The following is a 576,716-nucleotide window of genomic DNA, read 5'->3' as shown; positions in this document are numbered from 1 at the left end:
CCCAGACATATTGACTGACATTGAGCCATAGAAAACACAGGCATAGCCTAGGAACATCTGGGGAGAACACACACAACCTCCCATACACACACAGTATTTTTCATTGTGGCCCTTATTGTATCAGTTGTGTTAATAGTGGCATGTGTGTCCAGAGAGAGAGCACAGGGTAATGAGAGATAGAGACTTTGTTTTGGTAGATTTGATGTGTATGTGTTGTAGAGATGAGAGAACAATAGCACAGAGCATGGGTCTGTTGAGTACATACACACACATGTCATTTTCCTCTGAAATTACTACTCTGGAGCTGCAGTGAATTTCTTGTGAATTCCTAATTCCAATAATAAATGTTGTGCATCATCACCTCTTAAACTATTGGAAACGAGTCAAGGGCCAGACAGAAATTGGACTTCATCCAACAGCCATTTTCTTGATTGTGTACACATTGAGTATAGAAAATAGAATGTTTGTTTGAAGTGTTACTCCATAAGCTAATATAGTAAAAGCAGGAGTCGGGTGGTTCTGACTGTGTAAATAGTCATCTCAGGTCAACATAATACATTATTATGTACAACCAGTTGTTACTGCGAGTCTAGTTGAAAAGCTCAAACGTAGCTAGTTGTGAAATCCTAACAGGTGCCTGCCCTCTAAAACTTGGAATAACAACTATGCTGCATCTTGCAAGGAGCTGATACTCTGTGTGTTAGCATTGATTATATGTTGTTTTTTAATTAATCAGAACCACACTGACAACCCACAACTCTTTTTCTGAATTAAACACCCTCAGAGGAGATAGACAAAGATACGTGACATACACAGAGAGAGAGAGAGGGAGGGAGAGAGTCAGAGACAGAATATACCTTTACCAAAGCCAATGAGACGGATCTTGTTCAAGCATTGCCACAAAACCCCACTGAAGAGTCTAAATGTATAATGACCACCCATTTAGTGTGTCCAACTACACTGAAATATCTGCCATGTTGTTTTCTGCAGATTATAGTACTATTCAACAGTTCTGGCAGCATTTGTATAAACACAGCCTCTTGTGTGTTAATGTCATGTGTCATCACATATCGTAATAGTTTTATTCTATATCAACTCCAGATGTTTTTGGGATTCCATCTCTACATTCTGTGTGTGTGTAAGTGTGTGTGTGGACCATATCCCTGTTTACGCATTTGTTATTATGATAATGCTCACTCATTTGGAGTGTTGTTGTATTTACTGTCCTCAATCTCTCTGGCCTGTAAACCATGAGATACACACCGACCACCATGTCATATGGAGTCTTGATCTCACGCTGAAAGATGCAGTCTGGGATATTAAGCACAACAAATTTGTAACATATTGTACAAATTATATTACCCCCCTTTTTCTCCCCAATTTTGATCTTGTCTCATCGCTGTAGCTCCCCAACATGCTCGGGAGACGACGGTCGAGTCATGAGTCCTCCGAAACATGACCCGCGCTTCTTAACACCCGCCTGCTTAACCCGGAAGCACTGTTCAACTGACGACAGAGCCTGCAGGCGCCCGGCCCGCCACAAGGAGTCTCTAGAGCGTGAGGAGCCAAGTTAAAGCTCCCCCGGCCAAATCCTCCCCTAATTCGGACAATGCTGGGCCAATTGTGCACGGCCCTATAGGACTCCCCCGATCACAGAGATTTGTGATACAGCCTGGGATCGAACGCAGATATGTAGTGATGCCTTTAGCACTGCGCTGCAGTGCCTTAGACCGCTGCACCACTTGGGAGGCCCCACAAATTGGATAATTAGCATATCATACGAAATGCAACAAACAAACAGGACATATGATGTAGTACACAAAAACAGGGACCCATTTATAGCTTGTGAGCACCACTTTCAAAACTACTGTCTGAAATTATATAAAAGTTCTGGAACATCACTTTAAGATATGCATCCATTGAATCAGAGATGGATTAAATCCGGTTTTCTACCATAATGATTTCACCTATCCAAGTCAGATGAGTTATCACATCAAGTAATTAGTGGTAGAACACAGAAAAGAAGTGTGTGCTGCTTAATTACCAGTGTTTACCAGTTCTTTCTAGTTCTTCTTCTGACTTTCCTATACACAAGGTGTAGTAAAGAGGATTCTCTGTAAGGCCAACACAATCATCAAGTATACCACAGAGAGACAAAGAGGGAGGAAAACAGTGCAGTGGAAAACAGTGTAATCTCAGACAGTGGGAGAGAGTTGGCACTGTTGACCCCACATAGTGAAATATCAGGACCTGGGTAAATCATTCAACTCTCTTCTGTTTTCCTCCTTTTCTGCCTCTCCTCCCCGTTTTCCTCCTTTCGCTCTCTGTTTATGTGTTCACCAAACTGCAGCATCTCTGCCAATTTGGTAAACACATAAACAACCGGAGATGCAGGATCTCTTTTACATTCTCTCTCTCTCTGTCCAAACCTGAAGGGAAATCCATCATTTCATTCTGTAAAAACATTTATGCCAAAATGGAACCTGTAATTTATCCCCCAAATCTGCTTGGAGTTCCTTTAACATGAAGTCATCACATTCCCCTCCACTCTATCGATCATTTAATCCCGGTTTACATTTCCGTTCTCATTTTTATATCCCTTTTTATCAAATGCAGGATGACTGTAAATGTCCAACGTCACTGTCATATTCAGTCTTTAATGATGTGAAGTCATGGTTACTCTTTTAGATTACAGTATGTCAATTCATCAGAGAGAGAGAGAAAAAAGTGGCCTCACATAGTACAGTGGTCAGCTAATTCATAAATGACCAAAAGATTATTCTTGTGACACTACAGTACCAATCCAGCCCTAACCCATGTCACTGGCCTAAGATCTTTAGAAAATACATTCATGAAGTCCAGTCGCACTGTTGATCACAATCTACAAGTCCAAATAACATGCATTTACCAGGACCAGCTTTGTGACTATTATGCAATTCTGTCATCATTGGGCTGGCATAGAACATATTATATCCATATTTCCCCTCTGTATGAATCTAATTAATATTGAAATAAACTACTTTTCTCTCTATGAACCAGAGGGCTGAAATATTCTCTCTGGTGTTCACCAGCTGTTCATTGCACTGATTGTTTTTTCATAGTGCATTGTTATGTGAGAAAGGGGGAACCTGAATCAGGGTTTGTATTACTGGCTGATGCTTGGTGATATTTAGGGCCTATGTCAGCTGGGTAGGAAATAAGGAGTCTCCCCTTTACTGTAGGACTGGAGCAGTGAGCACAAACAGTTTCTTAAGCTCTGGTCTCAGTTTCTGAATGACCTGTGTACACATGAGTGCTGGGTACACCCATAATAAACCATGGCACCCTGTTCCACCCCATATTAGTTCATGTACAATGAGTAATCCAAACCCTGAATGGTTCCATGCACCCATGGCTCAACACCCCACAAACACAGAGTCAATCTGTCTGACTTAATATTGATAATGCTCTCATTCAGTCCTTTGTGTTGGACCACTAACATCCTTTGTGTTGTGTCTGTGAGGTAAGAGGGAACCAAGCCTATCTTCCCTGAACAGGAAACCATATGATTATAAACATACAAAATATTTGTAAGACAGCAACTAACACAAAGGCCATGAAGTCTCTAAATATTTATTAGTGTCTTGGAGAAGAATAATATGAAGTCCTCAGTGAAAACAATTCCGTAAACACTAATATTGTGCTCGTAAACTAAAGTCCAAATAATTAACAAAAACTGTTGACGACGTCTTGGCTGTTTCAAACTGTGGAGATGAGCTTTCAAGTTTCTCTCTTGCGCTCGCTTTCTCTCTGTCTCATCGCTCACACACACACACGTACCGGTGTTCATGAGAAATGCTTTAAGACAACATGTGTGTCAGGAATGGGTTCTTAACTTCCCACACCCATTTGAGGTACACTGCATGACCAAAAGTATGTGGACACCTGATTGTTGAACATCTCATTCTAAAGTCATGGGCATTAATATGGAGTTGGTCCCTCCATTTGCTGCTACAACAGCCTCCACTCTTCTGGGAAGACATTCCACTAGATATTGGAAGATTGCTGCGAGGAATTGCTCCCATTCAGCCACTAGTACATTAGGTCAGGCACTGATGTTTGGAGATTAGGCCTAGCTCGCGGTCGGCATTCCAATTCATCCCAAAGGTGTTTGATGGGGTTAAGGTCAGGGCTCTGTGCAGGCCTGTCAAGTTCTTCCACACCGATCTCGATAAACCATTTCTGTTTGGACTTCGCTTTGTGCATGTGGGTCTTGTCATGCTGAAACAGGACAGGCCCTTCCCTATACTGTTGCTATAAAGTTGGAAGGACAGAATCGTCTAGAATATCATTGTATGGTGTAGCTTTAAGATTTCCCTTCCTTAGAACTAAGGGGCCTAGTCCAATCCATGAAAAGCAGCCCCAGTCCATTATTCCTCCTCCACTAAGTTCCCTGTAGCTAGCGGCTGGAACAAGCTGCAACAAAGACTCAAATTGGACAGTTTTATCTCAATCTCTTCATTCAAAGAATCAATCATGGACACTCTTACTGACAGTTGTGGCTGCTTTGTGTGATATATTGTTGTCTCTACCTTCTTGACCTTTGTGCTGTTGACTGTGTCCAATAATGTTTGTACCATGTTTTTTGCTGCTACCATATTGTGTTGTTACCATGTTGTTGCTATGTTGTGTTGCTACCATGCCGTGTTGTCATGTGTTGCTGCCTTGCTATGTCGTTGTCTTAGGTCTCTCTTTATGTAGTGTTGTGTTGTCTCTCTTGTTGTGATGTGTGTTTTGTCCTAAATTTATAATGTTTTTATTTTATTTTATTCATCCCAGGCTCCCGTCCACGCAGGGGGCCTTTTGCCTTTTGGTAGGCCTTCATTGTAAATAAGAATTTGTTCTTGACTGACTTGCCTTGTTAAATAAAACATCGAAATAAAAGTACTCAGCCTTGGAAATCCATTTCATGAATGTCCCAACAAACAGTTCTTGTGCTGACGTTGCTTTCAGAGGCAGTTTGGAACTCGGTAGTGAGTGTTGCAACTGAGGACAAAAGCTATGCGCTTCAGCACTCGGCGGTCCCATTCTGTGAGCTAGTGTTGTCTACCACTTTGCGGTAGAGCTGTTGTTGCTCCTAGACGTTTCCACTTAACAATAACAGCACTTACAGTTGACCAGAGCATCTCTAGCAGGGCAGAAATTTGACAAACTGATTTGTTGGAAAGTTGGAACTTTATGATGGTGCCATGTTGAAAGCCACTGAGCTCTTCAGTAAGGCAATTCTACTGCCAATGTTAGTCTATGTAGATTGCATGGCTGTGTACTCAATTTTATACATCTGTCAGCATCGGGTGTGGCTGAAATAGCCACATCCACTCATTTGAAGGGGTGTCCATATACTTAAAAAATATATATATATATATATATATGGTGTTTTTGCTTTAATTCGTTAGTTTGTTATTTCACACTGGAGATTCCAATAAAATAGAGAAAAGAAAGCAAAAGAATAAGAACAAAGTTAGCAAAGGAGAGAGGGACAGAGGAAAGAGAGAAATGTTGGATCTGATCGATGGGATAATGCAATCAAATGATCAGCGCTCTGAGTCATTATCTTCTATTTTACCAAGCACCTTTTTTCCTCTAGTTGTTCACCTTATTCTCCTCCGAATCTCCTCTTCCACCTACTTTAGGATCTCCTCTCCACCTCGTCATACTCCCCCATCCTGTTACTTTTCCTTTTCCTTCTCCCATCCTATCCTTCTCTTTTTCTCCCCCCTCCTCCACAAGACTAGACCTGGCTTAAGGCAGATGTGGATAACCCTAGCCAAGCGAAGAAAGGCGAAATGACACACAACCCAGAGAGCGCTCTCTCTCTCTTTTCCCCCTCTCCTTTGTCTTCTACACACTCATCAGTAGACAAGCATCTCCCTAAATCACACTGAACACATAAACCAAGCAAGCAGAAAGCAGAGGAAGAAAGGGACCTAGTCTAGACCTTCCACACTAATATAACATTTTAAATAAGGGAGTTTACATACATTAGAACAGTGTTTCCCAACTCCAGTCCTCGAGGCGACAAAACACATGTGTCCTGTTGGGGGTACTTGTGTCTTGGAGTTGGGAAACACTGCATTAGAATAGCCATACTACCACTGACTGAACATCCATACCGGGGGTGGCAGTGGACTTATCTCTGGAGAGCAGGGAGGGGAGAGAGACATAGCTGAGACTCAGCTGTGTGGGTTTGTGTACTTTTGTGTCAACTGAACATGCCTCCAGACAGGGAGTGTATTCCTCCTCCTCTGGCAGTCTACTCTCCTGAACATGGGAGACCTGTTAACAGGTTACAGATGTGTGCTGCTTGGAGCAGGTCTGACTGCTGCCAACACAGAGCACTCAGTTTAAGGAACACATGGAAATGTCAAGATACACCCACACACTTGTATACACAGGGATATAGACCACTATTCATATTACATGCTCTGTCACGGAGAATCACATTCATACATACATTCACATGCCTACAGACATGAAACCCACATGCACACACTCACACACACACACACACACCTGACCCCTTACACACAAACCGAGATATGCATACACACAATCACCTCAAACACACACAGTCACACACAAACTTTGGCACTGGATTCAAATTAAACACTTTCACCTTTGCATCACTGTGGTTATAAATCAATCTATGAAAATAAAGCCTTCCATAACTCTCCCCCGACATATTCAACCAATATAACTCATCAATCATAAAGTAACACCCTAAGGCAATAGGGTACGATGGTTACTCAGGGAATGTCACAGGATAGGCAAGCCCTTTGCCATGACAACCACCTTGCTGGTGCATGGAAGAGTAGCTGCTGCATGTGTAGAAGTTAATGGGGATCTTAAAAAACTAAACTAAACCATGCTGTCACTCATTTCCAGCCCTGACCTTGTACATACTAGAGCACTTCAAGTCATTTCTCCATATTCTACATAATTTCAATGATTGAAAAACTGTGATATTCTCTCTCTGTGGATGGAGAACTGTGGCTGACTATATGCACATCTTACTGGCTGTCCTAATTTTGTGGGAGTTTAAGTGGATCCTTTGGAGTTTGGTCATTAATTGGAGCTTAGTCATTTGTGTTTGGTCCAGAACATCCCGCTGACCACACCACTCTCCCCTGAGGCAAATAAAACAGCAAATTGTTAAGCCAAGTTTCCTACATTTACCATGTTGCGCTCTATACAGCAACAATGCATGCTAGATATCGTTAAAGGGAAATGTCACTGCTGCTCTATTACACTGTGTATGTCCATTAATATGTTATTAACATATTCTGTGTCATAGAAATCGAGGATTTCCTCACTACATGCAAATATAAGCGTTTCTGCATCTCATTGGTAGAAAGGGGTCAACTACATTTCCTGGTTGTAAGCAAACAACAATATCCAGAATTCCTAGCGATTTCATTGGAGGTGGATCCAGTTGAACACTCCCGTGGAGAAATATCAAAATGTCTGTGTTTGTCGCCAGCACTTTCAGCCGGAGCATTTCGATATGGACCTGAAGTCTCAGCTGATGAGGTTGCCGGGATTTCGAACGTTTTAAAGTGATGCTATTCCATTGAATTTCCCCTTCAAAGAGGAAAGGTATCCGATTAGCCAACATCAGCACAGCAGAAAATAAGTCGAACTGAGATAACATAGCTCACTCGCCAACTGCGTTTGTTTATCTAAACCAAAATTGAATTAGCTAGCTTTCATAATACGCTGGCTAGACATCCCAAAGTAATTTAATCATCTAACTGCTATCTGGCAAAGTGATTTGTAACTTTGCAAGCTAACATTAGCTACATTACGTTAGCTACTGCCACCGGATCGTAGATAGCAAGCTAACTAACAGTACCGTAGATGCTAACGTGACTATGTGTTCGATCCCATCAATATCTGCAGCGGCATCAACATCAAGCTCAGCACAAGGAACTATTGTAAGTTACCTTTGCTAAACCTTTCAATGATAACATGATGAGTAAATAAATATACTGTAGCTAGGCTTATACATGGTCAGTGTCTTGTTGTCATAGTTGGTGTGTTTACAATCAGGCTACAACTTCTACTGTCGTTTTCTCTGTGTAGTGGAGGCTTAGCTGATTGTTCATACAAGGCTTGAAGTCTACATTGGAGAAAATTAGGAATTAGTAAAGAGGGGATGGCGTGTGTGTGTGTGAAGGTTATTCTATTGATGTGAGGGGGGTGGGTGTATATAATACCTTGTTTTCGTGTGTATTGATGCGGGACACTTTTGTAAAATGTTGGCTAATCACTAATACTGAGTGTCCTACATATGCTTTGGCATGGGGGAGAGAGGCTGTTAGTGTACTCTTCCAACATATGTACTGTATTGTTGGCAGTGCTTGTCTACCCAACAGCACAACTGTAGGCACTCATATACAACAATACACACCTGGACCGTCTACAAGTCAAGCCCCCATCAAACGTTTCACATCTTTGCTAGCAGTCCATCTCAATGCCCCATTATTGACTGAGTGTAACAGAACACATACTGTACCCGCCTACTGTATCCTTTTTTGGTTCAAGTGTTGTTGGTCGTATGTACTGGATACACATGGTCTACATCATCCAACAAAATGTTTACTTGCAGGTTCCTTAATGCAACAATAATGAGATATTGTAAAAAAAAATATAATAAACATTTTACCATACGTATTATACAGGAAGGCACAGTGTATAGTACAATATTTACATGTGTATTGGAGAAGGGGGGTGTGTGAGGGACAAGTGTATAAATTCAGCAGTATAATAAGAGTTTGGTAGCAGTAGTTGTGATGTGTGCTATGGTGCAGAGAATCAAAGCAGGTGGTCAGTCAAGTTCAAGTGTTCAGCAGTCTTGTAGATACCAACAGGCTCAGAGAATTTCTATTAGACCTCATTCTCTGATACCATCTGCCTGACGGTAAGGGAGAGAACAGCTTGTGTCTGGTGTGTGTGGGGTCCTTGATAATGCTGCGAGACTTCCTCAAGCACCGTTTCGAGTAGATGTCCTGGATGGGTGGAAGCATGGTCGCAGTGATGTATTGGGCCGTCTTCACCACCCGCTGGAGGGCCTTGCTGTCGTGGACGGAGCAATTCCCATACCAGGCCGTGATGCAACCGGTCAGGGCTCTCTCGATGGTGCAGCGGTAGTATTTAGAGAGGACCCGGGGCGGCATGCCAAATTTCTTCTGCCGTTTACAGATTAACATGGTTTCTTGTATGGTTACACATCCTCATGATCCGTCTTTGTTTTACACATCCTCATCTGTATTCATGTCTTTCCAGGAGACATGCAGTACAAACACATCTTCTGTAAGAGGTCGACGCAGTGGGTGATGAAGAAAGTGTATGAGCCCAGAACCCACCACTTCAGGGAGAGGCTTGTCCACCTGTCTGTGGAGTGCAAAACAACTTAGAATGTTGTCTACAAGGAGCCAGAGACACAGCTCCCCAAACCCAACATCCCTGCCAACATCGCCACAGCGTCAAAGTCTGCAACACCAGCTTCCATTACCCAACAAGACGAGGTTCACCAGCTGAAGAACACTAGAACCTGCCTGGAACATTCAGCCAACACAACATCCATATTCAGTTAGACCGATGTTGTAGTATAATATAGAATGCCTAGTATGCTCAAAACTGCATTGTGGTATAGATATTGCTAGCTCTTGTACATTAACTCAGGAAAAAAAAGAAACATCCCCTTTTCAGGACCCTGTCTTTCAAAGATAATTTGTAAAAATCAAAAGAACTTCACAGATCTTCATTGTAAAGGGTTTAAACACTGTTTTGCATGTTTGTTCAATGAACCATGATCAATTAATGAACATGCACCTATGGAATGGTCGCTAAGACACTAATAGCTAACAGGTGGTAGGCAATTAAGGTCACAGTTATGAAAACTTAGGACACTAAAGAGGCATTTCTACTGACTCTGAAAAACACCAAAAGAAAGATGCCCAGGGTCCCTTCTCATCTGCGTGAACGTGCCTTAGGCATGCTGCAAGGAGGCATGAGGACTGCAGATGTGGCCAGGGCAATAAATTGCAATGTCCGTAATGTGAGACGCCTAAGACAGCGCTACAGGGAGACAGGACAGACAGCTGATCGTCCTCGCAGTGGCAGACCACGTGTAACAACACCTGCAGAGGATCGGTACATCCAGACCTCACACCAGCAGGACCGGTACAGGATGGCAACAACCACTGCCCAAGTTATACCAGGAATGCACAATCCCTCCATCAGTGCTCAGACTGTCCGCAATAGACTGAGAGAGGCTGGACTGAAGGTTTGTAGGCCTGTTGTAAGGCAGGTCCTCACCAGACGTCACCGGCAACAACGTCGCCTATGGGCACAAACCCACCGTCGCTGGACCAGACAAGACTGGCAAAAAGTGCTCTTCACTGACGAGTCGCGGTTTTGTCTCACCAGGGGTGATGGTGGGATTCACATCTATCATCAAAGGATTGAGCGTTACGCCGAGGCCTGTACTCTGGAGCGGAATCAATTTGAAGGTGGAGGGTCCGTCATGGTCTGGGGCGGTGTGTCACAGCATCATCGGACTGAGCTTGTTGTCATTGCAGGCAATCTCAACGCTGTGCGTTACAGGGAAGACATCCTCCTCCCACATGTGGTACCCTTCCTGCAGGCTCATCCTGACATGACCCTCCAACATGACAATGCTACCAGCCATTCTGCTCGTTCTGTGCGTGATTTCCTGGAAGACCGGAATGTCAGTGTTCTGCCATGGCCAGAGAAGAGCCCGGATCTCAATCCCATTGAGCACGTCTGGGACCTGTTGGATCGGAGGGTGAGGGCTAGGGCCATTCCCCCCAGAAATGTCCAGGAACTTGCAGGTGCCTTGGTGGAAGAGTGGGGTAACATCTCACAGCAAGAACTGGCAAATCTGGTGCAGTCCATGAGGAGGGGATGCACTGCAGTACTTAATGCAGCTGGTGGCCACACCAGATACTGACTGACTTTTGATTTTGACCCCCCTTTGTTCAGGGAAACATTATTCCATATCTGTTAGTCACATGTCTGTGGAACTTGTTCAGTTTATGTCTCAGTTGTTGAATCTTGTTATGTTCATACAAATATTTCCACATGTGAAGTTTGCCGTAACTAAATGCAGTTGACAGTGAGAGGACTATGCATCAACAGCATCACCTCTGAGGTTGCGAACATGAGAGTATGCCCCAAAAAATGTGCCCTCACATCCAGTCAGTAAAAACCTTGGTCATAGAGAGGCTCGAAGATGAGGGATAAGACTGTTACCTCACTCAGAGTGGATGGTGTCAGGTCTAGGAGAGGGGAAAGCTTAAGGCATTAATCTTGACAGGGTGTGTCGGTGCTTCCACCCATAGTGGTGTGTAACCACCGTAAAGAGAAGGGGTTCTCCAAAATCCTCAGGGTTGTTGCTTTCAAACAGTGTCTTTTGAGTCAGTCTGGATAGATGCGGAGGGCGAGCTCTCAGGAACAGGTGTGAAGTGCTAGTACGTGCGTGTCATGCACACCCCAGGGCGTGATAACGTCACCGGGTGGCACAGGGCAGAGAGTGTGTCCCGTTGCTGAGATATCCTCATATGGGCATAATATTTAATTCAAAACATGCCTGATCCCCTTGGACTGTGTGCCTAGCATATTGCAATGGGTATGGCTATACCGTGTCACTGAGCAGGGATTTTGCATGAGAGTGGCCAAAGGAATGTAATAAGGCACCAATAGGTGTAGCTGAAAGGAAGAAGGAAATGTGCTGGTAACCCAGATGTCCTAATCTCATGTGTCTGGTCTGTTTTAGTCCTACCCTGGAGGAAAGGGCCGACGAGCAAAAATGTCCTCAGCAGCTTACAAGTGCCCGACTGTGAGCCAAGTGCAGGAAAAAATGCCAGAGTGTGGTAGACCTGAGATGGCTGTTTGTGGCTTCCCAGCAAAGTATGAATAATGGAATTCTGTATTGACTGTTTTCAATTGACAGAGCTAAGTTGTCATAAAATTTCCCCAAAAATATCCAGAGAAGATATCTGAAGTGAACCCGAGAAACCTATTTTCCAGTTTATTATATGAAAACAGGTATTGTGTCAGTTCTCTTCCCTGCCTTACCCACCTAGAGTGGGAGCCCTGGTTATGACAAATGGCAATCTGTCATCCATCTCCATAAGTCACAAGACCAGAGGGAGAGCGAACATGTTGAGTTTCGTCCTGGCTCAAAACCTGAGAAGGTGCCAAGGGGATAGCTGGAGAGGGGATGGCACTTGGGGTTAAGAATGCACATCCCTCATTTTGCCATGTGTGCGAAGACCTGAAAAAGCACTGCTACACAGGAAATATTACCCCCCCCCCCCTCAATGCAGATGTGCCTCCCCATTGTTATGTCAGGCCGAGAGGTGGAGGGATGACTTCAGCCACAGCAAAGGACTGTTTAACTACAGGTTTGCTTCTTAGCAGGTGCTATCTAAAACCAAAAATTGTTCTTTGGCTGTCCCCATAGGAGAACCCTTTGAAGAAGCCCTTTTGGTTTCAGGTAGACCCCTTTTGGGTTCCATGTAGAATTCTTTTCACAGAGGGTTCCAAAAAGGGTTCTACCTGGAACCAAAAAGGGTTCTCCTATGGGGACAGCCGCAGAACCTTTTTTTCTAAGAGTGTAGTCTGCTGAGTCGCCGGGGGTTTGGGGCCCCCCAGAGTCAGCTTGTTGCCCCCTTCCAGCTGTGAGGCTAGGGCGAGTTGCAGTGTCCAACGGGCTTCGACTTCTTCCTTACACATCACACTTCTGCCTCATGGTGGCAACAGCAGGGCTGAACAACTCTGGGTGTCACAGGGAAATCCAGGAGCTCCACTTTCTCTTTGTCTGTTAACCTGGACAAGCTTAGCCAAAGTGCCCTTTTATCCACCACTGCCAGGCTCATGGTGCGACCACAGACGGATGGCATTATGGGAGGCCTGGAGTTTTAGATCCGTAATCATACAGATCTCATCCCAACCATCCTGATTCAGGGTCCAGTTGATTCAGTTGCTTCCCCAATATCCTCCAGTAACTGGTAATCCAACACGTTTGGTGCTCTGATTGATAAAGCCAAGGCTTTGTACGTCTTATGAAAAATGGAGGCAGAAAAGTGCTTTGTCTTTCCAGGGAGAGAAGTGCCAGTGGTTTGGGCACGAGGCTCATCTAGGGATGTGGCAGCAGTTACCATGGTGGAGAATAGAGCTATGATGATAACTATACTGAATAAAAATCTAAACGCAACATACAACCATTTAAAATATTTTACTGAGTTAGTTTATATGAGGAAATCTGTCAATTGAAATAAATAAGGCCATAATCTATGGATTTCTCATTCCTGAGCAGGGGCACAGCCATACGTGGGCCTGGAAGGAAATATGCCCACCCACTTGGGAGGCAGGCCCACCCACTGGGGAACCAGACCAGCCAAGTGAATGAGTTTTTCCCCACAAAAGGGCTTTATTACAGATCAAAATACTGCTCAGTTTCATCAGCTGTCCAGTTGGCTGGTCTCAGGCGATCCCGTAGTTGAAGAAGCCGGGTGTGGAGGTCCTAGTTTGGCGTGGTAACACGTGGTCTGCGGTTGTGAGGCTGGTTGGACATACTGCCACATTCTCTAAAATGACGTTGAGATGGCTTATGGTAGAGAAATGAACATTCAATTCTCTGGCAACAGCTCTGGTGGACATTCCTGCAGTCTCATGCCAATTGCACACTTCCTTAAAACTTGACATCTGTGTCATTGTGTTTTGTTGACAGAACTGCACATTTGAGGGGCCTTTTATTGACACCAGCACAAGGTGCACCTGTGTGATGATCATGCTGTTTAATCAGCTTCTTGATATGCCACACCTGTCAGGATTATCTTGGCAAAGAAGAAATAATGACGAACAGGGATGTAAACAAATTTGTGCACAACATTTGAGAGAGATACAGTTTTTGTGCGTATGGAACATTTCTGGGATCTTTTATTTCAGATCATGAAACATGGGACCAACACTTTACATGTTGCATTTGTTTTTATACTGAACAAAAATATGTATACTTTAGTTAGGCATAAGCTAACTAGAAGCCTTACAGCTAAAGTTAGCTACAACCGTGAAGATAGTGACACGTTAGCAAGCTATCAGCTACCCTTGCTAAGGTGCATTGTAGCTAGCATCGTGTTGGTCGAAGGCTTGTGCTAACCTGGTCAGACGAAGCTTAACGGTGAGGGCAAACCCAACCTCGATAGCTAGCCATGTTGAGCCATGAATTCTATTCAAAGCAAAAACTTTTCTGTCGGTACTCAACTATTGACAGAAGCTGAAGTTCTATGTTTCGCAGCATTAACCTCACGGTTCGCGTGATCAGTTCAGTAGGAAACCAGGAATCTAGTCAACTAGTCAAGCTGAGTAGAGTTTAGTGAACGTTTTCTCCTAAGCAAGGATAAGAGGTGACAATTACCAGTTTGGCGGGAGAGTGGCTCCCCTTGTGGAGGAGAGGGGCTCACCCCATTCGCCACTCGACCTGTCTGTCTCCAACAGACTCTGTTTGATTGGATGCTTTGAGCTTATGGACACACTCTCAGGCGCATCTCATAGTATGACATTGAAAAGAGTATTTGAAATGTAACTAGGTAATTCCTATAGACCTCATTATATATCATAGTCTGAGTTAACCCTTGTATTTAATTTTTATTTTGCATGGTCTCGATGCACACTCACAGCTTCCACACACTCACGTGCACTGACACTCCAACACACACATACTGTAACATTCACTCACATTAACAGTATACTGACTCTAGACACACACACACACTTGCATACAATTATAACTGATGCTGTTTCTACCCTGTTTATCATATATTCTGATGCCTTGTCACCTTTCCACTATACATATCTACAGTGCCTAAAGAAAGTATTCACACCCCTTTACTTTTTCCAGATTTGTTGTTACAGCTGAATTGAAAATGGATTACATTTAGATTTTGTGTCACTGGCCTATGTGTCAAAGAAATTAACTATGTCCTGAATACAAAGTGTTATGTTTGGGGCAAATCCAACACAACACATCACCGAGTACCACTTTTCAGATTTTCAAGCATGGTGGTGTCTATCATGTTATGGGTATGCTTGTCATCGGCAAGGGCTGGGCGATATGGACAAAATATATCACAGTATTTATTTATTTAAGAGGGGGGAAAAGAAGAAAAATAAATTGACGGTATTTGACAGTGTTTTATGTTTTTGAGTAATAAAAGTTCAACGTGTTCTTTATGAGTAGTGCATGACCCTAGGGTGGCAACACATCCAGTCTACATGATTTCAATGGGTATTTCTCCATTCTGATTGTTTTATATTGTTCAATTCTAGTTGACTTGTGATTTAAAGAAAAACACTTTGGTGAACTGTTGGAGTCATGGAAATAGAATGATTATTATAATTCTATAGTTAGAATATAATGGTGAATACAGTGCTGTTCGAAATGACTACGAATGAAAACGCCAGGGAGGAGTTATTGTGACAGAGTAGGAACCAAAGTGTTTCCTAGGGGACCCTGTAGTATTTGGCTACATTGAATGTTCAATCTTAGCTACTTCATGTAGCTAACATATTCTTGCTTCACGTAATTCCTCTTTGATTTAGAACAGTGGTTCCCAAACTTTTTATAGTCCTGTACCCCTTCAAACATTCAACTTCCAGCTGAGTACCGCCTCTAGCACCAGGGTCAGCGCACTCTCAAATGTTGTTTTTTGGCATCATTGTAAACTTGCCACACACACACTATATACAATACATTTATTAAACATAAGAATGCGTTTGTCACAACCCAGCTCGTGGGAAGTGACAAAGTGCTCTTAAAGGACCAGGGCACAAATAATAATATAATAATCAATAATTTTGCTCTTTATTTAACAATCTTACATATAAAACCTTATTTGTTCATAAAAAAATTGTGAATAACTCAGAGTCCACTCTCACATAGGTACGTGGTTGCAAAGGGCATCAGTGCGATTTGCCAAGGCAGGATACTCTGAGCACAGCGCAATCCAGAAATCTGGCAGTGGCTTCTGATTTAAATTGAATTTTCACAGAACCGCTTGCTGTAATTTCGATGAGTCTCTCTTGTTCAAATCAAATTTTATTTGTCACATACACATGGTTAGCAGATGTTAATGTGAGTGTAGCGAAATGCTTGTGCTTCCAGTTCCGACAATGCAGTAATAACTAACAAGTAATCTAGCTAACAATTCCAAAACTACTACCTTATAGACACAAGTGTAAGGGGTTATGAATATGTACATAAAGATATGAGTGAGTGATAGTACAGAGCGGCATAGGCAAGATACAGTAGATGGTATTGAGTGCAGTATATACATATGAGATGAGTATGTAAACAAAGTGGCATAGTTAAAGTGGCTAGTGATACATGTATTACATAAAGATGCAGTAGATGATATAGAGTACAGTATATACATATACATATGAGATGAATAATGTGGGGTATGTAAACATTATATTAGGTAGCATTGTTTAAAGTGGCTAGTGATATATGGTAAGTGGACTGTAGACAGGCCATGAAAGGGATAACGATTCCAGTTGTTTGTGTCATCAGTTTCGGGACAGTACCTGCATAATTGCGCACCCAACTCACTCAGGTGCTTAGCTATATCACATTTGACATGGTCTGTAAGCTTGAGTTCATTTGCACACAAAGAAATCATACAATGATGGAAATACCTGTGTGTTGTCCTTGTTAATGCAGACAGAGAAGAGCTCCAACTTCTTAATCATAGCCTCAATCTTTTCCCACACGTTGAATATACACTGCTCAAAAAAATAAAGGGAACACTAAAATAACACATCGTAGATCTGAATGAATGAAATATTCTTATTGAATACTTTTTTCATTACATAGTTGAATGTGCTGACAACAAAATCACACAAAAATTATCAATAGAATCAAATTTATCAACCCATAGAGGTCTGGATTTGGAGTCACACTCAAAAGTAAAGTGGAAAACCACACGACAGGCTGATCCAACTTTGATGTAATGTCCTTAAAACAAGTCAAAATGAGGCTCAGTAGTGTGTGTGGCCTCCACGTGCCTGTATGACCTCCCTACAACGCCTGGGCATGCTCCTGATGAGGTGGCGGATGGTCTCTTGAGGGATCTCCTCCCAGACCTGGACTAAAGCATCCGCCAACTCCTGGACAGTCTGTGGTGCAACGTGGCGTTGGTGGATGGAGCGAGACATGATGTCCCAGATGTGCTCAATTGGATTCAGGTCTGGGGAACGGGCGGGCCAGTCCATAGCATCAATGCCTTCCTCTTGCAGGAACTGCTGACACACTCCAGCCACATGAGGTCTAGCATTGTCTTGCATTAGGAGGAACCCAGGGCCAACCGCACCAGCATATGGTCTCACAAGGGGTCTGAGGATCTCATCTCGGTACCTCATGGCAGTCAGGCTACCTCTGGTGAGCAGATGGAGGGCTGTGTGGCCCCCCAAAGAAATGCCACCCCACACCATGACTGACCCACCGCCAAACCAGTCTTGCCGGAGGATGTTGCAGGCAGCAGAACGTTCTCCACGGCATCTCCAGACTCTGTCATGTCTGTCACGTGCTCAGTGTGAACCTGCTTTCATCTGTGAAGAGCACAGGGCACCAGTCGTGAATTTGCCAATCTTTCTGTTCTCTGGCAAATGCCAAACGTCCTGCACGGTGTTGGGCTGTAAGCACAACCCCCACCTGTGGACGTCGGGCCCTCTACCACCCTCATAGAGTCTGTTTCTGACCGTTTGAGCAGACATGCACATTTGTGGCCTGCTGGAGCTCATTTTGCAGGGCTCTGGCAGTGCTCCTCCTTGCACAAAGGCGGAGGTAGCGGTCCTGCTGCTGGGTTGTTGGCCTCCTCCACGTCTCCTGATGTACTGGCCTGTCTCCTGGTAGCGCCTCCATGCTCTGGACACTACGCTGACAGACACAGCAAACCTTCTTGCCACAGCTCGCATTGATGTGCCATCCTGGATGAGCTGCACTACCTGAGCCACTGTGTGGGCTGTAGTCTCCGTCTCATGCTACCACTAGAGTGAAAGCACCGCCAGCATTCAAAAGTGACCAAAACATCAGCCAGGAAGCATCAGCTAGGAACTGATAAGTGGTCTGTGGTCCCCACCTTTATTGGGGATGTCTTGCTAATTGCCTATAATTTCCACCTGTTGTCTATTCCATTTGCACAACAGCATGTGACATTTATTTTCAATCAGTATTGCTTCCTAAGTGGACAGTTTGATTTCACAGAAGTGTGATTGACTTGGAGTTACATTGTGTTGTTTAAGTGTTCCATTTATTTGTTTGAGCAGTGTAGTTGCGGAGAGCCCTGTAATCCTAGATTCAGATAATTCAGCCGAGAAAAAACATCACCCAGATAGGCCGGTTGTGTGAGAAACTCGTCATCATGCAAGCGGTCAGACAACTGAAAATGATGGTCAGTAAAGAAAACTTTAAGCTCGCCTCTCAATTAAAAAAATAAAAAAGTGTCAATACTTTGTGATAACCAGCGCACTTCTGTATGTTGGAGAAGTGTGACATGGTCTCTGCCCATATCATTAGATGAGTAGAAAATACACAATAGTTCAGGGGCCTTGCTTTAACAAAGTTAACCATTTTCACTGTCGTGTCCAAAACGTCTTTCAAGCGGTCAGGCATTCCCTTGGCAGTGAAAGCCTCTCCGTGGATGCTGAAGTGTACCCAAGTGTCGTCGGGAGAACTGCTTGCGTTACCACTCCACTATGTTTCCCTGTCATGGCTTTTGCACCATCAGTACAGATCCCAACACATCTTGACCACCAAAGTCCATTTGATGTCACAAAGCTGTCAAGTACTTTAAAAATATCCTCTCATGTTGTCCTGGTTTCCAGTGGTTTGCAGAAGAGGATGTCTTCCTTAATTGACCCCCCCATAAACGTAACGGACATATACCAGGAGCTGTGCCAGGCCCACCACATCTGTTGACTTATCCAGCTACAACGCATATACAGTGGGGCAAAAAAGTATTTAGTCAGCCACCAATTGTGCAAGTTCTCCCACTTAAAAAGATGAGAGAGGCCTGTAATTTTCATCACAGATACACTTCAACTATGACAGACAAAATGAGGAAAAAAATCCAGAAAATCACATTGTAGGATTTTTTTATGAATTTATTTGCAAATTATGGTGGAAAATAAGTATTTGGTCACCTACAAACAAGCACGATTTCTGGCTCTCACAGACCTGTAACTTCTTCTTTAAGAGGCTCCTCTGTCCTCCACTTGTTACCTGTATTAATGGCACCTGTTTGAACTTGTTATCAGTATAAAAGACACCTGTCTACAACCTCAAACAGTCACACTCCAAACTCCAGTATGGCCAAGACCAAAGTGCTGTCAAAGGACACCAGAAACAAAATTGTAGACCTGCACCAGGCTGGGAAGACTGAATCTGCAATAGGTAAGCAGCTTGGTTTGAAGAAATCAACTGTGGGAGCAATTGTTAGGCAATGGAAGACAAACAAGACCAATGATAATCTCCCTCGATCTGGGGCTCCACGCAAGATCTCACCCCGTGGGGTCAAAATGATCACAAGAACGGTGAGCAGAAATCCCAGAACCACACGGGGGGACCTAGTGAATGACCTGCAGAGAGCTGGGATCAAAGTAACAAAGCCTACCATCAGTAACACACTACACCGCCAGGGACTCAAATCCTGCAGTGCCAGACGTGTCCCCCTGCTTAAGCCAGTACATGTCCAGGCCTGTCTGAAGTTTGCTAGAGAGCATTTGGATGATCCAGAAGAAGATTGGGAGAATGTCACATGGTCAGATGAAACCAAAATATAACTTTTTGGTAATAACTCAACTCGTTGTGTTTGGAGGACAACGAATGCTGAGTTGCATCCAAAGAACACCATACCTACTGTGAAGCATGGGGGTGGAAACATCATGCGTTGGGGCTGTTTTTCTGCAAAGGGACCAGGACGACTGATCCGTGTAAAGGAAAGAATGAATGGGGCCATGTATCGTGAGATTTTGAGTGAAAACCTCCTTCCATCAGCATGGGCATTGAAGATGAAATGTGGCTGGGTCTTTCAGCATGACAATGATCCCAAACACACTGCCCGGGCAACGAAGGAGTGGCTTCGTAAGAAGCATTTCAAGGTCCTGGAGTGGCCTAGCCAGTCTCCAGATCTCAACCCTATAGAAAATCTTTGGAGGGAGTTGAAAGTCTGTGTTGCCCAGCAACAGCCCCAAAACATTACTGCTCTAGAGGAGATCTGCATGGAGGAATGGGCCAAAATACCAGCAACAGTGTGTGAAAACCTTGTGAAGAATTACAGAAAACGTTTGACCTCTGTCATTGCCAACAAAGGGTATATAACAAAGTATTGAGATAAATGTTTGTTATTGACCAAATACTTATTTTCCACCATAATTTGCAAATAAATTAGTTAAATCCTACAATGTGATTTTCTGGATTTTTTTTCTTCTAATTTTGTCTGTCATAACTGACGTGTACCTATTATGAAAATTACAGGCCTCTCATCTTTTTAAGTGGGAGAACTTGCACAATTGGTGGCTGACTAAATACCTTTTTGCCCCACTGTATACAGTTTCAGAGTGGAATAATTGAGTTATCTTAAACATCCAAATTCTTCTATCAGGGCCTTTTCCCGCCGGCATTGTCACCGCCATATCCACGGCAGCAGGAAGAATTGTGTCCTCCACAATAGTATGGGGTTTGCCTGTCCTCGCCACTCGGTAGCTCACCATATAAGACATTGCTAGCCCCTAATCAATGATATCTGCTGCTTTTATACATGTCTACTACTTGAAAATTGTCTTAATTCTCACTCAAAAATCTCCCGTGGCTTAATTTTCAAATTGGCATGTTTTGTTTCTAAATTTCTGTGAGTGAAGGTTTCATCGAGTTGTTAGAATACTTTTGCACATATAACACACTGTGGCTGAGGAAAGACACTACTACTCCCAATATAAGTGAACCCCAAATCAATGTAGTTCTCATCATATTTACGCCTCTTCGATGGTCCAATGCCCCTGTCTGTTGTTCGGTGCCTTCCCGGGTAAGCAGGCAGTATCTCTTCGACTGCATCATGTTCACAATTGTCAGTGTCCATGATAGCTAGACAAACAACAAATGTAGAATTACTGATGCTAACATTGGATGTGCTCGTGGAAGCAGAACAACTTGTCTCGTTGACAGGTGCAGGTGTAGTACTGCTGGTAGTAGCAGTACTACCAGTAGAGCTGGTATTTGTCTCTATGGACGTGGGCCATTTTTTTAACCATTTCAAATTTTTTGAGCACACAGAATGAAGCAGCTACGTTTGGCTACATTACGGACCATTAGTGGAATTCCCTTGAGAGAGTAACGGTTTAATGTGATTGGATGTTCATTATTTGACTAGGTTACCTGTATTTGATATTGTGTTGTTATTTTACTGAAAACTAGATGGTTTAATTGTATTTTTGCCAGTGAAACGAGGCTACTCAGGTCGAGGGAAAAAAACTCACCCAAATGTATAGCCCCGTTGGAAAATATAAATGGACTGTTTGAAAATGTGAAGAAACATTTTTTTTTTTAAACGTGAATAAATGTTTTATTTGGCGTACCCCCGACGGCATTGCACGTACCCCAACGCATACACCAGTTTGGGAATACCTGATTTAGAAGATATTGTTGCACAAACATGTTGATTTAGGTCAACACCATTACTGGTATTATCAGGCTGTATAAAGTGGCTTGTGAAAGTATTCACCCCCTTGGCATTTTTCCTATTTTGTTTCCTTACAACCTAGAAATAAAATAGAGTTTTTAGGGGGTTTGTATCATTTGATTTACACAACATGCCTACCACTTTGAAGATGCCAAATATTTTTTTATTGTGAAACAAACAAGAAATAAGACAAAACAAAAAAAAACTTGAGCGTGTGTAACTATTCACCCCCCAAAGGCAATACTTTGTAGAGCCACCTTTTTCAACAAATACAGCTGCAAGTCTCTTTGGGTTATGTCTCTATAAGCTTGGCACATCTAGCCACTGGGATTTTTTTCCCCATTCTTCAAGGCAAAACTGCTCCAGCTCCTTCAAGTTGGATGGGTTCCACTGGTGTACAGCAATCTTTAAGTCATACCACAGATTCTCAATTGGATTGAGGTCTGGGCTTTGACTAGGCCATTCCAAGAAATGTAAATGTTTCCCCTTAAACCATGCACGTGTTGCTTTAGCAGTATGCTTATGGTCATTGTCCTGCTGGAAGGTGAACCTCTGCCCCAATCTCAAATCTCTGGAAGACTGAAACAGGTTTCCCTCAAGAATTTCCCTGTATTTAGCGCCATCCATCATTCCTTAAATTCTGACCAGTTTCCCAGTCCCTGGCGATGAAAAACATCCACAAAGCATGATGCTGCCACCACCAGGCTTCACTGTGGGGATGAAGTTCTGGGGGTGATGGGTTTGCATCAAACAAAGTGTTTTCCTTGATGAGACAAAAATTGAGCTTTTTGACCATCTGAACAGAGTTTGGGGAGTCTCCCACATGCCTTTCGGCAAACACCGAACATATTTGCTTATTTTTTTCTTTAAGCAATGTTTTTTTTCTGGCCACTCTTCCGTAAAGCCCAGCTCTGTGGAGTGTACGGCTTAAAGTGGTCCTATGGACAGATCCTCCAATCTCCGCTGTGGAGCATTGTAGCTCCTTCAGGGTTATCTTTGGTCTCTTTGTTACCTCTCTTATTAATGCCCTCCTTGCCTGGTCCATGAGTTTTGGTGGGCGGCCCGCTCTAGGCAGGTTTGTTGTGGTGCCATATTCTTTCCATTTTTTAATAATGGTGCTCCGTGGGATGTTCAAAGTTTCAGATTTTTTTTAGAACCCAACCCTTATCTGTACTTCTCCACAACTTTGTCCCTGATCTGTTTGGAGAGCTCCTTGGTCTTCATGGTGCCGCTTGCTTGGTGGTGCCCCTTGCTTAGTGGTGTTGAAGACTCCGGGGCCTTTCAGAACAGGTGTGTGTATATATAGGTGTATATATACTGAGATTATGTGACAGATCATGTGACACTTAGATTGCACACAGGTGGACTTTATTTAACTAATTATATGACTTCTGAAGGTAATTGGTTGCACCAGATCTTATTTAGGGGCTTCATAGCAAAGGAGGTGAATACAAATGCACACATCACTTTTCCGATTGAAATATTTTGTACTTTTTTTAAACAAGTAATTTTATTCCTTTCACTTCACCAATTTGGACAATTTTGTGTATGTCAATTACATGAAATCCAAATAAAAATATATTTAAATTACAGGTTATAATGCAACAAAATATGAAAAACGCCAAGGGGGATAAATACTTTTGCAAGGCACTATAGCTACAATACCAGTCAAAAGTTTGGACACACATACTCATTCAAGGGGTTTTCTTTATTTGTACTATTTTCTACATTGTAGAATAATAGTGAAGACATGGCAGCACTAGCACACTATTTGGTAGACAGAGATACTAATGAATATCCACCAACAAACTTCATTCTAGAGCTGGCAGAATATGTTTTGACGTACAACTATTTCAGGTTTGATGATGAATACTACCTCCAAACGAATGGAACATCGATGGGCTCCTTATTCGCTCCGAGCTATGCTAACCTTTATGTGGGTATTTTTGAAGAACGTTTCGTTTATAATGAAAACGAAAATCCATTTTTGAATAAAGTCCTGAAGTGGTATGGATATATTGACGACATTTTCTGCAGATGGGAAGGAACTGAAAAAGAGCTGTCAGATGTTATGGCACGACTCAATGACATTGACCCCAATCTCAAATTCACGATTGAACGTGTGACACTCAACGTGTTCATTACCTCGATATGTGGCTTGAGAAATCAAATGGAACACTGTTTACAACTCTGTATTGAAAAGAAACGGACAGAAATACTCTATTGCAGGGAGACAGCTTCCATCCTGAGCCATTAAAAAGAGGACTTCCAAGAAGCCAGTTTTTCAGACTGTGCCGTATATGCCACTCCACAGAGGATTATCTAGAAAAAGCAGTGGAGATGCGCATTAGGTTTCTAAGAAGAGGCTATTCGCCACTATGTATGGATGAAGCTCTTAATTTGGCATTGGGAAAAACACGAGATGAACTGTTACAAAAAAGACCCGCTGAAGTTAAGGAACACTCCGTAATGTTCACAACCACATATACTTTGAATTCGCGAACAGTGGGAGGTGTGGTCAAGAAACACTGGCATATTTTATCATCGGACCCAGTTTTGCCGGCTGAATTAAAAAATCCACCACTTATTGTGTATAGGAGAGGTCGCAATTTACGCGATAAATTGGTTCATGCCAACTGCCAGCCACAAAAGAAAATCAGCCAGGCTCTTTTACGCCCTCTACCAAATGGTAGCTATAAATGCAGAGGATGCGCACAGTGCAACAATATGATAAAGTGTGAATATTTCTGCCACAGGGATGATCCAGTCGCAGTACATTTTAATGACTTAAAGCATGACATTTCTACCTTTTTAGATTTTGTGGCATAGAGAAAGTTAAGATTTCAGACAGGGGAGGAGATATTAATAATACTCTGAGTATGTTTTGGGATTTTCACCCTCCAGACATGATTTCTTAAAGGACTTATTGATGAAATGCCTATGTATGTTATGTTGTGAATTTGAACATGACATATGACACCCAGGAGAAATCTTGTAGATTTATTCTGACGTTTTTCGTACGATGTACCCAGTGACTAATGAAAATTTACTATGTCCTCATTGAGATTTTACAGACGTGTTTAATACTCCTTGGAGTAATGTGGAATGTTAATTGGTATGAATACATTCTGATGGCACTGTACTTCTATCACTCCAGTATCCCTGCATATTGTAAATATGGTATTGTAACTGACTGTATATAGCTTCTTACTTACTCATGTTTTTATTTATTTTTATTTCTCCTGTGTTTTTTCTACCTTATGCTAATTTTAGTTCTATATTGATTACTGCATTATTGGGTTTGGAGCTTGCAACTAAGGCATTTCACTGTACTTGTGCATGTGACATTAAAATATAGTAGTTATGACCACTTCAAGCCTGACTGTGACTCACCCTTCAGTGCATGCGACAGAGACAGTGCACTCGTGGTCTCATCGACTATAGAGCCTGACTCCAAACCAGCTGTCTCAGACTCACTGACTGTATAATGCCCACATGAGTTAGTAAGTATGGTCACTGTCTGCATTTTCTCTCCAGCCTAAAACCATCAGAACAGTGATTGATACAGAATGGAACATAAATAACCTCAGGATAAGCAGAGAGAGGATTAGAGTATGTTTACAGAAGGATATTTGATTGAAATCGTGGCTATTTGAAGAGATAAAATAATAACCTCCGGGCCCTTTTCAATCAAATGTTTCCGGATGAGTCAAAATCAAATTCTTCCCATGCAAGAAGACAACATTTGCATTTCCTAATGTCTCTTATAGATATTTATTTGAATTTAATAGGGCCCTTGGTGGAGTTATTCTTTAAAACTTCCTGTATGGTAATTGAACCAGATAATAGCCCATGGACCTAACACAGTACACACTACAGCGTCACATGGTCTGTAATACACACATAACTATCTTACTTATGAGCGTGATATTAAGATTGGGTAGTGGTCCAACAGCGATGCCCCTGAAGGATCATATACTGTGGGAAACCCCAGAGACTGTATGTTGATTTAACCCCACAGTATGTTTCTGTAGTGTTGGTGTTACCAGGGAGAAATCCCTGTAGGAGGTGAATGAGGGGTTGACAGGTTGTATCAAATCCATTAGCCTGTAGACACCAAATGTAGAACCAGAATTGCTTTACAAATGTCACAATAAAGTTGTATTCTATTCAGTACTCCAGGCTACAGAAAGATGGATGACATAAACCCTCAGAACCCAAAAATGTAAGCTTGTTTTACTTCAGTGTTTGTAAATAATGTAAATGTAAGCAAACATTATGTAGCCTCAAAACAATCATTTTAATATCATGGATGGTCAGACCTTGCATCCATAGCTCTGTCTATGAATTTGAGGGTGGTTACATTTCTCCAGCCCCATCGCTCAGCTTTTTACTGAAACAGGTGTGGAGAGCAGTTTGTTGTTTCTACTGCTTATAGACCAAAATATATCTGAAATCAATCAATTACTACCAGATATGGGAGAAGTAACTCCTCTAGTTGCATAAAAAGTCATGTGCATCTGATTTTCATTTGTGTTTGAACTTTTGTTTAAATCACAACGCTGTGTTTGACAACCAGCAGAAGAGAACCTGCTTACCATTTGAGACATCCTTACTGTTTGACTGGAGAGGACAAAAGGACTCGAGCATTCTGTCCCATCATTTCTTTGCCTGGGTGCAGTGAATGAGAGCTGGGGCCGTTGTAACTGTGTGAAGACTGCCACCTAGTGGTTACATTTCTCCAGCCCATCACTCAGCCTTTTACTGAAACAGGTGTGGAGAGCAGTTTGTTGTTTCTAATACTTATAGACTAAAACATATCTGAAATCAATCAATTACTACCAGATATGGGATAAATTACTTTTTTATGCAACTAGAGAAGTTATTTGCATATAAGTGTCGGTCACCATAATGACAAACACTAGTTGACGTTATTCTCATTTGTGTTTGAACTTTTGTTCATATAAAAATGCTTTGATTTGACAACCATCAGAAGAGAACCTACTTACCATTTGAGACCTTACAGTTTGACTGGAGAGGACACAAAAGGACTCAAGCATTCTGTCCCCTCCTGCATTTGCTGGGTTTGCAGTGAATAACTGTAAAGACTGCCACCTAGTGACGGCTAAGAGGGAGACTTCTTGGAGGCATTTCCATTGATAGAATGTCTCTCGTTGATGGACCTGGTGCTGTTTAGTCCAGCAGATGGCAGAATGGTACCTTATAGTTGTATGACTTGTTAGACAGTGAGTGAAAGGGAGAGACAAGACAGTTCTGGTTCCCTACCTTTCTACCCAAGTGTACACTTTAGGGAGAAGGGTAGAGAATCTCACAGCAGCTTGTGTGTGACGGGGTGAAAGACTGTGCTGTATCATAAGAAGATGTATTGTGGGTAGATAAGCAGCAGGAAAGTATGGGGTGTTGCTGTGTGTGCCTTTGTGAAATAATTGATAATAATATTAATGTGGAGATCACATTTCGTTACACGGAATCAAACAGGAACTGAGTCAGAGTTCTCTCAGCTGACTGACTCACTTCCTGTTTATGTCGCCGTGGCAATCAATGTCAGTCTTCCGGAAAGGTCACTCAACATGAGGGGGAAACAGCCTGATTAAAGACAATCAGCCATGGAAATAGATTGGACATAAGTAGAATGGACATGGGTTTCAATCCGACATGCAATGCAATAGCTATGTTTCCATTAACTTGATCAGTGAATTTTTTCTGTCGACATGTAGAATGTTTGCATAGAAAATAGATGTGACAATTGTCTGCTAGGCTCCGTTTCCATTTAACCATCTTGTGTTGATAAAAACACCTGGACATAATGACGTCACACCAAATATGTTCACATAAAACTACAATGTCAAATCAAAGGTAGTGGTTGAAGTGTTTCTATTACCCATTTAGACAAATTAAGCATTAACAAATGCCCAGTGGCGACCTGTCATTCAGGGCAGGTGGGGCCCAACCTGTTTTGAGACCCACATTTTTAGCATGTTATTTTTGCATTAATACATGTCACATATGCAAACAATGTGAAACAAATAAATAGATATCATTGAGTTAATAAAGCTGCATACAAATATGGTCTCTTTTTTGTTTTCTTGAGTAAGGCAGCTCCAAAATGCAGGTGTTTCAGCCCAGCTCAGTGCTTTCTGTGGTGGTGGTGCAAGCCAGCAGACCGTGATTGGCTCAGTGTTCTGTCACTCATGGGGATACAACGTCACCGCTAAGTCTAAGGGTAGAGCTAGAAAATGCAAGCCCCTTGGGTGCTGCCATTGTTAAATTAGAAATGCCCATCCAAGAAGGCTCAAGGTAATTGGCCACAGATAAAATGACATCAAATCACATATCTACAGTAGCTTTGATTGGACTGATTATGTCAACATCATATATTCAAAATCTTAGCTAGCAGTCATTATGAATCAAGTCGACAATCAACTGGCAAATCCTTTTTAATCCTTGTCATATGACGATAAATAATAAAGAGAAATTATAGATACAATGTATCAGTGTTCATTACACAACAAGTTGGAAATCCCAAATTCAACAAGTGAGCACAGCACAAGGTGAATCCAAAAATGATGTAATATGCCAGGGAGATATAAACTCAGTAAAAAAAAAGAAAAGTCTAAGTAACTTCACAGATCTTCATTGTAAAGGATTTAAACAGGGCTTATTCAATTAACCATCAACAATTAATGAACATGCACCTGTGGAACGGTCATTAAGACATACAGCTTCCAGACAGTAGGCAATTAAGGTCACAGTTATGAAAACTTAGGACACTAAAGAGGCCTTTCTACTGACTCTGAAAAACACCAAAGGAAAGTTGCCCAGAGTCCCTGCTCATCTGTGTGAACATGCCTAGGCAGATGTGGCCAGGGCAATAAATTGCAATTTCCGTAATGTGAGACACCTAAGACAGCGCTACAGGGAGACAGGACGGACAGCTGATTGTCCTTGCAGTAACAACACCTGCACAGGATCGGTACATCTGAACATAACAACTGAGGGACAGGTACAGGATGGCAACAGCAACTGCCCGAGTTACACAATCCCCCCATCAGTGCTCAGACTGTCCACACTAGGCTGAGAGAGGCTGGACTGAGTGCTTGTAGGCCTGTTATAAGGCAGGTCCTCACCAGACATCACCGGCAACAACGTCGCCAATGGGCACAAACCCACCGTCGCTTGACCAGACAGGACTAGCAAAAAGTGCTCTTCACTGACGAGTCATGGTTTTGTCTCACCAGGGGTGATGGTCGGATTCGCGTTTATCGATGAAGGATTGAACCAAGGCCTTACTTTGGAGCGGGATCGATTTGGAGGTGGAGGGTCCGTCATGGTCTGGGGCGGTGTGTCACAGCATCATCGGACTGAGCTTGTTGTCATTGCAGGCAATCTCAACGCTGTGCGTTACAGGGAAGACATCCTCCTCCCTCATGTGGTACCCTTCTTGCAGGCTCATCCTGACATGACCCTCCAGCATGACAATGCCACCAGCCATAATGCTCGTTCTGTGCTTGATTTCCTGCAAGACATGAATGTCAGTGTTCTGCCATGGCCAGCGAAGAGCTCGGATCTCAATCTTATTGAGCACGTCTGGGACCTGTTGGATCGGAGGGTGAGGGCTAGGGCCATTCCCCCCCAGGAATGTCTGGGAACTTGCAGGTGCCTTGGCAGAAGAGTGGTGTAACATCTCACAGAAATAACTGGCAAATCTGGTGCAACCCATGAGGAGGAGATGCATTGCAGTACTTAATGCAGCTGGTGGCCACACCAGATACTGACTGTTACTTTTGATTTTGACCCCCCTTTGTTCAGGGACACATTATTCCATTTCCGTTCATCACATGTATGTGGAATTTGTTCAGTTTATGTCTCAGTTGTTGAATCTTGTTATGTTCATACAAATATTTACACATGTTAAGTTTGCTGAAAATAAACACAGTTGACAGTGAGAGGACGTTTCTTTTTTTGCTGAGTTTATATACTGTAGATAAGAAAATAATACTAAGTGTATGTTGTGTAGTAAGCTGTTAGTAGCACATGTGCCTCACCCTAATCATTTGGTCCCTTTCCCCCACATAACTTAGCCAACTGTTCTGACTTGGTGGTGCACATGGGCCTGTTTTAGAGAAATGTCATCATTGAATATTGTAAGAGCTTTCATTTTCTGCCTATATGTCCCCTTTATTTATCGTACGGTTCTGAATTGGTGTACAGGGAGACTACTGTAAGAACGGGCCATGTTATGAATTATGTCGCTGTACATTTCAAAAGTGCTGAACAAATAGTTTTATTGACTATGTCCTTCTTAACTCGCTTATTAATGTCTTCATCGAAAGGAAATCATTTAAAGTGATGTTGCCTTGTGAACAGCAATGCCTTAAATAGCCTAATTAACAAGTTACTCATTTATCAAGACACACAGTAACACTGTTACATAGTACCCTTTAGGTATGGGAGCTGTCCATCTTGGTTTAGCAGGCAGGCAGAGTCAGCGAATCTCATTAGCAATGGAGCCGTTTAGCTAAGGCTTACTAAGTGTGCTCCAGAAGGTCAGTTCTGGAGCGGTAGCTCATTAAGGTCAGTGCCACAGGGAGGGGTGAGAGTGGCCATATAGAAATGCAACCTGTAGAATGAAAATATGTCTGTAATTTTACACCTATTGTATCATGGGCCAACAATTCCAAAGTACATTGTCTAGAAAGGACACTACTCCACCTGTGCTAGCACTTCTATTCCACAAACCATGTGCTTTTTACCAGCTATATATCCTTGTTAGAATCTATATTTCACAGATGTGTGTGATTGCAATACAACTGAAGTTACCTCTCCAAACTGTAATGTCCAGTGAGTTCTATGTACTTTCTATCTATGAGTATCAATTAAGCACAGTAGGTCAATGCATCTTTTCTGGGCCTGCTCTGAGGGACAGTGGGAGGGAGGAAGGGTGGGGATGTACATTCGGCTCTCACAGGCTCATGGTAATCTTATAATGAATTTCCGGAGGGGAGGGGAGGAAATGCAGTCTTCACCTGTTCATCTAAATGGCTGTATCATGGGGAGGGTCTCCTAAGCCTGACATTGAGTCAATAGCTGATTGGAGACTGTTAAATGGATCCTCTATTTCTCACCTATATGTTATAGCTGATATCCTTTTTATACAGGTACATCATATTTCTGCACTATAGCTGTGTGTGTACTTACTATGTAGCCTAATGTGCATGCACTGCAACCTTGAAGAAATACCGTTTTACTGTATTGTATAATGTGTAATTCATTTATTGCACTGCATTTTATTATATTCTATTGCAAGCTTCCTTGTGGGACAAACAGGATTCATAATTATATCTTGTTACAATAAGTCTTCAAAGATCCTTTTGTTATTCTTAGTAAAATCAGCCTCTATAAACCAATCAGTTCACTCAACTGCCCTCTCTTTCCCCTCCTGTGTGAACGTGACTATGTATAATCTCAACCGGAAGCACGTAGCTGCATTCTGACCTCTAACCCTACTACCTCTACGACTTAGACACACAGAACGTCCCCGAGACTCGAGTAAATGGTCCAGGATTGTGTAACATTATGTAAGTCCTACGTCTTACCCCTTCCCCCAGATGTTGACCACCATCTTCCTGAATCCATTATGATTCTGGGGTTAAATTGTTTGGGTGGAGGTGAAGGTAGGCTCTACTGTGCTGAATTTCTTGAGTCATTTCATTGGCAAGTTTGCAAGTCTGGGAAAGTAGGCACACAGAAATGGTGGGTTGAAATTGCAGTCATTCTTTCTGCATGGACTATATTCCAGATACTATTGTGAAACGATTGATCTAAAAACCACTGTGTAATTATGATATCCAAATGTAGTTAATGGAACTATTTTCCATTCTGTTCCTGGATAGGGACTCCCTTTTCAGAGGTGTGACATGTCAGACCTTGTCAGTCAGACCATGTCAGTCTTTCGCCACCTCTTCCCTCACACACCTCTGTCTTTTCCAACAGGTTAGCCCTGGGGAAGAGTGTATGGTTTCATAGCGTGACTGTGCAAAGGTTTCTCTTCCAGGTCTCTGTTTATAGACCCAAAATGGCCATGCCCTGTGTGTCACTAAAAGAGTGGTTTTACAATGCGGAGCAAGCACAGGGCCAGGTCATTTGCCAGGGTGGTCTTTCCTTCCTGGTTTCTGCCAGGAAGTTATACATGTAACACTGTAAAAGAGCAACTTAGGTTTATCAGTCATGGGGGGGAAAAACAGGCCTACTAGGAACAGTATGAGCTGTGTGTGTGTGTGTACATACAGTACATACATGTACATGCGTGTGTGGGACTTTGTGTATGCATGTATATGTGTGTGTGTGCGCGCAACTGTGTTACTGTACATACAGGGTAATCTGCAGTAAGATGGTTTATGGGCTAGTCAACAGTGACTCAGATATGCCAATGAAGCTCTATCTGATGGATTCTGAGTGAAAAGTAGTGTAAAATTGGGAATTGGGAATACTGACTTTTTAAAGATTTGACATGTGACGCTTACACTTCGAGAGAGATTTTGCCACCCCTAGAGGGCGATATAGGGAAGGATCGTGCATAGCCCAGTTTATATCAAGAGCTTAATATGACTGATAGTTAACATTAATATTTGTGTAAACAACATGATCTACATATCTGACACAATATTACACATAATTAAAGGTACTCTCTGTGACACATGTGAAGGGTATGATGTACACATTGGAGTTTGTCAAACAACACATGCATGTGGCTTTTAGTAGTGAATCTTCAGGGTGTAAAATAACTGAAAAGCTTATCAAAATCCCAGCGCAAAGGATGTTGCGTCTTTAAAAACAGCCTTTGTCAGTTTGCAAGACTTCTTGTAGAATGTGACAGATCTACAAATCAGCGTTCATTCTGCCAATATAACGTTAATCTATGGGGTGGGTGAAACTGACCTCAGACCAGCATATGGGACAACTTTATTCCCTTACTACATTTGCACACACTGTACATATATTTTTCTATTGTGTTATTGACTGTACGTTTGTTTATCCCATGTGTAACTCTGTGTTGTTTTTGTCGCACTGCTTTGCTTTATCTTGGCCAGGTCGCAGTTATAAATGAGAACTTTTTCTCAACTGGCCTACCTGGTTAAATAAAGGTGAACAATTTGTAAGTCGCTCTGGATAAGAGCGTCTGCTAAATGACTTAAATGTAAATGTAAATGTAAAATGTTTAAAAAATCATTGCGCGTTGCGAGCGATGTACCCTGAAGCACCGATTACAGCGATTGGTGGAACGAGCTGCCACTCAAACTAACCATCCCCGCTGTTCCTTCGCAGGGGAAAACATTTTCGACGTCAGAACCTCTCAGTGGTGCGACGCACTGCCATCAAGCGAAACACGGGAAACATGTAACGCGCAAGTAGAAGCAATACACCATTGTATGTCATGGTATGTGAAGGTGTATAGGAATACGTCTTTCGTAGGTTAAATCTGATGCGTAAAAGAGCAGCAGAGATATTCGAAAAGAAGCGAAACCTGCTGCGTATAAAAGTGGGAGGAAAATAAACTTTTGGAGGTGCTGAAATGTTTTTGATTCTAACAGAAGAGGCGATTTATGTTAGGGGTGGGGATACAATTTAAGAAAGTGAAAGACGCTATTCTGTATCAATGCTAATTGACAGGCGCAACTTTAGGCGATGGCGACCCAGACGGAAGAGAAAGCGCACAGTGACCTAACGAATACGGGACAGTGAGCTAGGCCCATGGCTGTACAAGCCATTGAGACCCGCCCAACAATCGAATAATATCCCGGTGAACTTGGGGAAAGGGAAGAGATTGGACAGCTAGCTTTACGCAGCGCAACGAACTGAACATATACCCGGACTTCACTACAAGCAACTGAGAAGTGGAACTACGTCTGCTGTGCGTAAATTGGAGACGAGACGGCTTGTTATGATGAACAACGTTATCTAAAGGACGGCGATAAAGGTAAATACAGACAGTTGATGTGGCCAAAGCACTCTGGTAAGCTACTCCTACGGCAACACGGCTGCCTTATTTCACAGCAAAGCAAGAGACGGAGGGAGTGAACAATTTTGTCGTTTACATTTTCATATCTACCTTTTATCAGTATGGGCGAGAAAGTCGACTCGAGACGATCGACTCCAGTGGAGGGCTGTTTGGTCGACGGGGAGAGCAGCGACCTCAGCGTGCTGAACTGGGAACAAGTGCAGCGCCTGGACGCCATCCTGGCTGGGTCCATCCCCATCCACGGCCGCTGGAACTTCCCAACCCTGGAGATTAAACCGCGGGACATAGTCAAAGTGGTCCGGTGTCGCATGGAGGAGAAACGCATACATGTCCGGGAAGTCCGCCTGAACGGTTCCGCGGCCAGCCATGTTCTCCACGAGGACAGCGGTTTAGGATGGAAGGATCTGGACCTGATATTCTGTGCCGACATGAAAGGCGAACTAGAGTTTCAGACGGTGAAGGATATAGTTCTTGACGCTCTACTAGACTTCTTACCCGAGGGAGTGAACAAGGAGAAGATCACACCAGTGACCTTAAAGGTAATTAAACTTTTATTATCATTTGACATGATCATTTCAGATTCATACTGCTGGTTAATACAGTGTATTACGTAACAGTTTAGATGCGCAAATGTTTGTATGAACATTGAATGCTGCGTATTTTTTTGTATATTATTTTACTTTTTTAAACTAGGCAGGTCATTAAGAACAAATTCTTATTTTCAATGACAGCCTAGGAAAAGTGGGTTAACTGCCTTGTTCTGGGGCAGAACGTATCATGGCTGGCGTTACAATGCAACCAGTGAAAGTTATACTCCAGTATGAGAATGCAGTACATTCGTTTTACATCTTAATTTCCCCTCAATGAGCTTACTGCATGCAATAAGTTATGCATGCTACAGCAGCCTATAAATTACAGTTATGCCAATCCACATCGTATTAACATACATTTTTTTGCAGTGTGCTTGTGATGCATTCAGATTTCTCCCCTGGATTCTAAGCTGCATGGTGATAAGGCTGCAGATAGTAGAAACTGTGGTTTCCACTACAAAGAGGATTCAAACTAATCCAATTGGAACGGGATCCGCTCATTTACCCAGATACCTACTTACGCATGACCCGACACTAGAGCTGTCCAGCAGACCAAATGAGGGAGAAGATTACCTCTGTTCAATGCACAACCTATAGGGTGTTTCTCAATATGCATACTACCGTGCTCCACACTCATATTCTGAGTGCATTCTCCGAGGACGTTCTTGTGGAGAATACATAAAACAATACATTTGCGAAGCACTCACACTCCCCCTACGATATATCGTCAAAAATAATATCCCGATATGTAACTATATCAATGATTTCCCCCCCCCCTCATCACTAATAGATATGCTGTTAATACTATACTTAAGCAATAAGGCCGGAGGGGTTGTGTTGTCTGGCCAATATACCACTGCTAAGTGCCTGGATACAGCCCTTAGCAGTAGTATATTGGACTTTTTCCAACAATCCTCAAGGTGCCTTATTGCTATTATAAACTGTTTACCAATATAATTAGAAGAGTAAAAATAAATGTTTTGTCATACCCAAGGTATATAGTCTGATTTACAATGGTTTTCAGCCAATCGGCTTTCAGGTCTTGAACCAACCAATTCATAAAATATATTAAATCCATTAATTATATCTAATCTTTCATTTATTATTACAATTTACCATAGATATGTGTTCTTATGACTTTTGTTGTTGTGTTTTCAGGAGGCCTATGTGCAGAAGATGGTGAAGGTGTGTAATGACTCAGACCGCTGGAGCCTCATCTCCCTCTCCAACAACAGAGGCAAGAATGTGGAGTTAAAGTTTGTGGACTCTCTGCGTCGCCAGTTTGAGTTCAGCGTGGACTCCTTCCAGATTCGCCTGGATTCCCTTCTCCTCTTCTACGAGTGCTCCGAGCACCCCATGGCAGCCACCTTCCACCCCACCATCCTGGGAGAGAGCGTCTATGGTGATTTCTCCGCCGCCCTCGACCATCTACGCAAACGCCTCATCTGCACGCGGAGCCCTGAGGAGATTCGCGGTGGTGGTCTACTGAAATACTGCCATCTGCTGGTCCGGGGTTTCTGTGCGGCTTCCGGACCCGAAATGAAACTTCTGCAGCGCTACATGTGCTCCAGGTTCTTCATAGACTTCCCAGAGGTGGGCGAGCAGAGGAGGAAGCTGGAATCCTACCTCCAGAACCACTTTGTGGGTCTCGAGGACAGGAAATACGACTATCTGGCCACTCTGCATGGAGTAGTGCGGGAGAGCACAGTGTGCCTGATGGGCTACGAGAGGAGACAAACACTGGGCCTCATCTCCTCCCTGGCCCTTCGGGTCCTTGCCGAGCAGAATGTTATCCCCAACACGGCCAACGTCACCTGCTACTACCAGCCGGCACCTTACGTCGCAGACGGCAACTTCAGCAACTACTACGTGGCCCAGGTGCAGCACGTTTACCCGCATTACCCCCCTCAGCATTACCCACCTCAGCATTACCCACCTCAGCAGTACCCACCTCAACAACACCCTCCGTCACAGTATCCCCTTCCACACCATCCACCTCCACACCACCCCATGTACACTGCATGGATGCCCTGCAACTGAGTGTGTGTGGACACACACACATACACACAGTCACTCATGGAACAACAGGATTCTCATCCTAACGAATGGATAGATCACAGCATGATCATGGTTCCTCTCTGTATTCTGATAGAGAGATAAAGATAGGTGTAGTTTTGCTTTGGTTTCGAGCAGGATGGATGGGAGAGAAAAGGCCACTTGGATGTGGTCAGACCCTGGTGAGAAGGCTTTCATACAGGGCAGAAAGCCAGCTGTGGAGGAGAGGAGGGTAAAAAGAGGCGAGCCAGAAGAATGCTGATCTAAGATGATGCTGAGGTTGAAGCCAGGAGGCCAGTTTGTCCATGGCTATTTGCCAGGCCTAGAAGCCAGGCACCTTGCTGAACAACCAAGCACCCCCACAGAGTAACAAGTATAGGAACATTTGGCTTAGGGCTAAGTACTACCAGTGTTGATGCAGTGAAATAATGTACATAACCACTATCACGGTGGTTATGTTTTTACAAGCAGTGACTTGTATTTGAGACTCACGCTTGAATGTACATACACAGTATACTGCCTAACACTCATACATGTATACAAACACAGACACACTATTAAACATCTCACACCCCAGACATTACATACATTTACATAGGCACACACTGAGTGTACGGTGAAAGAAAGTGATCACAGAGAATACAGGAAGTTGTGTACATGTCCTGATTGGTTGGCTAATAAGACAGAGCGTTGACATTTCTCTGACCAGTGAAAACAAGAAGTGTGAGAGTCTGACCGCAGACAATGCAAAAGAAGAACTGGACATAGTTTACAAACCAAAGATCTATCTTGTCGATACCCACCATTTGGCTGATCATGGGGGAAAATATGCAATATGTATGTGAATATTTTGCTTTAAGTGCCTACATGTCTAAAAGGAAGAAATAGGTTGTTATATTTTGTCAATAAACCCAGGCCTGTTCATTTTAGACAAAGGACCATGGGCCTTTTTAAGGGTGATAGTGTGTTACCTGTGTAAATGAATGTATTTTGGACCAGAAAGGGACACAATGTGGAGTTGTTATTGAAGTAGAGGGACACGGTTGGGACCTTTGACTTGGTGTGTTTCATATCTCCCAACTCAAGAAAGTATAATTGGATGACGAGAAGGAGATGGGTTAGAGTGCAAAAGAAAGTAAGTGAGAGAAGGAGTTTACAAGGAGAGTATGTCAACAGAGCATACTGTAGGTGTTTTTACCAGTAGAGAGAGCGTCCTGAAAGTGTATTTCGGAAACATCTTTTAGAGTGTGTATGGGAAATGTGTTTTTTCACAAGGTGGAAATTGTCCTTTGCCATTTTCTTCTTTGTGACATTTCTAATGTTTTATTTGGGAGAGGTTTCCATGTGACGTGAGAAAGGGCGAGCGTGAGCATTTTCACCTGTGCAAAGTTTGCACCTGTAATCTTTTAAGTAATTAAACATAAAATAAAGAACAAAGTAAAGATTAAGAGAAGGATAACTAAGTTAACATCTCAATAAAGGTATTTTTTTTAATGATCTTGTATTGCCCTTATAAAGATGTTGGGTGCAAACTTTGAGCAGGTGAAAATATTGGGGTAAACTAACCCTATCAATGCAGACACCTCACATCATTCTATTAAACCTGTTCTTGGATATCTTATTTTTGTATCAATCTCTATTTTTTGTACATGTTGTTCGGCTCATGCCATAGTTTCTTGATTGCCTCGTTCCAAGAGGCTGTACAGAGTGTTAATGCAAGTGTGCGTGTGTGTTTGCATGTGTGGGAGAGTGTTATTTCAATCAAATCTCTGGTTTTCCCCAAATCCTGATTGGAGAATTCCCGGAATCAGGAAGGAATAAGCTGGAAATCTCGAATCCTCCAACCAAGAGTTCTGGATAAACATGGAATTTATTGAAAGTTACCAGAATTTTGCAAACCTAATGATGACTCATACACACAAGGTTAATGGTGTTGCTCATGTTACCTTTTTTTTCCTTTCTTTTTTGTTTTAAAAACATTATTTTCTAACTAACACGCAAACCACACCTAACATGCGTGCGTGAGCGTTGCAAAATAAATGTATGCATAAGTTATTCAATCATTTCACCCACACAGCCCCCGAACGAACGAGTGTCTGCATAGCCTGCTAAAATAGGACTTGGTTCTATCTGAGATGCTCCACGAGCTTCAAGTCCCCTCTTATTGGATATCCGGAAGATACAGACCCACTTGGATGCTTGAAAGGCAAACGAGGAGAGATGAATTATAGATGACTAACTAGGTATCCCTTTATATCTGTGGATTAATCATCGGAGTAGATTTTGTATGACTCTGGGTAATAACCTAATGTTCATCTCCCAGGACAAACTAACTAGCAACCGCTAGCTAGCTAAATGTCCATGAATGTTTAATGTATAATATAATTAATTGTCAGTTGATTTTGGTATTTTAACCCAATGTGTCTGGTTGGGACACGTGGCTGGTGTTGTCGGCATGTAAGAAAATCTTAGAGCCTTATTGTTGTGTAAATGTTTATTTTGATTGCCATCCAATATGGGGTTTGTCAAAGAGTTGGAAATAATGTTTAAAGCAAGTGTCTGAGATTAAATACTTTTATAATTAAATAGGAAGGAAAATAAATTATGCACTCCTGTAGTCAGTTATGAATACACTGAGTATACTAAACATTAGGAACACCTTCCTAATATTGAGTTCTGCCCCCTTTATCCCTCAAAACAGCCTCAATTCGCCAGGGCATGGACTCTACAAGGTGTTAAAAGCATTCCACAGAGGTTTTGGCCCATGTCGACTCTAATGCTTCCTACAGTTGTGTCAGGTTGGCTGGATGTCCTTTGGGTGGTGAACCGTTCTTGATATACTAGGGAAACTGTTGAGCGTGGAAAAACCCAGCAGCGTTGCAGCTCTTGACACAAACCGGTGCGCCTGGCACCTACTACTATACCCCGTTCAAAGGCACTAAAATCTATTTATCTTGCCCATTCACCCTATGAATGCCACACATACACAATTGAAGTCTCAATTTACGAAAGGCTTTCTTTAACCTGTCTCCTCCCCTTGATCTACACTGATTGAAGTGGATTTACCAAATTATATACAGTATTTAAATACTTAACTGTATGTCCCTCATCACCCATGCTCTTTCTGTATATGGTTCTTTTCTGCTCATTAATTCTCATTTCGATGCCAAACCCACCACTCGTGTGCATGGCCAGGGCTCTATTTTCATTTCATCCAACAAATGTATACGCCTTGAGTTTGCTAAACGGCATTGACACTTGGATTGGAACCAGTGCTTTGGTCAGAAGACATGAAAATAGAGCTGTTTGGCCACGCACACCAGTGGTGTGATTGGTGTCGAAATGGTGGAGAATCTTTGACGTTATGGCACTATTTTGATTCCACTGGTCCTGGGGCACTTATGGCCAATGGCATCATTAACTTTACCCAGTACCAGGACATTTTAGCCCCCAAAAATGGGTTGCCTAAAACTTGGCTGCAAGTGGATCTTCCAGCAAGACAATAAACAAGCACACATCTAAATCCACAAAAGAAATGGTTAATGGGCCACTAAATCACAATTTAGCAATGGCCATCTCTGTCTCCGGACTTGAAACCACTTGAAAACCTGTGATTTGAATTGAAGAGCCATAATTGCAGACAAAGGATATCAAGGACCTGGAAGGATTCTGTATGGAGGAATGGTCTAAGATCCCTCCCAATGTTTTCTCCAACTCAAAACATTTTAGAAAAAGGCTCAGTGCCATTATCCTCCCACGGTGAGGTATTGAAAACAGGTGTGTCAATCATTTTGACCCCTACCTTTTTGAGAAACAGTATTGCTTGTTAAACAAAATATCTTTCTCTGAGTAATTGCTTAGCATACAATTGAAGCGTCTGGAGAAGTTTGTTTGGTGCCCCCCCTGCGATTGAATGTAATAAAAGCTTAGACAAAGAGGCAGGGTCATAGTGATTTGCATTAGCAATACACATATAGAAATAGACCACAATGATTTTTATTTAACTAGGCAAGTCAATTAAGAACAAATTGTTATTTAAGATGACAGCCTAGGAACAGTGGGTTAACTGCCTTGTTCAGGGGCAGAACAACATATTTTTACCGTGTCAGCTCAGGGATTCAATCTAGCAACTTTTTGGTGACTGGCCCAATGCTCTAACCACTAGACTACCAGCCACCCCAATTTGTCAAACTCAACATATATGCCTCTGTGTGTTTTTGTTTGCAAGCTCAAATGGACAGTGAGCACCTCTAGATCACATTATAGCTCAGTATTTTTTATTATTAAATACAGTCATTTTTACTACTCTTTATCAACGGTGCACTTCTGTCACTCAGGCGCGTCATGCCTTTGTTTTTGAACATTCTAAGAAGAGGCCCGCCATAGTGGTGCCCAAAAGTCCACTAATGCCCAGTCATTCTGAAAGGGGGCTAATGACTTAATCTACGGTGAGTAATGTCACTATTCATGGGTTGCACGTTTCATTTATAATATTTTTGAATGTTCTCTTGAGGACTGATGTCTGACTGAAGGTTCTACTCAATACATTCTCAATGGGCGCTGATGAAGATTTAGTCTTAAGTGCAACATAGTGGCCTGGAAATACGATGACATTGTTAAAGTATGCAAATAATTCGTAGGAAACAACTTTGCCGTCATTATGATGTCGTCAAATGTACTTTAGAGAGATGGCAATGTTGCAGTTACTGAGCAAAGTTTGTCAAAAATGGCTCGCAATCTTAACGTTAGCTTGCTAAAATTCGGTGCTGTCCCCTCAAATTAGCTAGCTAGCTAAAGTTAACCTGCATCTAAAGTAAATCTGGTGACATCCCAATGATGACAAAAGGTTTTCCTATTCATTTTCCTCCTTTTGAAATTGTATCGTGTTTCCAAGCCCCACTATGTTACACTTAAGATGAAATCTTCATCAGCACCCATTGAGAATGTATTGAGTGGAATCCTTCAGTTCCACTCAATATCAGTCCTCAAGAGAAAGTTCAAAACAATATTATGACGAAACGTGCAAAAAAATAAGTAGTGTGACACGAATCCCTGTGGCTCAGCTTTGGCCAATGTTCCAATAGGGAGACTGCCCAATATGCTCGTATCAGATCAAGCAGACCGTGTAGGATTTCCCTTTCACAGACGTCATTGTCAGACGTCACCCACCATCACTGGGAGCATATGTCAAACAAAAGCCAGGTGTGTATCTACCAGTAACCGAAAGGTCGCTGGTTCGAATCCCAAGCCGGCTAGGTGAAAAATCTGTCTGTGCAAGGCTCCTGTGAGTCACTCTGGATAAATCTGTTAAATTATGTAAATGTAATGAACTTGAGTGTGGCACTCCCAGCAGAGCAACGTAGAGAAGAGGACTGAATGGATTTGCTCCAGGCCTGCGTCATACTAATGTAACCAGGACAGGCCTCCAGAAGTCACTCGCCCTGGTGAAAAACTGGCTCTCCTGGCACTCTTCTACTTTCCCCTTGTCTTTCTGTCATTTCTCAGAGGAGGAAAGGACAAAGGTAGTTTTTCCTCACACCTGTTGCATGAGGTGACTCTCGCTTCCCTCTCTCACTATGTCTGGTCCCTTTGGGGGTATTAGTGTGTATGATCACCAACGGTAGGGAACCAGGGCAATGTTATCCCCTGCTAAGAGGGAGAGTGGCTGCTAATTATAGTGCTGGCCATGATAAGGGCATTACCCTGTCGTCTGGGAAAGCTGATTTGTTCCTTTATAAGCTTTTGATCACGGTCTACTGTGGTTGCTGCAGGGGAATTTACTACCACTGTATTGATCATCACTCTGTTAGGTCACCCTGTCTCCCCTGCTGACTGAACCAGTTCACTTCCTTCTCAGGTGAACACTTAAAAGAAATGTTTCTTATGTTGCACAACACAGGACTGACCTAGATAGAGTAATACTGTAGGTGGCCTACATAGTACTGTGATAGTGTTACTAATCAGGTAGCTGTCCATTTGGTGATGGCGCAATAATGAGGTGATAAGTTTGCCACATTGTGATGTCACAGTGAAGATAATGACAGTCTAGGTCGTTATCAATAAAACGGCACAATTAGGTGCAGAGCATTCGATTTCCATGCTGGGGGGGAAGGAGACTCCCAGCTCCACTAAAATAACTGACATCTGCGTGCCGTTTTCAAGGGATTGCTAAATAAATGTTAACTATTTGGTTGTAATATTATCTGCTCTTGAAGAGCATAGTCAGAACTACAATTGTCTGCATATTTCATGCAAAACTATTGTGCACATTTAGCTCTATCATCAGAGTTATACAGGAAGTAACTGCCTGCTTTTCATGATCAGTAAACATCAACGATCTTGTAATTTCAGATACATGAGGGTAGCCTCAATATAAGGAGTGATATAAAATAAAGGTGAACTATACCTGACAAGTATGAGAGGTTAATTTCACATCCGTTGTGGCCAACCCTTGATTAAAAAAACAGTGGATTGTCCTGGTGTAGCAAAACGCCCCCCATGGGAGGCCAGTTTGGATTTGGCTTCACACCAATCAAAACATCCTAACCAAAACTTCCTTTTAGTTTCTGGTCCTGCAGTAGCTAGCTTGCTAAATCAGCCCTTTCGTAAGCCATGGATGGAGATGGTAATTTGGACTTGTGGTTTTGTCTTAATTCTCTGTACATGCCAATGTTTATGATGGCCATTCTGACCTAACCGTGAATTAATATATTGTACCACTGGCCTGTCACGATTGAAGTTCAATATGTAGCCTAGGTGTAGTCTAGTACTTTTAGGTTCACGTTAACTAGCTAGCTAACTTAGCTGGTTCATTGTTGACCATGCAAAGAAGTTATGCTAGCAAGCATTTTAGCTAGATAGCCTATGACAATAAAACCGAAAAGCTTTCTGTATGACAAAGCCAAAGACTGTTTTTCCAACATGAAAGTGCACACACACACACACACACACACACACACACACACACACACACACACACACACACACACACACACACACACACAGAAATTAGTACCATGGACAGCCGCATGATATTTAGCAACATTGATTGGACTAAATTGTTTTGGTATCTTTAAGTTTGTTTTCAGTTTTTCCTCATCAATCTACACACAATACCCATAAAGACAAAGCGAAAAACAGTTTTTTAGACATTTGCAAAAAATATCTTATTTACATAAGTATTCAGACCCTTTGCAATAAGCTCAGGTGCATCCTGTTTCTATTGATCATCCTTGATATGTTTCTACAACTTGATTGGAGTCCACCTGTGGTAAATTCAAGTTATTGGTCATGATTTGGAAAGGCACACACCTGTCTATATAAGGTCCCACAGTTGACAGTGCATGTCAGAGCAAAAACCAAGCCATGAGGTTGAAGGAATTGTCCATAGGGCTCCGAGACAGGATTGTGTCTTGGCACAGATCTGAGGAAGGGTACTGAAACATTTCTGCAGCATTGAAGGTCCCCAAGAACACAGTGGCCTCCATAATTCTGAAATGGAAGAAGTTTGGAACCATCGAGACTCTTCCTAGAGCTGGCCGCCTGGCCGAACTGAGCAATTGGGGGAGAAGGGTCTTGTTCAGGGAGGTGACCAAGAACCCGATGGTCACTCTGACAGAGCTCCAGAGTTCCTCTGTGGAGATAGGAGAAACTTTCAGAAGGACAACTTTTCTGCGGCACTCCACCAATCAGGCCTTTATGGTAGAGTGGCCAGACGAAAGCCAGAGGAATGGGAAAAACTCCCCAAATACAGGTGTGTCGATCTTGTAGAGAACATACCCAAGAAGACTCGAGGCTGTAATTGCTACCAAAGGTGCTTTAACAAAGTACTTATGTAAATGTGATATTTCAATTATTATTAAAAACAATTATTTAGCAAAAATGTCTAAAAAACTGTTTTTCTTTGTCATTGTGGGGTATTGTGTGTAGATTGATGATAAATAAACAAAAATGTGATCCATTTTAGAATAAGGCTGTAATGTAACAAAATGTGGAGAAAGTCAAGGGGTCTGAATACTTTCTGAATGCACTGTAACTTTGTTACATGCAATATTTGCTTTGTTGACTTAACTGGACAGATGTTGCTCTCTGTTTTTTTGATGAAACGTATGTGTAGTTGAATTTATTCCGTCACTGTGTGACTGTTTGTTGTCACAGACTTATTGTATACAACGCTGGCAAATGAACAAATGGGTTATAGAGCAAACAACATAGATTGTAATACATACATAGATTGTAATATGGATTTCTTACTGGCTTGGTTTGGCTTCCTCATTGTTTTTACCCATGCACTGCTACTACTACAGTAGATGGATATATCCAAATATTGTTTAATTTGCTTGCCATCTATAGTGGTGATGATGACCGTAGTCCAATTGACAACTTTACCAAGACGAGGACTTGCTGATGTCAAGCTCATTCCAAAAGCCTAATCTCTGATTAGTCAATCTTATGACATGTTGTTTGTTTAGCTAGCTAGCTAGATAAATGACAAACGGTTAGGCTACCCTCACATTATTTGCTGTATACTGATAGGGCTCTGATGATAGGGCTAAATGTAGAATAATCGGAAATGTGTAGATCTGACTGTTGCTCTTCCACAGGTGATGCTATTAAAACCAAATAGTCATAACATTTATTTAACAATCCCTTGTAAAACAGAATGTAGTTGTCAATGGTTTGCCGAGATCTGGGTCTCCTTGCCCCCCAGCAGCCAAATCGAAAGCTCAGCACCGTATTGTGACATTTTATTTATAACAACCTATTCTAAGTGGATTATGATTTTACAGAGACAGTGATAATTGGTAACTTATTGTGATGGCACAAAGAAAGGAATAAGAGGGTTTACCTAATTGTGATGTCGCAAAGACAGTAATGAGAATACCTCATTGTGATGTCATCAAAACAGGAATTAAAATTCCTCATTGTGATGAGAATACCTCATTGTAATGTCCCAAAGACGGCGATTAGAGTGCCTCATTTAATGTCATATGGACAGTGAGAAGAGTCAATAATGAGGGTACTTTAATGATGTCAAAATGAGGGTCACTTATTGTGAATGTATTGTGAGGTTCCCATTCAGAACTGACCAAATGTGATGATTATTAAGAGGCTGCAACTTAAATGCTTCTAAACAGTTAATCCTTTATATTTCCAGGGGAATATTTACTCCTCAGAACACTGGGTGAAACAGGCTTCTGTAGCAGGCGTAAAAGAAACGTTTGAGCAGCGTTCTGTTTCTGACGAGAGACAAAAAACTGTCTGGGGATGTTCTCTTCTGCACTATTCAACCAATCCAGTAAATGTGGAGGAGTTAAGATGGAGTGTCGCCTGGTTAGCTCTCCATTTCCCCTGAAAATCCTGCTGAGGGTGCTCAACAGAAGAAACGTTGAAATGCTCTGAAATAGAACTGAGCTGCTGGGACTTTCAGTTCCTGTGTCGGCACGCAGGATAGTTTGATTTACGTATTTGAAAAATGAATACCGAGACTGAACTAGAAACCCTCACATCTGTGGGCTGACTTCAAATGAGAAATTCAGAGAATAAGACAAAAATAACACTGAAACAACAGTGGGGGGAAAACTATCCATCAGCAATGAAATCAGTCATAAATGATTCAACGGTCTCCTGATGCACTTCGTTTTTTAGATATCAGGACAACATTAATCATAATAATCATTTATTCAACTTTTATAGCGCTATTCATTACATACAGAATCTCAACTTGAAGCGCAGGAAATGTTTCTTCAGACATATCCTACAGCGATGTACAGTATATAGCCCATATATCACAGAAAGACTCCCATGTACCTGATTACTCAAGTGCTTTTCTGTATTCAAACTCCCTCCTTTAACATACAGAGTTCATGACTGTGGTCTCATGGGGTTGGAGTCACAATGGACTGAGTCACAACACTGATTACAGCTTCGTCTTTTTGGCCCACTTGTAAAGATCATTAATTACTTTATTAGGGGTCTAGTGGTTGTTGACCTTTGATTATCAAGGGTGGGTTTCTATTATCATGGCTGTTACGTCTCAGCAAACTAGGTCATCACACACACATCACAGATGGCTTATAGTAGTGCTATCTGCACCATAGATGTGCTGATACACTCTATGAGGTCGATCTATCACCTACTGTATGATGCAGGTTTTGACCCCAGGGGTCAATTTATTAATGATGCACTACAAACTCTTCTTCTTTCTATCATCTGGCTTGACACTCACCTCAGCGTTGTATTCTGATTGGCTAACGGAGTTGTGGCTGTCATCATTGGTTACATTGGTATGCGCAGGGAATCCTAATTCTTAAACTTACTCCTGTGTCTCCTCTTATGGTCCAATCATTGCAGTGTCATTGCAACCAAAAGTAAAATTCTGTGTACCATTGCATTAAGAAGGCCATTTAGCTAGACGACTAATACTGCACTCCAGTTAGTCAGGTCTATTTCTCTCAAAGTCACAGGACTGAGGGGGAAAATAAGTGAATAAGAAAGAGTTGGAACATGATGTATTCTTGTTTATCCAAACCCAGTAAATCAGAGAGACTAAAGGATCCTAATGTTGTAGAGCCAGTCTCTTGTCTCTTAATAATCAATGTGTACAGGAATCTTTAATCATGTACACACGCAAAAACACTCACACATTCCCATGCATGTGCACACACACACACACACACACACACACACACACACACACACACACACACACACACACACACACACACACACACACACACACACACACACACACACACACACACACACACACACACACATCCAGTCTGGCCAGTTTTCAATCCTCCCAGTTGGACCAGCACCAGTAGTCCATCCAACATGACCCAGCCAATGTCAAAGGTCAGAGACTAAATCAAACAACGGCGGGGTGAAACTGAGAAACAGCTCTGCTTGTGTGTGTGCTACATTGATAAGGAAAACTGAGGGAGGGTGTCTCATTTTTAGTTAAAACCATCTGTGAATATTGTTGCTTTTGCAGATTATTTTGTTCCAGTCATTGGCTAAATATAACCTGGTTGATTATTAGGCCATTTTAAAAACAATGGAAAATTACACATTTTTCTCTTCTCTATACAACTAAGTTAGAGAACTTTCCCAGCATCCATTCCAAATAACTGCCTTTGGTTTTAGTAATAAATCATTCATAATCTGGTGTGTTTGTGCCTGATGATAAATCTTTTGGCAGGCGAACCAAGTGCCTGAGCACAAATCATCGCTTTCTTATAAAAACGTATTTTCAGGAAATGGAACAACTTCCATGTTTTACCCTTAACAAACATACAATTTAGACATTTCAGAAGCTGTACAGTGGGGAGAACAAGTATTTGATACACTGACGATTTTGCAGGTTTTCCTACTTACAAAGCATGTAGAGGTCTGTAAGTTTTATCATAGGTACACTTCAACTGTGAGAGACTCAATCTAAAACAAAAATCCAGAAAATCACATTGTATGATTTTTAAGTAATTATTTTGCATTTTATTGCATGACATAAGTATTTGATACATCAGAAAAGCAGAACTTAATATTTGGTACAGAAACCTTTGTTTGCAATTACAGAGATCATATGTTTCCTGTAGTTCTTGACCAGGTTTACACACACTGCAGCAGGGATTTTGCAGCTCCCTCCAAAGATTTTCTATTGGGTCCAGGTCTGGAGACTGGCTATGCCACTCCAGGACCTTGAGATGCTTCTTACGGAGCCACTCCTTAGTTTCCCTGGCTGTGTGTTTTGGGTCGTTGTCATGCTGTAAGACCAGCCACGACCCATCTTCAATGCTCTTAGTGAGGGAAGGAGGTTGTTGGCCAAGATCTTGCGATACATGACCCCATCCATCCTCTCCTCAATACGGTGCAGCCCTACTGTCCCCTATGCAGACAAGCATCACCAAAGAATGGTGTTTCCACCTCCATGCTTCATGGTTGGGATGGTGTTCTTGGGGTTGTACTCATCCTTCTTCTTCCTCCAAACACAGCATCTTGAACTTCTTCCATTTTCTAATAATTGCGCCAACAGTTGTTGCCTTCTCACCAAGCTGCTTGCCTATTGTCCTGTAGCCCATCCCAGCCTTGTGCAGGTCTACAATTTTATCCCTGATGTCCTTATACAGCTCTCTGGTCTTGGCCATTGTGGAGAGGTTGGAGTGAGTTTGGTTTAGTGTGTGTATACGTGTCTTTTGTACAGGTAACGAGTTCAAACAGGTGCAGTTAATACAGGTAATGAGTTTCATAAAGCTTCATAAAGAAAAACTAACAGGTCTGTGAGAGCCAGAATTCTTACTGGTTGGTAGGTGAGCAAATACTTATGTCATGCAATAAAATGAAAATGAATTCCTTAAAAATCATACAATGTGATTTTCTGGATTTTTGTTTTAGATTCCGTCTCTCACAGTTGAAGTGTACCTATGATAAAAAATTACAGACCTCTACATGCTTTGTAAGTAGGAAAACCTGCAAAATCGACAGTGTATCAAATACTTGTTCTCCCCACTGTATGAGAATACAGTTTCTTGGTTCTAGACTCAGAAAATTGAGGGGAGTTACTGCAACAATGAAAATATGGAGTTACAAGGTTTTCATTAGACAGTGACGCAGGTTTGGGTCCTGCAGCAGATTAATTTGAGAGGAGGCCATTAAAGTGACTGGCTACTCTTTTTAATAGGAATGAACAGACTGGGCATAATCAATTCTAAATCATTTTGTAGATTTATCCACTTATACTGAGAGCCTGGGGCTGAGGCCTGAATAAATATAAAATCACTCCAGACAGAGAGCATGCACACACACACAAATATGATTCTTCCTTGAGTGTCCTTCTCCATGAAGATTTCATCGACACACACACTGGCACCGACATACGATGTGCACGAGCTCGTGTGTGTGTACCACATCTATGCCAGATCAGTGATTTATCACAGGCTTTACTATAACAATACTTCTGATTCCTCCTGATGCCAGTGCTCTGTCACTGTGTGTGTCTCTGTAATTCTCTATTATGGGCCAGATGGAAGGGTCCTCCTCGTTGCAAAATAACATCTGCTGGGAGAGGAAAAACACACAGATGAGAAGATGAAGAGATGAAAATGTCCCAATCCCCCTATTGCTTGACAGAGACACTAATATAGACGAAAGGATGTAAGCCTAGAATATTAAATATTAATATCCATATTAAAAATCTGTTCGAAGCTTACGGATATTAGCACATGAAGAACTTTCCTAAAAGTCATCCAGATGCACACACAAATCATTGCAACTGATAGTCAATGAGAAACCTAATACTTTATCTCATAAAGTACCTAATACAGTAGTAACATTTATTTGAGACATTCATAGTATGAAGATGGTTAATTTCCCAAAAAAATTACAGAGCCAAATCTGAACTTAATATCTTGATATCTGTCTTTTGCGACTCTTGTGCGATTTGAGTTACACACAGATTTCAGTTTGAAATTAGTAACATATTTCCTGATGTCTCTGGAGATCTTGTTCAATTTCGACTTGCCTGTCAGTGCCCAGACACAGTACGTCAACCATTAAAACAACACACCTTAAAAATATAGTTTTCTTTGGATCTTTTCCCTCGTGTCTGGCTCCCCCTGGACTGCAGCAGTGTGTGTGTGTGTGTGTGGTGTGCGTGCACATTCACGTGTGTGTGACATAGGTGGAATTTCCACGGGGGATGCAGGGACATGTCCCCCCCCCAATATTTTGTTCAATAAAAGCAATGGCAAAATGTGTAGAATTGCAGGAAATTAGCTTTAACGGTCGACTTTGGCACGAAAACGATCAAACTCCCCCTCTTTCTAAATTTTAAAACAGAAATGGGGTGTCCCTTTTGTGATTAATCTATGTGTCATTCTGGCCATGCGCTGCGACCAACGTAACTAGTTTGTTAGTTAAGCTAGCCACTTGTAGCTAGCCAGTACATAGGTGCTGGAAGTAGTTTGGGTTGGAGGTACTGCGGGATTGTATTTTTTTTTACCCACGCTGCAGTTGGCTATATATATATAGGCCTTTAATAGTCCTGTATTAACATATATATCCTTTAATAGTCCTTAATACAGGATATATACCTTTTAATAGTCCTGTATTAACATATATATATGTGTTAATACAGAGTCCTGTATATGTTAATACAGGACTATTAAAGGCCCAGTGCACTACTATTGTGCAAACAAAATAAAAATCTAATATTATTATTATTTATTTTTGTAAATATTCTGGTTTTCAGGGGGTGCTGCAGCAGTTTTTTTTCTTCTATAAAATATGACCTAAAATTAATTACCATATGAGTGATATAGTTCTCCTTCCAAAAATTGTAATTAAGTTAGAATGGTGTGGGAGTGCCCCACACCATTCTTAAAAATATTAACGCAAGTAGACTGCTGATTGGCCAGCTCATCCTCCTCGGGAGGGATACAGTGTATTACATTCCTATATGAGCTAAATATGCTAATGTAAATTGAAAGCAATTCCCCTACTATTTTTTATAGTACTAATGTTTAGGATACAGTGCCTTTAGAAAGTATTCACACCACTTGACTTTTTCCACATTTAGTTGTGTTACAAAGTGGGATTCAAATTGATTGAATTGTTGATGTTTTTTGCTTAGCTCTATTCCGTTTATTTTTATCCTAAAAAACGCCCTAATCTTTGCCGATGACAAGCATACCCATAACATGATGCAGCCACCATTATGCTTGAAAATATGAAGCGTTGTAATGATCTTCGTCTGTTGTTTGAAGAGAGTCAGACCGAAATGCAGCGTGTAGGTTACTCATGACTTTTAATGAAGAAAATGCGGTACATGAAATAACTGAAGAAGAAAACAACAAACGAGTGAAACTAATTACAGCCTATCTGGTGACTAACACAGAGACAGGTACAATCACCCACGAAATACAACGCGCACTCAGGCTGCCTAAATACGGTTCCCAATCCGAGACAACGAGAATCAGCTGACTCCAATTAGGAATCGCCTCAGGCAGCCAAGCCTAACTAGACACACCCCTAATAATACACACTCCCAATTAATACAAACCCCAATACGAAATACAACATATAAACCCATGTCACACCCTGGCCTACCCAAACATATAACAAAAACACAAGATACAATGACCAAGGCGTGACAAGCGTGGTACTCAGTGATGTGTTGTGTTGGATTTACCCCAAACATAACACTTTGTAGTCAGGACAAAAATTACATTTCTTTGCCGTATTAAGTTTCTTAATGCAAACAGGATGCATGTTTTGGAATATTTTTATTCTGTGCAAACTTCCTTCTTTAAACTATTTTTTAACACAGATTTTAGTATTGTGGAGTAACTGCAATGTTGTTGATACACCTTCAGTTATCTCCTATCACAGCCATTAAACTCTTTAACTGTTTGAAAGTCAGCATTTGCCTCATGGTGAAATCAACTGAGTTAGGAAGGGCACCTGTATCTTTGTAGTGACTCTGTGTATTAATACACCATCCAAAGTGTAATTTTTAATGGCACCATGCTTCATTCTATAGCTAGATGACTACTCATATCTCCAGGAGAGATAAGTATAATTTTGGTCTTTATCTGTTATTGTATAGTCTACTTTAAGGGCTGCCTTTCTTCCCAGTAGCCTACTTGGTGTGTGAACCCCTAACGGCTCATAACTTGCAAATAGTTGTTGACACATCAACCATGATTAAGGGGCAGGGCAGTTTGTGTCTTGTTTTGGTAATCAGTGGCTGTATTGGAAGGGGAGTGGTTTCACCTCTCTTGGGCAATTAGAAATTAGTACTTCAGTCTCCCCTAGTTTCTCTGTGGCAGCAAAAGCGGTGGTCATCTCAGTGGCGGTCTCATCAGCAAAGCTAAGACCATCGCGGAAACAAAGACTGAGGACATTCTTTGAGGAAGGAAAGAGAGGAAGGCTCCACACCACTCTCTCACTTGAGTATTTTACCTAGTTATTTTCTGATGATCTAATTTATTCTCTTTTGTAGCTGGAAACTGTGTGTATTTTCTATACCTGTTCGCTCCTCTCCCTGTAGGCTTTACAGATGCTCCCCACTCATTGGCTGCAACCCTTCTAATTTAGTGTACACTGTGCACACAACCATTTGGAATTCTGAGCCTTTGGCAGCGTTTGGAACTGGCAATCTGCGGTCAAGAACGTTGAATTAATCTCAGCCTATGCTGCCCTTCAGTCCCTTGACCCTTTGGCCCTGACGGAGACATGGATCACCCAAGAGAGCACTGCTTCTCCAACTGCTCTCTTCATCTGACTATGTTTTCTACTATAGTCCAAGAGCATCTGGTCATAATGGTTGTGGCACAGGTCTACTCAATTCTCCTAACTTGAGATTTTCTCTTTTCCCTCTCTCTCACCTGTCCATTTTCTCATTTGAATTCCATACGGTCACTTGTCCACTCAAGCTTAACATTGTTGTCATTCATCACCCACCAGGTGAGTTTGACACCTTGATAAGCTCATTTCCTGATGATGGCTCACCCCATTTCGTACTTGGCGACTTCAACCTCCAGACATCTGCCTTTTGACGTCACCCTTTCCCAATCCCCTTCAACTCACAAGGCAGGCAATACGCTTGATCTCATCTTTACTAGAGGCTGTTCGCCTACTAATCTTACTGCAACCCCCCTCCAGGTCACTGATCGCTACATTCTTTACCTTTCTGTCTCCCTTTCCTCCAATCCTAGCCACTCAGCCCCTAACAGATGGTCATGTGCCATCGCAATCTTTGCTCTCTCCCCCACTACTCTCTCCTCTTCTATCCTATCTCTCCTTTCTGCTAAATCCTTCTCCCGTCTGTCTCCCGATTCTGCCTCTTCCACCGTACTCTCCTTCCTTTCCGCATCCTATGACTCGCACTGTTCCCTTTCTTCCTGGCCGGCTTGGCCCACCCCTCCTACTCCACGGCTGAGTGACTAATTGTGAACTTACAGAACAGGGCTGCGGGCAGCTGAGCAAAAATTTAGAAAATATAAACTTCCAGAGGACCTATCATCCTTTTACTCTCTCCTCTCTACCTTCTCTTCCTATGTATCCACTGCTAAAGCCAGCAAGTTTTTTTATGCATGTGTTGTGAGAACATTCTCTCCATTCCAGAATGTGATTGTTACGCATTTAATTCGCGCTGACCTCAAACCAAGGCACGCAGAATGTTTTTATTTTTAGGCTGTTCAACTTGTCGATTTCAAATTATTTTCTAACATTGTTTTTATTTTCTAAGAACAGTTTGAATTGAGGTGTGTTCCGCCTCCTCATTAATTCACATAAAACTAATCATTTTTACTTTTACATTTTTTTTTTACATTTCTGACCAGGACAAAATTCCCCAAGCACTTCGCAATTGTTTGTGCAGTTCAAGTCTGCAGACATTTATGCATGTCCCGTCAGAACAGGATCTGCACACGTGTTCACATTTTCCGTCTGTTGCCGCATCGCAGTCATTGTTATATTCGTTACCAATAATAACTTTGGAAATGTGTTCGTTTCTATCAAAGTAAGTGCCTTATTATGTTATCATAGGTTCTGTATGTCGTGTTATGTTGTTTCTACTGTAGTTTAATATGTATGGAGCATAGTATATGTCTATATTCCTTATAACCGCAGACACGCAAGGTAACGTTACTCATTCCATAACCTTTATGGTGTTATATTCAATCATGCTTATGTAGCTAGCTACATTATTCTATTGGTTATGTAAAACAATGCTAATTGCGTCAGAGAAGTATTAGATTGTGTTGTATTTTGAAGCTACACTGGCCTTACGGCTCCCAAGTGGCGCAGCGGTCTAAGGCACAGCATCTCAGTGCTAGAGGTGTCACTACAGACACTCTGGTTCAAATCCAGGTTGTGTTTCTATCAAAGTAAGTGCCTTATTACGTTAATAGTTTTTGTATGTGATTTGCAAGTGAACTGTACGTCCAGTTACAAAAAAGACCTTCAGTAATCATCTCACCTGTTTGTTGGCTGTGAACTATATGGTCATTGAGGGCAGCGTTGATCAGATGCCGGCATCCCCTTCCTGTTCGACCTGACTGTGCCACAGGCACCTGTGCTGTTGGAGAGCAGATGCTGGAAGAGTGTGGAACTACTGTAACAATTGTTCACATACAAAGTGTGTCCCTTGCTGAGATGAGGAGCCAACATGGTCATCACCGTGGACCTGGATACTCCAAACCCCTCATAATGTTGGATGTCAGTGGTGGACCCTGTGTAAACTATAATGTCCTGGACAAATCCTGTCTTCATGTCATTCTTTCCTCAGTTAGCGCTATGACAAATGAAGCCTCCATTTTTCCGGTTTGGATGATTGTGTTGTGCTGTAGATACTTCTGTGAATGTCTGAACATTGCATCCAAAAATAAACTGCTCACATTCTGGACATAACTATGTAAGGACTGTGTTTGTGCAAAATGTTTCTGAAAAAACAGTGTGGCCGGCTCAAATGCTGATTGTTGCGTCATTCAAAACTGACCGTTCTAAATAAGCGTTCTAATCACACCGGTTTGATCTTATGCTACAGGGACCACTGTAGAATGTTCACACCTGTGTCATGGTAAGTCTGAAAAGGTTAATCCTCCACCCCCTACCACTCTCCTCCTTACCTGCTAACAACTTTGCTAACCACTTTTAAAATAAGGATGACGACATCCGCTTCTCATTCAGTAAACCTATTGTGTTCACTGGTCCCTCTTACACAGAACTACCCTATGCCTTGACCTCTTTCTCTCCTCTCTCTCCAGATGAATTCCTGCCACTAGTAAGATCAGGCCACCCGACAACGTGCCCGCTCGACCCCATCCCCTTCTCCCTTCTCCAGACCATCTCTGGAGATCTTCACACTTCCCTCATCAACTCATCCCTGACCACTGGCTGCATCCCCTCTTACTTCAAAATGACTCGAGTTGCTCCCCTCCTCAAGAAACCAACATACAATATCAAAAACTATCATTTATTTTCTTTCCAAAACACTTGAGCGTGCTGTTTACGATCAACTCTCTCGTTATCTCAGAACGATTTTCTTGACCCTAACCAGTCATGCTTCAAGACGGGTCACTTAACTGTGACTGCTCATCTCTGTGTCACGGAGATGACAAAAGCTGACTCTCTTTCCTCATCCTCCTAGATCTATCCACTGCCGTTGACATCATGAACCATCAGATCCTCCTGTCCAGCCTCTCAGGGCTGGGCGTCTCAGGCTCTGCACACTATTGGATTGCATCCTACCTGGCGGGTCGCTCCTACCAGGTGACATGAATAGGATCTGTGTCTGCACTACATACTCTCACTACTGGTGTCCCACAGGGCTCAGTTTTAGGCCCTCTCCTCTTCTAATTATACACCAAGTCACCCGGCTCCGTCATATCCTCACATGGTCTCTCCTATCATTGCAATTAGGATGACAACTAATTTTCTCCTTCCTCCCTTCTGACACCCAGGTGGCAACATGCATCTCTGAGTGCCTGGCAGATATCTCAGCTTGGATGTCGGCCCACCACATCAAGCTCAACAAGATGGAGCTGCTCTTCCTCCCGAGGGAGGCCTACCCACTTCTCCATCTCCCTTCCAGAGTGCAAAGAACCTTGTCGTGACCCTGGACAACATCCTGTCATTCTCAGCAAACATCAAAGCAGTGACCCTGGGTCTCGACCCCGCCCTGTGCAACTGGGTACTGGACTTCCTGACGGGCCGCCCCCAGGTGGTGAGGGTAGGCAACAACATCTCCTCCCCGCTGATCCTCAACACGGGGGCCCCACAAGGGTGCGTTCTGAGCCCTCTCCTGTACTCCCTGTTCACCCACGACTGCGTGGCCACGCACGCCTCCAACTCAATCATCAAGTTTGCGGACGACACAACAGTGGTAGGCTTGATTACCAACAACGACGAGACGGCCTACAGGGAGGAGGTGAGGGCCCTCGGAGTGTGGTGTCAGGAAAATAACCTCACACTCAACGTCAACAAAACTAAGGAGATGATTGTGGACTTCAGGAAACAGCAGAGGGAACACCCCACTATCCACATCGATGGAACAGTAGTGGAGAGGGTAGCAAGTTTTAAGTTCCTCGGCATACACATCACAGACAAACTGAATTGGTCCACTCACACTGACAGCGTCATGAGGAAGGCGCAGCAGCGCCTCTTCAACCTCAGGAGGCTGAAGAAATTCGGCTTGTCACCAAAAGCACTGACAAACTTCTACAGATGCACAATCGAGAGCATCCTGGCGGGCTGTATCACCGCCTTATACGGCAACTGCTCCGCCCTCAACCGTAAGGCTCTCCAGAGGGTAGTGAGGTCTGCACAACGCATCACCGGGGGCAAACTACCTGCCCTCCAGGACACCTACACCACCCGATGTTACAGGAAGGCCATAAAGATCATCAAGGGCATCAACCAACCGAACCACTGCCTGTTCACCCCGCTATCATCCAGAAGGCGAGGTCAGTACAGGTGCATCAAAGCTGGGACCGAGAGACTGAAAAACAGCTTCTATATCAAGGCCATCAGACTGTTAAACAGCCACCACTAACATTGAGTGGCTGCTGCCAACACACTGTCATTGACACTGACCCAACTCCAGCCACTTTAATAATGGGAATTGATGGGAAATGATGTAAATATATCACTAGCCACTTTAAACAATGCTACCTTATATAATGTTACTTACCCTACATTATTCATCTCATATGCATATGTGTATACTGTACTCTACATCATCGCCTGCATCCTTATGTAATACATGTATCACTAGCCACTTTAACTATGCCACTTTGTTTACTTTGTCTACATACTCATCTCATATGTATATACTGTACTCGATACCATCTACTGTATGCTGCTCTGTACCATCACTCATTCATATATCCTTATGTACATATTCCTTATCCCCTTACACTGTGTATAAGACAGTAGTTTTGGAATTGTTAGTTAGATTACTTGTTGGTTATCACTGCATTGTCGGAACTAGAAGCACAAGCATTTCGCTACACTCGCATTAACATCTGCTAACCATGTGTATGTGACAAATACAATTTGATTTGATTTGATTTTGATTATAAGTTGCTAATCCAGGCACTTGTCATCTCCTGTCTGGTCTACTGCAACTCGCTGCTGGCTGGGCTCCCCGCTTGTGCCATCAAACCCCTGCAACTTATCCAGAACGCTGCAGCCCGCCTGGTTTCAACCTTCCCAAGTTCTCCCATGACACCCCGCTAATTTGTAAAGATTTCTGAAAACATATTTCCACTTTGACATTATGTATCAAGGCACAAGGCGAGACCCAAATGTAGACACAGGAGGCAAATGGTTGTAGTCTTACAATGTGTATTAATCCAAAGCGGTAGGCAAGAGAATGGTCGTGGACAGGCAAAATGGTCAAAACCAGATCAGAGTCCAGGAGGAACGAAGTGCCAGACAGGCTCATGGTCAAGACAGGCAGAATGGGCAGGTACAAAGTCCAGAAACAGGCAAGGGTCAAAACCATGAAGATTAGAAAAACGAGAATGCAAAAAAACAAGAGAACGGGAAAAACGCTGGTTGACTTGGAAACATACAAGACGAACTGACACGGAGAGACAGGAAACACAGGGATAAATACACTAGGGAAAATAAGCGACACCTGGAGGGGGTGGAGACAATCACAAGGACAGGTGAAACAGATTAGGGCGTGACATTATGGGGTATTGTGAGTAGATCATCGACACACAATTTACATTTAATACATTTTAAATTCAGGCTGTAACACAACAAAATGTGAAAAAGATAAGGGGTGTGATTAATTTCTCAAGGCAGTGAAGGAGGCCAGTCCCATATAGGCTAAAATTCCCTTTATTTGTAATTTTATTCTGTTGATGGCTGTTTACACTACTGAATTGGTCTCCCAGGGAGGACTTGGCCTACAGGCCATGATTCATTTTTGAAAATCAAGATTATAGACTGCCTTTTTTGCACATACCCTCTTTTCTTATGTTTTTATATACACTCCCGAGTGGCACAGCGGTCTAAGGCACAGCGGTCTAAGACACAGAATCTCAGTGCAAGAACGGTCACTGCAATCACTGGTTCAAATCCAGGTTGTATCACATCTGATTTGCCCAAAGGGCCGTGCACAATTGGCCCACTGTCTGCGGTTATAATTTGTTCTTAACTGACTTGCCTAATTAAATAAAGGATACTATATATATATATATATATATAGTGTAGAGCACCTAATTGAGGGTACACCATGTTTAAGGTAATTTAACATCTTGCGTCGAGCCATCCCGGATCCGGAATCGTGAATACAGCCTCAAGCTCATTACCATAACGCAACATTAACTATTCATGAAAATCGCAAATGAAATGAAATGAATCTATTTGCTCTCAAGCTTAGCCTTTTGTTAACAACACTGTCATCTCAGATTTTCAAAATATGCTTCTCAACCATAGCAAACTAGCATTTAGCATTTTGCGTTTAGCGTTAGCATTTAGTGTTAGCATTTAGCATTAGCATTTAGCGTTAGTATTAGCAGGCAACATTTTCACAAAAACCAGCAAAAACATTCAATAAATCATTTACCTTTGAAGAACTTCAGATGTTTTCAATGAGGAGACTCTAAGTTAGATAGCAAATGTTCAGTTTTCCTGAAAGATTAGTTGTGCAGGAGAAATCGGTCCGTTTTCTGCGTCATGTTTGGCTACCAAAAAAAACCTCAAATTCATTCATCCAAACGCCAAACTTTCTTCCACATTAACTCCATAATATCGACTGAAACATGGTAAACGTTGTCTAGAATCAATCCTCAAGGTGTTTTTCACATATCTCTTCATGATATATCATTCCTGGAAGTCTCCTCTCTGTCTCAATCACATGGATGAATGCGAGCAGCTTGGAGATTACGCAACAATTTCAACAAAGGACAGTGGGCGGACCCCTGGTAAATGTAGTCTCTTATGGCCAATCTTCCAATGATATGCCTACAAATACATCACGGAGAAACGATAGAAAGGGCAGGCTAATTCGTGGCGCTTTCACAGCCATATAAGGAGACAATGGAAAACAGAGCCTCAAAAATAATATAATAATATAATAATATATGCCATTTAGCAGACGCTTTTATCCAAAGCGACTTACAGTCATGTGTGCATACATTCTACGTATGGGTGGTCCTGGGGATTGAACCCACTACCCTGGCGTTACAAGCGCCATGCTCTACCAACTGAGCTACAGAAGGACCACAAAATCCTGCTCATTTCCTGTTTGAAGTTGCATCTTGGTTTCGCCTGTAAGATCAGTTCTGGGGCACCCACAGATAATATCTTTGCAGTTTTGAAAACGTCAGAGTGTTTTCTTTCCAAAGCTGGCAATTATATGCATAGTCGAGCATCTTCTTGTGACAAAATATTGCGCTTAAAACGGGCACGTTTTTTTATCCAATAATGAAATAGCGCCCACCTAGCTTCAACTGGTTAAACCATATTGCTAATAATAATGAAGATAATGTATCAAGAGCTATTACTCCTACAGCCATCCTATTTCACTGTTTAGGCGTGCATATCTGTTATATCTAGACTTTTATTTCATTTCCCACCCTAACTCATCAAGTCTACTTACTTACATTTTAAAGGTCTGAAGGGGTAAATGGTTACTTATTTGGTGTTTTAGTTTATTTATTAATACTGTACCTTAAGTGCTAAAAATATACATATGTTTCTTAACTGCTTTTGGACTGGGGGGCAGTATTGAGTAGCTTGGATGAATAAGGTGCCCAGAGTAAACTGCCTGCTACTCAGGCCCAAAAGCTAGAAAATGCATATAATTAGTAGATGTGGGTAGGAAACACTATGAAGTTTCTAAAACTGTTTGAATGATGTCTGTGAGTATAACAGAACTCATATGGCAGGCAAAAACCTGAGAACAAAATCCAACCAGGAAGTGGGAAATCTGAGGTTTGTAGTTGTTCAAGTGATTGCCTAGCTACTATGAAGGGGGAGCGAATAAGAGCTGTTTGACTGAGGTCTGGCAGAATGCCACGAGCAAATTCACGCGCTCAGCCGTGAGAGCGAGCTCCGTTCCTTTTCATTTCTAAAGACAAAGGAATTGTCTGGTTGGAGTATTATTGAAGATTTATGATTAAAAAAACATCCTAAAGATTGATTATATACATCGTTTGACATATTTCTACAAACTGTAATGTAACTGTTTTGACTTGTCGTCTGAAAAAAGTGCCCGCGCCTTGTGAATTTGGATTTGTGAACTAAACGCGCGAACAAAAAGGAGGTATTTGGACATAAATTATGGACTTTATCGAACAAAACAAACATTTATTGTCGAACTGGGATTCCTGAGAGTGCATTCCGATGAAGATCATCAAAGGTAAGTGAATATTTATAACGCTATTTCTGAGTTTTGTGACACCACTCTTTGGTTGAAAAATGGCTGTATGTTTTTCTGTGGCTAGGCGCTGACCTAACATAATTGCATGGTGTGCTTTTACCATAAAACTCTATTTAAATCTGACACAGCGGTTGCATTAAGGAGAAGTTTATCTTTAATTGTGTGTTTAACACCTGTATCTTAGATCAATGTTTATGAGTATTTCTGTAATTTGACGTGGCTCTCTGCACTTTCACCGGATGTTGCTGAACATAACGCACCAATTTCAAATTAGGTTTTTGGATATAAAGATGAACTTTATCGAACAAAACACACATTTATTGTCTAACATGGAGTCCTGGGAGTGCCATCCGGTGAAGATCATCATTCTTTTGGTGTTTTTCATAGGACACTAAAGAGGCCTTTCTATTGACTAAGTTTTCATATCTGTGAACTTAATTGCCTTCCTTCTGTAAGCTGTTAGTGTCTTCACGACCGTTCCACAGGTGCATGTTCATTAATTGTTGATGGTTCATTGAACAAGCCTGGGAAACAGTGTTTCAACCCTTTAAAATGAAGATCTGTGAAGTTATTTGGATTTATATGAATTTTCTTTGAAAGACAGGGTCCTGAAAAAGGTACATTTCTTTTTTTGCTGAGTTTATGAGCTTATCAACTCTAAAGATAGCAATTAAATGTTCAATAATACCATTATTTTTTAAATATAATGTCAATGCTAGCTATTCTCTCTTGGAATTGAAAGGCCTTAATAGTCCTATTAAACTGTCTTGATATCCTTGATTTCCTATTGGAAATGGACAGCTTATGGTGCTGAAAGTAGGCTAATTCGAGTAGGTATAGTTCATTTCAACCGTCTTCATCTTGCGTGCGAACTGGCCTATAGCCTATGTTCTGTTCAGTTTGAGAAGGAGTGAGCGAAGATGAGTTGTAGGACCAGAGGTCAACTTTGATTGTTTGCTACTACTATAATTTATTTTATTAAAAACAATATGTTTTTTGCTTATTATGTATACATCAGAGTTATTGACATCACAATAAGCCATATTCAAGTAACTTAATTTGTGGTGCTGAAGCAGCCGCGGCTCAATCAATCGGAAATGGACAGCTCATGGTGCTGAAAGTAGGCAAATTAATTTAATTATTTAACCGTCTTTATTTTAATTAGACTTTATACTAACAACAACAGGGTTTTGTGTTGGGCCCTATTTCTCCCTATTTAAGAAATCAGAGGCAGGCCTACCTGTTGACAGACAAAATTAGGCTATAGACTGCTATTTCCATACTGTAGTGTCAGTGAAGGGCTGTTAAGTTAAAACCAAGACTTGAATTGAGGGTGTATGAGAGGGTATGCCATAGTCCTACTTGTTTTTTTAATACTTTTTTTGGCCCTTTTTTCTCCCCAATTTCATGGTATCCAATTGTTTTAGTAGCTACTATCTTGTCTCATCGCTACAACTCCCGTACGGACTCGGAAGAGACGAAGGTTGAAAGTCATGCGTCCTCCGATACACAACCCAACCAAGCCGCACTGCTTCTTAACACAGCGCCATCCAACCCGGAAGCCAGCCGCACCAATGTGCCGGAGGAAACGTCGTGGCCGGTTACGACAGAGCCTGGGCGCAAACCCAGAGTCTCTGGTGGCACAGTACAGCGCCCTTAACCACTGCGCCACCCAGGAGCATAGTCCTACTTTTTATTCAGGAAAATGGCAAAAATAAATCTTATCAGATTATATAAAATGATCTACAGTATAAAATAGCTTTGATCCGTGATGCTTTATGCTAGAAACAAGCTATAAAATACCCGGGATAGTCTCTGATGCATATGGGGATATTATTGTTTTGTTTCTTTGACATTCAGAGGCTGAGCTAAATCCACTTATAGCTGAGGAGACACATTTTTTAAAATGTAATTCTGTCACTATTAACTGACTAAGCTATTCCCTGTACAATATAATATTTTAAAACCCAGGCAGCTTTTAGGGAAACACCTTCTCTCATTGGGTTAAGCCACAGAAGAAGAGTAGACATCAGTTAAAGCTTTCATTTTTCTGCGTCGGTAGGCCTACTCTGTCTGGGGTGGAAAGGTAGGCCTAACTTTTGAAAGTACCATAATCAGATTCCGAACGAAGTCTCTGTTACGTTCATTCGTTTAGAGATGGATTGGACCAAGGTGCAGCGTGGTCAGCGTACATCATTTTATTAGATTAACACGAAACAAAAATAACAAATTACCAGTGAACGAGAAGCTATATGCAGTGCAAAATGCAACTACACACAAACAAGATCCCACAAACTAAAGGTGGAAAAAAGGCTGCCTAAGTATGACCCCCAATCAGAGTCAACGATAGACAGCTGCCTCTGATTGGGAACCATACCCGGCCAACAAAGAAATAGAAAAACTAGAATGCCCACGATCTAACCCCAATCTAACCAAATAGAGAAATAAAAAGGCTCTCTAAGGTCAGGGCGTGAAAACTCTGGACCGCAGACTGTCGCTGGAGGCTCTGGACTGCCGACCATCGTTGGAGGCTCTGGACTGCAGACTGTTTCTGGAGATTCTGGACTGCAGACCGTCTCTGGAGACTCCGGGCCATGAATCATCACTGGAGGCTCCGGGCCATGGATCATCACTGGAGGCTCCTGGCCATGGATCATTACTGGAGGCTCCGGGCCATGGATCATCACTGGAGGCTCCGGGCTATGGATCATCACTGGAGGCTCCGGGCCATGGATCATCACTGGAGGCTCCAGGCAAGGGATCATCAAATCAAATCAAATCAAATGTATTTATATAGCCCTTCGTACATCAGCTGATATCTCAAAGTGCTGTACAGAAACCCAGCCTAAAACCCCAAACAGCAAGCAATGCAGGTGTAGAAGCACGGTGGCTAGGAAAAAGTCCCTAGAAAGGCAAAAACCTAGGAAGAAACCTAGAGAGGAACCAGGCTATGTGGGGTGGCCTTTTCTGGCTGTGCCGGGTGGAGATTATAACAGAACATGGCCAAGATGTTCAAATGTTCATAAATGACCAGCATGGTCCAATAATAATAAGGCAGAACAGTTGAAACTGGAGCAGCAGCATGGCCAGGTGGACTGCGGACAGCAAGGAGTCATCATGTCAGGTAGTCCTGAGGCATGGTCCTAGGGCTCAGGTCCTCTGAGAGAGAGAAAGAAAGAGAGAAAGAGAGAATTAGAAAGAACACACTTAAATTCACACAGGACACCGAATAGGACAGGAGAAGTACTCCAGATATAACAAACTGACCCTAGCCCCCCGACACATAAACTACTGCAGCATAAATACTGGAGGTTGAGACAGGAGGGGTCAGGAGACACTGTGGCCCCATCCGAGGACACCTCCGGACAGGGCCAAACAGGAAGGATATAACCCCACCCACTTTGCCAAAGCACAGCCCCCACACCACTAGAGGGATATCTTCAACCACCAACTTACCATCCTGAGACAAGGCCGAGTATAGCCCGCAAAAGATCTCCGCCACGGCACAACCCAAGGGGGGGCGCCAACCCAGACAGGAAGATCACATCAGTGACTCAAGCCACTCAAGTGACACACCTCTCCTAGGGACGGTATGAAAGAGCCCCAGTAAGCCAGTGACTCAGCCCCTGTAATAGGGTTAGAGGCAAAGAATCCCAGTGGAAAGAGGGGAACCGGCCAGGCAGACACAGCAAGGGCGGTTCGTTGCTCCAGAGCCTTTCCGGTCACCTTCCCACTCCTGGGCCAGACTACACTCATTCATATGACCCACTGAAGAGATGAGTCTTCAGTAAAGACTTAAAGGTTGAGACCGAGTTTGCATCTCTTACATGGGTAGGCAGACCATTCCTTAAAAATTGAACTTTATAGGAGAAAGCCCTGCCTCCAGCTGTTTGCTTAGAAATTCTGGGGACAATTAGGAGGCCTGCGTCTTGTGACCGTAGTGTACGTGTAGTTATGTACGGCAGGACCAAATCAGAGAGATAGGTAGGAGCAAGCCCATGTAATGCTTTGTAGGTTAGCAGTAAAACCTTGAAATTAGCCCTTGCCTTGACAGGAAGCCAGTGTAGGGAGGCTAGCACTGGAGTAATATGATCACATTTTTTGGTTCTAGTCAGGATTCTAGCAGCCGTATTTAGCACTAACTGAAGATTATTTAGTGCTTTATCCGGGTAGCTGGAAAGTAGAGCATTGCAGTAGTCTAACCTAGAAGCGACAAAAGCATGGATAAATTTTGCATCATTTTTGTACAGAAAGTTTCTGATTTTTGCAATGTTACGTAGATGGAAAAAAGCTGTCCTTGAAATGGTCTTGATATGTTCTTCAAAAGAGAGATCAGGGTCCAGAGTAATGCCGAGGTCCTTCACAGTTTCATTTGAGATGACTGTACAACCATTAAGATTGTCAGATTCAACAGAATATCTCTTTGTTTCTTGGGACCTAGAACAAGCACCTCTGTTTTGTCCGAGTTTAAAAGTAAAACGTTTGCAGCCATCCACTTCCTTATGTCTGAAACACATGCTTCTAGCGAGGGCAATTGTGGGGCTTCACCATGTTTCATTGAAATGTTCAGCTGTGTGTCATTCGCATAGCAGTGAAAGTTAACATTATGTTTTCGAATGACATCCCCAAGAGGTAAAATATATAGTGAAAACAATAGTGGTCCTAAAACGGAACCTTGAGGAACACCGAAATTTACAGTTGATTTGTCAGAGGACAAACCATTCACAGAGACAAACTGATATCTTTCCGACAGATAAGATCTAAACCAGGCCAGAACTTGTCCGTGTAGACCAATTTGGGTTTCCAATCTCTCCAAAAGAATGTGGTGATCGATGGTATCAAAAGCAGCACTAAGGTCTAGGAGCACGAGGACAGATGCAGAGTCTCGGTCTGATGCCATTAAAAGGTAATTTACCACCTTCACAAGTGCAGTCTCAGCGCTATGATGGGGTCTAAAACCAGACTGAAGCATTTCGTGTACATTGTTTGTCTTCTGGAAGGCAGTGAGTTGCTGTGCAACAGCCTTTTCTAAAATTTTTGAGAGGAATGGAAGATTCGATATAGGCCGATAGTTTTTTATATTTTCTGGGTCAAGGTTTGGCTTTTTCAAGAGAGGCTTAATTACTGCCACTGGAGGCTCCGGGCAATGGATCATCCCTGAAGGCTTGGGCAATGGATCATCACTGGAGGCTCCGGGCCATGGATCATCACTAGAGGCTCCGTGATATAGATCATCACTGGAGGCTTCGTGCCATGGATCATCACTGGAGACTTCTTCTGTTTTTTGCAAACAAGACATACTGATTTGCCATTGTAGAAATATGATAAGAGGCTTATCTCTCTGTCCATTCTTAGCCTGTAATTTCGGTAAAAGATTTTGCTAATATGTAAAATGGCATAGAATCGCATTGTCTGACTGCAAATACGATGATAGATTCATGCAATGCTTTTACTATGAAGGATATCTTTCCACACCTACTTTTCCCCACGGTGGTCTGCAAACCCACAACCTTCTGGCCCACAGCCCTGTGCACTATCAAATTCCCTGCACTGCCATATAATGCTTACAGGACAAAGGACACTTTCTAAAACTGCATATATAATGCTCTGGTCTGTTAAAGAAATGAGGTTAAATGGTAGACATGTTCTCTGTTATCCACTTTATGTTTGAATTATTATTTTGGGTATAGGGGAGGGTCACTTGTTTTTTTCCCTAAGCGTTCGGGAAGGTTTAGGTAAAATATATTTTGCTGAAGGGAGGGCCATCCATTTTAATTTCAGAGCGTTCCAATGTTCTCCACATAACACTTATTATAAATAACGCTCACTCTCATACCCAGAAAAACTCACAGCTGTAATTGCTGCCAAAGGTGATTATAACATTATTGACTCAGGGGTGTGAATACTTATGTAAATGAGATATTTCTGTGTTTCATTTTCAATATATTTGCAAACATTTCTAAAAACATATTTTCACACTGTTATTATGGGGGATTGTGTGTTGATGGGTGAGAGAAAAAATATATTTAACCCATTTTGAATTCAGGCTGCAACACAACCAAATATATAGAATAAGTGAAGGGGTATGAATACTTTCTGAAGACACTGTAAAGACTTTATGTATTTCTTACTGTTGCTTTGAGTGGCAGCCTATGGGTACATGTTTTATAAACGTATAAAGTAAAATGGATAATGTACCTGTGACCCCCCCCTCAACAAAAAAATGACAAAAAAAGAAAAGTGAAACAGCAAATGAGACCACAAAAACTAAACAGTACATGTAACCACAAAACATCAACCAAGAGCCAGAAAATAGGCACATTTTAGTAGTCGACATATTAGCATTTGACAGAAAAACATGGAGACAAGCCACGTCTATGGTGTATTGGCTTGGTGCTTGACTTCACACTGCCAAACACACACACACACACACACACATCCTGCTTTGATGGATAGTGTGTGTGAACTAAGCCTTACTCTATTGGATAAGTCTTACCCAACTTAGGGGATGTTTTCCTTCTGGAACGCTCTTTTACGTTTCTGTGTCTTATACGTGCTTATCCAGACCTTCAGACAAGAGTCCGGTAGTACCTGAGATTTATCAGAAGCAGCTCCCTTATAATGGCTGGAGGCACGTACCTCTCTCTGTCTCTCTCTCTTTTCCGCTACCATGTCAAATGTCTGTGTTTTAACAGGGAAACGGCAAACATCTAGCAGACACTATCATTAATCTTTGTAAGATCTACCAAAATCAGCTTTTATTAATCCAACACTTACTGTGACAAATACTACACCAAATTTTCTGTAAGGCTCTGGGCTCTGGCGATCCAATGGAGCATCACTGTTTAAGCTCAAATTCCCCTCCCTCCAATGCTTTGGTCTCCTCACGCCCTCCCTTCTTTTCTAGAAACCGGTTTATTTGGTATTTTTCTATGTCTGTCTGAGAAAGGTTTAATGACCTGGGTTAACCACAATGATGACAGAATGTAGCTGTTGTAATACTAGAGAGATTCTGCTACACATTCTGTCGATCACTGACCACATTTAGTATGCCTGTCTTGGCTGTCTGTGTTTGTGGGTGAGGACCTGAGGATCTGAGCCCTGGGACCTGAGGACCCAGGACCTGAGCCCTGGGACCTTGCCTCAGCACTACCTGGCCTGATGACTCCTTGCTGTCCCTAGTCCACCTGATCGTGCTGCTGCTCCAATTTCAACTGTTCTGCCTCTGTCTCTAACTCTGAATGCTCGGCTATGAAAAGCCAACTGACATTTATTCCTGAGGTGCTGACCTGTTGCTCCCTCTACAACCACTGTGATTATTATTGCGAACAGTCAGTATCTAAATAATATGTGTGAAATGCTTGATAGTGTATGTGATGTAAACAGAGAGGTCTACTTTCTTGGGGACCTGAATATTGACTGTTTTTCATCAAGCTTTCCGCTCAAGAGGAAGCTTCTACCTGTAACAAGTGCCTGTAATCTGGTTCAGGTTATTAATCAACCTATCAGGGTGTTTACAAACACTACAGGAACAAGATCCTCCACATGTATCAATCACATTTTTACTAATACTGTAGAACTTTGTTCTAAAGCTGTATCCGTACCCATTGGATGCAGTGATCACAATATAGTGGATATATCCAGGAAAGCCAAAGTTCCAACAGCTGTGCCTAAAATAGTGTATAAGAGATCATACAAAATATTTTGCTGTGACTCTTATGTGGATGATGTTAGAAATATTAGTTGATCTGATGTGATTAATGAGGAGCATCCAGGTGCTGCACTTAATGAATTTATGAAATTGCTTTTTCCAATTATTGATAAACATGCACCTGTTAAGAAATGGACTGTTAGAACTGTTTAGGCTCCGTGGATTGATGAGGAATTGAAAAACTGAATGGTTGAAAGAGATAGGGCAAAAGGAGTGGCTAATAAGTCTGGCTGTACATCTGACTGGCTGACTTACTGCAAATAGAGAAATTATGTGACTAAACTCAACAAAAAGAATAAGCTTTATTATGAAGCCAAGATCAATGATATAAATAATGATCCATTTTTTTTAACCTTAAATGAAAGTATGGGCAGAAAGACAAATTCAACTCCATCTTTCATCAAATTTGATGGCTTATTCATCACAAAACCATTTGATGTTGCCAATTATTTAAATTATTATTTCATTGGCAAAGTGGGCAAACTTAGGCAGGAAATGCCCACAACAAACAATGAGCAATTATACTCGTGCACAAAAAAAACAAATAATGAAAGAAAAGCAGTGCAAGTTAGAATTTTGTAAAGTTAATGTGGGAGAGGTGGAAAAATTATTGTTAACGATCAATAATGACAAACCTCCTGGCATTGATAACTTAGATGGAAAGCTACTGAGTGTGGTAGCTGACTCTATAGTCACTCCTATCTGTCATATTTTTCATCTGAGCCTAGAGGAAAGTCTTGTACTCAGGCCTGGAGGGAAGCCAAAGTAATTCCGCTACCCAAGAGTGGTAAAGCGGCCTTTACTGGTTCTAACAGCAGACCTACAGTATAAGCTTGCTCCCAGCTCTTAGTAAACTGTTGGGAAAAAAATGTGTTTGACCAAATACAATGCTATTTCTCTGTAAACATATTATCAACAGACTTTCAGCATGCTTATAGAGAAGGGCACTCAACATGTACTACACTGACACAAAGACTGATGTTTGTTTGAAAGAAATTGATAATAACAAGATTGTGGGAGATGTACTGTTAGAGTTCAGTGCAGCCTTTGATATTATTGACCATAACCTGTTTTTGAAAAATAATAGGTGCTATGGCTTTTCAACCTCTGCCATATCATGGATCCAGAACTATCTATCTAATAGAACTCAAAGTTTTCTTTAATGGAAGCGTCTCTAATGTCAAGCATGTAAAGTGTGGTGAACCGCAGGGCAGCTCTCTAGGCCCTCTACTCTTTTCTATTTTTACCAATGGCCTGCCACTGGCATTAAACAAAGCATGTGTGTCCATATATGCTGATGATTCAACTGTTTACACATCAGCAACCACAGCTAATGAAGTCACTGAAACCCTTAACAAAGAGTTGCAGTCTGTTTTGGAATGGGTGACTAGTAATAAACTGGTCCTGAACATCTCTAAAACTAAGAGCATTCTATTTGTTACAAATCATTCCTTAAGTGCTAGACCTCAGCTTAATCTGGTAATGAATGGTGTGGCTGTTGAACAAGTTGGGAGACTAAATTACTTGGTGTTACCTTAGATTGTAAACTGTCATGGTCAAAAAAGATTGATTCAATGGTTGCAAAGATGGGGAGAGGTCTAGCCATAATAAATAAATGCTCTGCTTTTTTGACACCACACTCCAAAAAGTTCTGCAGGCTCTAGTTTGATCTTATCTTGATTATTGTTCAGTCGTCTGGTCCAGTGCGGCAAGGAAATACCTAGTTAAGGTGCAGCTGGCCCAGAACAGAGCGGCAGAGGGCTGATATAAATACTATGCATTCAAGTCTCTCTTGGCTAAAAGTTGAGAGGAGACTGAGTGCATCACTTCTTCTTTTTATAAAAAAACATGAATGTGTTGAAAATCCCAAATTGTTTGCATAGTCAATTTATACACAGCTCTGACACACACACTTATCCCACCAGACATGCCACCAGGGGTCAAGAAAACATACAGTATTATATAGAGCCCTTAATGCATGGAACTTCATTCCATCTCATATTGCTCACATAAACAGCAAACCTGGTTTCAAAATAACAGATAAAGCAACACCTCACAGCCCAACACCTCTCCCCTATTTGACCTAGATAGTTTGTGTGTATGCATTGATATCTAGGCTACGTGTGCCTTTTTAAAAATGTACATAGTTCTGTCCTTGAGCTGTTCTTGTCTAATGATGTTTTGTATTATGTCATTCTGTATTATGTTTCATGTTTTGTGTGGACCCCAGGAAGAGTAGCTGTGGCTTTTGCAACCAAAAATACCAAACATTTCTTCCTAGGTTCCTGCTTTTGTAGGGAGTTTTTCCTAGCCACCGTGCTTCTACATCTGCATTGTTTGCTGTTTGCTGTTTGCGGTTTTAAGCTGTGTTTCTGTATAGCACTTTGTGAAATCGGCTGATGTAAGAAGGGCTTTATAAATACATTTGATTGATTGACTGAAGAGTGGGGGATGAGGCAGAGGGAGGAAGAGAAAAAATGGGCAATGAAGTTCAGGGAGAGAAAGGAGTGGGTGGGGTGGTAGGGTTTGGACAGAGGGGAGAGAGAAGAGGGGATCAATGCATGTGGAGAGGTAAGGCAGTGAGGAGAAGGAAGAATGTGTTGACTTATTAACAATAGGGTCTGATGTCTTTGATCATTCACTATAACAACTTCAACTCCTTGACAGGCCATAGGCAAAGACAGGACATAAAATGTGTGTGTGTGCCTGTGCATGCTTGAATATATTTACACACAGCAAATATAATTCCTGTATGCCCAGTGACTAATCAACTTCAGTTTTCAAAAGAACTGCTAGAAAGAGGATCCTCAAAAAGAGTGTCAGATTACAAACACTTGTCTTAAAGCTGAACTGCGTAACCATGCGTGTACAGGTTTTCATCTGGCAAGAATGCAGTATTTTTTCAAGATTTCAACACAAATACTGAAGATTATAACATAATTGTTCTTAACCAGAGAGTGGAAATACAGGCAAAAATACATAACCACATACTTTAGCTAGCTGGCTACCGATCTGATTCTACTCCAATACTTGACAATGGTGGGTATGGAAACACGGGCTTTCGAGCCATTGATGTCGATTTATTACTTTCAAAACTGAAAAGTAATATTATGAAACCCAGTTCAGACACAACTGCCGACATGAGAAGAGACAAGATTAACTAGCTAGGTAGTTTTAGAATATTGTGTTGTACAACAGCTGACTAAAGACAGTGCATTCGGCTCAAGAATAGGAGACGTGCAGTGCCTCTTTCAATGATTTGCTGAAACTTTGAAACAAAGTTTCCACTTGTTGTAGCTTTCCCACTTGTTGTAGCAGGGTGTTGTGGCAAACAAGTGTCATGAAATACATGTACCAGAAACAGGGTACACTTTGTGACTTGTCAGATAAATATCTGAATGCTCGGCTAGCGACAGGGCCTTCAGAAAGTATTAACGCCCCTTGACTTTTTCCACATTTTGTTGTTACAGCCTGAATTTAAAATGGATTACATTTAGATTTTTTTGTCACTGGCCGACACAGAATACCAGATAATGTCAAAGTGGACTTGTGTTTTTAATATTTTTTACAAATTAGTCATTTTTACAAATTAATAAAAATTAAAAGAAAAAATGTCCTAAGTCAGTAAGCATTCATCCCCTTTGTTATGGCAAGCCTAAATTAGTGCAGGAGTAAAAATATGCTTAACAAGTCACATAATAAGTTGCATGGACTTGTGTGCAAAAATAGTGTTTAACGTGATTTTTGAATGACTACCTCATCTCTGTACCGCACATCTGTAAGGTCCCTCAGTCAAGCAGTGAATTTCAATCACAGATTCAACAACAAATACTAGGGAGGTTTTCCAATGCCTCGCAAAGAAGGGCATCTCTTGGTAAATGGGTAAAAATAAAAGCAGACATTGAGTATGCCTTTGAGCATGGTGAAGTTATTTGATACACTTTAGCCTGGAGAGTTCTCTAGTAGGTGTACCAAAACATTCAAGGGCCATTTTCTGAAAAATGGGGTTACAAGTTTATCAACTTTCAAAGCAGTATTACTTTCCCATAGTTACTCAACAGCTGTGTATGATGTGCTGTCTGTTGCCGATCATCATTCTCCCAAGTCATCCTATGGCCACATAGGCCTATGCGCCCAGCAGGCCCATGTTATTCAGGAAAGCTTAAAACGCATTCTGTCTCCTTTCTGACCTGAGTAGCTATTCCTAGACCTAGACCCTGATGCTTTAACCTCTCTTGGGTAGGGGGCAGTATTTTCACATCCGGATGAAAAGCGTGCCCAAAGTAAACTGCCTGTTACTCAGGCCCAGAAGCTTGGATATGCATATAATTGGTAGATTTGGATAGAAAACACTCTAACGTTTCTAAAACCTAACTTAAAATTATGTCTGTGAGTATAACAGAAATGATATGGCGGGCGAAACCCAGAGGACCATCATTATTTTTGATCTTATTTTATGAGGCGGAAGAGTGTGCAATTTTCTTTACAGTACAAGGGGAGTGTCATGTGAAAATATTTTTTTACATTGGGGAGGGGAGTAGAGTGCACCTTGAGTATATCTGACTCTATACCTGACTCTATCTCCTCTTTTCTCATCCTCCTAGATCTATCTGCTGGCTTCAACACAGGGAACCATCAGATCCTCCTCTCCGTGCCTCAGGCTCTGCACACTCTTGGATTGCATCCTACCTGGCAGGCTGCACCTACCAGGTGACATGGAGAGGATCTGTGTCTGCACCACGTACTCTCACTACTTGTGTCACCCAGGGCTCAGTTATAGACCCTCTCCTCTTCTCTCTATACACCAAGTCGATCAGATCGGTCATATTCTCACATGGTTTCTCCTATCATTGCTTTGCGGATTACACTCAACTACTTTGCTCCTTCCCCCTTCTGACACCCAGGTGGCGACACGCATCTCTTCGTGCCCGGCAGATATGTTGCTTCCATCTGGCAACTCTACCATAAAGGCACTGCTCCCAAGTGGAGCAGCGGTCTAAGGCTCTGCATCTCAGTGCTAGAGGCGTAACTACAGAGCTTTGTTTGATTCCTTGCTGTATCACAAGCGGCATTGATTGGGAGTCCCATAGGGCAGCGCACAATTTGCCCAGCGTTGTCCGGGTTAGGGGTTGGCCGGGGTAGGCCGTCATTGTAAGGAAGAATTTGTTCTTAACTCACTTGCCTAGTTAAATAAAATAAAAATGTCAATAAAATATCTCAACTTGGATGTCGGTCCACCACCTAAAGCTCAACCTTGACAGGACGGAGCTGCTTCTCCCGGGAAGGCCTGCACACTCAATTCCAGCTCCCCCAGAGTGCAAAGAACATAGGCTGGACCCTGTCGGTCTCTGTAAATATCAAAGCAGTGACTCGTGCCTGTAGGTTCATGCTCTATAACATCCGTAGAGTACGACCATACCTCACACAGGAAGCGGCGCAGTTCCTAATCCAGGCACTAGTCCTGTCCCGTCTGGACTACTGCAACTCACTGTTGGCTGGACTCCCTGCTTGTGCTATCAAACCCCTGCAATTTACAGTGCATTCGGGAAGTGCTTCAACAAAGTACTGAGTAAATGGGGGTCTGGAGTGAAAACGTTTGGGAACCCCTGCACTACAAGACCATGGTACTTACCTCTGGAAAAGCAAGGCAGGGCAGCTCCCGCTCAGCCCAGTCAAATCTCTTCTCAGTCCTGGCACCCCAATGTCTGAACCAGCTTCCCCTTGAAGCTAGGACAGCAGAGTTCCTGCCCATCTTCTGAAAACATCTAAAACCCTACCTCTTCAAAGATGATCTTAAATAATCTTCTTCCTCACCTCGACCCCCCCCACACACACAAAAAAACTGGACAAGCACTTGCAGTTGACCCCCCCTTCTAACGCTGATAGTTATTTTAATGTGGAAAAATGTACCTTCTATGCCTGTGTAACCGGTGTGAAATGGTTAGCTAGTTAACAGGGTGCGCGCTAAAAGCGTTTCAATCAGTGATGTCACTCGCTCTGAGACCTTGGAGTAGTTGTTCCATGGCTTTTGTGGAGCGATGGGTAACGATGCTTTATGGGAGGCAGTTGTAGATGTGTGCAGAGGGTCGCTGGTTTGAGCCCAGGTAGGGGCGAGGAGAGGGACGGAAGCTTAACTTTTACATTGATGCTGTTGACCCGGATCACTGGTTGCTGCGGAAAAGGAGGAGGTCAAAAGGGGGGTGAGTGTAATCAATGAGAAATGGATAGCTAGTTAGCGGGGTGCGCGCTAATAGTGTTTCAATCAGTGAAGTCACTCGCTCTGAGACCTTGAAGTAGTTGTTCCCCTTGCTCTGCAAGGGCCGTGGCTTTTGAGGATCGATGGGTAACGATGCTTCGTGGGAGGTAGTTGTAGATGTGTGCAGAGGGTCCCTGTTTCGAGGCGAGGAGAGGGACGGAAGCTTAACTGTTACACCTGTGATATGTGGTTGTCCCACCTAGCTATCTCATGATGAACTGTTGCTCTGGATAAGAGTGTCTGCTAAATTACTAAAATGTACAAAAAATAATCGTTGAAAATGCAAGTCTGCCAATGTCCAAAATATCTTATGTGTGTGTATGTACAGCCTTAAAGTTTGCCTATAGTTCTGCTTCGTTGCTATTGAACAGATCTGAAAAGCACAAAGAGGCTGGTTGCAGAGCATTACAATTTACAGCAGAGAATTTAGGAAGACGAACTGCATGCTAAAACATTTATTCTCTGTAGCACAGTACATCAAGGCGGCGCTGCGATCGCGCTGGTCAGGCCTTTCAAGCAGACCATGTCCATCTAACCGGGCATGTACACATGTTGTTCTAAAGCAGACATGAATAAGGATAGGAGGATACGTTTCCCATTGAAACTCTGACTTTGTCTAAAGGTGGTTATGGCTAACCATAGCAGTTTGGTTGGGTTAAATTAAAATAGTTTTTTCATGCAATGCACACATGGTGCACGTCCCAGGAGAAAGTATTTGCTTATTTGAATAATCAAATGTTCAGATAAATGGTTTGGTTCAGGCACAAAAGGGAAACTTTGTGTGGGTAGCTGGTGGAGAGGAGGTATTTGGATAAAAGCTAAAACGTCAGGAGCAATTTGTTCTGGTGGATAACCGGGCAGATCAACAGTGTTGTTGGTTTGCACATATTGTACCATAAAAAGGATATGAAAACAGGAAAAGGTGCAGGAGAGGCTTTCTCCTTTCAACTCAAGTTCATTGTTCAGAGTTCAGTACATGCACAAGACTGACATGACATATACATACGGTGGGGTTGAGTGGGAAAGCCACTGATCTCTGTGCCCCTGTAATGATAGACGTGCTACCTTGTCTGTGGACTCATGATTGACCCTGCCTAGGGGACAAAGGTAGGGGTCATGGGTGAGCCGGAATAAAGAGTCAAAGTCAGGTCAGAGAAGGACATAAAGTATGGAAACTGCACCGTCAGCAGCGAGAGAGAGACAGAAAGAGACAAAGAGAGAGAGAGAGAGAGAGAGAGAGAGAGAGAGAGAGAGAGAGAGAGAGAGAGGAAAGCCTACAGAGACTGAATGCCAGCTCTCTCTAGGAATTTGGGAGTGGTTACATTTCTCCAGACCCATTTCTCTGCTTTTTTTTGTACAGAAATAGGGGCGGGGAGGCCTTTGTTATTGTTTCAATTGCTGATTGCCGCTTTAAGGGGTGTGTGTTGCATGACAAAGCAGAAAACCAAGGTTTGTGTTTAAAGTGCCTCTCTTGAATCGTAGTCAGTTGTAAACAAACAACACACACACATCACACTAGCACACACAGATCTCCTATGTTGGTGGTTGAATTAGATATAGATTCAATAACTGTCCCACTCAGCTCACACAATGAGCCCCTCATAAATCCATTCTAGTGAGACAGATCCCACCTTTCAGCCAGCTGAGAAGACAGAGAGAATAGAAAGAGGGGGAAGGGGGAAGGGGGAAGGGGGAACTGTTTTACCGCCTGTGTTCGTAATGGCTACTCAGTGAAACAACCTGTCCTGATTTGTCATAGACGCTTACTAAAAAAAACTTTAATGAACAAGCCTTCCTTCATGAACTGCCTTCTGTAAAGTGGTATAGAATCAGCTGTCAAAGACGATTGGACCTTCTTTTTTGATATATTTAGTGTATTGTTACCAAACAAGCCCCCATAAAGAAAATGAGAATTAAAAACTGGTTCAGCCCCTGGTTCGACAACCATACTTGTTCAGGCAAACAAGAAATAAGTGCACTCAGGCTATACGGAAGGCCAAAGTTAGTTACTTTAAGGAGCAGTTCTCTCTCTGTGTGTCTAACCCCAAGAAGTTCTGGAAAATGGTTAAAGACCTGGAGAATAAACCCTCCTCACATCTTTCACAGCTCCTCACTGCTCTTAAATGCTAGTAAAACTAAATGCATGCTCTTCAACCGTTCGCTGCCCGCACCCGCCCGCCCGCCTAGCATCACTACTCTGGACAGTTCTGACTTGTGTGAATATGAATATGTGGACAACTTCCAATACCTATGTGTCTGGCTAGACTGTAAACTCTCCTTCCAGACTCATATTAACTTCTTCGAGATAGGGAGCGCTCTTTTAATTTTTGGATAAAAAACATTCCTGTTTTAAACAAGATATTTTGTCACGAAAAGATACTCGACTATGCATGTAATTGACAGCTTTGGAAAGAAAAAACTCTGACATTTCCAAAACTGCAAAGATATTATCTGTGAGTGCCCCAGAACTAATGCTTCAGGCGAAACCAAGATGAAGTTTCATACAGGAAATGCCCCAGATTCTGAAGGCCCTGTGTTCCAATGTCTCCTTATATGGCTGTGAATGCGCCAGGAATGAGCCTGCCCTTATTGTCCCAAGGTGTCTGCAGCATTGTGACGTATTTGTAGGCATATCATTGGAAGATTGACCATAAGAGACTACATTTACCAGGTGTCCGCCCCGTGTCCTGTGTCGAAATTATTGCGTAATCTCTAGGTCCATGCGTGTTCCATTTCTTCAGAAGACAAAGGCAACTGCCACGAAGGATTTATCATCGATAGATATGTCAAAAACACCTTGAGGATTGATTCTAAAAATTTGCCATGTTTCTGTTGATATTATGGAGTTCATTTGGAAAAAAGTTTGCGTTTTAATGACTTAATTTTCTTTTTTTTTCTTACCCAAACGTGATGCAGAAAACGGAGCGATTTGTCAACACAAATAATCTTTTTGTAAAAACTGAACATTTGCTATCTAACTAACTGAAAGTCATTGAGAATTTTGCAATCATTTTTCAAGCCCAATTTTTCAGTTTTTGATTTGTAAAAAAGTTTGAAATGTCCAATAAATGTCGTTCCACTTCATGATTGTGTCCCACTTGTTGTTGATTCTTCACAAAAAAATACAGTTTTATATCTTTATGTTTGAAGCCTGAAATGTGGCAAAAGGTCGCAAAGTTCAAGGGGGCCGAATACTTTCGCAAGGCACTGTAACTTAACTATTCATAAAAATCGCAAATGAAATGAAATCAATATGCTAGCTCTCAAGCTTAGCCTTTTGTTAACAACACTGTCATCTCATATTTTCAAAATATGCTTCTCAACCATAGCAAAACAAGCATTTGTGTAACAGTATTGATAGCTAGCGTAGCATTTAGCGTAGCATTTAGTGTTAGCATTCAGCAGGCAACATCTTCACAAAAACCAGAAAAGCATTCAAATAAAATAATTTACCTTTGAAGAACTTCAGATGTTTTCAATGAGGAGACTCTCAGTTAGATAGCAAATGTTCCCAGCCCCCATCCCCACAGGAGGCCATTTGCCTTTTGATTGGCCATCATTGTAAATAAGAATTTGTTCTTAACTTCTTGACGCTACCCATCCCTGTCGCGGGATCATTTTCGTCAGCAACCGCTGAATAGCATAGCGCAACAGTCAAATAATACTACTAAAAAATATTAATATTCATGAAATCACAAGTGCAATATTGCAAAACACAGCTTAGCCTTTTGTTAATCCACCTGTCATCTCAGATTTTGAAATTATGCTTTACAGCGAAAGCAATCCAAGCGTTTGTGTAAGTTTATCGATAGCCTAACATAGCATTATGTACACTTAGCATCAGGAAGCTTGGTCACGAAAACCCGAAAAGCAATCAAATGAACCATTTACCTTTGATGATCTTCAGATGTTTTCACTCATGAGACTCCCAGTTACACAACAAATGTTCATTTTGTTCCATAAAGATTATTTTTATACCCAAAATACCGACGTTTGTTTGTCGCGTTATGTTCAGAAATCAACAAGAAAGAACGGTCACGACAACGCAGACGGAAATTCCAAATAGTCTTCATAACGTCCACAGAAACATGTCAGATGTTTTTTTATAATCATTCCTCAGGTAGTTTTTAAAATATATATTCAATAATATATCAACCGAGTGTGTAGGTTGTTCAATAACAGCGGGAGGAACAATGGCGGCTTTACTCTGTAGCGCAAAAACTCACTCTGAGAGCCCCCACCTATCCACTTACGCAATGTAATCTTTCACGCTAATTTTTCAAAATAAAAGCCTGACATTATGTCTAAAGACTGTTGACACCCTAGGGAAGCCAGAGAAAAAGGAATCTGGTTGATATCCCTTTAAATGGAGGATAGGCATGCAAAGGTACAGAAGGGTTTCAAAATAAGAGGCACTTCCTGATTGGATTTTCATCAGGGTTTCGCCTGCAATATCAGTTCTGTTATACTCACAGACAATATTTTGACCGTTTTGGAAACTTTAGAGTGTTTTCTATCCTAATCTGCCAATTATATGCATATTCTAGCATCTGGTCCTGAGAAATAGGCCGTTTACTTTGGGAACGTTATTTTTCCAAACATAAAAATAGTGCCCCCTAGCTTCAAGAGATTCAATTACTTGCCTAGTTAAATAAAGGTTACATTTTTTTTAAATAAAAAAGAAGAAGGCCATAAAAATAGTTAAAGACTGTTCTCTCTGCTACCGCACCGATGGTACCAGCAGGACCCTGAACAGCTTCTACCCCCAAGCCATAAGACTACTAAATAGTTAACCAAAAAGCTAGATAAAGGGGAGGTAATGGAGTCCAGGTGTGCCTAATGATGAAGCGCAGGTGCGCGTAATGATGAATGCCAGGTGCGTGTGATGATGGTTCCCAGGACCGGTGGTTAGTTAACCAGCATGTCAAACGCTGGAGGGGAAGAGCAGGAGTAGATGTGACAATCTGCATTGACCCTCTTTGCACTAACTCTTTTGACTCATCACATACGTTGCTGCTACTGTTTATTATCTATCCTGTTGACCAGTAACTTTACCCCTACCTATGTCTACCTCAATTACCTCGAACGCCTCCACATCGACTCTGTACTGGTACACCGTGTATATAGCCAAGTTATCATTGCTCATTGTGTATTATATTCCTTGTTTTATATATTTTTCTCTGCATTGTTAGGAAGGCCCAGAAGTAAGCATTGCACTGTTAGTCTACAACTGTACATTTTGTTTGATTTAGATATTTAAGAGAAAATGAAGTACGCTTCAGCTCGTTTTCACATTGTCCTTACAGTCATAGTTATGGCTTATTAAATGATTTGTTTGTGGGTTCTTTTTTACATTGATTTGCTCATCGGGATGAAGAGCGGGAGGAGACAGAGGGAAAGAAAGGGAAGAGATGGAGGGAAAGCGAAAAACAAGTGGGGGCTTTGATGATCCCTTTTATGGAGTGTCACTGGTGTGAGTGTGTATGTGCATGCATGTCCATGTGTGCGTGTGTCAGTAATTTTCCCATAGTCTTATCTTAGCCATCTGAGAACAGCTGGGCAGCAAGCGTCTGGCTCTGTGAGAATGAGATAGAGCGAGGAAAGGTTGGGGTTAGGGCAAGGACAAAGGTACTGTAGTTTGAGGTGAGACTTCAGTCTAGGGTGCGATGAGGGGTAAGTGTGTGTTATTTGACAATCACATTTTATTTGAAGGTGTGGGAAACATTTGTGTTATGGATGGGGGGAGTTGAAGTGTGACATTTGGAACGATGAGTAGAAATAGGACAGAAGCCAGAAACACCACAGAGATGGCAAACTCCAAATGCCAAGGTGAAAAAACGACGACACCGTCACTAAATTGTCTACAGTGCTGGAGGAGGTGATTATTGTTGTGTGCAGCTTAGTAGTGAAACCAAAAACCTAAATTACAGTTCTCTCTCATAGCCTCACTGAACTTCATCAGACCATAAGAGTCTCTATCTTTGTAATGGGAATATTTAAGATTTATAAAGTTCATATTCAGTTAATTAACACAAGGTTGAGCATATTTAAATATTTTCCCATTCTGTAATAAATATGATTCCAGCGTTCTATTTGTGACACTCATTTCTGTGCAGGTTGATGATCACTAGAATTGATACTGAATGTTATGTATTGTTCTCAGGTCTTTTGATAGTGATTGACGCCAGAGTTGCTGAAAGTACAAGGACAGAGGACACACTGATTATTATTGTATTGATGACATTGTGAACACAGTGTGATTCTGTAGCAGCTGGCAAAGTACTGTATGATTAGAACATAAAGTGCCTGTATCCAAGAGGCCAGTTAGTCATTTTCTGTGCTGGAGGTGTCTCCCTTTTGCAACTTATAGTTAAACCGGGTTGATTTTGAGTGATTTTTTATCAACGACTGCTCTCCTTTCTGTTCAACTGGAAATTCCTACTACAATCTCTATGAGCCACTACAGCTGACTGACTACAAACAGACAGCCTGCTACCAGATAACTGGACAGCTGTTGTCTGTACACAGGGTTCCAAAGGGTTCCAAAAGGGTTCTTTGGCTATCCCCATAGGATAACCCTTTTTGGTCCTTGGTAGAACCCTTTTTAGTTCAAGTAGAACTCTTTTGGGTTCCATGAAGAACCTTATGTGGAAAGGGTTTTATATGGAACCAAAAAGGTTTCTTCAAAGGTTTCTCCTATGGGGACAGCCGAATAACCATTTTAGGTTCTATATAGCACATTTTTTTCTAAGAGTTTATGGACCCAGCTGGGATGGACCTGGACCTGAGAAAGTATCCCCTAGACACTGATCTAAGGCCAATTTTGCCCTTTCTCTCTCTAATCTTTAAGGCTACGGTATGGGAAGAGAAGAATGATCCTGGATCTGTGTCCAAGGTCAACCTCTATTTGAACCAGACATGAATGCCTGCGCTATAATCTGTGTGATATGGGCCACAGCTGTGTTTGAGAGGTGAGGCCTGTATTGTTTGGTTTCTGGGTTCAGAGGAGACCTTATCTCTGTGAAGTGTTTATGATCCACAGTGTTATCGCCAGAGGAGTTTTTATTTGATTTACTTCACCTTTATTTAACTAGGCAAGAACAAATTATTATTTACAATGACGGCCTAACAAAAGGCAAAAGGCCTTCTGCAGGGACGGGGACTGGGACTTTTAAAAAAATATATAGGACAAAACACACATCACAAAAAAAGAGACACCGCAACACTACATAAAGAGAGAACGAAGACAACAACACATCATGGCAGCAACACATGACAACAACACGGTGGCAACAGAACATGGCAGCAGCACAACATGGTAGCAGCACAAAACATGGTACAAACGTTATTGAGCATAGACAACAGCAAAAAGGGCAAAAAGGTAGAGACAATGATACATCTTGCGAAGCAGCCACAAGTGTCAGAAGTGACATGTTATACCTCACTGTGCTGTTTCCTCCACTTCTGTAGGTCTGATGGGACCACAGAGGGATGGTCACCCTGTATGAGGAATCTGGAGAGATTCTATGCATTCTCTTTCTGTGAAATGGTGTGCAGGCAACACGCGCACACACATGCACACACTCACACACCTCCTCATGGTCAGTCTTGCCAGGACAGTAAAAGCTCCTGGCCATGTTGGATCTTTATGGATTCAGTGTTTGCACCGTGTGGTTACAGCCTATCCAGCAGGCACAGAAAACTTCAAACCCAAAAACCGACAAAGAAAAAAAAGAAAGGAATCACCCCCCAACAAACTAAGAGGTGGAGGCAGATGAAACCATGCTGTCAGCAGACACCAGGTTGGTTAACTTCTTACTGTTGTTCAATGAATGGGAAGAATGGGAGAGAATAACAATTATAGGGAGGACAAAACAGATGAGAGGAAGAGGAGAGGAAGAGTGAGATTTACCTTAAATGTAATATGACTGTTTAACTTGTTTTTAACTAGGACAGAAGAATTTATAACAGACTTTTTCCGACAGCAGATCCCCTTATTGTACCGGGACCCTTTTAAATGCGCCTTTAGAGGCCATGCAATTCAGTACTCATCTTTAAAACAAAAACAATTTAGGTCAAAAGAGTACATATTAAAATTGAAGGACTAACAGTACAGTGAGATGGCAATAAATACTGTAAGATAGAGGCACAGAATAAGTTAGGACAAACAAAAAGAAATGAAGGAACTTATTCAAGAAAGATCCAGTGTAATATATTATAAAAAATAAAGTGAACTGGATGGAATATGGGGAAAAATGCACTCAATTAGTATTTGGTGGCATTGACTTGAAATTGCTTAACTTGGGTCAAATGTTTCAGGTAGCTTTCCACAAGTTTCCCACAATAAGTTGGATGAATTTTGGCCCATTCCTCCTGACAGAGCTGGTGTAACTGAGTTAGGTTTGTAGACCTCCTTGCTCACACATGCTTTTTCAGTTCTGCTCACATATTTTCTATGGAATTGAGGTCAGGGCTTTGTGATGGCCACTCCAATACCTTGACTTTGTTGTCCTTAAGCCAAGTATGCTTGGGGTCATTGTCTATTTGGAAGACCCATTCGCGACCAAGCTTTAACTACCTGATTGATGTCTTGAGATGTTGCTTCAATATATCCACATAAATTGACTACCTCATGATGCCATCTATTTTGTGAAGTGCACCAGTCCCTCCGGCAGCAAAGCACCCCCACAACATGATGCTGCCACCTCCGTGCCTCACGATTGGGATGGTGTACTTCGGCTTGCAAGCTTTCCCCTTTTTCCTCCAAACATAACGATGGTCATTATGGCCAAACAGTTCTATTTTTGTTTCATCAGACCAGAGGACATTTCTCCAAAAGGTACGATCTTTGTCCCCATGTGCAGTTACAAAGCATAGTCGGGCTTTTTTATGGCAGTTTTGGAGCAGCCTTTCAGGTTATGTCGATATAGTACTCATTCTACTTTAGATATAGATACTTTTGTGCCTGTTTCCTCCAGCATCTTCACACTACCTCCTCATGCCTTTTGCACACAATGTGTATAGACTCCCCTTTTTTTCTACTGTGTTATTGACTTGTTAATTGTTTACTCCATGTGTAACTCTGTGTTGTCTGTTCACACTGCTATGCTTTATCTTGGCCAGGTCGCAGTTGCAAATGAGAACTTGTTCTCAACTAGCCTACCTGGTTAAATAAAGGTGAAATTAAAAATAAAAAAATAAAAAAAATAAAGGTCCTTTGATGTTGTTCTGGGATTGATTTTCACTTTTCGCACCAAAGTACGTTTATCTCTAGGAGACAGAACGTTCCTCCTTCCTGCACGGTACGACGGCTGCGTGGTCTCATGGTGTTTATACTTGTGTACTATTGTTTGTACAGATGAACGTGGTACCTTCAGGCATTTGGAAATTGCTCCCAAGGATGAACCAGACATGTGGAGGTCTACAATTGTTTTCTGAGGTCTTGGCTGATTTCTTTAGATTTTCCCATGATGTCAAGCAGAGGCACTGAGTTTGAAGGTAGGCCTTGAAATACATCCACAGGTACACCTCCAATTGACTCACAATGTGTCAATTAGCCTATCAGAAGCTTCTAACGCCATGACATAATTTTCTGGAATTTTCTAAGCTGATTGTTAGGAAACGTCTTGGGGCAACAATGGCTCAGCCGCGAAGTGGTAAACCACACAAGCTCACAGAATGGGACCGCTGAGTGCTGAAGAGTGTAGTGCGTAGAAATCGTCTGTCCTCGGTTGCAACACTCACTAGCGATTTCCAACCTGCCTCTGGAAGAAACATCAGCACAAGAAGCAGAGAGAACAGTCTATGGTTTGGTTAGATGGATTTTTTAAACATTTTTCTTCCTCTGAAACCGTCTAGTATAGAGCTCACTGGGCAGTACGTATTACCCTCTGTAGGACCTTGTGGTCGGGTGCCTAGCAGTTGCAGGTGATGCAGCCAGTCAAGATGCTCTCAATGGTATAGCTGTAGAACTTTTTGAGGATCTGAGGGCCCATGCCAAATCTTTTCAAACTCCTGAGGGGAAAGAGGCACTGTCATACCCTCTTCATCACTGTGTGGGTATGTGTGGGCCATGTTACAGTGCATTCGGAAAGTATTCAGAACCCTTGACCTTTTCCACGTTTCGTTACAATACAGCGTTATTCTAAAATGTATTTAAACAAATTTCCCCCTCATCAATCTACACACAATACCCCATAATAACAAAGCAAAAACTTTTTTTTTTTTGCAAATGCATTAAAAAAATGACATATCACATTTACATAAGAATTCAGACCCTTTACTCAGTACTTTGTTGAAGCACCTTTAGCAGTGATTACAGCCTCTTCTTGGGCAAGACGTTACTAACTTGGCACACCTGTATTTGGGGAGTTTCTCTCATTCTTCTCTGCAGATTTTCTCAAACTGTCAGGAAGGATGGGGAGCGTTCGCTGCACAGCTTTTTTCAGGTGTCTCCAGAGATGTTAGATCGGGTTCAAGTCCAGGTTCTGGCTGGGCCCCTCAAGGTCATTCAGAGACTTGTCCCGAAGGCACTTCTGCGTTGTCTTGGCTGTGCGCTTAGGGTCATTGTCCTGTTGGAAGGTGAACCTTTGCCCCAGTCTGAGGTTCTGAGCGCTTTGGAGCAAGTTTTTGTCAAGGATCTCTCTGTACTTTGCTACATTCATCTTTCCCTTGATCCTGACTAGCCTCCCAGTACCTGCCACTGAAAAATATCCCCACAATATGATGTTTCCACCATGCTTCACCATAGGGATGGTAACAGGATTCCTCCAGATGTAACGCTTTGCATTCAGGCCAAAGAGTTCAATCTTAGTTTCATCAGACCAGAGAATCTTGCTTCTCATGGCCTGAGAGGTGTTTATGTACCTTTTGGCAAACTCCAAGCATGCTGCCATGTGCCTTTTACTGAGGAGTGGGTTCTGTCTGGCAACTCTACCATAACTGCCTGATTGGTGGAGTGCTGCAGATATGGTTGTCCTTCTGGAAGTTTCTCCCATAACCACAAAGGAACTCTGGAGCTCTGTCAGAGTGACCATTGGGTTCTTTGTCACCTCCCTGACCAAGACCCTTCTCCCCTGATTGCTCAGTTTGGACGGCCGGCCAGCTCTAGGATGAGTCTTGGTGGTTTCAAGCTTCTTCCATTTAAGAATGATAGAGACAACTGTGTTCTTGGGGACCTTAAACGCTGCAGACATTTTTTGGTTCGCTTCCCCAGATCTGTGACTTGACACAATCCTGTTCCGGAGCTCTACGGACAATGCCATTGACCTCATGGCTTGGTTTTTGCTTTGACATGCAATATCAACTGTGGGACCTTATATAGACAGGTGTGTGCCTTTCCAAATCATGCCCAATCAATTGAATTTACCACAGGAAGACTCCAATCATGTTTTAGAAAAATCTCAAAGGCTGATAAATGGAAACAGAAAGCACCTGAGCTCAATTTCGAGTCTCGTAGCAAAGGGTCTGAATACCTATGTAAATAAGGAATTTCTGTTTTTAATTTTATATAAATGAGCAAAAATGTCTAAAAACCTGTTTTTTGCATTGTCATTTTTGGGTATTGTGTGTATATTGAGGAGGAAAATGTTTTAGTTAATCCAATTTAATCAGTCCTATTACCATCGTGTCATCAGCAACTTGATTGTGGTGTTGGAGTCATGTGCCCGGCCACGCAGTCATGGGTGAACAGGGAGTACAAGAGGGGACTAAGCACACACCCCTGATGGGCCCCCACTGTGTTGGTCAGCGTGGCCGATGTGTTGTTGCCTATCATCACCGCCAGGGGGCGGCCTCTCAGGAATTCCAAGATCCAGTTGCAGAGGGAGGTGTTCAGTCCCAGGTTCCTGAACTTGGTGAAGCGCTTGGAGGGGAGTATGGTGGTGATTGCTGACATGTAGACAATGAACAGCATTCTTACCTTACATTCTTATTATAGTTTTGTGATTTAATGTTAGTTTTTATTTACTTTATTCTTTAGATTTTTATTTGAAATTCAGTTTAGTTTCAGTTCGTTTTCAGATTTGATTTACTAATTTTAATTTAGTTACAGTTTGATAAAAAATAAGAAATAAAAATATTATTTAGTTTCGGTTTTGGTGTTATGGACAGAAAGTAGCCAATGCGTGGGAGGCTAGGAGCCATTTTCTGTATGTTGTAGGCCTATAGTTAATTTTTTTGGGATGTCCCTTCTTGCCACTGGGGGAAAGTAATACATAGTGGGATGTGCCAGGACCATAGACTTGGATAGACATAACACCTCTGTATCTGTGTCATGATGGCGTCTGTGAGGGCATGGGCAGCGCCATTGAGGCCATGTCCATCTTGAAATAGCAAAAACATAAGCAATACAACACTTCTTCACAAATCTATCAGTTCACAGACAGTGTGTGTGTGTGTGTGTGTGTGTGTGTGTGTGTGTGTGTGTGTGTGTGTGTGTGTGTGTGTGTGTGTGTGTGTGTGTGTGTGTGTGTGTGTGTGTGTGTGTGTGTGTGTGCGTGTGTGTGTGTGTGTGCGTGTGTATGTGTGTGCATGTGTCTGTATGTGTGCATTCATCTTCAAGAAGACTACTTTCCAGAGAGGTGGTCGTTTGGTTTCTCAAGCCTGATGACAGTTGTCAACAGACAGAGAATATTCTCTCCCCAAACACTTGGGATGCAAGGGCAGGAACTAGATCCAGTGCCACAGGGCACAGCTTTGGATAAATAGCCATCTTTGCCTGCCAGAACCGCAGAGGTCCCTCTGTAAACATGCCCCCCTTTACCTCTTCCAGGTGTTTCCGCAGCTCACACGGGGCACTTTTTTCCCTGCCAGGTTGACCTTCCAGCTGGACAGTGACCTTAGAAAAAAAAAATTGATGCGAGGAAGCTATATTTCTGAAGCCCTGTGGCCGAGATTCATGCTGGATTCATTGTGCTGGCATCTTCCTGGTGTCCTGCTGCTCCCCGTCTGTACTTTCAGATTTTCTGAAGTACAAAAGACTCTGCTGCCCTCATCAGTGGCTCCATCTCTGTTGAACGAGGTGGCAGAGACACACTTGGGTCCATCAGGCAAGCTGCTGCAGGGGTTGGATTGAAGTTGGCTACCAGATGAGTCAGTGTGCATGCAAAGTGCTCACTCAATGACTTCAGGAGGGCCTGTACTAACTGTTTTGCAACAGTAGTTGACTGCAAGTGTGCCTCAATGTTGAGAAGGCACGGCACCACATCAGACAGCAACTCGCTGTCAGTTTGGTGTGGATTGCAAACAGCTCCAGCAACTTCAAAAGCTGCTCTAGCTTGGCCCATTCACGCTCAATACTTAGGACGTCTATCCTGTTATTATTTATTATTTTTATTAACCCATCCACCACCCCCCCTCTTCAGAGGACACATATCTTTTTGTTTTTTTACAGCTTTTCTGCTACATATACATATATTTTACATATATATTTTACATACACATTTTGCATTCACATTTGACATACATGGTACTTTTATATAAAGCAGTCACGTAACAATAATACATTACCCAAACATAAACTCTTTAATCCCACCCCTCAGCCACTCTCAGCCCATCCCACCTATCACCATAGACCAACCTTGTTTGGTTTCCATGTGCCATATATTTTTTAATTGTACTGTGATGATTTACATACATTTTTAACCCTTCTAATCGGATCGTATCCACAGATTGTGAGCTAAAGATGATAACCTTTCCTACAAGTATTATTATATTATTTATTGACTGACTATGGCTTTCCCAAATTGCCCAACATTACAATTTGTAAGGTTAATTTAAGTGCATGTTGTGATTTTTTTATCATTCCTGAACCTGTGACCAGAAACAAGCTACATATGGGCAATACACGTTTCTTCCCTGTTAGCTAGTGATAGCTAGTGGTAGTAATGCACAAGCTAGGCCTATTTGAAATATCGGCATCTACCGGCAGCATTTACCTGCCAGATTCAAAGCTCGAAAACCCCATTTGAAAAAAAGCTTGTAAACCACATTTAACCACATTGTTAACACATTTAACCCCAAAAGTAAAACAAAACATAATTTATAATGTTTTTTATTTTATTTTCGTTAGTTTTGCAGTCAAATATGATCATTTCAGTGTAGTAGTTTTTTAAATGTTTTGAGTTTTTATTTCAGTTTACTCAAGTTTGAGTTTTTGTTTACTATAATAACCTTGATTCTTACATAGATATTCCTTTTGTCCAGATGGGTGAGGGCAGCGTGGATTGTAATAGAGATTGCGTCATCTAAGGATCTGTTGGAGCGGTGTCACGCCTGCTCCCGCTCTCCCCCTCTGGCGCTTGAGGGCCCCAGACTGCCTATCATTACGCACACCTGTCACCATCGTTACGTGCACCTGTCACCATCGTTACGTGCACCTGCACTGCATTGGACCCACCTGGACTCCATTGTTATTTGATTGCCTCCCCTTTATCTGTTTGTTTCCTCTGTTTGTTCCCTGTGTCAGCATTGATGTCATTATTTTGTCCTGTGTCATGTCTGTTATTTATTAAATGTTCTCCCTGTACCTGTTTCCTGTCTCCAGCGTCGATCCTCACAGAGCGGTATGAGAATTAGGGTGGGTCCATGGTGTCTGGGATGATGGTGTTGATGTAATCCATGACCAGCCTTTCATGGCTATAGATGTGAGTGCTACGGGACGATAGTCATTTAGGCAGGTTACCTTGGCGTTCTTGGGCACAAGGAGTACAGTGATGTGCTTGAAACAAGTTGGGATTGCAAACTGGGTCAGGGATAGGTTGAAAATGTCCGTTTAAGACACTTCCCAGCTGGTCAGCCCATGCTCTGAGTACGCATCCTGGTTTTCCATCAAGTCCCACGGCCTTGTGAATGTTAACCTGTAGTAAGTGTAGTAAGTAGTTTCCAATTAGCTCAAATGCTAAAGTTGTCTATGGTGAGATTCAAACGTGCAACCTTTGAGTTGCCTGATGTTCATGTTATATGCCGACCAACCATCCTCCTTTTGTTTTTCCCTTAAGTAACCTTATGTCGTATGTAACCAAACATAACATATCATACTAATTTGAGTGTCCTGGATGGGACCAGCCTGAACAGTCAGGTCTGGGATTCAGGCCTTCGTAAACCTGGCCTTGATTGCTTCAGACATGTTTTTGTAATGTAGGAGCCCAGCATACCACTGTCTGCCTGTGAAAATATCAAAACTAATAAAGGAATTTCAATGACAAACCTTTTTGGGGCACAATCCAGACACGATCCATACATAATGTATGTGTAACTCTCTAATGTACAGTGGCAAGAAAAAGTATGTAAACCTTTTGGAATCACCTGGATTTCTGCATAAATTGGTAATCAAATTTGATCTGATCTTCATTCATCTAAGTTGCAACAATAGACAAACAGTTTTCTTAATCTAATCACACAAACAATTTAACATTTTTATGTCTTTATTGAACACATTGTGTAAACATTCACAGTGCAGGGTGGGAAAAGTATGTGAACCCTTGGATATAGTAACTGGTTGACCCTCCTTTGACAGCAATAACCAAACGGCCAGAAGGAATTTTGGACCATTCCTCTTTACAAAAGTGTTTCAATTCAGCAATATTCTTGGGATGCCTGGTGTGAACCGCTCTCGAGGTCATGCCACAGCATCTCAATCGGGATGAGGTCAGGCGTACTTTCTTCAGTGGAAGCCATTCTGTTGTTGATTTACTTCTGTGTTTTGGGTTGTTGTCCTGTTGCATCATCCAACTTCTGTTGAGCTTCAATTGGCGGACAGATAGCTTTACATTCTCCAGCAAAATGTCTTGATAGCAAGTTTTCCAGGCCCTGAGGCAGCGAAGCAGTCCAAACCATGATGCTCCCTCCACCATACTTTACAGTTGGGATGAGGTTTTGATGTTGGTGTGCTGTGACTTTTTTTTCTCCACACAGTGTTGTGTGTTCCTTCCTTCCAAACAACTCAACTTTAGTTTCATCTGTCCACAGAATATTTTGCCAGTAGCGCTGTGGAACATCCACAATGTTTTTTTGGACAGCAGTGGCTTCTTCCGTGGTGTCCTCCCATGAACACCATTCTTGTAGTGTTTCTTGCATGTTCCAGAGATTTCTATAAGTGTTTAGCTGACACTCTAGGACTTTTTTTTAACCTCATTGAACATTTTGCGCTGTGCTCTTTCAGTTGTCTTTGCAGGTACGCCACTCCTAGGGAGAGTAGCAACAGTGCTGAACTTTCTCCATTTATAGACAAATAGTCTTAACGTGGACTGCTGAACATCAAGGCTTTTAGAAATACTTTTGTAACCCTTTCCACCTTTATGCAAGTCAACAAATCTTAATCTTAGGTCTTCTGAGATCTCTTTTGTTCGAGGTGTGGTTCACATCAGGCAATGCTTCTTGTGAATAGCAAACATTTTGTGAGTGTTTTTTATATTGCAGGGCAGCTCTAACCAACATCTCCAATCTTGTCTCATTGATTGGACTCCAGGTTAGCTGACTCCTGATTCCAATTAGCTTTTGGAGTCATTAGCCTAGGGGCTCACATACATTTTTCAGCCTACACTGTGAATGATTAAATTGTGTATTCAATATAGACAATAAAATACAATATTTTGTGTGTTATTAGTTTAAGCACACTGTGTTTGTCTATTGTTGTGACTGAGGGAGATCAGATCACATTTTTTTACCAATTTGTGTAGAAATCCAGGTTACTCCAAAGGGTTCACATACTTTTCTTGCAACTGTATGTTAGTATAGAAAATGGTAACTTCTGTAAAGGAGGGGGGTTGAACATGGTCTGTGTTAACATTTAAGAGTATTGCACTGCATATGATATGCATGGGGACTCTGCCTGGCCCGTAAGCAAAAACATGTGATGGTTACGGGTAGCACTGGTGTGTGTGTGTGTGTTCGTGGATAGAAAGGCAGAGAGAAAATATTTTTTAGATCATGCACTAGATTAAAGAATGGTACCAACACATCCTCCGAGAGCAACTTCTCCCAACCATCCAGGAACAGTTTGGTGACGAACAATGCCTTTTCCAGCCTGATGGAGCACCTTGCCATAAGGCAAAAGAGATAACTAAGTGGCTCGGGGAACAAAACATTGATATTTTGGGTCCGTGGCCAGGAAACTCCCCAGACCTTAATCCCGTTGAGAATTTGTGGTCAATACTCAGGAGGCAGACAAACAAAAACCCACAAATTATGACAAACTCCAAGCATTGATTATGCAAGAATGGGCTGCCATCAGTCAGGATGTGGCCCAGAAGCTAATTGACAGCATGCCAGGGCAGATTGCAGAGGTCTTGAAAAAGAAGGGTCAACACTGCAAATATTGACTCTTTGCATCAACTTCATGTAATTGTCAATAAAAGCCTTTGACACTTATGAAATGCTTGTAATTATATTTCAGTATTCCATAATAACATCTGACAAAAATATCTAAAGACACTAAAGCAGCAAACCTTGTGGAAATTAATATTTGTGTCATTGTTACGGTTTTCTAATGGTGAAGGAGAGTCGGACCAAACTGCAGCGTGTCGATTTCGATCCATGTTTATTTAAACCAACGTAAAACACAACTAAACACGAACACTACAACACTACCAAAACGAAACAGCCTATACATGTGTCAACTAACATCTAACAAGGACTTCAGGACACTCAGGACAATCACCCACAATACAACCAAAGAATATGGCTGCCTAAATATGGTTCCCAATCAGAGACAACGATAACCACCTGCCTCTGATTGTGAACCACTTCAGACAGCCATAGACTTTCCTAGAACACCCCACTAAGCTACAACCCCACTAAGCTACACACCACATACAAAAACCCATGTCACACCCTGGCCTGACCAACTACATGAAGAAAAACACAAAATACTTCGACCAGGGCGTGACAGTCATTCTCAAACCTTTTGGCCACGACTGTACATTCAACCCATTAATTCGTCCATTTTGTATTTGTCTATTTATCTACTTATCCAACATAATTTTGAATATTGACCTCGCCTTTGAGAGCTGGTTCTACATTATATCATCCCAATGGGATGAAAATATTTCCACGCCAGTCAGATTTGATGTTGACTCTTCCTGTTCTGACTCATTTGAATGCAATGTAACTAAAGGGTCTTTGATTTATCCTGCGGCTTCAGCCTATGAACTTACAGCTAGTTAGAGGGGTGAAGATTTAGAGGGAACGCAAAGAGCTGGTCGCTTGCTGCCACATCACAGACAGTGGATGATGATTCGATGTCAGAGAGAGAGAGAGACAGAGAGAGAAAGTGGGTGGGTGGCAGGGGGTCATTTGTGATGATTTACAATTTGGTTGCATACGTATGTGAATACACTCAATATTATGGGGGAAAATGTACCACCCTTTACACAGGAAAAAAACTAGCATAAAGGGAAAAACCAAGCTCAGAATGTTGTGAGAAACATTGGATTTAATATGTTATAAATTGCAGCTTTGCTGAAGTAAACCCCTCCACAGAGTTGAAAGAATGTGTAATGCTTCTGGGTTGCCTCTGCTTTAGCCTCTGGGCAGCTTTTATTTTATATACCAGTCCTGCGTTTTCTAACAAGGATCAAAGTGGTGAATATGCATTTTATTACACAGACACATCCTTATTTCATATGTCAATATGAGGAAGGACGGGAGAGAGGGAGAGCAGGAAATAGCAAGAGTCAAGTAATATATACTAATGAAAACATTCTCCTCTCCCTCTCTCTCTCTCTCTCTTTCTTTCTATCTGTCTCTCTTACACACTTTCACAATCACCCGTTCCTCACATAATATCAGTCAACTCAAGTAGTCAGTGGCAAACATGTTTTTCTAATTTCAAAACATTGGTGATCGAGCAGCTCACATCAGCTCACATCCCAAACACTTCCAAAGCATAACCATGAGATCTTTCTAAATCCATATTTTAGGAGTGGAGCTTGATACTGGCTTCTGTTGTGACAGCGTGAATTTGTGTATTTGTACAAGGACAGGTAGAGTATGCCAAGATATTTGGGAGTACAGGTTATGACAATGACTAATGTAGAGCATGCTAGTGTTGACTTATTTTGAGGTAGACTTGGTATATTCATAAAGATTGGCAAAGCAGGAGAGAATTTCTATCACAATTTGACATATTGTGAAACCTGCATCGAATACCACCAATCAGGCAAGAAATATAATAATGCCATAGCCATCTGATATTCATTCATAATCAGGGCATGTTTGATATGTTGCTGTTAATGGAACTGTATCTCCAACATTGATTGTCTTTCCATGATAATGGTATGTAAATAGAAATTCATCTAAATGTTGGAAACTGCATTATTCACCCCAACATAAGGCTGGATGCATGAGGACAACATCAGCTTTTGTTTAACTCCTTTGAAAACCTATTAATTAACTCACAGCCTGCAGTATATTGGCAATGCCCTCTGCATGACACAGATTTCATTCACATTCATTCACCTGTCCATCATGTTATAATGGCACCGGAGGGAATGGCTGCCGTTTTACAGGGTCCTAACCAACTGTGCTATTTTGTTTGGTTTTTTCGAGTTGTTTGTAAGTAGTTTTTTTTCTTATTATGTACATAATGTTGCTGCTACCGTCTCTTATGACCAAACGAGTCCGACATGAAGGATATACTGCTTTCTCGGGAATGGGCCAAATCCCTGTAATTTGTCTGAAGAAAAGATGGAGAAAAAGGGGGTGGAGGTCATACTGCCTTCTGGGAATTCGTAGACGAGTAAACCTCCACTACCATCCGTTCTATTCGCCAACGTTCAATCACTGGAAAACAAAATGGATAATATACGATCAAGACTATCCTACATTTAAAAACTGTAATATCTGGGTCTCCCAGGTGGCGCAGTGGTCCAAGGCACTGCATCACAGTGCTAGCTGTGTCATCAGAGATTCTGGGTTCGAGCCCAGGCTCTGTCGCAGCCAGCCGTGATCCATGGGGCGATGCACAATTGGCCCAATGACGTCCGAGTTAGGGAGGGTTTGGCCAGCAGGGATATCCTTGTCTCATCGTGCACTAGCGACTCCTGTGGCGGGCTGGGCGCAGTGCACACTGACCAGGTCGCCAGGTAGGTGTTTCCTCCGACACATTGGTGTGACACATTGGTGTGGCTGGCTTCCGGGTTGGATGTGCGTTGTGTCAAGAAGCAGTGTGGCTAGGTTGGGTTGTGTTTTGGAGGACGCATGGCTCTCGAGTCCATATTGGAGTTGCAGCGATGAGACAAGACTGTAATAACTACCAATTGGATACCACGAAATTGGGGAGAAAAAAAGGGGGTAATTTTTTAAAACTGTAATCATATGTTTCACAGAGTTGTGGCTGAACGACAAGAATAATATAGATCTGGCAGGGATTTCCCATGCATCGGCAGGACAGATAAGCTATGAGAGTCCCAAGAGAGTTATCATCTATATTATTTGTAACCGTCTATTTACCACCACAAACCGATGCTGGCAATAAGACCGCACTCAACCAGCTGTATAAGGCCATAAGCAAACAAGGTAAGACGAGGGGCGGGTTGTGTGTTTATTTGTCAGTAACAGCTGGTGTACGATGTCTAATATTAAAGAAGTCTCGAGGTATATCTCGCCTGACGTAGAGTACCTTATGATAAGCCGTAGACCACACTATCTCCCAAGAGAGTTATCATCTATATTATTTGTAACCGTCTATTTACCACCACAAACCGATGCTGGCAATAAGACCGCACTCAACCAGCTGTATAAGGCCATAAGCAAACAAGAAAATTCTCACCCAGAAGCTGCGCTCCTAGTGGCAGGGGACTTTAATGCAGGCAAACTTACATCCATTTTACCTAATTTCTACCAGCATTTCACATGTGCAACCAAAGGGGAAAAAAACTCTTGACCACCTTTACCTCACTCACAGAGATGCATTCAAAGCTCTCGCTCGCCCTCCATTTGGCAAATCTGACCATAATTCTATCCTCCTGATTCCTGCTTACAAGCAAAAACTAAAGCAGGAAGTACCATTAGGCTCCTGAGTGGCACAGCGGTCTAAGGCACTGCATCTCAGTGCAAGAGGTGTCACAACAGTCCCTGGTTCGAATGCAGGTTGTATCCCATCCGGCTGTGATTGGGAGTCCCATAGGGCGGCACACAATTGACCCAGCGCCGTCTACACTACAGGACTGTTTTGCTAGCACAGACTGGAATATGTTCTGGTTTCATCCAATGGCATTGAGGAGTATACCACCTCCGTCATCAGCTTCATCAATAAGTGCATTGACGACATCGCCCCCACAGTGACTGTACGTACATATCCCAACCAAAAGGCATGGATTACAGGCAACATCTGCATCGCACTAAAGGCTAGAGCTGCCGCTTTCAAGGAACAGGACACTAATCCGGACGCTAAAAGATATCCCGCTACGCCCTCAGATGAACCATCAAGCAGGCATTACGGACTACAAAGGGAAACTCATCAGCGAGCTGCCCAGTGATGCGAGCCTACCAGATGAGCTAAATGCCTTTTATGCTCACTTCCATGCAAGCAACACTGAAGCATGCATGAGAGCACCAGCTGTGTTATAACGCTCTCTGTAGTTGATGTGAGCAAGAACTTTAAACAGATCAACATTCACAAAGCCGTGGTCCAAGACGGAGTACCAGGACGAGTACTCAAAGCATGCACGGACCAACTGGCAAGTGTCTTCACTGACATTTTCAACCTCTTGCTGACTGAGTCTGTAATACTTACATGTTTCAAGCAGACCACCATAGGCCCTGTGCCCAAAGAAGCGAAGGTAGCCTGCCTAAATGATTACAGTCCCGTAGCACTCATTTTTTACTTGACCTACTACACACTGTGCTGGAGTGTGTAGAGTCTGAACAGGTATAAAGCAAAGGTTGGTAATTTACTTCCACCTGCAGTTATGGAATGTTTTCTCAGAAGTATATTTTATTGGCTGACCCCTCCTGATGACCTAGATGGAATTACGTGATCCTATCTTAACCTCCAAATGTAGGATCTTAATTTGAGCCAGTTTGCTACAGCAGGAAGAGAATCCTGCAGCAACAGGAAACTTATATTATTATGTGTATAAACATTTATGGACCTTTTATGTAGGGGTTACTACATTTTTTGTTAATTTACACATTTTAGAGGCCTTTTTAAAACTTGAATTCACAACACGTTTGCATTTCCTGCTGTGCAGGAAAATTCTCAGCAACAAAAGAGTGATCAAATTAAGATCCTATATCTCTGTATAGCAAAACCACTAACTTGCAGTCCCGTCTCCATGGAGACTATCCTCCATTCGAACTCTGACATTCTGAACAGTGAAAACATGGGGATAGGTGTTGAATATGGGATAGGTGTTGAATATGTTAATTGCCAGGTAAGCTACAGCCCATCTCCATATCTGTTTACCTATTGGCAGTCATCATCGGTACAAGGAGACAGATGGTAAGGCCTTGGATGGAGGGAATATATAGGGAGAATTTATAGACATTATAACTTATTCAACACGTGTTCAACCGGATGGGTTACTTGGAAATTGTTGTCATTTTCAGGAAAGGACTTGACATGACATGATCAGAAAAACACCACAACGCTCATAGTGGGTGCAATAAATAACACAAACTATCAGAGAAGTCTGTACAATGAACATCAATAACTTAACAAGTACTTCCTTGTCTGTCATACTCTATCTCAACTGATGGAGGGAGAACATGGACAGACCCAGAAAGTCAGCAGCACTAAGCCTAACGAAGATCCAAAAGTAACTGCCTTCCGGATCCAAGTGTAAATAATAATCAGAATTTGACACCTTATCTAAAATATGATACAGAACACCATACCTGGTTCTAAATCAGATCATGGTAACCAAAACAGAACAACTTGAGCCCAATATCTAACAAAGAACTGCCATGGTGTTCAGGATGGAAGTACAAGATAATGTCATACACACACTCATGATCAAGCACAGATAGACTAGGATCACAGTTGACCAAAGGTCAAGGGAAAAAAGTGTGTGTGTGTGTGTGTGTGTGTGTGTGTGTGTGTGTGTGTGTGTGTGTGTGTGTGTGTGTCTATCTTTGTCCCCTTGGTGACCTCTGGCTGTGTTACCATAAGTGCTCCATTGTTGTGCTGCTGATGACAGCCTTATGAAAGTGAGATTAATGTCCAAACAAAAGTGAAAAATACAATAGGAAACATTTTTAACGGAAACGCACTGGAAATATACTGGCTGTACTTTTTAAGTTAAATATCTTGATTGCTGACATGCAAAACATTTTGGGACTATCAGCAATGGACTAATGAAACAAACACCAAAAGATTGTTTTTGGGTAGAATGTTCCTTTAACCTTAAACACACTTCTAATTGTATGCCTAGCCCTAACTTTAAATTAAGACCAAAAAGCACATTTTTGTTTTCATAAATTCTTACGATTTATCCAATAGATTTTGTGGCTGTGGTAACTAGTGAAAACCAAACTTTTCTTGGTGTAATCCCCTTTTCATTAAGATTGTTCTAGCTAACTAAAACAATAAAGCTGCATAATACATCTTTGTTATGTTCAGTTTGGTAATATGCACCTGCTCATTAGTTAGTTAGCTAGCTCGCTAGCATTAGCTTGCTAACTGAGCCACAAACACTTCATATCAAAGGAATGGGGTGGTAAGTGCAGCACAATGCACACAACACTAATATCCCTACCGGCAAAACCCTCCCTAACCCGGACGACGCTAGGCCAATAGTGCTTCGCCCCACGGACCTCCCGGTCGCGGCCGGCTGCGACAGAGCCTGGGCGCGAACCCAGAGTCTCTGGTGGCACGGTTAGAGCTGCGATGCAGTGCCCCAGACCACAGCGCCTAATGGAGCAGCTTAACAGCTTAACAGTTAACATCGCCATTTATCACAACATAAGTTACTAGCTACTCCACCAACTCTTGACAGCTAACAGGCAGCTACTTCATTCAAAAATTAATCCATTGTCATTGAATTATAACTAGCTTCGCTAGTTATGTTGTTTTGGCCAAATGGTTAGTATCAACAAAGGCTAACTACAAATTACTATTTTTTATTAGATTTTTAATTTCACCTGTATTTAACCAGGTTGGCCAGTTGAGAACAAGTTCTTATTTACAACTGCAACCTGGCCAAGATAAAGCAAAGCAGTGCGACAAAAACAACAACACAGACTTACACATAAACAAATGTATAGTCAATAACACATTAGAAAAATCTATGTACAGTTTATGCAAATGTAGAAGAGAAGGGAAGAAAGGCAATAAATAGGCCATAGAGGCGAAATAATCACAATTTAGCATTAAAACTAGAGTGATAGATGTGCAGATGATGATATGCAAGTAGAGATACTGTGGTGCAAAAGAGCAAGAGGATAAATAACAATATGGGGATGAGGTAGTTGGGTGTGCTATTTACAGATGGGCTGTGTACAGGTACAGTGATCGTAATCTTCTCTGACAGCTGATGCTTAAAGTTAGAGAGGGAGATATTAAAACTCCAGCTTCAGTGATTTTTGCAATTCGTTCCAGTCATTGGCAGCAGAGAACTGGAAGGAAAGGCAGCCAAGGTAAGTGTTAGCTTTGGGGATGACCAGTGAAATATACCTGCTGGAGCACGTGCTATGGGTGGATGCTGCTATGGTGACCAGTGAGCTGAGATACGGCAGGGCTTTACCTAGCAAATACTTATAGATGACCTGGAGCCAGTGGGTTTGGCTACAAGTATGTAGTGAGGGCCAGCCAACGAGAGCATACAGGTCCCGGTGGTAAGTAGTGTATGGGACTTTGGTGACAAAACGGAGTGCACTGTGATAGACTACATCCAGTTTGCTGAGTAGAGTATTGGAGGCGATTTTGTAAATGACATCGCCGAAGTCAAGGATCGGTAGGATGCTTAATGTGAGTCTGTAAAGAGAGTTTACAGTCTAACCAGGCACCTAGGTATTTATAGTTGTCCACAAATTCAAAGTCAGAATCGTACAGAGTAGTGATGCTAGTCGGGCGGGCGGGTGGGGGCAACAATCGGTTGAAGAGCGTGCATTTAGTTTTACTAGCATTTAAAAGCAGTTGGAGGCCACAGAAGGAGTGTTGTATGGCATTGAAGCTTGTTTGGAGGTTTGTTAACACAGCGTCCAAAGAATGGTCAGATGTATACAGAATGGTGTCGTCTGCGTAGAGGTGGATCAGAGAATCACCAGCAGCAAGAGTGACGTCATTGACATATAGAGAGAAAAGAGTCGGCCTGAGATTTGAACCCTGTGGCACCCCTATAGAGACTGCAAGAGGTCCGGACAACAGGCCTTCCGATTTGACACACCGAACTCTATCTGAGAAGTAGTTGGTGAACCAGGTGAGGCAGTCATTTGAGAAACCAAGGCTATTGAGTCTGCCGATAAGAATGCAGTGATTGACAGAGTCGAACGCCTTGGCCAGGTCGATGAAGATGACTGCACAGTACTGACTTTTATCAATGGCGGTTATGATATCGTTTAGGACCTTGAGCGTGGCTGAGATGCACCCATGACCAGCTCGGAAACCAGATTGCGTAGTGGAGAAGGTACGGTGGGATTCGAAATGGTCAGTGATCTGTTTGTTAACTTGACTTTTGAAGATTTTAGAAAGGCAGGGCAGGATGGATATAGGTCTATAACAGTTTGTGTATAACGGCTGTCGTGGGTTGAAGAAGGTGAAGAGGACCAAAGTGCAGGGTGGTACGTGTTCATGATGTATATTTATTTTAACTCAGAACACTACGACCAAAATAACAAAATTAGACCAACACGAAACAGTTCTGTCTGGTGCAGACACAGAGACAGAAAACAACTACCCACACCCATAGTGGGAAAACAGGCTGCCTAAGTATGGTTCTCAATCAGAGACAACGATAACCAGCTGCCTCTGATTGGGAACCATACCAGGCCTAAACATAGAAACAGAACACCCAGACATACAACATAGAATACCCACCCACATCACACCCTGACCAAACTAAAAATAGAAACATACAAAGCAATCTACGGTCAGGGCGTGACATTGGGCCTAGAGTGTCTCCCCCTTTGAAGAGGGGGATGAACGTGGCACCTTTCCAATCTTTGGGGACCTCAGGCGATATGAAAAAGAGAGGTTGAACAGGCTAGTAATATGGGTTGCAACAATTTCGGAGGATAATTTTACAAAGAGAGGGTCCAGATTGTCTAGCCCAGCTGATTTGTAGGGATCCAGATTTTGCAGCTCTTTCAGAACATCAGCATTCTGGATTTGGGTGAAGGAGAAGGCGGGGGAGGGGGGCCTTGGGACAGTTGCTACAAGGGTTGCAGAGCTGTTGGACGGGGTAGGGGTAGCCAGGTGGAAAGCATGGCCAGCCATAGAATAATGCTTATTGAAATGATCGATTATCGCAGATTTATCAGTGGAGACAGTGCTTCCCAGCCTCAGTGCAGTGGGCAGCTGGGAGGAGGTGCTCTTATTCCCCATGGACTTTACAGTGTCCCAAAACTTTTTGGAATTAGTGCTACAGGTTGAACATTTCTGTTTGAAAAAGCTAGGCTTAACTTTCCTAACTGACTGAGTATATTGGATCCTGACTTCCCTGAAAGGTTGCATATCGCAGGGACTATTCAAATGACACAGGATGTTTTTGTGCTGGTCAAGGGCAGTCAAGTCTGGGGTGAACCAGGGACTATATCTGTTCTTAGTTCTACATTTTTTGAATGGGGCATGCTTATTTAAGATGGCGAGGAAAGCACTTTTAAAGACCAACCAGGCATCCTCTACTGATGGGATGAGGTCAATATCCTTCCAGGATACCCTGGTCAGGTTGATTAGAAAGGCCTGCTCGCTGAACTCTTTTAGGGAGCATTTGACAGTGATGAGGGGTGGTCGTTTGACCGGGGACCCATCATGCACGCAGGCAATGAGGCAGTGATCACTGAGGTTGGTCAGGATGATATCTAAGACGGTGCCCATGGTTACGGATTTAGGGTTGTACCTGGTAGGTTCCTTAATCATTTGTGTGAGATTGAGGGCATCTAGCTTAGATTGTAATACGGCCGGGGTGTTAACCTATCCCAGTTTAGGTCACCTAACAGTGCGAACTCTGAAGATAGATGGGGTGAAATCAATTCACATATGGTGTCCAGGGCACAGCTGGGGGCTGAAGGGGGTCTATAACAAGCGGCAACGGTGAGAGACTTTATAGTTAGGTATCAACAATATTAGCGTAGTTTGCTTGTATATGTATTTGTTATTGTTTTATTTAACCTTTATTTAAATAGAATATGTGGGTCAAAGTGTGGTCAGACTGCAGGTTGAACTGAAACACTCACCCTGAACTTTTCCAGAATGTTCCCACTGTGAACGGCTTGAGATTTCTCCTGAACAGATTTTCCTATGAAACTCGTGAACCATGCATTACAAATGAGAAAACTTTTTTCCACATTGAGAGAGAATGTGTGTGTGTGTGTGTGTGTGTGTGTGTATGTGTGTGTGTGTGTGTGTGTGTGTGTGTGTGTGTGTGTGTGTGTGTGTGTGTGTGTGTGTGTGTGTGTGTGTGTGTGTGTGTGTGTGTGTGTGTGTGTGTGTGTGTGTGTGTGTGTGTGTGTGTCAAGACTGTGGGGTCCGACAGGTATTGGGATAGCTGGTCATTGGGAAATAGTGGTTGTGGTCTGCATGCTATGAGACCCACCGACCCCATCCATAACTCAAGCCAAGTTCTTGATTATGCGTTATTGTTAAAATGTAAGCTATCTGTAACAATGGATTCCCGGCCGAAAGAAAAGACAAAAAAGATAATCGACCTGCTTGTGCAGACAACTCTGTAATCTCACTCTAGTCCTGCTCTTAACCCTGTGAGCCAAGCAGCCAAACAGGAAGTGTGACAGTACGTGTTAAAAGATTTATCTCCTTAACATTGACTGTGCCCTGAACCAGGGCCAGTGCTCAGTGATGTCAGGGCTCTCTGTTCTCAACCCTTGGTCGAGACTGACGCTCGCAACGCCAGGGATGTGGGTTTGATTCCAATGGGGGACCAGTATGCGAAGAAATTGTATGCACTCCCTTCTGTAAGTTTCTCTGGATAAGAGCATCTGAAAAAATTACTTAAATGTAATGATTCAGGATCAGTTGTTCCTACCTTAGTCAGAAACCCTGGGTCAGTTTTTTAAGAGCAAAAATTAAGCCCCAGGTTAAGTCCAGACGAGACCTTCACTCGCTGGGATGTTTGGAAGGAATTAAAGGGACGATTCAACATAATTTGATATTGTGGAAGACTGTCTGCGGTGTACCTCATCTCTCCAGTGTGAAACTTGGCATGTCAATCTTAGGGTTACATTTTAGCCATCTAGCGACTTTAGTACATTCATCTTAAGTACATTTTTCCTTGATAAAGTAGCTATCCTCACAAACTTTTACAGATGAACAATTGAGAGCATCCTATCGGGCTGCATCACAGCCTGTTTATGGCAACTGCACTGCCCACAACCACAAGGCTCTCCAGAGGGTAGTGAGGTCCGCACAATGCATCACCGGGGGCAAACTACCTGCCCTCCAGAACACCTACAGCACCCAATGTCACAGGAAGGCCAAAAAGATCATCAAGGACAACAACCACCCGAGCAACTGCCTATTCACCCCGTTATCATCCAGAAGGCGAGGTCAGTACGGGTGCATCAAAGCTGGGACCGAGAGACTGAAAAACAGTTTCTATCTCAAGGCCATCAGACTGTTAAACAGCCATCACTAACACAAAGCGGCTGCTGCCTACATACAGACTTGAAATCATTGACCACTTTCACAAATGGATCACTAGTCACTTTAATAATGCCACTTTAATAATGTTTACATATCTTGCATTACTCATCTCATATGTGTACACTGTATTTTATACCATCTATTGCACCTTGCCTATGCCACTCTGTCATTGCTCATCCATATATTTCTATGTACCCTACCGTTCAAAATTTTGGGGTCACTTAGAAATTAGCTTGTTTTTTAAAGAAAAGCAATTTTTTTTGTCCATTAAAATAACATCAAATTGATCAGAAATACAGTGTAGACATTGTTAATGTTGTAAGTGACTATTGTAGCTGGAAACAGCTGATTTTTTATGGAATATCTACAGAGGTGTACAGAGGCCCATTATCAGCAACCATCACTCCTGTGTTCCAATGGCACCTTGTGTTAGCTAATCCAAGTTTATAATTTTAAAAGGCTAATTGATCCTTAGAAAACCCTTCTGCAATTACTTTAGCACAGCTGAAAACTGTTGTTCGAATTAAAGGAGCAATACAACTGGCCTTCTTTAGACTAGTTTAGTATCTGGAGTATCAGCATTTGTGGGTTCGATTACAGGCTAAAAATGGCCAGAAACAAATAATTTTCTTCTAAAACTTGTCCATCTATTCTTGTTCTAAGAAATTAAGGTTATTCCATGTGAGAAATTGCCAAGAAACTGAAGATCTCCTACAACGATGTGTACTACTCCCTTCACAGAACAGCGAAACAGACGCCTCACAAGTCCTCAACTGGCAGCTTCATTAAATAGTACCCGCAAAACACCAGTCTCAACGTCAACAGAGAACTGCCCTTCTGTAGGGTTGGAGGTGAAGAGACCAGAGGTGGCTGCTCTGTAGCCAAATACCATGGTCTTGTAGTGGATGCTTCAACTGGAAGCCAGTGGAGTGTGCAGAGGTGCGGACTGACATGGGAAAACTTGGGAAGGTTGAACAACAGGCGGACTGCAGCGTTCTGGGTAGGTTGCAGGGGTTTGATGGCACTAGTGGGGACCTCAGACAACAACGAGTTGCATTAGTCCAGACGGGAGATGACAAGTGCCTGGATTAGGACCTGCACCCCTTCCTTCATGCTTATTTGGCATGTGTTACCCGGTTAGAGAGGATTACAGGTGTCATGACAACATATAATTAGAACCATTCAAAATGGTACACCCAAAATGGCCACCAGTCCCACCACCAAAGAATATGTTGCTTTCAGTGTGAATGTCCATTCTACTGCTTCTAGTTCTATGTATGACCCTACTTTGATGACGCTGGGTGGTGACCTTAGACGTAACTGGGTCGTAGGGCACTGGGTCGGTCCACGACAGAGCATCGTGGCGAGATTAATGCTAACACCATGTGACAGCGCTGAGAGGCTTAGATTACAAAAGGCACGGGATTACCGACTGCAATACCACCGCAGCCAATGAAAAGTAATGACTGGGCACAACAAAATGTGACACAACAAAAGTGGAGGAGCTAGAGAAGTGTAGGAATATACATGTAGATTGAAGAGAATCTTTACCCTCGTAGGCTGTTGGTGAAATGCTCCTGTGCAAATCTGAGATTGTCTCAGTCCTGCTCGAAACAAAACTGTTTTACATACGAATCACTGTGAGGCGCAAAGCAACTTTAAGCTTGTAAAATAGCCTGTAATTGGGTTTCTCACAAGTGGAATTACACCAGGCTAGAACACCACTAACGCATTACTCCCGGGTAATTGACTAACAATGGGGTTTTACGGGTTGAGTTTGGTCGGGAAGGTTCGATCACTCCCTACTAGAGCCTATTCACTGCTGAGTCTGTGGTCAAACTAATTGTACAATAAACTGAACCCCTGAACCACAACATTTGGTTTTATGGATCTAACAGGCTGATGGCCACTGGCTTTGAGAAGGAAGCACACCATTCGACCTTAAAGTCAAAATATTGAACAGTACTGCCTGTATGCAATCGTGACGTTTGAAACCTCAGAGTTGTTGTCTCCTGGTTAGATTATTTGTGACCTGGAACCTACCACAATGGGTGGCAGACAATTTTTACAATTACAAATGGGGTGATTTCCCATGTTTAAGTGCACTTTAATTTCCATTAACTTCATAATTACTCTGAGACCACACCATAGAGTTTACATCCCATCGTAGCACCTTTATTTAAATTGTTTCAAAAAATCATTGAATTTGGGTTGAGAGAGAGAGAGAGTGAAAGGGGGAGAGAGCGAGAGGGAGAGAGAGGAGAGAGAGAGGGGGGGATTGAAGAGGGAGGGTGAGAGAGATTCTTTATTCCCCACATCTGGGTATATCTGGCTGAGCCCTGAGAGAGGGTGTGGCTGTATGTCCTTAGTGAGAGGTTGTTTGGGGACACCATGCTGCGTGTGTGTGTGTGTGTGTGCGTGCGTGCGTGCGTCTGGGCGAATCAAGCTCAAATATTGCTTTAATGGGCTCTAGTAAAAAGCTCAATTATCCTCAAAAGGGCACAAGCTGTGGCCCTACACCACATCTAGGGAGCCACTTGTGAAAGAGCCATGCTACTGTATGGAGCCAGCTACTAAATAGCCCTAAAAATCAATCAAATACATTTATAGTCAACAATTAAATATATATTAACTAAATCCATGATAATGTCTAGGCAATTTCATATCAAGGCATATCAACTGTGTACTGACTCAACATTGGGAAATAGGCTTGTGACTACAGTGATTTACTGCTCCTTTGAGAATTATTTTAAGTGGTGCAAACATGTAGACGCATATGATAAACACCTGCAAACACAGATGTATGCATGGACGTGCCAAAACAGGACACAGTCACACTTCCATACACACGTATGCACACAAAGAAACACGCACGCGCACGCACACACACACACACACACACACACACACACACACACACACACACACACACACACACACACACACACACACACACACACACACACACACACACACACACACACACACATGCCCCTGCATTGAGAAGGTATACATACACACACTCACCCAAATCCGCCTAAGCCTGTAATTTCCTGGCTGCATGTGCTGAAAAAGAGGCTTGACTCAAACAGAACACATCTTTAGTGAGTTATCTTCCGCCTTATTCCTGTGAGTGCTATCATTCTCTCAGCCTCCTCACAATTTACGGAGTCGGTGCAGCCAGCTGGATTCTTCACACATCGCGCCGATAGAAACAAGCATCTTTCTGGTAAGAAGAGGGGCGGGGGTGTATGCCTTATGATTAACGGGACGTGGTGTGATCATAACAACATACAGGAACTCAAGTCCTTCTGTTCACCTGACTTCACAATCAAATGTTGACCTCGTTATCTACCAAGGGAATTCTCTTTGATTATAATCACAGCCGTATATATTCCCCCCCCACGCAGACACATTGATGGCCCTGAACAAACTTTATTTGACTCAATGCAAACTGGAGACCACATATCCTGAGGCTGCATTCACTGTAGCTGGGGATTTTAACAAGGCTAATCTGAAAACAAGACTCCCTAAATTTTATCAGCATATTGATTGTGCAACCAGGGCTGGTAAAACCCTGGATCATTGTTATTCTAACTTCCGCAATGCATATAAGGCCCTACCCCGCCCTCCCTTCGGAAAAGCTGACCACGACTCCATTTTGTTGCTCCCTGCCTACAGACAGAAATTAAAACATGAAGCTCCCGCGCTCATGTCTGTTCAACGCTGGTCCGACCAATCTGATTCCACGCTTCAAGACTGCTTCGATCACGTGGATTGGGATATGTTCCGCATTGCGTCCAACAACAACATTGTCGAATACGCTGATTCGGTGAGCGAGTTCATTAGAAAGTGCATTGACGATGTCGTACCCATAGCAACGATTAAAACATTCCCAAAACAGAAACCGTGGATTGATGGCAGCATTCGCGTCAAACTGAAAGCACGAACCACTACTTTTAACTAGGGCAAGGTGACCGGAAACATGACCGATTACAAACAGTGTAGCTATTCCCTCCGCAAGGCAATCAAACAAGCTAAGCGCCAGTATAGATTCAAAGTAGAGTCGCAAGTCAATGGCTCAGGGTCTACAGTCAATCACGGATTACAAAAAGAAAACCAACCCCATCGCAGACCAAGATGTCTTGCTCCCAGACAGACTAAATAACTTTTTTGCCCGCTTTGAGGACAATACAGTGCCACTGACACAGCCCGCAACCAAAACCTGCGGACTCTCCTTCACTGCAGCCGACGTGAGAAAAACATTTAAACGTGTTAACCCTCTCAGGCTGCAGGACCAGACGGCATCCCCAGCCGCATCCTCAGATCATGCGCAGACCAGCTGGCTGGTGTGTTTACGGACATATTCAATCAATCCTTATCCCAGTCTGCTGTTCCCACATGCTTCAAGAGGGCCACCATTGTCCCTGTTCCCAAGAAAGCTAAGGTAACTGAGCTAAACGACTACCGCCCCGTAGCACTCACTTCCGTCATCATGAAGTACTTTGAGAGACTACTCAAGGACCATATCACCTCCACCCTACCTGACACCCTAGACCCACTCCAATTTGCTTACCGCCCAAATAGGTCCACAGACGACGCAATCGCAACCACACTGCACACTGCCCTAACCCATCTGGACAAGAGGAATACCTATGTGAGAATGCTGTTCATCGACTACAGCTCAGCATTTAACACGATAGTACCCTCCAAACTCGTCATCAAGCTCGAGACCCTAAGTCTCGACCCCGTCCTGTGCAACTGGGTACTGGACTTCCTGACGGGCCGCCCCCAGGTGGTGAGGGTAGGTAACAACATCTCCACCCCGTTGATCCTCAAAACTGGGGCCCCACAAGGGTGCGTTCTGAGCCCTCTCCTGTACTCCCTGTTCACCCACGACTGTGTGGCCATGCACGCCTCCAACTCAATCATCAAGTTTGCGGACGGCACTACAGTGGTAGGCTTGATTACCAACAACGACGAGACGGCCTACAGGGAGGAGGTGAGGGCCCTCGGAGTGTGGTGTCAAGAAAATAACCTCACACTAGATGTCAACAAAACAAAGGAGATGATTGTGGACTTCAGGAAACAGCAGAGGGAGCACCCCCCTATCCACATCGACAGGACAGTAGTGGAGAGGGTAGAAAGTTTTAAGTTCCTCGGCGTACACATCATGGACAAACTGAATTGGTCCACCCACACAGACAGCGTCGTGAAGAAGGCGCAGCAGCGCCTCTTCAACCTCAGGAGGCTGAAAAAATGTGGCTTGTCACCAAAAGCACTCACAAACTTCTACAGATGCACAATCGAGACCATCTTGTCGGGCTGTATCACCGCCTGGTACGGCAACTGCTCCGCCCACAACCGTAAGGCTCTCCAGAGGGTAGTGAGGTCTGCACAACGCATAACCGGGGGCAAACTACCTGCCCTCCAGGACTACCTGCCCTCCTCTAACCCTAACCCTAACCCACCTACTCCACCCGATGTCACAGGAAGGCCATAAAAATCATCAAGGACAACAACCACCCGAGCCACTGCCTGTTCACCCCGCTATCATGCAGAAGGCGAGGTCAGTACAGGTGCATCAAAGCAGGGACCGAGAGACTGAAAAACAGCTTCTATCTCAAGGCCATCAGACTGTTAAACAGCCACCACTAACATTGAGTGGCTGCTGCCAACACACTGACTCAACTACAGCCACTTTAATAATGGGAATTGATGGAAATTGATGTAAAATATATCACTAGCCACTTTAAACAATGCTACTTAATATAATGTTTACATACCCTACATTACTCATCTCATATCTATATACTGTACTCGATACCATCTACTGCATTTTGCCTATGCCGTTGTGTACCATCACTCATTCATATCTTTACACTTGTGTTTATAAGGTAGTAGTTTTGGAAATGTTAGGTTAGATTACTCGTTGGTTATTACTGCACTTTTGAACTAGAAACACAAGCATTTCGCTACACTCGCATTAACATCTGCTAACCATGTGTATGTGACAAATACATTTGATTTGATTTGAACTTCATCAACTCTCCCAGACACAACATGACCATGGACACACAACCACCACTAAACAACCCAGGGTGTGCAAGCGTGGGTGTGTGTGGGTGTGTTTGAAAGATATGGTTTATCCCAGCTGTTGAGTTGAGCCTGAGAAAAGTGGTGTCTCCCAGAAGACTGTAAAGTGTTTAATGATTATGTTTTTCTCCAGTAGTTAGTAATGTGTGCATGAAAAAAAATAAATCCCAGGTGCCCCCCACAATAACTGTGCCCTTCAGTGGAAAATTCCCTGTGCTGTAACCACCATTTCATAAAGTCTCCAAATGCTGGTTTGAGTGATCGCCTGCTTAGCAACCAAAACACAACAGGGCAACACTTGAGTCTCTGTGTATGACCCACTACACAGAGCATACATAACAGCTTTATGAGCAGGATATTGAGAGCTTATGAAGTGTTCACTAACCAATACCAGGATTTCATTATAGGTCATAGAACAGACGACCATTGTTATTATGTAATACAGGATACATAACAATGGGAAGTCGTTATGGCAAATGCTCCACAAAACACAATAGATCACATAGGATCTTAATTTGATCACTCTAGTTGCTGAGAATTTTCCTGCACCGCAGCAGATGAGCTTTGTGATTTACAGAAATTCACTGAAAACCCACACTAACACACGATTATATTAACAGTGTTGCACTTTCCACGTAACATACTTTTTCGCCAGCTAATATAGCCTAACCACCAATCAAGCAGAATTATGCAATAAATATTCAAATCCTGTTGCTGCAGGATTATTTTGTGACAGTATAGATCAAATTCAGATCCTACATCTGTACACTGTGCTGTGCTGACTTGACATTTTTAACTGGGGTTGCTTCTCCTTTTACTAATGGCTAGTTTCACTCTTCACTCTTGTTATGTAATGCAACTGATGTCTGACTCAATAATTCACCAAGGTATACAGTGTACATACATGATCAACATCAGATGGAGTTTACTTTCCCATCTGGCAGTTTGAAATGCTCTGCACACCTTACAGACATATTCAGGCATGACAAAACAGAGGAGAAGCCATCACACACACACACACACACACATACGCACACACACACACACACACACACAGTAGTTACCAGGCTCTGTTTCGGTTTCTGTCCTTTGTTTACCCACTTCTCCAGATTCTACCGTGCAGTTCTATGCGGCAGCCAGAATAGACATTCGTTAGACATAGCCTAACACTGGTCAGGATTGAGAATAGGGTAGATAAAGTATTTCAGATATCTACAATTATTCTGCTTTTGACGAAGACAGACTGATTGTCTGACTGACTGTTTTCGGCCAACATTTACATTCTCTGAACTTGATGCACCCACTGGATGAATTCACTTCCAAAATGTCCCTGAAATAACTGGACTCTGAACAGCTCTATATTTCAGTGAACCCTGCATTCCAGCCTATAAGAGACAGGACATACAGCCCGACCTACAGTAGCCATATAAACTATACCCTTTAGGATCCCATAGTACTTAATGAACCAGACTATTTCAGCCCACTATCTGCTGCTCTTCCCAGTCTGCTGACCTCCCAGCAGGTATTTGAACAGGTGCCATGGTGCGGTTGCCATGGGTTACAGGAGTGTAGGCTTATAGACATGACCCACCTGATTATGGGATACGTACAGGGCCTCCTACACATACACCACATTCTGGATACGCCAAGCACCAACGCTGCCAAGACCACAGGCCGACGACTGTGTGTTTATGTGTATATTCCTCCTCTGGTGTGTGTGTGTGTGTGTGTGTGTGTGTGTGTGTGTGTGTGTGTGTGTGTGTGTGTGTGTGTGTGTGTGTGTGTGTGTGTGTGTGTGTGTGTGTGTGTGTGTGTGTGTGTGTGTGTGTGTGTGTGTGTGTGTGTGTGTGTGTGTGTGTGTGTGGTCTTAGAGCCCAAACACTGCAACCTGTGTGTATTGTATGAGAATGTGTGTTTGTTTGGGTTGGCAGCGATGCTGAGGTCGAGGCAGTTATGAAGGCTGTATATGGTCGACTGACAGTGAGAACAGGTGGACCTGTGGAACGTTGTCTTCCTTACTCTCTCACACTGATACACACACAAATAAACTCGGTCTCTCTTGCCACCTCCTTTCTGTCTCTCCTATCTCTCTCCCTATCTTTCCCACTCTCTCACTCACTCACTCACTCATTCACTCACTCACTCACTCACTCACTCACTCACTCACTCACTCGCTCGCTCACTCACTCACTCACTCACTCGCTCGCTCACTCACTCACTCACTCACTCACTCACTCACTCTCACACCTGACTGGGGCATGGTCAGGTCTACATCTCTTTAATTAAGAAACATACACAAAAACACATGCACACACACATGCCCACCAACATACACATCCACACACACATGGCTGTAGAGTCCTGCTGATGGCTCTTGTGCTTTTCCCAGTAAACAGATATGCGCATCATAGCAGGTAGCCTAGCGGTTAAGAGAGTTGGCCAGTAACCAAAAGACAGCTGGTTTGAATCCATGAGCTGGCAAGGTCTAAAATCTGCCATTCTGCCCTTAAGCAAGGCAGTTAACTCCCAACCAGAACTGCTCCCCGGGCGCCGATGACGTCGATTAAGGCAGCCCCCCACACCTCTCTGATTCAGTTCGGTTGAATGCATTCCGTTGTGCAACTGACTAGGTATCCCCCTTCCCTGAGGGGAAATGAGAGAGATGTATTCCTCAGGATCACCATACAGCACAGAAATACTGTGACCCATCCTGGAGCTGCTTCCTCCTCCTCTACTCTGCTCACCCACCTTCACAGAAGGAGGCGCAGCGTGTGTACTACTCAAATACTGCTTTGTTTCTATCTACAAGCCATCAGACTGCTGAACACTTGAAGTGGACTGGCCACCTGGCACTGACTTTCTGCACCTTAGCACACAGGCACTCATGCACACACCCACACAGACATGCACTCATGCACACACCCACACACACATGCACTCATGCACACACCCACACAGACATACACTCATCCACACACGCACATTCATGCTGCGCACACATATCACACATACCTTATTATTTTTGCTAAATAATATAATTAATTTTTGCTAAATAATTCATATTCTTATATTTTATTAGTTCTTATTGTTGTTCCATTGTCAGGAAGGAACTTGCAAGTAAGCATTTCGCTGTATGGTGTATGCCATTTGTATCCTGTACATACGACTAATAAAACGTGAAACTAGCATAAAGCTTGGCTATCCTCAGAAGGGTACAAGCTGTGTGTGTGATGTAAATCTGTTGGATGTGTCACGTTATATCACAATGAAATTGAAGACAGTAATAGGTACTGTACACATGTTATGTAATATTTTCCCCTCCCTCAAATAGTGACTGAAGCAGGGCCTTGGATGGGGTTTGGAGAGGAACCTCCAGTTGGAACATTGACATCACTAATGGAAAAGTACAAAATAACAGAGGTATAGAAATGAGAGTAAGAAAATAAGAACTTCCTGCCTTTGGAACAGGGCTAGTCTACCGCATTTTGGGCCCTGGGACACCTACTTACAGCAGGGACCCCGAACCACAAAAAATACAAATACAAATAGATTTTGGGGGGGAAAACAGCTAACTTCCTGCATTTCAACACCTTGGGCAGAGAAAAATGTGCAGTTTTCTAATGCTATTCTACACATTTTGCCATAAGGTTGAAAGAAAATGTTGCCAATGCTTATGACGTGTTCATATGCTATCTGGGGAGCCCCTGACCTTCCGTGAACCCCTTCCAAATTCTTATTATTTTCAATCAAATAAATTCAAAGGGATCTTGGGCAAATACTTGAGAATTATATGATATGATATATTCTGATATTAATTGAATATTCTGTTCAATAATTACCAGGCTTGGAGTGGAAAAGTTGTTTAGTTCATCTGGAGAATCAGGAATGGGATTTAAAAAAATACAGCTTTAGGTTACACCAGAGAGTATGTAGGCCTGCAGAAAACTCTGCTGCAACCAAATACTGTACAACCCAGCTGTACTGGTTGGGTATCAATTGATGGTGTGACACTTCCACCTAGTGACGAATTCAAAATATTGACTGACTCAGTGGAGTATAGGACACACTCTGAAGACAGGTGGCTAATTGATTGACACATACGCAAAAGCTATTTACAGCCGACGACCTATAGCCTACAATAGCAACAAACATTTGTTGTATAAACTCTAATTTAGTCTACCCAAGTTGAAACATGAGAGCTATTAAGGAATCCCTAGGCTATGTCTGATAGAAAATGGCTCATAGCCTTGGACCTACTCTTAGTATGAATTAAAGCCAAAGCTGAATGAACAACACTAAATTCATTGTATTTTGGACATATAGCATAACCTACTAATGAGTGTCATCGAGGCCAAAAATGCATGATTGCAACAAATGCACTTATCCAGGAGGTTTCCTCACACATCGATGCGTAACAGCAAATATTTGTCATGCGCGTTCAAAAACTCCTCTCTCTTTCCTTCCGAGTGGCTTCCGCATTCGCCTATCACTCAACGAAGCTGAATGGGGGATACGGTGGATGTTGATTATCTCTACCATACAAAGGGGCTATCGGTCTGTCCAGTCAGTGCAGCAGTCCCTGTAGTGCAATACCCGCATGCGCAGTGCCATCAGGCTGGTCGGGTATCCTATAGATCTTAAGCGATGTGTTTCAGCAGCCAGCACGGACCTCATACATGATTTCTTTGGGATAGATTTCCGCTTGCCTTTGCATTTTTGCCAAATTTGGGGTGGATGTCTAATTGTCCTTATAGCAGTGTTGGGGATCAGCGGCTATAACGGCAGAATACGGTCATTTAAACGCGTTGTCCATCACATTGCACCGGATGTCAGTACACGCAACTAAATCTCGAGAAGGTATGTAGATATGTATTTTTCTCCATAATGAAATGGTTAATACAGAAATGCAGAATCGCGTGCTCAGGCTATCATTCTTTAAATAGGTTATTTTGTGAACAAATTAGTGCACAGCCTTGGAAAGTGTAGGCTTGGTCTTTTTTCATTAGTTGTGCTTTGAGGAATTTAACCGTTCGTTACCTTCTCTTGCGTTCGTTTTCTTTATGCTTTTCTGCCATCCATTTTGGCTGAATTCATATCATCATAGTTCTGTATTTTTATAAGACAATAAACTCAGACAGTGCTTAGACAATTTCATCACTTATTCACCCTTACTCTCTCCGCCTGCTCTCTCTTCCTAAGAAACCATGAACTTCTATTATGTGAGCATGCATGACAGTAGCCTACATAGACTCAGTGGAAAGGAACTTGCACGATGTTAGACTATGATGGGTGGCATATAGGAAGGGATTGGATGCAGCCTATAAAATGTGTCTATAAAGTGTTTAGAGACTATTTTGGTTTAGTTTTCCCTATATGCTTTTGTATAAACTGTTAACCACATCATTTCCCATGTTCAGTCAACCACTCTTTGAAAATCCGCCATGCGCCATATGTGTGAGCGCAAATAAGGGTCTAGTTCATAGGGGCATGTTATCGCTTTAAATGATGCCCCTGCGAATGTGGGTCGCTTGGCGTTTGGACTTACGTCTAAGCTCGTAGAGCAATTGGATTTAAGCCTCTTGATCGCACCGCGCAAAACCTGCTGACACACGCGCCCCGGTTCTTTGTGTGCTCTCATGCCCGTTTCCACGGGCGACCGGGCCTATTTTCTCTCTCTCCCATCCTCCCATTTCCTCTTCCGTTTTGAAAACGAAACTTAACCCCCATTGTCAGTGAATGTGTATTTTTTCAGGTTCCCCCAAACTCCCCAATAAGTTTTCACAAATGAATTAGACCTATTATGATCTATAAGACAATAAGATTATTTTAGTGTGTGGTTTACAACATGTTATAAACTGGGTGGTTCGAGCCCTGAATGCTGATTGGCTGACGGCCGTGGTATATCAGGCCATATACTACGGGTAAGACGAAACATTTATTTTTACAGGTCTAATTACGAAGGTAACCAGTTTATAATAGCAATAAGGCACCTGGGGGTTTGGAATATATGGCCAATATACCACGGCTAAGGGCTGTGTCAAGGCACTCCGTGTTGCGTTGTGCGTAAGAACAGCCCTTAGCCGTGGTATATTGGCCATGTACCACACCTCCTCGGGCCTTATTGCTTAATTATAACACTAGGCCTCTGCATTCTAATTTGCGGGCATTGTCATGCTGAAACAGGAAAGGGCCTTCCCCAAACTGTTGCCAAGTTGGAAGCACAGAATCGTCTAGTATGTCATTGTATGCTGTAGCGTTAAGATTTTCCTTCACTGGAACTAAGGGGCCTAGCCCGAACCATGAAAAACAGCCCCCAACATTATTCCTCCTCCACCAAACTTTACAGTTGCCACTATGCATTGGGACTGGTAGCGTGCTCCTGGCATCCGTCAAACTCAGATTCGTCCGTCGAACTGCCAGAGGGTGAAGAGGGATTCATCACTCCAGAGAACGCGTTTCCACTGCTCCAGAGTCCAATGGCGGCAAGCTTTCCACCACTCCAGCCGATGCTTGGCATTGCGCATGGTGATCATAGGCTTCTGTGCGGCAGCTTGTCCATGGAAACCCATTTCATGAAGCTCCAGACGAACAGTTCTTGTGTTGACATTGCTTCCAGTGGCAATTTGGAACTCGGTAGTGAGTGTTGCAACTGAGGATAGACGATTTTTACGCACTACGCACTTCAGCACTCGCCAGTCCCGTTCTGTGAGCATGTGGCTGAGCCATTATTGCTCCTAGAAGTTTCCACTTCACAATAACAGCACTTACAGCTGACTGGGGCAGGTCTAGCAGGGCAGAAATTTGATGAACTGACTTGTTGAAAAGGTGGCATCCTTTGTGTTGTCACGTTGAAAATCACTGAGCTCTTCAGTAAAGCCATTCTACTGCCAATGTTTGACTATGGAGATTGCATGGCTGTGTGCAGTGAGTGTGGCTGACTTAGCCGAATCCACTAATTTGAAGGTGTGTCCACATACCTTTGTATACATAGTGCATCAACCCACTTGACATCAAAGAGAGCACACCAGCTTTCTGGTAGAGAATGTAGTGATGAGTACTAAAATGTGTACTGTATGTTGTTCTCTATGGTCTTTTATACACCCATTCAAATAATATAATAATAATAAAATAAGGCTTTAGTAGCACACATTTAGGGAAAGGGGGATACCTAGTCAGTTGTCCAACTGAATGTATTCAACTGAAATGTGTCTTCCGCATTTAACCCAACCCCTCTGAATCAGAGAGGTGCGGGGGGCTGCCTTAATCGACATCCGCATCTTCGGCGCCTGGGGAACAGTGGTTAAGTGCCTTGCTCAGGGGCAGAACGACAGATTTTGACCTTGTCAGCTATTTACAAACCACTTTTAAATGAGTTTTTATACTGAACAAAAATGTAAATGCAACATTAGGCCCTACTCTATGGATTTCACATGACTGGGAATACAGATATGCATATGTTGGTTACAGATATCTTTAAAAAATGGGCCTCACAGTGGGCCTCAGGATCTGAACATTCAATTCTCTGCTAACAGCTCTGGTGGACATTCCTGCAGTCAGCATGCCAATTGCACGCTCCCTCAAAACTTGAGACATCTATGGCATTGTATTGTGTGACAAAACTGCACATTTTAAAGTGGCCTTTTATTATCCCCAGCACAAGGTGCACCTGTGTAAGGACCATGCTGTTTAATCAGCTTATTGATATGTCACACCTGTCAGGTAGATGGATTATCTTGGCAAATGAGAAATGCTCACTAACAGGGATGTAGACACATTTCTGAACTAAATTTGAGAGAATAAGCTTTTTGTCCGTATGGAACATTTCTGGGATCTTTTCTTTCAGCTCATGAAACATGAGACCAGCACTTTACATCTTGTCTTAGAACATGTGTATGGGGGGATGGGTAACCACAAAGACCTACTCTGTCCACACTGATCAGTTGTTTAGTCCTCTTTTAGATCTGTGCAATTAGTGTGAGGCTCGAAATAAACCCTGCACTTACAGTTTAGACCAGGGAATGTTCGTACGTATGGGTGATCCATGTGCTGAGTTTGGCAAACTCGGAGCTTGAACTTGATGTTAAAGGGATTCTTTGGGATTTGGGCCATTTTTATATCTCTAAGTACAGTACAAAGGAAATTAGAGGTAGTTTGGCGAGCCAATGCTAACTAGCATTAGCTCAAAGACTGAACGTCTATGGTATCTGCTAGCATACAGTACCAGTCATTGAGCATACGCTAGTTACTACTGGTCTCCGTTTTTTGTGTACTAGGTCAGCCACTTCTGTACTAGGTCAGCCACTTCTGTACTAGGTCAGCCACTTCTGTACTACGTCAGCCACTTCTGTACTAGGTCAGCCACTTCTGTACTACGTCAGCCACTTCTGTACTAGGTCAGCCACGTCTGTACTACGTCAGCCACTTCTGTACTAGGTCAGACACTTCTGTACTACGTCAGCCACTTCTGTACTAGGTCAGACACTTCTGTACTAGGTCAACCACTTCTGTACTACGTCAGACACTTCTGTACTAGGTCAGACACTTCTGTACCACGTCAGCCACTTCTGTACTACGCCATCCGTTTCATATGTTACGTTTGGTCCTGCAAAATTATTTTATATTTATATACAGTATCAGTCAAAAGTTTGGACACACCCACTCTTCAAGGGTCTTTCTTTATTTTTACTATTATCTACATTGTAGAATAATAGTGAAGACATCAAAACTATGAAATAACATGGAATCAGGTAGTAACCAACAAAAAAGTGTTAAACAAATCAAAATATATGTTTTATTTGAGATTCTTCGAAGTAGCCACCCTTTGCCTTGATGACAGCTTTTGACTGGTACTGTATATACAAATATATATATATATTTTTTGTATGATATGTTACAAATACAATTCGTACAATATATTATGAATTTGTTGTGCTTAAATAAGATCCCGGTCTGCATCTTTAACTTCACCAACATTACATTAAGGTTTTCAATTATCTAAAGGGGCTTAAGACTTTCGCATGCTTCCCAGCTGAAACAGTTTGGTAGAGTTCATGCATATATTATGAGGACATTTTGTGAAGTTTTTGTTCGTTTTGGACTTCAGTGAGGATTTTTCCGGCTGTTCGGGCACACACATTTCTTAACCTCTTCGTTGGTGATTGGTCAACACTAGGGATTCTTCAATAAAGTCTTTGTTGTCATTCAACGAGAGAGACGACTCATTTTCATGCACATTCTTTCATAGAAAAATACTGCACCAACATTGCGCAACAATTATCTCTCGGGCAAAAACGGCAAAATGAATGACAGATTTCTTTAATTATCTTCGATTAATTTTGACTATTTTGAAGACTGGCTACTCTCTTTCTCTCACTGCAGCATAAGCAGGACCAAATCCAGACGCAGGCATGGAAGCTGTCACCCACTTTATGAATGACACGGTAGAGTTCTACAGATGGAGCCTTACTATAGCAGGTGAGTTAGTGCTGATTTCTCTCACATTGCAGGGACAGTCTGCTAGTCTAACCACGCACACAAGCACAAACTCAAGTACACATGGTTGCTTGTGTGTGTGTGTGCAATACAATACACTATTAGAGCAATTCGGAGTACTGCAATTAAGTATATCCTCCAGACACCATTGGTGCAACATTGTGTAGTCATACATTCAGATAGGATTCAGAGTCATTCTTTACATGTGTGTGTCTGTCATATGACACCTGCTGACATTAACTTTCCTGTCCCTCTCCCAGACAAGCGAGTGGAGAAATGGCCGATGATGTCATCACCCGCCCCCACCCTGGCCATCAGCTGCCTGTACTTGCTCTTCCTGTGGGCGGGGCCTAAGTACATGCAGAATCGCGAGCCTTTCCAGCTAAGGAAGACCCTCATAGTGTACAACTTCAGTATGGTGATACTCAACTTTTACATCGCCAAAGAGGTAACCAGCTCCATTCCTTTTACACCAAGTCAATAATGGCATGTTCCATTTCTTTTCAGGCCATTGTCTATTTGGTTCCCAGTCCCTGTCCCTTCAGTGTGTACAGATTGGAAACGGCTTCCCACTGGGCACACACTCATTGACACACTCATTGAATCAACATTGTTTCTACATAATTTCAACAAAATGACATTCAACCAATGTGGAATTGATGTCTGTGCCCAGTAGGTTGATCGGTGATAGCAATATGACCCCTGCTTTAGGTTAATCTATTGTTCAGCAAGGTTGTGCCATCAACGAATGGCTGATGTAGCATGCCATGTACCAAACCTGCCTGAATTCAAAACTATACTCACATACCATACCTAGGACTGCACCTGTCAACCATCCACTACATTAAAACAGTTGAAGTCGGAAGTTTACATACACCTTAGCCAAGTCCATTTAAACTCAGGTTTTTCACAATTCCTGACATTTAATCCTAGTAAAAACTCCCTGCCTTAGATCAGTTAGGATCGCCACTTTATTTTAAGAATGTGAAATGTCAGAATAATAGTAGAGAATGATTTATTTCAGCTTTTATTTCTTTCATCACATTCCCAGTGGGTCAGAAGTTCACATACAGTCAATTAGTATTTGGTAGCATTGCCTTTACATTGTTTAACTTGGGTCAAACATTTCGGGTAGCCTTCCACAAGCTTCCCACAATAAGTTGGGTGAATTTTGGCCCATTCCTCCTGACAGAGCTGGTGTAAGTGAGTCAGGGTTGTAGAACCCCTTGCTCACACATGCCTTTTCAGTTCTGCCCACAAATTTTCTATAGGACTGAGGTCAGAGCTTTGTGATGGCCACTCCAATACCTTGAGTTTTTTGTCCTTAAGCCATTTTGCCACAACTTTGGAAGTATGCTTGGGGTCATTGTCCATTTGGAAGACCCATTTCCGACCAAGTTCGAACTTCCTGACTGATGTCTTGAGATGATGTCTTGAGATGCATCTATTTTGTGAAGTGCACCAGCAAAGCACACCCACAACATGATGCTGCCACCCCCGTGCTTCACGGTTGGGATGGTGTTCTTCGGCTCCCCCTTTTTCCTCCAAACATAACAATGGTCATTATGGCCAAACAGTTTTTTTTAGGGTGGTTTTGGCGCAGTGGCTTCTTCCTTGCTGAGCGGCCTTTCAGGTTATGTCGATATAGGACTCGTTTTACTGTGGATATAGATACTTTTGTACCTGTTTCCTCCAGCATCTTCACAATTGATGTGCACCTTTCGCACCAAAGTACGTTCATCTCTAGAAGACAGAACGCGTCTCCTTCCTGAGTGCTTATGACGGCTGCGTGGTCCCATGATGTTTATACTTGCATACTATTGTTTGTACAGATGAACGTGGTACCTGCACGCATTTGGAAATTGCTCCCAAGGATGAACCAGTCTTGTGGAGGTCTACAATTTTTTTCTGAGGTCTCGGCGGATTTCTTTTGATTTTCCCATGATGTCAAGCAAAGAGGCACTGAGTTTGAAGATAGGCCTTGAAATACATCCACAGGTACACCTCCAATTGACTCAAATTACGTCAATTAGCCTATCAGAAGCTTCTAATGCCATGACATAATTTTATGGAATTTTCTAAGCTGTTTAATGGCACAGTCAACTTAGTGTATATAAACTTCTGACCCACTGGAATTGTTATACAGTGAATTATACGTGAAATAATCTGTCCTGTGAACAATTGTTGGAAAACTTACTTGTGTCATGCACGAAGTAGATGTCCTAACCAAAACTATAGTTTGTTAAAAATACATTTGTGGAGTGGTTGAAAAACAAGTTTTAATGACTCCAATCTAAGTGTATGTAAACTTCTGACTTCAACTGTATATATATAGTCCTTTTAGACAGAGGAAATCGGGTCTAGGGCACAACTCCAGTCCCCGACAGCTGCAGTGCTGCTGGTTTTCATTCTCCCTGGCATTTGCTTCCACACCCCCGGCCCCCCCAGGTGTAAATTGGTCTCTGTGGCCCTTGAGGGCTGGTGGTGTGTATCCATGGCAGAGAGCCTTTTGTTTGACGCGCGGATCAATTAAGAATACTCATTTGGGGTGTTGTTACTGTTAAGAGTAGTAGAATACACCATTTCAAAATTGGTTATGCATCATCAGTTTATGTTTATGTCAGTCACTGACCATGTCAGCTAACAACAACATTTCTCTTAGATCCTCCAAAAGGCTAGGGGCCGGCTCTGAGTACATGTGTGGGTATGAATGTCGGTATAGCGCAGACCCGTGAGCCACTGCGGGCCCTCATTGGGAGTTCTGATATTTTTGTGGCCCCCACCCCAATCAAAGTTGCTCATTCCTGGTCTCGAGGAAAGGGACAATCTCTAACATTTTGTTCCTAATGTCGTGTCGCTAACTTTTTTTTATCTCTGTGGCCTCAGCTCCTCCTGGGTGCAAGAGCAGCGGGGTACAGCTACCTATGTCAACCTGTCAGCTACTCCAACGACGTCAACGAAGTCAGGGTGAGCAAACATGACACCCTACACTCTTTTTCTATTCATTTTGTGAAAAGGCCAAGAGCCGGAGCTTGTCTGGTCATTCTGTTCATGAGCCAGCAAAGACTGGAATTGTTTGCCTTCTAGCCTTCTAATTTATACAGATTGGGTCTCCTGTATTTGAGGTGTAGAGTGAGGTCCAGCTTTGGCAGCATGTGGTTCTGTGTAAATCTAAGCAGCCGTACTGTAATCCTATTGTTAGGTTAAGTAGACTATCACTCTATTTGTGTGTGTGTGTGTAAGAGATAGGGAGAGGAGGAGAGGACAGAGGGGGCGTGACCTTTTGCATTAAGGGGAGGAGTTATTAGGTCTCACCACTTCTGAACCCACCCATAGCATGATGGCGTTACTGAGGGACAAGAGTGACACTCAGGGCACTGTGGCACACAGCTTCTTTCTTTCTTTCTTTCTCTCTCTCTCTCTCTCTTACTCTCTTTCTCTGTGTGTGTGTGTGTGTGTGTGTGTGTGTGTGTGTGTGTGTGTGTGTGTCAATTACAAAGGGATACGAGAGAGAGAGTATGTTGGTGGGGGTTGTAGTCTGACATACAAGAGGTTGAGCTCTACTTACCTTTTAGGCTTGGGAACAAGCCAGCAACAAGTCTGATACAACAGCTATCCTCATGTATTAGCTCTTACTGTACCACCCCCTTAACAAAACACTTTCTCTACCAGACCACAGGCTAACCTGCAATGTCATTCGCCAATGACCCCTTTCATCGTCATCACAATCCCCTATGAAAAGTGTTGACCCTAACATTGTTGACTCTGATCTTATATTTACAGAGATGATCCAGGTGAAGTTATCTTTGATCTTGGTCAGGATCCAATTGAACCTTATTCCCTCCCAACTTCAGTGACTTCAATAGATTCAATAATTGCAATAAAATGTATTTGTGCGTGTGAGGGTGTGTCCTTGATGCATACATGTGTGGGTGATGCATGATAATGAGTGTGTGTGTGAAAAGCAAGGTGGCTAGCGGTGTTATCCATAATCTCAACCACGTGAAATCCATAAAATCCTCTTGAATCCTCTTTAAAGCGTTTCAGGAAATTGGCCATCTTCATTGTCTTTGAGTTTTGAGTCCTTAAAACCAGATGGATTTGAGATAGCTCACTCCCTCCCTCTTCACGTTGGCAGATAGCGTCTGCTCTGTGGTGGTACTACATCTCTAAGGGAGTGGAGTATCTGGACACGGTGTTCTTCATCCTGAGGAGGAAGTTTAACCAGGTCAGCTTCCTCCATGTCTACCATCACTGCACCATGTTCATCCTCTGGTGGATCGGAATCAAGTGGGTCCCTGGAGGACAGTGTAAGTACCTAGGCGTACATTGTGTATATATATATATATATATATATATATATAGAGACATTTTCCCACCTGGATAATCTCCCCGCAGCATTGTCATACTGTTCCGACAGGGGCGATGACAATCCATGCTAACATACACTCACAAGCTGCCTGACCTGTATCCCCTCTGAACTACCTTTAACCTATATCCCTCTCACAGCGTTCTTCGGAGCCGGCATAAACTCATCCATCCATGTCCTGATGTATGGATACTATGGCCTGGCCGCTTTCGGACCCAAGATCCAGAAATTCCTCTGGTGGAAGAAATACCTGACCATCATTCAGATGGTAAGTCTCCCTGTTATTGTGGCCATAGCACAGCTGTTCAGGTAGTGTGTGATTGATACTGAAACACATCTTTGCAATTCAAAATATATTTCATTGTTTGGAGTGTGCAGTCTGACTCATTGATCAGGGATTATGTTGAGATTATTACATTCCGATTAATCATGTCAGTTAAACATGTGTCTTGTGTACGTCACAGATCCAGTTCCATGTGACCATCGGCCATGCAGGCTACTCCCTCTACACTGGCTGCCCTTTCCCCGCTTGGATGCAGTGGGCCCTTATTGGCTACGCCGTCACCTTCATCATCCTATTCGGCAACTTCTACTACCAGACCTACCGGCGCACCCCACACTCCGCCCCCAAGGTGGCCAAATCCGTCACCAACGGCATTTCCACAGCAACCAACGGCTACAACAAGTTAGAGGAGGTAGAGGAGAATGGGAAGAAGCAGCAGAAAAAGGGAAGAGTGAAGAGGGAGTGAGGAGGAAGAGGAGAGGACGGAGGGAGCTTCTGTCAGACCAATAGGAGGACCGTGGGGTGAAAGGGCAGGGGAGGTAGTGGGGGTCAGGGGTGAAAGTTCAAAAGGCCGATGGGATTCCACCACACCCCTGCCCGTGCAGGATGTTTTGAGGATGTGAATTGTGACCAACTTGCTGGTGAAGGTGTGTGTGTGCGTGTGTGTGTGTGTGTGTGTGTGTGTGTGTGTGTGTGTGTGTGTGTGTGTGTGTGTGTGTGTGTGTGTGTGTGTGTGTGTGTGTCGGGGGATTGGTGAGGTTTGGGTATGGGGGGATAGGGGTGGGAGGAGGGTGTTGGTTGTCTATATAGTAGTTATTTTTTTATAATATAAGAAAGTCGCTGCTCTTCATGTAGAGTCTGTGCTCTGTCTCTTTACTTTGGGGTCCTGGTCGAAGATAAGACCGTAAAAAGACTACAACACAACCACAGAGACCACAGGGACTCTGACCACAGGGACTGTTTCCAACCAAAACTCCATCCATTTTGTACTTTTATTCGTTTAACTAAATGCTGATGTATTTTTTTAGCATTGTAAATTACATTCTATGAAATTTGTACCAAATAGGGTTTATTTTGCATTTGGGCGATGAGTAAGAAAAATACTGGTGGAGCATTGTTAAGGATTAAACATGGTTTTAGGGAACAGGAGCTGTTCGCAATTCTATTTTTGTTCCTCTCTATGTGTCGCAGACACAATTGTGTCAGTACTTAAGTACCGGTCTACCTGGAACACAGACTAACTGCAAGCCCCCTCTGCCATACACACCTGCCCTAACGTACATAATATAAACAAACACACACATTCCTGGAATGTGTGTCTGTGAGAGAGATTGAGGGAATGATGTGCACATTGAATGCATCGTAGTGAATCTATAGGGTGTTTGGGTGGGTAGTCATATGTGCAAGTTGTTAGTATATCATTATGGAGTTTGGGTGGGTAACATACTGTACATGCAAATAGGCTGACAAACACCTTTACTGCTAACTGAGGGTTTATCTATTTGTTTGGTTATTAAAGTGGTCCTGTGCTTTGATATTGTTCTTTTTGTTGTTGTGGTGGATCTCACAGATGTCCTGCGTTATTTTTCTCATTTTGTGCTGTACAATGTAGCCACGGTGCAACTGAGAAACATGTCGAACTCAAGACAACCAAAAAGGACTGAGGGGGAAAGGGATATTTCATCTCAAAGGGCTTTAAAAAAAAGACTATATTCATTATTTTATTTAAATAAAACGCATACAGCTACTGGCTGCAGGTACAATGGAAATAAAGAGGATGCCAACAACCCTCGTCTTTCTTTACGTGCATATTAGTGTCTATGTTACTTCATGGATGTGTATCTTTATGTTTGTATGTTTTTGTCCTTTATTTAAGACAACAAAAAAACGAATACCTGATCAATCCTATACTGAACCCTAATTTCAAAACTAAACCCTAAACCGTCAAACCCTTCTGTAACTCCAGTGGCGGTCGGCACTGTTTAAGATGAGGGAGGATGATGTTTTTTTTTAATGAACTTGGCCTTATCTCTATTACAGCATATTGGATGACTGTCTTTCATAATCCATTCACCCAGCTCAAAATCAAATAAAATTTAATTGGTCACATACACATGGTTGGTAAGCAGATGTTAATGTTAGTGTAGCACGATGCTTGTGCTTCTAGTTCCAAACAGTGCAGTAATATCTAACAAGTAATCTAATAATTCCCCCACAACTACCAAATACACACAAATCTAAAGGGGTGAATGAGAATATGAATATATGGGTGAGCGATGGCCAAACGGCATAGGCAAGGTGCAATAGATGGTATACAATACAGTATATACATATGAGTAATGTAAGATATGTAAATTACATTATTAAAGAGGCATTATTTAATGTGGCATTGTTTAAAGTGGCCAGTGATTGGGTCTCAATGTAGGCAGCAGCCTCTCTGAGTTAGTGATTGCCGTTTAACAGTCTGATGGCCTTGAGATAGAAGCTGTTTTTCAGTCTCTCGGTCCCAGCTTTGATGCTCCTGTACTGACCTCGGATGATAGCAGGGTGAACAGGCAGTGGCTCGGGTGGTTGTTGTGCTTGGTGATCTTTTTGGCCTTCCTGTGACATCGGGTGCTGTAGGTGTCATGGAGGGAAGGTAGTTTGCCCCAGGTGATGTAACATCGATAGGCACAGGCTACTACGTGATGCTTGAATTTCCCCTGTACCCATCATGAGGTTGCTACAACCTAGCCTATGAATTAAAGTTTACAATGTAGGTGCATAGGTAGAGAGAATTTTGAATAATCAAGATCGCAGACAGTGACACATTCCACCTTGCACTCTCTTGCCTGCATCTTGCTGATCTAGAGTGTAATCATTAGTCAAACAGTTGCAAATGAGAATTTATAGTGGACAAATTCAGGTATGTTTATCCCCCTTTCGTTCCGTTTGCGAAACATTTTTCAACAGAATCGGTGCAATGAATACACCCCTGATCACACACAAAAACAGTTCACTTTAATTCCTTCTCACATCTATCTACGCTGTCTCTGTCTCGCACCTTTTCCCTTTGCTTGTGAACAGTGCACAACACATCAGTTGTCTGTGACCAGGTGAAAACACCTTTCCAAGCAAAACCTTCATATCATGACCACTAACCGCACACCCTACATCGTTGTCACTGCATAGTCAACATAGCTACACGAACTAGAGTGTTAGTAAACCCGCTACAATCATGCAGTACATGTACAGTCTGGAGCAAGCAGTTTAGCAGTTCCACCAGCGGGCCTTGGTGGCAATAACTTAGTAAAACCAAAAGCTTACCTTGAATTGGAAGAGTTCCAGTGTTGGATAGCCATAGCCAGCTAGCTAACATAGCACTCCTCTCTGTTTGAGCTGGACGTTTGTGTAGGCTAAACTAGCTAAGGAAGGATGCTAGCTAAGGAAGTGAAAGTGAAAATATATATTCTACAAAATATAGCTAGCTCTCTCTCTCTTTGTTCTCCTTTATTTTGGTAGAAATTAATTTGTTCAAAACTGTACAACTATTGTCTTTCTCTCTCTTTGAGTCAACTACTCACCATATTTTATGATATGCAGTGCTAGCTAGCTGTAGCTTATGCTTTCAGTACTAAATTCATTCTCTGATCCTTTGATTGGGTGGACAACATGTCAGTTCGTTCACCAAGAGCTCTGATATGTTGGAGGACGTCCTCCGGAAGTTGTCATAATTACTGTGAAAGTCTATGGAAGGAGGTGAGCACAATGGGCCTCTTAGCTTTTGTATTGAAGTTAATGTACCCAGAGGAGGACAGAAGCTAACTGTCCCCCGGCTACAACATGGTGCTACCCTACAGAGAGCTGCTGAGGCTACTGTAGACCTTCATTGCAAAACAGTGTGTTTTAATCAATTATTTGGTGACAAGAATATATTTAGTATAGGTTTATTGAAAAAGGATAACTTTTTAATAGTTTCACTAATTCTATTTTTATGAAATTCACTGAGAAGGATGGTCCTCCTCTGATGAGCCTCCACGGGTCTACCCCCATCTCAGAAACCCTCTCTCCACCCCCTCCACCCAGAAGCCTTTAGAATTCTAATTTTCAAAGTTTCCAAAGGTCTGTACATCTCTGGCTCTGATGAGCAGGATTCCTCCACCTCTTCTCTCCTCTCACGGCCCACCCTACCCCCCTCTCCCTCTGTCCCTGGGTCAAGCAAATTCCTATGAATGACAGAGGTAGAGTGAGAGAGAGAGAGAGAGAGAGGCCTGTGTCTCTGGGGCTTGGCCAGACAGCTCTGCCCTAATCTGAGGGGGGGGGGGTAAATTGGCTTTAGCTGTAAAAGAGCTTATGCCTACGTCACAAAGCGAGTTAACCCAGGAATTCAGGTCACTGTGGAAAAGAGGAGCCTTCTGTAATCTTCCTTTGGGTCGTTGACACTCACAGATATGTGCATACATCAAATCAAATTTTATTGGTCACTTACACATATTTAGCAGATGTCATTGTCTGTGTAGCGAATTGCTTGTGTTCCTAGCTCATTGTGTGTTGTGAATTGCTTGTGTTCCTAGCTCATTGTGTATTGTGAATTGCTTGTGTTCCTAGCTCATTGTGTATTGTGAATTGCTTGTGTTCCTAGCTCATTGTGTATTGTGAATTGCTTGTGTTCCTAGCTCATTGTGTATTGTGAATTGCTTGTGTTCCTAGCTCAGTGTGTATAGTGAATTGCTTGTGTTCCTAGCTCATTGTGTATTGTGAATTGCTTGTGTTCCTAGCTCAGTGTGTATAGTGAATTGCTTGTGTTCCTAGCTCAGTGTGTATAGTGAATTGCTTGTGTTCCTAGCTCAGTGTGTATAGTGAATTGCTTGTGTTCCTAGCTCAGTGTGTATAGTGAATTGCTTGTGTTCCTTGCTTGTGTTCCTAGCTCAGTGTGTATAGTGAATTGCTTGTGTTCCTAGCTCAGTGTGTATAGTGAATTGCTTGTGTTCCTTGCTTGTGTTCCTACAGTCCAGTAGTGTCTAACAATTCACAACAATACACACAATTCTAAAAGTAAAAGAATGGAATTAAGAAATACTGGAATGCATATCCTATATACACACGGAGAGTTCACACACTGTCTCTTACACACAATGCATAGACACATATGCAACATTCACACATGTTAACACACACACACAACTGCACATATGCAACACATACACATACTAGTCAGCTTCTGAGCCATACGTTAACAGATACATGGAGAGGATTTTCACAAGACCTCTAGTGACATCAGTGCTGACTCAATTTCCAGCCTCACTCCTAATGCTGTCACCGCCTTCCTCGTCATCTGCCTCTCTTTCTTCAACACCTTTTTTCTGTTCCCCCTCCACTATCACCCTTCCTCCTATGGGAAGAAGAGGGATCTACACGAGCCGAGCTCTAAGAGGATTGCAGTAGGCCTTCCATCAGGGTCACTTAACACAGGTCACCATAACCTGTACTGCACTTGTGCTCTTAGCACTGCTCTGAACTCACACTACCTCCTAACCACAGATCTAGGATCTAGCCAATCTTAGCCTTAACCATTAGGGGGATAAACAAAAGATCTGACCCTGTATCAGTGTTGAGGGGGAGCTCTAGCTACATCCAAACTCACACTTGTGTAAGCTTTACACACTCACACCATCCATGCTGTGATACTCTCATACAACCCCAGATTCAAACTGTCTGTCACCTGTCTATCTGCCTGTCTCTCTGTCTGTCTGTCTGTTTGTCACTCATCTCATTACCACTTATAACAACACCTTATTGTAACTAAGTTCGTTCATACGGTCAGTGTATCCCTGGCGGCAACCTGTCTGCACGCACAGATGACCCCTTTATGAAGGTACTGATAGGTGGGTTGAGACCACCCTCCGATGGCCTAAACAAATCATTGCATGCACAATATGGTTTACTGAGTTCTTGATCTACTACCTAGGCCTACTGGAGATACCTTCTAGCGGTTGGGAAAATAAGTAGAATACATTTGAAAGCAAAACAATAAATATAGCCTATTCATTGTGTGCATATTTTCAATTAGTGTTGATGTAGACAGTAAAAAGGCTGCAATGGGTTATTTACATTGGCCTGGAGAAAAACATTACATTGTTTGTTTCCTGGTTTGACGTTGACCTCACCACATCATGAATACTGTCTAGCTCGTCGTGCCCCTGCAGTGCCTGTTGTGTCAGCATCTCTCTAGCCCTTTATCACTGGGCTGAACCTGCACTTTCTCTCGCGGTAAGAAGCCTCATTCAAATAACACGTTTCGATAGGAAATTGCACAGAAAATGCATGAACATGTTTGACAGTGCGTTTGTTGACCATCTGTAGCCTAATATATTAACTAATGTTAGGCTATGTGCCATTTTTATTGAACAAAAGTTACAGAACAGTACAAAACTCACTATATATAAACTCTGCATGTATACATTTAATTGTATCACTTGTAGCCTATCACTAGGCTATACATACTGAATAGTAGCCTTGTATAGCCTAAGTTAGATTCCCATTTGCCAATAAACAGAGGCCTATTGGATTCGGGTCTTTTTCAAAGTTAATATTATTTCAATGTCGCTATGCAGACGCCATGTCCCTTTTGCAGCAAAGGTTGTGCATTTCAGCCAGAATTTCCCTTTAAATGTTGGAATGTTGGAACTGGTTGACCATCATATTTAATTGCAACTTGTATCAACCGGATAGACCTAATATATCAAGACTTATATTATGTTTTTATTATTCCCATAACTAATATATCATACTTTGCAGTCACTTTGAGATGGGCGAGTGGAGAAGTCAAGGCTGGTGGATGACACGACTGCCGCAAGCGGCGCTGCGGATTTTCCAGTGGCAGCAGCAGACAATAGCACAGGGAGGAGGCAGCATCAGGCTCCCTCTCCGGCCAGAATCCGGGAATGTGCCTCAAAATCAGCCCCAAAATCCTCCAGCAGATCCAAAAATATAGTTTCAAAAGGAGGATCGAGGAATAAGGTAGTAAACGAGGGGCGTAGGGCCGCAGTCGTGAGGGAGGAGATCGAGAGATGCGACGTTGCAGCTGTTTACCTAGATGGTGCTGAAACGGATGCTGGCAATGCCAACAGGGCGGATGCTAGCAGAGAAGAAGATACAGAGGAGATATTTCACCAGATTCTCAAACCCGTAGTTCGTCGAAGCAGAGAAGAAGATACAGAGGAGATATTTCACCAGATTCTCAAACCCGTAGTTCGTCGTAGCAGGGAATAAGATACAGAGGAGATATTTCACCAGATTCTCAAACCCGTAGTTCGTCGTTAGGTGTATCCCTGCCTCAAAGGCCTGTCTTCCCAACATATTGGGTCATACCGGCTCCAGCACCGCGTGTTTGGTGAAAGGGAAAACGAAGAAGCTGGGAGGGGAGTCGGTGAAAGCTTCAGCGGGCTACTGCAGGGACAGAAGAGGGGAATACGTGGGCTGCGGGCCGGGCCTTAGTCTGTGGAGCGAGGGTTGCTTGCAGACTGAACTCTGCACTTCCACCTACATAAGAAACTGAAGAGAAGCATCAGCAAGATGCACACGGCTGACAGCGCCGAGGCCGAGCCGGAGCCGTCTATCGGGACCATAGAGGCGGAGTTCGTGACACAGCAAGATGAGGGCCTTGAGGACGAATTGGAGAGACTGGTGGATGAGAATGAAGATCTAAAGGTTTGGCATCACTGACATTCAATAATATTCAATGTATACAAACACAATGCTTTTGCAGATCCAGTAATTGAACTGGTAGGCCACTTTTTTGTTTGAGATTGAATTCAGGCCTATTCCCCAAAATTGGCATTACTAACATACGCTCATATATTCCAATGTAATCATGTATATATATGTATATATGAATATATATATTAGCATAAGTGAAAAGGTAGGCTTATTTCGTGTTTGATGATAACACTGCAACTGAGATATTATTAATATTCCATGCATATTCCCCGAGGTTTATTATTAGAGATATACTGGAAAACCGTATGTTGATACAATGAAGCAAGCATATTTTTTAGCCAATTGGGTAGGCTAAGTGAACAGTTGTTATTCTTTCTGTAACATTTGCAAAGAACTCATGTAGAAATGTGTTTAGTTCCCTTGGTTTGTTATTGATGCTTGCGAAAGCTAAATGATTTAGGTTGCCCTATAGCTACAAGGCAAACCCCGCTTCCCTATTAAGAACAATGAATGGCACCATCCTGTGTTTAGCCTACTTCTGTTCATGGATTAACATAATAATGAATATCAATTGGTTCAGATTAGCTTGTCCCTATTCAATTACATAATCTTCAGAGGACCTAAACACTCCAACAACACCAATAATGCTGAAGCGTGAGCCCACGCCCCCTGTTGGCTAACAGTGTCTGATTGGCTGATCACTCATATTGATGTTCCAGATGGAGATCGAGGAGATGAGGACGGAGATGGACGAGATGCGTGACACCTTCTACGAGGAGGACACGTGCCAGCTGCAGGAAATGAGACGCGAGCTGGAGCGAGCCAATAAGAACTGCCGGATCCTCCAGTACCGGCTGAGGAAGGCTGAGAGGAAGAAGCTGCGCTATGCCCAGACGGGAGAGATCGACGAGGAACTACTGAGGAGCCTGGAGCAGGACTTGAAGGTAGGGAGGGAGTGTGTGTGTGTGTGTGTGTGTGTGTGTGTGTGTGTGTGTGTGTGTGTGTGTGTGTGTGTGTGTGTGTGTGTGTGTGTGTGTGTGTGTGTGTGTGTGTGTGTGTGTGTGTGTGTGTGTGTGTGTGTGTGTGTGTGTGTGTGCGCGCAAGCGTGTGTGTGTGTGTGTCGGTAGGCTTGATGTTGAAACTAATTTTATTAGTTGCTTAATGCACTGTCCATTCACCGCCATAATTAATTCAATCAACTTAAATCAATGTCCCTGATTCTGTTTAATGCAGGTAGCGAAGGATGTGTCTGTGAGACTGCACCATGAGTTGGAGAATGTGGAGGAGAAACGCACAAAGACAGAGGACGAAAACGAGAAACTGAGGCAGAAACTCATCGAGGTGGAGGTGACCAAACAGGCCCTTCAGAATGAGCTGGACAAAGTCAAGGAGGTAAGAACACTCACCCACAATAGATTATACAATCTATACAGCACATATTTTTGCTGTAATACTCGTTATTCAATAACCAACAGTCTCAGAAGAGAAGAGGAAGCAAGGAGGTCCAAAAGTCAGACAAGAAGTCTGCCCAGACCCCAACAGAGGTGAGGGATCACCATGAAATGCTTTTATAAAACAATAAAAAGTGTTTTTTCCAAACACGAGCGAGAGTTGTCTCCTGTACATCAGAACTGCATTATCTTCCTTCCAATTCCCCTTCTCTCAGGATGACAACGATGATCTCAAGTGCCAGCTGGCCTTCATCAAGGAAGAGGCTGTATTGTTGAGGAAGAAGACAGCTAAGATCGACAAGGAGAAGGACCGGCTGGAGACGGAGCTACAGAAGTACCGCTCCTTCTATGGGGACCTGGACAGCCCCCACCCCAAGGGTGAGGCCTGGGGACCCCCCACCACCCGTGAGTCCGAGCTGAAGCTGCGTCTGCGCCTGGTGGAGGAGGAGGCTAACATCCTGGGGAGGAAGATCGTGGAGCTGGAGGTGAGAGACACAGGATGTGATGCAGAGTTTTTGATGTAGGTTATGACATGAAAGAGACCAGGAAATAAGTTTGCACAAGGGAACACAACTGTTCCAAGCATTTCTGCCTGTTCTGCTCAGAAGGTACCTACAGAGAGAGGAAGATGGTGATTCATAACATAACTGACCAATCCGTCTTCATGTCATGTGTTTCCAGGTGGAGAACCGGGGTCTGAGGGCGGAGCTGGACGACCTCAGGGGTGAAGGGGAGGGAGAAGGCGGGTCCGGTGGGGGGGCTGTGGGTGGGATGGGGGCAGGCCGGGGCCATGGGGAGGCTATGACGGAGCTGAGGCAACAGCTTCAGCTGGTGGAGGACGAGGCAGAGCTCCTGAGGAGGAACCTGGCCGATGCTGAAGATCACAACAAGAGAGTGACGGGAGAACTCAACAAGCTCAGGTTTAAGGCCGGGACCCACGAGGGAGGGGCAAGGCATGGAGGAGTGGCGGCAGGAGGAGTATGTTCGGAGAAGGCAGAGGCACTGCAGGAAGAACTGAAGACGGCCCGGCTACAGATTAATGATCTCAGTGGGAAGGTGAGTCGGTCTTCCACATTTGTTTTTCTAGTTTATTTCCGTAACCTTTAACATATATTGAAAGTCAAAATGGCTGTGCAGACAATATGGTAAACAAAAAGATATCACTGGAATCAAAGAAGAAAACAAAGATCAAACGTCATAAACATATCATGCCTCGTTCAGCCAGTTATATTCTCTCTCCCAGGTGATGCAGCTGCAGTATGAGAAGCGTGTTCTGCTCTCCAACATGCAGCGCTACGACCTGGCCTCCCACCTGGCCCTAAGGGGGGGCATCAGCCCTCGGGACAGCGATGCAGAAAGTGACGCAGGAGGGATCGGACCGAGCGGGCGCCGCGAAAGCGATGATGACTCCTCCTCCTCTCGCCTCCAGCCCCCGCACCGCAAACGCGAGGGCCCAGTGGGCGGGGAGAGTGACTCGGACGAGGTGCGGAACCAAACCCGCTGCCTCACGCCTACCCGGGGTCTCTATACCCCACCCCCTGAGACCGCCGCCCGCTTCCTGCCCCGCAACCTACAGGATCGCCAGCAGATGATTGACATTCGAGTGGAGGCGGAGCATCTTGGCAGGACCATCGACCGGCTCATCGCCGACACGGCAACTATAATCGCAGAGGCACGGGTGTACGTTTCCAACAGCGACCTGTATGGGCGGGGTGAGGAGGAGGAGGAGGGTGGGAGGATCAGGGAGCATGAGCTGCTGTACAGGATCAATGCCCAGATGAAGGCCTTCAGGAAGGAGCTACAGGGCTTCATAGACAGACTGGAGGTGCCCAAACCTGAGGACAGGGAGGAGGAACCACTGTCGGTAAGTGTGTGTGCATGTGTTTTTGTGTGTGTTTCTTAATTAAAGAAATGTAGACTTGACCATACCTGTTTGGCTGTATCAGCATAGTCTCTTCACTCGTCCGTCACCATTGAATATTCTGCTGACTTTATTCTCCTTCTTTCTCTGACCCTATTTTCCCTCTCGTTTCTCCTCCGTTGACACTCGTGTTCTGTTCATCCTCTGCCCAGATGTTTCAGCCCATCATTTTACTCATCCTCATTCTAGTCTTATTCTCCTCCCACTCCTATGCCACCATCTTTAAACTTGTCTTTCTGTTTACCCTTTTCTTTGTCCTGTGATCCCGCCTCCCTCAATAGCATAGCCACATCCTTTGTTTGTTTGTTTGTTTGTGTTATTTTTTTAAACATTTGTTGCCAAGGTCACCGAACAGGAGCCTCCCTCTTCAAGCACAGGTCACAGTCACATAACAGGATATATGCTTAGGTTCAACACTGGAGACTACTTTTCCCAACACCCACCACTTCCTTCATCACCCCCAAGAAAAGGTGAGTTAGCACAACACCTGTTTTGCCCAATTCCAGAATCAAATCCTATAGCCATAGTCCCTACCTGCAAATAAATGTTGTAGCCTACAGGTAGACCACCACCATGTGATAGTATATAAGAAATGTAGACCTACAATCTGATAGGAAAGGTGGAGGTTCCTCCTCATTGCATACAAAAGTGTAAAAGATCCGATTTTAAACAAACAAGGTAAATAATGGTGATTCAGAACCATGGCCAGCGACAATCAGAATTCCGATTCAGCACCTGTACAGCGTGGACCGCGACAATGCAAACGAAGGACGTTTGCCCTTTAACTCGGCGTTTCCCAAACTCAGTCCTCGGGACTCCCAAGGGGTGCACTATGTTTGTCCTAACACTACGTAGGTGATTCAAATTATCAACGCTTGATTGATAGTTAATTATTTAAATCATCTGTGAAGTGTTAGGGCAAAAACCAAAAGGTGCACCGGAGGACCGATTTTGTCAAACCCTGCCCTAATTATTTGATACGGACTCTGCAGAAGTCAGGGCATTCATACTTCTTGCGCTTCAATGCGGAGCTATATGGAGCCCTCTGCATTGTTACAACATTTGAGAGAGGCATGACGTGGCTCTGGAGGCATCACAACTGCATCACACCATCCTTATGGCGCCTCCAACCACATTTTCGAATCAAGCATAAATTGGCTCATAGTCTGAGGATTCCCACATTACTATCCACAGCAAATATATTTTGGTTTTGAGCTATCAGGTGCCTTTCGCAACACACTGTTTATGTCGACAAGTGTCCATCATGTCAGTGAACTATTTGGGTCAGAACCTAATGGTGGTCGCATGACGCGCGCGATGATATTGTGCGACCTTCATCAACAGCAATGGCAATGTCAAAATAAATCAACTATAAAATAGTAGTGAAATTGGAGTAAAGTACCCGCTGACGCGCCAGATATCAAGTTTTTCGAAGAAGAAAAACAGAATTCAAATAATGTTAGCGCAGGTGTCACATATATGCTGCATTTTGGCAATCAAAATTGTAAACAAATAAGAGTAGTTTGGAGTCACAAAACGAAATCTGCCAAGCACCCCAAAGCGGAGTAGCAACAGGAGTGCCTATTGGCTCAGAGCTCGGCAGCTGAAATAGCTATGCAAACAGTTTCCCTCTCTACATTGCTTTTTAATTATAGACAGGATGCGAGTGACGATAGTCCTCCCATCGAGACCTCAAATGCTGGAATAAATTTGACATTAAGATACTTGATCTTGGCTCCAGTGATGCGACGTAAATACGAGGTGCACTATAAAGCCCGGGTCCCCCTCTGGAACAGAAGTTGTTTACCCTGAAAAAAGGTGCCTGCTCTGGACATAACCCTGCCCAGGCTTGACAAGAGAGGGTTCCTGTAAAATCCAATCCGCGGGACTAGAACAGAGGCACAAAAGCGAGTATTTCGCGACAAGGGGACTGACTCTGGAGCCGTGGAAGCGCAACCGGGCAAACAGAGGATCTCAAGAAATTCACGGTGAATGCCTTGGCTAGACTGAAATCAGGATTAATTATCTGCCACTGCGATATATCCTCAGCGATTAACAATAACATCGTAAAGGAGAATATTGAACAGACATGAAGAAGTTAATATTTAAATGTATTTTATGGATATGGAGAGTTCCATTAAGTTTTGTTTTACGCATCTCTACAACTTGGGTTTCTTACAATAATTGGACAAAAACCTAATAAAGACAAGTAGTAAAATATAACATTGCAGATCCACTGTGGGCTTGATCTATTGGGTCACATTTGATCAACCTGTGCCGCCCCTTTGGTGCTTTTTCTTTTACGCACCACTAAATAGGCTACATTTGGTCATGTGGGAATTGATTTATTATAGGCCTATTAATATTCAAAACACACGCCTTGCGTATTTAGTCTTTCTCGCTCTTTCTCTCTCTACCTCTCCCAAGTTCTCGATGCATAGTTACAGGTTTGTATTATTAACATATCCGTACTCTTACATCACACGATGACTGGTTGGTGTTCGGGTACTTTCGAGGTGGTAAACGCACGTAATATATAACATTCGGTGATAGCAAACCATCGGCCTTCTAAAATGACCTGATGTACTGTAATAAATCAATGCAGCGATAGGCCTACGGAAACCCGTTAAAGCCAAGCCAATACGCGCCCCTATACAGCATTATGGCCAATTTTCTCGAGGCGAGTTGGCCATGCAGCATGCAGCCGAGTGCGAAAGGAATGTATCGTTTAGCGGTGACACGGAGGGCACACGTTTCCATTGTTCGCAAAGTGTAACTGAAGGCTAGAAGAAATGCGTCCTGCGGGTAACCTGTACTTGGTGAATAGTTGGGGGGGGTTGTATTCGAGATACACCCCGCTTTTGAAAAATGGGGCATATGTACTCATTAAAACGGGTCATGGCTGTAATGGGAAGTTTTCCAAAGTTCCATTATAGAACATTGGGAAGGACAGAGCGAAGGGTTGGAGCAGAGAGGATAGTGACCAACAGCCAAATAGTGAGGTTGTCACACTACACCAGGCATTCCATGGCACGTGTCACATAGGTATCTTAAATGACAATGAAATATGGCTGGGAATACAGAGCCCAAAATGCTTTGAATCTTTCCATGAAATCCACAAAATGTGTATTTATTCAGATTAGATTCAGATTGTGTAAAAGTCAGGGTTCCAGGTGTGATTGCAGGGTACAGTACAAATCTTAGGCTTCGAGCTCCAACATGCAGGACTAGTGAAATCAAATAATTAAAATAGTAATAAAAACAATATAAATATAAATAGCACTATATACATAACAGCTGTGGCAGTGATTAGAAAATAAATGACCATTGGGGTGGAGGCAAAGTATAGACTGTTGAGGGAGGGAGGTGGAATGACCATCGGGGGAGCAGTAGCATTACCATTGAGTGAAATAAAAATAGAAAAGTACATATTTACAACTGCAATTGTGATGAATGTAATTGGAGTGGGGGTAGAGTATAGCCTTTTGGGAGGAGGGGGGGACAGCAGGAGAAAGAATGTCCACGGGGGAGTAGCAGGCAAGGTGGGGGGGTAGCAGGTAGAATGTCCATGGGGAGTAGCAGGCAAGGTGGGGGGTAGCAGGTAGAATGTCCACGGGGACTAGACCTTTTGAGTCCATTTGTGTACTGGTGGATGTCCACATGACTAATGTCCTCTAGTTCTCCCATGTCTTATTGTCCACAATAATCATCCTCTCTTCCTTTGCAGTGTTCCTCTAACATTTCCACACCTTGGTGACCCCTTAAAGACAAACAGCTAGGAAGTTGAAAAAGAAAGGAAGTTAGGAAGTTTAAACAGAAGAAGGAAGAAGAAGTTGTTGGTGGAAGAAAAGAAAGTTGTGACAGGAAGTAAAAAGTTGCTGCAGGAAGCGGCCCAAAATGGCGGCCACCGAACTTCAGCGCGGTCTGGAGCAGGCTGGGCGGGGCTGGGGAACAGAGAGGGGGGAGCTTCTGGACAGCTTCGACTCAGAGATGCAGGAATGGGAGGACCAGCTGCAGGACATGCAGAGGAAGATAGAGGAGGTGAGGGGTCAACCATGGTCAGATGCGTTCCATCAAGGTCTAAAATAAAGTAAAACATCATCCAAATACATGGGATAGTCCAAACATGGTCCAACATGCTCAAGCACAGTTCTGACATAGTCAAACAAGATCCTAGGTAGAGTAACATTACCTGAAATGGGGTATCAGTAGTGTGAACATTTTCACTTTGAGAGAGTGTCTTTCTCGTCCCGCACCCTTGGTCTTCTCTGAAGAGTGTTTAACTGCTTGTGTGTGTGTGTGCGTGTATGTGTGTGTGTTATAATACACTGTTGGAGCCACACCCCTTTTTGAGACCCCATGTCCCCTTTGGAGTAATGATTACAGACAGATGTTAACAAGCTAATTAAACTGTGATGTGCTGACAGACAGTCAGAACACTGTGAAAGATGATAGTGGTGAATGCATTAAAGCTTAAAATAGCGAAGCAAGCACACGCTCACTCCAACTGACATAACAAATGTGTAGATTATAAAAATAGTTGGGTCGTGTAACTATTTCGGTATGTCTATATGGATTGCGTAAACAAGGTTGACATTGTCGTAGGTACAGACTTGTTTTGTGTACATACGGTCTTGTATCTGTATGTATATTGGGTTTTGGAACACGCCTAAGTTGTAAGTGTAAATAATTAGTCTAACTGGTGAATACAACTATTCCAACTTGTGTTCACGTTGTGACGGTAGGTGTTTGATCATTATAATGTTTATGCTCATATTTCAGCTTTACAATGAGGTGCAGGCTCGTAGAGGGGGAAATGATGTCACCATGGGCAACGGCAAAAATGATAGGATGCACCATGGCAATGGCTTCTGTGACCGGCCTGGCAGCCATAGCAACAGAACCAAGGACCACCCAAGAGCTGTTGTAGTGCCAAATCACTGTAGCAACGGTTGTAGTCACGGCCCCAATGGTTACGGCGAACCTGTCAACCATCAGATTGGTGGCTATTATCCAAATTGCAACGGTGCGGTGGAACTTGAAGACTTGTTGCAGGATTATCTTGGACATGGTCACGGAAAGACCTGGAAGACCAACTCAGCTCTCAACGATGTGAGTAGCTACAGTAACTAAGGATTAAAGTTGATAGGCAGCCCTGTCCAAAAAATAACCTTTACCCTATGTCTCACCCCATTGGTGTTTGCAGATCCGAAAAAATCTGATAGGTGGAAGCAATATGGTAGAAACTCCACTTAGCTCATTGGAAGACTAGATGGGGCCACCTCCATATTTATTATACCTATAGTGTTCACTTCAAGTCTTCAAACCTTTGAGGGCTCTAAGCAGGGTTGTTTTCAGTAATAAACATTTAAATAAATTACATATAACTGGCACGTCTCAATACTCCACTGGAAATTGCATAAGTGTGGCTGTAAAGCTGAATTTGATATACTGTATCTTTGCTAGTTGCACTATTCTACATCACTGATTATTTCCTCTCCCAGGTAACCCTTGTCCCACTTCTCTCTCAGCATCTGAAGGAGATCACTAAAGGGAGCCAGGATCAGTCTGTGCACCAGGATGCGATGAAGAGGAGGCCTGTTGAGAAGGAGAGGTAAGAAGGACGTCCACAGACCTCACTAATACTGAGATCATTTAGAGAAGATCATTTAGAGAAGATCATTTAGAGAGCAAAATCCACTTATATGATTTTGTATTTTAGCTATTTTACTCATTGAGTTATTTGCTTGTTAATCTGTTTTAGGATTGGTCAGGTGCGGTTTGCGGACGAGGAGGCTGAGAACAGGAAGAACAGAGTGTCACACAGAAAGAGTTCCCCCTGCAGGGACCTTAACAAGCCCCCTCATAGACAGAGAGAAGGCCCTCCCGTACCCCCCCGCTCCACCTCCCAGGTTGCCTCATCCGAGACTTCCCCAGCCCTCGACAGAAAGTCCCACTCCCCTGGGGCCCTTGGGGACAAGACGTGTGGTAGCCCCTCGGTCCTCAGGAAGTTTGGGGCCATGCTCCAGAAGAACGAGGGGAAAACCCTCACTGACACCGGTGTGGTGACCAACCAGGTGCCTATCGAGAACAAGTGCCCCACCCCCGTCTGTCAGCGCAAAGAGCTGGGTGGCAGCAGAGTGCCTGGGCGCTTGCCTGCCCAGAAATGCCAGGTGGATTCCATCATGCTTACAGTGGAGATGGATCCCAGCAAAGAACGAGGATCTGGTGGGGCAGTGAGAGACTATAGGAGAGAGAGCCAGCTTGGTGAGGGTAGAGGCACCTCAATGGGTAGCTATGCTCACCCTAAAGGACCCCAGGCAGGGCGTCAGAGGAGGCCTGAGGTCAAAGCAAAGGCCCTCGGAGGGGTAGACAGAGAGACAGACATTGGTCTGGTCCAGGGGGAGAGGGCCAGGAGGCCTGCATACCAGCCTAGGGAGCCCATAGTGGACTACAGGAACTTGAGTGGGTCCCATGTTGGAGCTCAGAGGATTCAGAGGGGAGGGCCAGTTGCAGGTCAGAATAAGGACGATGGACTCATTGAGCTACTGGATATGCTGGACATCGAGCACGAGTACAACTCTAGCCCCCGATCCACAAAGACTGCCTACAGAAATGACACACAGAAGGTGAGATAGGCATAGCAAACACACACACACACACACAGTCTTGATCTGACCCACTCTTATCGTCTCTCTCCAGGTGAGCCCAGCTGAGTTGTCCCCAGCAACCCCGTCACAGAACTTCTCTCGTCCTGCCCGCCCAGCCAATCAACGCCCTCCATCCAGGTGGGCTAGCTGTGCTCCCACTGCCTTGATCTCTTCCCCCTCCGGTCCAATGTCCCGCGCCCCAAGCCCCTTGGCACACACCCCTAGCCCCATAGCAAGAACCCCAAGCCCCGCCCTAAAGCAGAAATCTTTCTGCTCCTATTTGCTCCACACCGAGACTGCCATCATGTGAGACACGTTCCCCGAACCCCTTTTAACCCCGCCTCCCCTCCCCCAATTCAACCCCACAGGACTCGGATGATAGAGTCTGCCCTCTCTGGAAATACTATTCGTCTTGAAAAAAAGTGCTTTAAGAGATTTTCTATGAGATGACTTAGAATGACTTACACATATAAGAAACAAAATGGTTGACTCCTATTCAGTCTCCAGTGTTACTGTGGCCTTCCTTTCTCCTGTGCCAAACTTCTTTACTTTTGGTTTCTTTCACTCTCTTTTACTTCCCTTCTATTCTTTCGTTTTCTCTTTCTTTTTTATTGCTGATTTTTGGATGGCTGTGTATATTGCGATACAGCATGGCCCCCTTACATGCGGGTGCGTGTCCCTGTGTGTGTGTGTGTGTGTGTGTGTGTGTGTGTGTGTGTGTGTGTGTGTGTGTGTGTGTGTGTGTGTGTGTGTGTGTGTGTGTGTGTGTGTGTGTGTGTGTGTGTGTGTGTGTGTGTGTGTGTGTGTGTGTGTGTGTGTGTGTGTGTGTGTGTGTGTGTGTGTGTGTGTGTGCGTGCGTGTGTGTGTGTGTGTCAATCCTAATGAGTGCCATGTCGGCTTGTTTTTAAAAGCGAGTTGGCCGTGTCCTGTCACCACAGCAGCAACATGCTAACTGTCTATAGTGTGTTTTACTGTGTCATATTATCAAAATAACAAATTTGAAAATGTTCAAGTAACCACAGTGAGACATACAGTTATGACTAATGTAATGCTTCTGCTGTCCTTTTTTCTCTCTTGATAATAAATAAACACGACAGTGCTTTAATATACGGAGTCCGTCTATCTGTAGAAGTCCTGTGTGATGACTTATTTCATTGGTTGGGGGTGACGGAGTGTAGCTAATTTCATGTACCAACACTACAGAGATTCACTACCATGCTTACCCCATACTGAAAAAGTAATATATCAGAATATGGTTCAATAAAACAGAAATATATTTCAATACAGTACCAGTCAGTGTGGACAGGGTTTTTCTTAATTTTTTTACTATTTTATACAATGTAGAATGACAGTGAAGACATCAAAACTATGAAATAACACATGGAATCATGAAGTAAGCAGAAAAGGGGTAAACAAATCAAAATATGTTTTGTATTTGAGATTCTTCAAATACCCTTCGCCTTGATGACAGCTTTGCACAATCTTGGCATTCTCTCAACCAGCTTCATGAGGTATATACCTGGAATGAATTTCAATGAACAGTTGTGCCTTGTGTAAAGTTAATTTGTGGAATTTCTTTCCTTTTTAATGCGTTTGAGCCAATCAGTTGTGTTGTGACAAGGTATGGGGGGGTATAATAATAATAATATAATAATAATAATACAGAGGATAGCCCTATTTGGAAAAAGACCAAGTCCATATTATGGCAAGAACGATTCTAATTATCACGGCTCAGGCTAAGACCCAGATGCAGACACAGGAGGCAGTACGAGTCTCAGAGTTTATTAAAGTTCAAGGGGCAAGCAAAAGGTAAGTCTAGGCAGGAAAAGGGTCGTAATCCAAATCAGAGTCAGGCAGGTACAGGACGGCAGGCAGGATCATGGTCAGGACAGACAGACTGGGAAGACTAAGAAAACATAAACTAGAGCACAGGAAACACGGGAACACGCTAGTAGGGTATAAATACACAGGGAATAATGATGGGAAATGGGAAACACCTGGTGGGGGGTGCACACAAGCACAAAGACAGGTGAAACGGATCAGGGAGTAACACAACTGGCTCTCATGAGGACGCCACAGGAAAGGAAGTCCCAGAGTTACCTCTGTTGCAGAGGATAAGTTCATTAGAGTTACCAGCCTCAGAAATTGCAGCCCAAATAAATGCTTCACAGAGTTCAAGTAACAGGCACATCTCAACATCAACTGTTCATAGGAGACTGCGTGAATCAGGCCTTCATGGTCGAATTGGTGCACAGAAACCACAACTAAAGGACACCAAATAAGAAGAATAGACTTGCATGGGCCAATAAACACGAGCAATGGTCATTAGACCAGTGGAAATCTGTTCTTTGGTCGGATGAGTCCAAATTTGAGATTTTTGGTTCCAACCGCTGTGTCTTTGTGAGATGCAGAGTAGGTGAACAGATGATCTCCGCATGTCTGGTTCCAACCGTGAAGTATGGAGGAGGAGGTGTGATGACACAGTCTGTGATTTATTTAGGATTCAAGGCACACTTCACCACCATGGCTACCACAGCATTCTGCAGCAATACACCATCCCATCTGGTTTGTTCTTATTGGGACTGGCTGTGTAAGGGCTATTTGACCAAGAGTGTGCAAAGCTGTCATCAAGGCAAAGGGTGGCTACTTTGAAGAATCTCAAATATAAAATATATCAACATTTCTTGAACACTTTGTTGGTTATTACATGATTCCATATGTGTTCATTCATAGTTTTGATGTCTTCACTATTATTCTAAAATGTGGAAAATAGTCCAAATAAAGAAAAACCCCGGAATGAGTAGGTGTGCCAACTTTTGACTGGTACTGTAAATTATTGTAATAGTTTTTTTTACACATATCTGCAGTGAAGCCGCTCAACATTTACATGACATTCAGTCAATCTAACAGACTGCCACCCAAAGCGACCCACAGAAGCAACCAGGGTCAACGCCCTGCCCAAGGGTACGTCAACAGATCTCTCACCAAGTCAAAACAGGGACCAGAACCAGCGACCTATCGGCCACCGGCCCAAAATCTCAACCGCCAGGCCAACAACCCTCCAAGACCCCCCCCCCCCACAGTTCCCCGACCACTGCCCCTCAATCACCAACCCCCCAGCCACCAACAACCAACAAAATCAACAAAAGAGAAAAACAAAGTAAAACAAAAGACATCAAGGACAACAAAAATCAAAACAGCACGGACAACTCTATACGTTTCAGTGCATGTGTGGCACTATTTACATGTGTTTATGTGTGTGTGTGTGTCCGTGTGTGCACGTGTGTGCGTTTGAATGCGAGCGTGTATATATTCATGCTTACACGCGTACAAGTACCTGCGCAGCATCAGCCTCAGGCAAACAGGCATTGGATGTAACAGCGTTGTCCCTCTTTCAGCACTTTAACATATGATATCATTATTTCCCTTAAACTTATGTTAGTAAAATCTCAGTAAATAAAGGCCTATGGCCATAATAATAGGGGGTTTATTTTAGGATGGTGTCTCACTCTCCCTCTTGTTACCAGGCAAGCTAACATGGACTGGGGTTGTGTGAGTGTAGACTTTTGGGGGTCTCAGTATCGTTTGATGTGTTGTCATGGTTTGAGGTTCTCTCCTCATAAAACTGCATGAACAACCCCAAGGCTGTTTACCACTTTGTCTGCAACTCAAGACACATAGCAAGTGGGCCCTCTCTCTAACACACAAAAGGCCAAGGGAGGTAGCTACAGTGTGAAATGTCATGTTGTAGGGCTGTAGGGGCCACACAACGCCTCAGCCCGTCACCTTAACCCCCTCTGAAATGTTGCACCTCTGACTGAAATAGCAAGCGTGACGTTGTTTTGGTGCCAGAAATCTTAGCCTGCTGTCGATGGAGGTATAAATAAAGAGGCAAGTGCTGCTGGTTCTCTCTCTGTTTCTCTCCCCTTTCCTTCATTTCTCAGCGCTTGTATCTCTATCTCATCACTCTCTTTTCCCTCCCTCTCTGTCGTTTATGTCTACTCCCCAGTCTCTGTTTAACCTCTACCATATCTCTACCGTATCAATTCTCCCACCTTGTTTGTCTTTCTTCCCGTTCACCCTATCCTTAACTCTCCAGTCTCCACCCCTCATGTTCTCATCTACTATCCCTATCCTCATCCTAACTCTTTCTCTCTGTAACTGGTTCAGTCTTTCCCTCTCCCTCTGTCTCAGAGTCCCTGTGTGTCTGACTGTGTGTAAATGAGAGGGAAGCTCACAGGCTGGCACCTTCCTGAGTTCCACACAGGGGTATTTTAACCAGGCCATCAATCTTGTGTCCTGTTTAGGCCCTCCACGGAATCAGAGCTGTCTGCTGATTTCACAACTACCCTACAGAGACAGAGAAAATACCCTGGTCACAGACAGAGGCACCTTACTTCATTCTTACAGTTTTTTAAATTCGCTTTGGTGCTATTTTCCCAAGTATGTGGTGAATTTTCTAAACTTTTAGTATAAAACTTCAAACTGGTAACACATGAAACGCAGCCGGCCTCATTCAAAACCTTTCACTGTGTGTTTGTTTTGTTTGGAGACATCATTCACCACCTAACAATCGATCCAAAATATAAGTTAACATAAGTTTACATTTATTGAATCACCAAAACACTACAAAATTGTCACAACCTTATCTGTTTCACCTTTCTTTGTGATTGTCTCCAACCCCGTCCAGGTGTCGCCAATCTTCCCTATTATCCCCTGTGTATTTATACCTGTGTTCTCTGTTTGTCTGTTGCCAGTTCGCCTTGTTTTTCAAGTCAACTAGCATTTAGTGTCTCAGCTCCTGCTTTTTCCAGTCTCTCTTTTCTCGCCCTCCTGGTTTTGACCCTTGCCTGTCCTGACTCTGAGCCCGCCTGCCTGACCACTCTGCCTGCCCCTGACCATGAGTCTGCCTGCCGAGCTGTACCTTTGCTCCCCTCTGGATTACCGACCTCTGCATTTCCCTGACCCTGAGCCTGCCTGCCGCCCGGTACCGTTGCCACCACCTCTGGTTTACAGACCCCTGCCTGCCTTGACCCGTCTATTCCCTGCCCCAAGAACCTTTCAAGTTTCTTCAAGTGCAGTCGCAAAGCCCATCAAATGCTATGATGAAACTGGCTCTCATGAGGACCGCCACAGGAAGGGAAGACCCGGAGTTACCTCTGCTGCAGAGGATAAGTTCATTAAAGTTACCAGCATCAGAAATTACAGCCCAAATAAATGCTTCACAGAGTTCAAGTAACAGGCACATCTCAACATCAACTGTTCAGAGGAGAGTGCGTGAATCAGGCCTTCATGGTCAAATTGCTGCAAAGAAACCACTACTTAAGGACACCAACAATAATAAGAGACTTGCTTGGGCCAATAAACATAAGCAATGGACATTAGACCGGTGGAAATCTGTTCTTTGGTCTGATGGGTCCAAATTTGGGATTTTTGGTTCCAACCGCCATGTCTTTGTGAGATGCAGAGTAGGTGAGCGGATGATCACCGCATGTGTGGTTCCCACCGTGAAGCATAGAGGTGATTTATTTAGAATCCAGGGCACACTTAACCAGCATGGCTACCACAGCATTCTGCTGCAATACGTCATCCCATTTGGTTTGCGCTTAGTGGGACTACAGTATCATTTGTTTTTCAATGACCCTACACACCTCAAGGCTGTGTAAGGGCTATTTGACTTTTTATTTAATTTTTTACTTTAGTTTATTTAGTAAATATTTTCTTAACTCTATTTCTTGAACTGCTTGTAAAGTAAGCATTTCACGGTAAGGTGTATTCGGCGCATGTGACAAGTACAATTTGATTTTATCCCTGAAGTAAAGCATTGTGGAGGCAGCATCATGCTATGGGGATGCTTCTCAGCAGCAGGGACTGGGAGACTGGTAAGGATAGAGGGAACAATGAATGGAGCCAATTACAGGAAAATCCGTGATGACAACTTGCTTGAGAGTGCAAACGTCCTTAGACTGGGGCGAAGATTTACGTTCCAACAGGACAATGACCCCAAACATACAGCCAAAGCAACACTGGAATGGCTTCAGAACAAGAATGTCCTTAAGTCCTTAAGTGGCCCAGCCAAAGTCCATGCTTGAATCCCATTGCAAATCTGTGGAAAGGGGGGCCTCCAGAGCGACGCAGCGGTCTAAGGCACTGCATCGTAATGCTAAAGGCATTACTACAGACTCAGGTTCATTTCTGGGCTGTGCCACAACCAGCCGTGGCCGGGAGTCCCTTGGGATGGTGCACAATTGGCCCGGGAATGAATCAAGGCTCAGAGACGATGCTGCCACCACCATGCTTCACCGTAGGGATGGTGCAAGGTTTCCTCCAGATGTGACGCTTGGCATTCAGGCCAAAGAGTTCAATCTTGATTTCATCAGACCAGAGAATCTTGTTTCTCATGGTCTGAGAGTCTTTAGGCACCTTTTGGAAAACTCCAAGCAGGCTGTCATGTGCCTATTACTGAGGAGTGGCTTCCATCAGGCCACTCTACCATGGTTGTCCTTCTGGAATTTTCTCCCATCTCCACAGAGGAACTCTGGAGCTCTGTCAGAGTGACCATTGGGTTCTTGGTCACCTCCCTGACCAAGGCCCTTCTCTGCCGATTGCTCAGTTTGGCAGGGCGGCCAGCTCTAGGAAGAGTCTTGGTGGTTCCAAACTTCTTCCATTTAAGAATGATGGAGGCCACTGTGTTCTTGGGGACTTTCAATGATGCAGACATTTTATGGTACCCTTCCCCAGATCTGTGCCTCAACACAGTTCTGTCTCGGAGCACTACGGACAATTCCTTCAACCTCATGGCTTAGTTTTTGCTCTGACATGCAGTGTCAACTGTGGGACCTTATATAGACAGGTATGTGCCTTTCCAAGTCATGTCCAATCAATTGAATTTACCACAGGTGGACTCCAATCAAGTTGTAGAAATATCTTGAGTATGATCAATGGAAACAGGATGCACCTGAGCACTTTCGAGTCTCATAGCAAAGGGTCTGAATACTTATTTAAATAAGGTATTTTATTTTCAATAAATGTGTAAAAATGTCTAAAAATCTGGTTTGACTTTGTCATTATGGGGTATTGTGTGTAGATAGATTAGGGGGGGGGGGGACAATTTAATCAATTTTAGAATAAGGCTGTAATGTAATAAAATGCAAAAAAAAGTCAAGGGGTCTGAATACTTTCCAAATGCACTGTATATAGTGTATGTATGCCTCTCCCTCTTCCCTGGCCCATGGCATAATGAAGGACAGAGACAGGCAGGCTGAGGGCACACCGTGTTCCCTGCTGGGTATTTGTGAGGAGGAGCAGGTGGGGCATAGAGAGGACACATGACCAACCCAGAGGGGAACAGAACAGTAAAGGCCTACGAGCACAGACAGCTGAACGGTAGCCATGGTTCCATTGACGTCACCACAGGTCGTGAGCACCCTAGTTATCACAAAGTAACCCCGGGGCACAGATTACACCCCATCATTAAAGCATTTTACATAACCCTGCCAAAGAGTTAGTGCAAGAGTGTGCACACATGTATGCACATGACTCACTCACACACACACACACACAGCATCAATCTACACTCACATACTGTAGGCCATAGCCAAACACTTGACATGCTAATGTCTTTGTACACTAGAGGTTGGCATTAAAGTTCCTAATGATTCATTATACATTGTGTGTATATATATATATATATATATATATATATATACCTTGTTTCTGTCCTTTCCCTCCTGAGTTCTATTTGAAGTTGGAACATGTGTGTGTGTCGGTGTGGCTGTGGCTGTTTTGGGAAGAGTAATAAAATAGGAGCACACACAGATTCACCTGTTCTGTTCCTCGAAGTCAAAAGAGGAACTATCCAATCTGAGCAGATTTCTTGATCACACTCCTTGGCCGGTTTCAAACCAAAACGCATACAACACATTTGCCACTGCAGGGGTGTGGTCAAGTGGGGATATAGAAGGTGGGATAAATGTTGTTATTCATTTTTAATTGGTTGACGCATCTGTGTTAAACCAGCACGTCAAAATTTGAGACCTCCCCAACTTTTCTGAAGGACATTGCAGGACAAACCTAGATCCTCCCAAGAGGCATTATTAAACCATTGAGTTGGCTATGGTTTTGACACATCATTGATAGGCCCCAGGGGAACAGAGGTGACAATGAAGGTGCTGGTAGTGTCTGAGTGTAACTCGCGCTCCAGCTCTGTCCTCTCTTCCCTCGCTGCTCTTCCTCCTGTAACAGTCTAATTTTTAAACCGTCCCCTCGCCCATACCCGGGCGCGAACCAGGGACGTTCTGCGCACATCGACAACAGTCACCCTCGAAGCATCGTTACCCATCGCTCCACAAAAGCCGCGGCTCTTGCAGAGCAAGGGGAAATACTACTTCAAGGTCTCAGAGCAAGTGACGTAACCGATTGAAACGCTATTTAGCGCACACAGCTAACTAAGCTAGCCGTTTCACATCCGTTACACTCCCTCTTTCTGTCCCCTCTCCTATACTCTCTCTGTCTTTCTCCCTCCCACCATCCCTACCTCTCTTTCCTCACTCATACTGTAGGACCTCTGCAGGAGGCCTGTGGTGACAACAGTATGTGTCAGTCCTCTACTGTGACAGCCTAGAAATATATATTTAACTGCCACTTAAACGTGTGTGTGTGTGTGTGTGTGTGTGTGTGTGTGTGTGTGTGTGTGTGTGTGTGTGTGTGTGTGTGTGTGTGTGTGTGTGTGTGTGTGTGTGTGTGTGTGTGTGTGTGTGTGTGTGTGTGTGTGTGTGTGTGTGTGTGTGTGTTCACATGTGAATGGGAGAGTTGTAGCATGTTTAAAACATCAGTAGTGTCAGCACTGCTGAAAAAACAGCATAGACCAGCATTAGTCTCGGATATCTCCGCCCTTGGAGCATCGTAACCCTGGAGCATTCAAAGATTTCGGAAGTAAGCCGTCTGGCTCGAGAGACTAGACCAGCATAGGCTGGTCATGCTGGTCACCAGCATATACTGATATGCTGGTGACTAGAGCTGGTTTTTCTGGTGACCAGCCTTTACTGTGTTTTGGTGAACTGCACATCACTGCATGCTGGGTCAGTCCGTTCTGAGAGGCGCCTGTGTGCGACGGGTTGGTGCGCGCACTATGTTCATCCAAATAAATGACAACTTGATTATTTCTTGGGAAATTATCATCCTGGACTGTTCAAACTAGTTTAAAAAACGATGTGTTAGTTGTATTGGCCGTACAGGTTTGTTAAAATACATTAATATAGGGCCTCACTTTGATATGCATCCCGAATCAAATCAAACTTTATTTGTCACATGCGCCGAATACAACAAGTGTAGACCTTACCGTGAAATACTTACTTACAAGCCATTAACCAACAGTGCAGTTCAAGAAATAGTTAAGAAAATATTTACCAAATAAACTAAAGTAAAAAAAATAATAAAAAGTAATACAATAACATAACAATAATGAGGCTATATATGGGGGTACCGGTACTGGTGGGGGGGGGGGTCAATAGTAATAGTCCGGTGGCCATTTGATTCATTGTTAAACCACGTTCGTAGGTGGTTTGAAGTTAGATACAATACACGTATACTATTAATAATATGAGTTATGGGGGATTGTTTTCAGACAAGTTGAGTCCGGTTGGCCTCCGGACCTGGAGGATTCTGAGGAGAGCTGCACAACCTGTTCTCAGTGAAATTCGTATTATTATTCATGTAAATGTGAGACACTCCATTTAGTATGATATCTTACGTTTCGTGTAATATGTATTAATTTGTGGATGTCCATCATCCATTTCAGATGATATCTTATGAATTACAAGCTAACAATATGTTAAGTTTTGGTAAAAAGTATTATACAGAGTTTTCTGAAAGTATTCAGACCCCTTGACTTTTTCCACATTTTGTTACATCACAGCCTTATTATAAAATGTATTAAATAAAACAATTTACTCAGAAATCTACACACAATACCCCATAATGACAAATTGAAAACAGGTTTGTCTAAATCTTTGCACATTTATTAAAACAAAAAAATCGGAAAACCTTATTTACTATGTTACATCTGGTCTATGAGACCAGGCTGAGCTGCAGGGTGTGAATCTGACCCTGTCCGTCTGCATGCTTCAAGCTAAAGGGACACTGGCCCCGTCCAAGCTTTACCACGTAGGGAGATGACACCCCTACAACCAGCAGGAGGCCTAACAGCGGATACACTTTTTCTCCCTCACACTTTCTCTCTCTCCTCTCTTCTATCATTCTCTTTTCCTTCATATCTGAATCGCTCCATCTATTTCTGTCCTACTCAAGTGCACACTCAATCGCACACTCTAATCTATAAATCCAATCTTCCTTTTCCCTCAGTCGATGCTTACATGTTACCACTGCTGCAGTGCCTCGGTTTATGTAACATTCACGGTGGAGAGAAACTAGAAATAATGATATAAGGTACGATTCCTAGAAGTAGTAAATAGCTTTACTAGAAGGCTCCATCGTAACATAACTGTGCCATACGACAACGCAGTGCTTCATTTAAGCCTTATCCTGCATTGGATCCGGCACCTCTCAGTTTTGGACTGTTTTGTTCTGGGACCTATTTTCCAGGATCCGGTACCTCTAGTGGCATAAAACAACTGTTTACAATATAAATTCGTAATTCGAAATGGTTAGATATTACTTGTTAGATATTACTGTACTGTCGGAGCGAGAAACGCAAGCATTTCGCTACACCCGCAATAGCATCTGCTAAACACATGTATGTGACCAATAACATTTGATTTGATTTGAGTTGCCACCTCTATAATTCTCCTGCCCCCTAAAAAAAAACGTAGCCTAATGTGAAAACGTAGATTTTCAGTCGCTCCTGATATTCTAAGAATTGATTTGGGTTGGGCCAGCCCGGGTTTATCATTTGCGCAACATTGTAGCCTAAAGAACAACTTGTGGCAGTTGCTGTGGTGCTAGAGAGAAGTGTGACTGTATCTCTCACAGAACCAGAATGAGATTCACTTTCCATGATCTATTTCCCTCTCTCTGCTCTGCTAGACATGAGCCTGCAAGTACAATCTCTCCAGGGTTGTACTTCTTCATTTATTTCCTTATAGAAGCATAGCCATGGGAAGCGTGCTGGTGGTGCTGCAGCACCCCCCTTCATGAAAAAAAGATTGCAGTCAGAGTGCAGTATAACTGCAGTATAACTGTAGTGTGCTGCAAATACTGTGTCCAAAATAACACTGTATTGTTGTGCAGTAATTTTGCAGTGTAACTGCAGGCAGGTAGAGTGCAGTATAACTGCAGTTCAACTGCAGTTATCCTTGCAATTACTGCGTCCAAAATATGATAGTTGACTGCAGTTACTGCACTTTAACTGCAGTTTCAAAACTGCAATATTTTGTTGTAATGGCCCTGATAAATAAAACATTTCAGCAGGCAAGAAAGTAGCCTTGCCGAAATCCCCCCCGCCCTTCTATTCCCAGGTAAGAAGTGTTAGGTTGTAGGTATTATAGGAATTATAGGACTATTTCTCTCTATACCATTTGTATTTCATATACAGTGCCTTGCGAAAGTATTCGGCCCCCTTGAACTTTGCGACCTTTTGCCACATTTCAGGCTTCAAACATAAAGATATAAAACTGTATTTTTTTGTGAAGAATCAACAACAAGTGGGACACAATCGTGAAGTGGAACGACATTTATTGGATATTTCAAACTTTTTTAACAAATCAAAAACTGAAAAATTGGGCGTGCAAAATTATTCAGCCCCCTTAAGTTAATACTTTGTAGCGCCACCTTTTGCTGCGATTACAGCTGTAAGTCGCTGGGGTATGTCTCTATCAGTTTTTCAGGAGCCAGACAGCCCAAACTGTTGCAGAGACCCTGACTCTGCGTGCAATGAACGCAAGAGAAGTGACACAATTTCACCTGGTTAATATTGCCTGCTAACCTGGATTTCTTTTAGCAAAATATGCAGGTTTAAAAATATACACTTCTGTGTATTGATTTTAAGAAAGGCATTGATGTTTATGATTAGGTACAGTCGTGCAACGATTGAGTTTTTTTTCGCAAACACGCTTTTGTTAAATCATCCCCCGTTTGGCGAAGTTGGCTGTCTTTGTTTGGAAGAAATATTCTTCACACAGTTCGCAACGAGCCAGGCGGCCCAAACTGCTGCATATACACTGACTCTGTTGCAAGAGAAGTGACACCATTTTTCCAAGTTAAAAGAAATTCATGTTAGCAAGCAATATTAACCAAATATGCAGGTTTAAAAATATATACTTGTGTATTGATTTTAAGGTTATGGTTAGGTGCCACCGCATCGATGATATGCAATGCAGGACATGCTAGATAAAATAGTAATATCATCAACCATGTGTAGTTAACTAATGATTATGATTGATTAATTGATTGATTGTTTTTTATAAGATAAGTTTAATGCTAGCTAGCAACTTACCTTGGCTTCTTACTGCATTCGCGTAACAGGCAGTCTCCTCATGGAGTGCAATGTAAAGCAGGTGGTTAGAGCATTGGACTAGTTAACCGTAAGGTTGCAAGATTGAATCCCCGAGCTGACAAGGTAAAAATCTGTCGTTCTGCCCCTGAACAAGGCAGTTAACCCACCGTTCCTAGGCCGTAATTGTAAATAAGAATTTGTTCTTAACTGACTTCCCTAGTTAAATAAAGGTGTAAAAAAAAAAACGGCCAAATCGGTGTCCAAAAATACCAATTTACGATTGTTATGAAAGCTTGAAATCGGCCCTAATTAATCGCCATTCCGATTCATCAGTCGACCTCTACATGGGAGAGACGACGAATATTGGCAAAGAGATTTATTTGTAGACTAATACACTTGAAACAAATAGCCAAACTGAAAACTGCAGACATTACTCGTGCCTTCCCCGCGATCAAACCAACATTAACAATTTAATGAAATGCAACCTAACGTGATCAGAAATCACAACTAGCAAGTCGCAGCAATGAAGAATTCAGTGGGTGCGCGTTCAAGCGAAGGGGGTGGGGGGGGTTCTGCCACGGGGGGAGCTTTTTGGCACGACGCCGGTACCTCAGAGCTCCCCAGGTCACCCCCCTCTCGCTCTCACTTTTTATTCTGGCACCTCCGATTTACAAATTAAGCACTGAGGACAAGACATTTATGGATGGTGATCATAGCTGCGGAGTGACATAGTGTATGATAGTTATTCATGTCTGGAGTGGCACCGCTTTTACAGTGTGATGCCTATGGAGAGGTATTAATGGTGTGAAGCCGATGATGGTTACAGTAGAATGAGGTCATGCTGGCTCCAGTTGGGGCGAGACTACAGACACCTCTGTGAATCTGACTGCATCCATGTCTGTCCTACCACTGGAAATAGGCTACCAACAACCACACACACACATGCACGTACACACACGTGCACACACACATGTACTAATGGATGCACACACACGTACACAAACGTACAAAACCAGACTCTTACCTAATGGAAATGTGTTTTTAATAGATGGAGTAGATAAATCGACTAGAATAGAATGGATTAGTTCATACATGTATTAATGTATCAACACGTCATAACTCACATCATAAGCAGCATACAGCCCCTCGGCATTAAACAAGAAATAACAACCCCATCCCGAACAAAAACAAGGTCACAAATAATAATTGACAGACAAACAATTGTGCCCTCTGAACTCCTGGGTGGGAGACAGACAGACGGGAGGGATCCAACTATTCATGGAGGATTGAGTGTTGTATCCTGGTTTATTTTGTGCAGAGAGAGGGGGGATATTACAGGGTGTAGACTAGACAGGTCATTGGAGAGTTATGTGTACATACATAACTGTTGTCTCCCCTCTGTCTGTGTATATATATATACTACCGTTCAAAAGTTTGGGGTCACTTAGAAATGACCTTGTTTTTGAAAGAAAATGTCCTTTTTTGTCCATTAAAATAACATCAAATTGATCAGAAACACAGTGTAGTCACGACCTCCGCCGAAATCAGTCCCTCTCCTTGTTCGGGTATTGTTTGCCGGGTTCATTATTACCCCATTATTTACTAGTGACCGGTATTTCACGCACCTTCAGTATTTGTTTTATACTGGTGCTGTTCATGGAATAAATGAGCTTGTACACATCTCTGCTCTCCTGTGCCTGATTCCATGCACCAGTTACCCACAGCCTGACAGGTGTAGACATTGTTAATGTTGTAAATGACTATTGTAGTTGGAAATGGCCTATTTTTTTATGGAATATCTACATAGGCGTACAGAGGCCCATTATCAGCAACCATCACTCCTGTGTTCCAATGGCACGTTATGTTAGCTAATGTAGTGGTCTGGGTGTAGCTGGTGCAGAGGAGTCAGGCGCAGGACAGCAGAGATGAGTAACACAAGTAACGTTACTCAAATATTCCAATAACATGTCGTAATACCGAGCCCACAATAAAGGACCGAACATACATAAAACAATCACGCACAAAACCCATGGGGAAAACAGAGGGTTAAATAATGAACACGTAATTGGGGAATTGAAACCAGGTGTGTAAAACAAAGACAAAACAAATGGAAAATGAAAAGTGGATCGGCGATGGCTAGAAGGCCAGTGACATCGACCGCCGAACGCTGCCCGAACAAAGAGATGGACCGACTTCGGCGGAAGTCGTGACAGCTAATCCAAGTTTATCATTTTAAAAGGCTAATTGATCATTAGAGAACCCTTTTGCAATTATGTTAGCACAGCTGAAAACTGTTGTTCTGATTAAAGAAGCAATAAAACTGGCCTTCTATAGACTAGTTGAGTATCTGGAGCATCAGCATTTGTATGTTCGATTACAGGCTCAAAATGGCCAGAAACAAAGTACTTTCATCTGAATCTCATCAGCCTATTCTTGTTCTGAGAAATGAAGGCTGCGAGAAATTACCAAGAAACTGAAGATCTTGTACAACGCTGTGTAAAGAAGGCCAGTTTGATTAGCTTCTTTAATCAGCACAACAGTTTTCAGCTGTGCTAACATAATTGCAAAAGGGTTTTCTAATGATCAATTAGACTTTTAAAATAATAAACTTGGATTAGCTAACACAACGTGCCATTGGAACACAGGAGTGATGGTTGCTGATCATGGGATTCCAACTACAACAGTCATTTACAACATTAACAATGTCTACATTGTATTTCTGCTCAATTTGATGTTATTTGAATGGACAACTGTCACGGTTTTCATAGGGTGAAGGAGAGTCGGACCAAACTGCAGCGTGTCGATTGCGATCCATGTTTATTGAAACAAACGTAAAGATGAATAAACACAAACACTACAAAACAATAAACGTAACGAAAACCGAATACAGCCTATACTTGTGTAAACTAACACCGAACATGGACATCAGGACACTAAGGACAATCACCCACAATACAACCAAAGAATATGGCTGCCTAAATATGGTTCCCAATCAGAGACAACGATAACCACCTGCCTCTGATTGAGAACCACTTCAGACAGCCATAGACTTTCCTAGAACACCCCACTAAGCTACAACCCCACTAAGCTACACACCACATACAAAACCCCATGTCACACCCTTGCCTGACCAAATAAATGAAGAAAAACACAAAATACTTCGACCAGGGCGTGACAACAACAAATGTGCTTTTCTTTCAAAATCAAAGACATTTCTAAGTGACCCCAAACTTTTGAACGGTAGTGTGTGTATTTATATATATATTTATTTTTCCCCCTTTATTTAACTAGGCAAGTCAGTTAAGAACAAATTCTTATTTTCCAATGACAGCCTAGGAACAGTGGGTTAACTGCCTGTTCAGGGGCAGAACTACAGATTTTTACCGTGTCAGCTCGGGGATTCGTTCTTGCAACCTCTCTAACCACTAGGCTACCTGCCACCCCAATATATACGGACAGAGGGGAGACAACAGTTATGTATGTACACATAACTCTCCAATGACCTGTCTAGTCTACACCCTGTAATATCCCCCCTCTCTTTGCACAAAATAAACCAGGATACAACACTCAATCCTCCATGAATATTTGGATCCCTCCCGTCTGTCTGTCTCCCACCCAGGAGTTCAGAGGGCACAATTGTTTGCCTGTCAATTATTATTTGTGACCTTGTTTTTGTTCGGGATGGGGTTGTTATTTCTTGTTTAATGCCGAGGGGCTGTATGCTACTTATGATGTGAGTTATGACGTGTTGATACATTAATACATGTATGAACTAATCCATTCTATTCTAGTCGATTTATCTACTCCATCTATTAAAAACACATTTCCATTAGGTAAGAGTCTGGTTTTGTACGTTTGTGTACGTGTGTGTGCATCCATTAGTACATGTGTGTGTGCACGTGTGTGTACGTGCATGTGTGTGTGTGGTTGTTGGTAGCCTATTTCCAGTGGTAGGACAGACATGGATGCAGTCAGATTCACAGAGGTGTCTGTAGTCTCGCCCCAACTGGAGCCAGCATGACCTCATTCTACTGTAACCATCATCGGCTTCACACCATTAATACCTCTCCATAGGCATCACACTGTAAAAGCGGTGCCACTCCAGACATGAATAACTATCATACACTATGTCACTCCGCAGCTATGATCACCATCCTATGCTCATAAATGTCTTGTCCTCAGTGCTGAATTTGTAAATCGTGAGGTGTCAGGATAAAAGGTGAGCGCGAGAGGGGGGTGACCTGGGGAGCTCTGAGGTTCCCGGGAAATCATCTTGCATGCATATAATATAATCGCATTTGCGTGGTGGTCTAGACTAGAGCAGTAGAAAAGAGGCGCTTTGCTAAATGTATTTTGTAAACTAGGGTCCGGGAAAAATGGGACCTTTTATAAAGCATTTCAAGCATGTCATTTCTACATGTTTCAGGGCTATGTCTGGTCTTGTGTACATACAATCCCAAAATGAACTCTCTCACCCAGGACTCTTTCATCATCCCTCTCTACTTCCATCCTCCCTCCCTCTTTTTCCATCCCTTCCTCTCCCCCACCCATTGATCTCTCTTGTTTTCTTATTATATCCTGCTGTTGCTCTACCTCTACTCTCCACCCCTCCCTCTCTTCTCCCTGTCTCTCAACACTCTCTTTCTCACTCTGTCATCTTACTGTCTCCTTCTCTCACCCCCTTCCCCTCCAGCCACCTCCCTCTTTCTGCCTCTCTATCATCGCTCTCTCTTCACCTATTTTTCTCTCCCTATGTATCTTTCACATTGCCACAACACGACCCAAAGGTGTGGCATTTCTATATGTATCTCCCAGTTACCATAATTAACACCCCTGATATTCCATTTACACTCCCGTTTGTATTTATTTCAACAGTGAAGCTAAAATGTGTAAATGTGTCTCTGTACTCCAGCATTTTGGATTTGAGATCAAATGTTTAATACAGAATATCACCTTTTAGGGTATTTTATACACATCTGTTTTACCATTTAGAAATGAAATCACTTTCGGATTATGTTTTGCACAATAGGGACTGAATGGTGAAAAATGTATTGTCACTTTTATTGTAAATAAGAATAGAAGATGTTTCTGAACATGCATGTGGATGCTACTATGATTATGGATAATCATGAATGAATCGTGAATAAGAGTGAGAATGTTACAGAAGAACAAAGATTATACTCCCCCCAAAATATTACCTTCCACCATTACCAAAAACAGGGGAGGTGAACATTTTTGGGGGGAGAGGGGTATGATCCTATTGGGCAAAATATAATCTGAAGCACAACCAAAACAAAGTGCAAATGCATCCAATAAGTTTGCAGGGTCACATGCTTGATGTAGTCATCGCGTGATAGGAATATGGAACCAAATACTCAACTTTCTACTACACCACAAGTGAAGTTGTCCAAATACTTATGAAAAGAAAAACATACTCAAATCGGGGGACTAGATACATGAAGTGCTTTCATATCTAAATGGTAAAAAGATACAGTTGAAGTCGGAAATTTACATACACCGTAGCCAAATACATTTAAACTCCATTTTCACAATTCCTGACATTTAATCCTAGTAAACATTCCCTGTTTTAGGTCAGTTAGGATCACCACTTTATTTTAAGAATGTGAAATGTCAGAATAATAGTAGAGAGAATGATTTATTTCAGCTTGTATTTCTTTCATCAAATTACCTTGACTTTGTTGTCCTTAAGCCATTTTGACACAACTTTGGAAGTATGCTAGGGGTCATTGTCCATTCGGAAGACCAATTTGCGACAAGCTTAACTTCCTGACTAATGTCTTGAGATGTTGCTTCAATATATCCACATAATTTTACTTCCTCATGATGCCATCTATTTTGTGAAGTGCACCAGTCCCTCTTGCAGCAGAGCACACCCACAACATGATGCTGCCACCCCCGTCCTTCACGGTTGGGATGGTGTTCTTCGGTTTGCAAGCCTCCCCATTTTTCCTCCAAACATAACGATGGTCATTATGGCCAAACAGTTCTATTTTTGTTTCATCAGACCAGAGGACATTTCTCCAAAAAGTACAATCTTTGTCCCCATATGCAGTTGCAAACCGTAGTCTGGCTTTTTTTATGGCATTTTTGGAGCAGTGGCTTCTTCCTTGCTGAGCGGCCTTTCAGGTTATGTCGATATAGGACTCGTTTTACTGTGGATATAGATACTTTTGTACCTGTTTCCTCCAGCATCTTCACAAGGTCCTTTGCTGTTGTTCTGGGATTAATTAGCAATTGTCGCACCAAAGTACGTTCATCTCTATGAGACAGAACGTGTCTCCTTCCTGAGGGGTATGACGGCTGTGTGGGCCCATGGTGTTTATACTTTTGTACTATTATTGGTACAGATGAACGTGGTACCTTCAGGTATTTGGAAATTGATCCCAAGGATGAACCAGACTTGTGGAGGTCTACAATTGTTTTTCTGAGGTCTTGGCTGATTTCTTTTGATTTCCCATGATGTCAAGCAAAGAGGCACTGAGTTTGAAGGTAGGCCTTGAAATACATCCACAGGTACACCTCCAATTGACTCAAATGACGTCAATTAGCCTATCAGAAGCTTCTAACGCCATGACATCATTTTCTGGAATTTTCCAAGCTGTTTAAAGCAGTCAACTTAGTGTATGTAAACTTCTGACCCACTGGAATTGTGATACAGTGAATTAATTATAAGTGAAATAATCTGTCGGTAAACAATTGTTGGAAAATTTACTTGTGTCATGCATAAAGTAGATGTCCTAACGACTTGACAAAAACTAGTTTGTTAAGAAGGCATTTGTGGAGTAGTTGAAAATGAGTTTTAATGACTCCATCCTAAGTGTATGTAAACTTCTGACTTCAACTGGGTTTCAACTTGGTTTCAAGATGGGGATCTACAGTATAATTGTGGCCAGGCTTACAGTGACCGCTTACAACGACATTGTGCCATCTTGTGTTGTTGTCATAGGTCTCCCTTCATGTAGTAGGGTGATATCTCTCTAGTCGTGATGTGATTTGTTTCCATTGTCTGCCTGCTGATGTATCTGTGTTGTTGCTAGTGTAACTGTCTTCAGTCTGTGTTGTCCGTCGTCTTACTTTTAGTTTTTAATCCCCGCCCCCTGGCCCACAGGAGGCCTTTTGCCTCATGCCAGGTAGTCATTGTAAGAGTTTGTTGTTTAATTGACCTGCCTGGTCAAATAAAGGTACACGAGACCTTGTGAGTCTAGTCACGATGCTGAGTCACAATGCTGATCCACGATGCAAACTGAACATACAGTATCACCTAAAGCCATAACGCATAAGTACTAGCTATCCCTTTCGAATAAATTGTTATATTACGGTTAAGTTAACCACAACATCGAACTCATGACTTCAATTAAGGTCAAATAATAGACAAACACTTTATTGTTTTGATAAAACATCAGTTAAACAAGACCACACATGGAAGTTAAATCATATTAATTAAAAGTCAAAAATACTTTTAAAAACATGGCAATAAACAATTGACAGAAGAGTATCAAAATAATAGGTTCAAAGTTCAGACAACTCAAACACTCATGATCAGGTGTGTGTACAACGCATCTTCCATCCAGTTTTCATAGTATCTTCAGCATATTTTCTCAACATCTTTGTTTGTTTCATCTTTCATGAGGAAGTCCTTCATAAAAAATCTCCAATCACTTCTTCCTACTTCTACCCGTCTTTGTAGGTCACCGTTTCTACTTAGGAATATGTGTGACATGCATCACGTTTGAATTGAGTGTGCGCATAGCTACTGACAGATTAAAGAAGCTTTCATTCTCAATCTCTGCTTGCTCATTTCCATTAAATGTCCATGCTCCACCCCTGATGTATAGAACCTCTGTGCATATTTGTGATCTTGTTGTAATTTCAAATACCTTCCATTCAGTAATTACAAGTGTTTTCACTTGTAACTTGTTTCAATGGCTGCAAACAGGCAAGAAATACACAGTATGTTTTCCTATTGGTGGCTTGGTGAGTTCTGTGTCAAGATGGGGATCTATGGGGTGGGTTTGCAGAACTGTTGTGGCCAAGCTTACAGCGACCTCTTGTGGATCGTAATAAAATACCAAACAAAAGGTGCTATTTAGGGTACTTAAATGTTACCCAGAAATAATTTGATATTGAGATAAAATCAGCTTCATTGGACATTTAAGAAACATTTTCATATTCATCTGGAATATCACTTCAATACACACACTGACTCACGTACGCTCAATGGAGATGTTACAACAATCATTACAGTAAACAGCCATGTACCGACAAAACAAGATTTTTGCCTCCTGTTAGAGATGGGATGCTACATTTAAAAGGTTAAGTCATCTCCAAACCTCAAACCTCATTTCACAATTTCTCTGTAGATAGCCTATTAAGACTGACCATGCCTTTTGGTACTAACACAGGCTCAAATGGTTAGTGGCAGAGAGTGGAACAGTATGGGCTGTTTTATTATGTGTGCTATTTTGCATAATCTTACTGGCTGACATATTATAAATTATGGATTAGTCTATGTTGCTGTATATGTAATGCAAATGGCTGATCTGGTGTCTTCCACTGGGTTATTCAATACCACCATGTGCATGGAGTGAATTTGTTTTTTGCTGAGCCGGTTGAGTGCAGAGACAGTGGTCCAGTTGTGGTCACACCTCAGTGACAGTGCATTGACCGTCAGGGCTGCGTGAGCGCACACTGAGGCCTCCGCTGGAGGACCCACCTCCAGGTGGCAGTCTGTCAGGCTGGACCTCTCTGAGCCGGCGCTGTAGGAGTCTATGTCTGGGCCTCCGTCGAGACCCAACTTCCCGTCCCCCCCTCTCCCTACCCCACCCCCGCCCTACTTCATCACCACCACCATCCTCATCCTCACTGCTACCAGATGCTGACTCGTACACCTGGCTTATTCTTGAAGCTACCTCTTCATTCTCCTCTTCCTCCCCCTCTGGTTGGCTGATGAGGAGCTGGGACAGAGAGTCTTCAAGGGAGATGGAGACTGAGGTGGCAGGGTGGGCACCCAGGACTGTGGGGGGTCTGACTGGAGGAGCCGGGATGACAACCCCTAAGCCCCCCGCCTGCGACCGTCCAGTCATATCCTCCCCATCAGCAGAGCTTGGCCGTTCCACTGTTGCCGCTGTGACCGGAACAGCTGCCACGGCAACAACTGGCGGGGTGGGGTCAGGGTCCAGTCTGAGTCCGGCCACGCCCTTTTTGGGAATGTCGACCACATCACGCTTCATGCGTCGGCGGCGACCGTGCTCGTTGCGGCGATACTGCACCATGTTCTCCAGGTCAGCCACGTACAGGAAGCCAGCAATCAGCATCTCAGCGCTCTTCCTGCCCTTGGCGAAAGCGTCCTCCAGCTCACGGCTGGTCCTCTCGTCATACTGCCACCAGCCGTTCCTCCCCTCGTAGTACCATGCATGGTCTCCTCCAGCGCTCCCTGACCCGGTTCCTCCTCGTCCTCCTGCGGCTGCTGCCTTCAGCTCCTCTGGGGACAGCAGAGTGGGATGCTCCAGGAAGTCCTCAGGTACTTCCTGTCGGCAAAGAGCGCAGCGCTTGCTGTGCCAGGAGGCTCCTTTGACGCACAGGAAACAGAAAACGTGGCGGCAGGGCAGGCGAACCGGGTGGACACAGGTCTGGAGGCAGATGGCACATTCCGGCACAGGGTTTGCCGAGGGGGTAGGTGAGCTGGGGGAGTCACCAGTGAAGGCGTCCCCTCCATCTTCTACCTTTGAGGAGGACACAGAGTCCACTGAGTGGTCCACCTCACCACAGCTCGCCATGCTGAGAGGAGACACAGCAAGTTAGGCAAATTCTTGAGACAGACAAACAAACCTGCAGTCTAATTTTACTCTATTATCAAAATCTGGATATTCAAGATTGAAGCTTCATAGGATTAGCAATAATCTTCTCACCCTGGAGACTCAAATCACAAAGCTGTCATGAGATATCAAATTAGCAATAGGCCTAAATATCTAAATTTGAATTTCAGACGATTTAGCTGGCTAGAATCTTTTATATATCACAATCTTGTTTCTAAAATTGCTACGATGGAAAATAAATGATCTCCTTACTGTTTCAAGTGCAGTTACTGGGATGTCATCAGGATCAAATCTGTATTCTCTCAAAGTTCCTCTCTATGGAAAAATATTGTTGAAAAGATGATATTGTCTCTACACTCTTTCCCAGAGAGATTGTAACACTGGTAACTCGCCTCTCACTGTTTGTTTTGCGCAACAAAAACAAACCCTGCCCAAAGTTAGCTAGCTAGCCAACAAGACTAACTATACAGTATTTCACTATAACGTTATTAGCCATCTTGCTAATCTAAAGAGAACATATGTGCATTATAGAATTAATAGGAAAACTGTCCATACAAAATATATGTAGTTACTAAACCGACAGTATTACTAAATCATAATATGATTTTGTCGTCATGAAACTAGCTAGCTATTTCTTGTAACGTCAACGTTAGCTTGCTAGCTTCGGAGGCCCAGTGACAGACACACCCCTTGACTGTCTTCTCACTTGGGGGAATTTCATCCATACTCACCTGTCAAAAATACTGTTTGCACTTCGCTCAGTGACGTAGGTATTTAGACAGTTCGCAAAATAGATGCTACCAAAACAAAGCAAAATAGAAGCGTTCCTCCTCTTTCAGAGAAGAAAAGGCGAAGCGAGAGGTTTTACTCTGAACAAAATCTGTCAAGAAAATAAGCCCATGAAGTGAGACATTTTTGTGTAGACGCCAATGAGAGGGTGTCGAATTTGGTCAACAAAAATGTAATTGTTAATTTGCTTCGTGAGGCTTATTTGATTGAATATAAATTTCGTAATGGTTATGTTGTTATGAAAGCACTGATATAAGTAGACGCATGTGAAATTTTGCAAACTTTAAAAAACACAACTTTATATCCGAGTTGTGCCTATTGCCATAGAGATGGATAGAGGACATGGACATAACCCGTTTTAGCAAGGACATTGCGATTGTGGGCTTCCACCATTTTAAAGTAGTCAACGGGGTGGGGATTCTTATGAGTTGGGAGCAAGCAGCCAATGAAGAGGACAATTGACTACTTTAAAATAGGCATGGCTTCACTGCCCATGCTGTCACAGACGCGAAGGTACAGATACAAAAATGAATCCTGTATCTATCTCTATGGCCTGTTGTTCACACTCATTGGCTAGAATGGTCCCACCTGATGTCACCTCCCACCTGTCTTCCATCTTTGAGGACATGTATTTCCATTGTTAGAACGTTCACTCGAATATCTTGTCAATATAATAGACAATATTTGCCCATAGGTACTATATACAGCATAGAGCTCGCCAGTTTGTGATGCTAAAACCGGAAATGAGTTACCGCTAGTTCGTTCAGAATGGGGAAAGAAAAGGGTTTTGGGATTAACGCCGAATATAAAGTCTGAGATAAACACAGGTTTATACGTGTTGTTCTATGAGAGAATAGAAATCAGTTAACATTATGATTTATGAAGACTTTGTTTTTGAAATTACATAAATGCTTCTGATGCAGATTATCTAATAGAACAGCATTTATCAAATCTCCTGTATACCACAGACCTTATTTTTAGTCTTTATCCCTACAAAAACACCATTCATTTCTGCATAGACTTTGTTCAATGAACCATGGTAGAGTTAGTGCCCACAAAAATACGCCATTACTATTTATATTACTATTTATCGCGACTGGCGAAGGGAGGTCATATCCACTTTTGAAAATGTTTATAAGCTATAGAAATCTTTGCAAAAGGCTTGCCACATAAAAACAAAGTTAGTTGGTTCATTTTTTAATTCAGTAATTTGTGAAAACAATATAATTTACATTAACATCTTCCACACAAACAAACCAATGTGGGACCATACAAAATATTTGAATCATCAAACGGCATCATTAGGTTCAATTTGTCTTTATATATAGAGAAATGCTACACTTGAAGAACAAGAAACCTAGCCACTGTCGTGATGATGATAGAAACAAAAAAATAATCTGAAAAGACAGTTTGCTTTCTGAACACTGCTTAATTCAGTCCATAACAATTTAGTGACTGTTTCCTGAAATGGATGGTTGAGGTAACATGTTGAAATAAACCCACAATGTTGGATGCCCATTATTATACAGCATATGATAGAGGAATAAACTGCTGCACACCGTCTTGACTACAGGCAAGACAGAGTTTTAGTTCTGGTCCCATCATTAAGGTCTCTCTCTCAACCCAGTCAATCCAGTCCTCCATCTGTCCATCCAAATGCTATATCGATCCAACCATCCATTAGGACTGCAGTCAGTGTTCCAATTAATCCCAAAGGTGTTCGATGGGTTTTAGGTCAGGGCTGTATGCAAGCCAGTCAAGTTCTTCCACAACAATCTTGAAAAAAAATGTCTGTATGTGTAACAGTATAACTTTAGACCGTTCCCTCGCCCATACCCGGGCGTGAACCAGGGACCCTCTGCACACATCAACAACAGTCACCCACGAAGCATTGTTACCCATCGCTCCACAAAAGCTGCGGCCCTTGCAAAGCAAGGGGAACCATTACTTCAAGGTCTCAGAGCAAGTGACGTCACCGATTGAAACGCTATTTAGCACGCACCGCTAACTAAGCTAGCCGTTTCATATCCGTTACACTCACCCCCCTTTTGACCTTCCTCCTTTTCCGCAGCAACCAGTGATCCGGGTCAACAGCATCAATCTAACAGTATAACTTTAGACCGTCCCCTCGCCCATACCCGGGCGCGAACCAGCCCCAGAACATTATTCATACTCCACCAAACTTTACACTTGGCACTATGCATTGGGGCAGGTAGCGTTCTCCTGGCCAAACCCTGATTAGTCCGTCGGACTGCCAGATGATGAAGCATGATTCATCACTCCAAAGAACGCGTTTCCACTGCTCCAGAGCCAAATGGCGGCAAGCTTTACACCACTCCAGCTGACACTTGGCATTGTGGTGATCTTAGGTTTGTGTGTGGCTGCTCGGCCATGGAAACCAATTTCATGAAGCTCCCGACGAACAGTTCTTGTGCTGACTTTGCTTCCATTGGCAGTTTGGAACTCATTAGTGAGTGTTGCAGCCGAGGACAGATGATTTTTACACGCTTCCGCATTCTGTCATCCCGTTCTGTGAGCTTGTGTGGCCTACTACTTTGCGGCTGAGCCGTTGTTCCTCCTAGATGTTTCCACTTCACAATAACAGCAGTTACAGTTGACTGGGGAAGATCTAGCAGGGCAGAAATTTGACGAACTGACTTATTGGAAAGGTGGCATCCTATGATGGTGCCACGTTGAAATTTATTGAGCTCTTCAGTAAGGCCATTCTACTGCCAATGTTTGTCTATGGAGATTGCATGGTTGTGCGCTCCATTTTACACACCTTTCAGCAACAGGTTTGGCTGAAACAGCTGAATCCACTAATTTGGGGTGTCCACATACTGTTGTATATAATTTATGTGGAAAAATTTCAATAGAAAGGGATTTGATCACCAGTATTCCTTGACTCTTCCTCCTTCCGATGACACACTTCCCCCAATCTGTGACATGGGGTCAGGAGTTGCCGTACAGGGTGGGGTGCCATAGGACCTCTCGTCTTTGTACCTCCTCAAACTTCCTGTAGACTCGTGTCCTCCCTCACCGAAAGCAGGCGCCCGACTCCCCATTCACAAAAAGCGAGAGAAAGCAAGAGAGAGAAAATATATACACAAATTAGGATTATAGTGATCAACGATCAATTGGAATGGGTCATGTACAGAGATGGGGAAGAACAGGGAATGTATAACCTTGAGGAATGCACTACATGCACCCCCCCAGGATGAACCAGACTTGTGGTGGTCTACAATTTTTTTTCTGAGGTCTTGGGCTGATTACTTTAGATGTTCCCATGATGTCAAGCAGAGGCACTGAGATTGAAGGAAGGCCTTGAAATACATCCACAGGTACATCTCCAATTGACTCAAATGATGTCAAATAGCCTATCAAGAAGCTTCTAACGCCATGACATCTTATTCTGGAGTTTTCCAAGCTGTTTAAAGGCAGTCAACTTAGTGTATGTAAACTTCTGACCCACTAGAATTGTGATAAAGTGAATTACAAGTGAAATAATCTCTGTAAACAATTGTTGAAAAAATGACTTGTGTCATGCACAAAGCAGATGTACTAACTGACTTTCCAAAACTATAGTTTCTTTAACAAGAAATTTGTGGAGTGGTTGAAAAATGACTTGTAATGACTAAGTGTATGTAAACTTCCGACATCAACTGTACAGTATGTCTGTGTCGTTGATGTCTTGAGTAATATTGTTTATTAATAAGATCCATGAAGTGCAGAATCCAAATCAGAAATTATATCTGAATTAACATTTTACCCTCTTTGAAATTAAGGTTATATTAAAGTTGGTAGCTAGCTGGACACCACAGTGGGGGCAGCCACACTCAAATGCATGTGCTTTTCAGCAGGGGGGAATAACATATATTCTACAGCCCCTACTTCTGGTTTCTAGAAAGTGTCAAAAACAGTGTCAGCAGTAGTTTCAGAGGATTGGCGTTGGAGTGGATTTATTTGTTAGAGACGAGACCCAAAGACGCTGGCAGACAGGGGAGCTGGACGAGTCTAAGACCAAATTGAGTAGGTGCTCCCATACACCTACATATTTCTACATTACAGAAGAGATTAGTATTTTTTCCCCAGTGAAATTACAAAAATGTTAGCATGTTTCCTCAAGAAAAAGATAACATTGATATTTAGATAAAATAACAGATCTCCCTCTTCTAGCTGTACAAGTAAGCGTTCTTTCAGTGGAGGAAAAATTGTTAGTTTTTGCCTTTCCAGTTCCCACTGAACATCATGTTTTGTCAGTTTTGCCCTACATCTGCACCTGGATCCTGAACAGTGACAGCTGCTCTGCTATAACTGTCTGTCTGGAGCAGTGGGTCAGAGGCAGAAACTGGGACTGTCAGAGGGTCAAAGGTCCGACGGGTGGGGTTACACACCCAGAAACCCCATGCTAACTGTGAATAGAAACAAGGAAAGGCTAAGCTTGCTGGAACACCAAATCAGGAAACAATCGCGAGAGAAAGGCAGGGAAGTATAACAACCCAGCTCGAGGTGGGGGAAAGCAAGAGGATAAGGAGGGAGACAATGGGGGATGAGAGTGGTGGAGAGATAGACACTGGTTTAAATGGTTGATTTTCATGCCAAGCCACCAAAATATGATTGAGCATGAGGCTGAGCCATACAGTAAAAAATATACTATGCATCAGTCCATTAGTAGAATTACAGTACATTGTGTCTTGTGTGAATGTTATTCTCGTCATAATAAACCTGATTATTATCACAATGAAGAAAGAACTTAAGATCCCTACAGCAGACCTCCTACAGGGCTCTATAAGATGTTTGTTTTTTTAAAGATAAGAACACACTCACGTGAAAACACATGCCACACAGGTCAAGTGCCATGGCTTCAGAAACCCCTCTGTAGTAAAAGATGAGTGGGATAACATCTTGACATGCAGATAATGTACGTAGGGTGAATAGGTAAGGAATTTGTGAGGAGTTTGGGGGCAGGCCAACGCATGGTCTTTAAAGCATTCAGCCTGCAGCTCTGACCACTGTGACCAACTGTTGATGACAGAGAATATAGGCCTGAGGATGAGGCTCTAGGCTTTCATAAATGCTAGCTGGCTATTGCCTTCGTGACAAGGAAACCGATAGAAGGCACTGGGTGCCGAAACATTGGTTTCACCATTCAATTGTTGGGAGCATACTGCACATAGTGTGCAACTTTCTTCTTTTTTTTTTTACAAAGGAAAACATTATTGGCATTGAACACCAACTGTACTGGCCAGAGTACTAAAGTGCATCGTACACCGAATATACCAAACATTAGGAACACCTTCCTAATATTCAGGGGCACGGACTACATAAAGGTGTCGAAAGCGTTCCACAGGGATGCTGGCCCATGTTGACTCCAATGCTTCCCACAGTTGTGTCAAGTTAGCTGGATGATGGTAGCCTTGGCGCCAGTCTCTGTATTTTGTGTCACTTCTCTCAAAATAAGTGCATTTCTCTGACAGGGAACTAAGCTAGTATAACAGAAAAATAAACATTCTAGTCAGCTTGATGGAACATGGCAGGGACAACAAGGCCTACACCAGAGATAGATCTACAGAACACAACATTTAATTGGACAGCATATAAAAAAAAAAGTTCTAAAAATCTCTGTGCATTGTGGAAATACAAAATGACAGACAAAACAGATCAAATTAATACAGACAAAAACTAGAGACCACAGAAAAGATTAAAAATGAAGAGAAAAACAAAAATATAGGTTCAATATATAATTCAGGCCAATCTGACAATTAATAAAATCAGTTGTTGAATCATGTTCATGTAGAAAGGTCTCTCCTCTTCACCCTCGGGCTCGTTTCAGCAGTTTCTAAGGAAAGACAAAAAAATCATCATTGACATTTGGAAAGTAGCATGATAATGTCAGGAATCATAAGACAATCCTCTGACAAATGAACTGAAGGAATAGGACATCTCAATGTAGGATATCCATTAATCCACATGACTCGACTATAGCTGTATAACATTTAGCCACCTTGAGAGACATTTGCTGACATGTACCTGTCCGGCGACACTTTTCCCACGTCGGAAAGCATATCCTTGGATTGTTCCGAGGAAATCGTTATTTGTGTTGCTAAACAGTACCCAGAAAATAATTGCATCCCATTATTAGACGCCCCACCCAAATGAAAACCAAACGTGGATTCCATGTTGTGTCTTGCTTAGATTGCCCACGTGTATTCTTTCCACACATTTACATTTACATTACATTTAAGTCATTTAGCAGACGCTCTTATCCAGAGCGACTTACAAATTGGTGCATACACATAAAATGTATGCATGCTTGACTACATCACTTTTGCTAAATGGCATATTATTAAGATATTTTTAACACGCACATCTGTCTGTTTCACACCTGTTTGTCTAGCTAATAAGCCTCGCAATTGGGCAGCAGGTTTGGTTTGGATTTGGAGGGGGTGGTAGCATCTAACAATTGGATTGAATTCTTTCCTTGGTACCACTTGGTGATGCAAACAACGATTTCCTATAAGAACTGTCCACAGATATTTGTATTTGTCCATGTTGCTAAACAGGCACAGGTAGGAAAATATCTCACATGCCACTTCAAACGGGATGTCCTAAGACAGAATATTACAGTTTAAATAACTGTATATGACGAAGGGTCTGTAGAGCCAACTCACTACCACAAAATCTATAATGTCTATACAGCAACCAGGCATTTGCCCCTCTCTCTATAAAGTATATTTTTTAAAGGTAACAATTCAATAGCCTCCTGCCTCATCTACATTGTTATGTACTGATCTGAAAACCCATCACATTAGCGGGAACTTGCTTTCACCTGTCCAGGCTATTTCAGATCAGTGCTGATGAAGGAGAGAAAGACCCTTTAGCCCATTGATATGCACCCTGTGTTCTGCCCCCAATGTTGCTGGGAATCCCCATACCTTGGATACTGCTTTGACGTGGTGTGCTTTGATAGTAGCCGATTTCTCCTCAAAAGCTTTCGTCCTCGCCTCTTCTGCGAGGCTATGCAGAAATAGCAGCACGTTCAGCTCAACCTAAAATGAACATTAAAATTCAGGCACTGAAACACATGAAAATTAGAGAACTATCCTACTTGCTAGGCTAAGTTACACAGCTACTATAACGATAGCTGTATTGCATGTTTACCTGTGCTTGAAAACTGTTCGTTTTAAAACAGTGTTGTAACGTTTAGCCTAGCTAGCATGTTAGCTAGCTACGAGAGCATTTTCAACAAACATACCATTGCATCTGCCGCTGTGCCTATACGAATGTTGGCTTTCTTCCTCATTAGAGACCTTAATGTAGCCTTGGGCACCTTTTTCAACATATTGCCAAACTTGTAGTTAGCAAAATTAGCTAGTTATCCTCAACACGGTGACCGTTGTTTAAGTTGTCCCGCGTTGCTCACTACCGGCGCATAATGTGACGTCAGGATTTGAAATAATGTTCAATGATTTGCTTTATAATAACACATATTCATATTGGTTCTCTCAATTGAAAATCTAAAATTAATATTTATTTAGTTGAGGTGATGGCCATCTAATGCTGCATTCATAGCCAAGTGGGAAGGTGGTAATTACCAGTTATGAAGTCATAAATACCATTTGGATGCATTCAAGTGCTTTGAACTAGCTGAGGAACGCCGATTCGATCATGGCCAACAAGCTGGGTCAACCATAAACTAAAAGTACATCCATCATGCTTGATTCTAATGTTCAAAAAACATATTAATAGAGTGATTTTTATAAATAATGTTTTGTTGTTTTTACGCACTGACTTTTAATGGGAAAATGCACATGTTGTTTTTATTCACGTGAACATTTCTCGCCAATTGGATGGAAACCTAGCTATAGACACCACAGGAGGTTGGTGGCACCTTAATTGTGGAGGACGGGCTCATGGTAATGGCTGAAGCGGAATAGGTGGAGTGGTATCAAACACATGGTTTGAGCCATCCTCCCCTCAGCAGCCTCCACTGATAAACACCCTAGAGACTCTGGCAAGTGTGCTAGTACAGTGTCACTTTGATTATGCCTGCACATCATGGTTCACCAGCAGCTCTAAACATCTAAATAAGCTTCATACCAGCCAAAACAAGACATGTACTTAAACTCCCCCTGATACTCATCTGGAGGTCAAGCATTTTAAGCAGCTAGGTTGCATATCGGTGGAAAAATAGTACTATTAATTCAACTTGATCTGGTCCACAGAATTATCACGGACTCAGCCCCCAGGTACCTATCCAACCATTTTGTTTTTATTAGAGATGTCCACCAGCATAATACCGGAGCTGTGTAGCAACCATTTGATGAAAAAGTTTAATGACATTCTGAGATTGTCAAGCCAAGCCTTCGATACTGGGTAGGCCTATAAGGTAGGGAGGGATGTCATTTCTGTTTGTCAAGTTTTTTGGGGGCGTTGAAAATGCAAACCATGATATTAAAGCACCCAAAGTCGGTATGCTTTGTTTATTGGTTGTGTGGTGCATTGGCACTGAAACCTGTTGTTGAAAAAGTATTGAAAAAATTTACAAAACATTAAGAACACCTGCTCTTTCCATGACATAGACTGACCAGGTGAATCCAGGTTAAAGCTATGAACCCTTATTGATGTCAGTTGTTAAATCCACTTCAAATCAGTGTAGATGAAGGAGGAGGGGAGGAGACAGGATAAAGAAGGATTTTTAAGCCTTGAGACATGGATTCTGTATGTCAAATCAAATGTATTTAAATCAAATGTATTTATATAGCCCTTTGAACATCAGCTGATATCTCAAAGTGCTGTACAAAATCCCAGCCTAAAACCCAAACAGCAAGCAATGCAGGTGTTGAGGCACGTTGGCTAGGAAAAACTCCCTAGAACGGCCAAAACCTAGCAAGAAACCTAGAGAGGAACCAGGCTATGAGGGGTGGCCAGTACTCTTCTGGCTGTGCCGGGTGGAGATTATAACAGAACATGGCCAAGATGTTCAAATGTTCATAAATGACCAGCACGGTCAAATAATAGGTCTGGGACAGGTAGCACGTCTGGTGAACAGGTCAGGATTCCAAAGCCGCAGGCAGAACAGTTGAAACAGGAGCAGCTGCACGGCCAGGTGGACTGGGGACAGCAAGGAGTCATCATGCCAGGTAGTCCTGAGGCATGCTCCTAGGGCTCAGGTCCTCCAAGAGAGAGAGAAAGAGAGAATTAGAGAGAGAGAGGATACTTAAATTCACACAGGACATCGGATAAGACAGGAGAAGTACTCCAGATATAAAAAACTGACCCTAGCCCCCGACACATAAACTACTGCAGCATAAATCCTGGAGGCTGAGACAGGAGGGGTCAGGAGACACTGTGGCCCCATCCGATGATACCCCCGGACAGGGCCAAACAGGAAGGATATAACCCCACCCACTTTGCCAAAGCACAGCCCCCACACCACTAGAGGGATATCTCCAAACACCAACTTACCAGACAAGGCCGAGTATAGCCCACAAAGATCTCCCCCACGGCACAACCCTCTTCCGTGCCATCCCTAGGAGGGGTGAGTCACTTGAGTGGGTTTTTTAATGTTGTTAATTTACCTTTATTTAACTAGGCAAGTCAGTTAAGAACAAATTCTTATTTTCAATGACGGCCTAGGAATAGTGGGTTAACTGCCTTGTTCAGGGGCAGAATGACAGATTTGTACCTTGTCAGCTCGGTGATTCAAACATGCAACCTTTCGGTTACTAGCACAACGCTCTAACCACTAGGCTACTCTGCTGCTACCCTGCTGCCCCTGCCGGTTGAGTCACAAATGTGATCTTCCTGTCTGGGTTGGCACCCCCCTCCTAGGGATGGCACGGAAGAGCACCAGTAAGCCAGTGACTCAGCCCCTGTAATAGGGTTTGAGGCAGAGAATCCCAGTGGCGAGAGGGGAACGAGCCAGGCAGAGACAGCAAGGGTGATTCGTTGCTCCAGTGCCTTTCCATTCACCTTCACACTCCTGGGCCAGACTACACTCAATCATATGACCCACTGAAGAGATGAGTCTTCAATAAAAACTTAAAGGTTGAGACCGAGTCTGTGTCTCTCACATGGATAGGCAGAACATTCCATAAAAATGGAGCTCTATAGGAGAAATTCTAGGGACAATTAGGAGGCCTGCGTCTTGTGACCGTAGCGTACGTGTAGGTGTGTACGGCAGGACCAAATCAGAGGGATAGGTAGGAGAAAGCCCATGTAATGCTTTGTAGGTTAGCAGTAAAACCTTGAAATCAGCCCTTACAGGAAGCCAGTGTAGGGAGGCTAGCACTGGAATAATATGATCAATTTTTTTGGTTCTAGTCAGCAGCCGAATTTAACACGAACTGAAGTTTATTTAGTGCTTTATCCGGGTAGCCGGAAAGTAGATCATTGCAGTAGTCTAAGCTAGAAGTAACAAAAGCATGGATTAATTTTTCTGCATAATTTTTGGACAGAAAGTTTCTGATTTTTGCAATGTTACGTAGATGGAAAAAAGCTGTCCTTGAAACAGTCTTGATATGTTCGTCAAAAGAGAGATCAGGGTCCAGAGTAACGCCGAGGTCCTTCACAGTTTTATTTGAGATGACTGTACAACCATTAAGATTAATTGTCAGATTCAACGGAAGATCTCTTTGTTTCTTGGGACCTAGAACAAGCATCTCTGTTTTGTCCGAGTTTATATCCTTCCTGTTTGGCCCTGTCCGGGGGTGTCCTCGGATGGGGCCACAGTGTCTCCTGACCCCTCCTGTCTCAGCCTCCAGTATTTATGCTGCAGTAGTTTATGTGTCGGGGGGCTAGGGTCAGTTTGTTAGATGATGATGACTCCTTGCTGTCCCCAGTCCACCTGGCCATGCTGCTGCTCCAGTTTCAACTGGCCTGGGCCCTAGGACCATGTCCCAGGACTACCTGACATGATGACTCCTTGCTGTCCCCAGTCCACCTGGCCATGCTGGTGCTCCAGTTTCAACTGTTCTGCCTTACTATTATTCAACCATGCTGGTCATTTATGAACATTTGAACATCTTGGCCACGTTCTGTTATAATCTCTACCCGGCACAGCCAGAAGAGGACTGGCCACCCCACATAGCCCAGTTCCTCTCTAGGTTTCTTCCTAGGTTTTGGCCTTTCTAGGGAGTTTTTCCTAGCCACCGTGCTTTTACACCTGCATTGTTTGCTGTTTGGGGTTTTAGGCTGGGTTTCTGTACAGCACTTTGAGATATCAGCTGATGTACGAAGGGCTATATAAATACATTTGATTTGATTTGATGTAAGTTTTTGAAATATTTAGGACTAATTTTGCGCGCCCAATTTTTCGGTTTTTGATTTGTTAAAAAAGTTTGAAATATCCAACAAATGTCATTCCACTTCATGATTGTGTCCCACTTGTTGTTGATTCTTCACAAAAAAAATACAGTTTTATATCTTTATGTTTGAAGCCTGAAATGTGGCAAAAGGTCGCAAAGTTCAAGGGGGCCGAATACTTTCGCAAGGCACTGTACATATCATACTACATGGAGTCTCGGCTTTACATACAGAATAATATGAAATGCTCTGAGACCAGATTACCCTCTGGTATGTTCTATTGAGAACAGTCTGGGACTCGTTGATTCCTTCTCAAATATATTTTACTTAAGTCAGACGAAATTAACTGGAATACACTGGTCTCAAATATAACTACGTTACACAGAACCACGGCGGACCCATTTTAAAATTAGGCTTTTCTCCATATTGAAACGTGTCCAAGTGAAATATGCCTATCTCTGTCCACTCGAGCGTGGTTTACGAAGTGTTCTTGGAAATAAATAATCTTATCTTCACATTCCAACGGATCGAGTTCTCACCACGCCGTCCTGGAGAGTCCTCCTTCCCACTGTGCTGATTTAGTAGCTCTATGTTTGTCTGTTTTGTATAGCTCCTGTATCTTATGATAGTTTATGCAGTATTGCCCTGTTTATAAGAACTATAGTGTAGTAGTTAATGAAAAGTTTTGGCAAGTCGAGTCCCAGACAAACCCTGGGCACAAAGGTGTCTTTTGTCATAACAGTTTTCCCATCTGGTGTAAGGAAATAACTCAGCTCAACAGACATCAAATCAAATGTTATTTGTCACATGCACCGATTACAACAGCTGTAGATCTTAGGGGGATGCTTACTTAACCAACAATGCAGTTAAGAAAAAAACAAGTATTAAGTATTTACTAAATATACTGAAGTAAACAAAGAAAAATGTAAAAATACCAAATAATTAAATAGCCACAATAAAATAAACAGTAACGAGGCTATATACAGGAGGTACCGGTACAGAGTCATTGTGCGGGGGCACAGGTTAGGCGAGGTAATTGAGGTAATATGTACCTGTAGAAGTAAAATGACTTATGCATAGATAATAAAAATAGTAGCAACAGTGTAAAAATGGGGGTGGGTGAGGTCAATGCAAATTAGTCCAGGTAGCCATTTGGTTAGCAGTTCAAGAGACTTATGGCTTGAAGTTGTTAAGTCTTTTGGACCTAGACTTGGCACTCCGGTACCACTTGCCGTGTAGTAGCAGAGAGAACAGTCTATGAATAGGGTGGCTGGCGTCTTTGGCAATTTTTAGAGCCTTCCTCTGACACTGCCTGGTATTGAGGTCCTGAATGGCAGGAAGCTTTGCCCAGATATGTACTGTTCTGTACGCACTACCCTCGATAGTGCTTTGCGATTGGTGGCAGCAGTTGCCATATCAGGCGGTGATGCAACCATGCTCTCGATGGTGCAGCAGCAGAACTTTTTGAGGATCTGAGGACCCTGTCAAATCTTGGAGGGGACTGGAGGGAGTAGGTGTTGTCGTGCCCTCTTCAAGACGGTCTTGGTGTGTTTGGATGACAGTTTGTTGGTGATGTGGACACCAAGAAACTTGAAGCACTCAACCAGCTCCACTACAGCCTCGATGAGAATGGAGGCGTGCTCGGCCCTCCTTTTCTTGTAGCCCACATCTCCTTTGTCTTGATCACGTTGAGATGATTATCCTGGCACCACTGCCAGGTCTCTGATCTCCTCTCTATGGGCTGTCTCATCTGCAAACTTAATGCTGTGCTTGGCCATGTAGTCATGGGTGAACGGGGAATACAGGAGGACTGAGCACACACCCCTGAGGGGCCCCGTGTTGAGGATCAGCGTGGCAGATGTGTTGTTGCCTACCCTTATCACTTGGGGGCAGCTCACCAGGAAGTCCAGGATCCAGATGCAGAGGGAGGTGTTTAGTCCCACGGTCCTTAGATAAGTGATGAGCTTTGAGGGCACTATGGTGTTGAACGCTGAGCTGTAGTCAATGAATAGCATTCTCAAGCACCTACACCTGCTAGATGTTGAGCAATTTTATAAATCCTAAACTACTTTGAAACATTGTCAGCTTTACCTATAGTAAATGTGCCTATGTAGCTTACCTAAAAGGAAATAAGCAAACCTTGGAAAAGTAAGCAAGAGGATATGGGGAGGGAAGGCTGGAATCGTATTATGTTTATTATTTCATTTTAAACATAATACAATAAATATCCTCAGTGATACTCACCTATAATATGACAGTTTTGGATTCACAGGAAATAACACTTTGGGAACATTCACAGTGAGAACAACACTCAACATCTATTACACAGAAGGAAACAAAGCCACACCTATAAGGATTTGTGAATAGTAGGATGCAGAAAGAGGATGCAGAAAGGGGAATGTCATATTTAAGCCGTATTGTCTGTATTACAGTATTTTCTGTATATCATGCAGTAGGTCTAGTCAGCTCATGGTAACTTACTTGAGACAGAAACAAAACACTCCATTTATCAACATTGGTCTGGAAAACAGTGGTATAAGATCTCAACAGAACACGTTAAGAAAAAAAACAAATGGTATATGCCTTTCTTTCCCGAAATTTCAGTACTCATCGGTCCTTCCCTTATTATGTAGTGGCAGAAAATGACAATCGTGACAGGTTTATACACAAACAAATGATTGATGTTAATGCCACAGACCAAACAACTTGGGAGTTATTGAACAGTCTTACTTCCCTTGGCTCATGTGTTCTAATGAACAGTTGAGTAGACTAAACTCACTCTGCAGTAACTCACTCTACTTACAGAAACACACCTTAAAACAAAGAGAAGGTACAGTTGGTCAAAGATGTGACAGACTAATACTGCCTTGAGATTCTTCAATCTATTTAGTGCTTGGATGTATCAACCTTGTGGCCGATCACAGGACTTACCTAAAAACAACAGAAAACAAACCAACACATTCACCAAAAAAATACAATTCTGTAACAAAATGATACTATTTCAAAAATCATACATTCTTTGTACAAATAAATCATAAGAAATTATAAAATGTGACGAGAAACAAACAAAACAGATACAAAAGTAAAATAAAACGACATTTGGTCATTGCAAAACCCCCTTTATGTTCCCTTCTTAGTTGACAGTTGTTTTGGAAAGAGACATGGAATGCTCTGAAATGCAATGCAACATTCTCATTAAGTCTATTTAGGACTGGAGACATGAAAACAAGAACCTTCAGTCATGGTAAGCCTCTTCTTTGTAAACAATTACTCCTATATTTAAAGTGGTTTTGGGGCAGATGTGTTTTGGAAGATAAATGAGTCACAAAATGCCTACCTAAAACATCTAACCTTTCACCTTTCCTCTTTTCACATGTTTTTTCCCTTGACATGTTATGGACTTGTCAACAAGAATATTCTGATTTTCTGCATTTGTAGAGAATTGATGGTTGTGTTTACTCACCTGTAACCAGATACCTTGTTCCTTTTTGATGTGCATTGCACCCACTAGCCACATCCCTAATACAACAATCTCACATCTCATTGCCTATGTTTTGATATTGTGTTTGAAATTAACTCATGACTGATTCCGTTAGCTAGGACAATTGCCTCTTTGATCCTCCAGGAACATGTCACTCTTCTCCAAGTGGGTAGAAGTTGAGTTCTGTAGGCAGGCTGCATGCTGGGATAGCTGTGGGTGGCATGGGAGGTATAAGGCAGCCAATAGAGTAATAGGGAAATACACCAGCCACAGCTTCTCACACCTCTGCCACCCCCAGGACAAACCACGTCAAATCAGCTGTCGTAAACCTATGTCAAATGATCAGCTTCCCATTCTGGTAGAGTAAGGGGTGGGTGTTGAAGCCAGATCCTGGTCTCCCCCCTGGAGGGTTTTGGAGGAGACTGGATGAGGTGGAGGGAGGCTACTCGAAGGCCCAGACCTCCACACTGTGGATGATGAAGTCCTTCTGGGTAGAGAGGGGCTGGTTGTGGAAAGTGGCACAGCTGGAGGTGGTGCCATGATACAGGTCAGCATCCAGCCACAGCCCTATCTGACCTCTAGATGGAGAGAAGGAGAAAGAGAGACAGGAAAAAGTCAGACAAACTCATAACTACAAGTTGACTTCAACAGAAAGAGAGAGCAGGTCACACAAAGATAGTCTCACATTGCTCAACCACATACAGTACCTTCAGAACATATTCACACCCCTTGACTTTTTCCAGCTGTTGTTGTTACAGCCAGAATATTAAAAAAATAAATAAATTGAGATTGTGTCACTGCCCCTACACACACACACACACACACACAATACCCAATACTTTCAAAGTAGAGTTATGTTTTTGAAATTTGACAAATGAATTAAATGAAAAGCTGAAATGTCTTGAGTCAACCCCATTATTATGGCAAGCCTAAATAAGTTCAGGAGTAAAAATGTGCTTAACAAGTCACATAAGTTGCATGGACTCCCTCTGTGTTTAACATGGTTTTTGAAGGACTACCTCATCTCTGTAGCCATATACAGTTAATTGTAAGGTCCCTCAGTAGAACATGAATTTCACAGATTCAACCACAAAGTCTAGGGAGGTTTTTCAACGCCTCGCAATGAAGGGCACCCATTGTTAGATAAGGAAAAACAAAATAAATAAAGCAGACATTGAATATCCGTTTGAGCAAGGTGAAGTTATTAATTACAATTTGGATAGTGTATCAATACACCAAGTCACTTCAAGGATACAAATGTCCTTCCTAACTCAGTTTCTGTAGAGGAAGGAAACCACTCAGCGATTTCTCCATGAGGACAATGGTGACTTTAAAACAGTAACAGGGTTTAATGGCTGTGATAAGAGAAAACTGAGGATGGATCAACAACATTGTACTTACTCCACAAAGCTAACCTACATGACAGAGTGAAAAGAAGGAAGCATGTACAGAATAAAAAAGATTCCAGAAGGTGCATCCTGTTTGCAATAACACTAAAGTAAAACTGAAAAAAAAAAATGTGGCAAAGAAATTCACTTTATGTCCTGAATGCAAGGTCTTGTGATATGTTTGGGGCAAATCCAACACCGAGTACCACAATTCATATTTTCAGGAATGGTGGTGGCTACATCATGTTATGGGTGTCATCGGCAAGGACCGGGGAGTTTTTTAGTATAAAAGAAACAGAATAGCGCTACGCCCAGGAAAACGTGGTTCAATCTGCTTTCCAACAGACACGGAGACAAATTCACCTTTCCGCAGGACAATAAACTAAAACCAAGGCCAAATAAAGACCGGAGTTGCTTACCAATGTTCCTGAGTGGCCCAGTTAGTTTTGACTTAAACTCTATGGAAAGACTTCAATTGCTGACTAGGAATGATCAACAACGAACTTGACACATCTTGAAGATTTTTTTTGAAAGAATGTGCAAATATTGTACAATCCAGGTGTGCAAAGCTCCTAGTGACTTACCCAAAAAGACTCTCAGCTGTAATCACTGCCAAGCGTGATTCTAACGTAAATACTTATGTAGATTTTATATTTCACTTTCAATACATTTGCTAACATGTCTAAAAACATGATTTCACTTTGTCACTATGGAGTATTATGTGTAGATGGGTGAGAAGAAAATGACGTTAGATCCGTTTTGAATACAGGCTGTAACACAAAATGTGTAATAAGTCAAAAGGTATGAATACTTTCTGAAGGGACTGTATATTCAAATACACTCACCCTCCTCCTCCCATCTGAAGAGAATCTGTGTTGCCTTTCACAAAGTAGGAGTTCTCCCCAGTCCAGCGGTAAACCTGAGAAAAGGAAAAGCAACCCACATCAAGTCAGATAGCAAAGCAATGACAGAGGTCATATGAATTCTAAAACATACACTAACGTTCAAACGTTTGGGGGTCACTTAAAAATGTCCTCGTTTTTGAAAGAACATTTTTTTGTCCATTAAAATAACATCAAATTGATCAGAAGTACAGTGTAGACATTGTTAATGCTGTAAGTGACTATTGTAGCTGGAAACGACTGATTTCTAATGGAACATCTACATAGGCGTACAGAGGCCCATTATCAGCAACCATCTCTTGCATTTCAAAGGTACCTTGTGTTAGATAATCCAAGTTTATAATTTTAAAAGGCTAATTGATCATTAGAAAACCCTTTTGCAATTATGTTAGCACAGCTGAAAACGGTTGTCCTCATTAAAGAAGCAATAAAACTGGCCTTTTTCAGACTAGTTGAGTATCTGGAGCATCAGCATTTGTGGGTTCGATTATAGGCTCAAAATGTCCAGAAACAAATAACTTTCTTCTGAAACTAGTCAGTCTATTCTTGTTCTGAGAAATGATGGCTATTGTATGCGAGAAATTGCCAAGAAACTGAAGATCTCATACAACGCTGTGTACTACTCCCTTTACAGAACAGCGCAAACGGTCTCTAACCAGAATAAAAAGAGTGGGAGGCCCCGATGCACAACTGAGCAAGAGGACAAGTACATTAGAGTGTCTAGTTTGAGAAACAGACACTTCACAAGTCCTCAACAGGCAGCTTCATTAAATAGTACCCGCAAAACACCAGTCTCAACGTCAACAGTGAAGAGGAGACTCCGGGACGCTGGCCTTCTTGGCAGTTGCAAAGAAAAAGCCATCTCTCAGACTGGCCAAAAAAAAAAAAAATTAAGATGGGCAAAAGAACACAGACACTGGACAGAGGAAGATTGGAAAAAAGTGTTATGGACAGACAAATCTAAGTTTGAGGTGTTCGGATCACATTCGCGAGACAGAAAAAATGAAAAGATGCTGGAGGAGTGCTTGACGCCATCTGTCAAGCATGGTGTAGGCAATGTGATGGTCTGGGCGGTGGTAAAGTGGCGGTGGTAAAGTGGGAGACTTGTACAGGGTAAAGGGATCTTGAAGGAGGAAGGCTATCGCTCCATTTTGCAACGCCATGCCATACACTACACGGCCCTTAATTGGAGCCAATTTCCTCCTACAACACGAAAATGACAAAGCACAGCGCCAAACTATGCAATAACTATTTATGGAAGAAGCAGTCAGCTGGTATCCTGTCTATAATGGAGTGGCCAACACAGTCACCGGATCTCAACCCTATTGAGCTGTTGTGGGAGCAGCTTGACCATATAGTATGTAAGAAGTGCCCATCAAGCCAATCCAACTTGTGGGAGGTGCTTCAGGATGCATGGGGTGAAATCTCTTCAGATTAAGTCAACAAATTGACAACTAGAATGCCAAAGGTCTGCAAGGCTGTAATTGATGGAAATGGAGGATTCTTTGAAGAAAGCAAAGTTTGAAGGACACAATTACTTAAATTAAAAATAATTATTTATAACCTTGTCACTGTCTTGACTATACTTCCAATTCATTTTGCAACTAATTTCATGTATGTTTTCATGGAAAACAAGGACATTTCTAAGTGACCCCAAACTTTTGAACAGTAGTGTAGGTATGCAGATACAACAGAGTATAAATGAGATTATGTCTGACCTTGATTTCAGGGCAGAAACTGAAGAGGAAGGTCTCTCCCGTGCCATAGCAGTGCTCACTTACTCTGAAGGGATGGGTGGAGTATCCCCCAAACAACTGGGGGGGAGAGATAAAGAGTGCGAATAAAACGCAAGAGCCCAAATACAAATAGAGCACCATGTTCAGTGTGTGAGTACCTGGTTGTCCATGTCTTTGATGACCAGTAGCACAGGGCTGTCCACCTCTAATAGGCTCCTGTACAGGGTCTTCAGGCTGGTCCCGTGTTCCACTGTACTGTAAGCCAGTCGCCATGGATACCCCTGCACCCGCGCTGGCAGCCGACAAGCAAGCTGTGGGGAGACAGAGACACGTGATTGTGTGAATATGTGTATTTCGGAGTTTGTGTGCAGGTTGTGTAGGTGAAGTCACACTGGGTATGTTTTCTTGATTGAAAGTGTTTTGTGTTTCATGGCATTTGTGTGTTTACCTTCTCTATGTGTGTGTCCTGTAGCAGAGCACTGGGGTCACTGAGCATGGGCAGTAGATCCCCAAAAGGTTCCTCCCCATCATAGCTGCCAAAACTCTGCCTGCGCTTCGCTTCGTTGATGGTGATGATCTATGAACACAACCATGTATGGTCAGACACCTCAACAGTACAGTCAAAACATACTAAACTCAATGCATGGTCAAAACATTGAACACAGCTTGGGCCAAACACAAAAAAAACACATAGTCCAAAGTCACAAAACACTTGAACACAATGCGAACATACAACACCACACAGACCAAGGTCATGCCATGTGAACACACCTCCCAGCTGCGAGAAGACTTGGGGTCACTGAAGAAGTTATCGATCATGTTGAGCTCGTCCTTCTCCACGACCACGAAGCCCTGCTCCCTGGCCTCCTTACCGTACACATCAGGAGACCACTGGACAAAGAATGCATAGAGGTGGTCCACCCTGAAACACACCAAATTTATGTTTCAGAACATTCAACATTTATAGCATTGTGAATACACCCCAGTTCTCAAAGAGGTTCCGACTGTGACCGTTGTCATTGTTGACATCTCACCTCTCCTGGGGCACAGCAAACCAGTACTCTGGCTGTTTTCCTCGCGTGTGGGCGGGGCTGGATGTCCGGCCAATGATGAAGGACTTTCTCATGGGCTTGCCCACCTTGAAGCAAAGGAACATGGGCGGGGTCTTACTCTTCTCCTCTGTGGAGAGCAGCATGTCTGCAGAGAGAGAGAGAGGGAAGTATAATATTGAAATAATGCTATACAAGAAACCACACAAACCGCTTGTGAACACTCACTTTGGATGGGCGCCTGCATCCTCTCCAGCAGCCAAGACTTCACCTCCGCCTTGTTGCTCCTCTTTCGCTTCTCTTCCTCACTCAGCCACTCCTCTGCAGGGCTGGGTTCCTGAGAACTACATTTCCCTGAAGCCGCAGCGGTCTCACTCAAGCTCAGCTTCCTATTTTGGTCCATTGCCGATTCTGATTGGTCGCTAACACCGTTCACCAGTTGCCCTGAAGAGTTCCCGTCTTTGGCTTGGCGTGTGGCTAGGCTAGCAGGCTTCAACAGGTCACCGTTATTCTCAGTCTCTGAAAGGACAGGCAGTGATTGGGTCGTTTCCTCGATGGAGCGGTTCTGGACCAGTCCTTCATCGTCCTCCTCTCCTCTCTGCGAGGTCAGTGGGACTGGGTCAGAGAGGGACTGGGACTCCACCCGTTTAGGGGAACTAGATCCTGGGAGCTCTCCCCGCTGGTCCTGGCTGGTAGCACTGGCAGGTGGCCTGGATCCACTCATTGGTTCCTCAGCGCTCCCGTTCAAGGGAAGCTCCAGCTCTGTGAAACCCTCGTCTGATGGAGACTGGTCTGCTGGCTCACACTCTGCCCTCTCTATGACTGGGATATAAGAAACCATGAGGTATTACAAAAATTACCACATGGATCTAAATCAATTATTCAGCATAAGCCATTTGGTTTAGATCTCTTAAACTACACATAGAAAATCAATATACATCATAGTGAATCATTGTATGATTCATCCTGATCCAATACAAGTCATTGTGCGTCATCTCTCAGTCATACCCGTGTCTGACAGGGCAGAGTCGATGTCGTCCAGGACAATGGGTCGTTTGGAATCCAGCGCCTCGTAGCGGCTGAAGGGGTTGAGGTCGCGCTCTGAGGGCAGCTCCTCCCACTCTCCGGGCCTATACAGAGGGCACAGATCCTGGGGTAGGTCTCTGTGTGGGCCAGGAGTCAGGGGGCACCACACGCACATCACAACGGAGGATGGGAAAATTTAAACAAATCATATATGAACAAAATGAAAATGCAACTCAAAAACAGAACACAAATAAAATAATTTTAAAAAGGCTAAATAATAATACTAATTAAACAACAATGAACCAGTACAAAATGAAACAGATAAACTAAAAAAAAAAAAAAAAAAAAAAATGAATCGAGTGTCATGTCTGCCCCTACAATTTGGTACAGGAAACGCAACAGCATGAGCTCGGCCAATCAGTTAACATTTTCACCTACGAAGGAGAAGAACGAACGAACGAACACGGGAGAGTGCAGAAAGACAGAATGCGACACTTGACAAATAAGCAAGGAAAGCAAGGATAAGATCAGGAAAGGGGGGAAAAGGGTTTAAATAGGGAGTGAAAGAGGAATTGACAGTGCGAAAGAGTCTCAGGATGCCTGGGTGGGTCCTTACGACGGCAGCGCGTCCTTCAGCTTCATGCGGGAGATGTCGTTGTAGAGGGCCACAGACACCACCTCCTCCATTGGGCAGATCAGGCCGTACTCCTCACAGCCGTGCTCAATCACCAGGGGGTCCGACTTGTGAGGGTCAAACATGATGTTGTTGGGCGTCACGATCATCACCCCTCCCACCACACCCTGGGAGACAATAAAAGACGAGTTAATCTCTGTTGCTGTGGTGGTTGTTTTAATTTCAAAATGGCCTCCGGCGTGGCCACTCACCATTCCGTCAGTGAAGTACTTGCAGCTCATCTTGATGAACTTGACAATGGCGGGGTTCTCATCCTCGGACAGGGAAGACCACTCACGTCGTAGCGGTCTTACTGATCTGCCACTGAAGTCTCCATCCTGTAACATTGTCAGGCAGCAGGGACGAGCACAGAACTAGGATCAAATTGATTATTTTAGTCTGGGTTGTTCTTATCAAGGATAACTGACTTACCTGTGACACCTTCTCTGCTAGATCTTTGATGGAGGTGGGGTCAGAGGAACCCACAGACTGAGAGTCGGCTTCCGATTGGCCCAGGTCAGGAACAAATAGCTTCTGCAAGGGTGACAGACAGGCTTGTTTGCCAATCAGAAAGCTAAGATTGACAGCAGGAAGTGGTGTGTTAAGTGCTGAAAGCTCACCTGTCCTGGATAGACACTGCGGGAAAAGAGGCGGTTGAGCTGCACCAATTTGTTGGGGGTGATGTTGAACTTCAGAGCAATGCTGTTTAGAGATTCTTGGGGTCCCACCTGCAACAAAGTTACATCCGTAGTAAATGTTTATTACCAAAAGTATCAATCTAGCCAAGCCAAAATGCAGCACGAAATACTAAATTAGAAAGCAGAAACCTTGACTCCCTGAACAGGATGCAACCTTTTTGCTTTATTATTGAATTACAAAAAAAGGTAGGCTTATCGTCCACATTGCCTACCTAAGTTAAGAGTCTGAGTCAAAGCCCCATGAGGGAGTTGTAGTGTCAGAGGGTGGAGGTAGTGAGGCATTACGGAGGCAGCCTGTACTCACAGTATACTCCACTGTCCCAGGGGGCCTCCTCTTCTCTTTCTTGGCCTGGCTGCTCATGTTGTTCCTGTCATCTGAAAGACAGAAAAATAAGTTAGTGACACAGTATAGAGATTAATAAAAATAAAATTGCTCCGTTCATTCAGAAACAAAATGCATGTATACACCAACAAACTAGCGCACACTGCTTTAAATAGAATTATATTAAAAGCATAACCCTAGCTCGCGAACACACACACACACACACACACGGCTAGCTAGTATCCTAGTGAACTCTGTACGCTACAGTCATAGTCAGCACTTCTTATTGCCAGAAACAGTTCATTAGAACACCCTCCCACTACTTCCACTTTCCTCTACTCCGGCTCCTCTATAGAAACTGGAGGAATGACTCAGCATTGTACAGCAGGCTGTGAGGAGCCCAGCTGTGGGTCACTGTACATCCACACAGAATTTACCTCTGGTAAGAGCGGTCACTTACACATTACGGTCGTTGTACCAACTAGTGACTTGTAGCTTTATCAGAACGAGAATGTCATAATATAGATTTTTTAAAGTTGCTAAGTTAATGCAGTGTAGTCCTACATAGACTCCTTAGTCAGTGCATAACTAGGATGACTACCTTTTCGGATTGAATAACTTGTTTGTATGGTCATTATGCAACATCCTCGGAATTAAAAAGGCTGCAGACTAGCAATGTATAGTGAGTGTATGGAGTAAGAAAGTAGCTTGCTTAATGTGTCAACTAAATGGCTCTGTCTCGCCAGAGTGAGCAAGCCAGAGAGGAGACTCATTGCTAGGCAACTCACAGACACAGGCTGCAGCAGTGGAGCAGAGGGAGAGACAGAGGAGCAGCACTCAGCAGCTTAGCTAGCAGTAGGAAACAAAAAAGCTTCTCAGAATTTCACTACTGGTTTTCATATCAACTTTCTTCGTTGTCCAGAAGCCAAAAAGGGACAATCCTAGTCATTAACCACCAGTCCTAGTTGTTGCATATTTAGATTTTCCTCTAAGATTATAACGAAGATCAGGGTTTTCTGTATAGAAAAGTTAAATTATTATAATTAGTGGCTGCCCATGTCCAAACAGTGAATAGAAAATAATTGTAGGGGTGAACATAAGACTAAAACCAGATATAAAGTATGTAGAAAATATAATGGACCTTTAAATAATGATTTTTGAGACCCAACAATCAACATAAAAGCTTGACAGTCAGGTACATCTAAAATGTAAAAAACGATTAATTTTGGAGTATTTTTTTATCATGGCATGGGGATCCCATTGATTGTGCTATAATGTTTGAATCACTCAGATTGCATGAGCCATGGAAAAGTGTGTAGAATTACAGGAAATTAGCTTTAAAAACAGCTACATTTTGTCACTGTGGCCAACAGGAGGGCCTCTAAAATGTCTAATCAGCGACAGCACCAGTGGCCACGCCCCCCAAACCATGACTGGATGTCCTTTGGGTGGTGGATCCAGAAAAAAACTACAGAAACGTTAATCTGTCACAAAAAACAACTCACATCATGTTTCTTTGAGAACAGTGTATTCCCGCAAATACATTTTTGCAAATGTTGTTTACTTCAAATCAAATTTTATTTGTCACTTCGTAAACAACAGGTGTGGTTCATTGGACAAGCATGGGAAATGGTGTTTAAACCCTCTGTGCGTTGGGATGCATGCAGCTTTAGGATACTGCACTGATGGAGAAGAGAGACAGGAAGCCGGGCTACTTTGCCAGGTAAGTGAACGGTTCTTCTGTGTATAGCCTCTTTTAGGTCTATGCCAAAGTATTTATAGTGTTGCGTTTTTCGAGAGCCTGTGAAGTGGGTTTTAGTGTTACCAGCATGTGGCAACAGTTTTGCTTCCCTGTGTGCATAGCGATTTGAGGGAGAATGGGATGTTTTGTAGCACCACTAACTGACGTCCCACTATGCCGTTGTTTATTACGGTGCATTGAGTGACTGTCCACTTTTACTCTGACTGACATTGTGTTCACTGAGTAGTGCTCTGTAGCCATCTGGCCCTCACTGCACTGGGTACACCTGATACTGGCACTGATGCAATGGAGTCATGCGTCAATGCTCACGCACAGTAGAGTAGCCAACTGGATTTCTATCCCTGTAAGTAGCTTAAGCATGAGACATCCAACAGTGATGATGTATGCTTGAGATCCTGGCTGTCTACTCCTGGGATAAGGAGGTTGCTGCCGTTTTTGGACGAGTTGTTTATGTTTTGCTGCGCTTGAGTGAGTACGCAGTCTGACAATTTTTTTTGTGATGTACCACCCGCACTACCTTCTGTAGGGCATTGTGGTCAGATCCCAAGTGGTTGCCCATACCAAGCGTTGATGCAGCTAGTCAACATGCTCTCAATGGTGCAGATGTAGAACTTTGAGGATCTGAGAGCCCATGCTGAATCGTTTAAGTCTCCTCAGGAAGAGGCATCGTGCCCTCTTCACAACGGTGTTAGTGTGTTTGGACCACGATAGATCCTTAGTGATGTGGACACAGAGGAACTTGAAGATCTTGCACCTTCCCATTTTGCCCTCAGAACAGCCTCAATTCGTTAGGGCATGGACTCTACAAGGTGTTAAAAGCATTCCACAGGGATGCTGGCCCATGTTGACTCCAATGCATCCCACAATTGCGTCAAGTTGACTGGATGTCCTTTGGGTGGTGGATTATTCTTGATATACACAGGAAACTGTTCAATGTGGAAAAACCCAGCAGCGTTGCAGTTCTTGACACAAACTGGTGCGCCTGGCACCTACTATTAAACAGCAAAAAAAAGAAACGTCCCCTTTTCAGGGCCTTGTCTTTCAAAGCTCATTCAAATAACTTCACAGATCTTCATTTTAAAGGGTTTAAACACCATTTCCCATGCTTGTCCAATGAAACATAAACAATTAATGAACATGCACCTGCGGAACGGTCGTTAAGACACCAAGAGCTTATAGACGGTAAGCAATTAAGGTCACAGTTATGAAAACTTAGGACACGAAAGAGGCCTTTCTACAGACTCTGAAAAACACCAAAAGAAAGATGCCCAGGGTCCCTGCTCATCTGTGTGAATGTGCCTTAGGCATGCTGCAAGGAGGCATGAGGACTGCAGATGTGGCCAGGTCAATACATTGCAATGTCCGTACTCTGAGACCTCTAAGAAAGCGCTACAGGGAGACATTGTCCTCGCAGTGGTAGACCACGTGCAACACCACCTGCACAGGATCGGTACATCCGAACATTACACCTGCGGGACAGGTACAGGATGGCAACAACCACTGCCCGAGTTACACCAGGAACGCACAATCCCTCCATCAGTGCTGAGACTGTCCGCAATAGGCTGAGAGAGGCTGGACTGAGGGCTTGTAGGCCTGTTGTAAGGAAGGTCCTCACCAGACATCACCGGCAACAATGTCACCTATGGACACAAACCCACTGTCACTGGACCAGACAGGCCTGGCAAAAAGTGCTCTTCACTGACGAGTCGCTGTTTTGTCTCACCAGGGGTGGTCGGATTCGCGTTTATCGTCGAAGGAATGAGCGTTACACTGGGCCTGAACTCTGGAGCGGGATCGATTTGGAGGTGGAGGGTCTGTCATGGTCTGGGGCGGTCTGTCATTGCATCATTTGACTGAGCTGTTTGTCATTGCAGGCAATCTCAACACTGTGCGTTACAGGAAATACATCCTCCTCCCTCATGTGGTACCCTTCCTGCAGGCTCATCCTGACATGACCCTCCAGCATGACAATGCCACCAGCCATACTGCTCGTTCTGTGCGTGATTTCCTGCAAGACAGGAATGTCAGTGTTCTGCCATGGCCAGCGAAGAGCCCGGATCTCAAACCCATTGAGCACGTCTGGGACCTGTTGCATCGGAGGGTAAAGGCTAGGGCCATTCCCCCCAGAAATGTCCGGGAACTTGCAGGTGCCTTGGTGGAAGAGTGGGGTAACAACTCACAGCAAGAATGGCAAATCTGGTGCAGTATGAGGAGGAGATGTACTGCAGTACTTAATGCAGCTGGTGGCCACACAAGATACTGACTGACTTTTGATTTTGACCCCCCCTATGTTCAGGGACACATTATTCAATTTCTGTTAGTCACATGTCTGTGGAACTTGCTCAGTTTGTGTCTCAGTTGTTGAATCTTATGTTCATACAAATATTTACATGTTAAGTTTGCTGAAAATAAACAGTTGACAGTGAGAGGACGTTTCTTTTTTTGCTGAATTTATATCCCGTTCAAAAGGCACTTAAATATTTTGTCTTGCCAATTCACCCTCTGAATGGCACACATACACAATAGATGTCTCAATTGTCTTAAGGCTTAAAAATCATTACTTAACCTGTCTCCTCCCCTTCATTGACACTGATTGAAGTGGATTTAACAAGTGACATCAATAAGGGAACATAGCTTTTACCTGGATTCACCTGGTCAGTCTGTAATGGAAAGAGCTGGTGTCCTTAAAAGGAAAAATCCACCATTCCTTTAAATGTGAGAATTTTTTTGTGAACAAATGTTTAATTTTCCTTTTATAATAAGGTTGGTAGCAACATGGAAAATCGTTGTTGAAATCTGTTGCAGGTCAAGTCGACTCCAAAATCCACAACGCAATGATCTCGTTATGGGCTGGCTTGCTATCAAACGTAGTTAAACACAACAACCAAAGACAATTTGTGTTAATGTTGTGTTTTTGAGCTAGCGTCCAATAAACTCCCATTCACGTCTTGTCCCAGAATCACCCAGAATGCACCACACGGCCCATTGGCGTAGCATGGGCAACGTTTCCCATGGACTGCGTGGTGCATTCTGGGCGATTCTGGGACAAGACGTGAATGAGAGTTTATTGCACTCGCGGCACTGTTCCAACATCTAGTGGAAAGCTTTCCCAGAAGAGTGGAGGCTGTTATAGCAGCAAAAGGGAAACCAACGCCATATTAATGCCCATGATTCTGTAATGAGATGTTCGACAAGATGTCCACACTTTTGGTCATGTAGTGCACTTCTGACCCTTTGTTAATGTGCCCATAGAAAGGCTGTGTGTGTGAGGCGTGTTTTACCTAAACCTTCAGGTGGGTTTGGTATTATCCTCTCCTGGGGATCAGAAAAAGCAGGGAGGGATGGGCAGGAGATGACGGGCGTCTTTAAGGACGAATCCGACGGGTTCTGCTCAGCCATAGCCTTCTCTGATTGGCTCTGTTTGAGCTGTCTCCGTCTCTTCAACCTGAGGATATGGAGAGAGGGGTGGTCAATCGGTTTACTTCCAATCATGCTTATGAACATTGGATTGGATTTCACAACTAATTAATGTTTCCTGTTAGGTTGTGAAAAACTCAAAAACAGAAATCCAAAACGTAACTGTCTTTTGCTTGCCCACTTTCTCTTCTCCTCTGTCCTTTTTCCTGATTCATTATTGATAGGTCAGGCGGTGATGTCATGGCGTCTCCCACCCCCGCCTGCCTGGGTTCATTAACAGGGGAAGCTGCAGCTAACTAAGCCGACATGGCAGCATGTAGCTCTAGTCAGATCGAAACAGATTGTAAACAAGATCCTGGCTGTCTGGGCCCAGTATAGAAAAAGCTGGAGAAAGAGTGGGGCAGGGAAATCAAAATTCAAGGAAAACAGATGCTGTACATGCAAAGGACATGTGAAAATGGAGAAGCAGACGACTAAAGAGAGCGCTTGACAGCGACAGAGTAATGGAGGAGCACTGGATCAATAGGTTTGGATACAAGACAGACAGATATAGTTCTGGCCTTCAAATAGCATCTCTTCCATTACAAACACAGCAGCAGACCATACACACATATGGTAAACATTTCTGGATTCCACCAACAAATTCCACACAGCACACTACTGTTTCACACAGGGACATTAACAAGAGAGGAATGTAGAGATTTCCTTTGGCGCTTTACCTTTTTATCCCCCTCTTGCTTTCTCTCTAGCCTGGTAGCAGAGGAATAGCTACTCTGCCTGCGTACTCATTCAAGCGCAGCAAAACATAAACAACTCGTCCAAAAACAGCAGCAACCTCCTTATCCCAGGAGTAGAGAGCCAGGATCTCAAGCATACATCAACACTGTTGGATGTCTCATGCTTCAGCTACTTACAGGGATAGAAATCCAGTCTGCAACTCTACTGTGAGTGAGCATTGACGCATGACTCCATTGCATCAGTGCCAGTATCAGGTGTACCCAGTGCAGTGAGGGCCAGATGGCTACAGAGCACTACTCAGTGAACACAATGTCAGTCAGAGTAAAAGTGGACAGTCACTCAATGCACCGTAATAAACAACGGCATAGTGGGACGTCAGTTAGTGGTGCTACAAAACATCCCGTTCTCCCTCAAATCGCTATGCACACAGGGAAGCAAAACTGTTGCCACATGCTAGTAACACTAAAACCCACTTAACAGGCTCTCGAAAAACGCAACACTATAAATACTTTGGCATAGACCTAAAAGAGGCTATACACAGAAGAACCGTTCACTTACCTGGCAAAGTAGCCCGGCTTCCTGTCTCTCTTCTCCATCAGTGCAGTATCCTAAAGCTGCATGCACCCCAACGCACACACACGCGCCGAGCCTGTGGGCACAACGTTCTAATGATCCCGCTCTTCTCCCTTTCCACAATCTTCCCACTTCCTTATCATGGGGGAGATAAAAATAATTATTAAAGGGAATTAGCTAAAATATCTGCATCGTCTGCTGTATGCAGCAACGCAGAAGTGTACCAAACAGCAAGCCAAAAGACGCCAATCGAGCTGACTGAAGGTTAATGCCACAGCGTAGTCAGAGTGCTGAAAGCATATCGAATGAGCATTAGTCATGCTGTTCAGCTGATACAATCTACTGGTCAGAGGATGTTTTTGTAGTTGCAGTCTACAGTGAAATACTTGTGCGCCGAGTGCCAACAGCGTAGGTGTGAATAAAGCAAAAAAATATATACATATTTACAACTGAGATATGATAATGTCCATTGGGGTGTGGGCAGGGTAGATGTCGGTTGGGGGACGACGACTACTACTGGCTATTCAGCGGTCTTGAGGTACAAGCTATAGGCCAGTCTTAGTTTTCGCCATAATGCTCCTATATTGCCTGCGGCTGAGTGATGGAACCGGGGAGACCAGGCTGTGGCTCGGGTGGCTGAGCTACCTGATGATATTCTTAGCCTCCCTGCGACACCTGGTGTTGTAGGTGTCCTGGAGGGCAGGCAGTGTGCACCCAATGGTGCGTTGGGCTGAGCATACCACCCTCTGTCGTGCCATGCGGTCAGCGGCGGTGGAGTTACAAAGCTGCGATGCAGCCCGACAGTATGCTTGATGATGCTCCCATAGAACACTGAGGGTCCTCGGGGACAGACCGAATTTCTTCAGCCTCCTGAGGTTAAAGAGTTGCTATCGTGCCTTCTTCATTACGGGGTCTGTGTTGTTTGACTGTTTCAGCTCCTTGGATGTGTACACCAGAGTACTTTTTGACCGTGTCCACAATGATGAGGATGGGGCGTGCCCCATTGTTTTGCTGATGTTGATGGAGAGGTTGTTACCTGGCACCACACTGTCAGAGTGCCTACTTTCTCCCTGTAGGCAATCAGGCCTACTACTGTCGTGTCTGCAGTGAACTTGATGGAGCTGTGTGAGTTCACTCAGTAGTGGGTATACAGTGAGTACAGGTGGGGACTGAGGACACACCCTTGTGGGGCCCCATGCTGAGGATCAGTGTGGAGGAGGTAATGTTGCCTACCTTCACCAGGTAGGCTCCCTGTCAGAAATGACATGACCCAGTAGCATAGGGAGGTAAGTCCCAGGGCTGAGAGCTTTGGGGTGAGCTTAGAGGGCACGATGGTATTGAAGGTCGAGCGGTAGTTGAACAGCATCCTCACATATGCATTCCTCTTGTCCAGGTGGGTGAGGGCAGTGTGCAGTGCAATGGCGATTGCGTAGTCTGTGGATCTTGTTGGGCAGTAGGTAAATTGGAGGGTCAAGTGTGTCGGGGAGGGAGGAGGTGACCTACTCTGACTAGCCTGTTGAATAACTTCATTACATGAGAGCTACTGGTCGATAGTTACTCAGTTCAGTTACTTTCCCTTTCTTGGGCACAGGAATGATGGTGGACATCTTGAAGCAAGTGTGAATAACGGCCTGAGTTAGAGATTGAACATGTCAGAAAACACAACAGCTAGTTGGTCTGCACATGTTCTGAGGCTAGGGATGTCATCTGGGCCGGCAGCCTTGTGAGGGTTTACACGATTGAATGACTTACATACGCCCTCCATGGAGACCGTAAGCATGTAGCCTCGTGGTCCTCAGGGGCGCTCCTCTGCAGCTCAGTCGTTTTGCATAAAGCGTGAGAAAAACAAGTTTTGCTAGATGGGTAGGGAGGTAAGCGTTGGTGTCCACAACCTGACTGGGTTTCTTTTTGTAATTTGTGATGTTTAGAAGCCACTGCCACATACACCTAGTATCCAAACCCCTAAATTTCTCCTCCATGTTGTACCTATACTTGAGTCTCATCTTGATTTATCTGCATAGATCATATTTGTACTGTTTAACCAAACAATTGTCCCCGGTCACCTTGCCGTATTTATAAACAGCATCTCTTTCCTTCAGTTTCTCATCAATCCACAGTTTAAGTTATGAAAGACACCATCGGTATCACATTATCTATGCATTTTTCCATGAATCATGTGACTGACTCAGTAGCAGCACATCCCTTGGCTTTCTAAAGAAAATGTCCCTAGTCATTCTGCTCACAATTTGATTTAGCTACCAACCTTCAGTCTTTTCCAGTTGCATGTTACTGCCATCGTGGTTGCAATGACATTGTCTCATGCCGTTATCATGTTTGCCATGTTATCTGCTAATTTGCAAAGCATATTGCATAGCTTAATCAGTCTCAAATCCCAGTGTGTGTGAGTTTAATATTTGTCTTTTGATTAGTGGGTGGGTATGAATAGGTGCATAGTTCCCTGAACCACTGCAACAGCTCACAATGAAAAGCTTGGCAAACGGCTGTAGTAACCAATATTTTATTATACACATTGGTAGTAACTCTGAGCAACTGTATTAGATATCAAGGTGATACTGACTACTCTCTTCAAGACAGGGCATCTCCGTTAGCTAGCTAGCTAGGTACTTTTTACAAAACATAACGTTACATTTTGTATGACTGTAGCTAACAAGTGCAGCAGAAATTAAACAGCCAACACAGAGCCTTTGATATTGCTAACAAGTGCAGCAGAAATTAAACAGCCAACATTGAGCCTTTGATATTGGCAAACAAAATATATATAGTGTCAAATAACGTTAGTTAGCTAATCAGCAACATGAAAAAAAAACTATAACAATTAACGTTAGCTCACATTTTCCTTTCCGTTAACAGTTAGCGTTCGCTAACTAATATACTGTTGACGTAGTAGCTAGCTAACTTCGAATTAGAACTAGCTCGGTTAATTTACTAGGTAGCTCGTTAGGATTGCTAGCTCATACATGCTAAAGCTAGTTAACAGCGAACTAAGGTTAGCTAGTTAAATTAACGTTACCCACCGTGTTTCTAGCTACATCCTTTGCTTTGGCTGCTTCGCTTGTTTCTGGTGCAGCAATACCGAGATTTCCCGATAATTATGTAACCTTATGCAACCGGAGTCTACTGACTGGATGGATGGATGGATGCTGCGTGAAACTGTGGAGAGAGGGGACACTTTTAGCTACGCAGAAGGGACAAAGTCCACACACAACTGACAGCTGAGCTGATGCTGGCTCAGCACGTTAACGGTAACCAAGCTTCGTCAAAGATTACGTTGTCTGTGGCTGCGTAGGCACATTTATTAGCCAGTTCGTTTACGATCAGTGCTATCCGGGATCCTTGGGCCGTCCCTACCCTAACGTACATTTATTTACCATACCCATTTCAGCTACATTTCAACTTAAATGGCGGTATAGACGTCCGAAGCCTCCCAGATAGCATTCAGTCGCGTGGTTATCCTTTGACAACCACATTATAAATGAACGTGAGATACGATTTCAAAATAGTGGACATGCACGCATAAAACGTTTACATATATCATCCAATGGTAGCTACGAGCAAACATGGATACATTTTCATACTTCGAACACAAATACAACCTGTCCAGTTTACCTTATCGCATGTCATGGCTTTCCCAGTTTACGAATGCACAGCGCCCCCTGGTGCTATAACAATCACCTGAGGAACAAACGTAAATTAATCACAATCACATTCAACATAACAATCCTCAGAACTGACTTTGTCAAAGAAACAAAACAACAATGGCTTTACAACGATTTTGAACAAACATGACGTGAGACATGCCAAAATGTAGCCCAAACGGTCGCCAGATGGCCCTATTATCCCTTTAACGTAATTTGTAATAATAGTGCCATGCCATCTGGCAGCTGGTTAGGCTAGCCAAATTGGGGGTTTTCATAGAAAGCATCTGATTTATTTGAATGAAAACACACCACTATTGGATTTTTTTCCAACATGGTTTAGATAGAGCTTAGATGCATGTAATCCAACCGTACAATGTTGTGTTTTATCCAAATTTACACACAATGTCCACAGTTGACGCCATCGCACTGCCTTATCCCATCTGGACAAGAGAAATACCTAGAGGAATATCATTGACTACAGCTCAGCCTTCAACACCATAGTACCCTCCAAGCTCATCGTTAAGCTAAGGAACCTGGGTCTGAACCCCGCCCTGTGAAACTGGGTCCTTTGACTTCCTGAAGGGCCGCCCCCAGGTGCTGAAGGTAGGCAACAACACGTCCACTAGGCTAATCCTCAACACAAGGGCTCCCAATGGCTCCACAAGAGTGTGTGCTCAGCCTCTTCCTATACTCCCTGTTCACCCATGACTGCCTGGACACACATGTCTCCAACTCAATCATCAAGTTTGCAGATGACACAACAGTGGTAGGCCTGATTACCAACAACAATGAGACATCCTCCAGGGAGGAGTTGAGGGCCCAGGTGGAGTGGTGCCAGGAAAATAACCTCTCTTTCAACGTCAACAAAACGCAGGAGTTGATAGTGGACTTCAGGAGACAGCAGAGGGAGCACGCCCCCATCCACATCGACAGGACAGCAGTGGAGAAGGTGAAAAGCGTCAAGTTCCTCTGTGTACTCATCACTGACAATCTGAAATGGTCCACCCACACAGACAGTGTGGTGAAAAAGGCACAACAGAGCCTCTTCAACCTCAGGAGGCTGAAGAAATTCAGCATTGCCCCAAAAACCATCACTAATATCTACAGATGCACCATTGAGAGTATCCTGTTGGGCTGTATCACTGCATGGTACGGCAACAGTATCGAACGCATCCGCAGGACTCTCCAGAGTGTGGTGTGGTCTGCTCAACACATCACCGGGGGCATACTGCCTGCACTCTAGGACATCTACACAACCTGGTATCACAGGAAGGCCAAGAAAATCATCAAGGACCTCAGCCACCCGAGCCACGGCCTGTTCACCCCGCTACAATCCAGAACACAAGGTCAGTACAGGTGCATCAAAGCTGGGACTGAGAGACTGAAAAACAGCTTCTATCTCAACTCCATCAGAATGTTAAATAGTCAACACTAGCCGGTACCCTGCCCTGAAATTTAGTCACTGTCACTACCCGGCTACTCTACCATGCACCTTAGAGGCTGCTGCCCTAGGTACATAGTAATGGAACACTGGTCACTTTAATAATGGAATATTAGTCACTTTAATAATGTTTACATACAGTTATACCCATTTCATATGTATATACTGTATATTCTAGTCAATACCTATCCTGTTTAACTATTGCTGTACATATGCTAATCTACCATACGTATTCTTCAGATATATAGGCAATATGGATAGAATATGTAGCATATCCCAAGACACATACTGGAAGCCGACATTGCTCATCCTAATATTTCTATATTTCTGAATTCCATTATTGCACTTTTTTTAGATTTGTGTATATTATTGTGTATTGCTAGATATAACTGCACTGTTGGAAGTAGGAACACAAGCATTTTCCTACATCCACAATAACATCTGCTAAATATATGTATGCGACCAATAACATTTGATTTGAAAGACACTATTTGTGGAATAACCTAAAAGCTGAATGGCTAAAAGAGGCCATGTTGAATAAAACATTTTTTTTTATAAGAAAGTTTATTGGATAATTATTTTATTTCACAACCCAGCTTGTAAGACATATTGCATGATCAATATACCGTTTTTTGCTATGCATTATACATTTCTTGAAAATTGCAGGTTATGAAATATGAAATCAGTTGATTAGCTTGGCAATAAATTGACTTGAGATAGTAACCAAGTTCTACAACTACTTTGGTGTTGTTACTGACTTAACAATAACATACTGTCAACATATTCAGAGCAGATAGCCTGACATAAAGAAATATCGCTTTATTGATTATTATAATAGGCATTTTACCCTAGGAATTTTGATAATCCTGGGAAATTTGTAAATCGCTCTGGATAAGAGCGTCTGCTAAATGACTTAAATGTAAATGTAAATGTAAAATGTATCAAAAGCCACAACAGAAAGATATAGCAGTGAGATGATTCGATTAACCTGTCTCGGGCGCCCGGTTACGCGTGTTGTACACCGGGTGAAAGTTGATTGCATTCGTTTCGTAACAGGGCTGCCTCCCGGGCGTGAGGCAGGTGGCCCGATCAAAGCCCACGGCGAAGTCGGCTCAAAATATGCTGCCTTGTTGACAACATTGCCGAGTGGCGCAGATTACTGATCGATTTGAGAATGGTGCTCCTCTCCGTTTTTGCCCGTTCACGTCACGGGCCATAGACCGGTGCCCTGCTGCTCAGCATAATCGAATCCGCCCAGTGAAGCTCTTCAAGGGTAAATAATATAATGTGTTTGTAATACTCACGAGAGAAAGCTAGATGGTAGCATTGGCCAACTACAGTTCCCAGAAAACGCTTATCGCTATAAGCATGCACATTGGCGTTTTGATAATCGCAAAGGGGATGATGTCACTGGGACAATCTCTATTGAATTCTCCTCGCGTTCTCTCTCATCTCCTCGCCTCCTTATTAAACCCGATTGGAGGATAAGGTCAGAAGGGCGGGACCTCTTTTTTAAAAATCCAATGGCTTTTGAGTAGAAGGCGAGGAGAATGTCTATGCAATTGAGATTATCCCCCAAAATACTGAGTCTACCGGTAGCGCAATATTAAACAGTATATTGTTTGCTGGGAGTACTTGTGGATATCATCAGAAAAATGTGCACCCACACGAGGTAAGAATGCTTTTGGTGCAGACCTTTGAACGAGTTTCTTGAATACGCTCATCATCCGTGCAGAACCTTCGATAGGCCCCTTAGAAATTCTATTGTGCTGTTTGTCTTGCAGAAAGATGCAGTGACACCGGCTAGAGTGATCAGAGACAACTGGATTTAGGACGCATTTCATTCTGTTGATGTGTAACGTGGTTACATCCTGCGTATTTGTTGTTGCTGTGTTAACTTTTTCTATACTCTTCTATTTCCCCAACTTGTATACCTAGTGTTGAAGTTCGACGCTCAGGAGAGCCTCTGTGATCAATTGTTTATTATCAACAGTTTCGATGTCGTTCGAGTTGGCAAAGCCTGTCAGTAATTTGCAGGTGCTGTTTGCATCTCATGTAAGATAAACACCCACGTAGGCTAGCCTACTCAATTGGTTTAGTAGCTGTAACGGGCTAATTTGATGCTCCATTAGCCGTTACAGGTTAGGTACTGTTTGGCGTAGCAGAGGAGACTGGTACATACCGGTAGCTATTGGTTAACTATCTGCATTGACCCTTTTAGCGTTAACTCTGACACGCTGACCAGATCGGTCGCGTGCGCGAGCGTCGCTAAATAAGTGTAGAAATCCATGTTATTCAATTATTGCGCCAACGAGCGTCTGCGATGCCAAGGGCTAAAATAGAAGTAATTCCTATTTCTGACACAGATCGCGCTGAAAGTCCTGCCTCTCCCATCTCCTCATTGGTTTATAGAAGCAGGTACCCACGTGCCATCTCTTCATTGGTTATACCCACATGGGTGATTGAAATACGAACTGTTTTGCTGGTAGTTGTGGTAATACTATGAAAACTATTGATCACCATATACGTTCAACGATGAAAAAGCTTGGAAGGAGGAGAGATGACTAGAAACGATTCGGTTGGCCGTTTTATGTGTGGATTAATTTGTCGGAGTAGAGTTCAGGTAAAACAACCTTGTTCAGGTAAAATAACAAGTCAATGTTTATATCCCAGGACAAATTAGCTAGCAACAGCAAGCTAGCTAAATAGGACAAATTAGCTAGCAAGTGCAAGCTAACTAGCTAAATTGCCATACATGTTTAATGCTTTTTGACCTGTCCCCAAATTAATGTCATTGGTTCAGAGTTTGTTTTGATATTTTACCCTGCGTGTCGTGGTCGCATTTGGTGTAGGGAGACAAGATACATTTATGCACGATGGTGCACTTTACAGCCTTGTTCTAAAATTGATTTGAAATAATAATAATCCTCAGCAATCTACACACAATACCCCGTAATGACAAAGCAGAAAAAAACCAAATACCTTACTTACTAAGTATTTGCTATGGGACTCGAAATTGAGCTCAGCTGCATCCTGTTTCCATTGATCTTCCTTGAGCTGTTTCTACAATTTGATTGGAGTTCACCTGTGGTACATTCAATTGATTGGACATTGACTTGGAAAGGCACACACCTGTCTGTATAAGGTCCCACAGTTGACAGTGCATGTCGGAGCAAAAAACCCAGCCATGAGATCAAAGTGATTGTCCGTAGAGCTCTGAGACAGGATTGTGTCGAGGCACAGATCTGGGGAAGGGTACCAAAACATGTCTGCAGCATTGAAGGTCCCAAAGAACAGTGGCCTCCATTATTCTTAAATTGAAGAAGTTTGGAACCACCAAGACTCTACCTAGAGCTGGCCGCCTGGCCAAACTGAGCAATCGGGGGAGAAGGGCCTTGGTCAGGGAGGTGACCAAGAACCCAATGGTCACTCTGACAGAGCTCCAGAGTTCCTCTGTGGAGATGGTTGTCCTTCTGGAAGTTTCTCCCATCTCTGCAGCACGCCACCAATCAGGCCTTTATGGTAGAGTGGTGAGACGGGAGCCACTCCTCAGTAAAAGGCATATGACAGCCTGCTTGGAGTTTGCCAAAATCCACCTAAAGACTATATAGACCATGAGAAACAACATTCTCTGGTCTGATGAAACCAAGATGTAACTCTTTGGCCTGAATGCCAAGCGTCACGTCTGGAGGAAACCTGGCACCATCCCTATGGTGATGCATGGGTGGCAGCATCATGCTGTGGGGATATTTTTCAGGGACTGGGAGACTAGTCAGGATCGATGCAAAGTACAGAGATCCTTGATGAAAACCTGCTCCAGGGCTCTCAGGACCTCCAGACTGGGGTGAAGGTTTGCCTTCCAGCAGGACAATGACCCTAAGCACACAGCCAAGACAATGCAGTTGTGGTTTCGGGACGGGAAGTCTCTGAATGTCCATGAGTGGCCCAGACTTGAACCCGATCGAACATCTCTGGAGAAACCTGAAAATCGCTGTGCAGCGACGCTCCCCATCCAACCGGACAGAGCTTGATAGGATCTGCAGAGAAGAATGGGAGAAACTCTCCAAATGCATGGGCGATTAATTAGGGCAGCTTTCAAGTTTTCATAACAATTTCTGGACACCGATTTGGCCGTTTAACTTTTTTTTTTAACACCTTAAATAAAACGCACAAAAGTGCTGTTTGAATGAATGCTTATGAGCCTGCTGGTGCCTACCATCGCTTAGACTGCTCTATCAAATCATAGACTTAATTATAACATAATAACACACAGAAATGCGAGCCTTAGGTCATTAATATGGTTGAATCCGGAAACTGTTATATTATATAGATATTTTATCTAACGGGTGGCATCCATCAGTCTAAATATTCCTGTTACATTTCACAACCTTCAATGTTATGTCATAATTACGTAAAATTCTGGCAAATTAGTTCGCAAACTGTTGCATATACCCTGACTCTGCGTGCAATGAACGCAAGAGAAGTGACACAATTTCACCTGGTTAATATTGCCTGCTAACCTGGATTTCTTTTAGCTAAATATGCAGGTTTAAAAATATATACTTCTGTGTATTGATTTTAAGAAAGGTATTGGTGTTTATGGTTAGGTACACGTTGGAGCAACGACAGTCCTTTTTCGTGAATGCGCACTGCATCGATTATATGCAACGCAGGACACGCTAGATAAACTAGTAATATCATCAACCATGTATAGTTAACGAGAGATTATGATTGATGAAGTTTAATGCTAGCTAGCAACTTATCTTGGCTTCTTACTGCATTCGCGTAACAGGTGGGGTCCTCGTGAGGCATGTGGTTAGAGCATTGGACTAGTTAACCGTAAGGTTGCAAGATTGAATCCCCGAGCTGACAAGGTTAAAATCTGTCGTTCTCCCCCTGAACAAGGCAGATAACCCACCGTTCCTAGGCCGTAATTGAAAATAAGAATGTGTTCTTAACTGACTTGCCTACTTAAATAATGATTGAATAAAAGGTGTAAAAAAATTAAAATAGCAAAATTGGTGTCCAAAATGACCAATTTCTGATTGTTATGAAAACTTGAAATCAGCCCTAATTAAACTGCCATTCCGATTTAATCGGTCGACCTCTACACTGTATGTACATATCTACCTCAATTACCTCGTACCCCTACACATCGACTCGGTACTGGTACCCCGTGTATAGAGCAAAGTTATCATTACTCATTGTATATTTATTCCTCATGCTATTATTTTTTTAAATATTATTTATTTTTCTCTCTCCATTGTTGGGAAGATCCCGTAAGTAAGCATTTCATCATTAGTCTACACCTGTTGTTTACAAAGCATGTGACAACATTATTATTTTTTGACCTGTATGAGATGGAACACGGGATATCCCTCAGATTTTATACTAAAGCTGGCAAGTGTATTCCTGTTTGGTGGACAATTTATTAGCAGAGCTAGAGACGATTATAAGGCAATTTACTCATGTCCGGCGCCCTACTGAAAGATAAGTGATCGTCAGCAGCCTTGGATATCTTGGTGTTTTCTGTATACATGTATTCAGCTTATTTTTAGATGGTGTGGTGCATTAAACTGAATATGTTTTGCAAGCCATTTCAGTCTTGGTTACATAAGGGAGTAGGCCCAGAGGCCCACAGCAGTTTATGAAATCATCTTGGTATCATCAGTGCAATATTTTATTAAGTGCAGTGAAGGTTAGTAGGCTATTATGGCTTCACGGTTAAAAAAAACTATCATACATTTTATATTCTGTGGTTTTCAGTGATCTTTCATACCTCTAATGGGCATCAGTGAATGTACTATGTGAGATGTAGATCTGTGGCTTGGCATACAGCCCTAAATCACCCATGCATGTCCTGTGTCTCAAGGATTGTGTGTAATGGAGTTCGCTACAGTATGCCTTGGTGTGGATACAGTTTTCTGAAATATACAAGCCATCTATACACCTCATGACCAAGTCTATGAATCACATGCTAAAAAGTAGTAGACTCGTAAATTCTAGGCTTATAGAATGAGCAGTCACTCGGTGACTAGACCCTGGTATTAAACCAACGAAGGTGCAGGGCTCTTTTTAGAGTGATGATTATATAACTTTTCTCTATAGAGTCTCAAGGTTCCTCTCATGAGCACAAAGTCATTGCCACCTGTCTCCATTAATTTCTTCTTCTGACAGACAGCTCATTGGAGATGCTCTCAGAAAGGTCAGGCTCCTTAAAGCCCCTGATTTGACTGTTTTGGGTATTTATTACCAATACCCCTTTCTCCTTATCCTGTGTGCGCCTCTGGGCCAGTCGCCATGGCAACTGGCTCGACCTTGGTAAAGTGGGGAGGGGAAAGGGAGCAATGCGAGGATGCTCTCTCTATCTTCCACAGGCTCCATTCCACTCCATTCAACTGCCTGGCCTTGAGTCGTAGGGCTGGATTAGCCTGGACAATAGCAGGAAAATCCATCTGCAGTGACTGCTTCGCTTAGTACTGCTTCTGTTCTGAGACTTTGCTCTGTTTGGTTCCCTTGTCATTTATGCGAAAGGAGGGGGAACAGTACAAGAAAATTGTGTTTTCATGCCCCGGTTTACATAAGAGTGCAGGTCACGATTTCTGCTCTAACACTGAGGGAGAGCATCTTTGGGAGAATAAAGAAGTTATTATTGAAGTTCATTGTGTTGTTGCCACAGGGGATTGCTACCGAGATTTTTTTTCAGTTATTTTAAAGAGATTGAACTGAGATTTTGTATACTTATAAGGCAGTCGTTTTTGAAAGTAGCGTTCAAGAGCCTGAAAGGGTCCCCAAACATTGTGTACAACGACATCACGTCATTGTTCTCGAGCCCCCGTATCGGGTGCACAAAGACAGTAAAAAATATATAAAAATAACTGTCCATGTTGGGCTCTCTCTGCAACCTCATTGGACAATACTGTGCCGACCTGATCCCGCCTCCCACTTTAACCTTGCAACCTTATTGGTCATAATTCCACCTGCCAATCGACATTGTCCATCAGTTCGGTTGCAACAGGGGTGTTCTAGTAGTTGCATGCATGATCTCATGAGAATAGTATGGCAAGCGAATGTGATAATGGAAAAGTTATACTTTTATATGTTGGTATAAAAATGTTCTACTCCTTGAAAGTTGTGTATTGATTATAGCATATGCCTCATGATGAATTATGATCGCTGGCAATCAACAGCTGCAGGGTTGCCCATTGGATAATCCCATATGGAATATGTGTGAAAGTTTATAAAAACAAGGTGCACACATGGGATTATTTGGATTGTTGACACAACAAAGGTAGAGTTATATTTTCTAAAAAGTGGGTGAAAGTTTGCAGTATACATTTCTCGATCACATAATAGTTATTTATGCGTGTTGTCACGATTCATGAACGGTATAAATGAATGGACGTGAACCTTTTATAGTCTATTGTGCAAAACTTTCCTAAATTCTAACAAAATACACCAGCGATACCATTTAGGAGATACAGGTTGTGAGCATCGTGTTTCTGATCTGGTTGACAATCATCTTCCAATGTATTTGTCTGGCTACAATGCCATCTTTCCAGAGAAATGCATTGAAAGAGTAGTGAAACTACTACCGAGGTTTAATAGATTAGAAAACATTTGAATTCATGATGCATGGATTTGATCAATGTATTTTCACTGTTATCAAAATAACTAAGGCTAAGGGCATGCAGCCAGGAAAGGCATTCACGACATGACCGGGATGAGCGTGCAGATCTGATGCACTAAATGATGCCGGGTTAGAATGTTTCTCCGCTGGGAGAGGACTGTAGATGGTTCATTGCATTATGAGTCAATGTATGCATAAATGTAATTAAACCATCTACCGTCCTCGCCAAGTCCAAAATGGGAGCTTTTAAAAAAATAACGAGAGAATTTGACATTAAATTCATAAATGGATATTTCCAACAATGACTGATAAAACATTAGCGGGGGCTACAAAGTGGACTTTCTAATGGCTGCATACTCCAGTCTATCATTGTTGATCCTGGAGCCATTGAATGCTGGACTTTACTCCAGTTGAACATGAGAGTAGACACCTAAGTAGTGTGCTTGTTAAAAGCGGAAGACACATTTCAGTTGAATGCAGTCAGTTGAACAACTGAGTAGGTATCCCCCTTGTTTCAGAGTATAAGAGCTTGAACCCATTTCAAGTTAGCCAGAGCAACAATGCTCTCATTTCTCAAAATGTGGATGTTTGGAACATCCACTTTCATGATGTATTGAGACTTTATAAAACAATAGTGATACTCTGACACCAGAGTTGAGAAACCCTGATAAATAGTGGAACATTTCTAAGTGATTTAGCAAGTGATGTATGGCACTACCTCATCTGACTGTACCATACTATGGTGTTTGGTACTACAGCAGTTTCAGAGGACCAACATTGTGCAGGCCCACCATACAGTATGCGATAGGACCCTGTTGGAAATGGAAACAACAATGGGCCTGTGTGGCTGTTTGAATGTCTCTTTCTCTGCACAGTGTGCTTCACTTCGGACAGACAATGGCTTCATTTAGCGTCACTTATCCACTGAGTCCCTGTCTGTCACCAGGGTGCTCCCACCACACCCTGCCCTCGTCTCGCCTCGTCCACTTGGGATTGACGGGTCAGACGGGTGACCACACCTGACCCTAAAATGGGAGAACACTTTAGGGATACTTCGTAAACAAATCAAATTTAGAGAATATATTGAATCAATGGTCTTGCCTTGACCAAGACACTTAACCCTACTTTTCTCCAGAGTACTGTACTACTATGGCTGACCATGTAAAGCAACACATTTCACTGCACCTATCTTTTTTTGCCTCGACGCAAGCATATAAGGAATTTAGCTCATCTGGTACGCTTGGGTCACCGGCAGCTCATGGTTGGGTTTCCCTTTTTATATTCTGTGATTGTTGGATGTGGTAGGGTTTGCAAACCCAATCTTATTCCTGTATTGACGTTTCCAGTTTGTTGTCTTATTAGTGTCCCGCTCTTGAAAGTGGCAGCTCTAGTCTCGAGCTCAGTGCAGATGTTTCCTGTAGTCCATGGCTTCTGGCTGGGATATGTACATCATTGTGACGATGACTTCGTCGATGCACTTTTTAATGAAGCCAGGGATTTATGTGGTAAACTCCTCAATGCAATCAGATGAATCCTGGAACATATTCCAGTCTGTTTTGTATGCGAGGGAGGGAGAGCTTTGTTTACGTCTCTGTGTGTGGGGTAAATGTGATCTTTTTTTTTTTTTTACAGCTCCAGTTGCGCAGGTGACATGCTGGTAAAACTAAGGTAAGAGGGATTTCAGTTCCGCTGTATTAAAATGACCGGCCACTAGGAGCGTCACCTCTGGATGTTTATTTTCTTGTTTGCTTACGGCCCTGTACAGATCATTAGGTGTGATATTAGTGACAGCATCAGTTTGTGGTGGTAAATAGACAGCTATGAAAAATATAGATAAACTATTGTTGCGTGGTCACATGCATGTAGTTTGTGGCCCCAGGATGGAGACGGGCTAGAACTTTTGCCTATTTGGTTAGTGAACGGTCTTGACCACTGTCAATCGGCACCACGCCCATGTTAATGCTGTACATGACATATGAGCCAGTTACTTTTGTATACAGTACAGAACGTGGAGGAAAAGTAGTGTAGTTCTGGAGGAAAAGTAGAGTAGTTCTTGTCTTGTTCTCCTTTTTCCATTTTGTTTCCCTCCGATCACGCTCTGTTCTTCTTTGCAGCTAAAATAGGATTATGCACCAAGCCGGGTGACTGTAATTACCTCTGATCTCTGCCCTGCCTCACCCTCCCTCTCTGCTATTTTCTCCTCCATCTCCCTCATTTTTCTCTTCAATTCCACTGTTTGTTTGCATTCATGTGGAAGTATCATTATTACAAGCTCTGCAGGAGAGCTTAGCTCAACTGAGCTGTTTTATCTGGACTCTCCCAGCAATTTAGGCCTAGATTATATTTGCGTCTTTTCTTTTGCCATTGTTTGAAGCTATCGACGAATATGTCTTGAATTACTGATATAATTTTACCCCTATGAAAAGATGACCAAAAAAAACGATCTTTTAGAAATGCTGGTATTTGATTTTTCTGGGCCGCATGATTTTGCGTCTTTTCTGCAAATTGGTGGTGCGGTTATGAATTTCCTAAACTTAAACGTGTACATGCATGACTTATTTGCCTGGCTACCCAAACCCCTTCCGCTGGCCAAACTCTACACCCACACCCAGGGACGTTAGTTTCTTCTCTGCAATGAGTCCTGATCTGAGTACCTCCCCAACTATTACTAGAATGGAAATCCATTCTAGACCCTCTGATTGGTCCCAGAAACCAATGGGTTGGGCCAGAGCAGAACAAACTTGGGTAAAGCGGCGTTTTGAAAATGTGTCATTGGCTTTGATACTCTTGATTGGATCATCTCTAACCAATCTCTGACTTTGTTTTGTACAGCACCCCCCGTTTGACTCCCCATAAACGACTTTAATGATGGCAGTCTCCGACTGAAGTATGTAGCGAACCATGCATGCAGTGGAGCAGTGGAAGAATTCAGTTTGAGTCATCAGGCAAATGAGATACAGTTTCTTGCAAAAGTATTCAGCCACCTTTGCATTTTTCCTATTTTTTTTGCATTACAACCTGTCATTTATTTTATTTTGATTTCTATTTGGATTTCATGCGATGGACATACACGAAATAGTACAAATTGGTGAAGTGAAATAAATTTAAAACAAAAGTAGTGGGTGCATATGTATTTGCCCCTAAATAAGATCTGGTGCAACTAATTACCTTCAGAAGTAACATAATTAGTTAAATAAAGTCTACCTGTGTGCAGTCTGTCACATGATCTGCCACATGATCTGTCCCATGATCTCCGTACATATACACCTGTTCTGAAAGGCCCCAGAGTCTGCAACACCACTAAGCAGGGGGCACCACCAAGCAAGTGGCACCATGAAGATCAAGGAGCTCTCCAAACAGGTCAGGGACAAAGTTGTGGAGAAGTACAGATTAGGGTTGGGTTATAAAAAAATATCTGAAACTTTGAACATCCCACTAAGCACTGTTTAAATCTAGAGGTCGACCGATTTTAATTTGAAGAAGGTACTCTGGTCAGATGAGACTAAAATGTAGCTTTTTGACCATCAAGGAAAACGCTATGTCTGGCACAAACCCAACACTTCACATCACCCCAAGAACACCATCCCCACAGTGAAGCATGGTGGTGGCAGCATCATGCTGTGGGGATGTTTTTCCATCGCCAGGGACTGGGAAACTGATCGGAATGATGGATGGCGCTAAATACAGGGAAATTCTTGAGGGAATTCCAGAGATTTGGGAGTTAACAGTAAGCATACAATGACCGTAAGCATACTGTTAAAGCATCACTCAAGTGGTTTAAGCCCAGACCTCAATCCAATTGAGAATATGTGGTATGACAAAGATTGCTGTACACCAGCGGAACCCATCCACCTTGAAGGAGCTGGAGGAGCAGTTTTGCCTTGAAGAATGGGCAAAAATGCCAGTGGCTAGATGTGCCACGCTTATAGAGACATACCCCAAGAGACTTGCAGCTGTAATTGCTGCAAAAGGTGGCTCTACAAAGTATTGACTTTGGGGGTGAATAGTTATGCACGCTCAAGTTTTCAGTTTTTTTTCTTCCTTTTTGTCTTGTTACTTGTTTGTTTCACAATAAAAAATATTTGGCATCTTCAAAGTGGTAGGCATGTTGTGTAAATCAAATTATTCAAACTCCCCCAAAAAATCTATTTTAATTCCAGGTTGTAAGGCAACAAAATAGGAAAAATGCCAAGGGGGGTGAATACTTTCGCAAGCCACTGTAGCCTTAGAAGCATTTTTCCAGATGAGCCTTTACTTTGAGAAAATGTCTGCTGCTTGGTAGAGTTGTATTGTTTTTGTCTTTTCCTCTTGAGGCCCCTTCACCTTTCTCATTCCCTATGGGCCGATGGGTCAGTCACCCTACTCCCAAGTCCTGAATAGAGGGAGATCTTAATTTATGGGAGTTGCCGTGCTCAAACTCCTGGTTATGGGGGACCTTGTATGTGTCCAAAAGAGCTCTTCTCAAGTCTTTGCTGCTGTTTGGTGTTAATTAGCACCCTAAGGACCCAACCCACTATTTTGAGCATTAGCTTGCAATTTCAATAACCTTGTGGAGGACGTGGACACCAAGTTCAAATGGGGCTTTTCCTACCTTCCATAGAGGCAGAGATTCTTCAATGGCCCCCTTCTTTCAATCTGAGTCTCACCAGATGTTCAAATTCATCTCTGTGAAATGCTTTCTCGCTTGACGCGTTCAAATAAATGCCTGACTGGTTCTGAATCTGAGTTTTTGGCGTTGATGGAGCAGTTCGGAATTTGAAATTCCTGAAAATGGGAGTAGCCCTGGGTACTTTAGAATGCCTTCCATAAATTTGCTCAGAATTCTGCAACTCCTGATGTGGTAAATAATTGCAGTTTCTCCCTCAAACCTTTGTAAACAGAAACTTATTGAATATCATTAACATATTACGGCAATTTCACAGTAACTGAGTTGTGTCGAATCAGATTTTTCACTTAAATGTATACCAAACAAAAAAACATTGATTTCAAATGTTATCAAATCATACTGAAATATGCACAAGTACTACTTTTAACCATTTACAGTGAACATTTAAAAAATATATATATTTACTGGAAGAACTGTACAGATTTAATGTTTGGTAACAGAATTTCAGTAAAATCTCCCTGTTTTTTAATATGACCACATTTTCCCTAAATATCTGCCCCAAATTAAGTTTCAAAGATGGCCGCAGAAAGATTGGGGTGACACCTTGACTTGAAAAAAAAAAACATGTTATTGAACTACATGAAATGCAGTGGATTCATAAGCCTTAACAGCATTGTAGTAATGGAATTCTATCATTTGTATAATCTCTACTTCACAGAAGTGCATTATTATGGATATTAATGTCATTCTCTTTATGGTGATGTATCCTAAATAGGTACACAAAGGCATACCTATGCAATATCCTCCTTTTGTATATTTGGGTATTCTATAACTAATTGGTAGGTCTACCTTTACTTGTTACTTCTGTGAAATTGTATTACCCTTACGAGGGAGAGAAATGTGAAAATATGTTGAACTTACACAAGGCAAATCATTTATCCAAAACAAAATATGTGTTATTTGTTGGCAGGGGTCTATACTTTCTATTTCTAATACTTTTTAAATACTTTTTCTGCTGATAGTTTTCTAAGACACCCTTTCCATCTGTTTGACCAGAAATCAAAGCCTTTGCTTATTCCTAATATTTAGGATGCCATCATTTATACAAGATATAGACTCTTAGCTAATATTTGACACCAGATTTGACATGCTCCTATGAACTTGGTGCTCAAGGGTCCTTTTACATGGAAATGTAAGACTAGCCCTTGGTGGGCTCAAAGAGATCCTAATAAACAAACAAACATTTAGAATTTTGGACAGTGAATGTAAGACAATTCAACCAGTTCGAATCCCAAAATAGTTCACCAATCTGTGTGGATAGAGCAGGCAAAATAGTTGTTTACATGCGTGATGGACAAACAAGTGTAGCCTATGGTGAAAGATGTGACTGAAATGTTAAGGGTGGGGAGAGTGCGAGAGGGTTGATGAGCAGGCTTGACGTGCTCGCATCTTATGACATGAATTAGGTCCACAGAATTATACCTAGGATGAGTGGCTTCAATGATGGAACTTTGAATGCCTTTTGCGCTAACAGGCTTGAGCAAGCAAGGTAACAAGCTTGTGTGTGCAGAGTGGCACCAGAATTAACACATCTTATCTTTTTTTTTGTAGTTTATGCTTCGGAGGTAGCCTGAACACGCACACACATCTGCAAAGATTTTCAGCTTGCAGGCAGATGCTGGAATACATTTCTGAGTGACAGTGAGGGCTTTGTATAGGCACGTTGTTGTGCTTTTTGTGGGACTAGAAAAAAATGTCTTGATTGTAAAATAAAGTTATTAAGCGATTTCCATGCATTTAATATAACGGTTCTGTTTATTGAACAGTATGGATCACTTACGTTCCTGGTTCTGTTATTTGATAAAAAATATTTTTGGTTCTGTTTCCTGAATCACTTCCAACCCTTGATAGAATTAGTGTTATTTTTGATACTTCTGTCAAATGTGTCTCTCAAATCAAGCCTGTCCATCAGCGCAGCCGACCCCTTATCATGGTGCACACTTACTCATTGCTAGCCTGAGTCTGAGCTGCATCATGTTGGCTCCCCACTTCGTTTAGGTGTGTTGAAACTGTTAACTACTGTTTGCAAAACAGTGTCCGTAAAGACTACAACACTTTACAATGGAAGATGGTGATCAGCGACAAGTGCTTTTTGAGTTTTGGTTTTTGGTTTTGATTGTATTTTTGTATTTTATTTAAAAAAAAAACATTTTTAACCTATTAAAAGTTTTTAATAGAAATTCCAACCCCAAAATAGTGAACATTCAATTGCCAAAACAGAATATATTCCATTGTCTCTGTCAGGTCCACATTGGGTAGACATCAATAGAAAAATTGGAAATTACTCTGAAATGATACAATTTATGTTACTTACTCATTTTTATTAGATTACTTTATCATCTGATCTCTGCTCAGGCAAAGGCAGCCAATACACAAGTATATATTTTTAAACCTGCATATTTAGCTAAAAGGTTAGCAGGCAATATTAAACTAGGGAAATTGTGTCACTTCTCTTGCGTTCATTAAACGCAGAGTTGGTGTATATGCAACAGTTTGGGCAGCCTGGCTCATTGCCAACTCATTTGCCAGAATTTTACGTTATGACATAACATTGTGCAATGTAACAGGAATATTTAGACTCATGGATGCCACTCGTTAGATACAATACGGAATGGTTCCGTATTTCACTGAAATAATAAACGTTTTGTTTTCTAAATGATAGTTTCCGGATTTGACCCTATTAATGACCAACGGCTCGTATTTCTGCGTGTTATTATATTATAATTAAGTCTATGATTTGATAGAACAGTCTGACTGAGCGGTGGTAGGCGGCAGCAGGCTCGTAAGCATTCATTCAAACTTTACTGCGTTTGCCAGCAGCTCTTAGCAATGCTAGCTTCACAGCACCGTTTATGACTTCAAACCTATCAACTCCTGAGATTAGGCTGGCAATCCTAAAGTGTCTATAAGAACATCGAATAGTCAAAAGGTATATGAAATAGTCGACGTGTCATAATTCCTATAATAACTACAACCCAAAATATATATTATTTTATTAATAATTATTTGGCTGATTAGTTGGTATCCGCTATTTTTGATCCTCCAATAACCGGTATCGGCGTTGAAAAATCATACTCTTCTTTCAAGTGATATCCTCTGGGTCCACATTGTACATTTTGTTGTATATGTCTGTTACCCAAAATAAATTAAATTCAATACTGTGTACTAATTTAGAACATACTGTTTAGTAAAAACAAATACACTAAGCAACAAATATCAGCATGCTTAGGCTCCTCCTACTGAGAATGCGTCATCTTATGTTATATTCTGTTGATTCCCACCTTTGTTAATTTTGGTACAGCGCGTCCCGACAGCTGATTATCAGCTATTGTCAAACACACGTGAGTCTCGAAAGACGATTCTCTATCTCAAAAGTGTGCAGTAAATTAAACTAGATGAAAAGCCAAAATGACATCCTAGCATTTAAAGCATACAAAATGTTTGAAATTTCACATACAGTACCTTTTTAAAACTTAGTAGCTACCCAAAATGGCTACTATTTAGAACGCAAGAACTGGTATTGGGACTCCACCATTGCTGCAGACTACCATTGTGTTTGGTTTCTAAGGAAACACTCGTCAGAATGGATGACTGCTGCCCTCATCGACAGCACGTGTCAATTGTTGGTTCTTCTCTAAATAACATGACAAAACAAACAGAGTTAAGGCTAAATGCCCTCAGACTAGTTGTAGGAAAGGCTAGGAAACCTAACGATCTGATAATCTGAGAAGTAGTATGAAATATCGCTGACGCAGCCCAGATTAACTGCAGATCTCTTTCCATGTGATCCCAGTGTAACCTGAATACTGTCTAAATTCCATAGCATCCTACCCAAGGCCTTCTGCAGACAGCCAATATCTGCACTCCATCCTTTAGCTACAATTGTGTGACCTGGAGACAGACTTTGAACAGGGACATCCTAGTTATGAAATGCATACACCAAGCCCCTTATCACCCCCATGGTCTTGTCACGGCTTCACTGGAGCCAGCTGACCCCCACCACCACCACTCTTTGTCTGCGCTGGGTGTTAGTGGTGCACGCCCTCTCCTCATCGCCAGGGCTCTGCCAGCTGTTCATTTGTGAATTATTTGTTCATTATCATGGTAATCTAGGCCTTGGTTCCGCTTCTGGCTTCTCTCTGGCTTCTCTGGCAGAGCAACTGTCGCTTGGGGAAAAAGTGACACTTAAAGCAGGCCATCGTTTGACACAGACTGCAGTGGAGAGGGAGTTGCTGCAACCCTCTTAAAAAGGTGAATTTCATTGAAAGATATTTGTTTGCGCTTATAACCCTACAATTGAATGGTGTCAATAGCGCTACATTGCTAGACTGTTGGAGTCACCCTGATCTCTCTAGCAAAGGCCCTCTGCGTTCCATTTGTCACTTAAAATAAACATTTAATTTTACATTATGCTGTTCGGGAAGCCCAGTCAAATATGAGATGAGCTTTACAGACCGTTTACACAGGGAAACTGCATTGTTTCCAAATCTGCATATTTGAGCACTCCACAGGGATGCCCGATTCAAGTCAAATCTTTCTCTTGATTAAATAGAATTCTTTATAAACTGCAGAGTCAGAGATAAAAGGTGGCACACATTTAACCCTTTAGGAAGTAGGCTACAGTCCATAAAGTATTTTGGATTAATTGTGAAACTGATTAACTACATTCCTGGGACGTGGTGTACATTTAAAGCCGCTTAACATTTAAAAAGACTACCAAACTATTTTCCCTATTCAAATAACTAAAACAGTCTGATATTTGTATGTGTTTTTGCAGGTCCTTGAAGCTCCTCCACTGACGTGAAACCAGAGCGGGTGGCATAGTTACACCAGAACTAGAACATCCTGTGCCTTTGACTCAAGGACACATCTAAGAATTTCAGTGGCCCAAAAAACCATTACATAGGTCACCCATTTCTGCATCGCCAGTATATTTATAGTAGTATAAAGTAGAGTGCAGCTACAAGGGTTACTTCTCTTGGGAATATGTGAAGACTTTTGTGTGTTATTTGCGTTTAACCAAGCAAGTGCATTACTAACATTAAAAAGCAGAAGAGTTGCAAGGGACAAGGCTGCAGGGTAGCCTAGTGGTTAGAGCTTTGGACTAGTAACCGGAAGGTTGCAAGTTCAAACCCCCGAGCTGACAAGGTACAAATCTGTTGTTCTGCCCCTGAACAGGCAGTTAACCCACTGTTCCTAGGCCGTCATTGAAAATAAGAATTTGTTCTTAACTGACTTGCCACGTTAAATAAAGGTAAAATAAATAAATAAAATAAATATACATGACAGGTTGCGAGGAGACCAAGCAATGAGAGCTTGTCCTTTTGCCCTTTCATTTCACCCTCTTCAAGTTCATAGATAGCTAGTAAGCCACACAAGCATGAACATCAGCATGTCTATGTCTAAGCATGATATGATCAGAGTCACAGGCTTAAAGGTGTACTATACAGAAATCACTCTGCCATTTCCTGGTTTCAAAAATTCTAATAGTTATCCTGATTTCAGTTTGTGATAAAACAAGCAACTAAAGTTTAGAAAATCATTGGACCATATAAAACACTGTGAAATATATTTTTCCTTACCAAAAATAGTGTACTTTCAGCTGTTTGAAGCTGGTATACAAAACTGAAAGTAAGACATGAAAATGAAACTTAAGAACAGGAAGAATAGGGCACATAGAACAGTTCTACTGCTTCTTAGACTTGTTATCAATAACAGAGCTATAACTCACATTTTTATGTGAATTTTATCGGGTCGCCCAAAAAGTTGCAGATTTAACAGAGTAAACTCAAAGGCTGCTCATCTCCCCCTTCAAGATGAAGGAGAAAATGCTCTGAACTGCACGCCATTCTGTGCCCCGTTTCAAGAGCTATACACAGGTCGCTGGTGACGCAGCTCAGCTTGGTCAGTGCAGCTAGTGTTCCACATCCTTTTTTCTTGTACTATTGACCACACTTGCAGAAAGTATTCCTCCTTCAAATCGGCCCGCAACTAAAACATGCGGACTCTCCTTCACTGCAGCCGACGTGAGGAAAACATTTAAACGTGTTAACCCTCGCAAGGCTGCAGGCCCAGACGGCATCCCCAGGCGCGCCCTCAGAGCATGCGCAGACCAGCTGGCTGGTGTGTTTACGGACATATTCAATCAATCCCTATCCCAGTCTGTTGTTCCCACATGCTTCAAGAGAGCCACCATTGTTCCTGTTCCCAAGAAAGCTAAGGTAACTGAGCTAAACGACTACCGCCCCGTAGCACTCACTTCCGTCATCATGAAGTGCTTTGAGAGACTAGTCAAGGACCATATCACCTCCACCCGACCTGACACCCTAGACCCATTCCAATTTGCTTACCGCCCAAATAGGTCCACAGACGATGCAATCTCAACCACACTGCACACTGCCCTAACCCATCTGGACAAGAGGAATACCTATGTGAGAATGCTGTTCATACAGCTCGGCATTTAACACCATAGTGCCCTCCAAGCTCGAGACCCTGGGTCTCGACCCCGCCCTGTGCAACTGGGTACTGGACTTCCTGACGGGCCGCCCCCAGGTGGTGAGGGTAGGCAACAACATCTCCACCCCGCTGATCCTCAACACTGGGGCCCCACAAGGGTGTGTTCTGAGCCCTCTCCTGTACTCCCTGTTCACCCACGACTGCGTGGCCACGCACGCCTCCAACTCAATCATCAAGTTTGCGGACGACACGACAGTGGTAGGCTTGATTACCAACAACGACGAGACGGCCTACAGGGAGGAGGTGAGGGCCCTCGGAGTGTGGTGTCAGGAAAATAACCTCACACTCAACGTCAACAAAACTAAGGAGATGATTGTGGACTTCAGGAAACAGCAGAGGGAACACCCCCCTATCCACATCGATGGAACAGTAGTGGAGAGGGTAGAAAGTTTTAAGTTCCTCGGCGTACACATCACGGACAAACTGAATTGGTCCACCCACACAGACAGCGTCGTGAAGAAGGCGCAGTAGCGCCTCTTCAACCTCAGGAGGCTGGAAAAATTTGGCTTGTCACCAAAAGCACTCACAAACTTCTACAGATGCACAATCGAGACCATCCTGTCGGGCTGTATCACCGCCTGGTACGGCAACTGCTCCGCCCACAACCGTAAGGCTCTCCAGAGGGTAGTGAGGTCTGCACAACGCATCACCGGGGCGAAGAACACCATCCCAACTGTGAAGCACGGGGATGGCAGCATCATGTTGTGTGGGTGCTTTGTGGCAAGAGGGACTGGTGCACTTCACAAAATAGATGGAGTCATGATGCAGGAAAATTATGTGGATATATTGAAGCAACATCTCAAGACATGAGTCAGGAAGTTCGAACTTGGTCGCAAATGGGTCTTCCAAAGGAACAATGACATTTACATTTACATTTAAGTCATTTAGCAGACGCTCTTATCCAGAGCGACTTACAAATTGGTGCATTCACCTTATGACATCCAGTGGAACAGCCACTTTACAATAGTGCATCTAAATCTTTTAAGGGGGGGGGGTGAGAAGGATTACTTTATCCTATCCTAGGTATTCCTTAAAGAGGTGGGGTTTCAGGTGTCTCCGGAAGGTGGTGATTGACTCCGCTGTCCTGGCGTCGTGAGGGAGTGTGTTCCACCATTGGGGAGCCAGAGCAGCGAACAGTTTTGACTGGGCTGAGCGGGAACTGTACTTCCTCAGTGGTAGGGAGGCGAGCAGGCCAGAGGTGGATGAACGCAGTGCCCTTGTTTGGGTGTAGGGCCTGATCAGAGCCTGGAGGTACTGAGGTGCCGTTCCCCTCACAGCTCCGTAGGCAAGCACCATGGTCTTGTAGCGGATGCGAGCTTCAACTGGAAGCCAGTGGAGAGAGCGGAGGAGCGGGGTGACGTGAGAGAACTTGGGAAGGTTGAACACCAGACGGGCTGCGGCGTTCTGGATGAGTTGTAGGGGTTTAATGGCACAGGCAGGGAGCCCAGCCAACAGCGAGTTGCAGTAATCCAGACGGGAGATGACAAGTGCCTGGATTAGGACCTGCGCCGCTTCCTGTGTGAGGCAGGGTCGTACTCTGCGGATGTTGTAGAGCATGAACCTACAGGAACGGGCCACCGCCTTGATGTTAGTTGAGAATGACAGGGTGTTGTCCAGGATCACGCCAAGGTTCTTAGCGCTCTGGGAGGAGGACACAATGGAGTTGTCAACCGTGATGGCGAGATCATGGAACGGGCAGTCCTTCCCCGGGAGGAAGAGCAGCTCCGTCTTGCCGAGGTTCAGCTTGAGGTGGTGATCCGTCATCCACACTGATATGTCTGCCAGACATGCAGAGATGCGATTCACCACCTGGTCATCAGAAGGAGGAAAGGAGAAGATTAATTGTGTGTCGTCTGCATAGCAATGATAGGAGAGACCATGTGAGGTTATGACAGAGCCAAGTGACTTGGTGTATAGCGAGAATAGGAGAGGGCCTAGAACAGAGCCCTGGGGGACACCAGTGGTGAGGAGACAGATTCTCGCCACGCCACCTGGTAGGAGCGACCTGTCAGGTAGGACGCAATCCAAGCGTGGGCCGCGCCGGAGATGCCCAACTCGGAGAGGGTGGAGAGTGACCCCAAGCATACTTTTAAAGTTGTGTCAAAATGGTTTAAGGACAACAAAGTCAAGGTATTGGAGTGGCCATCACAAAGCCCTGACCTCAATCCTATAGAAAATTTGTGGGCAGAACTGAGAAAGTGTGTGCGAGCAGACTTGGAAGGCTACCCGAATGCTACCAAATACTAATTGATGTTATGTAAACTTCTGATCCACTGGGAATGTGATGAAAGAAGTAAAAGCTGAAATAAATAATTTTCTCTCTTATTATTCTAACATTTCACATTCTTAAAATAGTGGTGATCCTAACTGACCTAAGACAGTGCATTTTTAATATGATTAATTGTCAGGAATTGTGAAACTGAGTTTAAATGTATTTGGCTAAGGTGTATGTATGTAAATGTACGACTTCAACTCTAAATGCAACATGTAAAGTGTTGGTCCCATGTTTCAAGAGCTGAAATCAAAGATCCTAGAAATGTTCCATATGCACAAAAACATATTTCTCTCAGATTTTGTGGACGAATCTGTTTACTTCCCTGCTAGTGAGCATTTCTTCTTTGCCAAAGTGTCTGAACTCTCTACGGACAGTGGCTCTGGACTGGATCTGATCTGACCTTTTGAACTGTTTGTTTATGTCTGACTGTTATTTTGATCTTTGAACTTGTTGCATATCAAGAAGCTGATTAAACAGCATGATCATTACACAGTTGCACCTTATGCTGGGGGCAGTAAAAGGCCACTATAAAATGTGCAGTTTTGTCACACAACACAATGCTACAGATGTCTCAAGTATTCAGGGAGCGTGCAATTGGCAAGCTGACTGCAGGAATGTCCACCAGAGCTGTTGTCAGAGAATTGAATGTTAATTTCTCTACCACAAGTTGTCTCCAATGTCATTGCAGAGAATTTGGCAATATGTCCAACTGACCTCACAACCGCAGACCACGTGTAACCACGCAAGCCCAGGACCTCAACGTCCGGCTTCTTCACATGCGGGATCTTTTGAAAACAGCCACCCGGACAGCTGATGAAAGGAAAGGTTTACACAACTGAAGAATTATGATATCGTAACTGACTTCAGTGGGCAAATGCACACCTTCAATAGCATCTGGCACGCTGGAGAAGTGTGCTATTTACGGATGAATCGTTCTCATTCTGAGAACTAAGCATCTTCTCATCAGGTAGGCCACTTGATTTCAATAATCTTAAAGTGAACAGGCTGTTGTTCAAACAGTTGGAGACTGACAGGAGGGTGTATTCATAACAGTTAAAACTGTTCTACCTTGTTAGCAAGCACATACTGTATCTATAATGGACAGACTTTAAATATAAAGATTAGCTCGCTACTCACTGGCATGTGGGCTTGTGCTTATTTATTTATCATTAGTGGATGTGCATTGTTCTGGTTAAATTTGTAATGTTGCCTCCCGAGTGGCGCAGTGGCCACTAGAGATCCTGGTTCGAGTCCAGACTCTGTCGTAGCCTTCTGCGACCGGGAGACACATGGGGCGGCGCACAATTGGCCAAGTGTTGTTAGGGGAGGGTTTGGCCGGCAGGGATGTACTTGTTTATATGCACGCTGAATTGGTGTGGCTGGCTTCCGGGTTAAGCGGGCATTGTGTCAAGAAGCAGCGTCGTGTTTCGGAGGACACACAGCTCTCGACCTTCGCTTCTCCCGAGTCTGTACGAGAGTTGCAGCGTTGAGAGGACTGTAACTACCAATTTGGATACCATGAAATTGGTGAGAAAAGTTTTAATAAAAATAATAATGACCGTCTTGAAAGCCAGATCAGTGATTATTGCAAAAAGCAGGTTAAACTATACTGATAATATAATTCAAATTATTAGTGGATCTTATGGTTTTGTAAGGGTTATATTTAGCCTAGGTATAATTTCACATGCAGAGTTTTGACCTTTAAAATTGTGCAGCAAAGCTTATTTAGAGTACTTAAATATATATATATATTGTCACGACCATGCGATGCTGTCACGTTCTGACCTTTTATTTCCTTTGTTTTGTCTTTATTTATTATGGTCAGGGCGTGAGTTGGGGTGGGCAGTCTGTTTGTGTTTCTATGTTTTTTTTCTATTTCTGTGTTTGGCCTGATATGGTTCTCAATCAGAGGCAGCTGTCTATCGTTGTCCCTGATTGAGAACCATATTTAGGTAGCCTGGGTTTCACTGTTGGTTTGTAGGTGTTTGTTTCCGGTGTCAGTGTTTGTGCCACACGGGACTGTTTCAGTTTGTTTATATTCACTTTATTGTTTTTGTATTTCATAGTGTTCAGTCTTTTCTATTTGAACATGGACACTTACCTCGCTGCGTATTGGTTCGATCCTTGCTACACCTCTTCAGACGAAGAGGAGGAAATCTGCCGTTACAGATGCATTTCTTTTGGGACATGTGCTCTCACCACTCTGTGTGTAAGGATAGAGGACTCACTCAGAGAGTAATGCTACCTGAGTTACTTTACAATTGGGGTGTCACCGCAAGGCCATCTACTAGTGTTGTCATGATTCCAGAATTTTGACATCGATACCAGCCGTTTTGGCCAAACTCACCAAATGGCACTTGGTCCAGACAGAAACTCAGCTACTGCTCTGTTCAATAGTTGAGCATCTTTTGAGTTTCGAGTAGCAAAATACATAATTGTGGTGATTTATTTGAATGGTAAATCAAGATGTAGCGTAGGCCTATCCACAATACAGGTGAATGCATATTCAATTGGAGTGCATCCATTGGGTTAATGCTTGTTTTGGCTGATTTCATGGGGCTACAGATAACAAAATCTATTTCCTGTTCCATTTTAGACTTATTTTATGATACTGATCAACATCTGCATAGAAGTAGCTTATTTTATAGAAAATATGCGCTCTCTCTTTAACCAGTAATGACATCATTAATGAGGCAGTCAGTTTGCTGAGGCAATAGATATTCTTTGGGAGAGACATGAGAAGTTCAATTTGGTGGCGTTCAGCTTTGAAATCAGCATATTTTGCATTATGGTTTGCATATTAAATCACAAACAAAAGTACTAGGGTTGTGAAGTGATGTTAGCTTTAGCTGTCAGCTAGCAAGGAAAGTTAACCTACAAGGCTGGAAGCTACCAGTGTCGTCTTCCATTGGTGCTGAGCAATTAACCGACATATCGTTTTTTGGGGGTGTTATTAAACTACCGATGTCGGTCAATTTTGTGAGCCCAACGCACTGTTTCGAAAGAGAAATCATATCATTCATGATATAAATCCTGTGAAGAACTACGGGGGATGCTGGGCTGAAGTGAGTTTTAATTAAGCAAATAGTCAACAGGCAGAGTTGCAAAGCCATATCTCAGACTGGCCAATGAAAAGAAAAGATTTAGATGGGCAAAAGAACACAGACACTGGACAGAGGAACTCTGCCTAGCAGGCCAGCATCCCCGAGTCGCCTCTTCACTGTTAACATTGAGACTGGTGTTTTGTGGGTACTATTTAATCAAGCTGCCAGTTGAAGACTTGTGAGGCGTCTGTTTCTCAAACTAGACACTCTAATGTACTTGTCCTCTGGCTCAGTTGTGTACCAGGGCCTCCCAGTCCTCTTTCTATTCTGGTTAGGGCCAGTTTGTGCTGTTTTGTGAAGGGAGTAGTACACAGCATTGTACGAGATCTTCAGTTTCTTGGCAATTTCTTGCATGGAATAGCCTTCATTTCTCAGAACAAGAATAGACTGACTAGTTTCAGAAGAAAGTTCTTTGTTTCTGGCCCTTTGGAGCCTGTAATCGAACCCACAAATGCTGATGCTCCATATACTCAACTAGTCGAAAGAAGGCCAGTTTTATTGCTTCTTTAAATCAACGCAACAGTTTTCAGCTGTGCTAACACATAATTGCAAAAGGGTTTGCTAATGATCAATTAGCCTTTTAAAATGATACATTTGGATTAGCTAACACAACATGCCATTGAAACACAGGAGTGATGGTTGCTGATAAATGTAGATATTCCGTAAAAAAATCAGCTGTTTCCAGCTCCAATAGTATTTTACAACATTAACAATGTCTACACTGTATTTCTTTTAAATTTTATGTTAATGGACATTTTTAAGTGACTCCAAACTTTTGAACGGTAGCGTATGTGTTTCCCCCCCACCCTGTCCCCTGTTCCCTCACCCGCTTTAACCCTTCAACTACAAACGTGCCAGACGTGTTGTTAAAACAGAGGCACAACGTGAGGCGTCTGTCCTCTGGTGCAGGACGTGTGTGTGTGTGACATGCTGGCCAAACCGGACGCGCACACATTGATTTTGTTCACCCACACCAGAAGCGATCAGGACACGCAGGTTGAAATATCAAAACAAACTCTGAACCAATTATATTAATTTGGGGACAGGTCAAAAAGCATTAAACATTTATGGCAATTTAGCTAACTAGCTTGCTGTTGCTAGCTAATTTGTCCTGGTATATAAACATTGGGTTGTTAATTTACCTGAAATGCACAAGTACCTCAACTCTGACAATTAATCCACAGATAAAACAGTAAACTGAATTAGTTTCTCATCTTTCCTCCATCCTTAGGGCTTCTTTTTCTTCTTTGCACTTTATATGGCAGTTGGCAACCAACTACAGCATTACCACAATCTATTGGAGTCTGGACCTTAGTTCATTTTCCAATCACCCACGTGGGTATATACTGCTTAAAACCAATGAGGAGATGGCAGGTGGGTATATGCTCCTAAAAACCAACGAGGAGATGGGAGAGACCGGACTTGCATTGCGTTCAGCGTCACAAATAGAACCAATTTCTATTTTAGCACCTTGCCACGCAGATGCCCGTGAGCAGTGTGGGTGCCATGATTGAATAACATGTATGTGTTCATGTTTTTTGCAATGCTCGCACACTTGACGCGAGTGGTGTGGTCAGCATGTTAGAGTAGGAATTGGAACACAGAGAGCATTTGCATGATGGTATTAAGTGGTCAAGCCAAGAGGCCATCGAGACAGCATCAACCAGTGGTCACTCTGTCAGTGAGCTTTTACACCCAGAAACTTGTTTAATCATCACATGACATGTATACAGCCATGTTGTTTTAGCCTCCTAAAGTACAATTTTGATAGCCTATGTCCGGCTCGTCAAAAAAGGAGTCATGCCATTAGATCAGTTTCCTACTATGGCCAATAGTTGCTTATAAACTGGGTGGTTCGAGCCCTGAATGCTGATTGGCTGACAGCTGAGGTATATCAGACCGTATGACACAACCATTTATTTTTACTACTCTAATTACTTTGGTAACCAGTTTATAATAGCAATAAGGCACCTCTGGGGTTTGTGATATATGGCCAATATACCACGGCTAAGGGCTGTATCAGGTACTGCCTTTAGCCGTGGTATATTGGCCATATACCACACCTGCTCGGCCTTATTGCTTAAAAATATCTCTCAGGATATGCATAGGCCTAAATTCCCATTAATTCTTAATTGAGATCTGGCTGAGGATCAAGTACATGTTCTGATAGTCTCTTTGTCTGCCCTCTCTCATTCTCTCCACGAATTAGCAATGGTTGCTTGAGCTCTTCATAGCATTGAGGCACATCTGGGGGGGATCAACAAGTTAGGCCCTAAACCAGAACTGTTAACCCCCAAATTCCATAAATCCAGTGCAAGCACGTTCCCCAACAGCTGCAGCCCTTTGCCTTGCTCTTTCCTTTCTCCCATTAAAAGTTTGGAATTCCTTAATGCCCAACACGACACAACACATCAAGCAAAGCTCCCATGGAAGGACGTCTCTTTTGAAACATAGTGCCTGTCTGGTTCGCACATTAAGTATGTTTTGTGTGGTTTATGTACCTTGCCAGCTTAGACTTGGTTCATTGATTTGATTTTTTATTTCATCCTTTATTTAGCCAGGTAAGTCATTGAGAACAAATTCAATAACAACCTTATTAATTATTAAGATTAAGCGGTTCAACTGGAAAGTATTTCACGTCCCTATATCAGGTAGCAGAATTCAGATTTTGCCAAGGCTGTCCTCTGAGTAGGAGAGGACAATCAGGAAAGCCTAAAACCTTTTGAGGTAGCCACCAATGCAAATAGACCAAGATCCTCTGAAAGTTAAACACACAAGCTCCCTCCCCTCTCTTCTACTCATATTTCCCACTCAATCACTCCCTCTTTCTCATTCTCACTTTATCTTTCTTTTGAAGTTCAAAAGACAGCTGCATGGAATAAAATGCTATTTTGACCACGAACAGGAGGAGCAGTTGCTTTTCTCTCCTTTTATTCTGGATCCCAGATTTAAAAAGCAGTGCTCCCTGCCTTGGCGAGATATCGGCCCTTTTTTTCACAGCTCCAGTTGTTCAGTGGCATTCAGGGTTGCAGAACACCATGCGTGGCAAGGCCCCTCGTGGGGTGTCCGGAGTGATGCCAGGCGGCAATTACAAGGCCTTTCCACCCCTCTTAACGCAACCCTCTCTACGCCAAGCTTTTAATTTGTGATCACGATAGTCCCAAATTAGGGGGGCTGCATTGATGGAATTTGTGGGTACGGCCCATCCCTGAATTCACCATTCCTTTTGGTTTGGAATGGGACAACTGGGCTTTTATGTAGAAACCCCACACATGATGCACACCCCCACATAGTTTAGTGGTTAGGTGCACTTGGTTCAGAGGCAGGGCACATATCAGGCTTTACTCAATGGAACTTTACCCCCCCCCCCGGGTCGTTAGTTGCCCCTCACACTGCAGAGCAGAAGCCCAGAGAGAGTCAGGGCTGTTCTCCATGGAACCGGACCTGTGTGTTATTCCAGCTGCATTTGGCCCTTTTCAGAGGCGGCATCCCAGAACAAGATAACTCCTTGTGTTATCCATTGGTTCAACACATGCCCTTTGCTTTAGGTACATTGGTTACATAACTATATTGCTATTAGCACAACTAGAATGGTGATGAACAAAGGAAAACAATGTAGGCTGCTTGAGTCCATTACATGTCAGTTCCAATAGAAGACCCTACATTATGGACATTTGTTAATTAGAAAGGTATTCCGAGTTGGACACATTTTGATGAATATAAGTACGTTCCTTGGAGAATTTCTGTATCCTGCTGTAAATTATGTAACCTCTGCTCCAGACTAGAATGCTGCTAGCTGTGGCTTAATGCAGAGCTCATCCCTCTGCATTGTGACAAGTATTGGCCTGACGAGATTGTTGTTTCTTCAAATAAACAAATGTGAAGGCCAGCCTCACTGTTGGTTCCATCTTATTTCTACAAATGCTCAATACACTATTAAAAACCAAGGGTTTGTGCTATGCCATGTCCATCTCTTTCTTCTCTTAGTAGCCTAATACTTGTTAATTAAATTATACTTGTGCCACCAGGGGTCTTTTCACAGTCCCCAAATCCAGAACAAATTCAAGAACGCGTACAGTGTTATATAGAGCCATTATTACATGGAACTTCCTTCCATCTCATATTGCTCAAATAAACAGCAAACCTGGTTTGAAAAATCAGATAAAGTAACACCTCACGGCACAAAGCCTCTCCCCTATTTAACCTAGATAGTTTGTGTGTATACATTGATATCTAGGCTACTTGTGCCTTTTAAAAAATGCATGTAGTTCTGTCCTTGAGCTGTTCTTGTCTATTGATGTTCTGTATTATGTTTCATGTTTTGTGTGGACCCCAGGAAGAGTAGCTGCTGCTTTTGCAACGGCTAATGGTGATCCTAATAAAATACCAAATAAGTATTCAGACCACTTTACTTTTTCCACATTTTGTTACATTACAGCCTTACTCTAAAATGGATTAAATAAAACAAATTCCTCATCAATCTACACACAATACCCTCTAATAACAAAGCAAAATAAAATCCCCTGTTTTTTTCTCATTTATAAAGAAAAATTTGCATAAGTATTCAGACCCTCTATTCAGTACTTTGTTGAAGCACCTTTGGCAGCGATTACTGCCTCGAATCTTCTTGGATATGACGCTACAAGCTTGGCACACTGGTATTTGGGGAGTTTCTCCCATTCTTCTCTGCAGATCCTCTCAAGCTCTGTCAGGTTGGTGGGGGAGCGTCACTGCACATCTGTTTCCAGGTCTCTCCAGAGATGTTTGATCAGGTTCAAGTCCGGGCCCTGGCTGGGCCCCTCAAGGACATTCAGAGACTTATCCCGAAGTTATTCCTGCATTATCTTGGCTGTGTGCTTAGGGTCGTTGTCTTGTTGGAAGGTGAACTTTCACCACGGTCTGCGGTCCTGAGGGCTCTGGAGCAGGTTTTCATCAAGGAGCTCTCTGTACTTTGCTCCGTTCATATTTCCCTCAATTCTGACTAGTCTCCCAGTCCCTACCACTGAAAAACATCCCCACAGCATGATGCTGCCACCACCGTGCTTCACCGTAGGGATGGTGCCAGGTTTCCTCCAGACATGATGCTTGGAATTCAGGCCAAAGAGTTCAATCCTGGTTTCATCAACAGAGAATCCTGTTTCTCCTGGTCTGAGAGTCCTTTAGGTGCCCTTTGGCAAACTCCAAGCGGGCTATTGTGACTTTTTACTGAGTGGCTTCCATCTGGCCAGAGATGGTTGTCCTTCTGGAAGGTTCTCCCATCTCCATAGAGGAACTCTAGAGCGCTGTCAGGGTGACCATCAGAGTCTTGGTCACCTCCCTGACCAAGACCCTTCTCCTCCGATTGCTCAGTATGGCCAGACGGCCAGCTCTAGGAAGAGTCTTGGTGGTTCCAAATTCATCCATTTAAGAATGATGGAGGCCACTGTGTTCTTGGACCTTCAATGCTGCAGACATGTTTTGGTACCCTTCCCCAGATCTGTACCTCGACACAATTCTGTCTCAGAGCTCTACAGACAATTCCTTTGACCTCATGGCTTGATTTTTGCTCTTACATGCACTGTCAACTGTGGGACCTTTTTTATATAGACAGGTGTATGTATGCCTTTCCAAATGATGTCCAATCAATTGAATTTGCTACAGGTGGACTCCAAGTTGTAGAAACATCTGAAGGATGATCAACGGAAACAGGATGCACATGAGCTCAATTTCGAGTCATGTTACAAAGGGTGTGAACTTATTTAAATAAGGTATTTATAAAACCTGGTTTTGCTTTGTCATTATTTGTTATTGTGTGTAAATTGAGGGAAACAAAACATTAAAACCAACAAATAAAAACTCATTGCAGCCCACAGGTAGAAAAGGCCAGTTTTATTGCTTCTTTAATCAGGACAACCGTTTTCAGCTGTGCTAACAATTGCAAAAGGGTTTTCTAATGATCAATTAGCCTTTTAAATGATAAACTTGGATTAGCTAACACAACGTGCCATTGGAACACAGGAGTGATTTAAAAACAAGGACATATCTAAGTGACTCCAAACATGAACAGTTTGTGTGTGAGTGATATATATATATATAGATTTGTTTTATATATATATATATAGAGAGATTTGTATATTTGTATATATATATATATATATATATATATATATATATATAACAAATCTATTTACCACTGCTCGACAAAGAAAATGTGGCTCTACCAACATCCTATTGACAAAACAATTGACTAAATGGGGTCTATCTGTTTGTGCTTCTTGTGGTCAATTTGACGTCTACAAATTATTTGTAATTTTGTTCCGCCCCCTCTCAAGGAAAAAATCGGCCCGCGGCTGAATCTAGTTGATGATCCCTGATCTGTGGCAAGACCTGAAAATGGTTGTCTGTCAATGATTTAACAACCAATTTCATAGCTTGAAGAATTTGTCTCTTTGTCCCGCAGGTATGATGTTCGGATGTACCTGTGCAGGTGTTGTTACACGTGGTCTGCCACTGCGAGGACGATCAGTTGTCCATCCTGTCTCCCTGTAGTGCTGTTTTAGGCGTCTCACAGTACGGACATTGCAATTTATTGCCCTGGCCACATCTGCAGTCTGCATGCCTAAGGCACGTTCACACAGATGAGCAGGGATCCTGGGCATCTTTCCTTTGGTGTTTTTCAGAGTCGGTAGAAAGGACTCTTTAGTGTCCTAAGTTTTCACAACTGTGACCTTAATTGCTTACTGTCTGTAAGCTGTTGGTGTCTTAACGACCGTTCCACAGGTGCATGTTCATGAATTGTTTATGGTTCATTGAACAAGCATGGGAAACAGTGTTTAAACCCTTTACAATGAAGATATGTGAAGTTATTTGGATTTTTACAAGTGATCTTTGAAAGACAGGGTCCTGAAAAAGGGACGTTTCTTTTTTTGATGAGTTTATATGGCAAAGCTCTCAACAGGAGCGCTATTTAGTGTTTTCCCACCTTTTGCATTTTGGCAAATATTTGATAATTATGTTTTATTGGCTGCTTCTTACATGACTTTCATTTTCTGTTAAAATGAATTACAATAATCTAAATGGGATTTCTGTAATTCTGAACATGGATTATGCACCCAATTCATATGGGTCCGATAAATTTCTCAAATGGCCGGTAAATTTAAATCTTCCCATTCACATTGTCTGGCGCCACAGTTTTCTCCATAGCCCACAACTTTTCAACATTCAAAATACTACATTTGATTTGTCGACTGTCATAGTGATGGAGGATTGTTTGATTTCCAGTTTAAGACTAAGTTTTCTTTTAAATAATTGACAAGAAAGTATGGTCCTCCCCATTGGGTATCTTACTGCACCCTCATTTGCCATGTCTTGAAATATGCAGATATACGGATTGAAAGTAAACTTAGATTGTAAAACTTCTGACGACCAACTTTTGGACTTTGTAGCACTCCCAGAAGTCATGAATTGAGTCCTTTTTATTTTTACACTTAAGATATGACTCTGTGCTGTATAATTGTCTCTTGTATAATACATTCTATACATTAGGTTATACTGGATTAAGCGTACATTTTGATAACTGTAATTTCATGAATTACTACACATGTTCTAACACTCCCATCTTGTAGTGATATTAGTATTTCTGTTATTCATAAATAACTGGCTAGGTAGCAAACGTCATAACTTTTAGGACCTAGACTTGTTCGCTGACAGAAAAAACTATTGGTAACTTCAGCTAACAGGACAGCTTCTTCGTTCCGGGAGACCTGTAAGTTACACATATCTAAGTGACTCCAAACATGAACAGTTTGTGTGTACAGGTCTTCCGGAGCGAAGAAGCTACTAACTAGCTAACAGTAGTATCGGGGATATAATGGCACCGTTCGCTAACTTAAGTAATGTTATCTAGCTCGCTACAACTTTAACATAGATTTAAAGGGAATACAATGACTTGTTTGGTTACAAGGCCCTATCAAACTAGCTAACTGTGTATCTTATGAGGGGGGTATATATCTTATGAAATAGTTAGCTAACTAGCAATCAGGTAAGTCAGTTAAGAACACATTCTTATTTTCAATGACGGCCTGGGAACAGTGTTCAGGGGCAGAACGACAGATTTGTACCTTGTCAGCTCGGGGGTTTGAACTCGCAACCTTCCGGTTACTAGTCCAACGCTCTAACCACTAGGCTACGCTGCCGCCCCAGAATCAGAATCAAACAGAATCATGCATAGAATGATCTGCAGAAAAAGGCAAACAAGGTTTGTCAGCTAACTGACCAACTTTGGTCTGTTTTAACTAACGTTAGCTGTCACTGCCCAGCGACAGTTTCAACAAACAAAGCAACTTTTTAACTTCAATAATTCTTACCTTAACATAACTTACAACAATACATCAACACATGCCGTTTCATCAACCATACATTCCATACACATTCTTGCCAACCAGATGAAATGATGAGTTCATTGTTAATGTCCTAGGCATAACCAAGCAAACACCACCTCACTGCAGGTTTAAACTTATTTTTTTATTTTCTAGTGTTTTTCTCAAATTTTCTTAATCAGTTTGTTCATTACTACACACACCCGGGTAGAACTTTTGAATACTAATTGCTGGGTACTTACCATCCACCTGACCTCTCTGAATTCCCTGAGACTGCAGAACAATGGACTAGCTTCTTTGGCGAGGTGTCGAGCTCCTTGGGAGTCCTACCGAAGAGTAGGAAGCGGAGACACCGACAGAGAGGCAGATGTGGCAGGGTTTTAGTCCTCCATTACTGAGCATACTACCCGCCAATGTTCAATCATTAATGAACAAACTAGACGAACTCAGAGCGAGGATCTCTTACCAGAGGAACATCAGATCCTGCAACATACTCTGTTTTTCTGAGACTTGGCTTTCAGATGGATTATATACAACCAGCGGGCTTTAGTTGTTTGATCGGAAAGGAAGTGGGCTCTACAACACGGTGCGACACGGGAAATGTACAGGAACTTGCGAGTTTCTGCTCCGCCAACTTGGAATACTTAGTCATAAAATGTCTTCCAATTTACCTTCCGAGAGAGTACACAGGGATTATTGCCATGGCTGTGTACATTCCGCCCCAAGCGTACTCCCTCCCCGACATACTCAACCTTCTCCAATTTGCCTACCACCCTGACAGATCCACGGGAGATGCAATCACCATGACCTGAAGCAGGTCACCTTCTGTGAGCTTGTGTGGCCTACCACTTTGTGGCTGAGCCGTTGTTGCTCATAGATATTCCCACTACACAATAAACACACTTACAGTTGGCCGGGGCAGCTCTAGGAGGGCAGAAATTTGACAAACTGACTTGTTAGAAAGGTGGCATCCTATGACGGTGCCACGTTGAATGTCACTGAGCTCTTTAGTAAGGCCATTCTACTGCCAATGTTTGTCTATAGAGATTACATGGTTGTGTGCTTGATTTTATACACCTACCAGCAACGGGTGTGGCTGAAATAGCCGAAATAGCCAAATTCACTCATTTGGAGGGGTGTCCACATACTTTGTATATATTCTTGTTAATTAAAACAACAACCTGTCTACAGAAGGAACCTCTGTAGAGGAAGGTGTGTGTGTGTGTGTGTGTGTGTGTGTGTGTGTGTGTGTGTGTGTGTGTGTGTGTGTGTGTGTGTGTGTGTAATGAACCCATATACACTACCGGTCAAAAGTTTTAGAACACCTACTCATCCAAGGGTTTTTCTTTATTTTTTTACTATTTTTTACATTGTAGAATAATAGTGATGACATCAAAACTATGAAATAACACGTGGAATCATGTAGTAAGTAAAAATGTGTTAAACAAATCTAAATACATTTTATATTTGAGATTTTTCAAAGTAGCCACTCTTTGCCTTGATGACAGCTTTGCACACTCTTGGCATTCTCTCTACCAGCTTCACCTGGAATGCTTTTCCAACAGTCTTGATGGAGTTCCTAAATATGCTGAGCACTGGCTGTTTTTCATTGGCTGTTTTTCCTTCAATCTGCGGTCCAACACTCTGCTGTCTCATCCAAAACCATCTCAATTTGGTTGAGGTCGGGGGATTGTGGAGGCCAGGTCATCTGATGCAGCACTCCATCACTCTACTTGGTCAAATAACCCTTACACAGCCTGGAGGTGTGTTGGGTCACTGTTCTGTTGAAAAACAAATGACAGTCGCACTAAGCCCAAACCAGATGGAATGGCATATCGCTGCAGAATACTGTGGTAGCCTTGCTGGTTAAGTGTGGCTTGAATTCTAAATAAATCATTGCCACTGTCACCAGCAAATCATCCCCACACCACAACACCCCCTCCTCCATGCTTTACGGTGGGAAATATACAAGCAGAGATCCTCCGTTCACCCACACCGCACTCACAAAGACACGGCGGTTGGAACCAAAAATCTCCAATTTGGACTCCAGACCAAAGGACACATTTCCACCGGTCTAATGTCCATTGCTCGTGTTTCTTAGCCCAAGCAGGTCTCATCTTCGTAGTGGTTTCTTTGCAGCAATTCGACCATAAAGGTCTGATTTCACATCCTCTGAACAGTTGATGTTGATGTGTCTGTTACTTGAACTCTGTGAAGCAATTCTTTGGGCTGTAATTTCTGACTCTAATGAACGTATCTTCTGCAGCAGAGGTAACTCTGGGTCTTCCATTCCTGTGGCGGTCCTCATGAGAGCCAGTTTCATCATAGCGCTTGATGGTTTTTGCAACATCACTTGAAGAAACTTTCAAAGTTCTTGAAATGTTCCATATTGACTGACCTTCATGTCCTAAACTAATGATGGGCTGTCATTTCTCTTTGCTAATTTGAGCTGTTCTTGCCACATTATTTTACCAAATAGGGCTATCTTCTGCCCCCCCACCATGTCACAACACAACTGATTGGCTCAAACATTAATTTGTGGAATTTCTTTCCTTAATTTTTCAGGAAGGCACACCTGTTAATTGAAATGCATTCCAGGTGACTACCTCATGAAGCTGGTTGAGAGAATGCCAAGTGTGCAAAGCTGTCATCAAGGCAAAGGGTGGCTACTTTGAAGAATCTCAAATATAAAATATATGTTGATTTGTTTGACACATTTTTGGTTATTCCATATGTTATTTCATGGTTTTTATGTCTTCACTATTATTCTACAATGTAGAAAATCCCTTGAATGAGTAGGTGTTCTAAAACTTTTGACCAGTAGTGTACGTAAATACTCATCAACATTATTTAGTAATATTATCTATTGCTATTTATTTTTACTCCCTCACTGACACTCCTCCTCTCTCTCTTGCTCACACTCTCAGACATACACACACACACACAGGCTCACACCTAGGCTTCATTTTCGCACAGCCCTTCTATAAACAAACCCTAAACACTTTAGCAAACCATAAGGGGGTTAAACTGCCTGAGTCCTATAATGGTTCTGGCTGTTGAAAAGGGGTGTGGTCTAAAGCCTTTAACATCTGTGCCTTTACCCTCAGCCCCCACAGCATGCTGGTGGAACAGAGCGAGAGAGAGGAGGGAGAGAGATTATGACGTAGAGAGGCAGGGATGGACCATTTGTTTTCGCAAATTCTCAGGAATACTAGGGAGAGGCTGCATTTGCCGGCCGGCTGGGGGAAGATCAGGAACGTCTGCTTTTGCTGTGTGCTTTTAACCTTCCACAAACCGGGCTCTGGGAATACATCCAACCAGAGCTGGCCTAGATTCTTCCTCCCTTTCAGCCCTTGGGGAATTTTGTCACTTGAGGCTTTTTATTCATGTGCCGAGATCCAATCAGTGTGTTACCTGGATACTGATAGCTCCCAGAAACAGTCTTTCGCTGGGAAGCTGTGATGGAAGCAGCTCTGTAGTAATGTGCGTGTGCAAAACTGGATACTGCAGCAACGCGGACTCTTAAAGGGGATACAGCAACTCTCGCTCACTTCAATAGGGGGTAAGAAAATGCTGAATTTGATATCCCACCATTCTCCCCCGTAATGAAGTGAGAGAAATGGGGTTGAGCATTGTCCAGTCAGCGAGCATGTCTGCTATCTCTGCCGATAGGATGGTGTGATGCCTGCATGTGATTATTACCTCTGCGAGGGGTATAGGCCTTGGACTGTTAACCCTTCAGTTGGCTATCTCACTCAGTGTGTTATTCCACTCGCTGGGAGGTGTGACTGCTTGTATAATTAATTGGGAGGTGGCGGTTTGTTGAGAGGGGGGTGCCTTGGGCAGTTCGTAATGTAGAGATCTGTCCTCTCTGCATGCGGGGGAATGCCCCGTAATGACAAGCTTCGTCTAGAGATGTGCTGAGGCGGTGGGACAAAAATGCTCCAACCTCCCTCAACAGTTTTCTGTATCAGAGTATGCAGCCTTTGAGCAGAGGTGTGTGTGTGTGTGTGTGTGTGTGTGTGTGTGTGTGTGTGTGCAAGGGAGATGAGCTGGCATACATTTTTATCGAGGGGGTGGGGCAGTGCAGATAAGGAGGTCAGTGAAATGGAGAGTCACCTTGACAAGAGAAGTCACTTCAAGTGGTCTCTCTCCCAGGCATGCTATTTTCCACTCTTCATATGGTCTCTCTCAATTAATGTTGCTTTGCTTTATCAACATGCCCGTAAGAGATGCAGCAAATCCAAGGAACAAATAGTTCAACTTAATGCCTACGTAGATAGTTTCAATCCCTTTCCCTAAAAGTTGAGAATGGTGGTGCAGACTCCTGTGTAACCTAGTCCCAATGTGTGTGCATCCCTTCCTCTGGTTTCTATCCCTCTCCTCACCTCCCCTTCCCTGCCCCATCAGTCTGTAATGTTAAGCAGTGTGTGTGTGTGGGGTGGGGGGGATCCCCAAGCTGGTTGTCATGGCAGTTCCTAGAACTCATCAGTCCATCCATCCAGACAGTACATCTATCCATTTTGGAGGTATTTTTAAAACTCCATCAAAACATTTAAGGTACAATACTAAACATCCATACTTTAATGTGAGATGTGACAGAGAATTAGACATTTACTAGTTTTTAAGCCAGTATGTAGGCGTGGCCTCTGCTTGGGAGTGGGCGCTCTCTCAAATCCAATTAGCTTTGAATCATTAAAGCTGTGTTTGATTTTTGTCTGGTGATTTTTGGAAGAAAATAACTTTTCTCTCCACAAATGACAACAAACGGAGGATTAAAGAAAAGGCAATGTGTGGAATATGAGATCTTAAATAATACACAAAGCTTTAACTAGTCACCCAGCTGGCGTTGTCAAGGCAACTGAGTCATCGTGAGGATTCTGCAGTTTGAAACTACATTGCAGGATAAGATGGTGTCTCATGGAGACATAACATGCACAGCTTGAGCTACTCCAGGAAGTAATATAATAATAATAATAATATATGCCATTTATCAGACGCTTTTATCCAAAGCGACTTACAGTCATGTGTGCATACATTCTACGTATGGGTGGTCCCGGGGATCGAACCCACTACCCTGGCGTTACAAGCGCCATGCTCTACCAACTGAGCTACAGAAGGACCACGTTGCAGGCTGGCCCCTCTCACTGAGTAACTCTAGTTGAAGGCCGACCGGGTACTGCAGGCTAACTAAAATATCCTTAACTTCTGTGTGCGATTTTTTTTATTTTATTTTTTTTTATTTTTTTTATTTTTTAAAGAAGCTGTTCAAGGACATACGTCTGGTGTATTAGAAGCAATTAATTGGCACCTTGATTGTCTTTGCACTTTTTTTATTTATTTACACAAATTATTTACATTGCCATTTTTCCCTTCACAATAATGGGGATCCTGTTTTCTGCTAACAATACCTGCAGGACCGCAGAAGGTCTTGAACGTCTATGGCTTCAATGAGAGGGGGCAGTCATTCTCCCCTGGATCTGCCCATGTATTGTACACAGAATTGCTTTGAAATAGTGCTCAATGTTTGCATGAGCGGTGACCAGTTTAGTGGATTGGAAAACCAGAGAACATGTTTGGGATTCAAATGAGCAATTTATGAACTTTTCTAAGGGTCCAGTTCAAAGCTCCAAGGATTCCCTCTGACCCCACCTGTTTTCTTTCTCTTCCCTTTTTGACCTCTCCCTTCATAGGCCCTTTGACCAGGACAAACAAACATATACCGCCTGGATGACACCCACCTGACAAAGCATGTTAGGACACTAATGTCACTCCCAAGCCTTCCCTACTATTTGCATGACTCTTATAGTTATGGCCTTGCTTAAAGACATTGTGATGACAAGCAACCCCCTTTTTAAGTCTTCTGGGAGTGTGGAAAGGATAGACTATTGTCTCTCTGCATTGGAATTTTAATATCTGTCTGACTTTGCTTGTAATGAATCTCTAGAGGCATGTCAAGTCATGAAGTTTAAATGTTTGCTTAAAGTGAATTAATTTTGGAGAGCAGTCATTTTTGGAGTCATGGGTGCACACTAGGGCTGGGAATTGCCGATATGATATGTATTGCGGTTCTCAAAATTCTATATGTATTGCGTTGAGATACTGCGATTTGATGTTCCAAACATGTCTGCTGCGGAGGTACAAGAGAGAGTCATGAGAACAAGTTTAGATCAGTCATGGAAATAAAAGTGCTGAAAACAAATTGGCTCCATATTTGAAAAGAAGATGGATAACAAGCTATGGAGGAAAAATACTGGGGTTATGGTGCAAAAATAATATTGTGATATTGCTAAAACGATATATTGTCAAAAATAATATCCCAGTATGTAACTGTTTCCCCCTCCAATCACTACTTGTAAGCTACCTACAGTTGAAGTTGGAAGTTTACATACACTTAGGTTGGAGTCATTAAAACTTGTTTTTCAACCATTCCACACATTTCTTGTTAACAAACTATAGTTTTGGCAAGTCGGTTAGGACACCTACTTTGCATCACACAAGTAATTTTTCCAACTATTGTTAACAGACAGATTATTTCACTTACTTCACTTGTATCACAATTCAAGTTGGTCAGAAGTTTACATACACTAAATTGACTGCCTTTTAACAGCTTGGAAAATTCCAGAAAATGATGTCATGCGTTAGAAGCTTCTGATAATTGACATAATTTGAGTCAATTGGAGGTATACCTGTGGATGTATTTCTAGGCCGACCTTCAATCTCAGTGCCTCTTTGCTTGACATCATGGGAAAATCAAAAGAAATCAGCCAAGCCCTCAGAAAAACAATTGTAGACCTCCACAAGTCTGGTTAATCTGTGGGAGCAAGCAATCAATGCCAGAACAACAGCGCAGGACCTGAAGATGGTGGAGGAAACAGGTACAAAAGTATCTATAGCAACAGTAAAGTCCTATATCAACATAACCTGAAAGGCCGCTCAACAAGGAAGAAGCCACTGCTCCAAAACTGCCATAAAAAAAGCCAGACTACGGTTTGCAACTGCACATGGGGACAAATATTGTACTTTTTGGAGAAATGTCCTCTGGTCTGATGCAACAAAAATAGAACTGTTTGGCCATATTGACCATCATTATGTTTGGAGGAAAAAGGGGGAGGTTTGCAAGCCGAAGAACACAAGCCCGGGGGGTGGCAGCATAATGTTGTGGGGGTGCATTGCTACAGGAGGGACTGGTGCACAAAATAGATGGCATCATGAGGTAGGAAAATTGTGTCTATATTGAAGCAACATCTCAAGACATCAGTCAGGAAGTTAAAGCTTGGTTGCAATTTGGTCTTCCAAATGGACAATGACTCCAAGCATACTTCCAAAGTTGTGGCAAAAGGGCTTAAGACTACAAAGTCAAGGTATTGGAGTGGCCATCACAAAGCCCTGACCTCAATCTTATAGAAAATGTGTGTGCAGAACTGAAAAAGTTTGTGCAAGCAAGGAGGCCTACATTCCTGACTCAGTTACACCAGCTCTGTCTGGAAGAATGGACCAAAAATCAAATCAAATCAAATGTTATTTGTCACATACACATGGTTAGCAGATGTTAATGCGAGTGTAGCGAAATGCTTGTGCTTCCAGTTCCGACAATGCAGTAATAACCAACAAGTAATCTAGCTAACAATTCCAAAACTACTACCTTATAGACACAAGTGTAAGGGGATAAGAATATGTACATAAAGATATATGAGTGAGTGATGGTACAGAGCGGCATAGGCAAGATACAGTAGATGGTATTGAGTGCAGTATATACATATGAGATGAGTATGTAAACAAAGTGGCATAGTTAAAGTGGCTAGTGATGCATGTATTACATAAAGATGCAGTAGATGATATAGAGTACAGTATATACATATACATATGAGATGAGTAATGTAGGGTATGTAAACATTATATTAGGTACCATTGTTTAAAGTGGCTAGTGATATATTTTACATTTCCCATTATTAAAGTGGCTGGAGTTGAGTCAGTGTGTTGGCAGCAGCCACTCAATGTTAGTGGTGGCTGTTTAACAGTCTGATGGCCTTGAGATGGAAGCTGTTTTTCAGTCTCTCGGTCCCAGCTTTGATGCACCTGTGCTGACCTCGCCTTTTGGATGATAGCGGGGTGAACAGGCAGTGGCTCGGGTGGTTGTTGTCCTTGATGATCTTTATGACCTTCCTGTGACATCGGGTGGTGTAGGTGTCCTGGAGGGCAGGTAGTTTGCCCCCGGTGATGCGTTGTGCAGACCTCACTACCCTCTGGAGAGCCTTACGGTTGTGGGCGGAGCAGTTGCCGTACCAGGCGGTGATACAGCCCGACAGGATGCTCTCGATTGTGCATCTGTAGAAGTTTGAGTGCTTTTGGTGACAAGCTGAATTTCTTCAGCCTCCTGAGGTTGAAGAGGCGCTGCTGCGCCTTCTTCACGATGCTGTCTGTGTGGGTGGACCAATTCAGTTTGTCTGTGATGTGTACGGCGAGGAACTTAAAACTTACTACCCTCTCCACTACTGTTCCATTGATGTGGATAGGGGGGTGTTCCCTCTGCTGTTTCCTGAAGTCCACAATCATCTCCTTAGTTTTGTTGACGTTGAGTGTGAGGTTATTTTCCTGACACCACACTCCCGAGGGCCCTCACCTCCTCCCTGTAGGCCGTCTCGTCGTTGTTGGTAATCAAGCCTACCACTGTTGTGTCGTCCGCAAACTTGATGATTGAGTTGGAGGCGTGCGTGGCCACGCAGTCGTGGGTGAACAGGGAGTACAGGAGAGGGCTCAGAACGCACCCTTGTGGGGCCCCAGTGTTGAGGATCAGCGGGGTGGAAATGTTGCCTACCCTCACCACCTGGGGGCGGCCCGTCAGGAAGTCCAGTACCCAGTTGCACAGGGCGGGGTCGAGACCCAGGGTCTCGAGCTTGATGACGAGCTTGGAGGGCACTATGGTGTTAAATGTCGAGCTGTAGTCGATGTGAACAGCATTCTCACATAGGTATTCCTCTTGTCCAGATGGGTTAGGGCAGTGTGGTTGAGATTGCATCGTCTGTGGACCTATTTGGGCAGTAAGCAAATTGGAGTGGGTCTTTGGTGTCAGGTAGGGTGGAGGTGATATGGTCCTTGACTAGTCTCTCAAAGCACTTCATGATGACGGAAGTGAGTGCTACGGGGCGGTAGTCGTTTAGCTCAGTTACCTTAGCTTTCTTGGGAACAGGAACAATGGTGACCCTCTTGAAGCATGTGGGAACAACAGACTGGAATAGGGATTGATTGAATATGTCCATAAACACACCAGCCAGCTGGTCTGCGCATGATCTGAGGGCGCGGCTGGGGATGCCGTCTGGGCCTGCAGCCTTGCGAGGGTTGACACGTTTAAATATTTTCCTCACGTCGGCTACAGTGAAGGAGAGTCCACATGTTTTAGTTGCGGGCCGTGTCAGTGGCACTGTATTGTCCTCAAAGCGGGCAAAAAAGTTATTTAGTCTGCCTGGGAGCAAGACATCCTGGTCCGTGACTGGGCTGGTTTTCTTTTTGTAATCCGTGATTGACTGTAGACCCTTCCACATACCTCTTGTGTCTGAGCCGTTGAATTGAGATTCTACTTTGTCTCTATACTGACGCTTAGCTTGTTTGATTGCCTTGCGGAGGGAATAGTTACACTGTTTGTATTCGGTCATGTTTCCGGTCACCTTGCCCTGATTAAAAGCAGTGGTTCGGGCTTTCAGTTTCACGCGAATGCTGCCATCAATCCACGGTTTCTGGTTTGGGAATGTTTTAATCGTTGCTATGGGAATGACATCTTCAACGCACGTTCTAATGAACTCGCTCACAGAATCAGCGTATTCGTCAATGTTGTTGTCTGACGCAATACGAAACATATCCCAGTCCACGTGATGGAAGCAGTCTTGGAGTGTGGAATCAGATTGGTCGGACCAGCGTTGAACAGACCTCAGCGCGGGAGCTTCTTGTTTTAGTTTCTGTCTGTAGGCAGGGATCAACAAAATGGAGTCGTGGTCAGCTTTTCTGAAAGGAGGGCGGGGCAGGGCCTTATATGCGTCGCGGAAGTTAGAATAGCAATGATCCAAGGTTTTTCCAGCCCTGGTTGCGCAATCGATATGCTGATTAAAATTTAGGGAGTCTTGTTAAAATCCCCAGCTTCAATGAATGCAGCCTCCGGATAAATGGATTCCAGTTTGCAAAGAGTCAAATAATAATAAAATTCACCCAACTTATTGTGGGAAGCTTGTGGAAGGCTACCTGAAACATTTGACCCAAGTTAAACAATTTAAAGGCAATGCTACCAAATACTAATTAAGTGTATGTAAACTTCTGACCCACTGGGAATGTGATGAAAGAAATACAAGCTGAAATAAATAATTATGTGTACAATTATTCTGGCATTTCACATTTTTAAAATACAGTGGTGATCCTAACTGACCTAAGACAGGGATTTTTTTACGAGGATTAAATGTCAGGAATTGTGAAAAATTTAGTTTAAATGTTTTTGGCTTAAGGTGTATGTAAACTTCCGACTTCAACTGTAGATATAACTAGCTAGCTACTAGCTAGTTCAATTTCTCTCATGATTATAACATTTTAATAAAAACAGCATATTATTTAACTAAAAGTTGAACTGTGTAAGCGCAGTCGGTAGTTTATCCAGGGTCAGTGATACATAGAGCAACCATGTGTTGTCTATGGGGAACAACTGCAGACTTTTGCAAGTCGCATTGCTAAAATAAGATGAACCTCATAATGTCATCTGTAATGCTAATCTCCTGTAGCATTATCTCCTTATTTTACATATTTTTTAATCATTTCGCAGACGCTCTAAACCTTAATTCCTCCTGCAAGTCGCTCAGGATAAGTGCCTTGCTCAAGGGCACATAGACAGATTTTTTTTCACTTAGTTCGAATCAACGAGCCGACTAACGCCCTTGCGGTAACTGGCCCAACGCTCTTAACCGCTAAGCTACCTGTACTTCAATTACAAGGGTTGGATTTGAACTAAATAATTTTGTACGTCAACACGTGCTGCATATGGTTAGCCTCAAATGCATTGTCTACTGGTGTTATTTTAAATCGTGAACCTATAGCTCAGCATTTAGACTGTGTGAGTTTAGCTATTCTCTGCTTCAGACGACAGATGCCCAGTATTGCCATAATACTGCAGATCTATGGCTGCATTGGCAATGCATGCCATATGATAAGCTGCAAAATGGATTCACATATCTTAATACTGAGAGAGGGTGACAATCAAATAAAACAGATTGGAGATCTTACAACTAGACAAAAATGAAAAGTTGACTTTAGAAACACAAATATTAGAGACGACCCCTTCCCCTCTTTATTGCAGGATTGTGATCTGATTCATCAGCATTGACACTAGTTCATTTTGAATAATAGTTGAACAATTCAAACAAGTTTAAACACTTCACTTCAAGGAATCAACACTTCATCACTTCAAAATGTACAAATAAGCTAACTTTTATGTAAAGATGATAACATGTCTTAGTCTAAACAACAGTAGATAATTGAGAAGTGACATGTAGGCATCATTTCAGGTGAACAAAAAGTCCATACCAGCAGTGGCCAACCTTGCTTCACTGATCCCTGATCTACTTGGTGAACAAACTTCTATTCCAGCCCAGCAATAGCGCACTCATAAGTTTTAATAAGTTCAATTAGGTGTGTTATTGCTGGGCTAAAACAGAACCCTGCACACCCAGCAGACCTTCAGCAGGGTTGGCCTGCTCAAATTGTGTGTGATTAACTGTATTTGTTTTGTATACAACATTTTCTAACATAGATAGGCCTATGCATATAACCCATGGCATATAGGATATACCCTTAGTCTCTTGAGACATCTATTGGGACTACTCTCTTCACCTGCAAACAGGTTGTCACAGCTTTCCATATGAGGACAGAAAACGTCACACAGAAGCAGGCTTCGTTATACTAAAATTAGATAGCACTGAAATATTATCTTGCTATTACTGCATCTCTCCGTACTCAAAGTTTTCCCCTCTGGGGACTGTAACTGGAGAATAATTTCATAATGTCCTCCCACAAAATTACCTGCCTTACCCATACAAAAAAAATAGTTTTGAAACTGCAGTAAAAGTGCAGTAACTGCAGTCGTCTGTGGCATTTTGGGCGCAGTAATTGCAGAAGAAACTGCAGTTACAATGCAAAATTACTGCAGTAAAAAAAAGTTGCTTTTATGCAGTATTTGCAGCATAATGCAATTATACTGCACTCTGACTGCAACCTTTCTTTGTAAGGGTATCCTGTAGCCTACACCCTCACTTTACTGACAGATCGAGCTGCAATCTCACCCTTTTAGATGGCTGTTATCTACAAATGAATTTAGAGACTGTTTATAATTTACAATGATTACATCAAAAATAACTACCTATTAGCTAGCTAACTAGCTGATGACATTTAATTCACGTATCTAAACCGTGTGTATAGTTAGCTAGCTAGCAGCTCAGTTGAGTTAGCTTAGTAAGTGGCCTACTGTAGCCAGCTAGCTAATAATACATCCTGTTTTTACATTTTAAAACATGTATTCACTTGAATATGTTCTCCCACTGCCAATTATTTTGTTTTTGGAAGGACAATCTTCCAGATTTTGTGACGCACATAACACCCAGCACCGCTTCTACGGGCGGGTTCTTGAAATGTACCATTCAATGCAAATTTTGCTGCAGGGAGCCAGTGGACCATTTTAAACCGTTTTTGCAATACAAAATTCTCCAAAACACGAGACAACCTTGTATGTAACAATGTCACATGGTTATTTCAATTTAATTTAGAAAAAGCCTTTTTAGTGTTTAACTTTTTTTAACATATTACTCACACAAGTGTTTGAGTACTAATATCAATTTGAATATTCTAATAACCCGATCATCCCTAATATGAATGATATTTGGGGAGTCACCAGAGCACTTCAGGCCAGGTTTACTTTCAAAGCAGTTAGACCTCTGTACCAAATACTTACCATTTCTTTAACCTCAATTTGAAGGTCGACCTCGGGAAGAATGCAAACTCATCGCAGTGAAGTTTAGACTGGGGGGTGGATGACATGTCTTGTTGAGATTGACAACCCTGCCCGTCTTTCAGCCAGCTCTTTTATCCTCACTCCCTCAATTGCCCCAGTCAGGAGGGAGTGTGGAATTTGACCTGTGTTGAGTTTACCCGAGAACCTGATTTTGTCTTTCACTCACGCTGTGTGACCACAGTGTGTAAATGCACTCTCCTTACCATGGCTCTGTAAGGGGAAAGACTAGGGTTGGCTTTATACTCAAATAAACATACTCTGTAACCAGTTTGATACTTCACCACTCACTGTACAGAGGTCTCCATGTGGAACACAAGCTCAGACCATATGACATACATTCGTTTTGGAGCTCAGCTCATACTCCTCTGTAAAACAACAGTCTTTGGATAAATGGAGTTCCTTCCCTTACAAACAAGTTTGCAGTTAGAGTGCAGTATAACTGCAGTATGCTACAAACACTGTCCAACATTTTTATTTTTTACTGCAGTAATTTGCTGTTTTAAAAAGCCTATTTTATTATTATTATTATTTTTTTGTAATGGGTCATATTATTGTTCTTCACCTCCTAGATATGATCACATACTGTACTCTGCAGTTTCAGTCCCTAGGTAACTTTTCAGTGTACTACAGCTGCCTAGTCCAGCCTTGACTATATACAATTGTGGAGTTTAGAACCATTGGCCAGTGAAATAAATGCTTGTTCTCGTCCTAGGTCATAACACTAAGTGTTGATGACTGAACTGTCGCCCCATTGATGTGTTCTCGGTTAAAGACGACCTTAAGCCATTTACCCAAATCAAATGTGTTTTTCCCAACAGTCAGTGATTCACTCAACACTAGCCAAAGTCAATTCCAAGCAAAACTTCCTTCCTTTCTCGTCTGTCCTTCTCTCTTTGTTAATCCAGTAATCTGAGAAGGATCTCAGACGCCACTCCCATGAACACCTTGGGCTTTCGCCCATGTGACATTCACACTTCAGAGACACTGCTCCCCTGTCACATCAACACACACACAAACACTTTCATAAGAACTCTGTTACTTTTGTGTTCGGGGCTTGCCATACACTCGCAAGAAACTCACGTGTGCAATTATGTTATACTCGACATACTCTGGTTTAGTCCCCTTTAAAGCGGACCAAATTGCTGTTAACGTAGTACATAGTGTTATAGCTTATGCATGTACAGTTGTTTGAGTCAGAAGTCTAGGGTTATATCCGTATTAGGTGTACAGTTTGTTGCTTTATTAAAGGAAAAGTTAATATTTTTCCAACCAAACTTACCGGACCCATATGCATTGGGTGCGTAACCTGATTATGGCGTCCACCCACGGTGCTCAGAACGACAGAAAGAAATAGCCTATTCCAAACAGACGGGGACAGTTGTGGGACAATAGATCCCACATTCATACAACCTGTTGGCCTACATCCCCAAAACATTCAAAAGCAATGGTGTTCATGCAACAGATCAGAACGTTTAGCTTAACATGTTGATAAACTATTATTTCTTAATATTATAAGCGCAGCAATGTACACAAGGCAGTAGGTTACGTGCAAATGTTCCCGCAATTAGCAGGAAAACACCATTGTCAAAAGGGCACCACATATGCAAGCTGTTTCATGAGATGGAGATGAACATATCAGTTAGAAAGAGGGGAGATCTGAAAGTGCAACAACAGGCATGGTTTGCAAATACGACTAGGATTGTGTCTTTGCCTTCTGGACAATGAAAGAAAGTTGATTTGAAAACCAATAGAACATGAGAGAATTAGCTACAGGCTTCAATGGCATATGGACGTATTTGATCAAATAATTGCCTGAATGTTTGGTTGCCTGCATGCCTCACAATAAAGAAGTCAGGTTTCAAAAACGTTTTCAAAATGTATATTGCATCCAGCTCATTGCAAAGTGGTGTGACATGCTGAAGCCTGCTTTTGAATGGCGAATGGAAAGTGTGCTTCAATTACCATTAGAGAAATAAAAATGGCTATTTTTAATCGTGGCCATAAACTGTTAAGATGTGATTGCATTTAAAATTGTTGCACAATGATTGGGCTTATAAAAGCACATTTCACTCCATCAGCAACAAACAAGCTGTTTTGATGAGCTGAAGCAGCAGCTCTTATGCTTAATCGACTCGTATTCCAATCAATGAATGGGCTAAAATGCATTTTTTTTTTAAATAGTTTTTTCTGTTGTTTTTTTTTATCGGCAAAAAGCCGGCTTTTAACGGCTAATGGAAACACTGTCCCAGACACTTTTTGGGTGAGTTCACATGGTTTTGAGAAACTTACCCCAACCAGCGATAGACTTACTCATGCTCATTCTGCATTACCAGGACATGGATAAAAGCTCCAAAAACACCCAAATATGGCCTTTTAGAAAGGGCAACGCTCTTAGTATAGGCTAGTGATGCAGGTCTTTAGTTGTTGTGGACATGAAATTGTGTCATTTCGAACTGTATCCACAACGTTATTTCCTTGTGCTGGACTCGTGATTACTTTTCTGTGTGCGCATGTGCTCACCAAAGCTGTAGCCACTAGCCAAGCCATTGATTTTTCTGTTCACCTTCCGATTGAATTGCAAGCAGAAGTGCATGTTGAGTGAGCCAAAGTCAACGTGATGTCATGACATGTCTTGTGGAAAGAGGCGCAAATGGGATGCCATTTAATCTCTCGATGCCCCATGAGGGATTCCACCCGTTATTGAAAATGCACTCTTACTTCCCCTTTTCGCGACGGCAGCCTAATCGTCCGGACCTGACTGGATTAATGAATCAAAGATCAGTTACTGGTCCAGAGAAGGGATGAGAGGAGACTGAGTTTTGAACATACTCTTAATAGGGCTGTGCACTCATGATGGAATGGAAGGAACGCTTGGTTATAAGTGATATGGAGACAAAGTCCTCCTCTCCTTGTTTCTACCCATAAAGATTATCTGGCACAGTGTTTGAAACTTGAGCATGCCAAGAGATAAAGCAGAACATCTCAAAGAAACTGAGCGAGGCAAGGGAGAGAGGAAGGGGATCGAGAGAGAGGGAAGAGGCAAGTGAGAGCGTGATGAAAGAGGAGAGCGAGAAGAGGGTTGGTTATGTGAGAGCGGGAGCCAGAAGGGAGGGAGGCCGCTGGAGAGAAGGTGCCAGCTCTCGTTTGATGTGTGCAGCACAGCAGGCCTCCTTTGTGGGGTTGCCTACAGACTGCCAGCGACGATACACCTCTGTCCACATTCATCCATCGCCTTCTTTAGTCAGGTACATGGTTTAGGAACGTGCGCACCACCCACGTTTAGGGCTCTTCTCTTCTGTTTTTTTTTCTCTGCAAGACCTAATATAGGTGAAGGCTTCTTGGGCTTAATCTCGGATACAAGTACTGCATGTAATGTGCCCTTGTCTCAAGCTACAAAGATTTGATGCTACTCTACACAGGAACTCCGCACCAAGCCAGGAGTAGACTTGCCTATCAGAATAAGAATTTGAGTTTTTGGTTAGTTTGTGGAATTGTGTTTTTGTGTGCATGTGTTGAAGAGAGCGATATTATTGCAAGTAATAATGTGGTCAAGAGTGTGGGAGAACTAGTAATCTGAGGTGAGAGTAGCTGGTAGGTGTTGTTGTGTTGAAGTTGTTCAGGGTCATTGAGCCCTCCAAAATATGAGTGGAATGTGATCCTGTCTTGACAAGCCAATGGGAGGGAGGGGGGGGGACATGACAGCTTCACATACAACCTTATAGAGGGGCAAGTTCAGGGGCCAGAATCAGGTTAATGAAATGACTGTAAACATGCAAACCAATTTGAGGTTTACGGTGACATTACTGCTAATCTGGTGCACAAACTCTCTCTCCCTCCTTCGTTTCACGCTCCCTTTATTACATTCCCCTACCCCCACATTCTCCCACAATTTTTCACACTCTCCCGCTTTTGCACTCACACTCTTTAAAACTCACAAGGTCTCCCACCTAGAGGTCCAAAAAAGCCAATGGAAAGCAGACCCCAGAAGACCCATGCCCATTTGGATGTAAGAGACTCGTTCAGATCTGAGAGTAGAACGAAATGGAGAAATAAACCCTTGACCTGGCGTAGCCAGTGACATCAATGTCATGGGGGGAAAATAATTGTCGACATTCATAACAGTTATAGTCTATGACGATATCGTCTATATCAGGGGTGTCTGATATTGATAATGAACCTACATTTATACAGTTTATTGACTGTGTCCAGCTTGCTAATAATAACTGGAATTAAACTAGACAGTCGGGAGAAAAGAAAATTCCAAAACGATGGATAGTTCTCTATGTTTTGCAAATTTGGATGGCGAGGAAATGTAACCAATTTCCAGTGTGGCCTTCCAGAACTGATTGATGAGCGATTGCAGCCCCCTGGGGCAAAATGTAGTTTGACATCCCTGGTCTATATGAATGCAGCCCCCTGGGGCAAAATGTAGTTTGACATCCCTGGTCTATATGAATGCAGCCCCCTGGGGCAAAATGTAGTTTGACACCCCTGGTCTATATGAATGCAGCCCCCTGGGGCAAAATGTAGTTTGACACCCCTGGTCTATATGAATGCAGCCCCCTGGGGCAAAATGTAGTTTGACACCCCTGGTCTATATGAATGCAGCCCCCTGGGGCAAAATGTAGTTTGACACCCCTGGTCTATATGAATGCAGCCCCCTGGGGCAAAATGTAGTTTGACACCCCTGGTCTATATGAATGCAGCCCCCTGGGGCAAAATGTAGTTTGATACCCCTGGTCTATATGAATGCAGCCCCCTGGGGCAAAATGTAGTTTGACACCCCTGGTCTATATGAATGCAGCCCCCTGGGGCAAAATGTAGTTTGACATCCCTGGTCTATATGAATGCAGCCCCCTGGGGCAAAATGTAGTTTGACACCCCTGGTCTATATGAATGCAGCCCCCTGGGGCAAAATGTAGTTTGACACCCCTGGTCTATATGAATGTAGCTGCAATTGTATTGAAGCCATTGGACGCAGTTTATTATGGCGCAATACGCTTCATTACGTGCAACAAGTTCAGTACACATCACTGCATTCTGTATCAGAAAGTAGGCTGGGCCTCTTTTGAAGTCTCGTACATAGATGCATTGCACTCTTTTTGTTAATATAGCCCTTTTGCACAAACCTCCATCGTACTTTACTTCATTGTTAACCTACAGATGTACAAACTACTAGACCTGGTCTCAGGGATGGCTCACTCTAGAGAGCTCTATTGAGTAAGGTAAATCTGCTTTCAGTTTCTTTGCACCCCATGTATGGAATGATTGACAGAGTTCCCTGCAACTTGATGTTATGGTGCCTCTGGGGCAGTTAAAATTGTTGATTTAAGAACCTCTTTGCTTAGGAATGTGATCGTTTTCCCTGTGGAAATAAAGTTTAAAACTGGATGTGAAAAATAAACTAGTGATATTGGCCAAATGAGCCAGAGTTGCGTGTCCCTAAAGACTACCTATAACAAATGACAAAAAAAACAATTCCTTATGTTTCGATGTGTAGTATATTTAAAACTTTAGGCTATAGCCTATCGAACTCGCCCAGTCAAGTGAAAGGGTCGCAAAATGGTCGCACTCTGGAGCCCTGTCATCGTTGAGCTTGTCCTACTCAATTTATGTGTCTTAGTCTCCTCACACAGATTATTGTTTTGGCAGACTCAATAGTACTGTGTTTTTTGTGTGATTGTCAGATGTGTTTCTGAACTGCTCAGTACCAATGAGGTGGTACCACAAAACCATTTCTCCAAACCACCCCTTTTGGTCAAACCACATTATCACAAGTCATAAGTTCAGCCAAGAGGACCGGGAGTCCAAGACTCTGGAGCAAATATAGCTTCCACAGGGATGGAGATGGTAGAATGTCTAAATGCACCAAAGACTATACAAAGGGATACTAGGAATCATTTCCAGATGCTTTGCTCTGGCTTTAAGAGTCCAGCTTGCTCACATTTGGATTTGAGTCTGCTTCAAATATGCACCTGTGCACTGCACTTGTATTCTACAATAAATTACAGTTTGTTGTTGCAGCGATCGTTCAGGGCCACACTTTCTGCTGCTGGATTGAAGTGCTTGATCACGGAGGTCCAGCAGGGACTAAAGACAGCTGCTGACAGATCTCTCGCTCGTTCACCGCATGTTTTGGCCATGTTTTGATGCTGCTGTGCTGCGGGCAGGAAAGCATGGTGACCCTTGACTGCTTGCACAGTTCGGGTGGTGGCCAGAACAGATTTATTTTCTCCCACTGGTATTGGGCAGTATCTGTGTCAGGATGTTCCACACAACCCTGTTGGAGTATCGAGAGATGCACAGCTAGATCACAGCTGGTCGTTCTGTGGTGGACTGCCCCAAAAGGAGGGGTTGTGTTTGAACACTTGTCGACATTGGTGAACTTTGTCTTATCCCTCAGCAATATTTTAGCATCCCTCATTGCTTGAATGAGACCGATTTGCATTCACAATCACATGTACATAAGGAATGTTTTTTGTATTTTTGTTGTTCGAATCTCTGCTAAGAATGTGTACAAAACTTCTGAGTGCTCTAATAAGTGACATTATGCAAAGGTGCTTACTCTTTTCACTTAAAGATCACAGGACCACAGTTTCAAGTGTAGACAGGTCATGTCTACACTTGATACTTACATGTGACTTCAGCTATCAGAATGCAAAGATCACATTGAAAAGACAGGTGTAGACGCAAAAAAAGTTGCTTTCTGGTCTCTAGTTCAGATCTGGCTGACCACCTTGACCACTTCAGGAGGTCAGAGAGCGTCCTTTTTATCCACGCCAAACTTGTGGCAAAACCACTCCCACGAGAAACCTAGCAACATTCAAAGTCGTGCTGATTGGTCAGAGTTTGGTTGTTCCCTGTGAGAAGTAAAGGTGCGCTAGAGACGGAATCCCCACCAAAACATAGCATTTTCCCGAATTTGGATATGAAGTTGCATTAAACTATGTAGCTTTTTAGTGAGTAATTGCAGGCAGCCTGATCAAATGGATAGCAGTGACATTGTTTTCTGGAGGTAAGTAAGCTGTGATTTATATCAAAGTGTTATCTCTATCTTAAAACGCCGATTGGGCTGAAGCTGTCTAGTAGTGTGCATCATCTAGCGTTAGCTTAGTGTGGTTATCTAAGTGTTTACGAAAGGACTATTGAGATACTTAGCTACATGACATTTGCTAGATGAAAACTAAAAGAGATGCTGCATAGCTAGCTTCATTGATTCACTATTAATGACAATCATGTAATGTTAGCTATCTACACTATGTACACTATGCCTTGAATCTATGCTATCGTGCCCAGAAACCTGCTCCTTTTACTCTCTGTTCTGAATGTCATAGACGGCCAGTTCGTATAGCATTTAGCCGTACCCTTATCCTACTTCTCCTCTGTTCCTCTGGTGATGTAGAGGTTAATCCAGGTCCTGCAGTGCCTAGCTCCACTCCCCAGGTGCTCTCATTTGTTGACTTCTGTAACCGTAAAAGCCTTGGTTTCATGCAGGTTAACATTAGAAACCTACTCCTTAAGTTTGTTTTACTCACTGCTTTAGCACACTCTGCCAACCCGGATGTCTTAGTCGTGTCTAAATCCTGGCTTAGGAGAACCACCAAAAACCTTAATCTCCATCGCTAACTATAACATTTTCCGCCAAGATGGAACTGTCAAAGGGGGCGGTGTTGCAATCTACTGAAAAGATAACCTGCAGAGTTCTGTATTACTATCCAAGTCTGTACCCAAACAATTTGAGCATCTACTCCTAAACATTCAACTTTCCAGAAACAAGTCTCTCACTGTTGCCGCTTGCTATAGATCTCCCTCTGTCCCCAGCTGTGCCCTCGATACCATATGTGAATTGATTGCCCCCCATTTATCATCTGAGCTCGTGCTACTAGGTAACCTAAACTGGGACATGCTTAACACCCCGGCCATCCTACAATCCAAGCTTGATACCCTCAATCTCACACAAATTATCAATGAACCTACCAGGTACAACTCCAAATCTGTAAACACGGGCACCCTCATAGATGTCATCCTAACTAACTCGCCCTCAATCAAGATCTCAGCGATCATTGTCTGCATCCGTATTGGGTCTCCGACCAAACGACCACCCCTCGTCACTGTAAAACGCTCCCTAAAGCACTTCTGCGAGCAGGCCTTTCTAATTGACCTGGCCGGGGTATCCTGGAATGACATTGACCTCATCCCGTCAGTAGATGATGCCTGGCTATTCTTTAAAAGTGCCTTCACCATCTTAAATAAGCATGCCCCGTTCAAAAAATGTAGAACTAGGAATAGATATAGTTATTGGTTCACTCTAGACCTGTCGGCCCTTGACCAGCACAAAAACATCCTGTGGGGTTCTGCATTAGCATCGAATAGCCCCCATGATATGCAACTTTTTAGGGAAGTTAGGAACAAATATACACAGACAGTTAGGAAAGCTAAGGCTAGCTTTTTCAAACAGAAATTTGCATCCTGTAGTACTAACTCAAAGTTCTGGGACACTGTAAAGTCCATGGAGAATAAGAGCACCTCCTCCCAGCTGCCCACTGCTCTGAGGCTAGGAAACACTGTCACCACGATAAATCCACTATAATTGAGAATTTCAATAAGCATTTCTCTACGGCTGGCCATGCTTCCCACCTGGCTACCCCTACTGCCCGGCACCCTCCACAGCAACCCGCCAAAGCCCCCACCATTTCTCCTTTACCCAAATCCAGATAGCTGATGTTCTGAAAGAGCTGCAAAATCTGGACCCCTACAAATCAGCCAGGCAAGACAATCTGGACCCTCTCTTTTTAAAATTATTATTAATTATTTTTGCAACCCCTATTACTAGCCTGTTCAACCTCTCTTTCGTATCGTCTGAGATTCCCAAAGATTGGAAAGCTGCCGCTGTCATTCCCCTCTTCAAAGGGGGTGACACTCTAGACCCAAAACTGCTACAGACCTATATCTATCCTACCCTGTCTTTCTAAGGTCTTCGAAAGCCAAGTCAACAAACAGATTACCGACCATTTCGAATCCCACCGTACCTTCTCCGCTATGCAATCTGGTTTCAGAGCTGGTCATGGGTGCACCTCAGCCACGCTCAAGGTCCTAAAAGACATTATAACCGCCATCGATAAGAGACATTACTGTGTTTTACCAACTACTTCTCTTATAGAGTTCAGTGTGTCAAATCGGAGGGCCTGTTGTCCGGACCTCTGGCAGTCTCTATGGGGGTGCCACAGGGTTCAATTCTCAGGCCGACTCTCTTCTCTGTATACATCAATGATGTTGCTCTTGCTGCTGGTGATTCTCTGGTACACCTCTACGCAGATGACACCATTCTATATACTTCTGGCCCCTCTTTGGACACTGTGTTAACTAACCTCCAGACAAGCTTCAATGCCATAGAACTCTCCTTCCGTGGCCTCCAACTGCTCTTAAACGCAAGTAAAACTAAATGCATGCTATTCAAGCGATCACTGCCTGCACCTGCTCGCCCGTCCAGCATCATTACTCTGGACAGCTCTGACTTAGAATACGTGGACAACTACAAATACCTAGGTGTCTGGTTAGACTGTAAACTCTCCTTCCAGACTCACATTAAGCATCTCCAATCCAAAATTAAATCTAGAATTGGCTTCCTATATCGCAACAAACATCCTTCACTCATGCTGCCAAACATACCCTCCTAAATCTGACCATCCTACCGATCCTCGACTTCGGTGATGTCATCTATAAAATAGCCTCCAACACTCTACTCAACAAACTGGATGCAGTCTATCACAGTGCCATCCGTTTTGTCACCAAAGCCTCGTACACTACCCACCATTGCGAAGCCCTCGCTTCATACTCGTTGCCAAACCCACTGGCTACAGGTTATCTACAAGTCTCTGCTAGGTAAAGCTCCGCCTTATCTCAGCTCACTGGTCACCATAGCGGCACCCACTCGTAGCACACGCTCCAGCAGGTATATCTCACTGGTCACCCCCAAAGCCAATTCCTCCTTTGGTCGTCTTATCATCCAGTTCTCTGCTGCCAATGACTGAACAAACTGCAAAAATCTCTGAAGCTGGAGACTCATATGTCCCTCACTAGCTTTAAGCACCAGCTGTCATAGCAGCTCATAGATCACTGCACCTGTACATAGCCCATCTGTAAACAGCCCATCTATCTACCTACCTCATCCCCATACAGTATTTATTTATTTATCTTGCTCCTTTGCACCCCAGTATCTCTACTTGTACATTCATCTTCTGCACATCTACCATTCCAGTGTTTAATTGCTATATTGTAATTACTTTGCCACCATGGCCTATTTATTGCCTTAACTCCCTTATCTTACCACATTTGCACTCACTGTATATAGACTTTTTGTTTTCTTTTGTTCTACTGTATTATTGACTATGTTTTGTTTTTTGCATGTGTAACTCTGTGTTGTTTGTGTCGAATTGCTATGCTTTATCTTGGCCAGGTCGCAGTTGCAAATTAGAACTTGTTCTCAACTAGCCTTCCTGGTTAAATAAAGGTAAAGTATTTTTTTTTTTTCCAAACACAGTCAGTTGTTGCTTGTCTTTTGTTTAGATCATTTCAAACGAGGCCGCGAAACTGCATCTCCCTTGGTTCATGGCATGGCAGGCACGAGAACTCCGATTCCCTGTTCACATGGATTCCCTCTAGCGTTCTTCTTCTCTCACACTCATTTACTTTGTCACAGGGAACCTCCGAACTCTGTTACTCGTGGGCGTGGTTTTGCACCAAGTTTGGCGTGGAAGAAAAAGGCGTGGTCAGGGATGCATAGTGTGCTGATTTCTTCTCCGTCTGGATGCAATTTGGCTACCAAAAGCGCATACAGTGGGTGACGTCATCAGCACACCTCCCACAAGTCTCCAGAAATGTGTGTTTTGGGACCGAGAGGGATCTTTTCATTATATTGTTGGAAGAAATACATGTGATTAATGTGTTTGCTGGCCTCAAATGCTAGCCAGCTAGCTAATATTTAGAAAAAAAGTTGTTTCTGTTTGGCCAAAGTTATGCTAACTTCTTTGCAATCCCTTTAGCGTTGCTTGCTAGCCAGTTAGCTACAGTAGTTAGCTACTGCCATCAGTTGTTGTGTTATCATATTTAGCCTATTCCACCGTTTTGTAGAATGCATACTGGCATTTGAATATAGCACAGGAAAAGGGAATCCGGACACAATGGACACATATTTAAGTGTAGATGTATGACGCGTTCGGGATTCCATGATCAGAATACTAAAGCTGCATGAACTGTGAAGTCTAGACACGGCCTGAGCGCAGTCGGACAGTTTTTTAAAGAAGAGGCAGCTGGGAATTTCTCTCCGGCATTAGATTAGCTGAGATTTGAGGTTCAGCTGTGCCACTGTGGTGTGGCCAGAAGTCTGTCAGGCATCTTTGCCAGGACAGCCCTGGCCAACTCGGAGGAAATGTGGGCGATTCCCTCTGAGACCCTACATTTACTCTATTGTGTATAACTTTACCACTCAGGACTCTACCTTCTACAACTTGAAATGTTTTCCTTGCCCCATGCTTTGTCCTTGCAAACTCATTATCTTGGCTACACTGACACATTCACCGAGGTGAGGTGAAACCCTACCATGTTTTTCCAACAATTGTCCGCAGCCCTCGGGCTAAGCAGCTGGGCTGAGGTACCATACCGCCGCCCTCACCTCTGTCATTATATACCCTCACTCTGCACAGGTGTGCACTCCCTGCTTCTGCTTGGGTAATGCTACACTTGTGGATCACCCTGCTGTGTTACACCACTTGAACTTTCTGGCTAACTGGATGAACTGGGGGTGGTGTGATCCTTTAATTGTTAATAGCAAATCTCATCTGTGCGTGTACAGGAAAATGTATCTGAAATATAGGCTCAACCCACCCCAGTAAAGCTACACAGGGTGCATGTCCCCACAGAGCAACGCTTGGAATGCTCACATTTTTGTGAAAATGTGAAAACAGACGTTCGTACAGGGCTATGTGAGGCATGGCTTGAGCCCATATAGCCAGGTGTTGTTTACCCAGCATCTTCTGCTGGCATAAGACTGCGTCTCTGAAATGTGCACATTTCAGCAGCTCTGAGTGAGGCGGTGACCTCTGCCCCATGTCTTGGCCCGCCCTGTGATAAAATCTCTGATCCTAAACTGGTGTATGGCAAGAGACAGTAGCACAGTGGTTGTGAAACTTGTTACAAGCTCAAAGGGCTATCATAGATTGTAACTGAGACAGCTGACCCGTATCGCTTTCTGGAGGAGTTGGGGAGGCATACTATGGAAGTACAAAGAAAATAATATTTTTTTGCCTATATTGGCGATTCCAGCGTTATGGATGTGACATTTGCATGCAAAATCACAAATTGAATTTCTCACATATTGGACTAACAAAACATAAATTAAAATGTTGACGTATGTGTCTGTAGTACCCCTTGGGGGGAGTGTATACCCCAAAAAACTGGCTCCTAAATATAAGCATGTTGGATAAAAAAAAAAGCTTTATGGGAGACTTAACTTATTTCGCAAACTCTTGAGTTTGTAAGTCTTAGGTTAAAACATTCATAGCCATTTTGAAGGAAAAGATTGTCCATTATTACTTTATTACGATCGTTATGGATGTTACGCTCTTTGTTATGGATGTGACAGTCTGAAATAGTCTGATTTCGCAATTAAAATCGATTAATTGTCATCTGGAATGTTTTAAAAATGTCAGCAGAAGGCCGAGTACTTTAGGGTAACATTATTGCAGGTAGCCAGAATAGTATACTACATAGCATGAGGCCAGGAAGGCAACGTACCCTAATGGGTGAAAACATCTTTTATCTTCACATGCATCGAAATTGACCTCGGACAGTTGAATGTAGACACACACACATTTTTGATTTTTTTTTTAAATAATGTATTATGCATTTTCTTAAATATTCCAATATAACATGCAAATGAGGCAATATACTGTACAAATGCTTACACAGCCAATACACTTCCAGGGACAATGGATGAAGTCAGCATATTTTGGGTGTTGTTAATTTAGAATAACACAATCAAGGAATATTCACAGATTGTGGATAAACACCTTTCTATCAAAAAAATCTATCACTAAGTTACTGCCATGTGTGAGAAATGCATTTAGTCATATACTGTGTTCTCTAAGAAAATCTTACCTAGAACACAGACTTTTCATGATATCAACAATTTGCTTCTTTGGAAGTCTGAAGAGTATTTCTCAGAAGCACACAGTGTGGTGCCTGTGTACATACATCTGAAGCCAAGAATACGATGCATCCGTATCCACCTAATCCACAACCGCTATGGATGTGACTATATCATAATGCTGAAAAAGGATACTGACAATGAAAAGATGCCAATTATAAACCACATAAAACCTTGATGGAAGTTGGTTTTACAGAGTAAGTTTCAAGATGATCTGAGGAAATGTGCATGTTTTACAACAACTTTTCATTTTCCTAAAAGACTGTAGAACTCTCCAATAAAACTCAGGACAGTTCAATGTAGTATTATGATGTCAACTTCATAACAAACACTGGGGGACAGCTGCAAGTGGGGGAAAAAATCAAATAAATAGAAGCTCTGTGAGTCCTTTCCAAAAGCCATGAAATATGATTGACTGAAAAGCCTTATTTGAGACTTGGCATCCTACTCTGTAATGACCAAAATTCATCAAATAAATGTCTTACTAAAACTGGTGGACTAAAGCATACACTCAAACAAATAATTACGAATGTGGTGTCATTTGGAAATGAACAACTATTTTTGCATTCTCAAGTTGACTTTCCCACAGAATTGACCATATGCAATGTTCTATTTCTTACACAACATTGTCTCTGTCCCCCCCCCATAAAAATGACAAATAGACATATATTACGTGCATGATATTACCGTATCTCTAGAATTTTCAATAGCATTGAACAGCTGTTGTGGATTGATTAAGTTATATAGCACCTGTGTTCAGAAGGCCTGAGGTTGAAATGCATTTATGAACCATATGTCTGTGGTGCTCTTCACTGAATGTTTTAGACCTCTACACATGCATAGCAAGGTAACATGTTAACAGATGCAACTTCTAGACTGCACTGACCACTGTGATTATTATTATTATTTGACCCTGCTGGTCATCTGTGAATGTTTGAACATCTTGGCCATGTACTGTTATAATCTCTACCCGGCACAGCCAGAAGAGGACTGGCCACTCCTCAGAGCCTGGTTCCTCTCTAGGTTTCTTCCTAGGTTCCTGCCTTTTCTAGGGAGTTTTTGCCTAGCCACCGTGCTTCTACACCTGCATTGCTTGCTGTTTGTTTGGGGTTTTAGGATGGGTTTCTGTACAGCACTGTGTGACATCAGTTGATGTAAGAAGGGCTTTATAAATAGATTTGATTGAAATTTGATTGATCACAATCATTACGTCCTGGAAGGAAAGCTGATGCTCCCAAGGGAGAGGGTCTAGATTTCAACTACCATCTGCTTTTTACCCTGTGTTGTAAATCAATACAAGTGGCTGTGCGTTTACTACCAGTGAAATGCGATAGTGTGCCACCCCTTTGATTTTTATTAACAGACACCTCTTTAAATATTTGCATTTTAAGTGTGAGGTTTCTATCAAGCCAATGAAAGGCTTTTTAATTATGGCAATTTTTCTGTGATTTGGCTCAGAAAATCTCTGGCCCTTGCAAACTAGGAGTTTTTTTCCTTAACAGGAAAAAATTATTTGGCCTAGAGCAGGAAAAAAACCCTAGCCCTACTTATAATCAATGCATGCTGTGTAAGTCAGGGATGTTGTATTGTTTAGATATTGTGTTGTTTAACCGACCCCATCTTCTCCATTTTTGTACCGTCACAGGGCTCTCTAAAGGAGTTGAAACACTGAGGTAGCGGAGGCAGGTGTTGCAGAAAGAGCCTCACCCCCTTCTCCCCCCAAACCTGAACCTCTGTCGCAGCAGCGGTAGCCATGGCACCCCGGAAGCGTGGTGGTAGCGGTGGTGCCGGAATCTCCTTTATCTTCTGCTGCTTCCAGAGTGGCAGCGACCACCCAGAGATCACCTACCAGCTACGCGAGGACTTCGCTCTGCAGACCATGGAGCCTTCACTGCCCATGCCAGGCTATGATGAGCTGGACGGCATGTTCTCCGAGTTGGTGGTACGTAGCGACCGGAGTTTCCTTTTTGGTATTATTGTCATGATTTATCTTCTGAACATGGGCCACAGTTGAAAATGAGCTATGTTGCTAGCTTGGGTTTAATACTCGGGGTCGCTGTTCACAATTTCCCCACTGGGGGGGATACACGGGGGAGTTCTCATAATCCACAAGCAAAGAAAAGCCGACATTTACATGTTGCTTATGAGTGCGTTTCACACTACTTTTGGATTATAATTAGATTGTAAAGGTTTCAATATCCTGCTTAATATAATGTTTTTGTAATCGTCGCCAATCAACTGCATTTAACTTGAATCACTTCAACTACAACCAGTAAAATGCTCTTTGGCTAGCTTTGCTAGAAGCCCATGTCGGTGAGTGTTAGCATTCTAGCTAACAACTGCTGCATCTGAAATAGGTATTTTGCAACGATCACAACAAAATATAATCTTAGCGACTGTTCAAGCAGTAACCAAAACATAACCATATGGGAACCCCCAAAATTGTTTTGTTTAGAAGTAATAGCCTAGATATACGTAGTTATGTTGAATGGGCAAAGATGGCCAATGGCAGTTAACTTCCCCCAAGGTGGGTGTGGTTTAGGAGACTACTTCTTCATGATGTGAATAGCGATTCGGAGCTTAGCCTACTTTCGTTGTGCAATCATTTTCCTCTGGTCTCAGTTTAGCTGCCTTTTCTCATCCTTTCAGTCTGTTCTCACTTCTTAATCTGCCATCTACTGCCTATGTGGTCCTCTGACATGGTTGCCACACTTATGCAGGCCGCCACCAGATCGTTTTGCACATCAATAGACCCCTATTGAGAGGCCCTGTGTCTCGGCCTCCTTCTTCTGCTAATTGCTTGTTTTTGTCTGGCCTGCCCTCCCTCTCTCCAGCCTGGATTGAATAAGTGGAGTGTGACGACAAAGGGGGCTTCCAGTCGCTATGTTTTCACTGATGGGATAGACACAAGCCATCCACTTGCCCGATAAACCCTAATTTGTCTGGGTCAGAGGTAATTTAGTGAAAAAGCTTTAAAAGATCAGGGCTGGCAGGGAGATTGTCGTCCACCTATAAAATACCATTACCTTATTTAACAGATTTATATTCTGCTCAACTGTAGACATGAAGGGGATTGTTTGCTCTTGTATAAAGAGGGCAACCAAGTTGGTTGTCCCTGTAGTCTTTAATATCTTCTATCTCGGGTGTCCTTTCCCTTGTGACCAGTGACAATCTCGTGACCACTACCCTGGCATTGGTCATGGGACTAGAAGGTATGAAGGAAACTGTTTGAGACTATTCCAGCAGCATTTAGTCTCCCGTCTCGGGATCAGCCAGGCCCAATCCTGCTTAGCTTTAGAGGCAAGCCAACAGAACTGTAGGGTGGTACTTACATGGTTTAGTATGTCGACTCTAAATAAAACGAATGATTGTCCCCTTCATAAAATCTAATTATAGTATTAATGTATAACAATGCAGCAGTCATTATCCTTGTAGAACCTGAATTGATTCCTTGAGTCAAATAGATAGATTGTAGATGGTGAGGCACTCTATTCTCTTGTCATAATTTAATTCAGTCTGCATGCCACGGCCACAGTAACAATTCTGTCATTTGGGTTGTTCCACGAAGAGTCTCTTAAGTAGTATTACTTTGTAAAAAAAAAAATATATATATATATATATAATCTTATCATTTTAACATTCTGTCATAAAGAGCACATCAATTTAATAAAAAAACATGTTTTCCCATTTCAAGAGAATAAATAAAAATGACTAGTCAAATCAAATCAAATTTTATTTGTCACATACACATGATTAGCAGATGTTAATGCGAGTGTAGCAAAATGCTTTTGGGTGTAGCGAAATGCTTGTAGTAAGTGCCAAATTAGGTAACAGGTTTGACCGTAATAGTGACAGGAGGAATGGAAGCTTGTTGTGTGCAACAGGGAGAGGCAATTAAATGCAATTCTTAACAAAACATTTTTTTTCAAACATTTCTTTCCATGGCTAACAGGGTTGATTTGTTAAGCCCAACCCGCTCAGTTTTCCACCAGAAAATGGTCAAAAGAATAGAACCATCTCACCTGCTTTTATACTGATTTAACAATTTAAATGTTTGTTTCTTTAAAAAATATATATTTAAAGAGGAATAGTTTCACCATAATAAAACGAGAGTTCAGTTCATGTAACACGGTTGATGTTAAAATGAGGGCCAGTTTTTACTTTTATTTATTTTTTTATTTATGAATCACTAATCACATGAAATAAATAAACTCCAGAAATGACTTTGTTAAAGCAACAATATTACTAGTGCTTTACAATGATGGTGAAAACTTGGAGGAGGTTAGAGGAGGTTAGGGGTTAAGTAGGTCAACAAGCCCGTTTAGAAATGTTGTACGTGGTCTGTCTTAAAGGGCTTTTAAAATTCAATATTTGTGCACTACTTTCTACTTAAAATATCAAAGCGATGCAAAAGGCCTCATTTCGCAGAATGACCCGCTTGAGTCGCTAAGCTGAACCACAGGGCATATGAATTGAGTAGCCATCGGGCCTTATAACTAGCGTAGAGCCTGTGCTAATATGGTTGGAAAAACTAAAATGAACATGTATTTTACTGCACTTTCACTGCGTCTTTTTAATATGTTGTGTCAGTAAGCGGATGCTGAATAAATGCGGGGATTCTCCCAGAGGCTAAAGTGTTCCTTGGTGGAGGCTCTGAGACGCTTTTCTGAATGACAGGTCTGGCGACTTCACTGAGCAGCTCACAGAGCATGGAGACATTGCCAGGTCCCATTTTAGATTGGGTCAGAACATCTTTAGACCTCAAATGGCAAGCTGTGTGCTGTTGTCTCTAGCCATGAATGTCGCATGGACGCATCTTGTAATGTATCGTTGTAATCTGTATTTTCTTTTACAATGTCCAAAATGTTGCATCCCATGCTATTGCTACCTTAAGTGTCATCCTGTGTATTGGTGCGCAACAGGTGCTGTTTTGTGGAGATAAAATATATTTAACATAGTAGTACTGATCATTAGGCTTTGCCTTTATAGACCCAAATAGACTCTTCCCCGGGGAATGAAAGAGAGTAACCTAATTGTTCTTCTGAACTACAGCTTTATCTCAAAAGGAATACCATATTAGGGAAATACTGGAAGATCCATAAACTGTATGCTTAATGTTAAACTCAGATTAATTTGGGATTTAAAAGGCCAACCAACTAGACCCGTGTCTTTTCTTGGTCTTATAAATGGAATCAAACAAACGGTCATATTTAAAATATATTTAGACCTTGATTCAAGGAAACCTACCTCAGCAATGTTTATGCAGTCCCTTAGTTTATGCAACGAGCTGAAACTGGAAGCATCGTACGAAGAGCCTTCTTTGTCCGTACTCAACACAAAACCACACAGATTTTATTTGACTACAGGAGAAATGGGTTTGTTTATATGCTACCACAGAAGTCAAAACGCATCCGGACAGAATTCAATTGGATATGTAGCAATGCACAGACATAAGCAGTGACATAAGTAAAAGTGTGAGTCTTTGTTGCTATGTTTTTCTTCAAATGTCTATTGCTGTACGTCTAGGAGTGAAATTGATCATTTTTCAGGCATTGTTTTTGGCTTGTCTGTATCTTGTTATCTCTAGCACTATATGGTAGTTGATTCAGAACAGTCCCCTTCCTGATGGCCCTAGGAGGATAGGCTACTGGAGCTAGGTAGGAGAGGCCTATCTGGTGAGGTCATCTAAAGAGGCCTTCAGCCTCACACTACTCATCAACTTGTAGCTTGGCTATTCCCTGCCTTATGACAGTTAACTTAAGCTCTATTGGCTCTGGTTTCCCTCAACATGCTATCTTTCATAGCATTCGTTTATACACAACATGGGAACTCTCTGGCCCTGTACACATAGTCTGCATAAAGCCCACTAAGGCCATTGCCAGACATCTGTCATGGCAGGCACCTTTTGAATGCCCCCCCCCCCCAACAGCATTCCCAAGGAAGTAAACCCTAGAATTTCTCCCTACGATAATAAATAACATGTTTAATGACCATGACACATGGCAATGAAGATCAGATGACTCTGATGAATGTGTTATGTTAACACACCTAAACTATAGATCTTAATATGTAAGGCTATAATCCTCTCATTTTAATCTTATCAATGGATTTGTTTGAAATTAAATGCAATTTAACGCTTTCCTTATTACTGTGGTAAGGACATTTGTGCCTGTCGTAAGTCATCATAAGTCTAAGTGTAGAAGCAAATCCTTGTCTAGGGTTAGCGACTATTATACAATATGACAATATATATGAGGCTCAGCTGACCAAGTCCTGTCTTTGATCAGCGGCATGTTGACGGGAGTGCTGTCAGGTGAGCTTGAAATAGAGGTTGGTTAATGGAGCCTTGGGTTCCTGTCTGACATTTTCGTTTTTGTTTACACAGCTAAAGCTCTGAAATGGAGATGGCCTTTGGGAAGCATTACACTAGCTTGTTATCGTTATGCTGGTACTTCAGATGAACCGGCCTGGCTGGTCGGCTTTGCATATGAATGTCATGCAAAGCCGACCAGAGCCGAAAATGACATACTTCTAGTTTAAAACAAGTATAACCTGTTACTGTGACTGCCTCCACAGGGTAACACAGGCAAATAATACTAAATTACTTTGTAATGTAATCGTCCTACATTTTAGAATGCAAACACTGTTTTAAGCATTGCACAACTATTTGCAATGCATTGGCCACCACCTAACAAGAAATAGATGTCCCACCTCCAACAGCTGAAGTCGGAAGTTTACATACACTTAGGTTGGAGTCATTAAAGCTTGTTTTTCAACCACTCCACACATTTCTTGTTAACAAAATATAGTTTTGGCAAGTCTGTTAGGACATCTACTTTGTGCATGACACAAGTAATTTTTCCAAAAATTGTTTACAGACAGATTATTTCACTTGTAATTGACTGTATCACAATTCCAGTGGGTCAGAAGTTTACTTACACTAAGCTGATTGTGCCTTTTAAACAGTTTGGAAAATTCCAGAAAATGATGTCATGACGTCATTTGAGTCAATTGGAGGTGTATCTGTGGATGTATTTCAAGGCCTACCTTCAAACTCCGTGCCTCTTTAATTGACATCACGGGAAAATCAAAGGAAATCAGTCAAGACCTCAGATTTTTTTTTAAAGACCTCCACAAGTCTGGTTCATCCTTGGGAGGAATTTCCAAACGGCTGAAGGTACCATGTTCATCTGTACAAACAATAGTGCGCAAGTATGAACACCATGGGACCACGCAGCTGTCATACCGCTCAGGAAGGAGACGTGTTCTGTCTCCTGAAGATGAATGTACTTTGGTGCAAAAAGTGCAAATCAATCCCAGAACAACAGCAAAGGACCTTGTGAAGATGCTGGAAGAAACAGGTACAAAATTATCTATATCCACAGTAAAACAAGTCCTATATCGACATAACCTGAAAGGCCACTCAGCAAGCAAGCAGCCACTGCTACAAACCCGCCATATAAAAGCCAGACTACGGTTTGCAACTTCACATGGGGACAAAAATCGTACTTTTTGGAGAAATGTCCTCTGGTTCGATGAAACAAAAATAGAACTGTTTGTCCGTAAGGACCATCATTATGTTTGGCGGAAAAAGGAGGAGGCTTGCAAGCCGAAGAACAACATCCCAACTGTGAAGCCCCGGGGTGACAGCATCATGTTGTGGGGGTGCTTTGCTGCAGGAGGGACTGGTGCACTTCACAAAATAGATGGCATCATGAAGGAGGAAATGTATGTGGATATATTGAAGCAACATTTCAAGACATCAGTCAGGAAGTTAAAACTTGGTCGCAAATGGGTCTTCCAAGTGGACAATGACACCAAGCATACTTCCAAAGTTGTGACAAAATGGCTTAAGGACAACAAAGTCAAGGTACTGGAGTGGCCATCACAAAGCCCTGACCTCAATCCTATAGAAAATGTGTGGGCAGAACTGAAAAAGCATGTGTGAGCAAGGAGGCCTACAAACCTGACTCAGTTACACCAGCTCTGTCAGGGGGAATGGGCCAAAATTCACCCAACTTATTGTGGGAAGCTTGTGGAAGGCTACCTGAAATGTTTGACCCAAGGTAAACAATTTAAAGGCATTGCTACCAAATACTAATTGAGTGTATGTAAACTTCTGACCCACTGGGAATGTGATGAAAGAAATACAAGCTGAAATCAATAATTCTCTCTACTATTATTCTGACATTTGACATTCTTAAAATAAAGTGGTGATCCTAAATGACCTAAAACAGGGAATCTTTACTAAGATTAAATGTCAGGAATTGTGAAAAACTGAGTTTAAATGTTTTTGTCTAAGGTGTATGTAAACTTCCGACTTCAACTGTATATGCAACGTTCACTGAAATGCTGCTAACAGTACCACGATTCTGCGCACAACAAACTGAGCATTAATTTGAAACTATCAATGAACATTGATTCTCTCGTTTTAATAGAGTCTGCTCTGTTCTTCATTTTGTGAGTTGAGACAAAAAAGGTAGATTTTTTTTTAAAGGTTAATTTCTCATCTATTACAGTAAAATGTCTCTAAGCGTTTCTGTTGGACCAAACCTCGTGTAAATAGCGAGTTTAAACTTCTTCCTCTCTGACAACAAGCAGTTATCTTTCATCATTGTTGTTGTTGTGAGTGACAGGGGGAGGGGCTTGGTGTCTGTGTGTGAGTGGGAAGGTGCACATAAAATAAACATATTGATTCTTGATTCGCACTGAAACATACATTGGATTGAATTCTATATATCGCCCAGCCATACATAACATGACGCTGTTAATCTTGCACCCAAAACATCTGGCTTGCGTCTGATTTGGCTTGCTTATTACACAACAGCGCAGGTACTAATTTAACAATTCCACGGGTCCACCACTGCCCGTAGCTGAAAAATACTTCAGAGGAAGAGCTCCTCCACCCTGTAACCCTTCCCAGTGGCTCCCTGCCCAGATAGGAACCCTAGAACACATGTGAGACCGTGTTCAGTTCCAGAGAGAGCGTCTGTTTGCTGCAAATGTGGTTGCATGCAGAAATTATAGTTGAATAGTTGAGCTGACTCTCTCACACCCCACCACACCCCTCCGCCCCACGAAGACCATATGGGTACACATATTTTCTACACAGACTTGCATGCATGCTCTGACATAGTTAGTACTCACACACAGTGCACATAGACACCATTGAATTAACATGACATTTTAATCATTTAACAAACTCTGGCTAAGACTGACTTGCAATAAGTATATCCTGGCTTTGTTGATCACTTTGTTCACTGTCAGAGGTAGGAAGTCTTTCTAGGTTAAAATACATTTAGAGAACAATGCATTCTCTAGTCTTATGGTTGTCGGCGTTGCTATCAGAGGTTTGTGGCAAAGATTTAGTTCTGCAGTACCTGATGACAGACTCATTTTGATTCATACAATGCAGTAGGTTTTCTTTCAGGACAGTCATAAAAATGTAGCTCACTGGCCTGTGATCATTTGCCTGCAAGTTCAATCTTGATTGTTGTTACTGAAAATCATGGTATTTTTCCTCACATGACCAGGACCCGTATCCACAAAACATCAAAGATGTTTGAAGATCTAGACAAACAGAAAGCCACAGGACTGGATAACATCCCAGCTAGATTCCTGAGTGATGCTACTGGTTGTATCGGACCTTATGTAACACACATCATCAACCTTTCCATTCAACATGAAAGATATCACGGGTCGAAGAGTTCCTTTATTCAAGAAAGGAAGCAAAGTTGAACACGGGAACTACAGACCAGTGTCAATCTCGGGTGTGTTGTCAAAGGTTTTTAGAAAAATCACTCCATTAACAGATCATAAAGTACAATGATGACCATGACATTTTATATGACCTTCAGTCAGGTTTTTAGACAATCTTATTCTACCGATACCTGTTTACTATACTTGACAGAAAAGCATTTGATACTGTAAACCATGATATTTTGTTGTACAAACTGAAAGCAATTGATTTTTGCACTAACTCCTTATTATGGGTGAAGTTATACCTATCTGATAGGGTCCAAAGGGTGGATGTAGCCGGGACACTGTCTTATGCTAAAGAGATAAACTGTGGTGTCCTCCAGGGGAGCATTTTGGGGCCTTTGCTTTTGTTTTGCACTACATAAATGACATGGATTCTGCCTGTTCATGCCCTCTGTTCCTGTATGTGGATGATTCTGCCCTCTTGGTTTCACATAAGAATAAGGAGATCGTTGTAAACACTCTAAGCTGGGAAATGACTAAAGTCAGTAAGTGGTTATCCGACAACAAACTGTCTCTGCATTAAGGCAAGACTGAATGTATCATGTTTGGTTCCAAAAACAAAGTGAGAAACCTTTCCAACTTCTCAGGTGTAATGGTGTAGCGATGATGGGGAAAATGCTCTGTTACATACTTGGGATGTGAACACATGACCAATGAACCCAGGGATCTAAAGGTCATTGGGAATGTTTATTCCAGGACAAAGATCCTGGCAAGGGTAGCCAAGTTCGTGGATACAGAGACTATGAGAACCATGGCAACATCTCTGATACAAGCATAGTCATAGTGGCAATGTATCTCATGATTCAGTGGCATAAAAAAACTCTGAAGTACAACCTTCAAGCGGCCGAAATCAAACTATTGACAATTATACTCAAGCTCAGCCCGAGGATGCACATTTGTCCTAATCATTGCAGGGAACTGAACTGGCTTCCAGTTGATCTCCGGGTGGTGCAGATCAAACTGTTGATGGTTGTTAAAGTTGTACATGACCTTTCCCCCAGTTACCTGTCTGGTTATTTTAATTTCATTAGAGACTCTCGTAGCCATCACACCAGAGCCAGTGTTGCCAATATCAGACTGCTGCGCTATTGGAGCATGGCAGGAAAAAGCTTCTTCCTTAACCCTGGTGCAGAGGAATGGAATGGTGTACCAAACCATGTAAAATATATCCCTACGCTAGGGAGTTTTAAGAGAAACCTTAAGAAATGGTTTATGGGCAAAATGCTTTAAAACTGCACAGGTTTAAAAAAAAAAAGTGTAATTGTTTTCCATGAACGTGACATGGTAATCTATGCTATTCCTTTTACAGTTTCCTCCCTATTGATGAGATGTATTTTGTATTCATGTGGGCCATACTAGAAATAGGTTTTAAAACTTTTTTTTGTGTCACACTCAATGATTTTAATGACATTGTATTGTATCCACATGCGTGGTTGTATTGTTTTGAAATGGTCAAATCAAATAAAAACATCTCAGAAAAGGTTCAAACCTGTTTTAACACTAAAATAACTAACAGCTTTCACCTTGCGGGTTCTGGGTCCTTCATGACCATCGTTCTAATCCTAAGAAGGTGCCCATCCCTTCGGCGACCGATTGGTGGTTGTTTAGCCCCGGGGAGGGCTGGCTCTAGAGTCCAGTCCCCAGCTTGGTTCATCTTGCGTCTCCATGATTCGCCTCTGTTGTCGAGCCAGTTTAATTTATTCTGACCAATTGGCATTCGTTATCCACCTGGGAGGTCCCTGGCAGCCGGCCTCAGGCCGGTGTTCAGACGGATGGTTCCTCCCACCCTATGTGGATTAGCTTCTATCGGGGGAGCCCCTTTCGGAGACGGTTTACCCCGTTTCTTCGATACGCTCCAACCGAGCCCCAACTCAGAGTAGGTTTTAGGTTAAGACAATGCCCAGACAAACTCTAAGTCAGGAGTAAAATCAACTCATTAAAAGTTTCTCAGCTGGTAATCGTTGCAGTTTGAGGCAAAGGAAAGATCGTGTTGACGTTCATTGACATTGTTGCAAGTTACGGGGAATAGCCAATTGCAATGAGGCATCTCTTCAGGCAACCACAGTGAATGTGACTGTACATCAAATGTTGCAATGGTAAAAGGATTTATATCATTTTCACTTTGCCTACTATTAATTGTTGCCTATTATGTTGGCATGCATAACTTTTTAACCTTTTTTTGACCAATTTTGATCAAGTCATTTGCCGATTTCTAAAGTTGCATACAATGTTTGAAAGTTCTATAATTTACATTGAACTAAAATCAAAGTTAACATACAGTGTCAAGAAAAAGTATGTGAACCCTTTGGAATTACCTGGATTTCTGCATAAATTAGTAATCAAATTTGATCTGATATTCATCTAAGTCACATCAATAGACAGGCATAGTGTGCTTAAACTAATAACACACCAATTATTGTATTTTTCTTCTCTATATTGAATACATAATTTAAACATTCACTCTGTAGGTTGGAAAAAGTATGTGAACCCCTAGTCTAATGACTTCTCCAAAAGCTCATTGGTGTCCGCTAACCTGGAGTTCAATCAATGAAACAAGATTGGAGATGTTGGTTAGAGCTGCCTTGCCCTATAAAAAAGCACTCAACAATTGAGTTGCCTGATGTGAACCATGCCTCGAACAAAAGAGATCTCAGAAGACCTAAGAATTGTTGACTTGCATAAAGCTGGAAAGGGTTACAAAAGTATCTCTACGACTAGTCTACGATACGTAAAACATCAAACAAGAATGGTGTTCATGGAAAGACACCATGGAAGAAGCCACTACTGTCCAAAAAAACATTGCTGCACCTCTGAAGTTTGCAAAAGTGCCCCTGTATGTTCCACAGCACTACTGGCAAAATATTATGTGGACAGATGAAACTACAGGTTGAGTTGTTTGGAAGGAAAACACAACACTATGTGTGGAGAAAAAGAGGCACAGCACACCATCAAAACCTCATCCCAACTGTAAAGTATGGTGGAGGGAGCATCATGGTTTTGGGCTGCCTCAGGGCCGAGACAGCTTGCTCTCTTCGATGGAAAAATGAATTTTCAAGTTTATCAAGACATTTTGCAGGAGAATGTTAGGCTATCTGTCCGCCAATTGAAGCTCAACAGAAGTTGGGTGATGCAACAGGACAACAACCCAAAACACAGAAGTAAACAACAGAATGACTTCAACAGAAGAAAATACGCCTTCTGGACTGACCTTAACCCGATTTGAGATGCTGTGGCATGAACTTGAGAGCAGTTCACATCCCAAGAATATTGCTGAACTGAAGCAGTTTTGTAAAGAGGAATGGTCCAAAATTCCCCCTGACCGTTGTGCAGGTCTGATCCACAACTACAGAATACATTTGGTTGAGGTTATTGCTGCCAAAGGAGGGTCAACCAGTTATTAAATCCAAGGTTTCACATACTTTTCCCACACTGCACCATGAATGTTTACACTGTGTTCAATAAAGACATGAATGTATAGTTGTTTGTGTGTTCATTTAAGCAGACTGTGTTTGTCTATTGTTCTGACCTAGATGAAGATCAGATCAAATTTGATGACCAATTTATGCAGAAATCCAGGTATTTCCAAAGGGTTCACATGCTTTTTCTTGCCACTGTAAGCCACAGATACACAATATATACAAAGTATGTGGACATCCCTTCAAATAAGTGGATGCAGCTGTTTCAGCCACACCCGTTGCTGCCAGGTATATAAAATCGAGCATACAGCCATGCAATCTCCAGAGACGAACATTGCCAGTAGAATGGCCAATACTGAAGTGCTCAGTGACTTTTAATGTGTCACTGTCATAGGATGCCACCTTTCCAACAAGTCAGTTTGTCATATTTCTGCCTATTAGTGCTTCCCCTGTCAACTGTAAGTGCTGTTATTGTGTTGTGGAAACGTCTATGAGCAACAACGGCTCAGCCGTGAAGTGGTAGGCCACAAAAGTTCACAGAATAGGACCACTGAGTACTGAAGTGCATAGCGTGTAAAAATCATCTGTCCACAGGATTAACACTCACTACCTAGTTCTAAACTGCCAATGAAAGCAACGTCAGCACAAGAACTGTTCGTAGGGAGCTTCACTAAATGGGTTTCCATGGCCAAGCAGCCGCACACCAGCCTAAGATTACCATGCACAATGCCAAGCATTGGTTGGAATGGTGTAAAGCTTGCCGCCATTGGACTCTGAAGCAGTGGAAACGCGTTCTCTGGAGTGATGAATCACGCTTCAACATCTGGCAATCCGATGAACAAACCTGTGTTTGGCGGATTCCAGGAGAACGCTACCTGCCCCAATACATAGTGCCAACTGTAAAGTTTGGTGGAGGATGAATAATGGTCTGGGGTTGTTTTTCATGGTTTGAGCTAGGCCAGCATATCAATGACATTCTAGACAATTCTGTGCTGTTTGGGGAATACCCATCCCTGTTTCAGCATGACAATGTACCCGTGCACAAAGTGAGTCCGTATAGAAATGGTTTGTTGAGATCGGTGTGGAAGAACTTGACTGGTCTGCAAAGAGCCCTGACCTCAATCTCATCAAACACCTTTGGGATGAATTGGAACGCTGACTGCGTGCCAGGCCTAATTGCCCAACATCAGTGCCTGACCTCACTAATGCCCTTGTGGCTGAATGGAATCAATTCCCCGCACCAATGTTCCAACATCTAGTGGAAAGCCTGTTATAGCAGCAAAGGGGGGACCAACTCCATATTAATGCCCATAACTTAGGAATGAGATGTACTTTTGGTAATGTAGTGTACCTTCAATTGCCCAACTTATCGGCATGCCCAATTTATACAGATTTTTGAACAACGGCATGTCATGCTCCAAATGGATAACTTGAAATAACATGATGTAGGTCGTTAAATAATCGAAAGAAAACGTGTTTATTTATTAGCCTAGTGGTTTTAAGGATTTAGGCATATCATGTGAAATGGGCCTCGTGAAACCATCGTCAAAAGCACGAGATACTGTTGCATGTAGGTTTAAATTATTTATCGATTGATCAAATAGAAATATCTAAACATTATTTTAACTACTCCAAAGCAATTGCATGTGGTGCAGGAACCACTGACTCGCTTTAACGAAAAAAGTTAAACATTACTTAAACTTAACCCCATGCATTGCACTGTGGTTCTTCTCGGACAATAAAAAATATATATTTCATAACAGTCACACTTCATTATTTCTGCCTCACACTAATTCATGTTGTTACTCCTATGACCAGAAAATGTGAAATATTCCTCTATTAAGAAAGACAAGACGCTAATAATAACGCACGTCTGTCGAAACACTTTGTAGTGCATAGAGTGGATAGGGAGAAATGTGTTTTATGGCTTATAAAAGTGTTGAATAAAAAAGTAAACGTGAACTCACAGCTGCTCTTTGCTGTATTCGCTGTCAGTCTCTTGCTAGTCATGGTTTTATAGGTTTTGGAATCTCACAGTATGAACTTCGCTGTGGTCTCATGGAAGCTACACGTGGATATGCGATATCTGATTGGCCAGCGGTAGGCCTATAGGTGCACTTGATTCGCTCTCAGGGATCGCTGGGTAGGCGTAGTTTGTTCCCTTAAGACACTTGAAATTGTTTAATTAACCTCTCTTGGGTAGGGGGCAGTATTTTGACATCCGGATGAAAAGTGTGCCCAAAGTAAACTGCCTGTTACTCAGGCACAGAAGCTAGGATATGCATATCGGTAGATTTTGATAGAAAACACACTAACGTTTCTAAAACTGTTAAAATTGTGTATGTGAGTATAACAGAACTGATATGGCAGTCGAAACCCAGAGGACAACCCCCCCAAAAAATGTTAGCGTACCACTATTTTCAATGGCTAGTACTATAATTATAAGCCCAAGTCCTCCCAAATTGCAGTCCTAGGGCTTCCACTACATGTCAACAGTCTTTAGAAAGAGTTTCAGGTTGGTTTTTGGAAAAATGACCCAGAAATGGTAGTTTTTTTCTAGGTGGCTCCCATTTTGGCTGTAGTGTTTCCAAGCGAGTGGAGGAAAGCGTGTTCTTTCTTATTTATCTCTGGTAATGAACATACTATTCTCCTTCTTAAATTTGATTGTTTATTTGCATTTTAGGATACCTAAGGTTTGATTATAAACGTTGTTTGACGTGTTTGGAAAAGTTTTAGTAATATTTGGGATTAATTTTGTATGCATTTTGATGGAGGGAAACTGAGTGGATTATTGACTGAAGCGCGCCAGCTAAACTGAGTTTTTATGGATATAAAGAAGGACATTATCGAACTAAAGGACCATTTGTGATATAACTGGGACCTTTTGGGGTGCCAACAGAAGATGATCATCAAAGGTAAGACATTTTTGATATCGCTATTTCTGACTTTTGTGTCACACCTGCCTGGTTGAAATTTGATTTTCATGCTTTTGTATGCAGGGTGCTGTCCTCAGATAATCACAGTTTGTTTTTGCCGTAAAGTCTGGATTAACAAGAAGTTAAGCTTTATTTTGATGTATAACACATATATTTTCAAGAATATTTGAATTTAGTATATATTTTTTTCGCGCTCTGCAATTTCACTGGATGTTGGCCAGGTGGGACGCTACCGTCCCACGTACCCGTAAGATAAAATGCGATCACTTCGACTACCCGGCACACAAGCCAGCAATCAAGTGCACCTACTGTAAACCGCAAATCCACCCTAACTTGGATTAGTGGCTTGTAGGCTATGTGTGGAAGCTAGGATGTGCTAAATGTGTTTATGTTAATTAAGAGGTTTTAATGGTTAATGACTGTGAGACCGGCAGTGATTTGCTTGACAATCCAGCCTTTCTCTTATAGTCTAGCAGTCTGACGTTGGCAATGCTGGCTCTGGTATGATGGAAGGTCAACTGGAAACCAGTGCAGTTCCCTGAAATGATTAGGATCAGTGTCCATTCTGGGGCTTAGCTTGAGTATAATTCTCATCAGTTTGTTCTGGGTCATTCAAAGTTCTTTCAGAATTGTTGTCATGGCGCTGAACAATGGCACTGGATCAGAGGTGTTCCCAGGGTCCTCCTAGTCTTCTTATACAGGGTGATGGCCACCCTTGCCAGGAACTTTATCAGTCTGTCATGGAAAGAGCAGGTGTCCTTAATATTTTGTACACTCAGTGTAAATGTGCCAATTTAGCATTTGTTATCTTTAATGGGTATGATACATTAGGCATTGTTGCTTACTGTTTGCATATAGATAAATGCACAACAACAAAAAATCCAGTGTCACCTTGTTCAAAGAATAGCTTTTTATTTCGATTTGAGTACTCGAAAAATAATCATGCGAGTACTCGACCAGTCAAAGGCAAAACGCCCATCCCTACTCCTGTGGCACCAGCACGATCGGCAGCATCACTCAAGAACCAAGGTGTCTTTTTGTTTGTCATGATCTTGAAGCATCTTTGCAACATCTGAAATTGAAACCTGGGAAAAGGCAAACTGTCCTTCGAAGATGCCCTTGGCTGAATAATAGGTTTGAATATGAGGGTTTCCAAATGCTACAGAGCATTATCTGAGTTGGTCAACAAGGTTGCTGTCAATGGTGGTGAAAAACTCACTAAAATGATCAGCCACCTGTTACTGTTGTCTACAAGTTGTATTCCACATTAATGTACAACTGTGAATCATATATTGTCTATACATTAATGAATCAATAAGGGTTTGTGTGTAGATTATAATATTTACTGTATTTGTAGGCTACTCACACAGACCCATTTTCTCTATCTCTCCCCCTTTCCCCACACACACTCTCTCTCTGTAGGATGAACTTGACCTCACAGAGAAACACAGGGAGGCCATGTTCAACCTGCCTGCAGAGAAGAAATGGCAGATCTACTGCAGCAAGAAAAAGGTAAGGTTTTCTGACCGCATCATTGTGTGCGTGTCATGTAATTCAAGTGTGTCCGCGTGCATATGCATGTTTGTGTCGGTCTCCCTGTTGTAGTAATCTTGGTATAAGTGCATTTCTGTGCCCCATTTAGAGGGCGTAAGGCAAGCCCAAGCATCTTGCCCTTTTACCTTAGTCAGTCCATCACTGGTTAATTTCAACAGAAGCCTGCGCCAACTTCTCCAAAACATTTTAAAGGACCACTTCACTTAATGAAGATGTTCTCAGCAAAGCATCTAATCTCTTTAACCAAAGAGCTGCAGTGAATAAATCTCTCATAGGAGTGGAACGGCCCACAATATTAATGTGCCCCCCTCCCCCTGTACCGGTCATAATAAATCTTGCTGAAGTTTCTCAATCGCCTGATGCAGTGCAAGGGTTTCAATCAGCTAAAATGCAAGATAGCCGCTTTCTGCGGAGAAAAGTCTAAGAGGATGTTTAGTATTTTCCTGTACTCTTTGACCCCTATGAGAGGTCATTTGGGTGGAGCCTGTTGCCATTTCGAGATGCTGCCCATCCGGCAAAGAACAGTCAGCTGTAGGCCATCCCCGCACTTCAGTTGTGGCGAAGTGGCGAAGTGCAGGATACCCTTAGCCAGTTGGAGGCTGTGTAGGTTGCACAAATCTGTTGCTTTATCCCATTGTTAACTCCAGGTGATGAGGCAGGAGAGTCGAATTCGCTGACCAGGATAATACACAAAATTAGCCATCCTGCAGGGATATGACTGCACAGCTGCTTTTCCAAAGAATTCCGGGAGGGATATCCTTGTCTCATCGCGCACTAGCGACTCCTGTGGCGGGGCGGGTGAGTGCACGCACGCACGGTAACCAGGTCGCCAGGTGCACAGTGTTTCCTCCGACACATTGGTGCGGCTGGCTTCCGGGTTGGATGCGCGCTGTGTTAAGAAGCAGTGCGGCTTGGTTGGATTGTGTTTTGGAGGACGCATGGCTTACGACCTTCGTCTCTCCCGAGCCCGTACGGGAGTTGTAGCGATGAGACAAGATAGTACCTACTAACAATTGGATACCACGAAATTGGGGAGAAAACGGGGTAAAGAAGAAAAAAAGAATTGTCCGTGCTGGTATTCTCAGCTGTAGAATTGTCCGTGCTGGTATTCTCAGCTGTAGAATTGTCCGTGCTGGTATTCTCAGCTGTAGAATTGTCCGTGCTGGTATTCTCAGCTGTAGAATTGTCCGTGCTGGAATTTTCTAAGTCCAGCTAATTTGGAAGATTTATGATCGTAGGTAACTGTATATTAACTGCATGAGTTATTGTGATATGGTTTGGTCTGAGCTGTAATGGTTAATGGTCTTTAAGGGAGACCGGAGTTTGACATAAGATGATAGATCGCTCAATGTCTGGAATGGAGTATGATAGTGGTGATAGACAGCTTAGTTTTGTTGGAGTAATAACATAGAAAATATGGTTTGTATTCTCACAGTGAGTCGAGGGAGTTGATAAGGACACGCCACATTTCACATCCTGTCACAACTGGTGACCTCATCAGCTTTTTGACATGTATTCTCTCTGACCCCATCCACACTCTGCTTACTGCTGGACTTTTTGGACTCCCTCCCATCTTGGGACATAACCCTTGGGTCTCACCAAATTACCTTTCCATGACCTGTCTGTACAACTCATCTTCAAGCATTGGCTGATGGTCCTTTTTATATGGACAATAAAACCCCTACACTGCCTCTTACATATCCAATGTTTGTTGCTTACTCCATTGCTTACTGGGTTTTAGGCTTGTTCAAACAACAGGTTGCCATGGTTTAATTCCAGGACCTTTCGAAGCCGCATGATCCTGGGAAAGTTATTTGGAAGAAAGAACTGCCTCCCTCTTTAGCCCGAAGATGGATGAGTCCACTGTTTAGAGTAGCAGTATGCATATTCTGTTTGTCACATGCTGCTTTAAGATATTAATATTATCTTGACAAGGAAGCTGGGGCAGCAGGTAGCCTAGTGGTTAGAGCGTTGGGCCAGTAACTGAAAGTTTGCTAGTTCGAATCCCCGAGCTGACAGGGTAAAAGTAATTTGTTCTGCCCCTGAACAAGGCAGTTTAACCCACTGTTCCTAGGCCTTCATTGTAAATAAGAAATCGTTCTTAACTGACTTGCCTAGTTAAATAAAGGTATAACAAAAAATAACCCCCCCCCTCATTCTCTGCAGCCTCACCAAACACAAGCTAATAGTCATGGGGCCGGAACATGGTCAAAATAATTTGTACACTTCAAATTTACCACAACTAAATGCAAAATTACGTTGTATTTGAAAATAAAATAATTTCATACCCTGATTACATTGAGACACGATCTCATTTGTGAGAACTTGGAAACAGATTTTCGAAATTAAGCTCTCTCACTCTTGTTAGTTAGTTAGTTAGTTAGTTAGTTAGTTAGTTAGTTAGTTTGGGGACACTTATAAATGTCCTTGTTTTTGAAAGAAAAGCAAGGTTTGGTCAGCATGTCACACACACAAGCCTTAACATGTCCCACACCAGAGGACAGAGGCCTCAAGTTGTGCCTCTGTTTTAACAACATGTCTGGTACGATTGTAGTTGAAGGGTTAAAGCGGGTGAGGGGACAGGGTGGAAAAAAAACACATATGCTACAGTTCAAAAGTTTGGGGTCACTTACTTACAATGTCTGTGTTTTTGAAAGAAAATCATGTTTTTTTGTCCATTTAAAATAACATTGAATTGATCAGAAATACAGTGTAGACATTGTTAATGTTGTAAATGACGATTGTAGCTTTTTTAAATGGAATATCTACATTTATCAGCAACCATCACGTTGTGTTAGCTAATCCAAGTTTATCATTTTAAAATGCTAATTGATTATTAGCAATAGACCCAATCGCAATTATGTTAGCACAGGTGAAAACGGTTGTTCTGATTAAAGAAGAAATAAAACTGTCCTTCTTTAGACTAGTTTAGTATCTGGAGTATCAGCATTTGTGGGTTCGATTACAGGCTAAAAATGGCCAGAAACAAAGAACTTTCTTCTGAAACTCGTCAGTCTATTCTTGTTCTGAGAAATGAAGGCTATTCCATGCAAGAAACTGAGGATCTCATACAGCGCTGTGTACTACTCCCTTCACAGAAGGGAGTAACCAGAATATAAAGAGGAGTGGAAAGCCCTGGTGCACAACTGAGCAAGAGGACAAGTACATTAGAATGTCTAGTTTGAGAAACAGTCCTCAACTGGCAGCTTAATTAAATAGTACCCGCAAAACACCAGTCTCAACTGTCACGCTCTGACCGTTATTTACGTTGTTTTGTCATTATTTAGTATGGGTGTGAGTTGGGGTGGGCAGTCTGTTTGTTTTTCTATGATTTTGGGATTTCTATGTTTCGGCCAAGTATGGTTCTCAATCAGAGGCAGGTGTCATTAGTTGTCTCTGATTGAGAATCATACTTAGGTAGCCTGGGTTTCACAGTTTGTTTGTGGTTGTTTGTTTCCATGTCTGTGTTTTTCACCACACGGTACTGTTTTGGGTTTCGTTCGTTCCACTTTTATTGTGTTTATTCAGTCGTGTTCATGTTGAGTATTTCTTATTAAAAGAACCATTGACACTTACCACGCCGCATATTGGTCCTCCTCCTTCTCGCCTCTCCTCTTCAGACGAAGGAGGAAATCCATTACATCAACGTCAACAGTGAAGAGGCCACTCCGGGATGCTGGCCTTCTAGGCAGAGTTGCAAATTAAAAGCAATATCTCAGACTGGCCAATTAAAATAAAAAATTAAAATAGGCAAAAGAACACACACACTGGACAGAGGAAGATTGGGAAGAAGTGGTATGGACAAACTAATCTAAGTTTGAGGGGTTCGGATCGCAAAGAACAACATTCGTGAGATGCAAAAAAAATGAAAAGATGCTGGAGGAGTGCTTGACGCCGTCTGTCAAGCATGGTGGAGGCAAAGTGATGGTCTGGGGGTGCTTTGGTGGTGGTAAAGTGGGAGATTTGCATAGGGTAAAAGAGCCTTCCTTCTTCAAGATCCATCACTCCATTTTGCAAGGCCATGCCATACCCTGTTGGATGGTGCTTAATTGGAGCCAATTTCCTCCTACAACAAGACAATGACCTAAAGCACAGCTCCAAACTATGCAAGAACTATTTAGGGGAGAAGCAGTCAGCTGGTTTTCTGTCTATAATGGAATGGTAAGCACAGTCACTGGATCTCAACCCTATTGAGCTGTTGTGGGAGCAACTTGACCGTATGGTACATAAGAAGTGCCCTTCAAGACAATCCAACTTGTGGGAGGTGCTTCTGGAAGTATGGGGTGAAATCTCTTCAGATTACCTCAACAAATTGACAACTAGAAATGCTAACGGTCTGCAAGGCTGTAATTGCTGCAAATAGAGGATTCTTTGACGATAGCTAAGTTTGCAGGACACTTATTTCAATTAAGAATAATTATTTATAACCTTGCCAACGTCTTGACTATATTTCCTATTCATTTTGCAACTAATTTCACGTATGTTTTCATGGAAAACAAGGACATTTCTAAGTGACGCCAAACTTTTGAATGTGTGTGCGTGTGCGTGTGCGCGTGTGTGTGTGTGTGTGTGTGTGTGTGTGTGTGTGTGTGTGTGTGTGTGTGTGTGTGTGTGTGTGTGTGTGTGTGTGTGTGTGTGTGTGTGTGTGTGTGTGTACATACAGTGGAGCAAAAAAGTATGTAGTCAGCCATCAATTGTGCGAGTTCTTCCACTTAAAAAGATGAGAGAGGCCTGTCATTTTCATCATAGGTACACTTCAACTATCACAGACAAAATGAGAAAAAAAATCCAGAAAATCACATTGTAGGATTTGTAATGAATTTATTTGCAAATTATGGTGGAAAATACATATTTGGTCAATAACAAAAGTTTATCTCAATACTTTGTTATATACCCTTTGTTGGCAATGACAGAGGTCAAACATTTTCTGTAAGTCTTCACAAGGTTTTCACACACTGTTGATGGTATTTTGGCCCATTCCTCCATGCAGATCTCCTCTAGAGCAGTGATGTTTTGGGGCTGTTGCTGGGCAAGACTGACTTTCAACTCCCTCCAAAGATTTTCTATGGGGTTGAGATCTGGAGACTGGCTAGGCCACTCCAGGACCTTGAAATGCTTCTTACGAAGCCACTCCTTCATTACCCGGGCGGTGTGTTTGGGATCATTGTCATGCTGAAGACCCAGCCACGTTTCAATGCCCTTGCTGATGGAAGGAGGTTTTCACTCAAAATCTCACGATACATGGCCCCATTCATTCATTCCTTTACACGGATCAGTCGTCCTGATCCCTTTGCAGAAAAACAACCCAAAGCATGATGTTTCCACCCCCATGCTTCACAGTAGGTATGGTGTCCTTTGAATGCAACTCAGCATTCTTTGTCCTCCAAACACGACGAGTTGAGTTATTACCAAAAAGTTATATTTTGGTTTCATCTGACCATATGACATTCTCCCAATCTTATTCTGGATCATCCAAATGCTCTCTAGCAACTTCAGATGGGCCTGGACATGTACTGGCTTAAGCAGGGGGACACGTCTGGCACTGCAGGATTTGAGTCCCTGGCGGCGTAGTGTGTTAATGATGGTAGGCTTTGTTACTTTGGTCCCAGCTCTCTGCAGGTCATTCACTAGGTCCCCCCGTGTGGTTCTGGGATTTTTGCTCACCGTTCTTGTGATCATTTTGACCCCACGGGGTGAGATCTTGCGTGGAGCCCCAGATCGAGGGATATTATCAGTGGTCTTGTTTGTCTTCCATTTCCTAATAATTGCTCCCACAGTTGATTTCTTCAAACCAAGCTGCTTACCTATTGCAGATTGTCTTCCCAGCCTGGTGCAGGTCTACAATTTTGTTTCTGGTGTCCTTTGACAGCTCTTTGGTCTTGGCCATAGTGGAGTTTGGAGTGTGACTGTGTTAGGTTGTGGACAGGTGTCGTTTATACGGATAACAAGTTCAAACAGGTGCCATTAATACAGGTAACTAGTGGAGAACAGAGAAGCCACTTAAAGAAGAAGTTACAGGTCTGTGAGAGCCAGAAATCTTGCTTGTTTGTAGGTGACCAAATACTTATTTTCCACCATAATTTGCAAATAAATTCATTAAAAATCCTACAATGTGATTTCTGGATTTTTTTTCTCATTTTGTCTGTCATAGTTGAAGTGTACCTATGATGAAAATTACAGGCCTCTCATATTTTTAAGTGGGAGAACTTTGCACAATTGGTAGCTGACTAAATACTTTTTTGCCCCACTGTATGGAATCATGTAGTAACCAAAAAAGTGTTAAACAAATCAAAGTATATTTGAAATTCATCAATGTAGCCACCCTTTCCCATGACCGCTTTGCACACTCTTGGCATTCTCTCAACCAGCTTCATGAGGTCACCTGGAATGCATTTCAATTAATGTGTGCCTTGTTTAAAGTTAATTTGTGGAATTTCTTTCCTTAATGTGTTTGAGCCAATCAGTTGTGTTGTGACAAGGTAGCGGTGTTATACAGAACATAGCCCTATTTGGTCCATATAATGGCAAGAACATCTCAAATAAGCAAAGAGAAACAACAGTCCATTACTTTAAGACAGGTCAGTCAATACGGACAATTTCAAGAACTTTGAAAGTTTCTTCAAGTGTAGTTGAAAAAACCATCAAGCACTATGATGAAACTGGCTCTCATGAGGACCACCAGAGTAAAGTAAGAACAAGAGTTACCTCTGTTGCAGAGGATAAATGCATTTGAGTTAACTGCACCTCAGACTACAGCCCAAATAAATGCTTCACAGAGTTCAGGTAACAGACATCTCAACATCAACTGTTCAGAGGAGACTGTGTGAATCAGGCCTTCATGGTCGAATTGCTGCAAAGAAACCGATACTAAAGGACACCAATAATAAGAAGAGACTTGCTTGCCAAGAAACACGAGCAATGGACATTAGACCTGTGCAAATCTGTCCTTTTTGTCTGAGTCCAAATTTGAGATTTTTGATTCCAACCGCCGTATCTTTGTGAGACGCAAAGTAGGTTAATGGATGATCTCCGCGTGTGTGGTTCCCACCGTGAAGCATGGAGGAGGAGGTGTGATGGTGTGGGGGTGCTTTGCTGGTGACACTGTCTGTGATTTATTTAGAATTCAAGGCAGACTTAACCAGCATGGCTACCACAGCATTATACAGCGATATGCCATCCCATCTGGTTTGCGCTTCTGTTTTTCAACAGGACTGTGTGTAATTATGCATTTCTTAGGCTGACCCATGCCAGACCTGGGCTGCAGACTTTTAAAGAGTCGGCTTGTGATTTCCCTCACACCTCCTTACATAGTCGGGCAGATAAAACACGATTGTCCACTTCTGACGGCGAAACTACTTACACTACTGCATATGTCGTGCCCCAATTAGTGGCCTTATTAAGAATCATCTTGGGGCCTGGACTAGCCTAAATGGGTCTCCCTACGTCTGAAAACAAGCCAAAAATGTCTCCATACCCTCATTATTATAAATGTGAGAAATGCTTGGAGTTGCACTTTATCCAACCTGCTTCCCCTTCACTATGTTGCTTTTATTCTTCTCTCTTTCTCTCCCTATTTCACTTGATTCTTTCTGTATGTTTGCTTAGCTGTGGTCCGAGGCAGAGTGGATCAGCAGGACTTTGCTGGGATTTTTTACCAGTGTTGCAGTGAGGATCAAAGCAGGGTAGTGTGTTTGGGCACAATTAATCAGCAGAGTTGGAGGAGGATAAACCCCTAGAGCCAGTGTGGAGGAAGGGGAAGCGGGGAGAGGGGATGGATGGATGGCCTTTGGGAGGTAGTTGGCCGCAGAGAGAGGGGAGTCTTGGCAGCGGGACGTCAGTAATGCAGACTCAGCAGTGAGCCTGGCCCGGGCCCAGCTAGCAAGGGCTTGGCATGGCTCCCCAAAGGCCTAAAGCTCACAGACAGAGCGGGTGGGGGGTTGTAAGGGTTGTGCTCAGTCGTCCAAAGCAAACAGGAAAGCCTCCCTTGGCAGGTGCAGCTTTTGTTTTCGAGTGAGAGGGAGATGGGGTTGGTGGTGGGGGCGGCCAAGCCCGCAGAGTGATGGAGGCACTCCTTTCTCAGTCCCCACTTCACAGCCAGCCAGTTCATTATGGAGCCTTTGTGTTCCAGAGGACTTCGATACGGTAACAGTTATCCAGTAAACACGATCCCCCGCAAGTTCCGCAGAACAAGCAACGGATAGTAGGCGAGCAGCGGCGCTGTCTCTCTGAATGAATTTGTTTACTTTGGTTCGGCCACCTGAATTGATGAGGTCATGCTGGAGAGCATCAATCGCTTTCTACAATTTAATTCAACATGGTTTCCTCTGTATTTGTCTCTGTTAATCAGGAGGTGCCCTGCTTAGCTGCTCTGTTAGCAGGGGATCTGCACTTGAAACACACAAAATGAAGGATGCTTGTTTTTTTTCTGTTCAAATATATTTTAATATATATATTTGTTGTTGGTCAAATCCACTTTGCCATAGTGCAATCTGCTTTAAAAGTTATTATAGTTACCTCCCTGGGTGCACTGACTACAGTAGGCACAATACCACTCAATTTTGTTCCAGATTCTGGATTATGTCCTAGGTGAAAGTACACATGTACACACTGACACACAGAGGCATACCACTGATTATGTTTGGGTGAGGGAAGTTTTGTTTTGCTATATGGAATCCTGTGTATTTGCTGTTATTTTAGTTTGTCAACTTTCTTTTCAGCCCCAGACTATGGCGACGTAATCTATATGATCTAGAAAAAAAAGAAACGAGGCGAGGTGCTGGCTAGCGGAGTAGAAAACGTGAAAATAAACGAGAGCTGCACACTGTAGGAGCTCAGATGCAAAAATGTAATATCCAACGTTCATCAGGGTATAATCAGGGTATGATGAAGACAGCTTGGCTGTCGAAACGTTGGATATTACATTTTTGCATCTGAGCTCCTACAGTGTGCGGCTCTCCTTTATTTTCAAGACATAATCTATATGAACACAGCTGCCACTTCTTTAACACTAGAGCTGCTGGGCCCCGAGGGACCCCCCTTCAAACTAATGAGCAGTCATTTTGACTGCAAAACACTAGCAGTGTAATTAATAAATTTCACATATGCTATCGCAAAAATGATCAGTTGGTTGTGTTTTTGACAGTCTTAGGTAACATTAGACTACATTTTTATAACACAATAGCATTTTAATTAGTTTTACTGTATGTTATTATGTTTAAAAAAAACAAGTTTAAGTTTTCAATCAGTTTTATTTGTGGAATACATTTGTTGCAACTATGAAACAAAACACATATGTGTTGGAGCACAGTAACAGCTTCTTGACAACAACAAAAATGATTTTAAAAAACCAACCACCAAGACGCACAGTCAGCAAGACGCGCCGTAAAATAATGAAAACATCAGAAGCCTAAACATTATTATAAGCGCCAATTGTGATTGATGAAGTGAAAATCAGCACAAAGGTAATAATGGCATTACAAAAACAATAATAGCATAATTTGACAGCTGTCGATATTCTGATAATCTGACCGTAGTATTGTCACCGGCTTGTTCTATCCAACCAATGTCATCCTTTCCTGTTTCCTGTCTCACCGTTTCATTTGGTGGTGGCACGGGCACCTGCTCAGTGCGCACGGTTCTGGCCTCAGAGGTGAAGGTTCAGAATTAGAAGAAGAATCATCAGAAATGTCATGATTCATTTCTTCCCCACTATCTGATTGGTTTTCATTCAGACTTTGTAGCAGCGCTAATGCGGCATGTGCATCCATTCTTCTTGGTATTCTTGCCATTGTAAATGGCTCACTATCTCACTGTGTACTCCAAGTAGGGCAGAGTAGACTGATAAGACTGCTTGGATTCGATGGACTGATGTAGGGTACATTCCATTTTGAGATTGCAATTAGAATAGATCAGTACAATAAAATGGGCCACCTTGTTCTTCATTCACAATTGGTGATTACTCAATTATGCATCATTCGCATCCTCTCGCTCATCAACTCACGCATTCTCCCCCTTTCTCCCCATCATACTTTACTTCATTTATTTGTTATTATGTGTTTATTATTATTATGTGTGAAATTTAGTTTTGGTTTAGGTTCAGCTTCGAGGCAATTATCAATGTGAATATCAACTGGGCACAGCGAGAAGGTGTGGAGCAGGCCTTACTGTCGGGGGAAGGAGGGGCAATGGGGGAAAGCCATTTAAAAAATATCACATGCCCTCCTAGAACTGGGTAGTACTTCCATTTTGTTGGTGATATTAAGATTCTAACAACAACAGTGTGTTATATAGACTTATTTAAGAAAGGTCATGGATGGAGTGAGGCATGACTTAAAAAATAAGTAATACAATGAGTAATACATTTTTAAAAATTGATGAGCAATCAAAATGACTGCTTCCTGTTGTTAAAACCCATTGGATGCTGTTTATCATAGCGCTCTACGCTTTATTATGGGTGACCGATAAAACTACCATACTGTGTTACCTCATCACTCCTAATTTACAGAAATACATTACTCATTCACAGGAATGGCTAACTCTTGAAATTCCTAGTCGCCAAATATTTCGGTAGAACAGCCTTAAGTTCTTATGAACCACATACTTGAACAAATTTCAGAATACCTTACGATTGGTTGCACTAGTGTTTAAAAAAAACATTTTTCCTTATTATTTACGTTGTGTTTTCTGCATCATGAAGCAGGGCTCTCTCGAAAAGAGACCTTGGTCGCAATGGAATATCCCTGATTTAAATAAAGGTCAAATAAATAAATGTTACGATGGTCCCACCAGCTCTCTGTAGTCAACTGCCAATGCCAGAAAACCACCAGCTGCCAAGGTTTGGGGGGGACCCTCATTTCAGGTCTCAGATTAGGTAAAGTCACTGTACAAAGCTAGGCTAGCTATGACTAGCTGAACTACGCTATATGAGACAAACACTCTGGCATATACACTACATGAACAAGAGTATGTGGACACCTGCTCGTTGAACATCTCATTCCAAAATCACGGGCATTAATACGGAGTTGGTCCCCCCTTTGCTGCTATAAATGCCTCCACTATTCTGGGAAGGCTTTCCACTTGATGTTGGAACATTGATGCGTGGACTTGCTTCCATTCAGCCATGAGCATTGGTGAGGTCAGGCACTGATGTTATGCAATTAGGCCTGCCTCGCAGTCGGCATTCCAATTCATTCCATAGGTGTTTGATGGGGTTGAGGTCAGGGCTTTGCAGGCCAGTCAAGTTCTTCCACACTGATCTCGACAAACCATTTCTGTATGGACCTCGCTTTGTGCTCGGGGGCATTGACATGCTAAACAGGAAGGCCTTCCCCAAACTGTTGCCATAAAGTTGGAAGCACAGAATCATCTAGAATGTCATTGTATGCTGTAGCATTAATATTTCCCTTCACTGGAACTAAGAGGCCTAGCCTGAACCATGAAAAGCAGTTCCAGACCATTATTCCTCCTCCACCAAACTTTACAGTTGGCACTTTAAGGGTTGGAAGCTCCCGACGAACAGTTATTGCGCTAGCATTGCTTCCGGAGGCAGTTTGGAACTCAGTAGTTAGTGTTGCAACCGACGACAGACTATTGTTAGTTGCTACACACTTCAGCACTCGGTGGTCCCATTAGGTAAGCTTGGGTGTCCACTTCCTTTTGTATATATAGTGTATGTAAATGTTTGTACGCCCATACTGGTCAACATGACCTTGAAGAGAGGTTGAGGGCTGCTGGCCACCCATCTTAAGGTCAGTGCTGGAGGTGCCGGATAGAGACAGCAGTTTTTAACCAGATTTCCAATAAAATAATTGTAAAAAGCAGACCTCACTCAAAGTTAACAATGAACTGCACAATATGAAATCTGCCTCGACTAATGCAATATGTTTCACATTAAGTATGGAGGAAACAACAATGTTGGCCAATGTTGGATTTTTGAGGTTGGTTAATTTTTTAAAATTGTTTTTTATTTAATTTAATTTTTTTTTATATAATCCCAGTTTTTGATTTCTGAATCTCTGAGCAATTGTATTTGTATAAAATATTTTTCCAAATGTTTTGAGCTCAGTATTAGTATCATTTATTGTATACAGTCATTTTGGCTCATCTCTATCAAGGGTGCCAATCATTTTGGAGGTGACTGTAGGTTGTACGCCATTTGGTCTGCCTACTTGTAGTCCCAAAACTGAAATAGAGCAGAGACTCAAAGTAGGACAATGCAGATAAGTGGGCCTAGTGTATCTTCAACTCATCTCTGCGAACTGTGGCCCAGAACACAGAGGGAGAAAACCAAACCTTTATGTCCATAGATTGTTCCTGGCAACATACGAAAGCACAAGCTTGATGAAAACCTTGGGAGAATTGTGAATGAATACTCAAGTTGTGCATTGGGGACATTGCTCGAATTTGGAAGACAACATCTGCCTTGCAGGGCTGTTGTCCATTAATTACAGTGGGCTCCAAAAGCATTGGGACATTTACTGTTGTCATTTTGTCTCTGTACTCCAGCACTTTGGATTTCAAATGATACTATTAATTTGAAGGTATTTTCAGGTGAACTTAAAGCACTTTTTGTACATAGTTTAGAAATTACATCACTTTTTTGTACATAGTCCCCCCATTTTAGGGGACCAAAAGTATTGGGACAAATTCACTTGTGTAGTCAAAAGTTATGTATTTGGTTCCATATTCCTAGTATGCAATGATTACATTGAGCTTGTTACTAGCACGCAATGATTACATCATGCATCATCAAACTTGTTGAATGCATTGGCTGTCTGTAGAGTCCCAAGCATGATGTAGTCATCGCATGCTAGGAATATGGGAATAAATACTAAAGTTTTGACTACTCTAATACACATATAAGTGAATTTGTCCCAATACTTTTGGTTCCCTAAAATGGGGGGCTATGTCCAAAAATGCATGCAATCTCAACCACACTGCACACTGCCCTAACCCACCTGGACAAGAGGAATACCTATGTGAGAATGCTGTTCATCGACTACAGCTCGGCATTCAACACCATAGTACCCTCCAAGCTCGTCATCAAGCTCGAGACCCTGGGTCTCGACCCCGCCCTGTGCAACTGGGTACTGGACTTCCTGACGGGCCGCCCCCAGGTGGTGAGGGTAGGCAACAACATCTCCTCCCCGCTGATCCTCAACACGGGGCCCCACAAGGGTGCGTTCTGAGCCCTCTCCTGTACTCCCTGTTCACCCACGACTGCGTGGCCACGCACGCCTCCAACTCAATCATCAAGTTTGCGGACGACACAACAGTGGTAGGCTTGATTACCAACAACGACGAGACGGCCTACAGGGAGGAGGTGAGGGCCATCGGAGTGTGGTGTCAGGAAAATAACCTCACACTCAACATCAACAAAACTAAGGAGATGATTGTGGACTTCAGGAAACAGCAGAGGGAACACCCCCCTATCCACATCGATGGAACAGTAGTGGAGAGGGTAGCAAGTTTTAAGTTCCTCGGCATACACATCACAGACAAACTGAATTGGTCCACTCACACTGACAGCGTCGTGAAGAAGGCGCAGCAGCGCCTCTTCAACCTCAGGAGAAAGCACTCACAAACTTCTACAGATGCACAATCGAGAGCATCCTGGCGGGCTGTATCACCGCCTGGTACGGCAACTGCTCCGCCCTCAACCGTAAGGCTCTCCAGAGGGTAGTGAGGTCTGCACAACACATCACCGGGGGCAAACTACCTGCCCTTCAGGACACCTACACCACCCGATGTTACAGGAAGGCCATAAAGATCATCAAGGACATCAACCACCCGAACCACTGCCTGTTCACCCCGCTATCATCCAGAAGGCGAGGTCAGTACAGGTGCATCAAAGCTGGGACCGAGAGACTGAAAAACAGCTTCTATCTCAAGGCTATCAGACTGTTAAACAGCCACCACTAACATTGAGTGGCTGCTGCCAACACACTGTCATTGACACTGACTCAACTCCAGCCACTTTAATAATGGGAATTGATGGGAAATGATGTAAATATATCACTAGCCACTTTAAACAATGCTACCTTATATAATGTTACTTACCCTACATTATTCATCTCATATGCATACGTATATACTGTACTCTACATCATCGACTGCATCCTTATGTAATACATGTATCACTAGCCACTTTAACTATGCCACTTTGTTTACTTTGTCTACATACTCATCTCATATGTATATACTGTACTCTATATCATCTACTGCATCCTTATGTAATACATGTATCACTAGCCACTTTAACTATGCCACTTTGTTTACTTTGTCTACATACTCATCTCATATGTATATACTGTACTCGATACCATCTACTGTATGCTGCTCTGTACCATCACTCATTCATATATCCTTATGTACATATTCCTTATCCCCTTACACTGTGTATAAGACAGTAGTTTTGGAATTGTTAGTTAGATTACTTGTTGGTTATCACTGCATTGTCGGAACTAGAAGCACAAGCATTTCGCTACACTCGCATTAACATCTGCTAACCATGTGTATGTGACAAATAAAATTTGATTTGATTTTATTTGAAAAATTTATGTAATTTCTATACGGTTCACACAATATGCATAAAAATACCATACAATTAAAGGACAAATCCACGGAGAAGTCACTAATTCCTTTAATTGACTATTTTTGTGAAGAAATATTTAATTTTGATGTTATAAGGTTGGTAGCAACATGGAAAATCGTAGTTGAAATTTGATGCACCTCAAGTCGACTGCAAAAGCCACAATGGGCTGGCTAGCTAGCTAGCTAGCAAACGTGGCTACAAACAATAATAACAAAGCTAGTTAGCTGTAAAATCGTCTAAACAAACTACACTATAAATGTAATAGTGAACAATCTCTCCATGTTCAACATGCATATCGATGTGCCTCACAGAGTGGAGTCTAACATTCGCAAAGGCAGATATGCTTTTGAGGAGATGGGAAACGTTGCCAACGTTAATGGGCTGCGTGGTGCATTCTGGTCGATTCTTGGACAAGACGTGAATGGGAGTCTTCTGAAACGGGAGTTAACTAACTTGCTATCTGTAACATCGTATAGTTTTGGAATCGTGACATTACGTACTATCAAGGAAAATAGGCACATTTCTCGACACAAACTCAGCAAAAAAAGAAACGTCACTTTTTCAGGGCCCTGTCTTTTAAAGATAATTCGTAAAAATCCAAATAACTTCACAAGATCTTCATTGTAAAGGGTTTAAACACTGTTTCCCATGCTTGTTCAATGAACCATATACAATTAATGAACATGAACCTGTGGAATGGTCGTTAAGACACCTACAGCTTACAGACGGTAGGCAATTAAGGTCACAGTTATGAAAACTAAAGAAGCCTTTCTACTGACTCTGATAAACACCAAAAGAAAGATGCCCAGGGTCCCAGCTCATCTGAGTGAACATGCCTTAGGCATGCTGCAAGGAGGAATGAGGACTGCAGATGTGGCCAGGGCAATAAATTGCAATGTCCGTACTCTGAGACCCCTAAGACAGCGCTACAGGGATACAGGACGGACAGCTGATCATCCTCACAGTGGCAGACCACTTGTAACAACACCTGCGCAGGATCGGTACATCCAAACATCACACCTGCGGGACAGGTACAGCATGGCAACAACAATTGCCTGAGTTACACCAGGAACGCACAATCCCTCCATCAGTGCTCAGACTGTCTGCAATAGGCTGAGAGAGGCTGGACTGAGTGCTTGTAGACCTGTTGTAATGCAGGTCCTCACCAGACATCACCGGCAACAACGTCGCCTATGAGCACAAACCCAGCGTCGCTGGACCAGACAGGACTGGCAAAAAATGCTCTTCACTAGCGAGTTGCGGTTTAGTCTCACCAGGGGTGATGATCGGATTCTCATTTATCGTAGAAGGAATGAGCGTTACACCGAGTTCTGTACTCTGGAGCGGGATCAATTTGGAGGTGGAGGGTCCTTCATGGTCTGAGGCGGTGTGTCACAGCATCATCGGACTGAGCCTGTTGTCATTGCAGGCAATCTCAACGCTGTGTGGGTTACAGGGAAGACATCCTCCTCATGTGGTACCCTTCCTGCATACTCATCCTGACATGACCCTCCAGCATGCCACCAGCCATACTGCTCATTCTGTGCTTGATTTCCTGCAAGACATGAATGTCAATGTTCTGCCATGGCCAGCGAAGAGCCCGGGTCTCAATCCCATTGAGCAGGTCTGGGACCTGTTGGATCGGAGGGTGAGGGCTAGGGCCATTCCCCCAGAAATGTCTGGGAACTTGCAGGTGCCTTGGGGGAAGAGTGGGGTAACGTCTCACAGCAAGAACGGGCAAGTTTGGTGCAGTCCATGAAGAGGAGATGCACTGCAGTACTTAATGCAGCTGGTGGCCACACCAGATACTGACTGTTGCTTTTGATTTTGACCCCCCTTTGTTCAGGGACACATTCCATTTCTGTTAGTCACGTGTCTGTGGAACTTGTTCAGTTTGTCTCAGTTGTTGAATCTTGATAGGTTCATACAAATATTTACACATGTTATGTTTGCTGAACAAAAACGCAGTTGAAAGTGAGAGGACATTTTATTTTTTTGCTGAGTTCACATTGACTTTGAGAAGGGATTGCGTAACTATTAGCCTAGCGACAACCTGAACGCGATTGGTCGATAGTCTGCTTAGTGGGGCGATTTACGTTCCTTTGTTCATTGGATCTCTTTTCTATGATATCTCAGACAAATGCACCATACAATGCACCCTGGACTAAAGAGACAAACAAATAGGAATAATGTGCTAGACCTTTCATTACATTACACATTTCTCGAGGTAGGAATATCACAAAAATATCATCAGTGGTTCATTTGAGAGAAGACATCCTCCAGAGTTATGACATTGGCCAGTATTGAAATCTGACATATGTGATAGACGTTTTTGTGATCTAAAAGCCATATTCCTATGAACTACCAGTGAAGTAAGAGCGATTTAGCACGTTGCTACGTAATACAGGACGGATTTATCACTGTCCGAACGCCAATAACTCGGATACACATGAAAACTTGAAAAGACCCAGAGAATCGATAGAACATCACTCAGAGATGCATAAAAACATAGCATTCAAAATGGGTGAACCTTTCATTTAAGGCTAACAATCTGCACTTTCACCTCAGTCATTGTATCATTTCAAATCCAAAGTGCTGGAGTACAGAGCCTAAACAACAACACAATTGTCACTGGCCCAATACTTTTGAAGCTCACTGTAATTAATGGACTTCAGTCCTGCAAGGCAGATGTAGCCTGCCAAATTCGAGCAATGTCCCCAATGCACAACTTGAACATTCTTTCACTAATCTCCCAAGGTTTTAATCAAGCTTGTGCTTTCGTATGTTGCCAGGCAGAATCTATGGAGAAAGGTTGGTTTTCTTCCTCTGTGTTCTGGGCCGCAGTTCTCAGAGACGAGTTGATGATAAACTAGGCCCCCTTATCTGCACTGTCCTACTTTTGAGTCTCTGCTCTGTTCCCGTTTGGACTATTCATATATCCACCATACTAGATCTACTCTGTTTCTTGTGTCAAGTTGTGTGAGTGTGTTTGCGCTCATATTTTTTATGTTTATGTTGCGTGTTTTTGTTTCTGTGCACACATGCCTGTATAGGTCCGTGTGAATTGTGTGTAAATTAGGTAATTTACTCTCAGGGCCCTGAATGTGGTTGGCAAATCTGTTGTTGAAATGCTAAATGTGTTTCTGCTTTCAAGAGGAAGTCCCTGTCGTGATGGCTGAGATGGCATGTGAAATGTGTTATTCCCATGGTTCTCAGTCAGAATATATAATTCCCACATTGTGTTATGAGCATTTTATTCCAACTCTACAATTCCCACTCATTTCATGCTTTACATTACTTTCATCATTCTACCTACCATGTTATTGTTGAGGATGTTCTCAGCTCAAGTAGGCCACGTGATTTATTGGGGTCATGATGATTTAAAACAATATGCTTCCATTACTGTGTTTTATTCTCAACTCCTCTGTGCTCCCGGTCTCTTGCATGGACTTAACAATGGTGGAAACTCAGTCCAGCCGATGCTGACACCAAACATTTGAGATTGTACAAGTGCACCCTTCTGGAAAAGGGTGGAGAATTTGGACACAGCCCTAGTGGAAGACTCTAACCGACCAAACACATACTCTCTTCTCCTCTTTTTAGGAACAAGAGGAGAACAAAGGTGCAACCAGCTGGCCAGAGTATTACATTGACCAGCTCAATTCCATGGCTGCCGTAAGTAATGACTCCTTGTCATTCTTTACTCTAGGTCTCTTGACTATGATTTTGTATCCATCTCTATCATTGATACTTCCAAAGTGAGTGTAGAGTCTACTGTGGTACTGAATTTCACTTTCACACTCCTTAAACAGATCTGGAAGAGACTTGACTGTCAATATAAACATTTCACTTTATCATTTACATGCTTGATATCAGTGATCCTAAAACCTGATATGCAGTATGCTGGTTTATGTCCCAGCTTAGTGGCATCACACCTGATTCTACTGAGCTGGGACTAAAGCAGTTGAATACACTGCGACGATGAATGGCTAAAAGCTACGGGTGGCCGTCCTATTTGCTGTCGCTGCGGCGTGTTATAGGGACCACTCGGTTGCACTCGGCCGTCCATGGTTCTGGTGTGCGTTTCCCATAAAATGTGCATTACTGCGGCTCTACAAGAGCAGGATGGAGGATCACTGTGTCTATATCAACTTTTGCACTGATTTGAGATTATCCTTGATTGAAACCTGATCGGGTAATAAAAAGCATGTGCAGTAACTTAAATGATTCCTAAATTCTCAATAAAAGGGATTGTACTGTACTCTAACCTCCAAAACAATGTAACAAACAAATGCAAACAGTTATAATTACATCGGTAATCTGTAGCTCCTCAGATCAATCCTAAATCAGATTAATTCTGCATTCATGTTAGATTCAAATGTAACCGCAATTGTCAGCATTTTAACTCCTGGCACGTGCTATGTTGATATGTTTTTGGTAATACTATTGCAGTTTTGGCAGGTGCAAGAGGTTCTGGGTAAGTTCCAAAGAAAGACATGCAATATCTAGCACAGACATGCCTCAGGCCTAGACACATCCAGCCGACTCAACTATCTAGAACTGTTCCTTTTGTATTCAAACAGCCGAGCAAAAACCTGGCACAGATTCGAGACCTTTCTCCTTTATCTGAATGGCACGTTCTCCACTACACTTCATTTATAATAAAAGCCACTGAACACAGAAATTGCTGGCACATGCTGGGATGCTTGTTATCGGATCCAAACATGGAGTCCCTTTCAGGTGCTTGTTCCCCAGCTGTTCCATACGCATGATAAGCAGCATAGGTTTTTAGCTGCACATGTGCAAAAAGCGTAAAGCAAAACATTACTTTCCAGTCAGAAATTGTATCTTTTAAAGCCACAGTCTATAAGATTTCCAGTAATTAAATACAGAAATTATACACATTGATTTTGAATATGACTTACAGTACAAATACCTTCATCAGTTCAGTACAACTTTCCTACTTTTTTATGTAACCAAATAACGAAAGACCTGTTACTTCACGTTCTACTTGAGGTTTTTTGTTGTATTTTATGTATGAATCGAATCATGCTTAAACAGGAATGTTGCTCTCACAGGATGTCATACGTCAAGCACTACAGATAATCTGTATCACGCGAATATCACGGGATTCATTTGCTCTATTGTCTCTGTTTCCTATTGGCACTGTTCAGTTAGTGTGGCTTGAAAATACAGCACCTGGCTCAAGGAGCAGTCTAACCAATTCACTGCATTTGACATGTTCTAACAGCTTTGGTGACGCTATATTTATGTTGCACAGAGGAAGACACTCCTTGCCCTGGAGAAGGAAGATGAGGAGGAGAGGAACAAAACGATAGAGAGCCTGAAGACTGCTTTGCGGACGCAACCCATGAGGTGCCCTGGCTCTCAAACTTCCATACACTTCACTGTACGGTGGATACACTCGCTAAAGAAACTCATTTAAATAGACTTATATACACACATCCTCTTCAAAAATGACCTGTAGCTACCAATAAACACAGGAGGGAACAGGATTGTTTTCTGAAATGAATTTCATATACAAACGCTCACAGACACACACACACACACACACACACACACACACACACACACACACCCTTCTCTCTATTTCCATGCACTCTTCCTTCATTTTTTTTGTACTCTCATAGAATATACTCATAGCACACCAGCGCTTTGAATTACAACAACTGAAATAACAGGGCCCTACAGGGAGTAATTGCCATTGGAGTTACAGACCTATAGAAGTGTATATGCAGACCAGAATGAACAACAACGGCCCAGTAATTCATCACTGTACTGTAGATGGCTAGGCTGGAACACCACTCTTGGATATTGTCACACATGTCATAAATGATATGGTCCCTCTGCTGCGCTAGTTACAGTACCAATGCTATGTGGAGCAGTTATGTAACTGCTCTTAATAAAAGTAGGCTTTATTATTCTAACGCTTCAGGCAGTCCTTCCCAGAACACCTAATCTTTCATTCAAATCACCTATTATGTCGTTAATCATACTGACTGCTGTGGGGCAGTAACCTGGGTAGCGATCATTGCAACGTAAAATGTATTGGAATGGAAAATGAAGATGAGTGTTTCTTATTGGCCAAGTCCAGGTAGACCCCTCCCTGTTTGTCTGTTTCTTCCGTTTGGTGCCTAATGAACACGACCCAGATTGATCTGCTGATTGAACATATGGTGTCCCTCTGGCTGCATTGTGTGTAGCATGTGTTTTTGTCTCTTTCACATTAGTGTGTGTTGCACCGTTTAATGACCCTGTGCGACCTGAAGATCAGGTGTCAGAATTTCACCCCCAGGGGTTATGGTGGCACTTGGTCACTTACTGGCCTTTTATTTCTTCAGGTCTTTGTTTTTTAACAACTTTGATAACACACTCACAGAGGTGGACCATTTTCTCAGCATGTTAGACCTAATTACTATTTTGGGTATTTCCAGTGCTTAGGATTGTAGTCTTTATACCCTATTTCAAGTGGAAGTAATGACAATTACTACATGAGATCCCATAGAGTAGCCACTTTCCTCCAACTGGCAACTGGCACTTGCACTTTTAACTTAGTTTTTTAAAATTGATATCCCCATTTCCACTTGACCTTCCTCAGGTTTGTGACTAGGTTCATTGACCTAGATGGCCTGACCTGTATCCTCAACTTCCTGAAGACCATGGACTATGAGACGACCGAGTCGCAGATCCACACCTCGCTCATTGGCTGCATCAAGGCCCTAATGAACAACTCCCAGGGGCGCGCCCACGTGCTCTCGCACTCTGAAAGCATCAACATCATCGCCCAGAGTTTGGCCACCGAGAACGTCAAGACCAAGGTGGCGGTGCTGGAGATCATGGGCGCTGTGTGCCTTGTGCCTGGCGGGCATCGGAAGATCCTGGAGGCCATGCTGCACTACCAGCGCTTCGCCTGTGAGAGGACGCGCTTCCAGGTGGGCAAGGGGAGGGTTATTAATTAATATTTTAGTCCCCGTTAGCAACCGATCCCCTTAGTTGTATTGGATAAACATTCAGTACCATTTAATATTGTAACACTTTGAACGGGGTATGGTAGTAGGTGCCAGGCGCACCAGTTTGTGTCAAGAACTGCAACGCTGCTGGGTTTTTCACACTCAACAGTTTCCCTAGTGTATCAAGAATGGTCCTCCACCCAAACAACAACCAACCAACTTGACACTACTGTGGGATACATTGGAGTCAACATGGGCCAGCATCCCTGGAGAACAGTTTAGACACCTTGTAGAGTCCATGCCCTGGTGAATTGATGCTTTTCTGAGGGCAAAAGGGGGTGCAACTCTATATTAGGAAGGTGTTCCTAATGTTTTGAACACTCAGTGTATAGTTGACACCCATTTATAGGTATTCATTTCAGTGCTTGAATAATGTAATATTTCCTTTAAACATCCGCCCTTTATTCAAATAACACGATTGGCTGGCCATTTTCAACAGTAAACGCTTTACATTGGCTAAAGTGGTTTGCCTCAATGGTTTGTGCAACTTTGTGTCTGCAATATAAATTGTCTCTACAATACGATTGCTCTCTGAACGACGAGCCATATCTGTGGTCATCTCCTCTCTTTCACCACCCAGACCCTGCTGAACGATCTGGACCGGAGTACGGGTCGGTACCGGGATGAGGTCAACCTGAAGACAGCCATCATGTCCTTTATCAATGCTGTCCTCAGCCAAGGTGCCGGAGAGGTAAAATTAGCCGTCAACCTCTGCATCGCTTGTCTCGTAACTCCACACTTGCACCATACTTCAATTTGATTTTCTCTTCAATCGAACTTGTGCTGCACCCCAATCTAATTTAACACCTACTTTTGGTGGTCCTCCATCTTGTTATGTTCCCAGGCCAGTTTAGAGTTCCGCATCCACCTCCGTTACGAGTTCCTGATGCTCGGAATTCAGCCAGTCATTGATAAACTTCGCTCCCATGACAACTCCACGTTAGACCGGTGAGTTGGAGCCCAGTTCCCGTTAACCTGAATTGTGACACGAGTCCCTTTTCTTCTCTTGATCTCTGACTATACATGCCCCTATTCATTTTTACTTAATCTCCCCCAGGCATTTGGATTACTTTGAAATGCTGCGCAATGAGGACGAGTTAACTATGTCGCGACGTTTTGAGTCGGTAAGTAAAAACTTCTTGTTTCCTTCCTGAATTCCATCGTCGGTTGTGCATGATAAGGACTGTGACTTGTCAACGTGTTCTCTGTTCCCAGGTGCACATAGACACTAAAAGTGCTTCCCAGGTATTTGACCTCATCCGGAAGAAGATGAACCACACTGACGCATACCCTCACTTTATCTCCGTCCTGCACCACTGTCTCCTCATGCCTCGTAAGTGCTCCCTTCCGCATTCCTGACCTGCTGCTAATGTTGACCCCGGTCAGTAAGAATTTAGCGCTGTGACTTTGATAGTTGCCCAGAATATTGTGTGTTCCCTATTCCTGTCAGTGGAGGCTGCTGAGGGGAGGATGCCTCATAATAATGGCTGGAATGGAGCGAATGAAATGGCATCAAACACATGGAAACCGTATGTTTGATGTATTTTCTACCATTCCACGTGTTCTGCTCCGGCCATTACCACGAGCCCGTCCTCCCCGATTAAGGTGCCAGCCAACCTCATGATTCCAGTAGAGCTGACCTGCTGTCTTCTTCCTGCTAGCTGTGCGTGTGTGGGGGTGCAGGTGTGTGTGGGGGTGCAGGTGTGTGGGGGTGCAGGTGTGTGGGGGTGCAGGTGTGTGGGTGTGCATGTGTCTGTGCACTTTGAATTCATTTTTATCTGTATGACGATTTGTCAGCAAACCAAGATGGCATCTTGCCCTCTAGCCATACTATGTATAAATCAATTGTGGAAACCTCTTTCTGTCCTTAGCTAAAAATTTAAAAAAAAAACATCTCTGTAACGGCTGTATTTGATGATCTCACTGCCCCCAGATAAAAGGAGTGGGAACACGGTGCAGTATTGGCTGCTGCTGGACCGCATCGTCCAGCAGATGGTCCTGCAGAACGACAAAGGCCACGACCCCGACGTCACGCCACTTGAGAACTTCAATGTTAAGAACGTGGTGCGGATGTGAGTGCTCTCTGTGTAACCCCTTAAGATGACGAGGGAGAGAGGGAGCACGCCCTGCTCGAGCGCAACTGACTGGGACGAGCTGGGATGATATAGGCGTAGGAAAGACATGAAAATTCATAATTGAACTGTCAAATGAAATCATTTCCAAACTGACCCTCCAATCAATACTTCAATACTGTAGGGAACCTCAGTCCCTTGGAGGCTTCTTATAAAATGTATTTATAATCTGTTAGTCTGCACTGCTTCAGTATGAAAACTGTATTTTAATTCCCATAATAGCAATGAGCTCGGCTCCATTTCCACAGGGTTGATTGTTTGCATGTTGTCTTTCACATAAGTCAATGTATCAGTCATAGAATGCTCTCATTGAGGACCCTCCAGTAACTTTGTTTGTGTGTCTCTCCTTACAGGCTGGTCAATGAAAATGAGGTCAAGCAGTGGAAAGAGCAGGCGGAGAAAATGCGAAAAGGTCAGTTTCATGTTTTGAGTTGCTTCTCTGTGAAACACTGCCCTTTGGCTCTATTGCACGTTTTTAAAAAGACCACAAAGAAATCGACAGCATGTCATTTACACTTCACATGGAAGGGATTGACTACTTTCAGTATGTACAAATAATACAAATTGGCAGGGATGGTTTTTCAGAAGATGCCAATTAAATGGTACCGTTCTACACAGTTGTGAAACTCTGAATGTGTTCAAGCTTTATGCTTATCAGGTGAATTGGACTGCTGTGGATATGAATATAGCTGCTTGCTGGTCAGCCAACACAAGATTTGAACCTTTTATTGTGTATTCGTATCTCTTGTAGCTCACTATTGGATTTGTAGTCTTTGAAGAGTCCTCTACCTCACCAGTTGCACATTGATCCAGTCACTGCCTACTATTGGCCCATATGTTACCCTGCCCCTGTTAGATCTATCAGAAATAACAGCAGACAACCATCTTCTGAGCCACCCTGTGGTCCCATGGGTTGATCGCAACAAAGATTGTGACTTAACATTTCAACACGGTCAACTCAGGAAATTATTAGAAAATGATCATAGAAAGGAATTGGTGATATCCAAATGTCCTAATTGAATTGAGTTGAACCGAACCTGTTCATACTCACAACATAACCTCCAACCCCATCGGGCAGAGCACCACGAGCTCCAGCAGAAGTTTGAGAAGAAGGAGCGCGAGTGTGACGCCAAGACCCAGGAGAAGGAGGACATGATGCAGACACTCAACAAGATGAAGGAGAAGCTAGAGAAGGAGAGCACCGAGCACAAGGCAGTCAAGCAGCAAGTGGCTGACCTCTCTCTCCAGCTCCACGACCTCAGCTCTGTACGTCACCCTTCAACTCCTTCAGACTTGTACACTTAATGTAGATTCATGTAGATGTATGTTTCATCAAGATTCATTTACTGTTATTAGATTTACAGTACATTATAGAAGGCGCCTAAAGTAAATTACATGGGTCTCTGATGCAACCAATGTTACGACATCAAATTGAAAGAGAACGATAAGCTAAGGATTGAAATACGATTCATTAAGATAAGTGATGGTGCATTGTCTTTATCTATGTATTTTCCCCCAACATTTCCAGAGACCGATCGCCAGTGTCCCAGGCGGTCCCCCCTTCATCCCTGGCCCCCCTGGTGGGCCTCTCCCACCCCCCCCTCCCCCAGGAGGCATAATGCTCCCTCCCCCACCACCCCCAGGGGGTATGATGCCCCCTCCACCACCCCCACCTCCAGGTGGTCCCCCGCCTCCTTTTGGACGGCCACCCATGGGAGGGATACCTCCTCCCCTGGGGCACCCCTGGGGTCCACTCTCAAGAAGAAGAACATCCCCCAGCCGTCCAACCCACTCAAATCTTTCAACTGGGCCAAGCTGGCTGAGGTGAGAGTGCATGGGTTTGAACAGGGTCATGTTCATAAGAGATCAAACAGAAGTCGACGGACTGAAACAGGGAGAGACTACCTAGACTTGTTCAATAAGGAACACTCGTTTCTGTTCCTTTGCAAAACGTTTTAAAACCGTTTCTGTTGCGTGCCCTAAAGAACATGACCCCGGTAATTCCGTACAGAGTCAATTTGACCTCCTCTTTGTCATCATTGATAGCGACAGGGAAATGTTAGTCTGTAAAACCTGCAGACAATATTATGATCCCTGAAAGTTTCAGTTTAGTTCGGGAGAATGTTACTTTTTTTCCCAGTTATTCAAGTGCACTTAGAATGGGGAACCAGCCTTGGTGATTGAACTATGGCTGCTGGAGATTGCTTACAGAACATAATGAGGATACTGAAAGCCAGGGTTGGGGTCAATTCCATCTCAAATCAGTCATTACAGGAGGTGAACTGAAATGTTCCTCTTTGCTTGGAATTTCAGTTTATTTCGTTGAATTGAAATGGAATTGACCCCGACCCTTCTGAAAGCACCACCTCAAAAAAATGTAAATAGAATTCTCCCACTCTCCATCCCAGAATAAGTTGGAGGGCACTGTATGGACAGAAGTGGATGACGGGAAGGTTTTCAAAATCCTCGACCTGGAGGACATTGAGAAGACCTTCTCGGCCTACCAGAGGCAACAGGTACTGTACTACGGCCAAGTGTTCACGCTGGTCCTGCTGATGAAGAGAACAGTTTTATAGAGCCACCAACATGTATCCATCCTCCACCCTTTTTCTACTTATTCCCTTCTCGTTCGAGATAAATCACCAATACAAAACATGACTTCACTCATGCTGATTATTTGCCATCTCACAAATGTAGAGTAATACCATATTGTTTGGCTAGTGTGCAGTTTACTGGCATTTGGCACTACTAAATAACATAAGCCTTGCATGTATGAATAACAGAAATACAAAAGAGCACTGACTACTTAGCGTACACTGTCATAACCTTTTTATGATGCTAGAGTATCAATGTAAAATATCTTCAAGATCATCAGACACGTAAAGATTGAGTTTGGCCTTTAGTGCCTGCAGATTAGTATTACCTAATACCACAACACTCTGATGTTTGTGGGATGAACAGATCACCATATTGTCGTCAGGGGAAACATAGGGACTTTTGTGTTAACAAACATTTGCAGACATTGTCCTGACGAAATAGGACCCAGGGCTACGAAAAGCATCGGCTAGTTAGCATATAAGCCACAAACACAGGGAATAGCTCTTATCTCACTACTCAATGGCCCTCTGTATGGAATGCAAATCTGCTTGAGTTCACCTTGATCATACCAATGCAAGAGATTTAGTCACAATGTAGCCTAGGTTTTCATTCTGCGCTATTTAAATCAGGGGTGTCAAGCAATGAGGCCCAACATCTGATTTAATATGGCCTCCCCTTCGCTAGTTTTTTTTGCATGTTTGAAAATGTTTTATTTGAATGTAGTTAAAAAAAACAAATCTAATAACACCAGTGAATTCATAGTTAAGGATCTGTTGTAGATGAGGCCGCTCTCACATTTGCCTTAACATTTTGACATCCCTGGTCTAAATGAACATTATGACAAACGTATCATGATGCTCAACTGACTCCAATGTTGCCACATTTGTTTTGCCTGTGACTCACGCTAACACCCGCACCTCATGATCAGCTCACAAGCATGCACGCAAACACACGTACATTTGGCAGTTCCCCAGCCCCCATCCGACACCCATCTCTTATGGCCCATCAGCCTTTGCTTGCCTAGGCCAGTCACACTCCCACTTCACTCATCACTGATGTCCCGTATGAGCTTGTTTCTATTTGTTTGTTTGTTTTGGCCTGGATTCACCCAACTGCGCTATCATTATAACGAGTGCCCACATCTTCCTTGCTTCTTGCCTGCGTTCTAGGACTTCTTTATGGTCAATAACAGCAAACAGGTGAGTTCATTCATTTCCACACCCAAAATGGTGTGGCACTTTTTTCATCCTCCTCTTCTATCATTTAGAACATTTTGCTTTCCTTATCTTATCCTCTTGACATCTTCATCCTCTTGAAAATATATATATCTTCAGTAGACACATGAAGAAATAATTATAGCTTATGGTTTCCATAAATCAACAACATCCTTTTGTACATTGCAGTAGTTTAGGCTTAGAAACTGTTCTTTTTTTTCCTGTGAAGGAAATACCCTCTTATTTTAAAGTATGTAAAAAAAAATCCCAACCCCTCTTCATGAGAATGTCCATTCACTCTTAATGCAACTTGTCTTTTTTAAATGTAGTGTATGTCTGTTACTATGTTCGCACACGTAGGTGCCTGTGTCTGTTACTGTGTTCGCACACGTAGGTGCCTGTGTCTGTTACTGTGTTCGCACACGTAGGTGCCTGTGTCTGTTACTGTGTTCGCACACGTAGGTGCCTGTGTCTGTTACTGTGTTTGCACACGTAGGTGCCTGTGTCTGTTACTGTGTTCGCACACGTAGGTGCCTGTGTCTGTTACTGTGTTCGCACTGGTGCCTGTGTCTGTTACTGTGTTCGCACACTGTGTTCGCACACGGGTGCCTGTGTCTGTTACTGTGTTCGCACACGTAGGTGCCTGTGTCTGTTACTGTGTTCGCACACGTAGGTGCCTGTGTCTGTTACTGTGTTTGCACACGTAGGTGCCTGTGTCTGTTACTGTGCCACACGTAGGTGCCTGTGTCTGTTACTGTGTTCGCACACGTAGGTGCCTGTGTCTGTTACTGTGTTCGCACACGTAGGTGCCTGTGTCTGTTACTGTGTTTGCACACGTAGGTGCCTGTGTCTGTTACTGTGTTTGCACACGTAGGTGCCTGTGTCTGTTACTGTGTTCGCACACGTAGGTGCCTGTGTCTGTTACTGTGTTCGCACACGTAGGTGCCTGTGTCTGTTACTTTGTTCGCACACGTAGGTGTCTGTCTGTTACTGTGTTCGCATACGTAGGTGTCTGTGTCTGTTACTGTGTTCGCATACGTAGGTGCCTGTGTCTGTTACTGTGTTCGCACACGTAGGTGCCTGTGTCTGTATTCCTCCATGTATTTGCTTGTTTTTCTTGTCTGTCTTCATAAGTTTGTGTCTCGTATCTGTGCGTTTGTCTTTCTTTACTTTTTATGTATGTGTGTAATGTATTCCTCCTGTTGCTCCTAGTTAAGATACCTACCATTCTGAAATGCCTCCCCTCTGAACGACTCTCCACAGAAAGAGAGTGAGGATTCGGACTCCTTGAGCTCCAAGAAGGTCAAGGAGCTCTCGGTCATCGATGGCCGCCGAGCCCAGAACTGTAATATCCTCCTGTTGCGGTGAGTGTGTGAATACTGGCAGTCAGAAAGTGGGCCATGCTATTAAGGTAATTTCCTGTTCTGATGAGAGTAACATATTAGCACTGCAATGTCATATGCTGTTGATGGGAAATACGTTTTGTCTCATTTTGATTTGATCCTGATGTCAGTGAGTAGGCTTTCTTCTTCTTCTTCTCTTTCAATGCAGGCTCCAGTGAATCATGGGACTTTATCAAAACATTCTCTCTTTCTTTACACAAGGCTAGTCTTGAGAATCCGGAACTAAACTATTGCGTAATTGCGTCAGATGGTCGATTAGGTATGAGGGAATATGTATGAGAGAAGTTACTAATGAGACTAGCGAAGTCTCCACCCCCCCGAAACGAAAACTCTCAGCCAAAGCCCCCTTTTAATAAATGTTCACTTTACAGAGAAAGTTTCAAGTTTTACAAAAACTTTTCCTTAAAAACAGGCAGACAGACATTCAAGGTGATATGTATGTCATTGTTTTTCAAATATATTGACAGTAGACGTTACTTGGAGACAAATTCCTGGCTCTCAAAACTTGACTGAAACAACTCTCCGTTAGCAGAGCTGCTGTGATTTCTCAATAATTGAATGTGGTCTGGTATCATTAGTAAGCCACACATATTCACACAGAGGGGAACTTTTAATTTAATCAAGATCAATCGGACTCAAAACGACCACGAAACAAGCCAAAATGGAACCCACTACTTCTAATGCCTCCTTTTTGGGTGTTCAAATCTGTTTGTCCCACATCAAGGTGATTTTATTAAGAGTTTGGTGGAGGAGGACCATTCAGTTGTGATGCAAGAGTAATGGTTTAGCTCAGGGAGGAGAGATGGTTGTGTTTTTAGTTTTCCTGGTCATGAACTCCGGTCAATAATTTACTCTATGTGGGAGCTTAGACCAATTCTAACAATTTATTGAAAAGGTGTGATTTTCTAATAGAAGTAGAGTTGATCGTGGGATCACAACGTATTTTTTTCCAAACGCGAGGAGGTTGCGGTTTCTCAGTCAGAGGATGTGGTGTGATATGAATAAGTTGCTCCATAGCTAGCTTTTATTTTACAATGTGTTTATTAGGTTTCCTAAGTAAAAGCTGTGCACAAACACACACCAAATTAGCTCCCGTTACAGTCTGGCCCATCTCGCAATTCAGAATCCCAGCTAAAATCAACCGCCCCTCCTATACTAATTTAATTTAATGGTTTTTAATGGGCTTCAAAAAGCCTTTAACAGAGACCACCCATGCGGATGCACTCCAAAGGGATTGAATGGACTACTACGCTCCCTTTTAAGTGGGTGCCCTCAGAAGACGGTACACAGATTTTGAGGAGCAAACATGATCTGTGAATAAGCTGTGGTCAATGCCATTTAAAGACACCAGAGACAAAGATGCTCCCATCAATGGGCAGTCGAGTAAGCAAAAGCTTACCACGACTCCATTTTGTTGCTCCCAGCCTACGGACAGAAACTCAAACAAGAAGCTCCCGCGCTCAGGTCTGTTCAACGCTGGTCCGACCAATCTGATTCCACGCTTCAAGACTGCTTCGATCACGTGGATTGGGATATGTTCCGCATTGCGTCAGACAACAACATTGACGAATACGCTGATTCGGTGAGCGAGTTCATTGACGATGTCGTACCCATAGCAACGATTTAAAACATTCCCAAACCAGAAACCGTGGATTGATGGCAGCATTCGTGTGAAACTGAAAGCCCGAACCACTGCTTTTAATCAGGGCAAGGTGACCGGAAACAAACAGTGTTGCTATTCCCTCTGTAAGGCAATCAAACAAGCTAAGCGTCAGTATAGAGACAAAGTAGAGTCGCAATTTAACGGCTCAGACACAAGAGGTATGTGGCAGGGTCTACAGTCAATCACGGATTACAAAAAGAAAACCAGCCCCGTCGCGGACCAGGATATCTTGCTCTCAGACAGACTAAATAACTTTTTTGCCCACTTTGAGGACAATACAGTGCCACTGACACGGCCCGCTACCAAAACCTGCGAACTCTCCTTCACTGCAGCCGACGTGAGTAAAACACTTAAACGTGTTAACCCTCGCAAGGCAGCAGGCCCAGACGGCATCCCCAGCCGCGTCCTCAGACCATGCGCAGATCAGCTGGCTGGTGTGTTTCCCACATGCTTCAAGAGGGCCACCATTGTCCCTGTTCCCAAGAAAGCTAAGGTAACTGAGCTAAACGACTACCGCCCCGTAGCACTCACTTCCGTCATCATGAAGTGCTTTGAGAGACTAGTCAAGGACCATATCACCTCCACCCTACCTGACACCCTAGACCCGCTCCAATTTGCTTGCCGCCCAAGGAGGTCCACAGACGACGCAATCGCAACCACACTGCCCTAACCCATCTTTACGAGAGGAATACCTATGTGAGAATGCTGTTCATCGACTACAGCTCAGCATTTAACACCATAGTACCCTCCAAACTACCTGGGTCTCGACCCCGCCCTGTGCAACTGGGTACTGGACTTCCTGTCGGGCCACCGCCAGGTGGTGAGGGTAGGTAACAACATTTCCACAACGCTGATCCTCAACACTGGGGCCCCACAAGGGTGCATTCTGAGCCCTCTCCTGTACTCCCTGTTCATCCACGACTGCGTGGCCATGCACGCCTCCAACTCAATCATCAAGTTTGCGGACGACACTACAGTGGTAGGCTTGATTACCAACAACGACGAGACGGCCTACAGGGAGGAGGTGAGGGTCCTCGGAGTGTGGTGTCAGGAAATTAACCTCACACTCAACGTCAACAAAACAAAGAAGATGATTGTGGATTTCAGGAAACAGCAGAGGGAGCACCCCCCTATCCACATCGACGGGACAGTAGTGGAGAGGTTAGTGAAGTTCCTCGGCGTACACATCACGGACAAACTGAATTGGTCCACCCACACAGACAGCGTCGTGAAGAAGGCGCAGCAGCGCCTCTTCAACCTCAGGAGGCTGAAGAAATTCGGCTTGTCACCAAAAGCACTCACAAACTTCTACAGATGCACAATCGAAAGCATCATGTCGGGCTGTATCACCGCCTGGTACGGCAACTGCTCCGCCCACAACCGTAAGGCTCTCCAGAGGGTAGTGAGGTCTGCACAACGCATCACCGGGGGCAAACTACCTGCCCTCCAGGACACCTACACCACCCAATGTCACAGGAAGGTCATAAAGATCATCAAGGACAACAACCACCCGAGCCACTGCCTGTTCACCCCGCTATTATCCAGAAGGCGAGGTCAGTACAGGTGCATCAAAGCTGGGACCGAGAGACTGAAAAACAGCTTCTATCTCAAGGCAATCAGACTGTTAAACAGCCACCACTAACATTGAGTGGCTGCTGCCAACACACTGACTCAACTACAGCCACCTCTAATAATGGAAATTGATGTAAAAATATTTCACTAGCCACTTTAAACAATGCTACTTAATATAATGTTTACATACCCTACATTACTCATCTCATATGTATATACTGTACTCTATATCATCTACTCCATCTTGCCTATGCTGTTCTGTACCATCACTCATTCATATCTTTATGTACATTTTCTTTATCCCTTTACACTTGTGTGTATAAGGTAGTAGTTGTGGAATTGTTAGGTTGGATTACTCGTTGGTTATTACTGCATTGTCGGAACTAGAAGCACAAGCATTTCGCTACACTCGCATTAACATCTGCTAACCATGTGTATGTGTCACGAATCCCGCCGAAGATGGTGCCTCTTCCTGTTTGGGCGGCGCTCGGCGGTCGTCGTCGCCGGCCTACTAGCTGCCACCGATCCCCTTTTCTGTTTCATTTAGTGTTGTCTGATTAGTTGCACCTGTTTCTTGTTTAGGTTTTGGGCTATTTAAACCTGGTAGGCCCGCCGGCTTTTGTGCGGGCTTGTTTTCTGTTATTTGGTTTGTGATTTCTGTGGATGTTATTTTTTCCTGAACCGTTTCGTCCTGTTGTTTTGGACTGGGTCTTTTAGCGCCCGTGTGTGTGGCGTTGACCGACAATGTTGCTTTGGGAATAAACTATCCACGTATCTACTACCCTGCTCTCTGCGCTTGACTCCTCCACCCACTACTTCTTGTACTGACAGTATGTGACATACATTTGATTTGATTTAGGACAAGTAGAATTATATTTTAGAAAATACAATGTCATTTTGCTCTTAACAGATCTACATAAACAGATATTTGGAGTTTGGCATTACAGAGTCGACAAACTCAGCAAAAAAAAGAAATGTCCTCTCACTGTCAACTGCATTTATTTACAGCATACTTAACGTGTAAATATTTGAATGAACATAAGATTCAACAACTGACATAAACTGAACAAGTTCCACAGAGATGTAACTAACAGAAATGGAATATTGTGTCCCTGAACAAAGGGGATGTCAAAAGTAACAGTCAATATCTGGTGTGGCCACCAGCTGCATTAAGTACTGCAGTAGATCTCCTCCTCATGGATTGCACTAGATTTGCCAGTTCTTGCTGTGAGATGTTACCCCACTCTACCACCAAGGCACCTGCAAGTTCCCGGACATTTCTGGGGGGAATGGCCCGAGCCCTCACCTTCCGATCCAACAGGTCCCAGACCTGCTCAACGGGATTGAGATCCGGGCTCTTCGCTGGCCATGGCAGAGCACTAACATCCCTGTCTTACAGGAAATCGCGCACAAAACGAGCAGTATGGCTGGTGGCATTGTCATGCTGGAGGGTCATGTCAGGATGAGCCTGCAGGAAGGGTACCACATGAGGGAGGAGGATGTCTTCCCTGTAACGCACAGCGTTGAGATTGCCTGCAATGACAGCAAGCTCAGTCCGATGATGCTGTGACACACCGCCCCAAACCATGACGGATCCTCCACCTCCAAATCTATCCCGCTCCAGAGCACAGGCCTCGGTGTAACGCTCATTCCTTCAATTAGAATCCGACAATCACCCCTGGTTTAACAACACTGCGACTCATCAGTGAAGAGCACTTTTTGCCAGTCCTGTCTGGTCCAGCGATGGTGGGTTTATGTCCATAGGCGACGTTGTTGCCGGTGTTGTCTGGTGAGTACCTGCCTTACAACAGGCCTACAAGGCCTCTGTCCAGCCTCTCAGCCTATTGCGGACAGTCTGAGTACTGATGGAGGGATTGTGCGTTCCTAGTGTAACTCGGGCAGCTGTTGTTGCCATCCTGTACCTGTCCCGCAGGTGTGATGTTCGGATGTACCGATCATGTGCAGGTGTTGTTACACGTGGTCTGCCACTGCGAGGACGATCAGCTGTCCGTCCTGTCTCCTTGTAGCGCTGTCTTAGGCGTCTCACAGTACGGACATTGCAATTTATTGCCATGGCCACATCTGCAGTCTACATGCCTAAGGCACGTTCACACAGATGAGCAGCGACCCTGGGCATCTTTCTTTTGGTGTTTTTCAGGCCTCTTTAGTGTCCTAAGTTTTCATAACTGTGACCTTAATTGCCTACCGTCTGTAAGCTGTTAGTGTCTTAATGACCGTTCCACAGGTGCATGTTCATTAATTGTTTATGGTTCATTGAACAAATATGGGTAACAGTGTTTAAACCCTTTACAACGAAGATCTGTGAAGTTATTTGAATTTTTACAAATGATCTTTGACAGGGTCCTGAACAAGGTCTGTTTCTTTATTGAACTTGCATGTACACTCCTGTTGGAGTCCCGGGGATAAAATGGCCTGCTTAGCAACAACCATATTATAATAATAAGGGGCGGTAGGTAGCCTCGTGGTTAGAGCGTTGGAAAGGTTGCTAGATCGAATCCCCGAGCTGACATGGTAAAATTCGATCATTCTGCCCAGGAACAAGGCAGTTAACCCAGTGTTCCTAGGCCGTCATTGTAGATAACAATGTGTTCTTGCCTAGTTAAATAAAAAAAATACTTTTGTGTTTGGTCTAAAATAGCAGGGGCAGGCACGATTTCAGCAATGGAGTTTATAGAAGTGTTCTGTTCATTTAAGTTCTCAGGCGACAATGTGATGTCTGCCAAGGCAGGTTCTCTTTGACATTGAAAGTGCTCTGGTCCTGATTCCTGGACTTCCTGTTTCCCCACTCTCTGCCTTTCATCTTCTTCTGGTTATGAATATACATGATAGTATGAATATTCTTGACTCTCGACATAGAACCCGTCAGGTGATTTGGTTGAGCCTTGAGTGCGTGAAATTACACAAAGGCGCAACAGACCCGTTTGTTTAGCTGGATTTTGCCGCCAGCATGAGCAGTTGGTACCGACGAAAAGATTTGTGAAACCCAGCTTCAGTTTAATGACCAAATTTAATGGGAAATAAATAAAAGCCTGTAACTTACCAATCTATTTTTGTTTCACTGTCCGATCATTGTAAAAACAAACAAAAAAGATCACTGTTACTTTTATATTTCCACAAACTGGTATGTGTTGCATGATATGACCAAGTTAACCCACAAGTATCAAAGAATAGGTCATATTGTAACGGTATTCCTGTGGTGAAGTAGAGGCGGACCAAAACACAGCGTGGTTATATTGATTCATGTTTAATAAAAAAAGATAAACACGAACACTACAAAACAATAAGTGGAAAACCAAAAACAGCCCTATCTGGTGCAAAACACAGAGACAGGAACAATCACCCACAAACACACAGTGAAACCCAGGCTACCTAAGTATGATTCTCAATCAGAGACGACTAATGACACCTGCCTCTGATTGAACAATACTAGGCCGAAACATAGAAAAACAAAGACTGCCCACCCAACTCACGCCCTGACCATACTAAAATAAATACAAAACAAAGGAAATAAAGGTCAGAACGTGACACATATGCATTCACGATCAGTTAGTGGCCAGTAAGTTTGCTCGCTGAATAGCTATATTTCTGTAATTAGCTATGCTCTTAAATGTGGTGGTCAGTGGATGAACTAACAACGAGTTGAAGTAGCCGCTAGTTATTGCTGCCTGTGTTGAACCTGTTGGCTAATGTGTAGCCCACGAGCTCTTGAGTCGGGCAGTGATGTGCCGTTCGTAAAATCATTATTTTTGAGTGAGTTGTTCATTTTGCAGTTTGTTTAACCTGCTGGCCGAAATGACTCTTTCGGGATTAATACATGCCGTTCCGGAAACATGCCCCGAACAACAACTAAAATACATCATGCTGCAGGCAGCGAAGAAAATAAAATATTGTTCTTTGTGCTAGAATAAATGGCATTAATTGATTATTGAATGTTATGGACAGAGCTTTGTAGAACCAACACATGCACATGGTCTACTCAACAAAATGGAATTTGAGAACAAATCGTTTGAGGTGCTGCAGTTCGCGAACGATAATGTGCTTATCACCCTCACCGCAAGCAATGCATTCCGCCAATCTAGCCCGGTTGCAACCCCAACTAGACCTCGTTTCAAATGTATCAAGAAATAATCGTATTTGTTTGCCTAGCAAGCAACAAATGTACATTGTTTTAAGCACACTTTTACAAGTCTGTCTCAAATGACAGCACTAATAAACCCCTTATGGTGAACAACATTATTTCAAGTTTTCAGTTCATTGTTTGCCAGTAGGGGGATCTTGCGTGCTCTGGGCATTATTGACTCAAATGAACGAAACGAGTCGAAAGATTACTGAAATCAGCAATCAGTATAAGATTACTGAAATCAGTATATTAAAAAAATAAGAGCCGAACGTCACATTACTAGTCTAGCTAGCTATTTGGCTACTGCATATCAGTCAGCCCGCATGTTAGCTAGCTACATTTCAGTCTAGCTATCCTTCTAAATGCGGTGGTCACTGGATAAACTAGCTGTGAGTCGAAGATATTTGGATTAAATTGAATTAGAAGCTAGACTTTTTTTGTTGCCCATGGTGGAAGCCTATGTGCTCCTGAGTTTAAAAGCAGTTTAACTAACGTTAGCAAGTTTTGCAAATTAGCATTTTCCCTAATCAAACAACTTCACAACAGGCATCAGGTAGAAGTAAATTAATCAACAAATACCAATATAATTTTGACATATCTTAAATTACCAAATGTTCATGAATTTTATGATAAGCTTGAAGCCCGTTAAAAACCAGTACATTTTTAAAAAATTAAAAAAAAAAAAAACATTTTACCTTTTAAGGCAATTATTTTCAATGACGGCCTAGAACAGTGGGTTAACTGCCTGTTCAGGGGCAGAACGACAGATTTGTACCTTGTCAGCTCGGGGATTTGAACTTGCAACCTTCCGGTTACTAGTCCAACAGTCTAACCACTAGGCTACCCTGCCGCCCCCACAGGACATAAACCGGGAAGTAGTCGGGACTTTTATAGGGCTGGCTTTCAAAGTGCGGCTAGTTATTACAGTGAGCAGCCGACAGAGCCTGTCCGGCACTTGTTCCCCCACTGGATCGTTCTCGGAGTTGGCGCATAAAATCAGACTCATCATTTTTTACTTTCAACAGGACAATTCCACGAGGGAGAGGCCGTTAAGATCGTCTGTTTCTTTTTCGGCAAATCTCTCTCCAGACAGACATACAGTTCCTCCCTATGATATTGTATATAAATACATTGCACATTTGGCTAATTCGTAATAAGCCTTGGCTTTAGAATACTTTTGAAAGACATGTTTGAAACACAAACCGGTTAAGAAGTGGCAGGAACTGGAAACTGGCAATAAGGCAAATAAGTTATGTTGGCAGTGTTTCTCATTGTGGTCTGAGGAAATGATTTACCCACAGTTTACTTTACTTTTCCTGTGGTTTGAAGTTCAGTGTTGCAGGCCAAATTTGAATTATACATTTAGTATTATCTATTTGTTTAGGTTGAGGCTTCGTGGCACTTCTTGTTGAAGTGCTCTTGACATCAAATTAGAAAGCTGAGGCATATTCCAGTTGAATCTTAGAAATGCCTAAAACGAATTATGTCAGTGATATATAAAGTCTATCAACATCAGCATGTTAAATGAACACATATATTTAGGTCAAGAATGAGCGGAAAATAACTTTCACAATGGCAGAGTTATTTGAATTCACAAATCACATGACGCCTCAAAAACAGTTAAAGTAATAATGGTGGTTCTAGTGTTGAGTTCCTGTAGTTGATTTGAGTTTTCCTGTGGGTTGAAAGTGTCTGACATCTCCTGTGATTGTCATCTAGGCTGAAGCTGTCCAATGAGGAGATGAAGAGGGCTATCTTGACCATGGACGAACAGGAGGACCTCCCCAAGGACATGCTGGAGCAGGTGAGTCTACGGCAAAATCACATAGGCTTGAAACAGTAAACTTGCACACCTAAATGTGCTTCCAGGTGCATGGAGCAAAGCGTATACTTGTTAAAAAGAAAAACTCCAGCACACCAGAAATCGGTATGATCCAGTGTCACATGGGCTGACATTTTCTGTTTCTCAGTGAGCAAAATCAAATAGATGAGATTTCAAATAGACAGGATGCATCTTTGGATTACATCCACATAAATGATCACCTCCATTTCATAAACATCATCAAAAAGAGAGGTTTAAGATTACATTGCAATATTGTAAGTGATATGGTAGATTTATGTCAGTGCAATGTTTAGCTATGCTACATATGTTGCTAGTGAATGGCCAGTCATTTTCATGGCTCCTCCTCAGATGCTGAAGTTTATTCCAGAGAAGAGTGATGTGGACCTCCTGGAGGAGCACAAGCATGAGCTGGACCGCATGGCCAAGGCTGATCGCTTCCTTTATGAGATGAGCAGGTAGGATGATCTGAGAGAGAGAAGTAGACCAAGGGCCTGATTCGATCAAATGTGTTTTTTGTTGTTGTTTATTTTTTCACAATTCTTCCAACTTGCATCGGTGATGCAAGCTCAGTTGGTAGAGCATGGCGCTTGTAACGCCAGGGTAGTGGGTTCGATCCCCGGGACCACCCATACGTAGAATGTATGCACACATGACTGTAAGTCGCTTTGGATAAAAGCGTCTGCGAAATGGCATATATTATTATTATATATTGATGAACCTGAACCCACTGTGCTACAAGTCCATGTTAAGTAAGACTCAACATTATCTTGGTGAGCTCACAAGTCTACAGGTCATAGGCAAGCTAACTTACTCATTACGAGAGCTTGGTTCCCATGTTCTCACATTCCCACAGAAATGGATGATTCCCACCATTACTTAATAACAAAACAAGTCCCATGTTGAGAAGGGGGGTGTTTTATTCTCACCATCTCAGAGTGGAGCCAACGACACCATAGTATTTCGACCTGTTCCTGCCAGTGTATCTCGCTGTTTAGTCTATGCACTGTAAGTCACTGTTGACCAAAGACTCTGCTAAATGAATTTAGACACAGGGAACATCCCTGCTTAGACCACCCACCCTAAAGCCTGACTTGAGTTCGCTGCCTGGCTGTCGTTCTTAAGAATATTTGGCAATTACTGCAACAGTGACGGAGCAGTAGTAGAGCCCTGTTAGCTTGAGATGTGGGGGTTGATACAGTTACATATCCCAATATTATTTTGGATGATATTAGGACCATATTTGACTCCAAGTATCAATATATTTTTGCTACTGTAGGTAGCGTTAGCAAGCGCTAGTCGGTTGTATCGTACCTGAGCCAAAACTCCAGTATTTTTCATCCTATTGCTTGTTCTCCCTCTTATTTTTAAAGTGAGCCAACATGCTTTCAGGACTATTACACTACATAACCAAAAGTATGTGGACACCTGCTCGTTGAACATCTCATTCCAAAATCATGGACATTAACATGGAGTTGGTCCCCCCTTTGCTGCTATGAGCTTCCAGTCTTTTGGGTCGGGCACTGATGTTGGGCGATTTAGGCCTGGCTCTCAGTTGGCGTTCTAATTCATTAAGGTTGAGGTCATTGCTCTGTGCAGGCCACACCGATCTCGACAAACCATTTCTGTATGTACCGCGCTTTGTGCATGTGGGCATTGTCATGCTGAAAAAGAGGAAAGGGCCTGCCACAAGCTGTTGCCACAAAGTTAGAAGCACAGAATCGTCTAGTATGTCATTGTATGCTGTAGCATTAATATTTCCCTTCACTGGAACTAAGGGTCCTTGAAACCATGAAAAACAGCCCCAGACCATTAAGCGTGATTCTTCATTCCAGAGAAGGCGTTTCCACTGCTCCAGAGTCCAATGGCAGTGAGCTTTACACCACACCAGCTGATGCTTGGCATTGCACATGGTGATCTTAGCCTTGTGTACAGCTGCTAGGCCATGGAAACCCATTTCATGAAGCTCCAGATTTAACCGTTCTTGTGCTGAACATATTCTTATTTTCAATGACGGCCTGGGAACAGTGGGTTAACTGCCTGTTCAGGGGCAGAACGACAGATTTGTACCTTGTCAGCTCGGGGGTTTGAACTCGCAACCTTCCGGTTACTAGTCCAACGCTCTAACCACTAGGCTATGCTGCCGCCCCCGCATTCTGTCATCCTGTTCTGTGAGCTTGTGTGGCCTACCAATTTGTGGCTGAGTCGTTGTTGTTCCTAGATGTTTCCACTTCACAATAACAGCAGTTACAGTTGACCGGGGCAGGTCTAGCAGGGCAGGAATTTGACAAACGACTTGTTGGAAAGGTGGCATCCTATGACGGTGCCACGTTGAAAGTCACTGAGCTCTTCAGTAAGGCCATTCTATTGTCAATGTTTGTCTATGGAGATTGTATGGCTGTGTGCTCGATTTTATACACCATCAGCAATGGGTGTGGCTGAAATAGCCGAATCCACTCATTTGAAGGGGTGTCCATATACTTTTGTATATACTGTATAGTGTATTTCCCAGACTGTTCAAAACTTTTTTTCTCATGCTCTCTTCTCTCTCTCTGCAGCATACATATAGTGAGCAATATGTTTGGAACATTAAATCGCAATTAAACCACAGTATTTAATTGAAATACAAAGAGAATTGTTAGAATCTTAATCGCAATACATATCGTATCGGCACCATAGTATCGTGATAATATTGTGAAGTCCCTGGCAATTCCCAGGCTTACTGTTAAATGTGTTGGATATAACCACAAGAACGACACTCTTTCTTCATCAATATGTTTTCAACCCAAACAGGAAACTTGTCATAGATGCACAACAGCCTCATGTCTCAGTCGGGGGAATCATAAAACAAACAAGGAGCACATGCCTATGGAAACAATACTCCCTCTTTATTGGACACCATAAAGATGAATTGTGTAATAGCGTTTTTCCCCATCCATGTGGTTGGAGATGTGGGGTGCTTCTTTCCAGGAACTGGCTTTGTCCTTCAAACAGAGTACAACTAATGTTTTGGTTTCTGAGAGCCCTGTAGCCAAGGCGACCCCCCCCACCCCCGGCATTGAAGTGTGGATAGCGACGCCCTAGTGATGAGTTCAGCCAAATGGGTCGCTCCATGTTTGCTCTGCCTTCCTTCAACAATCCATCTTATTGTCTCACGTCTAGCCAGCCAACGCCGAGATGGTTGTCCGACCATATCAATAGGGATAAGGGCTCCTTCATTTTTTTTCTGACTTAGCTAACAAGATCTTCTCATGTTTCCAATGTGACCTGGGCAATTTTGTATCCTATAAATTATTTTTTCCCAACCTCCTTTCAGGACACTTTTTTTTATTTTGTTTTGCACTTTTTAACAATCCATCGCTCTTTCTCTTTTGCTCAAAGGATAAACCACTACCAACAGAAGCTACAGTCGCTGTACTTCAAAAAGAAGTTTGCAGAGACAATTGCAGGGATCAAACCCAAAGTAGAAGGTGCGTGGGGCTTCTTGGCAAACCCTTGCATAATAAAACTCAACTCAAAAACTCCCAATCAGGTCCACTGTATACACACATGTGAAGTACCCTACAGTTCAGGTGTCTTTTTTGTTTCTTCGCTCCTCAGCTCTGATCAAGGCCTCCAAAGAGGTGCTGCACAGCCGCAATCTGAAGCAGCTGCTGGAGGTGGTGCTGGCCTTTGGGAACTACATGAACAAAGGCCAGAGGGGCAATGCCTATGGCTTCAAAGTGTCCTCGCTCAACAAGATCGCAGACACAAAGTCGAGCATAGACAAGTAAGAGGAAGAACTGTAATTAAAATTACGAGTGTGATGAGTTCGCTGTAGTGATACGCTCTATGAAGCAACCTGTTTGCATGTGTTGTATGGAGTGGTGTCATTATATGGGTGTGTGCATATGTGCCCCATGCTGTGGTACTAGTGCTGCAAGTATCTATTGTCTATGCGCATGCAGGAACATCACCCTCCTCCACTACCTGATCACCATCCTGGAGAAGAAGTACCCCAAAGTCCTAATGTTCCAGGAGGACCTGCAGAGTGTGCCAGAAGCCGCTAAAGTCAAGTAGGTCGAGTCACAAAGACACCCTCCACATGTACAGCTCTCCAGTGTTTAGATCTATAGGCCCTTGTTGTATACTCTCATTAAATGTCTTCAGGAAATGGTTTTCAGTGGTCGATCAGTCCCATTGAGTTAACATTCACCCTGTAGGTCATACAAGGCATTGTAGACACTGCTACAGCACAAACTTCTCAATGCTGCCAACTGGGATTTGGGGGAACAGTTGTTCAGAATGTTTACTTAGCATTTTCCTTAAAGGTGGAGATGATTAGTGAAGATAAGCTAATATAATACTGTATATACACTGAGTGTACAAAGCATTATGAACATCTGCTCTTTCCATGACATAGACTGACCAGGTGAATCCAGGTGAAAGCTAGGATCCCATATTGACGTCCCTTGTTAATTCCACAATCAGTGTAGATGAAGAGGAGGAGACAGGTTAGAGGGATTTTTAAGCCTTGAGACATGGATTGTGTATGTGTGTCATTCAGAGGGTGAATGGGCAAGACAAAATATTTAAGTGCCTATGGTAGTAGGTGCCAGGCACACCGGTTTGAGTGTGTCAAGAACTGCAATGCTGCTGGGAAATTTACGCTCAAAAATTTCTTGTGTGTATCAAGAATAGCCCACCACCCAAAGGGCATCCAGCCAACTTGACACCACTGTGGGAAGCATTGGAGTCAACATGGGCCAGCATTCCTGTGGAACGATTTCGACACCTTGTGGAGTCCATGCGTCGATGAATTGAGGCTGTTCTGAGGGCAAAAGGGAGGGTTGCAACTCAATATTAGGAAGGTTTTATTAATGTTTTGTACTCTGTGTAAAGACCGTTTAGCAGAAGCTTTAATCCAAAACGACTTAGTCATGCCTGCATACATTTTATGTATGGGTGGTCCTGGGAATCGAACCCACCACCCTGGCATTACCAGCGCTATTGTTCTGAGCTACAAAGCTACTCTGACCATAAAAATTGTGTGGTGAACTTCCAGTGTCTTTGTGTCTGCATAAGTAGCATCAGATCCATTAATTTATTTCTAAATACATGGCTCTGAGTAGCATCACTCAAGTGGGTGCTACAAAGTGTTAGTGGAAAGAAGTGGCTAGCCAGCTAACCATCTACAAAGGCAGAGCCAGGAGGACGTGGGGGGACGGTGAGGTGCATTGCACCGGCTGCCGACCTGACTGTCTCTGACTGACTGACCGGCAACCTCAGACATCACCGCTTCCTCCGCTCTCAATACCAACTGAGCTGCTTCAACTCCCATTACCATCCTTCAGCTCCTGTCCTGACTGACTTACTGACTTTAAAATTGTTTTTGTCTAAGTTACTTGTTTGTTTTGTGTACTGTAATTCAGCTTTTAGCTGTCAAGTACGGCCTAATAAACTACTATTAATAACAAGGTTAGCGAATGACAACAATACCAACATGTACGTCAACACTAATATTAATGACAACAAAACATTAACACCAATGACAGCAAACAGAAACACAGTTTGACTTGCTTGCAAAGGCCTGCCATAGCATGTGTACTAATGCTAAGGCAGACTCTGTGCTATAATGGCCACCATCTCCAAAACGCCTCACCACAGTTCGATTTGATCATGTACAGTGCCTTCAGAAAGTATTCACACCCCTTGACATTTTCCACATGTTGTTGTGCTACAGCCTGAATTTAAAATGACCTACACACTATACCCCATAATGTCAGTGGAATTTTTGTGGATGTTTTTTTATTTTTTTAAAGATTTTTGTACAAATAAATGAAAAGCTGAAATATATTCAACCCCTTTGTTATGGCTAGACTAAATAAGTCTATGAGTAAAAATGTGCATAACAATTCACTTAATAACTTCGATGGACTCCCTCTGTGTGCAATTATAGTGTTTAACACAAAAAAATGACTACCTCATCTCTGTACCCCACATATACAATTATCTGTAAGGTCCCTCAGTCAAGCAGTGAATTTCAAATACAGATTCAACCACAAAGACCAGGGAGGTTTTCCAATGCTTCACAAAGAAGGGCACCTATTGGTAGATTTTTTTTTTTTTAAAGAAGAAAATAAGCAGACATTTAATATCCCTTTGATCATGGTGAAGTTAGTGGTTACACATTGGATGGTGTATCAATACACCCAATCATTACAAAGATACAGGCGTCCTTGCTAACTCAGTTGCCGGAGAGGAAGGAAACCGCTAAGGGATTTCACCATGAGGCCAATAGAGACTTTAAAACAGTTAGAGTTTAATGGAAAAAAAATGAGGATGGATCAACAACAAATATTTCAAAACATGCATCCTGTTTGCAATAAGTAAAACTTTAAATGTGGCAAAGAAATTAACTTTGCGTCCTGAATAGAAAGAGTTTTGTTTGGGGCAAATCCAACACATCACTGAGTACCACTCTTCATATTTTCAAGCATAGTGGTGCATCATGTTATGGGTATGCTTATCATTTGCAAGGACTAGATCTGTTTTTTGTTGTTGTTGATAAACATAAACGGAATAGAGCTAAGCACAGGCAAAATCCTAGAGGAGAACCTGGTTCAGTCTGCTTTCCAACAGACATTGGGAGACAAATTAACCTTTCAGCAGGACAATAACCTTAAACACAAGGCCAAATATACACTGGAGTTGCTTACCAATGTGACATTCCTGAGTGGCCTAGTTAGATTTTCAAGCCAATTTAAGTAAAAAGTATCTAAAAATGATTGTCTAGCAATGATCAACAACCAACTTGACAGAGCTTGAAGGATAAAATAAATAATAATATGCAAATATTGTACAATTAAGGTGTGCAAAGCACTTAGACGCTTACCCAGAAAGATTCTAACATATTGACTCAGGGTGTTGAATATATTAGTGTTTTTTATTTTTCATATATATATATATATATATATATATATATATAAATTCCAACATTTGTGAAAAATATTTTTTTTTCTACTTTGACATTAGAGTATTTTGTGTAAAAAAAGAAAGAAAAATGTAATCAATTTTAATCCCACCTTGTAACACAACAAGATGATGAAAAGGTCAAGGGGTTAGAATACTTTCTGAAGGCAATGTAGCTGTTGTGTGTGTGTGTGTGTGTGTGTATAAGCTTTACCTCCAGCACAGCTTTCATTGTAGTAAGTTAATGAGGCGAGGGGCAATTGTAGTGGATAAGTTTGAATGTATCATCAGCGTGTGTCAGTGAATGGGCTTTTTTTTTACTACTGGGCCTATGAGTCAGCCTTGCGTCATCTAAGCATGTGCTACGTCTTTTAGCCCAGAGGAACGGATGTGTGTGTGTTTGTGTGATTGGATCAGTTGCACTCCACAATGCTTCAATTGTAGATATCTGAATTAATGGCTCTTTTGAACAAACACACACACACTCACTGATGTCATTCCACATGACTGTGTGTAGTAGAAACATACAAAAAGTGTTTTTTTTCCCTCATTCACTCATAGAACTCGTGAGCAGTGATCTGCAAGACCACACCACACACAATTCGTCCAGGTCCCGAGGCAGCAAAGTATTCCCAAACCATCCCACTACCACCACTATGCTTGACCATTGGTATGAGGTTCTTACTGTGGAATGCAGTGTTTGGTTTTTTTCCAGGCATAATGGGACCCATGTCGTCCAAAAAGTTACACTTTTCAATCATCTGGCCATAGAACTTGAGTCTTGATGATCATCCAGGTGCTTTTTGGCAAAATTGAGTCAACGTTTTGGACAGGATGGGTCCTCTTATGTCTGGCCAAAACCAAACGTTGCATTCCACAGTAAGAACCTCATACCAATGGTCAAGCATGGCAGTGGTAGTGTGATGGTTTGAGAATGATTTGCCGCCACAGAACCTGGATGACTTGCCTTAATAGAAGGAACCATGAATTCTGCTCTGAATCAGAGAATTCTACAGGAGAATGTCAGGCCATCTGTCTGTGAGCTGAAGCTGGAGTGCAGCAAGACAAATGATCCAAAACACACCATCAAGACTACATTAAAATGGCTAAAAAGCAACACATTTGAAGTTTTCGAATGGCCAAGTCAAAGTCCAGACGTGATCCCAATTGAGATGTCGTGGCAGGATTTGAAACGAGCATTTCCTGTTTGAAACCCTGCAAATGTCACTGAGTTAAAGCAGTTCTACATGCAAGAGTGGACCAAAGATTCCTCCACTGTGATGTGAGAGACTGATCAACTGCAACCAAACGCCTCCTGTAGTAGTCATAGCAGCTAAAGGTGGCAGCACAACCAGTTATTGAGTGTAAGGGGGCAATTACTTTTTCCACACGGGAATTGGGTGTTGCGTAACTTTGTTAATTAAATAAATAATGCATACATTTTTGTTATTTGTAAACTCCGGTGCCCTTTATCTAATTGTAGGTTTTGGTGGAAGATCTGATCAAATTAAGTTGAATAAATATGACTAAATAGAGAATTAGAAAGGGGTCAAATGCTTTTTCACTACACTGAAGTTCTAACTAGGCTAACACCATGGATGTGAGAAACGCTGAGTTGGTAGTGTGATTTTGTGAGATCAACTTTGAAAGTTAAGAAATGGAACTTTGCAATTGAAGAGCTCTCTTGAGGATTTAACCTCTCTCTCTCTCTCTCTCTCTCTCTCTCTCTCTGTGTCTCTCTGTCTGTGTCTGTGTAGCATGACTGAGCTGGAAAAGGAAATCAATAATTTGCGCAGTGGCTTGAAAAACGTTGAGAGTGTGAGTACAGTAATTGGCCTGGTCTTCATCCTAATTCCCTCGCTGTCATCACTTTTTCTACCAATCCACACATTTTCCTCATTCATGACCCTTTTTCCTTTTTTCTCTTATTTTCTTTCTCTTGTCCTCTTTCTCTTGGTCTCTATGATTGTTTTCTCAATTCATAGTACGTCACTCCCAATGGTATGTGGATCAGGTTGGGGTCAATTCTATTTCCATTCCAGTCAATTCAGAAAGTACACCAAATTCCAATTCCACATTTTCATCAGTGAAAACCATTGATGAGAATTAATTGGAATTTCAGTGTACTTTCTGAATTGGCTGGAATTGAAATTGAAGTAATAATAGCTGTAGTCAGTAGCAACCCTGATGTGGATTATCCTGCCACCAAGGGAACCAGTGAATATTCTCCCAGGTATCATAGTCCACATCATTGTCAGACCTAAAGCAAAAGAGATTGTTTTGCTTGAGAGCAAATTGAACAGAGCAATTGGGAAAGTAGACTGGAATTCTAGGGATATCACTTCTAATTATTAACAGGTAAAAAAGCAAACAAAGGGTGACCAAGTTAGCTGCAAATTTCCTCCCCTCTGCTCTGTCACTCACTTTTTCCTCTCTCTGTCTCTCTCTGTCTCTCTCTCTCTCTGTCCTTTTCTTTCGCTCTGTCAGGAGTTGGAGTTCCAGAAGAAGCGGCCACAGGGGGTGGGCGATAAGTTTGTGTCAGTGGTGAGCCAGTTCATCACTGTGGCCAGCTTCAGCTTCTCGGATGTGGAGGATTCTCTCACTGAGGCCAAAGAGCTGGTGAGTGTGTGTTTGTGTTTTTATAGGGCCATGTGGGAGTCTAAAAAGCTGTGCTTCCATGTCCATGCCTACCTGAGTATCTGACTGTGACAGTCTTAGTCTCTGATTGTGTTAGGGGAGTTTGTATGCGTGCCGTGTGTGCAGCAGATTAGGGCCGCCTCAGTTTCCTCACAAGGTACAGTAGCTGTTGAAACAGGCTTCCGTGACCCCCTGGCCACCCCCTGCGAGGTGTGAGAGTAACATCAGCACACAGCATGCTGGGAGCTTCCTGTGCTGCTGCCCCTGGCTTCATTATTGGTCCTTAGGGGGCCTCAGGAGACTGGGAGAGGAAACACGCCTGGAAATGCTGGCTCTGGCTCCAATTAAACTGTTGCATTTTTATATAACATGCAGAATTGTGCACTTTTTGCTATAGAGCGTTAATGTTTGCTCTCAGATGTTAAATATGTTTAGGTGGCGCTGTGAAGATCCTCAGGCCACAGAATATCTATAGTTGTAGTGAGCCATATACACTGGACCCAAACAGACACACAATTCCCCTCTCCCCCAACCCTGTCACATCACCACCTGTGGCGTTGCATGCCTCATATGGCAGTGATGAACTCGCATCAAAGGCATAGTAGGAAGAGCAAAGTTAACGGTGCCCCCCACTTAACCCCATACACTACGACAAACACACACGCACCCAGTTCTCATTTCTGCCCTAGGCCCAGGTTCACCAGCTGTAATCAGTAGCACATGAAATGTACGTTAATGAGGGCTTCAAAGCCTTGCTGCTGCTGCTCCGCTACCAAGGGAGCAGGACATCCCTGTTTTACAGCAGAACAGGACCCTAACCGCCACTGTCGTTGTTGTGTTTGTTGTTTTCAACCCCTATAGCATTAGAAGGCTTCCTTCCTTCTTTTAATGACGTGTTAATAATATGACACCAAAACCATAGAATCAAGGGTAGTGGGCCAAAGTAAAGGAGCTGACATTACTACAGACTAATTTACTGTCTATACGTCTGGAGAATCTGCAATGTCCTCCATTTTTTAACCCACAAAAATTAACTCACGGTTACATGGTTAGGACTTGTTTTGTCCTTTTGGTTTTTGCAAGCTATCCTCAATGCAGTTGTTTGGGATGGGTGGTGGTTCTGTGTGGCTACAGTTGTTGTTGTTCTGAATAAATGACATGTCTGTCTAGTAGTTGTTGTTCTGTGTGCTTCTGTGCTTGTGTTGGTTGGCTGTAAAGCCTTAGCACTGGCCTGTATTTTGGCCCTGCTGCTGCACCATAAAGCTGATAAACGGTTTGCCGTAATGGCACTGTTGATGATTCTGGAGTAACATCCTCTGATAACGCAGGTCACACTATGATTTAAACACGTCTTGGGAAATGCTCTGATATAGATACAGTATATACTACTATGGTCAATATACTCACCTTTCTTCTACAATGCTCTCAGTGGTAATGCAAACCAATGTTTGGCCAAGAACAAATGCCTGTGTGGATCAGAACTATTGACACACTACCAGAAATAGCAGTACTTAAAAATCACAACATATAGCCAGAAATTGATGTATGCACACATTTTTCTCAGGTCAGAGGTGGTTGCAGTAAAAAAACTGTTCTAGGGTCAGTGAATGTTTTAGTTAATCTCTTCTCAATCCCAAAGTTCCTGAGGGCGGTGAAGCATTTTGGTGAAGATGCTGGGAAGATGCAGCCGGATGAGTTCTTTGGCATCTTCGACCAGTTTCTGGGGTCGTTTGCCGAGGCGCGTCAGGAAAATGAGAATATGCGCCGGCGCAAGGATGAGGAGGAGCGCAGGGCAAAAATGGAAACTCAGGTGTGTACATACCTGCTAATCACGAATTTCATTAAGATTTCCCCTGACAATTCTCCCTTATTTCAATATCTGTGTGCTGTTTTGATATCACATTTAGTGCTGAAGATCGCAACCTCATTTCATTATGGATTTAAGTTACAGCTGTAAGGGTGAACATCACATTATTACAACCAATAATTACATTTTTATTACACCAGATATGTCACCAGGGCAATTTTCAGATTTTACATTTTCGTACCTTAAAAGAGGTCTTGAGTCGAACCAATTTCATATTCCATGCCTTTTGCTGATTAGATTGCATAACATGCATTAGGAGAGATCTGTAGGGATACATTTCAGATTAATGGGACAGATTGGTCCAATCCAAAATCAGCTTTCCTTCTGAGTCCTTTAACCTGTTCATCTGGCAAAAATCCTGATGTCCTTTCATTCAAATAAATCAGATAAAATGCTCAATTAGATTAAGAAATGTGCGTCATGCACAGAATACTTGGACATCAGTCTTTTTCATCAGGATATTGGGCTAGATATGGTGCCACTGCTGGTACAAGCCTTGCTCTTGGCTGGTACAAGCCTGGCACACAAGCCCATTTGCTTGTGAACACACTCAAAAATGGCTAAACCAGCTACAATCTAACACTTCCCATGGCTCGACATCGTATTGGAATGTTTAATGCCAGTTTGACTGAGATGTGGAACGTAGTCAATATGCAGAACACAGGGTTGACAGGAGGAAATTGGGTGCTTTTTGAAAAATATCACATCAGCTGTTGTCGTTACACCTTTATAGCAATAGCCCTTTTTCTTCCCCCACGTCTTTCCTGTCATGATCTCTCCATATTTCCATCTACCCTACGTTTCTCTCTCAGCTGAAGGAGCAGAGAGAGAAGGAGCGGAAGGCACGGAAAGCGAAAGCCAGCGGCGAGGACGACGGCGGAGAGTTTGACGACCTGGTGTCGGCACTGCGCTCCGGCGAGGTCTTCGACAAGGACCTGTCCAAGATGAAACGCAACCGCAAGCGCATCAACAGCCAGCCAGATACTGGCAGGGAGCGGCCAGTCACCAAGCTCAACTTCTGAGAGGTCCGGCCCCCTGCCCAGCCCTCCATCCTTTGATCCACCCACTGTCCATCTCACAAGCCTATCAACTCAGACAACCCAGCCATCCACAGGCTGCTTCAACCCTCCTTTTGGCCTATACTGTCATCCGGTGGCAAACGTTGGGAGTGCACATTCTTGACCCAACAGCCTCAGAGAAACGTAAAACCATATTTCCACTCATCACAGTATGAAGTTCTGAAACATTTTGAGACGTGTCAGGCTGTTAACCTCTTGAGGTCTGTAGGAGGCACCACTTCCATTGAAAACTTTGCTACTATGTGACAATAGGAGCAATTGATGAATGTGACCCAGGATAGTGAATGTTGCAAGGTGGTCTACTGTTCTTCCCCCAAGATGGAACAGAAGGATAAAATGGATATAGACGTTTGTCTGGAAATGAATAACCAAATAAACAGAGTTTGAGGGGGAAGAAGTTTACTAAAACCAGGAAGAGGCCTCTGACAACGCGTGTTATTTGTATTTCAGAATGGGAGAATGGACTGACAACACTATCGTGTGGAGGTCACCTGGGGCGTCATTTATAACCGTTGCGTAAATTTCACACAATTCCTGCGTGCACCATTTCTGAGAAGTCTGTACACGTACAAAAAATTAGAGATTTATAAATTTACCGCACGCCTTACATACACATTTCCTGTTATAAATCAGACCTATCATAACATGGGGACAATAACGGCCTTTATTTACTGTATAATTTGGAACTATTGGCATTAGGCCACGGCATTTAAAATATGAATTGTTGTTCGATATTTACTTTATCAATAGATTATTGGGTTTCTATTTCCTGCCTTGGTATAGACTCAGATTAAATAGGCAATGATGTCGCGCTCCTATCGCACAATTATTTTTATTTAGCATAAACTACCGGTCTATTTACTATGTTGGCAGAATTTTTTTATCTTTAGCAATAATTTATGCTGTATCTGGAAAAGCACTGTGTCTGTTTCTGGCAGAGAAAACAATGGCAAATTGTCGTGGACCCGTCCGCAGAACGTTTTAATTCAACAATGTTTTGCATAGACTTTTCCTCAACCTAAATATACTAATAATAATATATGCCATTTAGCAGACGCTTTTGTCCAATTCTACTTTAATGTGTGCATACATTTCAAGTACGAGTGGTCCTGGGGATCGAACCCACTGATCTGGCGTAGCAAACGCCATGCTCTACTGAGCTACAGAGGAGCACAAATATGATGGATTGCCAGTTAGAATTGTAAAACATTTTTAGAGCAGGCTGGCAAAAAAAATATGCAATTACAGTAGGCCTATTTCAATGTAAAAGATCTGTATGTCGGTATTATAAACCGCGCTCCCTATAATATTGCAAAACATATAGCCTATCTGTTTACTAGGCTTCTAGGTCCAATGAAATGGCAGATGCGCATGGTAATTTGTTCTATGTCCTTCGGGAATATGAACACGTCACGGCCAGAAAAGAAGAGTAATATATTCTACAATGGTTATGAAAATAAATAGTAAAAATATTCCTATGTCTAATTATTTTGGATTCTAAAAAATTAAAAGTGATTTTCGCTCTTCTCACTACTGGCAAATGACTGCATTCTTGTTAATATGTTTTCCAGTTTTTTATGAATATGCTTGTCATCATATCGCCATTTGAGGAAAAAACATGGTTGCAATACAATATTTCAACCACTAGCAGATGTACGTACGCATGGTCTAAAGTTAGTGACGAGGAGAGCACATTCTCAGTTCAAGTTAGATTTTTATGCGTGATAACTGGCACGCACACATTTTGGGGTATATTTTGTACATACGCACGGTTTATAAATGAGGCCCCACGACTTCTGTGGAAAGTCACTATTTGCTCAGACCTCATCTGATATATACACCTTTATAGCCCATGTAACCTGTGGAAACATATTCTATGTCTGGATGGAATTGATTCCAATGACATTATAGCTTCACTAAACAACCCCCAAATTCATGCTGGAGCTCATTCATGCTTGAACAGACACTATTCATGCTGTGTTTAATGGCAGAATCATTGGGCAGACTGAAATGTACAGGAAACACAATTTGTCAAGGCTGGGTGTTGGAAAGACATTTGGACTTGGGAGAGAAATCTAAAACCAGTGGAAGATGTATGTTGATCAACTATAGTTGACATTAAGAGGACATTTTACAGAGTGGACAAACTTTGTTTCACTTTTTTTTCCTGCTGGAATGGGGAATTTTGTATGTGGTGATTTTCTAGATCATTAATGTATCCAAGGATCTGAGTGAATAATTACAGGACAGGAAAATACTTTGTTGTTATCCAACAGCCTTGTCTGCCATTTCACAAAACTGTGGACGCTCATGTCAGACTCTATGCATACAGTACATATGACGTTGGTTGTTTGCCCCCCCATATTTCATGTTGTATGTAATTCATTTAAAACCATATCCAGTCAATGCAATACTACTCAACCATTATTTCCCTTTCACAGGAGTGCCCTCCTCCAGAGTTTAACTGTGTAGCAAATTCTATTTCACAATTTGAGATACCTCCATTGGGCTTCTATAATTTAAATATGGCCTTCCATTTTATGATGGAGCTGAAGTTAATAAATGGGGAAAAAGATGCAGGTTGTGGTATTTTTTATTTCAAATCGAGGTGAAAATAACATTGTCCAATGGCTGCATTCCCAATCACAGCTAAATGTGTCTATGAATGGATACGTGTTTTTTAATGTTTTATTACAAACATCAGCCTCCTTCAGTCACTTGACTACTTTAGCAGAACATTTTTGTATAGCGCCATCTTGAGGCCAATATGTGATATTACCCAATATGTTCCACCTTGGCTTTGTAGCACGACACTAACATTGATTTACACATCACCTTAAAGGGAGGCTGAACTGACTGATTTCACCACAGTTTTCCTCCTCAAAGGAAATGTAACTCCGGAGATGAGATTCTGGCATGGGGTTGTGGTTTATAATAATATATGCCATTTAGCAGACACTTTAAAGTGTTCATACCGCAGGTTGGTGCACCTTAATTGGGGAGGACGGACTCGTGGAAATAGCTGGAGTGGAATGGTATCAAACACATGTTGTAGGCACAATGCATTGGTAATGAAGGGGGATGTGTTTTTTCATCCAATACAACTGTTGGATTTTCAAATAGCGGGAGGTCTCAACCCCCAGGGGGAAAAATGTTTGAGAGAATCAAAGTTCAAACCATTTTTGTGTGTATATTGCACCAACAAACTGACTCCTGTCCAGACCAGTGTGTCACAGCTCTCCCATCGCTTTGTACCGGGCGATGACTGGGCATGACTGAAATCAAAACCCAATCCTCAAATATCCAAGAAATCTGAGATATTGTTTCCTTAAAAAAATACTGACTTTATGACCAAAGTCATCCTACTTAACACTCTTTAGTTCATTTAGTGTTTATGACCACTACAGGACAGGAGCAAACTTTGTTATATTGGACACCTACTCATGGAAGTTGACCTTAACCATGCAGATGTTTGAGGGAATTCCAACAGCCTTGTCTGCCATGTCTCTCATGTCAGACTCTGTGCATACAGTACACACAATACTTATGACCATTACCGATGCTACATAGGCCTTCAATGGGCGAAGGGTTTTTTTTTATATATTTTTTTTTACAATTTATTTGCAATCTGATATGGTCCTTTGCTTGGATGGAGATGCACTCAAAAGTGATTGTGGACACTGGTAGCTGCTCCTATTTCAGCAGGAAACCAAGTTTTAGCTTGTCATCACTTTCCTGCACAAAGCTGGCCACGCCAGTGTAGTGTGCTCTGCCAGCCACCTCAACCACCACAGCCTTGAAGTCTCCACATGTGGTGTCCTGTGCAAAATGGACAGAGAAGTAATTGGGTGCCTTCCAGGTAGACAATTATAGAACTTTGTTTATGCTTTAAATAGAATCTGCATAAAACTGAGTTTACCATACGATTATTGTACTAGTTTTGGGTAAGCTTTTGTGTGTGTCAAATATATTTGCCATGTCAACTGCAGAAAGCAGCAACAAGTCAGTGGCCTTCGATCAAAGTGCTGTGTTTTGCAAAGACTCAGTTATCAGTATCCCCCCCATGTACAGTATGCTCTTATTTGCTCCTCTGCACCTGCAGCACTTTATTTGCTCCTGCAGCACTATCAGGTCTGCATAGTGCATACAGACCTTCTGCTATCCTGAAATTAATATCAATATAACAAGACAAATCATACATTTGAGATATCATTGTGTTAATGAAACAAAGCTTAATTGAAAACCTCCAAAAAGGCTAAGGGGCATGAACATATATTGGAGACAGCCCTAGTACCTGAACAGCTTTGCCAGTGAACAGAGATCCTGTGGCCCCACTCTGGAAGGTCCTAGTCTGGTTGAGTTGGATGAGGCCTTTATGGTACTGGAGAGCCACACGGGCAGTGACCCCTGAACCTGTAGGGCTTCTGTCCACCTAGCCCATGTGACGTGTCAAGAGAACCAAAAAGGAAACAAAATCAGACCACAATAATTAAAGAAGTCTTGCTATAGTTGCAATTAACTTGAACTCTTCTAATTTTAATATCAAATGACTTATTTACAAATCACTGTCAACTTCTGTCTCCAATGTTTATCTATGCTTGCCTTTTACTTTTCTTTTAAACCTTACTTCAAATCATATGGTGATATGACAGGTAGCATGAACAGTGGCTTCTGTTGAAGGCTACTGCACCGTGGCAGGATTTAAAGTTTGTTGTACCTGGGCATCTGCAAACACACACATGTTAGCAGTGGGCTCTTGGGAATAGGCATCTTTTCCATCTGTGAGGATGGTGCCATAGAGAAAGGCCAGGTCCTCACTGGTTGGGTGATGCAGTTTTACCTAGGGGAACCACACATTCACCGGGTTATTCATCTCCTAGGTTGAAGGATTCAGGACATTGAGGTGAACATTGAGTGACTGTTAAAACTGCAAATTTACAGTTGGGCTAGAACAAATCTTTACCTGAGATTTGACAGAGTTGGTCACTGCAGTAGCTGCATCCACCAGATCCCTGGTCTTGGACTTGTTGATGTCCAGGCCAAATCGCTCTGCACTTACAAATGCGTAGAATGCTCCTCCGTAGCTTATATCAACAGTGACTTCATCATGCCCAGGCACAGCAACAATTACATCTGACAAAAAAGAGATTTAGCCTTGATAGCCAGAGGCAGCCAGCAGTGTAAAGTAATTTGAGATGGTGATACCTTGTATTCTACAGGACCCAGATCCATATTTCCTCATTGCAACTCTATATGCAATATTACTATGTATTGAAATGCTTGTCAGCAAAGAATGCAACTTACCAGTTGCAAATGCAAACGCTGGAACACTGTGGAACCTCACACCTCCGGTTTTACCATTGGAGTACTCCACAAATGCCTTAACCAGGCCACATGGACAGTGTATATTCACCTGCGTCTCTGGCGACCTCGGCTCTTGAACAAGTTTGTAGTCTACAGCGAACCTCCCAAGAGCGATGACAGCATGGCCACACATGGTACTGTAACCTTCGTTGTGCATGAAAAGAACCCCCAAGTCTGCTTCAGGTATCTCACTCTCCACGACCAGGGCTCCATACATGTCATAGTGTCCTCTTGGTTCAAACATCAACACTCTCCGTAGGTAGTCCAGATGCTCTCTCACGTAGCGTCGTTTGGATAGCACACCCTCGCCTTTTACCTCTGGGTAACCACTAAGGATAATGCGCAAAGGCTCTCCACCTGTGTGCATGTCAACCACAGAGAGTACCGATCCTTCGTGGGGTGGAAGCTCCATCTGATTTCAACAAAAACATTCAACCAGAAGGTTTGCATGCAATTTTCTGTGGTGTAATAATTGATCACTAGGTAATGGGAATGCAACAATATCATCCATTGGGTTTATCTACCTCAGGTTAGGGCCCTGTGTTTTGCCAATCATATAACACAGTAATATTTTATCCTGTATTTGAAGCCTAATCCAGAAATTAGAACTACATAAATTCAAACAATGGTCTAAGGATTGTGCTGGACCATCTGACATGAAAATGGGACAGTTTGATGAAAAAGTTAAAATATAGCAGGGTTAGGGTTAATTCCACAAATTCAATTCCCTCTCCCTGTAAATTCCATTTCATTCAAATTCCAGGTCAGTCTTTGAATTCAGAGATGCGGGTGGGGAGTGGTGAACTTGACATCACAACAACTTGGGGGCAGTGGGTTTAGAACGATGACAAAAACTATACAAAAAATATATACACTGAGTATATAAAACATTAAGAACTCTTTCCATGACATGGACTGACCAGGCAAATCCATGTGAAAGCTATGATCCCAGATTGAAGTGCCTTTGAGCGGGATATGGTAGTACAGTAGGTTCCAGTTGCACCGGTTTGTGTCAAGAACTGCAACGCTGCTGGGTTTGTCACGCTCAGTTTACCGTGTGTATCCAGAATGGTCCACCACCCAAAGGACATCCAGCCAACTTCACACAACTGTCACACAACTGTGGGAAGCAATGGAGTTAACATTGGCCAGCATCTCTGTGGAACGCTTTCGACATCTTTATAGAGTCCATGCATCAACAAATTGAAGCTGTTCTGAGGGCAAAGAGGGGGGGGCATAACTCAATATTAGGATGTTTGGTATGCTCAGTGTATATACCACCACCCAGTGATGGTGGGAGGACAAAGGAGGCAGGTACTCTGGCACAGGTAGAGCCCATCTGTGCACGTGCCTGCCCCCTCCTGAACATCAGTCTCCCCCCACCCACAAGACTGATTTTACCCTCCCGCCTCTTATTACTGCAATTCCATGGTAACGGAATTACACACTCAGATTTTTCACTTTAAAATGTATACCAAACAAAAACCATTGATTTAAAAGTTTAAACAATAGAGTTCTGTGCACAAGGACTATTTCCAATAATTTCCACAGAATATTTTACAAAAACACTTTCACAGGAAGAACTGTGCAGATACGAAGTTTGGTAACAGAATAAAACTAAAGGAGATTTTGCCGTCAGATGTCTCAAATTGAGGGAGCGTGCAATTTGCATGCACGTCATTTTAGAGAATTTGGCAGTACGTCCAAACCGCAGACCACGTGTATGGCGTTGTTGGCAAACAGTTTGATGATGTCAACGTTGTAAAAAGAGTGCCCCATCGTGGCGGTGGGGTTATGGTATGGGCAGGCATAAGCTACGTACAATTAACACAATTGCATTTTATCTATGGCAATTTGAATGTACTGAGATACCATGACCAGATCCTGAGGCACAATGTCGTGCCATTCATCCACCGCCATCACCTCACGTTTCAGCATGATTAATACATTGCCCCATGTCGCAAGGATCTGTACACCAGTCCTGGTAGCTGAACATGTCCCAGTTCTTCTATGGCCTGCATACTCAGACGTGCCACCCATTGAGCATGTTTGGGATTGTCTGGATCGCCGTGTACGACTGCGCATTCTAGTTCCCCGCAATATCCGTCAACTTCACACAGCCATTGAAGAGGAGTGGGGCAACATTGAGCATGTTTGGGATTGTCTGGATCACCGTGTACAACTGCGCATTCCAGTTCCCCGCAATATCCATCAACTTCACACAGCCATTGAAGAGGAGTGGGGCAACATTCCATAGGCCACAATGAACAGCCGGATCAACTAACTATATGCTAAAGATATGTGTGGCCCTGCATGAGGCAAATTGTGGTCACGCCACAGACTGGTTTTCTGATCCACGCCCTTACCTTTTTTTAAAGGTATCTGTGACCAACAGATACATATCTGTATTCTCAGTCATGTCAAATCCATAGATTAGGGCCTAACAAATATATTTATGTTGACTCATTTCCTTATATGAACTGTAACTCAGTAAAAAAATGCAAATTGTTGCATGGTGCCTTTATATTTTTGTTCAGTTCAGAATGAAGTGTATTGAATTGAGTAAAAAATATATAATAACACCTACAGATAGACCGTATGAAACACCATTCAAAACCGTTTTTCAAGGTAGTCTATGAAGTTAAAAGTAGTTCGAACTACGCTATTAGAGTGCAGGGCATGAGTAGAGTTGTTTACCTACTTTTTTAGATCCAATCCTGCTATTTACGTTCATGGAACGCTGCTTAAATTTCCGTTCCTTTCTTTCCGGTATTCAAATGCAAACTTCAAAATAAAAGTCAAAAATGCTTCTTTTTTTTATCAATGGCTTCTAATATTATTTCAAGCAAATGTGACAAATGATTAATGAAAACAAGAAGAATTTGGGATTTCAATTATTTTATACCAGTAAGAACTCATTCTATATTGAGACTGGTATTTATTGGCCTGTAGCAGTGTTGTCACATGATATTCCCAGCAGGCAGCGCTGTTAACACTTTCCAAAGACCTTGATTCTATTTGAGACAGTTTTACATTGCAAACTCTACTACACCCAAACTTAAAAGGAAAGGATTGGGTACTGGTGTGGATAGACAAAATCAACATGCATTTGCCAGGGTGGTTTGGGGCCGGTGATAGGTTTTGTTTACACGAAACAGTATCCCTTTCTGAAGGTCATGGACGCATTCGAGCAGATAAATTTAGTCAAGTCCTTGACCATCGTTGGTCACCGTCTTTCAAAGTGTGTTGCATTCTGGGGCACATTTTTTAAACTTACGCCTACATGTTGACTGCATGAACGTTACACAAATCATGTGATCAAAGGTCATGACTGCAACCGTGAATCCCAAAGAGTTGTGAAGAAACTCCCAATGATGATTTAACAGAGAGTGGCTGATGGGCATTAACTTCTGGACACACTCCCGACTTGATCGATCCAATTCATGTTCCACTTTTAAATAATAAAACGAGAATGAAATTGTTTTACAAGATATTAACCTCCGTAACTGTTAAACATTTAATTTGGGAAGTATATCTGTTAAATGTGTCAAGTCTCGAAATCAGACATATAAGCATGTGACACATAATTAGGCACTCCTCTAAATTATTTTAGATTAAATTGTGCAAACCAAACATATGCAGTGCTTGTTGTGATAACACTTCTCTCTGAAACCTGCAGCCCTGCTGTTTAGATCATTTTTACTCCCTCAGCTTTGGGACACTTGAGCAGATGGCAAAGGCACACATGAAGGCTGAGGGGAAGGGGTGATTTGTGATTCAGCCCAAGTTCCGTAGTTGCTTTTCAACAACTTCATCCTGCATCCATCACCTGCATTGTGGGAGGCTCTATTGTCAACTAAACCATTTTTTTGTTTGTTTGACCAATGCGACCATGACCAAAGACAAGACTGAAATGCAGTGGCGTAAAAAGTACCCAATTGTCATACTTGAGTAAAAGTAAAGATATCTTAAGAATAAAAAGTACATGTAATTGCTAAAACATACTTAAGTATCAAAAGTAAAAGTACACAGCATTTCAAATTCCTTATATTAAACAAACCAGGCTGCAACATTTACTTGTGTTTTTTTTAATGAAAGATAGCCAGGGGCACACTACACTCAGATATAATTTACAAAGCATTCAAAATGTATGGAGTACTTTTGGGTGTCAGGGAAAACATATAGCGTAAAAAGTACATTGTTTTCTTTAGAAAAGTAGTGAGGTTAAAGCTGTCAAAAATATAAATAGTAATGTACAGATACCCCCCAAAACGACTTAATTAGTATTAAAGTATTTTTAATAGAGTACTTTACACCAATGCTGAAATGGAACCAATTTGCTGCGATTCATGTGTCACGATTCATACATCCAATAACAAGCACCGAGACCTGTTGACAGAGCGACTTTTGGGGATTTTACATGTTGTGGTGTTCGTCTGCAAAGTTGTTTCCGCGGTCGCAAAAAGCTAAATTAACATCACACGAACTGAATTAAATGTAAAAGGTTAAATGTAAAAGGCATTGAAAATAGAACGCTTGCGGTTGTCATTTCACAATGGTAAGCTTGTTTTTGTGAGAAATCTTTAAAAAACATCCAATTTTGAAAAACGGATACTAAAATCTGAAAATATTTACATGTCATGTCTAAAAATCGATTTCCTCTATAATGTTTTATGTCCAGATTCGAGAAGAAAGATGTCGAATTTAATGGTGAGCCTGTCACTGTCAGTTAGCCTTTTAATTATTGCACAACATCCAGCCTAATTGATGCAATGGTATTTTCCAGATTTCTGAACACTTTTTTCTTCATTGATTTAGTCATCCTAATTTTGGCCATTCTCCAATAACTTTTGAACTGATTATGATAGAGACTTGAGGTTTGGACCTTGGCATTTCTTAGAGTATCTACACAACTAACATACAGTATTTACCCATTTGTCAAAATAAGCGTTTTTGATTGAACACCCTAAACATTATATCAAATGTGTGTGTGTATATATATATATATATATATATACATACACTACCGGTCAAAAGTTTTAGAACACCTACTCGTTCAAGGGTTTTTCTTTATTTTTACTATTTTCTACATTGTAGAATAATAGTGAAGACATACACTGTGAAATAACACATATGGAATCATGTAGTAACCAAAAAAGGGTTAAACTAATCAAAATAAATGTTATAATTGAGATTCTTCAAATAGCCACCCTTTGCCTTGACCCCCTTGCAGCCTATTGGCATTCTCTCAATCAGCTTCACCTGGAATGCTTTTCCAGCAGTCTTGAAGGGGTTCCCACATATGCTGAGCACTTGTTGGCTGCTTTTCCTTCACTCTGCAGTCTGACTCATCCCAAACCATCTCAATTTGGTTGAGGTCGGGGATTGTGGAGGCCGATCATCTGATGCAGCACTCCATCACTCTCCTTCATGGTAAAATAGACCTTACACATTCTGGAGGTTTGTTGAGTCATTTTCCTGTTGAAAAACAAATTATTTTATTTTTTTATTTTTTTTACCTTTATTTAAACAGGCAAGTCAGTTAAGAACATATTCTTATTTTCAATGACGGCCTGGGAACAGTGGGTTCAGGGGCAGAACGACAGATTTGTACCTTGTCAGCTCAGGAGTTTGAACACGCAACCTTCCAGTTACTAGTCCAACGCTCTAACCACTAGGCTACGCTGCCGCCCCAGCTGGCTATAGCTAGCCAGCTGTCTAATCTAATTTGAATAATGCATCAATACCTGATCAACACAGGCTTTTTATTCCACCTGCTCCTGTTTCTGGAAGGATGTGGACTGTGGTGTGGTGGTCTCTCAGGCTCTTATATCTCCCGAATTATCACCCAGGTAGGTACTACACATTTGGTGGTGGATGTTCCAGCCTACCTACAGAGGAGTAGCTGTGAACTTCAGACACAGAGGTAGGTGCCTGATGCAAAACTCCGGGCCTGTCTGACTGATGTTTCTCCCTCCCTGGCAGTACCATCAATGCCACCACCACTCAAGCTATACCTTTACTGAATTGCATTATTTAGCTGTGGGAGACTATCTCCCATGAAATGCCAGCTCCCTGAATTTATTTTGATTTATTTTTTAAAAAGTGACTGAGATTGGGAGATTCTGGTCTAGAGTAATCGCCAATCCCACAACACACTGGTTAGCCACACATCTCTCATTCAAACAGTATAGCTAATTTGTTTGAATGAGGAAGTGTAGAGCACCCAAAACCACCCTGCTCACAAGACAGTGGCATGCATACAATACCACCCCCCCCCACACACACACACACACACACTTTATGGGTGCGCTTGTTTTGCATTGTCTAGTTGGTGGAGAATTCACTTTAGAACCAATGGAATAGTCTACTTTAAGCACTAGGCGATGCAAAAAAGAACGTGCCCAACAGCTGGGAGGATGCTGGTCCAAACCCCGGACCAGGCGACACAAAAATGGGAATGGAACTGAACTGGCAGATGGAAGGCTGCTGGTTTCTGATTCTATATACAATCCCTTGAGCAAGACATTTTAACCCCCCACAATGGCTCCCGCTGCACTGTGGCTGCATCTCAACGTGTGTGTGTGTGTGTGTGTGTGTGTGTATGTGTGTGGAGGGGCATAAGGCAGAAGACACATTTCCATTCTCATCAATACACAGTGAAGTATCTATTTTATGCTATTGCCAGGTTGTGTTGTCCTGGCGGAGGGAGGCAGCCTGGGCGGACACTGAGGAGAAGGTCAGCTGATCAGTTAGGTGGTCAGTCATTTGATCATGTTCTGTGCTGCTAAACTCCTCCTGGTCTCTGGTCTCTGACTCTGGAGCATTATTTTTTCTGTAGAATCTCCTCCTGAAGCTCTTCAGCTGTGGCAGCTCACAACACGTCTCCACCACCACCAACAGACAGACCAAGCCAAGCAACAGGTACACTAGCACAGAGGGAGAGTGACGAGAAATGGGAGAATAAGATTAATCACACATGAACCTGATATAGTAATTCATTGGTGGTACTGTTATGGTTATAGTAACTTACAAGTGATGGCTAGACTATAGCATGTGGTCGAGGTTATGATTGTGTTATTATTAGGGCTGTCAGAGTTGATACGTTAACTCAAGTTAACATTTTGTAATTTTATTGCCCAATAATTGTTTATCGTGCTTAATCGTCTTTTCTGAAACCCTTCAAAATACACTGACAACATCCCAAATACCCAATCGATACAGCTAAAAACAACAATGCATTCTAAAAGAAAGTTCACTTTGAGGTTAAAGAAAGTCTGCTTTTTTCAATTTCTCATTTTGCTAACCATTACCTTAGACCAAATCAAGTCATCAATATTTTTTTTTTACGATGAAAAATCTTAATTTCTGCTTAATTTAAGCAAATTCAGAATTTGTGATTAATCATGATTAATCACAGCAAATCCTGGAAATAACTTGATAAAAATGTTTTATCGTTTGACCGCGCTAGTTATTATGGTTAGTTTATGGTTATTATAATTCATACCCTGATGAAGAGAGCTTGCTGTCAAAATGTTGTTAAATCAATTATTGCATCAGAGCTACTACATTGGAGCCAGTGGTATAAAGTACTAAAGTAAAATACTTTAACATACCCAAAAAAACGACATAAGTAATATCTGTAATTTACTTTACTATTTATATTTTTGACAACTTTTACTTTTACTCCACTGCATTCCTAATGAAAAGAATGTACATTTTACTCCATACATTTTCTCTGACACCCAAAAGTACTCTTTACATTTCGAATGCTTAGCAGGACAGGAAAATGGTCCAATTCACACACTTATCAAGAGAACATCCCTCGTCATCCCTACTAAACACAAATGCTTGGTTTGTAAATTATGTCTGAGTGTTGGAAGTGTGCCTCTGGCTATCCGTAAATTAATATAATTAATGTGAAATGATTTATACTTTTACTTTTGATACTTAAGTATATTTTAGCAAATATATTGACTTTTAATACTTCATTATATTTAAAACCAAATAATTTTACTCAAGTAGTAATTTACTGGGTGACTTTCACTTGAGTCATTTTCTATTAGGGTATCTTTACTTTTACTAACGTATGACACTTTGGTACTTTTCCCACCACTGAGTGGTGTTTCCATTCTGAAAAATAACTTATAGGACATGGCTAAAGACTGTAGTGCACCGTACTTTGGGGTTATGGTCAGTGTTGCATCATGGATAGTCGGGCTGGTTATAACAGTGGTAGTGCAGCTACCCCATCCCCTCGCAAAAAAAACTGCACATTCGCCAAAGCCAGAATCACGTGACCTTCACCACCTTCATGTATTACACCAAGGATTCTGCATTTAGGTGCTAGATTGACAACTTACATCTACTAAACATCCATTTCTGGGACCTGAAGTATAGAACCTCCGAAATTGAGAATCAATCATGAAACAGTGTGCACTGTTTTTATACACTGTATACACTTAAGGTGACATCAAACTGCATTGAACAGATCATATTTCTTATCTATGGAATCTATTGTAGCATGGCAGTAGGGCAGGCGATCTATCTTGCTTGTTCATTAGTATCTTTGACAAGGTAAATAGCAGTGAGGGCTGAGGTTCACGGCTTTGCTATGGTTAGGTTATAGTTGTGTTACAGTAACTTACGTGTAATAGCCAGCTTATATAGCGTGCGGTGAGAGTTGGGAACGGTATTGTGAGTCTCTCCAGGTACATAGTCTCCTAGGCCAATTGTAGTAAGTGAGATGAAGCAGAAGTAGAGGGACTCCAGGTAGCTCCATAGAGGCTCCAGCCTGCAGAACACTACCGCTGGTAGGAGGAAGAGGAGCAGTGCTGCAACAACGGATAGACATGCCGCATGGACAGCGGCAAACTTTGGTTTGGACACTCCCCATCGCAGGTGAAGGTACGCCACAGGTCGGCGCGTCACCAGGACCATAATTCTTTGTACCAGGGCGGAGAGGAAGAGGAGAGTGACGGGGATTCCGAGGAGAGAGTAGAACACACAGAATGCCTTTCCTCCATCTGACAGTGGTACAGTATGACCATAGCCTGCAACAACATGCACACACACCTTTTTAAATGCAATACCTATCCTGGAGGCTGACAGCCCTGCTCAGGTACAGGCCACTTCAGATTTATCCACTTGCACTGAAAATATATATTTTTTAATTTAATTTTGGCATTAGTTCCCCCTCAAAGAAATAAGGTGCATGATGCTGCTGGGGGAGTTTTTGCCTGTCCTACAGACATATCAGTCCACTAATACAGGACTAGTAAAGGCCCAGTGCACTACTTTTGTGGAGAAATATATTATTCCGATTTTTCAGGAGGTGCTGCAGCACCCTCAGCATCCCTACTTATGCATGGAAGGGGTACATTGAGAGGGGTACATTGACCTGACACTTCAAACAACCCATAAACTGTGGCTTATTCAATTCATCTGAATGTTTTCACAATTATCTAGTAGTGATCCTGCTTTGTGATACCCATCTTGAGAAGATGAAACCAACTTTAAATAACTACATTTTAGCAAAGGTTAAAATCACACTGGCCAACCCACCTAAACCTACCCGTGGTGGTTAGAACTGTGCTGGTAAAGAACAGAGAGGAGATGAAGTCCCAGTTGTTTTCACTAGCGTTACCGAGCACCGACACGCCGTAGTTATTGGCATGCAGCGCGCGGGTCAGAAGCTCCTCGAGCCTTTTGTCAGACACGCACGCGTTGTCCCAGAGAAACTTTTGCCGGGCGGTCTCCAGCTGTTCGCGCAGCCGTTGCTCATATGGAAGCTCAACGGCGGAGAAGACCCATGCGCCAAGAATCAGGTAGAGCGCATAGCCTGACAACAGCAATGCGAAACTCAGCTCTGACCGGTGTCGTTCCACCAGACTCGCGCACTGGCGGTACATTCTGAAACTGGACCTGACTTACAACGGTTTCTTTCAAATTCTGTGATGCGGTCAATTTATGATGTCTAATTTTCACATTACTGATAGTTGTTATCGATGAGAGTTAATATCTTAAAGTATTCTGTCCAGATGGTGTGATCTTCTGTTCCTCATTCCACGATACAACCCTTGTCAAGGTGGCGCGCGACCTGTCCTGAGGACGGGTGACGTCGTTGGTTCTCACTGGGCCAGGTAGGCTTTAAAGGTGAGGTGTGTGGTTGCAGGGCAGCCGGTCTTGCCGGTTTAGGCTGGTTGTTATCACTCTGCTGCTCTAGTGCATGACAGGGACAAAGGCTATAAGGGCCCGCCTGTCGCTTAAACCAATATTTAATTACAGAATATGTTAAGGCAAGGGTCAGCTTTAGGTTTTGGCTAGTCGGTTTAAACGCCAGCTGTGTACCTATAGTCCATCCTGCATGACAGCATTTTTAACACACACATCCAAATCCTTATTTCGTAATGAAATGCATTGTTGGTTAAAACAATGTTGTATATACAGTATATATAAACAATTGTATTTTTTTTGTATGCCCATTCCTGCCTACACCTTTCTTCCCCCACTAGATGGAGGCAGAATACGTATATTTTTGAACTGTGGTTGAGACAGGTGCATTGGAAGATATTGTCTGAATTCTTATTTTAACAATTCGTTTGTTACTTTAGATTCACATCAGGCAATTCAATTGAAGCCATCTGTAGGTGGTTCACGAAAAAACATGTTAACAGTGAAACAAATGCATCACATTCACATGGCAGCACTTTGATTGTTATGATCTGTACTAGTGCTCAAGGAAAACCATTCCATAAAAATGTTTAAGCATTTTCTCTTTATAAAGTATCTTAGAGGCAATCTGGGATTTGAAAAACAACAAAATTGCAATTGATTTATTTAACCTATTTCAACAGGGAATCATATTGAGATCCATGTCTCTTTAAATGAGCCCTACAGAATAATATAAAAATACACATTTTAAATATGAAGTGCAATCAATAGTAATACAATCAATCAAAACAGTAAGTATAACCTTGCATGAGCCTTGGCTTGTGCGAGAGAGAAAGGCTCCTGCCATATGAGCCGATCTCCTGTTTCTGTAGCGAGAGGCAGCTATCGCAGGGCCCAACTGTAGCGAGAGGCCATTGCGGAGAGGTTGGAGTCTGTTTGATTGAGTGTGTGGACAGGTGTCTTTTATACAGGTAACGAGTTCAAACAGGTGCAGTTAATACAGGTAATGAGTGGAGAACAGGAGTGCTTCTTAAAGAAAAACTAACAGGTCTGTGAGAGCCGGAATTCTTACTGGTTGGTAGGTGATCAAATACTTATGTCATGCAATAAAATGCAAATTCATTACTTAAAAATCATACAATGTGATTTTCTGGATTTTTGTTTTAGATTCTGTCTCTCACAGTTGAAGTGTACATATGATAAAAATGACAGACCTCTACATGCTTTGTAAGTAGGAAAACCTGCAAAATCGGTAGTGAATCAAATACTTGTTCTCGCCACTGTACTAATTGGAGTATCCCAGAATTATATTTACTATGTTATGTCTACCCCTGAGTCCAGGTTGAAAATCGAGACATGAAGTTTCATATAGTTTACAGTAACAATGAAAGTTCAAGTTATTGCTATTGTAGCCACCATGTCTGGTGCATAGCCCTTTCTTGCATTCAAATGACCTAGTGGCCTAAAGGGTGGAATGTAATTCATATTTTACATGTTATAATTAATAAACATTATTTCAAAAAACCTGTTGAAAGTCCGGTGTTTCTATGTCAACAGTTTTGATATATTTCTTTTGTGATGTAAACTCAAAATGTAATACATTTCAACTGTTACATTACATATCTGACATGGTACATTTGTTTTCTTTTTTTTAAAGCCCATAACCATGTGTGTGAGGTGTATACTTTTGTTTCAAAGTAGGTTTGTTTAAGACTACATAGAAACACTGACCCTGATTTAGCCCACTGCAGTAAAAGGTTAAGGCTTGGATTACAGTATCAGGCAAAGGCACAACTACATGAAAGGCAGTGTCAGACATGCACTAAGGACCAAAAAAAGAAAGTGTCTAAAACTTAACACATGAAATGTTCTGGAAAGCATGTTCCTCAGTTCTTATAAAAAGCCACAGATGTCTATGATATGCTTTCTTCTTTACTCCTAACCGTAATGTGCAGAGCGCTAAGGACACTGGAGATAAGGCAAGAGCAATGTGAGGAAGTAGGTAAATGACACTCATAAGAGTATAAATAGTTGAGGTGAGGAGTCATTATGCAAAACATCAGCTAAGTTGCTAAGCGATGACCAGGGAGGGTAGGTCTTGCTAGCTGTTGGATAGGCAACCAGCCAAGGTGCTGTTTTGCATGCTGTTCGGAAGAAACATACAAAATACAAGGGGATATCTAGGAGACGCTGTATGACAACGTGGTATCCAGTGAAAACACATCATAAGGCATTGAACACCATACAATGGACAACGTCCTGACCTTGATACTGAAGGCCATTTAAGAACACTGGTTAAGGAGTTGAGGTAATGTCGGACCTGATTAACTAAGCATTTGCATCAGCAAAGCCTTGCACATTTTCGAAATCAGGATTTTTTAGTTAGTCTCTCTAGTGTCCAGTGTGAACAGACATACAGTATAGGAGTGGTTTACTGGACACAGATTAAGCCTAGTTCTGGACTGAAAGTGAAAGGTAGCCTAGTGGGTAAGAGCGTTGGGTCAGTAACAGAAAGGTTGCTGGTTCAACTCTCTGAGCTGACTAGGTGAAACATCTGTTGATGTGTCCTTGAGCAAGGTACTTAACCCTAATTGCTCCTGCAAGTTACTCTGGATAAGAGCCTCTGCTAAAATGTAAAAAGGATTCTGAATGTAGAATCTCCATTGAAAGTGCTCTTTAGTCCAAGACATAAAGCTTGAAATACACAATAAGTGCATGCATTGACACACTCACACTTTCTCTCCTCACTTGGTGAACGTTTCATAAAAATCCCGTAATTTGAGACGTAGCCTAGCCATGGTTGGTTACACTAACATTACAGCGGGTAATTACTCATTATTACACTGTAAGGTTACTTCGGGTTAGGATTATGGTTAGGTTTGATGCTAGGGTAAGGCTTGAATCGGAATGTGCACATAATAATAATAATAATAATAATAATATATGCCATTTAGCGGACGCTTTTATCCAAAGCGACTTACAGTCATGTGTGCATACATTCTACGTATGGGTGGTCCCGGGAATCGAACCCACTACCATGGCGTTACAAGCGCCATGCTCTACCAACTGAGCTACAGAAGGACCACATGAAGCTAGGGTTAGACTTGCGGTTGAGGCTAAAGTTATGGTTGAACTGGATGTTAACATGAAGCTAGTGTTAGGGTTGTGGTTGACACTAGGATAAGGGTGGAACTGGGTTGTGGTTTAGGCTAGGATTGGGGTTGAACTGGGATGTGAACATAAAGCTAGGTTTAGAGGAGAGGTTGAGACTAAGGTTACAGTTGAACCAGGATATGGACATGAAGCTTGGGTTAGGGTTGTGGCTAGGGTTTAATAATGAGTAATTACAACACTTATTACAATGTAATTAAATGAGTAGTTACACAGTAATAAGGACACTAATGTAAAGGGTTAACACTTCTTTTCACCTGTTACTCCTGGAGGAGTTGGGGTAGATTAAGCCTACCATCTACTGCTCTTCAAGTTTATTTGCCAGCGGAAGGAGCTGTTTTGGGTCATTGCCTGCATTTGGAGAGGGAAAAAATACATTTAGCCTAACAGCCAAACATTAGGTACAATACTAGAAATATACACATACATAGGTCTAAACATAACAAAATGGTGCTATAATCCTACCTCGAAAGAAACGATGTGGTCCCAGAATCACCTCTGACATAGGGCCCAGCATTTCTCCTGATGATTTCTTCCTCAAAGAAATCTCGAGCCATGATACCTGAAAAAGGAGGCAACAGTGAATTATTGTGGAACACATAGCAGTCTGTTGGCGACAATATTTTATGTACCTTTTTTATTTGTAAATAGCCAACTTACCATCAAAAATATGGGCCTGGTCCCTGGCGAGAAATTGCCCCCACACATGGAGTTAGAGCAGATGCTTGGGACTCGGCTTGCTTGACCATCTTCCTTTTGTTTGCTCAAGGGCCACGGTTGATTCGTCTGGGAAGATGACATCATTGAATGTCTCGCCAGCTTTGATCCATGCCTGGGCCTGTGTAACCAATGTGAAATGGCTAGTTAGTTAGCGGTGGTGCGCGCTAATAGCGTTTCACTCGGTGACGTCACTTGCTTTGAGACCTTGAAGTAGTGGTTCCCCTTGCTCTGCAAGGGCCGCGGCTTTTGTGGAGCGATGGGTAATGATGCTTCGTGGGTGTCAGTTGTTGATGTGTGCAGAGGGTCCCTGGTTCGAGCCTGGGTATGGGCGACGGGACGGACTAAAGTTATACTGTTACACCTGCAGGATGCAAAGTTCTTGGTTTGTCAGACAAATCATCGGGTCGAAACTACAGAACGGTACAAAGCAAGCGAATGAACACACATGGTTAATGTTCAAAAAATATATATATTTTTAAAAATGTATCTTACCGAGCCTTTCCATCAATCCACACAAGTTTCTTCTACTCTCTTCTGACTGTGATTAGAGCGATGTTGATGTTGTGCCGTGATGCCAGCAGATTACAGATGGCCTTTGCCGATCGCTCATCATCTTCATCATCATCATCTTCTTAAGCATTATTTTTAGCATTATTAGGCCAACTTTACAGTATTGTCGCCTACTGTAGCCTACCTGTTCATAGGCCGCTGTAATCGATGGGGGCTCAGGGTGGTACCATTTTGCTCATCTGATGAAGGTGCACATGGATCAGATTCAAACTTTGAAGACCGAGATCGAGTCATTGAAGGCAGACCAGTAGAAAGAGAAACATTATCTGGGGACAGAGATACGGGCGACAGCTGACGCATTAGTCCAGAGCCAGGCGGCATTGGCGGAGAGTCAGGTGGAGAATAGTGCGTTGATGGCGAGGAACGAGATGGAGTCACAATCCATGCCAGGCACACCTGTGAGCTCTGGAACTCCACCTCCGACAGGCAGAGTCAACATACCTCGCGGGTTCATCAGGTCGTCGGTTCACCCTGACATTTGCATTCCTCTTCTGACAAAAGAACTTTGCCAACTGCTCACCAGGCAAAGAAAGGGCCATCCAGACCTTTATGCTGTTCTGCTATAGCCTAAAAAACAAATGCAGGTGGCTTATATCTTCAAAATGTTGAAATGCTTTAATATCCAAATGTAAAAGCATATACTGTACAGTACTGTATTTCTTCATCAGCGTCTTTATGCTTTCGCTAATAAAATAATAATAGAAATACTCTTTCAAAATGCCAATGTTTATTTAGATATTGATCATAAGGAATTACTATGGGAATAAATATCACTGAATTACATAAATATTGGAACAAAGTTGTCTAATGAAGGTAAACAAATGGTTGCTTACTGGAAAATACTCTTTCAAACATACACGGGCACGTTGGACAGAGCCATTATGGCTATTAGCAGGGCTATATTTTGGCCTTTATATGCGTGCGGTTCACAATTGGCCCAGCGTTTCTCTCCCTCTAAAAACAGAAATAAATGTTTTGGCCTTTACAAATATTATTTTGGCCTTTAATCAGATTACCATCGCTCACTTTCTTTTTTTTGAAAATTAAACAAGCTCTAAAATATTGTTATATATTATCAAGTCGATGGCACAGTCACATAGCCGGCACCTACATAAAGCTGAGTGACTCACTCATTCATGGCTTTAGATCAAAATAAATAAGAGGAGTGGATGGGGGCTCCGGAGTGGATGGGGGCTCCGGAGTGGATGGGGGCTCCGGAGTGGATGGGTGCTCCGGAGTGGATGGGGGCTCCGGAGTGGATGGGGGCTCCCGCAGTGCAAAATGCGTTGCTACAGATGCAGGTTCGATACCCATGTCGGCCGCCACCGGGAGACCCGTGAGGCAGCTTTTGGTTTAATTTAGAATCCTTCAATCCTCTATATGTAATTATTGGCAGAGAATCACATCAATGTTTTAAATATACTGTAGGCATACTGTAGGCGACATGAGTCTCACTAGTGTTGAGTAATGTGCTGTTAAAAGTGGTGTAGGTCTTATTTATTTAAAGAGCATATTGAAGTTAGAAGCAATAGGATTTGAAGCAATAGCCTACAACTATTTTAGCACCATTTCGCGCTGCTCTGAGACAAGCATGGGGACTGGTCTCGATAAATCAATGAGAATTTTATTTCCACTGAATCTTCGTTTGGGTGTTGGTTAGACTACAATTATGGTGTAGAAATGTTATGCTCTTAGTGTAACCTTTATTTAACTAAGCAAGTCAGTTAAGAACAAATTATTATTTACAAGGACTGGAATAGAAACACCATAATATTAATCAAAATAATTAAGCAAGATTTCTTAAAATCAGTCCCATAAACTGTTCATACAAAAAAAGTTTTTCAATTCTCTAGTTCAGCAACTATTGAAGGCTATCAAATGCTTCTCAAAGATGTCCTCTGGTGGTCAAGCTAGCACTAACTAGTATTAAGGGTACCAGTGGTTGACACTTAAATAACGTACCATAGAATTCTCAGGCATCATGCAAGCTGTGCCGCAGTACACTGCAACTTTTCAAGGACGAACCACTGTACTGTAGCCTAGGCTACATGGTTAGACAAAAGGTTTCCAAAAGCGTTATTTGTGGAGGGATAGGTTTCCAGAGATGGGACCAAGTCACAAGTAAGTCTCAAGTCTTAGCACTCAAGTCCCAAGTCAAGACCAACAAGTCTCAAGTCCTAAACTTTGAGTTTTGAGTCCTAAACAAGTCATAATGTGCTCTTCACCAAATGTACATTTGAAGTCGGAAGTTTACATACACTAAGGTTGGAGTCATTAAAACTAGTTTTTCAACCGTTCCACAAATGTGTTGTTAACAAACTATAGTTTTGGCAAGTCGGTTAGGACATCTTCTTTGTGCATGACACAATACATTTTTCCAACAATTGTTTACAGACAGATTATTTCACTTATAATTCACTGTATCATGATTCCAGTGGGTCAGAAGTTTACATACACTAAGTTGACTGTGCCATCAAACAGCTTGGAAAATTCCAGAAAATTATGTTATGGCTTTAGAAGCTTCTGATACATCCATCTGTAACTGTGGATGTATTTCAAGGCCTACCTTCAAACTCAGTGCCTCTGTGGTTAACATCAAGGGAAAATCAAAAGAAATCAGCCAAGACCTCAGAAAATAAATGATAAACCTCCACCAGTCTGGTTCATCCTTGGGAGCAATTTCCAAACGCCTGAAGGTACCACGTTCATCTGTACAAACAATAGTACGGAAGTATAAACACCACGGGACCAAGCAGTAGTCATACCGCTCAGGAAGGAGACGTGTTCTGTCTCCTAGAGAGGACCGTACTTTGGTGCGAAAAGTGAAAATCAATCCCAGAACAACAGCAATGGACCTTGTGAAGATGCTGGAGGAAACAGGGACAAAACTATCTATATCCACAGTAAAAACGAGTCCTATATCGACATAACCTGAAAGGCCGGTCAGTAAGGAAGAAGCCACTGCTCCAAAACTGCTATAAATAAGCCAGACTACGGTTTGCAACTGCACATTGGGGACAAAGATCATACTTTTTGGAGAAATGTCCTCAGGTCTGATGAAACAAAAATAGAACTGTTTGGCTATAGTGACCATCGTTATGTTTGGAGGAAAAGGGGGAGGCTTGCAAGCTGAAGAACACCATCTCAATCATGAAGTACGGGGATGGCAGCATCAGGAGGGACTGGTGCACTTAACTGCAGGAGGGACTGGTGCACTTCACAAAATAGATGGCATCATGAGGTAGGAAAATGATGTGGATATATTGAAGCAATATCTCAAGACATCAGATCGCAAATGGATCTTCCAAATGGACAATGACCCCAAGCATACTTTCAAAGTTGTGGCAAAATGGCTTAAGGACAACAAAATCAAGGTATTGGAGTGGCCATTACAAAGCCCTGACCTCAAACCTATAGAAAATGTGTGGGCAGAACTGAAAAAATGTGTGTGAGCAAGGAGGCCTACAAACCTGTCTCAGTTACACCAGCTCTGTCAGGAGGAATGGGACAAAATTCACCCAATTTATTGTGGGAAGCTTGTGAAAGGCTACCTGAAACGTTTAACCCAAGTTAAACAATTTAAAGACAATGCTACCAAATACCAATTGAGTGTATGTACACTTCTGACCCACTGGGAATGGGATGAAAGAAATAAAAGCTTAAATAAATCATTCTCTCTACTATTATTCTGACATTTCACATTCTTAAAATGAAGTGGTGATCCTAACTGACCTAAGACAGGGAATATTTACTAGGATAAAATGTAATTGTGAAAAAGGAATTGTGAAAAATGTATTTGGCTAAGGTGTATGTAAAATATTTCATATTTTTAACAAGAGTAATAGTTAGTATATTACATTTACACAAATCATGAATGCTTTTAAAAATATATTTATTACTTTCCAAATAAACTTTATATTTCCATGGAAATACATGGGTAGCCATAAGAAATACCCCCCTCTCCAAAAGCGATCAACTATCGAGGATCGCTATGGGGTGCAATTGGGCAATGTAGGCTTATACACAATCGCCCAACCTTACACACACACGCACACACACACACACACTGTGTGTGTGGTTACAGTAGGCTAACATATGTCAATGGCTTTAGAAACAGCAGTAACATCAGGCAGGATTTAGGCTACCAACTGCCTAGCCAGGTGTAGCTCAATCTTGGGTGCAATGATCATGTTCCCGCACTGACTGAATGTGTGGAGGCTCATTGATTTAACATTACGTTAGCCAACATGCTACACTAGCAAAGTTATGAATTATATAGCTGTCGGCTATATTAGCCACGACTTACCTTTCTGTGTGCAGCTTCAAATGTCAAACAAAGTTGGAAGTGGTTGCGCCTCAGTCTGTCGTTTTCTTCCCTCATGTTTTGCAAGTTGCAATCAGTTTTTTGTTGATACAGCATAGTCTTTATATCCAAAAATAATATTTTGGTGTATCATCTTTCCAAGGGCTCCATCTTAATTTACCCGCCGACGTTCCTCTGCACTGCCACGCACAACTTTTTCTCAGCTGGCACATTTTATTGGCTGCTGTCCGATTCAAACTGTAATCTGTAAAATGAAGAGTTGACGCACTGCATACTTTTTTAAAAGCATAATTTTAAATATTTGGGCTTGAGGAGTGTATCAAGTCAGTTCGAGTCAAAAGGCTCAAGTCCAAGTTAAGTCACGAGTCATTGGTGTTAAAGTCAAAGTCTAGTTGCATGTCATCATATTTGTGACTCGAGTCCACACCTCTGTAGGTTTCTACCAATGTCCATTTTCATCTGAAGAACCCTTCTTTGATGATTCTTTGGGTCGCAAGAAAGATTCTTTGGAAGGCAAATGTTATACATCTGAATAAGCTTTTTCATTGTAATTTTTTTCTTTATTTTAAATAGTGCCTGAGCATTAATGTTAACCTCAGTGTTTAAACTTTAACATCAAGAGTTTGAGTAATCTGATACATTTAGGTGTGAGCATGTTTAAAACCGTACCTATATGGGAAAATACAGTGCATAAGGAAAGTATTCAGACGCCTTGACGTTTTCCACATTTTTTTTAGAGATAAAGGAAAACAGCCCCGCCCACAACCATAAGTCTCTCCAGAGGGTAGTGAGGTCTGCACAACGCATTACCGGGGGCAAACTACCTGCTCTCCAGGACACCTACACCACCCGATGTCACAGGAAGGCCAAAAATATCATCAAGGACAACAACTACCCGAGCCACTGCCTGTTCACCCCGCTATCATCCAGAAGGCGAGGTCAGTACAGGTGCATCAAAGCAGGGACCGAGAGACTGAATAACAGCTTCTATCTCAAGGCCATCAGACTGTTAAACAGCCATCACTAACATTGAGTGGCTGCTGCCAACATACTGACTCAACTCTAGCCACTTTAATAATGGAAACATTGATGTAATCAATTTATCACTAGCCACTTTAGATAATGCTTACATACCCCACATTACTCATCTCATATGTATATACTGTACGCTATACCATCTACTGCATCTTGCCATTTTGATGTAATGTATCACTAGCCACTTTAAACAAGGCCACTTTTTATAATGTTTTCATACCCTACATTACTCATCTCATATGTATATACTGTACTCTATACCATCTACTGCATCTTGCCTATGCCGTTCGGGCATCAATCATTCATATATTTTTATGTACATATTCATATTCATTCCTTCACACTTGTGTGCATAAGGTAGTTGTTGTGAAATTGTTAGGTTATATTACTGGTTAGATATTACTGCATGATCGGAACTTGAAGCACAAGCATTTCGCTATACTCCCATTAACATCTGCTAACCATGTGTATGTTACAAATACATTTGATTTGATTTGATTTTGATATGGTTCAATCAAGCCACACGTCAACAAACTTTCTCTCATCAGCGCATTTTCGAGACAAATTGGATAAAATCATTGCAAAATCAAGCTCTTTTGCCTGCAAATATCACATAAAATCGCGCAAAATCCTGGTTGGATTGTAAAACATTTAAAAACAATCCCATCATTATCGTATTTCCCAGCGTGCTCTATTGGTGGTTGATTTTCAGAATTGTTTGTTTCAATATCTGTGTTTTTGCTTGTACATTGATTGTTTGATTATGCTACACGAAGATAAATAACATACATTTATAATTCTAATACTTATCCTATCTGTTAGTAGTTGGAATTATTGCACACGTTACTGAGATAGTTGTTCCAGTTTAGATGATTTAGGTCAGGCGTGTCAAACTCATTCCACGGAGGGTTTAGTGTCTGTTGGTTTTGATTTTTACTTTCAATTAAGACCTAGACATCCAGGTGAGGAGGGATTCTATGAAGAACCCTAAATAGACCTCTCTGAAAAGGGTTTTATCTAGCACCAAAAAGGGTTCCCCTAAGGAGAAAAACCGAACAACTCTATGTGGTTCTATTTAGCCTCTTTCTTTTGTAAGAGTGTAGCCAGCCTATTTGTTGGTAAATGTAATCTCATGTAAGAAAATGGACAGTGTTGCTTGAATTGCAAAAAGAGGGAGAACCCACTGAGCTATAGTTTACTTCCAGATAGGTTTAAAATATCTGCAAAATGTTCTAACAGTTTGGATCTCAAACTCATGCCGTTGCTTGAGATTATTGCATTGACCATCTGAGATTCAATGCCATCGGGTTTGCGGTGAAACATCGAGAGCGCAGGCGCACCAGGACAAGCTCGTTGCCTGCGGAGCTGCTTTAGCTCTGTGATAAAGAATCTACATCAAACCAGCCTCGGTGCATTGTTACCATGAGCTTCTTCATCCCACAGACTCTTACTTATCTAGACTATTTCACTTTTGCGACCAGCTTTCATAAAGCTTGAAGCCCCGAACGACACCTCCTGACCACAGAATGCACGGGGGAAAAAGAGGTTTGGTGGCACCTCAGAACACTTTTTTGGAGAACATTGTCCGGCGCTCAAGTGGTAAGAGTTCCCTCTGTCAGTAGCATTAAATGGTTCAAATGCATGTAGAAACAAGTGTAGATTAGCGTACAATTACCAAATCTGTTGAATTTCGCTAATGATGTCAAACCCAATTTTCTGAATGAATGATGCTGTGCATTAATTTCAGGTCAATTAGGCATAATTATTATTATTTGTCGGCGAATAAGCAGATGCAATAGCCTGTGGTTGCAAACCTGATACTGTATTTTTTTTGTAGATAAGCAAGGTCTGAATAGCAGAGCCACGGTGGTTTATTTAAAAACTCCAAGACACCCTCTGTTGGCAGTTTATAGATAGGCCTATACAGAAGACGATCATGTGCCACTTAATAATAACTTACTGCGCTTTATGCGATGCATACAATTTATTGATGTAGCCTATAGGCTATAAGTGCCAAGTTTATGCGTAGGCAAACAAGGCTGTGCATAGAGTAAGGTTTTCTCCTTGACCTTCGCATTGCGCGTTGAATGTTTTGGGATAGATAGCCCGATTGACATTAAAATGTGTGCTCCCCGATATGATTATTGCCAGAATCGGGTTGTGTCCTAAAAAGCCTTACTTAAACGAATATCCATATAATTTCCATGACTGTAAATGGGGCAAATATTCGGAGAAGACATCATTTCTGCTTTTATTTATAATGAAGCCCCAAAGTTTGTTGCTTTGATAATTAATGGTAGTGATTTAAAGGCTAATATGAGTTAATGAGGCATACTTTAATAAGCTACATTCATTATTATGAATGTAACATCAACAGCTTTTGGGATAGGCAGCAATATAACTTCACAGTAGCCGAGGCTAAAGCTAGACTGACTATATGCAACTTTAATTTGAAAAACATATGCACATTGCATGCTACAATATGCACAGTAAGGTGAGTTATTTCAATGCGTTTTAGTCATGATATAGCCGGTTGGTTTGTGATGTGGAATTATTATTACTACCAGCCTATCCTAATGTTTTAGTGCCAGGCTACCACCTGAGAAGTGAATGAGTCAATTGAAGAGGCGCTACACTACATGACCAAAAGCATGTGGACACCTGCTCATCGAACATCTCATTACAAAATCATTGCTGCAGGGACTTGCTTCCATTCAGCCACAAGAGAATTAATGACGTTGGGCTATTCATCCCAAAAGGTGTTCGATGGGGTTGTGGTCTGGGCTTTGTGCAGGCCAGTCAAGTTCTTCCACACTGATCTCGACAAACCATTTCTGTATGGACCTCACTTTGTGCACAGGGGCATTGTCATGCTGAAACAGAAAAGAGCCTTCCCTAAACTGTTGCCACAAAGTTGTAAGCACAGAATCGTCTGGATTGTCATTGTATGCTGTAGCATTACGACGTCCCTTTATAAGAACTAAAGGGCCTAGCCCAAACCATGGAAAAACAGCCCCGGACCATTATTCCGCCTCCACCAAACTATAGTTGGTACTATACATTGGGGCAGGTAGCATTCTCCTGGCATCCGCCAAATCCGACACTTGGCACTGCGCATGGGGATCATAGGCTTGTGTGCAGCTGCTCTGCCATGGAAACCCATTTCATTAAGCTCCCGACGAACAGTTCTTGTGCTGACGTTGCTTCCAGAGGCAGTTTGGAAATCGGTAGTGAGTGTTGCAACCAAGGACAGACAATTTTTACGCGTTATGTGCTTTAGCACTAAGTGGTCCCGTTCTGTGAGCTTGTGTTCCCAACCACTTCTGGGCTGAGCTGTTGTTGCTCCTAGATGTTTCCACTTGACAATAACAGCACTTACAATTGACCGAGGCAGCTCTTGCAGGGCAGAAATTTGACAAACTGACTTGTTGGAAAGGTGGCATCCTGTGACAGTGCCACGTTGAAAGTCACTGAGATCTTCACTAAGGCCATTCTACTGCCAATGTTTGTCTATGGAGATTGCATGGCTGTGTGCTCGATTTTATACAATGGCAATGATCAACAACATTTGCATAGAAGTAGCTTATTTTATAAAAGTGTGCGTTGTCTCTTTAAGAGGGGGTGGCCCATCTGAGCTCAAGTCACACACACAGTCAGTTTGCTGAGGCAATAGATAATCTTTAAAAGACGTGAGAGACAGATTAAGGGAATGAAAAAAGTTTTGGTGGCAATCAGCTTTGAAATCAGTTTTTTTCTGTTATGGTTTGCATATAATCTCAAACAAAGTACAAGGGTAGTGAATTGATGTTCGTTTCAGATGTAAGCTAGCAAAGAAAGTTAGCCTACAAAGCTGAAAGCTTCTTCTTGCATTGTAAAGTGTCCTAGTCTGTGGGAACATTGTTTTGGGAACAGTAATTCAGATTCAACATTTCTACATGCCGTGTCGCATTATTCAATTGTGCTAACTTCTTTGCAGCGAGAGTGGGAAGCTAGTATGCAGCCCAGACTTCCGGTGCAGGCTAATAGGTGGTGGGCCTATGCCAAAAACAGTGAAGTTGATTGATCTATATCGAGGGAGGAGCTGATTTTTTTTTTTTATATGACAAATACATATTCTTATGATTACTGTAAAATGTATTGGCACCTTAAATGATTTTCCCCTCGTGATGAAGGCAGCCAATGGCCCGGCTTCTATCTAAGACGTAAACACAGCCTCACATGAAATCGTGATCTGCTGTCAGTGTGTTAAGAGGAACTAACGCTAGCTTCCAAAGACTGAAAGAAGAAAAATATCTGTTTTCGAGTGCACTTGAATTATGCAGCATGCAATAGGAATGGTTTTGATTATATGAAGAGGTAACTCTGTTGACCATTTATCCAATTTATTGAAAGTTAGCTAATGTTACCATTGACTAGCTTAGCCAATACTGTAAACATCAATGTGCCTGCTCAGGCAGCTAGTGCTTCATTAGCTATCTCTCTGTCAGTGAATTCAATTTTGAATCATGTTTTGTCATGATGGTTTCATTTCAAGTAACTATCTGCAGGCTTAAATAAACATTAAATCATACAAGTTGCATAGAAATCTAAATAAAAACATGTAGATAGATGTATATGCGACAGCTTCATATGCATATTAGCTAGCAATACATAACCCATACAAATATAGCATACCTTGAAATTTAAGGTATGGAGAATGATAGAGGCTGTAGGATTATAGAAAAAGCAGTAGGGAAATGAATGTATGATTTTCAAATACTAAATGTCCTTTTAATGTGAGTATATTTAGGTGGTTCAAACTATTAACATTCCTACTAACTTTCTAAAAGATGCCGATGACAAAATCTGGCCAATCCCTTCATTTTTCTAATAGCTATGACTGAGTGAGACATATTTTCCATAATGTATGTTTCATGCATATACATTTGAACAAAGAACACCATACCAAATAGTGTTTCACCATTTATTGAGTACGGACACAAATAGTAAAGGTGTCTCAGGCAGTATTTGAAGTATCTAAATATAGTGTAACCAATCAATGTATATCAGGTGCCATGGAAGGCACAATCTTACAATGTTGCAGTCCAGAAATGAGAGCTTTACCATCTGCCAAACGCCTGAGCCTCTGATGGAGACTGTACAACCGTCATCAACGCATGATTCCTCCTCTCTAGGAGCATTTGTGTGCCCTGGCCCCATAGGAGACAAGTGCTTTAGCAGAATGCAATCTAAAGCTTGTATGGTCCAGAGACTACTAACTCTACCATCTATGGCAAAAGCCTGGGCTCCTGACAGGGACAATAGAATTCTCACCGGTGCATTTTATGATAGTAAAATAATCTGTCACCTGTCAAACTGATTCTAGATTGAATTTAGTCTTTGAGATGCTCAAACTAAAATGCACTAGACAAAATCCACAAAGACAACACTCAAATGCATATGTGGACTCAATGTCTAATTAGTGACAGCAGGGCTAGTTCAAACTGCAGGACTTGGTGAATAGCTCATAGGAGACAAAAGTGAGAGGCAAGAATGAATACAATAAATCATCGCAGTAAAGGAATGTAGTTTGTGAGCTAGAAAATGAACATCCTGACAGTCTGAGGCAGGGTGCTCTGCATTCATCCTACTCCAACTATAGACAGGAATAATGTGGAATTTCCTATTTGTCAGTATGAATTCATCTAGTCGGTCCTGCCTTGTCTTTACACTGTGTGTAGTCTTATATTATTACTTGGAATAAACTAATAACTAAAAGACTTCTTATCCCGGAATGACATGCTAGCTTGCGCTCGATAAAATTCTCTGCTCCTGCTACATAGCAACAAATCTACTTGTTGTAACTAGCTGGCTAACTAGAAAGCTAGCTACATTACTACGGTTGCTGCGTTCTACGGTGGGAGTCATTTTACAGCTCGCTTTGATGGTATCATGTTTCTATAACTAAATATTTAGATTACAAAACCCCCAAATTACTTTACCTGATAGAAGTTTGTCGGATGGAGATCTCTCTCAAGCTGTCACCAGCTGTCTACTAACTTAAATACCCGGCGGCTTTTGCCTGTACAGCTAGCGAACATAGAAGTAAGTATTTAGAAAAAAAATTGAAGAATTTACAACAACTGGAAATGTGTTCAGAATAAATAAATACACACAATATGGAAAAACCATCTCCTCCCTCGAGAGATAGTGTTCATCTCGAAAACTAAAGCAGATGTCTTGTTATTACCCACTGGCTATATGTGGAGCAACCACGCCACAACTTTCTTGTTAACAAACTATAGTTTTGGCACGTCGGGTAGGACATCTACTTTGTGTATGACACACTTATATTTCACTGTATCACAATTCCAGTTGGTCAGAAGTTTACATACACAAAGTTGACTGTGCCTTTAAACAGCTACCAATGCTACCAAATACTAATTGAGTGTATGTAAACTTCTGACCTACTGGGAATGTGATGAAAGAAATATAATTCTCTCTACTATTATTTTGACATTTCACGTTCTTAAAATAAAGTGGTGATCCTAACTGACCTAAGACAGGGAATTTTTACAAGGATTAAATGTCAGGAATTGTGAAAAACTGTCAATGTATTTGGCCAAGGTGTATCTAAACTTCCGACTTCAACTGTACATTTCTGCACTTTGCTTACAGTTGCAGTAGGAATAAAGTAAATGTTCGACAACTTGAATGTATTATTGCTGTACAATGACAGTATGCTGCTGTATTCTGATGACAGTATACTTTAAAAGTATGATATTTACCGCATTTTAACTGCAACTCAGTAAGTTAATGTAACTTTGTAGGATAACTAATACAGTAAAATAATGTAAAAGTATGCACTGTGAGCACACTTGGGACTCAACTGGGATTTGAACTCACAACCTTTTGGTTTCAAGCAACCTGAAATGTTCCTGCTATGCCTCAAAAACTGTGGGCATGTCAAAGATTGGCCACAGATTTTGTCAATAATTATCTGATTATTTGATAACACCAATGTAATAAAAAATAGCAGTGCTAAGGGACACTTGATGTGAAGTGTGCATAAATGCTTTGGGGATATGAAGTGCATTAATGTTGTAAAATTACAATAACTGACTGGCTACTGAGTTGCGTTTAAAATACACAAAATATATATAATTTACAAGAATGTATTTTAATCAGAATACAATAGCATGCTGTCATTTTACAACAACACCTTAATTAAACTGTAAAACATATAGTTTAGCTGTAAAAAATACAATATATGTTTTTACTGTGTTTTCACTGCAGCTCAGTAGATGGTAACGTACTGTCAAATTACAGGAAAAGTGCATTATCCTATAATCATAACTGTAATTGCAAGTGAGGCATGCTGAGATAATTTACCAGACGGTCCAAAAATTGCTCAAATGCATTGTGATTGACACAGTAAAGTTCCCAAATACATCAAAAGAATGACACAGTATGATTTTTTTTTTACACCACATTTAACAGAAATTGCCAAAAGTGTAGAGGGTTGTACCTAGCACCCAAAATGGTTTGACATGGACAAATGAAGAACCCTCTGAACAACCTTTCTCATTGGTTCTACCTGGAACCAGAGGGTTCTTCATGAGGGTACTAGCAAGCACCCTAAAGGGTTTGCCTACAGGGACGAGGGTTCCTCATGAAAGGGTTCTAAATGGAACTCAATGGTTCCATGTTTCCTCTATAGGGACAAATCAAAGGGTTCTACGTTGCACTCAAAAGGATTCCCACGGTGGGACAAATGACAGATTCCTCTTATCTCTAATCTTTTAACAATCTCTATCATACCCACAGACCTGATAGTGTAGAAGGAAATTCAGGCCGCTGGCAACCAAGAGGAGTTCCAAGTAATCAGAACACCGCAGCATACAGTACCTCACAGTAATGACACTGCCCAAAAAATACAGCCCAAAAAATACAGTAACTTGTATATTTACCTTTTAATGCAACCAGTAGCCAGGATTATTTTGATTTTTTTTTTACAGTTAAATTAAAAAAGTTTTTGTTCCTAATGGAACCGTCTGCGGATGGTTACGCTATACAAATAACCAATATTAAAGGTTATCCACAGCGCAAAGAGGGTTCCCCTACTGGGAAAAAATGAATAGCCCTTTTTCTCAGAGTGTAGCCTACTCAAACAGTAACTGTTCAAAAAATAATTGTTTAATACACACATTGAATTTGCCTCTAAAATCCGTTTTGTTACAATAAAAAATATATATAAACACTAAACAGCAGCTGTACGGGCTATTTATGTCAGTCTTACTATTTACACATTTAAATGACAGCTAGCCTATCTGTATCCACCAGGGAAGAGCTTGACATACCCTCCTTCAATAGTAAAGCTAGGCATACATTAGATAACAACAATAATCTTGACATCTTGGCAGGACTCACATTATGCGAAATGTCTGCATAATGTTGTCATCCTGAAATCTGTGACCGGTGTGCTCACTCTACATTGCAACCTGGCTCTAGACCCCTCCCTTTCCTGCTGGGCATGGCACCAGTGGCTTTAAGAAGTGTCATCACTACCGGAAATGTATGTAGTGTCAGAAAAATTATCGGGACCTAAGATGCCCATAATTACACGTCTCTCACCTGCTCATATTACGCAACGTACGACTACACAATTTTCCTGCGCCTTCAGAAATTTACCGTGGATCCCAAATCATTGCAAAATCTCAGTTTAAAATCGTGTAATGTATGGCCATCTTAACACGTTAGTGGGTGTTCATTTGTCTCTCTCCCTTGCTCTCTCTTGCTCTCAACTACAGTCTTGGCTACAATTACTGTTGCCCCTTAAGTGGCTTTTTAAATTAGTTATTGTTTTAATGTTGGTATAATATTTAAAATGACACATCGTTGATCAGCCATAGTAACTTTTAAAATGTTGTTGAATGTAAAAAAAAAAGAAGAAAATTAAATCACCACTATGATGGGCCAATCGCGGTAGGCCTAAGCATATCCTCAATAACAATTATTAAAAATGAACAATGAACATATTTTAATTCACCCATTATTGTCTCACATAAAATGGACAAGGAACCTCTTACAAGAATTGTAATCTGAATGAGGAGTTGATTGTAAGACGGAACTGAATCACAACACACCCCTTTAAAGCTTAACGAGAGCATGCAGTGTTTTCATGCGTCTGAAAAATATACAGGTGTAGCATTGTGCTTTTTTTGATGGACTCACTGCAGTGAGAGCAATGCCACTTTAGTTATACTTTACTGTACATATTGAAGCATCTTGGTGCCTTTTCAACCCTCTCCCCAGTACATTTGGTTAAAAAAAAATTGACAAGCTAGTTTCGTGAACCCAGTCGATGGCCTCTCCATTCTATGTTGGTGTTCACGATTCAGGACTCCAGAGTGGGATTGTGAATTAGCCTGTCTGTCCTTCAGTGCTCATCCTCATCACCTTTCAATCCACCGGTGGACACTTTTCCACTAGGACAGGTGACACATCCCCCCTCTCTAAATGGCCCTCTGTTTGCCTGTTGTGGCAGAGTATGCCTCTGACCCCTACACTATAGTTGTGGCACAAACCACGATTCACCACCAATCATGCACTCTCCTCAGTAAACAAACACTCTTTGCCGATGGGACATTCATTGTACGATGCAGTTTGGTTAGGAAACTATGGAGGGAGGTCATCGTGGTGATGGTCCTTCTGCTCTTTTCCCCCTGTCACTGCAGTTTTCTGGATCATTGTGGTGACTTTTCCTCTTTTGCTCCGGTTATATTACAATCAGGGAGTGGAGACCATCATACTCATCCTTTAAAGGTTTCACCATGGGTTTGTGACATTGACTTTTGTACAAGTAAGAGACTGAATATGAATGACTTTAACTGAACCCTGGGTGGCACCTGTAGGCTGCCTAATAGCCTGATGACAATCGGTGACTACAGTGCCTTCAGAAAATATTCATACACCTTGACTTATTCCACATTTTGCTGTGTTACAGCCTGAATAAAAAATAGATTAAATAGATGTATTTTCTCACTCATCCAATCACAATACCCCATAATGACAAAGTGAAAACATGTTTTAAGAAATGTGTTAACATATAAAGAAAATTAAATACAGAAATATCTAGTTTACATAACTATTCACACCCCTGAGAAAATACTTTGTAGAAGCACCTTTGGCAGCGATTACAGCTGTGAGTCTTTCTGGGTAAGTCTCTAAGAGCTTTTCACACCTGGATTGTGCAACATTTTTCAAAATTCTTCAAGCTCTGTCAAATTGGTTGTTGATCATTGCTAGACAACCATTTTCAGATCGAGCCATAGATTTTCAAGTTGATTTAAGTCAAAACTGTAACTGGGCCACTCAGGAACATTCAATGTCTTCTTGGTATGCAACTCCAGTGAAGATTTGGCCTTGTGTTTTAGGCTATTGTCCTGCTGAAAGGTGAATTAATCTCTGAGTGTCTGGTGGAAAGCAAACTGAACCAGGTTTTCCTCTAGGATTTTGCATGTGGCTTGTTCCATGCTGTTTCTTTTTTTACCCTGAAAAACTCCCCAGACCTTAACGATTGCAAGCATACCCATAACATGATGCAGCCACCACTCTGCTTGAAAATGTGGAGAGTGGTGCTCATTAATGTGTTGTATTAGATTTGACCCAAATGTAACACTTTGTATACAGGACAAAAAGTTAATTGCTTTGCCACATTTTTTAAAAAGTATTACTTTAGTGCCATGTTGCAAACAGAATGCATGTTTTGAAATATTTGTATTCTGTACAGGCTTCCTTCTTTTCACTCTGTCAATTAGGTAAGTATTGTGGAGTAACTGCAATTTTGTTGATCCATCCTCAGAATAAAACTATTACAGCCATTAAACTCTGTAATTGTTTTAAAGTCACCATTGGCCTCATAGCGAAATCTTTGAGGAGTTTCCTTCCTCTCTGGCAACTGAGTTAGGAAGGGCGCCTGTATACTTGTAGTGACTGGGTGTATTGATACACCATCCAAAGTGTAAAGAATAACTTTTAATGTTCAGATGCGTCTGTTACTTGAACTCTGGAGCATTTATTTGGGCTGCAATTTCTGAGGCTGGTAAATCTAATAAACTTATTCTCTGCTGTAGAGGTAACTCTGATTGTTCCTTTCCTGTGGCGGTCCTCATGAGAGCCAGTTTAATCATAGCACTTGATGGTTTTTGCGACTGCACTTGAAGAAACATTCTTGAACTTTTCCGTATTGACTGGCCTTCATGTCTTAAAGTAATGATGGACCGTCGTTTCTATTTGCTTATTTGAGCTGTTCTTGGCCTTGGCCATGTCTTCCTTATACCCCCCTCCCCCCACACACACTTTGTCACAACACAACTGATTGACTCAAATGCATTAATACGAAGGAAATAAATTCCACAAATGAACTTTTAAGAGGGCACATCTGTTATTTGAAATGCCTTCCAGGGGACTACCTCATGAAGCTGGTTGAGAGAATGCCAAGAGTGTGCAAAGCTGTCATCAATGCAAAAGGTGGCTATTTGAAGAGTCTCAAATGTAAAATATATTTGAGTTGTTTAACACTTTTTTGGTTACTACATTATTCCATATGTGTTATTTAATCGTTTTGATATCTTCACTATATTCTACAATGTAGAAAATAGTAGAATTAAAGAAAACCCTTAAATGAGTAGGTGTCTTAAAACCTTTGAACGGTAGTGTATATTAGTCAAGTCTTTGTCCAGCCATGACTTCAAGAAACAGGATATTACAGTTATTCAGTTCTCATTGATTGGATGGTCTCGAACGGAGCTCGTCCAGTTTGTTTTCTAGTGATTGTACGTTCGCCAAAAGAACAGAGGGTAGAGGCGGTTTATTTTCTCGATGATGTAGTCTAGACAATGGACCCGCTCGTTTGCCTCTCTTGCGCAATCTATTCCTCTTTCGAGGCACGGGGATTAGGGCCTGGTCTGCAATGAGGAGTACATCCACAGCTGCCAACTTGTTGAAGTAGAAATCTCCAAATTGAGGTTAGTGATCGCTATTCTGATGTCCAGAAACTGTTTTTGGTCATCGGAAATGACGGCGGAAATATTATGTAAAAGAAAAGTTCAGATCAGTGTAAAAAATAACATAAAATAACAGAATTGGTCCGGAGCCCGTAAAATGGGAGCTCTCCACTTCAGCGCCATCTTCACATTTGAATGTTGTTTATCCTAACCTAGTTTTGTAGGATTGGGTATAACCATGCTGTTTTAGCATGCATATACATGTGCTATAACAGCTTATTACATTTCTGCCTCAGTAAAAAACATTTGCCAACATCTGCTTTCATTGACAGCGCTCTACAACTTAAAATCAGATTGAATCCTCTCCTAATTCTGTGCAACCAACCATCCAGGTTGTCCACGCAACTGTATATTGACGGGATATTGCACAGTGATCTTAAGCTTGTAATTTCATGTTTCACTTTTGGGCACTCATCATGCAAATAAACTTCAGCCATGCACCTCCACTACAGGTGTAAGCCATTTTTCTCAGATGAGACTAAATCTCTTAAGGGGGTACATATATATATATATATATATATGAAAATAGAGGGGTAGAAACAGTTTCTCTTTTTCACTGCATATATTAAATAACTTCAGTGCTGAATGAGTGCTGTTCACCCCCCTCAAATCCCAACCCCTTAGACCTGGGGCCATTGACTGATGGGGTTTTGTATCTGGTGTAAGTGTCCCGTGTGGGGTCGAGTGTAGGCCTCTTGTTTTGCACAACTGTCCATCTCTCCCCATCCAGAAGAGAGCAGCTCCTTTTTCATAGGGCTTACATAAGACTACTCGCTATAGCTAGGAGCCATACTCAGCATGCAGCATGGACTGGTGCATTACAATAAGTAGAAGGGGTGTGCTGAAAAATAGGGGGCAAGGGCTAAGGGCTCTATTCAATCTGTGTCGCTGAAGCGTAACGTATTGCGTGATAGAAAGTTGAAGGTCATTTCTGGTTGAGCCAACATATGCAGCGTTTACCGTGAATGCAGTTTCCGCCGACACGGGAACATTGTGCTTTAGCGCTGAACTTCTGCGATACGGATTGATAGAGCCCTAAATCAGTGAATTCAATTGGACAAAACAGAGACAGAGATGGGGATAGACTAGAAGAAAGGTGGAAAATGACATGAGGGAAAGACGGAGAGGAATTGGAGGAATCAGGAAACTGGAAGATGGTACTGAGGAAAGTGGGAGATATAGGTATTTATTCGACCGATCAAAAAAAAAACATTGGTGATAGAATAGAGATAGAGAAACAGTGTGTGGTGGAAGACAAAAAAGGTAAATCAGGTACTAAATTGTTTGTTCTAGGAGGATGTCTCTTCATTTTAAGGTTGTTTTGTTTCACAAAGAGCTGACTCTTCCATTTGTTGTTTACCGAAACCATGCAGGCACGACAACCAAACTGTCTGCCGTGGTGGCACTTTGCCTCCTGCCTCATGAATATTACAGTTGCCTTTGAATATGTATCAGTAAATCAGCTCATATTTCTAGTGTATACCCACTACATAGCCCCATTGGGTAATTAAAATGTGCCCTGGAAGCATACTGGCATATACAGTACCAATCAAATGTTTGGACACACCTACTCATTCAAGGGTTTTTCTTTATTTTGTACTAAGTAATCATTAATGATTTACATTTTCTCAATTTAGGCCTATCATTATGCCACTGCATGACAATGCACATGTATTATAGTCTACAATTGTTATTGTCTTTGAAGCCAAAGACAGGATGTGTATTTGGGGGGAAATGCTCTAAATAGCCAGTTGTTATTTTCATAACAATACATGAAACCAAAATTGAACTAGCCTACTGGGGGAATTAATGAAAATATCACGACCTATATTTGAATAGTAATGAAGCAGGCTTGAGGAGCGGTGGGTGAACCATCCATATCTACCTTCGTAACATGGATGAAGCCTGAGCTGGAATGTGAAGCGAAACTGCTTGCTAATTTCAGAAAAGCCTGAGTACATCTAGCATCGAGCCGTAGTTTAGGCCTGTGGCAGTGACTACCGGGCAAAACGATTTGAGACTTGCTGCCACTCCAACCTGTCCCCGAAATACATTAAATTGTGGGGAAACTATTACTACCACCACCACATCAGTTAAATTGGCACAGCACTCTCACTAACGGGTGGAACAAATGTAGCCTCTTACAAAGCACACCTCAAAATATGTTAATGAGCCAGAAACAACAATACCATGCACCCACTAGTGGTAAAATGTTTTTTTGGCACTCCAAAAATACTGTACACCATTAAAAATTCAGGCAATTCTTTCCCTCCCACATTTTTCCACAATGCACCATAATTGACAGTATGCTGCAATATGCTCCACGATAAGTGTGCCAATGCATTGTAGAAATCACAGTTTTCCATTACCATGTAATATTCGGTATAATTCACTTTTGTAAATCAACTGGCAACTTCAGAAAGTTTCCAGTTGACAATTCCATAATGCTGTGCTGTGACAGTAATGTACTGTTAAACCAAAGTTCCTTTGGTATTTACGCTAAATTTACCATTTACCCCTACAATCACCCAGAGTGCATTGCCATATATGGCATTTTACTGTAAATAATATGGTACTTTACTATTCGTTTTTATTGTATAATACTGTAAAAACAGGCAGATTTTTTTTAACAGTGTAGTTATCAGGTATGTTAGCGTATTTGACTAACATAAACGTATATTAGTTTAAATTAAATGAATCGGCAAAGCTAATGTAATAACTACCTACCTTGACAATCCAACTTCTATTGTGGCGATATCCCTGCCAATAAACTGCGCTGCCTTCAAAGTGAATGATTTTGTGACAGTTGCTTCAAAACTAATTTCAAAAGTTGGAGTAGTTTTCTTGGAATGATTCTTGGAATTAATAAATAAATAAACACATTCTTGCAAAACAATATGATGTATTGTGTATTTCTGACACTGATATTGTTCTCATTGCATATTAACACTTTTGGATGACTGCTCATTTAGTACCTTTACAAATATGAACAATTATCTTTTTATTTATTTATTAATAGCTAAATGTATCCCATGTATTTATTCAAACACCATTAACTCATGTTGATTTATAGAACCTTTATTATAAAGTGTAACCTTGTCTTTTTTTCTAAACTAACCACCTTTTTCAAAAGGTTGCGGTGATACATTTTGTGATATCAATGGTAACATACTGTGCAGGTCAAAAGCAGAAGCTTTCTCACTAGTTAGGTATTCAACATTCTCGCAAAGGTAAAAGTCAAATGTCCCTTGCACTGCAAAAATACTTGTTTAGATAAGTGTATTCAACAAAACAGTCTTGACAGTAGGAGACAAACACGGAACAGAATGTTCATTAAAAAAAACATCTTTGAGTTGAATGAATTGTATCTTTAACTTATCCCATCAACCCAGTTAACAGTTTAGATTAAATAGGGCCCTTATTCTGAGAACTGGATAACAGCCCAGCAGCTGCAGCCCTGCCTCCCACACGCACCGGGAAAACACGGTGCTGCATCTTTCATCCAAAGCAATATGCCTCCTATTCATCACCCTCATGATAAGCTGTCGCCAGCACCACCACATCATAAGCCCACATATATGCTGAAGGAGTGTCTTTGTCCCGTAATAACGACAGAAGGACCCTGAAAACATTGCCGTGGTTAAGCCTTGCATGTGACGTCAATATGCATTTTTTAGCACCTCAGGTTTGGGGCAAATCTAATTCAACACATTACTGAGTACCACTCTCCATATTTTCAAGCATAGTGGTGGCTGTATCATGTTATGGGTATGCTTGTAATTGTTTAGAACTGGGAGTTTTTCAGAATAAAAAATATACGGAATGGAACTAGCCACAGCCACATTCCTAGAGGAAAATCTGGTTACTTCTGCTTTCCACCAGACACTGGGAGATTAATTCACCTCTCAGCAGGACAATTATCTAAAACACAAGGCCAAATCTACACTGGAGCTGTTTAACATGAAGACAGTGAATGTTTCGGAGTGGGACAAGATAGTTTTGACTTAAATCTGCTTGAAATTCTATGGGAAGGCCTGAAAATGGTTGCTTAGCAATGATCAAAAACCAACTTGACAGAGCTTGAAGAATTTGAAAAGAATAATGGGCAAATATTGTACAATCCAGGAGTGGAAAGCTCTTAGAGACTTGCCCAGAAAGACTCACAGCTGTAATCGCTGCCAAATGAGATATTTCTGTATTTAATTTTCTATACATTTGCTTACATTTCTTGAAACATGTTTTCACTTTTTCATTATGGGGTATTGTGTGTAGGTGGGTGATAAAAAAACATATTTAATCCATTCTGATATCAAGCTGTAACACCACAAGTCCAGGGATATGAATACTTTCTGAAGGCACTGTACATTTCAAGATTGATATAACGCAGGTATTTTTATTGGGTTTTGATGCAAAGTCCTTATTTGTTTCAATGTCAACTGCAGTAGATGCTGACACTGAAGTCTTCACTTTGTGCTCTTTGATGCGTAATGTACAGTGATTGAATTCCTCTGACTTTTGCACGAGAACTTGAGATTTGAATACTGACATGTTAACTATAACACACAAGCTACCCTACTGTACACAATATGGAACAACATCAGAGTGCAATGCTAAACTGCCAAACTATGACAGCGATTAGCCTGGCTGTAGTGGAGTCTAAGTTACTTCTCTGGCTGTATCAGATGTTGCTCTTCTTTTGTGAGAGGAGGGGGGTTTATCACCAGTGACAGTGGGCACATAATTAGCTACATCTGAAGGCTCCGATCTCGGGCCAAGATCTGGGTCACCTCAGCCCTTGGGGCCGGTCCATTCCTCTGACCCTTGACCCCTGAGGCCACTAAAGCTTTAGCCACAGTCTATCAGCTTCTATAATGAGCCCTGGACTCTTACAGATTTACAGAGTGGGAGCAAGGCAAGGAGACAAGAGAGAGTGGGAGAATGAGGTTTATTCAGCTGGAGATGGATGCTGCTGCCCCATTTAGTAGCTGTGTCAAGTCCTCCTCTCTCCATCCCACCTCCTCTCTCTTTCTGTCTTTGTTACTCTCACTTACTTGTTTCTTCACTCGCTTGCTCGCTCCTTCACTCTCTCTCTCTTTCTCAATACACAAAAAAGGGGATTTGTGTCATAATAGGTATGTAATGTTTGGAATAAATGCCCTGATTCCATCAGAGTGCTATGCCATTGTGTCCTGTTTAGCTGTCTATTTTTGGTCTTTCCTGAAGAAACAGTTTTTTGCTGAATCAGTTCTCAACTGGGGAGAGACAAGAGTTACTAAAAAGTTGCTAAGTTGTGTAGAAAAAAATAAGAGTCCCTAAAACCTTAATTACCCTAGAAGCGCCAACCGGTGTCAAAAACGTTGTAATTTTAAAACTTTTTTTATCCTAAAAGTGTAGGACTTTATCAAGCAACTAGTTACCCCCTCATTTGTAGATATTTTTACCACAAAGAAGAAAACAACTCTGTCCCAATTCCATCTGAAAGATGGATCTTTCAAGCTACCATTATCTCACAGTCAACCTATGAGTAACTTGCCAATCAGTTCTGAAAGTACGAGCATTTTTTTAATGTTCCAACTACTAGCCAATCAAAGCAACATTGATATTGCCCCACCCCCAAAAAGCCAAACATAACACAATATCTGCCAATTAATTTCCAGCCAGATTGTTGCTCCTCTCTGTCTGTTTTGGTGCACCTGTTTATCTATCATGCTATATGTAGCCTGCAAACCTGCAAAGTAGGTTTACCTGGCAGAACTATATAATTATTTTTTGTATCAATTTGGTGGTGATTGTTTTCAGTGCAGTAGGTGTAACAGCAAAAACACCAGACTGACACATCCCTCTCTTGCTAGATTCGCAATTAAGGGGGAATTACATGTATTTTTTTATTACTATGATCTTGTCTTCTGATGATATTTAAGCATTGACATGGACTCAGAACATCTATTTTAGTTGTTTCTCTATGAATAATTGTAATATTGAGAGTAAGAAAATAAATAATCCCAAACCAGGAAAAATAAAACAGAGAAAAGAGAAATCGGGAAAAGAAAAACTTTATTTTATGGGGCCCCCTTAGTTGTTTATTAACCATTATTTTACCAGGTGTATTGACAGAAAACACATCTCTTGTACACCATGGACCCGGGAAAGAGTTGCAGGGTAAAGGAGAAGAATGTACCCCTGGTATAGAGACATTGACTGGGGGCTAATATATATTTATATTTTTGAGTTACATGGGCAAAAATATGGGTACAACTGTACAACTGCAATTTGACCCGGAAAGTGACCACCCACTAGGCATAGACCTCAGTTAGGAAAATATTCAGATCCCTTGACTTTTTCTACATTTTGTTATGTTACAGCCTTATTCTAAAAATTATTTAAATTTATATATTTTTTCTCATCAATTTACACACAATACCCCATAATGACCAAGCAAAAATAGGTTTTTAGAAATACCCTTTTACATAAGTATTCAGACCCTTTGCTATGAGACACAACATTGAGCCCAGGTGCATCCTGTTTCCATTGATCATCCTTGATGTTTTGACAACTTGATTGGAGTCTACCTGTGGTAAATTCAATTGATTGGACATGATTTGGAATGGCACACACCTGTCTATTCAAGGTCACACAGTTGATAGTGCATGTCAGAGCAAAAAGCAAGCCATGAGGTCGAAGGAATTGTCTCTAGAGCTCAGAGACAGGATTGTGTCAAGGCACAGGTCTGGGGAGGGTACCAACACATTTTGAAGCATTGAAGATCCCCAAGAACATAGTGGCCTCCATCATTCTTAAATGGAAGACGTTTGGAACCACTAAGACTCTTCCTAGAGCTGGTCGCCTGGCCAAACTGAGCAATCGGGGGAGAAGGGCCTTTCTTAGGGAGGTGACCAAGAAACCAATGGTCACTCTGACAGAGCTCCAGAGTTTCTCTGTGGTGATATGTGAACTTTCCAGAAGGACAACCATCCCTCCAGCACTCCACCAATCAGGCCTTTATGGTAAAGTGGCCAGACGGAAGCCACAATTTAGTAAAAGGCACATGACAGCCGGCTTGGAGTTTTCCAAAAGGCAACAAAGACTCTCAGACCATGAGAAGCTATATTCTCTGGTCAGATGGCATGATGGCATTCCTGAATGCCAAGCGTCACGTCTGGAGGAAACCTGGCACCATTCCTACGGTGAAGCATGGTGGTGGCAGCATCATGCTGTGGGGATGTTTTTCAGAGGCAGGGACTGGAAGACTAGTCAGGATTGAGGAAAAGGTGAACAGAGCCAAGTACAGAGAGATCCTGAAAACCTGCTCCAGAGAGCTCAGACTGGTGTGAAGGTTCATCTTCCAACAGGACAACGACCATAAGACTACAGCCAAGACAATGCTGGAGTGGCTTTGGGACAAGTCTCTGAATGTCCTTGAGTGAGCCAGCTAGAGCCCGGACTTAAACCCGATCGAACATCTCTGGAGAGACCTGAAAATATCTGTGCAGCAATGCTCCCCATCCAATCTGAGAGAGCTCAAGAGGATCTTCTGAAAAGAATGGGAGAAACTCTCCAAATACAGGTGTGCCAAGCTTGTAGCGTCATACCCAAGAAGACTTGAGGCTGTAATCTCTGCCAAATATGCTTCAACTAAGTACTGAGTAAAGAATCTGAATACTTATGTAAATATAATATTTCAGTTTTTATTTTTAATACATTTGCCAAAATTTCAAAACTTTTTTTGCTTTGTCATTATGGAGTAGTGTGTAGATGGATGAGAGAAAAAAAACAATTTAATACATTATAGAAAAAGGCTGTAACGCATCAAAATGTGGAAAAAGTTATGGGGCCTGAATACTTTCCAAATGCACTGTATATGTGACTTGCTCTATCATAAACAGTCACTTTGACCCCGAAACACAGTTTTAAACTGTGCTGGAAAGAGGAGAATGCTAGCTTTCTAATGAGACCAACATCATCTCTCTACTCCAAATATCAAGTGAGTTACGTGCCACCTGCTGATTTGGCACCAAATGTTTTGGAGAAAAACACAGTCAAAGTTTGCAGTTACTTTTAAGACATTTATTCACATAATTAATAAGAACTATTTTCTTAATACCAAACATAATACATGAAATCCATTGACATGAGTGCCCATGTTCTTCTTTTTCTCACTCAGTCAAGCTCACACACACACACACACACACACACACACACACACACACACACACACACACACACACACACACACACACACACACACACACACACACACACACACACACACACACACACACACACACACACACACACACACACACACACACACACACACACACACAGGCTACATATAAATTACATCTTGCTCTTGCATCATTATTGCGCACCCACATACATGTACAGTGGGGCAAAAAGGTATTTAGTCAGCCACCAATTGTGCAAGTTCTCCCACTTAAAAATATGAGAGACAAAATGAGAAAATAAAATCCAATTGTAAGATTTTTTATGAATTTATTTGCAAATGATGGTGGAAAATAAGTATTTGGTCAATAACAAAAGTTACAGAAAACGTTTGACCTCTGTCATTACTTTGTTATATACCCTTTGTTGGTAATGACAGAGGTCAAACGTTTTCTGTAAGTCTTCACAAGGTTTTCACACACTGTTGCTGGTATTTTGGCCCATTCCTCCATGCAGATCTCCTCGAGAGCAGTGATGTTTTGGGGCTGATGCTGGGCAACACAGACTTTCAACTCCCTCCAAAGATTTACTATGGGGTTGAGATCTGGAGACTGGCTAAGCCATTCCAGGACCTTGAAATGCTTCTTACGAAGCCACTCCTTCTTTGCCTGGGCGGTGTGTTTGGGATCATTGTCATATCGAAAGACTCAGCCACGTTTCATCTTCAATGCCCTTGCTGATGGAAGGAGGTTTTCACTCAAAATCTCACGATACATGGCCCCATTCATTCTTTCCTTTACACGGATCAGTCGTCCTGGTCCCTTTGCAGAAAACAGCCCCAAAGCATGATGTTTCCACCCCCATGCTTCACAGTAAGTATGGTGTTCTTTGGATGCAACTCAGCATTCTTTGTCCTCCAAACACGACGAGTTGAGTTTTTACCAAAAAATCTTGTTCTGGATCATCCAAATGCTCTCTAGCAAACTTCAGACGGGCCTGGACATGTACTGGCTTAAGCAGGGGGACACGTCTGGCACTGCAGGATTTGAGTCCCTGGCGGCATAGTGTGTTACTGATGGTAGGCTTTGTTACTTTGGTCCCAGCTCTCTGCAGGTCATTCACTAGGTCCCCCCGTGTGGTTCTGGGAATTTTGCTCACCGTTCTTGTGATCATTTTGACCCCACGGGGTGAGATCTTGCGTGGAGCCCCAGACAGAGGGAGATTATCAGTGCTCTTGTATGTCTTCCATTTCCTAATAATTGCTCCCACAGTTGATTTCTTCAAAATTGCAGATTCAATCTTCCCAGCCTGGTGCAGGTCTACAATTTTGTTTCTGGTGTCCTTTGACAGCTCTTTAGTCTTGGCCATAGTGGAGTTTGGAGTGTGACTGTTTGAGGTTGTGGACAGGTGTCTTTTATACGGATAACAAGTTCAAACAGGTGCCATTAAAACAGGTAACGAGTGGAGGACAGAGGAGCCTCTTAAAGAAGAAGTTACAGGTCTGTGAGAGCCAGAAATCTTGCTTGTTTGTAGGTGACCAAATACTTATTTTCCACCATAATTTGCAAATAAATTCATTAAAAATCCTACAATGTGATTTTCTGTTTTTTTTTTCTCATTTTGTGTGTCATAGTTGAAGTGTACCTATGATGAAAATTACAGGCCTCTCATCTTTTTAAGTGGGAGAACTTGTACAATTGGTGGCTGACTAAATACTTTTTTGCCCCACTGTAGTTGTTGACATAGTGGACGATTTGCTGAATGTCCTCGTAGGACAGCACCCATTTGCTGGCTAGAAGACCCCGATACCTCTTCTTCCTTGGAGCCACACCATGTTACTTGTTGAACTTTATCACTGCAGTCAACTTTTTGTGGAAATTCTGAAACCAGAAGAGATAGGATTTAAAACATGCCTTTAATATGTGCTGAAACACTATGTATTCTCAGCTCTTGTATTTCTATTTATGATAGAGCCTACTACCTCATGAACTTTATAATAATGTTGCTGCCCCAGTAATAACAGAAACATCAAGTTGTTTTACTCAAGAAAACTAACGCTTGTAAGAACTTGAATGTTTCTCTGCAGATTTGCTGGCTATCAAGGAACTATGATGTTCTCTGTTTGGTTTCTTTTTGTTTTCTCCTTTTTGACCATTTCCGTGAAGAGGTTAATCAAAACTGCGATGTTGCCAATGAGCACTAGATGTTTTTCATCTATAAAATTATTATTATTTAACACACACGCACACTTTTTAACTAGTATTGTAGATGTGTCATTTTTGATATAAAGGTATGGGAAAATGTCATACACTGAACAAGAATATAAATGCAAAATGCAACAATTTCAAAGATCTTACTGAGTTACAGTTCATATAAGGAAATCAGTCAATTTAAATAAATACATTAAGCTCTAATCTATGGATTTATGACTGGGCATATTTCAGAGATATGATAACAAATGTTAGGCTGGGTATCAGTCAAGTAAGACCTGATGAGAACGATGGTATGTGCCCTAGCCTACCACACAAAGGCACTATGGATTTATGTTCCCTGGTTGACACAGACATGCTCAGGAAAGTGATACCTGCCTTCTCGATCCTATTCCCACCAAAATAGTTTTTAATTGCATATCCGAAGAAGTGTAAACCACTGCACTAAAAACTGCTATGGTGAAACTCCTTCTGAAGAAAAGTAATCTAGATTCCTCAGCTCTTACATATTTTTGGCCAATCTCCAACCTTAAGCAAAATTCTGGAGAAATTGTTTTTAAAACAGCTGAATTATTTTGTATATTTGAACAATTCCAATCTGTTTTCTGGGCCCACAACAGCACAGAGACATCCTTAGTTAAAGTGGTAAATAATCTTAGAACCAACACAGATGCCACACAGCTCTCTGTCCTTGTACTCTTGGATTTAAGTGCTACATTAACCTGGAGAGGTTGGTTGGTCCCTCCGGTCCAGTTCTGAATAGGTTTAGGACTTATTTAACCCGCTAAAGAGTGTTTTTGTCACCCTTGGTGAACATAACTCAGCGAAAATACACATCACATGTGGCGTTCCACAAGGTTAGATTTTGGGTCCGGGTACTGTCCGGTTTATATACTGTATGTTACCCCTTGGCAGTGTTGTCAGAAAGCATAGTATTGATTTTCACTGCTACGTAGACGATACACAACTTTATATTTCTTTGTATCTAGAGGATTTCAGCTCCACAGATACATTATTAGACTGTATTAGTGATTTAAATACTTGGATGGCTCACAACTTCCTCCAGCTAAATAAAGGCAAGACCGAGGTACTTATTGTTGGAGCCAAATCACAGAGCGAGAATCTGGCCGCACATTTTCATTCACGGGTAATAAAGATAAAAAACCTAAGTGTTATTTTAGATTCTGAACTCAATTTCGAATTCCACAAATAGCTTTTTACCACCAGAGGTACATTGCCAAGGTGTGGCCGTTTCTCTCTCAAGTTGATACAGAGACTCATCCATGCTTTCATTAAAAGCAGGCTTGACTACAGTAATGCTCTCCTGTCTGATCTACTGAAGTAAGCCATTGGTCAGCTGCAAAACATACAGAATGCTGTGGGAGGGGTACTGACCAAGACCAGACGGAGAGCACACATTTCCCCTGGTTTTAATGTCTCTGCACTGGCTGCCTGTGAGTTTTAGAATTCATTGTAAGATTATTTCATTGGTTTTTAAATCAATACACGATTGTGCACCCAAATACATGTCAGACATGGTTTTAAGCTATGTCTCTCAGGTCCTATGGCACTGGCCTTTTAACTATCCCAAATCCTAGGACCAAGAGGCATGAAGAGGCAGCTTTTAGTTAATATGCCCCCAGCCGAAATGGTGGACATTTTTAAGAGATCTTAAAACACACATTTTTACCTTTGCTTTTCCTTAGGGTGCTTTTTAGTCATTCAGTTCATATTGTTATTGTTTTTTACCCTCTTATGTTTGTTGTGAAGTAAATATTTAAGTTTTTATTTTCATTGTTTTTATTAGTTTTTTTCCTGTGAAGCACAATTTGTTGCATTCCAGGTCTGAAATGTGCTGTATAAATAAAGCTTGATTTGATTTGATCTGGGCAGGGGTGTACTTGGCAGCCAGGTCCACCCACTTGGGAGCCAGGCCCATCTAATCAGAATGAGTTTTTCCCCACAAAAGGGCTTTATTACAGAAAGAAATACTCATCAGCACCCCCCACACCGCCTCAGACGATCCCGCAGGTGAAGAAGCTGGATGAGGAGGTCCTGGGCTGGTATGGTTACACATGGTCTGAGGTCGTGAGGCCGGTTGGACATACTGACAAATGATCTAAAACAACATTGGAGGCAGTTAATGGTACAGAAATTAACATTAAATTATCTGGCAACATCTATGGTGGACATTTCTTCATTCAGAATGCGAATTGCACGCTCCCTCAAAACATCTGTGGCATTGTGTTGTGTGACAAATGTGCACATTTTAAAGTGGCCATTACACAAGGTGCACTGTGTAATGGTCAAGCTGATTAATTAGCTTATTGGTATGCCACTCCTGTCAAGGGGAAGGGTTATCTTGGCAAAGAAGAAATACTCACTAACAGGGATGTAAACAAATCTGTGCACAACATTTTGGAGAAATATACTTCTTGTGCGTATGGTACACTTGGGATCTTTTATTCCAGCTCATGAAACCTGGGACCAACACTTTAGATGTTGCGTTTATATTTTTGTTCAGTGTTGGTCATTTCATGCATTTATGTAACCTGTCTTTAGGACAAATGGGACAAATATAAGCACCCATCATGCACGCATGCATACACACACAAACAGATCCCATAAGTTACTGCAAATGTTTTATGCGCTACACATTCCTCATCTCTCTCTCTTGGTCGCTCTCATGTGTTCTCACACACACACACACACACACACATGGCTTTAATATAATATCAAGCTAGCTAGTCAGTTTACTTGTGCCTTATCTCACACACACACACACACTGACACGGACACTGACAGATAGGCAGACACAGAAACACGCATACATTACACTTTACTCACTCACAGCCAACAAAACTTGACTAATAGTTAAATGGCAAGCACTTACCATTGGTGAGTTAATTCATCTGGTCACTTTTCTTGACCATCTCCTCATGGGTAAAAAGCAAATAGTAGGGCTTTCTTTGTTGGCCTTGCAAGTGCACCTGATCTCGTGAGCCTTTTCAATTTCTTTCCCAGCATCACTGATATATTCCCCGTTGACCGACTGAAGCACCTTAATTGACGGATCCACCATTAACGGGGATCTTCCTCAGGTGCCTCCTCGAGGGGCTCGGCCTCGACTACAGTGAGCTCGTTTGAGTCGCTGTCTGCGAAGTCGCTGATGGTGACGCTCTCCGGGTTAGTGTCAAAAAGTCGTTTCCAATACGTTGACGCCACTGATCGTCTGAACCAGTTCCCAGCACAACATTATTATATAAAAATGTCGATTTCCGATTTCTCTCTCTCGGGAATCCATCGATGCAGTAGAAAGCTAAGCTAGTTAGCTAAGGTGTAGGCAGTAGTGACAGTGTAACTATGTGTGATGGGTTTTGAAGTGCGAGAGAGTGTAACCTGAAGTACACTTTGTTTTCACGTGGTTGATACGTTACTGTAGCTTTTGATTGGGCAAACAGGAAAATGAACCGATTGAATAGCCTATTGTAGCTTGATTCAAAATATATAGCTAGCTAGCTAGTTTGTAATTCATTCATGATTTCGGAATAGGAGAGGGTTGTAATAGTGCAGTTAAGATACAGCTGTGAAAGCCTGATATTTTGCAAGCAAACTGAACCAATGTGAAATTGCTTCGTTGCTATGTCTCATCCTACGTTTATAAGATTAAAAACTATATTTATACTCTGAATTTGGCAATAATACATCCAGATTATGAAAGCAAAGACGTTGTTTTGTTAAAACCAGATGAAACCCCCAACAGCGACAAATGTAAATGTTAACAAAAACAGCATTTATATCCAAATTAAGCCATTGCGACTTCCGACGGATTATGATAGAGTGCATCACATATCCTCCGGGGGTTTAGTGGGGCCTCTACCTCATAGGCACCACCTGTTCAGGGGGTGCCAGAGGACTGTTGGTTATTGAGTGCAATGACACACACACAACTTACTTTTTGTAGATTTTGTTGGATCCTCCAAATGTCTCATGATTTTGTCAAACAACTTGTTTTTTATACCTGTGTCCTTTTTTGTATTCTTTGCATCAATATGAACGTATTCGTTTTAACAGTTGTGTTGACTGATGGAAACATTTTCTTGTAGGAGTAATATTTAGTGGTTCACACAGTGGGGGAGGGGAATTTGAACCTCTATCAGAGTGGTGCAATTCAAGCTCAATAGAGGCTGCACATCTTCATGTTATTTGTGTCCTAATTCTTCTGTTCATGTTGAAATACAATACTACCATAGATTTAGTTGACATTTTTATGATTATTCCACTAAAATTGTGTCATTCTATTACAATATTTGTTCGTTAGCTATGACTGACATGCAAGGAATATAGCACGGAACAAGATGGAAGTCATTTTGGCTACCTGTGGCGCTTTTCACAATTTGTGCCCCATATCGGGCACTTTCTGGGTCAAATTAACTCAATAATATAAATACATATTTGGCCTCCAGTCAATATCTCTATACCAGGTTGGAAATCCCATCTTTCAGATGCAATTGGAACTGAATTGATTGCCCATGGAATTCTGAAGTTAGAGCTGAAAGTCTGATAGGGCCCCAGCGCCCATAATCGGATGCCATCTTAGGTCGTACTGGTATGTCAGATTAGAGATACTGGATATAATGAGGAGAGGCCTATGTGTCCGCCCTAACCATGGGATTCGTTGTCCACAAAGCCAAAGATTTTATAGTAGTCCATTTTCTTCTTCTTTATTGGCTGATTGTACCCAACTCGTAGGAGTCCCCACCCAGTTGACTAATTTAAAATGGTGGAAGCCCTCCATGCTTAAATGCTTTATATCAATGTTGAGTCCTCTATCTATCTCATGACAACAGGCACAACTCTGATATAAAGTTGTTTTATTCGAAGTTGCCGAAATGCCATGTGCGCCCACTATCAGTGCATTCGTAACAACCTAGTCTCTCGTTGCCATACCTCCACGATCACGTTGTTGTCACACCTCCCTTGAAGGTCTGGAGGATTTTGAATTGCAACAACGGTTTGAATGGTCCACTGGCTCCCAGTGCCAAGATTTTGATTGGATGTTACATTTCAAGAACCCTCACCCCACACGCCTGTTGAAGGGGTACTGTGTGTTATATGCATCCCTGTTTTTCGTTGGGGTAGTTGTTGCATATGCTAGTTTCAAGTGCTAGTTTTCAAATTATCACGTGTGGCCGACAGTCTGCGATCTTATATTTATTTAGATTGGATTACACTGGTAACGACAAATGTCACAACACGTTCTAAACTTTAAAAAAATATGTATTTTTATTTTTATTATTTTTTATTATTCATAATACAAAAATCAACTTACATTGCTCCATCAAACATGTCTCGCAAACCAAACACAAGTATTAACAATGCTCAAACATACAAAAAATATAAATAAAATAATACAAAAAATAAACAATTTAAGTGCAATTATATTCACTCTGAAAATATCTTATTATAATGATTCATGAAGATGTTATTCTTTTTGTTATTCACTAGGGTTAATGTTTTAATAAGATAATTAAATTCAATCAGAAAAATGTGTAATTTTGGTATAGAATTTTGGAATTTTTATTTGTATTTGGCAACAAGAATAAAACAAATAACAATAATTTCAGTGGTTTTGTTAACATTGCAATAGTAACATATTATATATTTTATGTTAAAATTATAGGCAGTGTTCATAATGGTAAATAAGTACTTTGCAAGGTTTTCCAAAAATTCGGACACAAATTTACATTCAAAGAACAAGTGAGACAGATTCTCACCTTCTTTTTCATAGAAAACGCAGATATCATCAATAGCCACAAATTTGGACATCATAGAATTACATGGATATATCTTATGCAAAATGTTGAAGTGCACTTCCTTAACTTTGTTTGGTATACATTATTTGTAAGGTCTTAACCATGCATTTTTCCAGACAATGTCAGGAATAAGCATGTTCCAGAAAAACTTTCCTCTCGGTGTAAGTTGGTTTTGTGAATGAAGAATTTGTCTTATATATTTATTACAACAAGTTTTCTCAAGTAAGCCCACGCCTTTCAATCTGAGTTCTGGATAAACTTTGATCACTGCTATTCGCCCAGCAGCTAGCAAACGCTAGCATAAGCCCACAGATTAGCATCACTGTAGTGCTATTCACTCAACTGAACGACTTGATTAGTTTAGTGTTAGCTAGCTACATAGCTGTCTTTGTTTCCAAGATAATTGTGTAGTTTAGAGTGTGTAGTCTTGGAGTGATTATCTTAATTTACCGAGGTTCGCTAGCCAGCTATTTGTCGTCCTTAACGTAGGAGACTCTGCTAGCTAGCCAACAGCTAACAGCTAACAGCTAGCCAACGTCTACTGAATCGAATTCAACAACCCGGTCACAGTCACAGGTAGTATCACATTTTCATTTCATTTCATTACAGTACAACGGTTTGATTTGTTTGATCGTAGCTAGCTACATAGCTAGCTACATAGCCGTCTTTGTTTCAAAGATAATTGTGTAGTCTAGAGCGATTTTCTAGGTTAGCTAGCCAGCTATTGTCGTTCGTTTAACGCAATGTAACGTAAACAACTCTGCTAGCTAGCCAGCTAGCCCCCGAATAGTAGCACTGTAGAAACTATTACACTCAACGGAACGACTTGATTAGTGTAGTGTCAACAACGCAGCTACTGCCAGCTAGCCTACTTCAGCAGTACTGTATCATTTTAATCATTTTAGTCAATAAGATTCTTGCTACGTAAGCTTAACTTTCTGAACATTCGAGACGTATAGTCCACTTGTCATTCCAATCTCCTTGCATTAGCGTAGCCTCTTCTGTAGCCTGTCAACTATGTGTCTGTCTATCCCTGTTCTCTCCTCTCTGCACAGACCATACAAACGCTCCACACCGCGTGGCCGCGGCCACCCTAATCTGGTGGTCCCAGCGCGTACGACCCACGTGGAGTTCCAGGTCTCCGGTAGCCTCTGGAACTGCCGATCTGCGGCCAACAAGGCAGAGTTCATCTCAGCCTATGCCTCCCTCCAGTCCCTCGACTTCTTGGCACTGACGGAAACATGGATCACCACAGATAACACTGCTACTCCTACTGCTCTCTCCTCGTCCGCCCACGTGTTCTCGCACACCCCGAGAGCTTCTGGTCAGCGGGGTGGTGGCACCGGGATCCTCATCTCTCCCAAGTGGTCTTTCTCTCTTTCTCCCCTTACCCATCTGTCTATCGCCTCCTTTGAATTCCATGCTGTCACAATTACCAGCCCTTTCAAGCTTAACATCCTTATCATTTATCGCCCTCCAGGTTCCCTTGGAGAGTTCATCAATGAGCTTGATGCCTTGATAAGCTCCTTTCCTGAGGACGGCTCACCTCTCACAGTTCTGGGCGACTTTAACCTCCCCACGTCTACCTTTGACTCATTCCTCTCTGCCTCCTTCTTTCCACTCCTCTCCTCTTTTGACCTCACCCTCTCACCTTACCCCCTACTCACAAGGCAGGCAATACGCTTGACCTCATCTTTACTAGATGCTGTTCTTCCACTAACCTCATTGCAACTCCCCTCCAAGTCTCCGACCACTACCTTGTATCCTTTTCCCTCTCGCTCTCATCCAACACTTCCCACACTGCCCCTACTCGGATGGTATCGCGCCGTCCCAACCTTCGCTCTCTCTCCCCCGCTACTCTCTCCTCTTCCATCCTATCATCTCTTCCCTCTGCTCAAACCTTCTCCAACCTATCTCCTGATTCTGCCTCCTCAACCCTCCTCTCCTCCCTTTCTGCATCCTTTGACTCTCTATGTCCCCTATCCTCCAGGCCGGCTCGGTCCTCCCTCCCGCTCCGTGGCTCGACGACTCATTGCGAGCTCACAGAACAGGGCTCCGGGCAGCCGAGCGTAAATGGAGGAAAACTCGCCTCCCTGCGGACCTGGCATCCTTTCACTCCCTCCTCTCTACATTTTCCTCCTCTGTCTCTGCTGCTAAAGCCACTTTCTACCATTCTAAATTCCAAGCATCTGCCTCTAACCCTAGGAAGCTCTTTGCCACCTTCTCCTCCCTCCTGAATCCCCCCTCCTCCCTCTCTGCAGATGACTTTGTCAACCATTTTGAAAAGAAGGTCGACGACATCCGATCCTCGTTTGCTAAGTCAAACGACACCGCTGGTTCTGCTCACACTGCCCTACCCTATGCTCTGACCTCTTTCTCCCCTCTCTCTCCAGATGAAATCTCGCGTCTTGTGACGGCCGGCCGCCCAACAACCTGCCCGCTTGACCCTATCCCCTCCTCTCTTCTCCAGACCATTTCCGGAGACCTTCTCCCTTACCTCACCTCGCTCATCAACTCATCCCTGACCGCTGGCTACGTCCCTTCCGTCTTCAAGAGAGCGAGAGTTGCACCCCTTCTGAAAAAACCTACACTCGATCCCTCCGATGTCAACAACTACAGACCAGTATCCCTTCTCTCTTTTCTCTCCAAAACTCTTGAGCGTGCCGTCCTTGGCCAGCTCTACCGCTATCTCTCTCAGAATGACCTTCTTGATCCTAATCAGTCAGGTTTCAAGACTAGTCATTCAACTGAGACTGCTCTTCTCTGTATCACGGAGGCGCTCCGCACTGCTAAAGCTAACTCTCTCTCCTCTGCTCTCATCCTTCTAGACCTATCGGCTGCCTTCGATACTGTGAACCATCAGATCCTCCTCTCCACCCTCTCCGAGTTGGGCATCTCCGGCGCGGCCCACGCTTGGATTGCGTCCTACCTGACAGGTCGCTCCTACCAGGTGGCGTGGCGAGAATCTGTCTCCTCACCACGCGCTCTCACCACTGGTGTCCCCCAGGGCTCTGTTCTAGGCCCTCTCTTATTCTCGCTATACACCAAGTCACTTGGCTCTGTCATAACCTCACATGGTCTCTCCTATCATTGCTATGCAGACGACACACAATTAATCTTCTCCTTTCCCCCTTCTGATGACCAGGTGGCGAATCGCATCTCTGCATGTCTGGCAGACATATCAGTGTGGATGACGGAGCACCACCTCAAGCTGAACCTCAGCAAGACGGAGCTCCTCTTCCTCCCGGGGAAGGACTGCCCGTTCCATGATCTCGCCATCACGGTTGACAACTCCATTGTGTCCTCCTCCCAGAGCGCTAAGAACCTTGGCGTGATCCTGGACAACACCCTGTCGTTCTCAACTAACATCAAGGCGGTGTCCCGTTCCTGTAGGTTCATGCTCTACAACATCCGCAGAGTACGACCCTGCCTCACACAGGAAGCGGCGCAGGTCCTAATCCAGGCACTTGTCATCTCCCGTCTTGATTACTGCAACTCGCTGTTGGCTGGGCTCCCTGCCTGTGCCGTTAAACCCCTACAACTCATCCAGAACGCCGCAGCCCGTCTGGTGTTCAACCTTCCCAAGTTCTCTCACGTCACCCCGCTCCTCCGCTCTCTCCACTGGCTTCCAGTTGAAGCTCGCATCCGCTACAAGACCATGGTGCTTGCCTACGGAGCTGTGAGGGGAACGGCACCTCAGTACCTCCAGGCTCTGATCAGGCCCTACACCCAAACAAGGGCACTGCGTTCATCCACCTCTGGCCTGCTCGCCTCCCTACCACTGAGGAAGTACAGTTCCCGCTCAGCCCAGTCAAAACTGTTCACTGCTCTGGCCCCCAATGGTGGAACACACTCCCTCACGACGCCAGGACAGCGGAGTCAATCACCACCTTCCGGAGACACCTGAAACCCCACCTCTTCAAGGAATACCTAGGATAGGGTAAGTAATCCTTCTCACCCCCCTAAAAAGATTTAGATGCACTATTGTAAAGTGGCTGTTCCACTGGATGTCATAAGGTGTATGCACCAATTTGTAAGTCGCTCTGGATAAGAGCGTCTGCTAAATGACTTAAATGTAAATGATCATACCCAAAATTAAGATGACTTTTCATAAGTGTAATTAGACCACTGGGAACGGCTTTGATCACAGAAATAAACTCTCTGAAAGGTATTGGAAACTTTTTCAATGTTAGAAATTGTTCATATGTGAGAATATTACCCTTGTTGTCAAAAATATCAAGAACAAAGTCAATATTCCTCTCATGCCAGCTGGGGTAGAACAATGACTTATTCCTTACAGTTATGTCTGAATTATTCCGCAAAAGAGCTTTATGAGGGGAAAAATTGTACAGGAAACATATTTTCCAGGCCAGTAAAGCTTGTTGGTGAAACCTAGCCAATTTAGCAGGAAATCTTTCAGGAATATAATTACATTTCAGTAAAAATTGAAGACCTCCCAATTTATTAAACACATTATTTGGAATGAAATACAATATTGAATCAGTATCGAGCAAACATTTTTTCAACCAGTTTATCTTGAAAGTGTTATTTATGTCAACAAAGTCCAACACTTCTAGACCGCCTTCAGCTCTTTTGTTAGAAAGGACTTATTTTTTTAGTTTGTGAGACTTATTTTTACAGATCAAGTCAAGAAAGGTCTTATTGATCTCTTTACAAGTAGCTGGATTTACACATAACGATAATGAGGGGTACACAAAACGAGACAGTCCCTCTGCCTTGGACAGAAGTACTCTCCCAAGTATAGAAAGATCTCTTTGTAGCCAATTATTAAATACATTTTTAGTTCTCTTAATTTTAGGAGAGAAATTCAAATGTTGTTTGACTAAGTGTTTTTTTGACAGATGTATTCCTAAATATTTAACACAGTCCTTTACAGGAATATTTTCAATTTCTTTATCATCAAGAGTCAAATAAACATTTGATTTCACATTTAGAAACATTCAGTTTTAATCCTGATGCAATAGAAAATACAGTTATAGCATTAAGGGCATGTGAGACCTGGTCTTTGTCTCTTAAGAAAAGAGTAGTATCATAAGCCAGTTGGAACATTTTGATTTCTTTGTTCAAAATGGTTAAGCCATACAAATGTGCATTATTCAAAATATCTAGAGATAGAAGTTCCACAACCAAAATGAATAAAAATGGCAAAATTGGGCATCCCTGTCATACACTTCTGTTGATACTAAATATTTTGGAAGTATTAAGGTTTAGGAGCACAGAACTATTTATATCTTTGTAAAACATACGAATTACTTAAATAAAATGTTCACCAAATCCCAAAAGTTTAAGAGACCTAAAGAAAAATTCATGTTCAATTGTGTCAAAGGCTTTACAGAAGTCCAGAAATAGGACAACCGCATCTGAGTCAATTGCATTTGAATAATCTATAAGGTCCAAGACTAAACTAATGTTAGAGCTTATGTGACGGCCCTTCTTAAATCCTGTTTGAGTCTAATTTATAATGGTATCTATTCCTTTCTTTAATCTTTTGAACCCCGCCTTCGTTCCTTCTTGTCGCGCCATCTGTATAAGCGGCCACAGTTTCTCTCTGGCAGCCTGATCCTGTGGTTTCAGAGCTTCTTTGATGCGGAGTTTCTTCTCGTCCAGAAACTTGTTCCCCTTGGCCATTTTCCATATGATGTCCCTGTAATGGCGCATAATTAAGCGCAAGATGATATTGCAAGGGGGTCCATCAGATCTTCGTTTCCCAAGTCGATGTACCACATCAATCACGTCTCTTAGCCTGTCTTTGAGGCATAGTGCCACTTTTCCCAGGATATTAATGACTACGTCTCTAATATCCTCTCCCTCTACCTCTTTTACACCTTGGATTTTCAGATTCCACCTGCGAGAGTACCTTTGTTCAGCTACATTCTCACACAGCTCATTATTTTTGGATGGCATTTTCTTCAGCTCATTCTCTAGGAACGTTATCTTTTCCTTGTTCTCGCACACAATTTTGTGTAGTTGATTGACAGTTTCTGACAGATTATCGATCTTCTTTGATGTTTCTTCTGTAGCCCGCTCTATGATGGACGCTCTCTCTTTGGAGAGCGTGGCGTCTTGTTTAGTAGACAGGGACTGGATTGCAGAGAAAAGTTCCGACATGGAAATGTATTCTTTTACTTTTTTTACCGGTGGATTTTTACTTGGGGTCTGAGGTAAAGATGTTGCAAGGATTTCATCCTGGTCAGTTTTGTTCTTTCTCTTGCTTGAGATCGCGGCTTCTTGTGTATCCATGCTGCTCTGGTCCTCGTTGTGGCTAGCTAGCATGTCTGCCGTCTTCTGTGAGACTTGGATATTTCATCTACTTTTGTCTTTCTGTTGCGTTCTTCCCATTAAACTTGACAAAAACTAACTCTAAACTTATCCCATGTCCATAAAAAAGTTATTTTCTTTCAATATTAATAGCCAATATTTGACTGTTAACCACCTAACCCTCTATTGCTTTGAAGAGCGCAAAAACACTCCCTCTCAAAACGACGCCATCTTGGAGTCTCCCAACATGTTCTAAACTGCTCTTGTGACACACACCTTTTACCTTGTCTCCATTCATCCACATGGCTGCTATCTGCACATTGCTACCACCGAAAATATTGTGAAGATTGCCCATTACGTTGTTTTTGTAAGGACAAAAAACACAGAAGCAGTGGGATAACCTCTTCAAGTAAGTAAATACATGTTTTTAATGTTAAAGTATGTATTATTAGCTAGCTAGCTGGTGACAGTAGACCACTTTGAAGGCTAACTTAACTGATCGCTGTTAGCTAGCTAACTTTACACACTGTTTAACGAAGTGAATTAAATGTCATCAGCTAGCTAACTTCCTATGAGCTAGCTATCTTGATGTAATCATTGTAAATTAAAAATACAGTCCAAATGCATTTGTAGATAACAGCCATGGAAGACGGTGAAATTGCAGCTCCACCTGGCAGTAAAGGGAGAGTGTAGGCTACTGAATATATCAGGTCATTTTGTGGGAGGACATTATGAAAAGATTCTCCAGTTCCAGTCCCTACAGGGGAAAACTTTGCGGACAGAGAGATAATAGCAACATAATATTCAGTGCTGTCTAATTTGATTATAATATTTTCTGTCCTCAGATATGGAAAGCTGTGAAAGCCTGGTAGCAGATGAAGAGAAATGTCCCAATAAATGAGACTAAGAGTATATCCTATATGTTATATGTGTAGGTCTACCTATGTTAGCAAATGTTGTATGCATCACACACGATGGACAAATCTATTACAATTGGAGCAGGCCAACCCTGCTGGAGGTATGCTGGGTGTGCAGGGTTCTGTTTCAGCCCAGCAATAATGCACCTGATTTAACGTATAACATCAGATGAGTTTAAAATCAAGTCTGCTATTGCTGGGCAGGAATAGAATACAGTAGATCAGGGATCAGTGGAGCAAGGTTGGTCACCGCTGTTATGAAGATTTGTTCACCTGAAATTATGCTTTAGTAATAATGGCCGACATGGTACTAGTACTAAATTATCTATTGTTGTTTAGACCAATCTTTACATACCACAGTGGAGGCTGATGAGGAGAGGATGGCTCATTATAATGGATGGAATGGAGTCAATGGAGTGATATCAACCACATGGAAACCACGTCTTTGATGTGTATTATACAATTCCATTAACTCCATTCCAGCCATTGTTATGAGCCGTCCTCCCCTCAGCAGCCTCCACTGACATACGAGTTAGCTTATTTGTACATTTTAAAGTGATAAAATGTGGATTAAAGTTTTTAAACTTGTTTTAATTGTTAAACTATTATTCAAAATGAACTTGTGTCAATGTTGATTAATCACTTAACACAATCCTGCAATAAAGAGGGGAAGGAGTTCTGTCTTTAATGTTTCTGTTTCTCAAATAAACACTTCATTTTTGTCTAGTTGTAAGATCTCAAATCTAGGTGCTGAAAGCGTTTCAGAGGGACGCTGGCCCATGTTGACTCCAATGCTTCCCACAGTTGTATCAAGTTGGCTGGATGTCCTTTGGGTGGTGGACCATTCTTCATACACACAGGAAACTGTTGAGCGTGAAAAATCCAGCATCGTTGCAGTTCTTGACACACTCAACCAGTGCGCCTGGCACCCACTTCCATACCCCGTTCAAAGGCACTTAAATCTTTTTCACCCTCTGAATGGCATGCATACATAATCCATGTCTCGATTTGTTTCGAGGCTTAAAAATCCTTCTTTAACCTGTCTCCTCCCCTTCATCTACACTGATTGAAGTGGATTTCACAAGTGACATCAATAAGGGATCATAGCTTTCACATGGATTCACCTGGTCAATCTATGTCATAGAAAGAGCAGGTGTTCTTAATGGTTTGGGTATTTTGTGTATGTTCTCAATTAAAAATGATACCAGTAGACAATGTATATGAGGCTAACAGATTTTGTACATCCCTTTGAAGTGATGACATATAACATTGTTTAGTGCAAATCCAACCCTTGTTATTTAGGTACAGTATGAAAATAAGGGTGACAATTAACCTGCAGGAGATGAGCGTTACAGTTAACATTTTATGAAGTTGATTTAAATGTATTTGTTTAATTTTAGCAATGTTGGTTGCAAAATGATATTTTACTTATTCCCACGGACAGACAGTACATGGGTGCTCTATAAATCACTAGCGACTGCGCTAACACAGTTTACCTTTCAGGTCAATAATAATATGCTGTTTTTATATTTAAAAAATGGTTGGCTTTATAATCGTGAGAGAAATGTAACTACTGTAGCTATTAGCTAGTTAGTTATACCTTGGTAACGTACAAGGTTAGCTGACTTTTCTATACACAAACCTCATTGTGACCAGATACTTTTTGTCCTTCGTGCTAGCCTTTACAGTCAAATATCACTTCAGAAATATCAACATAAAAATATTGATTTGGCCAGCATTGTAGACCATTTCTCCCTTCTTGCTTCAGCTTTAGCTCATCTCGAAACATTATAAATGCTTTGAAAACCAACATGCTGCAAACACTGAAAGGTTTTGTCACCAGTGCTTGTTTTGTTGAAATGTTTTGTGCTCACGCACTAATCTGGTGAGCACCTTTGGAGATCTGACCAAGCAAGCGTTTTAGGGAAGCATGTTTCACGACGAGGCTAGTAAGAACCTAACTATTCCGAAACTTCTATTAGATCAAGCCTCACGTAGCAAATGAGCAATTCTATTCTTTGTTGACCAGATTTGACACTCATTGACTTCCGTAAAAAAAAAAAATCACTTTGTGGGCTTATTTTCGTGGGCAGATTTTAGCCGGAGTAAACCCTCTCACTTTGCCTCTTCCTCTCAGGTCAGTTTAGCTATATCGTCAATTTCTCAGCCTCTGAGTATCACAGAAACACAACACTTTCAATGAATAACAGAACAAAGTTTTTGACAAGTTGCTGTGGATGAAATGGATCAAAATAACTTTTAAAAACATATATTTTTTAAACATCAAATGTAACTACAAATGTGTGAACATTGAAAAAATACATTATTGATTATTTTCATTATGAATATTTATTATTAAAAAAACATTGGAGATGGGGAATTTAAACCTTTTGCTTGTGTTACAAGAGATTCATAAAATGAAAAGTGCTACTGCTTGACAGACAGTCATTACCAATTTGGAGCTTTCAAATATAGAAATATGTTGCCGCTTTTAGGGTTCATAAGACAGTAAGTCTGGGTGGATTAGGGAGACGACCGAGGTAGTTACACATCTCTTTGTAGCAACTCATAGCTAATTGTAAGAGCAACAGGATGTCAGAATAGAACGTGAATAGTATGGCACCATAATACGATGCCCTATGTAGCAAATACTGTACAGTATGTTACAGCTCCCTATATGTATTGCAGACACTACTAATAGGCCTATTGGTATTATTTATGTGATCTAAGTAGGATGGTTTTTCGGGCAGATGGCAGTTTGCAATCTAGGGCAAGGAACCTCTCATCTCTCACACAGTTGTATACCATTTAAAGGACCAGAACCAATAATGGGAAACTATTGCTCACTGTAGTCTAAATCAACATGAACTATTTCAAAAGTTGCCTTGCAGGATAAAGAGATGAGATCAAATGATCAAACCTGTATATGAGACAAATCTGCACAGGCATTATACAATTTCTCCTGCACCATAGAAAACAAATTATGTTTAGCCTTGTGATTAATTAGACAATGTTCAGGGTGTAAACAAAAACAAGGTTATTTACGGCGTCCTACTAATAACTCAAAACTACTCAAAACAACCCCAAAATACCCAAACAACCCATTTACCATTTCCATATTTAGCAATAAAAGTGGTGAAGGAACGATGGGATTTTTCTACGGCGCAGGCTCCACATGTTAACACTTTATTTTAAGGGCAGGTGTGGTTTCATGTCAATATCCAATAACAATGACCACAGTTGGAGCATTTTGAGAGGTCCGTTTTAAAGTAATTATCACCTCTTAAACCGCAATGTGGGCTTACTTGTTATTTATCTACAATTGTTTACATTTTGGGATTTGGGACTGAACTCACTTTCTATAATTCTTTAGATTTTCTGCTTTTTCCCATGGCTGTCTTTCAGAAACAAGTTTCCTGTTGGGGAATGCCCAGATAGTGGAATGGCCAGTAGTATACAGTAATGACGGGTTTTGTAAGCTGTCGGGGTACCACAGGGCAGAAGTCATGCAAAGGAGCAGCACATGCAGGTAAGAACTGGGCCTCTGTCCCTGTCCTGTCATTCAATTATTTCCACTGTTCACAGAAGCGTAACACATCCACTGACGGTTTACACATGCATGTAATGTGAGTTGACAGTGGGAAAAGGACTGAAGCAGGTCCAGACACAGTCCAGTTTTAGTACACACACAAGGTATATGTAGAGTATCCAACTGCTCTGTGATCACATGAAAAAAAAACAGTTGAATAAGAAATTAATTATAACCCATCTGCTTCAAGGTTTTATACTTTGATTGATTTGATACATAAAGCATTCATATAGGCTTCGTAAGCACTGCATAAATCACAAATCATCTATAACCTTATTTCATGCTCTATAAAATATGAATAAATGTAAACAGATAAATGTATGGGTATGTCACATTATGATATACCATAATGTGACATACCCATACATGTATACAGCATTATATACAGTTATAGATGATTTGTGAAGCATCTATGTAGTGCTTATATTCCTGACCCCTTCCACACATGCTTTTCTTTTCATTTTTTATGTTTACAAATCTGTAAACAAATACACTGAGTGTACAAAACATTAGGAACACCTTCCTAATATTGAGTTTCACCCCCCTCCCCCATTTTTCCCTCAGAACAGCCTCAATTTGTTGGGGCCATGGACTCAACAAGGTGTCGAAAGCGTTCCACAGGGATGCTGGCCTATGTTGACTCCAATGCTACACACAGTTGTGTCAAGATGGCTGGATGTCCTTTGGGTGGTGGACCATTCTTGATACACATGGGAAACTGTTGAGTGGGAAAAACCCAGCAGCGTTGCAGTTCTTGACACACTCAAACCAGTGCGCCTGGCACCTACTACCATACCCCGTTCAAAGACACTTACATGTTTTTTTTATCTTGCCCATTCACCCTCTGAATGGCACACACACGTCTCAATTGTCTCAAGGCTTAAAAATCCTTTAACCTGTCTCCTCCCCTTCAGCTACACTGATTGGAGTGGATTTAACCAGTGACATCAATAAGGGACCATAGCTTTCACCTGAAATCGCCTGGTCAGTCTGTCATGGAAAGAGCAGATGTTTGTAATGTTTTGTACACTCAGTGTATGCAAAATTTTTACTGACAATGCTGAATAATTTCCTCTGTGGATAACACTTGATAATGTGTGTGCAAATTGTGCAGTTATAAGCTGCTGTTGTTTTAACACTTTGTGTTTCCCTCTCAAGTAACTCATGAAACAGTAATGGTAATTGCATCTCGGTCTGTACTTGGTGGAATGTTCAGTATATTTGTATAGTATAATCTAAGGTTTCTCTGCTCCAGTCCTGGGGGCCCTGTATACAGGATTTAATATTAACAAATCAATACTATTAAGAAGGCTCAATTGCATGGCCAAAACAGCTGGCTTGTCCTTGTATATAAGGATTGGCAATTTAACAGTCTAACATCAGCCTGCTTGTGCTGAGGTGGGAGGGAGGCATTATTCATACTGTATAAATAGTAACTTTAATGGATTATAAACTGTTGGAGAGGAAATGGTGAGATATCTTTGACGTGATACATTCTCGATTGAAAGTATTTTAATTAGGGTGTCCTGCACACTTGTAATGCCCAAAGGAGTGGGATTTGCTGTCATGCAGGAGATGGAGCGTTAAATTGTCCCCATAAAATGTACAACACCCCTCCCTCCTCATTTACGCCATGTCTTTATGTCAATGCATGCTCACAGAACCAAATAGATACTTTGACACACAGCAAGAGTGCTTACGTTTCTTTACTGAAGCTGGGCACACTGAACTTGCAGACACTGACAGTACTGAGGCTTCTGAAAATAACCCCCACTTGCTGCACACTGCCCTTCCTAAGAAATAGACAGACAAAGATACAAAAGCTGTTGCTATGGGGATATCTTCCATAAAAATACTTTTATTTTTCACCTGATAATGATCAGTGTAACCAGAATGATAGGAGATAAAAGTTGGAGAGGATGGGAGGGATTGACGGAAGTGGCTTTAATTGGTAGACTTAGGCCTAGATCCGATCAGTGTTAACCGGCGGTAATTGACAATCGCATAGCATATGATTGTTTTTTTTCTTTAGGCGATGTCGGAGGTTTAACACGTTGGAGCTGTCAAATTGGTGAGCGGCTCTTGTGGTCATTGTCACGAAACCCCACCCATCCTCATATCCCACCAGTGTTGTACAGTGCCTTCAGAAAGTATTCATATCCCTTGACTTTTTCCACATTTTGTTGTGTTACAGCCTGAATTTAGCCTGAAAGTAGATTAAATTGTGATTGTGTGCCACTGATCTACACAGAATAACCCACATTTTAAAAAATGTATACAAAATTGAAAGCTGAAATGTCTTTAGTCAATAATTATTTAACACTTTTGTGTTGGCAAGCCTAAATATGCTCAGTAAAAATGTGCTTAACAAGCCACATAATTAGTTGCATGGACTCACTCTGTGTGCAAATATAGTGGTTAACATGATTTTTTAATGATTACCCGTCTCTGTATCCCACACATATACAATTACCTGTAAGATCCCTCAGTCTAGTAGTGAATTTCAAGTACAGATTCAACCACAAAGACCAGGGAGGTTTTCCAATGCCTCGCAAAGAAGGGCACCTATCGGTAGATGGTTGGGTCAAAGCAGACACTGAATATCCCTTTGAGCATGGTGAAGTTATTAATTACGCTTTGGATGGTGTATCAATACAACCAGTCACTACAAAGATACAGCCGTCCTTCCTAACACAGTTGTCGGAGAGGAAGGAAACTGCTCAGGGATTTCACCATGAGGCCAACGGGTGACTTTAAAACAGTTACAGTGTTTAATGGCTGATAAAAATAAACTGAGGATGGATCAACAACATCTTAGTTACTACCCAATACTAACCTAATTGACAGAGTGAAAAGAAGTCTGTACAGAATACAAATATTTCAAAACATGCATCATGTTTGCAGTAAGGCACTAAAGTAATACTATTTTAAAAATGTGTCAAAGAAATTCACTTTTTGTCCTGAATACAAAGCGTTATGTTTGAAGGTAAATCCAGCACAACACATCACTGAGTACCACTCTCCATATTTTCAAGCATGGTGGTGGCTGCATCATGTTATGGGTATGCATGTCATCGGCAAGGACTAGATCGTTTTTTGGAGGGGATAAAAATACATGGAATAGAACTGAGCACAGACTAAATCCTAGAGGAAAACCTGGTTTAGTCTGCTTTCCAACAGACACCTTTCAGCAGGAAAATAACATATAACTGAAGGCCAAATATACACTGGAGTTGCTTACCAAGATGACATTGAATGTTCCTGAGTGGCCTGCTGAAACTAAGTGGTAAGACTTGAACATGTATGTCTAGCAATGATCAAAAACCAACTTGACAAAGCTTGAAGAGTTTAAAAAAGAATAATGGGCAAATATTGTATAAGGTGTGCAAAACTCTGACACTTGCCCAAAAAGACAAAGGGGATTCTAACATGTATTGACTCAGGTGGTTGAATACTTATCTAATCAAGATATATATTAATGTTTTATTTTTCATTAAAAACATTTTTTTTAGCATTTGTCTTCCACTTTAACAAAGTATATTGTGTATATCGTTAATAAAAAGAGACAATTTAAATCAATTTTAATCCCAACAACAACAAAATGTGGAAAAAGTCAAGAGGTGTGAATTCTTTCTGAAGGCACTAAGTTCAGAACGAGAAAGTGTAGGCTATATAGAAAAAAATACACTAACATTCTAAATCATCAAACAAAATAATAAGGATTTATATCAGCCTAATTGAGGTGTTGCCTTGTGGTTTGAGGTTAAGACCATCTTCAACATTAGACATCTTCAGCTCCTCAATTTAAACACACTTTAATCTATTTTTTTCTGGGCCAGGTAGACAGTCTCTTGTTGGGGTAAACCTTCACCCTCTTGGCCCAAGCAAAAGGAAAACATATTTGGCTTCACCACGGTCAAAAAATATGCGATAGTCTGTCTGAATGTTTTGGGAACTTTTGAACGATGTTCTGTGCACCCTTAAACTAACATTGTGTGATGATGTGTATAACTGGACACATCCACCGCAGGCAGGGAGCAGCAAAGGGTCATCGACAGAGCAGGTTAGGGTTTGATCAGGGGTACAAATGGCAATAGTTTACATGGAGAAAATGTTCTGATTTAGGCTTACCACAGGATGTTTAGAATTTGAATTTAATGTTGCAATCAAAGTCTGAAATATTGAATAACGATATAGAGTGATACAACTGCCAACATTTGGGAAATGCTGCTCAAACACTCAAAGCACAGCTTTTAAAAGGGTCATCACTCTGATGTTGCATCAATGTTCCATGTTCATCCACAGTTCACCTAGGGTTGGGAGGTTATCGTGTTGTCAGACCTCTCTTGTTTACTCAGGCCTCTCTTTTGTTCGACACAAACACTGTATCAATAGGATTTGACAGTCAACGTCATCACGTTCCCATGAGAAAAATTACAGTTCAGTGAGTGATAAAATGGTGTCTGTTGTGTGAATGTTTATGCCACATAGGTTTGCACGACTAACCCTCTCTCTTTTGTGTTCCCCATCTGCCTTTCAAACGAACCCTACCTACCATGCCTTTTTGACCCTCTCCTTCTTTGGTTCCCGCAGTTTCATGTATGGGGACCTGACAGACAAGAACACAATAGATGAAGTCAGGCAGACCTTTGATAACTATGAATCACATTGCTTTGAAGTGCTGCTCTATAAGAAGAACAGTGAGTATAAAGATGTCACTAACTATCCTTGTCAATTTAGCTTAGGGGTTTACCCCTGTAAGGATGGGGTCAAAGTGCCTACTGTTTTTAGAAACGTTTTATTACTGAAGTTCCCTCTGGGGAAAATCACGTTATTCTACAGTATTCTATTCTCACTGACATTATATGATTTTACACTTAAAGGTGCTTTATGCAACAATTCCACCTGCAATATTCCTAAGTATCAATGGTATGTATATATGTAGAGGTAAATGGATACAAAATTGGTAGCAATCTATTCTATGACATAGAAATAATCAGATATTAACTTGGTAAAATTGTAATTGCACTATTTGTTTTACCTTTATTTATTTAACTATATATATACTATATATACTCAGCAAAAAAAGAAACGTCCTCTCACTGTCAGCTGCGTTTATTTTCAGCAATCTTAACATGTGTAAATATTTTTATGAAAATAACAAGATTCAACAATTGAGACATAAACTGAACAAGTTCCACAGACATGTGGCAAACAGAAATGGAATAATGTGTCCTTGAACAAAAGGGGGTCAAAATCCAAAGTAACAGTCAGTATCTTGTGTGGCCACCAGCTGCATGAAGTGCTGCAGTGCATCTCCTCCTCATGGACTGCACCAGATTTGCTACCCCACTCTTCCACCAAGGCACCTGCAAGTTCCCAGACATTTCTGGGGGGAATGGCCCTAGCCCTCACCTTCCGATCCAACAGGTCCCAGACGTGCTCAATGGGATTGAGATCCGAGCTCTTCGCTGGCCATTGCAGAACACTGACATTCCTGTCTTGCAGGAAATCACGCACAGAACGAGCAGTATGGCTGGTGTCATTGTTATGCTGGAAGGTCATGTCAGGATGAGCCTGCAAGAAGGGTACCACATGAGGGAGCAGGATGTCTTCCATGTAACGCACAGTGTTGAGATTGCCTGCAATGACAACAAGCTCAGTCCGTTGATGCTGTGACACACCGCCCCAGACCATTACAGACCCTCCACCTCCAAATCGAACCTGCTCCAGAGTACAGGCCTCGGTGTAATGCTCATTCCGTTGACAATAAACGCGAATCCGACCATCACCCCTGGTGAGACAAAACCGCGACTCGTCAGTGAAGAGCCAGTCCTGTCTGGTCCAGCGACGGTGGGTTTGTGCCCATAGGCATCTTTGTTGCTGGTGATATCTGGTGAGGACCTGCCTTTACAACATGCATACAAGCCTTCAGTCCAGCCTCTCTCAGCCTATTACGCGCAGTCTGAGCTCTGATGGAGGAATTGCGCGTTCCTGGTGTAACTCGGGCAGTTGTTGTTGCTATCCTGTACCTGTCCCACAGGTGTGATGTACGGATGTACCAATCCTGTGCAGGTGTTGTTACACATGGTCTGCCACTGCGAGGACGATCAGCTGTCCGTCCTGTCTCCCTGTAGCGCTGTCTTAGGCGTTTCACAGTACGGACATTGCAATTTATTGCCCTGGCCACATCTGCAGTCCTCATGCCTCCTTGCAGCATGCCTAAGGCAATTTCACGCAGATGAGCAGAGACACTGGGCATCTTTCTTTCTGTGTTTTTCAGAGTCAGTAGAAACGTCTCTTTAGTGTCCTAAGTTTTCATAACTGTGCCCTTAATTGCCTGTCGTCTGTAAGCTGTTAGTGTCTTAATAAAAGTTCCATGTTCATTAATTGTTTATGGTTCATTGAGAAACAGTGTTTAAACCCTTTACAATGAATATCTGTGAAGTTATTTGGATTTTTACGGATTATGTTTGAAAGACAGGGTCCTGAAAAAGGGACCTTTTTTTGTTGTTGCTGAGTTTATGAACAAAACACTTGTTTGTTTCTTTGGTATTCATTGGGATCTATTGCAATAAGCCCCAATAGGCTCCATTTAGTACCAGGTACAGATGTAGGATCTTAATTTGATCACCCTGTTACAGGATAACTTTTGTGCAATGCAGGATCTTTTAAAACTTGTAGTGTATTAGGTTTTAAAAAGCTTCTGAAGTTTGTAATTTCCACTCAGAAATTTCAGAATTGATTTCCCCTTATGAAAAATGTATGAACCACGACAAAAAATGTCCACATAATTATAGTCCACATAATAATTTTCTGTTGCTGCAGGTTTATATTCTTGCTGTAGTAAACTGGCTCAAATTAAGAGCCTACATCTGTAGTTACCATTTGTGTTTAAATAGAAAGAAGTACCAGAGATGACCTAATGATACCACATATTTTCCTATTATGTAGCCTTTTACACTCCTTCCTTGGTTCCCTTCTCCTCTTTTACCCTGCAGGGACACCCATATGGCTCTACATGCAGGTGGCTCCCATCAGGAACGAGAACGACAAGGTGGTTCTGTTCCTGTGTACCTTCAAAGACATAACTGTCTTCAAGCAGCCTATTGAGGACGAATCCACCAAGGGTGAGAGACCTAATATTAATTAAATAAAAAGCCTGAACAAAGTATATTGTGTTCCCACGTGACCTAATGAAGGCTATTGCAGCCGTAAAGTTGTCTAGTGTGTTGTGGATGATAGCCAAGCAGCTCTGGCATACTGTGTGTGGGCTTTCTTTATGTATTCAAAGAATCTATTATTGGCCCAGGACCTGTTTGAGGATTTGGGATGTGTATACGACTCTGACATCCTTTAAGAGTTTGTTACCTGTCAACTAATAGAACATGCTGTTGTCCCTTGTTCAGTAGGTGGTTGCTTGGATGTTTATTTTTTTGTGTTCTGGTGGTTCTGTAAAGTGGGGCTTTGTATCCGGGTCTGAAGTTTGCGTTGGTCATGGATTGGGTGAGAGGTGTCGTTAGTTATGCTGTAAGGCTTTGCACGTTGCCCTTATTTGGGAAGGGATGTCCTGGCATCTTACAAGCCACAGATGTTTTTAACGAATCACTACAAAGTTGATAGCAGAGGGCTTCTTGGAGATCACATGTTATGCACTTGAGGCCACAAACTTCAGCAGAAGAGGAGTGTTGCAGGACAGATAAGCTGCCTGCTTATGTCTGGCCCTGGTTCTTTCTAGAGAATGGAAGACTGAGTAACAGGGCTCTCCTCTGGTATACGTGATTTATGTGCAGTGTGAGATCTCTTCCTTCACCCACCTTCCTCTCTCTTGTTTTGTTGGTCTGTCTTGCTAGCAGCAACATTAAACTGTGTATCAACAGAGAGCTGTGATCAAAATATATAAGGTGTTTCATTTGAGAGAAACCATCTGGTGATTTTAAAAGACAAAGATAAGTTTCTAATTTGCCTTGTGGCTTGAGGTTTAGACCATCTCAAACATTGTAGACATCTTCAGTTCCTCATCTTAAACACACTTTTATATTTATTCTGGGCCAGGTAGACCACCTCTTGCTGAGGCTACCCTTTACCCTCTTGGCCCAAGCAAAAGGAAAACATATTTGTCTTCATCACAGTCAAAGGATATGCGATAGTCTGTTTGAATGTTTTGGGAACTTTTGAAGAACAACAAAATAGCTTTTTGTGAACATTCTTGCACCATCAAGGGAATGTTCTGAGCACCCTAAAACATTGTTTGATGATGCGTAAAACTGGACAGATTTTATGTTTATACTGATACTTTTTGGCAATGTTCTTACACCTTTGCTGCCAATCTAATGAAATGTGCTGGAAACATTCACATAAGCATATTCAGTTTACATGTCATACTGTAGCTACATGTGACATGGCCACACACTGTATTTATTGGCCCAGATGTTGTTTGTCTGAATAGATGGATGTGTGCGTCTCCCCCTGGGTCCACACCGACACATCCCTGGGGATCATGTGCAGCAGTGTGACTAAGTATGTAATGGCAAGCAGATGGCAAGGACAACTCACTTCATATTTGATGGAGTGACAGATGCAACTGCTCATGTCCATCACAAAAGGAATGCTCATTAATTTAACAGCCAACTGGACCTCATTCTGTTAATTATGTGGAGAAATAGCGTACACCAACTGTCAGGATGACTGGATGTTAAGTAACACGCATTTTCATTTGTTTAAAGGCCCACTGTGATATTTGACAGCAGTTTTTATCATTTAAATGAATGACAACCATTGTATCTTGAAGAATGTCTCATGAGCTGTGTAACCCCATCATAACCCAACATTTACTGCATTGTTTCTAAACAACCGGCGGATGGGGACTTCCTGGGGCATATCTACATTATAAATGCATAAATGGGAAACACTGCCATCCCTCAGCTTTATAGCAAACCAAGTAGTGGGGCTTTAATTCCTTGCAAGCACACTGCTGTGTGAAACGCATAGTATACAGAACAAACAGTTAGCATTAGAGAGGTTGGCCTGAATAAGTTACTTTTTTTGCCCTCCCATATGGCTCACACTTTATTTGCGTGCTGAACTGAAAGGGCTGAGACAGGCCAGCAAACTATTTTAATCCGCCCCACCAATCATTGAACATGGTTGAGTTCACCCCCTTAACCCTTGAATGATTTAATGTGTCTGTGCTTCAGTATTGCTCTGCTTGCTTTTCTCTGCATTGTCGGGGTGATGGGCAGAGAATAAAGGTCCACAAGGGACTTGGCTTAGTGATGTCATATGTTCTTGTTGTTATCGGTTTACATTCACCAAAATGACTTCAATGGAGCTTTTAACATGATCTTTTTCATTTATCCAAGCAAACGAGATTTTATCCGCGAAACCTACCATTGGCGTGCGTAGAAGCAGGCAACGATGATTTGAGAGAAATCTGGACTTGTAACTATGCATTCTGTGTATCTCTCTTTTCCAAAACTCCAAAGGCCAAAGCCATCAGCCTCCCAAAGCTGTGGGAGAGTGGTTAAAAAGAAAATGTTTGGCTGTTAAATAATGTATGATAGGGATTGCATCAAACGAGACGCTCAGCTGGGTTCTCATGTCTCACACCATAATGCTGCCATTCAGTTTGAAGTCAAAAGGAGATTTTGTACTCTTATTAGGTCCCTCAGGGCATTACAATCTTCCTAAAAGCTCCAGAAGAAAAGAGCGTTGGTTATGTTTGTAGCTTGTTGACAGGGACATGTAAGGTTATAGACGGAGAGCAGAGTGGTACACTACGATGCCATCTAGATCTACTCAGGACTTTATAAAACTAGCCAACTTCAGTTAGCTTCACATTCCAGCTCAGGCTTCATCCATGTGATGTAGGTGGATATTGATCCTCCACCTGCCGTTAACTCCAGCCAGGCTTGTAACTGTGCTCGCATGTCACACGGGGATAAGACCAGCAAGCTGAACTCGCCATTTAGACAGTGCTGAAACAGCAATCCATTGGCGAGTGAGTGCCACATTTGCCAAATCAACATGAAAAGAAAAATGATCTTGCAAATTCAGCAGGCTATGGTGTGAAATAGGCTATTAGAGGTGCCCGGTTTCTTTTATTACTTATTGTTAATGCCATCTTTGGTGTGCGTTGGTGCACCTTTTTTCCCACTCCTATTGATGAAAATAACTTTATTAAGTCATACAGTTTTCCTGTGCATGAAGTTTCAAATGCATCCTGTCATTTCTAAATGTGTAATGAATGCATGTATTTTAATATTTCATTTTTTTTTACACAAATAAAACAATTTATTCAGTCGACTTTATCAAATAAATTGGATGATGATGCAATCATTGCGAGGGAGGGAATCTGATTTCCTTGATCCTTAACTCGCGGTTCAAACAGGATAAGTGGAGTCAGCCCTGAGTCAGCCTGCCCCAGAGCAGGTTAGTGTTAGTTCTTAAGGATTAGTTGCCATAGAAATGTACCTTACTAAAAGGTGAGCTACTTTTGTGTCAACTGTTATCCCTGAGTTGAACTCATAGTTGACCAAATCAGGCAACTATATCCTCTAACTCACTTTGTAGTACACACATCATATCTGAATTAGATTGCCTCAGCCTAATTTTCCCCACCTTTCTCGCTTTGTCCATGCAATAGACCAAATGGTGGTATGCCATTAGCTATATATCCTTTATAGAAGCTGGGAGACCCTATATTCTGAGACCAGAGTCACTGCAGATTGTGCCCACAAATGTGTCCTGTGGTCTTCCGGTAAGTTTTTGTCCATAAGAGAAGACCTACAGTTTAAGTTTACTAATGGCCTCTCTGATGTTAAGTAAATATATGATAGAAGCAGACTCAATATGAGGCAGTGAAAGATTAAGACAATGGCGGTCAGAGAATATTATTTTTTTGTGGTGATTTTGCTCAATGGACTTCTGCTCATCTCTGACAGGATGGAACAAGTTTGCCCGGCTGACCCGGGCACTGACCAGCAACAGCCGCAGCAACATGCAGCAGCTGACGCCCATGAACCAAGTCAACGAGGTCAGCCACAAGCACTCCAGACTGGCTGAGGTGAGCATCTCACTGGAAAAGAATAATACAATCCTGACCATATGTATTTGGACAGTCAAGATACGTAAAAAAATGTTGGCTCTGTACTACAGCATTTTCGACAGTTCAGAATGTCATCTTTCATTTGAGGGTATTTTCATACGAATCTGTTTGACCATTTACATTTTCTTAATCATGGCAGCATCAGGATGAATTGAAGTGTTCAGATGCATCTTCTCTGTTTATTTAGAAAGAAAATTACAAAAAAATCACCTTTTAGTTACTAATGTCCCAAAATACACCTGAAACAAACTACAAATATACCCAAAACAAACTACAAATGCACCCAACGAGTTTGTAGAGTTGCAAGCTCGATGTAGTCATTGGGTGCAAGCGATATGGGACCAAAACGAACATTCAGACCATTTTAATACACTATCAAGTAGATTTATAAAGCGATTTTATGTCTAAGTGGTAAAATAGATATGTATGAAAATACCCTCAAAGAAAGTAAGGCAACCAGGTTTTTGACTAAAATGACCTGGTAGTGCATAAAGTTCATGATGCCGTTAACCCTAACGAGGGCCCCTGAATCAGTAGAAGCAAAATAGCCCCATTACATCAAAGATCCACCACCATATCGTATAGTAACTATGGGCTTCTTCTCTGCATATGCATCTTTCTTTGGATGCACTGGTGTGCGTGGCCAAAGAACTCTATTTTCATATCATCCAACAAATGTAAATGCCTGGAGTTAGCAGAATGGCATTGACAATTGGATTGGAACCGGTGATATGGTCAGATTACATGGAAATAGAGCTCTTTGGCCACCCACACCAGTGGTGGGTTCTGCATCAAAGTAAGGATGCATAAACTGAAAATAAATCCACACCTACTGTAAAATATGGTTGTGGATCTTTGATGTTATGGGGCTAATTTTCTTCCACTGGGTCCTGGGTATGGTCGCAAAGGAAAGATATATTACGGGAAACTTTCGAAGTTTACCAGTAAACTGCCAAAATGTTGGTATATTTCAAGGATTTTATGTAATCTATCACAAAACATCTAGTGGCCATTTTAGGTCCTTCAGATTATCACAGGTGCCTGTAATCATCTCTGACAATCATTTAATAAGATAATTAAAAAAAATAGAATGACAAAGCTGTAAAACATTATCCTAATGTTCAGCAAGACACACATCAAAATCCACAAATAATTTGTTAAATGACCCCAAAATCAACATTTTGCAATGACCATGTCAGTCTTCGAACTTGAACATTGTAAGAGGGCAGTCCATAAGCGCAGACAAGGGATATCAAGAATCTGGAAAGATTCTGTATGCTGGAATGGTGTAAAATCCCTCCCAATTTGTTCTCCAATCTCAAAAAAACATTTTAGAAAAAGGCTCAGTGTCTTTATCCTCGCCAGGTGAGGTATTGAAAGGTATTGAAAACAGGGGTGTACCTTTGAGAAAATAATTATTACCTGTTAAAATCTCTTTCACAGAGCAATTGTATTAGCATAAAATAATATAATTACCCCATTTTTATATTCAGTGTCTGATTTGTTACTTTTGCCCATCAACCAATCGCTGTTCTTCATTATAAGGCACTGGAAACGTTCCCTGGTCTTTGTAGTTGTAAGGGGTGCATACTGGCGGAAGAGAAGTCAGGTGCAGAAGAGCAAAAACTGTTACAACGGCGCATTTTAATAATAAAAATCACCGTAAACAGAACAATAAATACAATGGGTACAAAACCAGTCGCACACCAGACATAACGTGCACAAGCACTTAAAATAAACAATTCCGGACAAGGACATGGGGGGAACAGAGGGTTAAATGCACAACATGTAATGATGGAGTTGAAACTAGGTGTGTGGGAAGACAAGACAAAACAAATGGAAAATGAAAAGTGAATCGATGATGGCTAGAAGACCGGCAACGCCGACCGCCAAATGCCGCCTGAACAAGGAGATTAACCAACTTCGGCAGAAGTCGTGACAGTAGTTTACTCTGTGCTTGAAATTCACTTCTCTACTGAGGAACCTTACAGAGGTTGTATGTATGGGGAAATCTTTCAAAAATCATGTTGACCCCTGCAACTTATTATGTGATTTGTTAAGCCAATTTTTTCTCATTAACTAATTTAGGCTTGCCATGACAAAGGGGGTAAATCATTTTCCAACCAATACATTTAAGTTATTTACATTTAATTTGAACTTGTAAACATTTATGGAATGTACTTTTCACTTTCACATTATGGAGTATTTGTCTATCCAGATCAATGACAAAGAAAATCCTAATTAAATCGATTTCAATTCCACTTTGTAACACAACGGAGGTGAATACTTATTATATGCACTGCAAGTAGATATCAGGTAAATAGCATCTGAAACAGTACTGTAATATAAAGGGTTACTTCAACAGCCTTCCTCTTTTCTATGTGGACCCCAGGCTCTCCAGCTGGGCTCGGACATTCTCCCCCAGTACAAGCAGGAGGCGCCCAAGACGCCGCCCCACATCATCCTCCATTACTGCACCTTTAAGACCACCTGGGACTGGGTCATCCTCATCCTCACCTTCTACACAGCCATCATGGTGCCCTACAATGTCTCTTTCAAGACCAAGCAGAACAATTTGGCCTGGCTCGTGCTGGACAGCGTGGTGGATGTCATCTTCCTTGTGGACATTGTGCTCAACTTCCACACCACCTTCGTTGGGCCTGGTGGAGAGGTCATTTCGGACCCGAAGCTGATTCGAATGAACTACCTGAAGACCTGGTTCGTCATTGACCTGCTGTCCTGCCTGCCCTACGACATCATCAATGCCTTTGAAAACGTAAATGAGGTAGGCCCTGAACATACTTGAAATGTTGTTCTCTATTGTTTTTGACCAAGGGCATACTCAATCAGTATACCCTTTTAACCTTTTTGTCCTCTGAAAGATTGATCTGAATTATGGTCCCCCAGTCAAATCAGAGAGTAGAAGGGGAGGCTCTGTTCAGTCTAAGTATGTCAGAGAAGCACAGTGATATATTTACTTTTAGTCTTAGCTTGATTCTTTCCCAGGCAACATGCATCATTTCCCTTCTGAGGCTTACTAGCAGGTGAATCCTCAGCATGGGTGGAATGCAATTAAGCTTCAAAATTACTCTGAGCCAAGATTTCAATAATGGGGTGCTTTTCGGTGACATCTAGGGCTTGGGATATTGTTCAATCAATTTTGATGCACGTAAAGTCCAATAGACAGAGTCTTGCTTTGGCATGTAGGAATCAACATGGACGGCAAGCTCTTGTCTCTGTCAATATTGCCCTTTTAATTCCTGTATGAATGGGAGAAGATGGATAGAAAGGTTATTAGCCTAACAATAAATGCAGTCTCTCTTCTCTTGCAAAGCTGGCCACATACCTTTCCTTCATGCTTATATGGAAAAACATATATTACAACACAATAAATGTGTGGGATATACTATTTGCACTGAACAAAAATATAAACACAACATGTAAAGTGTGTGTCACATGTTTCATGAGCTGAAATACCAGATCCCAGAAATGTTCCATACGCACAAAGCTTATTTCTCTCAAATTTTGTGCACAAATTTGTTTACATCCCTGTTCGTGAGCATTACTCCTTTGCCAAGATAATACATCCACCTAACAGGTGTGGCATATCAAGAAGCTGATTAAACAGCATGATCATTACACAGGTGCACCTTGTGCTAGGGCTAATAAAAGGCCACTCTAAAATGTGTAGTTTTGTCATACAACACAATGCCACATATGTCTTCAAATTTGATGGAGCTTGCAATTGGCATGCTGACTGCAGGAATGTCCACCATAGCAGTTTCCAGAGAATTGAATGTTAATTTTTCTACCATAAGCTGCCAACATCGTTTTAGAGAATTTGACAGCCTCACAACCACAGACCGACCACGTGTAACCATACCAGCCCAGGCCCTCCACATCCGGCTTCTTCACCTGCAGTATCGTCTAATATCATTCACCCGGACAGCTGATGAAACTGTGGGTTTGCACAACCAAAGGATTTCTGTGCAAACTGTCTGAAACCATCTCAGGGAAGGTCATCTGCGTGCTTGTCATCCTCACCAGGGTCACGATCTGACTGCAGTTCGGCATTGTAACCGACTTTAGTGAGCAAATGCAGACCATATGCTATCCCCAGCATTTCCCTCTCTGCCACCTGCTTTAATCTTACCACTCACTTTTGAGACATGCTACTTCTTAGCAATTTTTTTCAGTGAGAACTTTAAACTACCTATATAGGTTATAAGTTGAGTATACAAATGTTTCTTTCCCCATACCACTTTTAAATCTAAAAGTAACAACATCAGTTTCACTCCTTCTAGTTGAATAGTTATGGTTATCCTTTACTAAGTTAAAGTAGTTACATACGTATCTGGGGACCATACTGTGGACAATCTTATGTACAAGACGCAATTTTATCTGAGCGACTCTCTCCTCCACTTTAAGCCATCTAAGCCTTTTAAAGTGGGAATAGTCAAGATACGAAAGTGCTGGAAGTTTAAGAATAATCCTGACTAATTTGTTCTGAGATGTCTGCAATTTATTTTTTAATATCTGGGGGGCACTATTGTACCAGGAAGAGCATGCATAGTCAACGTGGCACTGAACAAGAGCTCCTACCAATGTCCCCATTGCATTCTTATTGAGATATTTGGAGGTCCTAGCCAGGAACCTAATTTTATGGTTCACTTTGGCAATAACATTTTGTGCCATGCTCTCCCCTGTCAGATGGTTATCTAGCACTCATCCAAGATACTAAACATATTATTTTGCTGCAACTACAATGTCACCTACTACCACCTTAAAATCTGTGGATTTCCTCAGTTTCAATTTGGACCCGAACAAGATGGACTCTGTTTTTCCAAGGTGAAGTGACATCTTATTGTCATATAGCCATTTACTGACATTCAGAAGTTCAGCACTGAGGGATTTCTCAACCACATTTTTGTCTTTGTGGGAAACCAACAGTGCAGAGTAATCCGCATATAGTAAAAGGTCACATGTACAGGCAGATTTCAGATCATTTATATACAATAGAAATAAAAGTGGACCCAGCTCACTCCCTTGGGGTACCCCACAGATTTTGGGTTTAGATAGGGTCCCATCCACATCCACCATCTGTTTTCTTCCTTGCAGGTAAGAGCTGAACCATTTTACTGCTAAGTTGTTAAAGCCCATGGCCCTTAGTTTCATTAACAGAAGTCATGATCCACTGTATCGAACTCCTTTTGGAGATCTAAGATAACCATACCTAAAATCTCCCTCCATCTACTTCCTTCCTTATGTGATATGTCAGATATAGTAGACAGGTGTCCATGGAATGGGATTTCCTGAAGCCAGATTGGAGCTCATAGAATAGGTTATGTAAGGAAATAAAACTGTCAATCTGCTTGAACATAATCTTTTCCATGACCTTCAATAAAACACACAGGATTGAGACAGGACGATAGTTTCCATGATCTAACTTATTCCCTTTTCATATAAAGGAATGACCCTTTCAAGTTTTAGCTCACTGGGAAAACACCCTAGTTCAATAGACAGACTCACAATGTGAGTTACACAGGGAGTGATAATTACTGCAGCATCATTTAGAAATCTGTCAGGAATGTTGTCACGGCCAGTTGCTTTGGAATGGTCAAGTTCTTTCAGCCTCTCTAGCACAGTTGACTCACACACCTTTTCAAATGCAAAATCAGTTACTTGAATCCCCTGCTGTGAGAAGGGGCTCACATGACTCTCCCCATAGCAACCTGATTGACAAGGTAACTTGCTAACTAATGTATTAGCTTTAGTTGGAAAATATCTATTCAGACTGTCTGCAACCATGGTCTTGTCTGATGTAACCTTTCCTCCAATGTCCAAGCTAAGATTGAGAGCTTTGGTCTTTAATCTGTTACTATAACCTAACAGCTTCAGACACTTCCATAATTTAATCGGATTATTCCTATTTTCAACTATTTTGTCATTAAAATATTCTTTCTTGGCCTTCTTGGCCTGTATCATCCTGTTGACCTCATTTCTTAATTTCTTATAGTCTATAAATATATAATCTGCCCTGGATTTCCTAAACTCCAGAAAGTGTTCATTTCTACGTTTAATTGTCTTTAAAATGTTATAATTTATCCATGGTTCTGTTCTTTGCTTAATTCTAACCTGTTTTACTGTAGCCTGCTTATCTACAGCATGTAAAAACAATGATTTAAAATTGCCCCAGGATTTCTCCACCTCTTTGCATTTCAATACAGCAGACCAGTCTAATTTGCTCAGACAATTAACAAAAATATCTGCACTATAATTCGTCATAGCCCTAATTTCTATTAAGTTATGATAATTAAAAATTGTTTTCTGAACTTTCCTACTACAGAAAATGATGGAATGATCACTGAGCCCATAGTTTACAACCCCACTGTTTGATATCCTTGATCTATCCGACACCCAACACAGGGTCAATGATGGTTTGGGTAGAAGGACAGACCCTGTTGGGCTCATTAATCAGCTGGTATAAAGCAAATAGATTACAGCAATTATTAAGAGCTTTAAAAGTAGCATGGCCCTTTTTGAGCATATCTGTATTAAAATCACCAGTAACAATAACCTCTGATTTAAGTCTGTACAGTTGGAACAAGTCTCCTCCAACAATTCATCAAACTTGTGCTGGTCTATAATAGGTTCCCACTATAATAGCTTTACATTTCAGTAATAACATGTTCTACCACACAGCTTCAATCTCATCATGGTTTAAATCTGATCTATAGTTGAACCCAATATCTGATTTGACATAAATACAAACTCCCCCGCCTGTGTGATTGTGGTCTCTTCTAATTACTACATAATTTTCAACTTCAATCTCAGCATTTTTTTAATCCAACCATGTTTCGGTAAAGCAAAGCACTCCCACCTTACAGTTAATGGAGAGTAGGCGAATTTCCTCAATCTTAGGAATAAGACCTCTAATGTTGAGATGACATTTTCTAGAGTTAAGTTCTCCTCCTCTGTTGGAACTGTCAGCTGAAATTGTTCACTTGAGATGAGTGTTGACTCTGTGCAGTCCAATCGCCGCAATGAAGCTCCTTCCAAGATTCACACTCGCATTTGAAAGAGATGGTTGTTGCTCTTTCCCTTCTGACCCTCTAAATTATAGCGAATGGATTTATCGCTCGAAAACGGGCCGGTGCACTGATGGACATCTCCAGACAGCAACTGGCATAGGGTAATTATTAGGTTTGTACCATCTATTTGGCATTTTCCCCCGACCATAATCGCCCTTTTGGAGGCCAAAATGCTTAGTGCCAATCTGGTCTTCGAACCTCATCTTCTGATTAAAAACGCATACTTTGTCAAAAGGACAACGACTTGATGTACAAAAGGGGCTAGTATCGATACACGTTAATATAAAAGCGTGGATAAAAAATGCTGCCAACACGCCAAACTTTCCGGCTGCCATCTTGAAAAGCAGTGTGCTTAAACTAATTGAACACAAATTATTGTATTTTTCTTGTTTATATTGAAAACATTTTTTATATTGAAAACAATTTAAACATTCACAGTGAGGTTGGAAAAAGTATGTGAGCCCCTAGAGTAATGACTTCTCCAAAAGCTAATTAGAGTCAGGAGTCAGCTAACCTGGAGTCCAATCAATGAGATGAGATTGGAGATGTTGGTTAGCGCTGCCTTGCCCTATAAAAAACTCACAATATTTGAGTTTTCTATTCACAAGAAGCATTACATGATGTGAACCATGCCTCCAACAAAAGAGATCTCAGAAGACCTAAGATTAAGAATTGTTGACTTGCATAAAGCTGGAAAGGGCCACAAAAGTATCTCTAAAAGCCTTGACGTTCATCAGTCCATGGTAAGACAAATTGTCTATAAATTGAGAAAGTTGAGCACTGTTGCTACTCTCCCTAGGAGTGGACATCCTGCAAAGATGACTGCAAGATCATAGCACAGAATGCTCAATGAGATTAAGAAGAATCCTAGAGTGTCAGCTAAAGACATACAGAAATCTCTGGAACATGCTAACATCTCTGTTGACGAGTCTACAATTAAACAAGAATAGTGTTCATGGGAGGACACCACGGAAGAAGCCACTGCTGTCCAAAAAAAACATTGCTGCACGTCAGAAGTTTGCGAAAGTGCACCTGGATGTTCCACAGCGCTACTGGCAAAATATTCTGTGGACAGATGAAACTACAGTTGAGTTGTTTGGAAGGAACACACAAAAAAAGGCACAGCACACCAACATCAAACCTCATCCCAACTGCAAAGTATGGTGGAGGGAGCATCATGGTTTTGGACTGCTTTGCTGCCTCAGGGCCTGGACAGCTTGCTATCGTCAACTAAAAAATGAATTCCCAGGAGAATGTTAGGCTATCTGTCCGCCAATTGAAGCTCAACAGAAGTTGAGTGATGCAACAGGACAATGACCCAGAACACAGAAGTAAATCAACAACAGAAGAAAATACCCCTTCGGGAGTGGCCTAGACAGAGTACTGACCTCAACCCGATTGAGATGCTGTGGCATGACCTCAAGACGGCAGTTCACACCAAACATCCCAAGAATATTGCTGAACTGAAACAGTTTTGTAAAGAGGAATGGTCCAAAATTCCTCCTGACTTTTTGTGCAGGTTTGAACCGCAGCTACAGAAAACATTTGGTTGAGGTTATTGCTGCCAAAGGAGAGTCAACCAGTTATTAAATCCAAGGGTTCACCTACTTTTCCCACCCTGCACAGTGAATGTTTACACGGTGTGTTCAATAAAGACATGAACACGTATAATTGTTTTTGTGTTATTAGTTAAGCGGACTGTGTTAGTCTATTGTTGTGACCTAGATGAAGATCAGATCAAAGTGTATGACCCATTTATGCAGAAATCCAGGTATTTCCAAAGAGATCACATACTTGTTCTTACCACTATATATGGAAAAACACAATTTTCTTAGTTTTGTTTTGCAATACATTTTATACTCGTTTTACCTTTTTAAAGTTATTCAAGATCATTTGTGTGGATAAAAATATGGATGGGCTTGCTTTAAATTGGACAGGCACTGAAATGTGCTACTTAGGCCTTGGGGCCATGGAAACCCTTTATATGCACCCCTTAGGACATTGCTGCTAGACCTTTATATCAGTGTGAGTGCAATATAGGCTCTGGGAAGAGACACATAGGGAGGGAGAGTCTGAGGGACAGAGATGGAGACAAATGTGGATGGAGATCATTCGGAAGCTGGGAGCAGGGGTGAGTAAAGAATGATTGGAATGAAGAGGTGTATGGAAATACAGAGCAAGAGGGAAAGGGTAAGAGCACCAGAGGTGTAAAGGAGAGAGAATATTGGAGTATTCATAGTTTACATTGCAGAAACTGGACCCTGGAATGGAGAGAGGAGACTCATGGGAAATCAATATTGCCTCTCGTTATTCTGTCTCAAAGCTTTGTCCATCCATAGCCCTGCAAGATGTGTTTCCACTGAGTGGGATCTCATACAAAAGACCACAGCAGTCCAGGAGCACACACCAGCTGTGAGAATGTCACTCCTCAATTATTGTTACCCTCACAGATACAATAGTGGTCGACCTTAAATGTATCATCCTTTGGCTGACACTAGCTTATACACATTTTGTTGAGATGGCAAGTCGTTTCAACTGCCACTCCCTAACAACACATTTTGGTGAATGTTAAAATCAGTGCATTAATTGTTTTAAAAGCATTTTTGGTGCTGTTCATATTTTTATTAGTCTCCTGCCTATTCTGTGTGCACGTGACAGTATGCATGTGAATGGGGTTAGTTTGTGTTGGTTTGCAAATTCAAAGCAGTGTAGGCCTCAGGTCCTGAGTGCTGAGAGCTCTCCATCCCATACACACATTTGTAGGGCAATCTCACACAGGGCATCCCATAGGGCAATCTCAAACAGTCCACACACACAGTCATTTGAGGTTAACTTTAATATTTAAAGTGTTAAGAGGCAATTTGCAGTTCAAGCAATAACAAAGCGATCACCCTGCCTCCGTTTTGGTGAAGAGCTAAGGGATGGGGCTAGAGAAATGTAACCACTCTCAAATTCATAGACCGAGCTGTAGCTGCAAATAATTACCATCCATCAGATAAAATGAACCATGTTTTGAGGCTATGCAGTGTTTGTTTAGAAAACATTTTTTTACAAACGATGGTGTACAACATGCTTATATTTTGGGTTCTGATGTGGTATGGCAGGTTAACTAAGCTCATGAGGCACAATACGTGAAATACTTTAAGAAACAATGGCTGCACAGTATATCATTCACTTAAAGCAAGAACACTCAGTAGCTACATCCCCTTTTGGACTTATAAATGAATGGTATAGACCCATTAATTATTGAAGAATATAACTTCAATGCTTTATGAGCTTAGTTCAACTGTTATGCCCCAGCAGATCCCAAAATATAAGCTTGTTTTACTCTTTGTGAACACTAGCCTCAACATGATTATTTTGATATCATGGTCAGTCCTTGCATTTTTATTTTATTTAACCTTTATTAAACTTGGCAAGTCAGTTAAGAACAAATTATTATTTACAATGACGGCCTATCAAAAGGTAAAAGGCCTATTAAAAATGAAAATATAGGACAAAACACATCAAGAGACACCACATCCATAGCTCTGAATATGAATGTGAGAGTGGTTTCATTTCTCCAAGCCCATCCTGCAGCTTTTTACCAAAACAGAGGCGGGGTTAACACTGTTATATTCTCCAGCAAGAAAACAGAAGGGGGAACTAACAGAGTCACTGACAACATCCAAAATGAAACAGGTGGGGTTTTAATCATGGGGTGTCCATTGAAAGTTCACTGCCAACAATAGCTGGGACCTAAAAGACACCCACGAGCATCCACTAAATTTGCCCAAGAGGCAAACAAAATAAAAACCTACACCAAACTTAGACAGGAAGCAAACCAAAAAATGGAGCAAAACAAAAACAGGAAAGTTCAGATAAAGGATTGTTTATTTAGATTGTTGTTGTTTCTTCAAAATAGGGAGAGCCAACGGAAGGAGAACCTTCCACATCTCTCAAGCCAACTGGAGAACTGGGCCAGCCGCTCTTAAATATCACCTGTGCCAGCACAGGTGAAACACCTTCTGACTAACGAGATGACAAGCCAGCACAGGTGTAAAACATACTGCCTAATGAGGTGACACCAATTGGTGCGCCCAACGTGCTAATGTCCAAACATCCAATTATAAATGGAAGAACCAAAGACTGTAACAACGCTTTGAACTAAGGATTCTAGCTTTAAAAGCAGATTGCCCCTTTAATAACATGGGTTATATACATGAATGAAGATGTAAGCACCGTAAATAGTTGTAGATCTCTGCCAAGATGGTGAATGAGTTACTTTTGTTTTACTCTATTTTAGTTTGATGATTTACAAACAGCTGTCATCACAATGTGCAAAAATACTGTATTGCAGCAGCATGTACCTATCAAGTGTTTGTTTTCATGGTGACCATGAGGGGGCGATGAATTTGTATGCAGATTTATAGTATAGTATACAGTGTTAAAATGTGTTGTATGCCATACAATCACAACCATTACAAACCCATTTTGAATTAAGTTCCAACTAATCAATATGAAATGTTAGGGTTACTCTGTACACTGTGAAGGCTGTTCTGTGGACAGAAGATGTCACCTATTGATGTAAAAAGCATAAAAGGTGTCACTATTGTCAAAACCCACTTTCAGACATTGAAAACGTGGTCCTCTATTTATTTCAAAACACAAGGTGTGAAATCACTGCTTCCCTACTCTCTGTTGGCTGCATTATAGAAACAACTCACTGATTCCAGACCTGGTGTGGAACAAGCGTTAAACTCATAGTTGATACATTATTGAGTGTTGTATAAGAGAGACAACCCACTCGAGTGAATTATAGATGTCTGAGGGGAAGTGCTCTGTTTGATTTGACTCTTTATGAGTTACAGTTGGAGTAAAATGAAAGTTATACCGTGTGTAGATTGGAACTACTAACCTCTTGATTAACAGTATTGATTCATTCATCTCAGGGTCCTGCTTGACTTAGGAGATGCTTGACTTCACTAAAGAGAGGCATATCCCCTTACCTCAAAATATTATTCATCAATACAAAATGGCGTCTTAATAATGCAATAAGCTTAATCATTCCCTTATTGATGAAATGGCAATATTGGTGTATAGTGACTGGTATTCATGCCTAATGAAGGATACATTTTCCAGCAAACGTCACCACATATCAAGTGAATTTAAACAGTTTGGTGTGGGGGTTGAACAATATAACGTTTCAATAGATTTAAAAAAAAAAAAATAGATATTAAGGTAAATAGATACTATACAGTAGTAGATAGATAATGTATAGAAAGATATCCTCCCATAATTAAACGAGCCTACCTAGGCTTTCCTCAATTGGTGAACTTCTGTAGTGTCCTACTAATGTAAGTTGTTATATTAACTTGTGTTTTTCTGTTCATTTAGGTGCTATCCCCTATCTCTCTCTCTCTTTCCTGTTTTTATTGAATTAATTTGTATATGAATATCAATGTCAAGTGTGTACGAGTGATAATAATTTTTTTTTCTGTCTGTTTCTGTGAAGGATTCCATCTCAGACTCTTTGGCAGTGGGGCACCTGCGAGAGTCATCCAGTTCGCAGAGGAACGCCACAAGGGCAGAAGACTCAGTTCTTCCAGTAAGCAGATTTCCCTTCCCCTCTGTGGCCTTGACATGCCCTCACTTAGGCTGTGACTCGATTCTCATACTTGCATGTATAGTATGTCCTGTTTAGTAAGCATTTTGAGTATGCGAGAATCGAGCATTTTCTAGTGAAAAGTTATAAAAATGGAGTATGCTTTAAGTGCTGGGATGTCATACTTTTGGTATTTTCATCTTGTATGAATTTACTCCACATTCAAGGAAGAGAGTCTTCTTTTCAGACCATTGTGTCTGACAACAGCTGATGATCACATAAGGGAGGGGCTGTAAAAAAAAGAAATGGAATAATAATCATCGCAGGGAACAACACAATTCATTGCACAACAGACAACACTTCCTCAGTATTAATGATATTTGTCACTTACTACATACTGCCAGAATTTTCTAAATAGTATGTATTATGGTTAGTACACACAAGCTATATTTCTAGTAAGCAGCTATGCTATATAGAATTCAGTCACAGCGTTTGTCTCAACTCCTCCATCAGGTTTGGGGTCGGTTCTTTTTTAAGTCAGTCAATTCAGGAAGTCAACTGAAATTCCAATGTTCCTAATTGCTTGAGGATGATTGTAATAGGGATTTCAATGTACTTCATAGATTGACTGAATTTAAATGGAATTGACCCCAGCCTTGGTTGCCACTCATAGCTAATGCTATATTGCGGCATTTTCTTCGCTTAGTTTTTTGAGCATTAAAAATGTAGAGAGAACCTTCTTTTTTGAAAGTTTTATTCTGCTACAGCTACAGTCAGGTATTGGCACAAAATGTTTTGACTTTTAAATGAATGATATATAGTCATTGATTCTTGATAAATATAACTTGAGCTTAGTACAAATGCCTTATCCCATCAGATCCAACAATGTACAGTAAAGCTTGAACATGGTTAAAACTATAATGTGGATGTCATGGACTGTCAGTCCCTTTAGAGTCCGGGAGGTGTTACATTTCCTTAGCCCCTTTCCTGTGCTGTATTCCAAAAAGAGTGGTGGGGTAGCCGTTTCATTGGTTTTCGAATTGCAGACTGTAGCTTTAAAAGATTCTGGTCTATGCCTAGCAAAGTCAGCATTTCCCTCCTATAAGAAAATAATTGGTACTATGTTGCTGAGTGTGTGTGTACCGTATTGTCTTCTGTCACTGTGGGCTACTACTGTACAGTGGGTTACTACTGTATATCTCTTTACCCTAAAGCGATTGACCCCAAACAATGGTAATGAGTAGCACATGAATAACCTATCCATCTACAGCAATAGTCAACATGATGTATGTGGTGGTACACATTGTTGGAGGCTGGAGTGGCTGAGTTATTACTGAATGTAATTATTGATGGATAATTCTTCATGGGTAATGGAATACATTGAGCTTAGAGGCTACATTAATTACAAATAAGGCATAAAGAGGATAGTTGACCATGGAAACGTTGAAGAAGTTAGGACAATGGGAACTCTAATGTACAAGCGACAGGGGTAAGCATGTTATTTTTTTATGCTACCTGTCATGAAGAGAGAGCAGAAGTACTAGGAGTTGGAGGAATTCATCCATACAGTCCCCATATAAACTCATTTATTTCCATCCAAATACATGAAAGTCGTTACATAAAAGAGCCATAGGCCGGCAGAGTGAGGCAGGATTCCTTGAAGCTTTGGCCTCTCCATCCATCTAGCTGGATTTTTTACATGTGAGATTGCAGTGTAAAATACTCTCATAACTGGCCTCACACGTCTTGAGACTTCCTGGTTGCCTTGCCTTTTGAGAGGGTGAGAATTCTATGGTTATGGATCCGGTGGGATTAAGCTGTACTGTACATTGAGTTGTGAAAACTCCTATACCCGCCTGCTATCTGAAGGTTATTGCCTATAATAATCCATTAATGATATAGGTATTCATACGATGAGGTGAATTTGTAATTAAGGTCACATTTCCTTTCAAAATCTGATGTGATACTCAGGCTGCACAACATACTGATTAAAAGCAGTGCATACAAAGGTGCATTCAACAAGGCATACATTTCTTGAAGTTTTTGTTAACATAAAAAAATAATGTGTTTTTACTGATCCTGTTTACTGATTTAGATCAGATTTCTGCTGTGTAATCATGGCCCCTTCTAGAGATGTGGGGCTGAGTAGACCTCAGTAGCAGCTGATTCAAGGCTCTCATTATAGTTTAGTAATTTTTTTTTACAATTGGCTGCAGTGCTTTTTAATTGCTCTGAGTCCATAGGACAATATTACAAATACACCCAGAATTGCATGAGGATTTCACTGACAAATTCCGTCCTCATGAAATTGTGCCACATAATTTAACAAAAAGAGTGACTATTAGCATGCATACAGATTTTTTTATTTTAAAGTTGGATTATTTCTAGTTGTCCAGTGTTGTCTAGTGCAGTGGTTCTCAAACTTTTTTAACCTGTGACCCCCAAAAACAAGTGGTTCAAAGCTTGCACCCGAAGCTCGCAGACCTAGGTCTAAATTGATGTATGAGTGGACCATATTGCAATTGCTCTCTCCCTATCTTTCTCTATATTTATCTCCATCTCCTCTATTGTTCTCCTTTCTCTCTGTCTCTAGGGCCTCAGCAGCCTCTTCAGCTCACTGAAGGTGGTCCGACTTCTCCGCTTGGGCCGCGTGGCCCGGAAGCTTGACCATTACCTGGAGTACGGGGCGGCGGTCTTGGTTCTACTGGTGTGTGTCTTCGGCCTGGTGGCCCACTGGCTGGCCTGCATCTGGTACAGCATTGGGGACTACGAGGTCATTGACGAAGCCACCAACACAATCAAGACAGACAGCTGGCTCTACCAGTTGGCCACGAGCATTGGCTCACCCTACCGCTACAACGCCAGCGGCTCTGGCCAGTGGGAGGGTGGCCCAAGCAAGGACACACTCTACATCTCCTCTCTCTACTTCACCATGACCAGTCTCACCACCATCGGCTTTGGCAACATCGCTCCCACAACAGACGGCGAGAAGATCTTCTCTGTGGCGATGATGATGGTGGGCTGTAAGTATTCATATTTATCTATGACTTTTGTGAAACTAGGTAGGTTATTCTCTTTTACAATAACTAATAGTTCAAAGTTGAAAGGCTCCTCGGCCAACTAAAATTCTACATTTCATGCCAAGAAAGACTACCAATGATCATGTGCAACTACCGGATAGAGTATGGAACATAGTCTAGGGCTGCACAATTAATACATTTTTATTTCAAATGGTGATATTGACATGTGCCGTATGCCATTCACTGAGTGGTGCAGCGGTCTATGGCACTGCATGTCAGTGCAAGAGGCATTACTCGAGTCCCTGTTCGAATCCAGGCTGTATCATATCCTGCCATGATTGGGAGTCCCATAGGACGGCGCACAATTGGCCCAGGTTTGGCCGGGGTAAGCCATCATTCTAAATAAGAATTTGTTCTTACCTTGTTAAATTTTTAAAAATGCATATCATAAGAGGCTGCGATTTTTTTGAAACCTCACTCAGCTACGTGTAAAGCCTTTTACAGTTTACTCCGCTTGTCATCTCTCTCCAGTCTTCCTCTTTCTCCTATTGCGGCTGCTTCCTACTCACACCATGCCCCGCCCCCTGTCACTCAATCAGGCACAGTTCTGGGTCTGTATGCTTATGTTAGCTAGGCCAATGCACGCAGTCATGAAGCAACAACGACTCTGTTTTCAACTTTGCTTCTTCATATAAATCCACATGTTTTCTATATTATACTGTTAGTTTGTGTATCTTTATCTCTGCAAAATGCCTCCTCATGTGCTAATGCTAATCACTAACTAACCACTATAGCACTTTCCTTGCTGTTATAAGCATGTATTACCCCTAGCTTCTTCTAAAGTTTTTTTCACAGATACTTTTTTTGTTAATTGACTGTAATACTGTATGTCCCCTGTTCAAACAGCCTGTTATTTGCCTGCTGTTTTCAGATAGACTCATAACCGGTTTCATACAGGCTCCATGACTAGGTATTGTGCTGAGTTTTTTTACCCCCCTTTTACAAAAACGGTAAAAACCCTCTGTGTGAAAGGGGTTATTGTAAGGCTTATACTATGTTTCATGTCAGGATCGTGATGAGATTATATGAAGACATTATACCCTGCACAGGGAACTTTTGAAGCCACAACCTCAGGGCAGTAGGAGCTCAAAAGAGCTGTGGAGAGTACCGTAAATCCATACAGCTATGGAGCAATCACCACTTTTGTGCTTACTCATGAAATTAAGAGATAGGCAGTAGGTTTAACACGATCTTTCATGCAGTGGAGTAATGAGGGAATATTTGAGAACATATTTTGATTTGAATCAGAGCAGTTAAAAATAATTATTAGATCAAGAGGCGCTTGAGTTGCATCATCAAGGCTAGAGGCTTTGGGGATTGCCTGAAACCCCAGCGCAAATGAAGCCATGAGGGACTGATACAATATGGCCTGGCTTTGGATTAGATTAATGAAGGACCCGAGTTGTTGCATTAGGCCAAAGTTTTAAGTGTTTAGGGTTTGGCTGGGTTTGGTTGGTAGGGCTAGATTTGAAAAGATGTTCATGCTTTTAGGGGAGGAAAGGAAAGAAAAACCATACCGGAATGCACTAAAATGTATATCGAAGCGCACGTTCTCTCACTTGTTTTTCTGGATGACACAGCAGGGGTTTTTTCAACACAACATTTGTAAAAAAAGATTTATAAATCTCAATGTTGGCTGTCCAGCGTGCTATGAATTTAATCCCGGCCAAAATAATGACTTTTCCATTGTTCTCCTGCAATGTGTGGTTGTGCAGGTAATACTAAATGACTAATCTAATGGCTAATGGTTTACTGTTTTCAGAGTCAAATGAGTAGCATTGATCAATCAGACATTCGAGCGAGTTGATGTTATATTGGTGCTATAGCTCTGAAGTTCTGCTATACTGATTTAATCAAACACTTGGAGTTCGAGTCCATCTGACCGCACGTCAGACACATTTTTATGCGATGAAGCGTTCGTTGCTCGGCCTGCTATCATACTATGTTCATTAATCGCATTGGTATAAATTGCATATCGGTTCGTGTGAGGAAAAGCTCTGGGGCTTTCGTTCCAAGTGGTTTGTATTTAGATCCCGCTTTAGTCCATCACTCTCAAAGGCTACAGGGACGGCAGAGATGTGTGTGTGTGTCTACATAAGTGTGGGCGAATACCAACGTCACTGGGCCAAGGATGGCGCTCAGGAGACCTGTCCTATCTAATTAATAATAACACATACCTTACGTAACAATCTTCCCAACTCGCCTCTTCCAACACAAACAACACACCACATTAACACACACACACTTTGAACAGAATAGCCCAGTGGCAATTGGCTGGGGCTCAGCTCAACACCTCGGTACTGGCGAGTATTTCATTTTAATTTGAACAGAGGCAATAGAGTACTGTATGCTGAGTCGTATTCTGGGCCCTAGAGCCGCTCAAGGTAGCACAGTGGTGTCTCACCCACAGAGGGTGTTTATTCTGGGTCACACTGGGACCAGGTATCCCCTGTCGGCTGACATCCATTTGTTTTATTTCTCTATTTTCATTTTGGCCCTGTTTTGTGCATTTGTAGATCACATTAGATCAGTGTGCTGCATCTACTTTTCTCATTGAATAATTTTGTTTTGATTACATAATGCATAATCCGGGGCTCACTAGACTGCAAACGTATGCAGTTCTTTTACTCATCACCATCTTGATATTTTGTGAGACAGGGGATACCTGTTCCCAGTGAGAACCAGGATCAAAAGCTCCCGTGGGTGAGACACCGCTGTGCTATCCTGAGGAGCTCTAGAGCCCAGAATATACGGCACTCTGTTTAAAAAATGTAAAAAATAATTGTACCTTTATTTAACTAGACAAGTCAGTTAAGAACAAATTCTTATTTACAATGACGACCTACCCCAGCCAAACCTGGACGACGCTGGGCCAATTGTGCACCGCCCTGTGGGACTCCCAATCACGGCCGGATGTGATACAGCTTGGATTCGAACTAGGGCCTCTAGTGACGCCTCTTGCACTGAGATGCAGTGCCTTAGACCGATGCGTCACTCAGGGGCCTCTGTTCATATTAAAATGGAAGGGAGGTGGCTCTCATTGGCATCAAATAGGTAGAAACAATGCATTCTCTTCAATTATAAAGCTTTTATGCAAAAACTCCCTCATTACCGAACATTGTTACTAACTTATAGAAGAAGTACAGGAAAACAGACCCACTCAGAGGGTTGGCTAACTCTTGAAATGCCTAATAAAACTGTGTTGAGGTTAAATGTAGTCTGTATCTGCGCTGTTCTCTGTTCATAATGAACCAAATAGCTAAACACAAAGAAAAACTAGACCTGTGCACAAGGTTTCGAGATAAAGAATGGAGAGATAAACCTGTACTTTGCAATTTACTTTAAAAGATGATTTCTGCTTGAGCCTACATGTTTGAATCCAGGCCCCATGTTTTGGGGTAGACATGATGCAGTCACTGATGCAGTCAATATGTGGTCAATACTGGCCTAAAGACCATTTATATGTTAAGAAAGGAAAATATTCACAATTGATTTTAGCAAGCACATTTTTTGTTTCATGTTGGATGCACAGTGATGCCGAAATGTTGGCAAATACTCATAAATTACTGGGAGATTATAAATGGAGTGTGCGACTTTCTTTATTTGGATGCACATTAGTTAACAGCTCAATTGCACTTCACACACATTCAATGTTGTGTGATGTCTTTTGCCCATGCCTCAGATACGTTATTGTTCTTTGTATTTTAGTAGTTTCAAATAGACTGGCCAAATCAAATACTTCTATTTGCAGTATTTCAATGCCTACTTGTAAAACCAAATACATTTTTAGAATGAATTCTTAAAAATACTAATACTACTTAAACTATTTAACTATTTTTCCCAAAATAAATGTCAAATACCCTTAAAGGTTGGGCAAAGAGGCAAATGTTGTTATACCATAAATAGATTGATATACTTTATTTTCTCCAAATGAACGTTAGGTGTGGCAAGTCGAATAAGATAAAGGTATATAATAATATATAAACAGCAACATTCACACATGACATGTACAAATGCTTACTATATATACAAGATAAACATCTATTTCCATTTAAAAGCCTACTGATGCCAGTGCTAAACTGTTATCGCCTCTCATGGTTTTAAGAGGTTAAGACCTCAGTTTGCACCCTGATGGCAGTACTGTAAATATACAGTACTAGTCCAAAGTTTGGAAACACCTACTTATTCAAGGGTTTTGCTTTATTTGTACTATTTTCTACATTGTAGAATAAGACATAAAAACTATGAAATAACACATATGGAATCATGTAGTAACCAACAAAAATAGTCACCCTTTGCCTTGATGACAGCTTTGATCTCTTGGCATTCTCTCAACCAGCTTCACCTAGAATGTATTTCCAACTGTCTTGAAGGAGTTCCCACATATGCTGAGCACTTGTTGGCTGCTTTTCCTTGACTCTGCGGTCCAACTCATCCCAAACCATCTCAATTGGATTTTGGGTTGAGGTCGGGTGATTGTGGAGGCCAGGTCATCTGAAGCAGCACTCCATCACTCTCCTTCTTGGTCAAATAGCCCTTACACAGCCTGGAGGTGTGTTTGGTCATTGTCCTGTTGAAAAACAAATTGTAGTTCCACTAAGCACAAACCAGATGGGGTGGTGTATCGCTACAGAATGTTGTGGTAGCCATGCTGGTTAAGTGTGCCTTGAATTGTAAATAAATCATGGGCAGTGTTACCAGCAAAGCACCCCCACACCATCACACCTCCTCCATACTTCACGGTGGGAATCACACATGCAGAGATAATCCTATGCATCTCACAAAGACATGGCAGTTGGAACCAATAATCTCAAATTTGGACTCATCAGACCAAAGGACTGTAGTTCTTTGCAGCAATTTGACCATGAAGACCTGATTCATGCAGTCGCCTCTGAACAGTTGATATTGAGATGTATCTGTTACTTGAACTCTGTGAAGCATTTATTTGGGCTGCAATTTATGAGGCTGGTAACTCTAATGAACTTATCCTCTGCAGCAGAGGTAACTCTGGGTCTTCCTTTCCTTTGGCGATCCTCATGAGAGCCAGTTTCATCATAGTGATTGATGGTTTTTGTAACATTAAAAGTTATTGAAATGTTCCGGATTGACTGACCTTCATGTCTTAAAGTAATGATGGATTTGTCGTTTCTCTTTGCTTATTTGATCTGTTCTTGCCATAATATGGACTTGGTCTATTACCAAATAGGGCTATCTTCTGTATACCAACCCTACGGATTGGCTCAAAAGCATTAAGAAGGAAAGAAATTTCACAAATTCACTTTTAACAAGGCACACCTGCTAATTGAAATGCCTTCCAGATGACTACCTCATGAAGCTGATTGAGAGAATGCCAAGAGTGTGCAAAGCTGTCTTCAAGGCAAAGGTTGACTACTTTGAAAAATATCAAATATATTTTGATTTGTTTAACACTTTTTTGATTACTACATGATTCCATGTGTGTTATTTCATAGTTTTGATGTCTTCGCTATTATTCTACAATGTAGAAAATAGTAAAAATAAGGAAAAGCCTTTGAATGAGTAGTTGTGTCCAAACTTTTGACCTTTACTGTGTGTGTGTGTGTGTGTGAGTGCGTGTATATATATATTAAAATGTTTTTCCAGATCAGTGCAGTGCATGTTAATTGAAATTGTCCATAACCTACTCTGCTTTGTAGTCTTTTCTTTGTGAGACGCCTACTCCAATTTCACTGTGCTTCCTGTCAGGCTGCATTCGAATGAGGCTCAGCTCCAAGTAGTCGATTGGATTCTGTGGTGAAGGCACTGCATTAATTAAGTGCTGTAGCATCATGCAAGAGTTTTTCTCGGGTCAGGGGATGCTGCTCCTTTGTGTGGACTCTTCAGTGAGCTGTGGTAAGAGAAATAGAAGAGAGAGGAAGAGAATGAGAATTACCCAGGGAGGGGATGCTAAGCGAATAGTTTCTGCCCAATGCCCAGGCAATTTTTTTACATTTTACCTTTATTTAATTAGGCAAGTCAGATAAGAACAAATTCTTATTTTCAATGACGGCCTAGGAACAGTGGGCCTTGTTCAGGGGCAGAAAGACAGATTTTTACCTTGTCAGCTCGGGTATTCGATCTTGCAACCATTCGGTTGCTAGTCCAACGCTCTAAGTCCAACGCTCTAACCACTAGGCTACCTATGACCCGAGATCTAATAAGTAAAATGAACCCCCTAGTCTAAGGGTCCTGGGCTGAGTTTCTAGTAAGCTAACATATGGAATTGTTTTAAGATGGTCATACCAAGGATAATTTAGCTATTTGATTTAGAATTTTAGGACCCCTGTAGGTATCAAAAACAAATATATAAAACATATTTGATGAAACATTTAATTTGGCCTTACTGCTTTTAGCCCATAAAATACATTGAATAACAGATTCATGCATAAAAATCAGATAGTCCCAAAATAAATCAAAACAAATCAAAACAAGGTATGTTTTGACCCGTATGTTAGCTTTGACGTGGAAATGTTTCAATTTTATAGATTTTTCGGCCTGGTACCAGGTTACCTTCAGATGAGTTTCGTAACACCTGTGGGGGTTTTAGAGCAAAACAGAGAACAACATCGTATTCATGAGAGTCTCATCTTTACATAGAGGGGTCATAGTAGCCCAAACCATTCAGACCTACAAACTTTTTCATGAGAAGACCCATTTTCGGTATGTCTCCTGATCTAACAAACACCGCTGTAGCACTGCCACTTTCATCCGCAGATGTTGTGACGACAGTCTGGTTTCAATTATGGACTATTTTGGCATAGAGGAACAACGTCACTACCAACACCACTACTTTGTTCACTTGAATAAAATACAGACTAGTAGCTCGCATGATGGAGGTTATTTTTAATGCATCAACAACACTTTATATACAATAATATGTGGACACCCCTTCAAATGAGTGGATTCAGCTAAACTGCCTCTAGAAGCAACGTCGGCACAAGAACTGTTCATCAGGAGCTTCATGAAATGGGTTTCCATTGCCGAACAAACAGTACACAAGCCTAAGATCACCATGCGCAATGCCAAGCGTCGGCTGTAGTGGTGTAAAGCTCGCTGCCATTGAACTCTGGAGCAGTGGAAACGCGTTCTCTGGAGTGATGAATCACGCTTCACCATCTGGAAATCTGACGGACTAACCTGGGTTTGGCGGATGCCAAGAGAACACTACCTGCCCCAATGCATAGTGCCAACTGTAAAGTTTGGTGGAGGCGAAATAATGATCTTGGGGTAGTTCGGGTTTTATGATTCGGGCTAGGCCCCTTCGTTCCAGTGAAGGGAAATCATAACACTGCTGCATACAATGACATTCTAGACAATTCAGTGCTTCCAACTTTGTGGCAGCAGTTTGGGGAAGGCCTTTTAATGTTTCAGCATGACATTGCCACCGTGCACAAAGCGAGGTCCATACAGAAATGGTTTGTCGAGCCCAGCCTGCTTAGAGCCCTGACCTCAACCCCATCGAACACCTTTTGGATGAATTTGAACACTGACTACGAGCCAGGCCTAATTGGCTAATCTCACTAATGTTCTTGTGGCTGAATGGAAGCAAGTTCCCAAAGCAATGTTCCAACATCTAGTGGAAAGCATTCCCAGAAGAGTGGAGGCTGTTATAGCAGCAAAAGGGGGACCAACTCCATATTAATGCCCATGATTTTGGAATGAAAAGTTCGACGAACAAGTGACCACATACTTTTGGTCATTTAGTGTACCTTAACTAAAACCACTGCAAAGGTTTTGCCTGCAAACTTTGGTTTTAGAATTGCGAACTTCTGTCATGTATGCCTTGCGGCCGGCTGCGACAGAGCCTGGACTCGAACCCAGAATCTCTAGGGCCACTAAGCCACTCGGGAGGCCCTAAACAGATTGATTTTGATGGGGATTTATTTTACTGTGACTATCATTTAAATATCATTAAATATGAAGACTATATTATCAAAATCAATTCTCTATGTGTAATTTAATCAAGTGACTAAACTAAATATGTAACTTTAATTAACTAGGAAGTCGGGGCACCACATAAAGATGTTGTTTATAGAGTGTCAATTTCCTGAATATAACTCTTCAGATATTTTCATATCATATCACACAGTCGATTATTAATGAATTGTTATTACCTCATCCGTTCTCATTACTGAACGACGCAAACCCTTGGATATCTCTACGAACCCTAGCATAAATTATGAATCAGCTATATACACATTGGTTCATTTATTTATTAACTCACTAATCAATTCACAGAAATACATGAAAACACACACAATTAGTTCATACATGGGGTATTACATGATACAAAGAAAAAGTCCCTAGCGGATGAAACTGATATGATGGCTTGGTAGACAAATGAAATGGGGTGTGGACCGCTCAAGAGTGGGAAACACATAGCTGATAACTACACTCATAGAAATAGCTAATACCTTACATGAACTCATTTGAAAATAAATAGCAATTTACATATTTACGAGTGTCTTGTTGTCTCTCTCTGCAGTCGCCGGTCCGTCTGCTGGAGAGAGTCGACAGAAAGTCTCTGGTTGTGTTCATAAGAGATCAAAGTTGAAGGTTGTTAGAATAGTTACGTCAGAGTACCATTCGGAAATCTTCTTAGAATTTACCAGACTAAAGTATTTACTCAGCTGCAGTCTGAATAATGATTCTTTACTTTGTAGATTTCTTCGCCATTTCAACGTGGGAATGATCTCCAGATTCTCTGGTCTTGTCCTCTGGTAGAGTTGTAATTTAAACCACTTCACACACCAGTGTCACCAGGCATGTTTTGGTCTTAGAAATTCAACCATTTGCAACCTTAGCTTACGCCGTGGTTTGCGTGGTCTGGTGTGAATTGCGTCACAGGGGCTTTTATACTTGGGTAGAAAAGGGGCCGTCTTATCATGTTTGTGCCCACCTGGGCGTGGCTACTGACTATGCATAAATTACCATAAAACAACCAATTCTCATTTAGAAGACTACATCACATTGATATCTTTTCAAAAGTATACTTATACTTATTCCTCCATCTTATACAACCTTCAGAAGTAAACCTGACAGCTGGGAAATGTACACTCTTAGAGATGTAGGTATGTGTGTTTCCTGTCCTTCATGAGATCACCAAATGAAACACACTCGACATGACTGTCCCTTAAGTGTCCACGGACCAGTCCTACATTCGCAAAAATATAAATATTATATTAGGAGTTTCTAAAGAGGAGCTCTTTGTTCTCCATAGGCTCTCTCCCTCCATACTCCATGGCAGGGAAGAGAGAATTTTTCTAGCAAGAATGTAATGACCTTTGTAAAAACCTGATGTGGGAGAGAGGGTGAGAGAGGGGGGAGCCACGATATACACCCCAAAAGGGCCATGTCGTGAAATGCGTCAATCAAATGTTGAACCTACTTGGCAATTCTGTCAGTGTTGAGACATAGCTTCTTCAAGATTTTATACAATGTAATATTTTATTTTCTCTCCACATCATTCTCACATTGCACCTTCTAACCTTCACTGTCTGCACTTCTGAGCAATTTCCCACTTTATTTTCTTTATATTTATTTTCTCTTGCCCTGCCTGCCAAGGTGGGTCACACTGATGCTGAATTCTCTGGACATGTATGCAGAATGCTATCAGGCAATCATCACCACACTGACCCAGACACCAGTAGTTCCCCTGGGTCCCTTGTGACTTGCCACATTCCTGCTCTCAGTGGCATGATTGGATTCATGCTTCATGCCTGATGGGACGTAATTAGACAGCGGTGTAAGGACTGCTGTCTATTAAATGACTGAAAGGGGAGTTGAATAATGAAGAGTTAGACAACAGGAGCTGTCTGAGGCCAGGGGCTGGAATGTTCTGGGTGGAGAGGAGGGAGTTTCAACCCACCCATTTCATTAGCTATACATTGAACAGCTCACTACTCTGCACATAAATATAGCCCCGACAAGGACAGAGGTCCATTTGATTTGAAGCCCTGATCCACTCAAAAGATTAGCCGCGATTGGTCGTTTCTACCTACATTGCAGTCTTGCCCCAACTCTCATAATGCCTGGATAAGTGATTAACATGTCAGTTACCACATTAATATGGCATTGCAGTCTGATGCCCAACTGCAATCTAGATCAGTGGTTTTCAACCTGTGGTCCGCAGACCCGGGGTACTGCAGGTGGTCCGCAAATTCTTCTTTTTAATAGATTGTTTTTCATCAAACAATAATAATTGTTGGTAGTATTATTGGTATTAGAAGCAATTTTATGATACTTTTCGCAATGCCAATTGTTTATAATAATAATTGTTTTGCTACATTCACTGATAAAATTGACTATACATTTGATAGGCAAGACATTTTATGTAATGACATTATTTGACTCCGCAAATGGTGGTCTTAATGAGCTTCTGATTGTGATTTGGTAGTCCCTGGAAAATAGAAAGTTGGGAACCTCTGATCTTGATGACTTCATTCAAACATTAGTTAACTGTGCAGCTTTGCAGATGGTCTGGATGTTAACTTGGAAACGCTGCATTATGTTGCTTTGTGCGCAGCCCAATATAATTCAGATATGCAGTAATTGGGAATTATAGATCTGTCATTCTCATTGAAAGCAAGTCTGATAAGCGGTAGATCCATTCTCTATATGCTATTTCTATGCTTCCCCTTCTTAAGTTTTGTTTTTGAATCTTTTTACTTTCACTAACCAACCAAATCTTGCCTAGGGCCCCTAAAAGGCTAGAGTCACTTCTGCCCAATGAGCTTCCATTATTAACTTTCCAATACCTTTCTGATGCATTTCAGTGACTTACTGCTGCTAATACAAATTGTTACACCTTTCACATATTCAAGTCATTTGAAACATATATTAAGTTAATAGCCTTATGAACATAGAAACGTGGTTGCAGTTTGTGCCACAATGGTTACATTTTTTACATTGTATCTTTAATACTGGTACTCAATGTGTTTTTATGTGTTAAGTTATATGGCTACAATTTGATTGTTTGAAGTGTGACTTTATGATTTCTTACTAAAAAGTTATCGTTTACCTTTTTATATTACTAAATACAAAATGTCTATTTATTTGGTTCGCAGCCCACCACTCAGATTATATTTTGTCCCACCAAGCCCAATCTACTCTGTACATTGCTTGTTTTTTAACATAACCTGAAATATGGCGAACGTTTTAGAATTTTAGAAAGCAGTTCATGGCGGAGCAATTTCAACATATTGAACTTTTTAATGTTGGGTAATGCATCTCTAGTTTGTCTGTCCATTGGTTTTGATCAACTTCCGGTAACACTTTACTTGACACCGAGAGTCATAACACCTTATGTGGTTATGTGGTTATGGTCATAACCATGTCATAACAGTAGCATAACTTGTCAACCTGTCATAATTTGGTCATAACATTGTCATGACTCATATATTTACACCTGTTATGACATGTATTGCAGTATTTTATGGCTGGTTATGACACCTACAAGAGTGTCAAAACGCACATTTACTCCATTGTTTTCCCTGCCAAGAAGTTTCCTTTCATTTGAAATTTTTTTCTTAAGAACTTTGTTGTTGTTGTGAAGAATTATTTTCAGTCATGATTTTTTTTTCCATCATATTTTTAATAACTTGTGAAAAGCATTATGACCATCCTGTGTCACTTGACTAAGAACATGCCCTTTATGACACTGTCAAGAAGCATTATGACCATCATAATCATATAAGCCAGTGCATGTGTAACATCAATGTGTGCGCAATTACAGTGCATTTGGAAAGTATTCAGACCCCTTGACTTTTTCCACATTTTTGATTGATTAAAAAAAAAAAATCTCATCAATCTCCACACAATTCCTCATAATGACAAAAACAGGTTTTTACAAATGTTTGCTGAATTTATTACAAATAAAAAAACTATCACATTTACATAAGTATTCAGACCCTTTACTCAGTACTTTGTTAAAGCACCTTTGGCAAAAACTGTTTTCGCTTTGTCATTATGGGATATTGTGTGTAGATTGATGAGGAAATGTTTTTATTTAATCAATTTTAGAATAAGGCTGTAACATAACAAAATATGGAACAAGGGAAGGGTTCTGAATACTTTCCGAATGCACTGTACAATAATGATTTAATATGGCCAATTTCAGAACTCTATAGGCTATGGTGAAATGGAATGTTTTGTCTAGTGTGGTACATTTGGATACTTTTATGTGTCATAACCAGCCATAAAATAACTACCGTGGTAGGTTTTGTTGCTTTTTACACTTTTTAAAAATGTATTTATGATTTTTGTTCTCCTTTTTCTCCCCAATTGTGTGATATCCAATTGATAGTTACAGTCTTGTCCCATCGCTACAACTCCCGCATGGACTTGGGAGAGGCGAAGGTCGAGAGGCATGCGTCCTTCGAAACACGACCCCGCCAAACCGCACTGCTTCTTGACACACTGCTCGCTTAACACGGAAGCCAGCCGTACCAATGTGTCGGAGGAAACACCGTACAGAAGGCGACCTGAAGTTAATGTGCATGCGCCCCCCGGCCGTCAGAAGGAGTCGCTAGAGCGCGATGGGACAAAGACATCCGGCCGGCCAAACCCTCCCCTAACCCGGATGACGCTGGGCCAATTGTGTGCCGCCTCAGGGGTCTCCCGGTCGTGGCCGGCTGTGACACAGCCCTGGATCGAACCCGGATCTGTGGTGACGCCTCTAGCTCTGCGATGCAGGGCCTTAGACTGCTGCGCCACTTGGGAGGCCGCTTTTTACAATCTTATGTATTGGTCATAACCAGCCATAAAATAACGCAATATGTCATAACAGGTCTAAATATATGCGTCATGACAGTGTTATGATCATATTATGTATGACAGGTTATTACCCAATTTCCTCACCATCCCCCACTGAACTGTTGATTATTTCAGGTCTATCTACAACATCAATACTCACTGCAACATTTGTATTCTTTACAAATTTCCATTGTTCTCTTACAACAATGGTTTCTTGAGTTTCTAGACACAGGTCTCCGGTCTCACATAAAGAGTAGAGCATTTTACCAAATCTATTCTTTACCCCAAATTCCCAAGTTTCATCTACATTAGAACATTAGTTTCTCTGAGTTTATAGTCACATCCGTCTCTGGTCTCACGGAAAGAGTAATACATTTGACCAAATCTAAAAGGATGCTCATTCTTTGTGAGTAAGACAGGATGCTGCAGGCTAGTCAGCACAGCCTCTATTCTCAAAGCAATCACTTGTCGTCTACTGATGGACCACTTGAGGTCTGTCCAAGGCGGATATGAGTACTTTTACTGGCGTGCCGAAAGACTCTCCACCAATGTATTAGGAGTTGCACTGCAATCCATACAAATCATCCGCCATTACAGAGCAATTGCACAATAATCTGAGACTATGGTGCTTTAGTTTCCATTGCCTCAGGGTCCCGGTTACTGCACTGTGATGAGTGTGTTATGGAACTTCAATTGAAACTACAAGAAAGCAGGATGAATGTAATTCTGCCAGTTCAGATCAGTAAGTCATATGCCAGTCCAGCCAAGAGAAGGCAATTGTAGCATGTCTTCTCAATCTGTGTGTAATGTTCACCCTGATTCACAGCATTAAAATTATACTTTATAGGAGCCCTGCTTCACAAAAAAAATAAGAAAATATTAGGTACATAATAAGGAACTAGTGATACAAATGACAACAAACAAAGGCAGAAGCATGAGAACTGCAACAACACATAAATACCATTTTAACAAATTAAACGGATACATTTGTCGAAGAACAGTTCCTTTACCAATACCCTAAAATGCCTAAAAGGCATAAGAGCGTCCAAACGTAGGGTATTCAGGAATGTGTTCCAAGTGTACGGCTCATAAAAACGAAAGGCTGTTTTACCTAAATCGGAGGCGACGAGTTATTTCAAAACAGGTTCAAACTATAGAAAACTGAAAATAACTATAGAGAACTGAAGCCTTTGTTGTTTGTTTGTGTCCCTTATAAATGTAATCGGAACAAAATAATCACACTGGTATAATATTTGCTTAACTCAAAATTATATTGTCTCAAAGATCAGAATAAGACAAGAGAAACACTTTCCCAACCCTATGAGTCTGTAACTAAACCAATCAAACCGATCCAGAGCGCAAGACTCAAAGTCATTTTTAATCAAACACAAAAAGAAACTTCACAGCCTTAAAAAGTTAATAAGGTTGTGGCAACAAAACTAGCAACATTTTAGTGTTATTCTTTATTAGACAAGGTTCAGACTGTTTTTGCATAGTGTCTCTAATACACACTAGGGCAGTGATCACTGAGATCATAAGCAAAGACCCCCCTAGGCATGTATTTATGAGGGTTATTAGTAAGAATTATATCAATTAATTAAGAATTTAACGTTTTTTTAACATTTAGAATGGCTATTAAAAATATTTTCTTAAACAATCTAAGCTGGGGCCATCTGCACATTTAATAGTTGGTTTCATGTTTATAGCTTAAATCTTTTAAGTGCTAGAGCGGGCAGAATAATAATTTTAAAAAATATGTAAGAAATCTAGAGTGGCCTTGCCTTCAGCAAACACATTAATAACCTATCGTCCCCCATGTCAGAAGCATTACAAATGTATAGAAATCCACAGAGGCAGTTGTCATCAGCATTGCATTTAACCAGGCATGTCAGTTCGGAACAAATTCTTATTTACAATGACGGCCTGGCAAGATGTGAGGGTGGAAAGAGGAGGAAAGAAGGAAAGGAGAAAATAAGGTGCAGAAGTGGATTGTGCCTGGCTGCCTGGAGGCCTAGATGTGATGAATGAACATAGACTCCTCAAGTTAGATAGATAAACCACCCAAAGAACAGAGTAGAGGTTATCCTCTTTCCCCAGAGTGGATAGAATTCATGATAAGCAATACTAACTGACTCATTTGGGTCATTGCAACTTCCAGCATGCAATATTCCTGCTGAGCAAATGTGCATTCCATATTAGGACATCTAACGGCTACTTGTTTGTACTTCACAGGGGAGTTACAGAGTGTAATGGAAAAGCTAATTGTTGTCTATTTAAAATACAGTTCCCAAGAGGTTTATTTATGCTCAAGGCTTGCAAATGCACTACTGACTCATTTTAGCTCATGTAATTGGAGGCAGTTTGTTATTGTGTCTTCTGCTTCTTATTGCAATGGATGTGCAAATAGACAACAATGCGCAGCTATCACATTTGGTTCCTTGGAAGTTGTGGGAACGTACATTTTTGGTTTCCCATTGGTTCTGGGAATGAAGCCATTCGTTTCCTGACAGGTAAAACGGAATGTTTTTTAAAATGTTCTGAGAACAGAAGTGAAAATTTAGCTTGTTCTGAGAACGTACATTTTTAGGTTGCAGGGAGGTTACTATGGTTCCCTGAATGTTTTCCTGGGAGGTGAAATTAACGTTCCATAGAACCCAAATTATGGGTTATTTGAAGGTAGTTAAATAACTTTCTGAGAACATTCTCAAAATTGTGAGGTTTTTTAATAACTGTCACGTCGTTCGTAATAGTGATGGTCGGACTAAGGCGCAGCGCACGTAGAGTTCCACTTAATTTTTATGTATAAAGTGAAACTTAAGTAAATACAAAACAAATAAAGAATAAACGAACCGTGACGACAATGCAGTGCTAACAGGCAACTGAAAATGAACGATAACCATCTGCCTCTAATTGGGAATCATACAAATCACCAACATAGAAAATTAACCTAGAACGCCACATAGAAAATATAAACTAGAACAACCCCCCAGTCACGCCCTGACCAACTCTACCATAGAAAATAAAAGCTTTCTATTGTCAGGACGTGACAATGTTTCAATAATACTGCTAGCTTAGGTTAACTGTTTTTAACTCCAAGCACATGGTGTCAGTGAGATTCGACCCAATGCTCTTCTGTTCTCTATCCATGGAATCAGTCCACTGTGCCACCAGGATGGGGCTAGCATGCAATGGGTTTTTTCCCCTCAGAAAAGCTGTTCATTTTAGTCTATTCAAACAGCCTTTGAATACCAGTCTGAGCTTGTATCCCTGTATGTACTGGATCCTTTTACATTCAATTAGACAATCAAAAGTGGAGTAGAGTTTTGATTGAGCCTAAAAACTAAAGCCTGGCCTTTAGTGGCCAATGAGTTTAGGCCTGAGCTAGGCCAACTCCAGCCAACTCCAGCCCTTACAGACAAATTATGATCCCAAAACCAAAGTATATGTATTTATTTATAGGCTAGTCTTCCTCTTACAGTAATGACTGAGCTAAGTGCCATAACCCATGATTACTTAATGTGCTGACATGTTTATATATACTACAAATGGCTTCACTACCACCATGTAAGCAGCACTCCTGTTAGCATTGGAACACTCAAGCACACACCACTCCATTCTTGCAATGCATGTTGCTAATAACCCCTCCCTCTGCCTATTTGTGTTCCAGCCCTACTGTATGCCACCATTTTTGGGAACGTCACCACCATCTTCCAGCAGATGTACACCAACACTAACCGCTACCACGAGATGCTCAACAATGTGCGTGACTTTCTCAAACTTTACCAGGTGCCAAAGGGATTGAGCGAGAGGGTCATGGATTACATCGTCTCTACTTGGGCCATGTCCAAGGGCATTGACACAGATAGGGTAAGTGGCCAGAAACCTTATTGCTCTTTCAGTCCTAGATCTCCTGTCTCTGTTTCAGGGTCTTGTGTAGAGAGATTTAGTTTGTGACAGTAGAGAATCTGAGTTTTCCACTGTGATACCAATATTGAAACTGGCACATTGGTGGCATCTTAATGGGACTCACAGTCCCTTTACAAGGAATGGGAAGGAACTAAATCATTGTTGGAGCAGTCTTGGGAAAAGTTATGCTGGTGCATGGTTTTCCTCTGCAAATGGTTATGGAATTTCACAAACTTTACCTTAAGGCTCATCGAGGGCGGTCTCCACTGTGAAAGTAATATGCAAAGACTATGGCTGAACACTGCCCATCTCATTCCTGCTCAAGGTGTAGATTTTGTAGTGGGGAAATTAGAGCAGTCTTGGGAATGTGGTTGGTCAAAAGACAAATTAGTGGAGAAAATTTCAGAATTGTGGCTGCCTGTCTAAACGCAGCCTTTGAATACCAGTCTGAGCTTGTATCCCTGTATGTACTGGATCCTTTTACATACAAGTAAAATGGCGTCGAAGAGGATGGCTGACGTTTTACATGCTCCTAACCAACTGTGTAATTTGTTTTGTGTTATTTGTGACTTGTTTTTTTACTTATTTGGTACATAATGTTGCTGCTACCGTCTCTTATGACAGAAAATACCTTCTGGCCATCAGAACAGTGATTACTCAACACGAACTGGAATAAGCTTTTTCCTCTAACGAGAAGGATATACTGCTTTCCCGGGAACAGGCCCAAATACCCGTCATTTGCATGAAGAAAAGACGGAGGAAAAGGGGGCGCAGGTCGAGCTGTCTTCTGAGAATCCGTAGGCGAGCGAGTAAACTCCCACTGCCATCCGTTCTACTTGCTAACATGCAATCATTGGAAAATAAAATTGATGACCTACGATTATCCTACCAGTGGGACATTAAAAACTGTAATATCTTAAATTTCACAGTGTTGTGGCTGAATGACGACACGGATAATATAGAGCTGGCGGGATTTTCCATGCACCGGCAGAACAGAGAAGAAGCTACATCTGGTAAGACGGGGGTTGGGGGTCTATTTGTCAATAACAGTTGGTTCGCAATGCTCGCCTGTACCTTACGATAAGCTGTGGACCACACTATCTACCAAGAGAGTTTTAATCCAGATTATTCGTAGCCATCTATTTACCACCACAGACCGATGCGGGCACGAAGACCGCACTCAACCAACTCTATAATGCTATAAGCAAACAAGAAAATGCTTGTCCAGAAGCGGCGTTCCTAGTGCCCGGGGACTTTAATGCAGGCAAAATGAAATTTGTACCAGCATCTCACAAGTGCAACCAGAGTAAAAAAAAAAAAACTCTAGACCACTTTTACTCCACAGACAGAGATGCATACAAAGCTCTCCACCGCCCTCCATTTGGCAAATCTGACCATAATTATATCCTCCTGATTCCTGCTTACATCAAAACTAAAGGAGGAAGTACTAGTGACTCGCACAATACGGAAGTGGTCAGATGGTGCGGATGCTACGCTACAGGACTGTTTTGCTAGCACAGACTTGAATATGTTCCGGGATTCATCCAATGGCATTGAGGAGTATACCACTTTAGTCATCGGCTTCATTAATAAGTGCATCGACGACGTCGTCTGCACATATCCCAACCAGAAGCCATGGATTACAGGCAACATCAGCATCGAGTTAAAGGCTAGAGCTGCCGCTTTCAAGGAGCTAATTTGGATGCTTGTAAGAAATCCCGCTATGCCCTCAGACGAACCATCAAACAAGCAAAGTGTCAATACAGGATTAAGATTGAATCCTACTACACCGGTTCTGATGCTAGTCGGATGTGGCAGGGCTTGAAAACTATTACAGAAACCCAGACGCGAACTGCCTAGTGATGTGAGCCTGCCAGATGAACTAATTGCCTTTTATGCTCGCTTCGAAGCAAGCAACACTGAAGCATGCACGAGAGCACCAGCTGTTCTGGATGACTGTGTGATAACGCTCTCGGTAGCCGATGTGAGCTAGACCTTTAAACAGGTCAACATTCACAAAGCCACAGGGCCAAACAGATTACCAGGATGTGTACTCAAAGCATGCACGGACCAACTGGCAAGTGTCTTCACTGACATTTTCAACCTCTCCCTGACAGAGTCTGTAATACCAACATGTTTCAAGCAGACCACCATAGTCCCTGTGCCAAAGGAAGTGAAGGTAATCTGCCTAAATGATTACCACCCTGTAGCACTCACGTCAGTAGCCATGAAGTGCTTTGAAAGGCTGGTCATGGCTCACATCAACAGCATCCTCCCGGGTACCCTAGACCCACTCCAATTCGCATACCACCCCAACAGATCCACAGATGACACAATCTCAATTGCACTCTACACTGCCCTTTCCCACCTGGACAAAAGGAACACCTATGTGAGAATGCTGTTCATTGACTACAGCTCAGCGTTCAACACCATAGTGCCCACGAAGCTCATCACTAAGCTAAGGACCCTGGGACTAAACACCTCCCTCTGCAACTGAATCCTGGATTTCCTGATGGGCCGTCCCCAGGTGGTAAGGGTTGGCAACAACATGTCTGCCACGCTGATCCTCAACACTGGGGCCCCTCAAGGGTTTGTACTTAGTTCCCTCCTGTACTCCTTGTTCACCGACGACTGCGTGGCCAAACACAACTCCAACACCATCGTTAGGTTTGCTGACGGCACAACAAGTGGTAGGCCTGATCATCGACAATGATGAGACAGCCTATAGGGAGGAGGTCAGAGAACTGGGAGTGTGGCGGCATGACAACAACCTCTCCCTCAATGTGAGCAAGACAAAGGAGCTGCTCGCGGACTACAGAAAAAGGCTGGCCGAACAGGCCCCATTAACATTGACAGGGCTGTAGAGGAGCGGGTCGAGATATTCAAGTTCCTTCGTGTCCACATCCCCAACATCCCCAACTATCATGGTCCAAACACACAAAGACAGTTGTGAAGAGCACAACTAAACCTTTTCCCCTTCAGGAGACTTGGCATGGGTCTCCAGATCTTCAAAAGGTTCTACAGCTGCATCATCAAGAGCATCCTGGCCGGTTGCATCACCGCCTGGTATGTTAACTGCTTGGCATCTGACAGTAAGGCGCTATAGAGGGTAGTGCGTACGGCCCAGTACATCACTGGGGCCAAGCTTCCTGCAATCCAGGACCTATATAGTAGGCAGTGTCAGAGGAAAGCCCATAAAATTGTTAGACTCCAGTCACCCAAGTCATAGACTGTTTTCTCTGCTACCGCACGGCAAGCTGTACCGGAGAACCGAGTATTGGACCAAAAGGCTCCTGAACAGCTTCTACCCCTAAGCCATAAGACTGTGGAACAATTAATCAAATGGCCTGGTAATTTACATTGACACCCCCCTCCCCCCTTCCACCTCCATTTGTTTTGTACACTGCTGCTACTCGCTGATTGTACCTATATGTACAAATTACCTCAACTTACCTGTATCCCCGTACACTGACTCTGTACCAGTTCCCCCTGTATGTAGCCTCGTTGTTGTTATTTTATTGTGTTACTTTGTATTATTTTTTACTTTAGTTTATTTGGTAAATATTTTCTTAACTCTTCTTGATCTGCACTATTGGTTAAGGGCATGTAAGTAAGCATTTCGGGTCTACACTTGTTGTATTCGGCTCATGTGAAAAATAAAGTATGATTTGACTTTATTTTGAATGATGTGGAACCAGGCTTTTCATGAAAACATAATGTTTGATTCTAGCTCCGCACCACAGTGGAAAAATATTATAGATAGCTAAGACCATATTACATCTATTCAATCAATCATTCTTTTTTATGTTTACCTTTGTTTTGACAGGGAGTGTCACGTCCTGACCATAGGAAGCCTGTATTTTCTATGGTAGAGTAGGTCAGGGCGTGACTAGGGGTGTTTAGTCTAGTTTATTATTTCTATGTTGGCGTTTGTGTATGATTCCCAATTAAAGGCAGCTGGTAATCGTTGTCTCTAATTGGGGATCATACTTAAGTTACATTTTTTCCACCTGTGGGTTATGGGGTATTGTTTATGTTTAGTTGCTGGTTAGCACTGCATTGTCATCACGGTTCGTTTATTCTTTATTTTGTTTTGTGTTTGCTTAAAGATGAACTTTCATTCAAATATGTGGAACTCAACATACGCTCTGACCATTATTTTTACGAACATCGTGACAGGGAGTCATGATCATGGTCTCTCTTACAGATGAGCCCTGTAGTTACAAAAATATTCACATTAATATACAACTACGAAATGCAAAACAGAAATACAAAACATGATCATAAAATAAGTTTAATGTCTTTGGATAAGTGGAGGCAGTAGTGTTCTATCGCTTCCATGGCCGTTTTGGCCATTGATTTCACAGTGCTGGGCAATAGGAGCAGGAGTCGGATAGCCAAGTCTACTGTATATGGTTGGTAATGCTGGTTCAGCTTTGATAAGCATGACAGGAACGCTTTTATCGTGTCTGAATGCAGGGTAAGGTCAACTCTTGGATCATGATTTTATTATTAAACATAATTAATCCAGTCAGAATGTGACTGATTTCCTAATTCATCGTCTTTATTGCCACCCTGAAGGAGTGTACATTAAACAGAACAGACAGTATTGATTTAACATAAAGTGCTGTCCAGCTGATGGTCTCATTCCGCATGGAACAGCGGTTGTAGATATTGTACACTTCCATTAAGTTTACGGATTGACGAGGGACTGTGGGGCACAGCCAATGGTCATAATGAATCAAATGGATGGTTTATTGTGGTTAAGTTAGTTAGGGTTAAGTAGTGGCTTGGACAAACTCCCAAACCTTTAGGGAACATTCCAATCAGGTTACAACTTCGTCTACAAGTAACGTTACTGCGGGAACATCACATTCGTGTTTTTAAAATCTCACTGGAAAAACATTTCTTGCATGGCACATAATGGACAATGAACAATGGATATAAGAACATTTGAAGAGAGAAAGTTCCAAGAATGTTTGTTTTTGACAGGACATCATATGAACATAAGCGACTAATGGTTAAATGAACATCACTGGCTAATGTTTGTGCGACGTCTTTTCGAAGTTAAGTTAACAGTAAGTTCCTAAAACATTAGGTTACTGGAGCCTTTTTAGAAAGTGTTGGTTTGCATTACTGTTAACATGACATACATTGTGCATGTTATATTCTCCATGTTGGTTAGGTCGGGGTGTGACTAGGGTGGGTCCTCTAGGTGATTATGTTTCTATGTTGGCCAGGTATGGTTCCCAATCAGAGGCAGCTGTTTGTGGTCTCTGATTGGGGATCATATTTAGGTAGCCATTTTCCCCATTGTGATTTGTGGGATCTTGACTATGTTTGTGTGTAGTTGCTTTCTGCACTGCATGTAGCTTCACGTTTAATTTATTTTCTTTATTCATTTGGTGCTTTAAGTTTCTCTTCTAAATAAAAGGATGGAAACATACCATGCTGCATCTTGGTCCAATCCATCTCTAAACAATCGTGACAATACAGTAGTAATACGAAATGGAATCAACCAAACAGTTTCCCCCTACAGTTTCCCCAGCCCATCAAGATATCAGAAGTAAATGACAAAAAACACATACGCTACTCTCTGAACATGTCTCCCACCAATGCCCTGAAATGACTGGAAGGTACTAAGCAGTCTGATCTCAGTGTCCTGAAATTAATTCCATGTATGCGGCACATAAAACCTGAAGGCCGTTTCACCTACAAGTATCTGACAAAATAAAGTAAACACTAAAATGCAGGTTTGAATATAAATCAAAAGGCTAAGCCTCAATCAGGCCTACCCTTTCAAACCAACTAAATCAAGTTAGGGTATACCAGGCTCTGGACAACTTCCCCACCCAGCTCACATACCAGAGCTAGAACATCCCTCCTGCTCACAGGTTGAACAGGTACCTTTATACCCATGGCTCCTCCCTATGGACCATATCATTAACCATGGAGCTCTTTACCCAAATATGACATATTAAATCATGTAACATTGCACCCACATTTACATATTCCGTCTAAATAAACATCTTAAACATTCCTGGCTTATCCTCAAGGAGGGAATACTTTACATTAATGAATACACATTTCAAAAACAATAGTTCTGAAGGCCAACAGACGGCAAAACGTATTACTTACGGAGCCACGCACCTGCGACGCACACATTACAATATGGAAATAAACCAACTTCTTTCCCGTTAGTGAAGCAAGTGTTCATGTGCACCAGAACATCGCATCCACTGGGTGAATTGCAAAATGGTCGATCTCTGCATTTAAATATGAAACTGAAATGCGTCACAATGCAACTCGACGGACCATTTCCTCAACACATTAGCTTTGCCATGATGCTGGCAAAAGAGGAAAAGAACAACCGTATATACAGAACATTTAGGATAAATGAATTACTAGATATGGGGAAACATGAATGCGCTAAACAAGTTGTAAGAGTAATTAAAGAATGAGCATTCGTGACGAGTGCTACCGAGTCAGCTTCGTCACAATTACCTTAAGCATGACAGGATGTTATTTGCTTAATTAACTCAGGAATCACACCTGTGTGGAAGCAACTGCTTTAAATATAAATTGTATCGCTCATTTACTGGAGTGTTTCCTTTATTATGTCAGTTACCTGTAAATCAGTGGCAACAAGATGAATGTCACCCCCCACAGTTAGCCATTTCTGTGAGCGAGTTAAGGTATTATGAACTTCTGTAGGTTAGGAGCGATGTGAGGTAATATGGCAGTTTTAGCATGAGAACTTTGTAAATAAACCAATGTTAAGTTCTATGATTTGTGAGAGAGAGCCAGCCCACTTTCTGATACAGATCACAGAGATACAGTTGATGTCGGAAGTTTACATACACCTTAGCCAAATACATTTAAACTCCGTTTTTCACAATTCCTGACATTTAATCCGAGTAGAGTAGAGAGAATGATTTATTTTAGCTTCTATTTCTTTCATCACATTCCCAGTAAGTCACAAGTTTACATACATTCAATTAGTATTTGGGAGCATTGCCATTAAATTGATCATCTTGGGTCAAATGTTTCAGGTAGCCTTCTACAAGTTTCCCACAATAAGTTGTTTGAATTTTGGCCCATTCCTCCTGACAGAGCTGGTGTAAGTAAGTCAGGTTTGCAGGCCTCCTTGCTCGCACACACTTTTTCAATTCTGCCCACAAATTTTCTATAGGATTGAGGTCAGGGCTTTGTGATGGCCACTCCAATACCTTGACTTTGTTGTCCTTAAGCAATTTTGCCACAACTTTGGAAGTATGCTTGGGGTCATTGTCCATTTGGAAGACCCATTTGCGACCAAGCTTTAACTTCTTGACTGATGTCTTGAGATGTTGATTCAATATATCCACATAAAGCACCCCCACAACATGATGCTGCCGCCTCCGTGCTTCACGGTTGGGATTGTGTTCTTCGGCTTGCAAGCCTCCCCCTTTTTCCTCCAAACATAACAATGGTCATTATGGCCAAACAGTTCTATTTTTGTACGAAATGTACGATCTTTGTCCCCATGTGCAGTTGCAAACCGTAGTCTGGCTTTTTTATGGCGGTTTTGGAGCAGTGGCTTCTTCCTTGCTGAGCGGCCTTTCAGGTTATGTCGATATAGGACTCGCTTTACTGTGGATATAGATATTTTTCTACCGGTTTCCTCCATCATCTTCACAAGGTCCTTTGCTGCTGTTCTGGGATTGATTTGCACTTTTCGCACAAAAGTATGTTCATCTTTTGGAGACAGAAAGCGTCTACTTCCTGAGCGGTATAACGGCTGCGTGGTCCCATGGTGTTTATACTTGCGTACTATTGTTTATACAGGTGAACGTGGTACTTTCAGGCATTTAGAAATTGCTCCCAAGGATGAACCAGACTTGTGGATGTCTACAATTGTTTTCTGAGGTCTTGGCTGATTTCTTTTGATTTTCCCATGATGTCAAGCAAAGAGGCACTGAGTTTGAAGGTAGGCCTTGAAATACATCCACAGGGACACCTCAAATTGAATCAAATGATTTCAATTAGCCTATCAGAAGCTTCTAACGCCATGACATCATTTTCTGGAATTTACCAAGCTGTTGAAAGGCACAGTCAACTTAGTGTATGTAAACTTCTGACCCACAGGAATTGTGATACAGTGAATTATAAGTGAAATAATCTGTCTGTAAACAATTGTTGGAGAAATTACTTGTGTCATGCACAAAGTAGCTGTCCTAACCGACTTGCCAAAACTATAGTTTGTTAACAAGAAATTTGTGGAGTGGTTGAAAAACGAGTTTTAATGACTCCAACCTAAGTGTATGTAAACTTCTGACTTCAACTGTATGTGCAAAATCGGTCACATGTAATAAAGAGGAGTGCACTATAATAAACAGTATCCAATAGTTTAAAGAAGTGGCAGCGGCGTTCATATAGATTATGTTGTCATAGTCTAGGGCTGACAAAAAAGTTGACTGAACAAATTGTTTTCTACTATCAAGCGAAAGGCACAACTTATTTCTGCAGTAGAAAACCAGTTTGATTCTACAGTGTCTTTGTTAGCTCATATACATGTGTTTTAAATGACAACTTGTCAACGATCCAATGACAAGGTATTTACAGTGCATTCGGAAAGTATTCAGACCCCTTCACTTTTTCCACATTCTGTTACGTTACAGCCTTATTCTAAAATGGATTCAATTGTTTATTTCCCCTCACAATAGCCCATAATGACGAAGCAAAAACAGGTTTTTAGAAATGTTGGCAAATGTATTTAAAAAAATCAACTGAAATATCACACAGGTATTCAGACCCTTTACTGAGCACTTTTTGAAGCACCTTGGACAACAATTACAGCCTTGAGTCTTCTTGGGTATGATGCTACTAACTTGGCACACCTGTATTTGGGGAGTTCTTTTGGATGGGGAGCATCGCAGCACAGCTATTTTCAGGTCTCTCCAAAGATGTTCGATCGGGTCCCGAAGCCACTCCTGCTCTGTTTTGGCTGTGTGCTTAGGGTCGTTGTCCTGTTGGAAAGTGAACCTTTGCCCAATCTTTAGGTTCCTTTTGGCAAACTCCAAGCGTGCTGTCATGTGTGTTTTACTAAGGAGGGGCTTCCGTCTGGCCACTCTACCATAAAGGCCTGATTGGTGGAGTGCTGCAGATATGGTTGTCCTTCTGGAAGGTTATCCCATCGCGACAGAGGAACTCTGGAGCTCTGTCAGAGTTACCATCAAATTCTTGGTCACCTCCCTGACCAAGGCCCTAATCCCCCGATTGCTCAGTTTGGCCAGGCGGCCAGCTCTAGGAAGAGTCTTGGTGGATCCAAACTTCTTCCATTTAAGAATAATGGAGGCCACTGTGTTCTTGGGGACATTCAATGTTGCAGAAATGTTTTGGTACACTTCCCCAGATCTGTGCCTTGATGCAAATCCTGTCTCGGAGCTCTACGGGCAATTCCTTCGACCTCATGGCTTGGTTTTTTCTCTGAAATGCACTGTCAACTGTGGGACCTAATATAGACAGGTGGGTGCCTTTTCAAATAATGTCCAATCAATTTAATTTACCACAGGTGGACTCCAATCAAGTTGTAGAAACATCTCAAGGATGATCAATGGAAACAGGATGCACCTGAGCTCAATTTCGAGTCTCATAGCAAAGGGTCTTCTATTTTTAATACATTTTTAATCTAAAACCATGTTTTTGCTTTGTCATTATGAGGTATTGTGTGTAGATTTATGAGGAATTAGTTTTATTTAATCAATTTTAGAATAAGGCTGTATTTAAGATACACTTCCTGGTTAAGAAGGAGAAAAGTTGTGTCACAGCCGGCCGCGACCGAGAGGCCAATGAGGCGACACACAATTGGCCCAGCGTCGTCCGGGTGAGGGGAGGGTTTGGCCAGCCGGGATGTCCTTGTCCCAACACACTCTAGTGACTCCTTGTGGCGGGCCGGGCTCATGCACGCTGACTTCGGTCGCCAGTTGTATGCTGTTTCCTCCAACACATTGGTGCGACTGGCTTCCGGGTTAAGCGAGCAGTGTGTGAAGAAGCAGTGTGGCTTGGTAGGGTCGTGTTTCGGAGGTCTCTCAACTTTCGCCTCTCCCGAGTCCTATTGGGAGTTGTTTATGATGGGACAAGACTGTAACTACCAATTGGATATAGAGCAATTGGGGAGAAAAGGGGGTAACAAAAAAATATCAAGGAGAGAAGTTGAGAGTATCAATGCTTCTAATATTTTTGTCAAACATGAAGGCTTTGATATAGGGCGGTAGATGTTTAGGTCAATAGGGTTCCCGCCCTTGTGCCGAGGAAATACATGTCCTGCTTTCCAAACTTTAGGAATAATTCCAGAAATAAATGGGATTTTCTTGAATTGCTGTGGCATTTGCATCCCTCGCCTTTACAACCATGAAAAATACTTTCAAATTATAAATAAACTCAGCAAAAAAAGAAACGTCCTCTTACTGTCAACTATGCTTATTTTTAGCAAACTTAACATGTGTAAATATTTATATGTCATGATTCTTGTATAATTCTTGTATAACAGGATTCAACAACTGAGACATAAACTGAACAAGTCCCACAGACATGTGACTAAGAGAAATGGAATAATGTGTCCCTGAACAAAGGGGGGATCAAAATCAAAAGTAACAGTCAGTATCTGGTGTGGCCACCAGCTGCATTAAGTACTGCAGTGCATCTCCTCCTCGTGGACTACACCAGATTTTCCAGTTCTTGCTGTGAGATGTTACCCCACTCTTCCACCAAGGCACCTGCAAGTTCCTGGACATTTCTGGGGGGAATGGCCCTAGCCCTCACCCTCCGATCCAACAGGTCCCAGATGTGCTCAATGGGAATGAGATCCGGGCTTTTCACTGATCATGGTAGAACACTGACATTCCTGTCTTGCAGGAAATCACACACAGAACGAGCAGTATGGCTGGTGGCATTTTCATGCTGGAGTGTCATGTCAGGATGAGCTTGCAGGAAGGGTACCACATGAGGAGGATGTCTTCCCTGTAACGCACAGCGTTGAGTTTGCCTACAATGACAACAAGCTCAGTCCGATGATGCTGTGACACACCACCCCAGACCATGACGGACCCTCCACCTCCAAATCCTTCCCGCTCCAGAGTACAGGCCTCGGTGTAACGCTCATTCCTTCAATGATAAATGTGAATCCGACCATCACCCCCGGTGAGACAAAACCGCTACTCGTCAGTGAAGAGCACTTTTTTGCCAGTCCTGTCTGGTCCAGCGACGGTGGGTTTGTGCCCATAGGCAATGTTGTTGCCGGTGATGTCTGGTGAGGACCTGCCTTACAACAGGCCTACAAGCCCTCAGTCCAGCCTCTCTCAGCCTATTGCAGACAGTCTGAGCACTGACGGAGGGCTTGTGCGTTCCTAGTGTAACTCGGGCAGCTGTTGTTGCCATCCTGTATCTGTCCCGCAGGTGTGATGTTCGGATGTACTGATCCTGTGCAGGTGTTGTTACAAATGGTCTGCCACAGCGAGGATCATCAGCTGTCCGTCCTGTCTCCCTGTAGCGCTGTCTTAGGCGTCTCACAGTACGGACATTGCAATTTATTGCCCTGGTCACATCTGCAGTCCTCATGCCTTCTTGCAGCATGCCTTAGGCACATTCATGCTGATGAGCAGGGACCCTGGGCATCTTTCTTTTGGTGTTTTTCAGAGTCAGTAGAAAGGCCTCTTTAGTGTCCTAAGTTTTCATAACTGTGACCTTAATTGCCTACCGTCTGTAAGCTGTTAGTGTCTTAACGACCGTTCCACAGGTGCATGTTCATTAATTGTTTATGGTTCATTGAACAAGCATGGGAAACAGTGTTTCAACCCTTTACAATGACGATCTGTGAAGTTTTTCTGAATTATCTTTGAAAACAGGGTCCTGAAAAGGGGACATTTCTTTTTTAGCTGAGTTTAGTTACCCATCATACGTGTTTTTGTTTATATTGAACTGTTTATTAATGAAAATATTGAACTGTTTATACACTGCAAAACAATAAATGTGATATGTCATGTCATATATTAAAGTTGCTATGTGCAAAAATCGCTCTGCCATTTCCTGGTTGCTAAAACTCGAATAGTTTGCCTAATTTCAGTTTATGTGACAAAATAAACTAAAAACTTAAGAACTGAAAGCATAGGAGTAGCGCACATAGAACAGATCTACTGCTTTTTAGACTTGCTTTCAATGAGAATGATAGATCTATAACTCACAATTCTATGAAAATTTGGTCAGGTCGCCAAAAAGTAACATATTGCCACTTAATGTTTATACATTGTTTATAGTACTTAGGGCAGGCAAATTGTCCAGTCGTGATAAGTAAAGTTGTCGTGACATGTTTTGCTGATTTAGAGAGATCAATCTATTATTTTGAATGCTGGAAACTAAGCAAAATTATTTCATATATTGTACAGATCAATAAAAACTAAGAAGGCTATTAAAATGATCCTAGATTTGAGCATCTGTGGCCTCCATTTAAGAAAATTCTCAATTACCTAAGATGTGTGACCCACCACCTGGATTCAGTCCTATGTTGCAAAATTTGAAATGTTTTTTTTTTTTTACATTGGATAACAGTAGAGACTCAGAGTTAGAATCAAATGTCTCTTTTTTTTTTGTGGCAATACTTGGGAACAGACTTCCCCCCAAAAAAAGTTTTATTGCTGAATTCCCACCTGTTGCTTACCCCTGGTCTAGGCAATCTCAATCAAACACAGCTAAGGTATTTTTGATTATTTCAAATATTGTAGTAATTGAACCCAGGTCTGTAACAAATACATTTTTGGGCGCTACTTTCCTGCAACTTTACTATCAATAACTGTAAATATAGGTTTTACAACATGAGGACACTGGGATACTTCCATTGAATAATTTAAAAAAAACATAGGCTGGGATTCAGTCTATAAAGCTGTCAACAATGCAGCTTTTAAAGGCAATGTTCCCGCTCAATACGAAAGGTACATTTAAAGTCAGTTACAGTTACACCAGTCACTGTTCTATAAACTTGCTTGAATTGAACTGTTTTCTTTTCAAGACTGGTTTGGTAATATGGAACACGCCAAGGTGATTCCCACCAACATAGTAAAATGTGTTCAGTGTGTAATATCAGGGAATCATACAGTATATCTATTCACTGTGTCTCAGCCTCTAACAAGCCCTAAAAAATCTAAACAGTCAGGGAGCATTGAAAATCCCCAAAATAATAGACACAGGAGTATTTGTTTTTACAGTTTGGTGGCAAGCCACAAATGCGGCCCCTGGAGCAATATAAATTAGACACCCCTGACTTATAGCTTATTTATCATTTTTGAGCTTGCTCTTGTTAAAGATGCTCTGTAACTTGTTTTTAACACTATCCCAGTGTTAGTGTGACCAAATTGTGCTCTTGTACCCTCCCTTTTAGGTCCTGTCAATCTGTCCCAAAGATATGCGAGCAGACATCTGTGTCCACCTTAATAGACAGGTGTTCAATGAGCACCCAGCATTTCGACTAGCCAGTGATGGCTGCTTGCGCTCTCTAGCGGTTGAGTTCCAAACCACACACTGCGCCCCAGGGGACCTCATATTCCACGCTGGCGAAAGTGTGGACACCCTTTGCTTTGTAGTATCCGGGTCATTGGAAGTTATTCAGGACGACGAGGTCATCGCCATTCTAGGTAAGCACCGCTGGGGTCTGTGGCACCCCTGATTAATTCTGAATCAATTAAGGATTCAACTGAGAGGGGCCCATATGTTTGTCTTACAATACCCTGACAGTGCTGCTCATTGAATGACAATCTATGAAATTGACATTTTGAAGCAATAGATCGATTTTTGTTATTATAGGGAAGGACAGTTATACTATGCTCTCAAGGCAAAGTTCAGCAGTGTTTAAAGGGATAGTTCACCCAAATGTCCTTACCCTGTAAGCTGTCTATTGACAAGGTATGAGAGAGAGCTATGTTTTATAAAAAAAATATATGTATTTCTTTATTTTGACAGGGAGTCATGTTGAGACAAAGGTCTATTTTTCAAATAATCTCTGCAGAATACAAAATACACATCAGTTACGAATACGAAAGGTAAGGGGGAACACTTCAGCGTGTTTAACTGTAGCTCATGCGAGGTACGCCAATCTGGCCACTGTTCCAAACGCTAACGTTTTACAATTTGTGGCACACATTGTCCAGATGAAAATAAGTAACTTCATTGAGCTACATAATCAATTTGATATACTTTAGGATAATTTGGACATGAAACTAGAAAATGCTGCTATACCTGCTGTCATACCTAGTCCATAGACTGCTTACAGGGTAAGGAAACCAATGTGTAATTTTGGTGAACTGCCCCAATGTTCGCTGGCTTTGAACACAATCGGTTAAAAAGCCACTGATTACGGTGATTAGTCCACTCGAGCCGACTGTGTACTGTATTGTTGCTGTCTGTCTGTAGATGTATTTGCTTGTTGTCACTGATGGAATAATCAAAGTAACCAGATTGTTTTTTAAATGTCGTGTTTTATGCCGGCGAACAGCTTTTTAAACACTGCCTATGAATTTGATGTTTAACCATAGAACAACCAGGGAATCTTCCTTGCATGAGTTACCTTTAAAACTCCCTGAAGTGTTCCCTCTACCAAGTTTTTTCTAGATTTTGAATTGTGGAATAACTACACACACAACAATCGCTTTGCTCTGTCATTGTGCTTAAAGGCCCAATCCCGCTGTTTTTATCTCAATATCAAATAATTTATGGGTAACAATTAAGTAGAAACAAAAATAGCTTCTGAGCAAAGAACCATTTCTCAAGCAAGAATTTTGCTCTTAGAGTGGCCTGAGCAGGGAGGAGAAAACTGAAAACAAAATGTTATTTCCAGAGAGGTTTGGAACGCTGTTTCTTATTGGTCTATTAACGTGTTTGACTGCACCAGGCCTTTAAGTTTGAAAGGCTGGAGAGGGTGGCAAAGCGACACTTTTCCTTAAGTTACTTTGTTGATGACACTAACCAATTCATTTTCTAAATGCAAACAGATCATTTGTCAGAGTAGGCACATTTGCTAATTAATGCAACAGTTTTTGTGACGATATTACACATTGAACATTAGATTTTGACATTTGTGTGCATTACATCATCAGGTACTGGTTTTTATCAGCAAAAAGTCAGTGTGATGGAAACACACCACTGGTGGGAGAATTTGTCACCAATTGTAGGGAACCTAACTAGTAAAAAAAAAAATGTTTTGGGGTGTTTTTTTTCCAAAGTAATGCTACTTTTCCTGTTCCCCAGGTAAGGGAGATGTGTTTGGGGATGTCTTCTGGAAGGAAGCCAATCTGGCACATGCTTGTGCCAATGTTCGGGCTCTCACCTACTGCGACTTGCACGTAATTCGGCGAGATGCTCTGCTGAAGGTGTTGGAGTTCTACACGGCTTTTGCCAACACATTCTCCCGCAACCTAATTCTCACCTGCAATTTACGCAAACGGGTAAGGAATATGCACATTCATTAACACAACAGACAAGACAGCAGCACACTCGATTCCTATCTCAGCTGGTAGAACGTTCTACATTGCAATCCAGCTTCTGCACATTTAGAGTTTTTGGGGCAGGTTCAGTTGATAATTTCATATTTATGTGTGTATGTAAGGGTGTGTGTGTTGGCGGGGGGGGTGCATGAATGCGCTTCATTGTTTAATTTCTCTCCCTTACAGAACATTGTTATGAGAAAATCAAATCTGTTTAAAAAAAAATGTAACCACATTATGAAGTTTGAGTGACTTAGGCTGAACTAGTAACAAAATGTGGAAAAAGTCAAGGTGTCTGAATACTTTCCGAATAAATACACTGGGGAAAATCGGCGACACCTGGAGGGGGTGGAGACAATCACAAGGACAGGTGAAACAGATCAGGGCGTGACAGACATTTGGCTTGTCAACTGGATTCGTTATGACATTCTTGATGATTATTTGTGCACTAATTTTACATTTTTGCTGCACTCTTAGGAGCTAGTAACACGAGCATTTCGCTGCACCCACTTTAACATATGCTAAACTGTGTACGCCACCATTAAACTTTGATTTGATTAAACCTGCTCCATACATTCCATTATAATGTAGTAAAATCCCATGTTGGATTTATTGAGGCCAATTATATTACTTGATACATTTAGTATTCTAGTATCAGACCAATCTGCTATGGTCCCATTGTAAGAATATATTTAAATTTTGAGTAATTATGTGTTACGATATGCATTCCTATGGAATTTTACAACTCAAAATTGAATCTTCAAACATATAAAATGGATATTTACATTGACAACTGCGGCCTCTGATTGGCTGAATTCCCAGGGCGGGAGGTGTATGTCAAAAACCGAATGACTGCTGCATATGCTGCCACTTTTTTTGAACAGATTAAATTATACTATTTAGAAGGAGCAGCCAGCACCAGGGAGAACGGTTTGCACTAGTTACTACAGCTACCAAGTCATATAGCCCTCATATTTCCACAATGTATTTTCTTCAAATCTTATTTTAAACCTAACCCTAACCTTAACCCTAATATTAACCACACTGCTAACCTTATGCCTAACCTTAAATTAAGACCAAAAAGGTAACTTTTGTTTTCATTAATTTTTACGATTTAGCCAATTTTGACTTTGTGCTTATGGTAACTAGTGGAAACCAGGGTGAACGCAACAAGCATGCAGCTGCAATAAGTGAAAATACATTGTCTAACTGGGGATAGCTAGTTAACATAATGTCACAAAGTATGATGCGCTAGCCAATTAACTTTCATTCAGAAATTATTTTATATTTCCCGATTTAGTCTAGAAAGACTAGCTAGCAAGTTTAGTTTAGAAAGACTAGCTAGCAAGCTTCAGCTGTGCTTATCAAAGGTTAATTTGACCCCAAAAAATACCAAACTATTTATCAATGTTTCTCAAAATGTCTGTATCTGGCTAATTCATTTCATCATGCTTTGTGATAAACCCTGTTTTATGCTGTTTTAGTCCATACAACATGTGGCCTGATCACCTTCAGTAGAACCTGATGAAAAACACGGGGAAGCGAAATTTGCCATGCTTTTTCATTTGCGAGAAGGTTCTAGCTAGGGTATCCCTTGGCCTCTTTCCTTTGACTCTTGTTGGATCTAGTTGTCCAGTTTATCAGGTCACATGCTCCCATGACTGTTAAGATTGTTTCTTTGGAAGTTGATAACAATTTGTTTTTTGTTTTTGCGCCATCTGTAACTGATGGCACAGATCTTGTCTCACGTGAGGAAGTAAACCGTCAGGCACAAGAGCCTCATTGGGATGGAGACTAGAACAGACCCAGAAGTTCTGACTGAAGTGATGCACATTTAAGCACCTTCAAGATGGTGTATTTACATTGTGCTATTATAATTTATGCTATGAAAATCTGCTAATTTCATTTGGGTAGTTCCCCCTCATAGCAAATAGCTGGCAAAACAATCCAAGCAATGTTCGCATGGCCCATCTAACCATGGAGGCGGAGCTGCTGCTGCTGGCCGTCACTGAGGGGCAAGCTGTTCAGGGATCGAAACCCTGGCTGTAGTGGAGCTTCAGCACTGCGATGCAGTGCCTTAGACCACTGTGCCACTCTGGAGAGTTTTACATTTTTTTTACAATCACAGATGGGACCAAATAACATCTTCAGAAATAAGCAATTCTGACACATTCTTACCACAATCCTGTGAATATTTTAACATCTTTAACATCTCTGGCACGCCAGGCTCATTTGGTAGTGAATTCTACATCACTGAACATTTTAAGATACACTATATATACAAAAGTATATTGAAACCCCTTCAAATTAGTGTATTTGGCTATTTCAGCCACACCCGTTGCTAACAGGTATATCAAATCGAGGCAAACAGCCATGCAAACTCCACAGCCTAACACTGGTAGTTGAATGACCTTAATGAAGTGCTCAGTGACTTTAATGGGGCACCGTCATAGGATGCCACCTTTCTAACAAGTCTGTTTGTAAAATTTCTGCCCTGCTAGAGCTGCCCCGTTCAACTGTAAGTGCTGTTATTGTGAAGTGGAAGCATCTAGGACCAACAAATAAAGCATGAGAGATAATTAAATGAAAAAAAATACCCTTTTGTTAGATATTACATGGTCTCTATTACAGAAAGATAAAATACTCTCTCAAGTGTATGTGTGTGCCGTTGTATGTGTGGTTTGGGTGGGTAAGGCGGTGGGGGAGGAAGGGGGAGGGTACTTGATCCAGTTAGGGAAGAGGGGAAGCTCAGCTTAGGTGAGATAAAGGGGGGAGGAAAACTGGGAGGGGGAGGTGGAGAGGGATACGCTTGACTTGGGAGAGGGCGAAAAGAAGGATGTATCTATACTACAATGTAATTATGTTGATTTTTGTGACTTGCAAACCTTCTGTAAAATGAATTAGTTCTGGCCCGATTAGGAGAGGACGTCGAGTCATTATTATTCATTTTTTTCCATTATAGCTAAGATCTAATGGTGGTCATTGCTTAGAGTGGAGATGTGCTCTATCCGAGGGATTAGGACGGGGTAGCTGGGAGGGCATCAGACACGTTATGTGGTGCCTCTCAACTCATCTCACTCTGGCCTTTCGGTGCACCCACTCTCCCCACCAGCCAATATACTTTCATTGACAAGGTATTACAAACTGAGCACGGGCCTTAAGTGGCAGGCCTTAAGTGGCAGGCCTTAAGTGGCAGGCCTTAAGTGGCAGGCCTTAAGTGGCAGGCCTTAAGTGGTAGGCCTTAAGTGGTAGGCCTTAAGTGGCAGGCCTTAAGTGGCAGGCCTACAGGACACCTGGAGATTACTATTCTCAACTACAAAAGACTACTTCTTTTTTTCTCAAAGTAAGAAAATCTATTCAAGAATTGACTACATTTGTCTTTCCAAAAATGCACTCAACAATATACTGGGTTAAAAAGTCCATGACTTAGTGATATCAGAAAATTCTCCTGCATCATGTATAACTACACCAACAGAAAATACAAATAGTGACATATGGAGAATGAACAGAACACATCTTCAAGACCCGACATTTACTAAATATGCAAAAAAAAAAAAGTTTTACTTTACCATTACAAATGTAGACAGAGGACAGAGAAAAACTGACCCCCGACATAATTTTGCATGCATACGTAAGGGTAATGATAATATATTCTGAGTTAGAAATGAAAATGAATGAAAAATAAATCACCAATTTAGAAAAGGCCCATAAAAAATATTTACAAGGTAAAGAAGAAAATACCATTTCTGAACTTAAGAAATAATATAATATTTTATTTGAAGAGAGCCAACAACTACAGGTTAAATTCATTTTTTAATTTTTTATTTATTTCACCTTTATTTAACCAGGTAGGCTAGTTGAGAACAGGTTCTCATTTGCAACTGCGACCTGGCCAAGATAAAGCATAGCAGTGTGAACAGACAACACAGAGTTACACATGGAGTAAACAATTAACAAGTCAATAACACAGAGAAAAAAGGGGAGTCTATATACAATGTGTGCAAAAGGCATGAGGAGGTAGGCAAATAATTACAATATTGCAGATTAACACTGGAGTGATAAATGATCAGATGATCATGTACAGGTAGAGAGATATTGGTGTGCAAAAGAGCAGAAAAGTAAATAAAAACTGTGGGGATGAGGTAGGTGAAAATGGGTGTGCTATTTACCAATAGATTATGTACAGCTGCAGCGATCGGTTAGCTGCTCAGCTAGCTGATGTTTGAAGTTGGTGAGGGAGATAAAAGTCTCCAACTTCAGCGATTTTTGCAATTCGTTCCAGTCACAGGCAGCAGAGTACTGGAATGAAAGGCGGCCGAATGAGGTGTTGGCTTTAGGGATGATCAATGAGATACACCTGCTGGAGCGCGTGCTACGGATGGGTGTTGCCATCGTGACCAGTGAGCTGAGATAAGGCGGAGCTTTGCCTAGCATGGCCTTGTAGATGTACTGGAGCCAGTGGGTCTGGCGACGAATATGTAGCGAGGGCCAGCCGACTAGAGCATACAAGTCGCAGTGGTGGGTAGTATAAGGTGCTTTAGTGACAAAACGGATGGCACTGTGATAAACTGCATCCAGTTTGCTGAGAAGAGTGTTGGAAGCAATTTTGTAGCACACAATTGAATGGCAAATAAACCTGGTAAACTGTCACGTTCTGACCTTAGTTCTTTTGTTATGTCGTTGTTTTAGTATGGTCGGGGTGTGAGTTGGGTGGGTTGTCTTTGTTCCTTTTTCTATGTGGTGTTTTTGTGTTTGGACTGGTATGGTTCTCAATCAGAGGCAGGTGTCGTTAGTTGTCTCTGATTGAGAATCATACTTAGGTAGCCTTTTCCCACCTGTGTGGTGTGGGTGATTGTTTTCTGTTGAGTGTTTGTATCTGCACCAGACAGAACTGTTTCGGTTTCGTTCACTTTGTTGTTTTTGTTCAGTGTTCATTTACTTTATTAAAAATATGGACAGTTACCACGCTGCACATTGGTCCTCACCTTCTTCCACCACCAACGGCCATTACATAAACACCTCACAGCCCTCACAAAACGAATACACGTCAAACCAGTTTTTCAAATATAAGGATACAAATGCTTTAATTAGAAACAACAATGCTTCTATGAAATTCTATATACTGTAAATCCGAATTAAACAACAGTTGGACTGATCCTACAACTTTCTTAGACTCAACAACCCTGAAGCAACTATCAGCAGACAAAAACAAATCACTAAAAATATAAATCAATCATAACAAAATATTAGACACTGTTAAAATATTCATGCAGAGAAAAAGACCAGTTATGGACAGCTTTCCCATGGAATTTTATTCAACATTCTGGGACAAAATATTTGACAACACGTCACTCAATTCAGTGGTTCCTAATTCCATGTATCAAACAGAATGGCAAAGTTCTTACCAGACTTGATACATATTAATCAAATAGGGTTTATTAAAAATAGACACCTGCGAACAAATACAAGGACATGTTCAGTATAATACAATAAGCTAAAAAAAACAGATGTAGGTATATAAATAATGGCTGTTGATGCTGAAAAGGCTTTTGACCGTCTTGAATGGCCATTTCATTTCAAAACTTCAGAAGCCTTCAACTTTCCAGCTTTCAAAAATACATTTAATTAAAATATTATCTAAATATCCTAAAGCAAAAATATATACAAATAATACATGTGATTAACTTGCTTTAGAAAGGAGCACAAGACAGGGATGTCCTCTCTCCCCCCTCCTGTCTGCACTTGCAATTAAACCGCTAGCAGAAAGAATTAGACAGGACACAAACATAACAGGTATCAGTATTGGTAAACATGAATATAAACTAAATGTATTTGCCGATGATCTCCTGATATACCTGACTAATATTGAAAACTCAATGCCCCCCTCAATATAAATATTACCAGAATACTCTAAAATCTCATAATATAAAATGTATTTGGGAAAAAAAGTAAATAATGGCAATAGGAAAAATCACTCATTATCTAAAGCAATCCTTTAAGTGGATCACAACAAATATTTAAGATGTGAAATAAGTGAGAACAAACAACACATATATAAAGATAACTTTATTCCATTACTCAACAACATAAAAACAGATCTAATTAAATGAAACAATAGGAAATACAATTATTTTCATTACAGAATTCAAAAGCTATTTTGGACTGATCAATGTAGACATTTTCTAAATCATGAAACTTAAAAATGTTATCACGAAATGTAGATCTGAAATCTTTTGAACATCAGAGCAATGTTGAGGGAATCCTATTTCAGTCAGAAAATAATACTCATATGATATGTGAGATATACAAAACCTTGCAAACCTATATTGGAAACAATATTTGAAAAATAACTGATACTGGCGCAAGATCAAATCAAATCAAATGTATTTATATAGCCCTTCTTACATCAGCTGATATATCAAAGTGCTGTACAGAAACCCAGCCTAAAACCCCAAACAGCAAGCAATGCAGGTGTAGAAGCACGGTGGCGAGGAAAAACTCCCTAGAAAGGCCAAAACCTAGGAAGAAACCTAGAGAGGAACCAGGCAATGGTGGAGATTATAACAGAACATGGCCAAGATGTTCAAATGTTCATAAATGACCAGCATGGTCAAATAATAGTAATCACAGTGAACAGGCCAGGGTTCCCTAGCCGCAGGCAGAACAGTCGAAACTGGAGCAGCAGCACAGCCAGGTGGACTGGGAACAACAAGGAGTCATCATGCCAGGTACTCCTGAGGCATGGTCCTAGGGCTCAGGTCCTCCGAGATAGAGAAAGAGAGAATTAGAGAGAGCATACTTAAATTCACACAGGACACCGGATAAGACAGGAGAAATACTCCAGATATAACAGACTGACCCTAGCCCCCCGACATTTAAACTACTGCAGCATAAATACTGGAGGCTGAGATAGGAGGGGTTAGGAGACACTGTGGCCCCCTCCGATGATGGAGGGAGTGATAGAACATAATTAACGAAATTACACTTAACGAAAATGTATGTTTAATCCAGTATAAACAAATGTACCGAATGTATTATACAAGAGACAAAATTCACAAATTCTATAGCACAAAGGCAGTTGAGTCAAGCAATGACTCAATAATTCATGGGAGTGCTATAAAGTCCAAAAGTTATGGGCGGAGTTAGAAAGTTGGCTATCAGAAGTGTTGCAGTGTAAATTTTTATCCGTCTATCTGCATATTTCAAGACATGGCATGTGAGTTTGCGATGAGCTACCCATTGGGATGGACCATTCTTTTCTCTGCAATAAAAAAAAACATTTACTTAACTGGAAATCAAATTATCCATCATTAAGACAGTGGATGAATCAAATGCATTATTATTTAATATTGAAAAAAAGTGGGCTACTCTATGCCGTATGGCAGCAACAAGATGGGTGTGGAAACTGAGGGAACATGTATGATATCTTTAATGTTTGTTGAAATGTATGCATGACTGAGGTGGTGGTTTTTGTCTTTATTCATATTTTTTATGTTGGCTGGGTATTAAGTCCTAGCCAACGTCATGTCTAGTTTAGTGGATCCATGTCTGTGAAATGTTAAGTTGCCTATGTCTATAGTAAAAATAAAAATAAAAATATTTTTATATTTGGTATAATAATAATTTGCAATGCTCTCGCACACAACGTGGCCGGACTGTGCCTTCCCCGTGGCCTCTGCAATGGATTATTCTAGGCACGAATCAGACAGTTGCCGCGTGTGCGATGAAAAATAAATACATTTGTGACCACTCTACTAAAGAAAATCTCGGCCGACCAACAGCCTATCGACCAAACAATCAACCAGTCGACTAAATGGGGTCAGCCCTGATTCAAACAGAACCTATTTCAAAGGAAACAAGCACTCATTGAGATCAGGTGTGGATAATTTGTGTGTGGGTCTAACACACTTGGCAATATGGAGGATATAGAGAGTTCTATTCATACTAAGAAGAAAATGTATATGACAGTACCAGTCAGATGTTTGGACACACCTACTCATTCAAGGTTTTTTTTTTTTTTTTTTCATTTTCTAAATTGTAGAATAAAAGTGAAGACATCAAAAGTATGAAATAACACATATGGAATCATGTACTACCCAAAAAGGTGTAGCCACCCTTTGCCTTGATGAGTGCTTTGCACACTCTCAGCATTCTCTCAACCAGCTTCATCTGGAATACTTTTCCAACAGTCTTGATTGGGTTTAGATCGGGTGATTGTGGAGGCCAGGTCATCTTATGCAGCACTCCATCACTTTCCTTCTTGGTAAAATAGCCCTTACACAGACTGGAGGTGTTGGGTCATTGTCCTGTTGAAAAACAAATGATAGTCCTACTAAGTGCAAACCAGGTGGGATGGTGTATCGCTGTAGAAGGTTGTGGTAGCCATGCTGCATAAATGTGCCTTGAATTCTAAATAAATCCGTGTTACCTGCAATGCACCCCCACACAATCACCCTTCCTCCTCCATGCTTCACAGTGTGAACCACACATGCGGAGATCATCCGTTCACTCTGTGTCTCAAAATGACATGGTGGTTGGAACCAATAATCTCAAATTTGGACTCATCAGACCAAAGGACAGATTTCCATCTGTCTAATGTCCATTGCTCATGTTTCTTGGGTCAAGCAAGTCTCTTCTTCTGATTGGTGTCCTTTAGTAGTGGTTTCTTTGCAGAAATTCGACCATGAAGGCCTGATTCACACAGTCTCCTCTGAACAGTTGATGTTGAGATGTGTCTGTTACTTGAAATCTGTGAAGCATTCATCTGGGCTGCAATCTGAGGTGCAGTTCACTCTAATGAACTTATCCTCTGCAGCAGAGGTAACTCTGGGTCTTCCTTTCCTGTTGCAGTCCTCATGAGAGCCAGTTTCATCATAGCGCTTGATGGTTTTTGGGACTGCACTTGAAGAAACTTTCAAAGTTCTTGAAATTGTCCATATTGACTGACCTTCATGTCTTAAAGTAATGATGGGCTGTCATTTCTCTTTGCTTATTTGAGCTGTTCGTGTCATAATATGGACTTTGTCTTTTACCAAATAGGGCTGTCTTCTGCATACTCCCCCTACCTTGTTACAATACAACTGATTGGCTCAAATGCATTAAGAAGGAAAGAATTCCCACAAATTAACTTTTAACAAAGCACATCTGTTATTTGAAATGCATTCCAGGTGACTATCTCATGAAGCCGGTTGAGAGAATGCCAAGAGTGTGCAAAGCTGTCATCAAGGCAAAGGGTGGCTACGTTGAGGAATCTCAAATATGAAATATATTTAGATTTGTTTAACACTTTTTTGGTTACTGCATGATTCCATGTGTTATTTCATAGTTTGATGTCTTCACTATTATTCTACAATGTAGAAAATTGTAAAAATAAAGAGAAACCCTTGAATGAGTAGGTGTGTCCAAACTTTTGATTGGTACTGTATATGTTTTTAAATGATATTCTTAGAACGTTCTCTGAACTTTACAAAAGTTTTCTTGTGTGTTTTTATAGAACGTTAACGTTCTCTGAACAATTTGAGAACATGACTTTAAATAGAATCATGAGAGAACCTGTAGGAAAGGTTATGCTGAAGTAATGACATTTCCACAGAAGAACATTGTTTCTTAAAGTTCTCTGAACTATTTGAGAACATTGTCAATGTCAAACCAGTGGGAGAATATTCCTAGAACATTATCAACATTTAAATGAAATGTAACCACATTTGAACTTTTAAGAAATGTTCAGTTAATGTAATGACATTTATTTCGTTAAGTTCCTTAAATGTGCTGAGAATGTTCCAAAGCTAAGCAACTATCCTGCATCCTTCCCTGAACAACCATGCTTACCTGAACAACCATCAAGCTTTAAGAAAAATACGCTATACAGTGCATTCGGGAAGTATTCAGACCCCTTGACTTATTCCACATTTGTTACATTACAGCCTTATTCTAAATTGATTAAATTGGGGTTGTCCCTCATCAATCTACACACAATACCCCATATATATGGAGTATTGTATTATATTTTTTTGCAAATGTATTTAAAATAAAAAACGGAAATAATACATTTACATACGTATTCAGACTCTTTCCTCAGTACTTTGTTGAAGCATGTTTGGTAGCGATTAAAGCCTCGAGGCTTCTTAGGTATGATGCTACAAGCTTGGCACACCTGTCTTTGGGGAGTTTCTCCCATTCTTCTCTGAAGATCCTCTCGAACTCTGTCAGGTTGGATAGGGAGCGTCGCTGCTCAGCTATTCTCAAGTCTTTCCAGAGATGTTCGATTGAGTTCAATTCAGGGCTCTGACTGGGCCACTAAAGGACATTGAGATTTGTCCCAAAGCCACTCCTGCATTGTCTTAGCTGTGTGCTTAGGGTAGTTGTCCCGTTGGAAGGTGAACCTTTGCCCCAGTCTGAAGTCCTGAGCACTCTGGAGCAGGTTTTTGTTACGAATCTCTCTGTACTTTGCTCCGTTCATATTTGCCTCGATCCTGACTAGTCTCCCAGTCCCTTCCACTGAAAAACCTCCCCACAACATGATGCTGCCACCACAATGCTTCACTGTAGGGATGGTGCCAGGTGTCCTCCAGATGTAACACTTGGCATTCAGGCCAAAGAGTTCAATCTTGGCTTCATCAGACCAGAGAATCTTGTTTCTCAAGGTCTGAGAGTTTTTTAGGTGCTGTTTGGCAAACACCAAGCGGGCTGTCATGTGCCTTTTACTGAGGAGTGGCTTTTGGCTGGCCACTCTACCATAAAGGCCTGATTGGTGGAGTGCTATGGAGATGGTTGTCCTTCTGAAAAGTTATCCCATCTCCATAGAGGAACTCTAGAGCTTGATCAAGGTGACCAAGTCCCTTCTCCCCCAATTGCTCAGTTTGGCCAGGCAGCCAGCTTTAGGAAGAGTCTTGGTGGTTCCAAACTTCTTCCATTTAAAAATGATGGAGGCCACTGTGTTCTTGGGGACTTTCAATGTTGTAGAATTTGTTGGGGTACCCTGACATGCACTGTCAACTGTGGGACCATATATAGACAGGTGTGTGCCTTTCCAGATCATGTCCAATCAACTGAATTTACCCCAGTCAAGTTGTAGAAACATATCAAGGATGATCAATGGAAACAGGATGCACCTGAGCTCAATTTTGAGTCTCATTGCAAAGGGTACTTATGTAAATAAGTTATTTCTGATTTTTATTTGTAAAACATTTACAAACCTGTTTTCGCTTTATCATTATTGGGTATTGTTAGATTGATGAGGAAAAAAACAAATCAATTTTGAAATAAGGCTGTATCATAACAAAATTATAAAAGTCTCAAGGGGTCTGAATACTTTCCGAATGCACTGATCTAAGTAATACTGTATATAATCAAAGCATCACTAAGGGCACAGAAACCCAGAGCACAGAAACCCAGAGTCAAAAAGGGTCCAGAGATGGAGAAAAAGAGGATGGAGACAATTTCATTATATGTACGCCCATCAGATATATATTACTCAATATCCTATCACAGATGTCACGTCTGTGAATTGTTGGATATTTCAGTAGGCCAGTAACCAGAGCTTTGCTGTTTTGGACCCAATGACGGACAAGGACAAATTTGGCGGGAGCGAGCTGGCAACTGGAGGGTTGCTGGAATCAGAGTTTCAGGTGCCACCTTCTGCGTTTTGCCCTTGAGCAAGTAATTTAACTACCTAATCTGCTCCAGGGGCACTGTTCTGCGGCTGACCCATACTGCTTTCAGCCTCCTGGTGTGCGTGTGTTTGGCGGGGTCAGGGGAGGCATAGCTCTGCGAATCTTGACTGCACAAAATCTATTATTAGGCAGGGAATACTATTTGTAGATCAGTGATTCTACACCTCACTTTGCTCAAAATGATCCTCTCCAATGGACTCAAAACTTGTAGCAAAAAAAAGTGTCAATTAGGGGCAGTTAAATGGGAGAGTCAATGGGGCAGCAGGTAGCCTAGTGGTTAGAGCTTTGGGCCAGTGGACGAAAGGTTGCTTGATTGAATCCCCGAGTTGACAAGGTAAAAGTCTGTCGTTCTGCCCCTGAACAAGGCAATCAATCCACTGTTCCCCGGTTGGCTGTCATAAGAATGTGTTCTTAACTGACTTGCCTAGTTGAATAAAGTTACAAAAAAAACTACCATGGAAGTGTTCTGCATTCATGACCAAGTGGGTATTTATCTCATACGACTGGGACAAATCCCCATGAACAGCCCTCCAACTGGTAATTACTAGTGAGAAACTTGTCTGTTTTTCCTGAGCAATGTTCCCTCTAATCTGCGGGAACGCAACTCCCCGGGACTGCCGCAAAGAAGAAATATCAACTTGCACGAGATTGAACTACTTCACTCAACTGTCTAGAGTTTTACCCTTTAGTGAACACACTACATTTCCCTTTACTGTGGGAATTATGATGGAATCAATCAATATTATCCACTTTCAATGCAACATACCGAAACAGAACAAACTATGCAAGATTTTGTTCGCAGAACTAACTATGCAAGAGCAGGATTCCATTACATTGACACTCAAGACTCAGACCGTACTCTACACAGACCAGTGCAGAAAAAACAATCAGAGCTGCAGTAGGACTATATGCAAATAGACCATTGCCATATATGGATCTGTGCCATTCACGTTGAACTGGACTGTGTTTACAGCATGAGCGGTCATGAGTAGATACGCTTGTTTTGAGATCAAAGCGAGAGCTGCATGTAGCCAAGTGTGCACATTTGTTCTTATCCTTTGTACATTTCTAGACATTTTTCACAAGTGAGTATGAAAACAGCTTTTTTTGTCGAAAATGGGCAATGTTGTATTTTTAAAAAGGCTTGAAGAATCTAAATAGCCAATAGACAGAGGGTAGCATGATTTTGTCTGATTCTCTGTAATAATGGTATGGGAATAATAATGCATTTTATTTTGTAAAGTGGTTTCTTGCATCAAACAACAGTGGTCCTTTATATCTCAGTTTCGTAGAGCATGGTGCTTGTAATGCCAGGGTAGTGTGTTCAATTCCCGGGTCCACCCATACATAAAATGTATGTATTGGGTCCGATCCTTAAGAGGTTTTAAAATGTTACGGTATGCTTTTTCTACATAGTTTTTGATGCTAAGCCACTCTGGTCAGCCTACGTTACGATCAAATAGCCACAGTACCTTACTTGACCACGGTCTAATACTGTAACTTAAAGCGAATACAGCCACAGTGTTCGCAGTAAACCGCCGTTGGAAGTTGCACAGAATTTTCACAATGTTCAAGTTTGTGCTCAGAAGACCTGAAATTTGCTCAGTGCCAGAAAATATAGAGGGAACATGGATCCTGAGTTCCCACTTCTCCCACATGGTGACCTCTGAAGTCGCCTACTAAGGAAATGACCTCGATAACATCAGTTAAATGCAACAACAAAACATTATTTATAAAAATAAATCAATTAATGTTTGTTTTTTCATTATAATTTCTTTACAAGAATGATAGCTGTACTTTTAGTTACGGTTTACGCAGATTGTTGGCCATTAGCCAATCAACGTTTCTCAAAGAGTTTTCCCAGCCCACGTCCTGGCAGGCTTTTTTTGGCTCTTGGTAGGCCGTCATTGAAAATAAGAATTGGTTCTAAACTGACTTACCTAGTTAAATAAAAGTTCAATAAAAATAAAACAAAGCATGTGAATGCATCTAACTGGAATTTACAACTTCATAGGTGGTAAATTTCCACCTCCCAGTTGGTTACGAAGGCAGCATTATGTAGAAAAGAATAGCAAATCCAAGATCAGATTTTTTTTGTTTCTGGACAGGGCCTGGGCATCACGGCAACTCACTCACTCACTCACTCACTCACTCACTCACTCACTCACTCACTCACTCACTCACTCACTCATTTACTTACTTACTTACCTTGGCAGGTAATGGACAGCTATTAATAGGTTAATTAATAGACAATAGATTAATAGAATGGATTTAGAACTCTTATTTTGTAAGGGACAAAGTTTTTTTTTTGTTTATATGCAAAAACAAGCCATTTTTCAGTAGATTTGTTTTATATACAAGAAAGAAAATAAGTGTTTTCTCGTTTCTGATTGCGCCGATTTAATGCAGAAACAAGTTATCCCAACGTACCCTTGGCAGCCACTGTCTTTTGATCTTTCTCTCTCCCACAGTTAGTCTCTAAAGTGACTAAGTAAAAACGTGGCAGTTTAATCCGTTTGAAGTGGTGGGGGGCTGAATTTATTGTTTCCCAGGAGGCTCCCTGGTTGATGAGAAGTAACATGCAATGGCAGAACATGTAGGGATGCTAAAAGACCATGAAGGTATAACCAGGGACAAGCACTGCTCTATTTTTTACCTCTATTACAGTTTTTTTTTCCAATTCTTTACACACTAAAACTGGCCCATGAAGCACAATGCCTGTAACTCATTTAGCAGAACCATACACCACATCTGCAATACTACTGGCACATGTTTTGCTTTACACTCAGATTGCAATTCTATACCAAATATTTGACCAAACACAACACACAATTCTCTACCTTTGGCATATAACCTTCACAGCTAAAATATCTTGTGTGCAAATGAAAAGCAACACTCTTCAACAAGCTAAGTTCAATTACCAATTGATCACTTTCACTCTTCACATGCACGTGCAAACGTTAAATGCTTAAATGTTCACTTTGCAATCACACCCTTGGTATGGATAAAAAGGCCACAGGGGAGTACTTCTGTATTTCGAGAACAATGGAAGCAAAATTGGCAGAGAGAGATCGGGCTGGAGGTGGAGGTGCGGGTGGAGATGGAGGTAGGGGTAGAGATGGAGGTGGAGGTAGAGGTGGAGGAAGACCAAGAAATTCGGGCGACCGTGTCGTCAACCATGGTTTGACCTTGAGAGAGGTTGGGCAGAGAGTGCAGCCCAATCTGAGCCGCTTCACCGTAGCGTCCATCATCTGGACGTTCCAAAATGATAATAGGTCCAATGTTTGCAGTACATACCTATCTACTACTTTTACTACTTGACAGTAGAACAACGTAAAGCACAGTAAAGACGGTAGATTCCAATACATAATGTAAGGGGAAACAAAGTCCATGTTTCATGTACTGTATGTATGAAATTGAGAGCTATATTACTTTGTAACATGTTTATCTTTTATACTGTATTACTGTAGTGTTCACTGTACTGTATGCTATTTTGTTGTTGTGGAACTGAAAGACGATCACCACTTGGAGATAGAACGCATCTATTTACAGACTAACAGGAGGCTGCCACTGTGCAAATGCCATAAGACTGCGAGAAATCCAACAACAGATTATTGAAAACCCTGCCATTTTCCAACCATAGCCTGCATCCTTAAGAAACACCATCTCCGAATGAAGCAAATCTACAGAGTCCCATTTGAAAGGAATTCCCAAAGAGTGAAGGATAAACGGTACAAATATATGCAAGTAAGTAATGTACGAGTATAACACTCTTGAAACATTGCCAGTGAACTTTACTATACAGCAATTACAGTATTCATTGTCATTTCAGAGAATCATGGATTTGGATGCAAGTCCCATGCCCCAGGAAATCAAATTCATATATGAGTCTGGATTCAATTTTGCGAAGACGAGGACTAGAGGAAGGAACATCATTGGTCAACGTGCCATCATTGAGGTACCTGGCCAGTGCAGGGGAAATGTCACCATATGTACAGCTATGAGCCACAATATGGTCCTCCATCGCCATGCCACCCTTGTGATCATACAACACTGCCCATCTCCTTAATTTCCTGAACACCTTACACAACAATCTTTTTCTATCGGGATGCTCAGGTCTACAACTGGTTCCGTGACCATCCTAGGATTACAATTCTCTATCACCCACCATATTCCCCATTTCTCAACCCCATTGACGAGTTGTTTTCAGCATGGCAGCGGTAGGTGTATGATCGCAAACCCCATGAACGTATGGCCCTTCTCCAGGCAATGGAGGAGGCCTGTGGTGGCATTCCAGCAGAGTCCTGTCAGGGGTGGATGTGTAATGCCAGAAGATATTTCTCCCGCTGTCTGGCCAAGGAGAATATCACCTGTGATGTTGATGAAAATCTGTGGACGGACCAAAACAACAGACATGACTGATTTTGTATTTGTTTCTTGACTTATGATTTAGATTTGACAGTTTCTTTATCTATTCCATATGATTGATCTAACATACAGTACAGCAGTACAAATAGGACTATTTTTCCCCCTTTACATATGTAAAATATATTTACTGTATGTTAACATTTTTACTGTATGTGTGCTTACAGTTTCCTGTTTGACATGTTGAAATATAAAACATACATTTGTGCATTTCTATTCCTTTCTTGTATCACAGCAAAATCGTAGTCTTTACAGTGAAACAGGTCCTGATAGTAGTGTTTTGAATATGTCACATTAGTGTGGTCTGGGTTTCACTAAGTTAGATTCATTTGATGTGTGTGCCTCATTTGTATGCAGAGTTTAATTTTGAGCAGGGAGTACATGATTTTGATTCATGTGTTTTATTTTGCAATATATCTGTGGGGTTTGGGGCTAACTGTTTTGTGTTGAGAGTTTTGAGTACCTGAGATGTAGTTTCAGCAAATGTGTGTTAACAATTGGTAAAAAGTGCCTGAAGGTTCCACAAAGATGATGTGTGTTGGCAAGAGCAGTTACAATGACCTTAGTTTGGGCAATAGCCTCTGTTTATTAACTTACATCAGAGTTTCAGATGCCACCTTCTGCCGTTTGTGCCCTTGAGCAAGGGAGGGTTTGGCCGGCAGGGATGTTCCTGTCCCATTGCGCACTAGCGACTCATGTGGCGGGTCAGGCACAATGCACGCTTACATGGTCGCCAGGTGTTCCATGATTCCTCCGACACATTGGTGCGGCTGGCTTCCGGGTTAAGCAGGCGTTGTGTCAAGAAGCAGTGCGGCTTGGCTGGGTTGTGTTTCGGAGGACGCACGGCTCTCGACCTTTGCAGCGATGGAACGGGACTGTAACTACCAATTGGATACCACATAATTGGGGAGAAAAAGGGGTAATAAAAAAAATGATGATCCTCTACAACTGACTTGGAAGTAGTAGGAAAAAAAGTATTTGTCAATTAGGGGAAGTTAATTTGGAGAATCAATGAAATCAACCATGGAAGTATATAGAAAAATAATAGGAAATCCAAGATCAGAATTTTTGTTTCTGGACACGGCCTGGGTATCACAGCAGCTCACTCCCTTATATTGGCACTGTGGCACGGTATGGACAGATAGTAATAGATTTTTATTTTATTTTTATTTCACCTTTATTTAACCAGGTAGGCTAGTTGAGAACAAGTTCTCATTTGCAACTGCGACCTGGCCAAGATAAAGCATAGCAGTGTGAACAGACAACACAGAGTTACACATGGAGTAAACAATTTAGCAAGTCAATAACACAGTAGAAAAAATGGGCAGTCTATATACAATGTGTGCAAAAGGCATGAGGAGGTAGGCGAATAATACAATTTTGCAGATTAACACTGGTGATAAATGATCAGATGGGCATGTACAGGTAGAGATGTTGGTGTGCAAAAGAGCAGAAAAGTAAATAAATAAAAACAGTATAAAAACAGTATGGGAATGAGGTAGGTGAAAAGGGTGAGCTATTTACCAATAGACTATGTACAGCTGCAGCGATCGGTTAGCTGCTCGGATAGCTGATGTTTGAAGTTGGTGAGGGAGATAAAAGTCTCCAACTTCAGCGATTTTTGCAATTTTCCAGTCACAGGCAGCAGAGTACTGGAACGAAAGGCGGCCAAATGAGGTGTTGGCTTTAGGGATGATCAGTGAGATACACCTGCTGGAGCGCGTGCTACGGATGGGTGTTGCCATCGTGACCAGTGAACTGAGATAAGGCGGAGCTTTACCTAGCATGGACTTGTAGATGACCTGGAGCCAGTGGGTCTGGCGACGAATATGTAGTGAGGGCCAGCCGACTAGAGCATACAAGTCGCAGTGGTGGGTGGTATAAGGTGCTTTAGTGACAAAACGGATGGCACTGTGATAGACTGCATCCAGTTTGCTGAGTAGAGTGTTGGAAGCCATTTTGTAGATGACATCGCCGATCGAGGATCGGTAGGATAGTCAGTTTTACTAGGGTAAGCTTGGCAGCGTGAGTGAAGGAGGCTTTGTTGCGGAATAGAAAGCCGACTCTGGATTTGATTTTTGATTGGAGATGTTTGATGTGAGTCTGGAAGGAGAGTTTGCAGTCTAGCCAGACACCTAGGTACTTATAGATGTCCACATATTCAAGGTTGGAACCATCCAGGGTGGTGATGCTAGTCGGGCATGCGGGTGCAGGCAGCGATCGGTTGAAAAGCATGCATTTGGTTTTACTCGCGTTTAGGAGCAGTTGGAGGCCACGGAAGGAGTGCTGTATGGCATTGAAGCTCGTTTGGAGGTTGGATAGCACAGTGTCCAATGACGGGCCGAAAGTATATAGAATGGTGTCGTCTGCGTAGAGGTGGATCAGGGAATCGCCCGCAGCAAGAGCAACATCATTGATATATACAGAGAAAAGAGTCGGCCCGAGAATTGAACCCTGTGGCACCCCCATAGAGACTGCCAGAGGACCGGACAGCATGCCCTCCGATTTGACACACTGAACTCTGTCTGCAAAGTAATTGGTGAACCAGGCAAGGCAGTCATCCGAAAACCGAGGCTGTTGAGTCTGCCGATAAGAATTTGGTGATTGACAGAGTCGAAAGCCTTGGCGAGGTCGATGAAGACGGCTGCACAGTACTGTCTTTTATCGATGGCGGTTATGATATCATTTAGTACCTTGAGTGTGGCTGAGGTGCACCCGTGACCGGCTCGGAAACCAGATTGCACAGCGGAGAAGGTACGGTGGGATTCGAGATGGTCAGTGACCTGTTTGTTGACTTGGCTTTCAAAGACCTTAGATAGGCAGGGCAGGATGGATATAGGTCTATAGCAGTTTGGGTCCAGGGTGTCTCCCCTTTGAAGAGGGGGATGACTGCGGCAGCTTTCAATCCTTGGGGATCTCAGACGATATGAAAGAGAGGTTGAACAGGCTGGTAATAGGGGTTGCGACAATGGCGGCAGATAGTTTCAGAAATAGCGGGTCCAGATTATCAAGCCCAGCTGATTTGTACGGGTCCAGGTTTTGCAGCTCTTTCAGAACATCTGCTATCTGGATTTGGGTAAAGGAGAACCTGGAGAGGCTTGGGTGAGGAACTACGGGGGGCGGAGCTGTTGGCCGAGGTTGGAGTAGCCAGGCGGAAGGCATGGCCAGCCGTTGAGAAGTGCTTATTGAAGTTTTCGATAATCATGGATTTATCGGTGGAGACCGTGTTTCCTAGCCTCAGTGCAGTGGGCAGCTGGGAGGAGGTGCTCTTGTTCTCCATGGACTTCACAGTGTCCCAGAACTTTTTGGAGTTGGAGTTACAGGATGCAAACTTCTGCCTGAAGAAGCTGGCCTTAGCTTTCCTGACTGACTGCGTGTATTGGTTCCTGACTTCCCTGAACAGTTGCATATCACGGGGCTATTCGATGCTATTGCAGTCCGCCACAGGATGTTTTTGTGCTGGTCGAGGGCAGTCAGGTCTGGAGTGAACCAAGGGCTGTATCTGTTCTTGGTTCTGCATTTTTTGAACGGAGCATGCTTATCTAAAATGGTGAGGAAGTTACTTTTAAAGAATGACCAGGCATCCTCAACTGACGGGATGAGGTCAATGTCCTTCCAGGATACACGGGCCAGGTCGATTAGAAAGGCCTGCTCACAGAAGTGTTTTAGGGAGCGTTTGACAGTGATGAGGGGTGGTCGTTTGACTGCGGCTCCGTGGCGGATACAGGCGATGAGGCAGTGATCGCTGAGATCCTGGTTGAAGACAGCGGAGGTATATTTGGAGGGCCAGTTGGTCAGGATGACGTCTATGAGGGTGCCCTTGTTTACAGAGTTAGGGTTGTACCTGGTGGGTTCCTTGATGATTTGAGTGAGATTGAGGGCATCTAGCTTAGATTGTAGGACTGCCGGGGTGTTAAGCATATCCCAGTTTAGGTCACCTAACAGAACAAACTCTGAAGCTAGATGAGGGGCGATCAATTCACAAATGGTGTCCAGGGCGCAGCTGGGAGCTGACGGGGTCGGTAGCAGGCGGCAACAGTGATAGACTTGTTTCTGGAGAGAGTAATTTTCAAAATTAGTAGTTCAAACTGTTTGGGTATGGACCTGGAAAGTATGACATTACTTTGCAGGCTATCTCTGCAGTAGACTGCGACTCCGCCCCCTTTGGCAGATTAATTAATAGACAATAGATTAATAGAATGGATTTAGAACTCCTATTTTGTAAGGGACAGGAAATGTTGCCTGTGCATTTGGCCAATGACAGGCATTCCACATTTAACACCAACCCACATGTGAAAATCTAAATATCAAGTATTTGGGGGGTTTGTATGCAAAAACAAAAATGTTTCCATTTTTCAATGTCTATCCAAGAAAAACGAAGTCCCCCCCTGCTGTTCTCTCACTCCTGATTGACCCGATTTAATACAGAAAACAAATGATCCCAACTTACACCTGGCAGCCACTATCTTTTGATCTTTCTCTCCTCCACTCTCAGTCTCTAAAGCTACTACACTCTTAGAGGATAAGGTGCTATTTAAAACCATAAAGGGTTCTTCTGTTGGCCCCATAGAAAAACCCTTTGAAGAACCCTTTTTGGTTCCAGGTAGAACCATTTTGGCTTCCATGTAGAACCCTTTCTCCAGAGTAGATAACAAGCGGTATGTGCTGCTCTATTTTTACCTCTATTGAGTGCCTGAAGGTCCCACCAAGATAGTCCAGTGTTGCCTGAACTGACAGTGAGAAAAACATTACTTTGAGTAGTAGCCTCTGTGTATTAACTTAAATGATAGATAAAGAAATGAGACCTAACACACATTTTAAAAATAAATCCCTCATAATGAGATGCCTCAGGTTCATTTGTGGTATTATCAAATACAATAATCCCAAATTGTTCCTAGAGGAGGGCGGAGCTAGCATGTTTGAGTGAACGGCTGTGCGTGAGAGGCTCCTGCAACTTTTTTGAGAAATAATCTAATTTAACCTACTTTATGGCACTTTTTACAACAAACGTTTCTTTCTAATACAAGATTGTAACTTTTATATGAAAATGCTGAGTAATAAGCGACCAAAGGACAATAAATCCACAACGGAGGCCTACTCCCCACTAAACAACGAGACAGACATGGCGGGAGGCACATGCAACAACGTGACACTTACAGAACTCACCCGGGCTTTGGGGGAGCTACGTGTTGCTATAGCTGAGGATCTTAAGGCCACTATTGCTGAACTGGACACCAAAATCGAGAGCATCATTTGAACGGTCGCATCGCATGGCCAGAGTATTGTGGACCTTGAGAAAGCTTCTGAATTCAACGCTGGTAGGATCGACGAGTTAGAGAATCTATGCACGTCATTGCAGGATACTGTGCAGAGGCTTTCTGTGAAAGTGGTGGACCTGGAGGGCCGATCCAGACGTAATAACCTTCGCGTTGTTGGTCTGGCAGAGGGTGTAGAGGCGGGCTCTCGCCCCACCGACTTCTTCGCCAAGCTATTGAAGGATGCAATGGGATCGGATGTTTTGGATTCGGATCCCCAGCTGGACCGCGCACATCGCTCCCTTGTCCCAGTGCCTGGACCAGGCCAACGTCCTCACCCAGTAATCATCTGTTGTCACAGTTTCAAGACCAATGATCTTATCCTGCGTGAAGCTCGAATGAGGAGCAACCTGTCACATAAAGGGCATCCATTCCGTGTATATGGGGATTATGCGCCCGATGTGGCAAAGCATCGCGCCGACTACACAGATGTCATGACCAAACTCTACAAACTCCATCTTCGCTCAGCCTTACTCTTCCCTGCAAGACTAAGAATTACCCCGCCTTCCGGTGAGAAGATTTGGCTCTCCTCGGTTTTGGACGCAGAGAAGTTTATCCGGGGTTATACACCAATCCCCCGTACAGGTTAGAGTGCCTTGTTATTGCGTGTTAGGGTCTGCTCATGGACTCGAATACTATACTATATATCGTATACCATACTATACCAAATTGGGTGAAAACGTATTAAACGGGCTCAACAAGGGCTACCGAACATGTAAGACGCTGAGCAGACCAATGAATGGCGGTCAGAGCTCTCAATTAATGTTAAATTCACTTTCATCCCGGCTGTGCTCAGAGCGATGCATATTTTTTACTTCCAGGTTTGATCACTGACACCTTCGGACGGATATACTTATATTCCCCCACTTTTGTTTTGTTTCGTTATTTATTTTACAATCCTTACATTATTCTTACTACCATACCATTTATACAGTGCCTTGCGACAGTATTCGGCCCCCTTGAACTTTGCGACCTTTTGCCACATTTCAGGCTTCAAACATAAAGATATACAACTGTATTTTTTAGTGAAGAATCAACAACAAGTGGGACACAATCATGAAGTGGAACGACATTTAGTGGATATTTCAAACTTTTTTAACAAATCAAAAACTGAAAAATTGGGCGTGGGGGGGGGGGTAAGTGTTGGGGAAATTAGAGGAACAGGGTGGGAAGTAAAGGTGCTTGCAGGGGGAGGGGTGGGTTGGATACTGCTCTGGTGTAGGTGCTACATATGCTGATCGTGATGGTTTGGTGCGCTTTCTTACCTTTTCATCAAGTTACATGGTATGCAGGCCACCATAGGAACTACAAACGAGAGGAGGGCGGGGCTTACATTCACTTCCTGGAATGTCAAGGGTTTAAACGAACCAATTAAGAGGGGCAAGGTCCTAGCCCACTTGAAAGCACTCTTGTCTGATATTATATTTTTGCAAGAAACTCATCTGAAGAATAACTCTCATAGCAGACTTAAGTGTAGGTGGGTGGGGCAAGTGTATCACTCTAACTTCTCTGCCAAAACGAGAGGCACAGCGATTCTGGTACGGAAAGGAATTCCCTTTCTACATAAAACCACTAATGCGGATAAAGAGGGTCGGTATGTGATCGCAATAGGAGAAATCCACTCTACCTCAGTAACTCTACTAAATATCTATGGGCCAAACATTGACAACCCCTCTTTTTTCAAAAGAGTCCTTGCCCTGATTCCAGATATCTCCCATACTAACCTGGTCATTGGAGGGGACCTTAACTGTGTGCTAGACCAATATTTGGATAGATCCTCTGCCCGGCGAACCCCTACCTCCTATTCAAGCGAATTCTTGAATACCTACATAAAAAATTTGAACTTATTTGATATATGGAGGATCGCTAACCCTACAGGTAGGGAATACTCCTTTTACTCTCATGTTCACAATGTTTACACTCGAATTGACTACTTTTTGTTGGATGCTAGACTACTCCCCTATACCTGTAATGTGAGGTATCATGATATTATAATCTCGGACCACAGTCCACTCACCTTCTCCCTGAGATTGGGTGACATTGTACCAAACGAGAGGGTCTGGAGGTTGAATCCTCAGCTCCTCACAGAACCAACATTCTGTGAATATCTTAAAGACCAAATTACATTTTTCTTTGATACCAACGACAACACAGAGACCTCCCCAGCATTATTGTGGGAAACACTGAGAGGCTGTATCATCTCCTTTCAGGCTGCCAGGAGTAGGCAAAACAGAGGAAAACTGGAAGAACTGGAGGGACAAATTCACTGACTGGATAGGGAGAATGCTAGCCACCCATCTATGGAGAAACATAAAAAAATTACCTCTTTAAAATTAGAATATAATCAGATTCTCTCAGCTAAAATTGCTAAATCTTATCTCTATGCCAAGCAAAAATATTTTGAGTTTGGTGACAAACCACACAAATTACTTGCCAGACAACTTAGAAAAAATGTGAGTGACCGAATGATTCACAGGGTTAAATCTACATCTGGGGAATTACTCTCTTCCCCCAAAGACATCAATGACAGATTCCGGCAGTTTTATGAGACTATATACATCTAAAGCGGATCCTAACCCCTTAATTATGCAAACATTTTTGGAGGACTGTAATCTTCCTGCCCTGAACCAGGAAGATTCTAACTTCTGAATAAGGAAATATCTCTTGATGAAATTCGAGAAGCAATTAAATCTCTAAAGATTTGCCGTCATATCTCTTGACGCCGAAAAGGCCTTTGACCAAGTTGAGTGGCCCTATCTATTCAAGGTCCTACAGAAATGTAATATTGGAGATAGGTTCATAAATTGGATCCAGCTTTTATATAGGAACCCCTGTGCCAGAATACTCACTAACCAATCATTGTCGCCCCGATTTAACCTCAACAGGGGGACAAGGCAGGGTTGTGCGCTGTCGCCTATGCTCTTCACCTTAATTATCGAACCGCTCGCTCAGACGATTATATCTCATGCAGCAATACACGGCTATAATACTAAAGATACTCTAAATAAGATCTCCCTATACGCAGATGACATCCTCCTCTACGTAACAGAACCCCAGGCTAGTATCCCAGCTATTCTTGATGTGATCAATTTGTTTGGTACCTTCTCGGGATACAGAATAAATTGGAACAAGTGTGAATTAATGCCCATACGGTCGCAAAATACCTCCTGGCTAGAACATCTCCCATTTAAGTTATCTTCAGAAAAATGTACCTACCTAGGAATTGTAGTTTCCAAACAATACTCCTTACTATTTAAAGAGAATTTACCCTCTCTGATACAAAAACTCAAAGCAAACATACTATTTTGGAGAACTCTCCCAATTTCTCTGCTCTGAAGAATTAATGCCATTAAAATGGTCTTCCTCCCACAACTGCTCTACCTATATCAGAACATCCCAGTATTCATACCTAAATCCTTTCATAAACAACTGGACTCAATTATCAATCCTTTCATCTGGGATTATAAAACACACAGGATAGGTAAAAAACACCTCTGTAAATCCAAGATGGAAGGAGGATTGTCTCTCCCAAATTTTATATTTTATTACTGGGCCGCTAACCTCCGCGTTGTTACGTTTCTGTTGGATGACGTACTTCCGGCATCCAGCTGGCTTAGTATGGAGCGTGAGGAGTGTCACCCCTTCTCTATTGGCGCTGTGATTTTGTTGCCTGTCAATCTGGAGATGTCACTTTATTGTAACAATCCTATTATACATAGCACAGTCCGAATCTGGAAGCAAATTAAAGTCCACTTTGAGCTTAGACCAATGTCATTCATGCTCCCTGTCGCCAGGAATCCCTCCTTTGCCCCTTTTAACCTTGATAACACCTTTGAGCGATGGGGAGAGTTGGGGATAAGTACCATAGGGGATTTATACATAGAAGGGACCTTTGCTTCCTTTGAGTTGCTGAGGGAAACTTATAATCTTCCCAGAAGTAATTTTTTCAGATACCTACAAATTAGAGACTACGTTAGAAAACACCTCCCAACATTTGGGAATGCTAAACCTTCCATGTTTGACGGATGCATAAAAATATGCCCCACCTCAGATAAACTGATATCGCGTCTATATGATGCTTTTCAATCTGTTGGCACACCTTCTACAGATGCCATCAAGGCTTTGCCCTATGCTCTAGCTTGCATGGTTATTGGTGTGGAATTTTTGGGATCCTCTCTGAAGTTTTGGAGACTTCAATAGATCCAGGCCCGCTTCTGATAATCCTGGGAGTATCTGAGTCCCTAAACGGACTAACCAACCCCCCAAAACAACTAATCTCGTACGGTCTCATCTCGGCAAAAAAACTAATCTTGTTGTTTTGGAAAAGGAGGGAAGCGCCCTCTACCAAATTATGGTTCAGTGAACTGGCAAACACTGTACACTTAGAAATAATTAGATATATTCTGAACAATAAATTATCAACATTTGATCAAACCTGGCAGCCTTTCCTCTCCTACTTGGACGAGTCGGCGCTGTGAATTTGTACTTAGTAACACACTCTCAATTGTAATATTTTAATCTACCTTTGGGCAGCATGTCCTGGCCCTGCCACCCAAGCAGTTGGGGGTTTGGGGAATAAAGGGGTGGGGACATCTTCCCTCTTTCTTTCTACGTGTCCTTGTTTTGTATGTCATGTTTTGTATTTGTGACGTAGAAGTCCGTCACTGGCCTTTGGTTCTTTAACGCACACACATATTCTTCACTCCTCCCTGCGCCATTATAAGATAAGTTAACAATGTGGGTCGACACACAAATTAACTTCTGTCTTGGTGCATGCATTTCACACTTGTCAGTGTTCATATTTGAGAGATACAATAATTATTATACTTATCAATGTTGTGGATGAGCGCATTGTTTGTTTGTCTGTTCCTCTCTCTCCATCTCTGTAGCTTCCGGGTATGCTGGGAAAGGACCCGAGCTCAGGGAATTGGGTTGGCTTTATAGTGCCTGTCCCAAATGGCTCATTAATGCACATGGGCATATTGAAAGATATTGTCAGTAGTGATGTAATGTTGTAAATGTTATGTTGTGATATTGTTTAAAACCGTGTTGCAATGTATATCCTTTAGTATGTTTAGTTCATGGAAAATGTATGTTTGTATTATTAATTGATTAATTAACCAGGGTTAATTGTTCTGAGGGGAGGGGCTAGCCCTACAAAAGGAGCCTCTTTTCAGTCATGGGGAGGTTATTTTGGATTGAGCTGTGGATGGGGCAGCATTGTTTTTAAGCTGTCCCATAAGGTAGACGTTGATGGCAGTACTGTTGTTTTTTGTTCCTTCACTTGTAAATAAACACCTTTGCACAGAAGAACTTTTGCGGTTCCGCCATCTTTTATTTTGATAGAGGTTAGGTTATCCAGTTTATTCTGGCCTATTTGACAGTATTTTTGTTCTGCACCCAGAACTCTGGGTCTTGTTGTTCCTGTACGCTCTTTTATGTTTAGATAAGAATTGTATACCTGTCTTGTATACACCATTCTTGTGTGTGTTTAATAAAAATATTTGAAACACATTGTTCCTAGAGAAGGTGTTCTTATCCTCGATAGTATAAAGAGTAGAAAGCCAAGGAGCAACTATGTGCCCACTAGTTTGTGAAGCTGGTCTGGTTATGCCTGCCTGGGTTATCAGTAAGAGGACTGAAAAATGTATTAACACCAACAAATTAATACTGTATGCAATCAAAGCATCATTAAGGGCAGCACAGAAACCCAGAGTCAAAAGGGTCCAGAGATGGAGAGAAGGGGGTGAAGACGATTTTATTACATGTATGTCTATCAGATATGCATTACCCAATAGCCTATCACAAATGTCACGTTGGGAGTCATCAGACGTTGCTGATGTCATATTAAATATGCCACTAGGTGTCAGTCTTTCATTGTTTAAACTCAAGGTGTTACCATTGTGTATATATAACAAAATATATATGTGACAATCTCAACAGTTATTAGATCAAATGATCTATCATTTGCTATGATTGCATTTTCATTTTACGTCAGGTGCATCAGCATTGTGAGCATTGTTATGAGATGTTTACTAGCAGATTTACACTGTGTGCAACAATATTGACAGTGCACTATACGGTAATTGGAAATTACAGATCTGCTACATCTGTAACTATCATAGATGTGCATTTTTTTTCTCTCAATACAATTTGGTGTCCGTCTGTAATGTCGCTAGACGTTAGTACTGAAAAATCTATAAACTTAAGTCTTATTTTGTTAACAGTGATTTGTTTTTCTCTAGGTCTATGCAGCACAAGTTTATGCCTCTTCAGGTTTATATGTTAGCTTTAATTTGCAAGTAATGGCAAAACTGTATATAGTGAACATGCAATCAGTAACACTGCTCAGTTCAGTATGTGCATGAGTTGTTTTGGTGCTCCGTTTAGTGGCTAGTTGTCGACATATTTATCACAATTTTAATGTTTTGTGTTCATCCCATTAAATTATAGCATTATATTTTTAATTGTATGGTGGTCGGAAAAACATGCCCTGCCAGAAGCGTAGTATATGCAAGACAGTATACTTGTGATTAAGGCATGTTCTGATTCACCAGCCTGTCCTTATGCATAGATCTCTCTTCCTCTCGCAATATCTCTGCAGATAATCTTCCGAAAGATCGCCGATGTGAAGAAGGAGGAGGAAGAGCGCCGGCAGCAGAAGAATGAAGTAATGCTCTCCATTCCTATTGACCACCCGGTTCGCAAGCTCTTCCAGAAGTTCAAGCAGCAGAAAGAGATTCGCATGCCAATCCAAGCTCAGCCTGACCTGGAGCGCAACCGGCTTCAGGTTGAGCACCACCACCCCCTTACCAATCTCCCACACCAACAGTGTCAGACTCACCCCTTGCAGCACCAAAATGGCTCCCCGATGCAGAATGGGGCACCTGGCACAGGTGGAGGGACTACAAGCGGTGGCTCCAGTGTAGTTACTGTCTCCCAGATCACCCCGTTGCAGAGTTCACTGGCCTATGTCCACACTGGGGAGCCCATTCACACTGGTTGTCACGAGGTCAAGGAGCTGAAGCCCAGTGTGGTGGACCAGAACTGCCTGAGGGTCACCAGTCTGGTACGGCCCAGGGGTGGAGGTGGTGGTCAAGGCTGGATGAGGTTTAAGAATGCTACAGTGGCGGTGCCACTGGCCCCCGATGAACCTGAAGGGCCACAGCAGAGAGAAGAGGAGGAATGGGGTGATGTGTCCCAATCCTCAGAACAGTTGACTGATGACAGCAAGAGCCAGGAGGCAGAAGGTGGGGAGAGCAGCAGCGGGGGTGGCATCAGCAGCACAGGAGAGGGGGGCGACGAGAAGAGCGCACTCCACAAGACAGACTCCTGTGACAGTGGCATTACCAAGAGTGATCTTCGGATCGACAGGGCAGGGGACGCACCAAGCCCCTATGAGCGGAGTCCAATGGGGAGAAGTCCTTTTGAACACAGCCTCGGGGTTGGGAGTGTGGGTGTGCTTGGCCACCCCTTCCAACCCATGTCTGAACAGGTGCTGCTCCAGTCCACTCTCCAGGAGGCCAAGCTGGAGCTGAAGGGAGATATCCAGATGCTGAGTGGCCGTTTATCAACACTTGAAGCCCAAGTTAGTGAGATCCTCAGATTGCTGTCTGAGAAAAGGAGGCTCTCACTGCCGCAGACCTCTACCCCCAAGGCTAAGATCAAATGCCAGGACATCTTCACCGTGTCACGACCTGTCACACCGGACATTGAGAGAGACAATGGACCTTTTTGAATGACAAAAAAACATTGATGTATTTATTTGCGCCAACTTCCGTGCCCAATCTTTTTCTTTAATGGACAAGTTGAGGAAACTGGACACAGAATTTAGGTGGGAAATTGTTTTAGTGTAAATAACCATTTGCATGTCCAGCTGGATTCTGGCCTGCCAAAGACATTTTAAAGAAACCTTTGGATTGCAATTGCTTGTACATTTATGCAGTTGACTGCATGCATAAATTATTTTAAGATACAGATTTTGGACTGTACAGTATCTTCAGTACAGTAGCACAGGGATTTAACAGTTTTTGACTTTGTTGATGTACTTTCACATTGAGTCTGCTCTTCCCAGGTCCAGTCTATAGACCTTCTATACCGAGCACAAACAGCTAAGCAGTAAAGCGATTTGTAAGAGCTTGGGTCACATAAACAAACATGTTACCGAAAAAAACTTCCCTCATTTAGCAACTTCCCTCATTTAGGTTAATCATGGTTAATCTTTAGTTAGCATTTGAATTGGAAATGAAAGATTTCCATTTTGTTGACTTATTTTTGTGTTGGCAGCCCTGGATTTAAGGGTTGTTGTGATCACCCCATACAGAAGCAATCTGTCAATATAATAATGAACAATCTGACAATAAGAATCAGACAGAAGGCCCCCTAGTAGTTCAGAAGGTTGTAAATCACTGATTCATATCGTGATCAATTAGTAAGTCAGAATGTTGTAAATCACTGATTCATATCGTGATCCACTAGTAGGTCAGAAGATTGAAAATCACTGATTCATATTGTGATTGCAAAGTGCAATGCTTAGAGTAGTCAATAATCATCTTGTAGACTTCCATGGTTACACATCTTTATAAGATCTAAAGCTGTTTTATTATGGGGCGGCAGGGTAGCCTAGTGGTTAGAGTGTTGGACTAGTAACCCGAAGGTTGCAACGCAGTTAACCCACTGAACAGGCAGTTAACCCACTGTTCCTAGGCTGTCATTGAAAATAAGAATTTGTTCTTAACTGACTTACCTGGTTAAATAAAGGTTAAATAAAGGTAAAACAAATAAATATAAATAAATATTGATCAGATGTTCAACCTGATTGACAGACGGTTGGTTACCAGTGTGGGCCCAAAACAAAGAAATGCTTGATACACAGGTATAGTCTAACACTACACACCTGTAAGATTTAAAGCTGTTTTAATTTATCAAATATTCAGTACATCAATGACATGAAAACAGGCCCTGTTTAGGCAAATAGCCTCTGTGACTGTCTAATTGACAGAATCAGAATCACCTTTATTCGCAAAGAAATACATTTTGCTGTGGAAAACTCGGTCCAAAGATTAAGGCAGAGATGATTTAATTATATAATAGAACAATATTTAATCAAACAGCTGCAGGGGAGATGTAACTACAAGCACATTATAACTATGCATGTAGAGATGAATCAAAAACCCGACCTAAGGTAAGTCTTCGTGAGATAATGATTAGCACAAATGTATTCTAAATTTGATATTATTGTGTGATTACATCTGTGCCTTAGTTTCTCAATGACCACCTCCAGTACAACATGATTTAGTTATACTTATAGACCAAATGGTAGTGTTGAGAACTTACTAAGCTGTTTAATGCAGAGGTTTTTAATACAAAGTGATTTCAACCATACACTCCCCTTAGTTTTTCGTTATACTAAAAATGTTTTATACAAAAATGTTAATTCCAATTTTACAAAGATACAAAACTGTTTGTGGATTATGCTTGCATAGAGAGGACTTTCATGCATGTGCTTGAGATTTATTTTCCCAGATGGAAATTAATGGAAGCATCCTCATTGTTTACCATATCATATTGTTAGCTACCACTTTGTGTAGAGAGTTACCATGTCCACAACTGATTGAATGCATTTTGGAAAGTTGACATACAGTGCCTTGCGAAAGTATTCGGCCCCCTTGAACTTTGCCTTTTGCCCTGATGGAGTCTGCAAAAGACCTGAGACTGGGAAAGAGATTTGTCTTCCAACAAGACAATGATCCAAAACATAAAGCAAAATCTACAATGGAATGGTTCAAAAATAAACATATCCAGGTGTTAGAATGGCCAAGTCAAAGTCCAGACCTGAATCCAATCAAGAATCTGTGGAAAGAACTGAAAACTGCTGTTCACAAATGTCTCTCCATCCAACCTCAGAGCTCAAGCTGTTTTGCAAGGAGGAATGGGAAAAAAGCTTCAGTCTCTCGAGGTTGTGCAAAACTGATAGAGACATACCCAGTTCTTTCCACAGCTGTAATTGCAGCAAAAGGTCTGGCGCTGACAAAGTATTAACTAACACCTGAATAATTTTGAACCATTCCATTTTTTTGTTTTTGATTTGTTAAAAAAGTTTGAAATATCCAATAAATGTCGTTCCACTTCATGATTGTGTCCCACTTGTTGATTCTTCACAAAAAATACAGTTTTATATCTTTATGTTTGAAGCCTGAAATGTGGCAAAAGGTCGCAAAGTTCAAGGGGGCCGAATACTTTCGCAAGGCACTGTATCTACAGAAATTGCCTTGATAAGACACCTTATATAACAAACACGAACACAGAGCCGACACTGTATAAAGACTATGTAAGCATGACTAGGCCAGATTCAAGATGCTGATTCAGTCCGCACACACATTTATTGTTTGTGTTTGCAAAAATGTACAACTTTCATTAAAATCAGAATTACTTTGTTTTATCTTGTCTAATTACATGAATTAAAATGTTTTTAGCTGTTGCACAGGAACAATGTGATTTCTGCAGAATAAATGTGATAGAATTCCCGACTATGGGTCATTCAGTGTGAATATAACGCTGTGCGCTGAGAGTCGGGAAGCAAGTTCAGGGAGTGAGTGTTTTAATAAAATAATCAGAACAAGAAACACTACAGCACACAGACATGAAACTGAAACAGAAACAATCACGCCTGGGGAAGGAACCAAAGGGATTGACATATATAGGGAAGGTAATCAGGGAAGTGATAGAGTCCAGGTGAGCGTAACGATGGTGACAGTTGTGCGCCATAACGAGCAGCCTGGTGACCTAGAGGCCGGAGAGGGAGCACAAGTGACAGAGAAACTGGAACAAAAATATACCATTGGGTTTTGGATATTTCTGAAATTTAAAAGGTACTTTGGAGGAAAACATTTTGGCATATTTTACATTTGTTTGCTGAAGGATTATTGAGAAATTATTTTTGTTGGGACATTTGGTCTTATCACGGCCTCATTTAAGACACATTTAGTCTGTGTTGGTGTCATCTGAACCTTCACCATGTGCTCTGAAATATGATCAAGCACAATAATATTTCAAACAAAATGTTTGATTTGAGCCAGTTTTAGCTAATTAAACTTCTCTAGGATGTTGTTTCAACCAAACCATTTAGAAATGTGTTAGCTGGTCATATAGCAATGTCCAGAATCTGACTTTTGGAGAATGTAGCAATGCTGGAAACAGTTTGTATCAATTCCCAATGGGCACAGACATCTTATCAACATCTGGTTGAGGTTTCAACTAATGTGAATTCAATGTGAAATCAACGAAAAGGTCGCCATGTCATTGGATTTCGGTTAAAAGTTGTGTGAAAAAGAATAAGAAATGGCCATATGTTGATGATTCTTTGCAAATCAGTTTTGCATGTTGAGTCAATGTCATCATAGATGTTTTTGGTAGAAATAATATGGAAACAATCTTGATTCAACCAGTTTTGTCCAGTGGGTTAAAACCTGTTGATCCTACCCCCTACTTTTTCGAACATTCTGTTAAAAATTGCACAACATTTCAGCGCCCTGCTACTCATGCCAGGAATATAGTATATGCATATGATTAGTATGTGTGGATAGAAAACACTCAGACGTTTCTAAAACTGGTTAAATCACGGCTGTGACTATAACAGATGTAACGGCGTTCTTCGTTTGTGGAAACTTCAAACCATGTAGAGAGTCGGACCGAAATGCAGCGTAGTGGTTACTCATGACTTTAATAGAAAAAGTGACACATGAAATAACGGTACAAAATACAAAACAACAAACGGAACGTGACACCTAATTACAGCCTATCTGGTGAAACTACACAGAAAGGAACAATCACCCACGAAATACAAAGTTGAAACCAGGCTACCATAAATACGGTTCCCAATCAGAGACAACTTGAATCACCTGACTCTGATTAAAACCTGCCTCCTACAGCCAAGCCTATACAACACCCCTAATCAGCCGCGATCCCAAATACTACAAATGCCATATGAACATACAATATAACATAAACCCATGTCACACCCTGGCCTGATCAAATAACTAAAGAAAAATACTAAGACCAAGGCGTGACAACAGAACGTGCGTTTCATCGAAAAGCGCAGGAAAATCTGATCACTGAAAATTGGAAAATATATCAATGCGCCACTTGAATGTATTGTTGAATGGGAACCACATTACCTGGAGCCGAGATTGCAATTCCTACAGCTTCCACACGATGTCACCCGTCTTGTCAATTGCCTAGGCTTTGTTTCTTGGTCAAACGAAGAAGAGACAGCCCATTTCTTCCGGTCTCCGACCTGATATTTTGGTTGAGATTTATCCGGAAATTGACGTAGAGCTATAGAATATACATCGCCTCGTGATCAATTTGATCGATTATTAACGTTTACTAATACCTAAAGTTGCATTACAAAAGTATTTCGAAGTGTTTTGTGAAAGTTTATCATCGACTGTTTTAATTTTTAAAAATGACGTTGCGTTATAAAACGCTGTTTTTTTCCTTGATCACACAGTCTTCATAGATCGATATCTAGGCTATATATGGACCGATTTAATCTAAAAAAAGACCCAATAGTGATGTTTATGGGACATCTAGGAGTGCCAACAAAGAAGATTGTCAAAGGTAATGAATGTTTTATATTTTATTTCTGCATTTTGTGTAGCGCCGACTATGCTAATTATTTTGTTTACGTCCCCTGCGGGTCTTTAGGGGTGTTGCATGCTATCAGATAATACCTTCTCATGCTTTCGTCGAAAAGCATTTTAAAAATCTGACTTGTTGGCTGGATTCACAACGAGTGTAGCTTTAATTCAGTACCCTGCATGTGTGTTTTAATGAACGTTTGAGTTTAAACGAGTGCTATTAGCATTTAGCGTAGCGCATTTGCATTTCCAGATGTCTAGATGGGACGCCTGCGTGTCGGGTCGACCTAAGAGGTTAATGGGAATGGGGTATACCTAGTCAGTTGTTCAACTGAATGTATTCAACTGAAATGTGTCTTCCGCGGGTTAACAGTGCATTCAAAATCAGCTAACTCTGATACAATCCGTTTCCACTAACATGCTCATGGATTTCAGTTTGTATTGAATGCCATGTTCCTGTAATAAAACTTGAACTTGATTGTTACCTTTCCAAAAAATATTAGCCAAATTAATATGGAGGGTGCTAAATAACCAGCTAACACTTAAAACGTTTTGGCTGAAACAACAATAACTTTGTGAAGTCGAAAATAAACAACAAGATTTTATTTAGAATGCACCCAGTTTTGCTAAAGAGGTTTGGCATGTTTCAAGTTGTCACGTTCTGACCTTAGTTCCTTTGTTATGTCTTTGTTTTAGTATGGTCAAGGCTTAAGTTGGGTGGGTTGTCTATGTTCATTTTTTTTATAATTTGGGATTTCTCTGTTCGGTCTAGTATGGTTCTCAATCAGAGGCAGCTGTCAATTGTTGTCCCTGATTGAGAATCATACTTAGGTAGCCTGGTTTCACTTTTGAGTCGTGGGTGTTTGTCTTCCGTGTCAGTGTTTGTTACCACACGGGACTGTTTCGTTTATTGTTTTGTTCTAGTGTTCTGTTTGATTAAACATTATGGACACTTACCACGCTGCGCATTGGTCCTCCGATCCTTCTCGCTACTCCTCCTCAGAGGAGTAGCGAGGTCCTCAGAGGTCCTTCTGTAGCTCAGTTGGTAGAGCATGGCGCTTGTAACGCCAGGGTAGTGGGTTCGATCCCTGGGACCACCCATACGTAGAATGTATGCACACATGACTGTAAGTCGCTTTGGATAAAAGCGTCTGCTAAATGGCATATATATAAGAGGAGATTCACGCTTCTCAAGAAGTAAGAACAAATACTAGGCTCCTATAAATTGTATTTTATATGCGAGGCACGTTCAACCATACACTCCCATTAATTTTTCGTTACACTAAAAATATGTTTCATTCAAAAATGTAAATTGTATTTTATATGCGAGGCTCATTCTAAATAGGCAAGATAAATCCGCTTTTGACATGGCATTATAGGACTGAATAATGTAAATGTTTGGAGGAGCACATCTTTGGAAATTGGGTGGATACTTGAACATGCAAAATTAAGACAATTTCAAATGATTTTACTGATAAGCGACTTGGCCAATGCATGGACAGGATAAAAAAAGACGCAATGACGCGTTGCCGTTGAACCAAACTTCGTTATAAACTCAGCAAAACAAGAAAAGTCCCCTTTTCAGGACCCTGTCTTTCGAAGATAATTTGCAAAAATCCAAATAACTTCACAGATCTTCATTGTAAAGGGTGCTTGTTCAATGAACTATAAACAATTAATGAACATGCACCTGTGGAACAGTTGTTAAGACACCAAAAGCTTACAGACGGTAGACAATTAAGGTCAAAGTTATGAAAACTTAAGACACTAAAGAGGCCTTTCTACTGACTCTGAAAAACACCAAAAGAAAGATGCCCAGGGTCCCTGCTCATCTGTGTGAATGTGCCTTAGGCATGCTGCAAGGAGGCATGAGGACTGCAGATGTGGCCAGGGCAATAAATTGCAATGTCCGTACTGTGAGACTCCTAAGACAGCTCTACAGGGAGACAGGACAGACAGCTGATTGTCCTCGCAGTGGCAGACCACGTGTAACAACACCTGCACAGGATCGGTACATCCGAACATCACACCTGCGGGACAGGTACAGGATGGCAACAACAGCTGCCCGAGTTACACTAGGAACGCACAATCCCTCCATCAGTGCTCAGAATGTCCAAAATAGGTTGAGAGGCTGGACTGAGGGCTTAGGCCTGTTGTAAGACAGGTCCTCACCAGACATCACCGGCAACAACGTCGCCTATGGACACAAACCCACCGTCGCTGGACCAGACAGGACTGACAAAATGTGCTCTTCACTGACAAGTCGCGGTTTTGTCTCACCAGGGGTGATGGTCAGATTCACGTTTATCGTTGAAGGAATGAGTGTTACACCGAGGACTGTACTCTGGAGCGAAATGGAGGTGGAGGGTCCGTTATTGTCTGGGGCGGTGTGTCACAGCATCATCGGACTGAGCTTGTTGTCATTGTAGGCAATCTCAACGCTGTGTGTTTCAGGGAAGACATTCTCCTCCCTCATGTGGTACCCTTCTTGCAGGCTCATCCTGACATGACCCTCCAGCATGACAATGCCACCAGCCATACTGCTTGTTCTGTGAGTGATTTCCTGCAAGACAGGAATGTCAGTGTTCTGCCATGGCCAGCGAAGAGCCCGGATCTCAATCCCATTAAGCACGTCTGGGACCTGTTGGATCGGAGGGTGAGGGCTAGGGCCATTCCCCCCAGAAATGTCCAGGAACTTGCAGGTGCCTTGGTGGAAGAGTGGGGTAACATCCCACAGCAAGAACGGGCAAATCTGGTGCAATCCATGAGGAGGAGATGCACTGCAGTACTTAATGAAGCTGGTGGCCACACAAGATACTGACTGTTACTTTTGATTTTTATCCCCCTTTGTTCAGGGACACATTATTCCATTTCCTTTAGTCACATGTCTGTGGAACTCGTTCAGATTATGTCTCAGTTGTTGAATCTTGTGTTCATACAAATATTTACACATGTTAAGTTTGCTGACAATAAACGCAGTTGACAGTGAGAGGACGTTTCTACTGAAGGCTTGGTTTTGATTAAAATAAAATGGAAAACAAGCAATTGTTACAGGAAAACAACTTACATTTTTCTAAATACGAGGGTCACCGGCATCATCACATCTGTCGTTCCATGAAAAACCTAGACATCCAAAATAATAATAGGAGCTGGCTAAAATAAGGTAGAATCAGTGGTGATTTTAGCATGTAAATCTTGGTGGGGCAAACTCCCCAAAAATGGTTTAGATGCATGCCAGTCCCAACAGCAGTCCCAGCACCATACCACTGCCACACTTGGCTATACGCGGAGCATTGTCTGGCAGCGAAACATTCACCCTAATTTACTGCCTTTAAAAAATCATAGCTGATATGGCTGACTTGCTTAGACAAATGTGGTTTCTATTGCCATTTGAGATGTACAAACTATGGCATAACGGGATGATGAGTGGATAAGAGGCAATCTGTAATTTCGATTAAGACATTAATGAGCGAGTTCGGACGGACGTAGTCAATATAACTATTTGTTCAGCACTTTTGGAATGTACAACGACACAATTCAGAACATGGGCCGCTCTTGCAGTATTCTCCCTGTACACCAAGTCAGAACCATAGGATAAATAAAGGGGGAATATAAGCAGAGAACCAAATCAAATCAAATCAAATTATATTTGTCACATGCGCCGAATACAACCTTACCATGAAATGCTTACTTACAAGCCCTTAACCCACAATGCAGTTCAAGAAGTAGAGTTAAGAAAAAATTTACGAAATAAACTCAAGTGAAAATAAATACAGGTTTGTCAATGTAATTTGTAAAGTGACTATGCATGGATAATAAACAGTAGGGGGTGGGGAAATGTAAATAGTTTTAATTGTTCAGCAGTCGTATGGCTTGGGACGCTGTTAAGGAGCCTTTTGGTCCAAGACTTGGTGCTCCGGTACTGTTTGCCGTGCGGTAGCAGAAAGAACAGTCTATGACTTTGGTGACTGGGGTCTTTGAAACCTGTAAAACCTACACTCGATCCCTCCGATGTCAACAACTACAGACCAGTATCCCTTCTTTCTTTTCTTTCCAAAACTCTTGAACGTGCCGTCCTTGGCCAGCTCTCCCGCTATCTCTCTCAGAATGACCTTCTTGATCCAAATCAGTCAGGTTTCAAGACTAGTCATTCAACTGAGACTGCTCTTCTCTGTATCACGGAGGAGCTCCGCACTGCTAAAGCTAACTCTCTCTCCTCTGCTCTTATCCTTCTAGACCTATCGGCTGCCTTCGATACTGTGAACCATCAGATCCTCCTCTCCACCCTCTCCGAGTTGGGCATCTCCGGCGCGGCCCACGCTTGTTGCGTCCTACCTGACAGGTCGCTCCTACCAGGTGGCGTGGCGAGAATCTGTCTCCTCACCACGCGCTCTCACCACTGGTGTCCCCCAGGGCTCTGTTCTAGGCCCTCTCCTATTCTCGCTATACACCAAGTCACTTGGCTCTGTCATAACCTCACATGGTCTCTCCTATCATTGCTATGCAGACGACACACAATTAATCTTCTCCTTTCCCCCTTCTGATGACCAGGTGGCGAATCGCATCTCTGCATGTCTGGCAGACATATCAGTGTGGATGACGGATCACCACCTCAAGCTGAACCTCGGCAAGACGGAGCTGCTCTTCCTCCCGGGGAAGGACTGCCCGTTCCATGATCTCGCCATCACGGTTGACAACTCCATTGTGTCCTCCTCCCAGAGCGCTAAGAACCTTGGCGTGATCCTGGACAACACCCTGTCGTTCTCAACTAACATCAAGGCGGTGGCCCGTTCCTGTAGGTTCATGCTCTACAACATCCGCAGAGTGCCGAGTGCCTCACACAGGAAGCGGCGCAGGTCCTAATCCAGGCACTTGTCATCTCCCGTCTGGATTACTGCAACTCGCTGTTGGCTGGGCTCCCTGCCTGTGCCATTAAACCCCTACAACTCATCCAGAACGCTGCAGCCCGTCTGGTGTTCAACCTTCCCAAATTCTCTCACGTCACCCCGCTCCTCCGCTCTCTCCACTGGCTTCCAGTTGAAGCATCCGCTACAAGACCATGGTGCTTGCCTGGGAGCTGTGAGGGGAACGGCACCTCAGTACCTCCAGGCTCTGATCAGGCCCTACACCCAAACAAGGGCACTGCGTTCATCCACCTCTGGCCTGCTCGCCTCCCTACCACTTAGGAAGTACAGTTCCCGCTCAGCCCAGTCAAAACTGTTCGCTGCTCTGGCTCCCCAATGGTGGAACACACTCCCTCACGACGCCAGGACAGCGGAGTCAATCACCACCTTCCGGAGACACCTGAAACCCCACCTCTTTAAGGAATACCTAGGATAGGATAAAGTAATCCTTCTCACCCCCCTTAAAAGATTTAGATGCACTATTGTAAAGTGGCTGTTCCACTGGATGTCATAAGGTGAATGCACCAATTTGTAAGTCGCTCTGGATAAGAGCGTCTGCTAAATGACTTAAATGTAAATGTAAATGTTTGACAATTTTATGGGCCTTCCTTTGACACGGCCTAGTATATAGGACCTGGGTATCAGAAAGCTTGGCCCCAGTGATGTACTGGGCCATAAGGACTACCCTCGGTAGCGCCTTACGGTCAGATGCCGAGCAGCTGCCATACTAGGCGGTGATGCAACCGGTCAGGATGCTCTCGATGGTGCAGACGTGGAACTTTTTGAGGATCTGGGGACCCATGCCAAATCTTTTCAGTCTCCCGAGGGGGAAAAGGTGTATTCGTGCCCTCTTCACAACTGTCTTGGTGTGTTTGGACTAGAGGTCCAATGGCCGATTAATTAGGGCCGATTTCAAGTTTTCATAACAATCGGAAATCTGTATTTTTGGGCGCCGATTATCGATTCTTTTTTAATTGATTTATTATTATTTTTTTTTTTTAACCTTTTATTTAACTATGCAAGTCAGTTAAGAACACATTCTTATTTTCAATGACTGCATAGGAACTGTGGGTTTACTGCCTTGTTCAGGGGCAGAACGACAGATTTACACCTTGTCAGCTCAGGGGTTCCAATCTTGCAACCGCACAGTTAACGAGTCCAACGCTCTAACCATTGCACTCCACGAGTAGCCTGCCTATTACGCGAATGCAGTAGAAGCCAAGGTAAATTTCTAGCTAGCATTAAACTTATCTTGTAAAAAACAATCAATCATAATCACTAGTTATAACTACTAATCCAGTTTAGCAGGCAATACTAACCAGGTGAAATTGTGTAATTTCTCTTGCGTTCATTGCACGCAGAGTCAGGGTATATGCAATAGTTTGGGCTGCCTGGCTCATTGCGAACTAATTTGAATTTGAATTTGAATTGAATTTTACGTAATTATGACATACATTGAAGGTTGTGCAATGTAACAAGAATATTTAGACTTAGGGATGCTACCCGTTAGATAAACGGTTCCGTATTTCACTGAAATAATAAACGTTTTCTATTCGAAATGATAGATTCCGGATTCGATCATATTAATGACCAAAGGCTCGTATTTCTGTGTGTTATTATGTTATAATTAAGTCTGATTTGATAGAGCAGTCTGACTGAGCAGCCCGTAATCATTCATTCAAACAGCACTTTCGTGCGTTTTGCCAGCAGCTCTTCGCAAGCACAGCGCTGTTTATGACTTCAAGCCTATCAGCCTAATGGCTGGTGTAACCAATGTGAAATGGCTAGCTAGTTAGCTGAGTGTGCACTAATAACGTCACTCTTTAGATTTGGAGTAGTTATTCCCCTTGCGCTGCAAGGACCGCGGCTTTTGTGGAGCGATGGGTAACGATGCTTCGAGTGTGGCTGTTGTCGATGTGTTCTTGGTTCGAGCCCAGGTAGGGGCGAGGAGGGGGATGGAAGCTATACTGTTACACTGACAATAATATAGTGGGGCTAAATGGATTTTTATTGATGTTTTATATTAAGTTAAAATAAGTGTTAATTCAGTATTGTTGTAATTGTCATACAAATTTTTAAAAATCGTCCGATTAATCGGTATTGGCTTTTTTGGTCTTCCAATAATCGGTACCAGTATCGGCGTTGAAAAATCATAATCGGTCGACCTCTAGTTTGGACCATGATAGTTTGTTGGTGATGAAACCCTCAAATCCGCTCCACTACAGCCCCGTCGATGTTAAAACCTCTTGCTCCTACCTGGCACGCAGGCGTCCCATCTAGACATCTGGAAATGCAAATGCGCTACACTAAATGCTAATAGTACTAGTTAAAACTCAAACGTTCATTAAAATACACATGCAGGGTATTGAATTAAAGCTACACTCGTTGTGAATCCAGGCAACAAGTCAGATTTTTAACATGCTTTTCGGCGAAAGCATGAGAAGCTATTATCTGATAGCATGTAACACCCCAAAAGACCCACAGGGGACGTAAACTAAATAATTAGCATAGTCGTCGCTACACAAACCGCACAAATAAAATATAAAACATTCATTACCTTTGACCATCTTCTTTGTTGGCACTCCTAGATGTCCCATAATCACTATTGGGTCTTTTTTTTATTAAATCGGTCCATATATAGCCTAGATATCGATCTATGAAGACTGTGTGATAAACGAAAAAAAATAGCGTCTTATAACGTAACGTCATTTTTTTTTAATTTAAAAAGTCGACGATAAACTTTCACAAAACACTTCGAAATACTTTTGTAATGCAACTTTAGGTATTATTAAACGTTAATAAGCGATCAAATTGATCACGAGGCGAAGTATATTCTTTAGCTGTCCGTCTGGAAATAATGTCCGGGTAATTCTCAACCAAAATATCCGGTCGGAGACCGGAAGAAATGCGTTGCCTTGCATCTGTTTGACCAAGAAACAAAGCCTAGGCAAATGACAAGACTCTAGACAACGTGTGGAAGCTGTAGGTATTGCAACCTCAGCCCCATTAAATGTGGTTCACCTTTATCAATGGGTTCAAGTCGCGCATGGATATATTTTCCCATTTTCAGTGATCAGATTTTCCTGCGCTTTTCGATGAAACGCACGTTCTGTTATAGTCACAGCCGTGATTTAACCAGTTTTAGAAACGTCTGAGTGTTTTCTATCCACACATACTAATCATATGCATATACTATATTCCTGGCATGAGTAGCAGGGCGCTGAAATGTTGCGCGATTTTTAACAGAATGTTCGAAAAAGTAGGGGGTAGGATTAACAGGTTAATGGGGGCCTGTTCGGCACTCCTTTTCCTATAGTCTACGATCAGCTCCTTGTCTTGTTCACAATGAGGGAGAGGTTGTTGTCATGCCACCATACTGCCAGGTTTCTGACCTGCCACTGACACTGTTGTGTCATCAGCAAACTTAATGATGTTGTTGGAGTCGTGCTTGGCCATGCAGTCGTGGGTAAAGAGGGAGTACAGGAGGGGACCAAGCACGCACCCCTGAGGGGCCCCAGTGTTGAGAATCAGCGTGGCAGATGTGCTGTTGCCTAACCTTACAACCTGGGGGCAGCCCGTTAGGAAGTCCAGGATCCAGTTGCAGAGGGAGGTGTTTAGTCCCAGGGTCCTTATAGTGATGAGCCTTGTGGGGACTATGGTGGTGAACGCTGAGCTGTAGTCAATGAACAGCATTCTCACATAGCTATTTCTTTTGTCCATGTGAGAAAGGCCAGTGTGGAGTGCGATTGAGATTGTGTCATCTGTGGATCTTTTGGCGTGGTATGCGAATTGGAGTGGGACTAGGGTTTCTGGCATGATGGTGTTGATCTGATCCATGACCAGCTTTTCAAAGCACTTCATGGCTACCAACGTGCTACGGGTCTATGCTATGGGGTGGTAATCATTTAGGCACGCTACCTTCGCTTTCTTGGGCACAGGGACTACGGTGGACTGTTTCTAACATGCAGGTATTATGGACTCTGTCAGGGAGAGGTTGAAATGTCAGTGAAGACACTTACTAGTTGGTCTGCGCCTACTTTGAGTACACGTCCTGGTAATCTGTCTGTTGACCTGTTTAAAGGTCTTGCTCACATCGGCTAGAGCGTGATCACACAGTCATCTGGAACAGCTGGTACTCTCATGCATGCTTCTGTGTTTCTTGCCTCGATGCCAGCATAAAAGGCATTTAGCTCGTCTGGTAGGCTCTCACTGGGAAGCTCGTGGCTGGGTTTCCCTTTGTAGTCGGTAATATTTTTCAGTCTACCACATCCGGCGAGTGTCAGAGCCGGTGTCGTAGGATTCAATCTTAGTCCTGTATTGACACTTTCCCTGTTTGATGGTTCGTTTGAGGCTATAGCGGGATTTCTTATAAGCATCTGGATTCGTGTCCCACTCCTTGGAAGTAGCAGCTATAGCCTTTAGCTTGGTTCAGATGTTGCCTGTATTCCATGGCTTTTGGTTGGGCTATGAACGTACAGTCACTGTGGGGATAATGTCTTCGATGCACTTATTGATGAAGCCGGTGACTGAGGTGGTATACTCCTCAACGCTATTGGATAAATCTCGGAACATATTCCAGTCTGTGCTAGCAAAACAGTCCTGTAGCATTGCATCCGTGTCATCTGACCACTTCCGTATTGGGCGAGTCACTGGTACTTCCTGCTTTCGATTTGCTTGTAAGCAGGAATCATGAGGATAAAATAAGGGTTATGGGTTACAAACAATGCGAAAAAACAAACAAACAGTTTGTTAGGAGCCCGTAAAACGGCAGCCATCCCCTCCAGCTCTGTTATAATAATGAAAGCTCTTACAATATTTGATGATGACATTTCTCTAAAACAGGCTATAGGCTACACGTTTACCACCAAGTCAGAACAGTAGGCAAAGTTATGACGGGAAAAGGGACCAAATTGTTAGGGTGAGGCACATGGGCAACTAACAGCTTACTACACAACATACACTTAATTTATGCAGCAGCATACAATACATTTTTGGACCTTGTCTTACTGTGCTCACTTGAACAGGACGGTGTTGTGGCGGTCCTTCGTGGGCAAATTTTGTCATCACACTTTCATCAAATTCTGGCATTCTCTGGATTTATGGTGCTTTCAAGACAACAGGGAACTCGGAAAAAAACAAGGATGACTCATGACGTCACTGATCTTAGGATCAGAGCTCTAGAAAGAGGCCCAGGTTCCCGACTTGGAATTCCGAGTTTGATGACCGTTCAAAACGTATTTTCCCAGTTTGAGGTTGTTTTTTTGTGTGTTTCCAGTTGTCTTGAACTCACTAAAGTCTGAGATTTCCCAGTTGTGAGGTTCTAGTTGTTTTGAATGCAGGCAGATTAGAAGGGGATGTCCACTTACTGTTTTGCTGCTCCCAAACGTGATGTTTTAATAAAGATTTGGTGATTAAGATTTATTTCAAGGCAGTCCCACGAGCAAAACCCTTCATTGATAGGCTTGGCTACTTGACGAATGCTTTGGGCACGACTAAAAAACAACTTACTTTTAGGAGAGGGCAAAATGGAGAAAAAAAACATTCATTTTTTTATGTCCCTAAATATCAAATCAAATCAAATGTATTTGTCACATACACATGGTTTGCAGATGTTAATGCGAGTGCAGCGAAATGCTTGTGCTTCTAGTTCCGACAATGCAGTAATAACCCATGAGTAATCTAACCTAACAATTCCAAAACTACTACCTTATACACACAGTGTAACAGGATAAAGAATATGTACATAAAGATATATGAATGAGTTGTGGTACAGAGCGGCATAGGCAAGATGCAGTAGATGGTATTGAGTACCGTATATACATATGAGATGAGTAATGTAGGATATGTAAACAAAGTGGCATAGTTTAAAGTGGCTAGTGATACATGTATTACATAAAGATGCAGTAGATGATTTAGAGTACAGTATATACGTATGAGATGAGTAATGTAGGGTATGTAAACATTATATTAAGTAGCATTGTTTAAAGTGGCTAGTGATATATTTCACATCAATTTCCATCAATTCCCATTATTAAAGTGGCTGTAGTTGAGTCAGTGTGTTGGCAGCAGCCACTCAATGTTAGTGGTGGCTGTTTAACAGTCTGATGGCCTTGAGAAAGAAGCTGTTTTTCAGTCTCTCGGCCCCTGCTTTGATGCACCTGTACTGACCTCGCCTTCTGCATGATAGCGGGGTGAACAGGCAGTGGCTCGGGTGGTTGTTGTCCTTGATGATCTTTATGGCCTTCCTGTGACATCGGGTGGTGTAGGTGGGTTAGGGTTAGAGGAGGGCAGGTAGTCCTGGAGGGCAGGTAGTTTGCCCCCGGTGAAGCGTTGGAGAGCCTTACGGTTGTGGGCGGAGCAGTTGCCATACCAGACGGTGATACAGCTGGTTCACCAGAACAAAAAACACATATCTTGTTCCATGACATATTCGGGACTGTGCGTCACGGCCGGATATACTGTACTTACACCCTTAAGTCTATGCCATTGCCAACTGTGTTACCGCTAAGACATGGTTTTGGTGGGTCTTGTATCTCCCTATTGCGCTGCATGAAATTGTCACTTTTGCGATTGTTTTTAAGGACTCACCTCAAATATGTCAATTCCTCTCTCTCAGTGTAAGCCAGCTGATGTTAAACAAGTAAATTGACACACTTTGCACAAGGGGTAGAAAATGCCATAGCGCCAAATTTTAAACACTGGAATTGACATCGAGGCTCCATTTCCTCCTCAGCTCCAGCCAAAGGTAGAGCCCTCTATCCAAAATCCACGCCCATAAAAGTTCAGTAGTTTCTCGCACCCAGCACTAGTATGTCCATCAATAGCCTACTGCTCTTCACAAGTTAATGTGTGGGCTAATGTAAAAAATTATAATAATAAACTTTGACCTCACAAGTACGTCTCTCTATTTGAAAATATACCTATGTTGCAGAAAGACAGTCAAATAATGTGAGAATATTATTCTCTTTTTGGCCTGCTGTTATTTTAATAACCTAGTAGTCCATCTTCATGTGTTTCTAAATAATAATATAGTCAGGGGGAGGGGATGCTAGTAGGGGATTCTTTCCCTTTCCTGCAGTCAAATGAACAAATCGCCCCCTAGTGGCCTCATGGGTGGACTGTAATTTGCGTTTTTTCCTAATTTCCTCATTAGTAAACATCATTTTTTTTAACCCACCAAAAATCCGTTACTTCTATGTGAAACGGTTTTGTTATTTGTTTCAGTCTTCTGTGATGTAAACGTCCTCTCACTGTCAACTGCGTTTATTTTCGGCAAACTTAACATGTGTAAATATTTGTATGAACATAACAAGATTCAACAACTAAGACATAAACTGAACATGTTCCACAGACATGGGACTAACAGAAATGTAATAATGTGTCCCTGAACAAATGGGAGATCAAAATAAAAGTAACAGTCAGTATCTGGTGTGGCCACCAGCTGCATTAAGTACTGCAGTGCATCTCCTCCTCATGGATTGCACCATATTTGCCAGTTCTTGCTGTGAGATGTTACCCCACTCTTCCACCAAGGCACCTTAACGTAAAGAAAATGGAGGAGATGGTGTTTGACACCAAATCTGTTAGTGACCATGCACCTGTAGTTTTCCATACTGCCATCATAGCACATGTTAATTTGTACAAGTCCCTAGTTGTACAGAGTCCAGCAACACCTCAATTTCCTACGTAGACTCGGAGTTGACCAGAAAATAATGCTCCTCTTCTATCATACGGTCAAATTAAATAAAATTGTATTTGTAGAATACACCGAATACAACAGATGTAGACTTTACCGTGAACTGCTTACTTACGAGCGCTTTCCCAATAATGCAGAGTTAAAAAGTAAGAAAAATTTGCAAACATGTAAAAAGGAAATTGTAACACAGTGAAATAACAATAACGAGGCTATATACAAGGAGTACTGGTACCGAGTCAACTACCTCACACTTCTGCAACGGATTTCTGTGACTGGACTCACACACACAAACACACTCAGAGAGACACTTTCACACTCTTTTACACTCATCACGCTGCTGCTACTCTGTTTATTATCTGTTTATTTGGGAAAAACTATCCACTAAACCCGAAACCTCAACTAAATCTTGTAATGAATAATGTGGAAATTGAGCAAGTTGAGGAGACTTAACTGCTTGGTGTAACCCTGGATTGTAAACTGTCATGATCAAAACATATTGATGCAACGGTAACGAAGATGGGGAGAGGTCTGTCCAGTAATAAAGTGCTCCTCAACAAAACGAGTCCTACAGGCCCTAGTTTAGTCACACCATTACTACTGCCCAGTCATATGGTCAAGTGCCACAAAGAGAAACATAGACAAATTACAGTTGGCCCAGAGCAGAGCAGCAAGGCTGGCCTTTAATAAGGTGGATGTCTGAGCCCTGCGGAATACTAATTAACATAATACAAAAATCCCCATGTCGCACTTCCGCATCTACAGTGAAAGGTGACATAGCTAGAGCGGTGTTCTAGCAAAATCGTCTGTTGAGTCTGAACGGTTTGGCCTACAAAACTATCATCACCTCTATGAGAAGATGAGACTCTCACGAGCACAATGCCATGTTCGGTCCGTTTTGCTCTACGACTCCCACAAGCGTCTTGGGACTCGTCTAAAGTTGGTACATCTAATCTGGCAAATCCTGTCTGTTGCGTCAGAACATACTTGTCGATTGTTTTGCTCTAGGGTGCCCACAGGCCTCAAAAGACTCGTCTGAAGGTCCCCCTGGAACCAGTTGAAAAACATTATGGAAGTATATACAGTATGGGGTTAAATACATGTCCAAAACAATAAATGTTTCCTGATCTTTCTTATATCTCTCAGATATAGGACAGACACTTCAGAACAAACTTCCTTTTGATTTTTCGGTGGGACTATTTGTTGTATTGGCTAATAGCAGTAAGGCCAAAAATAATTTTTGTATATATTTGTTTGATACTTCAAGGGGTCTTAAAATTCAAAATCAAATAGCTAACATCAATGACATGAATGTCAATCTCTCTTGGCTCAAATTAGAAGAGAGATTGACTGCATCACTACTTGTTTTTGTGAGAAGTATTGACATGTTGAAAGCACTGAGCTGTCTGTTTATTGGCACACAGCTAAGACATCCATGCATACCCCACAGGACATGCCTCAAGATATCTCTTCCCAGTCCCCAAGTTCAGACAGACTCTGGGAAACGCACAGTGCTACACAGAGCTATGACTACATGGAACTCTATTCCACATCAAGTAACTCAAGCAAACAGTAAAATCGAAAGAACCCCCCCCCCCCAGATAAAACTACACCTTATGGGTCAAAGTGGACTGTGAAGAGACACACACACATGCACACACACAATCACGCATATGCACACATGCTAGCACAAGCACTCTACACATGTATGGTGGTATTATACATGTTGTATTGTAGATACAGTATGTAGTGATGTAATAATGTTATATGATGTACTGTTTTATGTTTTGTTTTATGTGTGATGTAAGTGCCTCAATGTGTTTGGACCCCAGGAAGAGTAGCAGCAGCTAATGGGGATCCCTAATAAATACAAATACAAATAGGAGGGGTCTGAAATCATTTTCTGTGCTTGTCTGATAACGGTCTGTTTAAAAAAATAGTCTACACAGAGGGACGACTACAGGAAATGGGGGGCCAAACACTCCCCCATTCACATGGACAGGGCTGTAGTGGGGCGGGTCGAGAGCATCAAGTTCCTCGGTGTCCACATCACTAAGGACCTATCATAGTCCAAACACACCATCACAGTCGTAAAGAGGGCACGACAACACCTCTTCCCCCTCAGGAGGCTGAAAAGATTTGGCATGGGGCCCCAGATCCTCAAAGAGTTATACCGCTGCACCACTGAGATCATCTTGACTGGCTGCATCGAAGTTTGTTATGGTAACTGCCTGGCATCCAATGTTAAGGCGCTACAGAGGGTAGTGTGTACGGCCCAGTGCATCACTGGGGCCGAGCTTCCTGCCATCCAGGACCTCTATTCCAGGGCGTGTCAGAGGAAGGCCCTAAAAAAAGACTCAAGACACCCAAGTCATAGACTGTTCTTTCTGCTGCCGGACGGCAAGCGGTACCGGAGAGCCAAGTCTGGGACCAAAAGGCTCCTGAGCAGCTTCTACCCCCAAGCCATAAGACTGCTGAACAGTTAATCAAATGGAAACCCAAACTATTTTCATTGACCCATTTTTTTGTTGCACTTGCACTGGCTCTATGTATACTCACTGGACTCTACCCACACACTCATACATACTACACTGACACTCCACCATTCACACACAAACACACCCTTCACATTCGATGTGGCTACTCTGTTTATCTATCCTGATTGCCAAATCACATTTATCTCTAATTACATGTGCATGTTGCCTAGACACTTTCACACCTACCTACATGTACATAACATGTACAGTACCAGTCTGTAATGAATTTCCTCCTCTTCTTCCGAAGAGGAGAGGCGAAACGGATCAGAGGACCAATACGCGGCGTGGTAATTGTCCATGGTTCTTTTTAATACGTTAAGGTACACATGAACAACTGACTACAAAAAACAAGAAATGTGCAAACTCAAAACAGTCCTATCTGGTACAGAGACAGGAACAATCACCCACAAACACACAGTGAAACCCAGGCTACCTAAGTATGATTCTCAATCTGAGACAACTAATGACACCTGCCTCTGATTGAGAACCATACTAGGCCGAAACATAGAAATACCCAAATCATGGAAAAACAAACATAGACTGCCCACCCAACTCACGCCCTGACCATACTAACTAAATACAAAACACAGGAAATAAAGGTCAGAACGTGACACAGTCAAAAGTTTGGACACACCTACTCATTCAAGGTTTTTCTTTATTTTTTTACTATTTTCTACATTGTAGAATAATAGTGAAGACATCAAAACTACAAAATAACACATATGGAATCATGTAACCAAAAAAGTCTTCAACAAATAAAAAATATTTTATACATGAGATTCTTCAAAGTAGCCACCCTTTGCCTTGATGACAGCTTTGCACACTCTTGGCATTCTCCCAACCAGCTTTATGAGGTAATCACCTGGAATGCATTTCAATTGACAGGTGTGCCTTGTTAAAAGTTCATTTGTGGAATTTCTTTCCCTCTTAATGCGTTTGAGCCAATTAGTTGTATTGTGACGTGGTAGGGGTGGTATACAGAAGACAGCCCTATTTGGTAAAAGACCAAGTCCATATTATGGCAAGAACAGCTCAAATAGGCAAAGAGAAATTACAGTACATCATTACTTTAATACATGTAGGTCAGTCAATCTGGAAAATGTCAAGAACTTTGAAAGTTTCTTCAAGTGCGGTCCCAAAAACCATCAAGCGCTGTGATGAAACTGGCTCTCATGAAGACCGCCACAGTAAAGGAAGACCCAGAGTTACCTCCGCTGCAGAGGATAAGTTCATTACAGTTACCATCCTCAGAAATTGCAGCTCAAATAAATGCTTCAAAGAGTTCAATTAATAGACACATCTTGTCACGGTCGTCCTCCTCTTCATCTGAAGAGGAGAGGCGAGAAGGATCGGAGGACCAAAATGCAGCGTGATATGTGTTCATGTTGAATGTTTAATTAAAGAAAGAACTGAACACTGAAACACTATACAAAAACAGTAAACAAAATAACAACCGTGAAGCTAATGCGAGCTGCGCTGAAACAAGCCATCAACATAGACAATCACCCACAAACAAACAGTGCAACCCAGGCTACCTAAGTATGATTCTCAATCAGAGACAACTAAAGACACCTGCCTCTGATTGAGAACCATACTAGGCCGAAACATAGAAATACCCAAATCATAGAAAAACAAACATAGACTGCCCACCCAACTCACGCCCTGACCATACTAAATAAATACAAAACAAAGGAAATAAAGGTCAGAACGTGACACATCTCAACTTCAACCGTTCAAAGGAGACTGCGTGAATCAGGCCTTCATGGTCGAATTGCTGCAAAGAAATGAAATCACTTCTAAAGGACACCAATAAGAAGAAGAGACTTGCTTGGGCCAAGAAACACGAGCAATGGACATTAGACCAGTGGAAATCTGTCCTTTGGTCTGATGAGTCCAAATGTTGATTTTTGGTTCCAACCGCCGTGTCTTTGTGAGACGCAGAGAAGGTGAACGGATGATCTCTGCGTGTATGGTTCCCACCGTGAAGCATGGAGGAGGAGGTGTGATGGTGTGGGGGTGTGTTGCTGGTGACACTGTCAGTGATTTATTTAGAAATCAAGGCACACTTATCCAGGATGGCTACCACAGCATTCTGCAGCATTACGCCATCCCATCTGGTTTGCGCTTAGTGGGACTATCATTTATTTTTCAACAAGACAATGATCCAACACACCTCCAGGCTGTGTAAGGGCTATTTCACCAAGAGAGAGAGTGATGGAGTGCTGCATCAGATGACCTGGCCTCCACAATCACCCGACCTCAACACAATTGAGATTGTTTGGGATGACTTGGACCGCAGTGTGAAGGAAAAACAGCCAACAAGTGCTCAGAATATATGGGACGCTTTCAAAACGGTTGGAAAAACATTCCAGGTGAAACTGTCTGAGAGAATGCCAAAAGTATGCAAAGCAGTCATCAAGGCAAAGGATGGCTACTTTGAATAATCTAAAATATTATATATATTTTGATTTGTTTAACACTTATTTTGTTCATAGTGGGGTATTAGTTTGTAGCCCAAACAATTCGGACTCTACAGACATTTTTGTGAGAAGACCAATTTTCGGGATGTCTCATGGCCTGACAAACACCGCTGTAGCTCGATCACTTTCCACCGCAGCTGCAGAAGGCTGACATTGGCGGATGCAGTGGATTGAGACTCAGCCCATGCAAAATATATATATATTTTTATCATGTTACTTAGATTGATGCACGTGTGTCAATAGACTCTTAAGGACTCAAATAAAATAAAAATGCGTCTCTCACATTTATCTTGCATTTGTATCCTTTATGTGTCAATGTTGCTGTTCATATGTTTACTATGTGTTTACTATATGTTTACTATCTTATCCGACTTGTGTTGGTCAATTTCTTCAACAAAGGATCAGGTCTTTATAATTATCAAACATACATTAGTAATGGAAAGGAAACACATACTCTTTGTTTAAGTATTAAGATACTCCTTCAGTAATACAATTGTAGGCAGAAGTCGGTACAGAGTACAGAATAACAGTATATGATAGTTCTCCCCAAGTTCTGCAAAATGTCTAAGACATCCTGTACCTCATATAGCCTCTCCCAGTCCTCCTTGCGTGAGTTTCCCTGGCAACAACAGAAGTGGGTTTGACAGAAACTTGGCCTTTCATCACAAGTATAGAATCATAAAAATGTGAATGAGTGTAAGGCTCTTCTGACAGGTAGCTGGTTTCATCAGGTCTGTGGCAGCCTTGTGTTCTCAGAAAACCAGATAAGCACAGTGGGATCCAGACAAGGGGAGTCTAAATGTAGATGCCTTCTGATAGTGTTTGCAGGTCACAACACTCAAAACAATGGTTTAAACACACACAGTGGTCTCTTACAGATTTTCAAAACATAATTTATTAACCCTTTAAAAGGTATAAGGACTTGGATTAACCCCCTTCACTTGCTACAACGGAATTTATTTCTAGAAGTAATTCTATGCCTATTCCTAAAAAAAATGAAGATTTAGGCTGAATCTCAAACTTAACACTTGAGCAGTCGAGTGGCCACTTGCTAATGTGTTAGACAGTGATCACTCAAGTCTACCACTGTTTTGGGCAACATTTGAATTTAGAAGATGCACACATGCATACACATGTCAATTTTCCCAAATTCTAAACCCACTAGAGAGCATTGTCTGCTGCGACTTATCTTGCAGCATGATTTGCTATGACACATAGACAGAAGCACACTGCGACAGTGAGAACTTTGTAAAAACAAAACGTCATCTCTCCAGCAAGGCCCCAGGGTTCTGATCTGGAAAGACGCTTTGAAGTGTACCTACAGGCCAGCTTCGGTAATGCAGTTTAACTGAACTGTCCCAAAAAGAGAATTCCTATAGATGGCCCTAGAGTGAAGTCAAACTTCCTAATAAGACACTTTAATCACCTTAATGCACAAAACATCCATTGAATTATTCAAATAATTGTAGCCGAAGTCTATTTTTCTTCCATCACTCACAGACGAAGATATTAACTTTTTATATTAATGCTCTGATGTCATGAGCCCAGATTGGCCTGGGAGAAGTGCAGGTTGGTTTGTTTAACTGTCTACTTGCATGGGTTGCTCTGGCAGTTTCCTGAGGATGTCTGCATGATACAGCTGTCTGTCGACCGCAAAAGCGCACAGCCTTAGTCAGCCCAAAAAAGGTAATGCTGTTAATTAATATATTTTGATAACTTTTCATGTAGCCTAATTTTGGCCAACTAATGACCAGTAAAGCATTATTCCATCAGCAGAAAAGTGTGAATGGACTAAACATTCGCTCTGTTACTCAAAAACAAATCAGACCACTTGTGTTCATAACTACATTGTTGATTGTAAATGACAGCTTTATACTACTGCATTACTAACAAGCGAGCAAATTATTTTGAGTCTAAACCAGCCTGATTTCATAGATCCACTAGCCTATACTGTAGTAGTCTGTTTATAGGAGCACCAACGCTAGGCTAACTTGTAGTGTATTCAAGGATTTATAAAGCTTCTAAAGTTTGTAATTTCCACTTAAAAATGTCAGACTTGATTTGCTCTGACGTGAAATGAATCAACCCCTATGTCCGTTGATTATATTCCACGTAATAATTCCCTTGAGATACGCTGTAGCCTCCTCCACATGATTGTGAGCTGGCACACTGGACCACAGTAGCCTTCTCCAACTACAGCTTCCAGCTGCCCACTGGCAGCTATTCTAAATCTTTCTTCAGATTTTCCAGAATGCAAATGATAGATTTTGCATTCGAATGGAGGAAACCCGTTTCCTTGGCAACATGATCACCCATTCAAATCATGCCACTGTATCTGTTGTACAGACTCTACTGAGTACTTTGAATGCTACTTTACAAAGCACTTTTTTTCATTTACAGGCCAATATTCTGAACATACCAGTTTCAACATTGTATTTTTCATTATTGGTCTTAAAATGTTTTTATTTATTTTACATGCCTTTAATTTTTATGAATTATTTATTAAAAGTGAGTCAATGTGTATATTGATTAAATTAGTCTTTTTTTTTTATTAACAACAAATCAATACAGGAAGTACATGTGGGAACACAAGTATATATGAGTAATATACAATGGACAATTAGGCTAGGGGGTACAATATCACATTTCACAAGAACCTTATAATTCTAACAGCTTTTTTGTTTGTAGAGTATTTAATTGTCTTAAAATACAGTTCGATTAATTTTTGTAAGGTAAGAAAATTTGTTTTTTTTTGTTTGTAAATTTACATTTGTGTAAATGAAATTTGGCCAAAAGAATAATAAAATTAATTACATAAAAATGTTTAATCTTATTTATATCGTAGGTAAAGAATCCAAGCAGTACACCTCTCCACAATAGTGTAAGATATTCCTAAATGTGCTCAATTCTAAATCTACTGATGTCTTGACACAGTTTTCTTACATGAATACAATGCCAATAAAGATGCAGCAAAATGAGTCATAAGCCTTCTCAGTGCAGGTTATCTGACGTAAGACAATAGGTTAAACGTCATTGGGTTCAATGTGGGACTTTTATTCTGAAGACGAACCGCCTATTGCCCCTCATCGCTAAAGCTACTCACTTGACGGTGGTCAAGGCACTGACGTCGCGTTTCATTCACACTATTCCACTACTATCTGTTTTTCTAGATTCTACTTTAGCTAGCGTTTTAACCAATAAGTTAACAGTTTGTTTACCTGCCAGAGTTCATTAACGTTATATCTATAGGTACTAGAGGATTTGGTAAGTAGCTAGTTCATTTTAGTTAGCGTTACGCAGCATCTTTGTTGTTGCATGCCAACCAAGGTAGCTTGCTAGCTCTACCTTACAACGTAAGGTTACTAACTTACGTCAGATAGCTAGCTAATCGGCTAGCTAGAGCTAGCTAGGGGCGTTGTGACAAAGCAGCTTGTGATGTAATATTTCCATGCAAGAGTTAAATGTAGCTAGCGAGCTACTAAGCAGTGGGGCAAAATGCATTCGAAATCGTCTCAAAGCTAGGTACTTAGCTAGGTATTTAATTGTCAATACATTACAAGTCATGATGAGAGCAACATTAGCTAGCTAACGTTTGCTAACTACGTTACTTTTAACTTGATTTGAAGCTGTGCATTACATCATCAGTATATTTGTTTAATCAAGAACACACCACTAGGTGTATGCTAGGCCTATATTCTGTTATTCAGTTTTAATATCATAGCTAGCTACTTATTAAACTGTATGCTTAAGCTTTGTCATCCATCAAGCATAACCCTCCAATCTCTATCCAACCATTAACCCCTCAAACCTGACATCCATAAACATTTATAACCCGTTTTTATCCTTAAATCCCTCCAACTTCCCATCATCCATTTATCCCACCCATCTCCCATCAACCTCCACCTATCTAGCGGTGCATTCAGGATGCTGTGAACGTAGTCTGATTAAACAGGCTGTTATACACAGCCTGAAACATATGCCTGCAAAATCGTGTTAATGTCCCTTACAAGACATAGTTTTGAATACAATTACGTTTAAACTTTCTCTACCAATGGTCTGTGCAGTTTGTCCTTCAGCTGCTTGAAAATTCAGACAAAATATCTACTGGAAAGTATTGTTTACCTGACTTTTTAGAGAGCCAGTAGGTACAATGGGGAGAACAAGTATTTGATACACTGCCGATTTTGCAGGTTTTCTACATACAAAGTATCTAGAGGTCTGTAATTTTTATCATAGGTACACTTCAACTGTGAGAGACGGAATCTAAAACAAAAATCCAGAAAATCACATTGTATTATTTTAAAGTAATTAATTAGCATTTTATTGCATGACATAAGTATTTGATACATCAGAAAATCAGAACTTTTGGTACAGAAACCTTTGTTTGCAATTACAGAGATCATACGTTTCCTGTAGTTCTTGACCCCCACTGTATATGGTTGGTTCAGCACCCAGTCAAAGTTAGTATTTTTTCTCTTGTCAATAGTCATCATGTTGGTTGTTTAGCAACAAAACTGAGCCATTTGTAACTATGGGGCAAAACAGATGGGGTTGGCTTAGATTGTTGACAACATGTGAGCTTTATTTAGTCTCCAATTATTGAAAACATAAATACATTTGCACAATGAGCACTTGTCTCTCAAATACACTATATTAACAAAGCTATGTGGACACCCCTTCAAATTAGAGGATTCGGCTATTTCTGCCAAACCCTGTATAAAATCAAGCCCACAGCCATGCAATCTCCAAAGACAAACATTGGCAGTAGAATGGCCTTACTGGAGCTCAGTGATTTTCAACGTGGCACTATAATAGGATGCCACCTTTCCAACAAGTCAGTTTGTCAAATTTCTGCCCTGCTAGAGCTGCAACGTTAAGTGCTGTTATTGTGAAGTGGAAACGTCTAGGAGCGCCACGCAAACTCACAGAACAGGACCGGTCGAGTGTTGAAACGCGTAACGCGTAAAACTCGTCTGTCCTTGGTTGCAACATTCACCAAAATGCCTTTGGAAGCAACGTCTGCACAATAACTGTTAGTCGGGAGCTTCATGAAATTGGTTTCCATGGCCAAGCAGAAGCACACAAGCCTAAGATCACAATGCCAAGATTCGGCTGTAGTGGTGTAAAGGTCGCCGCCATTGGACTCTGGAGCAGTGAATCATACCTCACCATCTGGCAGTTCGACGGATTAATCTGGGTTTGGTGGATGCCAGGAGAACTCTATCTGCCTCAATGCATAGTGCCAACTATAATTTGGTTGAGGAGGAATAATGGTCTGTTTTTCATGGTTCCCTCTAGGCCCCTTAGTTCCAGTGAAGGTAAATCTTAACGCTACAGCATACAATGACATTCTTGACTACTCTGTACTTCCAACTTTGTGGCACAGTTTGGGGAAGGCCCTTTCCTGTTTCAGCATGACAATGTCCCTGTGCACAAAGTAAGGTCCATACAGAAATGGTTTGTCGAGGTCGGTGTGGAAGAATTAGACTGGCCTGCGCAGTTCCCTGACCTCATCCCCATCGAACGTCTTTGGGATGAATTGGAACGCCGGCTGCAAGCCAGGCCTAATTGCCCAACATCAGTGCCCGATCTTACTGATGCTCTTGTTGCTGAATGGAAGCAAGTCCCCGCAGCAATGTTCCAACATCTAGTGGAAAGCCTTCCCAGAAGAGTGGAGGCTATTATGGCAGCAAAGGGGGGACCAACTCAATATTAATGCCCATGATTTTGAAATGAGATGTTCGGCTGGCAGGTGTCCACATACTTTTGGTCATGTAGTGTACATCATTACAGGTTTTGGTTAGCTAGCTAGTGAATTTTAGCCATATTTGCATTGACCTGAAATCAGTCAAGACACCTCAAAACAAGACATGCTATCAATAACAAGATTAATCAAGCCGAGTGGCGCAGCAGTCTAAAGCACTGCATCTCAGTGCTAGAGGCGTCACTCCAGACACCCTGATTCGAATCCAGGTCTATATCACAACCGGCCATGATTGGGAGTCCCATAGGGCGGCGAACACAATTGGCCCAGCGTCGTCCAGGTTTGGCCGGTGTAGGCCGTCATAAGAATTTGTTCTTAACTGACTTGCCTAGTTAAATAATGTTTTTTTTTTTAATATACGATTCCCCACATGGCAGTTTCTTGTCATTCTTGCTGGCCATCCAGAATCACAACATGCTGACTTCTGCCCCTTGGAAGCACACACATCATTTTCGTGATGTTGTCAGCTAACCCATCTATAACTATTGAACCATGCATGCCATGATAATGAAAAAGGTATATTCTGAATCGGGAGGATGGTGAACAATCCAGACTTTTTTTATTTAAAAAATGTATAAATATGAAGAGATTCAGAATATACAATTTTCATTGCCATGACATGCTTGGTTCACTAGCTATTGATGAGAGAAAGTTTAATGTTTGATATTTGGTTCTATAATTAATAGCTTTTGAACCAAGCATGACAAGACAATGAAAATGGTATATTTTGAATCAGGAGAGGATGGAGAACAATCAACCTTTTTCAATCTTCAAAATGTTTTTAAATTCAAAACAAAAAATGTGTGGATTGTTCTCCAGCCTCCCCTGAATCAGAATATACTATTGTCATGGCATGCTTGGTTCAATATCTATTGGCGAGAGGGAAACAAATATCCAATATAAAACTATACAATACTTTCCTGTGAATATTTTGTAAAGAATTTTGGCCAGTTGAAGGGCAAACCGCAAAGACAACCAGAAGAGTAAGTTTAAATGTAATTTTATTCAACATTCTGGCTTGTAAGAAACATTTATATGATTTTGCAGGCATACGTTTCAGGCTGTATATACTGTACCGATTAATTTTGTATTACAGCCTGTTTAATCAGACTGCGTGAACGTGGAATGACAGTGTTCAATTGAATGTTTGATTTACAGACCGTTGTCAGTAGTAAGAGAAGAATGTGATTGTGCTGTGCATTAACATTGCACACACATCAAAACTATTACATGCATGTTAATCGTTAGACAGATGTTTACTGACAAATTTCTGCTCAGCAGTAATTGCCTTCTAGGCAAAGAAGAAATAATGTTTGTGCTACCACAAAAGTAAATCTGGCCTCTGGCCTAGACAGTCATAGGAAAGAAATAGTTACAAACATGATCACTTACATTTTTTTGATTGTTCTGCAAAGGCAACTTAATTGATTAGCACATTTCTCTTGTTGTCATTTTATAGGATAAAGCTACCCAAAAAAAGAAATGGGGGCATTTTTAGACAAGCCAAAGATGGAGAAGTTCAATGCCCACGGAGAAGGAAACGGCCTACGATATGGCCTGAGCAGCATGCAGGGCTGGCGGGTAGAGATGGAGGATACACACACGGCTGTCATTGGCCTGCCCCATGGCCTCAACCCCTGGTCCTTTTTTGCTGTGTATGATGGCCATGCTGGCTCTCAGGTGGCCCGCTACTGCTGCGAGCACTTGCTAGAGCACATCACCAGCAACCCAGATTTCAGGGGTGGGGGTGCAGGACCAGGAGGTGGAGAAGAGGGGGGCAGGGCAATTCTGGACAGACATGGACCCGGGCCATCAGTGGAGAGTGTGAAGAGTGGCATTCGCACTGGCTTCCTGCAGATTGATGAGCAGATGCGAGTTATCTCGGAGCGTAAGCATGGTGCGGACCGCAGCGGCTCTACTGCAGTGGGAGTCATGATCTCACCTCGCCACATGTACTTCATTAATTGTGGCGACTCACGGGCACTCCTCAGCAGGGGAGGCCGGGTCCATTTCTTTACGCTGGATCACAAGCCCAGCAATCCATTGGAAAAGGAGCGCATCCAGAATGCCGGTGGCTCTGTCATGATTCAACGTGTTAATGGCTCGCTAGCTGTGTCTCGGGCCCTTGGTGACTTTGACTATAAATGTGTACATGGCAAGGGCCCCACAGAGCAGCTTGTGTCGCCTGAGCCAGAGGTGTATGAGATTGAAAGATCTGAGGCGGAGGATGAGTTTGTTGTTTTGGCGTGTGATGGCATCTGGGACGTGATGGCCAATGAGGAGCTATGTGACTTTGTGCGTTTACGTCTAGAGGTGACAGAGGACTTGGAGAGAGTGTGCAATGAGATTGTTGACACATGTTTATACAAGGTAAGGTCAGCTAGATAAGATTTTACAATGGAGAGGAGATTTGAATAGTCTACTTAAGTGTGCTTTGCTGTTGAATTGGCTACTACAGCATATTTCCCAGAGATGGAACACTATGGGCCAACTCGAGTCCAAGAGTTTTCCTGGATTTACATGACTTCTTGTCACTTGTATTTGCACTTGAACTGGATAGGCTACTATGATAAGCAGAATATTAGCACTACTGGGTGGAGTGAGGGTTCTGTTCTCTAGCAGTGGGAAGGATGCGCGACACACAGCCCAAATCAGTTGGTGAGCTGTGGGGCAAGCAAGCAATGTGTGTTTGCAGACAGGCAGGCTTCGCTCCGCCTTCGATCAAAAGCTACACATCGCGCAAGCTACTCTTTTGCTTCCCGCAACCACCGGGCACCAGCCTACTATATATCTTTGCCTGGTTAAGAAATACAAACTGTTTTACGAAATTGAAAACAATAGTATTGAGTTTAATAGTAAAACAACAGTCTGTCTCTCTCCTCCCTTGAGTATCGAAAAGTAGACTGTCTTTGAATTTGTTGTCTCACTCTACCCTCCCAATTTCCCACCTGCATACCATAGACAGTTTCTGACAGGACTCCTGTTAGTTTTCCCTCTGCATTAAAAAACACATATATCAGTTGCCGATTACAAAAAAGTAGCTGATAGCATGTTACAATTAATGTAAATAGTAATCTGGTAAATCTAACAGGAGCAATAGCCAATTCTGTTTAGATACCATTCATCCCTTCAAAACATCATTATTGATTTGACATAACTTCAACATTATATAAAAAATGTAATGTGTGTGAGCTTGTGTATGAAGGACGTATTTGTTTCATAAGCTATTGAATATTGCAGGCAATTATGACCATTGGCCAGCAGGAGAAAAATATTTGCATTACTTCAATGCTTTCATGAAAATCTTCCCACCAGCCGGATACTAGTAAGTTCTGGTAGATTTCTTATACCAAATCCGAGCCAAATCAATAGAGGCGCGAATCTAGCAACAGACGAGCATCGAGACAGCAACACGGCAGTACGAGCGAGCAAAAAAACAGCAGTAACCAAAATGCCAAATATGTCTAAAGCACGCCAAATCATTAGTTTAGCTTTCAAAAGTTTTTCAACCGATGGTGCAAAAATTGTGGCGCAATGTCAAATATGTAACAGAAAAATAGAAGAGACCGGAACCACGTCGAACTTCAAAACTCAGAACAAGTCACTCAGACTTGAGCACTTGGACCAGGACTCGAGCACTGGGACTGGGCTTCAGCCATAGGGACTCTTGACTGGACTCGTGACTCAACCATTGGTGACGAAGACTTGGACTCGACTCGGACTTAACCATAGGGACTCGTGACTCAACCATTTGTGACTAAGACTTGGACTTAACCATAGGGACTCGTGACTCAACCATTGGTGACTAAGACTTGGACTCGACTCGGACTTAACCATAGGGACTCGTGACTCAACCATTGGTGACTAAGACTTGGACTCGACTCGGACTTAACCATAGGGACTCGTGACTCAACCATTGGTGACTAAGACTTGGACTCGACTCTGACTTAACCATAGGGACTCGTAACTCGAGCACAGGGGACTTGGGACTCGACTCGAGGTTTAGTGACTAGACTACAAAGCAACTTTGTGATTTGCTGCAGACTGTATTGTTTTTTAGTATACTGAGCAAAAATATAAACGCAACATGGAACAATTTCAAAGAATTTACTGAGTTACGGTTCATATAAGGAAATCAGTCAATTGAAATAAATTCATTACGCCCTAATCTATGTGTTTCACATGACTGGGAATACAGATATGCATCTAAAAAATTGTCCTCACAATGGGCCTCAGGATCTTGTCACAGTATCTCTGTGCATTCAAATTGCCATTGATAAAATGCAATTGTGTTCGTTGTCCATAGTTTATGCCTGCCCATGCCATAACCCCACCTCCACCATGGGGCATGCTGTTCACAACGTTGACATCATCAAACCGCTCACCCACACACCTGGTCTGCGGTTGTGAGGCCAGTTGGACGTACTGCTAAATTCTCTAAAACAATGTTGGAGGCGGCTTATGGTAGGGAAATTAACATTCAATTCTCTGGCAGCTCTGGTGGACATTCCTGCATTCACCATGCCAATTGCACACTCCCTCTACTTGAGACATCTGTGGCATTGTGTTGTGTGATACAACTGCACATTTTAGTGGCCTTTTATTGTCCCCAGCACAAGATGCACTTGTGTAATGATCATACGGTTTAATCAGTTTCTTGATATGCCACACCTATCAGGTGGATGGATTATCTTGGCAAAGAAATGCTCACTAACAGGGATGTAGACAAATTTGTGCACTACATTTGAGAGAAATATGCTTTTTGTGCATATGGAATATTTCTGGAATCTTTTATTTCAGCTCATGAAACATGGGACCAACACTTTACATGTTGCGTTTATATTTTTGTTAAGTGTAAATGGCTCAGTTAAATAATGATTGTAAATCAGCCAGACAGTCAAGCACAGATAGTTAGTGGTACCTCACACAGCTATCAAGATAAATTCAAGTGTTTGCCAGCTTCAATTTCAATACTTGTAAAATCAGATATCAATATAGACGTCCAGCAGCCATACTACCCTGCATCCCACTGCTGTCTTGCTAAGCAGTGTTGGGCCTGGTCAATCATAGGACGGGACCCACTGCTGTTGGAAGTAGTGTTTGCGGGCCCTCCACTCTTCACTAAAGATCCGATGGCATTTGTCGCGAGAGTAGGCGTGTTAACCCTGCTTTCAATCCCAATTCTATGTCCTTTTTTATTTAAATGTGCACTCCTCTCCACACAAATTCAACTTAAACATTGGCCTGACGTTTTGAATGAACTGTTAGAAAATGTAATGTGCTTTATATGTAATATATGCCTTGAATTTATTACGTTCTAGAGTTACTAAGGCCCGCCCCCCTTGCAACCTCGGACAACATTTTCCCAGAAAGCCCAATTCAAGCACTGGTGAAACGGTGCTTCTAATACACAAATAAATTAAACTCAGACTACCCCTTTCTAATCAGGAAAGTCTCTGGTAAGTTGTGGTGGACTGTCATTAAAGTTGCTTCACGGTAACTTAAAAGTATGTTTGTCGTGTAACTTGGCACTGAATGGCTTCACAATTCACTGTAAGCATTCAGTCAAAGCTATAACCACTTTTGGAGCTAACTAGTGCTCTCAAATCGTGTTGTGACGGTGATAGCAGATGGGAGTTGTATTCATAACATTGCTAACTTAGCTAACATTTTGAGAAAACAAGTTACATTACGTGGCTAGCTAACTAGCGTATCAACATGTTGTCAATGAGACCAGCTGAGCTAGCAAATAATGTAACAAATGTATAATTTCAGATTTGAAAACAATACAATACAGGCTCTGCTTTCCAAGAATCACAGTAGCAAGTACTCCTGGTGCACTGTTAAATTATTTAGCAATTCAAACGTACATTTTTGGGGATTTTTGTTTTTGCCATAGCCCTCTGGCTTTCATGCCATCGAAATGTGAGCTTGTCTGAGGTGTCAGTCGTTGCTATCCTTTAGAGAGCTACGGTTGGTTGCCCAAAATTCTGGGGCGGGGCTTGGAGAAAGGGCAATTGAAAGCATTCAAGAGACGTCTTGTGATTTTGTTCACGCTACATACAGTATGTCCATGTAAATCCACTCAAATAAGCATAATTTCAGAGTTTTTACAAAAGCATGTTTTATAGCAAAATGCGTAACTTGCATTTCCTCTGCTCAACTCTCCTCTCTGAACAGGGAAGCCGGGACAACATGAGTGTGGTGCTGGTGTGTTTCCCAGGTGCTCCCAAGATCTCGCAAGAAGCTGTGAAGAGACAGGCAGAGCTGGATAAGTACCTGCAGAGCAGGGTAGAAGGTGGAGCATCTAAAAAGAAATGAGTTATGTTACACATTTCAAAAGAGCGAGACACCGATTGTTGTTGCGTAAACTTATGGTAGTACTTATTACTTACCAAAACAGAAACTAAATATAAAACTACTCACAGAACCCCAATTTTAAGTGTGAAGGCACTTGAGTGTCTTTATAGGCAACATACTTTTTAATATGGTTTATCCTGGACTTAAAATGTCCTCAAGGGAAATTTAGCAAATGTTAACTTTAGAATGCTTAACATATATATATATTATAACATATTCATTGTCAAAATGTATTTTTTCTCACAGCTTTTCCAATGAAGCAAGCTCAATATTGTATCTTCTGGATCTGTTTTTTCAAAACATTTAATCTTGATCAGAATGATACGGATTCTGTAATCCCTTATTTTGCATTCCAGGATCATATAAATCCAACATATTTTTTTGGGCCAGTGTTTCTGAAATAGGTAGGAAAGGACCATTCTGATCTACATATAAAAATGTTAAGAATCTAGATTACCTGTGCTTTGAATATGCGTAAACCATGCCATCTACTGGGCAGGTTATATTACTACATACATGAACAAAGGTTCTCTTTCTTAAATATTTTTTTTTAACCAAATCTGTGTTTTGGATGTACGTTAATGTTTTGAGAAACATGTCCCACCAGCGATTATACTTCCTCATGTTTGTTCAGCAGTTGTAGGGGCATGATAAAACATGAACAAAGGCTCCAAAACACCTAAATACATCCTTTTAAAAGTGACGCCGTATAGTGATGCAGGTCTTTAAATGTTATACACATGCAATTGTGTCATTCCGAAATGTATCCGCAACGTTATATTCCATGTTGTGTGACTCGAGCTATACTTTTCCGTGTGCGCATGTGCGGGCTACACAGAGAAGTATCGCCGGAGAATGTAATGTTGCGCATAGTCACTTTACTGCTTTAATATTGCAGATATATTGTGGTTTCTAGCAATGTAATTGTCTGCATGATTTCCAATCCCCCATATATATTTTTTGTAAATATATACAGTACCTGTCAAAAGTTTGGACACACCTACTCATTCAAGGGTTTTTATTTTTTTGTGCTATTTTCTACATTGTAGAATAATAGTGAAGACATCAAAACTATGAAATAACACATGGAATCATGTACGAACCAAAAAAGTGTTAAACGATTCAAAATCTATTTTATATTCTTCGAAGTAGCCACCCTCTGCCTTGATGACAGCTTTGCACACTCTTGGTATTCTCTCAACCAACTTCATAAGGTAGTCACCTGGAATGCATTTCAATTAACAGGTGTGCCTTGTTTATTTGTGGAATTTCTTTCCTTCTTAATGTGATTGAGCCAGTCAGTTGTGTTGTGACAAGGTAGGGGTGGTGTACAGAAGATAGCCCTATTTGGTAAAAGACCACATTATGGTAAGAACAGCTCAAATAAGTAAAGAGAAGGACTATTGACTCTGACTTTTAAAACACCCAGCAGTGCTATTTGCAGAGTTGGCTCCAATTAAATGTTGCAATTTTTCTGCCATTCCTGAACCTGCAACCAAAAACAAGCTCCATGTGGGCAGTACCAAAAGAAGTAATCTAATGATTATGGATGACTCTTCGCAGCAAAATCTGCAGAGCTGCCATTTGTGTATCCCCCATACATATAACATTCTATTGGTTGCAAAATTGTTGTATAATAATTTACATTGAAAAACTGTTTTTAATCTGGTGTCATTTTGTGTATCAGTTCATAGACCACGTGCCATAGAATCGGTACATAGAAAATCTCCTCCAAGCTATTTTGAAACCTGTATGGCGCAGCTGTCCATGTTTTTTGTCCATAAATTAAACTGATACGCGCTTTTATTTATCAGATTTTTCTTCAGCCAATTTTGGTCTTTAAATGCAGGACTGACAGACAAGTTTTGTACCTTCCTCCCTTTCCAACTTGTCTCCTCCATTTTGGGGGTAATGCTGCAATCAGTTGTTTGTAATTTTGGATAGAGCAGACATTTACATATATTGTTTGTTAACTGCATGTGTGACAACTGCACCAGTCCTATTTATTATATAATTTACAAAGATTATATATATTTTTTCCCCCTATATATATATATATTTGGTGTGTCTTTTCTGGTGGATTAAGCTGAAATTTCAACCATCTTTTTATATTGCTTGTTTTAAAAATAGCATTATTTTGGAGATTTCATTTTCAAATAACCGAAAGTGAGAGGTTGTAATGTGAATGAAGGGAAAAAGGCTGTTATTGAACTCTGGGTGAACTATTTCTTACTTACTGCCCTCTGAATATTCATTATATAAATAGGCCTTTATAATAATAATAATAATAATAATATATGCCATTTAGCTGACGCTTTTATCCAAAGCGACTTACAGTCATGTGTGCATACATTCTACGTATGGGTGGTCCCGGGAATCGAACCCACTACCCTGGCGTTACAAGCGCCATGCTCTACCAACTGAGCCACAGAAGGACCAGATTATTATTATTATTATTATTATAAATAGGCCTTTAATTTTGTCTGGCTTGCCATTCCAAGTAAAGTGGAATGCGTTTTGCTCATATCATTTTAAAAACCAAGTCGTTAGGTGTGGGAGCCTTTGTTCATGTTTTATCATGTCCCTGCATTTGCTGAATGAGCATGAGGAATTATATCGCTGGTGGCGTAAGTTTCTTAATAACAAGTAAATTGCAAAAAAAAGTGTCAGGGTACTTCTATAACATGTCATTTACATCCAAAATACAGATTTGGTGAAAAAAACTAAAGTGATCTTATCCTTTAACAATAATAGAGCCTGCATCACTGAACTTCTGTGACACCTATACTGCGTTCAATTTAACACAATTAAAACATTAAATACAGACAGTAGGCTAAACTTTGGTTTTAAGATGTAAGAATGTTTTACAAACATCCCCATCTTACTTACTGACCTCATAATAAATGTAATGCTGGATGTCATTATGGATGCATGCATTCACATGCTTTTCCCCTCTAGCACATATTCAAAAGTCTCTGTACAGATATTTAATTACACAGGGTATTTACAAATAAATGCAAAAAGTAGCGTATGTACGCATTCTCATGCGCCAAAGGCGTGTCTCAGCTATTTTAAAAGCTGCACGGCTACTCGATGGCAGGGAAATTCTTGAAATCAAATATGGTTCTGTATGGTTTTCCCTGTGGCTATCTATTCTGAAGTCTTAATTTTAGCCTACATGCTGTCATATTATCATGCTATAAATCATAGCATGTCATTTGCGGAAGGTCAATTAAAAATAAACTCCCAGAAGAAAATGCTTACAAAAACATAATTTGGAGCTAGCTTTTTCTTACTATGTAGTTTTGCCATTTTTGACTATCTTCGGGCCAAGTGCTGTTGAACTCAGGCATACATATATGTAGCTATGAACTTTTTAACTCCCTCTTTTAATGTCTGCCCTCTGATGGCCATACATTTGCTCAAATACTTTTAATACAATTGTGCTTTCAGTCTCCAGTAATTCCATTTAAAAGCATGTGCCTTTTAATTCTAAATTAATTGTCCGAATTTCAGTTTGGATAAGTGTAGAGTATACGGTGCCTTCGGAGAGTATTCAGACCTCTGAGTTTTTCCACATTTTGTTACATTACAGCCTTATTCTAAAATTGATTTAAAAAATCTACACACAATACCCCATAATGACAAAGTGAAAACAGGTTTTTAGAAATGTTTGCAAATTCATTAAAAAAACTAAACTCGTATCTTAGTATTCAGACCCTTTGCTCTGAGACTCGAAATTGAGCTCAGGTGCATCCTGTTTCCATGATCATCCTTGGATCCCACTTGTGGTAAATTCAATTGATTGGACATGGTTTGGAAAGGCACGCACCTGTCTATATAAGGTCCCACATTTGACAGTGCATGTCAGAGCAAAAACCATGCCATGAGGTTGATGAAATTGAGACCTGACAATAGCTGTGCAGCAACGCTCCCTTTCCTACGTGACAGAAATAGAGAATATCTGCAGAGAAGCATGGGAGAAACTCCCCAAATACTGGTGTGCCAAGCTTGTTGCGTCATACCCAAGAAGACTCAAGGCCAAAGGTGCTTCAACAAAGTACTGAGTTAAGGGTCTGACTACTAATGTGAATGTGATGTCAGTTTTTTAATCTTTAATGAATTTGCTAAAATCTGTTTTCGCTTTGTCATGGGGTATTGTGTGGAGATTGCTGAGCATTTTGATTTATATAATCCATTTTATAATAAGGATGTAACGAAATGTGGGAAAAGTCCATGGGTCTGAGAACTTTCCATAGGCACTCTATATTAGACCAGAGATTGCTTTAAGTGATTTAATAAATAACAGCAAGCATAAACAAATAGTTGCTTTACTCTTTCAATAGTGGGCCTTCACTTTCTTTGGTGAAGTTGGGCCTTGTTTTAAAATGTCCTTATTAATGATCTAATATTTTGAGCAATAATAATTAGCTTTTTCACTGAATAGCAAACACAATTTATTACTAAAAGGTAACACAACTTGATGTGCCCTGTATTTATATACTTTTTCACATTAAGTTAATTCCATTTTTGCAAATTTAGAACCCTTCCCTGATGAAAGCAAGTTATTATTTCAGATAAAATACAAAATAAATCAAGTTCCCCTAGCGGTTTGAATCGGCACCTCCTGGAGCAAAAATACAAATTCTTGCCTCACATACCACATATGCCAACCATAGAACAAACAAATATTACAATGTCTGAAAGGTTGATCAGAGGTGTTTGGCTGTGTCTTGTCCTATACTTCTTATTAAGACAATGAATTCACTAGTGTGTCATACCTTTGCCTTAGTGTGGAGTAGGCTACCTTGTTCTGCATGCATATGTTTGACTTAGTCATCCATTTTATTTGCACAAGAAGGACAAGTTTGTCAAACACTTTTTTTTCTCTAGGTGATATTTCAAGATGTTGGCAATTAAGCCATTTTTTTTTTTTTACCCAGAGGCAACTCATGGATACCATTTTTATGTCTCTGCATCAAAGTATGTGAGCAGAGTCGTTGGAAATCCCAATCATCGCTCACAAAGTTGGTATTTGCACACTGTGCCAGCACACAATGTCATTTCCCCACTCCGTAAAACAAAATCACTCAGCGCTCACAGAAAAAAAGAAAGATGATTTAGCAAACACCCCATCTACTTTTGTAACTATGTACCATTTGGTTTTGAAGTAGGCTATATTGTAAGAAGCTTCAGCATTTCGATAACATGTCGTAGGCTATTTAACAAGGACCTACCTACCTGATGATAAAAGTGTCTGCTAAATGGCATATATTATTATATTATGATATGCGGCTGCTGTGTAAAAAAAAAAAAAGACTTGCTTTTTCTCTAATCTATTGATGATCAGTTGTAACTGTGGCTCTGTTGTGCTCACATTTTACAGTTGATAGACAACTTTAACACTGTTCCAAACTTACTCTTATTTTTTTTTTAAATAATAGCCTATTTAAACATCTAAATATCTCTGCTGCTGAATGTGCTCATTCCTTATCTTGCTATCAATTACACAGGTAGTGTGTCCTATTTCTTGGTTGAGTCATATCAATATCTCTGCTCATTAGTGGTGGGGTAGGCTTAATAAATACAATAGAATATGTCTTATTAAAAGAACAGTCATAAAGGAAATAAAAAATGCTGGGCAGAGCATGCCCAGAGCTTGTTGATGAGCGGTACCTGAGCATTTTTTTAAATATGCTTCTGCGAAATTATACACACACCGCTACTCGCTCTACTCACATCCTCTGCTCTGCATGCAGTTTGAATGAAGTTGAAGGTAATTTCTGGAGATATTGCAAATTCCAGAAACTTCCTTCAAACTGCATGCAGAGACATACAAATGGTATCCATGAGTTCATCTGACTCTGGGTAAGTAGAAAAAGGTGTAATTGCCAAAATCTTGAATTGTCCCTTTAAAAGATTTTCAACTTTGTGTTTTTAAGATAAATTAAGCAAGCATAATGTGTCACAGAGACTGATGCTATATTTCTACATTGGTATCTGTATGTCTGCTGGTTTGCTTTGAAGTTAAATCAGTGTTTCCCCTATATGCATTCGTGGCCGCCACTGCAAAAAAATAAATACTAGAATATTTAAAAAAAAAAATAATTTTGGGATGCTAGAACATTTTCAGTGTTAACTTAAACGACCAATGCGAGATATGAAGTATGTAGAAAATATAATGGAGCAATATACAGTAATTGTACAAAACATGCTCTTTCCACTGACGAGGCAATTGAGACATGGATTGTGTGTGTGCCATTCAGAGGGTAAATAGGCAAGACAAAATATGTAAGTGCTTTTGAACATGGTATGGTAATAGGTGCCATGTGCACCGGTTTGAGTGTCTCAAGAACTGCAACGCTGCTGGGTTTTTCACGGTTTCCTGTGTGTATTGAGAATGGTCCACCACCCAAAGGACATTCAGCCAACTTGACACAACTGTGGTGAGCATTGGGGTCAACATGGGCCAGCATCCGTGTGGAACACTTTTGACACCTTGTAGAGTCCATGCCCCGATGAATTGGGGATGTTTTGAGGGCAAAAGGGGGTGCAACTCAATATTAGGAAGCGATTCCTAATGTTTTGTAAACTCAGTGTATTTGTTTATGAGATCATCTTTGAGAACTAACAATCACCAAACGTATAACTAGACAGTCAGGAAGAATCTAAAATTCAAATAATGCCATGGAATGGGGCCCCCATTGATTTTCGTATGTTTGAGTCACTCCGATAGCATAAGAACAAATGTGTATAAAACATTTTTATATTTTTAGGAAATTAACTTTAAAACGGTACATTTTCTCTCGGGCCCCATGACAAAATGTGTAGAATTGGTGAAAATGTGTTTTAAAAAAGCTAAATGCTATCTCTGCGGCTAATTGGAGGGCCTCTAAAACCACGCCATTGGCCACGGCCACCACCCGTTAACTTTGCCACCACTGCTGAAAAAAGTCCTAGGGGAAACACTGTGTTGAACTTTTGCATGTCAGGCAACCATAATGAAAAACGTAATTTCCTCTCCAGTTTGACGTCAACTGTGCATCATTTGGCTACTTTACCTTTTGAATGAACGTCTTGGTCCCCAATCTTAAAGTAAAAATTATATATATATTCATGAAGTGTAGTACATTGGCATGCATGGTACCAACTGCACGATTTAACAAAGTTAATAGTTTCAACCTGTTGCAAAGACTGTTTCTATCTTGATAGCGTTTAGTTTTTCCACTGAACACAATAACCCCCACCTGCATGATTTCGTCAAAGTTAATTTACACCCCTATTCTAAAACAAACAGAAATCCATGACCATACAAATGGCATAGGCCTATAGAAATACATTGATGAAGGGGCAGACAAGGGACTTATTCTAACAATACAAAGAAAAATAAGTAAATAGCCTGGGAGCATCTAAAGCTACAGTTTGGGATTTGGAAAGCTGTTTGACGGTTATTTAAATTATTGTTATGTACCCTTTGGTTCTTAAAGAGTATGATGAGCTTAGCACAACTGTCTGTCTTGATCATAACCCAAAATATAAGGTTTTGTTACGACTGACAGGGGGTGTATCTTTGGGATTGGCTCGACCGTGATGTCTTCCACTGGGAGAGGAATTCCCCTGCTGGAATGATATGTTGAGGATGTCAGACATGGGTTGGCTCAACTCGCAGGTAAATTCTTGGAGGATCTGCTATGGCATACCCTCGGAACCTGGGGCTTTGTTGGTTTTGATCACAGTCAGCTTATCATAAAACCTCCCAGGCTTTAGGGATGCTGCAGGGCAGGTAAAAATGGGAGGACTGTCATGTCCAAGAGCAGTTGTAATTGGCTGACCAGTGAGAAACAGATGTTAGTTTCATTCTTTAGGCGATTCTAACTTCTTTGTTTTGGTCATTGTCAGGAAAGCTCATTTTCAGAGAGGCCTTTCATTTCAGGCATGATTTGCAGGGTTCTTGCAGTGGCAGGTCTTGACTTGGCGATGGTCTTCCACAGCTGATAGGCCAAGGTGTCGAGGCAGTTGAGAAAGGCAGTAGTAACGGAGGGAGCGTTGATAGCACAGGGAGGGAGAAGTGTCAGTCACATAGATATACCACCTGGCATTTACAAAGTTGGATACAGATCCTTAATTTATGTTCTCCCTTCACTTTACTCACCAGTTCCTGTTCCCATTCCAGTCCCATATTCAGGTCAGAGCAAGACTCACAGATCAGACTAAGAGGAATGTTGTTTAACTGCCCTGTGTGTTACAAGACTGCAGGTTGACATTGATTGTAATTCCATCAATGATTTAACATTGGCTTACATTTGTGTTGCCAACCTCAGGGGTTCCCAAATCTTTTATTTTAAGTTAACTCATCTTCTTTCAGTATTATTTCTATATTAAGTCGAACTTTGAGCAGCCTCATTAATCAGACTACTTCTGGACTGTACCAGATTGAGCATATATCTTGTCATCTGAATGCATGTATATTGTAGATTAATGATGTTTTGGTTCTGAGCATACCGGCAAAGATTTTTTTATAACTAAACCAAGGTAGACCACAGTACGTCGTTTCAAATGGGAACAAATTAGTCATAGTGGGCAGAACAAGCAAGGAGGTGGGCAGAGCCAAGCATGAGCTAGCGAGATCCTATTGGCGCATTCTAGCATGAATTAGCGTATTTCCGTTAGGGAACGCCTACACTGTGAAGTGCGCGTGTGCAATAACGCAATTCGTCTTGGCACTCCTTCGAGAACACTTTTCATTTTTTATTTTGGCAAAGGGTAAAAGTCTAAAAAACTTTGTCCACTCTGTTCATAGTAGATTCTAGTTTTGGGAACAGAAAACTGCATTGAGATCAAATGTTTCACCGATTAGAAAATTATCAGAATGCCGGACAAAATCCATTTTGTTCCATCTTCTCCCACTGCCTGCCACTGGGCTTCCTCTCACTAAGCGGATGCTTCACATTTATACATCTGGTGAAATATCTGTCTCATAGTTTCATCTGTGATACTGGTGCATGGAAAATGCCGGACATTACTCAAAACTCTCATAAGAGAAGCATAAGAAAGAGTTGACACACAATGCTCCATTTAACTTAAAGGGATAGTTTGCCCAAATTACAAAATTATATAGGTTTCCTTAACCTGTGATCAGTCTATGGACAAGGTTCGACAGCTATCCATGCTTTAGTTTTGTTTACCTGGCCACTGTTTCCAAATGCTAACTTTTGAGCATTTGTGGCACAAATCCAATGTAAGTCAATGGTACCAATATTTTGCCTGACGACTAAATCAGAATTCTTCAGCTGCCTTATCATTTGCTGCATACTTCAGTCTGAGACTGCCATCTTTGACGTCGTTTGTGGTGATGTCTAAATGAGGAGTGTTGTTAAAAATAAATCGGTGATTGGATCATCTCTAACCGATCAGAGTATGACACATTTTCAAAACTCTGCTTTACCCACGTGTGTTCTGGCTCTGTCGCAGCCCATTGGTTCTTGGGACCATGATCATTGAGCTATTAGTGTTTATCCCATTTTGCAAATGTAGCATTGAAGCTGGCCAGTGTTTTTTGGAGATCTGTGGTGTAAATGGATTGGTTGCTCTTGGAAGCTGTCATATCAATGTTTTATCCTATGTACCAACTAGCACAATGATGGTGCCACATTCCCAAGGTTTCTATCTAGTGCGTAGCAAGGGGATTGTTGTTATGACTGCAATTAGGCCTACCTCATTTAGAACATGGCTAGCTGCATATTGGCCTATACATGCCTCTGAGCAATAACTCATTGAATTTCATGTAATGTATTTATTAATATAATTTATGTATCCTGCATTCACACTCATAGTAGACTGTCCATGCACTCAGTTACACAAAATATATACATTTATTTTTTAAAGCACGACTAATGCAAAGAAAGAAATTGATTAGGCTATTTTCTTTGTTATTATTGTTGTCTTAAATAAAACTGTCTTGATTGGTACGCTTCTACTGCAGCATTGTTCAGGGTTAGTTTCACCAAAATTACACATTTGTATGATTTCTTTACACTTCTCTAGGCTGTTGTCGATCGACCCAAACAGTTTTTATACTGTATGTGCACTCTGCAACATTTTGTCATTGTGAATAATAATAAGAGATTTATTTTTCCCTTCTTGTTTGGAGTGGTGGAAAAACACAGGCTCCACAGTAGTAGGCCTACTACACAAATAACAGAGGACATACATGAAATATAACAGCCACGTCTCTGAGTAGGACTAGTGATCTACGATCACTTATGCCTTTCAGATCACCTCTCCTACTCTTTATAAGGGATCTGTTATTCATTTTTGAATAAGAAATGCAGAAAACAGATTAATACTCTTTCCTTATAATAATCCAAAATAAAATGAGTTATTCCTGACCAGCCACTAGCACATAAGTAAGCATTTCTTTTTTATTTACAATCAAGTTATTTTATTATTTTACTTGACATAAAGTGCTATGTGCCAGTAGACTTTAAAAAAAACTTTTTTTTTTACATCATAGACTTTTTAGGAGTATTATTTAAATGTATGTAATAATATAATATTTGGGTTTAGTATATCATATATAATGTACTTCAGACATCTGTTTTTCATAAGAATTTGCTTAAATGCAGTTTCTACCTGATTTCATTCTCCTCCAATCAAATCTCTGTTAGCAATACTTCCAGTTAGGTCGTGTTTGATACAGCAATTGGATGCGTTTTGGTTAAATAGTTTTTGTTGAATAATGCTTTACCTAGGAAAAGCAGTAGTTTTTTGGAAATTCTAAAACGCTAGTCAAGAGGTTGCTGAAACAAACTAAATACCCAACTATGTATTTAAATCTGTCTGGGTCAATAAACAACAGCCTAAAAGTAAGTGAACAAACCCATTAATGGTTCTGTGTCATGAACTCTTTTTAGCACTAAAGGAAATAGGCACTGTCTTTTCATTGAACATGCATAACATTTGTAAGATGAAGGAATACATGTATTTGAAAAGACTTCCCCCTGCCATCTATACAGACTGTGTTGTCTATAGCTTTAAATGTAAGATGGTGATGTTTTCAGAAAGCTCATTCCAGGGTCTTAAAAGTTAGTTTGAAGGATTTATTTGAACTTGTATATCCAAATATCAGAAATGTAGACAAATGTGATGTCATTTTTAGATGTTTGCTATGATTGAAATAAAGTTATTTACTGAACATTCTGAGATCAAATATAGCGCTGGTCGTGTCCATGTTGTCTTTGTTGTAAAATATACATTTCCAATTTACAGAGATTAGGGGAGGTTACACATTTTTTTTCAAGAAACGGAATATTCCTTTAAGCTTGGTCAGGTACGGTATTTCATCTGTGGATGGCGTATCATGTCACCCTGGCACTGTGAGTCTTAGCCGAGGGAAGTAGTGGTGCTGCAGCATCCCCTGATAACCACTACCAACCCAAAACATCTTCCCGGGGCCATGCTGTGAGGATCTGGCTAACCATCCTAACTGAGCTGCAGGAGAAAATATAAACTGCTCAGGGATGTCAGCGTGGCTGTGTTTTGCCTGCATTTTAACAGGCAGCCCAATTCAGAAATGTTTTCCACTAACTGGTCTTTTGACCAATCACATCAGCTCTTTTCACATCAAGTCTTTTTCAGAGCTGGTCAGATGGGTCAAAAGAAAGAAATATCAGAATTGGGTTGCTTGTCTAAGGCAGCCAATTTAACTCATTGTAAAGGGTTTAAACACTGTTTCCCAAGCTTGTTCAATGAACCATAAACAATTAATGAACATGCACCTGTGGAAAGGTTATTAAGACACTAACAGCTTACAGATGGTAGGCAATTAAGGTTACAGTTATGAAAACTTAGGACACTAAAGAGGCCTTTCTACTGACTCTGAAAAACACCAAAAGAAAGATGCCCAGGGTCCCTGCTCATCTGTGTGAACGTGCCTTAGGCATGCTGCAAGGAGGCATGAGGACTGCACATGTGGCCAGGGCAATAAATTGCAATGTCTGTACTGTGAGACGCCTAAGACAGCGCTACAGGGAGACAGGATGGACAGCTGATTGTCCTCGCAGTGGCAGACCACGTGTAACAACACCTGCACAGGATCAGTAAATTCGAACATCACACCTGGGGGACAGGTACAGGATGGCAACAACAGCTTGAGTTACACCAGGAACGCACAATCCCTCCATCAGTGCTCAAACTGTCTGCAATAGGCTGAGAGAGACTTGACTGAGGGCTTGTAGGCCTGTTGTCTGGTGAGGACCTGCCTTACATCGCCAGAAACAACATCGCCTATGGGCACAAACCCACTGTCACTGGACCAGACAGGACTGGCAAAAAGTGCTCTTCACTGACGAGTTGCGGTTTTGTCTCACCAGAGGTGATGGTCAAATTTGCGTTTATCGTCGAAGGAATGAGCTTTACACCGAGGCCTGTACTCTGGTGCGGGATCGATTTGGAGGTGGAGGGTCTGTCATGGTCTGTGGCGGTGTGTCACAGCATCATCGGACTGAGCTTGTTGTCATTGCAGGCAATCTCAACACTGTGTGTTACAGGGAAGACATCCTCCTCTCTCATGTTGTACCCTTCCTGCAAGCTCACCATGACATGACCCTCCAGCATGACAATGCCACGAGCCATACTGCTTGTTCTGTGCATGATTTCCTGCAAGACAGGAATATCAGTGTTCTGCCATGGCCAGCGAAGAGCACGGATCCCAATCTTATTGAACACGTCTGGGGCCTGTTGGATCGGAGGGTGAGGGCTAGGGCCATTCCCCCCAGAAACGTCCAGGAACTTGTAGGTGCCTTGGTGGAAGAGTGGGGTAACATCTCACAGCAAGGACAAGCAAATCTGGTGCAGTCCATGAGGAGGCGATGTACTGCAGCTGGTGGCCAAACCAGATACTGACTGTTACTTTGGATTTTGACCCCACCTTTGTTCAGAGACACATTATTCAATTTGTTAGTCACATGTCTGTGGAACTTGTTCAGTTCGTCTGTTGTTGAATCTTATGTTCATACAAATATTTACAAATGTTAAGTTTGCTGAAAATAAACGCAGTTAACAGTGATAGGGCGTTTCTTTTTTTGCTGAGTTTATGTGGAACTAATACATGCCTTTGCTGAATTATTTTTTACAGTTAGCAACCCATTAAGAGACGCCACCCTGTTTGCTTTTTGCTCATGGCCTAGGGTGGAATATTCAATTAAACTGATGCGCTCTTCCGTGTTCTGCAGAACAAAGTGATGGATATGGGTCTCTGCCTTACCTGCATCAGCGACACTATGAAAAGCACTGGAACGGCAGCGACAAGACTTTATTACACTAAAATATGCATGCAACATGTAAAGTGTTGGTTCCATGTTTCGTGAGCTGAAATAAAAAATCCCATAAATGTTCCAACATCCCTTTTAGTGAGCATTTCTCCTATGCCAAGATAATCCATCCACAGGTGTGGCATATCAAGAAGCTGATTAAACCGCATGATCATGACACAGGTGCACCTTTTGCTGGGGACAATAAAAGGCTGCTTTAAAATGTGCAGTTTTGTCACACAACACAATGCCACAGATGTCTCAAGCTTAATTGTATTTATTTATTTAACCTTTAACTAGGTAAGTCAGTTAGGAACAAATTCTTATTTACAATGACGGCCTGGCAAAAGGCCAGCGGGGACAGGGGCGGGGATAAAAAATAAATAAAAACAATATAGGACAAAACACACATTACGATAAGCAAGACAACACTACATAAAGGGAGAGCTAAGAACAACATAGCAAGGCAGCAACACATGAGAACACAGCATGGTAGCAACACAGCATGACAATAACATTGAAGCAACAAAACATGACAGCATCATAACATGGTTCATACATTATTGGGCACAGGCACACAGAGTTGTGCTTTGGGGACCTTTAACAGAATGTGACTGGCAGAATGGGTGTTGTGTGTGGGCTGCAGTAGATATCTCAGATAGGGGGGAGTAAGGCCTAAGAGGGTTTTATAAATAAGCATCAACCAGTGGGTCTTGCGGCAGTGATGACCAGTTTACAGAGGAGTATAGAGTGTAGTGATGTGTCCTATAAGGAGCATTGGTGGCAAATCTGATGGCCGAATGGTAAAGAACATCTAGCCGCTCAAGAGCGCCCTTACCTGCCGATCTATAAATTATGTCTCCGTAATCTAGCATGGGTAGGATGGTCATCTGAATCAGGGTTAGTTTGGCAGTTGGGGGTGAAAGGAGCGATTACGATACAGGAAAAGAAGTCTATATTTAACCTTAGCCTGCAGCTTTGATATGTGCTGAGAGAAGGACAGTGTACCATCTAGCCATACTCCCAAGTACATGTATTAGGTGACTACCTCAAGCTCTAAACCCTCAGAGGTAGTAATCCCACCTGTGGGGAGAGGTGCATTCTTCTTACCAAATCACATGACCTTTGTTTTGGAGGTGTTCAGAACAAGGTTAAAGGCAGAGAAAGCTTGTTGGACACTAAGAAAGCTTTGTTGTAGAGGATTTAACACAAAATCCAGGGAGGGGCCAGCTGAGTATAAGACTATCATTTGCATATACATAGATGAGAGAGCTTCCTACTGCCTTGGCTATGTTGTTGATGTAAATTGAGGAGAGCGTAGGGCCTAGGATTGAGTCTTGGGGTACTCCCTTGGTGATAGGCAGTGGCTGAGACAGCAGATTTTCTGACTTTATACACTGCACTCTTTGAGAGAGGTAGTTAGCAAACCAGGCCAAAGACCCCTCAGAGACACTAATACTCCTTAGCCGACCCAAAAGAATGGAATGGTCTACTGTATCAAAAGCTTTGGCCAAGTCAATAAAAATAGCACAAGTTTGCTTAGATTAAAGGGCAATGGTTACATCATTGAGAACCTTTAAGGTTGCAGTGACACATCCATAACCTGAGCGGAAACCAGATTGCATACCAGAGAGAATACTATAGACATCAAGAAATCCAGTCAGGTTTTCCAACACTTTTGATAAACAGGGCAAAATAGAAATAGGCCTATAACAGTTAGGATCACCTTGCTCTCCCCCTTTAAATAAAGGACGAACCGTGGCTGCCTTCCAAGCAATGGGAACCTCCCCAAAGAGGAGAGAGAGGTTAAAAAGGTCAGAGATAAGCAATGATATGGGCAGCAACCTTAAAGAAGAAAGGGTCTAAACCATCTGACCCAGACGTTTTTTTGGGGGTCAAGTTTAAGGAGCTCCTTTAGCACCTCGGACTCAGTGGCCGCCTGCAGGGAGAAGCTGTGTTGCGGGGCAGGGGAAAAAGAGGGAGGAGCATCAGGGCTAGTTGCATTAGACGGGGAGATGAGGAAGTGTTGGATGGGCAAGGAGTCATGGCTGAGCCTATAGGAATCCTGATTTAATGAAGTGGTGATTAAAGAGCTCAGCCATGTGCTTCTTATCAGTAACAACCACATCGTCAACATTAAGGGATATTGGCAGCTGTGAGGAAGAGGGTTTATTGTCCAGGTCTTTGACTGTTTTCCAGAACGTATTGGGCTTAGACCCACAGAGAGAGAACTGCTCCTTAAATTAACTATCTTTGGCCTTCCAGATAGCCTGAGTGCACTTATTCCAGTCAGCCTGAGTATGCGTGTGCCGAGCCTTTCGCCAAATGCAATTCTTGATGGGAGCGTGTTTGTTAACAAGGATTGTTCATTAAAGTTTTTTAGCAAGCTTCTATGACAAATCAGGACAGGTTGTTTCACTGAGCAGCCATTTTGAACACAGGCTGCAAAACAGTGATCACTAAGGTCATTACAGAAAACACCAGACTGATACCTATCAGGATTATTTGTGAGGATAACATCGAGGAGAGTAGCCTTCTCTGGGTGTTTGGAGTCATTCGTTGTGGGATTGGTAATAATTTGAGAAAGATTTAGGGAGTCCCATTGCTTTAGGACTTGGTCAGTTGGTTTAAGCATGTCCCAGTTTAGGTCACCTAGCAGGACAAATTCAGACTTAGTGTAAGGGGCCAGGAGAGAGCTTAGGGCAGGTAGGGTACAGGCCGGTGCTGATGGAGGACGATAGCACCCAGCAACAGTCAACAAAGAGCTATTTGAAAGTTGAATGCTTAAAACCAACAAATCAAATTGTTTGGGGACAGACTTGGTGGAGACAACTGAGCACTGAAGGTGATCCTTGGTGAAGATTGCCACTCCCCCACCTTTGGAAGACTTTCTTGCCAAAAAAGGTTATAACTAGAAAGGTTAACATCAGTATTCAAAACACTCTTCCTTAACCACATCTCAGTAATGACAAACACATCTGGATTGGAGCTGTGAACCCACACTTTCAATTGATCAATTTTAGGTAATAAGCTTCTAGTGTTAACGTGCAGAAAACCCAGGCTTTTACAAGAGCAGAAATCAGTGAAGCAGATATCAGAGCACAAGTCAGAATTGGGGCTAGCAACAGTAGATGGGCCAGGGTGTACATGCACATTTACAGATATCCTCAGCAGTAATACAATAAAGACATGGCAGAGGACAGGGAGAGCTCTGCAGTGCTGATTTATGACATCTGAACGTGCATCAGATGGCAACAAGATCATATTGTACAGCAACTTCATCAGGTAACATGAATACAAAACCGGCGAGAGGTGGTTAGAATAGGATGGGAGGCCAAAAGTCTGTGTAACCAAGAGATTCTCGAGTGTTGGAACAAACATAGTCTGTCTCACTGTTGGGTCAACAAGAAAGTTCATAGTCAACAAAGCATGCAGAAAGCATGCAGGAGTCATATGGCAAAATGCACAAGAAACATTTTTAATATAAAATGACTTGGGGCTAGCCATTGTAAGTTCAGAGTTACTCGCCCCAACAGTGCCTGTGTCCTGGAGGCGAGTGAAAGCTCGGGAGAGAGGTGGGGAGTGTGGTGGGGGTACCTGTGCCAGACGGGGAGACAGTCCAGGGCAGATGGTGAACAGATCACCAGGTGGAATCCAAGCAGCAGCACAAGAGGCAACGGGAGTAGGTGTCACACACACTTGGAAGAAGCTTTTATTTCTGGAGGCAGATTTCTTGTAGAAAATGCCAGTGGATGGTCTCTGAACAGCGGGAGGGGACTTGAAAGGCCTCTGGATTTGGATGGGGCAGGCTGCGAGAGACTCCTAGCACTTGTTGGGCCCAAAGGCCTCTACACCTCTTACTTCACACCTCAGTACTAATTTAAGTTGTATCTTGTCTGTTCAAGCCAACTTGGAAGTCTTAACTCAGCATTCGGGCCCCATAAAGTAAAATATATCATTGTAATGTACTTTATTTTTCATTTTTCTTCTTCTTGGCTTTCAAAATAACATCAGACCAAACACTACCCACTCAGTTCCAGGTTGGATGGTGTCCTCAGGAGTGTGCAGGGATGTCCACCAGAGCTGTTGTCAGAGAATTGAATGTTAATTTCTCTACCATAAGCTGCCGCCAACGTCGTTTTAGAGAATTTGGCAGTATGTCCAGCTGGCCTCACAACCGCAGACCACGTGTAACCACGCCAGCCCAGGACCTCCACATCCGGCTTCTTCACCTGTCGGATCTTCTGAGGGAGGGTGCTGAGGAGTATTTCTGTCCAAAATAAAGCCCTTTCGTGGGGAAAAACAAATTCTGATTGGCTGGGCCTGGCTCTCGAGTTGGTGGGCTTGGCTGCCAAGTGGGTGGGCCTATGCCCTGCAAGGCCCACCCATGGCTGCATCACTGCCCAGTCATGTGAACTCCATAGATTAAGGCCAAATTAATTTATTTCAATTGACTGATAAAATAATATACAGTATCAATAAAAGGTTTGGACACACGTACTTGTTCAAGGGTTTTTCTTTTTTTAAACTATTTTCTGAATGCACCAATTTGTAAGTCGCTCTGGATAAGAGCGTCTGCTAAATGACTTAAATGTAAATGTAAAATGTAGTGTGTACGTCCCAGTACATCACTGGGGTCGAACTCTCTGCCATCCATGACCTCTACACCAGGTGGTGCCAGAGGAAGGCCATAAAAATTGACTCCAGCCACCCAAGTCATAGACTGTTCTCTCTGCTACTGCATGGCAATTGGTACCGGTCCAAAAGGCTCCTGAACAGCTTCTACCCCCATGACATAAGACTGCTAAATAATTAACCAAATAGTTACCCGGACTATCTGCATTGACCTTTTACTCTTTTTGACTCTATACACACACGCACGCACGCACGCACGCACGCACACACACACACACTATGCTGCTGCGACTGTCTATTATCTATCCTCTTGACTAGTCAGCTGTGCCACCCAGAGTCTCTGGTGGCACAGCTGGTGCTGTAGTACAGGGCCCTTAACCACTGCGCCACCCGGGAGGCCTTTTCTCTACTTTTCTATTATTATTTGAATGTCTTTATTGCATTCTGCATTTCTGGGAAGGGTCCGTAAGCATTTCACTGTTAGTTTACACCTGTTGTTTACAAAGCATGTGACAAATACAATTGGATTTTGATTTGATGATCATCTGAAACTATATTTCGTGCTTATCCATATGTAACATAATTAGTGAAAGATGTCTAGACTAGATATTGGTGGAACTACATGTTTGTGCTGGTTACATTTGAAAAGATAAATGTCTCTTCTTCCATAGTCCACAGAAATAAATGGACAATTAGTTTTACAGCATCAGAACCTCAAAGCAACAGATTCATACAGTAGTTTAACATTTTCCAAGAACAGCTATTCAAATACAGTATGTAACAGACACAACATGTAATTCATATGTGCACATCAATTCATGAACTATAAAAGTCCCACAAAGGTGAGTAGCAACATACCGGGCCATGACAGATGGAGAGAGGACAGGGGAAACTTCACCTCCTACCAGCATGGATGAAACGATGACCTACCCCGTACTTACAGTATCTGTATATGGCTGGGTTAAGGGTTTGCATTTAGACCATCATTTGGGCACTTAGTTTCAATTGCATGACTTGTTTCAAACAGCACATCAGAATCATTAGTACAGCAAACATCATTCACACTCCTCACATCAACCAAACAAACAAAATCCCATTACAGAAACCCTGGTCCAGTGCAACTTGAAGCATGTGGTATACAGCATTTTCTACTCCAAATGAATCATGACTTCTGCAGCTTGTTCTGAGCAAGCTTGTGGCAGCCAGATGGAGGTCTTCAGGGTTGAGGTGTTATTTTTGCAGTATTGTCTCCATAAATACCTTGAAACAAGACAATGATCAGGGCACTGGACTGACAAGGGGACCTATAATTGCACACGATTTTGCCCAGTAATTTCACACCATTTGAAAGAGTGCGACCTGGCTCTCCATATTTTTGCTGGACTGTGACACGCTAGCCCCGGCCCTGTTCAGAGGACATGGGGAATGATTCAACTTCAGAGTTACACACAGGGATACTTTATTGACATACACTGGCAGATATGGAAAGTGGAATGGTAGTGGTTCTGTAACAGGAGACAATATAGGAAACGAATATTCACATACCAAATTAATACACCAGGGAAAGAATGCACAGATGCAGAACCTTACAGAATAGAGTAGAAACAAATGTCAAATAACTGTATAGAATTAAAAGCTAATATTGTACAGAACAACCAGCAGTAATAATCACAAATTCGATTTCCCTCCTTTAACTTACTTTATACACGGACACCTTTCCACATGTCAAGGTATGTGAATGAGTCCAGTTGTGTTGGGCAGGGAAGAGGTGTAGGGGCTTGATGCTCTCTCTGCAACTGCTTGAAGAAGACAGAGGGGCTGGCAGGAATTGGGGATCTGGTAACCAAGATGACTGCCTGTGATAGGCTGATTCCACAGTGTGATATGGCACCTGGCAACCTGGTCACTAGCAACCAATCGGTTTGATTAGGGCCAGAGATGTGAAGGGCCAGTTACATATTTTCTCTGAGAGAGGGCTATTCGATGGTGTTTATCTAAGAGTCACCGGCACATAATTCTGTAACATCCTTTGTAAAGCCGAAACTTTATGTATGGTGGTAATGGCTTGTGTCAGTTCCATTGATGGTCTGGTTTGAATAATTTGGATTTAGTTTGATGTTTCTCTGACAACCCAAACAGGAACAAATGTACAGTGTCAGTTAAATATTAAATACAATTTAAAATATTAAATGACATTACATTTCATAACACAATACAATTTAATCTCAATTCAACGGCTCAGACACAAGAGGTATGTGGCAGGGTCTACAGTCAATCACGGATTACAAAAAGAAAACCAGCCCAGTCACGGACCAGGATGTCTTGCTCCCAGGCAGACTAAATAACTTTTTTGCCCGCTTTGAGGACAATACAGTGCCACTGACACGGCCCGCAACTAAAATATTGCGGACTCTCCTTCACTGCAGCCGACGTGAGGAAAACATTTAAACGTGTCAACCCTCGCAAGGCTGCAGGCCCAGACGGCATCCCCAGCCGCGCCCTCAGAGCAGGCGCAGACCAGCTGGCTGGTGTGTTTACGGACATATTCAATCAATCCCTATCCCAGTCTGTTGTTCCCACATGCTTCAAGAGGGCCACCATTGTTCCTGTTCCCAAGAAAGCTAAGGTAACTGAGCTAAACGACTACCGCCCCGTAGCACTCACTTCCGTCATCATGAAGTGCTTTGAGAGACTAGTCAAGGACCATATCACCTCCACCCTACCTGACACCCTAGACCCACTCCAATTTGCTTACGGCCCAAATAGGTCCACAGACGATGCAATCTCAACCACACTGCACACTGCCCTAACCCATCTGGACAAGAGGAATACCTATGTGAGAATGCTGTTCATCGACTACAGCTCGGCATTTAACACCATAGTGCCCTCCAAGCTCGTCATCAAGCTCGAGACCCTGGGTCTCGACCCCGCCCTGTGCAACTGGGTACTGGACTTCCTGACGGGCCGCCCCCAGGTGGTGAGGGTAGGCAACAACATTTCCACCCCGCTGATCCTCAACACTGGGGCCCCACAAGGGTGCGTTCTGAGCCCTCTCCTGTACTCCCTGTTCACCCACGACTGCGTGGCCATGCACGCCTCCAACTCAATCATCAAGTTTGCGGACGACACAACAGTGGTAGGCTTGATTACCAACAACGACGAGACGGCCTACAGGGAGGAGGTGAGGGCCCTCGGGAGTGTGGTGTCAGGAAAATAACCTCACACTCAACGTCAACAAAACTAAGGAGATGATTGTGGACTTCAGGAAACAGCAGAGGGAACACCCCCCTATCCACATTGATGGAACAGTAGTGGAGAGAGTAGTAAGTTTTAAGTTCCTCGGCGTACACATCACAAACTGAATTGGTCCATCCACACAGACAGCATCGTGAAGAAGGCGCACCTAAAGCACTCACAAACTTCTACAGATGCACAATCGAGAGCATCCTGTCGGGCTGTATCACCGCCTGGTACGGCAACTGCTCCGCCCACAACCGTAAGGCTCTCCAGAGGGTAGTGAGGTCTGCACAACGCATCACCGGGGGCAAACTACCTGCCCTCCAGGACACCTGCAACACCCGATGTCATAGGAAGGCCATAAAGATCATCAAGGACAACAACCACCCGAGCCACTGCCTGTTCACCCCGCTATCATCCAGAAGGCGAGGTCAGTACAGGTGCATCAAAGCTGGGACCGAGAAACAGCTTCTATCTCAAGGCCATCAGACTGTTAAACAGCCACCACTAACATTGAGTGGCTGCTGCCAACACACTGACTCAACTCCAGCCACTTTAATAATGGGAATTGATGGGAAATGATGTAAAATATATCACTAGCCACTTTAAACAATGCTCCTAATATAATGTTTACATACCCTACATTATTCATCTCATATGTATATGTATATACTGTACTCTATATCATCTACTGCATCTTTATGTAATACATGTATCACTAGCCACTTTAACTATGCCACTTTGTTTACATACTCATCTCATATGAATATACTGCACTCAATACCATCTACTGTATCTTGCCTATGCCTCTCTGTACCATCACTCACTCATATATCTTTATGTACATATTCTTTATCCCCTTACACTTGTGTCTATAAGGTAGTAGTTTTGGAATTGTTAGCTAGATTACTTGTTGGTTATTACTGCATTGTCGTCTGTGTGTCTGTGAGTGTGTGTGTGTGTCTCTTCACAGTCCCCGCTGTTCCAGAAGGTGTATTTTTATCTGGTTTTTAAATCTGATTCTACTGCTTGCATCAGTACCTGATGTGGAATAGAGTTCTATGTAGCCATGGCTATATGCAGTACTGTGTGCCTCCCATAGTCTGTTCATGAATTAGGGATTGTGAAGAGACCTTTGGTGGCATTTCTTGTGGGGTATACATTGTTGTCCGGGCTGTGTGACAGTAATTTAAACAGGCACCTTGGTGCATCCAGCATGTCAACACTTCTTACAAAATCAAGTAGTGATTAAATCAATCTCTCCTCCACTTTGAGCCATGAGAAATGTACATGATATTTTAATGTAAGCTCTCAGTGTAAATTTAAGGGCCAGCCGTGCTGCCCGGTTCTGAGCCAATTATAATTTTATGGGGTCCCTCTTTGTGGCACCACACGACTGAACAGTAGTCCAGGTGTGACAAAACTAGAGCCTATAGGACCTTCCTTGTTGATAGTGTTGTTAAAAAGGCAGAACAGCACTTTATTATGGACAGACTTCTCCCCATCTTAGCTACTGTTGTATCAATATGTTTTGACCATGACAGTTTTACAATCCAGGGTTACTCCAAGCAGTTTAGTCACCTCATCTTGCTCAGTTTCCAAATGATTTAATATTAGATTTAGTTGTTTGATGGTTGGTTGTGGTTGTTTGATGGTTTTCTTTGTGATGGTGTCATACTGATAAACACTGTGTGTGTGTGTGAGAGAGAGACAGGGACTGGGACTGAGGGTGAGGGTGGGAAAGGGATTTGTATCCCAAATCAATGGCGGGAAAGGGATGTGAGTGACCCCTCACTTTCACATCGTATTACAATGCCATGCTGCCTTGAAAGTGTACTGTATATTTTTGTGATTAAAAATCAAATAATTTCTGCTCTGTGTGTAATTGTGTCTCTTTAAGCTGTTTTGAATTGTTGTTTGTGGTAACACAGGGCACCATTGAAAAAGAGACCCTCGTCTCAATTAGGATTCTCTATATAAATAGTGATTAAATCAAATTAATACAAATGTTTTAATGTTTCCTTTCAAATGTATGAAACAACGTGTTTGTTTCAGAATATTCATAAACATTGTGATTGGAGGACAACTGTGAGTGTTATCGGATAAAATCCTCTCTTCTCCTAAAGCTCATTAATTATAAAATTTGCCAAAAGTCTCGCATTGGCCCGGGTGTCCCGCGAACCAGACCGAATTTGATCTAAATCGAGACAGCTTGAACGGATTCCCTCAAACAGGCTGATTGTCATGATTAGGCAATAAGGAGCAACTTCTCCACTGCTGGAGATGGCAGATCGTATTTTCTCTCAGGTGGCTGAGAGGAAAAAGGCAGAAATTCTGGTTGGAACTGCGCATCAGGAGAAGATGAGAGCATAAACTCGGATGAAGGAAGGATGGCGCAGGCAGATGTGGAATATGAAACAGATGGCAGTGGAAGTAAGGAAAAATGGACCTTTGTCCAAAAGGACAGGGGGGAAAAATCAAAGTTGGGATGGGAAAGCTAGCATCTAGTGTTAAAAAAAGACATCACATTTGGTGGATGTCCGGTTTCTGGGAGAATTGGGGTCCAACATGGTGGAGAGGTGTGGGTAAAGTGGAGTCGGTGAGGGTCACGAGGAGTGGGCTGGTCTTGATTTTTTGTGTTTCTTCTGAATAGAGGAAGAGTGTCTTGGCAATCAGACAAATTGATGACCATGCTGTATTGTGTTTGAACTAAGGAGAAGAGCACCTGTCAAAGGAGTCATTTCTGGAGTCTCTGAGTAAGTGGGCATCGAGGAGCCAAAAAGTATTCCTGGAGTGGTTAATGCATGGAGGATGAATCGTTGGGCCAATGGCAGGAAAGAAAATAACTTGTCTATTATTGTGTCCCTGCTGACCCGAGTGAAGCTGGGGTATGTGCACTTTCCTGTAAGAGCTTTTACTTCCAGGCCGTTGCAGTTTAAACGGTATAGAATGTTTGGACATGTAGAAAGTGTCTGCAGGCGGAGGAATCCGAGATGTGGAAGTTGTAGAAAAGAAGGTCATGGTGAAAGTTATGAAGAAGATGTGAAGTGTCGCAACCGTTGTTTGGGAGGGAGTTTAGCCCCTCTGTGGTTCTTCCTGCTATCCCACCTTGGTTTCTCCCTCAGACAGTGATATATCTAGGGTTGCTTGAGAGGGTAAGAGATGTTGAGGAATGAGTAGATTCAGTTGTAAGTGAACATTTAAGAACACAATACTAGGCTTTCTTGAATATTTTCACAGATGGATCTAAGGACCCTAAAACAGGGAGCAGCTTTTAGTGTTCCTGAGTTTAAGGTGGCAGTGACAAAAAGACAGATGGGGGTATTTGTGATGTTCCTCTGGGTACCAGCTCACGTGGGAGTAGAGGGGAATGAGGAAGTAGATATTATTGCCAAGCAGGCTCTTAAACATCCTGTTGAGATGGAATTGTCAATCAGTAAAGCAGAAGCCAAGGGATTCATAAGAACAGCGATTAAAAATAAATGGAAAGAGACGAGGAACAGGAAGAGTATGGGAAGACACCTGTATAAGATCCAGGAACAGGAAGAGTATGGGAAGACACCTGTATAAGATCCAGGAACAGGAATAGTATGGGAAGACACCTGTATAAGATCCAGGAACAGGAAGCGTATGGGAAGACACCTGTATAAGATCCAGGAACAGGTAGAGTATGGGAAGACACCTGTATAAGATCCAGGAAAAGGTGGTGGCAGGGAGGTCCTCGGGCCGATTGAGATGGGAGGAAAGTGTAGTCACAAGGCTGAGACTTGGACACACAAGGCTAAATTGAAAGGGGTGGGGAAACGTTCGAATGGGAGGTGTGATAATTGTCAGGAGGAGATGGAGACAGTGGAACATGTTCTATTTCAATGACAGAAATATATGAGAGAAAGGGAGTGATTTTTATTAGATTTGAGGAGTAATGGGGTTGAAGAGCCAGGATTAAGTGAACTCTTGGGGAAATCTTTGGGAGATGTAGTGTTTAATAATGTATTTTGTTTCCTTCGGGAGACGAGATTATTGGGTAGGATTTAGACAGTCACTGTCTCTGGTCTACACTCAAGTCAGGTTGGTGGCAGTAATGCACCTTAAAGTTGGTTGCCAACTGCCATATAAACTCCACAGAAGAAGAAGAGGAACGTATTAGGCTGATGCACAGCCCATACAGAAGCTGGCGGCATGCACCCATAACATTTGTTTGCAGACCACAGTGGCGGCATGCACCCATAACATTTGTTTGCAGACCACAGTAATATCGAATAAGAAGATTAGGCACGGACGGCAAGCAGTTGTATTGAAAAGGTCGCATGTTGAGCTCAGAGAGGCACGTCAACTTCACTGAAAAGGGTAGCCAATCACCATACTTCTGAAATGCCGAATGGTAAGTAGGATTGCAGCACCACACTAGTGAGTTTAACTGTATCTGTATTTGAGTTTAAATATCATTAATCAGGTAAAGCGAAGGATCGTTTTCTGAAGCCACTTGTAGCAGACTACGAGGAACTGCTGGGTCGTTTCCAACAGACGGAATCCGTGCGGTTTGAGGAATTTACTGCTATTTGGAGAAACATGGGCTTCTCAAGTGTATTTTAGTAAGTCCTTTTCCTCTTCATCAGTCGTCTCAAGATTACCTGCCGGCCTACCTAGTGTCGACAATTTGTTGCCAAATATGCATTTGCCATAATGCACTTTTAAAAAATGTTATTATTATTATTATTATTTTTTTTACATACAAATTATTATTAGACCACTCTGCCAACCTGTGCCCGGTTTTCCGATAACGATGGAATTTAGGCTTACTGGCGTTTTAACGATGCGTCTTTCCTACGGCTGAATATTTAACACGAGTTTCCCAAAACGCCACACAGAGAACAATGCTAAGTGCGTCGTCGGAGTGTTTGTCGATACTGATCGGATGGAAATGAGGGCAGCACTGCTCTCGGGACAGCTTTCTCAGTTTAAAATCTGAATTATTTCACAATACTGACGACGGATGAGCACCTAGTGAGAGTTTACAATCTACGGCTGCAAGTATTGAAGTGGCTTAATGTATTGCAATACCCAATAAAAATGCACTAAATCAGCGATTTGGCACGTCATTCCGCAACATTTTAGGCTACGCATCATGAAATGTATTAGACAAATTAGGCAGTAGCCTACAAAGAACAAAATATATTCAATTTATTGAACATGAAATAGGCGTATTTGCTACTCTATATTTTAATGCAGTCATCTTGGTTTTAATGAATAGTTTATTTTATATCCCGCCTGTATTAATTGCAAAGACATTAGCAACTTTTGTTGTAGTACACTTTGTTCAGCAGTTGCAGAGAGACGGATAAACCATGTGATTCTAGGTTTAGCAGAGATCTTCTGTGTATAAAGTGACGCGGGAGGGCAAAAAAGCATATACTGAAGCATGTAGCTTTTCTTCGAGTGGTCAGGGGCAGACGTTAGGGTGCTTGTTAGATTACGAGCGTTTTCAAGTGCTACTTTAACGATGGTTTTGAGAAACAGCTCGAGGTTAAACGATGCTCCTACGAAGGTTCTAAAGATGAATTTCTCCTTTAAATGCTTTTTGGAAACTGGGTCATGGTCACGTTCCAGAGTTTGACAAAACACATCTACTGGAACATTGCAGTTGCACATTTTGGTAATGGCTCAAATCGTAGTTCTTTAACCAACATTTGCACTGTTTGTCAAGAGAATGTGTTTTTGTAGATATTGGTAGAAGTACTCCTTGTGCCAGGCAGGTAACATCACTGGGGAAGCAACCTATGTGATAAATGTGTTTGCTCAATAAATCCTGTTAATTCTTAATTTTTTAAAAATGTGTATATATATATATTTTATTATTACTAACACAACAAATACAAAAAAAACTGAAATATACAAACAAGTACATAAACCTAACATAGAGGGGTATTACATATCAAGATTCATTTTCAATTTGTTAAATACTTTTATGGTGCTTATTTGTTTTTACATTTACTGATCATTTAAAAAATAATATATTCAATTATTTCAATCTTAAATCATGTGAAGAGGGGATTGTTCTCTGCACACTTCATTTTATGGACAAATTAACAATGAAAGTTAAATCGGGGTCAATATCACTTGGATGAAAATAAAACATAATATCAGTCTTTCAAATTAACATTAATAGATTTTATTTGGAGAGAAAAAACCAACATGACTCACAAATCCTCTGACATAGGAACAGTTCCAAAATAAATAGTCAAGTCTCTGGGTCACAACCACAAAATACATATTTGCTATCAATAGCTATTTTAAATCTTTGTATAATAAAGGTCTTTACAGGGTAGATTCTATGAATGAGTTTGTATGATATACAATATTTACCAGATAACAACAAAACTTTTTTCCAGTTCACTTGTCCTAGGGCTGCATTCCAGTACATTTTAGCAGAGGGAATTGTAACCTATTGACATAGTTTCCTTATGTACATGTTAATACATTTATAGTTTAAAATGTAAATTCCTTCTAATTGTATTGAGGCTACAAAATCCTCAACACTTGCACTTGGAGTATTGTTAGCATCTTTTGGGATAGCTCTAACAACCATCATTAACAATAATTGTTAAACCCAAATAATGTTGTCAAACCAGTTCTGGAAAAACAGACATGTTTTTGTATTTTATGTGTCTATTATTCCATATTGTATACCTAATGTGGGGAAAAATTGATTGTACATGAGCTTCCAAGTTAGAAGTACTTGTTTATAAAAGTTTGCAAGCTTAATAGGGATTTTACCCATATCAAAGTTGCATTTGATTTTCAGAATTCTATACCACCAATCTGTTGTAATATTAAATTAGGGATGATATTCCAGATGCAATCCTTATTTCTTATAGTTTTGTATCCATTTTAATCTTAAATATTATATTAGAGGTTTTAATATCCAGAGCATTCAACCCTCCCTCACCTTGGGTGCTACATATTACCGCTTTTCTCAAATAATGAGCTTTATTCCTCCGTATAATAAACCTCAGTATGAAGTTAACTAATTTTAGAATCAACCATTTTAGTTACTGACAGAGGAACATCCAAGGCAAGGGAGGTATAAACATATCTGGACCTTCAGATTGTGACAAAAGTACACGTCTAGATAAAGAAAGATCTCTTAATAAGTCACATCTTTTCAAAGCAAATAATTCACATTTCCTAATATTCAGAGATAAACCTGATACATGTGAGAAGGCATTAATACGCTCTATAGCTTTCTTGACTTCATTATGATCTTTCCCCCCCCAAAAATGGTGGTGTCAGCCAATTGTGAACATTTTCTCTTTGTCTTGTATCTGAGTACCCCTATAACTATTCTCATTTATATGAAGTGCCATAACTTGTGTGATCAATAAAAATAAGGAAGGAGATATTGGGCATCCTTGTAAAAGTGTACAACTAAAATAACTATCTTCCATAATGTGTTCATTGTAGTCTATCTAGTTGAATATTATTACATATGTGTCTGCCCTTCATAAAACCAGACTGGGTATCATCACTGATTTGGTCAAGACCTTTAAGTCTTTCTGCAAAGATGGATGCAAGTATCTTTACATCATTGTTCATTGATGTGATTGGCCTCCAATTTTCTAACATCATAGAATATTTGTTTGGATATTACAGAAATTAGGCTTTGTTACAGCAGCAGGACCCCTAAATCAATTGCATCCTTAAAAACTTTAAATATAAATTGAATAATATCCTCCTGAAAATATTTAGAGAATTCACTGATAATGCCATCATTCCCTGGAGATTTGTTCTCTTTTAACTTGCTGATAAAAAAAAAAGAATGTTTCATTGATAGAAATGGTTTCATCAAGACTTTTGGAAGTCTTCATCTATGATGTTTGTGTAGTCTTTGACAGAGTCTAGAAAAGCAGATATGTCACTAGTAGGGCAGGCATTACTGGTATAAAGGTTACCATAGAATTCTGAAACATATTTTTAAATATATTTGGGGTTTTCATTTTCTTTTCCATGTATATTGAGCTTATGAATAGATTCAGATTTTTTTTTCTTTCTAAATTTTACAATTGTTTTTTTTCACCTTCCTCCAACCATCTCTCTCTTAATCTTACAAATTCCCCTTTTGCTCTCTCTTCATACATTCGGTCCATTTCTTGACCTTGATGAAGAAGGAAAGGGACATTTATTCTCTTTACAACTGTAAAGAGAATAACTGACACTTTCCTTCTTCATCAAGGTCCCCCATAGAGATTAGAGTGTTTCCTTAAGTTTCTTCCCTCAATCTTTTAAGTTCAGCAATTTCTTCATCTCTCTTCATGTCTGTTTGTCTTATTTCATACTTCATTATTTCCCATAAGACTTAAATAGTTGGACCAATTGTCTTGTATAATATCTTGGCATCCATATTGAAATGATCATCTTCCAACAGTCTACTATTGAGTTTCCAATAACTCTGATTCGGTGTATCTTCAGATCCATTAATATTTAAAGATAAGAATATAACTTTATGATCAGTAAGAACTGATGGTTCAATGGATACTTTGACTACAGAATTATCTAATGAATTAGAAATCAACTAGAATTCAATTCTTGACTGTCTGGATATGTCCTTGTTACTCCAAGTGAATTTGTTTTATCAGGATATTTAGATCTCCAAATATCGACTAATCCAAGACCAAGACATACACTTGTTAATCCTGAGATTAATAATCTTTGTGTGTCATCACATTAGATACAGAATTCAAATCTCCACCTAAGATAATTTTGATATCCTGAAATACACCGATTCATCTCTTCAAATTCTTGAAATAACATCCTGTTTTGTTTGTTGTTGGATGCAGAAATATTCCCTAATAAAAACATTTCACTGTTGGTTAATTTTAACAGTAACTTTAGTCCAGAGTGGTGAGTCTTACTACTGATGACCTTCCCTTTAAATGCACCTCTTAAAACTGCTACACCTGCAGAGTGGTTGTTGCCATATGATAACCAGAAATCATTACCCCATTGAATTTTTTTTCTCCAAAAATATAGATCGGAAGAACGAGCATGAGTCTCTTCTAAAAAGTAAGTCTGCATTAAACCGTTTTTAATACAGGAAAATCGCCTTACCCTTGAGTAAATTACGAATACCCCTGATATTAATTGACCAAAGAGATAAAGACAAACTTCAACCAATAACCTTGTTATGCTTAATATAAGCTTTTCCTAAGGATATGTAACTCAAAAGGATTTCCATCTCATTGTTTACCTCTCCAACAAAAAAACAAAAAATTATTGGTCATAAAGTTACCAAAGTGTTCTTACTCCCACGAGGGGGAGACATTGTGTAGACTTTACAATAAGCAGTTATTCACCTATAGTTAGTGTTTAGTTTACCAGTTCTCAGGTCAGCCTTTTCTCATTCAAGTGTTTGTGTACATTTTTTATAATAAAAGGCTGCTTTTCACCTGGCAATCAGTTTTTTGAGTTGCAGCCACCATCGGCCACAGTTTCTCTCTTGTCACTTTGTCTGCCGAGGTCAGATCCTCTGTGAACCTCCATTTTGCTTGATGAGGAATTCACAATTCTTCGCTCGCCTCCAAAGATCCTGTGTAGATCTGTTGGTGAACCGGATGATGGTTGTCCTGTCTCTTGTCTTGATCCTTGAGTCTTCCCAAACAAAGGACGATGTCTACTTTTTCCTGAAGTTTGGCTTTTGATTTGGGAATGACAGCTCCACAGATGTCAACAGCTCTGCATTTGATGTCCTCACCTGACATTGCAATTTATTGCCCAGTCCTCATGCCTCCTTGCAGCATGCCTAAGGCACGTTCACGCAGATGAGCAGGGACCCTTTTTTTATGTCTTCCCCAGAGTCAGTAGAAAGGCCTCTCTTTAGTGTCCTAAGTTTTCATAACTGTGATCACAATTGCCTACAGTCTGTAAGCTGTTGTCTTAACGGCTGTTCCAAAGGTGCATGTTCATTGCACAATCAATCATCTGTGAATTTTTTGGGATTTTTACAAATTATCTTTGGAAGAAAGGGTCCTGACAAAGGGATGTTTCTTTTTTTGTTGAGTTTAGTTAACAAAAATAATGTATGCCATTTTATAAAATATTTTCACCCCACTCAGTGTTGTAATCAGAACTTACCAAAAAGCATGTGGACCTTGGCTCATAGTGTAGTAGTGTGGGCTCAATACCATCTCATTAGTGTGAAAAGAATTGAGAATCAGCTGTACATGTGATGGAATAATGCACTGTGCATACAGAGGGTTGCAATTCCATTGAATTTTGACCTAGAATTGCCCTGTGTATCCCACAAAAACGGTTCACTGTTATAAGCTAACTTTTTTTGTTGTTGCTGAATTTAAACCTGGGACATTTTGCTTAACTTCCCATGTAAAACTTCTGGAAAATTCCAGAAATTTACTGGAAAGTGTCCTAACCTTTGCAACTGGTGAGTATGCAGGCAATCGAAGAACTGGGACATTTTCAGCATCTGGGAATTGTGTACAGATCCTTGTGACGTGGGGCTGTGCATTTTCATGCTGAAACATAAGGTGATGGTGGAAGATGAATAGCATGACAGTGGTCCTCGTCACAGTGTCTCTGTGCATTCAAATTGCCATTGATAAAATGCAATTATGTTCATTGTCCGTAGTTTGTCTTCCCATACCATAACCCCACCGCCACCATGGGGCACTGTTCACAACGTTGACATCAGAAAACGTTGACATGGAGTAAACTATAAAAATGACGTTACACAGCATATCACTTAACAAAACCAACATTCAAATACCGTTATAGAAGTTAAAGTAAAAACCCAAACCACTCCGTGCATCAATACCTATATATGCCTTATTATTATTCGACCATGCTGGTCATTTATGAACATTTGAACATCTTGGTCATGTTCTGTTATAATCTCTACCCGGCACAGCCAGAAGAGGACTGGCCACCCCACATAGCCCGGTTCCTCTCTAGGTTTCTTCCTAGGTTTTGGCCTTTCTAGGGAGTTTTTCCTAGCCACCGTGCTTTTACACCTGCATTGTTTGCTGTTTGGGGTTTTAGGCTGGGTTTCTGTACAGCACTTTGAGATATCAGCTGATGTACGAAGGGCTATATAAATAAATTTGATTTGATATGGTGAACTATCAAGACACCCAGTCACTACAAAGATACAGGCGTCATTCATAACTCAGTTGCCGGAGAGGAAAGAAACCCCTCAGGGATTTCAGTATGGTCGGAGGAGAAATTGAGGATGAATTAACGTTGTTACTCCACAATACTTAACTGAATGAAAGAGTAAAAAGCCTGTACAGAATAAAACATTGTTTTTGCAATAAGGCACTAAAATTGCAAAAAATGTGTCAAAGAAATTAACAATGTCTTGAATACAAAGTGTTATGTTTGCGGCCAAGAGTACCACTCTTCATATTTTCAAACATGGTGGTGGCTTCAGTGTTTTCTTATGATAAAAAGGAACAGAATAGAGCTAAACACAGGCAAAATCCTAGAGGAAAACCTGTTGCAGTCCTCTTTCCAACAGACAAAATGTCACATTTAAGCAGGACAATAACCTAAAACACAAGGCTAAAAATACGAGTTGCTTACCAAGATGACATTGAATGTTCCTGAGTGGCCTAGTTATGTTTGTAATTTTAAATCGACTTAAGTCTATGGCAAGACATAAATGGCTGTCTGGCACTGATAAACAACCAACTTGGTTGACAGAGCTTGAAGAATTTTAAGGAATGTGCATGTATTGGACAGGTGGGCAAAGCTCTTTGAGACGTGTGTTGAAAAACTCCGTAGTAATCGCTGCCAAAGGTGACTCTAGCATGTTATTTACTCAAGCGTGTTAATACTGTTAAATTTTCAATAAACTTTTTTTCACTTTGTCACTATGGGGTTTTTTGTTTGAAGATTGGGTTGGGGTTTTGCTTGTAGATGGTTGAGGGAAAAGTATCTTGAATCCATTTTGATTTCAGGCTGTAACACAATGTTAAGGGATATTTATACTTTCTGAAGGTGCTGTAAGCTTATAGATTTCAATCATATTGTAATCAATTTCTGGTTCATTTGATTTCTAATTTGCTAATTGTAGGCTAGTGTCTAATTTTAGCATTCATGGTGTGTAACGTGTTCAATGATGTGCCATGTCTGTGGTTTAGTCTGTTATAGTGTAGGCTTGGGCCTAAGCTGATCTGTCAGTGTGGAACAATTATATGGTATGTGGCTGTTTTGGTAGGATTTGGATAGCGCTGCTCTCGGATCAGCTTTCTGTCTTTTTCTTTTGATCCTATCAGTGCCGACACATACCCCAACTACGCACTTAGTGAAAGTTATCCCTATGTAGTGTTTTGGGAAACTCATGTGAATTCTTCGGTCGTTGTAGGAACAATGCATTGTTAATACACTCAAACCTAATCGCTATTGGGATGTTGCCCCACATGCTTGACTAGAAGTTCAGTTCTTCTTTCTAGTCAACTGCCATATGCCAACATGTTTTTTTTATTTATTTTTTTTAATCGATTTTCTCAATGGAATCATTAGTATTAGTGACACATTCCATCCCTGGAATGAGCTATGTTTTGAAAACATTTCACTTTCACTGCAATGTAAACATATATTGGTATGTGGCTGTTTTGACTAACGGGAAGTACTGAACCTCTAGTCTGGTAACTGTACACATACTGTGTATAGAGTTACCATCTGTGGATACCATAGTATTTGTGTTAAGTCCTACTGAAATGACTGTACCTGTTTAGCAGCATGTCACACATTGGAAAGTATATCTGTAATAATTGGTAGAAAGTTCTGATTTAAAAAAGGCATTTCCCGAGTGCCCAAGAGAGCATTAAATCAAGTTGTTCCAATAATCTAAAATCCATTCCATGTTGTGTTCTTGCTTATTGCATACACACCGGTCTCACACCTGTTTTGTCCTAGCTAATCATTACCAGTGCTACTGTTGTAACTCTGATCTCCATTTCATTTTAGCGGTTCACTTGCTGGTAATGAGATGAGGGAATTCTGCCACCTAACCCTGACCATGGCCTTCAACTACTTCTTACCCCCATATAGCTTCCAGATCAGAGTGGGGGGTCTGTACCTTCTCTATGGCCTATACCACACACAGCTCGCTTCACCTAAAGAGAAGGTGCTGAAAGACTTACTTTAACTCTCATTATTCAATTCCATTTATTCCAATAGTGTTTTCTATTTTTTTATTTAATTCTTTTAAACGATTGACTTAATATACTTTTCCACTTCCTAAACTAATATGCTGTACTGAACAATGTCTGTGGAGAATCTCAATTGTATACTCCTCGCCGCCTCCTGAGTAGGTCACAGGGATTCACCTTTTGGCTTTCTCCTTCAATCGGTTTTGAGGAGTATGCAATTGAGATTATTCCATAGTGTGCAACAACTTGCAGACAATGACTGTAAATCTTCCAGATCCAAGTGGTCACTGTCAATCCATTTGAAACGTCACATTTGTGTAACTCATCAGAAAATTCTATCTGATACATATGGGTGAAATTTGTTTCTCACTAGCGCAGGAGAAAATATATGCATGTTCCTGACAGTAAATAACCCCTGACAATAGCTCATGAAGTATATCCGTATGAATTTGCTGTTATCATTATTGTGTTTGGGTTTATGTCCCCAAAATGACTCGAGTATCCCACTTGGGCGATCTGTTCTTGATTCTTGTGGTTGGATGATAAGTTGAATGAGTTGTATCCAACTTGTTGGGTGCTTTGTTAGATATATTAGGGGGATGAAGTCATGCACAATATGTGAAGTTGATTTTTTTTTTTTTTTCCCTCCCAGATCAGGATTGCCCTAAAGGACTGGGAGCAAATTCAGAAGTTTTACCAGGATTCGGTGAATTCGCAGCACTATGATGCAGTTTACATTATCAGGAAGCTAATAACTGAGAATGCTGTCCTTTACACCGCCATGCCTCAGATGGTAAGGCACTCCCAAATGACATATTGTAATTTTAAAGTATCCCTTAAGGTATTTTGTAATGTTACATACTTGGCAAAAGAGAATCTAGAAATCCATTTAATGTCTACATATCTTTCAAAGCTTATTAAACAATGTAGGAGTACAAAATGGCAGTGCAGTAGCTTAAACAGTGCCCCCTGTCAGTCATCTGATGTTTATTTACATCATTGGTCAAAACGAGATGTGAACAAAAATACAACTAGTTGAAACAAGCACCTATGATTCACCTCACAGCAGCAGTCTGGTCAATGTTGCTATCTGACAGACCTGAATAACAGCCTTGCACCTCTGAGCCGGTGTCCTTTTTTTGTTGTGATGTCAGCCCATCTATCATCATAGGAAAAGAGTAATTAGTGTCAAGTTTTTGGCCAACTGATGACATTGCAAGCTTTAAAATGTTTGTTTTTCATTCAAATGTCATGTGGGTCAGTGTTTCTGCACAATCTTGTACAGATATTTAAATCATTTCAACAAATATATTTATTTTCATTATAGCAGGGTTTTCTGAACAGTGACCTGATCAGCTTGAGTGAATTGAATTCAAATTGATGTAGTTGAATTCTTGTTGGGGGGGAATTTACCGGACACTAAAATTAATTGACCTGAAATTAGAATTTCCTTGATGGAATTTAATTAAAGTAAAGTTGTTGAATTGACCCTGACCCCAACTTGAATCAGTCTGATTAGTATTTCTCTAATTCAAATCCCTTTTTGATGATTCAAGTATTTACAAAATAATGTTTAAGCATGGAGCATCAGTTGCGGGAGCAACACTCAACATTCAAGAGTGCCAAAGAAATGCCCCGAACATGTCTGCTGCAGAGAGACAAGACAAATCCATGACAACCAGTTTTGATGAGTCAGTGTTGACATTTCGTTGATTCACCATTAACTAAGTTTATTAGATGGAAAACAAGCTATTAGGGTGAGAAATTCAGACGTTTTGTCGCAGGTGCAGCCGATTCACGCAAGCGAACGTTTGAGATCATGGCTAGACGGCGGAACAATTTTTTTTATTTTTTACATTAAGCCTAGTTGTATTTTTCAGCTCATCTCCACATTTTGGCACGCTATTTCCTATGTGTTAGTCAATAATTGGATACGTGCAACTTCTCTTTGTCATTACTTGATGCCCTAAAAGAATAAATAAAGCCTTGCCTACCAGAATGTCATAAATCGATTGAATGAATGCATCTGGTTTAAAAAGTCATACTTGTGAAGTAAAGAAACCTTTAATAGAAAATGACTCGAGTAAAAGTCTAAAATATTTGGTTTCAAAGATACTTGACTATCAAAAGTAAAAGCATCAATCATTTAAAATTCCTTATTTAGCTAACCAGATCGTGCCATTTTCTTTTTCCTTCAAATGTTACGGATAGCCAGAGGCACACCAACGTTCCTACATAATTTACAAACTAAGCATGTGTTTAGTGAGTCCGCCAGATCAGAGGCAGTAGGGATGTTCTGTTGAGAAGTGTGTAAATTGGAACGCTTACCTGTCCTGCTAAGCATTCAAAATGTAATTAGTATTTTTGGTTGTCAAGGAAAATGTATGGAGTAAAAAGTACATTTTTCTTCTTTAGGAATGTAGTGAAGTAAAAGTAGTAATGTATAAAGTACAGATACCCCAAATCTGAGATGACAGTGTTGTTAACAAAAGGCTAAGCTTGAGAGCTAGCGTGTTGATTTAATTTGCGATTTTCATGAATAGTTAACGTTGCGTTATGGTAATGGGCTTGAGGCTGTAGTCATGATCCCGGATCCGGGTTGGCTCGACGCAAGAAGTAGTATTTTAAACGTAAGTCCTTTACGCCACTGGAATGCTTTAATTTCTGCTTCTGTCACAGAGTGAGAACCCTTAAGGAAGCGGGGTGAGAATGCAGTAACTCAAACAGAGGAAAGATTTCTCATGCAAAATGTCTGAATCACATCATTTTGACCGGTTTTAAGAAAATGAAATTCTGTAAAAAAGATCCAACGATTTCAGTTTGTGTTGACTGCAATTTGTGGTTGAAATACTGGTATCTTTTATATTGCTGAAAAACATATACACTCTCCCTAAATGCCAATTTATGCTTATGTACCCAATGCGGAGGGCACCTTAATAGCTCCACATTGACAGGATTGGTTGATGTTAAGTGGGGGCGGGAAGGTCCTGTATAAACACACTCACGTCCTTCACAACAGCTCTGCTCCGTGTAGCGCAAAAAGTAGGAGTGCGCTGACTTCTGCGGAGGCCATATCACTGTAAATTCTGCACTTCCAATGCAGATGTTGGATTGACCATGCAGCGCCTTTAACCACACATTCTCATTCTCTCTCAAGATGCTGAAAGAAATCCTATTTCTCCACGCCTGTTCCCAAAACAATGTCATTTGGTGTATCATTTTACTATAAGAAATCATTAATTCTGCAGACGTTTTATATTGTATTCAATTTAATTGACCCTATTCCTCGGTTCACTGTGTCCACCTGTAGTTGACCTTCCGTGTGAAGAAGAAGCCCCAGCATCACAAGGTGTGCGAGGAGTTCCGTGACCGACCAGAAAGGGTCAAGGACCTCATCTCTACAGATATGCTGCAAGTATGGCTTTTCCTCTATTAAAAACTTTGCTACAGTAAAAACGGTTCCATGTCACACTGGGGAATCTGCACATTTCCCATGCTGAATCTGTACATCTCTCACTCAATGTGTGAATATGCTTTTTGAACATCAGTAGGCTATAATGCAGGCATGGGGGTGTGCGTTTAAAGCCTGTCTCATACCATCCAGTCAAAATGTGGTCGGGCTGTTTTTTGCATATAGATTGAACAAAACATATAAACATGCAACATTTTTTTGTTTACCGAATTAGTTCATATAAGGAAATCAGTCAATTTTCAATAAATAAATTAGGCTCTAATCGATGGATTTTAATATTCCGTATAAAAATGGGGTGAGGATCAGAAAACGACTCCGTATCTGGTGTCCACCAATTTCCTCCTTCCTGTGGAATGTTGTCCCACTCCTCTACAATGGCTGTGTGAAGTTGCTGGATATTGGCGGGAACTGGAACAAGCTGTCCTGCTAGAAAAGGTTTGAGACCAAATCTACTGTACTTGGAGAAAACATGGGGGATGTAAATGCTGCTTTAAAAGTTGATAAAGTGTAATCCCATTTAGGAGAAAAAGGCATTCAAACATTTTGCTGCAACTTTCACACTGCTCTACATTAAAGTATTATTTTCCCAACAATTAAACAAATTACCTAAATGGATTCTCTGAACATTCTCACCAAGTTCCCTCATTAGGCAAACCATTAACGGTATTAGATGAGTTATTCTATATAAAACATTTCACATTGAACAGCTACAGTGCTGCTCTTTGTTTTTGCCCATTTAGTATCTTTCACAGCCTCTTAAGCCTTAGCTCGACCATCCCTTACAGAATTCACATAGGAACATGTGACTGTGGTCTAGAGTTCAACATTAAAATACTTTATCAACATCAAGTGCCAAAGGTTGCCTACAATTCAACACACATAAAAGGCTTAGGTAGAATAAACTACCCATACCTACAGTACATTTGGAAAGTACAGACCCCCCTAGACTTTGCACATTGTTACGTTACAACCTTAATCTAAAATTTATTTAAAAAATGTATTGAATCCATCTACACACAAACCCCCTTGACCAAGGCCCTACTCCCCCGATTGCTCAGTTTTCCCAGGCGGCCAGCTCTAGGAAGTGTCTTGGTTGTTCCAAACTTCTTCCATTTAAGAGTGATGGCCACTGTGTTCTTGGTGACCTTCAATTCTGCAGATATGTTTTGGTACCCTACCCCAGATCTGTGCCTTGACACAATCCTGTCTTGGAGCACTATTGACAATTCCTTCAACCTCATGGCTTGGTTTTTGCTCTGACATGCACTGTCAACTGTGGGACCTTATATAGACCACTGTGTGCCTTTCCAAATAATGTCCACTCAATTGAATTTACCACAGGTGGACTCCAATCAAGTATTAGAAACATCTCAAGGATGATCAATGGAAACAGGATGCACCTGAGCTCAATTTCGAGTACCATAGCTAAGGGTCTAAATATCTATGTTAAGGTATTTTTAAAATACATTTTCAAACATGAACCTGTTTTTGCTTCATTGTGTGATTTAAAAAATATATATATTTAACCTTGTAACTAGGCAAGTCAGTTCAGAACAAATTCTTATTTATGATGACAGTGTACCATAGATTGAGGGAAAACATTTGATTTAATCATTTTAGAATAAGGCTGTAATGTAACAATGCGGGAAAAGGCAAGGTCTGAATACTTTCCCAATGCACTGTACGTTACTGCAAAACTTGTTGCAATGGTTTTACGTAGGAATTTAGTTTTATGTAACAGTTTGTCACACTGAATGACCCTCTGGATTAATTTAGCATATCGGACTGTACGGTTGGTTGTCTGGCAAGTGTGTTTTGTTTGCATTGCACGTAGGAGGTGGCTAACATTCAGTGTCACCATGAGCGGCTGAAGGCGTCCGTCTTGGAGAGGTCATCCATTGCGGTGACCCAACAGGACCTGCCGGCCCGCTTGCACAGCTGTGTGCTTGAGTTCCTCCACTGGCAGGACAGGCATGAGGTGAGCCTCTATTCTTATAGCGCAGCGAGAAAGCATATTTCAATGCAGCAGTGTTTAATTGTCACTGTTTTGCACTATAAACATTTTTGTTGACAATTCATAAAGTGTAAACTTCTACTCTGAAGAAATATTTGAGCCCAGAAACTGGGTGGTTTTAAACTTGTCTTTTTTGCTATGTTTAGAACCATGGAGATGCAGACCACTTGGTTTATGCTGAGGAAAAAGCCCAGCAGGTCGAGGTAAGCTTTAGCATAGTTAGCCTTTTTGTTGTTGTACTGTAATGAAATAACGCTATGACTATTTGGGAACTTGGCATAGACCGTTAAATGCTAGAAAGCCTTCTGCACTGCTTGTTTTGCTACTGTCTAACATTACTAGAATATAGTACATTGACTAACAAACTACAAAACCCTTCGGGAGTGTACAATGGTTTTACGTCAACACTGGTGAGGACCACCGTTGGCCAGATAATGACATTGCAAGTATTGAAGGTCTTCTCCCTTCCTGAATAAGCTCTCTTTTTGTCCAGTCTTCCAATAGGGCACAGCTTCTGGCATCCATCAAGACAAAATCATACGGGTGTCTTGCAGAGGTCTGCTGAACAAGAAGTGATTTTTCACACTTCATTTCAAGTGCCACTGTTAAGTGTCTAATGCATATCTGTCAAACTCCAGTCTTTGAGGGCAGAGTGTCTACGGCCTTTTTCTCCTCCCTTGTACTTTATTAATCAATAAAGGTAATTGATTAGTTAAGAACTCTGCTCACCTGGTTGTCTGGGTCTTAATTGGACATTAACTGAAAAAATAACAAACCAGCAGATATTACATCCCTCCAGGATTTGAGTTTGACACTGCTTGTCCAATACATAGTTTATTTCATACAACACTTTATAATGGCTATGCATGCGTTTTATTAATAGAAAATGATGGGCAACATTTTCCTCTTGCTAAAAGGCGCACAATGAGCTAAAAAATCTGAGCAATTACTTTTTGGGTAGTTTCCACTGACCTGTAGGTGTCTGCCCAGATCTTGGCCATGTTGGACATCAAATACTGAACACCTTGAACAACATCGGAAGCAGGCATTTCTATTGTTTATCCCCATAATGCACCACAAGTTGATCACTGCTGGAGAACCAACTTAAATATATCTGTTCAAACATGCCCCTTGCCAACTTTCCCACAACAGAGGTGAAGCAACGGGAAGGTGTATTGGGGAGTAGGCTAATTAGCCTTTGTTCATGAATTTAGTGATTGGCATGGCAACACTTACAAAACTGTGGCTTTTGCTAATGGAGTTAAGGACAAGGAAAATGTTGCCCTACATGTGGTATATTTTTTGCTTGTCTGCATCATATGCATCTGGTTTATCAATTCTTAATTCATTGCATTACTGGCTAGTGGATATACTCAGTGTCCTTTTCAATGGAATACTTTTGAACTGATTGATCATTTTTATGTTTATCCACAGGCCTCGAAGTCACGGCGGCATCGCCAGGTGGAGATGGACACATCCATTTCTGGAACAGGCTACATTAAAGAGGCTCCCAAATATCACAAAAGTAGGGCGCCATCACTCAAGGCCCGAACCAACAAGAACCTCTGTGGGGAAGGTCAGTCAGTATACCTCTTGTTTGATGAGAACTTTTTGGGGTGAGATGTTTTGGAGGAGTTTCTCCAAAGTCAACAGTGGTGTGGATACACTTTTATAGCTAGCCACAAAGCAAGAGGACACCTTCAGGCCTGTCACTGAGGTTCTGTTCTGGCTGCACCACTAACAGGCAGCGAGACAAGTGGTCACACCAGGATGGATTCCGCTTAGTCTATTTTAATTCCACTTGCATGAATTACTCTTAAGGGCATGTTCAGACTACTAGGCACCTGAACCATGGGGTAAACTTGGCATCTGCCACACCACTTATTTAACCTTTTATTTAACTAGGCAAGTCAGTTAAGAACAAATTATTATTTACAATGACTGTCGACGCTGGGCCTATTGAGCGCCGACCTATGGGATTCCCAACCTCTGCCCGTTGTGATACAGCTTGGAATCAAACCAGGGTCTGTAGTGAGGCCTCTAGCACTGAGATGCAGTGCCTTAGACTGCGGCGCCACTCGGGAGCTTCAAATCATTGCACCGTGATTAATTATTTTGTCTCTTGGGTGGCTTGGGTCTAAAATGATTTGAGCCTTTTGGAGGTCCCTGACCATAAAGATCTCACACATGCCTTTCTGTTTGACTCTAAGTACCTTGCTTGCTGTGGTGATAATCCTTCTCAGCATATATCTGGCATTGCCAAACCAACAAATAATACAAAAAGTTAAGATACTCTCAATGAAAGATTTCTAAAACCGAGTTCGTGTAGTACAGTGACCGTCTTTGTAGATCAGGTCTGTACATTTACTCCACTGAAGCTTATTGTCCAAGAGGACACCCAGATATTTGTTTTCTTCTACGATCTCTGTTCTGACCACTGATAGATGTTGCAGAGGTAGGTGTTGTACACTCCCTGAAGTCTATGCACATCTCTTTGGTATTGAGGACCAAGTGTGATTTGTCACACCACTCTACAAAGGTCAATTAGGACCGGGCCATGGTGTTCCTCGTCGTCATGCAACAGGCTTATCAAGGCAGTGTCATCAGCGAACTTAACTAGGTGTCGGTCAGGATGGGAACTAGTACAACTATTAGTGTACAGGAGTGTGGACAAAACACATCCCTGAGGAGAGCCTGTGTTGGTGTGTTTGTCTGAAATGTGGGGACCTACTTTGACCCGCTGTGGCTCATGAAGTCCAACAGCCACAAAACCAGACCCCTATCAAAGGAGAAGTTCCTTAGGAGACTCTGCCAGAATGTAAGGCTGGATTGTGTGTAAGGCTGGATTGTGTGTAAGGCTGAAGAAAAGCCAACCGAACCCTGACATGAGATTTGGCACCTTCTAGATGTCTATAGACCACGTTGAGAGTAAGAATTGATCACCAACTCCTCTGCTGGGCAAAGTCTTGAGGAGAAAACATTAGCAATGTTCTAGCCCTCATGTCTCCCAAGGTCAGCATTGTTTTTTTCCCCCCATGCCTATGTGGGACACACTAGCCATGGATTTAATCTGTTGAGTTTCCTGAGGAGTGGGTCCTCTCCACCCTTTATTTATATGCCTCCTTGTCCACCAGTAACTGTCTTTTGAGCTCACATTGTACATCTCTTCAAGCCTGTCAATTACCCTCAGTATAAACTGCCTTCCTATTAAGTAGTGATTTAAAAAATATATATTTTTGATACCAAAGGCTTATTGCGGGGACTCAAACAAGTCACCTTTCGGTGAAATTTGCCGTTTTAAAGCCAAACAATGTGACCTACGTGATTAGTGTAGATCCGATGAGAAGTTTTTGGCGGGCTATGGATGACTGCTGGCTGTATGCAAACGAGTGATTTGCATTTGGAGCAATACTGGCAATATCCAAGGCTCAGCCAATCGTTCACATAACAGAATGCAGCACGTGACTGAAGAGAAGAGACAGCCATTGTGCTAGTTACAGCATCAGCGCTCGCTCTATAAAGAGCAGGAGAGTGGAAAGGCAGTTTGCCAGTTAATTTACAGCAGCGTGTCCCCTGAACGATAATGAAGGGGTAGGTGAGAAGCCTGACCACGGAGAAGGGGATGAAGTATACTTCATGAGCTGTAACCGAAAAACAACTGGCATTTGGAAAATTTGAGCTGAGGGAGAAAGCGTGATGGAACAATTATTGTTAGCATTAAATATCTTGCAAGCTGGATCATTCTTCCTTGGCTAGCCAGAAAAATCAGCCAACTAAACTGATCAAATAATTGAGTTTGTGGTGTGGAAAATGAGCTGGCAAATAAAATCAGACAGCGAATGTTAGCTAGCTAATGTTACAACATCAGATAAGCAAATGTTAATAACCTAACCAATTCACTATGGTATTAACTGGTAATGTTGCTGTTCCTCAAGTTGTAACTCGTTAGTTTGGACACTGGCAATCTGTGTGAAATGTTAATAAAAAGCTAGTGAACTAACAGTAATATTTTCCCTCTACCTTATGTGGTTCATTTTCAGAATGAGAGAATTAGGTGATTTCTTTCAAGGAAAAATTCTTTCACCTTTATTTAATCAGGTAGGCTAGTTGAGAACAAGTTCTCATTTACAACTGCGACCTGGCCAAAATAAAGCACAGCAGTTCGACACATACAACAACAGTTACACATGGAATAAACAAACATACATTAGAACAAAAGAAAACCGTCATTACAGTGAGTGCAAATGATGTAAGAAAAGGGAGTTAAGGCAATAAATAGGCCATGGTGGCGAAGTAATTACAATATACCAATTAGACACTGGAATGGTAGATGTGCAGAAGATGAATGTGCAAGTAGAGATACTGGGGTGCAAAGGAGCAGGATAAATACAGTATGGGGATGAGGTAGTTGGATGGGCTGTTTACAAATGGGCTATGTGCAGTGATATGTGAGCAGCTCTGACAGCTGGTGCTTGAAAGCTAGTGAGGGGGATATGGGTCTCCAGCTTCAGTGACCTTTGCAGTTCGTTCCAGTCATTGGCAGCTGAGAACTGGAAGGAAAGGCGACCAAAGGAGGAATTTGCTTTGCGGGTGACCAGTGAGATATACCTGCTGGAGTGCGTGCTATGGGTGGGTGCTGCTATGGTGACCAGTGAGCTGAGATAAGGCGGGGCTTTACATAACAGACTTGTAGAAGACCTCGAACCAGTGGGTTTGGCGACGAGTATGAAGCGATGGCCAGCCAACGAGAGGGTACAGGTCGTAGTGGTGGGTAATATGGGGCGTTGTTGACAAAACGGATGGCACTGTGATAGACTGCATCCAATTTGTTAAGTAGTGTTTGAGGAATTGCATGTTAAACAAGTGGAGCTTAAACTGGATGCCACTATAGAGGTTAAAGGAACAACACACGCTTTCCCACTTTTTCAATTCAGTGGATTAAAAGGGGTATGCCAGGTGTACGCTCTGCCTGAAAGGTCAATTATGTCAACAAAGTTTATCATGCTCTGCTGGCACATTGTGGAACAGATGTCCACATTCAGACAGTGTACAATGTAATAATATGCAGTGTAGCCCAAAGATATTGATTTTGCTGAAATTGACAGTAAGACGTACGAGGGGGGATTATTGCATTTTACTTGGTGAACGCAATTTTTGCACAAATGTAGCCTTGTGCACTTGATCGATGTCTACTATAGTGGCCACTATAATAGAGCAAAAATAAAATGCCTGTTTCATATTTCTACTAAAGATATTTTTTTCCCCCAAGTGCAATATTTGTGTGTGTGGTCACAAGTGTTCTATTATAAAGGCTGTCATGGCTAACTGCAATATTAGTGTATTTGTTCCTCAAGACTTGAATGTCATTTGCAGTAAAGTCTGGGCAACAAATAACATTGGATTGCTTTCTTTAAATTGTTTTAGCTGTGAGTTAGGTTCACATGAACCATTTTCTTTTACAGAGACTGATCATTTTCTTTGTTTAATTAGTGAACCTGCATTTCCTCCTAGCAGGGATTTTGGTGGTGGCAGAGTAAGCACTTGGTATTGTCCGATAACACATATCGAGTCTTATTTTTCCTAGTGTGACATTTCACATATTGGTGGTACATGCAAAGTACAGTTTTTTTTTTTTAAATCCCCTAAAATAAATGTTGGCGCGTCGGGTGAGATGGATTCCAGTTTCTGTGACTGGTTATTGATCAGCAAGATGGCGGGTAAGGGAAGATTGTTTAAATCTTTCTGATTCCCCCACATTTGCGTTTGGGTTTGTAATCCACTCGCAGGCAATCAGGGATTAGATGGGCCATTGGAATATCCATCGTGTTTGAATTGCGTTGTAGTAAGGTGAATGCACCAATTTGTAAGTCGCTCTGGATAAGAGCGTCTGCTAAATTACTTAAATGTTAAATGTTAGTAGAAACTCTCTGCTGTATTGGATTCCGCTGCCAGCGGCGTTTTCATAATTTAGTCCGTTATTGTACATACCTGCTACAATCAACAAGATCAGCTCAGCACACCATCACTGTAAAGCTGTTGTTGAGAGATAAAAACCTAAAACGCCACACCCACTGTGGGATGCAACAGAGCCGTGCCCCCGTCACTCTACAAGGTGGTTGAAAGTGTTACGCAGGTGCTGGCCCATGTTGACTCCATTGCTTTCAACTGTTGTCAAGTTGGCTGGATGTCCTTTGGTGGTGGACCATTCTTGATACCCACAGGAAACTGTTGAGTGTGAAAAACCCAGGAGCATTGCAGTTGTTGACACACTCAAACCGGTGTGCCTGGCACCTACTACCATACCCCGTTCAAATGCACTTTTATTTTGGCCATTCACCCTCTGAATTTGCACACAAACACAATCCATGTCTCAATTGTCTTGTTTCATATGCTTAATCTACACTGATTTGAAGTGGGTATAACAAGTGACAGCTTGCACCTGTTCAGTCTGTCATGAAAACAGCAGGTGTTCCTAATGTTTTGTAGACTATGCATATGGCCAATATAAGGACTGTTATTGCATGACGCAGAGTGCCTGGATACAGCCATTAGCTGCGGTATATTGTCCATAAACCACAGTGGTGCCTTTTTGCTATTAACTGCTTACCACCATAATTAGAACAAGTCATACCCCTTTCTGATATATTGTGACCCAAACTACCCGGTTTGATATTATGAATATACAATACCTGTCAAGTTTGGACACCTGTTTTCTTAATAAAATGTTATTGCTCAATTGGTTAGCAGATGTTATTGCCAGTGTATCAAAAGGTTTGTTCTTCTAGTTCTGACAGTGCAACGATATCTAACAATTCCACAAATACCTAATACGCACAAATCCAAAGGGATGGAATATAAATATATGGATGAGCAATGTCAGTGGCTTCGGCTAAGATGCAATAGTATAGAATACAGCATATACATATGAGATGAGTAATGCAAGATATGTAAACATTATTAAAGTGGCCAATGATTAAGTCTGTAGGCAGCAGCCTCTGCTAGAGAGAAGCTGTTCTTCAGTCTCTTGGTCCCAGCTTTGATGCACCTGTACTGACCTCTCCTTCTGGATGGTAGCGGGGTGAACAGGCAGTGGCTCGGGTGGTTGTCCTTGATGATGTTTTTGGCCTTCCTGTGACATTGGGTGCTGTAGGTGTCCTGGGGGGCAGGTAGTTTGCCCCCTGCTATCCTCAAAGTGAGAAAAGAACATGTTTGCCTTGTCTGGCAGCATGACTGTGGTGTCTGGGACGTAGCTGGCTGTCCTTTTGTAGTCAGTGATTGTCTGTAGACCCTGCCACATGCGTCTCATGTCTGAGCCGTTGAATTGCTACTCCTTTGTCTCGATATTGACATTTTGCCTATTTGATTGCCTTGCGGAGGGAATGACTACACTGTTTGTATTCAGCCATATTTCCCATCACCTTGCCATGGTTAAATGCAGTGGTTCGTGCTTTCATTTTTGCACGAATGCTGCCATCTATCCATGTTTTCTGGTTAGGGTAGGTTATAATAGTCACTGTGGGTACAACATCTCCTATACACTTCTTGATAAACTCAGTGACCGCCTCGGTGTACACGTCCATATTATTCTCAGAAGCTACCCAGAAAATATTCCAGTCCGCATGATCAAAACAATCTTGAAGGGTGGATTCTGATTTGTCAGACCAGTGTTGAATAATCTTTTTCATGGGTACTTCCTGCTTTGAGTTTCTGCCTATAGGAAGGGAGGGGCAACTTTGCCGGAAGGAGGGTGGGGGAGGGTATTGTATGCATCCCGGAAGTTAGAGTAACTATGGTCCAGTTTTTTTCCAGCGTGAGTGCTACAGTCAATATGTTGGTAGAATTTAGGGTGTCTTTTCCTAAAATTTGCTTAAAATCTCCAGCTACAATAAATGCTGCATCTAGGTATATAGTTTGCATAACGTCCAGTGAAATTCCTTGAGGGCCGTCGTTGTATCGGCTTAAGGGGAAATGTACACGGCTGTGACTAACTGAAGATAATTCTCTTGGGAGGTAATAGTCGGCATTTTGAGGAATTCTAGGTCAAGTAAACAAAGACTTGAGTTTCCTGTATGTTATTACAATTACACCATGAAACATACACCCGCCCTTCTTCAGAGAGATGTTTATTCCTGTCAGGGCGATGCACTGAGAATCCAGATGGCTGGACCGACTCCCACAGTATATTGTGGTGGAAATTTCCTGTATTACCAAATCACGAGAGCAAACCACACAAGACAGAGTTATCATAAAGTCCATCTTTAATTATATGAGCTCCATCACAACCCTGTGACTCTGATCAATTCAGTGTATATAAATGAATTCTGAGTGCTTACACATTGCAACTGAGATCCTTTATAGCAAAAACGCATATAGCCAGACAGCATTGGCTATACATTATCATTCAGTTTTGGTCTCCTAAACTATGTTCTTATCTCGCTCTTGGTACCACTCCGGACCAACACCAATACCTCACCCAATGGCATATAATGAATACACCCCCTCCTGGACAAGATCACAGAGAGCCAGTGACTGGCACACAGACATTGTGGAGCCAAGAGATAATTTGTTCCCCCTCAATCATTCCTTCACATGGTTAAAAAGATACGTTTATACACAAGACACATTCAGAGATAAGACCTCTCCCCTCTCTGGGCCCAAGTAACTTTCCCACATAAGCTTGCTATAAAATGAATAAGACATCTTATGTTACCTAAAGAATTCTGATTCTGCCACGACAATATCCCAAGAGCCATGTTTCCGTGAAACAGAGTGTACAATCCTTGTCTCTCTGGAAAGCAACCCTTGTTCTGATCCTGTAAACTTTATCTAGGGACTGGATGTTAGCGAGTAATATACTCTGAAGCGGCTGGTGATGTGTGCCTCCTAAGTCTGACTAGGAGACCGCCTCCGGCTTCCTCTTCTCCGGCGGTGTTTTGGGTCGGCCTCGAATCAGTTCAAAGCCCTGGGTGGCGCAAACGAAGGATCCGCTTCAGGGAAGTCATATTACTGGTCGTAGTGCTGGTAAGTTGACGCTGCTCTGATATCCAATAGTTCTTCATGGCTGTATGTACACACAAGATTTTCTGGGCTAACAATGTAAGAAATAATCAATCCTGCTCCAGAGTACAGGCCTCGGTATAATGCTCATTCCTTCAACGGTAAACGTGAATCCGACCATCACCAGTCCTGTCTGGTCCAGCGACGGTGGGTTTATGCCCATAGGCGACGGTGATGTCTGGTGAGGACCTGCTTTACAACAGGCCGACAAGCCCTCAGGCCAGCCTCTCTCAGCCTATTGCAGACAGTCTGAGCACTGATGGATGGATTGTGCGTTCCTAGTGTAACTCGGGCAGTTATTGTTGCCATGCTGTACCTGTCCCGCAGGTGTGATGTTTGGATGTACCGATCCTGTGCAGGTGTCGTTACACGTTGTCTGCCGCTTCGAGGATGATTAGCTGACCGTCCTGTCTCCCTGTAGCGCTGTATTAGGCGTCTCACAGTACGGACATTGCAATTTATTGCCATGGCCACATCTGCAGTCCTCATGCCTCCTTGCAGCATGCCTAAGGCAATTTCACGCAGATGAGCAGGGACCCTGGGTGTTTGGTGTTTATCAGAGTCAGTTGAAAGGCCTCTAGTGTTCGTAACTGTGACCTTAATTGCCTACTATCTGTAAGCTGTTGGTGTCTTAACGACCTTTCCACAGGTGCATGTTCATTAATTGTTTATGGTTCATTAAACAAGTATGGGAAACAGTGTTTAAACCTTTTACAATGAAGATCTGTGAAGTTATTTGGATTTTTACGAATTATCTTTGAAAGACGGGGTCCTGAAAAGGGGACTTTTTTTTTGCTGAGTTTGGTATGAAATTGATTCGGGAGAATGTTTTGTACCTGTTTGAATAGAAAGTGTTATTTTTTTAGGGTTATGAGCTCGCCAGGCGTCAATGAGGTTGTAATTAGATAGTATATGTTGGAGAGCCTTGGTTGCCTGTGGATTGTTGGTCTTCTTAGATTTGTCCAGATTGGCATTCATGTCTGTCCCAATAACCAGTTGGTGTTCAGTTAATTCCAACAATTATGCTGTTGAGAGGATCATATCAATTGGAGCATACACATTAATAAAGGCAATTTTTTATTTCCATTGTGGATCCATTTTAGGAAAGTGATTATGCTTTCTTGGTCTTTGCCTTTACCAAGGATAGGGAATTTGAGTATCTATCATTGTGATTCCACGATTAGTTTTGTTTGTACAAGTGGTTCTCTATTCGGTCTCTTTGGCGCAGGTGTGTTTCTTGGAGCATTGCTATATCAATATGGTTTCGGCGAGAATGTCAAGATTGCTTTAACATTGATAGGAATATTAAGGCCTTTGAAATTCCAGATGGGAATAGCTAGTGTTTCCATTGTTTTTCTAAAATGGAAGTGGTAGCAGCAGTAGCTTCTTTTGGTTAGGCAGTGACCAACGGGTGAGTTTCCCTGTGGGCCATGCTTTTTATTTTACATCAATACTAAAGATGCTAAACAAAATAAGTAAACAATTCAGACCTTTACAAATAAGTTGGCAGACTTGATGAGTAAGGGTGGGTAATGACGAATAAAATGTAAAACATAGATATGACACATGCAAGCCTAATCCCTTAACATTAAAATAAGGTATAGCAGTAGGATCCATGTATTAATTAATTGACATGGTGTCATCACTGTTTAAATGTTCTGGAACATAGGCAACAAGTTCAATGCTCAGCAATATTGTTCCTTGTACCCAAACATGAGGGGTGTACTCATTTGTCTTATGCCGAGGACAGCATCATAGCAATAGGCTATGCTGCATGACTGACTGTACATGGATAGCACACCTGAATGAGCCAGTCATGGGGTTCCATCTGTCAGCTTGTCCAGTTGTGTATTGGGTTTTATATGCTTCTCACATTACATTTACGAGAATGATTTAAGTGATTCCATTTTCTCTTTTAGGAGATTGATTATCCCTTCCAACTTAGCTGGTGCTGTTTCTAGGTCATGGAGTCTTCTCCAGATTTTCCACTTTGGTTGAATAGGTATCTATTTTAGCAGTGAACACTGCCATTGATTTCAGTTACCGGTTTTTATTGTCGAGGGCAGAGACAATCTCCTAACCAACAATCTCTCGTATACTAGTGGCCTGCTATTTGCCTGGTATTGAGAGCCGCCATGTTTCCACAGTTGAATTGTGGATGGACAAATTCAAGCTGCTGGGGCGTAATAGACTTGGTAGCTATTTATTGTCACACAATGCATGTCTCCACACCGTAATATGATATTTAGTATTAATAAGTCAGTCAATTCATGGTAATTTGCCAAAGAAAGTCACAAAGGCCATGTGTTTCAGTGTATGCCAGCTGACTTTTGAGGGATAGATGAATGTGTACTGTGTTGATGCATTTGACCTGTCTGTCCAGGCTTTTAAGTCACTTGATTGATATAGATGAGGCTGGTGGGAAGAGCTATAGGAGTACGGGCTCATAGTATTGGCTATAATGGAATACATGGAGTCAGGTGGTTTCCTATATGTTTGATACGGTTCCATTCCAGCCATTACGATGAGCCCGTCCTCCTATAGCGCCTCCAACCAGCCTCCTCTGATAACGTTTATTCATATTTATCTCAAGCCAAATTATGCTCTTTATTTCACTGATTAACTCTGGTCATCACCAACCTTACAATAGCTTTTTGTTCTGCTGTGTCCCTTTCCATTAGGAGATGAACAGAAGATTCAATATTGGCTCCTTAGTGCTGCAGAGGAGGACAAGACTGCATGTAAGAACAGGCCAATGCCACTTACCAGTGAATAGGGCATTATTTCAATGTAGATCCATACAAAAACACTTGTAGTCCATTTTATTGTGTTCTTCAAAGTAGTTCCCTCCCACACAGTTACCTGAAAGCCAAGGGGGGGAGGAAACAACTAAGTGTATGTCTGGATTTACACTTAACCAAGTGTTCTTCTTAGCAATATGTCATTGATGCTTGTATAAAGTTATCAATTCTGGCATACATCAAAATATCACAATTCACATGTCAGGCTATTTGTATAATTTTTTTGGGGGTTGTGTATTGCAAATGAAAGTTTGAGCTGCACAGTATGGCAGGGTCAATGACATCCAATTAATTAATAGCACTGGTGATCTCTCAAAAAAGGAAAAAAACACTGACAGAATTTGGTGTAAACTGCTACGAGGGACAAATGTGGCGTGTTTTGGAATATTTATTTCTCGTACAGAATAAAATGGGTTGACTTTTGTACTATGAGGGATAGTAGACTGACTTTTGTTGTTCGTTAGGCCTACTCATCTTGTTGGCTGACAAAGTAAATGTGGACTGTTCTTCCAATATTCTCAATATGCACCTTGGAATTGGATAAGGATGCATGCAGTTCAGTGTCTGTCATCACTAGTAGCCTGTGAGAAAGACCCGATCACTTTGACTGAGAGGTGATTCGGAGCACTCAGGGAGAAGGGCACAACAGCCGCTGACCGTAAACGGCATGGATTTTTTTGGGGTGGGGTGTGCATTACGGCCACACAAAGGGGATGCCACAGTGAAATTCTAGGCATTATCAAGTGCTTGTCAAATTGTGAATGCGTAACTGATGTAGTGTGTTCAGCCTGCACAAAAAAACTAAGCAGCGCTCATACCTTTCCAGCAACTTTTTTTCCAATCATTCGGGTCATATCATGCAGCCTTACAATGTATTAAAAATCAAAACATAAAGCCCAGCGTTTGTAGAACTAAAGTTAGATTAATACCTCTAAATTAAGCGAAAAGGGTTTCCTATTTCTTTGTTAACCACTCAACACATAGTCCATGTGCACACTCCCTCAAATCATTTGGAGAAAATATCCTTTCCATTTCATTCAACTTTGTTCAATTGTATTATTCGTTCTACAAAATAATGCCACAGAATTCTAAGCAAATCCTGTCTGCTAAATTAACTAGTGTATCCCACAGCTGTATGGCATAGCCAGATCAGGGCCACATTTAAATGTAGATAATACCTAGGATAGGATAAAGTAATCCTTCTCACCCCCCCTTAAAAGATTTAGATGCACTATTGTAAAGTAGCTGTTCCACTGGATGTCATAAGGTGAATGCACCAATTTGTAAGTCGCTCTGGATAAGAGCGTCTGCTAAATGACGTAAATGTAGATGTTCCAAAGGTCTGCATCAGTGGCTTGTAGGCGATGCGTGGAAGCCAGGAGATGGTAAATGTATGTTTAATTAACAGTCAATTACTGTGAGACCGACAGTTATTTGCTTGACAATCACCGGCTGACGAAAATACATTAGCTCCACAGCCCTATCCCCAGCCGAGTCATACCAAAGAAATGTTTTATATTGTTATGGTATATTCTCTCATTATTTGTGCATTTTAATGGACCCCAATGTAATGAAGACACTCAAACCTGCTGTTTCCATTCTCCTAAATTGCTTTGACTCTCTTACATTTTGTTTCAGTGAAAAGACAGAAGCGAAAACACAGTTTCCGGTGGTGAAGAGAATGCGGAGGATTTGGGCTTTAACTGCTGCACTTTTGGAGAGGCTAATACATTAGGAGAACACTAAATATCCACATTATGAATATATTCATCAAGTTGTCTGAGGACTTGAGACAGTTAATTACTGTGCATATAACAGGAAATGTAATTAATAGAGCACTTTTGTTTTTGTGTACAAATAAATGTGGCACCAAATTTGCATCATTCTATGAATTTCCAAGCATGGATCTGTAATCCTTTGTCCTTCTGACAATAGTACTGCACTGGGTATGGTTCCCTCGTCCCCTTGTTTTTAGTCGGTCACCCTACCTGAAAAATACTTTTGATCTTGGATGGTGTTTTTACCCCAAGTTCCCCTACAATTGACCCATGTTACATTTAGCTCCACTTTCCCCTATTATTTGAATTGAATTGTCTCTGTAGCTTCCGAATGGTTTGGCCTACAACCCTCAGTGTCACAGGACTCGTCTTAAGGTAACCCGTACAAATGAATAGAATTATGGAGGCAGTTTTGTGCCAACAAAGGGGTTAAATATGTCCAACAAATATTTTTTAGCATTATTACGTCTCCAAGATATAGGACAGACATTTCAAAACTTGAACCCTTATTGTTTAATTTTGTCTTTTTTCTTGTGCCATTTATCAATGCGTTTCTATGGGCTTTAGTAGTAAAGGCCAAATTCAATATTTTTGATACCTAAAGGGGTCCTAAAATTCTAAATCAAATGGCTAAATGATCCATGGTATGACCATCCACCAAAACAATTTCATATTGCTTTGTAGAACTAGCGTTAGTGCAATGACTTGAAGTCTATTGGTATCTAATACCATGCTAGCAGATACCATACCTTTATACTCTTCCGGCGCCGACAGAGATGGCCGCCTCGCTTCGCGTTCCTAGGAAACTATGCAGTTTTTTGTTTTTTTTTACGTTATTTCTTACATTAGTACCCCAGGTCATCTAAGGTTTCATTACATACAGTCGAGAAGAACTACTGAACATAAGAGCAGCGTCAACTCACAATCAGTACGACCAAGAATATGACTTTCGCGAAGCGGACCCTGTGTTCTGCCTTTCACCCAGGACAAAGGAATGGATCCCAGCCGGCGACCCCAAAAAACGACTTCGAAAAAGGGGAAAACGAAGCGGTCTTCTGGTCAGACTCCGGAGACGGGCACATTGTGCAACACTCCCTAGCATTCCCCTCGCCAATGTCCAGTCTCTTGACAACAAGATTGATGAAATCCGAGCAAGGGTAGCATTCCAGAGGGACATCAGACTGTAACGTTCTTTGCTTCACGGAAACATGGCTCACTGGAGAGACCCTATCGGAGATGGTGCAGCCAGCTGGTTTCTCCACGCATCGCGCCGACAGAAACAAACATCTTTCTGGTAAGAAGAGGGGCGGGGGCGTATGCTTTATGGTTAACGTGACGTGGTGTGGCCAGAACAACATACAGGAACTCAAGTCCTCCTGTTCACCTGATTTAGAATTCCTAACAATCAAATGTAGACCGCATTATCTACCAAGGGAATTCTCTTCGATTATAATCACAGCTGTATATATTCCCCCCAAGCAGACACATCGATGGCTCTGAACGAACTTTATTTGACTCTTTGCAAACTGGAATCCATATATCCGGAGGCTGCATTCATTGTAGCTGGGGATTTTAACAAGGCTAATCTGAAAACAAGACTCCCTAAGTTTTATCAGCATATTGATTGTGCAACCAGGGCTGGAAAAACCTTGGATCATTGCTATTCCAACTTCCGCAACACATTTAAGGCCCTGCCCCGCCCTCCTTTCGGAAAAGCTGACCACGACTCCATTTTGTTGATCCCTGCCTACACACAGAAACTAAAACAAGAAGCTCCCGCGCTGAGGTTTGTTCAACGCTGGTCCGACCAATCTAATTCCACACTCCAAGACTGCTTCCATCACGTGGACTGGGATATGTTCCGTATTGCGTCAGACAACATTGACGAATACGCTGATTCGGTGAGCGAGTTCATTAAAACGTGCGTTGAAGATGTCGTTCCCATAGCAACGATTAAAACATTCCCAAACCAGAAACCGTGGATTGATAGCAGCATTCGCGTGAAACTGAAAGCTCGATCCACTGCTTTTAATCAGGGCAAGGTGACTGGAAACATGACCGAATACAAACAGTGTAACTATTCCCTCAAAGGCAATCAATCAAACAAGCTAAGCGTCAGTATAGAGACAAAGTAGAATCTCAATTCAACGGCTCAGACACGAGGTATGTGGCAGGGTCTACAGTCAATCACGGATTACAAAAAGAAAACCAGCATCGTCACGGACAAGGATGTCTTGCTCCCGGGCAGACTAAATAACTTTTTTGCCCGCTTTGAGGACAATATAGTGCCACTGTCACTGCCCGCAACTAAAACATGCGGACTCTCCTTCACTGCAGCCAACGTGAGGAAAACATTTAAACGTGTCAACCCTCGCTTGGCTGCAGGCCCAGACGGCATCCCCAGCCACGCCCTCAGAGCATGCGCAGACCAGCTGGCTGGTGTGTTTACGGACATATTCAATCAATCCCTATCCCAGTCTGTTGTTCCCACATGCTTCAAGAGGGCCACCATTGTTCCTGTTCCCAAGAAAGCTCAGGTAACGGAGCTAAACGTCTACCGCCCCGTAGCATTCACTTCCGTCATCATGAAGTGCTTTGAGAGACTAGTCAAGGACCATATCACCTCCACCCTAGACCCACTCCAATTTGCTTACCGCCCAAATAGGTCCGCAGACGATGCAATCTCAACCACACTGCACACTGCCCTAACCCATCTGGACAAGAGGAATACCTATGTGACAATGCTGTTCTTCGACTTCAGCTCGGAATTTAACACCATAGTGCCCTCCAAGCTCGTCATCAAGCTCGAGACCCTGGGTCTCGACCCCGCCCTGTGCAACTGGGTAATGGGCTTCCTGACGGGCTGCCCCCAAGGTGGTGAGGGTAGGAAACATCTCCACCCCGCTGATCCTCAACACTGGGGCCCCACAAGGGTGCGTTCTGAGCCCCCTCCTGTACTCCCTGTTCACCCATGACTGCGTGGCCACGCACGCCTCCAACTCAATCATCAAGTTTGTGGACGACACAAGGCTTGATTACCAACAACGACGAGACTGCCTACAGGGAGGAGGTGAGGGCCCTCTGAGTGTGGTGTCAGGAAAATAACCTCACACTCAACGTCAACAAAACTAAGGAGATGATTGTGGACTTCAGGAAACAGCAGAGGGAACACCCCCCTATCCACATCGATGGAACAGTAGTGGAGAGAGAAGTAAGTTAAGTTCCTCGGCGTACACATCACAGACAAACTGAATTGGTCCACCCACACAGACAGCATCGTGAAGGCGCAGCAGCGCCTCTTCAACCTCAGGAGGCTGAAGAAATTCGGCTTGTCACCAAAAGCACTCACAAACTTCTACAGATGCACAATCGAGAGCATCCTGGCGGGCTGTATCACCGCCTGGTACGGCAACTGCTTCGCCCTCAACCGTAAGGCTCTCCAGAGGGTAGTGAGGTCTGCACAACGCATCACCGGGGGCAAACTACCTGCCCTCCAGGACACCTACACCACCCGATGTCACAGGGAGGCCATAAAGATAATCAAGGACAGCAACCACCCGAGCCACTGCCTGTTCACCCCGCTATCATCCAGAAGGCGAGGTGAGTACAGGTGCATCAAAGCTGGGACCGAGAGTGAAAAACAGCTTCTATCTCAAGGCCATCAGATTGTTAAACAGCCACCACTAACATTGAGTGGCTGCTGCCAACACACTGACTCAACTCCAGCCACTTTAATAATGGGAAATGATGTAAAATATATCACTAGCCACTTTAACCTCATAGTCCACCAATACCGGATCCGGGTTCGTGACTACGGCTCAAGCTCATTAGTATAACGCACAATGCGAAAAAATATTCCTAAAAATATATAACCTCCACACATTAACAAGTAAAATAGCTCAAATGAAAGATAAACAAGTTGTTTATCTACCCAGCAAGTCAGATTTCTAAAATGTTTTACGGCGAAAACAGCACATATTTATGTCAAACCACCACCACAGACATGGCTCATTTGCATAGCCAAGTAAGAAAAAATATGCAATCAACAAACGCAGGATTAAAAGAAATCATTTCACTAACCTTTTGAAATCATCAGATGACAGTAATATAACATGTTACACAGTACATTTTTTTTTTCAATAATCTGCAATATATATATCCATAAATCTCTGTTTACAATGATGCAGCGTTCAAAAAATGCTACTAAAATGTCAGGAGAAATGCCGATAGCTCCGGCAGATAACGTCAGCTAACAAGGAATACACATCATAAACTTTGACTAAATATGCATGTTTTACATATGTATAGGAAGATACACTTCTTCTAAATGCAATCGCTGTGTTACATTTATTTTTAACGTTACAGGTTGCGTTCACTAGGCTATACTAGGAGTCGGTGCTCCAAAATTAGCATTATCGCTCCTCTATCTTGGAGTCGACAGAAACCCAAATTTACCACATAAATATTCCCTTACCTTTGCTGTTCTTCCATCAGAAGACCTGGAAGGGATTATACTTACCAAACCAGCGTTTTAGTTTAAGTCTGTCTTTCGGTTCTCAAAATAGTCACATTTCGGTCGAAATGTAGGCAAAATTCAAGTGGATGCGCACCAAAACGTTGAAATTACATATTATATGTCGAGTAAACTTGTCAAACTATGTTCATAATTAAGCTTTAACATGTTATAAAGGTGCACAGAAATCGTGAGGACGAACAGAAACACACACATCGTTTAATCGATCCTGAAGAAAATACATCACCCGGCCAGAGCGCGCGTAAGTCACCTTTTTTTTCGCTTGGCCGAGAGGTTTCGGCTCGCTCAAACTCCCGTGAGCGCGCGATTCTCACAATGAGAAGCCCCATTGAAAGCAGGCTTCCGCTGAACACGTACAGACTTCCCAGAGCGGTCGCTGTTTGGGAAGTGCGTGTGAGATGACGTCAAAGTTGGGCCAACTTTTTCCATGACAAGAGAGCATTTGGGAGAATGCATGCCCTGAGAGTTCTGCTTTACATAGAGACCAAATTTAAACGGTTTTAGAAGCTTTAGTGTTTTCTATTCGATAATATTTTTTATATGCACATATTAGCAATTTTGGGGAAAAATATTTTCAGTTTACTATGGGCACGCACTTTCTCCAACAGGGGCAGTATAGAGCAAGAGTTCTAAGAGGTTAAACAATGCTACCTAATATAATGTTTACATACCCTACATTATTCATCTCATATGTATATACTGTACTCTATCATATACTGCATCTTTATGTAATATATGTATCACTAGCCACTTTAAACTATGCCACTTTGTTTACATACTCATCTCATATGTATATACTGCACTCAATACCATCTACTGTATCTTGCCTGTGCCGCTCTGTTCCATCACTCATTCATATCTTTATGTACATATTCTTTATCCCCTTACACTTGTGTCTGTAAGGTAGTAGTTTTGGATTTGTTAGCTAGATTACTTGTTGGTTATTACTGCATTGTCGGAACTAGAAGCACAAGCATTTCGCTACACTCGCACTAATATCTGCTAACCATGCGTATGTGACAAATAACATTTGATTTGATTTTACCATGGACTTCCAGTCATTGAACTAATGCTATTTCACATTCACTCGCAAAACTACCTCAAACTTCCTTCATACTGGACGCAGAGACATAATGGTATCCACAAGTTTGTCTGACTCTGGGGAAGTAGATAAAGGGGCTTATTGACAAAATCCCAAAGCAGTCTCACAAAGTAAGGCTTAAGGCTGTTGTAGTATCTGTCAAGATTAATGTGATGGCAGGGATTGCAAAATGATTGATTAATACCAACCAGGTGGTATCTGATTTTAAGTACCTTGGCATCATACTTGATTCCAACCTCTCTTTTAAAAAGCATGTGAAAAAGGTCATTCAAATAACTAAATTCAACCTAGCTAATTTCCGATTTATACGAAATTGTTTGACTACAGAGGTAGCAAAACTGTACTTCAACTCTATGATACTCCCCCACTTAACATACTGCTTGACTAGTTGGGCCCAAGCTTTCTGTACAACATTAAAACCTATTCAGTCTGTCTACAAACAGGCTCTCAAAGTGCTTGATAGGAAGCTCTTTAGCCATCATCATTGTCACATCCTTAGAAAGCATGAGCTCTTGAGTTGGGAAAATCTTGTGCAATACACCGACACATGTCTTTTATTCAAGATCCTTAATGGCCTGGCTCCCCCTCCACTCAATATTTTTGTTAAACAGAAAACCCAGACATATGGCAGCAGATCCACAAGGTCTGTCATGAGAGGTGACTGTATAGTTCCCCTAAGGAAAAGCACCTTTAGTAAATCTGCATTCTCTGTGAGAGCTTCCCATGTCTGGAATACACTGCCATCAGACACATATAACTGCACCACATATCACACTTTCACAAAATGCTTGAAGACATGGCTAAAGGTCAATCAGATTTGTGAACATGGTCCCTAGCTGTGTGTTGTCGCTTTCCATGTCTGTCTGTAGCTTGAGGTGTGGAAACACTTTGTTGCCTTTATGAATTTTGTCTTGCTGCTTTTTGTTCTATGTTGCTCTGTATGCTACGTCTTGCTTGTCGTCTGTATGCTCTGTCTGTATGCTATGTCTTGCTTGTCCTATGTTGCTATGTTTTGCTTGTTCTATGTTGCTATTGTCTATGTTGTAATTGTTTTTAATAACCTGCCCAGGGACTGCGGTTGAAAATTAGCCGGCTGGCTAAAACCGGCACTTTTACTGAAACGTTGATTAATGTGCACTGTCCCTGTAAAAATAAAAAATAAACTAAAACTAACTAAAAATCTCATTTTGCCAGGTAGGCCTAATTTGCAGTCAACATTTCAATTTTATTTTATTTTTTTGGCTTATCCCTTTTAGAAATGTACATTCAAACATGACATGATTGAATTGCACATTGCGAAGATTCAACCAAGACTTTGGACCAACCTTTTTTGAATACCTGGTGTGCATACCCATTGACACCGCAACGGCTCTCAAGGAACTACAATGGACTTTGTGCAAACTAGAAACCGCATATCCTGAGGCTGCATTTATTGTAGTTGGGGACGTTAGTGAAGCAAATCTGTGGAAAACGCTACTGAATTTGAATAAACACATCAACTGCGCTACTAGCTCATCAAGAGTTCTTGACCATTGCTATTCCCCCTTCCAGGATGGCTGCAAGGCCCTCCACTGCCCTCCCTTCAACAAATCAGATCACGCCTCCATTCTGCTCCTCCCTTGCTATAGGCAGACACTTAAACGGGAAGTACCTGTGGTAAGGACTGTTCAAACTTGGTCTGACCAATTAGAATCTATGCTTGTTTTTTCTTGATTCTGCGTACTAGAATGTGTGCCAGGTTGCCTCAGAATAACATTGACGTATACACTGGCTCTGACTGAGTTTATCGGGAAGTGGATCGGATGTTCCCACTGACGATGACAACTTATCCAAACTCAAAAACGTGGATAGATGGCATAATTTCCGCAAAACTGAAAGCGTGATACAACACAAGGTGACTGTGAACATGGACAAGTACAGTCAGTCAGCTGTGCCCTCTAAGGCAAACAGGCAAAATATCAGTACAGAGACAAAATGGAGTCACAATTAAACAGCTCAGACATGAGACGTACAGTTGAAGTCGGAAGTTTACATGCACCTTAGCCAAATACATTTAAACTCAGTTTTTCACAATTCCTGATATTTAAAAAGTTCCCTGTCTTAGCTCAGTTAGGATCACCACTTTTTATTTTAAGAATGTGAAATGTAAGCATAATAGTGAAATTTATATATTTCAGCTTTTGTTTGTTTCATCACATTCCCAGTGGGTCAGAGGTTTACATACACTCAATTAGTATTTGGTAGCATTGCCTTTAAATTGTTTCACTTGGGTCAAATGTTTTGTGTAGCCTTCCACAAGCTTCCCACAATAAGTTGGGTGAATTTTGGCCCATTCTGCCTGACAGAGCTGGTGTAACTGAGTTAGGTTTGTAGGCCTCCTTTGCCACAACTTTGGAAGTATGCTTGGGGTCAATGTTCATTTGGAAGACCTATTTGCGACCAAGCTTTAACTTCCAGACTGACGTCTTAAGATGTTGCTTCAATATAGCCCTACCATTTTCCCTCCTGTGAAGTGCACCAGACCCTCCTGCAGCAAAACACGCCCACAACATGATGCTGCCAACCCTGTGCTTCACGTTTAGGATGGTGCTCCCCCCCAAAATATAAAGATGGTCATTATGGTTAAACAGTTCTATTTTTGTTTCATCAGACCAGAGGACATTTCTCTAAAGTATGATCTTTGTCCCCATGTGCAGTTGCAAACCATAGTCTGGCTTTTTTTATGGCGGTTTTTGAGCAGTGGTTTCTTCCTTGCTGAACGGCCTTTCAGGTTGTCGATATAGGACTCGTTTTACTGTGGATATAGATACTTTTGTACCCGTTTCCTCCAGCATCTTCACTAGGTCCTTTGCTGTTGTTCTGGGATTGATTTGCACTTTTCCAACCTAAGTGTATGTAAGTTTCCGACTTCAACTGTATGTGACAGGGATTCCAGACAATCACGGATTATAAAAGGAAAATCGACTACGTCCTCAACATGGGTGCATGCTCAGCCCCCTCCTGTACTCCCTGTTCACCCATGACTGCATGGCCACACACGTCTCCAACTTGATCATCTTATTTGCATACGATGCAACAGTGGTAGGCCTGATTTACCAACAATGGCGAGACATCCTACAGGGAGGATGCTGAGGGCCCTGGTGGAGTGGAGCCAGGAAAATAAACCCTCCATCAACGTCAACAAAACAAAGGAACAGATCTTGGTCATCGACGGGGCCGCAGTGGAGAAGGGTGCCGTCCCCATCACTAATAACCTTAATGGCTCAGCCACATAGTGTTGTGAAGAGCATTCACTAAAAGGAGGCTAACGGAATCTGGCTTGGCGCCTATGACCCTCACAAACTTCTACAGATGCACCATTGAGAGAATCCTGTTGGGCTTTATCACCGTCTGGAACAGCAACTGCTTCGTCCGCAACCGCAGGGCTCTGCGGTCAACTCAATGCATTACTGGGGGCACACTGCCTGCCCTACAGGACATCTACAGCACTCTGTCACAGCAAGGCCAAGATAATCGAGGGCCATGGTCTGTTCAACCTGCTACCATCTAGAATGCGGCAACAGTAAAGGGGCATCAAAGCTGGGACCGAGAGACCGAACTTATTTCAATCTCCAGGCTATCAGATTGTTAAATAGTCACCACTAGCCGGCCTCCGCCCAGTACCCTGCCCTGAACTTTAGTCACTGTTACTAGCTGGCTACCACCCGATACTCAACCCTGCACCTTAGAGACTGCTGCCCTATGTACATAGTCATTAAACACTGGTCACTTTAATGTTTGCATACTGTTTTACCCACTCTATATGGATATACTGTTTTAGTGAATGCTCAAACCTATAACTAATGCTGTACTCTTCTATTTATATACCATCATAATGTCTATACACACATCATATACGTGTATATTTATATTCTGACATTGATGGTTCTAATAATTCAATATTTCTTAATTCCTTTCTTAACATTTTTGGGGTTTGTGTCTATTGTTAAGTATTACTGCACTGTTGGAACTAGAAACATAAGCATGTTGCTACAAGCTATTCCTTGTGGAGGCCGGGCGCATGCATGCTGACTTCAGGTCGCCAGTTGTACTGTGTTTCCTCTGACACATTGGTGCGGCTGGCTTCCGGGTTAAGCGAGCAGTATGTCAAGAAGCAGTGCGGCTTGGCGGGTCGTGTTTGGGAGGACGCATGGCTCTCGACCTTCGCCTCTCCAGAGTCTGTATGGGAGATGCAGCAATGGGAGAAGACTAATTAATTACTAATTGGATATAAAGAAAAAAGGGGTAAAAAGTACCTGCATGGTGCAGGTGTAGCACTCCTCTGTTTCATGCACCTCGCTAGAGCAGTTGGGAGAAATAGTCTTGCATATTAACATGTTAATTGGATGCAA

General features: G+C 41.9%; 12 protein-coding genes and 1 long non-coding RNA gene across 32 annotated transcripts; 7 read left to right on the top strand and 6 right to left on the bottom strand.

Moving 5' to 3' along the window:
* Positions 1-33,154: 33,154 nt before the first annotated feature.
* LOC118398564 (terminal nucleotidyltransferase 5A-like) lies at positions 33,155-38,109 on the top strand. Of its 2 annotated transcripts, XM_035794043.2 has the most exons (3): positions 33,156-33,801; positions 33,944-34,382; positions 35,592-38,109. In XM_035794043.2, the coding sequence occupies exons 2-3, from the start codon at positions 33,945-33,947 to the stop codon at positions 36,471-36,473; spliced, it is 1,320 nt and encodes a 439-aa protein (XP_035649936.1). In that variant the 5' UTR covers positions 33,156-33,801; position 33,944; the 3' UTR covers positions 36,474-38,109. The 2 variants fall into 2 exon arrangements, with proteins under 2 accessions (XP_035649937.1, XP_035649936.1); XM_035794044.2 differs by having other exon boundaries at positions 33,155-34,382.
* Positions 38,110-114,188: 76,079 nt separating this feature from the next.
* LOC118398563 (elongation of very long chain fatty acids protein 4-like) lies at positions 114,189-125,641 on the top strand. The gene is made up of 7 exons (XM_035794041.2): positions 114,189-114,567; positions 119,089-119,184; positions 119,463-119,650; positions 122,089-122,169; positions 123,341-123,512; positions 123,712-123,839; positions 124,036-125,641. Exons 2-7 carry the CDS (start codon positions 119,118-119,120, stop codon positions 124,318-124,320), a joined length of 921 nt encoding a protein of 306 aa, XP_035649934.1. The 5' UTR covers positions 114,189-114,567; positions 119,089-119,117; the 3' UTR covers positions 124,321-125,641.
* Positions 125,642-130,302: 4,661 nt separating this feature from the next.
* soga3b (SOGA family member 3b) lies at positions 130,303-142,679 on the top strand. Of its 6 annotated transcripts, none has more exons than XR_008071093.1 (9): positions 130,303-131,543; positions 132,272-132,496; positions 132,786-132,944; positions 133,028-133,096; positions 133,219-133,488; positions 133,685-134,059; positions 134,247-134,867; positions 135,302-135,394; positions 138,652-138,825. XR_008071093.1 is itself a non-coding variant. In XM_035794040.2 (9 exons), the coding sequence occupies exons 1-9, from the start codon at positions 131,409-131,411 to the stop codon at positions 138,660-138,662; spliced, it is 1,992 nt and encodes a 663-aa protein (XP_035649933.2). In that variant the 5' UTR covers positions 130,303-131,408; the 3' UTR covers positions 138,663-138,825. The 6 variants fall into 6 exon arrangements, 4 of the variants coding, with proteins under 4 accessions (XP_035649933.2, XP_052326828.1, XP_052326830.1 ...); XR_008071092.1 differs by having other exon boundaries at positions 135,206-135,394; XM_035794040.2 differs by having other exon boundaries at positions 135,268-135,394.
* Positions 142,680-161,400: 18,721 nt separating this feature from the next.
* LOC118398561 (E3 ubiquitin-protein ligase rnf146-like) lies at positions 161,401-164,914 on the bottom strand. Of its 2 annotated transcripts, XM_035794039.2 has the most exons (3): positions 164,593-164,914; positions 164,114-164,176; positions 161,401-163,823 (listed from the first exon to the last, which is right to left on the bottom strand). In XM_035794039.2, exon 3 carries the CDS (start codon positions 163,820-163,822, stop codon positions 162,686-162,688), a length of 1,137 nt encoding a protein of 378 aa, XP_035649932.1. In that variant the 5' UTR covers position 163,823; positions 164,114-164,176; positions 164,593-164,914; the 3' UTR covers positions 161,401-162,685. The 2 variants fall into 2 exon arrangements, with proteins under 2 accessions (XP_035649932.1, XP_052326827.1); XM_052470867.1 differs by lacking the exon at positions 164,593-164,914 and having other exon boundaries at positions 164,114-164,580.
* A 5,297-nt stretch (positions 164,915-170,211) lies between these two features.
* cenpw (centromere protein W) lies at positions 170,212-172,105 on the bottom strand. Its single transcript, XM_035794038.2, has 3 exons — positions 171,906-172,105; positions 171,586-171,699; positions 170,212-170,489 (listed from the first exon to the last, which is right to left on the bottom strand). The coding sequence occupies exons 1-3, from the start codon at positions 171,990-171,992 to the stop codon at positions 170,463-170,465; spliced, it is 228 nt and encodes a 75-aa protein (XP_035649931.1). The 5' UTR covers positions 171,993-172,105; the 3' UTR covers positions 170,212-170,462.
* Positions 172,106-178,134: 6,029 nt separating this feature from the next.
* LOC118398557 (nuclear receptor coactivator 7-like) lies at positions 178,135-197,856 on the bottom strand. Of its 5 annotated transcripts, XM_035794030.2 has the most exons (19): positions 197,783-197,856; positions 197,350-197,415; positions 196,758-196,893; positions 193,708-193,857; positions 192,276-192,439; positions 187,215-187,285; positions 186,833-186,940; positions 186,645-186,746; positions 186,425-186,550; positions 186,156-186,340; positions 185,522-185,676; positions 184,742-185,335; positions 184,499-184,661; positions 184,236-184,386; positions 183,913-184,041; positions 183,623-183,775; positions 183,447-183,542; positions 181,672-181,745; positions 178,135-180,016 (listed from the first exon to the last, which is right to left on the bottom strand). In XM_035794030.2, exons 4-19 carry the CDS (start codon positions 193,743-193,745, stop codon positions 179,881-179,883), a joined length of 2,445 nt encoding a protein of 814 aa, XP_035649923.1. In that variant the 5' UTR covers positions 193,746-193,857; positions 196,758-196,893; positions 197,350-197,415; positions 197,783-197,856; the 3' UTR covers positions 178,135-179,880. The 5 variants fall into 5 exon arrangements, with proteins under 5 accessions (XP_035649923.1, XP_035649926.1, XP_035649925.1 ...); XM_035794033.2 differs by lacking the exons at positions 197,350-197,415; positions 197,783-197,856 and having other exon boundaries at positions 185,522-185,643; positions 196,758-197,039; XM_035794032.2 differs by lacking the exons at positions 197,350-197,415; positions 197,783-197,856 and having other exon boundaries at positions 193,708-193,798; positions 196,758-197,039.
* A 36,668-nt stretch (positions 197,857-234,524) lies between these two features.
* On the top strand, positions 234,525-328,577 carry LOC118398556 (disheveled-associated activator of morphogenesis 1-like). Its single transcript, XM_052470863.1, is given in 27 exon segments — positions 234,525-234,932; positions 259,259-259,555; positions 275,150-275,239; positions 293,478-293,549; positions 295,156-295,250; positions 296,494-296,827; positions 297,486-297,596; positions 297,750-297,853; positions 297,963-298,029; positions 298,121-298,238; positions 298,839-298,977; positions 299,391-299,449; positions 300,116-300,303; positions 300,566-300,764; positions 300,767-300,861; positions 301,446-301,553; positions 302,805-302,834; positions 304,113-304,213; positions 313,348-313,432; positions 313,820-313,926; positions 316,850-316,938; positions 317,069-317,237; positions 317,416-317,523; positions 322,177-322,237; positions 322,907-323,038; positions 324,696-324,866; positions 325,736-328,577. Coding segments are annotated over 26 exon segments (3,231 nt in total). The 5' UTR covers positions 234,525-234,932; positions 259,259-259,366; the 3' UTR covers positions 325,946-328,577.
* On the top strand, positions 320,559-566,799 carry LOC118397791 (snRNA-activating protein complex subunit 1-like). Of its 5 annotated transcripts, XM_052470866.1 has the most exons (12): positions 320,559-320,562; positions 538,726-538,782; positions 538,855-538,993; positions 547,383-547,542; positions 548,220-548,360; positions 550,878-550,982; positions 552,874-553,017; positions 553,200-553,256; positions 553,547-553,609; positions 554,488-554,629; positions 564,792-564,851; positions 566,550-566,799. In XM_052470866.1, the coding sequence occupies exons 2-12, from the start codon at positions 538,773-538,775 to the stop codon at positions 566,585-566,587; spliced, it is 1,059 nt and encodes a 352-aa protein (XP_052326826.1). In that variant the 5' UTR covers positions 320,559-320,562; positions 538,726-538,772; the 3' UTR covers positions 566,588-566,799. The 5 variants fall into 5 exon arrangements, with proteins under 5 accessions (XP_052326826.1, XP_035648557.1, XP_035648559.1 ...); XM_035792664.2 differs by lacking the exon at positions 320,559-320,562 and having other exon boundaries at positions 538,527-538,782; positions 547,467-547,542; XM_035792663.2 differs by lacking the exon at positions 320,559-320,562 and having other exon boundaries at positions 538,529-538,782.
* LOC118398558 (trans-L-3-hydroxyproline dehydratase) lies at positions 328,578-334,228 on the bottom strand. Of its 5 annotated transcripts, none has more exons than XM_035794035.2 (7): positions 334,068-334,215; positions 332,287-332,580; positions 331,307-331,778; positions 330,966-331,135; positions 330,720-330,842; positions 330,297-330,434; positions 328,578-329,821 (listed from the first exon to the last, which is right to left on the bottom strand). In XM_035794035.2, the coding sequence occupies exons 2-7, from the start codon at positions 332,455-332,457 to the stop codon at positions 329,696-329,698; spliced, it is 1,200 nt and encodes a 399-aa protein (XP_035649928.1). In that variant the 5' UTR covers positions 332,458-332,580; positions 334,068-334,215; the 3' UTR covers positions 328,578-329,695. The 5 variants fall into 5 exon arrangements, with proteins under 5 accessions (XP_035649928.1, XP_052326825.1, XP_035649929.1 ...); XM_052470865.1 differs by having other exon boundaries at positions 332,287-332,486; positions 334,068-334,086; XM_035794036.2 differs by lacking the exon at positions 332,287-332,580 and having other exon boundaries at positions 334,068-334,228.
* LOC118398555 (potassium channel subfamily K member 1-like) lies at positions 335,439-342,230 on the bottom strand. Its single transcript, XM_035794027.2, has 3 exons — positions 340,941-342,230; positions 340,015-340,419; positions 335,439-338,295 (listed from the first exon to the last, which is right to left on the bottom strand). Exons 1-3 carry the CDS (start codon positions 341,275-341,277, stop codon positions 338,045-338,047), a joined length of 993 nt encoding a protein of 330 aa, XP_035649920.1. The 5' UTR covers positions 341,278-342,230; the 3' UTR covers positions 335,439-338,044.
* On the bottom strand, positions 345,185-346,343 carry LOC127909431 (uncharacterized). Its single transcript, XR_008071090.1, has 3 exons — positions 345,923-346,343; positions 345,371-345,791; positions 345,185-345,272 (listed from the first exon to the last, which is right to left on the bottom strand). It is a non-coding gene; the product is annotated as an uncharacterized LOC127909431 (long non-coding RNA).
* kcnh5a (potassium voltage-gated channel, subfamily H (eag-related), member 5a) lies at positions 352,306-479,966 on the top strand. The gene is made up of 12 exons (XM_035794026.2): positions 352,306-352,958; positions 390,197-390,320; positions 394,974-395,080; positions 397,382-397,510; positions 401,324-401,445; positions 403,880-404,272; positions 414,073-414,165; positions 416,756-417,185; positions 433,681-433,880; positions 447,331-447,583; positions 449,193-449,389; positions 477,445-479,966. Exons 1-12 carry the CDS (start codon positions 352,886-352,888, stop codon positions 478,576-478,578), a joined length of 3,255 nt encoding a protein of 1,084 aa, XP_035649919.1. The 5' UTR covers positions 352,306-352,885; the 3' UTR covers positions 478,579-479,966.
* Positions 504,184-526,587, top strand: ppm1ab (protein phosphatase, Mg2+/Mn2+ dependent, 1Ab). Its single transcript, XM_035794025.2, has 4 exons — positions 504,184-504,359; positions 508,319-509,229; positions 513,040-513,157; positions 526,452-526,587. Exons 2-4 carry the CDS (start codon positions 508,342-508,344, stop codon positions 526,541-526,543), a joined length of 1,098 nt encoding a protein of 365 aa, XP_035649918.2. The 5' UTR covers positions 504,184-504,359; positions 508,319-508,341; the 3' UTR covers positions 526,544-526,587.
* Positions 566,800-576,716: the final 9,917 nt, after the last annotated feature.

The sequence above is a fragment of the Oncorhynchus keta genome, chromosome 19, assembly GCF_023373465.1.
Source record: "Oncorhynchus keta strain PuntledgeMale-10-30-2019 chromosome 19, Oket_V2, whole genome shotgun sequence".
NCBI classification, from domain to species: domain Eukaryota; kingdom Metazoa; phylum Chordata; class Actinopteri; order Salmoniformes; family Salmonidae; genus Oncorhynchus; species Oncorhynchus keta.
The sequence above is the reverse complement of the archived record's forward strand: the minus strand, read 5'-3'. Positions and strand labels throughout refer to the sequence as shown.

Bases quoted from the DNA above. Each gene is read 5' to 3' on its own strand.
- LOC118398557 (XM_035794030.2), bottom strand. From the start codon at position 193,745: ATGGAGAAGAGAGACAGGAAGCCGGGCTACTTTGCCAG. The intron at 186,941-187,214 runs GTGAGTACAGGC...ACTTTGTTGCAG, and splicing joins CTGGGACAGTGGAGTATACT to GTGGGACCCCAAGAATCTCT. The intron at 184,387-184,498 runs GTGAGATGTCAA...GGTGTGTTTCAG, and splicing joins TTTGCTGTGCCCCAGGAGAG to GGTGGACCACCTCTATGCAT.
- ppm1ab (XM_035794025.2), top strand. From the start codon at position 508,342: ATGGGGGCATTTTTAGACAAGCCAAAGATGGAGAAGTTCAATGCCCAC. The intron at 509,230-513,039 runs GTAAGGTCAGCT...CTCTCTGAACAG, and splicing joins TTGACACATGTTTATACAAG to GGAAGCCGGGACAACATGAG. The intron at 513,158-526,451 runs GTGGAGCATCTA...CGTGTTCTGCAG, and splicing joins CCTGCAGAGCAGGGTAGAAG to AACAAAGTGATGGATATGGG.
- cenpw (XM_035794038.2), bottom strand. From the start codon at position 171,992: ATGTTGAAAAAGGTGCCCAAGGCTACATTAAGGTCTCTAATGAGGAAG. The intron at 171,700-171,905 runs GTATGTTTGTTG...TGTTCATTTTAG, and splicing joins GCACAGCGGCAGATGCAATG to GTTGAGCTGAACGTGCTGCT. The intron at 170,490-171,585 runs GTATGGGGATTC...GTCTTTCCTTAG, and splicing joins ACGTCAAAGCAGTATCCAAG to AAACTGCTGAAACGAGCCCG.
- LOC118398558 (XM_035794034.2), bottom strand. From the start codon at position 333,451: ATGCGCAGTCGTACACGGCGATCCAGACAATCCCAAACATGCTCAATG. The intron at 330,435-330,719 runs GTACAACAAACT...CACATGGGCTAG, and splicing joins GTGTGTTTGCAGATGCCCAG to GTGGACAGAAGCCCTACAGG. The intron at 329,822-330,296 runs GTACTAGGGCTG...CATTTTGCACAG, and splicing joins TCACTGGCAAAGCTGTTCAG to GACACCACATGTGGAGACTT.
- soga3b (XM_035794040.2), top strand. From the start codon at position 131,409: ATGCACACGGCTGACAGCGCCGAGGCCGAGCCGGAGCCGTCTATCGGG. The intron at 132,945-133,027 runs GTAAGAACACTC...AATAACCAACAG, and splicing joins AGCTGGACAAAGTCAAGGAG to TCTCAGAAGAGAAGAGGAAG. The intron at 134,868-135,267 runs GTAAGTGTGTGT...TTTGTTGCCAAG, and splicing joins GGGAGGAGGAACCACTGTCG to GTCACCGAACAGGAGCCTCC.
- LOC118398555 (XM_035794027.2), bottom strand. From the start codon at position 341,277: ATGTACCGCCAGTGCGCGAGTCTGGTGGAACGACACCGGTCAGAGCTG. The intron at 340,420-340,940 runs GTAGGTTTAGGT...ATGTTGTTGCAG, and splicing joins CACAGTTCTAACCACCACGG to GCTATGGTCATACTGTACCA. The intron at 338,296-340,014 runs GTAAGTTACTGT...CCTCTGTGCTAG, and splicing joins ATATAAGCTGGCTATTACAC to TGTACCTGTTGCTTGGCTTG.
- LOC118398564 (XM_035794044.2), top strand. From the start codon at position 33,945: ATGGGCGAGAAAGTCGACTCGAGACGATCGACTCCAGTGGAGGGCTGT. The intron at 34,383-35,591 runs GTAATTAAACTT...TTGTGTTTTCAG, and splicing joins TCACACCAGTGACCTTAAAG to GAGGCCTATGTGCAGAAGAT.
- LOC118397791 (XM_052470866.1), top strand. The intron at 538,994-547,382 runs GTAAGTCCTTTT...ATTTCATTTTAG, and splicing joins GGCTTCTCAAGTGTATTTTA to CGGTTCACTTGCTGGTAATG. The intron at 547,543-548,219 runs GTGCTGAAAGAC...TTTCCCTCCCAG, and splicing joins TCGCTTCACCTAAAGAGAAG to ATCAGGATTGCCCTAAAGGA.
- LOC118398563 (XM_035794041.2), top strand. From the start codon at position 119,118: ATGGAAGCTGTCACCCACTTTATGAATGACACGGTAGAGTTCTACAGA. The intron at 119,185-119,462 runs GTGAGTTAGTGC...TCCCTCTCCCAG, and splicing joins ATGGAGCCTTACTATAGCAG to ACAAGCGAGTGGAGAAATGG. The intron at 119,651-122,088 runs GTAACCAGCTCC...CTGTGGCCTCAG, and splicing joins ACTTTTACATCGCCAAAGAG to CTCCTCCTGGGTGCAAGAGC.
- kcnh5a (XM_035794026.2), top strand. From the start codon at position 352,886: ATGCACGGGGGAAAAAGAGGTTTGGTGGCACCTCAGAACACTTTTTTG. The intron at 404,273-414,072 runs GTAGGCCCTGAA...GTTTCTGTGAAG, and splicing joins CCTTTGAAAACGTAAATGAG to GATTCCATCTCAGACTCTTT. The intron at 417,186-433,680 runs GTAAGTATTCAT...TTTGTGTTCCAG, and splicing joins GGCGATGATGATGGTGGGCT to CCCTACTGTATGCCACCATT.
- LOC118398561 (XM_035794039.2), bottom strand. From the start codon at position 163,822: ATGGCGAGCTGTGGTGAGGTGGACCACTCAGTGGACTCTGTGTCCTCC.